Source organism: Boleophthalmus pectinirostris, unplaced genomic scaffold (assembly GCF_026225935.1).
Source record: "Boleophthalmus pectinirostris isolate CB_2022bp ecotype Guang Dong unplaced genomic scaffold, ASM2622593v1 HiC_scaffold_22, whole genome shotgun sequence".
NCBI lineage: Eukaryota > Metazoa > Chordata > Actinopteri > Gobiiformes > Gobiidae > Boleophthalmus > Boleophthalmus pectinirostris.
Window position 1 is genome coordinate 14,917,482 of NW_026571190.1, and position 576,716 is coordinate 15,494,197.

General features: G+C 38.2%; 1 protein-coding gene across 1 annotated transcript; it reads right to left on the reverse strand.

The window, feature by feature from the left end:
* Positions 1-65,757: 65,757 nt before the first annotated feature.
* sorcs3a (sortilin related VPS10 domain containing receptor 3a) lies at positions 65,758-445,073 on the reverse strand. Its single transcript, XM_020926320.2, has 27 exons — positions 444,519-445,073; positions 296,908-296,975; positions 238,991-239,090; positions 217,264-217,422; positions 169,493-169,566; positions 161,696-161,760; positions 159,891-160,009; positions 154,088-154,177; positions 151,983-152,162; positions 141,083-141,229; positions 135,940-136,042; positions 133,533-133,609; positions 132,661-132,752; positions 127,755-127,862; positions 127,345-127,462; positions 126,496-126,629; positions 119,569-119,682; positions 112,896-113,067; positions 99,862-100,048; positions 95,081-95,214; positions 90,973-91,096; positions 87,390-87,502; positions 78,625-78,756; positions 77,975-78,074; positions 71,619-71,724; positions 70,440-70,597; positions 65,758-65,816 (listed from the first exon to the last, which is right to left on the reverse strand). Exons 1-27 carry the CDS (start codon positions 445,071-445,073, stop codon positions 65,758-65,760), a joined length of 3,588 nt encoding a protein of 1,195 aa, XP_020781979.1.
* Between the last annotated feature and the right edge of the window lie 131,643 nt (positions 445,074-576,716).

A 576,716-nucleotide genomic window follows, 5' to 3' on the forward strand; every position in this document is an offset into this window, starting at 1 on the left:
GCGCAAACATGTCACAAAAAAAGAAAACACTATGGCAATGCAATGCTAAATGAAGTACATTTGTATTCAGCTGTGTACAGATAAGTACAATTATATTGTAGAAATACTCGTTTTAGCACCAGTGACTATAAATGCATGTTTACTGCCATACTGTGGAACATTTCAGACAAATTACATCTTCATGGACCCCTCACTAGAAACGTGGCAAAGTATATCTCAGTCTGATTTCTGAATCAGTGAAATACTATAGTGAAAAGTGAAATACTATATCCTCCTTGAAAGCCTGTATTTTATGACTGTTTTTGTTGACATTGCAAATGAATAGTAAGTAGTAGTAGTGGAAATATTTCTTGAATACAGTGAAAAAGAAAATAAATCAGTAGATTGTAGAAATTGTTTAGCAATGCGACTCAAACTATACTCCAGAAGGATCAAATTGGTGCACAATTATGTTTGCATTCTCCTCTAATTGATAATTATATAAGCCAGACTCCATATTCTTTTGAAATAAAGAAGTTTGTGTAGATTAAAAGAAACTTGCATATCAACATGTCAAGCATTTGTTATATCTGAGGTTTAGACACAGACAGGCACTTGTTTTTGCACACCATGTCTTAAAAATCCAATCTGTTTTTCTTGTAGTTTGCACCATTTTCTATTATGTGTTGTTGGTTGAAGCTGGACCATATACCAGTGTACCTGTCAGTGCAGTCCACAGTTAGCCCTGCTCCCCTAAGAGCTGTAATAGTGTGCCCATAAACCCCTGAGCTTGGGCTGTGACTGGCTTTTCATTACACTATAATAAGATTTATGCAGCAGTCATCTCCAACACTGTGCCGTAGTAAATCACAGGAGCAAATAAACAAGCCATGTCATGATCGTCAGCATAAAGTGATGTTAATTCATTACAAGCTCTGAGGCTCCACGCTGACCATCACAGACCAATGACAATGAGCTCACATTGTACTCTGTCTTTTGTCTTAGGCTGTGGTGTAAAAATGAATTAGACATCGGACTAAGTCACTGCTGATAAGACTGTGCCAGTTTATCGACATCTGAAATGTGGGTGATAACACCGGACTGAGTAACACAAGGTTCCTAATAGTAATGCACAGGACTGAGAAAAAAGCAAATGAGCAACAAGCAAAGAAATAAACTAGGAAACTAGGTGAGACATTGGCTCAGTTGGAGCACCAGAATCCTGACATTGTGTCCTTAAGCAAGACCTTTCACCCACATTGCCTGTATTAATGCTGTGTGTGTATGAGTGATGGTGGTTCTCGGAAAGGCGTCGAAAAGCAGCCCCACTTCGGTCAATCTACCCCAGTCCTTCGCAAATAGTGGGGCGATGCCAGGGGGTGACCTCTGGGAACATGCTTTTTTTGTTTTTGTTTTACTAGAATAAAGCGTAATTGCACAACCACTACAATAGTTAGCAGTGACGCTCGCATTGTCACAGTGTGCACAGGGAATATTAGCGCTATAGTGCTTTTTTTGTTTTTTTTTGTGCCGAGCATACACACACACAGCACAGAGCAGGAGATATGAAGTGAACAAACTGTATATAAAGTGTATGTAGGCCTCGACATCACTGTGGGTATGGTGAGAAACAAGGAAAGGCCGGTGTGTTTACTGTGTCTAAAAATGTTGGCAGCGAACAGCATGAAGCCAAATATAGTACGGCGTCGCTTAAAGACATTACTCAATCACACTGATAAGCCACTTGAGTTGTTTCAGCAAAAACGTGCTGTATATCGCCAACAATCATCCCGCTTTATGAATGCTACTTCAGTAAACCAGCGAGCACTGTTGGCATCATATAAGGTGGCGTACTAAATAGCAGAGCTGATACTGCTGCAGCATTAGACATGGTTTCTGTCATGCTGGATGCCTGGAACTATAACACGGATGTCATCTTTAAAAACAAGGAGGACACAGGAGCGGACAGCGGACGGAGATGTGAGTAAAATGTTTGCTCTTGTATGTATGCTACTGATTATTCAGCTGGTTTCACTTCCTGGAAACCGTCTGACCTTGCAGCATTAGGATTTGTTCGCTCGACGGTAGGCGAGTACTTTTTTTATTTAACCAATTGCTGCTATTTGGTCGTGACGTATGTAATGCATCGCTAACAGGGCTAACTAGTATATTAAGCTTTTTCCCAAATCTCATAGGAAGAAGGACAATAACGTCTTTCCCCTTGATAAAATTCACAAAACATTCTCTTTGTTCCAGCTTTAAATCCTCGATCTCTGGAATCGTTGCCAACATAGAATGTATGGCTTCATCTACATCCATCTCGACCGCTCTGTTTAATGTTGTGCTGTACCACAAAAGGGATCCAGTCATGGCTTCACAGCTCTTTGCTGATTGGCCGGTGCGTGGGCAACAACTTCCGGAGTTCTTGCAAACCATCAAGTGTATTTCAATTCCTGGAGAGAAATTAAATTGAGTGGAAGCACTGGGTGGCGCCAGCCTGGCTAGGCTACTGAAGGTGAGGGTGCGATTTGTCCACGTAAGGTAGTGGCTCTGTGAAGTGGGGTTGCGAAATGGTTTCTTCTTCCTAGGGGGGCAGTGATAGAAAATAATTGAGAAGCATTGATTGATTAATTGAGAAGCGTGTCTACCCCAAGGAAGCTGTGGCTACAATAGTGCAATGAATAGAGAGTAAATAGCGTAAACAAATAATGACTCCAGAGTCGTTCTTTGAGAGGCTTTGACAAGTCTTTTAAGCACATTACAAGTGTAAATCATTATTACTCCCAGACCCTCCTGCATTCAAACAGAACACAGAAGTGCCTCACCAGAAAATGTCAAGAACTAAGCTTTGTGACTTTCCAAATATTACTTCGTTGTCTCTCTAATTCCTACCTCCTGCTTAATAAAATCCATATAGGGCCAAAACTATCTTGGGTTAAACTTAAAAGCTCAAATTGAACTTGTAAGGGGCACATCATTTGTTTACTTAAGTTGTTTTCGTGCAGAGAAAAGTTTGTAGTAGAAAAGATGCAGTCTCCACATCTCCCCTTTTCACAGTGTCCTGGAGCCACCTCAGCCCGTCCTCTTTGTAAAATGCATCACGTTGTCTTCTCAGGACTCCACAGGCAGTTTGCTGATGGTCCGCGGAATAAAAACCAAAACGGCTGCCACAACTACAAACTGTTCCAGCTCAGCAAAGTGCTATCTACCTGCTGGAAGAGTTTAGACACAATCAGATGGAGCTTGTTTTAGCTCTCAGCAAAGTGGGAACTCGGCAAATGGAAATAACATTATAGGTTATTTCATTATATGAATTATGGGAATTGAAATATTTGGAAGAGATTTCATGGGTTGTAATCGGTTAAAGGTCCTATATTATGCAAAATTGACTCTTTGACTTTTTTAATTATAATGTTGTTACCTCATCAGAAAGAAACATACCTTGTGTTTTATTGTTTTGTTTTGTTTTGTTTTTTCGCATGTTTGAGTAATCCTTCCTATCTTATTTGAGTAGCAATAGACAATTCCAGGGCTAAAATCCAAATGGTGCTAGTGAAGGTGTATTGAGTTTAAACACACAGTGGATCATTTCCTGTATTACCACACAGCAGTTTTTCTCTTTGATAGAAGCCAAAGGGCCTGTCCACATGACAGCTTTTTTGGTTGAAATGGTGAAGTTTTTATTCGTTTTAGCCTTTTGTCCACATGGAGCTGGCGTTTTGGGTGGGCGAAAACTGTATTTTTTGAAAACGGGTTCCAGAGTGGAGAAATCTGAGAACGCCGACGTCGTGTGAACAAGCAAACTGCAGGTTATGGAAAATGATGACAACGCGACCCGGTCGCAGCCCTCGAACTACCCTCCACCGACCGCAAGGTCGTTGCCAAATGGGACAGTGTAGCCCACACCCGGCAGCCAAGATACACTGCTAACGCTAATGCTAACAATATGCACCACACAGATTACGCACATGGATTAATAACAAAGATTATGCACAGGTAATTAAACTGTTAGATTTTGAGACCAAGTTATTCTAATAATTCTCATCTAAATCTGGCTAAAAATGAAAACTTATGTTTAACTTTTGCAAAACAAAATGGCTATATTTCTGGGCTACATCTAAAATAGGCTAAATTACCTTAAAGTTTAAAAAAACGGTGATGAGCTATGTATTATTAAATATTATTATCATTGCTAACAGCACCACATATAGGTGTGGCATATGTATTACATCGTTTTCACTCAGTGCTCTGTTGTCGCCTTGACGTAAGTATTGATCCGACACGTGTGGATGCAAATTTTTGTCAACCTGGCAAAAATAAATAAATAAAATAAAATAAAATCCAGGAGCATACTCATGTGGACGTAGTCTAAATATGCAGAATTTGTGTGTTAAATGTGTAAATGAAGCAAAACACAACTCCAGGTATGAGGTGATGAGGAAACAACATAACATAGATCAGAATAAAACAGTAAAACACAGACCCTTTAAAGAGCTGCACCAAGACTAACTTATAAACCTGATCATTCAAACCTTTGAGTAATCAGGTTTGACCTTTGTCAATGAAACTAAATTCCACTTCAATTATACTGTACGTTAATGAGAATATGAGACTATAGCATTTTGGTTAAGAACTCAGTAGTAACGCCATATGCTTATTTACATGTACAACCCTAAAAGAACAGTAGTGTATTACTATTCTTCTTGTGTGACTGCAGAAATGTACCGATGAACAGCTGAGCCTCCATATCCTCCAGTTAAAAGCTTTATAACTGAAATGTTCCCATATATTTGAGCAAAATTAGTCTTGCCCCAGTGGAGATACATTGTATAAACAGTTCTTCAGGGCAAAATAAGTCCGCTGTGTGCCGTCTGCATCTAATTAGAAACCATTTTATTGCCCCATAATCAGAAAGTGTGTCAGCATGCTAGATGTTGTTAGTATTTCCGTGACAGCAAAACTACACACTGCCCACTGAGAGTTGTGAAACGTGCTTATAAACTCATCAAGGTGACTAATTAGGATGCTCACAATGCATACAGTAAGTGAGGAATAAATGTGAAACTGCAAACCATTTAAAGGTGCACTATGTTTCTTTTAGGTTGGGGGTCCATCACCTTCTTGTAGTTCTATGGATCTGTCATTGCTTTGCCTGGAATGTTTCATAGAATGACATTAAATGGCTCTAACTTACATTTATTCAATTACAGGTGGTTTTAGAGCTAAAAAATACCTCGAAAAACTGTCATTCAGATCTGAGCTGTAACTTGGTCTTGTCTAGTTTCCATGAAGATAGAAAGGCTTAATAGGATACTCTGAAACAATCCAGACAAAGCAATGACATCTCCACTAGCTCTATTTTTCTCATTACTAAAGTTAAAATTACTGTGTCATTACTTGTTATTTCAACCTCTAAAATGTTCAGATTGTTGTGCCACCCAAAACAATACAAAGACATATTCTGAAACATATTACATTTTGAGACTGAACTAATATTGTTGTTTCAAGTGAGCCAGTTCCATGAATTCTGGGCACAGTCTGCATTGTGCATTATACCGATTGTTTGCACATTATTAGGAATAGCTTGGACCCAAATAACTGGGCACCGCTCCAATTCAATCAAGTCAACAAGTGCAATGATATACATATTCATGGGCTTTCTTTGTTTATTCCCTCAATGACTGAACGGCAAGACAATGGAGCCATAATTGTTTTTGTTCTCTGATATATATTCGTAAACAGTGACAGTGCGTTTGCAAATGTGCATACAATGAGGCGTGCAATACGATTCCTCTTTTTGGTAAACAGCCAATCAGAAAGCCAGATATCCCTGTCTGTGGTGTAGAGCTGCAGTAAAGTGCAAGTATATGGTATTTGTTTTTCTGAGTTGGTAGAGTTTGAGTTCAGATGAATAAATGGGGGACAACTGCACCCATCTGTCTCTCACCGGGAAATATTAAATGGAAGAGATTAATCTTTCTCTTTGGCAAAAGTACTGTTTGGGTCGTCAAGACAACAAGTGCATGCATTATTCTGCAATATAGTCATTTTTCATATTACACAGTTTGTATAATGTCTATTTTTGTTGCTATTTTTTGAGTTTCATGGCCACTTCGATGCAAAAGGTGAGGTGAGTTCACAGACTTCAGCTCACTGTACAAATGTGTGTTGGATAAGACAAGAAAAATTGTCCATTGACCTCAGGCTGCAATGATTAATTGGAATGACAATTAAAATTATTGTTGATTATATTAGTAATAGTTTCCTCAACTATAAAGACACATGCAAAAACAAACGTTATCACAAAGGCCAAATTAAAACACAACTGCAAGACAGCAAGAAATAAAATTTGGTTATATATCTTTTCATCTCAATATGCAGAAAATAAAATAAAAATGTTTGACTAATGTTTGACTTCTACTTCGTCACTGTGTACCCAGGGTGGCAAGTCTATGGCCGATGGTGCTTTTATGTGCCCCTCTGTGGCACTGAACTTCCACACGACAATTCTACATAAATAGAAAAAAGATGATACAAAACTGTACACAGAAACTTTCTGTGATGTTCAGTAGATTCACTAGCAGGATGCATGGTGATTGTGTTGTGTTGTTGTAAGGGAGATTCAGAGCATCAAAAACAAAAATGAAACTTATAAAACATGTTAATATGTTGTTTTCTGTGAGCTTAGCATTTTGACAGCAGTAAAAGGTAAAGGTAGGTAACATGGTGATCTAAATATACTAAGTGTTCTACCGCAAAGAAGTAAGATACCCCCGGTTTAAGCCAACCCTCCAACACTGCTGTCTGCTTGTAGCATTACTGTGCGACCAGCAGTCTTCAAACTTGTCGTGTGCTGGTCTGTTCTGTTGTCCCGTCTTTGATCCAGCCTGGGATTGTATGCACAGTCTCCAACAACAGTGATATGTGTATTTTCTTTAGCCCACATCGTGCACTGTAGGCTTAGATTGTAATTCCCAAATTCATTTTCCAGCTGTCAGCGGTGGTCTGCAGTGGCTTGGGCATGCCACCTCCACTGTTTTGCCTAAAGGTTTTGACAAAAATTATTTTCTTGTTTCACTTTTCATTTTTGTCCCCCTCCGGTGTCAGAGTGCAGTGCTCCCTGACAGGGAGTCAGGCACGAGTGAGTATGAAAGTGCTCTTTAATTAATGTTTTATCCTGTGAAGTAAATACCAATGCACTTAAACTTTGTTTGTGCAATAACAACTGTTAAATAAATGAAGAGATTGTAAATTAAATGGAACTTGGCCAGGTTCTTTTCATATACACTTACCTGTGTTCCAGCTAAGACTGAAGTGGCTTTGTTGAAACAAATTATAATAGATTAATCATCTGCTCAGCTGCACACCAGTATCTGGATTTCCAAATGCACTTCCTTCTCAAGGCAACAACTACCATATAATCATGTAGTATTAACTCTTCCTGCAAGTGTCCAGGAAAGTATCTCATTAATATATTTGTCACTAATGCTTTCTAAATCTACATGAAATGATTATGCACATCTGCAAATACACTGATTATAGTCTTTGGGACAGAGGCATTCATATTTCAAACTCATGTCCTATGCATCACATGCATTTGTCAGATATGCCATTTAATATCAACATTATGCAAAGAAGGACATCTGACTCAAAAAAGGAACCAAAGTCAAGGTTTGGTCAACTCTATTAATGGATATCTTATGATCATACCGTCCCAGGAGTGGATTATATGAACATGCAATTAACTCTGTATTTTAAATCACAAATCAAAATGTTCCAGTTATACAGTAAATAGTATATGTTTATACAGAGTTCCCAGCTTCTCAATCTTCCAGTATCCAAACATGAATGGAAACAGTTGGGGAATGCTATTTTGCACACATTTATTCAACAAGAGCCGGGCAGGGGTGGACTTGGTTAGGACAGGGATGGCAGATCACTGGTATTGCAGGTGCTGTTGTAGGGCAGTGCATACTGATATTGTGTCCTTAGGCAAGGCATTTCACCCACTTTGTCTGTGATTGTGAGTGAGTGAGTGATTGGTGGTAGCTGAAGGGACAGATGGTGCAGATTGTCAATTTTGCATTCATCAGCCTACTCCAGGGCAGTGGTGGATACAGTAGTAACATGATAGCCTCCTTGAAATTGAGGACTAGGTGATGCAACTTGAAGATGTCAGAAATAAGTTCAGCTGCAGGTGGAAAAGAGAACTGTTGCTTTTTGTTTTTCAAACTCTCCCACCTATGTCTCTACCTATGTCACAATGCACAATATACACCAGTGGCTCATTCTTGTAAATACTAAGCTCATAACCTACCCTGCTTCCCATCTCAATCCGAGTGTAAAAATACACCAGTTTATAACCAGTCAAATCCACGCCGTATCTTTTTTCTTATAAAAACTAACTCTGATCCCACATCCATCTCCACAGTTATGCCATCGCAGGACTGTGCCACTGCTGTAAATGTGCTGGGTAATTGGTGCACCATTTTGTCACCTCATGCATTATTCAAATCCGGTTGTTGCTCCTCCAAGTTGTAGTTACCTCGTCTGAAACGTTCCAAGGAGAGATTCATCACTTTGCCTGCTGTCAAATGAGAATATATTAGACCGGGGTTTGTGGATGGCGCCGCTAGATAAACGCCATATTTATAATGCCCTGGGAGAGATGATGGTACCTGATAATTTGACTTCTTGATATCTGGCCCTATCCACACTTTGACACTGGTTTGTGTGGAGATAGATGCAGGAAAAAGGTGCAGTGGTATGCAGTGGTGCATGGTGATTGTACATGAATAATGGAGGTGAAATTCAGCTCAGACAGGACGATGTATTGTTTAAGATCAGCTTAAGGCAGGAGAGACGCATTTAGTGACTCAACAAAAATGGGAAATTATAGGATATTTGAAATAGTTTTTAGTTGCAAATGGAGTGTAATTTGTTTATGGGCATACATGCTTATTAAAGGGCCCATGTCATGCAAAATAACTCTTTGCACATTGTATCTTCTGCACATATACAAGCACAATTTGGGTTTTGGAACATCCATTACACAATAGTTATGAAATCTTACAGATTTCTTGGAGGCAGTCACAGACCAGGAACTATGAAAGGCCGACTATTGCTCATCCCTCTTCCCATCCTGAGAAAACACAGGCTCCGCCCTCCAAATGTAACGTAGGCTCTGAGTGAGCCGCCCTTCCTCCGCCCATCTCAGGGATGGAGGGGGAGACAGGCGTGCACCCTGTGTACAGCCCTTCAGTCATGCCCTGTTTAGTGGTCTGATAGTGGTAGGAATAAACTTTTATTCATCATGGCAATACAGCACGTTCAACCTTATGTTTTGGACCCTGAATCGGACGAGGACTTTGAGGTGTACAAAGCGCAAGCATCGCGTCGACATCAACTGAACATTACTGATTGGTAAAGTATCAATAAACGCTAGTAGATAAACTTATTATATCGTGTACACTGCAGTGTAGAACAATTAGATTATGCTGTCCCTTTGGTTTAGGTGTTCATCTTTATGACAGTTTAAGACATTATTCATGTTTGTTGTCACATGGGAGGGTGGCAGAAATACGCTACAATTTGATAAAAAAATGCCGAACCAATCTAAAAACCACTTCAGCGACATATACAAGGCCCACACATCACTCTTAGAAGGTAGAAAGCGCTAAAAAGTTGATTTTGCATGACATGGGCCCTTTAATATATGATCGCAAGGCCTGGTTAGTACTGGAATGGGATTCTACTGGCAATACAAAGTGCCATGCTGGAGGAGCAGTTTCAGCAGCAATTTCCAAGTAGAAAAGTGGTGTGTGGGATTGTTATGGGCAAAGAGCTGGGACTAATGGCGCAGATTGGCAGCCTTGCTTCCGTTGGTCCTTCATTCCTATGGTAGCTGTAACTTCTGCAGTAGCTTACCATCCCCCAGTATATGTAGTATGTGAATAATACAATTTTAAGAGCTTGGTGTAGTGGTTATCTGGTGTGTACATAAACCAAAATTCACAAACCATTTGATATGGTTGATAAACAATTTATCATCCATACATATCACAAAATGAACAGATTGGCAAAGTAATGGTTGCAGCCCAAGGTACGTTGCCCTCAGCTTTGATCTGAACTTGTCTGACTTAACCTTTCAAACTTATACAGGCATGTCAAAGAGCACCTTTCCTCACTCTGAATGTTTGTTTGTGACAGATGACCTTTGCATTTACTCCGAACTTTAGAAACTCTGCATAGCTTTTTTTTTTTTTCAATTTATGCTGTATATTTGGACCATTTGTTTAACTTTTAAGACATCTCAGTATCAACTATATGAAAGAAGTTCCACAAATGTTGAACATCTGCATTAATGTTAGTCACAATTTCCATTATTTTACATTATCCAAGAACCAGCTTACATAACGTATTTCAAGCAATTCCCCATCAACCACTACAAATCAATACAACAGTTACTGTCTATTAAGTTTCCAGTCAAGTTTGATGCTTACCTTAATTACACACAGGAGAAACTGGAGTAGAGCTGCTGCTTCAATAGGCCCCCACAAAAATTCTACTGTTTTGTATTTAGAATGTTATTACTCTGATAATGTAATGAAAAATTCAAATTCCTCCAAATTCTAATTCCTCCATGATTGTGAGTTATATATATATTTTTAATTATTTTCTAAAAACGTATTACTATAGTCAGACTCTATTGGAGTCTAACAGACTTTTTAAAGGCTGGAGCGAGCCTCAGTCTGTCCCAGCTACAGTGCTCTCCATATAGGCCTCTGTCACAGCCCTGCGCTTGGTCACTGCGCTGGACTCAACACCCCCGTCACCCCATGCCCGGACTTATGCACCCCTGTCCTGGCCCCCATCCCTTCTTAACTGTCACTTAAGAAGGAATTTATGGTTTTAAGAATGCTTCACTAGCTAGGACCACGTCAACAACAACATAGAGAGAAGAAGTTTACTGAAAATGTACGAAGCTGGGCAGAGATGGCAGGGTTGAGACTCTAAGTGGGGGCTCAATCTCAATCTTCAATTAGCCCAGCCGTAAGGCGTAGGGGTCTTATGACTGAAAAATGAACAAAATAGGGCGTAGGAGGGTGGGGTCGAGTTAACAGAGACAAAATGGGATGATGGGAAAGGCTGCTACATATAGGCTTCTGGAAAATTAGAGGTGTGGTCGAGGTGAGTTGTGGTTTGCTGGTGAGAGGAGGGGATGGTTGAGGCGTGGTCCTGCTCCTGAATCTCAGTTAATCATATGAACTACAGAGTTCTCTCAGCATCACTCTGCATGTGAAAGTTATAAACATTTGTTAAGAAAATATTCGTGAACGCGTTATCCATGCATGATAAACCTTGGTATATAAATGGATGTTTTTAGAATGTTGACAAAACAGACACGCAAGACTGTAGCCTTCGATTTGGGACATGGCTGTAGACAAACTCATAATGCAGGATTATTCAAACATGTTCGAATGAAACAAAACTCAACTGAACGTACGTTTTTGATGAAATATCAAGATTGTAACATATTTCAAAGCTCACCACAGTCAATTCTGCGTAATAGGACCTTTAACATAGGGATAACTGTAAGTAGAAAATATTTTGCTCATTAAATATAAGTATTGGCTAAACATCATGAGACATATGACATACAATATAATAGAGCTTGTTTACCAACTCATCCAAGTCATTAAATATTAACAGGTCCTCTATTCCCTCAGCGAACGCAATGCTCCTGAACAGCTGTTGCGTCTATAAAACCAGCTGAACCAGCGCTGCACTTTGGAAAATAAAAATGACTTATTTATCTGCATTACTTGACTGTGGTTTGGTTTCATTAAAGAATGTACTGTATTTAATCAGTATTTTGTGGCCGTTTGTCACATCTTTTTAACCCAACTGTTGACCCATCAGAGTGCGCTGTCCAACGCTGTAAAACACGGTGGATGCTTTGTGAGCGGGTTGACATATGGAGGAGCTCCCCGTGGACTTACCTGCATGGAGACAGCTGTTGTGGGCTCCCTCTGATCCTCACTCACACACACACATGCAAGCACAAACACACACACACAAACACAGGGCTGCAGCAGGGTGGAACATCACAGCCAAAGTCTATTAGGCTAATACTGATCACAGCTAAAGTCACAAACAACTTTAAAGTCAAAATATAAGATGTGTCACTGGATGTGGATGGTGTCAAGGTTGTTTCAGGTTAGGGGACTTTATCTTAAAGAGACCGACTTACACTATGTTCTGATCTATGTTATAATGTTGTTTCCTCATCATTAACATACCTGGAGTTGTGTTTTGTTTCCCTCACATATGTTTAACACTCAAATCCTGCATGTTTAGGCATATTTAGGAGTTCTCTCAGACTAAAAACACTCTGTTCCACGTCATGATGTCATGTGGTAATACAGGAAGTGCTCCACTGTGTTTTTAAACTCCATACACCTTCACTAGAATCATTTGGATCATTTCAACCCTGGAATTGCCGATCTGTACAGAACAAAATGTAAAAGGTAACTGTTAACTTGAAAACTATACTTCACGACATCACAAGGTGGAATAGAATATTTTGAGCTTTGGAGATGTAAACAGACTAATAAAGTAATCCTCAAACATGTGTGAATGAAACAAAACATACATGCGAGTATGTTTTTAATAAGGTAACAACATTATAACATGGGTTAAAGCTCTGAGGAGTAAATTTTACTTAATCTAGTAGATAGAGCATAATATGTGTGCCTCCATAGAGATGTAATTGTTTTGCTTGACTAGTTCCACTCTATATGGGACTAAACATACCTATATAGCATGTTTAAGTTTGTTTTATTCCTCAAAAATGTTTCCTCTAGAAGGTCTTGGAATTATTTTTTATATGGTTTATTTCCCACCTATAGAAAGAATGTTTGATATTAATAAGATGTTCCATTTAACGGGTGAAAAGAAAAGGCTCGTAAACCTTTCTGACTGAAATCAAGAAATAGATCAATCTTATGTCATCTTGTGTTAAAAAGTGACTTTGTTTATGCTGCAAGCAAACTAACATACTATTCCATTATGATTTTGTTGCAAGTTGTAACTTTTAGACTCATTCTGGATTCTGTAAACTGAAACAATTTTTGTATTGTCAGTTTTTACCACAGTTAAATATTAGCGGATAACAGCTTTAGCTTTTATTGCTTTGCACCATGCCCGCAAAGAGATCAGAGTGAAAACGTAGTGTTTGATCAGTTGTAATTGCCAGTGCATAATGTTACATTGGATCAGTTAAAAGCAGTTTCACAAGTTTAAGCCTTTGAGTTGATGTTGCTTAGAAATCAACATAGAGTTAAATACATGATTCCAACAGATACATTTTTAATCACACTTTAGCTCTCTAGTATTGGCCTCTGATGCTCTATGCATCTCTTAACCAGTTCAGTTTTATACTTCAAAGGACTGTGTCTGATCTTTACTAACTACTTTATTTTAAATGGTTTGTAGTGGTCCAGAGTGATTCCTCACTTACCTTATGCAATCTGAGCCTCCTAATTTTTATTATTATTGAGCTGATACCAATATCCAAAACTTTCCTGCTGCTGTGGCTTTTTGGATTGCTGTGGATTTTGTTTTTGAACTCCACATCAAAGTCCACAAACTTATCTTAAATTGAAGCAAAGATCACATATTAACTTTTCACATTTGTAACAATAATCTAGATTATGTCTATCTGAAATATAAAATGATTTGATAATAATTTGTGCATGCATACAGCCAATTTGGACTCATTAATCTGTCTGTGTAATCCCTCTGTCCTCCAGGTAGGATCCATAGCAAAAGAAAAACCATTTTGACCTCGAGAGCTGCTTATACAGTAAACAGTAAATCTGTATGGGGCTTTTGCTCAAATAGGCCTACATGCATGGTACAGGGCCGTCAAAATAAGGATCATTCCGAGTTGCTCAATGACTCATTTTATATGGACACTTTTCAATAAACTTGTACATTTGGATTGTGTTAACATTTAGATTTGTGCATCAGCCCAAACACGTCTCGCATTAGCCACCAGCAGTTATGATACATTTAAACCATCTGTATTATAAAAACACATTATTATTGAGCACTGGCCTGGAGCTGAAATAAAATTGCTCGGAGTCTCATCCAACAAAATGGCAGCTAAAACCCATTGAAGCTCTCATTTCTGGAGGATTATTTCTGCTATGATTGCTCCATTATCGCTGTTTACTTGTACAGCTTGTGCATAGATCATCTGAGGATATAGCCCAGTTTTGTGTCCTACTAAATCCCATGTTTTAATGTATGTGAACGCACCATCAGCACACAGAACAAATGCGGTACAGGAGTTGGTAATTGTTGCTTTTTACTGGTAATGAGGTTGAAATTAGCCTTGTTTGAAGTCTAAAAAAACATGAAAGAGTTGTGAAAGTACCGACTGCGTTGGGATATGTCAAGGCGAGGTCTGCTTCATTATCCACAACACACCTTTACCGGGTTTTTATAGAAGTCTCTAATTTTGTTGTCAACTTCAAAGAGGGTGTTTATAGGATTTGCCTTTGACCGGACGTAGCTGATCACAGTGGCCATTGTAAAGGTAATTTAAAGGCTGTTGTTGCAGTTCTCTGTTCTTGTACACATCGCTAACAGAAAGATTCACAATTTAATCAAACCTTAAGTTTATATGCAATGTATGGTTTCAAGAAACTAATAGCAATACACTAAACTATTACAAAAAAAATACTAGCAACTGACAGATGGTAGCTTTAAACGATACTCTCTTGTGCTTACTTCATTCTCTTTTAAAGGTAGTTTTTTATGCAAAATTGACTCTTGTGAGCTTTAAGCCAGGTTATAATGTTGTTATCTCCTCAAAACATACCCTGAGTTGTGTTTTGTTTCAGTCACACGTGTTTGTGTAATCCTAGTCTTCAAAGCTCCAAATGCTCAGTTCTAACTTGTGATTTCATGAAGTGGTAGTTTTCAGGTTAACAGCTACTTTTTCCCTTTAATTTGGTGAAGATTGTTAATTCCAAGGCTGCAAATGTATGTATTACCACATGACATCACAAGGTCTTTTCCGTATGAGAGAAGAACTCAACCTAAATATGCAGATTTGTGTGTTAAACATGTGTGAATGAAACAAAACATAACTCCACAACTCCGGGTATGTTTTTCATGAGGAACCATTATAACACAGATCAGAAAATAGCATAATACTGGCCCTTTAAAATGATACAACCACAGCTGTCCACACTAACAATCTGCTCCATCGACCAACCTGACCACCACCGATCACTCACACCCCACAATAAATGGGAAAACACAAACCAAATAAATAAATAAAAGTACAAAATTTACATGTTTTAGCTGTTGGTTAAAATACTATCATAACGGCCGCAGTTATTGTAATTGTAGCAGATTATAGTATTTACCCTGTCTTTAGAGAATGCCTTTATTATTATAGTGTCCAGTGGAGTTCACCAGTGTAAATAAAAGCAGACTGATAAGAAATTGTCAAGCATTGTACTGATACTATGTCACTAATACTCCCTGGGGGGGTGTGATGCTGATTGTATGTTAATTACGTGCAAAGTGAAGTATATAAATAGACAAAGTTGAACTAATTCCACCTTTGAATAGGGTGACCAAACGTCCGTTTTTCCCCGGACATGTCCGTATTTTGCGTCCTGTCCAGGGCATCCGAGTTTTGTTTTTTTTTTAAGTGATGCAAATGTCCGGGTTTTCATTACCGTTCATTGGGGGCATTAAACTGGGCGTCTCTCGTAGCTCTGTGACTCAGAAGGAGCGAGCAAACACAAACACTCGGTCAGTCTGCAACATACCGAAACGCAAATGCGCATATAAGCAATGACTTGTACAAGAAATTCTTCGTTTTCCAGCCCGTTCGGGACAAGCAGGAGACCACTGCACAGGTTGCGAAGTGAGAGTACAGTGGTCTCTTGTTTATTGTGGGGGTTACGTTCTAAAAATAACATGCGATAGGTAAAATCCGCATAGTCAACTTTTTATTTTACAATTATTATCTGTTTTAAGTCTGTAAAACCCCTCAGCACAAACTTTATATACTTTTTTCAGACAGGACAGTTACAATTCTTTTTGCATCCTTCTTAAAACTTAAGACCAAAGATTCATTTATTCCGTAATGGAGCCTACAGCGCAGAGTCCTGCAAGGGTCCATTTTTGGAGACCCCCAGTACAACACCGCACCTGCCCGTTAACCCGAGATTATGTCAAACTTTTGCACTGCCTACGCAATGGACTGAACTAAGACTAAACTAGGATTAACCCAGGACTAACCTAAGACTGATTCGAGGACTGAACTAGGACTAAACCAGAACTGAAACAGGACTCACTGTCGGGGCGGGCTCAGAGGTAACCGCAGGAGAAAGGACCGACTCAGCTCCACACCTCACGGAGATAACACGGCAATTGCCCGATCTCGCTTTGCGGACAAACTGCTCGGTGTTCTCTCTCTTAAGTCCAAGATTAGTCCTGGTTTAGTCCTGCCCCACGCGTGTGTTAAAAAAAAAGAAAAGACAAAGAAAATCCGCGAAACGGCGAGACCACGAAAGGTGAACCGCGATATAGCAGGGACGAGTGTAGCTCAATGTCGAGGCCCACCTCCCACCTCCTTTAAAGTGTCCGGGTTTTCACAAATGAAAATATGGTCACCCTACCTTTGAACCTTCATTTGTTATTTTGACAATTGCGTTTCGTGTTAAATGTGTGTGTATTGATGGAAATAAACCCCCGTAGTGAACAGTTTGGGAGCACACATCTGCACCACCAGTTGGTATTGATAATAAACAGCCTCTGTGCCTCTGTGTGTGTGCTGGCCCTCCTCCAGACACGTACTTCCTCTCTTTCCTCTCTCATCCTCTCTCTTCTGTTCCTCATCCTCCCTCTATCTCCATCTCTGCTTTCCTCTGATCTTCTCCCCGTTTCCCCTGTCTCTTTCTCTCACTCTCTCCTCTCCTCCCATCTCTTAAACTCCATCTCTCCCTCCTTACCGCTCTCTCTCTTCATCTTTGTATTTTCCCTTTCTCTCTCCCTCTGTCCCTCCTGGTCGGTCTCCTGGGATGATGGAGGGTGGGCGCACAGGAATCGCACGCACTGGGAGTTACATCCGTAGAGTAAACAGCATAAGCAGTGAGCGGGTGGAGCTGTGTGGAGCCTGTGAGCCGAGGTACCTGCTCAGGCTGAGGATAACATGGAGAAAGCTTGATGACCATCTGTACTTTTGATTATAATATAATGCAACTCAGTGTAAAAGTAAAACTGATTGGACCATGTTTGGGTATTCAGTAATCTGTAACTAAATACATTTTCCCATCCCTGTCAGTATAGTTATAAAAGCACAATTCCTGCCCTCTCCTCCCCGCTCTGCCCTGTTTTGGTATCTCTATTGTATCAGTTGAACATGACAGTCAGGGCCAGTCAAAGTCCCTGCAGAGTGACACTCTAGTCCACAGCGGAGCACTGCTTTTGTCCCATGTGTGAAAACTGGCACAAGATCTACTAAATAGAGCTGCCTCTCTGTTCATGCTGGCTCCAGTCCACCCCCCCTCCAAACCAAGCCAAATGTGCACTGGCAACTTCTGAAAGCCAAAACCAGATTAGGAGTCAAAGTTTGTGCCAAAATTCTACAAATGGTTCAAAATTACAGTCATTTGGGTGACACGTCATTATTTATGTTTCTCTAACCAAACACGATTCAATTTAAATAGTGTGGTTTTCTTGGGGGAATGGAAGAGACACACTTATTTATTTTATTGTGAAGATTTCATTTTGTGATATCTCTGTTTCAAATAGATGTATATACTTGTTTCAGTAAGAGGTTATTTCTACTTCGTGCTTCCAATATTCATTTCATTTAATATAAAGGCTCAGTACATTATTTTAGTTTGCAGTGGTCCAAAGTTGTTCCTCACTTATCTTATGCATTCCAAACATCTTTTGACAAGTTTTTGACACCAGAGCAGAATTTTGCAATGATGGGGCGTTAACAACAACTAGCATGCCAACACACACCCCCTGATTAGTGGATGAAATAAAATGCGTTATAATCAAATTCAGGTAGCACACAGCTGATTTATTTTGGCCTCAATATCAGCTACTATATCATTAACTTTTCTGGTGGAGGGTACCCCACCTGCATATCTCATGGTGATTTTTTTTGCTTTGCCTGGAATGTTTCACAGTATGGCACTATGATGCATTCAGACGACAGTGTCAAAAAACACCGTAGATGCATGTATTTGGATGTCTTTGCGTTGAAGTTCAGATGCCCCCGACGCGTGTCTTGGATGCCATGGACAAATAGGAGAAAATACTTGATGCACGTCCGTTGCCCTGGAAACAACTCCCCAATCCCGGTCTTTTCCCAGAATGATGGCAGACCAGACTGAGAGAGTGACTTTAATTTATTTATTACATAAAGCTATCAGCGGAGGTGATCAGCTCGGTGGCTGAGATGTATATATATGTATACTCCACTAATGATACCGGTTTAGTCCTAGTTTAGTCCTGGTCTAGAAAAAAGTCGTGAAAAGTTCAGCATTTTCACTACTTCTGACGCCGACACCCTGGACGCACGTGTAGAGCGTCAACGCTAGATTCGCGCCGCACTGACACCTGAAGACCTGCTACAAAAACACAGGACGCCCTAAACCACGGGTGGGCAAACTACGGCCCGGGGGCCGTATGCGGCCCTTTAAACCTTTTAATCCGGCCCGCCGAACTGGAATAAATTACATTTATAAACCTTGTTGATGTTTTATTTGTCATGCATTTCCAGCGTTTCCCAGTAGATGGCGCACTATATATACATTGAGGTGCGGCATATTATGTTGGCCACAATGCTTTATGGGAAAGTGTTCTTACAGGAGTTATTCGGACCATGAGTGAAGCAGTGATGTTCAAGATATAAGGCTGCACTGCTTCCTGTTTAAGTTGATAAAAATCAAAGACAAAAATTATATAGACGTTATGTTGTAAGTCTTAACGCATGGAACGTATTAAGAGTCTAGTTCTATTGCACATGTAGGTGTGCATGCGTGTGATTTTGTGGTGTGGGCTCTGTTTCTCAATAAAACCTGATCGCTCTCAATTCACCTTCGCCTGTGGGATGCAGTGGAGCACTTCTGATAATCTTTAATGTGTCTTTGAATCGGCAATGTTGTAGCGCACTTCCTACATAAGCGTAAATAGGAATATAATGCAGCCGAGCTCCTAACATGTCATGTCTTGTGTTCTGTCCGGCCCTTCAGGCAAATTTTAGGACCATATGTGGCCCGCGAGCTAAAAGGTTTGCCCACTCCTGCTCTAGAGTGAAAAGTTATGTCACCCATTTTGACATTTGAATATTTTTAGGCATTAATTGACCTGATTAATTTTACTGACGCCATTCCAAATGGAAATAACCAGATTTTAAAGGCATGTTTTATGTCCTCAAATGTCTTTTTAAATACCAATTCAGCCCATGGTGCCTCCTGAGCCTCTTCTAATCTCTCTCCGCTACCTTGTGCTAAGTGACTATAGATTCTTGATCACTTCATCAACCTCCATTAACACAGCAAAGGGTCCTTACTGCATTTGGAACGACTATTGGTAGCTCCAGATCAGAGCCACTCTTTGTTTTGTTTTTTTTAGTGTGGCCCATTAAACATTCAATATATCCTCTTCTCCTGCAATTTTCAATTCCTTGCCACCACTACAACATACAAACACAAGGACTGGTGATATGTAGCAAAAAATATACTCCTAATTAGTATCTAAATGTTCTGTACCTGATTATAGCTTTTAAAATGTGAAAAACAGAGTTTCATAGTTCATTTTAAGTGGTTTGCAGTGGTTCAAAGTTACTACTCACATTCCGAGCATCCTACTTATTCACCACAGAGTGCTTTTCTCAACTCACTAACAATAACTAGCATAGTAACATGCACTTCCTATCGAACAATGACACGTTTTATAGATGCAGACAGTATGCAGCTGTGTTACGGCCCCAGGCCTTTAGTTTGTTTTGTATGATTTTGCTGAACTCTTCCAATTCCTGCTGTGGGAGTCCTGGTCTGTGATTGGTGGCAAGACTACACCCACTTCACCTGCAGCCAACGCCCCTTACTTAAGGAGATTACCAGCACCTGTTCGAGGCTGCTGGCCTTGGTGGCCAGTATGCCATTTTGGTTTCGTGTATGTAGTTTAGTTTAGTTCTGTTTTGTGCATTTTTTGATTTGGTCACTCGATTCTGTTTGTGAGCTTATGTGGTTTAATTTGGGGAACTTGTGTTTTAGTTTAGTGTGTGTCCCTTAATTTTACTCATTTTTTGTAAGCCTGCGTGACCCCTTTTATGGCACAAAACTGTTTATTCTGTTGTTCTGTTTCTTAGTTTAGGTTTTTCTCTGTATATTTGTAGTCTTTTGTTAATTTACCTTTACATTCCTGTTAATTAAACATTATTTAATTTATTCCATTTTCCATCTTGGTTTTATTTTTTGTTACTTCCCTCACCCCAAACGAACTGGGTTGTAACAAGCTGACTTTTTCTACTGCTGAAAGACCAAATTTGTGGAGACACTTTTAAAATATTCCATCTAGTCCATGTATTTTCAGAGGTCAGTGGTGCTAGGCTAGCGCATGTCAATGGCCATAGTTAGCCTGCCACTAAAAACAATCTCACCCACTCCACAAAGCACCCGAGGTCTATTATTAAATCTATTATTACACCAGACTGTCCATGTGAATGTCTGTGTTGATAGAATAATGTTTGAAATAAAACTAACCTTGCATCACATGAATCGTCACATGTTGAGGGACTATTTTCTCAGCAGCAGCAGCAGCGCCATTTTACTTTACCCATAAGACAGGTGCCAGTTGATATCAGTCCGCCGCTGCCGAGCTTTCTATCAGGAAGTACAACTCGCTGCTGCTGCTCAAACATAAGTCCTTCAAATGCAAGGTTGGTTTTACTTCTAAAATGATTCTATCAACACAGAGATTCACATCGACAGTCTGGCATTGTAATTGATTTGTTTCAGATGTTTTGTGGAGTGTGTAAGACTGTTTTTAGTGGCAGGCTAACTATGGCCATTGACATGCACTAGCCTAGCACCGGCAACCTTTACAAATACAAGCAATGGATGGAATATTTAAAAAAAATGTCTCCATACGTCTCCCACACTCTGGCTCACTAGAAAATGAGGTCCTATGTCCAAAATCAGGACTGTCCCTTTAACGTTTAATCCATGCTTTGTTGGGAGGTACAGCTCTAAATTGTTTGTCCACTTTTGTCAAATTCAAACATTTTAAATTCTATTTGATGAGATTCTTTTTCAGTATTATCTTGACACTTCAAATACTTCAAACACTTTCTTACACCATCACATACCCTAATGTTTATTTTTTCTACATAAATGTTGTAACTATCCACTTTCTAAATTAATGGTTACAAAAGTAAAATCTAACTGTATATATTGTTGAAAAAGCTAATACCTACATTAACTCTGATGTTGTGAAAGAGAAACCTGCATGTGGAGGTTAAGACATCTGAGATACAATTGTGGTTTAAGATATAGGTCGTGGTGACAAAAGCAGAAGTTTTCAGATTTTCATTGGTACCAATACACAGAAAAAAGAAGGTACAAGTTAGAACTGCCAGCCTTGAGGACGTCCACATTGTCTGTGTGCTACTCTTACATTAATTGCTTAGATAAGAAATACTAATATAAAAGTTGTTCACATTTCTAACTTTATTTTGTTTCATTACTCTGCATTGAAGTTATCAGCTGTTAAAATAATTAGTTAATGTTTATGCTTTGTTATCTTCCTCTCCTTGTGTAAACCTAATTATAAGCCTTTTGCAGTTACGTAATGTTACGACTATTTGATAATTGTATTAGAAGTACATAATTTATCTGTGCTTCCCTCAAATCAGTAAATTACATGTGCTAATATGTGCTGCAGTAAATTATGTTGTTGTACAAACACATTAAATTAATTAAATGTGTTTGTACAACTTGCTTGGAATCCACAATATAACATTAAATATTCTAGTGTATCTGTCTCCGTGGAAACAAGCTGGCCAGGTTACAGGTGAAATCTGTGGAGAAGCAACCGGGCTCACAGTGAGAATGCATGTTTTCAAGACACATTTTGAGTAACAAATCATTTGAGTAATGAAGAAATAATTTAATAAATAATTCATTTTATAAAGTAATTTCCCTTGTGAATCAATACAGTTTGTCTAAGTCTGAAGGCCCGTTTAGACCAGGGCGTCAAGGCGTCCAGTTTATTTGCAAAATCTATGTGTATGTGCGTCTAGGGCAGGGGTGGGCAAACTTTTTAGCTCGCCGGCCACATATGGTCCTAAAATTTGCCTGAAGGGCCGGACAGAACACAGGACATGACATGTTAGGAGCTCGGCTGCATTATATTCGTATTTATGCTTATGTAGGAAGTGCGCTACAACATTACCGCGAAAGATTCAAAACACATTAAAGATTATCAGAAGTGCTCCACTGCATCCCACAGGCGAAGGTGAATTGAGAGCGATCAGGTTTTAATGAGAAACAGAGCCCACGCCTTAAAATCACGCGCATGCGCACCTACACGTGCAATAGAACTAAACTCTTAATACCTTCCATGCGTTAAGACTTACAACATAACGTCTATATAATTTTTGTCTTTGATTTTTATCAACTTAAACAGGAAGCAGTGCAGCCTTATATCTTGAACACCACTACTTCACTCATGGTCCGAATAACTCCTGTAAGAACACATCCCAATAAAGCATTGCGGCCAAGATAATACACCGCACCTCAATGTATATATAGTGCGCCATCTACTGGGAAAAGCCGGAAATGCATGAAAAATAAAACATCAACAAGGTTTATTAATGTAATTTATTCCAGTTCAGCGGGCCGGATTAAAAGGTTTAAAGGGCCGCATACAGCCCCTGGGCCGTAGTTTGCCCACCCCTGCTCTAGAGGGTCTGAGCAGTGCTTGTTAAAGGTGCATTGTGTAACTTTTCAAGTAGTGGGACCTCCACTTGTGTGTACTGCTGTCATACCTTGCGTCTGTTCTCTCCACAGGTCTGATCTGTAACATGGCTTTGTGGTGTCACTCACTTGTCAACATGAAGACAGATAAGGTAAATGCCATACTGTGGAATATTCTACTTTGAAGCTGCATTGCCAAAAGAATAGTAACCTTGGTTGTAGTTTTAACGGTATTCTAATAGTAGCTTTGAGAGTAGAACAACATGATTGGTGTTAGTATTAGGAGCAGTAGAAACGGTAGAGAGAGAGATACTTTATTGATCCCAAGGGAAATTCAAGTTTACCTGCAGAAACATTTACACTGCACTTCTCAGTCGCCTTTTACCTGCAGCATCACAGCAGTGTCCAGGGGGAGTCAGGTCAACTCCACAACAGGAAAGCCTCTTCTAAGCCTCACTCTCACTCCACCTCTGGAAGGTCTCGGAGTATTTCTTCTGGAAGGTCTTGGTAATAATCAATAATCAAAGTAACAGCAGCTATGATAACAGTGTAGTTGTAGGTGTGTATCAGATGGACCTGAATGAATCCTATGGGTATTTCTGTTTTTTTGTGTGTGTTTATTTCTTGTTCTTTTTACTAAGTTGAAGTACTCTTTGCTAGGATAGAGACGCATATAGCTTACAGAAGAATTAACTGGGCTAAATTGTAAAAACACCACAGACATAGAGCAAACTTATTTACCTCAGAAAGTTGATATACTGATTTTGAATATTTCCTCCACCTTTGTTATAGCGCTCGGATAGAGATGTGACAGTGGAGCGTATAGTGTATGCTAAAATGCACCTCACAAATGTGTGTTCTCTTGAGAGCACAGAAGTGAGGAGACGTCAAAGCATCAAGTGTTTAGCAGGCTGCACGTACCCATGCATACGAATGACTGCACCCAAAGCCTTTGCTCTGTGTTGTCTGACACTATACGCAAAAACAGGCAGGCATGGAAGTTTGGTGTTTGTAGTACCTCTCCAACCTCATGCAAAAGCTGTGAAGTAGGTACTTCTAGGGATTCAGAAGTCTCTATTTTAATGTTTACTTAAAGGTGTATTGTGTAACTTTTCTGGTGGAGAGTGTGAAACCTAAAAATTAGATATTATTGTTTTCCCTGGAATAATCTTTAAAATGGCATAAAATTTAGTAATCTCCATGCAAAAAACAAACAAACAAACAAACAAAAAAATATATATATATAAAAACATAAAACTGCAAGACAGATGCACTTGAAAGAATACAGAAATGATGATGGCTTGTTGTGTGGGTGATAAATGGATGGGATTCTTTTATTGCAGTATCTAGCTAAAAATGTGTAATGCATTGACACTATTACTAGCAATGATATTGGAGATAGGCTATTCATTTTAGAGTCAGTTTTGGCAGCATTACTAGAAGTGAAGTAGTGGTATTAGCAAACAGAAGGTAGTGATATTACTACTAGTATTAGTAGTAGTAGTTGTTGTAATAGACCTACTATATTAGTAGTGATAGAAAAATTGATAGTAGCAGTGTTATTGGTACTTAGTGAGTTGTAATGTAGTGTAGTTGCAGTTTTGAACAATAAGAAGGTGGAGCCCCTCCCTCCTCCAGCCTGCTCACTGTAAGTATTAATGTTTATAGAACAACAACAAAAAACACGCTTCAGTTTGTAGAAGTTGTACAAGTTGTAGAAGTAGTCGTACAAAGTGTACAGTGAGGCTGTTATCTCTGCTATCTCTCCTGATTCATGTCCCCCAAAGCTTTGAACAGGTACTTAGCTCCAGAAAGCTGTGTACTGTTCTCTTCTTAATGAACAAATGGTCGTGTAAAATATGTGCGACGCTCTACTGATGCTATGGAAATGGGAACGCTGACCCAACAGTGTCGCTCAAGCAGCACATCAATACGAGACAGGCCCCTGCATCTCTCTTATCTGTGCAATAACTCAGCAGGATAATGAATTTACATTTAGCACCACTGGAAGAGCCCGACGCTGAAGTGCTTTACACAAGTCAGGCTTTATGGCACTGTGTTCTTAAGGGAGCATCCATCAGGGTCAAAAGGACCGCCAACTCCATTGTCTTTCACATTAGGGATGTTCATTTACGAAGGACAGAGAGTGAATTACCCATCTCAGCCTCATCATCTGCAACCTATTTTCTATTATACTCTGAGTCCGAGTGCCCATTGCTTTCAAATTAAAATCTCTGTACCCAATTTTTAACATGTATTTGAGCAAAATGTGCCCCATTACACCTTAGGCACCTTTTTGAGGTCAAAGACTGTGTGTACTGTATGCCTCTGATTCAAAAGCATTTTTTTTGTCTGGTAATCAGGAAATATGCGGCTAGCATGTTAGTTGTTGTTAGTATTACCATAATGAGAGAGTTGTGATAACTCAAAGAAGACAGAAAAACAGAGATCTTACATTTTTTAAGACAGTAAAAATCATCTAAATTTAACACAGCTAGTTAAGTTAGTGCTGCTGCTCAGTATTTCTTAACAAGATTCTGACAGAAGATCTGGAGATTGGCTTTATGTCGCACCAGGGGTCTCTGGAACATTTTCCTCTAGCTACTCGTAGGAGCTGGTGCAAGAAATTGGATGGGTACAGTTATATGTGTATAAAACACAAGCTAAATCATTAGCTTAATGTAGAATATACAGTAGATCCTCATTTGTGCAACTACTTGGAAGGGGATGCAGACCTACTGTCAGCTCCTGAACCACTGGTTGAAGACCCCTGTCCTGAATTACCCGATAAGTCAAGAGTCTGGAGTTTCAATAGCTGATTCTGCTGTTTTTGTTTAGGTTATTTTTCTCCTTTTTACATGTAAGAGCCATGTTTGTTTTAGATGCAAACGGACCATGCGTCTCTCTGATTGAGTGTCACTTGTCACTCCCTCTGAAAACGGGGAGACATAATACAGCTCTTTGTAAAGGTTTGTCAAAGCGTGTGGCTGGCCAGGTAAAGTCCTCAGGGGACAAAACATGCTTTCAATCTCAAATTTACTTGAGAAAACCAGTGTCTCACACCAGCTGCTCACACACTTGAACAATAGCAATCTACTAGAAAATCCCAATCAGGGTTTTGCTCATTCCACAGCGCTGAGACTGCTTTAATAAAAAGTAGATGACCTACTTCTTACTGCTGATTTCGGGGATAGACTCTGTTGTAACTTTCCTGGATTTCAGCTCAGCATTTGACACGGCGGACCACAAAAAAAAGTTAGACAGCCTTGAAAAACGTGGTACACAATGGTAATGCAATGCTATCTTTCAAACAGTTCCTCCTTCATAAAAATTGGGGAATGTGTCTCTTCATAAAGTCTTCAGTCATACAGTGTACTGCAAGGTTTCATTCTTGTCCCACTGCTGTTCTGCTACAATAGTTGGCATCATCCTCAGAGATTGTATAAAGCACCACTCTTGTGCAGATGATACACAAATGTATGTCCCACTAATGAGTGAAAATACTACCGCCCAACTCCTTGAATGCATTGCAGATTTGAGTCCAGGTTAGCTCCCAGTTGCAGATCCCTTTATTGTATCCATAACTTTCTAAATGCCATAGTCAGGGAGATGGGATGTTTATATTCCCAAATTGAAGATTAAATTTTATTTATTTGAAGATAATTTTGGGACATCTTGGGAGCTCTTGATGTCTGCAGTGCACTAAACCTGGGAGCTATCCAGGATTCAGATCATTTCATGACCAAATTACCAAGGTTACTTAATCCGTTTCCCCAGTTAAGGCTTTTGACAACCTGACCTAGAAAAAGATTCATTTCCTCAAAGACTGATTATTGTAATACCCTTTACTCAGGGAACAACTCAAACTCCTTTAATATCTATTTTTCAAATTCAAAGATATCTAGAAAATCTTGGGATTCAAAGCTCAAAAAGACCTAGTCCAGGATAGAATGTGGCAAACATATTTATCATATTGTGGGGACTAAAATCTGTATACACACTCACATCATGGCAGACATACCTTACCTTATGATGGCAAAAATCTGGTCCATGACATAAATCCCTTATTATTTTACCAACAATATGGTTTTAAAGGTGTATTGTGTAACTTTTCAGGTGGAGAGGTTATTGCTTTGCCTGGAATGTTTCACAGTGTGGTTTTAAAAGTTTCTATCTTCATGGAGACCAAACCAGACCAAGTTTACAGGTCAGATCTGTGATGAGACAACACCACTCACAGTCAGCTCACTGTTTTTCTAGGTATTTTTGAACAATAAACCCACTTTTAATTGAATAATCACTGTTTAATGTCATACTGTGGAACATTCCAGGCAGAGCAGTGACATATCCATAAAAACAAGCAGGTGACAGACCCCCAACCAAAAAATTAAAGTGTAATATTTCTAAAAAGCATTGAAACCCAGCATGCAATGTGTGTTCAAGTGTGAACCCAGCCTCAGGTCTCAAAACTATCATCAGTGTTCTGAACAAAATGTTTGCATGACTCAATCGCTGTAATTTTAAAAAGAGAACAGCATGAACTTCATGTAACCTCCCAATGACCATTCAAAAAATAGATTGGCAGCAAATTATAAAGAGAAAGAGCCTATGCCAGACATTTTATAATCGCACACTGTCATTTATATAAGCAATGTACAATCACATTTAAAACTTTGTAGCTGCATAATATCTGCTCATTGACCTTATTAGAAGAAGTAAGTGGGTTGAATAGATGTTGTTTTGAACTTTTTTCCAGATTCTTTATTGAGGTGTAAAAACATCAAAACTGTCATCGTCAGAGAAAGTTTAAAAGTATTGCTGCAGTAGATTACACACGGCTACAGACTGCTGCATAACCTGGAAAAAAGACAGGTTTATGTAATGTAAAAAATTGTGTAACTGTGCAAATTATAAAAAGCATTTTGTAATTTTCTGTGCTACCCACTTCGGCTCCACAAACTTGTAATTATCAAACTTGATTTTTGTTACTTACTGACTTTTAACTTATGATTACATGCTACAGGGTAGAAAAAGTTTCAATATTAGTCATTTAGATAACTATGTTTTTTTAATTCAAGATGTTTTGAATGCCATCCAGAAGTCATTTTTAGTCAAGTACTGGACTGAAAAGCACGATTTATATTTATAGAGTCTTGAGGAAGATTAGCACCACACTAAGAGAGGAGTTATACTTGTTATACCTGTATTACTGACTACTGCTGAATCTTTTTCTATCATGGGTTTGACAAATCAGGCATTACAATGTAGAGCCCTGCAGTTCCGTGGGACCCGCAAAACAGTGCTGCGTGTGACAAATTGTAAAGTAAAATATACAAATGAATGTAAGCATATCATGCATAATTTGTGCTGGATATTTTATTTGGCATTAATAAAAACATTTTAAGCAGCAGATGTCCCCCCTCCCTTACGCCGCACGGAGAATCCACGCTCCCGTACGCCGCCGCGCAAAGAGTCCACTCATCCATACGCCGCACGATCAGTACCCCCTCATCCCGTACGTCGCGCGGGCTACACCACTAAACCAGAACTAAACCAGGTCTGAAAACAGGTCTAAAACAAGGACTAAAACAGGATTTAGCCAGGACTTAACCATGCCGCCGGACCGCCCACCGCGCCTCCTCCCATATGCAGCCTTTCACTTCTCTGTGTTTGATAGAGCTTAAGAAAGCAAAGGTTCCCATCATGCAGGACTTGCAGGCGGGAGCGGGACAAAATATCACAGATGCGGGCGGGAGCGGGACTGAAAATGACCATTCTTTGCGGGAGCGGGACTGAAAATTCTGTCCCGTGCAGACCTCTATTACACTGACTGGTTAAAAGGTACACATCATTTTTAATACTCAAACTACACTACCATCTCATTCAATGTTTTTTCTATAAGTTTACTGTTTTCTACATTTTATATACATACAGAAGACATCAAATATATGGAGTAAGTTGTACAGAAATGTAGCGAAGAAAATGTTTGTTTTTGTGTGTGTTTTTATGTTTTTATCCTCGAGTAGTCACCCTTTGCTTTGTCAAAAAATATTTAGTAAAATTCTTTGTTTCTTTTTCTTCTATATTCCATATGTCAATCAAAAATGTAGAAAGAAAAAGGTGGGAGAGTGTATATATATATATATATATATATATATATATATATATATATATATATATATTTTACCACTTTCTACATTTTAGATACGTAGAAGATATATGAACCAAGGTATATGGAATTTTCTAGTAAAGATTAAAACATTTTTTAAAGGGTGACTACTCTGGGGAATTGAATATACATTTTTTTTCTTTACTACATAATTCCATATATCTTACTCTATATATTTGGTGTCTTCTCTATATAAAATCTCAAAGTAAAAGTAGTAAACATAGAGTAGTGCATGTCTGTGCAATCCCTCTGTCATCTAGGTAGGTTCCATTACAAAAGAAAAGTTCAGACAGACTTCTAGAAAATCACTGCCTTTTATCTGCCTGATGGGAGGAACTAACTACACTGAAACTACCACACAATAGTATGGATCTTTTACCAGTTAAGTGCATTGAGCTACTCTAAGGTGTGAACTGTCCCTGAGTTATATTTAGCATGATTGTACTCGTGCCTAATGTGTGATCCAAGTGAGTATGCCTGGTGTTAGATCAGCTGTTAAACCTCCATTAATTCTCACCATACCACAGATAGTGTGGACCCAAAGCCTATGGAAATGTTCCTTTTGTGAGTGCATTAGACTTATTTGTAGAAGATGGATAGCTCCAGATGAGAAACATTAGTCAGTAGCAGCCGTTTATAGTCCACTTTTGGGAATCCACTTCATCTTAACAGCAGTTTTATCTTTAAAGACCTTTTCGGTAATGAATCCAAAGGCCTCAGAAACTCTGCAGAGTCTTTGGTTCAAAGTGAGAGAAAATAAGGCTTCATTGACATTTAAAGTGATATTTATCTTTCACTCTGTCTCCTTTAGCTGGAGTCTGAGGAGCTCTGACCAGTCGAGTGGCACTTAGCAAAGCACAGGTTGGGAATTAATGACCTGCCAAAAAATAAGGCTAAAAACATCCGCAAATATTTATTTATTTATTCATATATTTATTTATTTATTCATGTTTTTGTTTGTTTGTTTTTTCATTTTGGTTGCATTTATTGCACTGAAATTTTGACTTACTGTGGTTTGCATCTACACAAACCTGACTCTTATTTGGCCTTAGGAGGCAGATTCCTGCTTGTTTACATGGATTGTTCCTTTGCCTATAATATTCAACATTACGGCATAAAACATTTATCTCAATTTAGAATGCTCAGAAGTATGGTTTAATAATAATAATAATAATAATAATAATGCATCCCCCAAGCCATTGCCAAGGCTAATTTGCAGTGTATCTCTACACAGAGATACACAGAATTTTCATCAGATACCATGGTGACACAATGCACACATTAGCAAAAAGTCACAAAAGTTTAAAAATTGTCTGAAAACTCAAGAAAAAACACAACAATGTTCATGGTGTCTGATTTTCAACAAAGAGCTGAGGGAAAACCTGCTGGCTAATGCTAGTTAGCTCACCTGATGTAGTTCTAGCTAAATCAGTTCTTTCTGGTTATTGTGTTTGTGTTAAATCGAAGTTCAGATTAAAATCTAATTTGGATAACAGAGCAACAAACAGAGCAGTGTCCACAGTTATCATCAACCTGCCTTGGGGGAGTGATGCGATCAGCTGCAAAGTATCAATTGCAAATAAAACAACTATATAAACAACTATACATTTTTCAACCTGTTTCAGCTTTTAGAGCAAAAAATAACTACAAAAATCCCCCCAAAATAAAAATAAAAAAGTCTCGATTTAAAATACAAATCTTAACTTATGAATATTATTTTCCACTTTGATTATGTCATAGGTAAAAGGACAAAAACTGTGGTTTGTATCACAGCAAGGACATGTGCCGGTCTCTCTCTGGGACTGCAGGAACACACCGGTCGACTTCTCCTCCGCTGCTCCAGATGCCTCATTAGGGCCCAATGTCTTTCATCATTATTCTTTCATGTAATCCACAGCATCTGCACTCCTCGCCGCGTTTGTTATTTATGTAAATGTGTCTCAGCCTAACGCAAATAAACAGCCTTTGAAAAAAAAAAAAGAAAGTGGAATTGAATAGCGCAAGGTGAGCATGCAGAGCTGGTCCATTCCTTCAGGAGTTCATATTTTAAACAATGAAGAAATGGAGGCTCCAGCTGTCGTTCCCCATTTACAAACACGAATGGCATCTGTTTTATATTCTCAATCCAGCAACACAGCAGTTTAGAGCTCATATAGACACTACTCATATAGTCTGAGCCATATTAACCATCAATCATTACAGTTAAATAGACAATAAACACTCAATATAGCACGAAATTTCAGGCGATGTGTGACATGTGAATCACAGGATTAAGGATGATTTCTGTTGAAACCATCATGAACCAAAATCTGACTTAGGCCTGTAACAATAACAGATTTTGCTGGACGATTAATTGACCAAGAAATGATTGCCGTAAATGATAATATTGACATTTTGAGACAATTTTCAACTAATATAATGACAATGGAATAAAAATGCAAATACACCCTTTCAAAGATCAATAGACTTTACTTTCTAAATAACATTTAACACAGGAACTGCAAGAAAACCAAAAACAAAAGGCCTAAATAAAATAAACTTTGTTAACATAAGAACAGCCTCATTTAGTCCGGCTTACAGCAAGGACTTGTTAACAAAAATGCACATGAATAAACCATTTTTGAACCAAACACAACCAAAACAATAAATAAAATGGATTATTAAATCTCTAACAAAATTGCCCTTAAAAGTTACTTTACATTGGAATATTGTGGCTTCTCGCTCTGTGGCTGCTGCTGTGAGCCTTGTCATTTTGGTCTTGAAGTGTTCATATTAACCTGCGACTCATGATCCTATTTCGCTATTTTGTCCGTCAGAAAATCATATTCATAATATACAGACTGGCTCCTCACTTTTTATACAGGGATTATCATTATGTGTTGCTCATGTCTCCTGCAGAAAGAGTCTTTGTCCTTTCTGGTATCGTGTCTTGTGGGATTTCAGTAGATTTTAGGCTCTCCTGGGGGATAGCTGTGTGGATCAGGTATGGGTGTATGTCAGCTGCTGGGGCTTGAGCCATTTCTTCTCTTCTTGCGTGCTCGCTGTATGCGGCCTTTGAGACATAGCCCTCTTACTTGTGTTGATTTGGCATCGTGACTTGTTTTGTCACACGGCGATGAACTGTTTTGGCGCTCTGATGGCAGTGCTTGCTTGTGTTGCAGCTTTATGTTAACCAGACAGACAGCGGTGCTTTCTGAACTCAGGCTGCACGTGCATCCACTGTGTTGATAAATAATCCGTCCATACAGTCTATGCCCCTTGGTCTATGCGGACAGGTTGGTTCAAGTGTCATTACGCTAAGGAGACGAGAGGAGTCAGAGAGCGATAGAAGCCTTTTGACACTCAGACTCTTTGGTAGAGAGAGCAAGAGAGAGATAGAGAGGAGGAAAACAAACAAGCATGCAAATAGAAATTATCGCAACCAGAAAAGTTATCATGTTAAAAGTTATCATACGATTGATTTACTGATTATCGTTACTGGCCTAATCTGACTAGAATCAAGAAGATCCTGAGTTTGATTCTGTATAAAGTTTATACACTAAAACTAAAATGTCCAAACTCAACATCTGGAGTTGGGTCCCTGAGTGTTGCAGTGTGGTCAGTCTTTGGACCGGACAAGCTGGCCTGTCAGTGGCTCAGTGGTTACCTGAAGGTCATAAGTTCTATTCTTGTTTAGACCGAGTTCTGTGCTCTCGTCTATAGGCAAACCATTTCACTCACGTTGCCGAATATGAATGCGACCTCCGTGTACCCCAGGTCTCTTATGGTCACAAAAGTACCTTACCACCACAGAGTATGGACTAAATGAATAATGATTACACCGTAGTGCTTTGAGAGGCTTCAACAAATGGCATTGATATTATTATGTGGAGGACGGCAACCTAACGTAACCTATCCATTAGATAACTGGAGTCCTTAGTTGACTATGTTGAGATGATTATATTAGCAGAACATAGCAGGTCTAATGGTTTTACTGCGGAGCGCTTGAACTCTGAATCTGAAATAGCTTTCCTCTGTGGAGTTTGTCTGTTTTTCCCTAATTCTCTGTTTTTGTAGACAGAGTGCATGGTGTTCTCCGCCACAGTTACTCAGATTGTCTGTTTGATCAGTGTCATTTTCTGTGGAGTGTGTGTGTAAAAGCAACATAAGATTGAAGGTGTACTATGTAACTTTTTGGTTGGCGCTCCATCACCTGTTTGTTTCTATAGATATTTCATTGCTCTGCCTGGAATGTTCCACAGTAGGAAATTAAACAGAGCTATAAAACCATCTGTAATTGAATAAATGTAAGGTAGAGCACGTTACATGTATTCAATTACAGGTGGATGTATACCTCAAAAAACCTAGTAAAACAATACTGTGAGAGCAAGGTTGCCTCTCCACAGATCTGACCTGTAATTTGGTGGTCTTATGAAGATATCGTATTTTCCGCACTATAGGGTGCTCGGGATTATAAGGTGCACCGTCATTGAATGGTGTATTTTCGAACTTTTTTCACATATAAACCACACCGGATTATAAGGCGCATTAAATGAAACACAACAGTTAGATTAGTCAGTCAAACTTTATTTAACGTGTTCACAATAACTCTCAAAATTGTTCAATTGTAACACATAAAAAAAAAAAAAAAAAACTGTCTGAGACCGCTAAATTGTTAGCATATTCACAATAACTCATTATTGTTCAAATTGTTGGGCCATTGCGGCGTCCAGCATGCCCACATCCCTCTCGTCATTATCCGAGTCAGTGTCGTTACTGTTACCTGGCAGTTCAGTGAAAGCTCGGACCACAGTTGATGCTGATCCTTAGCCCAGGTGTCCACGATCCACTGGCAGACCATGGCGTAAGTGGCTTGGCGCTGTCTCCTTGTCTTGGTGAATGTGTGTTCTTCTTCTTCCATCCACTACTCCCACGCAGCTCGCACTTTAACTTTATAATAGCCTTGAGTTTAAAGTCGGCATTGTGAGCGTGTCTCTTGACAGGGGGTGTTTTGATATTAAAAGGAATCACAGTATGTATTACTCCTGATGCTTCTGACTACGGTAGCCGTAATGCTGCAAGTCTTTGTAGTTTACTAAAGTCGTACTAAAACACCTGAATAAATACATATATAAGGCGCTCTGGATTATAAGTCGCGCAGTCGTTTTTTAAGTGCGCCCTACGGTACTGTGAAATATCCCAGACAAAGCCATGACATGAAGCTTTTGATGGATCCTCCACCAGAAAAGTTACACCACGCACCTTTAATCCAGAAGTTTTGGCTCTTTCTCACCTCATATTGATTAAGTTACATTTTCAATTACCAGCATCACAGAACTTTCCGAATCAACCTTTGCTCCACAAACAAAGGTATACAGATCTTTTAATCTTCTCTGACAGGAAAGAGTCTCAGCACAACAGCAGCTAACGCATCTGCACCTTTTGCATAGATTCAAAGAAGCTGCAGCGTGAACACCTGAAAGATCGGCGTACACGGTGACACAATGAGCCATGACAGTCTCCATATGGGGCTTTGAAGGAGGTAAAATTGAAAATGAAAGCGCAGATGTTGTCGCAATCCATCGGGGGAACGCTGCTTGACAAAAACTCTTAGAAGTGTCAGGATGTGGCAACTGGTCCTCTGCTGCTGCTCCCAATGTTAAATGATTATACTTCAACTGTCAATCAAAACAAAGTGCTATCCGCTGGCTAAAATACAAGAAATTCACTTTGGGAAAGATAATCTCCAATGTGAAGTACTTTTGATTAAAGACTTTAATAAGTTTCAATCCATTTAGTGCCCTTAAAAGTAATAAAACCACGCGTATGCCTCATATCCCTTAAACTTATCTTTTAATGGGTTATTTTAACAGCAGCTGCTAATCCAAATATCTAAATTATGATCAAGATGTGGCGATGGGACTGATGTTAGGCTGTGTGCATCTGATTCGAATGGTTGGTTTTATCTTTAATTGGCCTCTTTGACCTTCTGAGCAGACACACAGAGAAGGCTGCAGGATTCAATTCAAGCCAAAATGGAAATTTTCACGTATTTCAGTCACTCATTGTGTTATCGCTGCATTTGAAGATTGTCCAAATCTGTAGAAATAATAAAGACATTAAAGGGCCCATATTATGCCGTTTTCTGATCTAGGCTAATATGTTGTTTCCTCATCAGACACATACATGGAGTTGTGTTTTGTTCATACACACATGTTTAACACAGAAACCCTGCATGAGTTCTTTTCTCAAACAGAAAACACTCTTCAAAAGAATCATTTGGTTCATTTGAGCTCTGGAATTGCCAATCTCAAAGTTAGCATTTCTTGTGTTGAATGTTTGTATAATATATTTGATTTTCACTACTTTTCACGGTCAGTTTGTCATATACTCTATCTGTATATCATTATATCATTAAGTGTGCTAACTTCAATCAAATGACAGTAATTCAGTTCACATTTTAATTGATCTGGTGGTTGGTGGTTTGAACTCCCAGCAAAAGATATTGTCCTCGTGTCCTTAACCTCCGTACCTCTTATGTTTGAATACACTGGAGTATGAATGTGAGCATGAATGTTTGGTTCCATTTTAAAGCTTTCAATGGAGGTGGGTAAGGGACTGTAATTTCCTGTTATATGCAACATTGAGGACTTTCCCATTCAAAATAAAAAATAAAAATAATTTAAAATTCTCAATCGATATGATAAAGGTCATACTTTTTCATCATTCTGAGACCCATGGCTAAAAAGCTTCAATATTTTACTGTGTTGGCTTAATTCAGATATTTTTAAAGTATGTTCTGCCTGTCTGGAGCTACAAATACATAAACACAGACTTTTTAAAAAACTGATATACATTTTTTATATTTTATAATAAAAAAAAACTGATTTGTGATAAGTCAGTGCAATCCTTACCTTCCGCCATTATACAGTCCCTGACAAAAGTCTTGTCGCTTATCCATTTTGTAGAAACAAAAGCTTATAACTTGACTTTAAATTAATCGATTGGTTTTAGAAATGTCTCATATGAAAGCTAAAACCCTCCCAAGTTATGCTCAATATACTAAAAAAAATTTGCTTCACTGAAAAAAGATTGATCATTTAATGAACACAGAAAGGTCAGATTTTGGCAAGACAAAAGTCTTGTCGCCTTGTCATATGATGCACCCAATCCTAGATTACAGCCTCACCTGTGATCAGTTACTGATCAAGTCAATTAGTGGGTGTGTATAAAAAGAACCCCAGCACACCAGACCTTCACATCAACTGCAACTTGACCTCTGACAACATGCCTAAGATCCACCCTGAGACCAAAGCGTTAATTATCAAGAGGCTGAAGACCAGATCCACTGCTGAGGTGGCTGACACCTTCAATGTGTCTCAGCGTCAAGTACAAAGAATAAGAAAAAGATCTGAAATGACTGGAGATGTTTTTGACAAGCCCAGGTCCGGCAGACCCCGCAAGACAACTGCTCGGGAGGACCGTTTGTTGATTCGAAAATCCAAGGCCAGCCCCTTTTCCACTGCAGCAGACTCCACCAGGCCTGGTCACCTCAAGTCCCTGTGTCAACCACAACAGTTTGTAGAATTCTGTCTCGAAATGGCCTCCATGGTCGAATCAGTGCACAGAAACCAGCACTAAACAAAAGGCAATTAAAAAACTGTGTGGCATTTGCCAAGGCCCACAGCCTGCTAAAAGGATGGACACTGGAAAAGTGGCAGAAGGTGGATTTCTCAGATGAATCCACAGCTGCCACAAATATTGCAGGAGACCTACTGGAGCCCGCATGTATCCAAGATTCACCCAGAAAACAGTTAAGTTTGGTGGTGGAAAAATCATGGTCTGGGGTTCCATCCAGTATGGGGGTGTGCGAGACATTTGCAGGGTGGAAGGCAAATATCAATAACCTAAAATATCAAGACATATTAGCTCCTCTTACATTCCCAACCATAAAAGGGGTCAAATTTTGCAGCAGGATGGTGCTCCATCGCATACTTCTATCTCTACATCAAAGTTTCTCAAGGCGAAGAAGGTCAAGGTGCTCCAGGACTGGCCAGCCCAGTCACCAGACATGAACATCATTGAGCATGTCTGGGGTAGAATGAAAGAGGAAGCATGGAAGGCAAAACCAAAGAATCTTGATGAACTCTGGGAGGCATGTAAGACGCTTTCTTTGCTATTCCTGATGACTTCATCAACAAATTGTATGAATCACTGTTGAACCGCATGGATGTAGTCCTTGAAGCTCATGGAAGTCATACAAGATATTAAATATGGATCTCACAGCACCACTACTTCATTCACTGACGTTATGCAACATATCTTTGTATTTGAAGTAAATTATTTGTTAAATTTTCTGTAGGCGACAAAACTTTTGTCTTGCCAAAATCTGACCTTTCTGTGTTCATTAAATGATCAATCTTTTTTCAGTGAAGCTAATTTATTTTAGTTCATTGAGCATGATTTGGGAGGGTTTTAGCTTTCATATGAGACATTTCTAAAACCAATCGATTAATTTAAAGTCAAGTTATAAGCTTTTGTTTCTACAAAATGGATAAGTGACAAGACTTTTGTCAGGGACTGTACATTCCAAAACATGCATACTTTCTATGTTTCTGCAAAGTAAAATATTGTTAATTGTTATTGTATTGTTAAATAAAACAGTTGACAAGGCTTATTGCTGATACGTAATATTGTTCGCTAATTTCTAAGAGGCTAAGTTTTCTCTGTCTGAAGTGCTTGGTGGTTAATTGGCAATGAAGTGTATTTTTCATCAGGGTGCTCCAAAGGTCAGCGTCTCTGCAGTCTGCTCCAGTGGCTCAACACTCAGTGTTTATCTAATGTGCCCAGTTCCACAGCCTGGTACTGCTTTTAATAAAGTGGTATTATTATGATGATTAGGCAAGGTCAGAGGCCAAATACTCCACATAATATGTGCTGCTGTGAAATCACTGGTTTAGAGAGAAAACTGCAGTGAATCAGGTTAGATTCATTATTCACAGTTACTGAACATACAAACATATAGCACAATTTAAAGCCACACCATGTAACTAGGGGGTCTTCCACCTGCTTGTGTCCATGGATAAGTTGCATATTTGCCTGTAATGTTCCATCCATCCATCCATCCATTTTCGTCCGCTTATCCGGGGCCGGGTCGCGGGGGCAGCAGCCTAAGCAGGGACTCCCAGACTTCCTTCACCCCAGACACGTTCCTCCAGCTCCTCCGGGGGGACCCCGAGGCGTTCCCAGGCCAGCCGAGAGACATAGTCCCTCCAGCGTGTCCTGGGTCTTCCCCGGGGCCTCCTCCCGGTGGGACATGCCCGGAACACCTCCCGAGGGAGGCGCCCAGGAGTAGTTTCCACAGTATGGAAATAAACTTACCTATCGCCATAGAAAGAACAAAATGAAAGCAGGTGATGCTACTAGAGTAGGTGACATGTGTAGAGGAGTTCGGATGTATGTTTCTCAAGTGACCCTTATTTTTTATTCATGTCCATCCTTGGAAAAGGGTTGGGTCTGGTTAGAACTTGAATGGGAGTCTGCTGGGAATATCAGGTGCCACAGTGCAGTTTAAGAAAGACCCTTCACCCACATTGCCTGGTAGTGGTGTGCGTGAATATTGTTGGTGATCGGAGGAGGTGATGGTTCAGATTAGCAGCCTCTCTTTCATCAGTCTGCCCCAGGACAGCTGGGGCTACAATAGTATGAAGTTAATCAATAATGTGATAAATTGTAAAGATTCATGGATTATTATAATACATTATTATTTTTATTTGATTTGATTTGTTGCGATTTGAGCAGACTCCATAAAACAACCATTTCAAAGTTTTTATTTGCAATGATTCCTTCTGCACCCAGTCGTGTAGATTAAAACAGTCCAGATTATGATAGCCCCATGTGTACTTTTATGTGTGAGGTCTACACAAAACAGAGACAGAGACAATGACAAACACGACAAATGCAGGGTTTGTTTCACAGTCTGACAGTCTGGCCCTCGGTGATGCATGTACTGAAGAAATGTCAATCGCTCCCCCGGTGCTTTCTGTTTTCAAGGATACACAAACAATGCAGCAGTTATGTGAGGATACGGGAATAATACAACTCGTAAGGTGCTTGTGTGGTTATATTTTGCTAGCAGATAAAAAGTGTTGATGCGTTTGTAAAATAGATTACAATGGGCTGGAACACATTTATTTTTGTTTATAAAGATTATAAGGGAACAGAGCACTCCAGGAAGAAGCCATTTCACTTTGATCTAATACTAAAATCAGCCAAAACACATCAATAGTTTCAAGGTGTTGTCCCTTAAAAACATGAAAAACAGAAGTAGCTCATTTTAAATTTTGGAGTGGTCCAGACTTCTTCCTCACTTTCCTAACACCGTGAATCCTAAGTCAGTGTAATGAGTTTATAAGCACGTTTCACAGTTTTAGAGGCGAGAGTTTTGGCATCATGCTAATGCTTACAACAACTAGCATGCTAACCAGCTATGTAATGTGCCTCCAACATCATTAGTATCACAAGCTATGTAATATACTTCTCAATATGTAGGGCTAATCTGAAGAGATTTTAGTTGTCATCTATGCATGTTTCAATAATTTACTGATCTCTCCTGGGTCCTATTCAAACTCGCCTTATGGTTAGCTGTAAGATTCTGACAAATGTTCAGCCCACAAGCCTAACGATGCTTTACACGTGTAATGAGCTTTACGGTCGTGTCAAAGCCTCTCCAAGTAATTATTCATTCACTCCACACTCCTCGGTGGTGAACTACTATTGTAACCACAGCCGCCCTGGGACAGACTGACAGAAGCGAGGCTGCCAATCTGTGCCATCGGCCCCTTAGACTACCATCAATCATTCACGCCCCACTTTCATGCTATGCAATGTGGGTGAAGTGTCAAGCTTAAGGACACAATGATTAAAGGGACAGTCCACAATTTTGGATATTGGCCAACTAGGAAATGAGGTCCAGAGTGTTGGAGATGTGTGGAGACACTTTAAAAAAAAAAAATTCCATCCAGTTCTTGTATTTTCAGAGGTCACTGGTACTAGGCTAGCACATGTCAATGGCCATAATTAGCCTGCCACTAAAAACAGTCTTACCCACTCCACAAAGCACCCGAAGCAAATCTGTTATTATGCCAGACTGTTGATGTGAATGTCTGTGTTGATAGAATAAATTTAGAAGTAATACCAACCTTGAATTTGAAGGATTTATATCTGAGCAGCAGCAGCGAGTTGTACTTCCTGATAGAAAGTTTGGCAGCACAGACCGTATACATGAGTGGACACAGGTAGCCGCCGCGTGCCAAATAGGAAATTCGCCAGGAGGCTCCTTCTGACCCTGGCTCCAATTGACTTACATTAAGATCTTCGCCCCTCTCTCTGTAACTGCTACTGTTAGCCTCCTCACTTTGGTCTTAAAATGTTCATATTAACCCGCTTTACATGATCCTGATTTTTTATTTATTTATTTTTTTTGCTATTTTGTCTGTTAAAAAAAATCCTATTCATAACATAGAGCCTGGCTACAAATTCGCCCTTGTAACCGTTAGCATCGCGAGCCTCATTTGAGCGGCGTTGAACACTATGGGTGACGTCACACTCGCTTAGTCCACTTCTTTTATACAGTCTATGATTGGCAGCGGCGGACTGATATCACCTAGCATCAATCTAACTGGCAAAGTAAAATTCCACTGCTGCTGAGAAAATAGTCCCTCAACATGCAACAATTCATGCGACAAAAGGTTAGTTTTATTTCAAACATTATTCTGTCAACACAAACATTAACATGGACAGTCTGGAGTAATAATAGATTTGCTTTAGGTGTTTTGTGGAGTGATTAACTATGGCCATTGACATGCACTAGCTTAGCACCAGTGACCCCTGTAAATACAAGGACTAGATGGAATATTTTAAAAAAGTGTCTCCACACGTCTCCAACACTCTGGCTCACTAGGAAATGAGGTCCTATTTCCAAAATTCCAGACTGTCCCTTTAATAGACAAAAGCTTCATACAAAACAGTGCACTGCAAGTTCACACCCTGATGCAATACGTGGTAGGTTCATTAGCGGGATGAACACCAATTGCAATGTGATCGAGCTCTGACTTAGAGCGGAGAGAAAAAAAGAAAAAAAAAGAAAGGGAGACTCAGAATGTCAAGAATGAAAGTGAATACTTGGAAAAGATGAGAATTTAACCTTTTCAAAACAATAAATGGTGAGTTAGCAGTAAATAACTCATACAAGCAAAATACCCCATCTTTAATATCGGTTGAATACATAATAAAGTGCTATATCAGTTGAACATATTAATATTATTGTTGTCAGTAGCAGTAAACACTAGTGACAGATTTTCATTGACAATTACTACACAACATATTTTCCACTGCTGCTCAAATGCTCCATACATTTTCCTTGTGTTGCTGCAGACTGATCAGATTTTGGGTCAGGTCCACATACCCCCCTCCTCACCCCTGTCTCCCCTGTCTGTCTGTTTAAGAGGGATCCATCAATGCGCTTTAATGAGTCTGACCTATTCCCTTTGTGCATAATGGCAGCTCTGACCCTTAGACTCATTTGTTTCATACGGCTACAATCAGACAACACAAGAGACTGGAATTACAATGCAACGCCGAAGTTAACCTGCTATTTAATTTGAGCTACTTTTTACAAGGGTGTAAAGGTGCACTGTGTAACATTTCTAGTGGAGTATTGGCCACCTGCTTGTCCCCTTGGAAATTTTATTGCTTTGTCCAGAATGTTTCACAGTATAGATTAAACCTATCTATCACAAGAAAGACAAGCAGGTTACAGCACTACGTTACATTATAATTCATATCTGCGGAGAGTCGCCTCTATTCACAGAAGGAAATACTGTATATAGTATTTTTGAGCAATAGAAACACATGCAATGAATACATGCTAGATGGAACATTCCAGGCCAAGCAATAACATCTCCATGGAGACAAGCAGGTAGAGACCAGAAAGTCGCAGTACACCTTTAATGTTTTTACTTTTTGTCTATGCTGCTTTTCTTCACAGAGATCTTATGGCTTTGTCTGAAATGATCCATAGTATAGCATTAAATTTGTCTATGGCATCTAAGCAGGTGACACTATCAGGCCAAGTTACAAAGCAGATCTGTGGAGAGGGTACCCCACTCATGGTAAGGATTTCTGTTTTCAAGGAATTTTTGAGCAAAAACAAAATTACTTGTAGGTAGGTGATCAAATGTGAGATAAGTTAGATTATGTTTACACTGAAATCCAGAAACAATCTGTATCCAGACATGTCGTTTCTGTGTCCACAAGCCTTCCTTATCCACACGGCTTTGAGCATATTTGTTTATGTTTTACAGAAACAAAACTTAAAACTGTATGGCTAATTTGCATAAACTTAGTGTTCAAAAAACAGCTCACTATTGTGCACAGATGCTGTTGACCTTCTGTCGGACTAAATGACACGACTTAGTGGATTATATGTGTTCTTTCTGTGACAGAGGGGTGTTCTGATAATGGTGAGTCTGTCCTGCGTTTCTATCGCCTTGTAGATGGTTCATGTTAAACTTTTCAGAGATTATACGTCTGCAGGTCATACACACAGACCGTATATATGAATGGACATATATTCTAGCCTCTTAGGGTTTTGGCAGTAAATTAGCTACTTCACAGCGCATAGACCTACATCAGCATATCAGCGTTTTCAGGCATCCACACAGTGCCGGATCAGATCTGTACACAGATGAATTTGTGGGAGCTGGCGGGGCCAGATCGTTCCGTCTCTGGAGCCGTGTTCAATCGGATTAGTGTCGGCGAACATCCGCAACGAAAATGACTCGAATACGTACTAGTGTGGACAGGGCCTCAAATGCCATACTAGGGAACATTCCAGGCAAAACATTAACAATTCTACTAGGGCTATGTTTATATGATGACGGTCTGAAGACATAAAAGTTTTTTATTCTTATTCTTATTTTTATTCTGCGTTCAAAAGAACGTTTTCAGAAGGAAATCTGCATGCATACGGTGATGCAAAAGTGTGTGGCATTTGATCGGGTATGCATGCCAGGTAACGCTAGGTGGTGATGTATGTATATATATGTAAACGTATACGCGACGTAAGCAGATCTGACCAGCGTTTTGCGTCTTGGACAGTGTAGACGGAAATGCTACGGTAGAGCATATTCTACTTTTCCACTCTGGAGGGTGGTTTCAGATTTTTGCATTTTTAAGCCCCTAAAACGCCGACACCATCTAAACGAAAGGCACTTCCGGTAAAATATTTTGTTGTTTTTACCTGCAAGCGTTTTTGTGTAAACAGGCCCTAGTACTGGAAATTTTACTGCACCATCGACTGTATGTTTACCCTAAGGATGTGGCGAAAACTTGTGATATTAAAAGATAAATTTGAAGAGAGAAACAGACTGGAGAGGCTGGTGGGTCTACTGCTGTGGTGGAGATGGGGCAGAGTGGACACAAAAAAAATCTCACCATTATTAGAAAAAAAAAAAAAAGTTATTTTAAAATTAATTGTGTCCTGTCCTAAAACTTTAACAGCTACACAAAAAATGCATTCATTATCTGACACAATTGCCAGGTGTTTTGAAGATCAGATTCCTTTTTAGCATGTAGAAACATAAAAATAAGATCTAATTATCATGTTATCTGATTATTCTTGCAGTCAGATTTTAAATGTAAATGTTCCCATTGTCAAGTGTATGTGTTCTGGATTTTAAAGCTGCGTGATACATCGCGTTGGGCTCCCAAGGTGAACCGGAGAGACAGGGGCCCGAGATTAATCCTGGCCACAGTATAATGAGTTCGCTCAGTCTTTCCCCAGTGAATAAAGACAAATGGCTTTTGTTTGTGTCAGCCCTCACTTTGTGCGTTGATAACTGCAATAACCCCACCTTATGTCTCTGCCTATGTCTGCAGAACGCACAGAAAACACAAGGGGGATGATCTATATGTAAGTCAGGCCTCTATTAAGACACAGTGTATTTTCAGACCTGAATGGAGCTGGATTAGAAATGACGTTGCTGTCCTCTCTCTGGAGAAAGGCTTACAAAAAGGTTTGAGGCTGAAGATTTTGCCTCAGCAGGATGAAGTTAGGCTATGTAGTTCTAGCTTTGGACATATGAACACTTTATTTTTTGTCTTATTTTTATAAAGCTAATTAGTTCAATATCAGTATCGAGGACTTGTGTCTAGTATGTTCATTTTTAATCAACAAACCGAATGCAGATTGCCGCTTGTAGCGTAGCATAAGGGGACGAGGCTGCGTCTAACAGAGGAAACACTGGAGTGGATAAAGTGACCAATATAAATAAAGTGAAATGACTGTTACATAAAGAGTCATTCTAAACCTACACACGTACAATCTGCACTCGTATGACCTGCACATGTATGATCTCTGAAAACATGAACCATCTCCATCGCCATATACACACAGAACAGACTCACCATCAGCAGCTCATCCCTGTCTGTCACAGAAAGTGAAATCCCTCATATTCCACTGAGTCGTGTCCTTTAGTCCAACAGAAGCTGACTGCATCAGCGTACATGGAAAGAGCTGTATTTTTCACCACATATAGTTTATGCAAATGAGCCATGTGGTTTTAAGTTCAGTTTCTGTAAAACATGAACAAATGTGTCAAAGCTGCTTTTAAAACTGAGCAGATTAGTTATTGTGATAATAATTATGATAATTTTAATATTAAAATGTTAGTGATTAATCAAAAATTGATCATTAATTCTCCTGACGATCGATTAAGAAAATTTAATCGAATGCCCGTCCCTAGTCTAGTGTTCATTATACACTTAAATTGGAGAATGTTTTCTACCAGTGTGTCATCTGATTTAAGACTGGGTTTGGTTTTTGGTTCTTTTAAACCTTGTCAGCATGTGACAATTTAAAGCTTCGTAACCACATTTCTGGATCTTCAAGAAATGCTGACCCAACATGGATCCAAAGCAAGTAGATGGCGTCAGGGAGAAGAGGTGTGCACAACAGCTGATCACAATTTAGACCTCACACAATCTGGTGCCAAACATTGTGGGTATGCACAGGGCACACATCCTTGTGGCTTTATGAGACCCAGTCATCATCTAAGACTTTTATATTATGAGGATCTTTTTTTCAGACCAAGAGTTTGTTTTCATACCTTACAGTTTCGACTGCTCACTAGAGGTCATGTGATGTTGCTGTGACATGTCCGGTCAGCTGATTTATATAGATTTTGGCGCTGTCTTCCTACCAGTGGAGGCTGGATGACAGCGCCATCTGCAGTCCTTCGAATAAGGTACATGACAAAAAACAGCATCAACTTAAAACAGGCATGACTAACTTTGCTAGCAAGTTCCAACTGGATGAAGACACGTGAAAATTAACAACACAACAACTACTATGGACACACAAAAGGATATTTAAAAAAAACAAACAAAAGTAGACATGTTACAAATGTTGATTTAATTACAAGGAAGAATAAAAACAATGCAGCGATAGACGGACCAATAACAAATAAAAGGGTGAAAAATGTATCACAAACAGAACTAAACGTATTATCCCATGGATTAAAATATGCAGTAATGCCAGATAAAATCCCATACGAACAATACATTCTCACTACCGAGCTAGCATGCCAATCAATAAAAGACCAGGGAGAGAAAGCAGAACTCAGGAACGAAATCACGGGGATTCACAAAACAGCCAAATTGCCACCAGGGAACGTTAATGAAGACGAAAGAAAAGCAATACACGCATTAGCCAAGGACAAAAACGATCACAATAATACCGGCAGATAAATGAAGAGCTACAGTGATTATGGACACAGAAAAATACGAACAACAGATGGAAAACATGCTAAAGGACACAAGTACATACAAAGTGAAAAACCCAAGCTGAGGAAAAGAAAAAGACACTAATCTTTTTCTTTTCCTCAGTTGGGTCGCTCCTAAAGCCCCTGTTAGATGAAGAAAAGATATACAAGAAGACCTATAACTATCTAACTAACATCACACAGCGAATATATGGTACGCCCAAAATACACAAAAAGGACACTCCACTTAGACCCATAGTAGACAGCATTGACTCAGTAACCTATAATTGATCAAAAGCATGAGTGGAAATAATTAAAACCATTATTAGGCCATACCCAACAACACTGGAAGAATTCAAAACAACTGGCCCAGGAAATGAAAACCATCAAAGTACAAACCGTTGAAATATTGATATCCCACGCTGTGGTATTCCTGTTTACAAAAACTCCCATAAAAGTCACTTTGCACATAGTCGAGAACAGCCTCCGGACAGATAAAACACTACAGAAACGAACCAATCTAACAGTCGCAGACATAACCCAGCTCCTTCATTTTGTATCCACATCCACGTACTTTAAATACAAAGGAAAAATTTACAGGCAGAAGGAGGGCTTCACCATGGGGGACCTCTTATCGGCCATCATGAGTGGGTCTTCATGGAGGACCTGGAGGACAAGGCCAATAACACAGCACTAACAAAATGTGGAAAAGATACGTGGACGACATACGGGAAAAGATCAGAAAAGGACACAGAAGCAAACAGACCACCAAAACACAATAGACAGCATTGGAAACGTCCAATTCACACATGAAGAAGAAACAATACAATACAATACATTTTCTGGACATAAACATTACACACAGGGAAGATGGCAGCATCAAAATAAAAATGCATAGGATGACCAATACTTTTTACAGACATCGGAATATCCCACAGCCACAATCTTTCAGTCGTAAGAACATTATTTAACAGAACCAACATTTTAACAGATGAACAAGACAAACAGGAGGAAGACAGACACATCACCAACGCTCTGAAGCAATGCCAGTACCTAAAATGGGCAATAGACAAAGGTAAACAACAAGTCAGAGAGGAAAAAAAACTAAAATAAAACCAAAAATAAGAGTGTTGGCATAGTAACATTACTGTGTGTAACGCTAATGTAAAGGCTAGGACACGCTACTGCGGCTAAGAATATGAGCGGAAACAGAAGAGTGGTTCTTTGAAGGAGCCTGAGGTGTGAATGAAGAACAAACAACAGGATTTATGTATTGAAATAAAAAGGTAAATTAAATTATAAACAAGAAAAAGTAACACAAAACTTCAAATCCTAATTTTTTGGGAGGAAATATGTAACTTGAGTCTTTTAAACAAAAATAGGTTCTCTTCACAAGAGTTCAGTGTATAATCCACAGTTCAAGAATCACAATTGCACAGTTCAAGAAGAGACGGGATATTTCATTCAGAACAAGTAACCGTGTTACTAATATAATGTAACCCAATATGAACAAATTAAATGGATGCATATGTAAACATACATGGAAAAGATATTCATAATCTTGGCACTAACCATTAAAAAAAGGTATAAATAATTAAACTATCTATAATTAATATAATTAATTATTCATCCTAGAGTTAACCCAAAAGTTAATTTGAATTAGTTAAATGAATCATGTATCGATAATTACTATAGCAAACAAAAATCATTCAATCATGTTATTAAAGCAAGGCAAGTGCATAATCAAAATGTTAATTCCATTCCATCGCACGGAGCGCAGTCTTATGAATCACGTGATCGCTTTGACGAATCAGAGCGAGAGGAGTTAGAGCTAATGATTATATAGCATTTTTTAAGACAACTGAAGGATTTTGCGCTGAGAAAAAGTTTATGATCTAAAAATAGGTAAAAATCACCACAAAATTCAACATTTTTGAAAGTTGTAGGTGCCCTGACAGCCGAATACGAGCAGTTTGCGTTTACATTGCGCTCTATGAGAAAAATCCCATGGGAGTTTTTCCGCTGAAGTTCCACATGCAACAAAAGTTACACATGCTGTAACAAGTCCATTGATTTGCTGGCCTGGCATGAGACCGCAAGAACTAACTACTGCAGAAAACATAATAAAGACACCTGCAACTCTCATCAACAAAGGTAAAAGGAAACAACCTCGAAATAATAAAACACCAGAAATGAATTGTGCTTCAGACAGTAAATAATTCCAGATTAATATGGGCCCATAGTCAAAACCATAGAAATCCTACACATACATTTAAATATACATAGTGATCAGGTGATAAAGTCCAATATATTCTCACAGAATCTTTCTTTGCCTCTCTGAAACTTCATGATTCCTCCTGCCCCAGTGATGTAATCTGTACCTGACTATAAAATGTTTCAAAAAGACAGACATGGTTCTAAGAGAGGGGGTGCTGTGATCTATGCAACACTTTTATCTGTAAAGAAATACATATTGCCAATGGTAATGAATTGGAATTCCTTTGGCTAAATGTAATTGTGTCACTGCAAATGTCCTTCACTCTTGTAGTTATTTATAGACCTTACAGACCTATAGACCTTTATCAAGTGCATTTTATGAGAATTTTATTGAACAACTAATTTTTTCTAAAGAGGAAATAATTATGGGTGACCTAAATATAAACTGGAATGTCAGTCAAGTTTAGACTGATTCATCAGCCAGTTTCACTTTGTAGAAACTGTCTGACCTTACAGCATTAGGATTCGTTCACTCGACGGTACTTTTTTAATTTAATCAACTGCTGCCATTTGGTCGTGATGTATGTAATGTGGTGCTAACGGGGCTAACTGGTATATTAAGCTTATCCCAAATCCCGTAGGAAGAAGGGAAATAATGTCTTTCCCCTTCATAAAACTCACCAAACATTTGCTTTGTTTCAAATCCTCGATCTCGGGAATTGTTGATAACACAGAATGTATGGCTTTGTCTACATCAGGCATGTCCAAACTATGGCCTGTGGGCCAAATGCAGCCCTCAGACAAGTTTTTCTTGGCCCTCAGGCTTCCAGGTGAAATGGCCCAAATTACCTCTATCAATTAAAAATGAACTTTTTACTGCAAGTTTTTTTGAAAATCTACTTTGATAAAGCTAATTTTGAATATTTGGTGTGTGGTTTTAAGGATGTGAGCATGAATAAAAACTGACAGCTCATTTGAACATGTTAAACCTGCGCATATTTCAATTATTCACTGTATTCAGCACCAGTCTATGGCCCACAGCTTCATCTGTGTTTAGAGATGTGGCCGTTAATGAAAAAAAGTTTGGACACCCCTGGTCTACATCCATCTCGACCTCTTTGCTTACTGTTATGCTGTACCACAAAACCAGGACCCAGACATGGCTTCACAGCTCTTCGCTGATTGGCCGATAGTCTACAACTTCTGGAGTTCCTGCAAACCGTCTAGTATATTCTAATGCCTGACCTAGTCCCTGGAGAGAAATACAATTGAGTGGAGGCACTAGGTGGTGCCAGCCTGACTAAGTCAAGTCAGGGAAAGCTTGAAAAAGGTTATGGCTGAAAATGTAATACAAGGTACAAGAATCATCATTTCCACTAGTACACTGCTTGACTTAGCTTTTACTAATAGACCAGAAAGTACTTTAATCATTTAACATGCTGACTGGATTGTCTGATCATAACTTCATAATTCAGACCATTGGTTGCCAAGAAATAAAATACAAAATATGCACAGCAAACCTTCAAAAATGCAATTCAACAAGAAATTTTGAATAACTTGCTCTTTGGAATTGATTCACGTCAAGACTGTTTGCAATTTTCAAATAAAATGCGGCATGTCATCACACAATTCAAAAGACAAATGTAACTAAAATCCAAGAACAATCTTACTTGGATAAATAAAGCCATCTTAAAACTAATGAAAGAACGAGATTACATTTTAAAGCTGTCTGTTAAAAACAAGGTAAATAAGCAATGTATTTGATTGAGAAACAAGGTTGTGAAGGAAATTAGAAAAGAGAGAGCCAACTTTTTTATTACTGGATTGAATAGTGCACAGGAAATTCAAAACTTATCTGCAATCATGTTAAAAAAACTGACTGGTGGCTACAGCAAAAATGGAATGGAATGGAAATCAGTTTGAACGGAAAAAAAAATGTACTAGAGCCAAAGTTGATAGCAGACACTCTCAATCATCACTTTATTGACTCTGTGGCTGAAATCTTGAAGAGATACCAAGATATAGTAAATTTAGCACTGTCTGCAACACAGGCCCTTACTATTTCAAACATCACTGAAACCAAACTTTTCAATACCATCAGGGCTCCTGCTTGGAAGTCTAAAATTCTGATTCACCATTTTTGAATAACTACCGACCAATAAGTATTCTCCCAGTCTTCTCTAACATAGCCAAAAAATAGTTATCTGAGCAGATTGTCCAACATTTAAATAGCAGCTCCCCCTCACTCCACCCCATGCAGTTTGGCTTTAGAGACAAACATTCAACTGATGGCCACTTGCCTCTTTATCGAGAAAATAAAATCTTCTCTGGATGTGGGTGGTGTTGTAGGGGCAGTATTTTTGGACCTAAGGAAAGCTTTTGATACATTAAATCATGCTGTTCTCTGTTCAAAACTCTCACATTTCTATTTCTCCACAGTTAGTGTGAACTGAATCAAATCCTATCTAAGCAACTAATAAGTGCAGAAATGCAGAGACTCTTAAGGTAACCACAGGTGTCCTTCAGGGATCAATTTTAGGTCCAATCTGATTTAGCCTTTACATTAATGATCAGCCTACAGTCTACCCTGAAGCTGAGTGCTGAATGTTTGCAGATGACACTGTTTGATTTGTTCCAAAGAAAATGTTACACCTAAACTCACCCAGTCAGTGAAACTTGTTGCAGACTGGCTACAGAAAAGCTGTCTCTACAACAATGGTCACGTTGTACATTGTATTATGCATTCATTGTAAATGTTTTATGTTTGTGATTTCCTTGAAAATGAAATGCAATCTCATTGGGACTGACTGATAAAATAAATAAATGAATAAATTATGTCTGCTAACAGTATAATAATAGCAGCTCTCCTTTAAAGCTCGTGTGGATAAGTAAAATAATTAAACTGAATCTTGCAAACTTTAGATTAATTAGAAATGAAATGTCAACAGAGGTTACAAAAAAACATTCTTTCTTTTTAGTCATTTTAATTATTGTCTAACAAGCTGGTATTGCCATTGTAACACTGTATGAACAGCCAAAGCCATAGATTAAAAAAAACAAACAGCATTAGCACCACTGTGGAATAAAAAAAATATTATTAATGTGGCTTTCTAAACTGGTCTTCTTAAATTGGGGATTGCGGTTAAATTGTGGTTTAATTTACAAAACAATGGCAAAGAAAAAAATCTACGCCAAATAGACAAAAGTTTTTTGAGTGAGGACATTTGCAGCTCATCCAAACGGCTTCTTCTGTCCTGGTCAAACTGCAGGTGGACACTGGAGTGGAGGTGGTACTTATCATGAATATTTCCATCGAAACCAGACCATATTTTGGAAAATTGTCGATGGATATATATTTTTATCCCATACTGTGGAATATTAACCAGAGTCAAGATTTCCAAACAACTGGCCAAGTAAGAGTCAGGTTTGTGGAGATGCAAGCCCACTCATAATAAGAACACATGATATTCTACATTTTTATGCATTTTCTTGGCAATAAAACGTCAAAAATGAAAGTTAAAAAAGTAATATTAACAATAATTAATAAACTTTTATGTGTATTTACTAAAAAAAAGTCACATGGTAAATAAAACAAACACAAAATAGCTTCAATGGAAAAAGGTGAGATAATACATTTAAATTGTGTCCATTTCAGTTGTTTCATGTTATCTTGCGTTTTGAACAATAACTCATGAACATATACTAACACTACTCCATTCCCATTTCCACATTGGCACACATGACGTGTTTTATCTTTATCAAACGCCATCTTTGTATTTGTCAGTGTGAGGACATGAGCTCAGGGCAACGCTGCTCTCGGCACACTGATAATTACATCTGATCAATGAAACACTGGTAATTGCTGCATCTGTCACAATGCCTCGTTTCTGTGCGGTCTAAAGGCCAGAGGAATTACATGGAGGTCTATTAGAGCCATCTCGTAAACATAACCCTAACCCAGAGTCTACAGCGCCAGTGAGCCGTGACACCACTATAATGTTTATATTACACATAAATCTTCTCGTATCTGTGCTGTGACTGGGGCTGGCTGCTCTGCTGTGGACGGGATTATAGTGAGGTGCATGTAGTGTGGGCTTGGAGGTCATATGTAGCACGCAGGGGAAGGTCAGGATGAAATGAACATGGGTGTTTTCTAGATTTTTACTTGTGTTACCAAAATGTTCCTGGTCTGAATGTTTATGCCTGGAGGTGTAGCGCAATGTGAGGGCATCAAATGGGGTCTGGAATGTAAAAAAAAATGTACTTCAAAACTCCTTTCGGTTGATACTTCGAAGCTAATGTCTTCAACGTTCCTTAGGGGTGTGATGCTTAAGTGTAGGCTCTGCTCTGTTTGCTGCTTTATAAATTCTGTAATGGATGCACAAAATGATGACATAGCATTTTCACTTTATTCTGCCCTGTTTACTTTTGTGTCGAAATGGTCCTAAACAACATTTTCTTATGGTGGCACTTCCTGTTAAAGTGGATTAATTTCAATGACGAATTTGAGAAAAGTAGACTGATTTGTGTAAAATGTTCAATGTTCATGTACACCAACCAGTCAAATACACCGATCACTCTACGGTCCATATAGACTATATTTGTTGCAAAATAATATAACCAGAATAATGATGGCGACATGCATGGCAATTTCCGGAATAAGAATAGGCTTTCTCCTGAGATTTATTTTATTTTTTTCATTGACTGCTCCTTGCTTTGAACCAGCAGGAGGCAGCGCTGAGTTGTGACCCATCATTTGCTCCAATGGCCTCTGTAGACCTGTGGCTCTGGTGTTCACAGAGCTGTGACCTGTACTTACACCTGTGTGCCTCTCACTGGGAAATCAAATCTACAGTGGAAAACTACTCCAGCTTTTTCTTTGTGCAGTTGAACAGTAAATCCACTGATGTAGTATTCAATAGGCCGTGTGAAAATCTCATATTATCATAGTGTAGTAATTATTGCTTCTCTATTGTTTCTCTATAAAATGCCTTGACACAACTTAATGTTTACTCTTTTTTTCTTTTCTTGCCTATATGTTTCTTTACTTTCTTTCCACTCCTTCCCTGTGTATTTCCTTGTGTATATTCCATGCTGTATCATCTTATGTAAAGCATTTTTGTAAAAATGATTAAGGCTACGTTTATATGATGACGGTCTGAACAGAAGACACAAAAGTGGCACGTCTGCATTCTTTATTCCACATTTAGACGAGTGTTTTCAGGAGGAAATGTGCATGCATACGGTGACGCAAAAGTGTGTGGAATTCCATTTGGTATGCATGCCAGGCGGCTAGGTGGTGATGCTAGGTGGTGATGTATGTGACGTAAACTCATATGCGACGTGAACAGATCTGACCAGAGTTTTGCGTCTTGGGCGGTGGAGATGGAAACGCTACGGCGGAGCATATTCAATTTTTCTAGTCTGGAGGGTGGTTTCAGCCAAAACGGCGTCACCGTCTAAAGGCACTTCCAATAAAATATTTAGTTGTTTTACCCGCAAGCATTCTTGTTTAAACAGGCCCTCAAATGTAAGTTGCATTAACAGTAGTTTTCTTAAATTCTGTGTACTTTTGGTTAGATTTTGCAAAATGTATAATGGTAACTAGGATGTGTGTGTGTGTGTGTGTGTGTGTGTGTGCGTGCGTGCTCATTTTGTGCAAATTTTTTATTTGAATTTTTTCAGGTTGGTGGTTGGATGCACAAAATGTCCTTTATAGTTCCCCTGCATGTTTTTCAGTGCTGCTGCAGCAAATCTATACATTTGAGAATAATAGCTTGCAATTTGATATAGGCCCATTGTCATATTGTCCATATTGTCCTCTTGATATTGAGATATTACATTTTCATGTGGCAAGACTAATCTAGCTCCTCTCCTCTAAAAGGCATTGTACCCGATTTACTGTCTTATACATGTGACAAATAGAAATAATTTATTTTATGGTTTGAAGTGGTCCAAAGTCGTTCTTCAACAACTGTTGCTTTGTTGTTGCTATAGAGATTCTCAACAGTACACTGGCAGCTCTTTTTTTAATTTTATTTTTTATAACATTCATGACAATCATTGAAATTGTCATTTTTTGTGTATATTTCACAATATGAATGAATGAGAACTTCACATCGAGGCTCACTGCAGTCTTTATAAAGTCTTTTAGACCCAATAGACTACATGCTCTATAAAACACCTCATAAATGTTATTGGATCACAGAGTAATATGTTTATAAGAAAAAAATAAATAAAAAAATATGTAACTTACAATCATAGAGGAATTTGAATTTTTTATTGCATTGTCAGAGTGATAATATTCTAAAACAGTAGAATTTTTGTTTTTACGAATGCTCCTGACTGTTTGAAGGAGTTGTTCTTAGAGAAGAACACTTTTAGTAAAGAAAAAAATGTGTGAATGCAAAAAATTTCGTAAGAGTACTGAGCCTGAGTACAAATGTATTCGTGAGAATGTTTCATGAATGAGGCCCAAAGTTCTGCTTGGGTGCTAACATGCTGTAAGAACTGCACAACAGGAGCTGTGAAAAGAAATGATGTTATTTCCTTTTTATTTCTTATGAAGTATGACCTGGCCTTTATTTTGACCTCAAGAGCTGCTTATACAATATAACTGAACTGGGCTGAGACACATTTTGCTCAAATACATGTGGAAAAAATCGGGACAGCAGTATCAGTTCTAGCTCCTCAAACCAGTACTTTCAGGTTGATCATGACCTCTGGATGGCAGTCGAAATGTCTTGTTTTTAAAAACAGATTTACCACTGACCACTCCTGTTGGAATGACTGAACACACAGACTAGCTGAATCCTCACTTTACCTTTGTCATTTGAGGGATACGGTTCTTTTTAGCAGAATATAGAAATTCATAATTACCGCTTCTTTATCAGAAATATGCAAAGTGGTGAATAAATTAGAATAAAGTCTGTAAACAAAACCTATATCAAAATAACCCTCTTCATAAAAATTCATAACAAAAAGTGTCAAAAACATTTCTCTTGATGAAGTCTGGACAGCATGTTTTTCCCCCTGCATGTTTGATATTTGCGTCCGTAGCAGTAATAGGCTGTTTGCTATCTTTGTAAATGGCATTCACATTATTTATTTGACTGTTTGGGACGTATTGGCTCTATAATTACCACAGCGGAGTCTGTCAAGGCCTGTCAAAGCCACAGTCTCATTTAAAGAACTCACTGATCGTTTCTAATTAAGGCCTGTTTCCCACTGAACCTTGATTTAATTTTTCATCAAAACTGTCAGCGCGTGCCACAATATTAATGGGGAATGAATACTGTCAATTATTTAGCTTTAAAACTCTGCCTCACAGTCTATAGTTTCAGGCAAAGTGTATTTAAAGTTAGAACCTCGGACTCATTAGATAAATAGAACGATAATAGAGATAGGAGGTATTTGGACAAGTCAAAGCAATTCATTCTTTTTAAAGGTAACTTTTCTGATGGAATGTCGGTCATCTGCATCACAGGGCCAAGTTACATGTCAGATCTGTGGAGAGGAAAGCCCACTTATAGTACAAATATGAGTTTTAGGTTAATAACAACCCATGTTATGGAGATGGAGACATTCCAGACAAAATAATAATATCTCCATGGAGACAAGCAGGTAACAGGCCTGAAAAGTTACAAAATGCATCTTTAAGACCCTGTTTACACTGAAACAAATCCGCTTTTCACCGTATCGGAAACCTGCGTTCACACATGTCGTTTCTGTGTCCGCAAGCCTTCCCTTATCCACACAGCTTTGAGCATATTTGTTTACGTTTTACAAAAACAAAACTTAAAACAGCATGGCTAATTTGCATAAACTGAGTGCTCTAAAAACAGTTTGCTATTGTGCGCTGATGCGGGTCATCTTTTGTTGGACTAAAGGACACGACTCAGTGGATTATATGTGTTGTTTCTGTGACAGAGGGGTGTTCTGCTAATGGTGAGTCTGTTCTGTGCTTCTGTCCCATTGGAGATGGTTCATGTTAAACTTTTCAGAGATTATACATCTGCAGATCGTACACACAGACTGTATATATGAATATATTCTAGCCTCTTAGCGTTTTGGTGGTGAATTACTTTGCGACGCATACACCTACATCAGCGTATCAGTGTTTTCAGGCATCCACACAGTGCCGGATCAGATCCGTGCTCAGATGAATTCATGGGAGATGGCGGCAACAGATCTTTCCATCTGTGGAGCCATTTTCCATTGGATTAATGTGGACGAATTCTGCATCTGCAATGAAAACATACTAGTGTGGACTGGCCTAAGTAAATCTGTAGGAAATTACATGCATTTTTATAAAACCAGGTGTACTGTATTCTAATTCAATCCCCGAGCCTAACAGTGTTACAGCAGCCCAGAATTAGCCAGACTGGCACCACCTAGTGCCTCTGCTCTATTTCATTTCTCTCCAGCGACTAGGTCAGGCATCGAAATACACTAGAAGGTTTGTCAAAACCCCGGAAGTGTGAGTTCGGACACCAGCCAATCGGTGAAGAGCCATATATTCAGTGTTGTCAACGATTCCCGAGATCGAGGATTTAAAGCAGGAACAAAGAGAATGTTCTGTGAATTTTATCAAGGGAACAGACGTTATTGCCCTTCTTCCTACAGGATTTGAGAAAAGCTCAGTATACCAATTAGCCCTGTTAGCGACACATTACACACATCATGACCAAATAGCAGCGATTGGTTAAATTAAAAAAGTGCCTGCCTACCGTTGAGCAAACGAATTCTACTGCTGCGAGGTCAGACGGTTTCTATGAAGTGAAACCGGCTGATGAATCAGGCTAACCCAGAATATCTATAGTTTAATACTGATCAGTCACAACAGCAAATTCTTAATTGTCAGCTAGAAGATTTGTTCACCTGGTTTATGAGCTATGTAATTAATAATAAAAAGTAATAAAAACACAGTTGAATATATTCTTTCTCTGTCTGCATAAATAAACAAAAACTTCTTTTTTTTTCTTCACTAAAGTGTATAAAAGTGCTGCCAGACTTCAAAAACTAGCTGCTGAAAAGACTATAATATTGACCATAAGATGAATATATGAATTAGTGGACCTACTCCCTCACAGTTAGTGATAAGGTTCATCATTTGTGGATCATAAGTTTGGCTATTTCATTAAAAAAACAGTAGAGTTATAGGCCCTGCCCTCCATCTGGGTTAACAGCCCTATATTTTACGGAGAGTATAAGCAGCCTGTTTGAAATTCTGCTTGGCTTCTGTTTGCCTTGTCATCGATAACGCTGCTAATATAATATTAACATACAATATTTGGCCTCGCAGGCTTTGAAGCAGAAAAATGAAGGCATTGCTTTAGTCCATGTTTGTTTTGGTTGTTCAAACATTCATAGTCACCATTATATCATGGTCAATGTGTATATGTCAGTGCCAATGGTGTAATGAACAGACAACGTTCAGTAATGTAGAGTGTGAAGACAGTGTAGATCCAAAAGTATGACTAGTGATGCATGCTGCCATTGTATCCTTGGGCAAGGCACTACATCCATCTCCCAGAAGAATGACAGCCATGATTTTATTACCAAGTGTGACTGAGGAGTGGAGAAGAAGAAGAAGAAGACAAAGAGGACGAAGAAGACAAAGATAAAGATGAAGACGAAGAAAAAGATGAAGAAAAGGAACAAAACGAAGAAGAAAATGAAGAAGACGAAGAAGAACAAGAAGAAGACAAAGAAGAACAAGACGAAGAAGAAGATAAAGACAAAGAAGAAGATGAAGATGGAGACAAAGATTAAAATGAAGACGATGATGAAGATAAAGACGAAGAAGAAGATCAAGAAGAAGACAAAGACAAAAACTAACACGAAAACGAAGAAGACAAAGACAAAAATGAAGAGCAAGAAGACAACAAAGAAGGCGAAAACGAAGAATAACAAGATAAAGAAGAAGAAGAAGAGAAAATGATGATGAAGATGATGAAGACAAAGAAGATGACGAAGAAGAAATCGAAGAAGAAGTAGAAGCCAAAGACAAAGAAGATGAAGACAAACAAGAAGACAAAGACGACGAAGAAGAAGAAAACGAAGTAGAAGACGACGAAGAAGATGAAAAAAAAGAAGACAAAGACGAAGAAGACGAAGATGATGACGAAGATAAAGATGAAGATGAAGAAGAAGAAGGTAGGCAGTTTGCTTGTGTCCATGATGATCCACAGTCTGACACCAGACTTACAGATGTAATTACTGACAATAAATAAATAAATGAAGAAACACTGAAAAAAAAATAAACATGCTTTTCGACTGTGATCCGATGGAGGTAAAGTTTAAAGCCACACTGTGTAACATTGTAACTACTGTAGCCGATGTGAACATTCATGCCTATAATGTCCATGTGGCTCATCGGCTCAAATTGAATTCTAATATTTCTCCCATTAAATAAATGTATTTTGAAGTGTCACATTCGTTTTCTATTCTCTTATCCAGGCCACTGTAGCACCCTGTGGTCCAACATGACTTGTTCAAATGCCTCAGTATTTTAAACTGCAAATTAAGCCTGTTATGTTTTATTTATCTACACCATATCCCAGGAAATACCACGATGCCTTGGAGATGAATGAAATACAGAAATAGGCCATCTGACTTTAAATTACCATATAACTTTAAATTATTGACATCACTCATGAATAAAGATATATGGTTTGGGAACGTGTCCAAAATACAGTTCTTCTTTCAGTAGCCTAGTTTTGCTGGGCATGTGCTTTATGAATATTTAAGGAGAAAATATAATTGTTTTTTGGCAAGTGATCAGCTCCTAATGCATCTATTTGTATCTTCAGTGAAATGGCTATGTCAGCAATCACATTAACTTAATTATAGACGGTTTAAGCATTTTTACAACTTGGGCAACATTAATGGTTGATTTAATAGCCATAACAACATTCTTTTTTTATTTTTATTTCATTGCGATGACATCCCTCCCGTATCTTAAAGAGGGGAAATTACACTTCAATGGGGTAATAATTATTAACGCAAAACATTTTTAGAGCACCGTGTTACCGTTTATCATTTTGAAAATTAGCAGAAAAACAACATATTTTCAGTTTCGTTTTTGGTGATTTTTTTTTTAGTGAGTCCTCGTTTCCCTTGTTCATTCCTTTCAAGATTACTCAAACATGCATGGATGGCAAATAAAAGCTCTTTAGACATGTTTTTGATGAGGGAACAACATTACAACATGACAAGACCTCTCTTTAAAGGTGCATTGTGTAACTTTTCTGATTTCAAATCATTTTCATTAAGACGTAATCACTTTGTCTGGAATGTTTCACAGTATGACAGACATGTCAAACTCAGGCCCAGGGACCAAATTTGTCCCGCGGTATAATTATATTTGGCCTGCGAGATCATATCAAACATGTTTATTAATAGTTTTGCTTAAACATTGAATCCAAAACAAGCATAATATAAAATAATAACACAATTTTAAAGAAATAATGTCTCTATAGTCTATCTGTAACCGGTGGACCAGCTCTAATACATTTATTTTAATAAGAAAAGGTTTAACATTACATAGCTCAAAGGAAAAGAAAACATGCAGATGATGTTGAAATTTTTCAATAAATATTTAGTTTGGCCCACAATTAATTTAATTTTGGCACTGTAATCTGTGGTAAAGGAAAAGCAACCAAGCTCACAGCCAAAATGTCTGTTTTTCTTGGGATTTTTGAGCTATAAAACCACCTGTAATCGAGTAAGTGTAAGGCAGAGCTGTGTAATGCCATACTGTGGAACATTCAAGGCAGAGCAAAGACATATCCATAGAAACAAGGAGGTGACGGACCCCCAACCAAAAATGTACATAGTGCCCCTTTAAAACAGAACCACTGTGTATACATCTTTCTGCCCTTCTGAGTTAAAAAGACATGTCACAAGTAGAGACAGGAAAAATGCGCTGATATACAAAAATACATTTATTTGAAACAATTTCAAAATGACAGTTTCTTTACGGTAGAAATATTGAAATCAAGATGGAACATAACGTTACGGATGATGCATGCACTGGAGGTCGTTGTGTACCAGAGAACATCACAATGCTTTTGCCTTCAGAGATTTCACAGACAACAATCTTTACTTCAAGTATGTTTCTTTATACTGCAGAGTGGCTTCAGGAAGGGTTTTATAGTGTGCAGGCATGTTTCCATTGAGGCTCAAGGGTAAAGTCAGGAAAGAAAAATATGACAACGTTCAATTCAGTCCCATCCGGAGTCAATTCTACTGCAACGAGTTTATTTACCTTGGACGAAGTAAAGTATCGTCCTTCATCCTTGCATGTGTCTCTTTAGGTTAGTGTGTGTGCAAAAGGGTTCACTGAACTTTGAAGGAAGTGTGTATCAAATTGTAAAGAGAGTCAAGAAAGAGTCTACAAAAAAAAAAAAACACTATTCAGGACTAAAGAATTATTCTGAAATAAGTGTCAACTGCAATCTTTATATCATACAAATTTGTTGGCAATACATATTTTGTGAAACATCATTCATAAAACATTATAATATATTCCGGTAAAGGTTTTGATTCAGTGGACATTACAAGGAAATTGCTTAGATAGTAGAACCATAGTTCGCTGGTGTACAATGTAATATAACTCCATAACTATGGAGCAAGAAAGCTTTCAGAAATATTTGTGTGCATAGAATAGAAATACGTGCATCTGTAGTTGAGCATAAAAGAAATATTTGTAAACTCTCAAATGAGACCAGTTGTACATAAAATGTGTTGTGTGTATTTTGTCCATCAAAACACGAATTGAAAAGTTACGACATGAAATGAATTTGTATTCTTCAGTAAGAATACAAATTTACAGATGCGACTTTACTGTCAAAAATACATCATCACTTCACAGGCGTTATTTATTAGTCCTGGTTCAGTCCGTATGAGGCGCAAAAATCATCGTTTCTGTGAATTTGTATTCGTACTGATCAAAGTGTAATCGTACATTTTCATTTTGTGATTGTAATTCTTGACATTGTAACTTTTCAATTTGTATTCTGATGGATAAATTAAACACAAAACATTTTATGTACAACTGGACTCATTCGAGAGTTTACGAATATTTATTTTATGCTCAATGACAAACATACATAGATTTCTATCCTATGCACACAAATATTTGTGAAAGATTTCTTACTCCATACATAACTCCATTAATATACTGCACTTGTATAAGAGTTGACACTATCTTTGTGTGAGCAGCTGTCTTCATATTATGCAATCTTATTTGGTGTTTTGTAAGCAGATTTTGTTCATTGGACGTATCCCTCTACAATGGAAACATGCCTTAAACTCTCAAACACATCTTTCTTTTACAAACTGCATCTTTATCTTAAGGCCCAACAGCAGGACCGTTATAGTCACCATACATTCGTTTGGTTTGAAATGAGGGGAAGAAAAAAAAAAGATCAAATAAATATGACAATGATATGCACAAGAGCAATGCTTGAGTTCCTCCTAATCCTAATGTTTGGTTAATAGGACTCAGAACAAAGCATTGGCCATCAAAGAACCGACCAGGCGTGATCCGACCGAGCAAACGAATGTGAGAAATCCTCAGACAGTGATTCTCAAAGTGTGGAGCGGTCCCTGGATTTGTTTAGTCCTGGTTCAGTCATGAGTCCTGGTTAAGTCCTGAATGAGTTCTAGTTAAGTCCTGGCTCAACATATAAAGCTGCCATAACTGGAAATATGGCAGTTTATCACAAGATCAAGTCAATGTTTTATATTTATATCTGTTTTTTTTTCACCTTGCTTCTAGTTTCTTGTAGCCACACCTTAGCCAAAACAGTCTCTACTGTATGATTTTATTTTTTTATTTTTTTTTACACAATGTTTCTATACATCTGGTATTGGCTTTATGTCAACTTGTATCTGCTCAGAAGATTTTAATAGCAACGACTGAGCCTCCTCTCCGAGCTCAAATCCCTATTTTAACCTCCAAACACGATTGATTTATAAGAATACAGTCTTCAATATTGTATGAGGTTAGCTGGTGTTTTAGCCTGCAAAAAAAAAAAAAAGAGAGAGAAAGAAATAAGAAAAGTAACTACCACATTTTTATAATTGTAATTCCTGTAAACATTAGGGCTGCCATTAAATCCAAATAACCAAATATCCAACCTTACGTTCAGCACATTTTAAGCTTAAATCTCCAAGGTACAACAGAAATAACTGTTAGACTAGTAAAAGTCAATGGTGGAAGAAGTACTTCATTTTGTTACTTAAGTAAAAGTACAGACACCAGTGCAAAAAATACTCAAGTAAAAGTATCACATTAAAAAACAAAAACAAAACTTAAGTAAAAGTATTAAAGTACCTGTTTAAATGTAATTACAGAGTAAAAAGCAAAAGTATTTCTCACAGATTTTGAGGTCTAATAAACTTGATAAAGATTTGTGCTGAATTTTGTTCAACGGAAATAACTGAATGAATGTTTTTCTAGCTGTTTTTATTTGTATATTTTTGTTTACTCAAATTACAAATGTGTTAAAAATGAACCCCTCAGCCTTTTCAGCAGGTCTCAAACAATCATAAAAAATACTGCATATACATGAAAAATGTAGTGGAGTAGAAAGCACAGATACCTTCTCTCAAAAGTAGTGAAGTCAAAGCAAGAAGTATCCACCTTAAATTCTAATAATGTACGGTAAAGTACAGATACCTAAAATGTATACTTAAGTACAGTACTTTACTACTTTTACGTCGTTATGTTCCACCGCTGGTAAAAATGTACGTAAATGAACAATGTGTGTCGTTCTTTAGCTTAGAAATGCTGTAGTCCACACTGACATTTGAACAGAACTCCTCAAAACTTGGATAAAACGAATGAAAAACATGATAATTCTTTATATAATGATTAAACTCATTTACACGTTGTATCGATTTCATATATTCAGAGTCTTACCATTTACATAGAGATGGTTTCAGAAGAGGTCAATGTGTGTTTTCTGATACTACTTGGTTACATCAAGTCTTTGCTGCTTTCAAAATAAGGTTGTATGCGGCAGTTGCAAATGCAGTTGCAGGAGCTTCAGTCCACAAGCTTCTGGGAGAACGAGCATTTTAATAATAGTGTTCTTTTATGGTACATTATTGAGTGGTGCTGCGGTGGTATTTTGGCTAGAGAGAGTTCCTAATGCAGCGGGGGCTATTTACTTCAGCCTAACCACATTTCACGGGTTTTGTGAAAGCTTCTGAGTATTATATCATTTTAACATTTGGCTTTATGGTGCAATAATGGACCCTGAGAATCACTATGAACTATGAAGGCCATTTTAGTGCTTGTAAACATTTTGTCTGCCATAGGCTCACGGCCACATAATATTTTTAAGAAGGTGGGTCGGGATCCAAAAGTGGGGAGCAGAAGAATCATTTATGGTGGGTCACGGGCCTTTGCCAAAAACGTATTTCATATGCTGTAACAGGCTCCAACTCCACAATGCTTTTATCCTTGTTTACTTTTAAAGAAGACCTATTATGCTTGCGTCCGCTATACAGTTATAATTTATCACACCCGTGGCTCATTATGTTAGAATCTGGACATTTTAATTCACAATATTGACTTAAAATGACTTAATAAAAAACTGTGTAGATTTTAGAGTGTACCCAATGGCAGCTGATATCACTAAACATCATAACAACAAAACAAACATTCACACCAAAATGACTATGCAGTGCTGCCAGATCTTACACGTATCACAAATTAAGAAAGTAAAATTGGGTGCTGATTTTACTAAGATTGCTCAAATATGTTAGCCAGGCTGGTGCCACCTAGTACCTCCGCTCAATTTCATTTCTCTCCAGCAACTAGTTCAGGAATCAGAATACACTAAATGGTTCGCAAAACCCCCAGAAGTGCGAGTTCAGGCACCAGCCAATCAGCGAAGAGCTATACATTCTGTGTTGGCAACGATTCTCGAGATTGAGGATTTAAAGCCGCAACAAAGAAAATATTCGGTGAATTTTATCAAGGGGAAAGACGTTATTGTTCTTCTTCGTACGGGATTTGGGAAAACCTTAATATACCAGTTAGTCCCATTAGTGGCGCCTTACATACGTCACGACCAAATAGCAGTGACTGGTTAAATTAAAACATGTACCCGCCTATCACTGAGCGAATGAATTTTGACGCTGAAAGATCAGACGGTTTCTACGAAGTATCACAAATTAAGAAAATAAAACTGGGCGTTGATTTTACTGAAGAATTAGAAGAAGAAGAAGGTTAGAAGTTCTGAAAAGTCAATTGTGCATAACAGGTCTGCTTTATTAGAAAACCAGCTACTTATTTTTTACATATTTTGACCAAATGATGTGCTGTATAATGCTAGAGTCTAATATTGCACTTTTTCCAGACGCTCAAAGTCGCTTTACGATAGTTACATTATTCATTCGCTCCGTACTCGATGGTGGTAAGCCATTGTGGCCACAGCTGCTCTGGGAATCGACTGACATGCAAGGCTGCCATTGTGTGCCATCTGCCCCTCTGACCACCACTAATCATTCACTCACTCGCACAGATCGGGACAGTTTGTATTCCCCAGTGGTGTCCCATCCAAGTTCTGACCAGGCACAACCTTGCTGAACTTCAGAGCTCAGATGAGATTGGACATTGTCACAATCAGATATTCCCAGAGAAACACACTCCAGACCATAAACCAATCTTGTGATCTGGAGATTGTTTTCTTTGTGCAAACCCCCTTCAGCATTATAGGAAAAACATCTGGACAATCATGTATAATTAGATTGTATTAAATTCTTGCTTGATTGTACCATGTTTTTGCTCACTGCTTATATCACATACAACCTTACTTGAAAACCAAACAAGCTCTTCAGGCTAAAATTTCTACTGGACATACATCACAAGTGGACATTAGAAAAAAAACAAAAAAAACAAAAAACGACAAAATCATGATGAAATTGTTTTCCAGATGATGCTTAAAAAAGAACTATTTACAACACTTGTATCTACAACAGCACATAAATTATGTTCTCCATAAGAACATGCACAAGTCAAGAACCTTATCAAAACATCAGATTTCTTTAAGCAATGTCGGACTCTGTAACACATCTTTTGCTGTAGACTACGAGCATGTAGAAAGCGATATTATTTACATTAAACAGAACAGATGAGCGTATAATACATTTCATATATTCCCTGTTTGACTGGCGACGTTAAAGTCTATATATAGGCAGAAATGATTTTCAAAGCAAACTCTTAATCAATAAATGTACTCTTTATATAATTTGACAAAAAGATATCGCACTCTGCAAAGTAAAGTTTTAGCTTATACATCCACAAAACCCAGTAAGTTTTGCCAGTAACTTTACAATAATAATAATAATAATAATAATCTTGAGTATACATCGACGCCTCCTGCTGCCTGGATGTTGTAGGACAAGACATCCATGCAAGTCTGTAGAAATGAGGTCCCTTTAGAAAACTATTCACATCGGTGTGTTGAATTATAAAACAAAGTGAACCCTCCCGATGTGTCGTCCCATCTCTGTACAGGGGCCGTCCGAGCCTCCATGTTCACACACTGGTGCAGTTTGGGATCTCCCTTGTGCTCTCGCAGGCGTTGCCCACTCCCCCTGGACACAAACACAAGAAGGAGGGGGAGACGGTGAGTACACGAAGAAGACATGTTTTCAGTTAAGGCTGATTTCCTTTGGGTACATCATCTTGTTTTTGTGATTATATGATTATAGTATTATACTTAAATCCATACCACTTTATAATAACTACAGCTTTAAAGGTCCAATATTATGCAAAATGTAGTTTTAAGCCATGATAGAATATTGTTATCTCCTCAAAAATATACCTGGAGTTGTGTTTTGTGTGTTTTGTTTCATTCATGGCTTGAGTCCACCTTATGATGTCATTGAAGCGGTAGTTTTCAAGTAAACGGCACCATTTTACCTTTTGTTTGTAGATTGGTAATTCCAGATTTGAAATAATCCAAATGATTCTAGTGAAGATGGAGTTTAAAAAGACAAAGGAGCACTTCCTGTATTACCTCATGACATCACAAAGTGGAAGAGAGTGCGTTCTGTTTGAGAGAAGAACTCAGTCTAAATGTGCAGGATTTGTGTGTTTAACATTTCTGAATAAAACTAAACTTTAATAAAGCAAGGACAGACATTTCATAATTAACAAATCGTTGAATGATTCAGGATTTGTTTCTACTTAATTAAGGGGTTAGAAGTCAGGGTTTGGGAATTAATGAAGGACTAAGCATGAAGCATTCTTAATGAAATATTACTTCAGAATTATCTTTGTTCCTGCTCTATTAAAGTAATTAAAGAACACATATGCAAAATTGACTTGTAGGGCCTTTAAACATGTTATAACGTTATTCTCTCTTCAAAAACATAACTATAAGTAATGTTTATGTGTTTAAGTAATCTTCTATAAAAAGACCTTTGCCTCTAAGCCTAGAGCAACATATTGTATGAGAGGGATAGTCACAGACAGATGTTTCCACATGGTTCTCCTCCAACATCTGTAATTGGGTTTACCTTATAGTTTTGATTAAACAAAATACCTTTTACAATTATAGGCAACATAATTCAGCTCAATGTTTTTATTTTATTTTCCAGAAATAGCTGCTTTTAAAACACTGTATGAAGCAGACACTATATTTAGCATTGTTTGTGCCTCTTCATTCGTTAGTATGGCAGCCCATTATTGAGAAGGACATTTTTCCCCTGAAGTTTTCAGAAAACTTTCAGCAAATTTAAATCAACTTGTCAAACTTTTGTGAAATTAAAGTTTGATGCCTTTGTGCCTTATTTATGTTACAAACTGAAATGCAGTGCATGTTTTGAATGAGTGAGCAGAATCAATTCTCAAATGAATGTCTAGACCTGGGCTTGTTTTGTGCAGAACTAAAGAACAGTGTTTTCATTGCAGCTGCAGATAAGAACCAGGCTCACATTTAGGTATAAATGGAGTTTACCTAAAGCAATTAACTAATTAATTAGCTTAATTACCAATTATGCATTTTCTTTGTCACAATAGTGAACCCCCTGAACAGCATGCAATTTAAGGAAACACTGAGATTTGCTTGGTAAAGTTCATCTAAAATGAGCAGGAACTGGATCTAGGTCTTCATGGAAATCAGAATGCTGTGTATTGGCTAAAGTGCACTACAAACTGACTTTGCAACAACAACTAAATCAAACCAGCATGCCTACTCTGAAAACTTCAAATTAGTAAACTAAAAAAGTACAAAGTAACAAAAAAAAGTGTCATTTTATGCGTTAGAGACTTGTTTGCCAGCACCAGTCATCTCATGTGTAGTTTGAGCTAAACCTGTTATTTATGGTCAGATTAAGTCAAAACAAAACTCAGATTAAAGTCTTATCAGCCTCAGGCAGAGCAGAGCCTACAGTTAGCATCACACCCCCATGGAATGTTGAAGACATCAGCTGCAAAGTATCAATCTGCATGATTATTATTAGCACTGTTATCCTGTAGATGGCATGTCACCTGCAAATTAAAACCATACTTTGGAACATTCTCTGACGCTGGAATAGACTGTGGAAGATTATGGAACAATATTTATGTTACCTGACCAGCCAGAACCACACGCTTTCACAAAACTTTACAAAGACGAGTGGATCTGGAGCTGTGTCTTTTCTCCCCGATTTCAAAGAGTGTGATTGACAGGCGGATTAACCAATCAGAGAGACACATGGCTTTTTCACCATAAAAATAAACAAGGCTGCTTATAGGTAAAAAGGGAGAAAAAACAACAAAACGAAAAGGAAAGAGAAAACAGAATCAACAATTGAAGCACCACAGTCTTATTAATCTCAGGTAAAAGAAGTTATATGTTTTTGCTACTTGTTTAGAATGTATTATTACCATTTCCTCTTTGTTATTATATTATATTGTGATGTTTGAGCTACTGTGTCCAAACAATTTCTTTTGTGCATCAATAAAGTTTGTCTAAGTCTAAGTTCTGAAAGTTACACACATTTTCGAGCATAAAGACACAAAGAAAAAACAAACAAACCAAAAAACACACACATTTCACCTATTTTTGATCTAAAAAGTAACACACTGTAGATTTAGATAAAGGTCAAATCTTATGGTATAAATTCTGAGCTCGTCTCAAACTGGCACCTGTCAAAGCTGACCTTGTTTCTTTTTGTGACCAGAGTCCAGAGATTCTGTCCGTCCTCCTTTGGCCCGCTGACTGCTGAGACTGCACACTCAGTCTCTTAGTTTCATTCATTATTCATTGTTCCCAGTCTTTAGTACAATCTATTCTTCTACTGTTTAAAGCCTTCAGGACCCTCGCTGCAGCTCCCTCTTTGCCCATTAATTAAAAATGCTAAACAGATAATAAGTTGCCGATTTCCTTTGGTAAACAATAATTCTGATTCAATGGCTTGGAAGAATGCCTGAGGGGGATGAAAAGGCCCACTTAGTTTAATATGGTGTTTATTTATGAAAAGCTCCATGTTTATAAATGAGCAAAAATCCATTGTTGAGTGCAAGTGTTTAAAGTATTTGGTATTATATTGTATCTAGGGAGTGGTGATGTTGTGTTTTGGTGATATAAAAATGTGTTTCATTAGCTTTTTCCTTTATGAGGTTGCCTGTAAAGGGACAGTATTTTTAAAGTATATTATTTATAGTTGTATATTTATATTTATTTATTCATATGTATTTTAATGTGTTTATGTTTTATTGATTTGTTCTGTAAGTTTTGTCTTTGTGGCAGCTTTATTTCTGTATTCAGATTCTGGCTGAACTTATCCTGAACACGTTTTTCTCTTCCGGATAGACTAACCCAGACATGAACGGGATAAATGGTACAACAAAACCGTTTTGTTAACCCTAGTTTTCTTTGTGGAGCTGTGCATAGAACAGATTTGAATAATTCTATCATTTTGACTTAATTTAGTTAGATTATAATGGTAGCAAATATAACAAGTTGAAAATTAGAAGTAGTTTCTATTTAGAAGCACAATTTACAAATAAGAAACTTTTTTTTTTTTCGGATAGTAGAGATTGTTCAGTAGAGATTGGGAATTCAAATTTTTTTTATCATTTCTGAGGAGTTTTGCTCGAAAACAGGAATTGGAAACATGGAATTCCCTATAGTGTAATGTCACCATTTCCAAAAGGGAAGTAAAATGTTCAACCTAGAAAAAATAATCATATGTCATATCCACCTTAATGTGAAAAATCATTATTAAAGAGATGACTCTCATAGGCTAACACTCTGTTTCCCAAAGACAAAGGCAGTGGGTTAGGTGGGTCGCAAGAGATTTATTTTTTGGGTCGTCTTGTCACGATCTACATGTAGGTCTGCAATATACAATTCTGACACATGTTGAAATGTTAAGACATGTTTTGTATAATTTCTGATGTTTTTGTAATTATTTTATTGTCTATTTTGTTCTAGTATTGCTGGTTCAGTTGAATGTTGAAAAGAAAAACAAATGGGCTACATTAAAAATCCAAACAGGCGACTTATGGATCCTTTTATTGCTGATTCAATTACTGTTTATTGTTGTTCAGAGAGACACGATCACTCAGTCAACAATAAAATAGCATCATTAATGTTCAATAACGGTCAAATCCACCTTAATTTTGTGATTTACAAATAATGTCTACTGACTCTATTGCAAAGGTTTGTGATTTTTGAAATATGGGTTCACTGAAAAAAAAGTTTGGGAAACACTGGGCTAACCTGAAACCTACATGAACGTTTTCAAAAGTTAAATTCTGATACATGGTCACTTTCTCCCTTTTTAAAGGAAGCATTTGTGGACAGTACAAAATACACATTAAAGCTGCTGTACCAGATTTTTTTTTTTGTCTTAAAAACTGCAAAAAGCAAAACAAAACTAGTTCATTTTAAACAGTTTGCAGTGATCCAAAATTAATCCTCACTGACCTTATGAATTCAGAGCATCCAAATTATTCACTTTCCACAACTTTGAGAATCCAGAGTAAAGTTTTGTCATCACAGTAAAGCTCACAACAACTAGCATGCGAACTGCACACTTGGTTCTGGTTGTCTGACTTTCTAATTTGATGCAGACAGTAGGACCTGTGTTGACCCCAAGAGCTGCTTATTCAATATTTATACACATTTTGCTTAAATACATGGATATAAATCGGATACAAGCCTATTCTAAACTGTAACATATATCTCACTTTTCCCATCTCGTAGTTCATTCTGTGTGACTTACGTTTGACCCTAGCGTCGAGCTCCTTCTCCATGCGCTCTTTGGACGTGGTGAACTCACTGAGGGTGATTTTGGGCGTGCTGTCCTGCCCCACCGAGCCGATCATCTCCTGCTCCTTCTCCTGGTTCACCTCGGCGTAGATGTTGATCCAGGGGATTTTTCTGAGCGCGCACAGAGAAACAACAAAGTCAAAGGTACGTTAAAAGAGAGAGAAAAGGGGTATTTGACACATGAAAAAGTTTGATTAAGTGCTCAGACTTTTCATCATGAAGATCTTTGGATTTTTGGTTCAGAATTGTTTTCCCACTGTTCTGATTCTAAAGAAAATGTGAAGTTGAGTAAAACACACAACTCTACAAAGGAATAAATGCTTAAATGCTTATAATTTATTTCGTTCTTTTTTTTTCAGTTTGTGTTTTTTATGGTACTGAAAAACATCTTTATTGTGGGTGGGCTTGCATCTTTACAAACCTGACTCATATTTCACCTGCTTTTTTCCACGGAAATGTTGTTTCTTTTTCTATAATCTTCCACAGTATCACATAAAAAAGTATCACCATAAGAAATGTTCTGAAATATGATTTTAACTTTATTTTTCCATGGCATGATGCAGGGGACGTGCAACTCCAGAAATTCACATACTATACCATTAAATTCTGAATACATTGAAGCATTTTACTACATATATCATCTAATTTGTATTTATAACGCCAAATTGACTTGCTCGTTTCGTTGTTGCTCCAATGTATCACTAATTACTATTCAACTGGTTATTAATAGCCCTGTTTTGTCAACTTGCAGACTTCCAGAAGAAATTGCTTCCCTTTAGATTAATGAGAAAAAGTCCATATCCATAATTAATGACAGCTTTCCCCATTTCTCCAACACTTTTCAAGAGAATCATTTTAAAGATGAATAATTCATTTAGCAAATAACAGTGTTGAGCAGCACAGCCAGCGCATATTAAGCATTTAATGGCCACTTTCTCTGCATTTTATCACTGCTGTATAGGAATGACGCAGGGAGGGTCTCAGGGGGTATATTTCAGATTACATTCGCAAAGAGAAAAGCACACATCACAAGTGTAATTGATTTGTCCAGACTGCGCACATCTGCTGGCATCAATAATGAATGGTATGGTAATAGTAATATGGTTTGGTAATAGAGAGTGCATGGGCCTACCTCTTAAACTTGTAGATGAGGAAAACGGCTAAACCCAAAAACACCACGGAGAGGAGCATGAGCATCGCTGAGCTGCTGTGACGAGGACTGGAGTCCACCAATGGAGCTGCAACAGAGACACTACAATGTTAGAGATGATACAGGTTTTCAACTGCGATGAGGCTGCAGAGTGGATCGGAGGAGGGAAACATATAAAAAGTTAAATAGAAAATGTCAATATTAACAAAATATAGTTGTAGAAAGGTTGTGTGTCTGCAACAGCTGAAAAACTAAACAAAAACAAAAGAAGAGAAGAAGTACAGAGCATAGAATGTATAAAGAAGTGGACTAAAGGAGTTCGACATTGTCCATGGTGTTCAGTTCCAGTCAAATGAAGCTCATCGAAGTTGGCAGTTATAGGAGCAAATTTGGAGCTCAGTTCGATATTAGGAATTCTGACCGAGATTATCATAACAACCAAACCAACCAAGGCCGCCGCACCACTGGTCTAGCAACGAGGTTGTCAATCAAACCTGTTGCTGAGGCTAGTAGGCGCAATTGCTGGGAAAAAAAAAAGCTGCCTGGTTGGTTATTAAAGTTGATATCTTGATTTATGGATTAAATTGTGAAATAAAAACTCCAGGATCATGCCGAGCAGGTTAATATGAAAATGTTCACAGCAAAATGACAAGCCGGACTTCCTATTTAGAACACAGTGATTAGAAGATTAGATATGTCCATTTATATAGTCTATGGTTTAGACATTACAGTGTATTAGTGATATTTGGTTTTTAGGGTTAAACTGGTATTTGTTTTGTTTTATATTTACCAGATTGAAGTCACATCCTAATTTCCCACTGTTGTCCTGCATTCAGCCAACAGACTCATCCATACACTTGTTTACTTCAGCACTGGTGTGTGGAGTGTCTTGCCCAAAGACATGACACTATGCACTGTCTGAGTGGGATTCAATCAGCAATCAGTGCTGGCCAACTTTGTGACCTGCTATTCCCAACAGTCTCCTATCCCAGTACTAACCAAACCCGACCCTTCTGAGCTTCTGAGATCAGAGAAGATTGGACATTCTCGAGGTCGTGGTAGTAAGGGGCAGAAAAATCATATTCACATTTTAAATTTGATATTCTGCTCTTGTTGAGTTAGCATTTCTTTTTTACATACTTTTGAATTGCCGCTGTTAAATGATTATGGTTAAGGTACACTTTATTGTCCCAGTAGGGAAATTTGTCCTCTGCAAAATGGAATATGGTGGGGCGTGTCATTGGCATTTTAAAAAGGCCAAATGAATCACCACCACCCAGAGTTCTTCTTATTTTTACTGCTTTAAAGAAATTGTCTTTATTTTTGCCATAATTGTATCTGCTTTTTGTAGGGCATGGCATTGAAGAGCACTTACATGAAGAAAGCATTTGTACTTTATGAAAACCGTTACAAAATGTTACTTCATAATTGAGACTAGGGGTGCACAATCCAGATTTTTCAGCTTTGTTATCTTTGCAATACGGTTTCTTCTAAGTTAATCCAATTGTATTATTAACTGTTATATATACTTCAAATGACTACAGACAGATTTGTATGAATAAAAGTTCAAACATTATGAGATGTTCTAGGCAAAAAATCAAACTGTAAATAGCCCCATTACTAGCCAGGCTGGCGCCACCTGGTGCCTCCACTCAATTTAATTTCTCTCCAGCAGCTAGGTCAGGAATCAAAATACACTAGACAATTCACAAAAACCCAGGAAGTGCAAGTTCGGGCACCAGCCAATCAGCAAAGAGCCACATAGTCTGTGTCAGCAACAATTCCCGAGATCGAGGATTTAAAGCCAGAACAAAGAGAATGTTTGCTGAATTTCATCAAGGGGAAAGGCGTTATTGCCCGTCTTCCTACGGGATTTGGGAAAAGCTTAATAAGCCAGTTAGTCCCATTAGCGGCGCATTACATATGTCTCGACCAAATAGCAGCAATTGGTTAAATGATAAAAAGTAACTTGCCTATCATTGAGCGAACGAATTCTGACGCTGCCAGGTCAGACGTTTTTTACAATGTGAAACAAAGTGAAACCGGCTGAGGAATCAAGCTACCCCATTAAATCCTTTAAAAAAAACTTGGCTTGTCCAAGAAAAGAGTGGAGGTAAAAGGCTGGAGACCAGGAGGTCTTATACCATAGTATAATTTCAAAAGTGAACATAGTATGATCTTTGAGTGTTCAAGCCCCTTGACTATGCTTCCAAAGGAGGAGGTTTATAAAGCAAGTGTGGTGAGACTATGACGGCACCAGTTAGACAGCAATGCTACAATTTAGGTAGTGGTATTCCAGTGGTACGCCGAGAGAAGATCATGGTGTAAATATAGCTTTTGTGAGTCAATGTTAAACTGAAAGACATACATGGAGGATAAATTACTTAAATTCTCTTACAAGTATCGACGCCAATATTCGATATCAGTATAAGTATCAGTGCATCCAGATGCATTATCAAATCATTTATTTATTGATTCACTGATATACTTACTGAGAGCATGTCAATATCATGGTTTTAAGTGACACACATACTGTACATAGTTTGGTCTTTACCTGTTTTAACACCTTTGTAAACTTTCTTTTCTCCAGAATTATTCTTGCTACAAAAATGCCTCCAAACATAAGCCCTCTTCATTATAAATACTGTAGACTTTATCTTTTACATCTGTCACTGTGGTAATGGATCCACAAATGAGATCCCTGTTTTCGAATATCACAAATGTCTAAAACTGAGCTACCGTGAAATTGTTTGTTTCTGTTTGGGAGACAGTGACAGCAGCAGGTAAATCTGAAATGGTTAATTGCACATTCATTTGAATAAGGTGAGGCTGAAAGAGAGAGGGGAATGCTTTAAAGGTGCACTATGTAACTTTTCTGGTGGAGAGTCTGCCACACGCCTGTCTTGTCGGGAAGGTTTTTGCTTTGCCGGGAAAGTTCCACAGTATGGCACTGAACTATCTCTATGGAGACAAGCACATGACACTACGAGACCTTGAATGCATGCTTCTCAAAGTAGATGGAAATATAGATACATTTAATGCTACACTGTGGCACATTTTGAACAAAACAAAACTCCCATCACTAGAAACATTACATTATATAGTGCACCTTAAAGCGTCAATATTATACCGTTTTCTGATCTATGTTATAGTGTTGTTTCCTCATGAAAAATATACCTGGAGTTCTTTCTATCTATCAATCTATCTAGTGTGCTCTTGTGGCAGAAAGAACACGATGAGAATAACAAGCTTCCCAGTAACATTCTTGAATCCAGCTGCAATTGTCTCATATAAATGCACTCTAGTTAACGTCACACCACATGAACATCCCCGGCAGCCTTCGACCTTATAACTCCTATACGTTTGCATATAGCTTCTGTCATTGCCATTGTATTTCCTCTCCACAGGCAGGAGACAGAGGCACGGTTGATTCTGACCTTTTCCGAGCAGCTTGAAGGCTTTTTAGACCTTTTCTCCGAGGTGAAACATAAAGAGGGATCCAGCTGAGTACACCTCCAATGTCATAGCACTAAAGCAGAACGTCACAGCTCTGCCGCCTGTTAATACCCCTCACTTTGAGCAACGGACAACCAAGAGTGGCCCCTGAGACACTACCGGCCAAATAAAACCAGTGGTGCGTGGATGCTAGTGTGCTCAGCCCGGTATAGAGATGAACAACTGTGGGAGATTGACTATAGAACTGTAAAACTATGGTGGAGCTGGTTGATAATGATTGGAGTATGCTTTTAAAGGTCCTGTATTACACAAAATTAACTACTGGGAGCTTGAAGTTGTGTTATAATGTTGTTACCTACTGAAAGACATACCTGAAGTTGTTTGTTTCATTCACACGTTTGAGTAATTCTTTATTATTAGGCTGCAAAGTCCCACATCCGCCTGTTAACCAGCAAATTTATCAAAATTAAACCCGCACCCGCCTGGACCTGTTAACTGACCTGCCTATGATAAATCACATACATATTAAAAGCTTTCTAACTGAAACATTTATCAGAATACTTACTGTAAAGTTACGACTTCAAGAATTATGGTTACGCTTTCTATGTACACGCCATGGACAGAACAGGACTAACCTAGGACTGATTCCAGGACTGAACCAGGAGTACTAATCTAGGACTGAACTAGGACCAACCAGGACTAAACCAGGACTAAACCAGAACTGAACCCGGATTCACTGTGAGGATGGGCTCGGAGGTGCACCAGCGTAGACTGTCGGGTGGCTGCTGGCGAAAGGACTGACGCAGAGCTCCATGGACGTAAGCGCAGCCGTTGCCTGATGGCTCTTTGCGGACACCCTGCTCCACGGGCTCAGGGCTCTGTCTCTCTTAAGCCCAAGATTAGTCCTGGTTTATACATGGTTTAGTCCTGATTTAGACCTGATTTAGTCCTGGTTTAGTCCTGACCCGCACGTTCTGTAATCAATACCCGGCCGTAAAATTCCAGAATGTTAAAACCTGCCCGTTTCAGCAGCTATTTTCCCGTACCCGACGAATACCTGCGGGTACCTGACCCGGTGCAGGACTTTGTTATGATGTAATGCCTACATCTCCAAAGCTCAAGATGCTCTATTCCACCTTGTGATGTCATGAAGTAGTGAAGTCGTTTTTTAAGTTAACAACTACCTTTTAATGTTTTCTGTTTAGGAGAACCCTAAAATGCAGGGTTTCTGTGTTAAACGTGTGTGAGTGAAGCAAAACTCCAAATATGTTTTTGATGAGGAAACAACAGTGTAAAATAGATCAGAATATAGGCCCTTTATGTGTGAAGTGTGCATATTCTCCCTGTGTGTGTGGTTACCTACTGTATATAACTCTAAAACTTGTGAATAGGGTTAAGGGTTAGCAACAGCACAGGATGAAACTGAAATGAAAAGGCAATTTAGTTTTATACCATTTCCCCTGTTTACACATTAAAATAGCAGAAAAGATGCTGCAGAGTGGCCTAAGGGTTAGGTCTAAGAACATACACAGCGCAATATGCTTCCCGGTTCTTATGATTTTCTAATTGTGACTAAATTCTGTGGGATAATACCTGTTGTAAATATAAATTATAGTTTTACACCAATCAAGAAGCAGCATGAGGAAAAGTAAGTGAATAAGTTGTAAATTACAGACAGTAGAGAGTCTTAAAATATTTTGATGACTATAGAGAATTCTACCCAAATGTTCGGCACATTACTTACTTATAAATTTGTCAGACAATCATTTCTGTGTAGATAAGAGAAGTTTTAGCCCACTGTATCATGTAGTTGCTAGGTAACAGGTCACTAATTTCAGAAACTAAAATTAAAAAACTAAAAATCTAAATCTCAAATATAATGATCTTAACTGTGTTTTGGCCAGATGTGTTGTATAACCTGTCAAAGGGACTTTAACTCTTTTTCTTCCTCCCACAGGCCTGAAAGTGTAGAATTTTTTCTCAAGGTCTAAGTACGGAAGCCGAGAGATGTCACAACAAACCAAACGCAAATGTGACAACACAAATGTGACAACACAACAAAAAGCCACAACGGAAATGACCGCGGGACTCTATTTTAATGCAAACGCCACAACAAATACAAACGCCACAACACAAATGCAAATGCCGCAACACATTAAAAAGCCACAACACATTAAAAAGCCACAACACATTAAAAAGCCACACGGACTCGTGAAAAGTAAAGGAACGGAGAAGTTGGAAACGTAAGTAAAAGTAATTTATTGTTTTATCATTATTCGTTTCACGTTGTAGTTCTTTTTCTTCACTTGCCGCTTGATCGGTCCGTCGGAAAATACAGTCCCGCGGTCACTTCTGTTGTGGCTTTTTAATGTGTTGTGGCTTTTTAATGTGTTGCGGCATTTGCGTTTGTGTTGTGGCGTTTGTATTTGTTGCGGCATTTGCATTAAAATAGAGTCCCGCGGTCATTTCCGTTGTGGCTTTTTTGGTGTGTTGTGTTTTTTTTTTTGGTGTGTTGTGTTTTTTTTTTTGGTGTGTTGTGGCTTTTTGTTGTGTTGTCGCATTTGTATTTGTTGCGGCGTTTGCGTTTGTTGTGACCCCTCTCGGCTTCCGTATCTAAGTAATCAATGTCATTATCCTGAGCTTGTGACTCTAAAAGAAACAAACATGAAAGATTCCAAGTAGTCCCACTTAAAACCACTCCTGCCCCTTATTTTTCGGTGCCTATAGAGAGAAAGGAATTATAATTGGTATGGAAAATACTTGTCAGAAATTCTTCTCTGGTGCTTTATTATGGAGAATTCAAAATGCCATGGTGTTATTTGAATATATGAGAAATGAAAGCTTGTGTTGACAGCTTATATGGTAAACAGAAGAAGTCTTACCTAGTGTTAGCTGTGTGTTGTAAACAATAACCCTGACCCCTGGCTTCAGTTCAAACTCCACCAAGTTCTGGTTCAGAGCGCTCACGATGATGTCTGACGCCTGTTCAAAAGAGAAGAAGAATTATATTTAAAGATAGATGGTGATATGATTTGGGAACTTTTCAGGTCCAATCCAAAGTGTATCTTCCCAGTTTTTTTTGTTTTTTTTTTGTTCTGATACCGGTACTCCAAGGGTTTAAAGGCGTCAAAGTAAAAAATGTGAAAACCAGAAGTAGTTCATTTTAAATGCTTTGCAGTGGTCCAAAATTATTCCTCACTAACCTTATGCATTCCAAGCATCCTATTTATTCAGCACGATGACCTTATGAGAGCTTTTCAAAACTTTCAGAGCACTGCTGCACTTAGTTCTAGCAAAATATGAGAACAGATATATATTTTTTTCTTTTTTCTATATATAACCATTTCATGTTTGTAAACCAAATTAGTTCCCTAATTCAGTGTGTGTGTGTATGTGCGTTTGTTTTGTTTTTCCAAGTCTCTCTGGTTACCTCTTGCACCTCAAACCACACCTGGCTTGCTAAACAGTTAGATCATTTACAATGGGAATACAAATACAAGAATTACCCAATTAATAACCACAGCGTTCCCACCTTTTCTAGTTGCTCCTCAGTTTTCTTGCGTGTTTCTGATTGGTTCTTGCGCGGCAGTAAGAATAGCTCTGCTGCAGTTGGGACCCCTGGGAACACGGCCACCAAGAGCTGCTCCTCTGGGAAGTCCGAGACCTGGAACAGACCGGAAATAAAACTCATAAGTCAAGTACCACGGACAGATCATTATCACGATATGCTCTCTTTGTCAAAGCATACTGGATCACCATAATTCAACCAGGAGAGACCGTTACAGGCAGAGACAAAGGAGGGAAGTTACATTTACTCAAGTGCTTTAATTGAGTATAGTTTTCAAACACATGGAAATGTTTCTTTCATAATATTATTAGGGTTAGGGTTATTAAAGGTGCTATATTACACAAAACTGACTGTTTCACTTTGTGATGTCATGGAGCGGTAGTTTAGTTCAGTAGAGATTGGCAAATCCAGATCTGAATCTATCAGCATGACCTTAGTAAAGGTGTATGGAGTTGAAAAACACAGTGGAGCACTTCCTGTACTACCACATGACATCACAAGGTGCTTTCTGTTTTAACATTTTCTATTTCTGTTTGTTAGAAGAGCAATGTTCCCTCAGAATTGGCTCCAAGTTGTATTTTAATTGGCTCATGGATGCTTGAGTAGTCCGGTATTGTTAGAAGCTTGACTGCTCTGAGAATCTCAGTTCTCACCTATCCCCGCCCACAGCTCTGTGCTAACTTGCAGGGCAGACATGTTGGGTTAAAAACTGTCAAGCAGTCTGTTGTTAACAATAACATTATGTAAATGAAAATCTATGGCATAGTATGGAGGAATTTTCTCTATAAGAGGCAGTTCGGCAGGAAGCCAATGATCCAATTTCTATTAGGCCTAGCCAATTTAGATCAGTAAAGTCTATTCAGCCAGGATACTCCTGCTGAGATTAAGAATCTCTTTTTCAGAGGAGCCCAGGCCCCAGTGGGGACCCTATGTTTGTGGAGGTGGAGAATGCATAAAAACTCCACGCAGAAAATGGGAATTAGTATTCAATTTGTATAAAAACTGGCAGACTAGCAGGTGATGCCATCATTCCAAATTAGTCCACTGTACATTAATATTGCAAGATTTATTATTTTGCTATAATACATAATTCAGGAAAAGCAATAACATGGAGACCAGCGGGTGGCCAACCTTCCAACAGAAAAGTAAAGGTATAATATAGTGCATAATATAAACTGAAAAAGAAAAAAAAAAAAAAAAAAAAAAAAAAAACATGCCAAGCACTTGAATAAAACACAGTTCACAATTATGAAACGAAAATACTTTTTTTTTTAGATTTGACAAAATCTCAGAATAATTTAAATCACTGTTTTTTCAAAGTTATCTAAAAGCTCAACAAAAAATAAATTAATTCCCTAAAATTGTGCAATAGAAGTAGGTAGTAAAAGGTATTTGTGACATCCAGACTGCAAACTATGTTACTCTATTCACCGAGCAGAGAAACAATTTAAGCTTGTGGCTTTCATTGCATTTCCAAACGCTGAGCCACTCTGAACGCTACAGCACATTTTACCACATAAGCTCTATAAACCATTCAGTGATTTTATAAAGAGCCAGTGCAGTGGTCATCTCTCTATTTCAGCTGCTGTTGTTCAGTCCAGACTCATAAAACAGTGTGCACCAGTTTACAGTGAAAATGAGCAAAACAAGGGAAGAAGATGGCAAGGGGAGTAGGTCCAGAGCAAAACAATACATCAACCGAATCAACATAAAGACATGATAAATAAGTTACAATGAATCATTAGTGTTAAATGAGTGGATTGCTGTGTTTTCTGCAGCTATTGATCTATTGAACAATGACATGACTACCAGTCAAATGTTTGGACACACTTTTTTCAATTATGTTTCTTCTTTATTTCCATGATTATATACTTTGTAGATTCTCACTGAAGGCATCAAAACTAATGGACACATATGGAATGTAATAAACAAAAAATAAACTCAAAATTGCCCCAAATTTGTTTTCTTGACCCTGGCAAAGCAAAGCTGTGAAGTGAAAACCATTTCATGTGAATTCATCAAGCAGCTCTTTGAGAGAAGCCCAAGGGTTTGCGTCACGGCTGAAGTTAAGAGTACCTGAGGATAATTCCATATATCTTGCTTCATATATTTGATGTCTTCTTTGTGTATAAAATGTAGAAAGCAGTAAAGTTAAAGAAAAAATACACTGTAAAAGAAGGTGTGTCCAAACCTTTGACAGGTAGTGTACTTTATCAAATTAAACCAACACTAAGTAACTTTCTGCAGGTGGCATGTTACTTGCATGATTCCACGGAAACAAAGTTAAAACCATGGAAACAAGCAGGAGGAGGCCCTTTTTGAGGCCAAATAAGAGTTAGGTTTATGGATACACAAGCCCGCTCAAGGTGCGTTTTTTTTTTTTTTTTTCAGTCCAATAAAACAAACAAAATGAAAAAATAAACAAATAAATAAAAAATATAATGGCTGAAATGTTACATGGTGGGGCTTTATTCTTCATATTCATTTTTACATGAAGTTTCAGCATTTAGAGTACAACTATTGTTATTATGATAGCTTGGGTCAAGTTTGAGTATGTGTGACTTGATCATTTGATTTCTACTTTTGGAAAATATCTTTTAAAAAAGCAATAAGACTAACTGCTTCCTGTCTGTGAAGTGTATGGCTTATCCCTAAAATGCAGTAATGGTATAAAAGGCCATTATGAGTGAAATTTCAAATCCATACACAGCTACTTGAGAGTAAAATATCAACACTGCAGCTGGTTAATGGAGTGAATAAGACGGAGTTACGGTATTGCAGAAGCCCATTGAGAACTCCTCCATCATCCTTCACAAGTGCTTTTGTGCACAAACCAGAATGATGATGAACATTACATCTGAAAGGGAGGATGGACACAAGTGGGATAAGCGGTTTGATGGAGACAGATAACAATGGACTAAATCAGATGCTTAGAAAGAAGTAATGATAAAATGTATGAAATTAAACATAAAAGTCTGAAAATCAAAATGTGTTTGAAGCATTAGTAAGCTGAAAGGGCTGTTTGTTATAATGTTGTTTCCTCATTATGAGTTGTATTTGTTTTCATTCACACATGTTTAACAGACAAACCATATTTAGGTATAGTTTTCTCTCAGACAGAAAACAATCCACCTTGTGATGTCATGTACTAATGCAGGGAGTGTGTGTGTGTTTTTAAACTCCATACACCTTCACTAGAATCATTTGGATTCGGATTTCAGTTCTGAAATTGTCAATCTCTACTGAACTAAACGTAAAAGATAGCTGTTAACTTCAAAACTATCACTACATGACATCAAAAAGTGGAACAGAGCATTTTAAGCTTTGGAGCTGTAGAGAGACAAAAAAAAAAACAGGTTTTTATGTGTGAATGAAACAAAACACAATTCCAGGTATGTTTTTGATGAGGTAACAGCATTATAACATGCGCTAAAGCTCACAATAGTCAATGTTTTTAATTAAATAGGGTTAATTAGATCTAAAACACACTTTTCAGGCTCAAATCCATTATGTTATAAAGCTCATGATCACAAACTAAAGCTGAGTGTTAGCTGTGTATATGCATGAAAGAGTATTATAACTGATAATGTAAAAGGAATGAAAAAAAGGGGGGGAAAAATCATTTATATCAGTTAGTGAAAAACAAGTTAGACTCTATAAACCCATGGACAACCAAAATAAAAAAGGAGTTGTTGTTTTCTGTGGTGAATAGGCACAAAGGGTGAAGAGTGCACAGAGATGCCATGAAAATCCCACTTTGTCCCCCCGCAGAAGTGCAGCCGAGTTAAATGGACTCTGGCTTTAATTGTGTCCGGCCTCTTCTATCTCATCTGCTCTTTATGGAGGGGCTTTATCGTCCGGGAGCTGTTTACTGCACTGAGTCCATCACTTCTGGAACACAACCACAACCAAACCAGCAAAAACACTGATTTAAGGATTTGATGATCAAGATTAACTCTCCTATGCATAGAATGTTCCTTAGTATGACATTAAAGGGCCCACATTATGCTATTTTCTGATCTACATTGTAATGTTGTTTCCTCATCAAAACATACCTGGAGGTGTGTTTCATTCAATGTTTAACACACAAATCCTGTATATTTTAGACTGAGTTCTTCTCTCAAACAGAAAACATCCAGTTCCACTTTGTGATGTCATGTGGTGATGGTATTTTTAAACACCATGCAATTTCACTAGAATAATCTGGATGATTTCAGCCCTAGAATGACCAATATCTACTGAACAAAAGGTAAAAGGTAGATGTAAACATGAAAGCTGCTACTTCATGATGTCACAAGGTAGAACAGAGCATTTTGATCTTTTGGAGATTACTCAAAACATTACTCCAGGTATGTTTGTTTTTGATGAGGTAACAATATTGTAGCATGGTTTAGAGCTCACAAGAGTCAATTTTCATAATATAGGACTTTCATGCATGTGTCTTTGGTCTTATTTATCATTCTGTCTGTTCCCTGGGATTGTTAAAAGCCAGATCTAAGAAAAGGAGAGCCCACTTAAAGAATGCATGGTTTTTAAGTATTTCAAGTAGGGCTGTCAAATTATCACATTAATTGCGATGAATTAATTACAGTCATATTTAGCGCGTTATGTTTTTTAATCGCGTTAATCTTATTTTTAATCTCTAACTTTACTGTTTCTGTACGCGAGGTGCCTTATTATAAAATCTGTTTTATGTGTTATTAAGACACAGTCCCGCACTGTGCAGTCCTGCTCCGCTCGCTCCCACAACCAATTGTAATTTTCATTCCCGTTCTCGCCGCATTTGTGATAAACCTGCACACGTCTGATCTCTGAAAACATCGTGACACAGACACAAAACAGACTCACCTTCACCATCAACATCCTCTGTCACAGAAAGAACATCTATATTCCACTGAGTCGTGTCCTCTTAGTAGAAGCTGAACTGCATCAGCGCACAAGAGCATTTTTTTTTTCTCTCTCTCTGCTTAGTTTATGCAAATTAGCCATGCGGTTTTAAGTTTCGTTTCTGTGAGACTTGTGTAAAGTTGCATTAAACACATTCTAATGTCAAACGGGCTGATGTGGCTCTAGAGTGGTGATGGTTTATATGTTGTAAAGTTGAGTTTATTTATGCAGATTAATAATAGTAATAATGATGATACTTATATAAAAACATGAATGATAGTATGAAAATAATGTAATCATGAATTCAAATGAAAACACCTGAAGTTGAGGCTTTTCTCAGCTATTTTTAGGTGAGATTAATTAATTACAGATCATAATTAATTAATCTCTCTTTTTTTTTAATCACTTGACATCACTCATTTCAAGCAACAGAAGTGCTGTAATTTAATAAACAAAGGATACACAAAAGTTTGAATGTCATACTGTGGCATGTTAAAAGCAATAACATTTCCATACAAATAAATAATGGCAGATCTCTGAGGTAAAATGTAGTCCAACATTTTAAGTTACCGCACTGTTCCTTGAATATTAATGAAGAATGTTATGCACTATTTTGTCCAGCCTCCTCTGTCGTGAATAACATTTTCACATTTTTATAGATGTGCTTATCATTTCAGATGAGTTTGCTCTGAAATGGGATTCTTTTTCAAAAACACGCATGCACAACAGAGCAGCTCATGTCATCAAGTGTAACAGCTAGAGCCGTGAAACATTAAAGTCATGAAACCTGTAAAAAGCACGAGGTTAACACTAAACACAACCAACAGCATTCTTGCTTTTAAGAAAAACACAGAACTATTTGAAATCTTACACCATTTGAAGCCAGAGTCTCCTTGGTTCTCACTTTGAAGCCCACTCTTCACTAACGCTCTTCGCTATGTTTCGAGTGAGTGGAATCTAATACGTTTTAATGCTCAGCCGCTGCCAGCTCTTTGAAATGAAAGCACTGTGATTTCCTACAGCACTTGAAGCACACGGGCCTTTGGGAGAGAGCACAATAATCCTGCTAATTAATTTAAGGATCAAATTTACTGCCTCTGTCCAATGGGTTCAAGCATAAACAAAAGCGAGTGGGCTGTGGGCATCGACCGGATATAAATAACTTTACTGAAGACTGAAGAACTTGCATTTCATAAAGTAGCTAATGTGCTTATTAAGTAGTAAGGGAGTGTATAATAAGTTTTAAAACTATCTTAAAAAATGGGCAGAAAAAGCAGATGTAAAAAGAATGGATACTGACTTTTGGTTGTCAATATTTATCAATCCATTACAAGCTGATCAATTTACATGTCATGAAAAATATTTAGATTGTCAGGGTTAACAAAACAAACAAACAAACAAACAAAAAAAACCTTAAAGAACACAAGAAAACATATGAATATCAGTAGAAGAAAATCCTTTTAATGTTTTGATATCGCAGTTCAGATTAAATTATCGCCCATTATAGTGCTTCCCAAATCTTTGCACCAGTTTGCACCATTTAAATTGCTATTCTGTTGTTGTTATTACGATTCCTCTCGCAGCACTAAACACCACTGGAACAGACTCTCGGCACATCGCAAAGCACCGCTCTTGATATGAGCTGAGAATAGAGCAATGAGTGGCACTTCACAGAAAGGTGGGCCTCCTCCGCATCCCCCCCCCCCCCCCTCTCCAACCTCAAACACACACAGTTCTTACATTTTGGGGACATTACACTTCCTGGAGACTGATTCTAACCTAAACCAGAGCTGGATCTACATATTCACAGACTACGCAAATATATGAAGGGTACCGCCTTCCGAGTCCTGAGTTTTATCATTCTGTATGTCTGTCAATCTACATGTAGTTATGACAAAACCCTGATTTGCTCCTCTGTGTTTCTGACTGGTGAAATAGGTTTGTACAAGAAGACACACTACCTCCATCCCAGCCTCACTCACAAACACATCTCAGTAAGAGCACGAAGACAGCTTGATGTAAGTTTACCACATGTGTGTCTGTTGTGTTGTCTTTGCCTCATACCAAGAATTCAGCCACTTCAATCTGCAGCACTTACGCAAATGGAACACATTACAGTGCACCAGAAAACAGGAAGTAAGTCTATAATGTTCAGCATTTTCCTCTGGTTGATCATCAGAAAGGTTTTCTTGTCTATTTGTTGTGGCTTTAGCCTCTATAAATACTTTTGTGCATCACTCTACAGTGCATAGACTGTTTAAAAAAGTGGACTAAGTGAGTGTGAGCGTTCAGTGCCACTCAAATGATGCTCGCGATGCTAAGGGTTATAGGAGCGAATTTGGAGGATGTTATGAATACGACTTTTTTGACTGACCAGATAGTGAAAAAAATATCTGGATCATGTAGAGCGGGTTAATACAAACATTTTAAGACCAAAATGACGAGGCTCACTGCAGCAGTTACAGAGAGAGGAGCCACAGTATTCCAGTGTAAGTCAATGGGAGTCAGGGTTAGAAGGAGCCGGAAGAACTTGCTATTTGGAAGCTAACACGTTAGCTATGTCCCATTCCTATACGGTCTATGGGAGTGAAGGAAATAAACTTTTGGGAATTTCTTTTTGATATTTTATCTCTCAGTGTTCAAATAAATGTACCATTAGATTTATTGGCTGTTGATTTCTTTGTCAGTGGGCAAACCTACAAAATCAGCAAGAGATCAAATATTTATTTCCTCCACTGTATGTTTCATTACACATACATGTAGTGCAGCGTGTGCACATGATGAAGGTTGTGCGACATGTTGTGGAATGCGAAGAATCAATCGTTTGCAGTGAAGTGGTGACGGCCTCCAAACCACATTTGCTTATGGTCCCCTGAAGGTTAACTTGCATCTTAATTTATGTTAACTTTATCTGTGGTTTATGTGCATCTCTAGTATGTATGAGATGTTTTACTAAGGATGTCCCGTACTATACTATGGCAGTGAACATGTCTATCTCCATGGAGACACACAGTTCAGGTCATATCTGTGCAGTGAAGAGCCCATTTACATCAAGAATGTAAGCTATTCATGTATTTGGGCAACAAAAGAACTGTATGAACACAAGATAGATCAAGGTAATGTCATACACTTCATTCTTGGTAAAGCCATAACATCATCAGAAAAGTTACAAAGTGTCTAACATCGTGTCATTTATCTAATAATAAAGGATTTACTCGTCATGGAGGCCTGATTCTGGTCCTAAGGGAGGCAAATCCCTAATACGGATTTTAGTCTCCATACTGTAATAAATATCCACCCACACTCGCTACACTGCAAAAAGCGATATCTAGGTAAGTTAAAATGAATTAAATTAAGAACATTTTACTTTATTTATAGGTTCAACTTGACAAGTAAAATTATCTACCATTATCTTTTCTTAATTTAAGATACTTTAGATTTTCTTATCTTAAGTGTAGAGAGATGTCTTTTCATATTTTATGCACAAAAAGACTCGTTCCATTGGTAGAACATTTTACTTGTCAAGTGAAATTTACTGAAATCATGATAAAACTTTCTTAATCCAAGTCATCTTTACTTGGCTAAACTTGAGTTTTTGCAGTGTATGAGTAACTCAAGATACGTGCCACTTCGAAAAACCCAGGAAGCCATCTTGGTCTGGGTACAGGAGAAGCGGAGGCACCTGTCATCTGATGGATCGCACTGTCGCCCTAGGGTGCTCTCGAGACGCACCAGTGAGCAGCGAGTGGGGGCCAGTGGAGGTGATAGGGTTACGAGAAATAATTGAGACGAGGGTGAGAAATATGAGGTGGAAAAAGCCCAAAGGAAATGAAATGACTCACTTGGAGGAGAGACTTCTTAATTACTCTGCTGACGTCGTGCCGCCACTCAGGGATGTCCGGGTTGAACTCGTCCAGATTGGGTGAGAAAGATAAAAGTAGTGATTTGAAGAATTCTGTTGGAATAAAAGAGGAGAGTGGTGTTAATAAAGGTTTAATAGCTTTTCATCCCAGCTTTGAAAATATTATTTGGGTTGAAAAGTACCATCTTTGAATGATTTAAGGGCTAAGGAGAGTTTAAGTGCATATGACAGGTTTTCATGTTTTTTCTAGCTGTTTCTAGGTTTAGTGGAATAGCGCTACCAAGTAACATATTTCTCATAGTTTTACATCAGTAAAGTGGCAGTCTGTGGTGGAAAAAGTTAAGAAAAGGAATAACTATACTCATGTTGTTAAATTCCATCCAACATTTCTATTTCTATTTTTAAAACAAATTAATCATTTATTTGGCTTTTTCCAGTCTAGTCATAGCTATTGTTTAATTTAAATTAGCCCTTAACATTCTGGTTTGGTAGAGTTACCTTAAAACACATCTGCCAAATGTGTCCAAACAGAAAGTACAATTAACTAAAAACAATGAAAAGAGACAAGATTGTCACTCAAATCTTAAATATAATTAGTGAAGATAGAATAGTTTAGTGCTCATGAAAGATGAACAGGGGCCATATTAATAATAAAATCAGACCCAGATGATAGAATTATTATTATTTTCTGCCTGAAATGTACAATTGAAGGATCAAATACTTCCATTTTGGAAAAAAAGCTCAAAAGGTTTTCTTCTTTTTGCTACCCTTTTCTCGGTATTAGCAGTGAAAGTGATGATGAGTGGAATTTATTAAGAAGGAATGAAATCATATTTTGATTGCTAAAAGAGTAAACAGCAAGGATTTAATTACTTTTTAAATGGCACATATGTTGTTTTTGTTGTTTTTACAAATTAACTTTTCACGTCTAAACTGAGTCTGAATCTGAACAACCTCAGGTTATTTAAGGTGTGTTCACTTTCACACACATTATATTTAGAACAGAGCTGGGACTGAATCAGAACTAAACCTGGACTTGAACAGGGCTAAACAGAACTTAATACACTCATAGTTTTAAGTTTAAATCAGAACTAAAACTTAAGTAGCCATGTCAAGTTTAACAATGGAGTAAAAAAAAAATAAAAATACAAAACAATAAGTGTGTAAAATCCTTCGGTTGTCCAGGTAGAATCCATGGCAAAGGAGAAATTCAATTTGTCAATTGGACAAAAGTTGTTTTTTGGTCAAATATGTTTCACAGCTGAATTGAATTTCTCTCTTGCCTACAAATCAATAACTAAACATAGGTCTAGATGTCTAATCTCAATGTGAAAGTTTAAACTGTACCAACAAGAACCTAGGCCAGTATAATTTACATAACAGAAACTGTATTTGTTCTATAATGGGGAAAGTCCAGTGTTTCAACGGAAAGTACAAGAACAGCAGGATAATAGAAATATGCAATCAAACAAAAGATAAATAACTTACAATTTTTTAGCCATGTTAGAATGTTGTTGCCTCATACTTGTAATTGTGTTTTGTTCATTCACATTTCATTCATGTTCGAGTAAGCCTTTGTTATTAGTCTGTCTACATCTCCAAAACTAAAAATGCACTGTTCCACCTTGTGATGTCACGAAGTGGTAGTTTTCAAGTTAACAGCTACCTTTTACCTTTTGTTTAGGCGAGTTTTGAAATTCCAGAGTTGAAATTATCCAAATGATTCTAGCAAAGGCGTATGGAGTTTAAAAGCACAGTAAAGCACGTCTAGTATTACCACATGACATCACAAGGTGGAACAGTGTGTTGTCAAGAGATGAACGCAGAATAAATATGCAGAGTTTGTGTGTTAAACATGTGTGAAAGAAACAAAACACAACTCCAGGTACATTATTGATGAGGAAACAATATTATAACAGGGCTTGGCCAAAGATAATAAAATACAACACTGTTTCAAAGTCCAGCCCAGTACCAAAGTATAGGACTATCAAGAACAGTACAACATACAACTCAAACATGAACAAAATGAACACAAAACTCACTCCTACACCACATATTGAGAAGCCCAGTGTTAGCATATTGACACTTGGAGGTATAATCTAGACAAGGCTGTGCCACTGCCCCGCCATCTGTCTGAGCTCAGGTAGTTAACAGACGATGAGCTGCAGAAAAGAGGTGTCCCCCACGTCCCCTGCTCCGCTCGGGGCTAAAGATGCACTTCGCGATAATTAGAAAATGTCACAGTTTCACGCCATAACCATCCGCAGGTAATAAATCATCCCATTTCAGATGCGGGGCCACTTCATATCAAATGGAGGCATATTCTTCAGAGGGGAAAGTAATGGGAATGTTTGACTCAAGGAGGTGCAATTTATTTCACAAGGATTTCACCGAATGATGAGAGAATTCTGGACTATTTATGAGTGAAGCAGATGGGAGAATAAAAGGTTTTTGTCTATTGATAATGTGTGGGATAGATGTGTTTTAAAGTTGTGATAAAACTGCTACTTTTTTAGCTTGGGTAACTTTTTTCCTATTCTGTAAGAAGAATCTGAACTCTGGATGGGATTGACAGGTCAATTAATGTGTCACAAAAATGCAAAAGCCACCAAGGCAAACTTAAAGGTGTAGTGTGGAACTTTCCTACTACTTATTTATCTCACTATACTCTACTATAACTTTGCCCAGAATGTTCCACGGCATTTAAGTCATTTATCCTTTGCACTAATTCAATTACAAATGATTTTTATTGCTCAGAAATACCTTACAAAGCATGAATTTGTAGTGTGAGTGGGCTCACTTCTCTACAGATGTGACCTGTACCTTGACCTGGTGGTGTCACATATTTGTCTTTATGTAGATAGATAAGTTTAATGCCATAATGTAGACCAGGGGTGTCAAACTCAAATTCACAGAGTTAAAAACTGGGACTAAGTCATGGGTCAAACTAAATATTTATTGAAAATGTTTTCTCTTCTTTCGAGTTATGTAATGTTAAACCTTTTGTTATTAAAATAAATGTTTAATAATAGTTTTGCATAAACACTGAATCCAGAACAAGCGTAATATAAAATAATAATATTTTAAATAAATAATGTCTCTATAGTCTGTATCTCTATCTGGCGGGCCAGCTCTAATACATATTTGATATAATCTCGCAGGCCAAATGTAATTATATTGTGGCCCAAATTTGGCCCCCAGGCCGGAGTTTGACATGTCTGATGTAGAAAATCAGATGGCGGGCACTCCATCAGAAAACTTACACAGTGCACTTTAAAGTTCATTCTGCCTACTAAAAAAAACTGTCTCCATGGAGATCCATATTTTTAATGTCATACTGTGGAACATTCTAGTCAACGCTATAACATCTTGAGACAATTGTGTTATCATGTTATCTATTGCTGCTTGACCTGGAAGTTTTCAAATATATACAGTATTTCATTCTATTCTGTTGTACAAGAATGTGGCATACTCTTCACCATAAAAGTCACACACTGAACTTTAACATTTGACGTACTTTATGACAATGCTATGAGCAATATTTCACAGTAGACTTCACTGACCTTTGACAGCGATGGTCCTGGTGTCCTGCAGTATGGAGCTCCCCACAGCCACCTGCACTGTCACACTGTGCATGCCCTCGGAGCTGAAGGTGTGTGAGATACTGCCATCCAGAGAGATCACGGGCTGAACAACAACAAACAAAAGAATGTCACCGCATTATAACATCTCATGTGTTCACAGATACGAGTTAGACATGTAAAAAATAAACTCTGCTGCCTGTGTCTAACCGGGATGAACAATTATGAACTTCAACATAAGAATAAAAAGGCAAGTTTTTCACTCAGATCTTTAATTAAATTTTATTTTGTGTGAAAAGTTCAGTCAGACATCTCCATTTAGGAAAAAAAAAGGCTAAAAATGTGTTTGTTTTTTTTTTTCCTTTTTTTGTTACCCTTTTCTTGGTATTGGCAAATGAAGTGATTCTGAGTGGATTTTATCAACAGGGAAAGAAATAATATTTTGATCACACTAAAACACCTTTTGCTTTTGAAAACATTGCTATACAAAGAGCAAACAGCAGGCATTCAATTATGTTTTCACAAATAAACTGTAACATATTACTGTGACAAGAAAATAAAAGGACATGAAGGTCATGTCGTTTATGTTCTAATCTTGTGTTTTGGTTTTCAAGACGATTATCCAGTCAGAAAACTGAATGAGCCTCACATGAATCTCTCATTTGGGTTTCCAGTCTCAAAGCTGCAATCCAATTGGTTTAAACCTAAAAGGACTCTGAATCATCCCCAGCACCAACAGCCAATCATGAATCAGTGCTTGTGCAGCCTCTGCACCTCAGGGAGGGAATTCTGGAGGATCTGAGGCATGGCCTGTCTATATACTGAGAATAAAAAAAAAAAAAAAAAAACTTGTATGTGTCCTCTATGCAAGTTAAGGCTTTGGGAATTGACTGAAGTACCCTTTAAAAAACAAGTGCAAACTACATAGAGTTCATTAAAATCAGTTGCATAACTTTTGACCTAAGAAGCACCAAATATTTGCAATGATCACAACCATTTAAAGTTTGATGTGATTATGATTCATCTTAAAAGCACTAGGCTTTTTATCTTATTTAGGGACATTACATTCACTTACATTCACTTTCTGGAGACGGATCCTAACCTTAACCACAGTCAGTACTACCTGCTTAATCTTAACATATTTTAATTTTTATTTCAAAAAAGGTGCACTGATGTTTGTGGTGAACTGACATCACCCTCTCTTGCATCTGTTCACTCCACACTCATGCTTTATTCATGCCACTGTTTGGGCTCTAATCTGGTTGTTTTCCCAGTTTTATAGGGACTAAAGTGACTGTGAGGTGGAGAAGAGATTTATGGAAAGCTATGGAGCAAAAGAAGAGTGGATTTAGACTTGGGCGCTTGGTTGAGTTCTATGGGGTTTTTTTCTGCATAGGGGACAGCCACACAACAAAGGCAATATTGTAGAAATAACAGAAGAAGGCAACATGTGCTCTGTGAAAACATACAACTCACGATTGCCTGCTCTGCCGTAGGAGCTATTCATAGTCGCACCTGGTTTCAAAGTATGCAGTAAGTCATTTGAAAACCTACTCCATATGGTAAGTACAGGTTACAATGAACGTAACAATAGTATGCGATGCTCCTCTAGTGGATTATCTCTACAAGAAATAGCATTCCTTCCATGAGCTCTAATTTGGAGCAAAGGTCGTGAAAAAAAAAATAAGGACAGACAATACAGCAGCATTACTTCAAACTTTGATTTTCATGTAGCCTATCAGCGCCTGACCTGGGAAAAAAATCAACATAAAAATCTGAAAGGACATAAAAAAAATTATATTATGGCCCAGCCCTAAACTCAATAGAAAGTTAGCCATATTGGATCAAACCTGACAGTGACAAAAGCACAGACCGGCGTAGGACATCTCACAGTTTTCATCACACAAGTTTGAGTAATCCTGCATTATATAAAATGCTCAGCTCCACCTTGTGATGTCATGAAGCAGTAGTTTTCAAGTTAACAGCTACTTTTTACCTTTTGTTCAGTAGAGATGGGCAATTCCAGGGCTGAAATGATCCAAATGATTCTGGTGAAGGTGCATGGAGTTTAAAAACACAGTAGAGCACTTTCTGTATAACCACAGAAATCACAAGGTGGATGTGTTTTGTTTTTGAGAGAAGAAAACAGCCTAAATATGCAGGAGTTGTGTGTTAAACATGTGTGAATGAAACAAACAAAACAAAAAACTCTGTAATACGGACCCTTTAATCAATTAAAATGTGTTAATGCAATGCAATGTCTAAGCTGCTAGAATCTGTTAACAAAAAATGCCAAAAAGTACAAGTTTTTACTATTTTCATCCTTGAGCAATTCAGCACATGAAAAAGAGATGTCTAGACAGTCCCAAAGTGTTGCTATTTGTCTGGTGGAGGGGGATGCTTTCTGAAGTTGATTGTGTTTTTTTTTTCTTAACTTTAACAGAGTAATAAGAAAAGTTGCATCAGACTTATAAAAGAGTTTAGTCTATCGTAAGTTCAGAAAGATTTACATTTCATTGAACCATTTTTATAGGGAAGGTGTAGATGTGAACTTAATGCGCTCACTAACACAGTTTTTAGGAGTAAAAACAGGCAAGAAAAAGGGATTAAACAGCTCTATCTACTTCACTTCACACAGACTGGTGAAGAGCATGTTTCAGAATGAACTGAGTCCGCACTCTCTTTCGTATGTTGAACCATCATCAGCAAACAATCTTCTGGGAATTACAGGCAGTTGCTTGATAACTAAAGCGGCTACCACACAAATATTGGAGGGGCGGTAGAAGCTTAGTTGGTAGAGTGCTTGTCCTCTGACTTGAAGGTTTGCAGTTCAAATCTCATTCTGATATAAACTTCACTGGTAGAGCGGTGAGGCTGGGTCAATGTCAGACGTCCTCACATCTTCGTCTTCCTTTCTCATGGTGTCTGTTTCTGTTTTTATTGTCCCGAAAAGACCCTGTCCTGACTCTCCGTTTAGTGAGTAGCCTTTGTTTACACCCATAGGCTATTATCTTGTCAAGTTTGTTTCTGATCCCTGCTTTGCGCACGGCCAAGGATTAAACCATTACCACATGAGAAGGAGGAAACACACAGTTGCCCCAGCCTCCAGATCAGACCTGCAGCTCTAGACTGAAATGACTGACAGCACGGAGAGAAGGAGAGAGAGACAGTACTGCTCATTGTAAAATCACTCACAAAAATTGAGTCAGTCTTAAATCGATTGAAATTCCAGTGGTGCTTATGAGTTCAGCTAATGTTACACTAATGTAAAAATAGTATGGTCCGTTTGTTCACTAAAAAGCTTATAACATAGTAAAACATCCAAAAGCATGGTTAAAGGTGCACTGTGGAACCTTTCTGGTGGAGGATCTGCCATCTGCTTGTCTCCATGGTGATGTTATTGCTTTGCCAGACATGTTTCACAGTATGGTATTAAACAAATATGTCTTGTATTTATTCAAGGTGTTTTTATTTCTCAAAACTACCACAAAACATGCATTATTTCTGTGAGAGGTTCCACTTCTCCACAGATCTAATCTGTAAGTTGACCTGGTGATGCGGGCTGCTTGTGGAGATAGTTCAGTGTTTCCCGATGTTTTTTCAAAAGTCACAAACCTTTGAGACCCAAGCCAAAAGAAATGAATTGTAAATCACAAAATAAAGGTGGATTTGATCATTATTGAACATCAATGAGGATATTTTATTATTGACCGAGTGACTGTGTCTCTTTGAACAATTAGTATTACAATTTTAAACACTGAAAAATAGTAATTGAACCCGCAATAAAAGGATCCATAAGTCGTCTACTTTGACATTAAATATAGCTTTGTATATTGCAGACCTACATGCAGATCGTGACAAGGCGACCCAAAAAACAATCTCTTGTGAGCCACTTGAAGGACGCGACACAGTCTTTGGGAAATACTTAGATAGCTAAACTAGATGCCATACTGTAGAACATTTCATGACAAAAACAACATCAAGTTAAGCAGGTGATGGACCTCCTACAGGAAAGTTACACAGTGCACCTTTAAGTACACAATTCTAACTTAACCAACACTGTGCATATGTAACAGTCACATGACCTTACCTCCGAGTTGTTTCCAAGCCACCAGAAGTACGTGACAGTGCGGGGTTGGTTGGGCAGGACCACAGCAGAGATGTTCACCTCTTTGTTTCTGATGACCACAAACGGTGCCAAGAGCTGCACGTGTTCCACTGGACCTAGGGCGGACAAGATTTCATCAAACACGTGTCACCATAACAAGCCTCAGTCAAACCACGAAACGATGAAGCACAGAGCATATGGCCTGTGAAGATGAGAGAATACCAAAGAGAATACCAATTTGACTGAAAAACTAAACGAAAAATGCATCTCAGCTTTGAAATTATAGCAGCTATCGTGTCATCCTTACTGTAAATAATCCAGATATTATTTTTCAAGCATAATAACATACCATTTTAAATTTTAATATAATAAATACTAATATGGTTGCTGCAAAAGTGGTGAAAAAAGGCTGGATAATGCATAATATCCATGGGTTTCAAAGTGATTAAAAGTTAGCACTGCCATAGCGATTAACAATTCATAAATAGATTTGTTTTTTAGAGGTCAGACATCTTCAAATTTGCACCTATCAGCAGGAAACTGAAACCTATCCACTCACGTCATAAGACCTAGATGTTCAACATGCACATACGTAAACTTGCAGTAAAGTTGAAAACAAAATGCACCGATCCAGCTTTTTTCAGTTTTGATACCAATTTGACACTACAGCTTTAAGTATCTGTCCATATATACCCAATATCAACCAATATTATATAAGTAAACTTGCACTGAAATAAACCTAGAAGAATCAAACCCACAAAACAAAATAGTTGATCTTTTTAATTGTCAAAAGTCCTCAAAATGGCAGCCATCACCAAGAAATCCATGAAAGCTTGGATGTAGAAGTTGCACATATGTAAAGTTGCATTGAAGTAAGCCTAAAATTCCAGCCCACCCCCTGTGCTGAGTGTCCCCACTGCGGTGGTGATGTGAGAGCTGACGGGGCCTGGTTTCGAACACTAATCTGAGTCTGGAGTTTGAGCTGCAGACACTTGTAATTCTGTCTTTGGTGGAACAGCTCTAGTCATGGTTCCCCCGCACTTATCCGCTTTAACACAACTAATCTTTATCCCCTCACTGTGCTCTGTGTGAGGGTGAGAGGCAGAGCGCAAGCCACTGTTTAAAAGGATGGACTAAAGCACCATTGTGGTAGAGATGCTAGTGATTTCCATAAACCGAAACTATATTGGGCTCTTTCACTGCTGCTATAAAATCAAAGTCTCAATCTGATTCTCGTTTGTCAGTTATACCATCAGCAGTTGCAGTTTTCCACAATGATAAAATGTTTTAAAGCAGATCTATTATGCAAAATTGACTTTACAGAGTTTTTAACCATGTTTGCTGTTTCCCCTTCTTATTTACCCTCTCAAAGTTGCATTTGGAGTGATTTGTGCATGGTTTGAGCAATCTTTAATCACTTAATTTCATGACGCCATATGGCTGATCAATCCCCATTTTCATCACCACCGGCACACACCCATTACTCTTGTTCTTCAATTTTATTTATAAAATCCACTACTTGCTAGTGTGATGTGCAGCTGTCCATAGGAGGGGCCGACAACTTCATGGCTCTTTGTTGTGATGATGTTTACTGTGATTGTGACAAGTTGTTTTAGATGAATATTGAGATTTAAAATGTACAAATAATAACATAATGATCCACGGGTGTCATGCAACGCAACTTTTTTTTCTTTTTTTTTTTTTTGAAGTTTAACAACTCAGATCTATTGCAAGTAAGTTAGGTGGGATGCTCATAAAAACGCAATAAATGTACTAAAAATGTAGGCGTTTAGGGGACAAGAATATGAATTTTAACCAAACAAAAATAAAACAGAAGAAAAATGTCAAAGCCTAGGAGGATCAATATGACTTTAGCGTTAACCCTAATGCCAACTTGCCTATACTAATCAAAATAAAAGGGTAAATGGTTAAATTTTTATACAACGCTTTTCCACCTTCAAGGCAGTCAAAGCGCTTTACACCAAAGAACCACTCACACACACATTCAGACACCAATGTACACAGACACTAGAGGTCAGGTGGGTTAAGTGATTTGCCCAAGGACACAGCACCATCATTCATTTGTGGGAGCTAGAATCGCACCGCCAATCTGAGGGTCAGTGGATTTGACTGCTCAATCAATGATGTTTATGTTGAGAGCGGGAATCGAACCACCAACCTTCGGATCAGTGGACAAACTACCTCTACCAACTCTACCTCTACCAACTGTGCCAACTGTTGCCAAAATCACACAAAGTAGCACAGTTGCAAATCAATATACAACATAAAGACGTATAGTGAAAAGGCCAGTTATAAAATTGTATACATTATTTCAATTGCAGCAGAACAAAGCGAGCGAGTCCAGAGTAATGCATTCTGGGAGCTTTGAAAAGCTGTGCCACTTTGAACTAAGCCATTGTTTTGCAGCTTTATCCTCTGAAAAACTGGCAATTAGCGCCTACAGCTCGATCATAATAGTCAGACTCACACAACATATAACTTCACATAAGCAGCTTGTTTATCTCAGATGCTGCATTATACAAACATGTGTAAAGGGCAGTGCAGGTCACTCTGGGGGGACCTGGCCTGAATCAACAACAAAGGGTCAGAGCAGCTGGCAGACAGTGGTAGGGAACATACAGAATGGAAAATAATTTTGATTTCTTTTTTCTGTGGTAGACTAAAATAAGTTCTAATGCTGGAGACTGAATATTGTTCTCTTTGAGCCTTTTATGTATTTTGTGTCATATTGTTGAAACACCTGGGACACTTGCAGCAGTGGCTGGAGGGTTTGATGTTCAATCCCAGCTCTGACATGTGCTAACCGATAATGTGTTATTGGGCAAGACACTTCACCTACCTTGCCAAGTAACGTGCTGGGTTATTGGTGGTGAACAAAGAGACCACTGGCACAGATTGTTGGCTGTGTTCATTTCCTTTTGTTCTTTGGTTGGAACAGTGGATGTTAATGAACCATAGACTGTACAGTATAAAGAAGTAAAGATGGGTGACGTGTCTTGCCTAAGGATACAACAACAGTATGCACTAGAGCTACTTTTGCCATATTGTAGCAAAGTCAAGTCGTAACCAGGCCCAACCCTCTATATGGTAATTTACCAATAACTAACCATAACTTAAAGATGCACTTTATATTTTTCTGGTTGGAGTTCGATGTTACTGCTTTGGCTGGAATGTTTCCATTGGTGATAATAAACCTGTCTAATGTGTATTCCTTTATCAGAGGTGTTTGTAGTACCTTTAAAAACATGCACTCCTTTGTGAGTAAGGTCACTTCTCCAGATATGACCTGTAAATTGGCCTAGCAGCGTCTCCTACTTGCCTCTCTGGAGATAATTGTTTAAACTGGAGTACTTAAGGCAAAGTAATAAAATCTTCATGGTGACAAGCAGGTGACAGGCCCTCCTCCAAAAAGTTACACAGTGCACCTTCAAACAGAATTCCAGGAACTTTGCTTGGACATTACGAGACATTTATTCTGTGAAAATTCATTCATTTTTTACTAATTCACAGCAATTATGGGCCTAAGACGGGATATATCAATCCTGATCAAGATTCAATGATGCAAGGCAGACACAGACAGACAGTGTTGGGTTGAATTTTAAACTTACCATTAGTTAATTTCAGATGGAAGGCAGGGGTATATATAACTCTATGGGAGACATACTGTTTTTGAAATAAATACATACACCTTATCATTATGTGTTAGAAACTGGCTCCATAAACTTGCCATATAAATCTTAAAACTCAGAAGTTCTTTCATCTGACAACAATCACATGTTTGGGACTGAATAATAGCACCACTTTCTGAAGCCACTGTGAAGAAAAGAAAATCGTTTAAAAAAAAATTGTTTATTTATACTGACAGAGAAGATGTTGAGTTTTCTGTTTCATGTGGATAGTAATGACAAAGATGCTAACCAGAAATCAGTTTATACTGATTGATACTTTGCAGCAGCATCATGCTGGGTGTGTTCTACATGCGTCTCTACTGGTGGAATGTTTTTGAGTTACCATAGCGACACAATAGCCAGGTTGGCTCCACCTAGTGCCTCCTCTCAATTTCATTTCTCTCCAGCAACTAGGTCAGGAACCGGAATACACTAGACGGTTTGTAAAAACCCGGGAAGTTGTAGACCGCACACTGGCAAATGAGCGAAGAGTTGTGAAGCCATGATGTCAAACTCAAGCACCTATCTGGCTTCCTTTTGTGGTACAGCACAACGGTAAACGAAGCGGTCGAGATGGATGTAGACGAAGCCATACATTCTGTGTTCGGCTGATGAATCAGGCTAGTGACACTATGCACACATGAGCAAACAGTCCAAAATGTTTTAAGACAGTCTGAAAACTCAACAAAATGGATTTAAATAACACACTGTCAGGAGCCTGTAAGAGTTCAATTTTCAACCAAAAAAAGAGTGAGAGTGACTAAGTGAAAAACTGTTGGCTGACACTAACTATCTTGTAACTGTAATTTCATGTGTGTGAGATTGTTTAACAGCACAACTCAGGTCGTTCTGGTGAGATAGTATTAAAATAAAACTCAGATTAACTTTAACTCCAGTAACAGAGCAGAGTAGTGCTTCCAGTTAGCTTCACATCTCCAGGGGATATTGATGATCTCAGCTTCGACATATCAAGTAGAGATTATAGATGACGCCAAGTGATCCCATCCTATTTATGCATGTTTTTCTTTAACTTGGTCCGACCCCTTACAACAGTCAGCCTTTGCAGATACGTACATGTGATGTGGAGGTAGAGAGTTGTGGAGTCGTATCCAAGTGAGTTCTCGGCCAGAGCGGTGACCCTGAAGATCCCTGCAGACTTATACACATGTTTGATCCCCTCCTCTGTCCAGCTCAGGTTAGAGTAGGACACAGCTGTACCATCGCCGAAGTCCAACTGGATGTTTGTGCGCAAGGAGTCGCCCTGGAAACAACAAAGACATTTGTCAAAGCTAGGGGTCAATTATACAGAAAACTGACTGGCAAAGTTGGACAAATGGGGTTTATTAATTCATGTTTAAACCTGTAACATACAGCGTAGTGTAGCTGTTCTACAAACTCACCAAGAGACTGACACAGACTGAAATAGGACTCAATCAGGACAAAATGAGAACTATAACCAGGACTGAACTATGTCTAAAAAGAACATGAAGGTCCTATATTATGCAAAATTGACTTGGATGTTTAAGCCATGTTAGGATGTTATTTTATACTTGGAGTTGTCTTTTGTTTCATTTACGCATGTTTGAGTAATGCTATATTTTTAGTCTGTCCACATCTTCAAAGCTCAAATTGCTCTTTCCACGTTGTGATGTCATGAAGCAGTAGTAGTAGTTTTCAAGTTAATAGCTTCCTTTTTCGCTCAGAGGAGATAGGCAATTCCAGGGCTGAAATTATTGCCACTGTATTACCACGACAAGGTGGAGCGGAATGTTTTCTGTTTGAGAGAAGAACTCTAAAATATTCAGGGTTTGTGTGTTATCATCCCAGAACCAGTAAGTTCGCTGTCAGAAAGTTAGTTGTTGTTGACAATGGCAATAAAACTGCTTCTGAATTTGAACAAGTTCTGTTTATTCTGGTTATTCTATTAAGACGGTAAAAATCGGGTACAGCGCTTTTAAAAGGTGACGCAAGCTGGTTAAATTGAAAAAACAAATTGCTGTCTACAGCTTGTTGTTTGTTGTTTGATTTTAATTCGTATTCATAAAGCAAAGTTAACATTTCGGAAAGGTTTTAATGTAATTCTAGACCACTCATCCCAAACCATCAATCTGACTCATGAATGTATTTAAAACGGGCATCTGGCTGTTTGGAGGCTTCATACATAAATTGAGAGTCTTTTCAGAGCCAGGTCCTGCCCACTCATTCGGGCTCTTAGGCATGCATTAGCTCTTTGTTGGGCTGATATTTCATATACATTAATGCTGTCCACACCTGCGATGTTCCACAATCCATTAAGAATCCAAATACTCAGCCCACGGGGACGAGCAAACTAACAATGAGAGAAACCCAAGATGGAAAATTTGTTTCCAAGATGTACTTTTCCATTACGAACTGCTTAAAACTTTATACATGTCATTTGCAAGGTCTCAAGTAATAGTTATTACAATTTTGATTAAATGAGCATCTAACCTTAATTTTATGGAGAATAGTGAGAGGCAATATCAGTGACTGTTGTTGCTATTTTATATCGAGGAATAATGGGATGTTTTGTGATACTGATCTAACACCAATGACTTCTGCTGTAGAGAACATTTCAGCTGCAGTCATCTGGATATTGTATTTGCAATAAAGGCATTTCTGCTCCCATCCAGAGGCCATTTTCAATTTGATGCTACTGGTTTAAGAGACTGGCTGTCATACTGGCATTGGACTACTCCAGGACAAATCAGAGAATACACTGTCTCATCACCAAAGAGTTTTGTACTAAATAAATTGAAACTCCTCAGATTTTCACCTCGACGGATTGAGGCAATCATTGTCTTTACTCCACCCTAGTCTATACTGAGCTAAAATCATGTATGTGCAGGTAAATTAAAATATAAACAATACAAACAGAAAACAATATATACTTTTTTAAACAATGTATGTTCTTCATATTCACAGTGAGTGGTGTATCGACATATGGATATCTATATATAGTTTCTTTTTTTTTTTCACTAATGGACAGGCCAGCTTAATCATGTACCATTGTCCAGTTACAAGATTGGATAGTTACAAATGTTCTTTATGGTGACTGGTGGTCAGAGAGGAATGAGCAGTTATAGAAGAATCTTAAAGAACCAATATATAAGTTTTAGACGGAGGGTCCAAAACCTTTTATTCTCCATGGAAATGTTTAGTATTTGCCTTGCATGTTCCACAAAATGGCATAAAACTTGACAATCCCCATGGAGAAAAGCAGCTGACTCCACCAAACCACTAAACCAACCACCACCGAACTATTGTTTAGCTATAAAAACATCTACAATTTAATGAATAAGATATTTTTCAGTTTATATCATACAATGGAACAGACAAACAGGTGACTAATGTTGCACCATGAGACCGGAGCAAGTTCATAGTTTGTGTTTTTTGCCCACTGGAAATGGTAATAAAACTGATTCTGATTGTGAAAATGAATAAGATGTGTTTTTTTTACCTTTTTAGGGTGGAAAAAATCAGGTACAGCCCCTTTAAAACTTGTCATACTAAAGTGATGCAAGAAAAAAACAACAACATTTTAACATTGTACTATTTGTTGTTTGATTTTAATTTGTATTTATGAGGCAAAGTAAACATTTTAGAAAGGTTACATAGTTCAGACAAGTTCAGAAAAGTGACATAGTTATCACCATAAAACAGATGAGTCAATAAATTATACAAGCTTTTTTTTTTTGAACGTGCAAATAAGCGCGGTAAATCCAGGGCTATATGATCTCGTTTGAGTTGCTCGGAAGACATTTTTCAAGTCTCGATGCGTGAAGACACACATGCATATAGCCTAAAGGCTTCTCACCCATACCACATCAACCCCACTCATGCATAACTTCACATAGGTACATTAAAGGCCTGTACATGTTTTCGGATATAAGCTGCCAGTGGTTTGCTTTTCCCCGGTTACAAGCATTTCATCTCTCCCTCTTTCCTCCGGGACTCACATCTGGCACCCTGTACGCTATCTTCCAAGCACCAGTGTTGACGGCTACAGCTGCGGCTCTCACCAACTCTGCTCTCCTCCCCTCAGGCCTGCAAGGCAAACTCCCAGCATGCTTTGGGCACAATGCAAAATAATGCTACTGGGGATTCTGATAGCTCTGCATTATAGAGGCGCAGCCATGGTGGACAATAGATCCAAATAACAGCTCATTGTTCTTCTTGCTCTTTTGCATCTTCCACCACGCACCATGGAGCATTCATTGAGTGAAGCAGAGTGTGAAATCACCAGAGGTTTTTGGCTAGCATAAAGACCATATTGAGAACATTTCATGCCACTCTGCCAGTAAGATTGTTTCGATGATAAGTGGCTGAAAAGAACTGGGGAAGTTTTCAAGTACCACTACTCTTGACTGTGACAAAATCAGGCCTAAACCAGATCGAAACTGAAGATGCTAAGGACATATTTAAGGATTTATAAGAAAAATAAAATCAAATACAATTAAATCATCTATTCATTTTCAATCATATTGTCTGATTGCATTAAAATATCTGTGTGTTTTATTTTGTGGAGGTATAGATTAATTACAGTTAGATATAGTGTTTAATACGCTTTCACTTAAAGCTCCTATATTATGTCAAATTGACTATAGTGAGTTTTAAGCCATGTTAGAATGTTGCTCCCAACTCAAAAACACATCTGGAGTTCTGTTTGAGCAAACCTTTGTTATTATTCTGTCTACATCTCCAAAGCTCAAAATGCTCTGTTCAACCTTGTGATGTCATGAAGCTGTAGATTTCAGGTTAACATCTACCTTTTACCTTTTGTTCAGTAGAGTTTGACAATTCTGGGACTGAAATTATCCAAATAATTCTAGCAAAGGTGCAAGAAGTTTAAAGGGCCCATCTCATGCAAAATGACTCTTTTCACATTGTATCTTATGCACATTTACAAGCAAACTTTGGGTTTTGGAACATCCATTACACAATAGTTATGAAATCTTACTGATTTCTTGGAGGCAGACACAGACCAGGAACTGCGAAAAACTGGCTATTGCTCATCAACCCGCCTTTCCTGAGAAAACACAGGCTCCGCCCTCCAAACGTGACGTAGGCTCTGAGTGAGCCGCCCTTCCTCCGCCCATCTCAGGGAGGGAGGGGGAGACAGGAGTGCACCCTGATAGCGGTAGGAATAACCTTTTATTCATCATGGCGATACAGCGTGTTCAGCCACATATGTTGAACCTGGAATTGGATGAAGGACTTGGAGGTGCGAAGCGCAAGCACCGCGTCAACATCAGCTGAACATTACTGATTGGTAAAGTATTAATAAATGCTAGTAGACAAAGTTATTATATCGTGTGCACTGAAGTGTAGAACAATTAGCTTATGGTGTCGCTTTTGTTTAGGTGTTCATGTGGTGGAGGCGGGGCGGAGGCGATGGAGCAGGGGAGGGAGGCGGATGCAAAGCGCTTTCTGCTATGTCAAATGCGATATAGGTGTAACTGGCTGTGTCATCGTAGCAGCTTTAGTTTGTTGCCACGTGGGCGGGTGGCAGAAATACGCTGCAATTTGTTAAAAAAACAAACAAACACTGAATCAATCTAAAAACCACGTTGGCGACATATACAAGGCCCACACATCACTCTTAGAAGGTAGAAAGCTCTGAAAAGTTAATTTTGCATGAGATGGGCCCTTTAAAAACACAGTGGAGCACTTGTATAATCACATAACATCACAAGGTGGAGTGTTTTCAGTTTCAGTTCAGTTGAGAACTCTGCAGGGTTTGTGAGTTAAACATGTGTGAGCGAAGGAACGAGGAAACAAAATTATAACATAGATCAGAAAATGGCATAAACGGGCCCTTTAATTTATAATTCCATGACTATATACAAAATAACACATTCACAGTGACAACCCTATAGCCAAGCACAGGTTGCCAAAAACCTAAAAAGACACATCATTATGAAAAGACTCAAGAGTCTCTCCCATGTCCCACCATTGTATCCTTTCACCCCATTTTGAGAACCCCTGGCTCACCACAAAGCCTGACATCCCCTGCATTGTAATACACTATAATGAGCTGGCGTGCTAACAAGAGCAGCCCTGGTGGCACCACTGTCTGTCAGGGCTCTGTGGTGCTGCTGTCCTTTCTATGTTTACGCTAGCGCCGTGGAGCATCCTCAGAGGAGCGGGTTCATCTGCATGTGGTTGAGGAGGGCCTGTCTGTCTAAATGTCAGTCTTTGTGCGCTGGAAGTCTCAGAGGAGCTAACACATGCAAACATCAGGGAGGGAGGCTGCAGCCCTGAGCCCTTAGCCCTGACACCGGCTCTGTGGAGGAGGGATCAAAGCACACTGCTCGCCCTGCTTGTCGTGTTGTTAGCCACACAGTGCTAACATTTACTCAGGTGCTTGTCAAATCTGAAGTGTGTGCATGATATGGAAAGAGTTGACATTTAAACACTCAATTACACAGTGGATTAGGGGTGGTTAGCATAAATTGGAGTTTGTTTTCATTCATTTAAAGTGCTACTAAAGGTCCTATAATACACAAAATTCACTCTTGTGAGCTTTGAGTCATGTTAGAATGTTGTTATCTCATCAAAAACAAAACTTAAGTTGTGTTTAATTTCATTCAAGGCAAGGCAAATCGTACACAAAGTAATTCAAAGTGCTTTACAGAATAAGAAATGCATTAAAATCACAATAAATACATGAAAAAATCACCATAAAATTAAAAGAAATGAGAAAGAAGAGCGCAGAATGAAAACCTTTCAGTCATATGAATCCATGTATCGTTCTTTCATTCATTTTTCAATATAAAATCTAAAATAAGAAAACGAAAAAATAACTGTTTTTTACCACTGGTCTCTAAAACCAAAATGAAAAAAACGATTCCTTTTTTCAGTTTTCGATTTTGTGTTTGGTCTGGTTCCGGTCTGGTCGGACCTGGTTCAGTCCTGGTTCAGTCTGTATGCGGCACAAAAGTCCGCCATCACAGTTTAAGTCACGGAAACGGGAAACGGCCGTTATCTGTTTTTTTTCTATTATTAATTTACACACAAAATCAAAAACTGAAAAAAAAATAAAATAAAAAATCGTTATTCGTTTTTTCATTTTGGTTTCGAAGACAAATAATGAAGAAAACTGTTTTTTTTTTTTGTTGGGTTTTTTTGGTTTTATATTGAAAAACGAATGAACGAATGATACATGAATTCATATGCACAGCTAAACAGAACCGTTTTGAGCCTGGATTTAAACAACGTCAAAGGCATGTCTAACATGTTCAGAATGACTGTTCCATGTTTTAGCTGCATAAATGTGAAACACTGACTTCCTGTGTCTAGTCTTGATTCTGGGCACCAGCAGGAGACCGGTCCCTGAGGTCTTCAGAGTTCAAGATGTTTCATATGGCAATAACATAACAGCGATGTACTTTGGTGCTCGGCCATGGAGAGACTTGTACACAAACAGAGCCGCTTTAAAGTCTATTCTCTGAGCTACAGGAGCCAGGGTAGATGCCTGAGCAGAGGACTTATGTGCTCATACTTCCTGGTTCGAGTCAGGACCTGAGCTGCAGGGTTCTAGATGTACTGCAAAGGTCTCACAGCTCGTTTGGAGAGGCCAGTGAGCAGGCCATTACAGTAATCTAACCTACTGGAGACAAACGCATGGATAGGTCTTTCTATGTCTGCTTTAGGAAAAAACTAAACAAAAAACAAATAAACAAGTGACTGTAGTATACAGTGGCCATCCTTACATTATAATGTCCAACATCACAAGTTAACTACAAATGTATTTATTTATTTGACAGAGATGAGTGTGTACAGTAAATATACATCTGCTACACTTAAAACTATGACATTTATGGTCAAGGCTAATTTCCAACAACAATTAAAATGTGATTGTATCAATAAAAAAGTTGTTTTTACATGTCATGTTCTGTCACAGTGCGGATCCACAGGAGGTTCCCTCTCGCAAGCCAGAAATAAGATTCACAGAAAGATAACAAGAGCAAGAACAACTGGTGAACAAGTCTTCCCAAATGTGACAGCCGAGAGAAGCATAGGCAGAGGAGAATAATCCAGGCTGACACAGTGGTGCTTTGGCAGATCAGAGGCATCTTACATTATATTAACCAGGAGCAAAACACTTAAGGTAGTAAACACAGCAAGGCGAGGGAGCAGTGTAATAACAACACTATGGAAATTGAAGGCATGTGATGGATGTGGTAATCTGTTCTTATATACAGTAGTTTCTCCTTATCATTACTATTACTGTATGCTATGGGAAATAAAATATGCTTTACGAGGTAGGATCCGTGAAAACTAAGCACATAATTTGATCAAAAGTTGCTGTTTTTTTAAAGGAGGTACATTATGCCAAATTGACTTTTTAGAGCTTTTGACCATGTTCTAATAGTAACATTGTCTCGTTTCCAGTGTTGGGGAGTAACGGCTTACATGTACCGCCGTTACGTAATCAGAGTACAAATTATGAGTAACTGTATTCCGTTACAGTTACTGTTTCAATGAGTGGTAATTGGATTACAGTTACTTTGTTGAAATAAGTGGATTACAAGGCGGTATTTTCCTGTTTTCACATTTTGTGCTACATCCCATTTATTTATTTTTTATTACGGTAATTCCTCTCATTGTTGGAAACCCAAACAGAACGCGACAGTAAGAGCAATGTAAATGTCATGTTAAAGTTGGCGGTGTCAGTCACACAGTGGAAGCAGCAGTGCATTGGTAAAAACGCATTTGTGTCTTGGAAATTCTTCTCCCGATGTGAGATATATATTTAAAAAAAAACAAATATAAAATCGCCTACAACTTAAATGTGAAACAGGAGCTACTGGCACTGGTGAAAACAACCTGCATAGACTCATAATATCTGCACTACTGTCATATACACAAACACACACAAACACAAACACACACCTTCATCATCGTCATCAACCTGAGAACCCGCGGACCACGTCTCCTTCCGTAGTTACTGCACGGACACCGACGTCTCGTGCGCCGCGTGTGGACCGTGTTTTCTCGCGTAAACTGCGCTTCCTCCTGTGCGCCTCTAAACCAGAACTAACACCAGGACTAAACCAGGACTAACCCAGGACTAAACCAGGACTAAAGCAGGACAGAACCAGGTTTAAACTAGGACTAAACCACGACTAAACCAGAACTAAAGACCTGGTCTAGACCTGGTCTAAACCAGGTCTAAAATCAGGAGTAAACCAGGTCTAAAAATCAGGACTAAACCAGGTCTAAACAACATGACACCTAACAGTAGGTTGAGATAATTTAAGGTGATGTCATATAAGAAATTATTTCTCTATCAATAATATTTTTTAATATGGTGAAGGAAAAGCTTATCTTGTTACTGTCTTTTAACAGACAAAACCTCTTATATTAAGATATCGTGGTCTTTGTTTCTCTACAGCAAACAGTTGCTTATTCATAGAGACTTGGGCTCAGACAATTTGAAGACAACAAACAAGAATTTTCAGGATGTAGTTGCTACATTCATGTCGTTTAAAAAACATGACAATATCAAATAATCCAAAGTAATCAGATTACGTTACTCACTTTAAGTAATTTAATGGATTACGTTACAAACTACATTTTGGGGTGTGTAATCTGTAATCAGTAGGGGATTACATTTTAAAAGTAACCTTCCCAACACTGCTCGTTTCCCGCTATGTGTAGTGATTCATGCAGGTTGGAGTAAGTACAGACCCACCGCTCTGTATTTACTTTACTTACGTTGTCCAACTTTATTTTCTTAATTGGTGAGAGGCTTCATTATTATTGTACAGACATTTAGACAGAAATATTTTAAAATATCCAGGAGGACCTTTGTTGTGATGAGGGACAGGAGGGAATCGGCTCTCAATGGTATTCGCAATTTTACAACCCGGAGGTCAATAGGCTTGTTTCTTTTATCGAGTTATTTTCAATATTACGGTTTAAAATATCCAAAATATAAAAATAACGATCCAGAAGTGTCCCAGATACCACTCAAAAGCACAATAGTATTTGTCATTTCAGGTGTAGTATTTAAACTGCTGATGCTTGTTACCTTTTTATCCAGTGCCGCTCTCTTTGTATGTGTTGTTTGAGCATTGCAATTTCCCCATTAAAGCATGAACTTGTGTCCTTCTCTTTTCTCAAATATGAAGAAAAAAGCTCAATCAAAACACTGCCTCATAACCTTATTACTTTTACTCTGGCGATGGTAAGACTGAGACTATAAAAACTGCATCTATGCGCCATTTGGGAGATTCATGGTTACTATAAGGCACTATATACTCACTGGAGACAAAAATAGAGAAACAGTATGGCACACTGAGCTGTTGTTTCACTTATAAATACATCTGTCATATTTGTTAATGCTTTTGGTTCTTTCAGATCTAAATAAATGTCAGTTTGCAGATGTATACTTTTAGAACAGTATGATATTTACACATAGATTCTGATTGTGCCTCCACAGCAGACTCCATATGCATAAAGCACATTTCTCACAGATTTCATTGTAATTCACGTCTTTGATAAAGCAGTTCTACCGACACTGTTTAGGATGAAAAAACAAACAAACAAATGAGTCACTTCTCCGAGCCAAGAAATGTACATCTGCAGAAAAAATTGTACAATGAGATCATCTTGTATATTAACACTTAACACTAAACACTAAAATAAAAATTAAAAAAACAACCACAAAGTCTGTTCCATTAACACCTTGCTCAATCTCATTATCTTCTGAATGATTAAAAAATACATATTAGAAATTAAATCATTATGATGTAAAAAATAAATACATACATAAATAAAAACTACAGGGATTTACCTCACATGCATATACGTTTTGTTTAACTGCATAAATCTTAAAGGTGCATGGCACAACTTTTTATTTATTTATTTATTTTATTTTTTTTTTTTATGGAGTGTCCCTCACATGTTTGGTCAGATCTGTGCAAAGGCCACCCCACCAACAGGAATATTAGTATTTTTTAAGCACATAAAACACGCACAATTAATTAAATGCTAGATCAATTAGGTTAATGCCATACTGTGGAACTTTACAGATAAGGCTTTAACATACCTATGAAGACAAGCTGGTGACGGAAAGTAAAAAAAAACAACAAACAAAAAAAACCCAAAAAACATTATATCACTATAAATTGCTCCTTTTCTAACAACTCAAACTAGCCAGTCTACCTCACTAGTGTCAAGAGCAGTGGGCCCAGACACAGCCCCTGGGGAACACCCACAGTTACCTTGAGCTGATGGAGAGAAAGCTTCCTGTTGTTAGCGCACAGAGCCTGCAGATAAGATGAATAGACTGTGTTGTTGTGGAAGGACCATGTGGGCACAATGGCCATGAAACCTGACAGGCCCAGAGCAGATTTCTCTAACTGGGGCTCCTCTGAGGTCTGCTGCTGGAAGCTCAGAGCTGTATGTAACAGTGTGTGGGCGACTGGGAGACATGCACCTTTATTAGACTTCACATAGTTTGGACAAAGCTTTAACTCCAATGACTTGAGAGACAGGACAAGGTTTTATCAGTGTTTATTCTCTAACAAACTCAAACAGTTTTAGTTTTGCAGTAAACAACTCATCTCCCTCAGTGCTTACTTATTATTATAATATTTTTCTATTATAATTTTCATTTAAAGTGTTTTTTATCATGTTGTGGATCAGTAAAATGTAAAGGTGCATTGTGTAAATTTTCTGGTGAAGGGTCCGTCAAGCACTTTTCTTCATGGAGACGTTATTGCTTTGTCTGGAATGATTCACAGTATATATTAAACCTTTCTATCTTCATGGAGACCAAACCAGACCAAGTTAAAGTTTGTGGGGAGGCAACACCACTCACAGTCAGAAAGCCTGTTTTTCTAGGTATTTTTGAGCTATAAAACCACTTGTAATTGAATAAATGGAAGGTAGAGCTGCTTTATGTTATACTGTGGAACATTCCAAGCAGAGCAATGGCATATCCATAGAAACAACGCAATTTTGGGTCGGGAAAAGTTATGAGGAACCCAGTCTTGTGACCCTATCTGATTGCATTTTCATCCTGATGAATGGTTTAAGATTTAACAAAATATTACTGAACTTGATTATTAGTAGTAACATATTGTAACTTAGTTTTACTGTCTTAAAAATGTGGAAAATTTAACTACCATGTTTTTCGGACTATAAGTTGCACTTTTTTCATGGTTTGGGTGGTCCTATGAATTATACTCCGGGGCGACTTATATATTAAATTAAAATAAAATAAATTATATATTTTACACTGACACTGAGAGGGCGCTCTCAGCTTGTGTGTCAGTATCTACTACTCCCGTGCCTCTGTGCATGTCTCCTGATGTCCTGATGCAAGTAGTGAAATATGCAGCTGAAAATGGTAAACGAGCAGCAGAAAGAAAGTTTGGAGAGGTTTGGAGTGAACAAGAAACTTGTGAGGGACTGGTGGAAAGTGGGGATGGAGAACACAGCTTCACGGTAACTGGGCAGGTGCGCCATGTAGCTTTCCTGGAAGTCACTGGACAAAGCCTGGGCTTCAGTGACAACCGAAACCATCCTGTTGGGATTCAGAAAGGTCGGAATAATTCTAACGAACTGATGCTGAGTCTGACGACAGCTACGCAGAAGAGGAAGCGACACTCCGTTTACCTCCGGAGGTCGCGGAATTGCTCAGAAGTGACACCGAGAATGAAGAATTCAATGGATTTAGTGATTTGAAGTGAGATGGAGAGTTTGGTAAACTTGTTCTGTTCTGTTGTTTATACTATAGTTATCTGAATAACTGTTCATATGTTACGTTAACAGCCTGTTGTTCTCTATTCTGTTGTTAAAGTGCGACTTATATATGTTTTTTTCTTCTTCATTAAGCATTTTTTGGCTGGTGTGACTTATACTCTCGAGCGACTTATAGTCTAAAAAATACAACTAGCATGCTAACAGTATATGCTAACCACCTGTTTCACAGACAAAACAAATGCATTATAATTCACTGTAAGGAGAACACAGCAGTCTCATTTTGACCTTAACATCTGATTTTACAACATATCTATACATAGCCCCATAAATGTACGGAAGGTCACATCTTACTTCACGCTTTAACCCATTTGTCCTAATTCACTCTGGGACATTGTTGCTCTTTATAAAATCACAGAAACTGAAAAGCGTTTGTGCAATGTAATCTTTCTCCTAAATGTCTTCAAGGTGAACTTTTTCCCAGCGGCACAGCTACACTAAGCAGAAAGAGGCTGTTATTTAAGTGAAGCAGTCAGCAATACTACCTTTTTCCTCATTCAAGTTAGTGGAGTCAGGCTACAGCTGAATAAACTGTGTAGTAGTGGAGATTTCAAATTTGAAATGGATTTGTGTGCATATTATGAGTATTTGAGAGAGCTTATTTGTAACAACCCAGAGAAAGACCTTACACCTGCAGTTATTTGGAGTGTTAAATTCAATAGGTACAGTTTAAAATAGGAAAAAAAAAAGCTTAATACAATGTGCTTGCCTATGTTTTTACTTTTCTTTTGCTATTCACATGTTTGATGTTGAGATTTTGTAGCTGCATACACGTTTCATAAATAATAGATGCAAATTTCACCAGTGTAAGATGGATAAAGTTGTAGGTTCTCTCTTTCTGGCCAGCTATAACCACTATAGTACCATAATGATTATATTCTAAAATATATCAAAGTGCCATATTACTATAAAGTTCATTAAATATATATGTAGAGAAAGGGTACTGTAAGTTTTTAGGTCGATGGTCTGTTCCGCAAAATGGCAGAAAGCACTCACCATGGAGACAATTCTAAAAAAGTATTTTTAGACAATTAGACCCATACTAATGTAATAAATGAAAGATAGATATCATATTGTGGAACATTATACAAAGCAATAATATCATGAGGCAAGCAGGTGACGGACCCTCTACCAAAAAACATATAGCCTGGCATCAAAAATATCTCTTGTGCATTTTTTTTTTTTTTTTTTTTTTGCAATCAGATTATTTTGGTGATGAAACAAAGGAGCTCACTGGTCAAGTGTTGTGAAGCGTGTATTCATGATCTCGTAGTTCATACAATATCAAATGCAATGTAATGTACTGCTGTTACCTCGTCCAGGTGGACCACAAAGGTGACGTTGGTCCCCAGGTGAGCAGTCAGTTTTCCGTCTCGGGTGCTGAGCTGGAGTCCTTTGGGTGGCCTGTTCGGACACTGTTGTTTTCGGGCCGTGTACATTTCTTTAACTCCTTTTGTGCAGTTGTTCAGCACCACTTTACGATACCTGGAAAGGCACACAAAAAATAAATAAATAAAATAAATAAACAACAACACATATAGTTAATTTATCAAATGTATTTTCAAAATATTATTTAATCTAAAATGTTAATCAACACAATGCAGCCATCTTCTCCGAGTCACGTTCTTCATAAATGTCTGTAATCATCCAGCAATGACAAGAGTTGGAATAAAAATTAAACACATTTTATTGCATGTAGTCTTTGTTTAAGTTGATACAAATTTATTTAATTATGTTTTAGTGTTTTGACATTTTCCAAATTGGGGTGGCGTAAAAGGTAATGATTGACAAAGCCATTCAAAATGAAAGAAATTATAATACATACCAGATGCATAATTGCTTTAACGTGAATCTCAGATATTTACAGTAATTACACACCAGTGCCCTCTGCCTTCATTTACTGTGGCTATGTTTCTATGCACACCAAAAATCTAAACATTATCTGATTGGATTCATCAGATTATTGAAATGTCATGTAAACAGGAGAATTCATCAACTGTGCAAAAAGTTTGAAACTAATGTGGCAAAGAATAATAAATGGGAAAATCGATTGAAAGAATAGTTGTATTATATCTTTCAAATACAAAAATTACTCTAAAATCCACTGCATAACTGATATAAGCCTTTTGGATCATGTAAACACACACACAAAATCACATGTAATTATTATGCAGATCATTTGATTTGTAATGTAAAAGTGAATGTATTCAAAGTATTCCATAAAGGGATGCAGCGATATAATACCTGTTGCTGGATCAGATATCAGTTCCAAGATATCAGTACGGTCAGTATCTCATAAGATGATTTACTGGCCAATGTTCATCACAAACACCTCCTAATATTGAACTTTTTTCTTTTTTTTTTTTTTTTCCCAAAGCTGTAGAGTTACTTTGAATGATAAATAACATTTACAAACACATATGGCATTTTTTTAACCTTATGTCATTTGTGTTAAAAGGATGTTTTCAGTCTCTGCCGTAGTATTGCTTGCTGTTGGGTATTGGCACATAGCCTGATTCATCAGCCGGTTTCACTTCGTTTCACTTTGTAGAAACTGTCTGACCTCGCAGCATTAGAATTTGTTTGCTCGATGGTAGGTGAGTACTTTTTATCATTTTACCAATCGCTGCTATTTGGTCGTGAAATATGTAATGCACCACTAACAGGGCTAACTGGTATATTAAGCTTTTCCCATATCCCATAGGAAGAAGGGCAATAACGTCTTTCCCCTTGATAAAATTCACCAAACATTCTCTTTATTCTGGCTTTAAATCCTCGATCTCAGGAATCGTTGACAACACTGAATATATGACTCTTCGCTGACTGGCTGGTGCCCGAACTCGCACTTCCGGGTTTTTTGCGAACGGTTTATTGTATTTTGATTCCTGGCCTAGTTGCTGGAGAGAAATGAAATTGAGTGGAGGCACTAGGTGGCACCAGCCTGGCTAATTGGCAGATACTTAATGCTAAAGTATCGACAGTGGTATCAGAACAAGAAAGCTGGATTGGTGCATCCCTAATTCCAAAGGTAAAAAGTGCATAAGCTAAGAGAAATGAAGTCCATAAAATAATCTGTGGAGTTGTTTGGGCGGTTTGAACAGTCTGACAGAAGACAGAACAGCACCATGAGCTGTGTCAGAGGCTCAGACACTTCCTAAAACATAATCACAAATAAAACGCTCACAGTGAGATTTAAGTCCACCAGGTGTCTATCCCCCAAGGAGCCAGGAATCAACACAGACCTGCCTCTCATTCCCCTGGGGACTCACACTGATGCCGCCACACTGGATATTAGCACAACACGACCTGGAGGCATGCTATTTTTTACAAGTTTAATTTTAGAATATATTATACAGTCGATATTCATGGGTTTCTGGCATGAGGATTCTTTTCTGTTTTGAGGGATTTGGTATGGCAACAGTTTTCCTTTGTGAGAGCCAGTGTTGGGAGTAATGTATTATAAAAGTAATGTATTACAGTAATGCGTTGATTTTTGCTGTAACGCAGTAATGTAAGGCATTACAGGGGGAAAAATTGTAATATTTTACTCGGTACAAATGTGAGTAATGCGCGTTACAATGCTTTTTTTAACCTGGATTGAAGTGGTGGGTTTTTCTTCATAGAAATTCGCTAAAATCACCGTGAAATCAGCAGCGGTGAAACGCCGGAGACGCGGCTGGATAAACCTTCAGTTAACCGCGGCAAAGGACCGACCCAGAAAGGACCGACCCAGAACTCTACGCTGTTTAGACCTGGTTTAGACCTGGGTCCACTTCTGGTTTAGACCTGGTTTACCGTCGTTCCCTCGCTCTAACGCGATTCACTTTTCGCGGTCTCGCTGTTTCGCTGATTTTTAGAATTATTTTTTTGTGCAATTTTGCATGCCTTTTGTTTTTTAGTGTATGAACACGTATTGCGTTCCTCCCGCTGTGTCCTGATCGGCTAAGGGACTCCTGTCTCCTGTACAGTACAGAATATGTTCAGCTGCCAAATTTAAATAAATGTTCAATCTGTATCAGTGTGCTTCTGAAGTGCTGTATGTCTGCAAGTTTTCTCTCCGACAAAATCCACAACGTCGACGAAATGTTCTGCACCGACAAAGTCTCCTGCGCTCACACCCAAAAGACAGAGGACGATGCAAACCATCGCACAAAACGTTGGACTTCTGGACACGTTGAAGGAAGGTAGAAGTTACGCGCTGTAGCAGAGTTTTGCACCGGGTCTTGTACCCGCAAATATTTGCTGAAATCAGGACCGTGAGCCTGAGCAGCAGGGTCCATAAAGAGCGATCGGGCGACAGCCGCTCTTACCTCCGTGAGGTGCGGAGCAAAGCTGGTCCTTTCTCCTGCGGTCACCTTCGAGCCCGTCCTCACAGTGAGTCCTGTTTTAGTCCTAGTTCAGTTCTGGTTTAGTCCTCCTCTTCAGTCCTGGAATCAGTCTGAGGTTAGTCCTGTTATAGTCCTGGTTTTGTCCTGGTTCAGCTCTGGTTTAGTCCTGGTCTAGACCTTGTTTAGTCCTGGTTCAGTGCATATACGGCTCAAAAGTTCAGCTTTTTCGCAGTTATTTTGGTGAGAGTAACTTAAAGTAATGCAATAGTAATGTAATGCCTTACATTTTAAATGCAGTAATATTGTAATGTAACGAATTACTTTGAAATGACAGTAATAAGTAATAAATAACACATTACAGTTTTAAAGTAACTTGCCCAACAGTGGTGAGAGCAATAATGTAATTCAAATCAAAATATTATTTATTCTGAAGGGGGAGAGGTTCTAACAAATGTTGGGTTCCAGTGACCCTCTGGTGGTGCGTTCGTTTATCCATCCAACTCGGAGGTCTGGAGACATTGCCCCCTTTTCCTCGGAACAACTCAGAGGAGACCGAACAGTTTTTCGAAATAGAATCCAAGATGGTTGTGCCCACTTTCACTTGCAGTATGAACTGTTTTCATTGTGTTTGGACGCTTTGGTGGTTTAAATGACAATTTCCGTCACTCGTATTACTGCCTATGGGTTTGGTATGGTCGTGTTGCCCTTGTTTTTAGCCCATTTCCTGCTAGCTAATGTGCCAAAAATGACCTACTGTCACACAACACCTACACTTTCACTTCACCAATATACTGAATTATACTGAATTCTTCCTCGAGGTTGTGTAGTTGAAACACATACGTATTTTGGAGCGCCTGGTACTCAGCAACGCTAAAGCAACAACAGCTTTTCGGTAAGTGTTCATGTTTTTCTCTAAGTCGGACACACAAAACAAAATAAAATGGCTGAAGCATGGACATGTCATATCCGAGATCCAAGTGGGAGACGGATGGATAAACAAACGCGGCGTGAGGTCAGAACTTGGATCTCGGAATGCCCAAAATTGGATGCCCATTTGAGTTGTCAAGTTGGAAAAAACAATCAATACTAGAGTAAACATTCAATAAAGTAGTACGTACTGGCAAAGTACTCAAATCAGCCAAAATGAGGATCCAATTAAGTTCATTTAGTAACCTGGACACTGTTTCTACACTAACAGTTAGCAAAGCAACATTTGAGAGTGAATTTTGGCTTTTGTTACTAACATTAGTCAAGTAGAAATTCTGAGATCACAGTGCATTCCAGTGCACATTCATGTACACGTCAGACCTCTGACCTGATGACAACTGGAACGCACCAAAACCTCTTTACCTAAAACCCATGAACTGCTTAAATTGCTTAAAAATATTTCATAAGCACATGAATTCGTGCTTATGAAATATACATTACAAAAAACATTAGTTGATGTTACTTGACTTTTTTTGTTTTTTATCTTGATGAAACAACACTTTTAGTTAAAGTATTTTGATTATTTAAGACATATATATATATGTATATATAATTATATTATGTTTTGAGTAAGGACATTTCACTTTCATATTGTTTGGCCCAAGTGAATGAATATGTATTTCTCCATATTCATCCTTGAGACACACTTTGATGGTTTTCTGTTCTAAGAACTTCATAGTTTCCTGCATTGACTAGCACACTTTAAAGCAAATGAGTGAAAAATACATGAAATCATATTGAAGTATTCAGTTTACAATAACTGCACACTATAAACTTAATTAAGCATTATGAAATATTCAATTCAAATTTACAGGCACAATTATAAATACTGACTTTTAATACCCAGTTCTCATCTCCAGACTATTTTCTGAGAAGCCAAAGTTGCATAAAACTGTTTATTGGCTTGGAAAATAAATTAAACTATACTTTACAAGACCTTAAGGAAACTCAGTACTTTTTCTGCTACCTAAGTTGAACTTTGCCAGTAAATGAAAAGGCTTCTCCTAATTACTAAGACATTAAAATATACTAGGAGATGACTTTGATTATGTCCTTATAAGGTAATGCACACTTCAGTGACTGTATCTCTCTGTAATTTAACCATTAGTGTTCAAGTATTCAGTTTAAGTGCACTAGATGGATCAAGTGTGTCATTAAGGAAGGAGATAAGATCAGTTAATTTTAAATATGAAGAATAGGTAAAAGATGTTATCATTGAATGTTAAAATACAGACAAATTGTAGTTCTGGACCAACTGAAGCAGAGTTCACTTTGGGCCAATCACTTGAAGAACAGTAGCTTTTGGACTGTGGACAGTTCAATTGGATTTCCTAAAGCCGCTACATAAAATATTGACTGACAGAAATTATCCTCACTCAATTGCTTGCGAGGAGCAGAGAAAAGCTGGTGAAGACTAGCAGAACAGAGGAGGGCTCAGGACTCTGAAAAGTGCAGGCATTTTGTCTCAGATAAATTTGTGTTGAATGCCCAGTTTTTGCAGTAAAAGTCGATGAATGCGAACATCACTGATGCTGCTCGTTGTTAGCGCTGACCTTACAGATATTGGTGAAGAGTAGAGACAAATTGACTATAAGTTTTTGTAAGGCAAAACAAAAATCCAAAATAATGTAGCTGCATTATTTTAACACATCGATCTCAAACGCCATTATATCATGACTTTTAAAAGAAACTAAAAGGCAGCAACAATGACAATGTGGCTGGAGCACTTGAAAAGCTCAATATCAAAATCCTCATTTTGAAAAATCGCCAAAAAGTGTTTTGTTTTGTTACCATCTTGTACAGATGCTAACAATGGCAGCATTTTATCAAGAAGGGATTATATTTTGATAGCAGTGAAACAGATTTTGCTTTTGAAAATATTACTATACGAAGAGTAAACAACAAGCCAATTACTTTTTAAAATGACACTAATCTGTTTTTCAGATTTTGCTCAGAATGACGCATACTGATATTGTCTCTATAAGCCAGACACTTCACCCACCTTGCCTAGTGTGAGTGAGTGAAGGTGGTTCAATTGGTGGATTGACAGCAGGTACAGAGTGAATGAAGTCTGAAACCTAATGTTTGGCCAGTGTTTTTAGTTTTTTTTTTCTCCCCATTGTTAGCATCTACATCTACAAAATGGTCTATACTAGTGTTTTAAAGCTTTGGTACATGCACATGTGACGTCATCCATAGAGTCCAGCTCCAGTCAAATGAAGCTCACAAGGTTAGCAGTTAGAGGAGCCATATTAGGAATAGGATTTGGACAATGACAAGACTCACTGCAGCAGTTAGAGAGAGAGAGGAGTCAATTTTCCAATGTAAGTCAAAGGGAGTCAGAAGTGCCCAAATGCTAACTTACTATTTATAATGAGTTAGTTTTGTCTTAATTTTGTCTTGAATTGGGACATTTTATGCTGTTTAAGATGTGATTTAATTCCAGTATAATTTTGATCAAGTTCTGACGGTACCTTGTAAACCAAAACCCTTTTTTCTACAACATACAACAATGCCCACATGACATAAACATTGAACATCATTCCATAATTTCAAACTTTTTTAGACAAACGAAAATGTCACCTGGCCAAGTTTTGAACGTACAGCCTTTTACTCTTTAATCTCCCGTATAGAAAAAAGCACCACACTCACGTTTTTGGCGTGTCCTTACCCAGTGCTGTTGAGGTAGTTCTGTCCGTGGCTGCAGCTGCCAGACACGGTGGAGGGATTGAACCAGAAGGCAGGTCTGCAGTTTCCGTCTCCTCTGCGCTCGTACCCATAATCACTATCACACACAAACACAGGAGCACAGATCCGTATCAGAGCTCGGGATAAGGCACATATTGTCAGAGGGTCTTATCGTAGCTGGGCACTGTGCAGAGGCGCTGTCCTGGGCCTGTCTGTACTATCAGCCATCATTATTATGTATCGATTAAGAACACTGCTGACACATGCTCCACTGTGGATATGAGAGTACACACAAAACAGCAGAGGGAGGGGGAGAATGGATATGTGTCTAGTACAAGGCAGTGTTGGGAAGTAACTAAAAATAGCTCTTTTAATTAATTACTGTTACACTACTAATGTGATTTCTCTGTGATTGGATGGTGTACTGGAATATGTTATTACATTTTACAGGTTATGCAAAATGGACTCTTGTGAGCTTTAAACCATGTTAGAATGTTTTTACCTGCTCAAAAACATACCCGGAGTTGTGTTTTGTTTCATTCTCACATGTTTAAATAATTCTGCATTATTAATCTGTCTACATCTCCAAACCTGTCATGAAGCTGGTGAGAAAGCACAAACTGAAATTGCCAAAATGTTTCTGTGGAATTAAAAACATAGTGGAGCACTTCTTATATCACCACATGACATCAAAAGGTGGAACAGTGTGCCTGTTTGAGAGAGAACTCAGACATAATATACAGGATTTGTGTGTTTGTCCAAATTAAACAAAACACAACTACAGGTATGCTTTTCATGAGGAAACAACATTGTAACAAATAGTGGCAATCCTACACAGATCAGCAAACTGGGAGAGACCCCCTCCTAGCAGAAAATGAGGACCGGGGGCTGATATCGGATGCCCCATCAGTCCCCACTAAGACAACCCCTGATAACAAAGATTTAGTACAGGTTCAGTAATTACCGTATTTTCCGCACTATAGAGCGCTCTGGTTTATAAGGCGCACTGTCATAGAATGGTCTATTTTTGAACTTTTTTTCCCCACAAATAAACCACACTGGACTTTAAACTAAACACAACAGTTGGATAGGTCAGTTGGACTTTGTTTGGCGCGTTCACAGTGACTCTTGGCTTTGTTAAATTGTAGCGTGTAGGGAGGGTGCTGTCTGGGACCGCTGGATTGTTGGTGTGTTCACGGTGACTCAGTTGTTCAGTTGTGGCTAGAAGTGGCACATTGCACTCGCTTTTTCGGTTCGTTCCTCCGTTTCATTCCTCGTCCGCGTGGAGGGATGAGTGTGGCTGCGGGTGTTTGTCGCTGCGCGGTCGCTGTCTGCTCTGTGTGTGTTTGCGTGCGCTGCAGGTGGTGTGGCTTTGTAGTTTACTGAAGTTGTGCTGGCACACCCAAGTGGATTTGTGTATAGGGCGCTCTGGATTGTGAAAAAAGACAAGACTAATTCTTATTCCAGCTACGGTTGCTAAACAGCTATATTTGCACATATCAGAGTTTGTCTCCCTAATGCCATCAACAAAGAAAAATCATACAACAGTTGATACTTCGCAGTGGCATCACACTGGTGGAATGTTCAGTATACCATGCTGACACGATGTAAAGTTTTAAGATTGTTTGTAAACACAACACATTTTTAGGAGCCTGTGATCAATATGAGAGTCCATAATCCTGTTGAGATGTTTGATTTTCAACAAAAAAGGTGAGGGTGACTAACTGAAAAACTAATGCGAGCTATCTTGTGACTCTAATTTAATTAATTAAAGAGATTTATTTAAGAACACAAATCATCTCATCTGTTATAGTTTCAATTAAATCAGCTCTTTCTTGTCAGATTGTGTTAAAACAAAACTCAGATTAAAGTCTAACTTGAGTCACAGAGCTTCAGATTGAGCAGTGCCTCCAGTTAACATCACACCCCCAGAGAACGTTGATGACTTCAGCTGCAAAGTGTCACTAACATAAAAACATAACAAGACACTGGGTACTTTCAAACTTCTACTATACTATTTTTACTTTGACATACCCATACCCTGACCACACCATATTTCTCTATTCTGTCATCATAACTTGGACTCTCCCACAAAGCAATCAGTGGATAATTTACATCCCACAAAGCAAGGTAAGCACATGTCTGGTCTTATAACTCCCCAGACAGTGATTTATCAATGAATTACCGGAGCAGAACAAATAAACAGCTGACGGGCTATGGCTGGGGCTGCTCCTCGGACGTGCTCTGTGTGAACAGACAGCTGTGAACTTTTCATTAACAAGCGTCATTGTGGCATAGAGGCCAATCTGTCTATCGCCATGGGAACCTGTGGGGTACTTCTATGAAACTACACAAAGATCAGAGGCTGTGGTAATGCTGCAGGGCCCCACGTTCTGTGCTGTGTGGTACCAGGGTTCATTGAGGTAGGACTTACTTATACTCAGACAAACTTCACTGATCCAAAAAAATAAAAATCAATTGGACCCAGTAGGTCTCACATTACTTTTTTATGTTATTTATTATTATATATATAAATTATATATTATGTATTTACATAGTATAATAACAAATAGCAAAAACATAAATGTAAAAAAAAAAAAAAGTATAAATAATACATTCAAAATAAGTAGCAAAAATAACAACAGACTGGTGTAAAATAATGCATAATTATAGAAATGAATATGTACAAGTAAAAATAAATTATAGAAATCAAGATGAAGTTGTGGTTGACATGACATAAGGTTACCTGTTGTTGTACAGTTGTAGGGAGTATTATCTGTTACGTACATGTGAGTTGGTGTACAGTCAATTGGTGTAGAGCAGGCATGTCCAATCTATGGCCCGGGGGCCAAATGCGGCCCTCAGACAAATTTTTCCTGACCCTCAAAGTTCCAGGCGACTTGGCCCAAATTACCTTGCATCAATTAAAAATATTTTTTTACTGCAAGTTTTTTGAATATCTACCTTGATAAAGCTCATGAGCTCCTCTGCCTCTCTATTGTCTTTTCGTGTTTATGTTTTTTTGTTTTGTTTTGTTTTTTCTGTGGACCTTGAGTCTGGAAATAATAATGATTGATGATGATGACAATGATGAGGCAAAACATTATTAAAAACACAGATTATCTTTCCATCGTGGCACAAGTTGCGTTTGTTTATTAGTTTACATATTTGTTCTTGAAGTTGATGTGTGTTGAACTTTATTAGTCAATTAAAATAAGGAAATTGTGTTTTCCCTCAGAGTATATTTATAAAAGCTGTACATAGTGACAATTTTCACAGAGACATAATATTAAAATTCTGAACGCTTGCTCAGGGCTAATCAGCTCTAATGACCACAACACCTATAGTTTATTTAAAGTGTGCTTCTGAAACTATGGAAACTGCAAAGTTATTAAAACATTTACTGAAATTTGCATATTAAATGGCCTTTTTGGACTTAAAACTAATGTGTTGTGAATATTAGCTGCAGTGTAGCTCACTTCAAACTCTTCATATCTGAATTTTTCGTAAAGTCTATGGGAAAAATGTATGGAGAATTTACGAACTGGAGCAGAATTCAGAATGGGAAGGACTGTTGAGCTCCATAACAAAGTATCAATTGCAAACTTGGAAGAAAAAGTCGTTTTAGGATTCCCTGATTTACTTTTATGTGATAAACTTTGTGCAAGAGCTAAGAACTGAAAAAACAGATTTACATCCACTTCCACCGTTCAGATTGACGGGTAATGCAGTCAGGATTGGAGCAAAGTCTTATAAAAATGACATACATGGGATTGGTAATAGTAAAGATGTTGTCTGGATATATGTGCAAATGTTAGTTAAGGTGGAATGGACAGGTTCATTTATATATATATATATTTTTTATAATTGCTAGTTATTTAGTATTGACGTATAAGATTAAATGATGTGCTCTCGATATGGGAAGAAATGTATTGACGTTATCATAAGCAGCTAATTAATTATTAACTGGCTGTGATGAGAAGCATGACCGATGGCAGAGCAAGTGAACAAAATTGATTTGCTGGTTTATAGATAATTAGACCGCTGGTGGCTCCTGTCAACGGGGGGGAGCTGTTAAATAAAGAGATCATCTCTGAACGGAATTTGATTGGAGAAAATCACAAGTAACGGTGCACGATAAATAGAGAGGTAAATACAAAACTATTGTTATTGGTAAAACAGCATTATATTGAGGAAAAATGGCATGACTTATACATAAAATTAAATAAATAATAAAATAAATAATTAATTAAATAAATAAAATAAAATAAAAATAATAAAATAAGATAAAATAAAATAAAATAAACAGGAGCCTGATTATTCATATAGATATTAAAATATTGACCATCCAAACAGTGTCTGGACAGGATGGATTCAAATTTATCAACTTATTATTCACAAATACAAAGGAAATTTAGCATGTTAAAAAGAGACATGTATGACATATTTAGGAACTACTAGTATATGGGAATGTGGTGTTAAACTGGTGATTTGGTGGTTTATAGCTTGTGAATAGAGTTCATATTGCCAGACGGGGCAAGAGTTTTCCTTAATAATTTCCCTAAATGGTATTTTTGTAAAAATATCCAAAAATAAAATTGACTGATGTTGAACTTTTAGCATTTATATCAGTAAATAGGTGCTTGACTTGACAAAATATGCATATTAGGTGCTTTTCCACTCTTAAAACTTGTCTAAAAAGGATTGCCACAGTCTATAATTATTCACATTCCTAGTATCCTAATTATTCACAACTTTCTGGGTGGAGTACTACTATTTCCAACAACTAGAATGTTAACACTCTATTCCAAGCGGCCTCATTGCCCCTCATATATGTACTGGGGGGAAAAAAAAGTACTTTATGAAATTGAAAAATGAAACTTTTAAGGCCCTACATTATGCAGAATTGACTCTTGTGAGATTTAAGACATGTTATAATGCTGTTACCTCATTAAAAACATACCCTGAGTTGTATTTCGTTCCATTGATGCATGTTTGAGTAACCCTTTATTATTAATCTGCCTACATCTCTAAAGCTCAAAATGCTCTGTTCCACTTTATGATGTCATGTAGCGGCAGTTTTCAAGTTAGCAGCTACATTTTACATTTTGCTTAATAGAGATTGGCAAATTCAGGGCTAAAATCATCCAAACGATTCTAGTGAAGGTATGTGGAGTTTAAAAACACAGTGGAGCATTTTTTGACATCAGAAAGTGGAACAAAGTGTTTCATGGGATTGTTGGGTTTGTGTCTTAAACATGTGTGACTGAAACAAAACACAACTCCAGGTATGTTTGTGATGAGAAGATATTATAACAGATCAAAAAATCATGTAATATGGGCCCTTTAAGAATAGTCTTTTTATCTTCCCTTCGTTTCCATTATTATAAATCTATACTTTTTACTTGATGTTGATGAAATCTGAAACCAAGCAGCAACTTTGAATTAACATAATGCATTTTTATATATTGATATTGGCAAGATAATTACAAAAAGTGACTGTAATTTTGTGCTATTACTACTTCTGACGTACGGTACATTGGATGTGTCTTGCAAGGCTTTTTTCATTTCATCATCTGCTCAGTTCACAACAACGTAAACATCTATCAGGCGTTTTTTCCCCCCGCATCTCCACTCAGCGGGTTCTGTAACAACTGCGGTGAAAAACCTATTAAGAGAAAAATCCATATCTGAGCACAGTGGTTTGAAGAGTGGCACTTTGTAACTTCAAAACATTAGGATTATTGCTTTGTTTGTTGTGGTCCTGACTTAAACAACAGTCATTTCAGCTGCTGTTTTGAGGGACCATATGTCTCAATGTTATGGGGAGTTTTCAGACTTTGTCCAAAGTTCCTTATAAATTACATTTTAATATTGCAAGTAAATCAAATGTAAACTAGAGATCTAAACTGATACTTTACGGTTGATGTCACCAACAGTCTCTAGAGGTGTGAAGCTAATTGTAAACACTGCTCTGTCTGAAGCTGTTACTCAAATCAGACTTTAATCTGAGTTTTGTTTTAACACAATCTGACCGGAAAGACCTGGTTTAGCTGGAACAACAACAGGCGAGCTGCTTTTTATACATCTCTCACACTAGTATTAGTCTACAGTTTTTCAATTAGTCACTTTTTGTCAAAAATCTAACCTCTAACCAGGACCATGAGCACTCGTATTGATCGCAGACTCCTGAAAATGTGCTATTTAAGAAAATTGTATATTTTTGCTTTACTTTTCAGACCATCTTAAACTTTTTAGGCAATGTTTACTAATGTGTGCACCCCTACAAAGTATGAAACGTAATGAAAATCCACCCAGGTTAATCTTCCATAAAAAGCCTGCTCTTCCATAAAAGACATTTCTCAACTTATCATTGCATTTGCTTTTGATAACTACAGTACATCCACTTCTAATGTAGACTTGGTTTGTTCCTGTTCTAATCCTGGTTTGGTCATAGTTTAGTTCTCGGTATAATCCAAAATTTCTTCCAGTTTAGTTAAAATTGAATGTGAAGTGGTGTATGTGCAAGTATGAGCAACTATTGTGAATCTGTCCCTTTCTAAAAGCATATTAGGGGATGTTTATATAAATAAAACTATGACAAATACAAATCTGTAGAAAAATCTGCCATATTTCTCCATTAGATTCGATTTTACACTATTCTAAGGACAGGACATCTGGGGAGAACTCAATAGATGCACTTAAATACATTCTTTTCACAATGCCAAAGACGCCACAGAAGAAGCATATTCACATTTGTGCTTTCTGGTGTGTGCTTGGCAGCGGTGAAGGATAAACAGTGACTTAATGAAGAGCTCCTGAAGAGGACAATACTAAGAAACATAATCCCTCCTTCATGAATACAAAGAACACAGTCTATTCTATTGTCATAACATAAGCAGCCTCTTACCATTCAAAATCATGAGCTCTGCAGATGCACGACTCCGCAGACAGGATCCTGGAGTAGTCTTTTCCCAGCATGCAATAGTTCCCAGGCCTTCGTTTCATGTAGATCTGTTTTTGGCCCATCACACAAGGCTCTCCCTGTCAGCGAGAGAACAAAAGACTTTATTTAAGCCTCTACAGCAGCAGTATGGGTACACAGCATTCTTTTACTCGTACTTAGAAGACTTTGGCTGAACTGACCTGAGACATGTTTTTTTGTCACTTGGAGAATATGTAGACTACTTCCTTTGTCTAGTTTTCACTGATTCAGACATTATTATTATTATTATTATTGTTTTTTGTTTGTTTGTTTTGTTTGTTTACTCGTAAGATGTGTTCAGATTTGCACATATACCACATCAACATTACGATTAAAATGGAACCAAATCCAGAACAAAATCTAGACTGGACTCAAGCTTGTCATGGTTTAGTCCTGGTTTAATGGTTTGGCTGGTTTGTTTAGTCCTTATGTACACACAGTTTGGTCTAGATCTGTTCATGTGTAAGTCTGAAGGTACTATTAGAGAAACTTCTTTGATCCAGTAAAGAGTTTTAGACCTGTGATTTGGTCCTGATATTTGACATGTTGACCATTGTTCATTTTTTTCCTGTTTTTGACAGTTTTCAGGCTGGAGACAGATTGGAACCCATAAGTACTGTGTTCTATCACTGAGACTCTTGAAAGTGCAGTAATATTCAGTTCACTGTATTCAACACTTCTGGGAAAGACGAATATTTTCTCAAGCAGTATTTGATGTGAAAAGTTGCTAACCCCTGGCATCATGTATACATTGTGAGTTGTGGTGTGTAGTACCTGGTTGTGCAGATGCCAGGTCTGGTAATCCTCCTCTGTGCACTTTCTGCTGAAGATGGACTTGTAGTCGATCTTGATGAGCTGCCACTCAGAGCGGTGACTGAAGTGACCGAAGAACCTACAGCACAAAGAAAACATGCACATTTTCTTAATACTATTACTACTACAATTATGCAAATTTAATCGGCTTTATGGCAAGGGTTGCCAACAAGGGCTCCGTGTACAAAATTCTAGTTTAGTCCTGCCTCGGTGCTTGTTCAAACCTTATTTAGGTTTGTTTAAAAAGTGGTTAGGCCTGATGGAATCATAATTTAAATTTAGACTACTTAGATTAAAACAGCTTCAATTAAGTTTTCATTTCAGTTTCATAATTTCAGTTAGTATGAAAGAAAATAATTTTGTAGACTCACGTCATGATCTGGTTCTCTGCTCCAGCCTCCACCAGAACTCCATCCACAAACAGAGGCACAGACGAGAAGGTGTGCTGCGTCCACTGTCGACCCTCGTCAAAACTGATCCTGAAAAAATAAAATAAACATTGGCACAAACTTTTAATATAGCCACAAAATGACAATACTTGATAATTACCTGCATAAATGATATTCCTATGCATTCACAGTCATTGCAAATTGCTAGGTCTTCATACTTTATATAGTCTGTATATAGTCTATATAGTCATTCTGATCCAGTCACCTCTGGAATCACAATCAAACATATCAAACCTCATTCTTGGTGTGTGGACCATAAACTGTATATATAAATGGACATAGCTAACTTGCTAGTGGTCGCACTACAAATATAGGAAGTGACCATGGGCACGTTTCTCGCTCAGTCAACTCTGGCTTCAATTCACTGTGTATTGAAAAAACATTGCCCTGTTTCTGAAACTGCTGCTGTCAGGCTTCTCATTTTTGTCTTCCTTAATAATGAACACTATGGGGTCACAGTCCCTTAGTACCTTAATCCAATTGTGGAATATGTGAGGCAAATCAAAAACATCTCCATACACACAAATACAGTACACAGTATACAGACAAATCGGTGGTATTTTACCAAAACAACCGAACAACATTTTATTTTTTAACTCAAGAAGTGCAGAGGCAGAAAGAATTCACGAAAACAGGACAACTTTTCATCAGAGAGGCCTGGCTGTATGGCGGTGACAGCTTATCAACACTGGAACTGAAGTGAGGACGGCCTGAGCTACCTGAGTGCGACAAGGGCTGCTGAGGACTGCACTATACTACACACATATACACACATACACACGCATACACACATGCACGCACACCTACAAACATGCACAAGAGAAGTAAAGAAAAAACTTCCTCACATAAAAGCCTGTCTGGGCTTTTGATTAACAGTAGAGCTGCAAAACTTGTGTCAAAAATAAGTATTACATTCAGCTTTGTTATGATATGTCCAAATGAAATTCAGTGTACAGAAATGTGCTCTAGTACCCTCAATGTGATTTTTTTGGTTAAATATACCATTGTCAAAAAATAATAATGCATTTTAAAAATTATGGCTGATAAACTTTGAGATACATCAGACTCTTAAAGTGGAACCAAAAAAAATAAAAAATCCAGTTTGCATCAAGCATGTGGAAGATAATTAACTTTTTGTGATTTCTGAGTGCGAAATGTACTGACTTTATGAAAGACATTCAGCAATTAAAGAGCTCAAAATATTAGAAAATAAAAATGTTAAAATATGGATCATAAGGTCAGACGTTGGTTGAGCAAAGAAAACATAAAGGTTGAAAAAGTTATTAATCCTCTGATTTTTTATAGCCAAATGAAATTCAGTGCACAAAAATGTGCTCTAATGCCCTCAACGTGAGGTGTGATTGAGGGTAGTGTAGACAAAAATAAAAATAAAAAATAAACCATGTCTAGAACTAAACTAAGAACTCAACCATGCCTTAATCAAGTCGGGGGTAGGAGTTACTGGCCTGGTTAATACTGAGATGCTGTAGTGAGAAAGCAGTGTCTCCATGTTATATAATGAAGGGAAAAAGCACAAAACTGTAGCACAACTTTAAGTGCTATTATAATGAGGATAAGTTTAGTTATCTTCTAGTTTTCAAACCACCCTTACTTTGTGGAATATCTCATCTGTCATGATCACGTCTTAATGCATAATGAAGACAGATTTACACTGCATTCGGAGGTTGCGGCCCTTGCTAGCGAAAGACTAATTACTGCATTATGACTATTCTTAATGTGGACTAAAGCGGGCCTAATGAAACTAGGGCCAAACAAGGACACACTGGCTAAATGTAATCCAGGGTACACATTGATGTTAGATACCGCTGAGATTGAATTGAATTTAAATGATGTATAAATGGCAGACACGACAGGGGCACGATGCCCCTGTCGTGTCGCTGTTTGATTCTTGCAAAATTAGTAAAAGTAGGGCCTGGCCATTAATTGAATTTGAATAGAGATCGAGATTCAGGTATTTCTAAAAGTCAATGATGAGTCTTTTTAAATCAGTGTCCAGCCTGAGCATGTGGTTTGGAGCAGAGGCCAAACAGTTATTTGTTTTAAATGGCACTGATTAAAAAGAATAATCGAAAATATTATGATCTATCAATATGGAGAAATAAACTGTGATTGTCCTTTTTTTTTTATATAAGTATGTATATATTGCTATAACTAATCATTATTAGTAGTTGACTGCTTTTTTCAATTAGTTGACAAGCCAAATTATCATTTCTATTGCACATTGAAATAAATACCATTACAACATTAGAACATTCAATTTACCATTTATATGTTTTACTCTTTTTTTACTCTTTGTTATTATTATATTATAATGTGTGAGCTACTGTGTCCATGTAATTTCCCTTCAGTAAAGTTTGTCTTAGTCTAAATACAAGTTTGAAAAACGGTGACTAAAAGATTCTAAAAAGAGCAAATTTATACATACAAATTCAGTGTATTATTGATGGAAATTGAAATTATTTATTCTTTATTTGACATTTTGATTTAATAATGTCACTTTGTTATAAAATGTATTTTCAAATGTGTTTTAGAGTTTATATAGTCCAGATAATGATTACGATGATCAAAATACCACTACAATAATTTATTTAATAGTCAATAGTCATGATTAGTTGATTAATTGTTGCAGGCTTAATCTCTCCCTATAAAAGCGACAGTAAGACTCAGACTGTGATATATTGTGCAGTGTAGTCTAAAACCACAGAGAACACAGAACACAACATTGGCCTGCTCCTGTTATGACAGAGTTGGTTAAGTATTTGACAACTCCACACACTGGCTGCAGGGACGCTCCTCTCTATCTGCCTCTGCTCCACTATCGGACCTAAATTGGTTGGGAGACAAAAACCCAGCAGGCTACACTTGACTGGCTCTAAAACTAATTTCAAAATTGTTGCAAAAGCGAGTGGTGAACAGATCTGGTCTCTCATGGATTAGCTGCCGCACAGTTTGGCAGCAGCTAGCGCCCAGTCCTGGAGCATAATGATAAGTGGCTTGAATGGGGGGAAAAAAAAAAAAAAATCTCACTAATTAGATTGACTTTTGAAACAACTCACAAAGTGCATCAATACATGGATCAAGTGTCATAAAAAGAAAATGTATGCAACTAAATGAAGCTATGGAACATGTTTCAAGACATTGCTAACAGTTATGTGAAATAATGTGCCCTTAGTTTAAAATATTTTTCACATACCGTATTTTTCAGACTATAAGTCACACTTTTTTTCATGATTTGGGTGGTCCTGCGACTTATACTCCGGTGTGACTTACATATTAAAATGTTCACATTGACAGCAGAGTGAGGGCGCTCTAGACTTGTGTGTCAGTATCTGCTACTCCTAATACTCCTGTACCACTGTCACTTGGAGCTCTACTGCACATGTGTCCTGCAGAAAAAGACTGTCCTGCTGCAAGTGGCGAAATATGCAGCCGAAAAGGATAATCGAGCAACAGAAAGAAAGTTCGGAGTGAGCAAGAAACTTGTGAGGGACTGGCGGAAAGTGGGGAAGGAGAACACAGCTTTACGACAAACAGGAGGGTGCACCATGCAACAAAGCCTGAACATCAGTGGCAACTGAAGCCATCCTGTCAGAATTCAGAAAGGCCAGAATAATTCTAACTGATGCTGAGTCTGACAACAGCCATACAGAAGAGGAAGCGGCGCTCCGTTTACCTCTGCAGGTTGTGGAGTTGTTCAGAAGGGACACAGAGGATGAAGAATTCAATTGATTTAATGATTTGGAGTGAGATGGAGAGTTTGGTAAACTTGTTCTATTGTTCTCTGTTCTGTTGTTATTACTATAACTTGCCTTTTAAGATGAAATGTCGGTTCCTGTCTCTGATTTTATAAAATTAATTTCCCTGCCTTATAGTCCAGTTTCTTTCTTTGTCATTATGTATTTTTTGGCTGGTGCGACTTATACTCCGGAGCAACTGAAAAATACGGTACAATCATGTTAAAGATGAATTGTGTAACTTTTCTGGTGGAAGGTCTGTCAAATGCTTTTCTTCATGGAGATGTTATGGCTTTGTCTGCAATGTTTCACAGTATGGTATTAAACCTTTCAATCTTCATGAAGACCAAACCAGACCAAGTTACAGGTCAGATCTGTGGACAGGCAACCCCGCTCACAGTCAGAATGCCTGTTTTTGAGCATTAAAACCATCTGTAATACATGTAAAGTAGAGCTGTTTAAAGCCATACTGTGGAACAGTCCAGGCCGAGCAATGATATATCTGTATAAACAAGCAGATGACCTCATTTCACCACTGCACTATTTTTGATAAGTACAATTTGCTTAATTTTAATAATTTTGTTAATTTTAAATATGGATGTTTTATGTATAAAGTTTTGAATGGACTTGCCCCCCCTCTCCGATACAGGATTTTATTAAAGTAAAGACTGTCAGTGGAATGGGAACTAGAGCCACGGCCCGGGGGAACTGTGAGGTCCCACACAGACGCACCGCATTCAGAACAATGTGTGCTCTCACTCAGAGGCATTAAGTTTTGGAACAGTCTCCCATTATCAATAAGAGAGACTCCAACAGTGGCCACTTTCAAATCCCACTTGAAACAGTGGCTAAAGGAAGACCAGACTTGTGGACACTTCTAGTTTAAAACTGTCACTTGTTGTTTTTTCTCTGTTAAATTTGTAGTGTTACCTGATGAGGAACTACAGATGGAAATGAGCATATTTATACAGTAGTGTTGTAGATGTTCATTAATATGCAGTGTTCCTAAAAAAATACATAAATAAAAATAGATGATTGAGCAAATTGACAATAACATTATGTAATAGACTTACCACAGGTTTCTCGTTGGTACAGACGGTTGTTTTACAGCAACAAGAGCTCCGCCTTTGTCCAGGAACCAGACATTGTGCTCTTCTTCAAAAATCTTATAAAAAATTATAGTAAAAGACAAGAAAACTACTCAAAATACAGCATCAAAAAGTGAGAAAATATGTCTGAACAACCTACATATGCACACAATGATTAATATTTACACACAGGCACACTGAATATACAGTGAATATACAGTCTTAGCATCTTACATAATAACACTTCAACACATCAAGATTAGTGCACTGATTTGTGAATCATTTAGTGCTCTGAGGCAATGATGCTCTGTTTATGTTGAGTTAATCCAATCATATAAACTCACATATCTGCACCCACTATGGTTGACCCACAAATCCCATTCTCTTATTATGTTAACAGGCTGTGTGCATGTCGCTTATTCCTCGGTTTTAATTACCTGTGATTCTATAGGCCTGAAGAGTTTCATTAGATGAGAACAGGAAAATTGTTACTGTATAATTGAGCAAATGAATTAATGCCATAATGTGAAACATTCCACACAAGGCAAACATGTATCCATGGAGACAAGCAGGCAGCACTCTATTACATAAGCTACATAGTGCACTTTTACGAACAACTTTTTAGAGTATGGGAAACATACTTGGGTAACTGAATTGTGATCTGATCATGTTTAAGATCCAGATGTGGGTCAGTTTCAAAGTTAATATCCATTATTTATCCAAAGGGAATGTTACATAGTGCACCTTTAAAGACATTTTGCTTCACAGGTATACAGATACAGATTGCTGTGCCTGTGGCTATCCTGTCAAACTGGTGGGGACATATGTAAATGACTTAATCCCAAAGTGTGTCTCACCTGTCTCCAGCTGTTCCCAGCATCAGATGAAATGAACATGCCCACGTTGTTATAGGACAGCTCCGGGCCAATGTTACCTGAAGGGCAAGAATATTTGACATATGAAACATCAAAACACACAGCAAACTAACACAATCAACCACATAATACATTTCTGCAAGTAGAAAATACTGTAAGTCACCTCTTATATGAATAGCTACAGATCACTTGTGCTTTATGACACTGCTGAACCCTATATGTATCTTTCATCCATTTTTATTCCACTTATCCAAGGCTGGATCACAACTAAACAGGGACTCCTACACTTCCCCCACCCCAGACACTTCCTACAGTTCCTCCGATGAGATAACAAGGCGCTCCCAGGCCATCTGGAAGATATAGTCCAGAACAGATTTCCTGGGTTTTGTCCATGACACCTCCCCAGGGAGGCGTCCAGGACACATTGAGAACAGATGCCTGAGCCACCTCAGCTGACCCTCTCGATGTGGAGAAGCAGCAGCTCCACACCGAGCTCCTCTCCTGCGACTGAGGTCCTCACCCTATGTTTAAGGAAGTGTGCAGCTGAGTATGCATCCCCAATTTAGAAAATAAAGTAGAAGAAAGAAGAAAGTAGAGAGCAGTGGGCGTGTACTGATGACAGTGAAAATGGGGTTAGATGGGAGCAATGACATTGTGAACAGAGAATACTCGAGCATACTTGAATAAAGTTTTCTCGACGACTTCCTGTTCATAAACCAATACAGATGTCAAAACATCATTGTCTTTCCTTAACATAAAAACTTGTTGGTTTAAAGGATTGTTGTTGTCTTAACTATTGCCTGAGTCATCCTCCTGTGCATCCCAAAGCATTTCAATAATACATGGAGTTATTTAGATGCCAAGGTTACGCCGCTAAACTAACACGCTGTGACAAGTGGATGGGCGGTGTGAAAGTTGGTTTTGTTTGAGCCTGTATCCTTGAATGAGCCGTGACTGAAGCGGCTTCTTCCTTGGATCTTTCTCCACTCTCTTGGCCAGTGCACAACACAAATAGACTCCTGTTTGATCCTTCTGTCTTTTGTCACGTCAGCCTTTTTATTTATTTATTTATTTTATGTACTCTGGGGCCATCTGACGCATAGAGAACACTGACTACAGTGAAGGAGGCATCACACAAACGTGTTTATTCAACAGTTCGCCACAGAAAAGAATGAGCTCATCTGAAGACACAGACTCAGAGTTTGCTGACGTTGTCGTGGTGTAAATATAGTCCATTTGTCCTCAGTGTATTTTATGAGAATGTTCTAAGTAGCTGTAATTGATAAAGACCTTTAAAAAATAAAAATTAAAAAATTGAACACAATTCGTACATGGTGTCCTCCCATTAGTGGGAAAATACTTAACCCATTTAGGTACTGCTGTCCCATGTTTTTTAGTGTTGAAATGTTGGGACAAGATTATCTATTCTTTTTATGTCCTTTTTATGTGTTAATTGTGATTTTTATGATATGGCTTTTCTTTTCTTTTCTGAAATCTGTGTAATTTGTCCAGAAAACATAAAATAAATAGCTACACTTTTGTCATGGAAATATTTTTCATACAAATGAAATGCTAAATAAAAGTAGTTTAATAGATATTAATAGATATTTTGAATGTTGCTTTCACAAATTACAAAGTTGAAAAAAAAGCTGATAATAATCAAAATAATAATAATAAAAATCCTTTGTTACAGCATGGCAGATAAAGATAAACCACACCAGTGTGTTTCAGCACTTCAGCATTCATTAGGGTAAACTAGAGCTGGCTGTCACAGCTCTGATTTAAAGTCATATGTGTAGGCCACATGTTCAGAGGCACTTATGGTAAATGCATTCATAAACTCAAATCTCCTGTCATCTCCTGTTTATCTGTTTCTTTCACTTGTGATTGTGTCTGTCTTAATTCATGTGAACTCTGAGTGTCAGGAAAAGCGCTGTACAAGTGTCATGTATTATTAATACAGCAGAGAATAATTAGTGAACGCTATGAACGCAAACAGTCTAAAACTAACTGTGACACTTTGAAATAACTACACTTTAATTAGCCTCAGGAAAGCATGAACAACCATAGGTTAATTCAGAAATACATTTTTGTTAAGTTTATTGTTTATACCTTATTAAACTTAAATATGGTGTTGTTATCATAAAGTAGAACCAAATGAATTTCTCTTTTGTTTTTCATATTTTTAAGACAGTAAAAATCAGGTACAGCACCTTTAAGTAAGCAGCTTTAACAGCGACACTGCTAGGATCCAAAATCCTTCAGTGCTAATGTTCCCATAGAGACCTGCCTTGTCCAAAGCTTTAGTGCGAATAACCATTATGTGTTAAGACCTGCCCGGACTGCAGATTTGGAGAGATTTAGTCTAGTATGGAGTCATTGGTCTCACCTGTGGCGACGATAATACCAGGCGCAGAACTCTTGGTGGTGATGGCCCCGGACAAGTAGGGGTTTTCTGACATCTGCAGCTGAAGATGGAGTGAGCAGAAAGGCTACGAGAGAGAAAAGAGAAAAACAGGAATTCATCTTCTGACATTTTGGCCTTAGAGTTTTGGAGTGTCTATTACAGAGGAGTTTGAGGCGCACACAGAGCGTTTTTACCTGGTTTCAACACTTTCTCTTGAGAGTTGTTGTTGCAGAAATGGTCAAAAATATTGCTGATTGTTTTTTGTACAGTGCTGTATCATAGTCAGCCAATGGTAATTTAAAGCCTCAGTATGTAGCTTTCTGGACAGCATGCAGACTAAAATAAATGCATGGGTATTATTTTTTTTCCCCCTCATTTTTAGTGTTTTTATTGTAGTGAAAAATAGAAAAAAAAAACACCCACTCTTATTGTGAGTGGGTTTATATCTACACAAACCCGACTATTTGCTATCATGTTTTCAGGTCAAATGATGACATTAAAGGTTGTATGGAGGATTTTTTGTCGATGAAAGTTCAAAATAAAATTATAGAGATACAGCAGCCTTGTAATTATGATGACCAAAAAAAAAAAAAAAAGAACGAAAATCCATCAACTGTGGACGTAGTGGGGGCAGATAAACATCAGCCAATAGATAACAAGGCTACCTCTTTATCTATTGGCTGTTGGGTGTCAATCAACCTCCCTACATTTCTAGCGTCACTGACTTGCCGGCGCGCTGGGATTGCGTGGTGTACGTTCGCCTCTCACGCACTGATGCTGTTTACTCAATCAACACAGCGGTTCTTAGTGTCTTTTTCGATATGTCGCTTCCTCTCACACAAAGTTTTGCACAAAGTTTTATCGTAACGGCCAACAAGAATTCACGACCAGTTCGCCACAAAAGAAAGTCTGTTTTTGACGTCGCTGAAAAACGAAGAGAAGGGGAAGAGGAGCGAAGCGCGACATTTGAAAATGGACAAACAGTCACTGCATTTCTCTTTCCTTGGACAATCTTCTATACAACCTTTAAGACAATAAAGGCATCTACTATTAAAAGATTACTTTTTTTCCAGGATGAAGCTGTATCTTTTGGACATTTTAAATGCAATAGCCATTTAAAACAACTTAAGTCAACAAATTAAAATGTGTCTGCTGATTTCCACGTTTGAAAACTGCGATGCACAATGGAAGCCGACGTCGCCGCAACAACCAAAACTGACGACGCGTATCACCGATTAAGAAAATAAAATTGGAGCACAAAGTAAGTCCAGAGCAGTGGGCATATACCGGTGGCACTGATAGGAGTTCATGCCAAAATGGTGTCTTGAAAATAAACGATTAAAGATTGACCGTGCATAAATCACTTCGGGTGAGTAAACGGTGAGAGGAAACAACTAGAACATATATAATAATAATATATAAAAGCCATAAAAAGTCAATGTTGCATAATAGGTTTGCTTTAGACTGAACTGTTCAGTCTTATCTTATTCTAATCAGTGGCAGTGGCATCATTCAGAACACAGTAAATCTCTGTAATCCAATTGTTTTAAATGAATGCTTCCCCCTGCTGTGCATTGCGTCGCACACATAGCTCCCAGGCAATGACACAGGAGCTCAATCTTTATTTGAAAATGATGGGGTCAGAACAAAAGGCTTACAACAACAACAACTAAATCACAAAATAAAACTAGATTAATGAGACTCCCGAAGAGAAGAGAGAAGAGAACCACATCTTCATAAATTCAGCTAATAGCATTTAATCCGTCATTAAAACAAAAGTCAATTTACATTCGAGTGTGCAGACGATTAGATTTGAGCTGGTAGTGGAGACGAGACTTTGATGGCAATGGTACAAAGCGTGTAACTGTGTAAGGACATCAAGACCGAGCGCGCTAATCAAAAGGAATCTGCAGCAGTAATTAAAATGTCACGAGGATGTACTGCCTCCACGGAACTGCGGGGGGCGCTGCTGAGGTCGGCGTTCACCCCTTAAACAGCGTGAGACCCTCTTAACGTGAGTAGTATTGTTGTGGATAAGAGTTGCGATGGAGAGGTAGGGAGGCGAGGTAATGAGCAGAAAGCAGAGGAGACAAATGCACTTGGACCTATCTGCACAGTGACACATCTACAGACTGTCTGGACACAAGCTGATAGGGTCCAGACAGGTAAATGATGATGAACAGGGTTAGACAGTAAGAGCTGAAATAGAAATCTAACCACGTTAACAATGCAATTATGTCATTTTGCCTCAATAAATTCTGCACCTCTTCCACCTTGTGATGTCATGCAGAGGTTTTCAAGTTAACAGCTACCTCTACATGCTGCTGTTAGGCCAGTTAATACACAGCAATAATATTTCCTACCACAACTAGGCAGATCTGTGTCTCACTAGCAGCAGGGAACTATGGACCAATGGACTCACTTTGCCACTACATCCAACAGATGAGTGTGTGGATGGAAAACAGCTTTCTCCAGCTAAATTCAGACAAGACACAAGTCATTGTCTTTGGCCCACAGAAACAAAAAGACAGTGTCAGCAGTCACCTCCAGTCTCTCTCCCCCTAAAACCTTCAAATCAGGCCAGAATTCTAGGGGTAATAATGGACTCAGACTTGAACTTTAACAGCCACATCAAATCAATAACATCTGCAGCCTTTTACCATCTAAAAACAGCAAAAATCAAAGGTTTACTGTCTAAAGCAGACTTGGAGAGACTTATCCATGCATTTGTCTCCAGTAGGTTAGACTACTGTAATGGTCTGCTCACTGGCCTCTCCAAACGAGCTGTCAGACAGCTGCAGTACATCCAGAACGCTGCAGTTTGGGTTCTGACTCGAACCAGGAAGTGTGAGAACATAAGTCCTGTGCACAGGTCTCTGCACCGGCTCCTGTAGCTCAGAGAATAGACTTTAAAGTGGCTCTGCTTGTGTACAAGTCTCTCCATTGCCAGCACCAAAGCACAGCTCTGACATTATTGCCATATGAACAATCTCACACTCTGAAGACCTCAGGGACTGGTCTCCTGCTGGTGCCCCGAATCAGGACTAAACACGGGGAGTCAGCGTTTCAAATTCAGTCATTTTCAACATGTGAGACAGGCCTCTACTTTAACACTGTTTAAATCCAGACTCAAAGCAGTTCTGTTTAGCTGCATATGACTGAAAGGTGTTCATTCTGCACTCTTCTCTCTCATTTAATGTCTCTCTCTCTTTTATAATTTATTATAATTGTTTTTTTTATTTTATGATTATTTATGTTTTGATTTGTTTGTATTGTGATTTTAAAGTATTTCTTATTTTATAAAGCACTTTGAATTACATGGTGTATGGATTGTGCTATACAAATAAACTTGCCTTGCCTTGCCTCCTTTTGTTCAGTACAGACTGGCAAATCCAGGGCTGAAATTATCCAAATAATTCTACTGAAAGTGGATGGAGTGTAAAAACAATGGAGCACTTCCTTTATTGACACAGGATATTACAAGATGGAAAAGATGTTTTCAATTTGAGGAAAAAACGCAGCCTAAATATGCAGGGTTTGTGTGTTAAATGTGAGTGAAACAAAACATAACTCCGGGTATGTTTTAACAACATAACATTATTTTGGTTTTCACTTTACGATTAATGCAAGAATAAGTAAGAATTTAATTTTAAACTTTATAAACATGACCTATCTTTCTTTCTTGAACAGTAGACATGTTCAAATCAGATATAGCTTTTACTGAAGTGTAATTTGTTATGCAATATTGGCTTTCACATGAAGCATGACCTGTCCATATACTGTGAATAAGAGCAACATGTATGTCTACTGTATGTTCAAGTTAAAGCACTGGCAACAAGGCTAGAGTGTGATTGTAGTACCTTTTCAAAAATAGTAAGAGTGCAGAATATATACAGAACTATTAATGTAATTTTATTAATAAAGTCTTTATTTTAATTGTTTTGTCTAATATTAAGAAGATTTAGACAAATTTAGACAAAATCCATCACAAATTAAGTCCACAAAAATGAATAACGCTGGGCTTACCAACACATGAAATCTATAGTGTCTCTTGCCCAGATTTAAAATGGCTTGTGCATGGGAACCGAAACGTCTTCTTTACAAAAACATTGTTCAGACGATCACCACTGAAACCTTCTCTACACTGATCCACACATGAACAAATGAGGGATTACACCTTCCTCTTGCTTAAGGACACAACAACATGTGGCAGGAATCAGACTCTCCATGCAAAGCGGCAAAGGTCTGTAATGACTGAGGTGACTATAACGATCAACAATAGTTCCATCAAAATAATACTTTTTTTTTTTTATTTCTCATTTGACTTCCTTTGTCTTCTCACCAGGCAACAAAAGCGATGAGTAACAAAAAGCAATTTACTGAAAGGTGATAAAAAAGGTGCTGGAAGTGTCTCTGCAATTTCACACTCGTCAAATTGTGTGTCTATTATTTTTTGGCACACTTGCTTGATTGAGTGAAATTTGGCAAGGCACTACAATGAAGCTAAAGACTTTTCAGCAAAATAATAATAAAAAATCCTCAGACCATCAATCACTCTTCTTGTATCATGGAGCTCATTATTAATATTGCATAAGCACAAATCAGCTGTGGGCTGTGTCTAACGCAGAACCCAAGTTTATTATATTTGCGATACCCAAATCTCATTCACAACAGACTAAAAATATTAATTACTTGGAGTTCAACATTAGTTCAGAGTAATAGGAGTTGTAGTGCCAATGGTGTGGAGAAGTTTGTTTTATTTTTAATGTATTTTAGTCATTTACAAATTGACAACATGCAACTTATTTAAAGGTACGTGAAGTAACATTTCCGACAGAGCGTCCCATTGAGTGTATGGAGCTGCTGTCACATTGTCTGGAAGCTACACATCAGATTTGTGGAGAAAAATAAGAAGGCCTGTTTTTTAGTTTTTTTCCTAACACATTTTTTGCAATAAAAAACATGAATACAAGTAATACATGTTAATGCCATGTGGTGGAACTTTCCCAGCAATGCAGGCAGTGACTTCCCCCCACCAGAAATATTACACAGTTCACCTTTTTTTGATGAAAATGTTTGATAAGCAGGCGTTAATATAGAGCCATTTAAAACCAGATTCACTCACCAGTATGCAGTGTATGTCATTCCCCTCCAGGTCAGAGGAGGGCGCCTGCAGCAGCCTCCAGTCTCGACCTTTATTGTACGTGATGTATGTCTTCACCTGGTTGTCCTGTCTCTTGTTGGCGATCAGCATGCCTTTGATACCAGCCACCTGTTGAGTATAAAAATAAAGTTTATTTATTTGCTAGAAATAATGCCTTGTATAATGTAAAGTAATGTAATGAATTCATGATAATTGCTTGTTTTGACTAGATTCTTTCTTGTTCAGAGATGTTGCTTTGCCTGGATGTCTCATAATGCCACAAAACAGCACAGCACTTTAAATCTCTATGGAGACAGGCAGGTTACTACACCAAACAAAGTACTTTTGGCAATAAAACACCTATAATTAAATGCAAGATAAAGTTTTACCATACTGTGGAACATTCCAGGCAAAGCAACAACATTTTCATGAGAGAAACGGGTGACAGAATCTCCCCTAGTAAAGTTATATAGTGCACTTTAACTCCCTGATGGTGTAAATTATAGTGTAAATCAGCACAGGAACACAACAAATGATGTAGTTGTATTGAAAGGGAACAGAAACCATACCAAGCATATATGTTATACAATGTGTCCTACTTTACACAACTTTTATAGACTACAAACTGTTGAAAGTAATTGCTATGTACACATTGTAATGATAGGTAAGAACACTACTCAAAGGGCTCATATTATTTTACTTTTGAGCTAAGTTATAACGTTGTTTCCTTTTCAAAAACATACCTGGAATTGTGTTTGTGTTTTGTTTCATTCACACATAAATCCTGCCCATTTAGGCTGTGTTCGTGCTCAAACTGAAAACACTCTTTTCCACCTTGTGATGTCATGTGGTAATACAGGAAGTGCTCCACTGTGCTTTAAACCCCATACACCTTCACAAGAATTGCCACTCTCTAATGAACTAAGGGTAAAAAGCAGCTGTTAACTTGAAAACTATCACTACATGACATCACGCGGTCAAATGGAGCATTTTGAGCTTTGGAAATGTAGACGGACTAATACTTAAGGTGTGAAATATCTGAATGAAACAAAACACAACCCTAGGTATGTTTCTGATGAAGTAACAACACGACATGGCTAAAAGCTCACAAGAGTCAATTTTGTGTGATACAGGACATTTAAATCACTATAAGAGCAGTTTAAACCAGTTTGTTGGTTTTATGTGATCTGAAAATATTTGAATGTGAAAATTTTCCCTTTTTCCCACACACAACATACGACCCCTTACCATGCGTCTCACATCCTCTCTGCCTTATTACTCCATCAGCGGAGCACTTCTTCTGGGTGCTATCTGTAATTACATCCTCATATGTCAAAGTCTCTGGGAAAGTACCACGTGATCAGGGTCGAGTGTGTCCTCAAGGCTTCATTCTGACACTAAACTTAGATCTTACCGATAGACACATTTCCTCCTCTCAAGATGTCCTCCCAGTTTTCATCTGTGGGATTAAACATATCCCTCATCGCGGCGCTAAAATGTGATCCGCGACATAGACAGTCACTCCTCTGCTCAGTATAGCCTGGTCGTAGTTTCGTGTGCCTCTCTCCCATAGGACCACATCTGTGTAAGTGGCACTAATAGGCAGCACATTTGACATTGTCATTGAAAAGCGGAGATAGGGACGGAAGCAGCTAACGAGGTCCTCCTGTCCCTGTCGAACATGAGCTGTCAATCAAACGCGTAATTATTTATGGGTGTCACCTCCACATCACATAGACTGCAGACTTATACCACAGGGGTGTGCGTGAGCAGGGAAAACATCACAACAGCTAAGTTTTACCTAGAGTCCATCACTCCACTGTGCACCGTGGGATTCACTGAGTCGAAGGAAGCAAACTCTGTCTCTATCCAGGTGCATAAGTATGTCTTGTTATATAATGCTTTCTAGCGGTTTGTAACGTACCAGTGTTGTAGAGCTTTGCTGGATTTAATGCTGTTGTCTTTTTGCTGGATGAGAATCACAAAGATACAACTGTCAGGCACACACATTTTATTATTGAGGTTGTTGGGTGAGAAGCATCGGGAAACATGTTGGTCTGTTATGGTCTAACATCAGAATGAGAGACGGGTCCAAGTTGAAAAATATTCCAAACTCAATGGAAACAGGAACTTTAAAAGTATCTTAGCCTTGAGTTAAAAGGTAAATAATTTCATGAGAATGACACAATCTGGAAAATCTCTATATATTATAAAAGGCTCAAGAAAATCCATATACTTTATTCCACTTTAGTTGGCAGTTCTCAACGTAGAGGAGCAGCGGCTCTACTCCAAGCTCCCCCAGTGTAACCGTACCTCTAGGAGAGCACCCAGTCACCATACAAAAGATCACTTGTATCCGCGATCTTGTTCTTTCGGTCGTTACTCAAAGCTCATGACCATAGGTGAGCGTTAGCCTGATTCATCAGCCGGTTTCACTTCGTAGAAACCGTCTGACCGCGCAGCATTAGAATTAGTTCGCTCAACGGTAGGGAGGTACTTTTTTTTATTTAACCAATCGCTGCTATTTGGTTGTGATGTATGTAATGCACCACTAATGGGGCTAACTGGTATTTTAAGCTTTTCCTAAATCCCGTAGGAAGAAGGGCAATAACGTCTTTCCCATTGATGAAATTCGCCAAACATTCTCTTTGTTGTGGCTTTAAATCCTTGACCTCGGGAAACGTTGCCAATAGAGAATGTATGGCTCTTTGCTGATTGGTTGGTGCCAGAACTCGCACTTCCAGGGTTTTTGCGAATCGCCTAGTGTATTTTGATTCCTGACCTATTTGCTGGAGAGAAAGGAAATTGGGTGGAGGCACTAGGTGGCACCAGTCTGGCTAGGTGAGCACAGGATGTGTAGATTAACTAGTAAATCACGAGCTTTGCCTTTTGACTCAGCTACTTTACTACAACAGGTTCGCCTGTCACTCTCACGCTTCATCCTTCTCTCATTCATGAACTCCTCCCCTTGAGGTGGAACTGAGGGAAAGCCTCTGGTCAAGAACCATGGCATCAGATTCGTATGTGCCAATTTTCATAGAACATAAACCAACACTATGCAAATAATAACTCCATGAATAATTGAAATCTACTGTTTTCCTTGAAGCTGAGGACATGACCCCACATTTTCAGTTCAGCATGTTCTCTCTATTCAGAAAAAGCATAATGTGAGGTGCAATACTGTAGGGAATAATAGAGAGGATGGGTGAGTTTGTCGGTCAGCAAGTACAGCACAAACCGGAGCCCTCTGACCTGTTTTATACATTTGGGCAAGTTTATATACGGCCTTAACTTGAGTCCAGTGCAAAATCTGCTTATGTAATGCACAACACTGCATCTTTTATAATGCACATCACACAAACAATAGCTTGGCTCATTATAGCTTGATTACATTTCTTAGTAATATTATTAGAGAATTAGCATTTACTTTCTTCTGTGCAGGAGCCAAATTATATAAATCTTCAGTCCCATTGGTATAACAGCAAACAATATCCAGTTCAGTTTGCTTCAGCATTTGCTAGTGTTCTCATCCTGCTTACTCACACCACAATTAACTAAGGACTGTATTATGCTAAACTGACTTTTGTGGGCTTTTAATCAACCATGCATGTTTGAGTAACCATATAATAAAGGTTCTATATTATGCAAAATGTAAATATGCTACCTTTTACCCTTTTTTTCTGTACAGACAAGCAATTTCAGGGCTGAAATTATCCGAATGATGATAGTGAAGATGTTTGGAGTTTAAAAACACAGTGGAGCACTTCCTCTATTACCACATGAGTGCATTCAGTTTGGGAAAAGAACTTAGCCTAAATGTGCAGCATTTGTGTGTTAAACATGAGTAAATGAAACAAAACACAACTCCAGGTATGTTTTTGATAAAGAAACAACACTATAACATATTTCAGAAAATAGAGTAATATAGGCACTTTAAGTCTGTATCCAGTAGATGTCATAAGGTGATGGCTCTCTTCTCCTGAAAGTGCTTCTTGGTGTTTTGAAAGTACTGTTATTACATTGTTTAAAGCTATAGTATTTTAGCCTGATTCATCAGCTGGTTTCACTTCATAGAAACCGTCTGACCTCGCAGAATTAGGATTTGTTTGCTTGATGGTAGGCGTAGTACTTTTTTTTTTTATTTAACCAATCGCTGCTGGTCGTGATGTATGTAATGCTCCGGAACACTCAGTGGTGTCCAAGTAATTGCTGGCACAACAACAAGCAAAGCAGAGAGTAAACATGTCTGTGAACGATCACTATCATTTCTGCGAGATGAACTTGTGAACTAAAGGTGCACTAAAAAATGTGAAGTTTGTATTTGACAAAGGAAGTCCAAAGGAGGATAGCGTGTGCAGTCTGCTATCGAAACTCGGGTTGGTTCATCTCTTCGCTGATTGGCCGGTGTGTAGTCTAGTCTACAACTTCCAGGGTTCTTGCAAACCGTCTTGTGTACTCTGATTTCTGACCTTGTCACTGGAGAGAAATGAAATTGAGCGGAGGCACTATTTAGCGCCAGCCTGGCTAACTGTATTTAGCCTTATTTAAACTATTTTCATGTTTCTACACCTGCTGGAAATAGTGTATAATCTAAACCCCAAAATGTGGGGTGACAACATTTAAACTTGGGTGACCAAAGATTAGGTTAAAATCTGCACTATGCAACTTTTCATCTCCACAGAGTAAAGTAGGCAATGATATCAGTTCAAGTCAAAAGTCATATCTGTGGAGAGGAGACCCTGCTCACAATAAGAATGCTGGTTTTCAAAGGTATTTTTAGCACTTAAAACACCTACAAATGAATAAACACAACATGTAAAGCTACACATTTTGGCAACATAATAATATGTAGTGGAGATGAGGAGGTGGCACAACCTCCACCAAGAAGTTATATATTGTGCCCTATAACTTGATTTCTCAAATCAAAACTTTAACCAACCCCATATCTTTTTGTTGGTTTATGTGTCAATATTTCAATACACACAAAAAAACAAAAAAAATAAAATCTATCAGCTCATTTAACACTGCCTGACAACTTCACTGCTTCGATCAACCCCTCTGGCTTCACATAATCGTGGTGAAAATGGGACATGAATGATTCCCAACACTTAGAACTCAATGTAATCATGCACACAGCATTTAGAGCCACCTGTCTGCACATTGAAGCAGAAGTTTAGCCCCAAAGTCAAACAGAAATGAGTTTGCACGACAATAGCTCATGATTACACAAATTGCCCCTATCCAATCTGATTGACAAAGGAATAATCTGTCTAATTTGGGAGATAATTATGTGATTTGTGTGGAAAAGTGTAATTGATTATTTGGGGAAGGAGAGTGCAAAGTTGCCATAGTATTTGTAAACATTGCATTATTTCTCCTATCTCTTATTGGGCAGTAATAGATCAGTTGATAGAGGGATTTGCCCACTTAAAAAAGTCTGCTGGTTCAATGCCCCATTCTATAGCACTGCCATTGTGTCCTTGGCAATAACGTTTAAACCACTATGATTATATAGTACATATGTTGGCCACCACATTGAAAGTATATAACATATTTTGACTCATATCTTGTTTAATTCTGGAATTTATAATATTATTTTTTACATTTTAAATCCATCAACAACTTAAAACATGTATAACGGTAGGCAGGTTTGGTTTTATCAAACAGCTCAAAATGACTTGGCATTGAAGTTTACGAAAAATGTGACAATGCAGAGCACAATACAGAGTCTATATGTAACTATTTAACCAAAAAAATATACTAAAATACAATTTCATTGTTTTTGTGTTTATTGCACTGAAAATGATGGCCTCCTTCTGCTTGTTTACATGGAAATGTTCCACCTTTATAAGGTTATATGATGGAAATGTATACTGTGGACAGTTTTCTTTCTTTGTGTAAATTAATGTGATTTCCTTAGACCAGACCAGTCATTAATGTGTAAAGGCTCAACAGACACAACAGGAAACTCTGTGTTGTCTTACCTGTCCTCAAATGTAAGTTACTGTAATTTGATTAGCACAAGTCTGTGAAACAAAAGTCAGTCTGCTTTGATATGCATGTAACTTGTATTTCTGTATAAAGATTCTGAGCTCAGATGCTCTGAGGGGAGATGGAGAGAAGGGGTGACTGGAGAGAGAGGATACTGAAGAGAGGCTGTTGGTCTCTGACCAGGGCAGGTCTAGGCCCTGTCCATATCTGCAGTAACAAGAATAAACCTTTGTCTGTATTCCAAAAATTAATCGGGGTTTGCAAATGGATTCATTATTTATCATCGAGAGATAATTTTTTTTCCACAACAGCTACATGCTATACCTTTGACTTTAAGTAGTTGAAAAAAAAAATTGCCTAAAACCATTGATATGAACCATTATGGCCTGTATCTCCAAGTAGTATCCCCATCACTTGTTTAAGCTCAGATCGACAAAGAGCCATGACTGAGTGACAAATGCAATTAAAAATCCTTATCATCTCATACAGCTTAATGAAAAAGTCCTCCCTCTGCTGCATGGGAATCAGAGTCACCAGCACAAACACATGGAGACAGCTCATCCCCCACACACCCCACACCACCCACAACCCCTACACCCCCCACTGGGAGGAAGTCATGGCTCTGTTAATTACCACAGTGCCACTGTCACTGCTGCCAGACAATACATCTGCCATGCTCCACCACATATGTTTAGAGGAAGTCCCTGAATCTGTTGGGCTCCAGTCTGCACACTCACAGAATGGAGCTTACGGATTCCTTTATATTATGTTATTATGGTACATTACATTACATTATATTACATTATATTATATTTATTTAGTTATTGTTTTATCTTCAGGGAAAACTGGATCCTACAAGAATGACTTTAAAGCCACATCATGTAGCCTATATTTTAAATTTCCGTTATTTTTTTAAATAACATTAAGTCTTTACTGTGAACACTAACATTAAGTGCTATTGAAAACCATTCAAATCAGTGGAAGCTGCATAACTGTACTTTCTGTCCTTCTGTCCTTCAGTAACACTTGTTACCACTTATACTATTTCTTGTATGACACTCTTCATAAAATAATGTAGTAAATATGTTTTTTTTTTGTGGGCCTGCATTGCCACAAGCCTGACTCTTTGGTCTGGAGGAGAACACCCTCTTGTTTGTTTTCATGGAAATGTATCTATCTCCATGGAGAATGTTCTGAAGTAGGGTCTTAACTTTCTATTTCTATGGTATCATGCAGGTGACGTGCCACCTCCAGATACATACTGGAACTTCAAATCTGAAAACACATTTCAGTATTTTATTATTTTTTAACTATACTCAAACAGACTTTTCTTTTTTCTCATTAAAAATGCTATCTGCTTCCTGGTTAAAACAATGCTTTGAACCTCCACAACATGCACATACATAGACATTACACATAATAATGGTGTACTACATACACTGACTTTAACAACAGTTATTAGCATACAAACACAGAAGCACACACACCCCACACTGAGAGGGAAAAGTGATGGCATTGTTAATTACCACTGTGCCACTGCCACTCTGCCACACACTAACTCTCTCTCTCTCTCTCTCTCTCTCTCACTTTCTCACTCTCACACTCTCTCTGTCTCTCTCCCTCTCCCTCCTCTCTCTCTCTGCACCTGACACTGGAGCCTGATAAACTGGCTTCATCTGGCAGCGCATGGATGGAGGCAATTCAACTTAACACAAGGAATGCTAATGTAAACATGAGAGATAGCAGCTAGTAACTGCACTAACAAGGTGCTTACAAGTCAAGAGGTACTATGTAGAAGGCCCCATGACATTTTGAGGACTTTTTCCACTCAAAGGATATATCATTATTTTCAATTATTAATTGCTACGGCGACAGTCATCTTTTTTCATCATTCAGAAACTCATGGGTGGCATGTGAGTGATTTACAGTCAGCCAGATGGAGCAATGCAGCGTAAATAAATATATGTATTTTGTAGATGTCTTAAATAAACTAACCACAAAATAGATCAAGTGCATTTTTATATTCCTAGATGACATTCCAAGATGTTTTTACACAATGCATTTTACTAGAATTAGTTATAAGAGCTACTGAAAACTATTAAAAATAAGTGGAAGTAGAATGCTGTACTTTCTGTCCTTCAAGACCCTTTGTTACTAGTTATGCCATTTATTATAGGAAATAAAATTGCTCAGTAAAAACCTACCAGACTGTAATTAAGGTTGATATGTTTTTATGTTTAGGTCCTGTATTACACAATTTTTTTATCTCTGTTATAGTTTCCTCATCACAGACATACCTGGAGTTGTGTTTTGTTTCATTCGCATATGTTTAACACACAGGCCCTGCATATTTAGGCTGAGTTCTTCTCTCAAACAGAAAACACTCTTTTCCACTTTGTGATGTCATGTGGGAAAACAGAAGGGCCCCAAGTGCAATTTTTTAAACTCCATACACCTCCACTAGAATCATATGAATAATTTCAGCTCTGGAATTGTCAGTATCTGAACTACAGACTAAAAAAACAGGATTACTCAAACATGTGTGAAGGAAATAAACACAACTCTAGTGTTTGATGAGATGAGTAATATAATAAGCCGCACATCAGTTATGCCTTGATCTGTATTTCTGCATTTCATTTTGCTGCTATGGTAGTATCAAAGCCAATGGGTCTTTTATAATCAAAACAGACTATAACGGGAATGAAATTTGGGAATTTAATGCACACTATCACCAGGAAATTGCCCAAATCCAAATGTTTTGTGCTGGCTGTGAGCAGTAGTGTGAAATAGTTGGTCATTCATGTGGTGAAATTGGCTGCGGACAGATCAGGAGTTCAAATAAGCTCCTTTTCATACAAATCTGACCCCAGTGTAAGTACTATCAAAGCCAACACTGGTAGCACAGTGATATTATGGTAATGCTCTGTTTACTTATGTGTATTTACTGAATATTTTCTAGTTTGTTGTATTTGACCCTGCATTTTAAAATTCACCAGTGTTCATCTTGGCAACCCTTGTTTTGCTGATACTGTCGGCAGAATTGCACGAGACGGGAATTTTAATTACAGGGAACAGGTCAAAACAACACTAAGGATGGGTGAGTTTGTTAGTCTGATTTCACAACAGAAATCAAATAATTCTGATTTATATTTTGTAGAACGCACATAAGGTATCTCAAAAGCCCTCTGTTATGCAAAATTGAGTGAGATTTAAGTTATGTTGAAATGTTGCCTCCTCAGAAACATACCTACAGTTGTGTTTTGTTTCATTCACATGTTGGAGTAATCCTGCATGTCCTGAAGTGGTACTTTTCATGTTCACACCTACATTTTATCTTTTGTTTAGTAGAGATTGGGCTGAAATGTTCCTAATCATTCTAATGAAGATATATGGAGCACTTCCTGTATCACCACATGATATCACAAGGTTTTCCATTAGAGAAAGAAAAAATACTAAAAATGCAGTGTTTGTGTGTTAAACATGTGTGAATGAAACAATACACAACTCCAGGTATGTTTTAGATGAGCAAGCAACATTACAACATACATTAGAAAATGGCATTTAAGGATGCTTTCACATTTGCCTAAACCCTAAAAACAAAACCAGGATTAGACCATGACAAAACAAGGACTAGAAACCTAATCTAAACCATGTCTGCATCACAATTAAAATGGTCTTAATTTAGGACCAAAAAACTTGACTTAACAAACATTATTACACAGAATGAACTGCAGGTTTTTGTTTTTTTTTGGGGGGGGAAAAGAAGGAAAAACACTGTTCATCTTTTTTTTTCATTGAATAAATATTTTCTTTTTGGAGACAAAATAGATGGAAATGAAGTCATATAGAGAGTTACAGATTCAAAGAAATTTTAGTTGCAGATCTAGAAATGTTATACAGAGCTTTTATAAACCATTTTGGAAGATCTCATGAAATAATGAATTCCTTAGTCAGACTCAGTGGCTGTCAGTTTGTGCCTACCTGTGCCTCCTACTCCCACCTATCTCAGTCACTCACACATCCACCAGCAAAGTGAAGCATAAACTCAAATTTGCAATGAAATCTTTTAGTCATAATATTATATAATATTATATTTCTGACCTTGTGTTTAATCATTTTGTTTGAGTCTGGAACCTCAACCACAGCATTTATACAGTAGATACATTTTAGCTCATTTCACGTGGCATGCCAACTCATCCCCTGAGTGCCATCACTGAGATAACCCTCCATAAAAATGTAGATATTATCGATCACCCATATACAGATTCAGATTACTCTAGCAGCAGTAGCTAACAAAACTTTAGAGGAGCAGGTGGCACCATCTGCTGAGTTATATGTTAGATCTATGGAGATGCGAGCCCTTCTCAAACTAAGAGCATATGTTTATAATTGTATTTCTGAGCAATAAAAACACTTGCAATTGAATAAATGCAAGATTGACAAGTTTAAAAGGCCCATTTCACCATTTTCTGATTTATGTTATAATGTTGTTTCCTCGTAAACATACCCGGAGTTGTGTTTTGTTTCATTCACACATTTAACATATGAAACCTGCATATATAGTCTAGGTCTTCTCTCAAACTGAAAACACTCCACCTTGTGATGTCATGTGGTAATACTATTGAAAACTATCACTTCATGACATCACAAGGTAGAACAGAACATTTTGAGCTTTGTAGCTGTAGATAGACTGGTAAAGGTTTACTGTGTGAATGAAACAATACAACTCAAGGCATGGTTTTGAGCAGACAACAACATTATGGCATGGCTTAAAACTCACAGGAGTCAGTTTTACAGTGATACAGACCTTTAATGCTAAACCATGGGACATTCCAGACCCCTCCTCTCTCTGAATGCATGTTTGTTAGTTGATTGTTTAACGGTTTAGTACCTCATACAGATCCAGGTTCTGGTTGCCCCCGAGTCCTCTGGTGGTCTTGACGTTCTCCATGGCCAAAGTGAAGTAGATCCCCCTTGTGTCGGATAAGTAGAGGTTGTACGTGTCGTTCTGGTTCCACTCTTGTACTGCTGCGAAAACCTGCTTCTCATCTGTGCTCACAATGTGCAAATCCTACACAAGATCAAGAGAACATCACTTATAAAAAGTTATAGCAAAAGCCATAAAGTCGATAGATTGCAACATACTGACCCTACGGGAGCGGTCATGCACTGTAAATCTGACATACAGCGACTCTATGGACAGCAATTAACAAGTAATGAAATATAAAAATGCTAATAAAGTGTCTAGGACCTAATGGACTTTTTAAATGAATGTGCATAAATTATTCCAGAGCGATAAGCACCAAATCACCCTGAAAACCCAAATACTTAAACCATTAATATGCAGGGTACTTAAACATGTCATTAAGTGTAAGAGATAAGATGGTTTGTGCATGTGAATGTTGCTGCCAATTAGTTCTGAAAAGTTGGAAATGCATAAAATTGTCTATAATGTTTGAAAAGTGAAAAGTTACTGCATAGTGCTTGTCATTGGGGAGCACATTAAAGTTGAGAGGGTGTGGGAGTTTACAGTGTAATTATTGGCAAGGCACATTAAGTCGTAAAATGAAGGTACTACAACTAAATACAGGAGTGAGTGTGTGTACAGATAGGAGATGCATGTCCAGCCAATTATTCAGCTGATCGACCAAATTACTCTGTTCTCCTTGAAACACTACAATTCAGCACCATGATCAGCTCCAGGAAGCAGATAGCTCTCCTGTCCAAAGTTTATACAGTTTAAAATATTTTGTTTCCTTGACCATTTTGCAAATACATACTTTTTTGATTTTGGTTTACATGAGACAAAATATAGCTTGAAGTACAATTTGAAACTTGAGACTGTATAAAAAAGTGGAGTAAAGGCCGCCACACACTATAGGATTTTTCAGTCTTAAATGATTTTTAAATGTGTAATAAAAAGCACACACCACAGACACAAGAATTTTATAAGAATTATTAAAATGTCCAATCGAAAAGACTACAGTGGGATATGGCTGCAGACCACAGGCTAAAAAGCTGTGAGTGCACCTCACGTCTGCTGTTTCCTTTCTACAGTAAAACGACTCGTTAGTCAAAACTGTTATTATTATTTGTGAAATGTGGTGCAGTACTTCAGATACATGATTTTTAAAGCAAAAAAGACTGGTGATAAAGTACACAAGAAAAATAGCATCACTATCGCTAATATGCATCTACAATCTATGTGCTGTGTGGATGTAAACAGACACACGTGAGGAACTACTCCTGCCTTTTTACTTTCGAAGAATGCTTCATATTGGATTAATAGCGCGGTTTTGTGGACTGGAAGTTATTATTTGTGGAGGACAAATTCTATGGATAATGAGGATGAGATGCTGCAGTTTATATTTATATACAACTTTACAAGATGTGAGTAATAATTATTTTTGCTATTTCCTTCTGTATGTATGTTGTGCCTCTGTGTCCGTCACTCCATCTGCCCCTGATGCTCTGTTTTATTTGCTGTTACTGTAGTGTTGCTGATGTTTAGTGGTTATGATCTGACAGAACAGCTCAGGGTCACAGTGACACCACACACGAGGAGCACAACAGCCTCATGATTGCACACAAAGACACACAGTTGGGTATTGAGGCTGCAGGTATAGGGACAAATTTAGAGAGCCCAAGAGCTGGTTTAGCAATGCTGTCAATCAGACTTGACTGTTATATATGTTCATATCTTGATTTACATACAAAATAATGAAATAAAAAGCCCAGGATCATATAGAGGGGGTTAATAGGAACATTACAGGATCAGAATGAAAAGCCTGACAGCAGCAGTTACACAGAGAGGAGTTGCAGTTTTTAATATAAAGCCAATTGGAATCGATGTAGTAGATGGAGCCAGAAGCGCAACTGTGCTCACTTCCTATTTGGAAAGCAAAGGCTAGCAGGTTAGCTATGTATTTATACAGTCTATGGTTTTATGGCATTTTACGATTTAGCATATTTTGTGTTCATATTTATTTGACATACCTTTGGAAGTGAATATTTTGGCAGTTTGATTTGTATAAACTGTTCTCTTTTGTATGATACATAGTAGGTGGCTCGTCCAGAGGTAGGCACCTGCAAAACACCAAAAAAACAGATTCAATTCAGTTAAAGGGCCATGGAAGACTATTTTCTGATCTATGTTATAATGTTGTTTTCTCATCAAAAACCCTACATATTTAGGCTCTAAGAATTCTTAGCTCAGACTGAAAACATTCTGGCTACATTCAGACTGCAGCCTGAAGTGACCCGAATCCAATTTTTTCGCCCCTTTGCGACCTTTATCTGATCTTTTAATGACAGTTTTTTTTTTTTTTTTTTTTTTATGCGACCACTTGAATATGTGCTCCTAAAACCGATACATATCCGATCTTTTGACATGTGACTTTAGTCTGAATGGCCAGGTCACATTCAGCCAACCTACACGTCAGGCTCAGAGTCTAGTCAATGGAGGGACAGCGAGGTTAGTGAGTTAATAATATTTGGAGAGATCACTGTATTCAGGTCAAATAGGAGGGATCTTATTGGAAACGGGCGACTTTTGAAATGATTGCCAAAGAAATTCTCGAGCGTGACTACAGATGGTCCTGGTTCTAATGTCAATGAAAAATAAAGAGCCAGCAATCCAAATACAAGGAGGCTAAAGACTCTAAAAAACAAAGCAGCTGTGGACCTGTCCATTTTAGAAATAACTGGATATTGGGAGACAAGCTCAGCATTTAGGTGACTTCTATAAACACTGAGCACACCCTTGGCTCTGACAGGACAATGCGGGACATTTTTGGGGCATTTAAAGTTCACACTGGAGATCACATACAAGTCGCATTTAATTGAAAAAATCTGAAGTGAGCATTAAACCCTGCAGTCTGAACGTAGCCTTTGTTCCACCTTGTAATGTCATGTGGTAATACAGGAAGCACTTTTAAACTCCTTCGCTAGAATCATTTGGATAATTTCAACCCTAGAATTGCCATTCTTAAAAAGGTAGAATGTAGGTGTTAACTTGAAAACTACCACAACATGTCAGGTGGATCAGAACATTTTCAGTTTTGGAGGTGTAGACAGATTAAAGGTGTGTGAAACAAAACACAACTCCAGGTATGTCTTTGAGGAGGTAACAGCATTATAACATGACTATAAGCTTACAAGAGTTCATTTTGTGCAATATAAGATGTTTAAATTTAGCATCATGAAACTAAAATGCACTGACATCATTATTCTATTCCCAAATGTTAAAAGCAGGACACATGATGTATTTAATTCTGGTCACTCTTTAAGGCTACATTTCCACAGAGTAACATTTCCCTCCCAGACAGACCCTGTGAATTGAGGTCTCTTGGCTTGCATTCAGAAGGTGCTGCCCTCTCTCAGGTGTCAATGCTCTTGGTGGTTTCAAAATAGACTTTGGTAAATATCTTGTAGGACGATCAATAGTCTCATTATTCTTTGTCAGGAGAAATCTTTACGTCGCCTAAGCGGGCCTCATCTACCGTTCTCAGAGAAAAAAAAAACAAAAAAGTGCACCCGAAGTGGTCCTTTATTGGTCCAGACCCGATAGCAAACATTCGAACGTGGTTAGGTGTTAGCTTATGCAGCACAAAACGCATGGGTGGTCGCTGTGGAGAATTGTCATTAGCCTGAAGGTGCAGCAGTTGATCCACAAATACACAGCCAAGTGAGATCCCATGGCAACTCGCACTCATCAAAGTAGACAGGAAATTCATTAAAACCTTCAATAGCAACTGGTGGCACTCTTTTGAGGAGGGGGGCAGTCAATATGTGTTCGATATGTTACAGCGATCAAGAATAACATTATGGCCTATGACAGAGTCTTTGGGGAGACGAAGAGAAGGGTTGTGTAAGGGAAGAGTGAGAATGTTTTGATGAAATAATACAAGAAATATGTAAATAAAGGGATAAAAAAGTCTTTGTTCATCATGGTTAAAGGGACATTTATGTACTGATCTATTTAATTATGTTGTTTACTCATCAAAAACATACCTGGAGTTGTGTTTTGTTTCATTCACACATGTTTAACACAAAAAAAAATCCTGGATATTTAGGCTGAGTTCTTCTCTCAAACACAAAATGCTCTGTTCAGACTTGTGCTCAAATGTGTTTTTAAACTCTATACACATTCACTACTATAATTTTGATTATTTTAGCCCCGAAATCTATTAAACAAAAGGTGAAAAGAGCTGTTAACTTGATTTTGTGCTTTGATGGTGTAGACAGCCTAATAGTACAGGATTTCTCAAACATGTGTGAATGAAAGAAATCACTACTCCGGGTATGTTTATGATGAGGTAGCAACATTATAACATGGTGAAAAGCTCACAGGAGTTCATTTTGCATATATAGGACTTTTAACAATGGGGATCTCATTTTCAAACTGTGAAAGGAGGAAGGTTGTTAAGGTTGCCATCTAATTTGCTTCTGGCTTTGACAAACCATTTGGCAAATTGCTAGTATTCACATTTATCACATTTATATTATTTTGGCCACTTGCACACTTGTTATGCTTATGAAAAATGCATTAGGATAGGTATGATAATTAATCTGCAACCAAATATTTAGTTCTCAAAGCTGTTGTTGTCTCACCAGGTACATACTGTGATGTCTAAAATTCAACAATCTATTGCAAATGTCATTACAGCTGCAGATTGGGTAATTATATTTACTTATTTGTATTTAATTATTTATTTTAGAAATTAGAATAAACCTACTTTCCTAAAGAAGCTTGCCTTGCACTGCACTTAAACTACCACACTGTTTTGCAGATTAGTAAACGAACAGAGTGGCAAACCCTCTGTGCTGTAATAAAGGGTCATTTTATTTGAGAAATAGCATACATTTGCACATTGCTGCCTGATTAATCATCATTTGAATGGCACAAACGGTAATCTTGGCTGCTGAGTAACAGTTTTTGGAATGCATTTCATTTCCTCGTCACTTTGAATATTACGCGCTTTAGTAATGTGCAAATGAGTTTTCACATTTAAATCCAGCCTACGTACATAAACTTGACAATACACTGTTTATGAATGAGTGTTCAGGATTTTGATATATATCGATAACACTGAATAATTAATTACTTTTATATTATATATATAATATACATTAATTGTATATTTTTACTGTAAAAATAAAGTAACTGTGGGAAATATGCACTCTAGTTGGAGTTAATAGAAAGATTCTTGAAGGAGTAAGTGAAGGGCCTCATATTGAGTAGTAGTTTTATTAGTATATATAAAGTATACATACTGTAAAATAATATTTTTTCTCAATAACATTTAAAGGTGCATTGTGTAACTTTTCTGGTAGAGGGTTGGCCACCTGCTTGACTCCATATAGATGTATTGTATTTATTTATGTATTTATGTTTGTTTTCCTGAAATGTTCTACAGTATGGCATTTAATTTGACTATCTCTATGGAGACAAGTTACAGGTCAGATCTGAAGAGTGGGCCAACGCACAGTAAGAATACATGTTTTGTGGTAATTATAAAAACAAAAACTCATCTGTTTAAATAAATGCTAAATATTTGTTATTTGTTTAATGCCATACTGCGGAACATCCCAAGCAAAACAATAATATCACCATGGAGGCAAGCAGATGACCCTCCACCACAAAAGTTACACAGTGCTCCTGTAAGATGGACGATCCACTTCTTGGTTGTTTCCATGGAGACGTTATTACATGTCTGGAATTAAAATAATTAATTTGTATTTCTTCATTAAGAGGTGTCAATATTGTGGTTGTCTTGTTGTGAGTAGGGTCGCCTCCCCACAGATCCGATCTATTAATTGTCCTGGAGGAGTCACTTGTCTGTCTCAGTACATTCCAGGAACAGCCAAGCCAAAGCAAAATTATATCCATGGAGATAAGCAGTATTCACACACTCTACCAGAAGGTTTTTTTGGTTTTTTTTTAGCTATTATTTCAGTCATCACCACAGATTCACTGCTGTATACGTTTACTGACGCCATTCTCTTGCATTTAACTACACAGAATGGAATAATGGTGATCTGTGAGTGAACTTTCAAACCCACTTCCCTCACCATACATACAACAACAATAAAACAGAGTAGTTGTGCAAAGGGCCCTCTATCCTCTCTGACCTCCTCCGAGTAGCTATGGTAGACTAAAGCACTCAACCCTAACCTTCCTCCATTCTTCCGTCTACATCTCTACTGCACGTATGCGCCACACTCCACAGAGCCTGATAGGAACGGAGGAGAAAAAAAAAAAAAGAAATCAATCCTACCAATTCCTCTTAAAGTTCAAAGTGCCTGTGGTTCCCCCGCATCGATCACTGCTCCACCCTTCCATCGTGTGTGGGTTTGTTTTGACGGTATAAGCTCACAATTTGATTCGTCTCACTTTTGAACTTGTGCGTATGAGATCGATTAAAGGAGTTGGACTGGTCTTTGCGCCATCCAGAACGTTTTTTGCTATTAGACCATGAATGTTGTAGTTCTATTTTTTTTGTTTGCATACAGCAATGTATAGCCTGTATACTAATACTAATTTATTTTTGTTAAGACTACCAAAATGAGGAGTCAAATACGTGTGGCCAATCAACATTAAAGGGCCCATATTATACTATTTTCTGATCTTTGTTACAATGTTGTTTCCTCATCAAAAACATACCTGGAGTTGTGTTTTGTTTCATTCAAACATGTTTAACACACAAACCCTGGACTTTCAGGATTAGCCTTTATCTCTGAAAACACTATTCCACCTTGTGATGTGATCTGGTAATACAGGAAGTGCTCCTTTGTCGTTTTAAATTCACTTCTGTTTTTAAATCTTCACTAAGATCATTTGGTTAACTTCAGCACTGGCTAATCTCTTCTAAACGAAAGGTCAAAGGGAGCTTTTAAACTGAAAACTACCACTTCATGACATCACAAGGTGGAACAGAGAATTTTCAGCTTTGGAGATGTACACACACTCATAATAAATTACTCAAAAATGTGTGAATGAAACAAAATACAACTCAACTCAACAACTGTAACAGTATTACAAGGCTGCAGTTAATAGTTTAGTAATCAGTTATTTTTCAATTCAATTTTCATTTTGTATAAATTCATTTTAATGTGATAAATGCAAAATGAAGTGTATCTTTGATAAAATCGCAATCTGTATCTTTGTGATGTGATGCAACCTTCTGTCTGGTGTTTTCAGTCTATTCTGGTTAAGCAATTATTAAAATAGTCATGTTCTTTCCTATTAATACTTGCAGCCCTAATCATATTGCTACATGGAAAATCAAAATGGCTATGACTCACTCAAGCTCAATCATTTGATAAAATTCAAATGGAATTGAGAACAACATGTAACAGAGTAAAAAACTGAAATAATTATCAAATTTCTTAGACAATGGCCTTTAAAACCTTTAACCCTTATGTAACAGATAACCCTATGACCTGTCAATCATCATATCATCTTTGCACTGTTTCTCCTTATGACCTCTTGTACGAGATGCATTTGTATAACTGTATTTCCATATTTTATTTTTATGCATTATATAATTATGCCTTATTTAACACCAATCTCTTGCTATGTTTGCTACTTATTTAGAATTGATTATAACCATTTATATTGTTGCTCTTTGTTATTATAATATTTGGTGATGTGTGAGCTAATATGTTTAAATTATTTCCCTTGTCGATTAATACATTTTGTCTAATTCTAAATCTAATAAGCCATAAGAAACTCACCCTTCGTTTCCATGCCACAGAAGCTCACATATAGCCCCGCACGGAGCAGAGAGCGACCTACCTGTATGAAAATGTAGTCATCCTGAACGATCAAAGAGTTGATGTCGACGTACCCGGGGAATGGGTACTCCCTGTTGGTCTCGGAGCACAGCAGCGCGCGGCATGTCACGTATTGAACATCTGCCATAGAACACCAATACAAGATTTATGAGTCACTCTGCTACCTGCTTCATGCTATACAAGGAAATGTCACCAGCAAAACTTACCGTACACTGCAAAAAAACAACTATAGACATAGATATAGATATATAGATACATATATAGATTAAGAATTGGATTAAGACATTGAACCCCATTAGTATATGAGTTTCCTGTTTCTAATGAAATTATCAATAACACTTACTACACTAGCGGTAATAAAGCATGAACAAAGACTAAATTAATCATTTTATTAGGAGTGATTCAAGCTTAGTAACGACTTACTTACAATCTTTGTTAAAGTTTCATTCTGTCTTCAGTTTTAGACTTGACAGGACAGGAGAGTCTGTTGAACTGTTTTACATGTTTCAGTTATGATCAGTCACAATTTATGCTCCTTGGACCTTGTATTTAGGTCTTGATGGCTGCAAAAACGAGGGCCAAGGATCATAAATCGTGGCGAGGGAGCATACACCCTATAACACATGTGGGATGTTGTCCTGGAGAAGGCATCAGACAGTAAGGGGCGTGAGCTTCCCCTGTCTGACAAAACCAAGTAAAGCAGTTTACAACACGTGCCACTACACCTCAAAAGCGGAAGTAGCCAAAACATGTAAAGCAGGTAAACAAACGCTCTTATCCAACAAAAAGAATATCAAATTCTATATTTACCTACTAATACCCTAACCTTAATTCTTGACCACAACACTTTAATTAAGTACTAAGCTTGAACAGTTCTTAATAAACAATTTCTTCATGAAATAAGTCTTTGCTTTTCTGAGGCTAATTCAAATGTAGCTACTATAAAGTGATAACAAATTATCTTAAATGTGTCCTGAAATAGATTAAGTTTGTGTCTAAATTTACTTAAGACTACTCTTTTGGACTTGTATGCTGAATGCCGCTCCCTTCTCTTCACTCCTATATTGCACTGCTTACTGTCTTGCCAAGTAACACATGGAATAAATACATACATTCAATTATCTAGTCAGCAATGTCATAACAAAAGTTCCAAAAGCAATTCTCCTGACTAGATTTTAAAGACTCATTTAATTTCTAAGAGGCTTTACTAATTTCAATAATTTGAGATATTTAAGATAACTAGTCTAGAACTGTAATTATTCCCCTTTTTAAGTTTAATCAAGAGGGGTATCAGGTCATGACAGTAAAACGGTCAACAGTTAAAGCTACTAAAATGCAGATAAAGATTCATTTGCAAGCACTACACCACCAGCCAGCACTGCATTTAAGCTATTTTAATCCATGCTATATTTCCTTTTTTGCAGTGAACAGTTCATGGGCATGTGGTTGGCTGCTTCCTCGGGTTATTAGTGTAATGGTAAAGCATGCCTTGATTCCTTGACATTTTCTTTGACTAATTTGCCTCGATGCACACGCCGTTGCCTTACACTTTGATTACGCCACAAATAGGCCATGCTGGCTGTCAATCACATGGCTTCATAGACTGAATCTTGGCCATCTCTGGTATTAAAAGCTTCACCTACGTCTCTTATAGAAAAACTCTGCAGAGTTGACATTCAAACACAGTGTACAATGTTAATTAGCGGTGTTCCTTTTTCGGTATGTGTGACTTTAGTGGAATGCAGGTCTTCAGAAACCTAATCATTAGTGGTGTCTTTTGTGTGTTGGTGTTGAAGAAAAACTCACTGCCGTCTGGAGTGTGGGCCTCCATGTGAACCAGGTCAGATTCTTTGTCGAGACCCAACACAGACCTAAAGGACAAAAGAGCAGTGAGCTATGAGGGGAATGATACACGCTGTTATGTCAAGCAATGCACATACAAGCATACATACAACACACACACACACACAAGAGAATGCATCTGCTCAACCTTTTCTAATGTGTATTTACATGTAACTACAGTATATATTTAGCCCCACCGAGTAACATTTAAAGGGCTCATATTAAGTTATTTTCTAATCTACATATTATAATGTTGTTTGCTTATTGGCACAACTATCACTCGAAACTGTGCATGCATTTATTTAATTTATAAGAATATTATTTAAATTTTAATCCTGGGGTTGATCGATGAAAAATTCAATATTTTCTGAGAATATTATCTTGTATTTAAATTCCTTCTATGCCAGACCTGGGCATTGTACAGCTCCCAGGCCACATATGACCCTTTAGTTGACTCTGACCAGCCCGTTTAAGCTTTGGAATTACAAAATAAACATACTTTATAATTTGACCTCATGCATGGACTAAAGCTGCATTGCTTTTATTTAAGAGGTGTTTTTTTTAAATGACATTTTTTGTAAGGTAACCTCACTTTTTCATTGCTTAGTCATAATATAAACTCTTACAGTCTTACCAGCTTGTCAAAACAATGTGATTTACCGCTTTTTTTAAAAATAAAGAAATAGAATTAGTATTATGCAGAATTTAGTTAAGCATTTTGGCCCGGTGCTCCACAATAGTTTCTGTTTCTCATGGGAAAAAAATAACTGCCCACCCCTGTTCTATGCACTGTTGTTAATGAATCTTTTCATTCAAGTGTGTATATTTCTGTCTAAAGTGGAGCTGGTTTAAGGTGAGGCACTACAGGCAAAGCTCTTAGAAACAACAAAATTGTCCTCTCTGCACTAAAAGATGTTTTAATATTTTATTTAATCAACTTGCCTCTATAAATGTATTATGGGGCATTGTAACTTCAAAGGCCAGATTCACAAAATGTATTTTTTCCCCCCATAGGGACATAAGGATCACCCCTTAAAACCTTGAAGTTGTATGTACAAGCCTCACACTTTTCATTCTTTTACCTAACAAGAGTTTGAGAAAAACCACAGAAGGATTTTTGGTGTCTAATTCTAAGTCTGATTTATTACAGTTTTAACAAACAAAACAAAACAAACAAAAAAAAGTTTTTAGGCAATGTCAACAAAATCAATCAAGACATTTAAACCTGGCTCTTGTGTTTCGCTTTAATTAATTTAATCTTGTTCAATAAAATACAATGTAAATCCCAGTCTTCCCATGATCACACCAGGGTAGTGTGGGGTCAGCCTGCTTTTGTCTATGAGGACATCAGATGTCTCAGACTGAAATCTCTGGGCCCTGTTTTCTGCTGCCTGTGGATCAGATGGGATCGACTGCGCCTCCATTGTGACCACATTTCCAATCCCTTGGAACGTAGATGAAGCCATTGTCTTTACGCAGCCAACTGGACACCTGCCTGGACATCACGGAGGGCCAGACACTGTTTAGATGTCCTTGAAGTAGCTTTACTCATGTCTGGAATGAAGCCGATTTATGCAAGTGTCTGTAGATGTGGGCAAAGATGGTTGTACAGAGAGATGGAGAGATGGACAGCAATAAGGTATAATAAAGCCTAGAGAGATCATCGCCACGGTAACCTATAGTAACCAACATTCAGGGCTGTATTTCTATTTGATCTAAAGCTCATGCTCTCCCATACTAATGTTGAAAAAGTCCTGCTTTCCAATAAAATTTCTTCTTTTATAGCAAGTAAAAAGAACAGTGGGAGGGACAGAAGGCTCAGTCGGGCCGTTTGTCCACTGATCTGAAGGTTGGTGGTTCGAATCCTGCCCTCGACATAAACATCATTAGGAGAGAGGTCAGATTCGTTGAACCACAGGTTCTAGCTCACAAAGATGTATGCTGTTGTTGTGTTCTTGGATTTTGTTGCTTGCGCTTGTGTTTTTTTTAGCCTGATTCATCAGCCAGTTTCACTTCGTAGAAACTGTCTGACCTCGCAGCATTAGAATTTGTTCGCTCAACGATAGGCGGATACTTTTTTAAATTTAACCAATCGCTGCTATTTGGTCGTGACGTATGGAATGCACTATCCAGGCTGGCACCACCTAGTGCCTCCTCTCAATTTCATTTCCCTCCAGTAACTAGGTCAGGAATCAAAATACAATAGACGGTTCGCAAAAACCCCGGAAGTGCAAGTTCGGGCACCAGCCAATCAGCAAAGAGCCATATATTCAGTGTTGTCAACAATTCCCAAGATCGAGAATATAAAGCCGGAATAAAGAGAATGTTTGGTGAATTTCATCAAGGAGAAAGACAGTTTTGCCCTTCTTTCTACGGGATTTGGGAAAATCTTAATATACCAGTACAGTTAGTACCATTAGCGGTGCATTACATATGTCATGACAAAATAGCAGCAGTTAAAAGACAAAAAAATAGCAGCGTTAAATGATAAAAAGTACCTGCCTACAATTGAGGGAACGAATTCCAATGATGCAAGGTCAGACTGTTTCTACGAAGTGAAACCGGCTGATGAATCAGGCTAGGTATATTAAGATTTTTCCAAATCTTGTAGGAAGAAGAAGGGCAACAAATTCACCAAACATTCTCTTTGTTCCAACTTTAAATCCTTGATCTCAGGAATTGTTGCCAACACAGAATATATGGCTCTTCTCTGATTGGCTGGTGCCCGAACTTGCACTTCCAGTTTTTTTTTTGCGAATCGTCTTTTGTATTCTGATTCCTGACCTAGTCGCTGGAAAGATATGAAATTGAGCGGAGGCACTAGGTGACTGGCTAGTGTTTTGTTTCATTCACAAGTTTGAGTAACTATTTATTATTAGTTCTTCTACTGTACATGGCCAAAGCTCAAAATGATCTGTTCCACACTGTGATTTCATGTAGCAGTAGTTTACAAGTTAACAGCTACTTTTACCTTTATTTCAGTAGAGATTGACAACAAATGATTCTAGTATTACTAGTATTACTACATGATGTCACAAGGTGGAACAGTGTTGTTTTGTTTGAGAGAACTCATCCTAAATATGCAGTTTGTGTGTTAAACGTGTGCCACTGAAACAAAGCACAACTCCAGGTCTGTTTTTGAAAAGGAAAATGATAACGTAGATCAGAATATAGCGTAATATGGCCCCTTTAGGTAAAAAAATGTGTTTTTTGCGAACCGTCTATTGTGTGGGTGCAAAATGACTCACCGGTAGAATCTGCCAGAATTGCCAGACTCCATGATCTCTCTAGTCATTATTATCACTCATTGGGAAGCAGCCCCTGGTCACCTCGGAGGGGCAGTTAAGTGTAAAAGATGTGTGCTTACGTTTACGATGACTGTGCACTTTTTTACTTTTACTGAGAGGGGATGAGGAGTGACAGGGATGCCCCAAACCCATTATTAGCCATAGACTCCAATACAGTACTTTTATCAGAGCAGAGGCATCGGGAGAAAACCAGCTTTTCCACAAATAAAAAATAGAATGAGTTGGAGTTTATGTGCCAAGATGCGGCGGCAGAGATGTGGAGGGATACGCGTCTGAGCGGCTGAATGCAGAGCGCATCCTGCAACCCACCATTCATCTCAGCCTGATTTTATCATAGGAAGAGAAGGAGGAGGAAGAAAGAGGAGGGCAGAGAGAGGGGGAGAGAGGGAGGAGAGAAGAGGGAGAGGAGCGGGGAGAAGAGGAGGAGAGGAGAGAGAGAGAAGCAGGGGAGAAAAGAGAGAGAGGGAAGAGAGATGAGGAAAAGAGAGGGGGCAGAAAGAGGGGATTGAGAGAGAGGAGAGAAGAGGGAGAAAAAGGGCATGAGGAGGGAAGAGGGAGAAAAAGGGAGGGAGGAGAGAAGAGGGAGAAAGAGGGAGAGAAGAGGAAGAGAGAGTAGGGGCAGAAAAAGGACAGAGAGAGAGGAGAGGAGAGGGAGAAAAAGGGAGGGAGGAGAGAAGAGGAAGAGCGAGGAGGGGCAGAAAGAAAGGAGGGAGAAAAGAGGAAGAGAGCGAGGGGCAGAAAGAGGGGAGGGAGAGAGAGGAGAGAAGAGGGAGAAAGAGAGAAGAGGAAGAGAAAGGGGGGCAGAAAGAGGGGAGGCAGAGAGAGGAGAGGAGAGAAGAGAAAGAAAGAGGGAGGAGAAAAGAGGAAGAGAGCGAGGGACAGAAATGGGAAGGAGAGTGGAGAGCAGAGAAAGAGGGTGGCAAAAAGAGGGGAGGGAGAGAGAAGAGCGTGAAAGAGGGAGGAGAGAAGAAGAAGAGAGCGAGAGGCAGAAAGAGGGAAGGGAGAGAGGAGACAAGAGGGAGAAAAAGGGAGGGCGTAGAGAAGAGGAAGAAAGAGGGAGAGCAGAAAGAACGGAGGGAGAGAGAGGAGAGAAGAGACAGAAAGAGAAAGGGAGGAGAAAAAGAGGAAGAGCGTGAGAGGCAGAAAGAGGGGAAGGAGAGAGAGGAGAGAAGAGGAAGAAAGAGGGAGGAGAGAAGAAGAAAACAGCGAGGGGCAGAAAGAGGGGAAGGAGAGAGGAGAGAAGAGCGAGAAAGAGGGAGAGAGAAGAAGAGAGGAGTGAAGGCAAGAGAGAGTGGCGCTTAGAGGAAAGGGATTGAGAAACAGTGAGAAGCGATTGAGAGAGAGGGAGCCAAGAAACAAAACAAAGAGAGAAAAAGAGTGAGATTGCGAAGCTTAGAGGAGTGAACGAGAGAGTTAACAAAGGGGAGAGAGGTGAGGAATGAACGAGAGAAAGAGATGTGGGGTGGGACGTGACTGACAGACAGAAAATGAGACACAGAGGAGAGAAAGAGGAGAGAATGAGAGGGGGCAGAGGGAGAGGACAGGGAGGGAGAGAGAGAGGGGGGTAGACAGCCGCTTAGAGGAGGGAGAAAGAACGTGAGAGCGAGGGAAAACGGAAAGAGATTGAGTGAGGAGATGCAGGGGAAGGCGGAAGTGACAGGGAAAGAGGAGAGGGTAAGAGAGGGGAGAGGGAGGGAGAAATAGAGAGATAAAGAGAGAAAAAAGAAAAAGAGACAGTGAGGAGTAAGAGAGAGAGAGAGGTAGAGAAAGATTACAAAAGAGAGAGAAAAAAAGAGATTGAAACGCTGGGGAGAGGAGAGGAGTGAGCGGGACAGGAGAGATGTGAGGGGGGAGCGAATGACAGAGTTTAAAGAAAAGAAAGACAGAGAAATATAGAAAGAATGGCAAAGAAAAGAGGAGAGAAGAGAGAGTTTTTGCAGCATCACCAGTCAGTCACACATTAATATGAGCTGCTCAGTGGCTCAGAACAGAGCATACACTCTCACTCTGTGCATCTCGGAGTAAACCGGAGTCAAAGTGCTGCTTTTGGCTTTTCTCAAGTTGGATCGGATTATGACAAAGTTTGTTTTGCCCGTTTGTGCTCCTGCAGTAAGAGGTTCTCCACAGCTCTCAATCACAGGAAAAAATCTGTTTTATAAGTACGTGTAAACTGTGATTTTATTCAATACTGGTCAATCACAGTTTTCATCATAATTTCTTTTTTTTTTTTTGTAAATATGTGCTTTCAACTGTAGTTCCTGGGCAAAGTTTTAAAGTCAGGAATATACTGTACTTTTTTAACACTCTAAATGCTATAATTCTACAGATTAACTTCTCTCTAATTTATGTAATTCATGTCTCTCTCTTTTTTTAAATTTTAATCTTTAATTTTATGATTATTCATGTTTTGATTTGTTTTATTGTGATTTTAATGAATTTCTTATTCTGTAAAGCACTTTGAATTGCTTGTGTACAAATTGTGCTATACAAATAAACTTGCCTTGCCTACTCCTCATCGGCATCAGTTCCTATAGTATACAATATTGACATTTTTGAGCTTTAAGTGTTAGAATGTTGTTACCTCCTCAAAAACATACCTGCAGTTGTGTTTTGTTTCATTCACACATGATTGAGTAAGGCCACATTATCAGTCTGTCTACATCTCCAAAGCCCAAAATGCTCTGTTCCAACACAGCAAAAGTGGAGTGTTATAATTGACTCTCACAGAATCAATTTTAACATTTTCTCAAGGTTTATATCTGTTCAATCTGTTCTAGAGTTAATTTAACAGTTTTGCAAATGGTAATTCAGTAACATGGACATTGGACATAGGGCCTCATTTCCTAGTGAGCCAGAGTGATGGAGACGTGTGGAGACACTTTTTAAAATATCCCATCCAGTCCTTGTATTTGCAGAGGTCGCTGGTGCTAGGCTACCACATGTCAGGCCATGGCCATAGTTAACCTGTCACTAAAAACAGTCTTACCCACTCCACAAAGCATCTGAAGCAAATCTATTATTACACCAGACTGTCTATGTGAATGTCTGTGTTGATAGAATAATGTTTGAAATAAAACTATCCTTGTATCGCATGAATCATCGCATGTTGAAGGACTATTTTCTCACATATCAGTTCACTGTTGCCAAGCTTTCTATCAGGAAGTACAACTTGCTGCTGCTGCTCAGACATAAATCCTTCAAATGCAAGGTTGGTTTTACTTCTAAAATTATTCTATCAGCACAGACATTCACATTGACAGCCTGGCGTTATAACCATTTTGCTTCGGGTGTTTTGTGGAGTGGGTAAGACTGTTTTTAATGGCAGGCTAACTATGGCCATTGACATGCACTAGCCTAGCACCAGCGACCTCTGCAAATATAAGGACTGGATGGAATATTTAAAAAAGTGTCTTCACACATCTCCAAAACTCTGGCTAACCTATGTCCAAAATTCCAAACTGTCCCTTTAACCTCGAAATCAAGAGTTATATTAACGTTTTGAGAGTCAAGGAGTTTATTTTATAGCACAATTCGTCAAAAGTAATTCAAAGTGCTTTACAGAGAAATACATTAAATTAATAAAAAACAAATCAAAACATAAATAATCATGAAGATTAAAATTAAAAAGAGAGACATAAACACCTTATAGAGTTATCCTGATTTAACTAAACACATAGAGGTGTTTAATTTTTACACTTTATTTAGGTTAATTTAAGATGAAATTATGTACAAAAGTGGTTAAAACTGGACTTCTCTTGCGGGATTTTGAAGAGGTGGGTATGAGGTGTCAAATGAACACTAAGGGTAGTTGAATTAACACTCGGGGAAGCTGAATTCACTTCAACCATATCACCTCTAAACTCGAAACCCCATTTAACTTTCAAATAGATAAAATAACATGTTTTGTGTTAAAAACAACTCTAAAATATTGACTGTGAACTTGTGATGTCACGAAGCTGTAGTTTTCAAGTTAACAGCTACATTTTACATTAAGTTCAGCAGAAATTGGCAATTCCAGATCTGAAATGATCAAAATGATTCTAATGAAGGTGTATGGAGTTTAAAAACACAATAGAGCACTTCCTGTATTGCCACATGACATCACAAGGTGTAAAAGAGTGTTTGGGAGAAGAACTAAATATGCAGGATGTATATGTTAAATGTGTCAGTGAAACAAAACACAATCAACAACTCCATTTATGTCTGTGATGAGGAAACACCATTATAAAATAGATCAGAAATTAGCGTAATATGAACCTTTTAAGTAAAATAAAAAAGTTTGGACAGACAAAAAGCTATGATTCTAGTTAGACTTCATGTTTTCCTGTGTGCTTGTATCGCAGACCTCACTATACAGTATTTACCCCTATAGCATCCACCTTGTTAAACCAGTAGAGTTGCTCCTTTAAGTTAAAAATAGGGCAGGGATGTGCGTGGGTACAAAATGACTCACCAGTAGAATCTGTTGGGCGTAACGTGTTCATGGACGAGCTGCCATTTTCTCCCGAAGTCCACTGAACTGTACAGCTGCGAGATCACAGAGAGAAGAAGGGAAGGAGGAAGAGAAGAAAGAGGAGAGGAGAGAGGGGAGAGCCTTGTTAGCGAGACGAATGTATGTTTCACCGCCGTCCGGCTTCTAATTAGGCCAGCTGATTTAGAAGCGGTGATGGCGATGGCGAGGCATGGCTGAATAAATCCACGCATTGAGGTTAGTCTACGCTAAGAGCTATTATATTCAGATAGAGCCGACACAAAGCTGAACAGCGCTCATCATTACGGGCTGTCTACAGGAGCTTTAACGTGCTGTCACAGATATAGGCATCTCCGCTCTCATCTTCATAACCCTCTGTAATTGTGGCTTTGAAGTACAGGGCTATTACTTCTGAATTAATCTGAAAATGTATTTAGTTACACAATACTGAACACCCAAATTAGAAGGTATTTTGTAACTGCTTCTGATACACAGTCTGATTAGAGTACTATATACTGAACACTTAGAATACATTTACACAGAGTTGCATTATATTATAGTGACACGATATTACATTATCTTATTATTGTTGTTGGTATGCATTAATTACTGTATGCCTAATTAGAGATGAAAAATAGCACATATACCCACGGCAAAAGCTGTTCGTATATTTCTCACTAACACTGTGCAGTTCAAAGCAACAATTACATGATAAAGTACTGCCATGTATTCCTTTTAACTTAAAGTATTAGGTAAGTCACTGTATTCTGAAAACCACCGACTGAAAAAGTAACTGTACAGGAATATTGTTACTTCAAATAAGAATTCAGAATATGTATTTTTGGTACATATATTCAGTTACTTCCCAACACTGACTATATCTAACAATAGTTTAGCTCTGACGGTAATACATGTTATTTATGTGAGATTTTGGAGAAAAAAAAAAAAAGTTAGTAGTTAGTAGTCATTTGCAAACAAGAACCATTAACAAGTTTATCTGATTAAAAAAATTAAAAGAGAAATAGCTTTGAAAGAAGAAATAGATTTTTTAATTCCCGCAATATCACTACAATCACTACTACTACCACTACTACTGTTGTTTACAAAGACTATTTCAGGCTTACTTATTTCAGCCTGAATCACCTTAAAGAGCCTATTTTATGCTGTTATCAGATCTATGTTATAATGTTGTTTTCTTATCAAAAACATAAGTGGAATTGTGTTTTGTTTCATTCTTTGCTAATCTTTACTCAACAAAAGCTAAAGAGTAGCTGTTCACTTGAAAACTATCACTTCATGACAGCATTTTGAGCTTTTGGAGATGTGGGCAGACTAATAATAATGGGTTGTAAATGAAATACAACACAGCTCCAGCTATGTTTTTGAGGGGGTAAGATAATAACCTAGTAAAATACAGCACCTTTAATAAACTATTTGTTGATTATGATTTAAGTGTTTGTTCATGCTTTATTAAGGCTAATTCAAGTATAGTATACCGAGTTTACATACAAAATGTTACAGTGGAAGCGATTTCAATCATTTTAATACATACAGACATTTTCTTTGCATGCTAACAGAACTAAATCCTTGCAGAACAAGCCTCAGAACAGGAATAGCAGAATGATGAAGAGCCCCTTTGACATGGAGGTGTACAACGCGTACCCAGTGCCCCAATTTCTTTGTACTAATTACATTTTCTGGTGCCGGGGCGAACAATTAATAGCCCCGGTGCATTAGTGAGCAGCGTTTTGATTGATGTTGTAGGCAGAACGCAGGGCTCCTATAGTACATCTTGCACCGGGTGAACTATAATATTTGGAGGCCAAGGCTGAGGTACATATGTGCTTATGCTCCTGTTTGCTTGATATCATAGGGTATCTTTGCTTCATTATGAATACATGGAAATGTCTATATTATTCCATCTTGGGACATAAAGAAAATAAAGAAAAGATGCAATGTGAGGTTTGCATTTAACCCATGTGTAAGGAGCATAGACTGTATAAAGAAGTGAAGGGAGTGTGACGTCACCCATAGTGTTCGGCTCCAGTCAAATGAAGCTCACTGAGGCTGCAGTAAGGTGACCCCGGGGTCAACATACCATATAGTATTTTGACCCCGGGGTCAGAATCCTATTATGGTATGTTGACTCCCCTATAGAATATTGGCGCCCCTATGAAAATCTATAGTTTATTAATAAAGAACTTTAATTCTACAGAAAAAAACAAAAAACAAAAAAAAACCTAAAAACTTTGAATATTAATAATATATCTGCAAATTAAAGCATACTGACATATTTAAAAGTTTTTTGAAGAACTCAGATGCATTTTTTATGTCGATTATAACTTTTGACTGTTAAAAATTACTTAGTTGTTTAAACACATATTTTACTGAAAATGAGATAAGTAGTTATTAATTAGTTAGGTAATCAAAGTGATGTATAATGATTTGGAATCGTGTTAAAATAGACAGGGGTGACCAGTTGAGTAGTTAAATAGGGGATACCTATGGCTATAGTAATCTGACCCCCCAGTATGTTTATTATAACACAACATTACTAAATTCAAGGTCATTATCTTTACAAACCATTGCATAAATTGACATTATGATTAAGGATTATCTGAACATAGCAAACTAAAAACCATAACAATGTAAAATACAATATCAAAAGTGACAAGATTGCTATGTATATGCAATTTTAACCATACATTTACCAAGTCGTTATCCATCAAAACATTCCTTAAAATACCTTAAAAGATAGTGAATATGTAGCAATATATAATAAAAGTAAATTAGATGAGAAATAATGATCATTTAAGTAACTACTAAAGAAAAAAGTACTATACTTTTACTACAGCGGTATGTTGACCCCGAGGTCAATATACTATGGGGGTCAAAATACCATCTCAAACTGGCAGTTATGGGGCAAATTTGGAGCAGAGTTCCATATTACGAATAGGAATTGATTTACCATCAAAAAAGTGAAATAAAAAACACCAGATTCATGTAAAGTGGGTTAATACAAATATTTTAAGATCCAAAAGAGGAGCCTTGCAGCAATAATTATGAAGAGGGGGGCAGCTTTTTTTCAGTACAAAGTAAATTGGATCCACAGTCGATGATCCTCATGTCCATGTTCACTTTCTATTTGAAATGCGGTGGCTAGCCGGTAAACTATGTCCATTTATATATACAGTCTATGGTCAGGTCACGTGTGCAAGAAAAGTTAATGAGAGAGAGTTAATGCTCGATAGTACATTCCGGAGGGACAATCTGGTGTTATTAGTCATTAAAAATGAGGCCGTTTAGAAACAGGGTTACCAGGTACAGGGCTCTAATTTAGGTCAGGACACTGGTTAACTCATTTTATCACCTACTACTCTTATGTCATCTTACACTAAGTAGCGCTGGGTCACTTCTCCTGATCTCGAGTTAACATCGCGGTCAGAGCACAGTGGCTGTGTGGTTTGCATTTACGGCAAGAAGGTTCGACTCCCTGACCTTTCTGCATGTTTCCCCCAGTTTGTAGATGGGTTTTCTCCAGGTATTTCAGATTCTCCCATCAACCTCAAACATGCAATATAGGTAAAATCCTCCAGCTAACGTTTACCATCTGCAGTTATTTCAGAAGTCAATGGCACAAACCAAAAAAAAACAAGAGCATGTCACACCAATACTTCCGCCTTTGCACCAGCTTCCTGTTCATTTTAGAATTGATTTGAAGATTTTATTGTTTGTTTTTAAAGCTTTACATGGACTGACCTCTTCCAAATTTACACCCCCACACACATTTTGGGTCTGAGGGCCAGCTCCAGCTCATGGTGCCTGACACGAGACTTAAAACCAGAGGGTTTTAAGAGACCTTCTCTGTAGCATTTTAGAGTTTTACATTTTTATTTAGCTTCATGTTTTTAATGCTTTTTTAATTATGATCTTTCTCTTTTTTTTTTTCTTAAACTTGTCTGTGCAATACTTTGAAAATGCCATGTTTATAAAAAGTGCTATATAAATAAAACTGGATTGGATTGAAGGTACATCCAGAGATATCCAGAGAATGGTCCTTGAGCTAGTTAGGTCTAAGAGATTGAAGCATGGATCAGACCTGGAGGATATCTTAATCTTACGTGCAGGTTTCAGATGAACTCTGGACACAGAAACCATACAGACTCCACACAGCCTCCCCATGATGTCGTATTAGAACTTGTTATCCTCTTTAGTATATCCTGCCACACTGCTGCCATGGTGAATAGTGAGTTGGATAGACAGACACGGTTATTTGAGGCGACACTCAAACTTGTGCGTCTCATTTGTAGTCTGCACTGGTGTAGACTCCACACATGGGCGTTGATGTCTGTCATATGATACATCCATCACTTTACCGTCAGTTGAAGGCTCTGTGTCTCATTGGAGTTGTGGGACTTGACAGGACGTTACAAGAGACCAAAGAATCGTCTGTCGTTGACTCCCTGTGTGGTTCAGACTCTGGTTCAACATCAGCAGGAAGCAAATAAGCAAGTCTTACTAAAGTCATATGTACTTGCTTAATGTGCTGTTATTTGCTAGTCCCTATGGCCTTGGTTGTAAATCCAGAATATCTTGCTGTATTTTTGCATAATTCAACTTTTTAAGTGTGATATATTGCTGGCTTGAGATGGCTTCACTGTGACAATATTGAGAAAAACAAGCTTTTCACTTTTGAAAAATTTAGTGAATTTTAGTATTCAGATCTAATTTTATTTTTTCATGTTTAAACAATCATGTATCACCACTGTACGGCTCTCTCAAACCCAACACCAAAGCCCCAGGCCAGAGCTGCTCACATCATGCTCGAAATGATATATATATAAGTGATAATATTGAGACCAAACAATAAAGCATAATTTTCCTCCAAAAAAGTATTCTAAATGTAAAATATTAAAAAAATAAAATTAAATAAAACATGAGCTGCAATAACTAAACAGCAGTATAGCAATAACATTTTAAGCAGTTAGTTTGCATCTATAATGAGCCATTGAAGTTATTTATTCAACCTTCTACAGCTCAAATCTTATCATATTGCAAAAAATAATAAAACATGTCCAACTAGTGCAAAGAAATTGTAAAAAAAAAAAAAGAACAATAAGTCTATATTGTAATTGCAGTGACAGGCCAACAGATGGATATCAGATTGATCTCCATGTCCTCTCGTGTCTCAAACTGGTAACAAACATGATCGTCCAATCAGATTTGTTTTTTCATTGTCGCATGTGAAAAAAGGGGGTCATTCGTCACATATGTTTTGCGAACAAACAACATTTTTCTTACCTCAGATTAACAGAGTTTAGTGCTTCGTTCATTGATTCTGCAGAAAGTCCCTTGTAATATTCATTCCTGTCTTTTTTCCTTGTAAGCAGTCATATTTGTTTTGACAGTGACTTAAAAGTATACAAACAGAACTTAAACTTAGATGCCATTATCTTCTGGCAACCCAAAAAAGCTGGCATCCCAAAGTAAGGAGCACTTTCCAAATAATCAAATAATACATAAAGTTAAAGTTTTGCAAGGATCACAATGCATGTATTATCATAATATCATCGCTGAGCTGTATACACCCAAAGGCTTTTGGCTCCCTGACATTTGATTTTGCCTGCTGGAGTCCTGGGCCTCATCATTTTGGACAGTGACATACGACTGCGGCGAGAAGCACAAGCCTCCCTTCACTTCATTCATCAGATCCACGACATTTTAAATTTCTGAGCTTTGGAGCTGTCACAAAATAAGCTTCATAGTTTCCCTGCCGCTTCAATAAATCAAAAGTGTGTTCAGACAACTGCCAGATCTCACCACCAAAGCACGCCAAGGAGAGTCTGACATAGCGTTTTCAGGCCGACAGAGAACTGTGCCAGTGCCGGTTCCTGATTCTAATCTCGAACCAACTGACGTGTTCACACTGAAAATCTGAGCGTTCGGGAATCGAAAAGTTGGTTCCCGACGAGAACCAAGTAAAACTTGTTTTTTCCAAGCAAACCGCGATGACACAGTAAATGTCAGCAGGTTCATCCAGGTCGTATATGGTAAAATAAACAAAAACGTGTGTGTGTAATATGGTGGAGAAATGTTCACGTGATAAGGTTACATTTTTGGATTCAGCGTCGCTGCCACCTTGTCCACAGCAGATGTTGTAGCAGATCTTGGTGTAGATAAATAATGATTCGTATAAGTACAAATGCTCGCTGGTGTTGATGATGCAATCCGTGATTGCTATTTTCCTTGCTGTGACATCTGCTTTCATATGGCCTTGTTTTTATTTGGTGGCAAATTCACCCCCTCTGTCGATGACGCATCATGGGTTCACTTAAATGGTATGAACGCAGGTCGCACTGTGGTTCTCAGTCTAATTGGTGCAGCAACCAGCACCATTCTGGCTGGCCTGAAAACAGCTACAGAGGAGAGCTTTAAATGTGCCCTCTGTAACTTTTCTGGTGAAGGGTTTGCCATGTTTACATGGAGATGTTATTGCTTTGTCTAGAGTGCTTCAGAGTGTGGACTTGAACTTGTCTGTCCCCAGGGAAACAAACAGACAGACGTCACCAGGCTAATAGAGGTCAGATATGGAGAGGAAGCCCTGCTCATTGTCAGAATACATATTTGTCCATGTAGGGTTGTGTAATTAATTAATTTTATAAAAATTTAGACAACATTGATAAGCCAATGATAAGCTTTATTTATTTATTTTTATTTAACAAAGAGGACACCAGCAGTACGTGTCAGGAGCATTTACAAAGAAACTATTCACAATGAAACTATTCACAATGAAGTGCAAGAGTCATTTACAGATTTAAGTGTGATCATTTGTAAACTGTTGGAGGACATTCAAATGTAATACTAAGTGTAACATTGGGTCCTTTGTCTGTAAAAACATTGTTCAGATTTTTATATTCAGGAAATTAATATTGAAGGACATTTTTTGTTTATGTAAGAGAAAATGCAATTAAAAAATCCCCAAAATTTGATAAAATAATATGAGGTATATCGCCCAATCGCCCATTCAAAAGGTATTCTTTGAACAATAAAATGGCCTAATATTAAACTAATTACATATGTCGCATGTCATTTACTGGAAAATGTTAGGGTAAGTTGTAAGATCTCCATGGAGACAATCAGGCAATGTACACAAAAGGTTACCTAGTGTACCTTTATGTGATATAGTTAGTTATGTTATGATTTGATGGTTACAATGATGTGAGAGTCTCTCATGAATGGAGGGATATCAGTATTCAGCTAACCGAGCCAGGAAGTGTGGTATCGCCACGGCAACTTATCGTGTTTATCTGCAGACGCTACATGTGAAATATTCATAGGCACACTTCACTGATATCAGCTTGTATATGAAAACATCAATTTGGAACATTTCAGCAACATCCTTTTGGAGATAACATGCCATTTACAGGATTTAAAGATATAAGAGCTCTCCCGTAGCACATAGAATTTAAACTATGAGTGTGGCAGTAGGCTTTACAACATTGATATTGAAATGGTGATAAAGCATGAAAAAGTGCTCCCTATATTGAAAGTGCACCTCACAAACTTATTTTGAGACACTGTTGACCTTTTCAGTCAACAGTTCTAAGATTGAAGCAGACTGACAAATGGGCAAGAAGAAGGGAAGTGAAAAAATAAAGAAAAAAACAAATACATCCAGTTCCTTTGAGTGTTTCAGGCTGTTAAATAGCATAGACTTTAGACAGTAAATCAGTTAAGGGATTAAGAGGGATGAGTTGAGCCTCAGTCATTCTTATTACCACTTTTTGTTCATTATGAATTATTCACGCTTTATTAAAGCTACCAAAAGTGTTGTTATTATTCATGTTGTTACCAAAATGTATAGAGTAGCATACATTATTCATCACTCCAGTACATTAGCTACAGTGTTATCATACTGATCATACTTAATACTTAATATACTTCATCAACTATAAATTTCCTAACCAACAAACTCCACAATATACTGCGTGTGAACTTGTCAGATGAGCCTAACACTCCTCTGTCTTCACTCCTCTGGTGCATCTTTCCTCACTGACCATAAACCCATCGGACCATAAAGGGTGCCTCATAAGCCTGAGCTCCAAAACTTTCTCTCCCAGAAAGTTTTTTTTTTATTGATTTTGATAGAACATGTATTTATATAGTCTGTTATTGCAATTGTTAATGTCTTATTGCTCCATTGCTATCATTTTGTCACTGTAAATAGTTTTTTTTTTTTAAATGCAGAGCACACTGATCTTTTTGAAAAGTGCTATACAAATTAACGATGGGCATGATTAGTCGATTAATTAATTAATTGATCGATTACGTTAATTTTAATCGACAAACCGAATGTAGGTTGCTGCGTGTAGCGTAGGGTGACCAAACGTGCATGTCTGGGGACAAACAGGGGTCCGTACATGTTAGGGATGGGCATTCGATGAAATTTTCTTAATTGATCGTCGGAAGAATTAACGATTGGTTATTGATTAATCATTAACGTTTTTATATTAAAATGATGATCATTATTATTACTATCTGCACTACTAATCTGCATAAATCAATTCAACTTTACGACATATAAACCATAACGACTCTAGAGCCACATCAATCCGTTTGACATTATAATGTGTTTAATTCAGTTTCTCACAGAAACGAAACTTAAAACCGCATCGCTAATTTGCATAAACTAAGCGAAGATAAAACTACAGCTCTTGTGCGCTGATGCGGTCAATTTTTGTCGGATTAAAAGACATGACTCAGTGGAATACAGGTTAGTGTGACCATATTTGCGTTTGTCAAAACCAGGACACCGTACGGGGGGAGGGAAGTGGGGACTCGTCATCGACATTGCGCGACTCTCACCTGGTAAAGCTTTTTCCCACTGGACACTGAAACATATGTTCCTGCTTTTGTACACTGTGCACATGGACTCACACTTGTCCCGAACGCATCGGAAAGCATGGAATTTCTTGTACAAATCATCGTTAAATACCATTTGTGCTTCGGTACGCTGCAGACTGACCGAATGTTTGTGTTTGCTCGCTCCTTCTGAGTGCAGAGAGACACATGTACGGACCCTGTTTGGTCAGGCTACGCACAGCAACCTACATTCGGTTTGTCGATTAAAATTAACGTAATCGATGAAATTCTTAATGATCAATTATCAATTAATCAATTAATCATGCCCATCCCTAGTACATGTAGCTCTCTGCACTCAGAAGGAGCGAGCAGACACAGACAATCAGTCAGCCTGCAATGTGCTGAAGCGCAAATGTGTATTTAACAATGATTTGTACAAGAAATTCCACACTTTCCGTTGCATTCAGGACAAGTGTGAGTCCATGTGCACAGTGTACAAAGCAGCACATATGTTTCGGTGTCCAGTGGGAAAAAGCTTTACCAGGTGAAAGTAGCGCAATGTCGATGACGAGTCCCCACCTCCCACCCCCCGTACGGTGTCCTGGTTTTGACAAACGCAAATATGGTCACACTAACCTGTATTCCACTGAGTTGTGCCGCATCAGCGACACAAGAGCTGTTTTTTTTTTCTTCGCTTAGTTTATGCAAATTAGCCATGCGGTTTTAAGTTTCGTTTCTGTGAGAGTTGCGCACATCTGCATTAAACACATTATAATCTCAATCGGGCTGATGTGACTCTAGATTGGTTACGGTTTATATGTCATGAAGTTGAATTTATTTATGCAGATTAGTAGTGCAGATAGTAATAATAATGATGATAAATTTAATATAAAAACGTTAATGATTAATCGATAATCAATCGTTAATTTTCTCCACGATAGATTAAGAAAATTTAATCGAATGCCCATCCCTAATACAAATAGATGTATTATTGTTGCTATTGGTGATTAATTTATATGACATCTGTAAGAAAAATTATCTGTAATTGATCCTCCATGTACATCTCTCAGTTTAACATTGACTCACAAAAGCTATATTTACACCATGATCTTCTCTTGGTATACCATTGGCATACCACTACCTAAATTGTGGCATATTGCTGTCGAACTGGTGCCGTCATAGTCTCACCACACTTGCTTTATAAACCTCCACCTTTGGAAGCATAATAAAGCTGCTTAAACACAAGGAGATCATACTATGTTCACTTTTGAAATCATAGTAAGTTCACTTTTCAAATCTCCCCGAGCTCGTATTATTGCTGGTAAATAAACTTCTCCTGCTTAAGACATCCACTTGGTCTCCAGCCTTTTACTTCCACCTTTTCTTCAAGCTGAAAACCTCTATAGCAACATCCAGCCACAGTTTTTCTATTTCAATAGCCCTGTTAAGTTAGTTATGTTGGTGTTTTGTGAGTTGGACCAGCTTTACTTTTCTTTAATAAAATAACAACGGTAAACCTACTTATTTTTGTGCAGAAGTACCAGCGGAATGTGAGTGGAGTAGGACGCTCCATTTTTAAATCAGTTCTTTGAATAAAGCATGGAGCTGCTATTGTTGTGACAGTACAGTGTGCAGTACTCATGAATATTATAGAAAGTACATGTATAATACAAACACACAGCACAGGTCTGAGGGGCCAGGATTGCACAGCGGAGCAGCGGTTCTTATCTCACAAATAATTCATGCTAATCGAGACACAGCCAAAGCTACTCGGAGCCTGTTTATATAAAAGGAGGAATGCTTTAAAACATTGTCTCTGTCTGTGTTCCATATCACACGGAGGTCTGCTGAGGCTCTGGGTCACAAGAAATACACACTGTCAACACTAGTTTTATCACGTTAAGGCATCAGACAATCTACAGCAAGGTAGAAGCGAATAGGCATCGTAACATGGGGTGACGCATAATGTTTAGTACAAAAGCAGCACTGTGGGATACTGAGCTAAAAAATATGTATGGACCAACTTAATGCTCAATAAAAATGCTTTATAATAAGTGATTTTAGTAACCTAAGAGCTCTTTTATTTTCACTTAAAGGTGCAGTGTGTAATTTTTCTGGTGGAGGGTACTTGTCTCCATGGAGATTTTATTCTTTTGTCTGGAATGCCTTGGTATTGCATTAAACAAACCCATCCTGCATTTACTCAACAACATTTTTATTGACCTAAAAACATGCATTCTTACTGATAAATACGTGCAATGCCATATTGTGGAACATTCAAGGAAATATCTTCATAGAGAGAAGAAAAGAACAGATCTCCACCAGAAAAGTTAAGCAGGGCACCTGTAACATGAACAAGCGATACATCCTTCCATACAAAGCGCACTGCTGTTCGTGCAACCACAGCGTTGTTCAAGTAAAGCCAAGGAAACGGAGAGTAGAGTGGGTCTGGAGATGCCTGGGAACATAGACCACATAGTTTGAAAAGGTCACTGGAGATGGTTATTTCTCCCACAAACACAGTGACCCTGAGGAGCCCACTCTCCACATGAACAACTCCTCTCTGTGTCTGACCATTGTCCACAGATGACAACTAACCACACATATGTGTATCTATATTATACAAAATACTCTCTTGTGAACTTTAAGCCACATTATAATGTTGTCATTATCAAAAACATACCTGGGGTTGTGTTTTGTCTCATTCACACATGTTTGAGACATCACAAGGTGGAACAGAGTGTTTTCCGTTTCAGAGAAGAAACTCATTCTAAATATTCAGGATTTGTGTGTTAAACATGCGTGAATGAAACAAAACACAACTCCAGGTATGTTTGTGATGGGGAAACAATTTGAGAGAAAAGCTCTTTATCAAAACAAAACAAAATGTATTTCTGCAAAAAAAAAAAAAAAAAAAAAAGGCTAAAGCATCTCACTTTAGGCTTCTGTCCAAACCACAATGCTGCTCTGTGATTGGTCTGAGCCACAGGCTTGGGCTGCATTGCAACAGTGAGAGGAGCTCCAGTTGGATTCTGGCGAGTTCAAGATTCAAGATTCAAGGATTTATTTCCATTGTCACAAGTAACTAAGCTAGTAGAAACTGCAATTCATAAAGTGCAAACACTGGCATGTAAACATATACACTAATGGGGTACTTATAGCATGTAACAATAAAGTTTGTCTAAGTCTAGTCTGTTGCATCAATCCAGTTCACAGTTATGACAGTAGTCGAAGGTTTTATGGGGGATGCAGGTGGAAGAAGGGGGAAGAGGGGACAGTGTTCATTGACTAGTTTGACAGCAGCAGCCATGAGAATCTTTATAAATTGTGCATTTGAAAAAAGGTCTTACATACATTATTTTGTCTTTAAAAGCCAAGCTGTACAGTTCCACTGCAGCAAAGATGGCAAACAAAAACAAAATTAAAAGAGACCAAAGGGTCCTGAGCACAGGTTGTGCTTTAGTATGTCTTGACCTTTTCACATTTTGTCCAGTCTCAACCTTTTTCCTGTTCCCACTAAACCCCTGCAGAAACAACATAACACTCCTCATTCTTTTGTAAGGGGAGACATTTTCTTCTTCTACTTTCCTCTGCCCCAAACCGACAGCTCTGCTCTGCCATAGCTTGATGTCGGAATAATATATTTAAACTTGAATCACATTTTTTTGCGATGACACATTGCAATAACAAAAACTCAAAAGTATAGAGCTTCTTTTTGGTATTTCCTTTCTGCACTAACACAAAATAGCTGTAACATCAAATAGCCTCTCCAAGACATAAAAGTTTTGAGGAGAAAATCAAGACTTTAGAGTTATGGAAATTATAACGGCCACATTATAGGCCACTGTGTCCTAGGCAATTACAGTAAGTCACTTTTACAACTCCTAATTAAGCCTCCCTATAAATTCCCAATGCATCTATGTACAGTGCTGTGAATCAAACAGGCTCTGCTGGCCCGATCTCCTGTATATGCTATAGAAGGAAGGGGCGCTTGTTTTATACCCCTGGATTTATGAAGCCTGCAAAGTACACAGCAGAGAGGATGCTAGACGGTGGAGGAAAAAGCCAGTATGCAAATGGAACGACATAGGATTGTTCTGGGTGAGTGGCTGTACGGATTTCACAATTTAACTGCCTCTATTGATTGCACCGGAGATATAAAGAGGGTGATAACCAGGCAATGGGAAGGGATATTTACTGGAGGATTCAGCCTATAGTGCGCCATCGCATTAAGCCAAATGGGGCTGCTTCCAAGCTAATGTATTTTTAAAATAACACAGAGAAAGCAAAATGAAAACACATTTTTTCTTTAATACGCTCACGCAAAAGAGACGCTGACTTTAAATGTGTATTATGTAATCTTTTTTTGTGTGTAGTTCTTATGAAGACTCAAAGAAACTTTTTAGGTTTTAAGTTGATTAAAGGTCCTATATAACACAACATTGAATATTGTGAGCTTTAAACTGTGTTATAATCACTGTTGGGCAAGTTACTTTGAAACTGTAATGCGTTATTTATTACCTATTACTGTCATTTCAAAGTAATTCGTTACATTACAATATTACTGCATTTAAAATGTAAGGCATTACATTACTATTGCATTACTTTAAGTTACTCTCACCAAAATAACTTTTGCGCTGTATATGGACTGAACCAGGACTAAACCAGGTCTAAACCAGGACTAAACCAGAGCTGAACCAGGACTAAAACAGGACTCACTGTCAGGATGGGCTCGAAGGTGACCGCAGGAGAAAGGAGCGGCTCTGCTCCACACCTCACGGAGGTAAGAGCGGCTGTCATCTGATCGCTCTTTATGGACCCTGCTGCTCGGGCTCGCGGCCCTGATTTCAGCAACTATTTGCAGGGACCCGAGCCGGTGCAAGAGTCTGTTACAGCGCGTAACTTCTACCTTCCTTCAGCGTGTTCAGAAGCCCAACTTTTTGTGCGATGGTTTGCATCTTCCTCTGCCTTTTGGGTGCGAGCGCAGGAGCCTTTGTCGGTGCAGAACGTTTCGTCGACGTTGTGGGTTTCGTCGGGGAGAAAACTTGCAACCGTACAACACTTCAGAATTACACTGATACAGATTGAACATGTATTTAAATTTGGCACCTGAACACATTCTGTACTGTACAGGAGACAGGAGTCCCTTGGCCAGTCAGGACGCAGCGGGAGGAACGCAATACGCATTCATACAATGTAAAAAAAAAAAAAAACAGGGCATGCAAAATTGCAAAAAAAATAAATAAAAATAAAAATAAATAAAAATCTGCGAGACAGCGAAAAGTGAACTGTGATAGAGGGAGGGACGAGTGTAAACCAGGTCTAAACCAGAACTGACCCAGGTCTAAACCAGGTCTAAACCAGGTCTAAACAGCGTGGAGTTCTTTGTCAGTCCTTTCGCCCACGGTTACCTGAAGGTCTACGAGGGCGCATCTCCGGCGTTTCACCGCTGCTGATATCGAGGTGATTTTAGCAAATTTGTATGAAGAAAAACCCACCACTTCAATCCAGGTTAAAAAACACTGTAACGCGCGTTACTCACATTTGTACCGAGTAAAATATTACTATTTTTTCCCCTGTAATGCCTTACATTACTGCGTTACAGCAAAAAGTAATGCATTACTGTAATTCGTTACTTTTATAACGTGTTACTCCCAACACTGGTTATAATGTTGTTACCTTCTCAAAAACATACCCAGGGTTGTGTTTCGTTTCATTCATACATGTTTGAGTAATCCTGGTTTATTAGTTTATTACATCTCCAAAGCTCAACATGATCAGTTCCACCTTGTGAAATCATGTTGTGGTAGTTTTCAAGTTAACAGCTACCTTTTACTTTTATTGTAGTTCAGTAGAGATTGACAATTTTAGAGCTGAAATCATCCAAACGATTCCAATAAAAGTGTGTGGAGTTTAAAAATATATGGCGCCCTTCCGATATTACCACATGACATCACAAGGTGGAACAGAGTGTTTCTGTTTGAGAGAAGAACTCAGCCTAAATATGCAGGGTCCCTGTGTTTAAACATGTGTGAATGAAATAAAACACACGGGTATCCTTGTGATGAAGAAACAACATTATAGTATAGACCAGAAAATAATGTGATCTTGGCCCTTTAATTAAAGTGTGTAGTTTCCTAACTTTGTCTAGCCCCAGTACGTATAGAAGTATAAGCAGCTACTGAGGTCAAATCATTTCCTCTGTGTCTGCATCTAATTAAAAAACATTTACCGGTAATTGTCCAATAATCAGGAAGTGCGTGTTATTTTTTATTTTTTTAGTTTTACTGTCACGGCAAAACTAAACACTGGTCTCTGAGAGTTGTGAACTCATCATAGTGAATATTTAGAATGCCCAGAATGCATAAGGTAAGTGAGGAATATCGTTGGCCACTGTACACCATTTAGAAAGGAGCTAGTTCTGTTTGTAATGTTTAAAACAGTAAGCATTTATATAGATAGCAAGATGAAAATATGCTCACTTTCTAATTACTGTACATCGTATTTATAATTACCCTTCTCTAACACAAATTATCTTGACATAAAAATCTTCATTGTGTAGGTTAAGCACATTAACCTTGCTAATGAAACTGGCTTTCATGAGCAAGAAGCAGAATTAAACCAAATGGAACTACGTGGACTATAGTACAATATGAACTTTAACCGTAAATAAAGAATTGCAAATTGTATTGTAGTTGCAGAAAAAACAGGAGAGGATAGAAAGTGGGTTAATTAACGTTACAGCAAAAAATAGTTGCTTCTGACCTGAATCACGCAGTCATTCATGTTAATGTGAAGTGTGCTTTTCACTGTAAATAATCCATTTAGTTTTAATCTACTTGTTGCTTATGTCTGTCAACATACCTGTCAAAGAGTATTTTCCTTTTAATTCCATTTGCGGTCAGTGACTCACCTTCCTTACATAAAGTCATCACTCGGAATAAGACTCAAGCTGACTGACGATTTCTGTGATATTGACCAAAAATTATTGAACTCTAGACTGAAAAGACTGTGCTGCTGATAGAACTTCAAGGTTTGAGCAGTGGGTTCTTATTTTTAAACTCATTGTAGAATATTTTGAAAGACCAAAGACCAAAAGAGCACCAAACTGAGCACATCACTGTCATTGGACATTTTATATGAAGATAAACTTTTGTATTTCCAGCACAGAATGAAAGTTATGAACAGGTACATTCATTGATTTACCATTATATAAAATGATCAGTGTTTCATATAACAATCATGTATATTTTCAGTAAGAATTAAATGAGGAGCTGTACATTTTTTTTACATATGTGAAGTCTTATGAATTTATTGTTATGAATTTATTATTATTTTTATCATCTGCAGTGGATCATTAAGAAACCAGCAGTTTTTATTATCATTTTTGCACAATTGTCCAAGGCTTAATAGAATTCTGTCTGGAGAATGATTCTACACAATGTCATGGGAATACTATACGGTACAATACGTGCTCGTCCCTACATGTTCCTGTCATTCACGTATATATATGGAAATGTCCATACTGCCTCCATTATGGCTGTCCCTATTGTTGTGATCATACGCTTCATATTAACGACCATTAAGAGCGGAGTGCATGTCTGCTCTAACCCAGTCTAGCGATGTCACTGAATGTAAAATGCACTGTGGGGAATTTGGGCCAAAATGAATCACATGAGGTTTTGAGCAAGAAGTGAGAAGTTCAAAAAGTCAAATGACCAAAGTTACAGTTATTAAAGCAACACAGTGTAACTTTTATTATCTTCTCATGGCTATATCTTGTTTGCAAAAGGTCAGAAGTAAAAGTCCTGCTCAAAACAGCTCGTTGTGTCCTTAGGTAAGACACTTCGCCCACGTTGTCTAGTATGAAATTGGTATGTGCGTGAGTGAATGGTGGTGGATGGAGGGGTCAGTACTACGGCAACCTCACGTCCATCAGTCTGCCTCAGGGCATCTGTGGCTACAATGGTTGCTTACTACTACAAAGTACACAGTGAATGAAGAGTAAATCCGTGTATCATCCATTCATTCTTTTTTCCATTTTAAACCAAATATAAGAAAACAAAAAACAACTATTTTCTCCATTATTTGTCTCCAAAACCAAAATTAAATTAACAGATAACGATTCGATGTTTTGTTTTGTTTAGTTTTGTTTTTTCATTTTTTGATTTTGTGTTTAAATGAATAATGGAAAAAACAGATAATGTCCGTTTCCCATTTCTGTGACTTGAACTGCGATGCCGGACTGAACCAGGACTAAACCAGTTCTAAACCAGGACTAAACCAGTCTCAGTCCTCGTCTCAGTCCCGGTTTCAGTCCTAAACCAGGACTAAACCAGGTCTAAACCAGGACTAAACCAGGACTAAACCAGAACTGAAGCAGGAGTGTGGGGACTGGCCCGGACGTGCGCCCGCGTAGTCTGTCGGTTGATCAGGAAACCGGGACCAGACTAGGACCAGACCAGGACTGAGACCAGGATTGAGACCTAGTTTAGTCCTGGTTCAATTCTGATTTAAAGCTGGTTTAGACCTGTTCAGTCCTGTTTTAGTCCTGTTTTATTCCTGGTTCAGTCCAGCATCGCAGTTTAAGTCATGAAAACGGGAAACAGCCGTTATCTGATTTTCTTCCATTATTCATTTAAACACAAAATCGAAAAAAAAAAAAAAAAAAATCATTATCCATTTTCTCATTTTGGTTTTGGAGACAAATAAATGAAGAAAATAGTTGTTCTTTAATTTTCTTATTTTTGGTTTTATATTGAAAAATGAATGAACGACTGATACATGGATTAGACTAGTACAGTGTATGGCTTTGAGAGATTTTGCCCAGCCTGTACAGCGCAAACCGATACTCTCAAAGGCTCCTGTCTTAAAACAACTAAATAAAAAGTTGTCCAAGATTAGATAGTCAACTCTAGACAATGGCATGGTCTTCTTTGTGTTTTTGTCATCTTGAATGAGAATATTAGCTGAAAACATCTCTGCCATATGGAGAAAGACAGTGTAGTAAATGTTTTGGCATCAGCAGCAGGTTTAGGATGGGGGGCAAAGAAAGAGCAGCTACTGAAGCAGAGCTGAAAAACGCACTCTGTGATAGATTGGTCTGATAATGCATTTGGGGAGAGACTTAGAGGCACATCTGCTCAGGATCACCGGCCACGAGAACATTATTTCTGGGATTAGATGAAGCAGAAACCATACGTGTTTGCTCCCAGATCCTGCAAATGGGATTAATGGAGATGGATGTGAGTTAGCCAACTGCAGCTTACACACTTTATTTGCAATTTGCAAATAGACAAATCTGTGTCTATTACGTAGCTGTTATAGTGTATATTTTAAGAGCAGCTGAAGCTCAGTTGGTAGGAACCTTATATATGTATATGAGCAAATGTTGTCTTGCTCCTCTATAGATAGATAAGATATTTTATAAGCAGCTGTTGAGGTCAAAATAAGGCTGCATCTAATTATAAAGCATTGTTGTACTAGAATCAGGAAGTGCACAGCTAGCATGCTAATTGTTGTTAGCATTATAGTGACAGCAAACTCTGAGCTCCTCTGAAAGTTGAAAACAGCACCCATAAACTTGATTGTGGTGAATTATTTTTCTTATTCACACTTGGGATGACTCAAATGTGAACAAATGTCAATAAGTTGCTTTCATGTAACATCACAACATTGTAGAATCCTTATAGTTCAAAACTGAGCAGGACGATAGGTCAGAATTATATTGGGGAATTTGCTCTTTTACTGTCAGATTGCAGATTTGGTGACCTGTTTTATGGTTAGTATTTCTGTAATTATTGGGCCTATCCATATGAAACATAGATCATAAGTATGATATAACCGATGTAAGATATGGTTGTTGTCAGTTGAAAGGATGTTTGTAGAGCCAATCCTGACAAATCAAGGCAAGTTTCAACATTTGTGGATTAGATGTTTGGTAATGTCATCCAAAAACACTGAACGTCCCACTGAGTTATACAGCCCCCAGCCTGAAAGTATTACAGTATTAAATTACTGAATGTGAACACAACCTTTTGCCTTTCATTGTTAGTTTCTGTGATTGCCGTGACCCAAGCGGCACAGAGGATGGACACCCCTTCCAACCTCCAATCAATACCATCCAGAAAATATATACTACTTTTAATTTTAACACAGACAAAAATAGCGTAGAGCATAATAGAAGATAAATACATACCTTTGCTGACCAGTGGCAGCTGGTAGTATTTTATTTTTTATTTTTTTGGGAAGGGGGGGGCACTATTGGCTGATACCTATCAGAGCACATCGCACAGCCCAGTGTAAAATTTACACAACAGCACAACCTGATCCACTACTCACACCCATCCCCAACAATACAACATAACACACTGCTCACACACGGTATCATCGCCGGTCTTGTAATGCACACGACGGAACACCGGAGAAGCTCCATCACACCCACGAGCCCATTTACGCACTATTTAACTATTAACACTATAACAATATTTACCTGTGAGGCTCCGTCCTCAGAGGACAAGCCTCTTACCTTCTCCAGAGGACTGAAGCAGAGTGTTTCCTCAATCTGCTGTCCTGTTGGGTCTATCTCCAAAAGTGTATTATTGTCCAATATGAAGAGATCAAACTGGGCCAAGTCCTGGTCCAGTCAGGTCTGCGACACAAGGTCCGGGAGCCGAATGTACGAGCTGGTTGTAAAACTATTCTTAAAGCCACTTCCCACTTGAATCTGAAAGTTCCACCAGTCCATATTAGCACTAGGGCACCAGGTAAACTTAAGCCCTGTCTACGCTACGCCCACATGAAACTTTTACGCCCAGAAACAAGCCGGCAGAGGCAGATAGAGCAGCGAGCAACTGCCTCGGCCGCTGCAGCATGAGTGAGTGCTGCGGGTCCCGGTGTCTGGGACTGTGTCCTTCCGCTCTCCAGTGTGGAGGTTTAGGCTAAAGTAGCTAGCCACCACTAGCCAATGTGTGTGTCAACACAGGAGCAGAAGGATATAATCGCAGCCAGATGCACTCATTTCAGCTTTCTTGCTTGGCAGAAGGGTCCAGCTGAAGAGAAGACATATTACTCCCTAAAAGCTGTTCCTCGACACACTTTGATTTGAACTCGCCGTAACTGTATAGCACGTAGCTTTGTTGTTATCCATTCATTAGCCTATAGTGGGGGTTTTCAAACTGGGTGAATGCGAGCCCCCCCCTCAGAGTAAGTAAAGACAGCCGAGCCCCTTCCCCAAAATCCCCTCTGCCTGTCCTACCCATATGTCCTAACCCACACAGGCCTTTGAAGTAAATGCATTTGTGTTCCTGGTAATAATTTAGTTTCAATAACAGCTGATAATATATATTTTTAATATTCTATTTTCATATTTCTTTTAAAAGTGCATTCAAAAATTATTTTTGCAACATTCCACCATTTTGACACTCAAGGTAATTATTAAGTTGTGGCGAGCTCTTTTCAGGACAATATTTTCACGGATTGGCAGCGTAGGACGCACAGTGCATGGAAGGAGACACGGTGCGCGCGGCGTATGGGAGGAATCTTGGTTAAATCCTGGTTTAGATCTGGTTTTAGTCCTGATTTTAGTCCAGGTTTAGACCATAACAACATATATACAACAACACAATATTTTATTTTATTATTATTATTTTTTAACTAGGTTAAATTAGAGAGTGCGGCGCACTTGCGTCCTCTATTGACAAACCCCCACTGTTGCTGACACTAATGTATGCATTGGTGAGTGTTCAAGCTAACTACGAGGAAGATTTCATCCTATGTTTACAATATCCAGCTGATATATTCTCCACACATTAAAATGAATGGAATAATTGGTGTGAACGCAGCAGAAATGTACTCAAAGCAAATAGCGCTGGTATACAAACTCAATGAAATAAGTTCGAAAAGCTTATCTGAAAGCCTCTCCAAACCAAAATCTATAGCCACTGACATCAATATGAGCCACATTACCATGAGCGAATGGAAAATGCTAATTCTTTTTATGGAGTTGATGCAAATGAAAATAAAATGAAAGGAGAGGGAAAGTAATCTGGAATAATGGCTACTCACAGGTCCCTGAATGCTTCGATGTCTGCTTTTTGAAAAGGTTTAGCTCAGATTCAATTCAATGGAAAATAATTAATAACATACATTTGCATCATTGAGCATTCACAGTGTTTGTATACGGAAGGACTTTCTAAGGGTATTTTTTTTTACGATTCAGTCTAATAGTTGGAAATCTATGTATAAAGATGAAAAAAGTTAATGTAAAAAAAGTATATGGATTTGTGAGTATCCATTCATCCATTCATTTTCTTCTGCTTTATCCAGTGACAAATTGCAAAGGCGGCAGTCTGAGCAGTGAGGCAGAGAAATCTCTTTCCATACACACTTCCTCCAGCTCTTCTGCGGGGGATCCCAAGGCATTCCTAGGCCAACTGAGAGACATAGACCTTGCAAGTGTGTCCTCGGTCTTCTCCGGACATTACATTAACAATGGAATTACTCAAGACAACCACACAATGCTGAATGTATTGAGTAGTTTGTAATATGAAAGATGTTCTGTTTTCTGTTATGCTCTCTGTTTTTTTCCCTGCTTATCTCCATGGCGATATTATGCTTTGCCCAACATGGTTCACAATATCGCATTAAACTTTAAAGTCTCCATGGAGACAAGCAGATCGCACCACCAGATCATGTTAAAGTCAGCTCTGTGGAAAAGAGACCCCCCACACAGTAAGAATGCAGGATTTTTAAGGTACTTTTGAGCAATGAAAATACCCATATGCAAAAAACATCTCCATAAGTGGCTGACTCCCTGCCAAAAAAGTGACACAGTGCACCTTTAAAAGCACATATAAAATGGTGGATGGTGCAGTCGTATCCCGTCGGGCATTGTAATTGGAAGTATTCACAGTCGGAGCCGTAAATGTAGTGTCTGTACTCCAATGCAGTAACAGCTTTGTATACTTCAGTCCCATGAGTCTTTTACAACCACTGCCTATAAGCAAATAAAGCACAGTGTGTCCCTATAGGCAGCCGGGCGTTACTGCGGCTGCGTAACTGCTGCTGCAAAACACAATCTTCACCCAAATGCACTTAAAAGGATCAGCCACATGTGCCCACACCTGATTACAAAATGACAAAATGCACCAGTAGATCCCGAGAAAGTGTGGACAAAAACAGAACTCACTAAAAGCATTCTGGCATGGTCCTATCTCGCAATAATCACATTTCAAGTTCATATTTGTCAGAAAATGTGTTCATTAGTTCATGTTCTATTATTGTAATAGTTAAATCTCAGGAAGTATAAACACATCAATGATTTAAGGAACACATGTTGTGCTTCAGCCTGCTTTAGTTATTTTCTACACCACCTGTGGATCATTATGTTATAATTTGAACATTTTCAATCACAATATTCCTCTAAAATGACTGAATAAAAGAAACACTGACTTTTACCTTAGAAAACTGTGGTGTGATGACGCACCAAACATCACAACAAATGAATGCATGTGTCACCAATTAAAAAAATAAAACTGGAGAACAATATAAATAGAGAGCAATGGGCATATGCCGATTGTGTTGAAAATGGGTATTGATCTGAATAATGGCATCGTGACAATAAGCATTTAAAGATTGCTCAAATATGCAGAATTCATTCCAAATACACCTTTGAGGGGGTAAATGAGAAGGGAAAACAACTATGACATATTTAAAAGTTCTGAAAAGTCGATTTTGCATAATAGGTCTGCTTTAAAAAAAAACTATGTGTGGTGTCATGGTCTGATCTGCCCTTTTCCTGACCCTATCAAAAAGTAAAAAGTCAAACTTATTTTCTACATCACCTAACTGTGGCACATTTATTAACTTAACAAAATCATTAAAATAAAAACATACTGTATTGCAACATTATTCACTAATTAGCCACTGCAGCATCAAAGTTCACTTGCCATGGACTTTGTGATTGATTAACTGTTTATAAAATCCCTTGGTAAAATTGGAAATCCAATAGACCAAAAAGTTTCTGACAATTTAAGTTAGAATTTAAAACTCAAGTCCTTAGATGAACCAGACAGTCATTTGATTAAAACTAGCATTTTCAGCAAACAACAATTAATGAAGCATTATTCACACTTTTGAGAGTTGTTTCCTCATTTTCCTAATGGCCATAGTCATTATGTAAAACATTTTAAAAAGCTGCATTTCTCGAGGCACTATTTGTATTGCTAAAATGTCAATGTGCGGATGTTACAGCATGGGCTCACAGATTTAATTATAGTTAACAGTTTTGGTGCAAATCATCCCCAAAAGTAATGAAATTCAATATGAATTATTACATTCAATTATGAAGTTATGTAATTTTCAAGGTAAGTCTTATGTCTAATCATGTGTCTGAAATAGTGACAAAAGAAATCTATTTAATACACCTTACCTCTTTTATTCAGGATAGAAACAAAAAACAAAAAAAAAACATTGGTACAGTAAACTTGAGACTATTTTTTTTTTAACATATATAAAAAATAATGAGAGCTATTCAAACAGATGGTGTTGCATGTGGAGCGTGGTCAGGTGTAGTTGAAGCACTGTTATTTCATTCAGTAGGAAACAGAACTCTTTTTACCTCGTCTAAGAACTCCAACAGAGCTCAGGGTACATAGCTGCTGCTTTTTACTGTGATGTGTTTTTAAAGGTCCTATATTACACAAAATTGACTCTTTTTAAGACATGCTATAATGTTATAGAACCTTTTTAAAAACATTAACAGGGTTGTGTTTTGTTTCATTCAGACATGTTTGAGTAATCCTGTAATATTAGTGTGTCCACATCTCCAAAGCTCAACATGCTTTGTTCCACACTGAACTGTCATAGTGGTGTTCAAGTTAACAGCTACCTTTTACATTTTAAGTAGAAGTAGAAATGGGCAATTCTGGGGCTAAAAGTATCCAGATTATTTTAGTAAAAGTATACAGAGTTTAAAAACACAGTGGGGCTCTTTCTGTATTACCACATACATCATAAGTTAGAACAGTGTTTTCAGTTTGAGAGAAGACCTCAACCAAAACATGCGTGATTTGTGTGTTAAACGTGTAAATGAACACACTCCAGGTATGTTTTTGATAAGATTGTAACATAGACTCATACATTAATTCATTCTTTTTTGACATTTAGATTTAATAATGCTGCTGTCTTAGTTAAAAAAAATAAAAACAAAAAATCTTCAAGTGAGTAAAAGTGTAAAATATCATATGATATGCTACAATTATTTTTTATGTTGATTAGCCATGATTTGACAATTAATCACTGCAGCCGGTTTATACACATTTGGACCATTATCCGCGTTTGCTTGGACTTTGAACTTGGACAGTGAGTTCTGCTCAATTAAAATGAACATTTTATTTGTGGACACTCCCTCTGAATATATGGAGTGTTGTAGTAACCATTCTAACCCTACAGCTCTGCTCAGACAGTCAGAGATACAGGACTACATTCATACCATACTCCATACAGATGTGCAACAACGTGCCCTTATGTAACAGATAATACTCCCTACAACTGTACAACAACTCACCCTTTTGTAACAGATAACCCTATGTCCTGTCAATCATCATATCATTTTTGCGCTGTTTCTCCTTACAGTCTCTTGTATATAGCTGAGATGTTTGTATAACTTATTACTATTTTATTTCAGTTTTACTTGTACATATACATTAATGTAATTATGCATTATTTGACACCAGTCTCTTGCTATTTTTGCTACTTCTTTAGAATGTATTATTACCATTTATATTTATATTGTGACGTGTAAGATACTATGTCCAAGTAATTTCCCTTGTGGATCAGTAAAGTTTGTCTAAGTCTAAGTAAGTCTAACCTCAACATAACAAGCAAAAAATATACATAAAAAAGTCTTGACTGGCTGTACATCCTACCATTTGGTTCAATAACTTTTTGTAACATATACCAGTTCGACCTTGTCCCAAATGTTTTTTTCCACATGTGCATGAACCCAGTCACTCTGCAGACACCTGCCTCCAACTGAACACTGTCCTGGCAGACTCCATAACCTGTTCAGGGGCCCGCATCACCCCGAGTACGAGCGACTTTGTCAAACTAACTCCATCACTCCATTCGTCAATCAGAGGGGTAATCCAGCTTATACCTATTACACGTAAGACAACAATATGGCACCGCAATGTCATTAGGGGCCATGAGGGAGGCGTCAGCGAGGTGATGAAGAGTTGGGCAAAATGAGATTGGAATTGAACCAGCGCTGCCTTCGTTCCTAGGGGCCACGCACTCCCAATGAATAGGTGTACGCTGCATAATGATGAGACATTTAGTTCGCCTACTGCACAGATTTATGGCCTGCAAGGCGTGTTACGATCATTAAGGGGATTGTGCAAAAGGGAAATGGGGTTGGGACTATATGAGCTTTGGAGGAGTTGGAAATTGCACTTGCGCTTCTATTTTTTATTTATTTTTTTACTCTTTTTCTGGTAGCGCAGCACTTTTAAACTATAAATCTTTGATCCTCCTCCTTCCTTATTTGCACAACGGTATTTTATAATGGAAGACTCCCTATAATTTCACACTCCAATTAGTAAATTACCAATGCTGTCCTCAAATGAAGTCTCCGGCAAAACAAACAGGTCACATCCCAGGGGAACATGCAGGAAATAAATAGAAAATGCAAGCTCTATAAGTTGCGTTTATTTGCTTTGCGCGTTGTGATTACCCTAAATTAACTACAGTGATAATAAAGCCAATTTAATTAAACAATACTATAACGATTATTGCTTTTTTACGATGCCTCCAAGAAACTTAAGTCAAGAAGATCTTTCTCTGCGACGCTGTACAAACACTAGCAAAGTCCCACCTGTGTTGAAAACAAGAAAATTAATTGGGATTTGGGAACAAAATGAATAATTTATTTTGCATATTAAATTTAAAACAACATTCACTTTGGTTACCTGCGGTGTTTCCTGACGTACTTGTGGGTTTTTATATTTGTGCACTGATGACACCCCAGAGACTAAGCCCCATTTTATAAACCAATACTTGTAAAAGAGAAGTGAATGCATGCCTGTTTTGTAATTAACATTTTTTCAAAACGATTATTAAGACGGGAGGACTGTGTTTATAGAGAAGGAAAATGAACCTCAAAAAGATAGCGTTATGGTCAGATATGCAAAAAAAAAAAAAAAAAAGACATACATTGACCTGTGCCCTTGAGCAAGCACTCTGTATTGATACTTTGGAGCTGATGCCATTAACATTCCCTGGAAGTGTGAAGCTAACAGAAAGCACTACTCTGTTAAACACTCTGTTACTCAACTTAGACTTTTTCAGTTCTTTACTCTCACCTTTTTGCTGAAAATCAACCTCCTAAACTGGACCATGAATGCTCATATTGATCACAGGCTTCTGAAAATGTGCTGTTTAAATCCATTTAGTATTTTTTTAGTAAGCTTTTTGGCAGTTTTGCTAATATGTGCATTGTGTCACCATGGTAACTTCTGAACATTCTGCCAATAGAAATAGATGTAGAAACCCCCAGTGTGATATGAGTCCAAAGGATAGGTTTGGTTCAAGTGACATCACATCATTTGATAATCCCTACAGTTTAAGGCTACGTTAATATGATGACGGTCTGAACAGAAGACGCAAAAGTGGCGTCGCATCTTCACTTTTTATTCAGCTTTTAGTCGAGCGTTTTCGGAAGGAGTCACCATGCATAGAGTGATGCAAAACTGTGTGGAATTTGATTAGGTATGCATGCCAGGCAGCTCGGTGGTGACGCTAGGTGGTGATGTATGTGGCATAAACGTGTACGAGACGTGGGCAGATCTGACCAGAGTTTTGCGTCTTGGGCAGTGTAGACAGACACGCTATGGTGAAGAGTATTCAACTTTTCCACTCTGGAGGGTGGTTTCAGATTCTTTCAGTTTTAAGCCCCTAAAACGCCATTACCGTCTAAACGAAAGGCACTTCCGATAAAATATTTTGTAGTTTTTACCCGCAAGCAAACAGGCCCTAAAACTGGGCTGGAGAACAGGTCACAGTTCTATGACAGAATTTGATGTTTAACTGTCACATACTGATTTGTTGACCTGGTTTAAGGTTCATATCTCTGTAATTACTGGGCCTAAAGTGAAAAACAGAACTACTTCATTTTAATCAGTTTGCAGTGGTCCAAAGTTATTCCTCACTTAAATTATGTATTTGAGCTAAATATTCACCGCGATCAGTATAAACACTTTCCACAACTCTGAGACCAGAGTGGAGTTTTGCCGTGATGCGAAACTAAAATGCTAACATGCACTTCTTGATTATTGGTCAATACAACACACATTATCAGATACAGAAAGCACACAGCGGGAAACATTAAGGGTTAGGGGCTAACCCAAATATATAGCAAAGAAAGTGCATGTCTTTAAACTGAGAATCATAAAGTCACATCATCCATTTGAGTGGAAAAAAATGTAAACTGTTTTAAAAAACTTACCACTGTTTTGCTAAAGAAAATATACTTGGATCTTTTAGTTAACAACTATCAACTAACAACTATTATTTACCACTTTACTCAAACTGGGTCACCATGTTAACATAAGCCGTTAATGTGTTCTTGTAAAGCTGTCTGGAATCAGTGTCTGTTTCTTCTATAAAAAGCAGAAGAGAAAAGTTGACTCAGTGCGACTTCATAAATTGAAAAGAAACACAGCGAGTGAGCCATCCATCACGTCTGCCAATCAATGCCCACCCACTCATCATGTACAATCCTGCACAAAGCCTCTCCCTCATTAAAGACACACTCATTTCTGACGCTACATGCTGCACAATTATCGGCCCCACAAATGAGAGCTGATCCTGCTGTCAGATACGAATAATCGCTCTGGATCTATGTGGGAACAACTGATGGCAATGTTGATCACTTGTGATGCGTTGTACAAAACATCAAAGTCATGCAATTAATACAACATATACAAATACTAATATGTGGGTTAGCCTATATTTAAGTAAGGGTACCATAACTTCAAAATACTACTCAAACTGTACTAAAAACTGTGCAATTCAATGGAAGAAAAGGGTATGGTATCTATTCTATATCTATTCTGAGATATACCATTTTACTTACTTACTTTAAAAGGTGCATTATATAACTTTTCTGGTGGACAGTTCACCACCTGCTTTTTTCCATGGAGATTAGGGCACAACCGATATGGATTTTATTTTTTATTTTTTTTTGCAGCTGATATGATACCAATGAAAATATTAGGTTTGGTTCTACTAGATTTAAAATGAGGTTTGTTTAGGCTACATTTATTGTTATTCTGACTCTTTACAGTCATATTTAAAGACAGTAGGTCGGCCTAATGACCCTTCTAGCCAGTAAAGAAAGTAAGTAAACTACCATTATTAGTCTTTAGCGGTAAATGTGTGTACCCCGCGGTAATTAATTATATGCGTAAATGCAGATCATTCACACTTCTATTCACAGCTCATTTATATATCAGTTAAGGTCCAGTAACATGTGTACAGCCACTATAGTCACCTTGCACTTGGACAATGTAAGAGAAAACAGGCTCTTTATGTGTGGGAGCTGCAGCAGCTGATCGTTAAACAGTGAGAAAGAACCAACAGTAGCTCTAAAACTTTTGCAACACTCTCCGCTCATACAGGCTCCTCTCAGATTACAAGTCTTCACAAATAAGTGCCCTTTTAATCCTGACTCAAAACGACTGTCTGTAAAAAGAATATAATCCAGCATTTTGCGGCAGCTGTTTATGTCCTTTCTCTACGGGACAAACCTCTCTTCTCCGCACTCAAACAAGCAGTAGTTTTGTTGCTGGCCTAAAGTGCGCTGCATTCAGGGGCAGTACAGCATCACAGACACTGACAAATAACTCCTCAGATAAATATTGATACGGCTCCACATATTAGAACATTTATCTTTCTGTAAATTGGATTAAATGGACATAATATAGAGCGTCTGACCTTCATAATGAGGTATAACATGCCCATGTAGACTATCAGCTCATATCGGCTAGATTTAGTCCGATAGCCGATATGCCTCCAAGTGCCCATATCGGTCCTAATGGATATGTTATTACGTTGTCTGAATTGTTTCACAGTATGGCATTAAAACTTTCTTCTATCATCATGGAGACTGAACCAGGCCAAGTTACTGGTCAGATCTCGTCAGCATGCCTGTTTCTATACGTATTTTGGAGCTATTAAACTACCTGTACTTGAACAAATGTAAGGTAGATCTGTTTAAGGTTTGTTTGTTTTATACTGTGGAACATTCAAAGCAGAGAAATAACCAAGCAGATAACAAAAACCCAACCAAAAAGTTGCATAGTTCACCTTTAAAGATGCACTATGTAGGTTTTCAAGATGACAAGAAAATGGTGAACCTTCCACCAGAAGAGTACACCCAAGAGTGCACCCTGAATAATAATTTCTTTTTGCTTTGAGCTTCAGCCAAAAGCTGCATGAAACAGTTCTGCTTATGCTTGCTTTAAACACAAATCATCCAGTTTGCTTTCTATAATCACCCCTAAACATTGAACGGCTCTATGGAAGCTCTTCACTGCCACAAATGCGAGAAGAGCGTACGATGGGGACTGTCACCTCACCCCAAACACAACATAAATATGCAATACACTAAAGCATTTTCTGTTACCTCTGCTGCAGTGATAAAAGGCTGCGGGATTGATTCTAACAAGTGATTTTAACATCATGTGTCATATTGGATCGGTGATGGCGGGGTTGGGCACATTGAGGGAGGGAAAGCGCTGCAGGCCTGTTTGGGAACTGATAAACAAGGCGGAAAACAGATCCACACATATCTATTCATCTGCTCTGTCGCTAACCCAAGATGTCAGCCAAAATGTAGTGACACAAAGCAATGGGAGGACTGATGAATGTAATAAAAAAAAATCTAGTTTGATCCATCAGTCTTCATCAGCTGTTATTTATCGGATCATTTCCTTTGTGTGTTTTTATTTATTTATTTTTTTTAGACCATATCTTTACCCAGCATGCATTGTGGTATCTGCAATATTTTATCGCATTGTGGCAGTTGTGTTTATTGGGTGTAGGAGGGAAAAGGGAGACGCCATGTAGAGAATAAAATGGTAAAAATGTTATAGAAGAATAAAAACTTGGCAAAAACTTCTAACTATGTTTTGTTGATGTAATATGTGGTATATAGAGCTCCTGCAGTTGTTGTCACACAGTCCCGGCATGCACCTAAAAATCCCACACTGGCAGTGATCGTGGCTGAGAATTCCCATAGAAATGGTGTGGGCCATGTGTAAGCCACAATGAACAAACTTTACTACAAACTTTATTTATAAACAGGCTAGCAGCTTAACAGGTTCACAGATATCAGAAATTAATTACGCTATTAATGTATTATTACATAGTGTTTTTAATTTATTTTTGTTTAATTTGAATGATTAAACCATAGTCTCAAAGATTCAAAAACTGTAACTTTGTGTATTGTCGATTAGCATTAACTAGACTATCAATGAGGCAGAGTAGGAATAGATTAGATTGAAGAGAAACGATCCCATATGCTTTTCACTTAATATATGTTCATATGTTTAACACAAATTCACTGCTTAGAAATGTGGATTGTAGAAATTGTTTGCGTTTATTACATTTACATGAATGATTTAGCGTACTACGTAACTACAACATCTGCACATTAGTCAAGAGTACATCGTATTTTCTCTATTTGATCAATTTCGCATCATTTAAACTGTCAGTATCAATAAACGTTATATGTGCAGGACTTTATAATAAAGTCTATTTTTCATAAACATCATCATGTATCATCAAGGACCTTTTTTGATGATATAAGGTGAAAAGTAAACCAGAGGGTAAACCAAAAGGTGAAATCTACGCAATCTATTTTCTTTAAAATAACATCCTTTCCAGGTGAGGGTCACTCATGTTAATCTGATTAGTTTTAAGATAAATTATTGTCTACAGTGACAAAAAAAAAGCGGACTCTGTGTCATTCATTACCACTAATTCACGATTGCCGGGGCGTCCCTGTCAGATTCAGTCACATGAGTGCAGAAACTCTATATAAAAATATTTGTTTGTCACATCTTTGGACATTCCACAGCAAATCATATCCAACCAACCTGAGTAATTTGACTTGTGCTCATGAGACATGTTGTCATTTGAACAGCTTACATTATGAACATCAGAGGGGCTCTATACCCATTTTTACATGTAATAAAGTAAAATTGAGTTAGTCCAGTACAGATATAGGGTCAAAATGAGACCGTTGTGTGTTGGCATCTAATTGCAAAGCATTTTTATTATCTGAGAACCAGGAAGTAACACTAGTATGCTGGCTGTTAACATGCCAACATGATAAAACTCTCTGAAAGTTGAGAAAAGCATTTTGTAAATTTGTAGTGGTGAATTATTAGGGTGCTAGGAATGAATTGAAAAGTGAAGAAGCTTGGAGCGCTGCAATTGAAAATGAATTGTGCCAACTTGCTACTAACAAAAAACTCTTGCAAGATGTGTGTATTTCTTTGTCTACAGATATTTAAGATGTTTAAAACAAAAGGTAAACACCAAAGAATATTAAATCCATGTCTCTATATACATAAACTAAAAAGCAGAAATGACCTCCATATAGTAATTGAACTGAATCAGTATTTAAGACGTCATTCACAGAATCCTGACTATGTTGAATGACGAAGGCTGTGGCCCTGTCTGGTTTAAGTGAGAAAACATAGTGTGGGCCGTGTCAAAAGATCAGAGCCAGTGAAAAATGTGTTCAATCCAAACTTCTTTTCAAGTGTTACTGGCAGACTGCAGATTTCCATTTGACTTGGGGCTAAGATTACACAGAGAATACTAAAGAGTGCTACAAAGAAAAGGCCATGGCACAATAACAACAAGCCCTCCTCACAGAGGCCCTCCTCCAGAATTACACAAAGCATGCAGTGGAAGTTGGCAGGTTTGAGGGGTAGAGTGCCATGGAAATGGTGCTTCCTGCTTATGCATACATGATTACAAGAGCTGCGAGAGTTTTGGAGGCAATGCTATGCACTTGTCATGTGCCTGGTGTCTCCACTGACATTAGAGAGAGAAAAAAAAAGGATAACCTGGATCACGCCTGATTGATATGTGCAGCACTGTGAAGTGAGTTCTACACATTTATCAATCTGGGATTGATCTCGCTCTCTCGACAGAGATTGGAAAATGCAGAATGTCATGATGAATATTTCAATCTGATTAGTCAAAGCGTCACAACTACTTTTGTTACATCCAGTTGAGAGAGGCACAGACATCTTCCATGTCCACAAATGCACATAAAACTCTCCTGCAATTTTTTTGCAAACAAAATAGTCTGTGTGTACACCAAAATATGGTTCGCCTGCATAACTGTGCAGTGGGCTCAAGATGGGTACCTGGGCCCTCAGTGCACAAGGTGCCTCAGCAGCATTCAAAAGCAGAGGGCAAATTTCCCTACAGGGGCAATCAAGTGTACCTTAACCTGAACACATTCATCATTTATCAGCACACTACCATATGAAAATTAAGTTTATTTTAGTCTGCTTGATTTCAATCACAAATCCCTGTTGCACTAATAACTAAAAAATCAAGTGCTAATTAGCAAAGCAAATAATCCCATTAATTTCAATGCAGAATGTGTTTCATGTTATTCAAATCTGGTGAAAGAAATGTTACAATGTCACAAGCAACATTCTGAATTCATTGATTAAAATGTTTCAAAAACACAACTACAAAAATTACCATTTAACAATAGCCATATTAAGTCAACACAACAACTCTGGAGTACGCTGTGATGCCATCTGGAACTTACCCAACAAGAGACTTTCATAAAAAATGCTTAAATTTAATTGTTTCTGCGCAATGCAATATAGTAAAAATGTAATTGTCATTTGATTCTCGTGACAATATGCCATTTTATAAATGCATTTGTTTCGTGCAGATCTATGCTCAAACCTACTTTCTCTCCCTTACTTCTTCTACTGGTCAGCCTGTGCTGTCAGGCAGATTCAAATTCATCATCTTAGCTGTGCAAAATTATGATATACATTTCTTATCAAATCGCCCACATGCGATACTAATTAAATAAACAAACACATAATTCTAAATACAGGTGGTGATTTTTGCACCACAGAAAAGTTTGAGCTGGATCCTGGACTTGGCAGCACACCTCCATCTGCTGTTTTGACAACGGACTGACTACTCGGTCTCAGCTCCTCACTAGAATGTGCTCTCCCATCTGTTTCCCGCATGTCTCTGGGTGTCTGGGTGCCATAATGCCAGCCCAGACGCACCGTATCCATAATTTCACTTTGATTCAGCAGACACAACAAAACCTCCATCAAACAGGGTTGGAATCATACAGGATCCAAGGCACGTTTGACTCACGGTCCTTTCTTTGAAATGTATGCAGTACATTCATTTAAAGTACACAGACAAACACTCAAAGGTATGTGTAGAAGTAACAGCGATATGAGCAAGTCTTAGCAGCTAGAGCAGTTTGGTTAAGTAAAACTACAAGAAATGTACTCGAAGGTGTGGAACTTATTTCTCACTCAGTTCAAGATCCTTCATCAGAAAAATGTACACAGTGGATAAGTACATAGGTCATGTTAACCAATTGTTTTTTCGTGTTTTATTTAAAGGAGACTTACTGCGCTTCTGTTTGCTATATCACTATAGCTATAATACATGACACCCATGGCTCATTATGTTCTAATTTGCACATTTTAAGTGGATTAATATAAAATTACTTAATAAACTAAACAAGGCTGCCAACTTCCGCATTAGAAAATGGTGATGGCCAATGGGAGCTGTCTTCGCAGTAAACATCATCACAGAAAAGAGCCGTGTAGCTGTCAGACCCTCCTGTGGGTAGCTGCAGATCATGCTAGCAAGTGGCAGATTTTTTATTAATTTGTACCAAAATGACTGTGTAACACTGCAATATCTATCATCAAATGAAGAGCAATGTAAGTACAGAAAACAGGGTTGATCAGTAATATGGCTTGAAAACAAGCAATTAAAATGTGCACGAGTCACTCCAAAAACAACTTTTAGGGGGTAAATGAGAAAGGAACTATAACATAGTTAAAAGCTCTGAAAAGTTGATGTTGCATAATAGGTTTAATAACATAATAGCTTTAATAAATGTGAATTTTAATAATCTTTCATCACATAATACAATAAAACACACCACAAACACCGGCCATAAGGTAAAAAAAATAAATAATAATTAAAAAAACTGCTTAACCAACTGCAATAATCAGCATACTGATGAAGACATATTATTAATATAATAATTATAAATATTATAATAATATAATATAACAATATAATAATATAGATTATACAAAATAATACAAATTAACTAATATAGATAACTCTGTCTGTATATTAACTGCAAATCAATCTTTTTCATCTTTTTTTTTTCCCCACTCCCACATATACTGACACTTTGCAGTGACGTCACTCTGGGTGTTCTGCATGTATGTGTATGGAGATTACCATGGTGACACAATGCACACATTAAATATAGCCAAAATAGTTTTAAGATACAAATGGATTTAAACAACACATTTTCAGTTGCTGAAACAACTACATCCCCACAAGATCATAATGACCTGTCTTATTTTAGCTCGGTCTGTGAACATCAGCACCACGGACAGCTCCCCACATGACCATTCACCCATATTATATTATTGCTCTTTTCTCTGAGCCATGTATCACTATGCTAATAACATTAATCCTTCAATCTGGATCTAGCTGCCAAGTGTGTGCCATCGGAGGGCTATGGTGAAATCCCCACATGTATTACAGATCAGTATGATAGCTGTCGAGACACTAGCTTCCTCACGGTGAAATAGTTTGCCAGCCCCCGAGTGGAAACACAAATTAAATGTTTGTCTACAGGAGGTGCTTGGTGTACAATCTTGGTAGTATAATGTAATTACGGCGTAGCATCATGACTCCAGGTGGAAAGCTGTTTATGTGGTGAGGGCCAGGTTGTGATAGCCTTAGTAGTAAAACTCACAGTAAATACTCACCAGTGGGGCCTTTGGTTTGTTGGAAGAGTTTTGTTATTTGCAGGTGTAAAAATGGAGAGCTGGGATCTGAAAGTGTCACCGACTTTATGTGAGGTGAGGGGCTGTTGGTCTATGGCAGGTCAGTACATTACAATAAACAGGAGGAAATGGTACTCAGCAGACTTAAAGTGCCTAGGAAAGGTTAGATTACTCATAGATAGATAGATACTTTATTATACCTGAAGGAAATTCAAAGCTCAACAGCAGGAACATAGAAACAAATATAGCAACATAGAAAAGATATTTAAAGTTAGCAGTCCATCCTCTTGCATTCACAACATTCACATTTTCATACAAGCGTTTTTCCACCTTCAAGGCACTAAAAGCCCTTTACATCATCAGGCATTCACACACTTTCATATACCAGTGAACACAAACACTGGGGGAGAGATGGGGTTAAGTGTCTTGCCCAAGGTCACAACAACAGCATCCATCTGGAGCTGGAATCAATGATGTCTGTCGAGAGCGGGATTGAACCGCCAACCTTCAGTGGACAAACGTTCCACCAGCTGAGCTACTGTCACCTCAACTGAGCTAGTCGCACCTTTCATCAAAAATCTTGCATTATTTTCACTATAGTTTAACATTTTACTTCCTATTTGGACATGGGTAGTACAGTTGTAGTGGTAAATCCATAACTGTTACCTAGCAACCGTACTGTAAACAAGGGCTAAATCTAAGGCCCCGTCCACACTAGTACATATTTGAATTGTTTTCTTTGCCGATTCAGTGTTTGTCCATATTAATCCAACTGAAAACGGCTCCAGAGACGGAATGATCTGGTGCCGCCATCTCCTGTGAGAGTATGGATCTGATCCAGCACCGTGTGGATGCCTGAAAACACTGATACGCTGAAACGCTGATGTAGGTCTATGCGCCACGAAGTAGCTAATTCTCCGCCAAAACGCTAAGAGACTAGAATATATTCATACATACGGTCTATGCGTTTGACATGCAGATGTATAATCTCTGAAAAGTTTCACATGAACCATCTCCAACGCGACAGAAGCACAGAACAGACTCACCATTAGCAGAACACCCCTCTGTCACAGAAAGAACACATATAATCCACTGAGTCGTGTCCTTTAGTCCGACAGAATCTGAACCGCATCAGAGCACAATAGTGAGCTGTTTTTCGAGCGTTTAGTGTATGCAAATTAGCCATGTGGTTTTAAGTTTCGTCTCTGTAAAACATAAACAAAGCTGTGTGGATAAGGAAGGATTGCGGACACAGAAACAATGTGTCTGGACGCAGATTATTTCCGATACGGTGATACGGTCATACAAGGATTCATTTCAGTGTAAACGGGGTCTAATTCAATCTAATTTATACTGTAGCTATTACTGGGCAAATAAAATGTCATCTGTGACCAGCATGTATTGTCGTTGTGTTCTTGAGCAAGACATTTCTCCATGTTGCCCAAGAGTCATTGCAGTGTGTCTGAGAAATCATTTGTTCAGACTGGCCACTGTGTTTTCATTTGCCTAACTGAAATGTCAAGCTAAAGGAAGAGAATGACAAATTTGTTGGGAACTGTATTGTATAACTTTATCTACGCAAGCTGCATTTGAGTTCATTATCGCATTTAAAAGTAGAAATGTTTGGTGCCGTCACAAGTTCTTATTCAGTTTGAAACATCTACAGGAGTCTGACATTCCCAATTTTAGATTATAAAAGAAAGCATCAATAAGCCTCTCAAAATCACTGTTTTTGTAATGCTGTCACTGAGTCTCACAAACAAGAATGAACGTGAATTGTTTGTTGCGACCCGTGGATTTTATTGAAATAATCAGAGATAACTCCAAGGATTGACATATTGTTTCAGTGTTTATTAAGCGCTGTATGTTTGCATAATTGCTTCAATAACAACAAACCAAAGTGCTATCAGACTTTTAACATTCAATTCAATATTTTTTAGATGATTTAATGTTTTATATCTGTATTTCCCAATTGTTTGTTTTGTATGATATGCTACAGATGCCCATCCAGATAATCTTAGGCCCTATATTTCACAAAATTGACTCTTGTGAGCTTTAAGCCATGTTAGAATGTTGTTAACTCATCTTGATGTTGAATTTTGTTTCATTCACAGGTTTTGAGTAACCCTTTATTATTCATTTGCCTTTATCTCCAGCACTTAAAAGGCTCTGCATAAAGCACTAGTTTTCAAATTAACAGCTAATATTTACCTTTTATTCTTTAGAGACTGGAAATTCCAGGGCTGAAATTATCCAGATGACTCTAGTGAAGATGTATGGAGTTTGAAAACATAGACCCCGTTTACACTGAAACAAATCCGTGTATCACCGTATCGGAAACTATCTGCATCCACACACGTCATTTCTGTGTCCACAGTCCTTCCTTATCCACACAGCTTTGAGCATATGTATTTACATTTTACAGAAACAAAACTTAAAACCGCATGGCTAATTTGCATAAACTGTGCACTCAAAACAGCTCGCTATTGTGCGCTGATGTGGTTCAGCTTCTGTCGGATTAAAGGACACGACTCAGTGTATTATGTGTGTTGTTTCTGTGACAGAGGGGTGTTCTGCTAATGGTGAGTCTGTTCTGTGTTTCTATCACATTGGAGATGGTTCATGTTAAACTTTTCAGAGATTATACGTCTGCAGGAAGTACGCATAGAGCGTATGTATGAATATATTCTAGCCTCTTAGCGTTGGTGAATTAGTTACTTCGTGGCGCATAGACCTACATCATCGTATCCACGTATCAGCATTTTCAGGTGTCCACACAGTGCTGGATCAGATCCATATTCAATTAGTGGGAGCTGGCGGCACCAGATCTGTCCGCATCCTTCTCTGGAGACGTTTTCAATCTGATTAGTGTGGACGAACACTGCATCCACAACGAAAAGGATTTGAATACGTACTAGTGTGGACGGGGCCATAGTGGAGCACTTCCTGTATTACTACATGACATCACAACATTGAACAGAGTGTTTTGTGTTTCAGAGAAGAACTCTATGCCCTAAATATGCAGGATTGTTGCGTTAAATATGTGTGAATGAAACAAAACAAACTCCAAGTAAGTTTTTGATGAGAAAATAGCGTAATAGAGGCCCTTTAAAGTGTATCAATAGTGTGTCCTCCAAACCACTACGCTCCCTCGCCATCTTCACTACACTAGCACACTACTCCACCGTGCTTAATTAGAGTCAATTCAATGATTATTTTTTTCACTCAACAATACCAAGATCCCCATAACCCAATTTACAAAGAGACTAATTGCCTGATAACGCTTCTATAATCAACATTAATAATGGATAGAGTGCACTGTAATAGCTTCCATAAAGACAATAGCAATTAGAGAACAGTGGATATGGACTGGAGAATGAGCTGAGACTATTGGGGGTCACTGGGTCTCACATGGAAATAGATGGGTGTAAAACAAGTGGTGATTAGCGGCGCACTTGTCTGAGCCGCAGTTAGCGCAATTCTTAATCACCGCACAGACCATTAAAAAGTCGCGGCCTTGTCTCTCAAATTTACCAGAGCCAGCCAGAGATCTAATATTCACTGCCCCGATGAGGAAGCAACTATTTATAGAGCAGCACAATCGCAGGGCAAATTAAAATCTATTTCCAACATTAAACGCATTCATTTGGGTGTAATCATCATGTTCTGGAGGTCAAGGAGAGTGTGGTGTTCATGGATGTGACGAGGGGTGGGTAAGAAGATGTCTGGTACCCACAGGAACCCACTGTCTGCAGGTAATTAATCCAAGCTATCATACGAGCACATCAAGGTTAGTTTCAAGAGATTTTTACAAGGTTGTTGTTGTAAAGACATGGCTGGATGATTACAAACTAGTAGCTTGGAAGATACATATAGGTTAAAAAAATGTCATTTATGGAAAACTATTACAGGAGCTTTTCTTGGAGTGCTCCCTATGGTATTAAACATACAGTATCAATCTCCAGAGACAAGCAGGAGACGCCACCAGGTCGATTTACTGGTGAGATCTGTGAGGCGACCCCACTCACAGTCAGAATGCATGTTTTCAAAAGTATTTTTTTAGCAATAAAAACAGCCATAATTGAATAAATGCATTTTAGTTTCATACAATATTATAGGACATTACAGGCAATGGTGGCTGATCTGAACCTGAAAAGATACGAAGTGCACATTTAAGGTTTAATAAGACATATTGTTTTTTTTTTTCTGGTATTTCGTATTAAACTTATATTCTACATATTGTTAATTGTATCTAAAACAGCTTATCAATAACAGGCCCACTGATTCTGTTGAAAACTTAATGTTTTTATTAGGGATGTAACAATAACCGAAATATTGTGATATAGTATCGTCAAAGTTCTCACAATATTGTGAACCAGCCCAATATATCGACTTACAAGTCTCATTACTTAAATTAAGAGTTATGGTGCACCGACAGCTAAAAAAAGACAGAGGGAACTACATAGACCATGATCCTTTCCTCCATTTTAGTGCAGACTAAATGAAGAAATAGCAGTTCTAAGCACTTTTAAGTCTTAGTTTGTTGGATTAAATGTTGTCAAGGCATTTTAAGAGGAAAAAAAAGCATATTAATAGTAATAAATATCATACCATGAGATGTATATCGTGAGAATATTGTACTGAGAGATTTGGATAGTGTTACATACCTAATCCTGAGCTTCACCACCATATCATGAGCTTTCCCATGATATCACAATAAATATCGTACCGTGAGGTTCATACCATGACAATATCGTACTGGAGCAAGCATGAATCAATCAAAACACAACTATGAGCAAGTTACTAATGAGGGCCCATCGAAAAATGGTTAAAAGCTCACTATAGTCGATTTTACATAATGACCCCTTCAAATGTAGCGACCACATCTGTATCCTTCTTCTTGTCTTGCTTTGAACACAGCTCTAATGTTTTAATGCACTCTAAAAGAAGTAGTGTGTTACAAATACATCGACTGGTCCTTTGACTTTTGTAATCAAAACCCTCCGACAGCCTGAGCATAATTCTACAGTTCATGGACATTTGCAAGCTGCCCAGCCACTGTTCTTTGGTGTCCGCTTGTTTACATAACTGTCTTAGGTGGAAACAGCAGCAAAAGCAGTGGCATTATTCAAAGACATGTGACTACATCAGTGAGTGATTGTCTCCACACAGTCAGGAGATAAGAGCACCAAAGGTCACAGGCGCGTCTCCATCTGAAAGCACCTCCATTTAGTCAACAAGGCCTGCACTGAATATTAATCTAAAGACAACTATAAAGACAGAACGTACGCAAATACAATGCGGAGATTGAAAGCGTGACTTTCTGTATTCATTGCATTCCTATTGTCATTGCAATCAACATTTTGTTTTTTGTTCATGACACCACAATGTGTTCAGTGCATACAGATCGAGTGCTGCACGTGATAAATAAAAACATACCTTTACATGTATAGACCTTTTCAGTGTTTGAAAACAGAACGCCTGTGTTCCCTTGGGAGTGTTGGGAAAAATATTTTGAAAATGTATTCAGTTACAGAATAAAGAATACCTGCATGGGCCAATCAGAGTACTGCATTCTGAATAATTAGAATACTTTTATGTCGAGTTGCATTTAAATTAAAGTGTAAAATTGAAAAGTATGATTAAAAACAGCTTTAGAATTTTTTTTTTTCACCATTTTTAAAGCATTTCCTTTCACTAATTGGAGATGGAACAAAATCACACATGCACTCAACACAAGAACAGAGTCTATTTTTCTCACTGATTATGTGCAGTTTGAAGTTTGAAATTACATGATCAAATACTGCAATGCAATCCTTTGAGTTTAGAAAAGTAGCTGCATTCTGAATAGGGCCTGACCAATATGGATTTTTTTGCAGCTGATGATACTGATAAAATGGGAGCTGGAGGTGCCGATAGCCGATATAAACATCGATATATTTAGTGATGTTAAAAAAATCACTGGAAATCATCAATTGATTATAAAACTTAGGTTTGGCTCTACTGGATTTTAAATTGGGTTTGGTTAGGCTACATTTATTGTTATTCTGCCTCTTCACAGTCATATTTAAAAACAGTGGGTCAGCCTAATGGCATTTTTTCCATCACATTCTAGCCTCTAAAGAAAGTAAGTAAACCACCGTTATCAGCCTTTAGTGGTAAACACGTGTGTGCCACAGTAATTAATTATATGCGTAAATGCGGATCATTCACACTTCTGTTCACAGCTCATTTACAGATATCACTGCATGTCCAGTAAGTGTGTACAGCCACTATAGTCATTTTACACTAGGCCAATGTAATATGATAATATCGTCCACCAGATATATCGGTCGGGCCCTAATTTTGAATACCACCAAATGAAAACAAAACTGTACCACAATACAGTAACTCAAAAATAGTATTCAGAATATTTTTTTTTTTAATACATGTATTTAGTTACTTCCCAACACTGCCCATGAGCTGATACTCTTCCATATGTTAGCCCCCTTGCATTTTCGAAAGCATTAGCCTCCAAACACCACAAACTATGAAAAACCAGGGCTGTTTTGACTAACAACCACTCCACTGTTTTGCATAGATTATGAGCATTTGCCATTAGCACCAAAATAAGCACCAAAATTCTTAAATCTAGCGTCATCCTGGACAATAATGCACCAAAAATATAGCGGGCCACAACAGTTTGACAGTTTAATTTGAGTTTCATTTCATCAAGCACCACAAATTCTGCACACCACAGTGAACTTTAGAAACTGGAGCTTGGATGTCTGATATTGACTCTTATTACTTGTTGCCAAATATAACAAACACATACGCACCGAAATGTCAAAATGTCCTGTTAAAATGAATGAAATGTTAAGATAAAAATGTTAATATCAGTACCATGTTGTGTACGTAGCCATTCTGAACATCACTCTTGGAATGATATATAGGAAAACAGTAATTTCCTTAACAATCATGAGTACCTAGCTGGGGGGAATATATATATTTTTTGTTTTAATTTGGCTGAAGAAACTGGGGATTTTGCGGTAACAGCACACTTGAGGAAACTTGGCTTCTCTATCCACCTCTGAAAGAAAATCCGAAATGATGCCAAGTAGGCTACTTGAGCCCGGGTGTTTGTACTGACACCGATTTGGATGTCTGAGTAAATACTGCACTTGTGATATCCTTGGGGCCGCTCTTAAGCTTGGCTAAGCACCGACTTACAGCTGATTAAATCCACTGCGACCCAATCTGGACACTATTAGACCGTTACAAGCTGAAAATGAGCATATTAAAGAGGAAGTGTGCAAGCTGCTGGGGGGGGGGAGCAGGTCAGAGCTTGCACTGGCTCACACCGGCGATGAGTAAAACCTGTTGAATCACTACAGAGGTGTGAACACTGCTAATGGTGAATGACAAATGATGGAACAAATGGGGCGATGAAAAGGCAGAGTATGTTTACAAACCCGGCCTTTTATTGCCAAATTAAATGTGCTGCACTGATTTTTGCTGCCTTAACAAGAAAAAGAAAAAAAAAAAAACAGTTAATTTTAAAAAGATTTGCAGCAGTCCACAGTTACACCTCACTAACCTTATGCATTCTGAGCATTATGATTATTTACTGTGATGAGTTTATTTGTGCGTTTCATAAATTTCATTGAGTTTTGCCATCACAGTAACAACTAACATACTAACAAAACATAATAAAACACTTAATAATTAGAGGGAGACAGCATGCAGTGGATATGCTCGAACGTCAGAGCTATTACAGTATTCTGTGGCTTGACTAATTTTGTTCAAGTGCATGTGAAAATTGGGTACAGGCCTATAAGCAAGTGAGATGATAAAAAGGCAGTGAGGCAGAGTATGTGTACAAGTCTGGCCATGTTCGTTTATAGCATGAATTAATTAGTTATTTGAGGTTAAACAAGTGGAACTAATTAAAAATAATTGTCATTTATTTAGTTATTAGGAATGCTTTCCAACTTTATAATTCATTCACTGATCTGAGGGGGACTGGCCAAATTGTGCTCATCTATACCTATATCTAGGGCTGAACGATTTTAAGAAAAAAATGAATTGTGATTTTTCTGGTAGATATTGCCATTTTCATTTCATCCACATTGTTTTTCAAATCAAGTTTCAGTGCACATGAACATTCACAAACATCTCAGAAACTTACATCATACCAGAGTCCAGCACCGATGAATTGACGCTGGACTGTAAAGCTCAGTTTATGGTCCAGCGTCAAATCATCTGCCTCATGATGCAGAGAGTCTGCGTCAATGTGAACCCCCTACGCAGACCGTCTGAGTCGATTGATGTGCACTTTTGAAATTTTCTAATTGCGCGTCAAAATGATGCAGACAGCAGGGGGAAGTGATGCAGACAATCCTCTCTACCACCGCTCTACATACATTTCATGTACTCCATTCCCTGCACTCCATATTCCTTTCTTTCAATGCATGTTGAATAATAATGCATTTGATGCAGCTTTGTGCACATTTGTTTACATTTCACAGAAACAAAACTTAAAACCACATGGCTCATATGCATAAACTATAAGCGCAGAGAAAAGCAGCTCTTTCCTTGTGTCCTGATGTGGTCAGCTCTGTCGGACTAAACGACATGACTCAGTGGAATATGTGTGTTCTTTCTGTGACAGATGATGTGCTGATGATGGTGAGTCTGTCCTGTGCTTCTATCGTGTTGAAGATGGTTCATGTTAAACTTTACACGAACGCCACATTTAAATCCTAGACTCCTCGCATTGTGGAATTGTGAATTACTTCGAGGTGCACAGACCTTGACGGAGATCCATAAATCCATAAATTGGGCTTTAGGAGCACTGCAAATAAAACGTGGCTTTGACGTTTCCAAAATCGTGTTGTCTGAGATCGTGATCATGATCATATAGGCAACTTGAAGTGTCTTGCTTAGCACACAAGCTGGGATGAACGGACATATCACTGTAAGAATGCCCAATTCTGAAAGCTAAGTAGGGTTGGGCCCAGTTTGTACTTGGATGGGAGGAGGGCATACTGTTGTGTCCTTGAGCAAGACACTTTATTTATTATACTTTGCCTCCAGTGTCTATGTACGCTGGTGTAGGAATAAGAGTTTGTGAGAGTGCGTGGGAGACAGTGGATGGAAACCAGCCTCTTTACACCACACAAGTCATGGATATAAATTATTATGCACTGTACTCACAGAATAAACAAATAATAAAAATAATCTGCAACCTATCATAAAACCAATCACTTGTTTTTTGGCAGTTCTTTTCCTGGAAACTGGAAGTTGCTAAGTTACTATCGTAGCATATTTAGTTTGCCAATGTAATAAGATGGTAGACAGCATTACTTTAGCCATATTCTTTGCGATTTTGCCAACATGGTTTTGGCTGAGAAAGACAGCATGGAAGACAAGACAGCATCTCTCTTTCAACTTCTGGTCTTTGAACATGCTGAACTTTGTAACTTTTTCCATCCTAATTCTCACTCAGAAAAAGCAAGAGCTCAAATTAAAGACTTCAAGGGATTTCATTTTTAGAACAAGGTATTTGAGATCAGAGTGTCAACAACTTCTTATGGTTTTTTGAGGTACCGCAGTTTCTTTTTATTGTTGAAAGTGTTGGTTCAAAGCATAGCAGTAACATATGGGTGCCTAAACCTAATTATCAATAACAATAAAGAAACATATTTCTGTGGACTCAATGTCAAAATTGTGGTTGAATACATTTTTTTCAATGTTCAATTTCAGTTTGGTTTAACAATGATTAAAGGAGAATCTGATTTTTCTGTCTTAAAAATTAGAAAAACAGAATTAATTCATTTTAAATGGTTTGCAGTGGTCCAAAGTTATTCCTCACTTACCTTTATGAATTCCGAGTATAATTATTCACCACGATAAGTTGATAAGCACTTTTCACAACTTTCAGAGGTCAGAGTCTTGCTGCCTTAACGTCTCGCTGTCATGGTAAAGCCAGCAACAACTAGCATGCTAAGAGCACACTTCCTCATTATAAAACGGTACAACACTTAATAATTAGATGCAGATAGTACACACTGCTTATATGTGTACTGGGACAAGACAAATTTTGCTCAAATATGGAAGATGTGTAGAAAACCATTAAGTATAAAACATTTGTATTAAAAAAATAACTTAAATTATGGATATGTTTTGTAAATAATAGCAAAGCAAGTTTATATTTTGATGGTTTACCTATGAGTGCCGTATTTTTCAGACTTTTTTCCTGGTTTGGGTGGTCCTGCGACTTATACTCCGGTGCAACTTATATATTAAAATTTTCACACTGATGGTCGCGAGAGGGCGCTCCAGGCTTGTATGTCAGTATCTCCTACTCCTGTTACTTCTGTACCACTGTCATTTCTCCCACTACTGTGTATGTCTCCTGCAGAAAGAGCCACTGTCCTGCTGCAAGTGGAGAACTATTCAGCTGTAAACGGTAATTGAGCAGCAGAAAGAAAGTTTGGAGTGATCCAGAACCTTGTGAGAGACTGGTAGAAAGCGGGGACGGAGAGGGTGACCGGGAGGGTGTGCCATGCAACTTTCCTGGAAGTCATTGGATGGATCGACAAAGCCTGAACTTCAGCGATAACTGAAACCATCCTGTCAGGATTCAGAAAGGCTGGAATAATTCAAAATGGAACTGATGTCTGACGACAGCTACGCAGAAGAGGAAGTGGCGCTCCATTTACCTCCGGAGGTCATGGAGTTGCTCAGAAGTGACACCAAGGATAAAGAATTCAATGGATTTCTTGATTTGGAGTGAGATGGAGAGTTTAGTAAACTTGTGTGATGTTGTTTATGTTATAGTTATCCGAATAACTGTTTATATGTTACATTAACATATTAACGCCTTTTCAGCCAGTTGTTCTCTGTTCTATTGTTATTACTATAACTTGCCTTTCAAGATGAAATGTTGGTCTCTGATTTTATAAAATACATTTCTCCCCAAAAGTGCAACTTATAGTCTGGTGCGACTCATATACGTTTTTTCTTCCTCATTACGCATTTTTTGGCTGATGAAACTTATACTCTGGAGAGACTTATAGTCCGAAAAATACGGTAAATACCCTTCGATAATAATATGGTGATTATAAATGAGAATTTTAGAAGTAGTCTGGGTCTTAGTACAGAAAGTGTTATAAAAAGAACTATTATAAAAGCTATAATCAAGGGATATCAGGAGTCTAGAAATTGTAACAGAATGACAAAAAATGGCCAGCGCACACTAGTTTCCGTCTGACCTTTAAATTCATTATTCAGACGTATTCAAATGCACTGTGAATTATGAGACATCTGAACATCTCAACCAAACAATGACCACAAAGACAGTATCTGTTATCTAACTCTTTGCATTGTGTGTGAATAGTGGAAATGAAGAAGGGAAAAAGGATAAAACCAGCCGCATACGTCACCAACGGAAAAATGACTCATCCTGCGAAATGACTGCAGATTTGAAGAATTACAAAAATATGATAATACGAGACTTCAAAGAGACAGTGAAAATTGTCAGGAAGAGCAGTCTTTTTAACATTAGTAGATCTTTGAGGAGAGTGAAATTTACAAGGCAGAGTCATTATCGTGATTAAAGAAATCCTCCTCCTTCTCTCGAGTGAAAAACACATTATGAATGGCCACTTTTACCGTTTGCTCTGGTCCTTTAAGCAGGACTAATCTATGTACGTTAAGTGCAGTAAATTGTGTGTACTACTTAAAGGTCCTATTGTACACTAAATAGACTGTTGTGAGCTTTTAGCCATGTTGTTGGGTAAAATAATGTTGTTACCTCCTCAAAAACATACCTGCAGTTGTGTTTTGTTTCATTCACATATGTTTGAATAATCCTTTATTATTAGTCTGCATATTTCCAAAGCAATGAAGTGGTAGTTTTCAGGTTGACTGTTATCTTTTACCTTTGGTTCAGTAAAGATCAGGGCAGGACTCAAATCGTCCAAATGATTCTAGTGCACGTGTATGGAGTTTAAAAACACAGTGAAGCACCTCTTGTATTACCACATGACAGTATAAGGTGGAAAAGAGTGTTCATTTAAGAGAAGAACACAGACTAAACGTGTGTTTGTGTGTTAAACTTGTGTTAATGAAACAAAACATAACTCCAGGTATGTTTGTAATGAGGAAACAACATTATAACAGATCAGAAAATAGTGTAATATAGGTGATTTAACATATATTTTACTCCAGATGCACTGTGTAATATCATATGGAGGGATTGCCACTTGGTTGTCTCTATGGAAATGTTCTCGCTTTGCCTGGAAAGTTCAACAGCACTGCAATAAACGTATGCATCTCCATAGACACACGTAGTTAATGCCCCGAAGTCAAGTTACAGGCCAGATCTGTCGAGAGATGGGCCCACTCACTATAACAATATGTATTTGAGCAATAAAAAGACCTCTAATTGAGTGGAATGTGGGACATTACAAACAAAGCAAGAACATTTCAGTGTCTGTGGTGAAACATAGACAGGGGACCCTTCAGTAGGAAATTTACATTGAACTTTTTGAATTCAAATAATAGTTCAATTGTACACGATCAACACAGTCTGTCTATTTCTAAGATAAGTTTGTGTATTTCCTTTATGTTAACAATTTGCGCTTCCTCCGATGATGAATAATTAGGTGAAGACACAGAATGACTGCCATATATCTGTCAGTTTGCCCCAGGGCAGCTGTTGTGACACTGCTTTGAGTGCATAAATGTAAATGAATAGCCCTCCACAATATGTTGTGTGTGAGACTGTGGTACCTTCTGGTCGTGGCTGTAGGCCAGGGCCCAGTCCTCTTTGGAGGGGTGGAACAGCAGGCTCAGCACGTAGAAGGTGAGGCGGTACTTCTGAAAACTGGCCCCTTCGTCTGAGCTGATGAGGATACTGCTCTCAAACTCAGGGTCTGTCAGCACCATGATCTGGAGAAAAAAAAAAAAAAAAAGCAAAGAGAGAAACATGTGAGGAAGTATGTTTTAATACTATTGTGTATTTGTTCTAAAACTGAATCTTACTTGGTACAGAACTTAAACTGAAGTCTACATGCGGATTTTTGTGATTGTTGGAAATATGTTGCTTTTTATTTGGGACATTCTTTTTCGCAATTTCCTATTTTGTAAAATGATAAAAGTTTGGTAACATGGTAAATTTGGTTAATAAATGATAGCTAGCCTAATAATGCAGTGTTACTCGAACAAAACACAACTTCGTAACATGGCTTAAACCTTAAAGAGAGTCAATTTTGCCTAACATAAGACATTTAAACATGATTGGCCTATAGAATGACGTGACATCATCCGAAACCCAGCTACAGCTCCATAAATCGCACCATGAAGTTGACTTGCATAGTTACATTTACTTACAGCTGTAGAACAAGGCATTAGGCAGCCAGGCCCAACCCGCCTCTGTTCCTCTCCTTATCAGCCACAGCCTAAGCATGTCATTTCCCCAAACTCACCTCGTAATAAGTCCAGATTCAATGCTCCATCGCTACAGTGGAGGAAGAGGCCCTAATTTCATGCTTGAGATGCTTCCGCTGCAGCTATCAGACTTATTACTGGATTCAATAATGGGAGGAATTCCACAACGGTATTCAGCTAATGACATTTAGAGTCTTTGTCGGAGGAGATAAAGAGGAGGGCTTTGAATAGCTGTGAAATATGTTACAATAATGTATTCTTAGAAATCAGCTTACAATAGGCTTTAGCACAGAAGCCATATATAATGCATTGAAAGGGGCTGGTTTTGAGAATATGGTTTCCTAATTAGCCGTGTCTCTATAATTTGAACAGGTCAGTATAGGTGTGAGAAGCGTTATAAAACTCAATGTATCATTATTCATAGGTTGCATTGTTAAATACTGCATTAGTTCCATATGTACATTCTGTTACACAAATCAGGACTTTTCTAAAGGGGAGGTAGGAGGGGCAGGGGTTGAATAGAGTCGGAGGTCTACAGTGGAAATACTACAGCTTCTTCAAAATGATAATATTATGCAATTTCCTGATATTCTGATCTGCTATGTTATGATGTTTTGTTTCATTTACACATGTCTACCACAGAAATCCTGCATATTTAGTTCTTCTCTCTCTAGTTCTTTTCAGAAAACACTCTGTTCCACCTTGTGATGAGCTCTACTGTGTTTTAAAACTCCATACACCTTCACTGGTGCCTCCGCTCAATTTCATTTCTCTCCAGCAACTAGGTCAGGAATCAAAATACAACAAACAGTTCACAAAAATCCCAGAAATGCAAGTCCAGGCACCAACCAATATATTCAGTGTTGTCAACGATTCCAGGGATCAAGGATTTAAAAGCTAGAGTAAAGAGAATGTTTGGTGAATTTCATCAAGGGGAAAGATGTTATTGCCCTTCCTACTGGATTTGGGAAAAAGCTTAATATACCAGTTAGTCCTGTTAGCGGCACATTGTATACGTGACTATGAAATAGCAACGATTGGTTAAATAAAAAAAGTACCCACCTATCGTCTAGCCCAGAGATTTTCATCCACCGTGCCGCGGCACACTAGTGTGCCATGAGAGATCGTCAGGTGTGCCGTGAGAAATGATCCAATATCACTTTTTAAAAATTAAAATTAATTAATTATTACCTGCAAATATTATGTCATTGTCGAGTGTCCGTGCTGTAGTAAGTACAGCACGGACACTATACTACACTGTAGTATATAATGACTGGCAGAGTGATCTAATATTCGTCCGGGTGGCAACAGGAAGCTAATTGCCTCGTTCCTTTAAAAGAATTAGTAACACATGTGCGTGGTGACAGTCATGGAGAAGTTTTTAAAATGGATGAATGCAAACTCCGAACTGGGCCCTGGACAAGATTCTGACCCAGAAGAAGAGCTTTTCAAGCTTAACTGCTATAAAAACTAAAAACAGAGAGAGACTGAGAGCTGTTGATGAAGAGCTTCGTGTGTGTCTTTCTTCTATTCCTGCCAGGATATCAGCTTTGTGTTCATCTAAACAGGCGCAGGTCTCACACAAGATTTTTCCAATGTAAAAAACGTGCCGTGGCTCAAAAAAGGTTGAAAAACAATGGTCTAGCCAACAAATTCTAACACACTTCTAACACTCATTCATTTCACTTCGTAGAAACTGGCTGATGAATCAGGCTAGTAAAAGGTAGCTGTTAACTTGAAAACTACCTCATGACATCACAAGGTGGAACTGAACATTTTGAGTTTTGGAGGGGTAGACAGACAATAATACACAGATTACTCAAACATTCATTCAACAGGTTTCTCTATGTTTTTGAAGAGATAGCAACATTCTAACTGTAGTCAATTTTGGATAATATAGGATCTTTAAACACATAAGATTACTCAAAAGATTTAAATTAATGTAAAAATATGAATAATTTTTCACTCATATTTACATTGTTTACTAAAGAACATAACAAAACTTGATGCCACATAACTGCTTGGATGTGGCAAGATACTCGTGTGATTCCATGAAAATTGAAAGTTAAATATGTCAGAACATTCTCCATGGAGAAATAGTATATGTTTTATGGCATACTGTGGAACATTTCCATGGATACAAGCAGGAAGAGGCCCTCCCCCAGGCCAAATAAGAGTCCGGATTGTGAAGATGCAGGCCGCAGTAAAGAAGCATGTTTCTTAGTGCAAAAAAAAAAAAAAAAAAAAAGGAGGTTAAATGCATTTTATTCTGAATTGCTGTTTTAACATGCCAGAAAAATGAGGAAACCAAATCACACCTTATTCTATTTACCAAATTACCCCAACAATACCAATGCCAATGTAATACATAAAATGTGATATCTTGATTTGGTTACCCCTACATCTCTGTGTGGTGGAATCTGGTCTCTGCTCTGCTAGTGGTCCGAATGACTGTATTTTCTTTCGTCAATTCACTTTCAATTGGAAAAACACTGGCACATTTGTCACTGCCACAAACAGTAGCCCTCTTTGCTAGCGCTTTAACCAGGAGCCCTCCCTGCTAGTGATTTAGATAAATTGTTTTTCATTAGGCCCCAATAAACACGCGGCGCATTCTCCACCTCCATCTCTCATTGGCCCGTCCTATCCATTACCTGTCATCACTCCATGCCAAGGCCTCTGATAACTACTGGGTCCACACATTGTTTTGTCTGATGCAATTTGCACTTTTAAGCCATAATCATATTGTGTAATACACTTGAGCAGCCAAGTCCATTATAAAAAAAGAAATTATTCACTACAGTGTGTTATACAGTGTTCAGCATTCAGAATGTTGTGTTCAATTACACAACAATGCAGTCAAAAGTGTTATTTTAAAACACAGCTCTGTCAGTTGTACAAAAATGTTATACTGTATTGAATAACCTAGTATGTTTACATCCGTGCCACGAAAACCCAATTCCTGGCCTTTTCCGATTTGAACAGGTTCATTAAAATGTATGTACAAATCATAAAGGTCCTATATTACACACGTTAACTTTTGTGAATATGTTAGAATGGTGGTACCTCATCAAAACACATCTGAATGTGTGTTTAAATACTCTTTTATAATTAGTCTGTAAACATTTCCAAAGCTCAAAACACGTTAAGTTGTCAAGTTAATAGCTACCTTTTACCTTTTACACAGTAGGCATGGGCAATTCCAAGACCAGTATCATCCACATGATTCTAGTGAAGGTGTATGGGTTTTAAAAACACAGTGGAGTACTTATTGTATTACCACATATCATCACAAGTTGGAACAGTATTTTTCAGTTTGAGAGAATAACTCAGGATGAATATGCAGGAGTTGTGTGATTAAATGTGTAAATAAAACGCAACTCCAGGCATGTTTGTGATGAGGAAATCAGAAATCAGAAAATAGTGTATGGGTCCTGTGTATGGCACGGTGGCTGAGTGGCTAGCACTCATGCCTCACAGCAAGAAGGTTCCAGGGTTGATCCCCGGGTCGCCTGGGCCTTTCTTGTGTGGAGTTTGCATGTTTCTCCTCATGTCTGGATGAGTTTCACTCCAGTTTCCCCCATCAACCCAAAACATGCTACATAGGAGACTACAGTTGGAAATTAGCACTGATGCTACAAGCCTGATGTACAATGCATCTCTCCTGTCAAGGGTAATGTAAAAAATTGTGCGCTGTCCCTGTCTCAAATAAATAAATAAATAAATTGCATGTTTAAATGAACGCAATGGAGAAGTGAGAGGTGGATTACTCAATCGGGGACACACATGGTCCATCCATATCAGAACAAATATGGTTTTCATTTTGTTCAAAATGATGAGTGACCCGTGAGCTCCGTTGTCTCACGTGTCATTAAAATAAAAAAATTAAAAAACCTGATTACATTGACCGTGTTCAGGAGTAGGGATGTGATGTCCCTCTTTATGAAACATAGATACATAGACAATTTAAAATCATACCCTCACACAACCTTCTCAGCCACCGACGAACTACCAGGAGAGGCATCCAAGTGCAAGTGACTGGGTTGTCATTCAGTGCTATGCAGAAAATGATACAGTTCTTATAAATTATATTATGTGTATAACATGTAATTTGCCATTACTGGAAATATATCTTTATCTAAAGTCTGGTTTCAGTGAGCGGTCTTGTTTTCTCCTGAGTCTGCATTCTCCCTTGTCCAATTATTTGCTGTGACGTTTTAACCATGTCTGGAGCTGCATCGTACCGACCCCAGACCCCAGACCCCAGACCCCAGACCCCAGACTCCAGACTCCAGACCCCAGACTCCAGACTCCAGACTCCAGACCACGGTGGGAGCTAGTACCCTCCAGAGTCAGCTTCGTACCCCTCAAACAGGGCAATATGGTTTACTGATGAGACTTTCGGCTCCTTTGTGGGATCTGAATATTTTGGATCGGTTCATGTCGAAGAGCCGTTCAAAAGACTAGCTCTTTTCACATTTAATTATATAACAGAAGCCAATGTAGAAACTCATTCATCTACAAATTAATCAGAGAAAGAAATGACCACGGCAAAGATTTGTTTAAAATGGTTCAAATTGAAAATGGAAGCGCGTTTACTCTTCTAAATATCTAAATAAAATGTACTGCAATAATAATTATTCAAAAGCGAACTGTTATTAATTAAGATGGCAAAGATGTTTTTTGAGCACAAAGCTCTCTCTCTGGTATTGCCCATCCGCTTCTGTGCTGAATTTTGTGTTGGTTTAGCATTAATTAGTGTAAAAATGCATAGAAATTAGAAAGAAAAAGATGTGGTTCTTTTAAAAATTTTGATCCAGATCCACCTTAAGGAGCCGTTCAAAAGAGCCGAACTTCACATCGCTAGTACGGTTCAGCATGTCTGGTTTTAACATTTTTCAGACAGTAAAAATCATCTACAGCTGGCTTTCATAAAACATTTAAACGTGTAATTCTCGATCGCGAAGCCCAGCATTCTCCGATGAGTGATTAAGATTTCACTCACAGCCTGCCCCGGCACGGAGAGGAGCGGTGCAAGTGAGGAGGGTAACAATTCCAAATCAATATGGGGTTGGTGGGATAACCTTTGTATTTTATCAGTCTGATGCCGAACTGTGCGTAAGCTGGAGAGCCGAGATAGTCCCTGCTAGACATTGGATCATCGGCTAAAGGAAAGATAGGACAGAAAAAAAACAGGGACCAAATAAATCACGTCAAAGTATATCAATTGGGCTTAGTCTGTCTTTAACCGCGCACTTGTCAATGCAATATGCTCATTAGCCACGGATCACGACTTAATCACCAATGGTTGGCTTTCCTCCGTGCCTCCAAGTCTACTCTTTTTTCCACTTCGCATTCAATGTCTGTGTTAAAATTAAGCTCATTTATCAGAGATTCAACCAAGCTGTTCAAGGACTTAGGAGTGGTGTGGCGAGCGAAGAAAAATACATTACAAAGGAGCACAGAAGATTCATGTGAGGTGTCATACGTAGAGGCTCTCCGCTAAATGCCATTACTATAATTCAAATCTATAATGTGACAGTGTAAAGGTCGCAGCTTGGCTATTTTCGCCCGTAAAAAGAACAGGTTTTAGCGTATATGCTTTAGAAAAATGTGGCGTGGTGTAAAAATTATAGATCTTCATTTGAAAGATGTCAAGAACAGTGTGTGATAGCATTTTACTGTGATGTAAGTGTAGTCTGGTTACATCTGCCTATAGGGATGCGCCGTACGTAAGATGCTGCTGGGTTCTGGGGACAAAAAGGATAAAACATAATACATAAATAAAAAATCTGCTTTGGTAGCAATGGGGATGAGAGAGAAAATGAACTGAAATAAAATGACATACTTTTTTTTTTAATTATTATTATTTCTGGGGGTTCATCATTGACTTGTTTCTATGTGTATGTCATTGCTCTGCCTGGAATGTTCCACAGTATGACATTAAAAACAACTCTACCTTGCATTTATTAAAGGTGCAACTGGTGTAAATTTTCTGGTGGAGAGTCGGTCCAATGTTTTTCTCCATGAAGATGTTATTACTTTGTCTGGAATGTTTCACTGTATGGTATTAAACCATTCTATCTTCATGGAGACTAAATCAGACCAAGCTACAAGTCAGATCTGTGGAGAGGCAACCCTGTTCACAGTAAGAGTGCCTGTTTTTTTTTAAGTATTTTTGAGCTATAAACCACCATCTTCATGTTTATTTGATATATATTTTCTTTTATCAGTAAATGGTAGAGATGTAATGTTATCAAAATCCTCAATATGATATTTTCACAATATGCATCTCACGGTTTGATATTTATTGCGATATTTTGTGGAGGCTAAAAAAAAAATTACACTTAACTACTTTTTCCTTTTAAAAGCCTTGGAAAAGCCTTGAAATACCTTTGGTACTATCATAATATGAAGTTTTTAAAGTGCTTAATAATAGTTATTTTTTTCATGTCTGCACTGACAACAACAAAGGATCATGGTCTATGTAGTTCTCTCTGTTTTTTAGCTGCTGCTGCACCATGACAAGTTTATTTCTATAGCACAATTCATACAAAAGTAATTCAAAGTGCTTTACAGAATAAGAAAGACATTAAAATCACTCATTCATTTAAGACGTGGTGTGTAATCCGATATATTGTGATGGTCCACGATATTATTGTGACACTTTTGACGATATGATATCACAATATTTCGGTTATTCTTACATTCCTAGTAAAATGGCCAACGTGAAACATGGTCCCCTCTTCCCCCTTTTCTTTCTCCCCTCCCCTCACTTGGCTTTTGTTCAGGCAGTAACGACAATTGCATCTAGTGGTGATACGTGAGAATACAACAGGGGTGGGTCAGCCAATCTAACTACAGATGGTAGCTTTAAAGGTGCACTATTATATTATTTATATTTCTGGTCAAGTGCCACTACCTGCTGAATTGAAATGTTAGAGTGCCTTGAAAGTTTCACAGTATGCCAGCAAACGTATTTATCTTAAACTTGTTCAATTTATATGAAATAAGTAAATGAGTGAATAATAAATAAAAACAAATACAAAAAAAAAATATTCTCTCTACGAACCTGGAATCACATGTGATAACCACTTTTTGAAATTTTGGAGGAAAATTAAAATAATTGCTGGGAAAAAAAGAGAAAAATACAGCAGCATTTCCTCCAACCTCATTAGAGCGCGTGTGGATATAATGTCAGACTATTAGTTGATGCAATAACCATAATGAGCATATGGCATCACATTGTTAGCCTAGAAGACTGCAGTGTCTCCCTGCCATATTTACAGCCCATTTTATTTTCCGTAACAACCACATGGAGTGAGAACATAACGGGAAACACATGAGGTTAAGCTAGAGTTCAACTATAACACGTAACACATAAACTTCCTGTTCACCCACCTGGCTTCAAGCACGCATGAGTTGGGACTTTGATTTTACACTGTATACAGCTTTTAATCTAGTATTTATATAACAAAAACTGAATTTGTAGCCTGGGCCGCAGGAAGTCATTTTTAACAGGGGATGCAGTGATTTTTTTATTTATTTATTTATTTATTTTCCCCCAGCCTCCCAGCCTATAGGCCTATTTAAAATATATATATTTTTTAAATAAACAGATTGAAATTCAACATTTTATTGACATATACACTTTAATATAGTCCCTGACAATTAAAGAACAATGTAAGAACAATTTAAGAATGCTGTCTCGAAAAAAAATAAAATAAAAAAAAAAAAAAAAAAAAATAATAATAATAATAATAATAATAATAATAATAAAAATCTCCCTCTCACATCTAGGGGGTGGTGCAGGACCTGGCCATGTTTGTAGCTGATGCATTGGACAATCATTTTGCTGTGTTTCAGATGACATCACATTGACGTCATCAAAAGTAGACGGGGGTCAGGAAGTAAAGACAGACGCACAGAACCCCGTTTACTTTCGTCATATCGGCACCAAAATCATTAAATTCTGTGCAGTCTATGGTTGCCGCAATCACTCTAATCAGGAGAAAGACAAACTTTTTTTTTTTCGTGTACCGAAAGTGGTGTGACAAGACAGTTTGAAAACCTTACAGAAAAAAAGATGACAAAAGTGGATCGACAATGTCCGGCTAAAAACAGGAGGTGTAGAAATGGACAATGCTAGAGTTTGCAGCGACCACTTTGTAACAGCTAAGTATTGTGTAATTTATTAAGTCATATTTTTAATTTTTTTATTTTTGACAATTATTTAGAAAGACAAGCATCGTAAGTGACAGGTAAACTGTTGCATTATAGGTCCTAACTTGTCATGCAGAAAGCTTTATGTGCCATTTTATACCTTTTTATAAACCCAACCAGATACAAAATAGTTGTACGCCTCAAGGCTTTTAAAGGCTTTCATTTGGCTCGCAGTTGTCTGCAGCACCAGATCATTTTATTATATCCATCGCCTCAACGCCGGGCAAATCCTCCAAATTGTATGAAAAGGCCGACTTCTCCATATTGTACGGGTCATAACCTATATTTAAACTTATTTTTTCGCGATAACAGGTCTGTGCCAGCCCGTTCAAACTTTTAACGTACTCTCTATCACCCATTGTGCTGTGTTTTGAATCGGAGCAAAACCCTTCCTGTCCCCCATCTGAATTTCGCTCGTCATCAGGGTTACGTGAGTGAAACTTGGCAATACACGTCATGTCTGAATTTACACTGTCAGCCATTCAGCTTTAAAGGCGCTGTGGCTGTTAAAATGATGGAAACAGAACTAGCTCATTTCCAGTGGTTTACAGAGGGCCACTTTTTACAAGAGCAGAGTTTTGTCATCATGGTAATACTAACAACAACTACCATGCTAACGGTGCACTTCCCTGTTCTTGGGTGATAAAACACTTTAAAATGACATGCAGGTAGTGCAGCAGTCTCATTTCGACCCAAAAGCTGATTTACAATATATCTGTAGCGGGGCAAAAATAAATAAAAGTTTAAATTAAGTTCATTAAAAAATCTGTAAATTTCATTAAGGAGTCCAAAAAATCTACCCAGACAACGTTGCAATAAATAAAGATAAGCAACTTCTCAAGTTTGGAAACCAATACAGGACTGAGATCTTTCCTTAGCATTATTTACATCCCCCAAACTGTGTGATTCAACCCGGAGATGGCGTCTCATTTCTCTCCTGAGGGCGGTAATAAACTTTATCTAAACTTATACGACTGGAATAATAAAAAAAAGACGACGCATCAGCAACGGCCACTGGCACCAGGGGGACCGTAGAGCCACTCCTGCCCTTGATACCGAATTAAATCTGGGACGTAAAAAAAGAGGGGTGGCGGAGAGGAGTGAGTCAGGAGCAGTAATCAGAGGTGGTGTGATGTGGTCCCTGTCTGATGCACTAGCTTCCCAGATCACATTAGAGCGAGCTCCGTGCATACCTATTCAGGGTCACTACCTTGGCTTAAGCCTTGGGAACTAAGCCTCATATTGCTAGACACTTCAGTAACTGCATTTGTCACAAGCAAGAGTCATGTGTTAGCTATGGAGGCTTATGATGATGCTTAAAGATGAGGAGGAAACTTTTATGCATGTCCTAAGAAGAGGCACACTGCAAAAAGCAATAAGTTAAACATGGCTTAAAGGTGCACTGTGTAATATTTCTGGTGGTGGTGGAGGGGTCCGCTCACTGCTCCTTATTGCTTTGCCTGGAAAGTGCCACTATATGTTATTAGGCTTGGTCATTTCCATAAAATAAAGCAAGAGACACATCCAAGGTAAGTTACAGGCCAGATCTATAGAGAGGTGAACCCGCTCACAGTTAGAATGCAAGTATTTTAAGGTATTTTTGAGCAACGGAAACAATATTAACTAAATGGATGCAAGATTGATAGGTTTAATTGTGTACTGTAGAATATTCCAGACAATGTAACAAGGGTGAGAAACCAACTGATAGATTACTTGATTAACAGATTGATTATATAATATTCTTTACTTTTCATATGATGCACACTGCAAAAACCAAACAGCACATCTTTAAAAGGAAGGGTAAAATGGGATAAGAAGTTGCGTATATGTTTCATGAATTCTTTCCAAAAACACACAGAGTCTGGGCAGATCCAAAATAAGTGAGAGGGGGTTTCATTTTTCAGTTCGTAAAATGTACAGTTTGTGTCCATTGCCCTTCTAAGATGATTCTGTGATGTAGAAGTTTGCAGCAGATTTCCCTTTGCTTGTTGGTGAAGAGATATTTGTGAGGTAATGTCCGTACATTTTTCCATGGAATATTAATGGAGTCTGGCTGCTAACAGCACACGGGTAGGGCTCCGTTTGGGAGGTGCATTTGTGGCAATAGTGACTCTTTGTCTGCGGTGACTCATTATAAGGCAAGTTTAATTGAAGATGAATCCAAGTTAATTCCTTTGAAAAGTTTTTCAAAGTTTGGTGCGCAGCGTCTTCAGTCACGCCTGCTCAAGCTGCCATCTTCAGATGCTGGCACTGTCCTGCCACTTCCCCAGTTTAGGCTCCTGGCACCACTAATGAAATCACTCTGCATGGATAACCCTGTCGTCATATCACCGAATACATCTCAGAACATCTAATAAGCAAAATGTGAACTAAACCATGTTCAGTGAATACTACTGAGTTTGGAAAATATTGGAATAAATGTATATTTTTGTTTATTAAAATAAACTGGCAAATCCTGGTAGGGACTATACTGTCTTCCCCAAATATTGGTTGTGACATGTCCCCACCGTCCCTGTGCAAACCTACGCCCTTGTAATAACATCACCACAAAGACAAGCTGGCGGAATGTTACACAGTGCATCTTTAAATTATGAACATTTGACTTTATTTTAGTAGATTCAAAGAATGATCTACAAATGGAATATGCATGTATTTCTTAACTCAAGCAATATTTGATTTTGTTTCTGATTTTAAGTGCAAAAAATTGTTGTTTTTAGTATCTCAAGTGTAACATGTATTTTCGTAGTTTAAGTATAAAAATCTTGTTCCATCGGTAGGCCATTTTAGTTGTCAAGTGAAATTTACTCACATCATGATAAAGCTTTCTTATTTTTAGTCAGATTTAGTTTTTGCAGTACATGAGGTGGTATTCAAAGTCTTAAAAAAATATACAGAATAAGTATAAGTAAAATAAGTATAAGGTCGTGTTCATGTTACATAACCGTATTCTTAAATGTTTGAAAATGAGCTGGAGTAAAGGTCAGTTTTCTATTGTTTAGTTGCAATTGTAACTTATTTTCTTGACTTTTCTATGGTACAATTCTCTGTTCTTGGCCTGCCTACATAAAATAAAACTGGCAGAAAATTAAAAATCTTCTCTCTCAGCATAAATTAAAAAAAAAAAGGTTCACAACAACTTGAGAACATGGTACCATTAAAGTTAAAACTATAGTAAATCATGGGATCAATATGGCAAATTTATGAAGCCTTATCTTTAAGAATACATGATAGAAACATTGGGGGATTATAAATGTAGATATCTCTTTCATCTGCTTTCATCCAACCTACTTTTGCCAAATTTGTGCTAGTTTCTATCTTTTGCGAACTATACAGATCCCTGAATCTTTATGAGACCCTTCATATTTAGCTCTTACATTACTGTCAAAACAGGCAGGACTTTAATGAAGTTGTAAAAATAATGCTCTGTTTGTTTAATTCATGCCAGATCCATGAATGTGAATTCTCTATACTTGTGCCCAGGACAACTCAAAGTAATCCATCAAACAGGATTAAATATCTTCAAATCCTAACCTTGACCTTGTAACACTTTCTCAGCTTTTATTTCATTTAAAAAGATACAATTAGAAACCGCTAAAGTCTGACTTCAGTGCCAGCATTCTGGAATATTTCTAAGAACCAGACTCAGAAAATTTAATACAGGTCTGGTTTAAAAGTCTTTTGTGTAGGTGTTTTAACAAAGTATTAAATCATCGGAGACTGCCCAAATCAATAAAGAAAGATGTCTCCATGTAAAATTCAACTGGTAACTACAGAAATATATCCATCTTATGTATTAAAGGGCCCATCTCATGCAAAATCAACTTTTAAGAGCTTTTTACCTTCTAAGAGTGATGCATGGGCCTCGTATATGTAGCCGAAGTGTTTTTTAGATTGATTCAGCATTTTTTTTTAAACAAATTGCAGTGTACTTCTGCCACCTGCCCACGTGACAACGAACTAAAGCTGCTACAACCATGACGCGGCCAGTTACACCTACGACGCGTTTGACATCACATGCGGCTGAACGCGCTGTATCGCCATGATGAATACAAGTTTATTCCTACCGCTATCAGGGTGCACGCCTGTCTCCCCCTCCCTCCCTTCCTCCCTGAGATGGGCGGAGGAAGGGCGGCTCACTCAGAGCCTACGTCACATTTGGGGGCGGAGCCTGTGCTTTCTCAGGATGGGTGGGGGGATGAGCAATAGTGGATCTTTCACAGTTCCTGGTCTGTGACTGCCTCCAAGAAATCAGTAAGATTTCATAACTATTGTGTAATGGATGTTCCAAAACCCAAATTGTGCTTGTATGTGCAGAAGATACATTGTGATAAGAGTTATTTTGCATGAGACGGGCCCTTTAAGTACCATTGTCACCCTTACATTAGGATGTATGTATATAAAGTTACTCATTAAAACTCAAGTCAACATATGCACTTAATGTTAAAAGGCCAGTATTATGATATTTTTTGATCTGTTATAATGTCGTTTCCTCATTTAAAAAAAAAAAAACATACATGAAGTTGTGTTTTGCCTCATTCACACATTTAATCGCACAAACCCTGCATATTTAGACTAAGTTCTTTTCCCAGACAGAAAACACGCTGTTTCACCTCCACTGTGTTTTTAAAATTACACCTTCACTAGAATCATTTGGATAATTTCAGACCTGGAATTTCCCATCTCTGCTAAAGTAAAAGACAGTTGTAAACTTGAAAACTACTACTTCAGGATGTCAAAAGGTTGAACAGAGCATTTTGAAAGAAACTAAACATAACTCCGTGCATGAAATGATGATGATATGACTGTGCCCTGACAAAGATCGTCTTGCTGGTCGAAATGCTTTGGCGTCCCTTCATGTCCCTTCAGTCGGAGTGCCTTGGGTTTGTACCTTGCCCACTTTTACATTTTCAAGTAAGGGCACTTTTCTGTTTAAGACTACCAGTTTAACCCACCACAGAGCTGCTATTTTTTTAACTCTTTTATAACCCAGTGAAGTGCTCTACCTCTTTTCTACATCTGACAACTCCAGGTATGTTTTGATGAGGTAATAACATTCTAACATGGCTTAAAGTTCACAGGAGTCAATTTTACATAACACAGGAACTTTAAAATCAAAATATTAAATTTCGCAAAGTATTCGAATAAAATTGAAATATCTTTGTAAGAAATGATGACGACATTGGTGTATTGAAATGTAAGGTCAAACTGGAACAACTCTTCAAATCTTAACACAAACCTATTGTCTTCGGATGCCCATGGTCCCCACAGCTCCTGAGTTGAATAGTAAGTTTTCTCACTATCTTCATGCTGTTATTTCTGTGTTACTGAGAAAGGACAAACATCCAAGCGTTACGGACGGTTAGGCCTCTTCGAGTGTGAAATTAAACTTCATACTGGGCTATGGGAATCCGACTGCACTCACTACTGCCACATCTGGTCTGACGTGATCAAAGCGCCTTTCATTAAATCTGCCACAACATTACGTCGCGCCGCTCAGTTTAAGCTATGGATTTCTCAAGGTCAAAAAACATGTGTTATTTTGTCATAACAACAACCGAGCGACTGGAGCAGAACTGGATTTAGTGGCATTGTTTCCATGGGTGAAAGAGTCTGTATTTGGAATTGACCTTAATATAGCCATCAAAAAAAGTCAAAATGAAAACAAGAGTATTGATAATGTTCATGGTTAAATAAAGGTAAATAAATAAAGTTAATGTTAATTGCCAAAAATCAAACAAACAAACAAAAAAAACGGTTTAATTTTGGCCTATATTACACACATTTAACTGTTAGAATGTCCCATACCCGGAGTTGTGTTTTGTTTCATTCACACATATTTGAGCAACACTGCATTATAAATTGCTTTACTGTTCATACATTAGAATACCTTTAGCTGTTTGCCTTTTCTTCTTTTTTTTTTTTTTTGTTTTTATCATTTGTTCAGTTCAGATTGTGGCAGGAGCCAAGAAGTTTCAACAAGGCTAAAACAATAACTGTGAAGTTTTGCAATTCCAGGGCTGCAAATTTCTCCGAATGATTCTAGTGAAGGTGAATGAAGTTTAAAAACACAGAAGATGGAACTCTGTGTTGTCAGTTTAAGAGAGAAATACAGCCTAAATATGCAGAATGTGTGTGTTAAACATGTGAATGAAACAAAACACAACTCTAACATTATAACATAGAATAAAATAAATAATTATATATGCCTTTTAAATGTGCTATATTCATTTTAGTCAAATCTTTACCATATTATAAGTGTACTGTGAATTCATGGATAAGTCCAGATAAACAACCTCATTTTACTGTATAATTGTGTCAGATGTTGCATTAAATCAAGTCCTTGCTTAGTGTTAGTTCAGCTCTGTTTGTGCTCTATATCGTTAATGGTATGAATAAATAAGTCATTAAAGGGCCTCTATTACACTGTTTTCTGACCTATGTTATAATGTTTTTTCCTCTTCAAAAATATACCTGGAGTTGTATTTTTGTTTAATTCACACATTTGACACACACATCCTGCATATTCAGGCTCCCTCTTCTCTCAAATGGGAAACACTACTTGTACCTTATGATTATAGGTTTGCAGAAATATCAAAATATCGATATATCATACTGTTTAATGTGATGATACCGTATCGATATTGCAGGTTGCTGTATCAATATATCAGCAAGAGTATTTTTTTGGTATATTTTACAAAATTATTTTGTTTCAGCGCTACAGTTTGGTTACTTTTTTATAGAAAGAAAACCCGTTTATGCAACACATTTGACATTTTCACTGTTTTGTGGATTTAAATATTTGTGTTTCATGTTCACTTTGCACAAGAAGTGGTTTAACAAAGACTTAGTATCACAGCCATGATTTAGCCTTTTTTTTTTTTTTTTTTGATTGAACCGTATGAAATCGATTTGAAATATATTGTGTTGAACTGCACTGAATCAAAAGCGCACTGTATCGAGGTGTGTATCGTATTGTGGCCTATGTATCGAGATATGTAGCGTATCGTGGCCTATGTATCCAGGTATGTATCATATATATGTATCGTGGTATGTGTATGTATGGTATATGTATCGTGGCCTATGTATCCTATGTATGGTATGTATGTATGTATGGTATGTATGTATGTATCAGGTATGTATTGTGGCCTATGTATCGTAGGTATGTATCGTATCGTGGCCTATGTATCGAGGTATGTATCGTATCGTGGCCTATGTATCGTGGTATGTATCGTATATGTGGCGTATCTATGTATCGTAGGTATGTATCGTATCGTGGCCTATGTATCGTAGGTATGTATCGTATTGTGGTCTATGTATCAAGGTATGTATCGTATCGTGGCCTATGTATCGAGGTATGTATCGTATCGTGGCCTATGTATCGAGGTATGTATCGTATTGTGGCCTATGTATCGTGGTATGTATCGTATCGTGGCCTATGTATCGAGGTATGTATTGTATCGTGGTATGTATCGTATCGTGGCCTATGTATCGAGGTATGTATCGTATCGTGGCCTTTGTATCAAGGTATATTTGGTATGGTGGCCTATGTATCGTATCGGCAACTTCTGAATGGTACCCAGACCTACTTATGATGTCATGTGGTAATACCGTAAGTTCTCCACCATGTTTTTAAACTCCTTACACCTTCACTAGGATGATTTCAGCCCAGAATTGTCCATCTATACTGAACAAAATGTAAAAGGTAACTGTTAACTTGAAAACTACCATTACATGACATCACAAGGTGGAACAGAGCATTTTGAGCTTTGGAGATAATATTAAAGGGTTACTCAAACACATGTAAATGAAACAAAACACAAGGTGCAGTATGTTTGTGATGAGGTAACAACATTTTAACATGGCTTAAAATTTGCAATTGTTAATCTTGCGTAATATAGGACCTTTAAATGCACAAACTCAAATACACACTTAAGATAATAAACATTTCCAAACCCTGACCTCCCAGTCACTGCATGTTTGTAACCCTTTAGATTTAATTTTGGCAACAACACGAAGATTACACAAGCAGTAAAGCAGCCTGCTCAGTTTAATTCTAAGGAATGGAATATTACACTGAAATTTCCTTGCACGTCTTAATGGCATCTTCTGCTGCAGCCAACAATAGGAGCTTCCATCATCTTGGCTTAAATGGTCTAAAAGCTTGTCAACTTGAAAAATTACCGCACACAACAGAATTTTTAAGCATAATTGTACAATGCCAAAACACAGAAAACATTGGTGATGGATAAACTAAAAAAACAAGCACATTTCCTCTAATAAATATTGGAGGGCATCTGCTTGCTTTTTCTTATTTTCAGTCTTGGATGTGATAGTGTTTCTCAGATGCTTTGTTCTCTGATTATGGTGCTATTTACAAAGAGGAAACATGGATGTGTCGAAATAAGACAAAGCTAATTTGACATGGTTTGCACCATCCAATCCCAGTGTAATTAGCATCACTATGGTTAAACTAGCTTTGTTTATTCCACAGTATTTCCAATGTTAATGTTGTTGACATACTCTGCTCAGCTATAATATTATCACTAAAAACATTGTACTGCTGGTCAAATTTTTTCATTTTCACACTAAGTTAGGAAAACATAGATGAGCTGCCGAACTGGTCAGAATTACACGGCGGGATTTTCTGTTTAACTGTCAGATTGCAGATTTGATGACCTGTTTTATGGTTCATATCTCTGTAATTACTGGCCCTATCCACATGGAACAAAAGATGGCACAAAGTTCACCAGTTTTATTGTCAGAATAAATAAACAAAAGAGATTTTGTGGTGCAGTTATTCAACCCTTTCTTCCAAAAACAGTCAATCTTCCATTAATTTACATAAGCCCCCCTTTGTTTCTATCAGGCCACTTCCAAATAAAAATACTACAGGAGAACATTAAAGGGCCCATATTCCACTATTATCTGATCTATGTTACAATGTTGTGTTTTGCTTCATTCTTAGTGTTTCTCTCAAACAGAAAACTCTCTGTTCCAACTTGTGATATCATGTAACGCAGGGAGTGCTACGGAAGCCGAGAGGGGTCACAACAAACGCAAATGCTGCAACAAATACAAATACAACACAACAAAAAGCCATAACACATCAAAAAAAGCCACAATGGAAATGACCGCAGGACTCTATTTTAATGCAAACGCCGCAACAAATACAAACGCGAAAAGTTGGAACGGAGAAGTTGGAAACGTAAGTAAAAGTAATTTATTGTTTTATCATTATTCGTTTCACGTTGTAGTTCTTCTTCTTCACTTGCCGCTTGATCGGTCCGTCAAAAAATAGATTCCCGTGGTCACTTCCGTTGTGGCTTTTTAATGTGTTGTGGCTTTTTAATGTTTTGCGGCATTTTAATGTGTTGCGGCATTTGTGTTTATGTTGTGGCGTTTGTATTTGTTGTGGTGTCTGCATTAAAATAGAGTCCCGCGGTCATTTCTGTTGTGGATTTTTTTGGCTTGTTGTGACTTTATGTTGTGTTGTCGCATTTGTATTTGTTGCGGCATTTGCGTTTGTTGTGACCCCTCTCGGCTTCCGTGGAGTGCTCCGCTCCACTGTGTTACACCTTCTTTAGAATCATTTGGATAATTTGCCAAAAAAGTAGCTGTTAACTTTAAAGCAGCCAACAACAGAGCATTTTGAGCTTGGTGATGTAGACAGACTAATAATAAAAGGTTACTCAAACATGTGTGAAGAAAACAAAACACAACTTCAGGTATGTTTTGGAGGAGGTAATATCATTATAGCATGGCTTACAGATCACAAGAGTCAGATTTGACTAATATAGGACCTTTAACTCTTTCCCTTTCACTTTCTCCAAAGTTATCCATAAAATACGCCCACTCCTCATTATTTCTAAAAGTGTGTGCTGCAATCTTTCCATTGCATGTGTTTTGTGTTGTGCTTTTTTTTCCGGAAGTTACAATCGTCACTACTTCGATTAACTTCGGAAAAAAAGGCATCCTTGAATCCTATTGGTCAGCCTTGTATGGGTTGTAGTGGCCCCCACCTATCGCAGCCTCTGTTTACATGTGACAAACTGGAACCGTTTCTAATGGTCATCAAATTACGTCTTTAGTGATATTGCGGAGGTGTCAAAACACATCATTAAGGATACAAGGGGGGTCTTCAAATGTCGTCTTCATGGGGGAAAGAGTTAAGGGAAAAAAGTACCCCAGTAAACCATACATTTCTAAAGATACTCAAGTAAACGTAATTATAACTACCACCCTACCTATAGATTATATTTTTGGGATTTAAGAGAAAACCACAAACCAAACATAACGCGCATTACTCCTGATGAATCCAGTAATGCCTTGTCGACCGTATAGTAGCTCTGAGCTGTGGACAACTGAAATCCACCTTCTGTTCTGCCAGATACTGAGAAATCCATATTGTTCTCCCATATGACCACTCTATTTTCCCCAATCAATTACCTACTTTATCATAAGCAGCCAAAGTAAATACGCCCACTATTTTTCATTAAACTGAATGGTTTCCAAGGAGAAACAGATGGTAAGAAATAGCCAGCATTACTTAACTTAATTCTTCGGAAATAAAATATAAAACTAACTGACAGAAGTCTTTTCACTATAAAGACATGGGCAGATGGCTAGCAGTTGTGTTCCTAAGTAATTTTTGCATCGATTTATCAGTCTTTGTTATAGAATTCAGTGGAGTCATAAAAATAAAAATGAATTTATAGACTTAGATAAAAGTACATTTTTGTATTTTAGAATTCACTTCAAATCCAGATCTTACTGTTCAGTGAAGTGTTGACTCTGAATAAACATCATCAATGGAATAACTAGTGCATACAGTCAAACAAAATATTCTTTCATAATTCTCTGTTGAATGAAACTAAATTGTATATTGTCACTTCAATTAAAAATATTCTTATTAACAGGAAAAAAAAAAAAAAAAACTTTGACTTTTGTACGTTTTAAGCTGTGTTATAATGTTGTTAGCTCCTCTAAAACACACCTGGAGTTGTGTTTTGATTCATTCACACATGTTTGGTTAATCTTTTATTATTAGTCTATCTACATCTCCAGAGCTTAAAATGCTCTGATCCACCTTGTGATGTCATGTAATGGTAGTTTTCAAGAGTTTTGTGACTGAAATAATCCACGATTGTAGTTAAGGTGTATGGAGTTTAAAAACACAGTGGAGCACTTCCTGTATTACCACATGACATCACAAGGTGGAGTATTTTCTGTTTGAGAGAAGAACTCTAAATATGCAAGGTTTGAGTTTAAACATGAAACAAAGCCCAACTCCAGGTAAGTTTTTGATAAGGAAACAACATTATAACATAGATCAGAAAATAGCTCAATATGGGCCCTTTAAAAAAAAAAAAAAAAAAATATATATATATATATATATATATATATATATATATATATAAAACATTTTAAATAGTGGAGGCTTATTGGTTTGCCTAGAGTGTACCAAGTTACAGGTCACATCTATGGAGAGGAAACCCCCACAACAGTAAGACTGCATGTTTTTCAAGGTATTTTAAACAATACAATAATCAGACCACCAGAAGAGTTACAAAACGCATCTTTAAATGAATCCAGTACATCAATTATTCACAGTGAGGAGGCAGGACGATCCAAGCAGGCACTTCTACACACACTATATTTGATTTGATATTAGTCACTGGTGAGGGAATGAATTATTTACATGCTAGGTCCCTGGACTCAAACTGTAGCATTAGCAACTCAACTGACAGGATTTTTTGAGCAGGAGAAACTTAACTTTAAAGAAATAGTTTCTGATTCTTTCAAGTCATTCAAATTAAAGGTCTGTATTCTCTGTTCTATGTTCTATGTTCTATGTAATGTTGTTTTCACATGACAAACATATCTGGAGTTGTGTTTTGTTTCATTCACAAATGTTAAAGGCACACTTCTCTCAAAGTGAAAACACTTTACTACACCTTGTGATGTCATGTGGTAATACAGGACACAGTACCACTGTATTTTTAAATTCCATACACCTTCTTTAGAAGCATTTGGATCATTTCAGAAATGGAATTGCCGATCTCTGCTGAACTAATTATCACGTTCTGACATCACAGTGTGGAACAGAGCATTTTGAGCTTTGGAGATGTCGACAGAATAATAATAAATGATTACACAAACATGTGTGAATGAAACAGAAGACAACTACAGATGTGTTTCTGAGGAAGTAACAACATTCTAACAAGGCCTAAACTCACAAGAGCCAATTATGCGTAACATAGGACCTTTAAAAGTGCACCATGTAACATCTCTAGTGGAGATTCTGCCACCCACTTGTTGTTACTGTTTCACCTAGAATGTTCTAAAATAAGCCAGGCCAGGTTAAAGGTCACATCTTTGGAGAGGCAACCCCACTCACAGCAAAGAATGCATGTTTTTCAAGGTACTTTGAACAATAAAAGCATATGTAATTACTCACTGGATGGGAGGCAAAAAGTCTTGATTGAGGACAGGCGACCGCTGTTGAAACTATTTTGTGCACACAATCCATAGTCTGTCTACAGAGATTGGCAATTCCAGGACTGAAATCATCCAAATCATTCTAATGAACGTGTATGAAGTGTAAAAAAAAAGTGGCGCACTTGCATCCACCACATGACATCACAAGGTATAACAGAGGTTTTTTTTTTTCCCTGTTTGAGAGAAGAACTGAGCTTAAATATGCAGGGTTTCTGTGAACAAAAACAACTCTAGGTATGTTTTTGATGAGGAAACATAACAGAGATCAGAAAATAGCATAATATGGGCCCTTTAACTTGATTTATTTCATGTCATCTTTATAAAACGAAAGTGAGTGATCCGATCTTACCTTTCTCTTGTTGGTTGGGCAAACATAGAGGTAACTCAGCACGGTCTTTGAGCCCACTTTATCATTCATCCGCTCATAAGTGGAGCCATAGTCTGTCGATCTACAAGAAAAAACAAGGAAACACCATTAATTCAAATTCTGTGCATGGCGTGAACAAAGGATTACAACATTTGCACTAAACATCCCCTATGCAAGCAGACAATTCACAATTCATGTTTATTAATATTTATTTGACAGCGATAAATATGTAAACAGAAACATTGTATTCACGGCGGTTGGTATGGGAGAGTATATGGACTCATAGAAGCTTGGAGTGAAACCAATTTACCAGTGGCAGGTTAACCAATCATATGGAGCTGCTAACGCTACAGTACGAGTCCAGGGACCTTGCATGTAAATAATTAATTCCCACACCAGTGACTAATATGAAATAAAATATAACGTGTGTAAAAGCGTCTGGATGTTCCTGCCTCCCCGCTGTAAATAATTGAGGAGTGGGAATGAGCCTGTTAGCCAGACTGGTCCCAGGAAACTGCTTGGATTCATCAGTGTTATAAGTACAGAGCAACTTCAAGTAGAATATCAGAATATACGCCTGATACTAGTCATAGCAGTGATTGGGAATTCAATCCTGATTCTGGCCAAAAGCAACTGCCAGTCATGCTTCTAGTTGGACTATGGGGAAATTGCAGTATTTTTGATGTAAGGACATTGGGTTGCAGTACTTTTGATAGGGACACTGAGGCTACAATCATGATGTATTACAGTAATTTGATGGTTTCAAGCTCTGATCAACCCCATGATGAATAAAGACCACCAGTTTCTGAGGCCACCAATAAAAGAAGGAGAAAAATGTACTGATAGGAAGAGTTGCCAGGTCAACTGAGTCAGTTCTGTTCCATGTTCCTGTCATTAGTCAAAAAATAAATGAAAGCATCTACTAACAAAAAATAAAGGTTCAATGTTCTACTTTTTTTTTTTTTTTTTTTTGCTTAATATTAAAGTTGAATAATGCATTTTATCCATTTTATTTTATTTTTTGGTACTGGGTCTGCTTGTCTCTATGGAGAGTGTTTGCTTTGCCTGGAATGTTCCACAGTATGGCATTAAATTATCTATCTTCATGGATACATTAAAGTGGGCGATATTTAGGGCTGTTGCAATAACCACAAAAATGAATCATCACGGCACTAAGAGGCATGTTGGGCCACCGTGATGACTGCATGTGACCAACATGACCTGACCCAGAGTCCTGCATGGGTCCATTTTTAGAGACTCGCACCCACCCTGACCCGTTAACATTCCACCCGTTACCGCCTGTGCCCATGGTAACCCAGGACTAACCCAGGACTAACCCAGGACTAACCCAGAACTAACCCAGAACTAACCCAGGACTAACCCAGGACTAACCCAGGACTAACCCAGGACTAAGGTGTGCCTGTGTAGACCATCAGGTGACCGCGGGTACCCGACCTGGTGCAGGACTCTGACCCAGGCCTCCACAGTGAGAGCTGGAGAGATGCAGCAGCACTTGTTCCAACACCAAATGTTACTTCTCCCACATTACACATGCTACATCTGTGTGACAACCAAGATACATGTGCATCTGCACAACAAGTGCATCATCAGAGAGTTTTCAGAGCCGCTGGAAATATAGTGATATTATGCATAGTCATGATAGATGTTTTAAAGTTGTTTCCTCATCAAAAACATACCTGGAACAACACAACTTGGAATTGTGTTTTATTTAGACGTTTAACAGACAGATCCTGCATATTTAGGCAGAGTTTTTCTCACAAATAGAAAACACTCTGTTCCACCTTGTGATGTCATGTGGTAACACAGGAAGTGCTCCACTGTGTTTTTAAAATACATACACCTTCACTAGAATCATTTGAATAATTTCAGTCCTGGAATTGCCAATCTTTAATGAACAAAAGGTAAAAAGTAGCTGTTAAATTGAACACTACTGCTTCATGACTTCACAAGGTAGAACAAAACATGCTGAGCCTTGGAGATGTAGACTAATAATAAAGGAATACACAAGCATGTGTGAATGAAACAAAATACAACTCTAGGTATGTGTTTGAAGAGGAAACAGCATTTTAACAACACAAGAGTCAATTTTGCATAATATAAGACCTTTTATTATTATTAAATATGCATATGGTTTTAATGTTTTAAACATGCATTTTCAGGTATTGAATATTTATTTGAGCAGACAACATAAAGAACTGTAGCACACATAGTCACAGTAGCACTTGGATTTTCTCTTCACAAATACATAGTGTATAACCTTGAGCTAGAACATCACAACATTACAGCAGTCTTTCACCTTCTCCATATTTTTCCAAATCAAAGCTGTGTTCATTTTCAGACTTTACGCCTTTTGGCTTCAGAGACACTCATTCTGGCTCTGGTCCCGTTTGTAACTGTGGCGTCTTCATGGTTTTAAGAGAGAGGTTCAGATGATACTTTCAGTGTTAGTCAGGGCCCGCTGCTAGTTCCCCTTCAGTGGAAACAGTCAAATTGCAAAGAGATTTCTTTTTATTCCAATTGAGTCGGTGAATGCCTCAGACCCACAGTGCAGTCGCCATGATTACAAAGCCCAGTAATGAGTTAGACCGCGAAATAAATGGTGCGCAGAGGAAGCCACAGACAGCCGTCGTGTTTTATATTTTGGGAAACCTCAAAAAAGTAGAGTGGTTTATCAGAATGCGGAAAAGAAGAGTAGATGTAACAAAATGTTGGCAAAGTTTGTGAGCATATACAATGTAGTTTACCTGACCAACAAGAACCACACACTCAGACAAAACTTCACAAAGGAGAGTGGATCTGGAGCTGTATCCTGTCTTTCCGATTTTACAGTGTGTGATTGACAGGCACCAATCAGAGAGATGCATGTTCTGTTCACGTCAACAACAAACACGGCTGCTGGTTTGTTTGTTAATCTGTGTGTCTGTTATGCATCAATGACTATTTCTTTGTTTGGTTTTGTAACTTTATGTTGGTTAATGACCATTTGGGAAACAATGCAGTCTGTTCTTGTGATTGAAGGCTTTGCAAAGATAAATTGATTTTTTTTCTATATTTCTATCTTAGGCACAGCATTGTACTTTCTGTAAATTAATGAATTGTTTCTTCAAAACAATTAATGTGTTGCAAAAAGTTCACAATACACTAAAAAGTTTGTGTCAAGCACGTTAGCATGGATATACATAATTCAAGAAATAAATACCCCTGGCTACCCTACATAAAACAAATAATGTTGCAAAATATATTTTTAAAAAAAAGAGAGAGAGTCAAGGTTTCTCAGGAGAACTTTCTTCAGATTGTGCCTTTTTTTTTTTTTGGAGATGATGGATGCTTCCCAAAAGTACATATTTAATCACTACAGGCACTTACAAAGATGTTTATTTTAAAAACATTACTTTGTAAAAATGCTGTTTGTTTTTTTTTTTTCTCCAAGTGAGGTACTCATTGATTTGATTGTTTTGCCTGAAAAACGCTTATCATTGTGAGTGGAGCTGGCAGGGGGCTGTTGCTCTTAATTTTCATCACAATCATCATAGTTTGGGAGAGTTTGTTTAAACTAAAATTTAATTCTTTATTAAATTATCTGAAATGTTACTTAATTCTGCTTTAGGCTACGTTTATATGATGACGGTCTGAAAAGATGACGCAAAAGTGGTGTTGCGTCTTCACTTCTTATTCCGCATTTAGAAGAGCATTTTCAGGAGGAAATGTGCGTGCATACAGTGACGCAAAAGTGTGTGGAATTCAATTGGGTATGTATGCCAGGCGGCTCGGTGGTGACACTAGGTGGTGATGTATGTGATGTAAATGTGCGACGTGAGCAGATCTGACCAGAGTTTTGCGTCTTGGGCAGTGTAGACGGAAACACTACGGTGGAGCATATTCAACTTTTCCACTCTGGAGGGTGGTTTCAGATTTTATTATTTTTAAGCCCCAAAAACTCTGACATCGCCTAAACGAAAGGAACTTCCAATAAAATATTTTGTTGTTTTTTACCCACAAGCGTTCTCGTGTAAACAGGTCCTTAATCACCATTTAGAACAGCCTTATACATAGTTTAGCCTAATAATTTAGACCTGATTAAGTCCAGGTTTAGATCTGGAGGTACTTGAAAAGCTGATCTTCGATGGGAAGTCTGAGACCGTTGGTTCAGCAATTACAGTAGTCTCTATAGTTTCTCAGTAAAATGACTTCACTCCAAAATGCTTACTAAATTCAGCCTAGGGATGGAAATGCTAACTTAACCTCATACAGTTATTAAAATGCATGAAAATGATATTCTGGGAGAAGCTGTGATCCTAAGAGTCCTGCGGTGAACTCAGCTGCTGTCACCCCTCCTAGGGCAGCTCTATAAATAACACAGGACTATATGTAATCTAGCTATGACATGCATCCACCCTTCCTCATCACTTAGTCAGCCTAATGCACTGGCCCCAGAGTCTGCAGCGATATGTGTGGCCCTGCTTGACTCCTGTGCACCCGGCCGAACTTTCACACCGTCTGCACACCAGCGCTGATCGATACAAGAAGTCAGAGCAGCAGATTTTATTGGAGATGTCCGAAAGACAAACTGGCGGCCCATAATTTGTGTTTCGGACTTTTCATGCTCAAATTTTTGTCCGTTTTATTCAAGAGAAATGTAAAGATGATGTGTAACCACAGATGTCGGAGGAACAGTTGCAGTTTGGGATGAAAGATATATGTTTTGTAATCAGTGTTTATGGTTCAAAATCATATGTTATTCATGCTGTTGTTGTGCCTTTGGGCAGGATGATTTACCCATCTTGCCTGTGTATAATTGTGATCTAAATGAACATGTCAGCGCGTATGGCAGAGGTACTGGTTGAATGACGGATAAAAGAACTGAATGTATGTATTATTTATTTGATAGGGACAGTGCATATTAATGAACATCTATAATTACAATGTACATATGTCAGTTTATGGCAGAAAAAAAGAGAATGTCTGTCTGTTGTCCCTGGGCAGAATTCAAATTACAGTGTACAATGTTCGACAAGTATGACATGATATGAGACACTATTTACTGTAGGAAAGCAAATTACACTTTAAGGGCTTAACATATCAGTGTTTGACTGCGTTCTTAACAGCTAAACATGTTAAAAGTGGACCAAAAACTTGATGCAATTTCTCACAGAGACACAAAAGACGACACAGCTCAATTTTGCTCCTATGAGTGAATGAATATGGAAACTGTGTTTATTGACAACATGCGCAAAAGTTGAAGAAGGAGAAATGCAAATGCAGTTGTTTACCAGGTGCTTGTCAGATTTATTACAGCTACGAGAGCAAAAACTGTGTGATTAAACACTACGTTGGATGTACATGAGCAAACTCATGCACGGGAGAGCTGCATAGGTGGAGTTTGCGGGGGTCAGGGGTGGCACTTACCCCCAATAAAACAAAAGGATTGTATGAAATAAATATGAATCCTGGTCTGAATCAGGACTAAACTAGGACTAAACCAGGATTAATCTTGACTTGAGAGAGAAAGTGAGAGAACCCCAAGCCTGTGGAGCAGGGTGTCCATAAAGTGCGATCGAGCGACAGCTGCTCTTAGTTCTGTGGGCGCAGAGCTCTGAGATGGTCCTTTCTCCTTTGGTCACCCGACAGTCTACACGGGCGCACCTCCGGGCCTGTCCCGACACTTAGCCCCGGTTCAATTCTGATTTCGTCCTGTTTCAGTCCTGGTTCCGTCCTGGTTCAGTCCTTGTCCCTCATGTCGCAGGTCACTATAGAACAGTACTGGAGATTTAATGAGGTGGGTGCAGGTTGTTTTCACCATTGCCAATAGCTCTGGTTTGACATTTAAGTTATAGCTATTTTATATGTATTATGTTATTATGCCTCGTGTCGTACCACAGCCACTACACCCCTGATCATGTGTGATGCTCTGTGAAGTTTGGCTCTATGGGAGGCTTATGAACAGTACTGTTGTATGTGTCATAGCATTATAACTATTCTCTGTAATGTCACAGAAGAGTTATAATGCACAGCGGTGTGGACAGTAAAGCCATAATTTCATTTTACAGTACAGGGCAAGGAGTTTACTTATTGTGCACATGGCAATACGCACTTTAAATCTTAACTCTTCTTGAACCTTGATGAAAATGTTTGCCCCCCCAGTGCAAGTCAAACTCCGCCTGTGGGTAGCTGCTGCAATCTCTGCCGCTATAGGGCTTTTGATAGTGATTTTAAATGCTTAAAATGACCAACTAGGACAGATAAGAACATGTTGTTTTCTAAGCAGTAGTACTAACATAAACGTTTTACCTGCAACACCTTAACACTCTTTCCCACTTCAAGTCTTCCACTGAATCCAGGGTCTTCAGCTGTCCATTAAATCAAACTTTCACGTGTCTGTCTCATGTGCTAAAGGAGTCCAGTGGCCTGCATATTGTACAAGAATCCAGGGTGAGGTGTGATCCGCGTCCCTGGTCCTGCACCGCTCCGATACCACAGCCGTGCGTTTGTGTATATCCACGTTCAGTTGAGTCCAAAGCATAAAGGCTTCATCAGATGCTCCCCAATCCAAACGCTATACAAAAAACATGTTCGGCAGTGGGGGCAAACCTTAGTTCAACAGTTCAACAGCCCAAAGGAGCAGAGGCACGCAAACTTTTCATACGATGAATATTCTCATTTACATGTCGGATTTGCAGCAGAAATAATAGACCCACTTCCAAAAAGTATAGTACACACAACACACTCACATATAGCACAAACTAGTTTTCAATTTTTACTCACAGTTTCGCACATGGAATGATAACTAGGGCCTAAACTGTTTATTTTTGTCGTCAATTAAAGTGCGTCTGCTATAATGTAAAAGGTAAGAAGACAATATGCCGAGAAATTGACCCATCTTTATAATTCGGTGATCACAACACAGTGAAATCCAATGGCATTCAACTGTGCACAAATTCTATCAACAAATACGATTTTGTTTCAACGCAATTATCACGACACAATAACTCACACGCGCTGAAGCATATCTGATCTTTGTCGATGTGGAAACAAAGCAGGCCTAAGAATGGTCTCATTTGTTGATAAAAATTGTGTGGCGTAACCTTCACTTGTGTAATCTAATAAGCGTAATGAACGTCTGCAGTGGAACCATTGTATCATAATTAGCATTTGATTAGCATGTTTACCCAAGCTGTGCTATTCAGTCACTAGCATGTGTTTAATTGATCTGTTCTCCACTAATTTCCTCACAACTGGTGGCATCCACGGAGACACTCTTGTTTTGTCTGGCCATCGGCAGGAGGGAGAAATGTAGGCCATGTTTTCCACATTGATAAAATGTACTTAGTCTCACACCAGGTCTGAAAAAGTCAGCTCTTGGGGTGCTTAATCAACACTTTGTTTACAATTCAATTCCATGTGGTTATTCATGAGTTTCAGCTTCATTTTAGGACTTTTCATTATTCAAAATGTTTTCATTAATTTGTATTTCAGTTGTTAATTGTCATGCCAGCAGTCCTACATTTTCATCATTCTGAAATCCATGGCTGCAGTGATCCATGGGTTTAGGCTGTAGTACGTACAGTATAGTTGGAATTTTGCCAACCTTACCTTTGAGAAATTGAATCTAGCTTTGAACATTTGATATCTCTCTCCACTCTAAACCTGTTTTGTGCTTTCATCTGTCAGACTACAGGGCAAAATACAGAAACATGTTGGACTTTCCTGCATTTTGGGGACACACTGCATTCATTGCAAAGCTGTTGATCTAATATAGAAGGATCAACCTGCCCTACACAGCCCTGCAAAAGGAAAAGAAGCAACTCCGTTTGACTAAATCCATGGACTTATATTCCAACACGGGTTTAAGTAAAAAGTAAACAATGATAAGCAATGTGTTACGCTGTTTTAATGCAACTGTATATTGTACAAAAAAGTGGACTAAGAGAATGTGACGTCACATTTAGCATTCAGTTTCAGTCAAATGAAGCTCCCAGAGGCCGGCGGTTATGGAATTCATTTGGAGCCGAATTCTGTATTAGCAAAAGAAACTGGTTTACAGACACATCAGTGAAATAAAGACACTAGGATTACGTAGAGCAGGGTAAAACGGACATTTTAAGACCAAAAAAAGGAACCTGAAAGCAATTGTGGAGAGAGGGGCGATGTTTTTTTCAGTACAAAGTGAATTGAATTGGCTCACTTCCTATTTGGAATGTGGCACCTAGTAGGTTCACTATGTCCATTTATATATAGTCTATGCATGGTTAAAACTAACAGACTGCCCCACGCTGTATAATGCTTACTTACACCATACAGTCCGTACAGTCAAATTGTGAACAACTGTTTTTCCAATTGGCTCTTGAACCTTTGTTGTTATTTTCTTCAGCTTTTTCGAATTGCACCTTTCTAAAACACCATTGTGAAACTAATATTACGTTGAACAAGACTATACTTGCTACACCTGGGCTTGTCGGACGTGTTGAACTCACAGATTGGTATAATTTAGTGCAATACAGCCCACCTCTGTTACCATTTATGTGGAGTTACAGCTTTATTGCCTCACGGTGAAAGGCAGAAAATGCGCTTGTGTCTAGATTTGTCTGCAGGTGTCACGTCAAATCAGCGAGAAGCAGCGTGAAATCGATTTCAAACACTCACAATGCAACAGCGGGATCTCCATTTTAAAGAGCTGGATTATGTAACAAACTCAATCTTCAATGGTAAATAGCAGTAACCTCTAGTGTCAACAAGCGCTACATCTATCTACCTGTGCTTTTCTCATAAGTAGCATAAATATAAATATAAATCCATAACTTTATATGGATTTAAACATTCACTGTGAAACTTTTATGGCTGAGTGTATGCTACCGTTCCTTGAAGTGAGATGAACCCACCTACTGAAAGTATGTTTTTTTTTTTGAAAGACTCAAATGTAATGTGGTTGCCTGACCATCTAGTCCCTTCTACATTTTGTTCGAATCCAGAAGGGACTGGAATCGGACCGTAGAGCATGAAATCTTCTGTCCAAACATAAGACGATCCAACCACAGCAGCTAATTTGTAACACGTCTCTCAAATGCAGAAGACATCTCCTGTTGTATCATTCAGAACTAAATATATAACAAATTTTACCTGAGATAAGTGCTATAGAAGTTTGATTCTTTGATAGATGATTGTGAGAAAATCCACTCTGTTTCTCAGTCCTTTGTGTTGTTTTTTTTTCCCTCCTTTTTTTTTTTTAACGTGTAAACAGCCAAGTTTGATTTTGACGTGAGTGAAGCGTGTGTCTCTCTGGCTACGTTCAGACTGCAGGGCTTAATGCTCAATTCCGATTTTTTTGTGAGATCCAATGTTTTTGCGAGGTCGTTCACATTTCCAATTAAATGCGACTTGTATGTGATCTCCAGTGTGAACAGTGTCCTGCATGCTCAATGGAGGACACGATGACGGCAACCACAGCGAGCGTGCTCTGTGTTTACGGAAGTTGTCCAAACATGGATGTGAGCATTGAGTACCTGGCGATTTTAAAGTTCCTCTCATACTGGAGTCAGAATATGTACAATTTACTTGTTTTAAGGAGGAGATTGAGAAGGATGAGGTTTTTGGCCGTGGCATTTTGTGGGGCAGCGGCAGCAACGTCCATTGAAAGGAACGTGTGGATGCGGAGACGTAGCCAAGAGTGGTGAGTGGCGATGCGCTTCACTTCAGTGACACGGAGTTCATTAACAATTTTTGCCTACTTCAGTGCAGAATAGTGACGTTTGCGGCTTGTTGATCATGTGTAGGTCGGATGAATGCGCTTTGGCCTTTCAGACTGAAGTCGCATGTCAAAAGATCAGATATGTATCGGTTTTAGGATCACATATCCAAGTGGCCTGGGTCGCATTTGAAAAAATCGGATCTGTGTCATTAAAAGATCAGATACAGGTCACATAGGGGCCAAAAAATTGGATTTGGGTCACTTCAGGCTGCAGTCTGAACATAGCCTCTGAATGGTTAAGCTAACTGTCAATCACACAATTTAAAAATCAGGGAAACAGGATACAGCTCCAGACCCATTTGTGTTTGTAAAGTTTTATCAAAGTTACATAGTGGACTTTTAAGAGAAAGAGAGTTCAATTTTACATTATTTTGTCATAATAAAATATCTGGCATAAAACCCGATAATCCACTCAACAATACACTGCATTTTCAGATTTGTTGTTGAGACTCTAGAAAACAAACCTTTGTATCTCAGTAAATCATATATTTTCTGCAGCCAACAAATGTGCTTTTTATTGTGGCAAAATCAAATAACTCAGAAAGAAAAATCCCTGAAATTGCCTTAGTGCATGTGTGTGAGGGCTTGCCAGATGGCGGACAGTGTAGCAGAACGCTCCAGCGGCGTAACACGACTGACCACGCTCTCCCCAGACTCTGCCTCTCACTTCAAAGACTTAAAGAATGAAACTACCAAACACATGGCAGAGTTTTCTTTGGACAAACATCCAATGTTCCAGAATACACGCTACTGCAATAATTTATGAAAATGTGCATCTCCTCCTGTGACCGACAGATGTATTAACCAATCAGGAACCTGCATGGTCTGTCCATATCAAAACAAATATGGCTGCTTATGAGGAAAAAAGAGAAAAAGAAGAAAGAGAAGTTTGATGTTGTTGTTAATCTGCAGTGAGAGAAGTTTGATTATGTTCAAGGTGATGGGTGACCGATGAGCTCCTTCATTTCACATGCGTCACTGAAATAAACTGCTTACATGTGTTTGAGTCTGTTCGAAGGAGTGGTGACAAAAATATGAATATGGTACGAAAATACAAAGATATATCATCATCAGGCCATTGAACTATGGGGAATTGAAGAGTGACTATATATTCCTGTGTGAGACAAATGCCTGCTTTTTGTTCTCTCTGCGGTGTGTCTGGAGCATAGATTGTTTAAATGGACATAGCTAACCTGCTAGACCCTGCGTTCCAAATAAGAATTGAGCACGGGCTCGCTTCCAGCTCCATCGACTCAAATTCACTTTGTACTGAAAAAGCGTCTCTCGTCCCTCTCTTTGTGATTGCTGCTGTCAGGCTTCTCATTTTGGTCTTAAAATGTTCATATTAACCTGTTCTACATAATTCTGGTGTTTTTATTTACCTATTTTGTCAGTAAATTTATTCCTACTCCTAATATAGAACCCGAACACTATGGGTGATGTCACACTCCCTTAGTCCCCTTTCTTTATCCAGTCTATGGTGTGGAGTATGGAGCTTTATTTTGGTGCAGGTGTAGATTACTCTAACGCCTGGTGTACACTGACTGCAGGTGCAGTGCGGTTTGGGACATGGGCGGGTCCTGCAAGACCAAGAAAGTCATTAAAATCAGCAGCACCCTGCGAAAGGAATCCAGGCCTGCGGAAAGATTCCACAAGAAGTCTATTCTTGCTGGATAATGCAACAGTCTCTGGCATCAAGCTGACAGAATCACATGAGCAAAACAGGAAATCAGACACGCAGGATAGATCTGGTGTATTTTAAGAATAAAATATCCTTGCCCACTCATTGCAAATGTACTTGCCCATTGTAGATAGTCAAAAGCACAAGAAAGTGGTCATAATGTGAAATTCTGCTGTTGGCTTCTTGTACATGCTAATCTATCACATGAACTCCTGACCAGAGAGTGAATCTCCGTGAATATGTTGTCTTAAGAGCGCAGTTTCCACACTCTGCCCACAGCCTGCCGCGACTGTGCAGGAACAGAGATCACAGACAGTGGGCCATACACGTCGTAGTAAAACCTCCAAGCACCACCCCTGTAGTCAGTGTATACCGGGGTAAAACAGCTTAGTCATAAAGAGAGAGAACTTATGAAACCTGTTAATGTAACTAACAAAAACTAAAACTACATAAAAAGTCATTATTAGAAAGAAAACTGTGACTAAATCTCTGAATATTTCCCTGAGCTGCTCTCTTTTTATTATCCGCAATTAACGGGTAGAAAATTGTGCAGGCTGCAATTATGTATGCTATAAAATTTCCTTTGCAGACTTTCTCCGGGGGGTCCTATTGCATATACACTCTGCTAAATATGTAGCTTAAAATTTTTAAATAATAAAATTATGGAAAAATAACTTACTGAAATGCATGTTTCTTGTATTAGATTAGACTTGCTAAATTTCTCTGAGTTAAATCAACAAGCTGCGATGCGACTGCTGTTAACATTTTGGGCTATGCAAAAATAAACCGAATGAAAAGAAAAAAATCACATGTAAAAGTGTGAATATTTGTCAGAAAAGTGATATTTTTTCCAAAAGTACTACTTGTTAATTAATGATAAACACTCACACACATTAATTAAAGGGCCCATATTACACTGTTCTGAGTTATGTTATAATGTCTCCTCATCAAGAAAATATCTGGAGTTGTGTTTTGTTTCTTTCACACATTTAACTCACAAACCCTGTATATTTACGCTGAGTTCTTCTTTCAGACTGAGAACACTCCTGTTCCACCTTGTGATGTCAGGTGGTAATATGGGAAGTGCTCCCCTTTGTTTTTAAACTCCACACTCCTTTACTAGAATAATCTAAATGATTTCAACCCTGGAATTGCCAATCTCAAGTGAACTTAAGATAAAAGGTAGCAGTTAACTTGAAAACTACCATTTCATCCCATCACAAAATGGAAGAGAGCCTTTGAGCCTTGGGGATGTAGATAGGCTAATAAAAAAAGGTTATTTAAACCCGTGGGAATGAAATAAACTCCAGGTATGTTTTTGATGAGGTAACAACATTATAACATTGCTTAAACCTTACAAGACCCAACTTTGTATAATATAGGACACTCATTTACCGCTGCACACACTGAGAGCTCAAAGAGAACTTCCTGCTCCGACAGTTCAGTAGAGTGGACAAGACTACAGTTAAAGGTGATCTTGTTGGACCACTTCTGCACTGGACTGAGAAATATCCCGAGCTCACATGAACCCAGCACACAGGTCAAAGGTCTCGCTGTCTTCATGGATCACAGGCTGCGTTTGTCTCAAAGGCAGAGTCCAGTCCAAAGTCCAGACCATGACTAAAGCAATCCCCCAAAGCCATAGGTCCCAGACATTAGGCCTCTCCTGGGCATGAACCAGTCAGATGAGACATCACTACAACAGGGCCTACAGTCAGAGCGCTGGGCTGAGACATGAGAATAATACTACTACTTTGAATTAGGGGTGTCAAATTATCGCATTAATTGCGATTAATTAATTACAGTCATATTTAGCGCGTTATGTTTTTTAATCGCGTTAATCTCATTTTTAATCTCTAACTTTAGTGTTTCTGTATGCGAGTTGCTTTATTATAAAACCTGTTTTTATGTGTTGTTGGGACAATAACACACACACACACAAACCACATTTATACATTTTTTTATTTCGGTAATTCCTCTCATTGCCGGAAAGCCACACAAAACGCGCGCAGTAAGAGCGATGTAAACGTCATGTTAACGTTGGCGGCGGCGTCAGTCGCACAAGTGGACGAGGTCGAAGAGCCAGTAGAACAGAGCAGCAGTGCACAGGGAAAAACACATTTGTGTCTTGGAAATTATTCTCCCGACGTGAAATATAAAAGAAAATAACTAATATAATATCGCCTACAACTTAAATGTCACTGGTGAAAACAACCTGCATAGGCTCATGATGTCTGCACTACTGTCCTATAGTGACCTGCCACATGAGGGGACACGCACACAAACACACAAACAAACACACACAAACACACACACAAACAAACACACAAACACAACACAAACACACAAACACAAACACACACCTTCATCATCGTCATTAACCTGAGAACGCGCGGACCACGTTTCCTTCCGTAGACACTGCGTGGACACCGACGTGCTCCCGTGAGCCGCGTGTGGATCGTGTTTTCTCGCGTACGCGGCGTAAACCGCGCTTCCTCCTGTGAGCCTCTAAACCAGAACTAACACCAAGACTAAAACCAGGACTTATCCATTCCAGGACTAAACTAGGACTAAACTAGGACTAAAGCAGGTCTAAACCAGGACTAAAACCAGGACTAAAAAAACCAGTGATCTCATATATAAAGCATTTCTCTATCAATAATATTTTTGAATATGGTTAAGGAAAGACTGGACTTTTTATTGTCTTTAAGTAGACAAAAGTTATTATGTTCAGATTTCCTCGTCTTTGCTACTTTACAGCAAACAGTTTCTTATTCATGGAGACTTGGGCTCAACTGCCAATTTGGAGAGATTTGTTAAACAATAAATGACTTTTATAAAGTCACTTTTTTTGTTCTATATCAGTCTTTTGATCTGCCACAATAATGTAATAATGAATTTAAATGAAAATACCTCAAATTGAAGCTTTTCTCAGCAATTTTTAGGTGAGATTAAAATTAGATTAATTAGATTAATTAATTACAGATCATAATTAATTAATCTCTCAATTTTTTTAATCGCATGACAGCACTACTTTGAATACTTTGAAGTAGAAATAGGACAAATAAGTTCTTCTCTCAAACAAAAAACACTCCTTGATGTCATGTTGTAATGTAGGGAGTTTTTCATTGTGTTTTAAACACCAGGCATCTTGACTAGAATCATTTGGATAATGCCAGTCCTGGAACTGACAGTCTCTACTGAACTAAAGGTAAAAGGTAACTGAGGCTACGTTTACACATTTCTGGGTTGAGAAATGAATATTTCCCTGCCTCTGTTTTACAAAATGACATCATGTACATAGCATCGTTTTCAAAAAAGTTTTCGTTTACACCAGCTCACATAAATATGCCATCAAGCTTCATCATAACTATGCCAGAGATTCAAACCTGTACCATTTATTTCATTACAGTTGTAAGTATTACTCAAAAATACCTTGAAAAATGTGCATTACTGTGCGGGGGTGCCTCTCTACACATACGTTAAAAAAGTGGCAAAATTGCTGACCTCCAAGCCTCATTCGTCCCTGGTCATGGATATGATACATCAGCTGTGTGTGCAAAAGAAACGCATGAAAAGTGTTTGCACCAAAAGAAATGTAACTGCTGCTCCATCATCATCATCATCATAGCAAAAAGGAAACATTGGTCACACTTTTGGCACATCAGTTGCCTAAAACTCTGTTTATCTCACTTTGCATGTGAAAGCCAAACCGAAATATTTCAGTTTTAAAAAATATCTGTGTACGTGTAAATGGGGCCTGAAATTACTGCTTTATGACATTACAAGGTGCAACAGAGCATGTTTACATGTTGGAGGTGTGGACGGGTTAATGATAAAGAGTTACTCAAACGTGTGTGAATGAAACAAAACACAATATGTTTTTGTTGCGGTAATAACACCATAACATGGCTCAAAACTCTGCTTTACATAATATAGGCCCTAGGTTTTAGTCGCAACAATAGTTAAGGAGAAACAGCGTATATGAAATAGAAATAGCAAAAATGCTTTTTAAATCATCTGCACTGTAGCAATCAATTTAAATACTGAATTCAAGAAACATTAATTGTAATAAAACAATATATATTTCCCCACATAAAATGTCATAAGCAAAGATATAAGAACATAGTATTGTCTCTACATCAGGTGCATCTAAACAGCTTGTCTATCTTATCTAGTAGTACTAGAAGTAGCAGTAGTAATAGTAGTAGTAATAGTGGTATTAAAAATATTCTTACATGAATTTTTGCCAAGATTATAATGTCATATTTCATCATAATGGTTTTATTTCCTCTTAACAGCCAAATAAAAAGCCTTAAGTGCTTCAAGTAGAATGTGATTAGGAATAAAGCACTACAAAAAGGATCTGTCAGAGAAATTACAAAACTGATTTGACAGACTGATTGCAGGTAAGCATTTGAAAAGTCTTCAATTTTACTTTCGGGGTTTGATCATGATGAATAGGTATTTAAATGAGTTAACACACCATTTTGAGTAAGAGTAGCACAGCATCCTAATTTTTCCAATACTTTTTACTTAATCTGTAATATAATCTCACCACTGAACACTATACATTATTTTCATATTCTCTGATCTACTAGTAGGTTATAAAACTGTCACAAGCATATCTTGAGTTTTGTTTTGTTTTATTCACACATGTTTAACACACAAGCCCTGCATATTTATATTCTTCTCTCAAACAGAAAACATGACACCAATTTGTGATGTCATGTGGTAATACAGGAAGTGCTTCATTTGCCCCCTTTACATGAGAGTTTTAATTCCAATTAAATATTATTTAATTCCGAATACAAATTAATTCCGCTTTAAAAAAGACCATGTAAAAACTTAATTCCTAATGATTATTCGGAATTAAACTTAAATCCGAATTAAGTGGGTGGTTTATTTTCCGATTTTAAAGCTGAATTAATTTATTCCGCGATCATGTAAATGTTTATTCCGCTTAAAAATTAATTCCAGTTGTTCAGCGCATGCGCGTTGGATCACCCTTCTGACGAGATGACGCACTGCAATATGGTGGAAAAAGTTTATATCATGTTTGTGTCCCCGAATCTCTGTTTCCCGTTGCCTATGTAACTGCTAAAGGTACCGTGATTCCCCGTTAACATCACGAGCCGTCCTCATTCCAAGTTATCATCATGAACTCATAAAACAGCAGCATGTGGCCTAGAACTTTACACAACTCACCACACATCAGCTCAGAGCAGAAGCTATGAGTTTTGCGTAACAGCGGTAAATACACAGTAGCACTCACCACAGCGCGCAGCCTTTCTTTTGGTCTTTTGCCGTTCTCCGAGTGGGTTGGTCAGACAGGTCCATAGGCTCTGTCCTCCATGTGTTGGGTCCTGACGGGGGCGAGCAAGACCACCGGATCTGTGCGAAAGTGAGAATGCGCTGTGGACTACAGGTCTGGGCGGGCTGCTCCTGTCCTCCGTGCTCCTTGCTCCAGGGCTGCGGCAGGTTCCAAGGTGGTGCAAAAAACATACGGACAGAAGCGCGAATCCTGTTTGGTTCATTATATCTTGTTCTGAGCGTCTGTGCTCTTAGTTCTTCCCTGGGTAAAGCGCTTCTCAGGCCGAGGCACCACTCCCCGGTCCAGCTCATCGGGGCTCGACCTGAACCGGAACATTGCTGCTCCCGCTGGTTCAGAAGTCTGGGTTTGGACTGTTCCCCCGCCCATACAAACTGGGGAACAGCGGTATGCATCCCCACGCGTAACAACAAACCAAGATGACAAAAAAGCCGGTAGCAGCTGAAGTGTGTGTTTTCTTCCGGCCAACGTAAATACGTTCGTGTTATTCCAAATTAGTTAATTCAAAATTACGGAATTAAAAAAACATAATGTAAACGTGGCCATTGTGTTTTTAAACTCCATACACATTCACTAGAAGTATTTGGATACTTTAAGTCCTGGAAATGCCAATGTTTACAAAACAGTACTGCACAGCATCCTAACTTTTCAAATACTTGAACTTAATCTGTAATACAATCTCACTATTGAACACTATACATACTGTCATGTGAATTACATTGCTAATCTTAGACTACATCTTCCACACTCACAAAAACATGGAAAACGCAGCGCCCTTGCTTCTTTAGTTGCGCATGCGGCAGTTTTTTAATAATCACCTTTTTTGATCAGCGGCGCATCCCGGCTCTCGTACAAGCTGTCAGGGAGTTTATCACCAGAATCTACCTTGCTCCAGTCTTGTACAAACTTCACAAGCGAGCGTGTTTTTACCTTGAGGGGAATGACGCACCCTCTCTGCAGCTCTAATGTGAAAAGCCACTGAAGCATAATTGAAAATGACTTTGGAGAATTGCCATATTGAGATGGTGCAGATTCGCTGTTTGCAGGTGGAACACACATGAGAGCCAGGCCCAGCCAAGTGTGAAGGAGTTATATATATACTGGAGGGTCCCGCAGCAGAGTGGAGTTAATAGATTAAAATATATATACATGAAGTGAGGAGTGGCTGGTGTTTGTGTGGGGGATAGTTTAACGTGTGAATCAAATGTACAGGTAAACCAAGTGTGAAGCAAATAGAATCAATATAGCAATAAGAGTGTTCAAGTTTCCATCTGCTGCTCTTAAATAAGTCGTAAGGGTCATTAAAGGTTTGAGCTGAAACGTAAAACTAATAGTTGATGTGATTGTTAAAGATAAATGGGACTATAGATCTTAAAGGGCTCATATTACGCTCTGTTGTTTCCTCATCACAAACATACCAGAGTTGTGTTTTGTTTCATTCAAATCCAGCATACTTAGGCTGAGTACTTTTCACAAACAGAAAACAGTTCTCAGTTCCACCTTGTGATGTCATGTGGTAATACAGGAAGTGCTCCACCGTGTGTTTAAACTCCATACACCTTCACTAGAATCCATGGGGTAATTTCAGTCCTAGAAGTGCCAGTCTCTACTGAACTAAAGGTAGCTGTTAACTTGAAAACTACTACTACATGACATCACAAGGTGGAACAGACAGTTGTGTGCTTTGGAGATGTAGAAAGACTAATAATAAAGGGTTACTATGTGTGAATGAAACAAAGCTCACAAGATCAATTTTACAAAACATAGGACTTTTAATCTTCAGCACAGACCTATATTTTGTTTGGTCCATGCAGCTACAGAAATGTGCATAAAAAGTAAAATGCTTTAAGGTTTATTTGAAAACATCAGTCTACAGATTGTATGGCAAATTTTCCAAAGTCTGCTCTGCATATTAGCCCAAAAATATGGGCCATCAGTTTCTGGATTCTAATCACCATCAGTCACAAATAAAAAAAACAAAACGAAACATCTCTAGTCTGGTGTTTTTAAATGTGCTATAGAAATAAAGTTGACTTGATTTGGGAATAAGTTCTTTTGAATTTGGATCTTCATTCTAAAAAGAGTTGAATCTTTTCTTTTTCATTTTTACACATTTGGAAAGAGAGCAGAGCAGGCGACCCATGTGAGAGCAAAAATGATTTTGCATAGCATTACTTGTCTGCTGTTAACATTTCAAAAGCTATAAATGTGCTCACACTTCAAGTTTGGATTTTGTAGGAAACTTTAGCTTTTAACATTCCTTCCTGAGCCTATCATCGGAAAAATGCATATGAAAATACGAATAAAATATTTGTAATTTCAAGTGACACCAGATCCACACTAGGTTGTAAAAAAAGAGTAAATCAGGATTAAAACAGGACTAAACTACGACTGAAATAAAAGGTGACACAATGAGCACCCAGTTGAATGATAAAAGGAATGATAAAGGTAAAAAAATTAAATATAAAACAGATATTCCCAGATTTTAGTCAGTGCAAAAAGACCACAATTTATAAACGACTCTATTAAACCCAAGTCAAGCCATCAAAACCTGGACCATGACACACCAGCTGATCCTCCCTGACCGAGGCATTCCAGAGGTGAGGAAACCCCTTAAAAGAACATTCAGAGGGGGTGAAATGCTGACATCTGGAGATTGTGCTTTATGACAGCATACATCATATTTACTACAGCCAGTGCGGCCCATTCTCACCCAACACTGTGCACCCACCCATAGCTTCCATTGGCTTTACCCAGGTTTTATTTTATATTTTAATGCAATATTAATTTAAAGGAGTGATAAAAGGAGGCCACAAGTTGCCAGCTTCTTCCCACAAGTGCATACTGTCACTGTATCTTTGAGCAAGACACTTTAACCGCCATGCCTGAATGTGGTGAGTGATTCATGGTGGTTATAAGAAGCAGCTCATGAGCAAACGCTATGGACACTGAAAGAATAATGCATCATTGTTTAGTCAAAGTTTGTAATCAAAAGTTTGGTATAAAACACTACTTATTTAAACAGGTTTTGGCGCTGTTTAAATCAGCTGACCAGACACGTCACAGCAACATCACGTGACCACTCTGAGGAAGACGCTAGTGAGCAGTCGAAACTGTCAGGTATGAAATAACACTCTAGGTCTGAAAAAAAGAACCTAATAACATATCTTAGAATGGTGTTACCTCCTCACAAACATACCTGGAATTGTGTTTTGTTTCATTCACTCATGTTTATTCACTCATCTTTATTATTAGTCTGTTTACATCTCCAAAGCTCAAAATGCTCTGTTCCACTTTGTGATGTCATGTAGTTTTAAAGTTAACAGCTACATTTTACTAGCCAGGCTGGCGCCACCTAGTGCCTCTGCTCAATTTCCTTTCTCTCCAGCAACTAGGTCAGGAATCAGAATACACTAGATGGTTTGCAAGAACCCCGGAAGTTGTAGACCGCGCACCAGCCAATCAGCGAAGAGCTGTGAAGTCATGACTGGGTCCCTTTTGCCGTACAGCAGAACAGTAAACAAAGTGGTCGAGATGGATGTAGATGAAGCCATACATTCTGTGTTGGCAACGATTTCCGAGATTGAGGATATCAAGCTGGAAAAAAGAGAATGGTTGGTGAATTATATCAAGGGGAAAGACGTTATTGACCTTCTTCCTATGGGATTCAGGAAATGATTAATATACCAGTTAGCCCCATTAGTGGTGCATTACATACATCACGACCAAATAGCAGCGACTGGTTAAATAAAAAAAGTACCCACGTACTGTCGAGCGAATGAATCCTAATGCTGCGAGGTCAGACAGTTTCCACTGGCCGATGAAACAGGCTAACATTTTAATTCTTCAGTATAAATTGGAAATTCCATGGCTGAAATTATCTAAATGATCCTAGTGAAAGAGTATGGACTTAAAAAAAAACACAGTAGAGCACTCCCTGTATTACAACATGACATCACAAGGTGGAACAAGGAGTGTTTTCTGTTTGAGAGAAGAACTCAGCCTGTGAATGAAACAAGACCCATGTCCAGATATGTTTGTGATGAGGAAACATTAACATAAATCAAAAATAACATAATAAAGAGTCCTAAAATAGCTTCAAGGCCATATATGATTCTTAATTTATTGTCAGTCAGTTTGTCTTTGCTTTATCCCTATGACAAGACGAGCAAAGAAATGGCAAGAGCGCTTTTTAACCAACTTTATCTCAGTTTCCATGACACATGTTCTCCGCTGGATCCAAAACACATTGGCGAGCGGCAAAACATCCTGCAACCAGCCTCACTTGGTGCACCACGCATCACTTTACCCAGATTTAAACATTAAACAAATCATAAAAGTTTTAGCATCCCTCCAAGACACTATGACTTTTTCATGAGGTTTAGAAGGCCCTTTTAGTTCACAAAGGATATCTCTACTTCACTATTCCAGCCATGTTTTCTTCAGTCGGCCCTGACACGTAGCTCATGACTTACTCTCAAATGCAATCACACTTAGCGGCTTGAAAATTGTATTAAAAGGAAAGAAAAGCCTATGGTGTATTGTTGTGATACAGTAGCGGTGAGCAAAAGAACAGCCAAAGATGATTCCATTTATTATTCATGCCACGCGAAGGCCACAGAAACAAGCGGTCGATGGCTAGATGATTACGGCTCTCCAGCAGCAGTGGCTATGTGGGGTTTCTGTTGCAATGCAGTCTCTGGAGTGTTGTTAGTGATGATAACTGACATGCCCAGGTCACCACGGAGATAGGGGAGGGAGGGGAAGAGAGGGAGGAAGTAACGAGAGGGGGATACACGGAATTCAGCGAAAGACAGGATTTTAACTGGACAAACTCCTCCAGGCTACAGGTGCAATTGTAAATTTAGATTTGATCTGTTTGTGTCATTGTTAATAGGGTCTGGAGTCTATATGGTAGCTTTGGTTGGTTGTGCTGCAGGGGACATTCGGGACACTTGTCTGTTTGAATAGTACAGAGACAGAATGACAGATACCTCTCCAAAATCTTCCAATTATATTTTAGTGCATGTGGACGGTACTTCTCCAGTGACCTGTCCAGGCTGTTGAGAGCCCAGGTTTACTTGTGCAAACTTTTCTATTCTTTTTTATTTAAAGAAAGTAGTATGGTTATGGAACATTCAGCCTGGAAGACCGAACTTCGCTCTCGTCTACGTCATCGCCTCTCTGGAGTTTACCTGCTCCTCAGCCTTCATCATCTCACTCCTATTTAGTGCTGTCATGCGATTAAAAAAATTTAGAGATTAATTAATTATGATCTGTAATTAATTAATCTAATTAATCTCATTTTAATCTCACCTAAAAATTGCTGAGAAAAGCCTTCAATTTGAGGTCTTTTCATTTAAATTCATTATTACATTATTGTGGCAGATCAAAAGACTGATATAGATTTAAAAAAGTGACTTTATAAAGTCATTTATTGTTTAACAAATCTCTCCAATTTGGCTGTTGAGCCCAAATCTCCATGAATAAGAAACTGTTTGTTGTAAAGTAGCAAAGACGAGGAAATCTGAACATAATAACTTTGGTCTACTTAAAGACAATAAAAAGTCCAGTCTTTCCTTAACCACGTTTAAAATATTATTGATAGAGAAATGCTTTATATATGAGATCACTGGTTTTAGTCCTGGTTTAGACCTGGTTTAGACCTACTTTAGTCCTAGTTTAGTCCTGGAATGGATTAATCCTGGTTTTAGTCCTGGTGTTAGTCCTGGTTTAGATCTGGTTTAGACCTGGTTTAGTCCTGGTTTAGACCTGGTTTTAGTCCTGGTTTAGTCCTGGTTTAGATCTGGTTTAGACCTGGTTTAGTCCTGGTTTAGTCCTGGACTGGATTAGTCCTGGTTTTAGTCTTGGTGTTAGTTCTGGTTTAGAGGTGCACAGGAGGAAGCGCGGTTTACGCCACGTACGCGAGAAAACACGATCCACACGCGGCTCACGGCAGCACGTCGGTGTCCACGCAGTGTCTACGGAAGGAAACGTGGTCCGCGCGTTCTCAGGTTAATGAGGATGATGAAGGTGTGTGTTTGTTTGTGTGTTTGTGTTTGTTTGTGTGTGTGTGTTTGTGTGCGTGTCCCCTCATGTGGCAGGTCACTATAGGACAGTAGTGCAGACATCATGAGCCTATGCAGGTTGTTTTCAGGCGATATTATATTTGTTATTTTCTTTTATATTTCACGTCGGGAGAATAATTTCCAAGACACGAATGTGTTTTTACCTGTGCACTGCTGCCTCTGTTCTACTGGCTCTTCGACCTCGTCCATTGTGCGACTGATGCCGCCAATGTTAACATGTTGTTGTCCCAACAACACATAAAAACAGGTTTTATAATAAAGAAAGTCACATACAGAAACAGTAAAGTTAGAGATTAAAAATGAGATTAACACGATTAAAAAACATAACGCGCTAAATATGACTGTAATTAATTAATCGCAATTAACGCGATAATTTGACACCCCTACTCCTATTACTCCTCCTCGTTGCTCTCTGCGCCTCCTCCTCGTCCTGTCAGCGCCCAGCCTCCCCAATTTAAACCCCTATGGTACGGCCGCTTCAGTTACCATTCTCCACCTCCTCTCCTTCACCACCTTGGCTTCCCATCATACCCTTCGCTCTCCTCGGCCCCACCTCTACCACCTCCAGTGTCCAGGCCCTGAGGATAATCAGCCACGGCCTTCATTGCGTGTCTTCTGCCGAGATCTGAGCGCCAAAGATAACTCTTTCAGTAAAGCTAATACTTTTCTCTTTGTCTGTCTGAGTCTGTCCAAGTTGAAATAGCTGCATGGCAAGGTATACTCGAGTTCTGGATTGGAATTCAGCTACAAAAAATCAGCTGTACAATATAACATAAGGTGCACTGTTCACCCCCAACTTGTCTTTACGGAGAAGTAATTGCAGTATATGCAATGCGCTGCAGTATGGCATTAAACATTTTGCTATTATTCAAATGAGTTAAATTGTTTGTCAGAGCATTGCAGTTTGCTTTTAGTATATGACAAAAGACAATTTGTCAGCTGGATAAAATGTTTTTTTTTTTTGGTCAAATGCATTTTGTAGCTCATCCAAGCTGCTTCTTCACTTATTGTCAGATTGCTGGTGGACACTGCATTATATCATGTGGTGCTTCAAGTATAGCAATATTTCCAAAAGCCAAATCTGTTTTACTGCAATCAAAACATCATTCCATCCTTCTGATTAAATCCACTATGCATCATTGCCATTGCTAATATCTCTAAAAGATGGTAACAAAAAGAAAAACACTTTTTGGCAACTTTTCAAAACAGATTTTTGCTACTGATCTCTTTAGTTACAGGAGAGTACTAAAAGAGTGAACTAAAATATTGTTTGTGACCTTGCATAATGTCTGTGTATCAAAATAGTACAGCAAAACAAATTCTTCATCTCCTGTTTCACACAAATTAGACCTGTTGTTTCTTTTAGTTTAGTACATAGAATATAATTACCGTTTACAAGATATAGCTTGGACATAACTGGCTTGAATGATTTTACTCTATAGCTTTCAAATGTAGCATTGTGTGTCTGTATTATGATATTCTTGTGTATAGATGCATTACTTTTTTTGACTTAAGCTACTCTCCCCTTACTTTCCAGTGTCACTGTAAATGCAATGTTATTTTTTGCTTTTCATCTTCTTTTAAAGCACCACAGGGCCTTGAACACATTCTGTTCTGTCATGTTGTTTTCTTGCATGTTGAAATGACAAATGCAGAACCTTGACCCATTGGTTCGACGGTGTTCTGAGCAGAACACAGACTATTCACTTGTGGTTCATCTTTACAATGCTGTGACCCCTGTAGCCCCTCTTAGGACCTCTGAGTGATGATTCAGGGACAGACAAGTGCACTTTCTCAACTCACTTCCTTTAAAAGAAACATACTATGCAAATCTGCTTGCACGATTTTTTTTTAAGTGGTAGAGACTCATGCGTGTTTGAGTTGAGTTTATCCTGTATTGTGCTGCATTCAAGGCCTGTATTCTCAAATATGTTGTTTTTACCTATCTTACTTATCTCCACTGTGTTTTGGTCTGTACATGTGTTTTTCTTACATGCATAGGGTTTAATAGTGTCTCTATTTTTCAGTAAAAATGTAATGAAAATCTGCTCTCCACTCTGGTGAAATTTCACAGTGAAAATGTCAATAAACCTGATTTTAATCTTTAAGCCATTTCAGACCACTATTGCGATTAACAATTAACAAAAATGAATTAAAGATAATGATATATACTTTATTACTAAACATCTTCTTAAAGCTATCTCCAATGACTTTACAGACAGACATTATCATGCTTTAGACTTCAACACTGCTGGGAAACGACAGAAAGACAGAAAATAATATGTTTTGAAGGTTTAAACGTGTTCCCGAGAGTGCACATATCCTTGCATTTTAACGTTATATTCATGCACATGTTTGTTTGTTTGAATAGCTCCAGGAGACTTGAATAATAGTAGCGGAGATGTGCTTTATATTGAAAAGAAAATACCACAACAATATTCAAAGGCTGTAGACAACTAAAGGAATTCTTAGACGACTGAAGATGTTCTGCTGATCAATTAGTCGACCTAAAAACTATTAAGTATCTCTATGTATCTGACCTAACTGTACTCACAATACTGCACTAACACGCTCCTGAAAAATTACTATCTATATAAAGAAGTAGGCAATTGTGTTTTTGAATGAATGATGTTACTCCACAGCTTTCAAATGTACCGTATTTTCCAGGCTATTAGGCGCTCTGGATTATAAAACGCACTGTTATTAAATGGTCTATTTTCGAACTTTTTTCCACAAATAAACCGCATTGGACTTTAAATGAAACACAGTAGTTGGATGGGTCAGTGGGTCTTTGTTTGGAGTGTTCACGGTGACTCTCTGCTTTGTTCAGTTGTGGCGTGTAGGGAGGGTGCTGTCTGGGACCGCTGGATGGTTGCCGTGTTCGCAGTGACTCAGTTGTTCAGTTGTGTCTAGAAGTGGCACATCTCACTTGCTTTTTCGGTTCGTTCTTTCGTCTCGTTCCTCGTCGGCGTGGAGTGATAAGTGTGGCTGAGGGTGTGTTTCGCTGCGCGGTCGCTGTCTACTCCGTGCGTGTTTGCGTGCGGCTTTATATTTTACTGAAGTCATGCTGGGACACCCGAGTAGATTCGTGTATAGGGCGCTCTGGATTGCGGGGCGCGTGGTCGTTTTTTGATGGGGTTGGAGGCTTAAGAGCGCACCTAATAGCCCAGAAAATACGATAGTACCTATGTGTCTGCGTGTCTATATTATGATATTCTTGTGTATAGATGAAGTACTTTTTTGATTTAAAAACCTTCACTAGAATCATTTGGATTATTTCAGCCCTAGAATTGCCTAATTCTACTGAAAAAAAAAGGTAGCTCTTAAGGGGGAACAGAGCATTTTGAGCTTTGGAGATGTAGACAACTAAAAAGTTTACTCAAACATGTGTGAATGAAACAAAACACAGTTACAGGTATGTTTTGATGAGGTAACAACATTCTAAAATGGCTTCAGGGTCGATTTGAGGTAATATTGGACCTTTAATATAATGTGCCTTGCAAACTTAATTTGAATACTTTGCAGTTTTTTTTGTTTAGTTTTTTCTTTTCTCCCTGCTTCCAGTTGAGGTAATGGATAGGGGCTGCAAACAAACTTTTGATTCATATCTGCCATAACTCCTCCAAATTTATTCCCATCATGCACTGCAGCAGCATATGCAGAATCCAACTCTAAATTATCTCGCCCTCCTCCTCTTTTCCTTCTTTCGGAGTACAAGTCACAGTAAGTATTTAGCAGAGCGCACCAGCTGTTTTTGAGGAGGGGGACTTGTAGTGATAAAAGCCGATAGGGACGCGGAGAACTCTTGGCAATGCTTTTGTTTGATTTTCTGCTCATTTGTTGGTGCATCCTGTTGAGGCAGCGGTGGAGTAAATAACAGTTTTTCAAAGAGGTGAGAGTGAAAATATAGCTCTGCGAAGTAAAGGAACTCAGCTTCAAGTGTTCAATGAATTCAGTTGTATTTTTTACTTTTGAAAACATTTTTTTTTTTTTTTTACCACGGTTGCCAAGATGATAAGATCAGAAACAGGAAGGAAACAGTGAATAGTATATCCCGAGAAGTTTGTGTTCGAAGTTGAAATGCATGGGTAAAATGAAATTAAATAAAAGTGGAGGTATATTCAGTGAAGTTGCACCTCTTTTTCAATACATCTATCTGTTCTCTCAATGTTTGTGTTTATTTATTTCATCTCAGGGGAGGTAAGAGAGAGCAATGGGTTGAATAATAATAATAAAAAAGGTTATCTGTAGGGAAACAAAATGGGATCTATTCTACAAAAAAAAACGTGCACATCTCAGAATACGTTTGTTGTTGTTTTGTTTATTTTTTTTCCCTTCCTTCACTTTAAACAGTGCACTATGAGCCACGTGAGAAGAAGTCATCTGACAAACTCATTTCCATGACAACGAGCTTCAAACTAACAGTGCCCCATGTACATGCTCGCAGGAACACTTCCCCGGCACTACAGGTGGTCTTTTCTTTGATTCACTGGCTGCTAAAAACACTGTGAGGATGACGCTGCTGGTGACGGCAGAGACAGGAGAAAGGATTGAGGTATTAACTGCTAATACGTTGCATACTTGATCAGCGTGTTACCTTTTATTGTTTTGAGAATGCTCCTGTCGCTGAAAACAACGCGTGCATGTTTTTGATGCTCTGAGACTCCCCTCCCTTTGCTCTCCGCGCTAAGAGCTATTCAGAGCACTATCACAACACAATCACAACACAATCAGCATGCGCCACGCTAATGAAACTACTGCACATCGCATCAGGTTTGTGAAGCTGTTGTGTTCAGTTTTGTGTGTTGCTTTTGTGTATTTAGATAGAATTGTTATGTCAGACCATGGGTGATGCAGGTTTGTGGGCTGAGCTTTGGACAAACTGTAAGAGCTAGGAGTAATGAGGGTTTAAACAGGGCCCAGGAGAGATCACTAAATTGCTGAAAAATGCATTGATGACATGTAAAACATCCTTTGATGAGGGGGCATGCTAGAAAGCTCGAAATGTACTTTAAACAATGCATATGGTCTCTTAAACAAGCTTTTGATCACTTCAGGATAAGATGCGATAGGTTCCAATGGTACTATATGCCCTTAATACTATCCTCTGTGCCTGTTTGCAATGATGTGGTTCATAATGTTCAAGTGAAGAGGTAAAAAAGTGTGAAAAGGTTTGGAATATATATTAATTTACATAAGTCTTAAAACAGTTAAATAAGGATACAAGTTCACTAAAATGTTTATTCTATTTTATTTTTCAGTAGCATTTCTGTAATTTCATTCAAGGAAACTGTAATCATATTTGTGACTGACTGCTGAACATGGGATCCTTTGTTTTGGTGATTAGTAATGCCTTCACCCACCACTTGGGGGATTTTGTGCTCTTTCCATGGATCTATTAAAATAACTGGATTGCTAGATCGTAGCTGCCTCCAGTTGACATAGTGGCCCCTCACTGGAACTTAAGTGGAAAAAATCCCATGGGCTGAGACAATAATTTTTCTCATAGAGCGCAATGTAATAACAAACTGCTCGTGTTCAGCTGAGAGGGCACCTACAACTTCCAAAAATGTCGGATTTGTTTGCGATTTTTACCTGTTTTTAGATCATAAACTTTTTCTCAGCTCAAAACTCTTCAATTGTCTTAAAAAAAGGCTTTATAATCGTTAGCTCCGGCTCCACTCTGCTCTGCTCTAGCTCCTCTCGCTCTGATTGGTCAAAGTGATCACGTGATACACAAGACCACACTCCGTACATGCTCACGTGTGCATTCGCGTGTGCCCGCAGGAGAAAAGAGCACTACTGCGCATGCTCGGTCGGCCCACAGCCACCGGAAGTACCTAGCCGAGCTAAGTTAATCTGCAATCATGCGCCATTAAGCTCAGCCCACTGACTCGAATGGGCAGCCATTTTGAAACCCCGGGGCTTGGCTCTTTCTCCTCATTGTATTAAACTTCTGCATGAGAAAAGTAGCATGAAATCACTCCAGTTGTTCTTCTTAATTTCAGGTGAGGTTTACCAAATGTTTTATACATATTCTATGTACATTGTTCAAACAATTATCTGTTGGAATAACACGTTGAAATGAAGCTAGGAAAACGTTTTATTGCTTTGTTTTGATATAAATAAGACCTGACATTTTTTTTACATTGTGGACTTGTACTCCGCCATCAAACAAGCTTATGAGCCACATGTAAAATACTGCTGAGACTGTTTATATTTGATTATATTAAACTTCTGCATGAGAGAAGCAGCACAGAATCACTCCCGTTGTTCTTCTTATGTTCAGGAATACAACATCCCCCATTCCAGGGGCACAACAAAGACACAACATGTTCTACATTAAAATAAAGTCTGCATATGGACAACAATCATTTTACACTGGCCTAAACACACAGCTATCAGATCAAATGCTTCTTCCCACCCCTGTGTGAAGAAAGTGATGAGATGAGAAAAGATCTGGTCACAACACACATATAAGAATTTCAGTTTTCTAAATGTCTAAATGTCCACACTTTTTGTCATTTTAGAGTAGTTTGTCCAAAAATACTTAAATAAAAGAAGTTTTTTTCTTTTTTTTTTTTTTTTTTTCTGTAAAGCTGGATCAATTCATTGCTCTTCCTGGAATGTTCCACAGTATGACATTAAACATCTCAACACCTTAGATTTCATCAATTATATGTGGTTTTATAGCTCAAAAATACCTAGAAAAACAGGCATTCTGACTGTGAACGTGGTTGCCGCTCCACAGATCTGACCTGTATCTCCAGGAAGATTGAAGCATATGAAGGACTCTCCACCAAAAAAAAAAAAAATCACACAATGCACCTTTAAGTTATTTTTTATGTGTTATTATGTATTTTTGTATCTATCAGTTCTACAAAGTTGAAAGAAATTAAAAAAAAAACTAACTTTCTCTAACCCTAATATAACGCTGTCTCTCCTCCTGCACACTGTTTGCACATGCTCATTCGTGACACTGGCAGCTCGGATTGGCCCTGGCACTGCTCGGCCTCTGATTTCACACACACTTTGGAGCCTGTAGCTTCAGTTCTCTGCTTCTCTGGCCTTTGAGGAAGCACTGGACAGCTGGTGTGGGCACAAACAGCTCCATATATTCAGACAGCGAGAGGAGCCTGCCACAAGCTACATCACTCTTGGCTGACATCCTGACCCACAACTCAATGCTAACTCTGATTCAAAAAGCCTTTCAGTATTAATTGAAAAGAATTAACTCAAAGATTGTATAAAGCAGGGGACTAAGTGACTGTGACGTCAGCCATAGCGTTTGGCTCCAGCTCATCAAGCCTGGAAGTTAAATGTTCATATTTTGATTTAGGGATGAAACAAAGCAAAGGGCCATGTAGAGTCAGTGGATTAATACAAACATTTTAAGACCAAAATGACGAGGCTGACAGCAGCACTTGCAGAGAGAGGGATGTTTTTCAATAGAAAGTGTAGTGAAGACAGAGATGATGGAGCCGGAAGCATATGCATGCTCTCTTCCTATTTGGAACATGGTGACTAGCAGGTTACCTATGTTCATTTATCTATACCAGGGGTGGGCAAACTATTTGGCTCGGGGGCCACATAGGGTTCTAAAATTTGACTGAAGCGCCGGACAGGAGACAGGACATGACATGTTTAGAGCCTGGCTCTATTGCGCTCATATTTACGCTCATACAGGATGTATCCTGCACTACACGCTGCAACTTTTTGATGCACAAGTTTCAGAATACATGAAAAGTGAATGAAGTCTGTTCCACTGCACACCACAGACGAGCATGAGCCCTGAGAGCTTAAATCTCATTGACAAACAAAGCCCATGCCATGAGGTTACGCACATAAACACTTACACATGTAGTAAACCTAGACTCTTGAAACATTTCATGTATTAAGATTTGTTACACAATCTATAAGTCTTTTGACTTTACTTTAAACCCAATCAAAGTGGAAATAGTGCAGTCTTATGTCTTGAACACTTCTACCTCACTCATGGTCCGAATACACCGCCCGAGACTGACTCCTCTCATTAGCTAGTCCAAAAGAATACCTTCCCATAAAGCATTGCGGCCAACATAATACACCGCACCTCAATGTGTGTGTGATGTATATATGTGTATGTGTATATATATATATATATATATATGTATATATATATATATATATATATATATATATATATATATATATATATATATATATATATATATATATATATATATATATATATAGTGCGCCATCTACTGGGAAATGCCGGAAATGCAGGAAAAAAAAACAACAAGCAACAAGGTGTATTATTGTAATTTATTCAAGTTCAGCGGGCCAAATTAAAAGGTTTAAAGGGCCGCATACAGCCCCCGGCCCGTAGTTTGCCCACCTCTGATCTATACAGTCTATGGTTTAAGTGCTAGTTTTTTTGTCATAGGTACAAGATAATTTTTTGTTTCTATTGTAAAAGCAGCACACTGTGTCTGCAAACATTGTATGAAAACTCTGAATATCCATTTTGTTTGTTTGCTGTTTGAAAAAGCTGTTCTAAAGCTGTGCACATGCTCTGAAAAAATCATGCATGTGAATAGTAGCAAAGGGTCAAAGGGTTCGTAGTGCTGGATAACAGTTCACAGCACTGACCACATCACTTCAGAGTCTAAAAATCACCTTTTAAGCTAATGTAAGTGTGGGAAGCACTGATAATTAGTTAATGATCTTGACTCATTATGTGAAGGTTATGTGGTTCAGTGGAATTAAAGGTTAACCCTGAACTAAAAGCTTCTCAAGTTCAAATTAACACCTGGCCATTATTTTTACTAAATGAAACGTATATGACTGAGGTCTGAGTGCACCGAAGTGTGCTCTGAAATACAATAAAAGTACATTTTCTTCTTGTTATGGGTTTTTGAGATATTCTTTCAGAAGGTTTTTATCTTTCTTCAAAAACAATTTTAAGTTGTATCCACATTTCCCAGGCAATTCATGCACTTATCAATATACAGTAAATAAAGTTTTTTTAATAGTTAAATATTAGCACTTTTAATACAAAATATCATGATTGTTTATTAAAAACTAGCTGCACTAGAACTGAAATACACATTTTTGTGTGTGTGTGTGTGTGTGTGTGTGTCCCACAAACCGAATAAATTTCAAGGACATGTAAAAGTGGATACACTGGCACCACTACTGAATTTTAATAATTTGGTGATAGACATTTATAGTCATAACTGATAATAATTATTTATTTAGTTTATTTTGATCAAATTGCCACCTGGCTATTATTTTTACAGAATGAAACATGCATGACTCTGAGGTCTTAAAAACAATACAAATACATTTTCTTCTTGTTATGGGTTTTTGAGATATGCTTTCAAAAGGTTTTTATCTTTATTTTTGTGTTTTTCGATACCACACCTCAAAGGAATCAATTAAGTTTGTATCTATTATCCCAAGAATAGCAAACAACCTCTTTGAGCCTTCATATTGGCGTACAGTTTATGATGTCATCTTGTGCTCTCCTGAAATGCGATTGGTGTTTTGTTCATAATTCCACATTATTTGAAGCCCTGGGCCCTGACTGTTTCTCTGACCCATGAATAAGCAGAGTGCAGCTGGTACTTGCACAAACTCATATATCCAAACATACAAACCAGTGGTGCCAGCAGCTCTCTCAGTGCACACTACTGGCCCACATCCACAGGCCAAGTGATGTCACTGCACTGCTCCAGACAGAATATTTATGTCCTTTTAGATAAGCAGAGTCGAACCTTAGGGCCTGAATGTATGTGTGTATGCAGAGCGTGTTACAAGAGGACAAGTATGTCATGCACATTGTTCCAGTACTTCAATAGTAGTCAAAGTACAAAGAGATATATGGAGAAAGTACAAACATTGATATTTACATTAATCAAGCAGGATGATATGTTACTGAAACTATTATTACTAGTGATGGGACTTTTGGCTCCTTTGTGGGATCACAATCTTTTGGACCTTTTCATTTCAGAGCTGCCTCTTTTTACATGTGTTAATATGACAGAAGCCAATGTGAGAACTCATTATCTACAAACTAATCACTGGCATAAATTACCAAGTCTCACTGGTTTAAAATGGTTCAAACTGAGAGTGGGAGTGTATTTACCCATTAAAATGAAGAAAACTAAACTAAATAAAACATTTCACTACAACAATAATAAATTAAAAACAAACTGTTAATATGATGTCAAATATGTTTTTTGCACCCAAAGTTCTCAACTCATGTTATCTACTTTGCATCTGTGCTAATCCTTCTGTTGGTTCAATATTAATCAGTATAAATACTCATAAAAATGAGAAAGAAAAAGACTTGGTTCTTTTAAAAATGTGATTCAGTTCCAACAGTTATGGAAAGGTTCAAAAGAGTCAATTCGTAGATGCAGAACAATTACAATCAAGTACAACTACCAATTCGCAGATGAATACTTACTCACTATAAAGTGTAATAACTGGGTGGACATCTCTGGTACTGTACTAAACTGGTTCAAGTCCTATCTAGAAGACAGGAAGTATTTTGTTGAAATTGGAAACTGTGTCTCAGATCACATGGCCCTGACCTGTGGGGTGCCTCAGGGGTCAATCCTGGGCCCCCTGTTGTTCAATCTCTACATGCTGCCATTAGGCCAGTTAATAAGCAGCAATAATGTGTCCTACCACAATTATGCAGATGACACTCAGATCTACGTCTCTCTGGCAGCAGGAGACTATGGACCAGTGGAGTCACTTGGTCACTGCATCCAACAGATCAGTGTGTGGATGCAAAACAACTTTCTCCAGCTAAACTCTGACAAGACTGAAGTCATAGTGTTTGGTCCACAGAAACAAAGGGACAGTGTCAGCAGTCACCTCCAGTCTCTCTCTCTAAAACCTTCAAATCAGGCAAGAAATCTAGGGGTAATAATGGACTCAGACTTGAACTTTAACAGCCACATCAAATCAATAACATCTGCAGCCTTTTACCATCTAAAAAACATAGCAAAAATCAAAGGTTTACTGTCTAAAGCAGACTTGGAGAAACTTATCCATGCGTTTGTCTCCAGTAGGTTAGACTACTGTAATGTTCTGCTCACTGGTCTCTCCAAACGAGCTGTGAGACGCTGCAGAACATCCAGAATGCTGCAGCTCGGGTCCTTACTCGAACTAGGAAGTACGAGCACATAAGTCCTGTGCTCAGGTCTCTGCACTGGCTTCCTGTGCCTCAGAGAATAGACTTTAAAGCAGCTCTGCTTGTGTACAAGTCTCTCCATGGCCGAGCACCAAAGTACATCTGTGACATGTTAGTGTCATATGAACCATCTCGCACTCTGAGGACCTCAGGGACCGGCCTCCTGCTGGTGCCCAGAGTCAGGACTAAACAAGGGGAGTCAGCGTTTCAGGTTCATGCAGCTAAAACCTGGAACAGTCTTCCTGAACATGTGAGACAGACTCTTCTGTGACGCTGTTTAAATCCAGGCTCAAAACATTTCTGTTTAACTGTGCATATAACTGAAAGGTTTTCATTCCACACTCTTCTCTCCAATTTAAGTCTCTCTTTTTTTATTTTTTATTTTATTTTAATCTTCATGATTATTTATGTTCTGATTTGTTTTTATTATGATTTTAATGTATTTCTTATTCTGTAAAGGACTTTGAATTACTTTGTGTACGAATTGTGCTATACAAATAAACTTGCCTTGCCTTGCCTTGCCTAATAATAATGGATCTGAAATATGTAGTGCTTTGTTGGACACTCAAAAACATGTCAGATTGCATTATTTATTCACTTCACACATGGTACGGCTGTCCATTGATCTGCATAACTATAGGCAAGGTGGGTTCACTTCACTTATTTAGATACTTAATAAATGCTATCTTACTTTTCATTTTACTGACAGCTTTTCATGCCTCAGTACTAAATTCACACAAAAAAGTTATGAAAGTCGCATTAATTAGTGTCATATCTTGATGGCTTCAGAGATTTGAACTTGAAGACTGCGTTGCCTTTGAATTGCAGCATTATTTAAAGAAATGAATAAACTCAAAGTGCCACATAGCCCGAGGAACACAGCCTCGTGATGAAAGCTTCCATTTACTGTTGTGACAGGAAGCAAATGAGAACATGCTTCAGGATATGAGGGAAAACCCCAGAGTGTGTAATTAAAAAAGGCTGGGGATGTATATATGTGCGAACGGATCCAAATAAATTATCTATTTAAAAACAAAAATGTATGTATGTAGCCTAATATGTTTTATGCGTTATGATCAGTTCTATGGTTTTAAGTTTGACTTCTGTTTGATGTTGTGGTAGATTCTGTGGTTAGTCTGAAAACTAGTCTGGTCACAACACACTGTAACAATGTCATGATAATGTAGTCTTATCCATTCTATAGGCCCTCGGGAATAAACAGCAAAGAAAGCCTGTATTGAAGCATGCTGCTATGTTATAAAAATGATACACTGGAGCGCCCACTGCTCCTGACAGGTTACCCCAGCAGCATGTAAGGATGGGTCAAGTGCAGAACTAATTCATTATAGGGACAATAACATGTACATTAATCTCCTGAATAAATGATCATAAATATAATACATGCAAAGTGGTGATTTGTGATAAGGGGAAAAAAAAAAAAAAAACATTTAAGTTGCATTCAATCTAAGGCAATTCACTCATTTATCAGTGTACAATAAATAAATATTTTTGAACAGGGATATAACAATAACTGAAATATCGTAATATCGTATCGTCAAAGTTCTCACAATAATATCGTGGACTATCACAATATATCGCATTACAAGTCTCTTTGCTTAAATTAAGAGTTATGGTGCAGCAATAGACGGAAGGAACTACATAGACCATGATCCTTTGCTCCATTTCAGTGTAGACTACAAGAAGAAAACAGTTCTAAGCACTTTTAAGTCTTAGCTCTTTGGATTAAGTCTTGTCAAGGTATTTTAAGAGGAAAAGTAGCACAATAACAGTTTTAGCTGTTTAACCTCCACAAAATCACAATAAATATCAAACCGTGAGATGAATATCGAGAATTGGATATTGTTATATCCCTAATCATGAGCCTCCCCACCATATCGTGAGCTTTCCCACGATATCACAATAAATATCATATCGTGAGGTTCATACCGTGAAGATATTTTATCGTGAGACTTGGATATCGTTACACTCCTACTTTTCAATAGTTTAATATTGGCACTTTTAATACAAAATAATATTATTATTGTTTAATAAAAACTGACCACACTACAGAATTGAAATGTGGAAAAAAGCTTTCGGTTATTTTGCTTCCCACAAATGGAAGATATTTCAAGGACATGCAAAACCAGGCCATTAAATTTAATTCCATGTTTGAATTTTTTATTTTATTTTTTTAAAGGTGTGTAAATAAGTAAGTAATGCATGATTATAATGTTCAATGTTATGTATTCATAAGGTGGATGCTTTAATATAAGACTTTTGAGGGGTTTTTTTTGCCTCTTCCTGCACCTACCTTTTGTGTCTAGTGTTATATGTAATATGTTACGTTATATAAGTACAAAAATAAATAAATAAAGCCTTATACTCTTATTGGGATTTCCTTAATGTATTTATTTATTTTCAATAAATGGTAAAACAGCATAAAAATTGGACTGAAAAGCACCTTGATTCAACGAGCACTATCATTTAACCTGTCTTCGTAAAAAACATATATATTACACGCTCAGGCCTAACCCTTCATTCTGTGCCCTTTTCCTCGCTGTGTAGACATTTTTCGGTGACTTTATCAGTCTGGGCCTCTCCACATCAGAGTGATTGAAGTGCTTTTGAAAAGTTCTGTCGAGTCGGCGCTGGCAGCAGGTTTGGAGGGGAAATACCAAGTGCAATTGCCAAAGGTCACATGAATCAGGTGGGTCCCTCTGCCCAGCTCAGCCTTCTATTATGGGGCTCTGACCTGTTAAACTCCAACCGCTCGTGAGCCTGCTCAGCAAAATGATGCAATTTGAGAGGATGTCGCCCGTCACCTGCGCATGACCTATCCCGAGGAAGAGCTAGTGTCTCCTGCAGCCTACCCATAATGCACCAGTATCACTCCTGTCGTCATGGAGCTCTGTGGGATTCTCCTTAGCAAATCTAAACTTAAAGGGAGTGTGTGGGGTGTGTAAAATCAGTTGGTTAGTTCATTCACTGTTAATTATTTTGTTTAAGCGTTAGGTTTCTCATGACTGTAGACCATTATTCACTTCCCACATTTGGTGGTGTTAAAATATATTCTAGCTAGGGGTGGGCGATACTGACAAAAAAATATGTGTTTGTCTCCATGGAGATGTTATTACATTGCCTGAAATTTTCACAGATTGCACTGAATGTATTAGTCAATTCAAGTGTCTCAAAAATATCTCAATGATGACATTTAACAACAATTACATTTTAACAATTCAGAAATGTGTAAAACTATGCCTGTTTAGGAAATTTACACATTTTGCTAGCAAGACAAATTCTTTTTTTTTGCCTGTGATGGGTCCGGAACAAACCAGAATAAACATGGTGAGTCTGAATGACGTACTTTGGTCTATTTTCGCAGGAATACGCACAATTTTGTTTTCTGAAAAACAAGCAGAGGGAAGCGTTTTGTGCATATCTGGACGGGTGCCTGTGCTTTTCTCTCAAGAGGATTTAACTAAAGTTTGATTTGTCTTGTTCCACTGTTGTGCCGCTTCAACCAATCAAAGTGAAGTATTTGTTTGAACAGTCTGAGCAGTCTCTGATTGATGTGAGGAACTCTATTCACAGGGCTACATATATCAATCTGGTGAGAGCCAGATATACACACACACACGCACACGCACACACACACATATGTATCCCACCCGTCACTCACATGCAGTGTCCGTCCATAGACATCGATACATAATACTGAACCAACAACCAGGTAGTTAAAGCTTATGCCACCATAATGTGTCATAAAAAAGTGTTGGAATTTTTCATTTTCATAAAAGCAGATTTTGTTGTATTTCTTAAAATAAGTAGTGCCTTATTCTCTAGATTGTAGTCTGAAATTACCTGAAACGTCAAGAGCCAGTGCTGAACCTGTTGAACTTGTCCACATTTTAACCTATTCTTTGATTGCGATCAGTTTCCTCCAGTCATTTGTAATTATGAATCTAAAGTGTGACTGTGTTTTGGCCTTTGTTTTGCCCTGCCATCTGCTTTTGTCCATGGAGAACAGAAATGGCACAGGTTTGGTAACCCGGGCAGCAGCCCAACAGTTCAGCAGCAGGATCACAGCAGGCTGCTAGACTCCTGTGGACTTTTGCATTGGACTGAGGCTCGACTGGGATAACAACTAGAGACAGTCTGATGTGAGCTGACCTGAGCACTGACACAGGGCAGAGAGAGGATCTATGGAGACTGCAAGCGACCAAGAGGGTCAGGAAGAAAGACATTGTCAAAAGGTAAACTCAGAATAGTGATCACTAGTTAAAAGCATATATAAAACTATAGGTTACAATTGCTGATTAATATTTTTAGACTATACTGAGTGAACAGCAAAAGCTTTGGAGAATTGTGTTACAGGGCATGGTAAATACTTCTTTGAGATTTCAGATTTTTACAGACTTTAAAGGTCCTATATTTAGCTAAACTGACTCCATACCATGTTATGATGTGTTTACCTCCTCAAAAACATGCCTGGAGTTGTGTTTTGTGTCATTTACACATGTTTGAGTATTCTTGAATTATTAGTCTGTCTATATCTCCAAAAAACAAAATGCTCTGTTCCACCTTGTGATATCATGTAGTGATAGTTTTAACAGCTCTTTTTTACTTTTAGTTTAGTAGAGATTGGCAATTCCTCGTCTGAAATCATCTAAATGATTCTAGTGAAGGTTTATCAAGTTTAAAAACACAGCATTTCCTTTATTACCACATGACAGTACAAGGTACCTCCAGGTATGTTTTTGATGAGGAAAGAGCATTATAACGTATCAGAAAAGTGTGTAACATAGACCCTTTAACAATGGCTAAATTTACAAATGAGAAAAAAAGATAACTGGAGTAATCTTATTTCTATCTGAAAAGGAACTGCACACTGATTGCAAACTTTGTGGAGTGGCAAACCATCCCAGGCAAACCATCTGCTCCTCAATGATAACAAGGCCAAGGAACTGATGATTGACTTCAGGAGGAAGAGGACACCAGTGGAGCCCATCACCATCCAGGACCATGAGGTGGACATAGTCGACTGCTACAAGTGCCTTGGTGTCCATGGGAATAACAGGCTGGACTGGAGGGACAACAGTACTGCTGTGTTCAAGAAGGGCATCAGTAGACAACTTCCTGAGAAAGCTCAAGTTTTTCAGTGTGTGCAACAACTTACTGGAGATCATCTACCAGTCTGTGGTGACCAGCGTCCTGTACTTCGCTGTGGTCTGCTGGGGAAGCAGTATCAGTAAAAGGGACATTGGGAGGATTGACAAACTGATCCGCAAAGGTGGTCATATGATCGGCTGTGAGCTGGAGACATTTGTCACAGTGAGGGACAGGAGGACACTGGACAAACTGCTCTCCATCATGGACACTGCTGCTCACCCACTGCACCAGACTATAGATGGACAGAGGAGCTCATTCTCCAACAGGCTCCTACAGCTCCGCTCAGACAGTGAGAGATACAGGACTACATTCATACCATACTCCATAGAGATGTACAAGAACTCACCTTTATGTAACAGACAATACTCCTTACAACTGTACAACAACTCACCCTTATGCAACAAATAATACTCCCTACAACTGTACAACAACTCACCCTTATGTAACAGATAACCTTAATTCATGTCAATCATCATATCACTGTTGCACTGTTTCCCTACGACTTGTATAAAGTATAAAGCTGTGATTTTATATTTTATTACTTATCTTTCTATTTTATTTTTACCGTACATTTACATTTATATAAGTATGTCTTATTTGACACCTGTCTCTTGCTCTCTTTTTTGCTACTCATTTAGAATGTATTATTATCTTTTATATGTTTGCTCTTTGTTATTATAATATATTATGATGTGTGAGCTACTGTGTCCAAATAATTTCCCTTGTGGACCAATAAAGTTTGTCTAAGTCTAAATCATTAATGAACTTTTCTCTAAGTGCCAATTTTAGCTGCACAACTAATTTTCAACTGTAGTCCCTGGGCAAGGTGTAGACATGCCAACAACAGACAAACACAAATCACGAGAAAATACCATAAACATTCATTTTAAAATGGGTAAGTTATGAGAATAAAAGTTAGTACATACTAATCTACTGGGCCAGAATTTCCTCATTTCCTAGTGAGCCAGAGTGTTGAAGATGTGTGGAGACACTATTTTAAATATTCCATCCAGTCCTTGTATTTGCAGAGGTCGCTGGTGCTAGGCTAGTGCATGTCAATGGCCATAGTTAGCCTGCCACTAAAACAGTCTTACCCACTCGACAAAGCACCCGAGGCAAAACAATTATAACGCCCGACTGTCGATGTGAATGTCTGTGTCAATAGAATAATTTTAGAAGTGAAACCAACCTTGCATTTGAAGGTTTTATGTCTGAGCAGCAGCATTGAGTTATTCATCCTGATAGAAAGCTCGGCAGCGGTGGACAGACATATGAGAAAATAGTCCTTCAACATGAGACGATTCATGCGAGGCAAGGTTAGTTTTATTTCAAACATTACTCTATCACCACAAACATTCACACTGACAGTCTAGCGTAATAATAGTTTTGCTTTGGGTGGTTTGTGGAGTGAGTAAGACCATTTTTAATGGCAGGCTAACTGTGGCCATTGACATGCGCTAGCCTAGCACCAGCGACCTCTGCAAATACAAAGACTAGATGGAACATTCTGAACCGTCCCCTTAAATCTGATTATGTGTATACATGCACAAGAGATGTCTGACACAAAACACTAAAGGCATACATATATCAGCTTGTTTGTATATTTTTACAGGTTAAGTAAAATGACATTGAAAATAATGCTTTCAGTTTTTACACCCTATTTTTAAACTTAATCTTTGCTACATTAGGTTGGATTTTTCTCATTCCAGGTGTGAAAGACGAGAAAACTGAATGTTTTTTTAATATTTTAAAAACTCCTGAAATCAGACAATGAGTGGATTTTTGGTGTGCATGTAACTGATGTGAATAGTAGCTCTCAAAAATCAAACATTTATATACATATCAATGAGACCATCACAATGCAAACTCCTTAAGACCCATATTTCTTTGCTGTCCAAAAGCAAATGCGTCACCAGACCACTCCAACATCAGCCCAAGAGTCTTTGAACGCCTCATAATCACACTTGAGCTCCATGACACTAATTTAACACAGTTCTGATTATGAACATTTCTCCTTACCAAACGTCATTATAGCTTTAATCAGGACGTTAATAGGGGACAGTGAAAAGCGAGGAGAATGCTTATCACATCACTGTCAATGTGCTCTGAGCCAGAAGAACAATTCTACAAAAATATAATAACTCTAGATGATTGTGCATGGAAATGTGGTTTAATGAAAAAGGACAAAGTGCCATGGTGGTTTTGTTCCCTGGAGGAGACGATGGAAATAAAATATTAAGCAACTAGTTTGTTTCATATTAAAGAGTGCTTCTATTGCTCTGACCTTGGTGGCACTTTACTACACTATAACTGCCCTTAATAAAAAATAAATAAATAAACACTGATCTTGTATTGTTTTGAAATTGCTATATTACCCGAAAACAACATATTAACATGGTTTACAATTTTCACTTTATTTTGTGATGGTCTCCATGCTAAGTCACGCCCCTTTCAGAGCACCATCACAACATAATCAGCGTGCATCCCGCTAATGAAACTAATGCACATCGCTTCAGGTTTGTCAAGTTGTTGTGGGCTGAGCTTTTTACAGAATCTTACAGCTAACAATACGGAGGGTTTGAACAGGGCCTCGGAGAGATCACTAAATTACTCAAACATGCATAAATTGCATCTAAACCTTGCTCAGGCACATTTTTGATGTAGGAACAATGTTATAAAATGGATGAAAGTTCAAGAAATTGTCTTTAAGAATGATTCAGGCATAACCAATACAGAACAATATTGGTGATAACTGTTTCTGACTAAAACAAATGAAATCAAATATTTGCAGGTGTAGAACAAATAATGCATAGAAAGGAACTCAATGCAAAATCAACTTTGCTAATAAACTGTGTATGTGGCGTTTTAATAGCTTTTCTTAAGGGTGGGCGGTACTGACCAAAAAAAAAAAAAAAAAAAAAGTGTTATGGAGATGTTATTGCTTTGCCTGTAATTTACAGATTGCACTGAATGTATTGTGTCTCCAAAAATATCTCAATGATGACATTTAACAACAATTACATTTTAACAATTCAGGAATGTGCTAAAATATATCTGTTTAGGAAATGTCCACATTTTGCCAGTCCTTTTTTTTTTTTGTAGTTTTAGTGCAAAATAGTAGGTACATTTGCTGATCCCGGCTCAAAATGTATAAAAAATGTGTATCCTGACTCCAGTGGCCATTGCAATTTTAAGTTCTTGGTGACATCACACAAAACTGCCCTGATTACAGACAAGTGTTTCTGATTACAGCCATCTATTTGCAGAGGCAAAGTTTGAAATGTGGATAACTGTTAGACCAATCACAATGTTCTTTATACCTCAAGACCCCACCCCTTTTTGCCCTCCATTCTATTCTTGAGTCCTCCAGGTACTGCCCAGTTTATCAGCTCGATGATGAAATGTTGTTGTGGACAGAGTTTAGGCGCTTATTCCCACTTATAATTAACCAACAAAATTCCAAAGTAGTTTAGTAGAAAATACTAGTATGTCTTGATAGTACACTGAAGTACAGCAGTGACAGCACACTTCTTACAGTTCTACCTCCTGATGGCTCAAATTAAATCTGTTATTTACTGCTTGGTTGCCGATGCCGTGGAGTTATCATTTAAAAGTCCACTGGGAGAGCTGTTGATTTTCACATGTATCGATCGCACCAGATACAAAAACATAAACTTTAAGTGCAGAGCCACTGTAGAGAAAATGAGACACAATCAGTTTTCAGAAGCAACCCACGTCTCAACAAATGTGCGCTCAATTTAAAAGGTCAACCTAAAAATGTGCTACAAGACTTCTGTTTTAGCTAGCACTTTGGAGCTGCAAAGGGTTACCCAAGGTGGAATGAGGATGCTCGGTGAGTGACAGGAACAATAATAAAAGAACAAATGTACAATGTTTTGACACTATTGGCTGATATGAGGTGGAAGAGCTTAACCCAGCGAAAGTTTACACAGGGTGATATTCCTGTGCAGTGTGCCAGCCTTATATGCCCTTTTCATCAAAGACAGATTGCCTATTGATATCACACTCAAAGAGCAAGAATTTTCTCTACATTAAAGTAAATATAGTTAGACACCATTCTGTTTTGATGTTTGCCCCCTGCCTGAACCATCTTTATTATTAATAATTTGATCCTTATGCACAATGTAAATAGTGATACTTATGCACTATGTACATTTTCATCCACCACCTGCTTGTCTCTGTGAAGATATTATTGCAAATGTTCCGTGGTATGCTTTAATGGGTCTATAATACGCAACATTGACTCTTGTGAGCTTTAAGCCATGTTATGATGTTGTTATCTCATCAAAAACATACCTGAGTTGTTTTTTGTTTCATTTCATGCTTGAGTAATTTATTATTAATGTGTCTACATCTCAAGCTCAAAATGCTCTGCTCTACTTTGTGATGTCATGAAGTGGCAGTTTTCAATAGCTACCTTTTAAAGTTAGGATTGCAGATGTGCGTCACCAACCCTATATCTCTGAATAATTGGGTTATAGTCATACACTGTATATAAAAATGGACATAACCCGCTAGCCGCCACGTTCCAAATAACAAGTGAGCATGGTCGCATTGCCGGCTCCACTGACTCTGTTTCCAATTGACTTTACATTGAAAAACTGTCGCCTCTCTCTGTAACTGCTGCTGTCGGACTCATAATTTTGGTCTTAAAATGTTCATATTATCCTGCTCTACATGATCCACGTGTTTGTCCGTAAATAAATTCCAATTCCTAATATGGAACTCGGCTCCAAATGTGCTTCTAAAATTGGTAGTTTCATGAGCTTCTTTTGACTGGAGTTGAACACTACACTCTATGGTATTTGTACAAAGCAACATGATGTACTGAGGTCAATAACAGGCTAACATTCTATTTGTATATCCATATATGTGTTTATAGGTGTCAGCTAAACTGGTTAGTACAAGGATAGGAGGAGTTTCATTAGACAAAATTACAGAGAATTGTTGCAAGTAATCGTCTTCAATATATAAACGCATAAAAAAAGAATTCCCATTGCTCAATATAATGTGCTGAATGCTGACATTGGTGAGAAGCAGGATTTGACCAGGACTAAATCTGCAGCCAACACAAGCTGGCAGACGCACAGACTGGAGAGGGGCTCTGAGACCACAGGCCAGATGGAGAGAAGCTCAGAGCTAACAATCTGAGGGGAGTGGACTTAAATATGGAGCCTCAATAAATTATTGAAGAGAGCCTTGACCTATGTGGCGATGGCATGGAAGTTTTGGTGATTAAAGGGAATTTAGATACTTTAGATACTTAAAGGCCCTGTACCAGATTTTGAACAATGAATGAAAAGGATGTTTGTAGCTTTGTTTGTTTTGTTTTTTCTTTACTAGCCCCAACAACTTAGTCCTTTCCTTAGTCCTGGGCGGCAGTAGCTCAGTTGGTATAGCATTCGCCCACTGATCTGAACTCATGACATAAACACACAGGTTGAGCCAGGTTACCTTGGGCAAGACATTTAACCCACCTTGCCTACAGTGTCTGTGTACACTGGTGTGTGAATGGGTGAGTGGTTCCTTGTTGTAAAGCACTTTGAGTGTCTGATTTTGAAACATGCATGTCAAAATAAACAGGTGTGTCTGATAGTCATAGGCCATTATTTACATGTAGTTCTCATCAAACTCTGCCCACATGTTAATTAAAGTACACGTGTACATGTAGTATGCAACATTTACTCTTGTGACCTTCATGCAATGTTATAATGTTGTTACATCACCAAAAACATACCTGGAGATGTGTTTCACTGTGTTTAATTCACACATATTTGCTCAAAACGCTGTTCCACCTTGTGATGTCATGAAGCAGTAGTCTTCAAGTTAACAGTCACATTTTACTTTAGTTCAGTAGAGATTGGCATTCCAGAGCTGAAATGATCCAAATGATTCTAGTGAAGATGTATAGAGTTTGAAAACACAGTGGGGCACTTCCTGTATTGCTATGTGACAACACAAGGTGGAACAGTGTTTCCTGTTTGAGAGAAGAGCTTATAAATATGCAGGGCTTGTGTATTAAACATGTGTGATTGAAACAAACCAAACTCCAGATATGTTTATGATGGAAACAACATTAGAACAGGTCAGGCCTAATATGGGCCCATTAATGTGCACTGCCCCATATTAACAAAAACGTAGCACTTTTCTCACTCTAATATTACGCCAAGGTACATGAAAAACTTTTCTGGTGTAGTCAAGACAGTTGTGTTCTTATGGTTCATCCAAAAATATAGCTTATTTGATCCTGGCAGTAGCTTCTGTATGGTTCTCATCCATCAAAATGTCTTATAAAATGCCTTGGGGTTATCCTTCGGTTTGATATTTGGTGTTTAAAGGCATGAACTAGAAGAAATATAAGTTAGGTGCAGGGTCTTTAAGAATGAATCTTGTTTACACTTTTTTGTCATTCGATCATCAGCCTGCTACTGTTGTCTCTCAACCATTTACCTTCACAACATTTATATAAACAGACTTGCAAAGTTCCTCTACTCCATATTTTCCAGCATTGCAATCATCTGTCTCCTTGGCCTCTCAGTCCCTTCTGTTCACCACTGGAGCATCTGGATCCCATGTTTCTATTAAAATTTTCTTTGCTTCATTCATACCTCAATCATCTGTCTATCCAAGGGTTTCGACTTCTATTTTCCCATCCGAAAGATAAACTATAGCATTTTAAATTGTTTACTTTTAAAATTCCCATAATTCTCTTGCCCTTGGATATGTTGAAGTCCTTATTTATTAAGATTATTTAATGGTCCATATTACACTATTTTCTGATCTATGTTATAATGCTGTTTCCTCATCAAAAACATACCTCGAGTTGTGTTTTGTTTCATTCACACATGTTTAACACACAATTCCTATAAAAACACAGAATAGCAAAACAAAGAATGTGAATACAGAAAGTGCTGCACTGCGTTTTTAAACGCCATGCACCCTCACCAGAATCATTTGGATAATTTCAGCTCTGGAATGAACTATTTCTTCTGTTCTAAAGGTAAAAAGGTAGCTATTAACTTGAAAATGACTGCTTCATGTCATCACAAGATGGAAAAGAGAATTTAGAGCTTTGGAGATGTACACAGACTAATAAGGGATTGTGTGAATGAAATAAAACACAACTCCGGGTATGTTTTTGAGGAGGCAACAACATTATAACATGGTTTATAGCTCACAAAAAGCTATTTTGAGTAATGTAAGACCTTTTAAAGCTTGCCAAAAGAAGCGCAATGTAATGGTATTTATGTTTCTACTGACAACTTTTGATGGAATCGTGAACACTATAACTAAAAACTAGGGCTGGGCACGTTAACGCGTTAACTTTGCATTAACTTTGCGTTAACTAATTAAGTAATTAACGCCGACAATTATTTTAACGCCATTAACGCAGTTTTTATTATTTATTTATTTATTTTATTGTAAAGGTTTGTTTCTCACTGGCTTTTGTTCTGAAAAAGTCCACCGCGAGCGTTTCTTTAAGTTTGACGTCTTTTCTTTTTTTTTCACTTTTTTCTGACCACGTGAGATGAAACGTGCCAGAGCCTCCGTGAGCCGCGGGTTCAGCCACGGGCACCGGCTCTGGCCGGACCAGCCGTGCGCTCTGAGCTGAGCTTATTTCTTTAGTTCAGTGCTGGAGTAACTGATTGACCCAGATACCATTGGAAGAAAAAATGTGATTGGTCCATTTCCATTCCATTATGTTAACTCTTTGTTTCCTAAGAACTATCAGTCCAAGTTTATAACACTGATCTAGAAATTATTACTAGTGAAGTGTTCATTACTCACAGCATAAAAAAAATATTCAATAAATATATTAGTAGTACAAATGTCCATTCAATATTTTTTCTTGAGCCTTCCCTGAACACCTTGAAGGCTCTGAGGTTCCCCTGTGAAAGAAATGCTGTTTGCACAACAAATGTATGGCTCTTTCATTTACATTTCCAATAAAAGAGCGCTATACTCTACTTTTTAATTCATTAATTGGTTTTGCGTATAACATGCGATTAATCGTGATTTTAAAAAAATATTTTTGCCCAGCCCTACTAAAAACATCACATTCACTGCACCGTGACGCATGTTGAGCCATTGGTAAGCTCTGAAATTGCCGTAATAGAGACATTCTGTATGGTTTGCCTTCATTTTCCCCTGACATTCCCCTGTAATCATACTGCTGAATAATACACTGTCATTATACCTTTATCCCTTACATGGCTGGACGTATCACAGCAACAGTGACTTTGACAATAGAAAGAGGTTGTTAATTGCAATGTAATGTGAACATTATGTATTTGACGTAGGTGTTCTTTGACTTATCTCAAAGAGAAAAGGCAAGACATGGGTTATTTAAGGCAAGAATGCTGCATTAAATAATGATTATAAAAGTAGTTGTAAAAATGAATGCAGATCAAATTATTTCAGTCATATGCACAGCTGAGCAGAACTGTTTTCAGCCAAAGACGTTCATTTTGTCTTCTTATGTACTTATAAACACAATGCAGTAGTGTGTTTACCTTGCTGGAGGAGGAACACAGTCACGGACAGCATTAATCATGATGACAAAATGTTCCTTCTTTCACACACCTGGGACACCCTCCTCCAGAGAACATCGAACGACGGGAGGCGTGGTCAGTCTGAGCGACCTGCCAGGTCCATCAGGCTGACCACGGCTACAGGAAGTAACAACAGCTGATATACGACACGTCACCACCAACACCGGTGACAGTTCTGAAGATGGCTTGCAGCAGCAGCCAAAACATGTCAACAAGGTAAATGCACTTTACTGTATTGTCTTTGAAATAAACCCAAGACAATAAGAAACTGTTTTGAGCCTGAATTTGAACCTTGCCAGAATAGAGGCCTGGCTCACCCGAAAGACTATCCAAAGTTTGAATCACCGTTTTCCTGATACATTAGTCCTTATAATCCATAAACTGCTCAGTTAACAATACTAATAGTATACTATCATGAAAAATGTCCAGGAAAAGTAGACTTGCAGGACCCAAATGCTGAGCCACTCTTGCACTCTGTAAAGTAAATGGTCACATTTTTATATAGCGCTTTTCCACCTTCACTCAAAGTGCTTTACAACAAGGAACCACTCATCCATTCACACACACATTCATACACCAGTTTACGCACTGGGGGGTGAGGTAGGTTAAATGTCTTGCCCAAGGACACAACAACAGCATTCATTTGTAGGAGATGGAATTAAACCAGCCAACCTGTGGGTCAGTGGATCTGACCGCCAACCTTCAGATCAGTGGACAAACGCTCCACCAACTCAGCTATTATTGCCCAAGCATTATGTTTTCATACACACTAAGGTTGAGGTTAATTTACATTTTATTATCCCCATAGGGCAATGTGTCCTCTCCATTTGACCCATCCTTCAGTGACACTGGGGCACCTCATCAGGAGCAATGGGTACCGCTGTGTTGTGCCTGGAGACCCATCTCCGTGATCTTGGTCAGGACAACCCAAGCTGGAGGATTTGACCTATTGTGCATGTTTTGGATTTATGGAGGAAACCAGAGTGCCCAGAGGAAACCCCCCCTAAACACAGGGAGACATGCAAACACCACACAGAAAGGCCTGGGAATCAAACCCATAACTTTCTTGCCACCCTGCACCTAGAAATGACTAGCACTAGCATTTACTATATTGTTCAAGGACACATCAATATGCTGGGGGGGAGTTTTGGTCTGTTTTGTATCCATATATTTTATCTTCATCAGAAATCCCTTCATTTGAATACAGCTTTTGTCACATTTGATTCATATTTATCCAAAATGCATGTTGTCTGGAGCCGATACACGTCTTGAGATAACTTTGAAACATTACCTTGCACAATTGATTTATGACTCCCCTTCCTTTGCCTCCCTTTTGATGATTACGCTCCTCCAAATGATCAGCTTCAACTGTTAAAAGTGCATATGACAGGCTTTAATCTTTTCTAATTATTGCTTGGTTTGGTGGGATAGTACGTGTGGTAAATATTTATCATGGTTATGTATCAGTTAAGAGGCAGTTTATGGAAAAATGGTAAAAAAAACTGCATTTTTCTGGCAGTTTTAAATAAATTTGTCTCTTACTTTCAGTTCTCCAGTCACAACTGTAGAGTTGTTAATTGATGATAACACTTCAGGGTCCAGTTTACAACCTTTTTTTTTTTCTCATAATGCCTTTGACCCGTGACATCACACTTAACTCTGTGGGGGTTTCTCAATTCCCAGGATCCTTCCTACAAAGACTGCTTAGTAGCTCTCCTCCGGTTGGTTCCTCCGAAGCATAGCCAAGGGTCCTCACCTGGAACAGGCTGTGGAGGGAGCGACTGTGCCCTGTCACGTGACCAAATCAAATGTCATAAAACCCTGAGTCTTAATAAATATCAGTGCTTCTACAGATGTGCTCAGAGGTATTTTTATGTGTCAGAGTGCATTCAAACAATAAAGGCTGAATGAATCATCTGTTACGGAGTTGTTTAGGCTGATAATTAGTCAAAATAAATAAACACAAAGGCTAAAACATTTCTGGATGATAGGCTAACTGTATTCCCAATCCCCTTCTTTCTGCAGCAATGTGGCTAAAACAGCACAATATTTACTTTTTTTTTTTTTTTACTGTAGAATGAGTTTTATTTTATCAAAATCTATTTTACTCGTTAAATAAAGTTCGTAACAAATGAAGTTGTGGTGCACTTCAATCTGGCCAAGGATCCACCCGTGCATCCTTGGTAAAAGAGCCAAATGGAGGAGTCGAGCACTGAGGACATGAGGGCTTTGGGGGAATTGGAACACCACTTGGCGGAGTTCAGATGACGTGGATCTGCCCGAAGTAGTTCAGAAGCCAAGGATCCTGGCATTTGGGAAACGTGTGGTTTAGACATGTTTTGGCCTTTGTTAGTAATAGTTATTGAATTACCTCTACATATGTAATAATATTATAAATTTCACCAAAATTAATAAAGGTTACAGGTTAAAGGATAAAGTAAAATTTTCAACAAAACTTTAAACAACAATGGGTGTTAATTATGGAAATGAGTAGTCTAACCTGTCATATTCACTTAAAGGTCAGTATGTTTGTTAATCCTGACTGACCGGTGTGGAGATACTGAGGTGTAGCCACTGTCTCGACCTTTTCTAGAAAATAGGAAGCATTCGGGTTGCCATTTGTGACGTTTTACCTCAAAATGATCAACACACTGGCTGTGACTCTCCCCCTCACACACCATCACACCATCAGAGCTGCAATCTCAATTAGCTGTAGTGAGAACCATAACAGAGCCAGGCTGACACTACGCAGGCAGACAGAAAAGGAGATGCTGTTTGGGGAATGTGGCTGATTTAAGAAAATGATGACTGCTCAAGGGAAATTTGCAGGTTAACTCACAACCTCTGTCAACTGTATTACGATTTTGGCTTTCCAAGACACAAAACAAATTCCATAATTGTTATATTAAAGGTTAGGTCAGCCACTTAGCTCCATGGCATTATTATTTGATCTGGAATGTTCAATAGTGTGAGTGTTTTTACATGCACATCAGTATCAGTGTCCCGGTTATGATCGGGTTTTTTGAGTATCCCGGTTTGGTCATGGTGCATGTATACACAGTGTCCCGGTTTCAGAATCCCGAATAAGGCAGTATCCCGGTTATGAGAATCCGTGATACTGTAACTGGTATATTCTGATAGTAACCGGGATACTCTGGCATGCATCCCAGTTACTAGTTAACTTTTCAGTCTTTTCACCACAACGGTAGTGACATAAATAAAGTGACCAACATAAATGATGCTGACTCTCTTTATGGTTTATATGTCGTAAAGTTAAGTTTATTTATGCAGAAAATTTTAATGAAGAATCTGCTGCAGTGTATAACTTGTACAATGTTTGGAAATGTCAGGTTTGATCTGATCTGGTTAGGAATCTCCCGAGCTTCCAATGCTAAAGGGTCATGGTTGTTTGGATTTTTCCTGGTTTATTAAATTAAGTATTTTTTTCTTAACTTAAATGAAGTAAAATTTTCTTCTTAACACACAAAAATTACACTTGATAGTCAGATTTTTCTCTTTTCTTGAATTGAGAAATGGCTCCCCCCTACTTTTGCTACCTCACCTCAAACTTTAACACAGACTTTTGGTGTGCAAAAATATTGAAATATCAGCACATCATATCGTTTATGTCATAACACAGTATTAATATTGTGGGCTGCTGTATCGATATATATCGCCAAGAGTATTTTTTGGTATATTTAACTAAATAATTTTGTTACAGCGCTACAGTTTTGTTGCTTGTTTAGAGAAAGGAAAATCGTTTGTGCAACACATTTGACATTTTCACTGTTTTGATGATTAAAATGGGCGTGTTTCATATTCACTTTGCACAAGAAGTGGTTTAACAAAGACTTTTAGTATCACAGCCATGATTTAGCCTTTATTGAACAATATTGAATCGTTGTGAAATATATCGCATCGAATTAAAAGTGCACTGTATTGAGATGTATCATATCGTGGTACATCAAGGTATGTATCATATCGGTCACTTCTTAATGATATTCAGCTCTAGTCATAACAAACACTGGTTTAACTGAATGTAGAAGATGCCAGTAGGTAATCTGCCACTTCATTTCAATATCATAGATGTTCTCCCTGTGACGGCATAACATACCGGACTATAGATCCAAAGACCGAGGTTCAAATCCTACTCTGCACTTTTACCTGAATCTTGCAATTCTTATTCCCAAGCATGTCATGTTATTCATAGTGGGCACCAGTTGAATTTGATTATGAGAGCAGAGAAACTTACAAACTTTGAGAGTTGTTTATGTCCTGTGTAAACTGCAGTGTGGTGGTTACATCACACGTCTGGGATACCTAAGGTCACTGAATCGAGACACAACTCTGCCAAATTGTCGCTGCACGCACTCAATGGCTTCAACTATTGCAAAGTGTCCAGCTGTAGTACTTAGTTGTAGTAATTTCCCCCAATGCTGATTAAAACGTGTCTCTCATCTTATCAAAAGACAAAAAAATACTCTATATCCATAAAAGTACATTCGACTTCCACTTCTGTTCCTCTTCACAGCTTCCTAAATAGTATTCCCTAAACCCCCATTTCCTCTCATCCAGACTGTGAGTTGTGGATGGACAGCACCTGCCCGTCCTCTGTAGTGTGTCCTGAGTGACTGGGCTGGGCTTGTGCCAGCTCCTGTCCTGTTTCCACTCTCTGGATGTTTCTTTACCTGATGATTACACCATTTTCACAGAGCCAAAGTGTCACCGCACATCTCACTCACAACAGACTGCAGCCATCACTATCTCAAGAGCACAAGGGACTTACACAGTTTTCAGTGTTTGTTGCAGTGTTTTCATCTGTTCTTGCTCTGGTTCTGGTTGGTGAATCAGCAATATCATATAATGGTACTTAATACGTAATAATATTCACATTTGTATCTCTAAAGGTGTATTGTGTAACTTTTGTGATGCAGGGTCCGTCAAATGCTTTTCTCCATGGAAATGTTACTGCTTTTTTGAGCAATAAAGCCACCTGTGAAAGAATAAATAAGGCAGATCTGTAATGTCATATTGAAGCAGAGCAATGACATATCAATAGAAATAAGAAGGTGATGGCCCCCAACCAAAAAGTTACATAATATACCTTTAATTTAAACTACTGATAATACAAATGTTGTAATAATTTATTATAATTATAAAATATATTATAGTTTTAGAAGTCTGACTGGTTCAGTCTGTCTCAGAACCAAACCAAAATAGGTGAACACATTAAAATAATACCACTGTTTATTTATTTAATTTATTATTGCTATTTTATTATTTTAATCACAGACTGGTGAGTGGTGGTGGTGGGGGGGTGTTGTGTTTTATGTATTAATTTTCAATGGATTGTCTTAAATTTAATAATATATTACAATATGATATGCTTGTTACAGATCTTGTTATAAATGAGACGGTGTAATCCTTCATTAGTCCAGGAGTGGTTCAAAGTAGAGGAGGTTTCATCTGTGATCATCTTGACTCAGTTTTCTGTGATTCCCAGTGGTTCAAGTCACTTCCATCAATATAAAATGCCTTCTGGATGAGAGTTGAAATGTCTTGAGTGCCAAAACAGAGCCCAGATGAAACCTCCTCTACAGTGTTATCAAACCTATAACATACTGATAGTTCCTGGATCCTTAAAATACAGTCAGCAATCTGAGCTTTACCATGCAGCTTAATAACATGAGCTCTTTGCCAGTGACTCACCAGCCACCTCCAGCTCTCAAACCATTCCTTTATGACTCAAGGCCTGTCACTTTGTCACACTTGTTTTTCAGTGTCTGGCTGAAAAATGAACAAGAGAAGTTATTTTTGGCAAAACAATAGACATTATAATGTATTACCTGATTTTTTTTAAAGATCAACTGTATGACTTTTCAAGTACAAGCTTTGTCACCATCTTGTCTCCATGGAGATTTCATTGCTTAACAGGGATTTACCTTCCCTCACCTATGCTCATGAGCTTTGGGTAATGATTGAAAGAACAAGATTGCGGATACAAGCGGCCGAAATGAGTTTCCTCCGCAGGGTGGCTGGGCGCACCCTTAGAGATAGGGTGAGGAGCTCAGTGACCCCGGAGGAGCTCGGAGTAGAGCCGCTGCTCCTTCACGTTGAGAGGAGCCAGTTGAGGTGGCTCGGGCATCTGGATGCCTCCCTCGAGAGGTGTTCTGGGCATGTCCCACCGGCAGGAGGCCCTGGGGAAGACCCAGGACACACCGGAGGGACACTGTCTCTCAGCTGGCCTGGGAATGTCTCAGGGACCCCCCAGAAGAGCTGAAGGAAGTGTGCGTGCAAAGGGAAGTCTGGGAGTCCCTGCCTAGATTGCTGCCCTGCGACCCGGCCCTGAATAAAGCGAAAGAAAATAAATAGATGGATGAAACATGGATTTATTTATTTTTTTACAGTATGGCATTAAATTGGGGTTAATTTCTTTCTATGGGGTATTAACTGCTAACACATAACATATTTAGATCACCATATAACCTTTTGTTGTTTTGAAAATGCTATATTCAACGAGCTTCCCGCTAATGACACTACTGCACATCGCATCAGGTTTGTCAAGTTACATATTTTTATATTTATGGAGAATTATAGTATGAGAGCATTGATGGCTTGTGGGCTAAAATACTCAAACATGCATGGATGACATCTAAAATATCATCATAACATGGCAGCTAAAATAAATAAATAAATAAATGAACAAATAAATAAATAAATAATAACACTAAAACGCATAATACCCCCTCTCTTTAAACGTTCAGGCAAAGTTACAAAGTCAGTTCTGCGGAGAGCTGACCCCGCCTACAGTAAGAATGTCTGTATTTTTGAGTCATAAAAAGTCATAATGAAGGGAAAGCTATAGATTAAATGTAAAGCTATATTGTGGAACATTGGCATATGTGGCATATCAATAACTTGACCAGCTGTGAGTTGATTCTGACCAGAAAAGCTACAAACTGCACCTTTAATTTCACTGCCTAATCCTCCTAAAGTTATCCTCTTTACATTCTACCCCAGATTATCTTAAAATCACCAGTTCATCTCTCCCTCTACACATTTCCCATTAGACATTATATGACATTTTCTACAGTTAAGATCACATCAATACAGTATTAAACAAAAGCCGCCCTTGTTCTTGCATTGCCTCTTTAGTTCATTTTTTTGTACTTTATCCACTAGAAATCTCCTGTCAATTTAACTCCAAAACACGCATAACTTTTTGCCTCTGGTCCAAATGACTTAGTAGCTTTCTGAATGCGAGATGGAGCCAACAGTCACTTTGGCACCGCTTGTGACTGTCAGGGCACCATTTCCATAAAGATGAAGCTCAAAGTGTGGGAATGTTGGCACTGGTAACTGATAACTCCATGATTACACACAAACGGCATATGCTCCAATTCCACTGGAACCTGGCAATCCAAAACTACAAAGAGTAAATATGTATACAGAATGTGTCCATTAAGTATGCAGATATCTGTGTATTTCTTTCATTGTTTTGTGTCCCTTACACTTTTAGAGGTTGTAAGAAGCTGCTGCATATACTTTTTTTTTTTTCTCTGGTAGCCACATTATCGCTTCTGACTGTGATGGGGGGCCGGGCTCAGGTCGACCATGTAACAGAACTGTATGACCCTGACAATGCAGATTATATTCTTTGAAAACCGCCACACTTTCTTTACATATTAGACAAACTGCACGGTCTTTACACTGAACAAAAAAAGAATTGGTCGTCCACTGTTCTTTGAAAATTCGTCACTCTCTGTCAACTTTTCGTACTTTAACTCTGTGCTCGTGTTGACTGTCGCTGTTTGATCTCGAACTTGTCAGATAATGAAAATTCGGCAGCAAATTAGGAGGCAAATGTAAATACATCATAGAATTATTTGTAAATACTTCATATAAATATCATTTTTTAATTGAAAAAATAAAAAAAAATTTAAAAAAATGCAGACGTGTCATTATTGCCAAAAAGTAACTTAAAAAAATAGACCATGACAACTTTTGAGCATTGCCTTATAGGGCCATTTCAAGTGGTGGGGAGCAGAGGGGCTGGGGGGTACACAGGCCTTAGTTTGATGACCCCTGGTAACATATATAGAGTAAACCATAAAACCTACACCATATGTCAATACATGTCTTTAAATGTTGACAACTCAATGTATTGTAGATATCTGGATGCCTTGGAATAAAACCCACAACTGTAACAAAAAAACTGTTCACTCTTTGGGAGCGACAGAGACTAATCCACCAACATGAAGGTCAGAAGAATTGTTCTCGCTCAGACCAAGTTCTATATTTTGTCCTTAGGCAAGACACTTTGCTCACCTTTCATACTTTATTATGAATATTGCGTGTGTGTGTGAGAGAGAGAGAGCATGATTGGTGGTGGTTGAAAAGGTGCGATGTTGCAGACTGGCAGCCTTGCATCCAGTAGTCTACCCCTGGGCAGCTGTGACTAGGCAAGGCAAGTTTATTTGTATAGCACAATTCGCACACAATCTAATTCAAAGTGCTTTACAGAATAAGAAATATACTAAAAACACACAAATCATAAATAATCATCCTTAAATTAAAACGAGAGATAGAAATTAAATTAGAGAGACTTAGAAAGAATGAAAAATGAAAACCTTTCAGTCATATGCACAGCTAAAACAGAACTATTTTGAGTCTGGACTTAAACAGAGTTAAAGTAGGGGCCTGTCTAACATCTTCAGGAAGACTGTTCCAGGTTTTAGCTGCATGAATCTGAAACACTGACTCCCCGTGTTTAGTCCTGACTCTGGGCATCAGCAGGAGGCCGGTCCCTGAGCTCCTCAGAGTGAGAGATGATTCATATGTCACAGATGTACTTTGGTGCTAGGCCATGGAGAGACTTCAGTAGTAACAGAGTATGGAGTGAATAAATACGCAAATACATTTAGAAGAATCCTCAATATTGCCTATTTTATTCTATTTTCATATCATATTTTGATATGCTTCATGACAAATGTTTAAATGGAGTGGGAAAACAGTTTGAAATGCCTCACGTAGGAACACCAATGCAGAATCTGAACTGACAACCTACTGGTTTGTAAGCCACCGTCTCCAGTAATATCACATCTCACAACAGAAACCACGGGAGGAAGATGTAACTAACTCAGGGACAGATTATAACTATTAACATATCGCATTACGTGTAAAAACTCATTGATAAAACGTACAAAAACATCACTTGGCAATAATCCAATGTGCCACCAAGCTTCTAAGTCTCCCAACTGCAAATTGTCTGTTTTACACAGTCTGACCATGTGTGAAAAAACAGGGTTACATGTAGTTCCAATTCATCTGGGATCTGTCACCCTTTCCCATTTTACAAGTGTAGTTTCTACTCCGTACAAGAACTCGAGCTGTTCCCAAAATGTGAGCACAAAAGAGTACTGCTGTTTATTCTATTCCCGTGGGTTGGCTGAGGAAGCGGAGTAGATCAGATAATTCAGCAGAAAGGGAATAGAACCAGCAGATTTTAACGCCGCACCACCTCCTCCTGACCACATCCCCCTCACATACAAGGTGAGAAACAGGACATGAACAGGTGCAGTACAAGAATACACAGGCAAGAGTTAAAAGAAAAATAGACAAAAATGTTGAAAGAGTTGTTAGGAGATTTTGTCAAACTTTGGAGAGTACTGCCAAGAAGAAGAAATATTTTGTAAGTCTGCGAAATAATATCCCAAAAAATTGCTTCCACGATTGCTAACTTGTAAGTGATTGGTATAGTTTAAAGGTACATTGTGTAACTTTTTGGTTGGGAGCTCGTGACCTGTTTGTTTCTATGGATATGTCATTGCTCTGCCTGGAATGTTCTGCATTACAGCATTAAACATCTCTGCCTTACTTTATTAAACTAAAGGTGGTTTTACTGCTTAAAAATAACAAAAATAAATCAAGAATTATGAATGTGAGTGGAGTTGCCTCTCCACAGATCTGACCTGATACTACCACCAGAAAAGTTACACAATGCACCTTTAAGTTTGTCTAAATGAATGAACATTTTAGTTGTATAAAAACTGTGTATATTACATAGTATTGAGTTCAAATGTTTTACGTTTTTTTACTCACCTCCATAGAGTACTTTCAGTGACGCTGCCGATGTGGAAGTCATATAACTTGGTCAGAATGAGGATCACCTGTGAACAAAAGATATGGATTTTAGATTTTTTTATTATTATAATTATTTTTTTAAATGCAAGCAAATACATAGACAATGGAACTGGGACATAAACAAAAATGCTACCTCAATAGCTAAAATGTAACATCCTTTGAATAATCTTACAGTTTGGCAATAGATTTTTGTCAACATGGTCAGAAAGTAAGAAACAGTTAAATAAGGGAACCTTCTGCTGAAAGTTCTGAACCCAAAAAATAATAAACAGAAATTTTGTTTTCCTAAACAAAATGCAGTTTTACATTCAAAACTGATCAATCATTTCCCAAAAAGCAAGTTTTTCCATCAAAACTTTCAGACTTTGATCATATGCTTTTCTGTGCTCTTTCTTTCATTTGACACTGCAGCCTACAACTTTTTGTCCTTCTTTCAGAGACCACAGAGAATCACTAGTTTAGTGCAGTTTGACTTTGGGGTTCACACTTTATTCAGATCAATATGGTTCTGGAAAAGCTGCTTTTTGTCCAACACCTGTCAGTATTTTATTATGTTTGTAAAACATACTATTTAAAATTGTCATATTTACTGATATGCATACTGACTGTGGACTAGATTTTAGATCTGAAGGAAACTGAAATAATATCAAATATGTAAATACTACTTATGTAATTCATGTTTTTTTTTAATGTAAAATTAGTCAAAAGTCAACACATTTATATATCACTGGATATACTGTAAGTAGGACATCTCTGCTCTACGCCGACCCTTTTCCCTGTTTAATTTACGTGTGAAATACTTTGTTGCTTTCAGCTTAACACCCAAAAATAGCAGACTATGGGCCAAAGTGCTTTACCACGTGAGAACACACATGCAGTACTCAAAAAGTAACATGAATATCATCATTATGTGTTTGTCTGAATGAGAGCTGTGTCGAGTGTTCTGAGAAAAACTGTCCAAAGTACATTTCTGGACCAATCACAAGCCTGGTGTGAATCCAGAAGTTAGCAGTAAGAGTCCTCTCCACTACGCCAACAGCACTGGTGTGAAATTGAACCATTGTCAAGATGAAGTACATGGATCGCAGCAAAATGTGTATTCCACTTGGCCATCTGCTAACAGCTGTGACAATCCTCTCACCTCCAGGTTATTAAACACTTTTGAGGGGAAGTGGCCAAAATTAGTGAAACAAATGTCGCGACAGTATTTAGCATGGATACCACGCTTGACCTGACCTCCCTGTTAGAGACATGCTTTTACATAACGCATTTTATTTGCATCTCTTGGTCCATGTGCAGTCTGCATCTGCTCTCCCTCCAGGCATCCTCCATTTGCATACATTGGGCCTTTTTATGGTGATCTGTTTGTTGTTGTATAATTGAGAACACTCTGTTATGGGCATTTAATTTGTCTCCTGCGTAGGGACAAGAGGGGAAGATGTGGTCTTTTGTGTACATCTATTTCTTTAATGACATCATCAAGGAAAGTAATCTAGTTTAGAAGTAGATGTGTTGTTAGGTTCCAGTGGCAACTTGCTATACATACATACATACAACATACCAAAATATATCATATAGTACTCATATACAAACATTTTTCTATTATTTTTTGTACTTTCTACATTTTCGATACATATGGAAGACAACAAACATGTATGAAGATACTGCCAACTATGGGATCATGTAGTAAAGATAAAAAGTTAAATAAGTAGATAAAATATTTTTGAAGCTGGCTACTTTAAGGATTTTAATATAAGATATAATAATAGTAATTATTTACTTTTTCCCTTTGCTACATAATTCCATTTATCTTACTTTACATATTTGATGTCTTCTGTATGTATATAAAATGAAGAAAGTTGTAAAAATAAGTAAAAATGATCAGTGCCCACTCTTCTGTCTTTTTAAAGAAACAAAACAAATTAGATATAAAACTATAATCTTCATTTTGTGGATTAAAAGACTGCTGTGCTTCTACTGAATCTTATTGTAATATATGCAGTAATAAAATCTTATACACAGCATCTAAAAGGTGTAACAAAACAAAACAAACAAACTATAAATAGTAAACTAAAAAGATTTTCCTGTTAAGAAAACACATTTTAGATGACTTATTGTTTCTTTTTACATTGCTGTTTTTTGACAGCAGTGTGTTTCTATATTGATTAAAAGTACTTCTGACATCCTACAACTTCAAACTAAAGTCTGTCTGAAATCAGGCATTATGGAGACCACCACAAATGGAGCGAACAGAGCAAAAGAGGACATGTGTCTTTCCCTCAGGAGCGGAAGACAAGGAGGAGCCAAATGTGTGTGCAGATGGGAGGAAGTAGTGCCCCATCACCCCTGACCACCGCAGCACTCCCTGCAGGGCCCCGGGGTCTGGCACAGCTCTGTGGCCCAGTGACTTCCAGGACCTTTCCAACCTCACTCCCCTATGGGCTCTGCCAACAAGATGGCCGCCCACCAGGGAACTCTCCGCTAAGGCTAGGATCCGCTACATGCAGGTCCCTCCTGCTACTACTCACAGCATATGGTTTGTCCCGAGCAAGATGCGGGGTCAAACAGAGGGCATTGTGGGATATATGGAGGATATGGGATTCTCACCAACTACAAGTTAAAAGTTCAATAACCACATTTAAAGAATATGAAAAGAAGTCCTGTCTATTTGATTAGTGTACCTGCATTTTATCCCCACGACTATATTTAATGAATCATAAAACTGATTCACAGGTTTGTGACGTGGTAGTGTCTTGTTTTGTATCCTATACGTTTGTATATTTATGGAGAATTGCTGTGCCTGTTGGGGCATGGATAGGCTTGTGCCTTGAGTCTTGGACAGGCTCGTTGAAAGGAGGGTTCAACTAGTACCTGGGAAAGACCACAAGATCATTCAAACATGCATGGATGATATCTAAAACCACTTCAGGTATGTTTTTCAATTTTATAACATGATCCAAAAGCTTGATCTTGCATAATATCCCTTTTTTAACGTTTGATTTATTTTAGTGTTTTACTCAACCAAGTGCTCTATAAATAAAACATTTTCTCTACTTTCTAAAACATTTACAAGAAACTAAGTTAAAGCTTCCCTGTTCATTTCCCCAGTGATTCCCTTATGTACTGAACAAATTATAGCTCTTCTTAAATATAAATCAAGAAAATAATTTAAACTTCTTGTATGTGTGCGTCTGTATGTATGTATTAGAGTTGTTAAGAGTGTCTGAAGGACTCTGTGGTGTGCCCTCTGCAGTTCTGTGTTGCCTTATCCTCCTTCTTCTTCACATCTTACATCTGAACTACTCATAGAACATTCAGGACACAAGCTACAAACCACAGAAAACATGCTCCAGGCACGGACTGAAAAGGGTGGTCTACAATATGTCCCTCTTCCAACATGTAAAACAGCACCCACGCTAAATGTGAATGCAAAGCCAGTTTCGCATTGAAGGTGTATTTCTAAGGATATTCAAAAAAATGAACAACTCACTCCTGTACTTTGAAGGATATCGAGTCTACTTTTCAATAAAATGTTTGGGGGGTTTTATCCTTTTGAAATAATAAAATAATATGTTCTATTCAGACTAGAAAGCCACCCATAGAAAGGGCACATTGTTGACTTCATATAGTATTTTAGCGGCAACACTCTCAGCAGGAAGAACAGAACACAACAGAAGTTAGAGTGGGGGTGTGCAAAAATACTGGAATATCGGTATATCGTATCATTTAATGTGATGATACAGTATCAATACCATGGGTTGCTGTATCGATATATTGCCAAGAGTATTTTTTGGGTAGGGATGTAACAGTAACTGAAATATCGTGATATCGTATAGTCAAAGTTCTCACAATAATATCATGGACCATCACAATATATGGAATCACAAGTCTCTTTGCTTAAATTCAGAGTTATGGTGCAGCAATAGCTAAAAAACGACAGAGGGAACTACATAGACCATGATCCTTTGCTCCATTTCAGTGTAGACTACAAGAAGAAATAACAGTTCTAAGCACTTTTAAGTTTTAGTTCTTTGGATTAAGTCTTGTCAAGGTATTTTAAGAGGAAAAAGTAACATAATAGCCTCCACAAAATATCGCAATAAATATCGTACCGTGAGATGTATATCATGAAAATATTGTACCAAGAGATTTGGATATTGTTACATCCCTAATTGTGAGCCTCCCGACCATATCGTGAGCTTTCCTACAATATTGCAATAAATATCATATACCGTGAGGTTTATACCATGAGGATATCATATCGCGAGACTTGGATATTTTTTGGTATATATTATTAAATTATTTTGTTACAGTGCTACAGTTTTGTTGCTAGTTCAGAGGAAGGAAACGCATTTGACATTTTCACTGTTTTTGGCATTAAAATGGGTGTGCTTCATATTCACTTTGCACAGGAATCGGTTTAACATAGACTTTTAGTATCACAGCCATGATTTAGCCATTATTTTTACTGAACTGTATCGAATTGATCTGAAATATATCTTACTGAATCATATCAGATCGTAAGCACGCTGTATCGAGATATGCATCGTATCGTGGCCTATGTATCGAGGTATGTATCGTACCGGCAATAGTAGTAGTACCCAGCCCTAGTCAGAAGTAAAAGTGGGTGGGGGTGGTATAATTGCAGTACAGTTTATTCTCTTTGGTCACATTTTAGATGCATGTTAGGAGAATATGTACGTCTAAATTAAGTCTAGCTTATTATTTATTTACTGTCTGTTACTGTGACTTTGTTCATGGTGCTTTAAAGAGGAAGAACTCCAACCCTGTCCTAAACCATTGGATTTTCTATCGATGTCAACAACAACAACAAGTCTGAAAGCATGTGTATTTGTTTTACCTTGCAGTAGTCAATGTAGTAAATTTCTGTGGCTATGGCTGTCCTTTGCATAGAATGCCAATCTGTTATCATCAGCCTCTCGCTTAGCAACACCGCATGATACACAGTGGGTAAAGTGTACTGCCCAAGGAAACAGTATATGTGTATGTATGCACTGTTTGGAGCTGGGATTAAACCACCAGACAAAAGTTACAGCTCAGTTTCTAACATCAGTATTATATTGTTTTTCCTCAAAAATTTTCATCTGCAGTAGACATCAAGCAGTATTCATAAATAATGTTGATGATGAATCGTGAAAATCTGCTTACAACAGATAGGAGCAGGGGTCTAGCTGCTCATAAAATACCACATTCATATTTCATGCGCTGCTCTCCCTTTTTGAATCAGCCACAGACGGCTAATTAATACATCAGAATGTCACTCACTTTGTGCTGCATTAGCCTTGTTGTCTCAGCAATTAACCAACTGTGAAGAAACATGTTATTATCATCAGGAAATGTCCCCATGTCACCACGCCGCGTCAAAATGCCACCAACTCTTTTCTATAGCGTCTGGGCTCTGGGTGATGACAGAGCTAATGAGTGCAGACATGAGGCTCACGTGTACGGCCCCTGTCTTTGCTGTTTAATAGTAATATCTGTAGTTGGCGACGTGTGTTGTTTAAAATGCATACACATGAATTATAAAAGACAGGGTTGAATTCATTATTAAGTATTAATTCAGCGACTGTGTGTTAGCTGGTTTGATTACAATGCAAACATCTAACAACACTGCAACCCCATAAGCCCCTCCAGTCTTAAACACAGCAAATTCAAATAACTGCACGATTCATGAAAATATAGGTTTAAACGCATGCAGAACATTCTCCACAGAGATAGATGAGTTTAACACCATACTGTGGAATATTATAGCAGCCCAAGGAACAACATTTCCATAGAGACAGGCCGAGTTACCCCAGACTTAGAGTGAACACGTGCAGATAACACATGGGCAGTGACTGCAGGAGCACAGCAGAGCTCCACTTCAAGTGCAAGTGTCAGACTGCAACAAAGCTTCACCAATGCAGGACGCGCTGCTGGACCGGGGGCAGTCTGAGTCAGGTCTGTGGAGATGCAAGTGCCCTCAGAATAAGGATGCATGGTTTTCAGTACCCTAAAAGTATTCAAAAGAAAAAATGAATAAATAACTACAACTAAAATATGCTTTGACTATAGTATTCTTTTGGGCAAATAAAGTCAGTCAGTGAAATAGAGCCTTTATTCATATTCTTTGACAATGGCAAATGGGTTAACCGGCTCCTCCAGGCTTGATACTGAACTTGAACTGTTTCTGTTTTCTCAAATAACTCACTCTTGCATCATTAGCATTACAGTTCTAATCACAGTTTGTTTAAAGTTGACTTCCACGTTTCTTAATTTTCATTTTAATAACAGCGGTATGTAGCTCAAGCCAAAGATCTATGTTGTATATGCAGTTTTATTATTCCCTTTGCTCCTTTGAAATACCATTGGAGCGCTGTGTAACCCATCAGAGCATAACAAAAGATCCTCAAATCTTCAACTCAAAACAAAGCATCACAGAACTTCTTGGCATTTTAGTATTTTGAGTTTCAGAGACATTTCCTTTGTACTATCTGCTCTGAACAAAAGACCATTTGCAGTCTTTAATTAATGAAGCGATTGTGCTGCAGTATAGCGAATCAGCTCACCGAAGTAAAACATGCACTAGTTTAAACACACAACAGAAGGATTGTCAAAATGGCCCCCGGAAGCAATCATTGTCTAAAAGTGATTAGGCATCCCTCCTCTCACTAACATGTCAACAGTAGAGCAATTACTTTGTCAATGCAAGAGCTCTTTATGGGACACGATGTCAATAGTGTTACACAGATGTCAATACAGAAACACTTAAGCCACTTGACCTCCATGGATACGTCGCCTGGCTGTAAGTGATTTTAATAAACACACATGAAAGAGAGACCATATACAATTAAAAAGACAATATTATTCAATTTTTTTAATCTTATAATCTTGTTTCTCCATCACAACCACACCTGGTGTTGTGATTTGTTTCATTCACAATTACAGTAAGACTGACAGACACTTACCAAACTCCATGACCTACAAGATACATGCCTGCTATAGTGATTTTAAATACTGCTGTTTTGCATGAAGTTAATAAGACAGACATGCAAACCATCGCACATGACTTTAAAGAGACATCATACAGCATCCATAAAAACGACAGCCGCTCTTATTATTATTTCTAATTTTTTTTAATCTTATAATCTTGTTTCTCCATCACAACCACACCTGGTGTTGTGATTTGTTTCATTCACACGTTTAACATACAAATCCAGCATATTAAGACTGAGTTATTCTCTCTGAAATCAGTCCACCTTGTGTTGTCATACGGTAATACGGGGAGTACTCCACTGTGTTTTTAAACTCCATACACCTTAACTAGAATCATTTGGATAACTTCACTTGGAATTGCCAGTCTCTGCTGAACAAAAAGTTAAAGGGTAGTTGTTAACTTGAAAACTACCATGTCATGACATCATAAGGTGGAACTGAGCATTTTACCCTTTTAAGAGATGTAGACAGACTAATATACTCAACCATGTGTGAATGCATTCTAACATGACTTAAAGCTCACCAGTTAATTACGTGTAAGGACCTTTAAAAATAAAAATGTTCAAGTGAGGCCAAATGACAGGTCACATCCATGTAGAGGTGATCACATACACAAGGAATACATGTGCTCAAGGTATTTTTTAAAAACGCATGTAATCTAGTGCAGAGATAGGTTTGATGCCGTATGCAGTACTGTGGAACATTTCAGGTAAAGAGGTCGCCAGAACTAGCCACTGGTGCCTCCGCTCAATTTCATTTCTCTCCAGCAACTAGGTCAGGAATCAAAATACAATAGACGGTTCGCAAAAACCCCAGAAGTGCGAGTCTGGACACAAGCCAATCAGTGAAGAGTGATATATTCAGTGTTGTCAACGATTCTCGAGATCGAGGATTTAAAGCCAAAATAAAGAGAATGTTTGGTGAATTTCATCAAGAGGAAAGACGTTATTGTCCTTCTTCCTACAGGATTTGGGAAAAGCTTAATATAGCAGTTGCGCCGTTAATGGCACATTACATACGTCATGACCAAATAGCAGCGATTAGTTAAATGATAAAAAGTACCCGCCTACCATCAAGCGAATGAAATCTAAGGCTGCGAGGTCAGACAGTTTGTACAAAGTGAAACGAAGTAAAAACGGCTGATGAATCAGACTTTTCTTTATGAATTACTTATACATACAATGGCAAAATATATATACATATATATAAGGTAAAATGAAGCAATATCATTAAAAAATTTAAATAAAAAATGTAGGTCCCAAACAACTACCATCACACTGAAAAAAATAATGAGAATTTTAACTGCGGGTTATACATACACACTAGAGATGGGATTTAGAGGCTCTTTTATGGGATCTGATTGTTTTAGATTAGCTCATTTCAAGGAGTCATTCAAACAACTGGTTCTTTAAATATTTATACTGTGAGAACTAATTTTAACAACAAACAAATCAGAAGTATTCACTAATGTCACATCACTAATAGACACATTATTCCAAAGAAACAGAGGAAAATAAACTATACAATATAATTATGTACATATGTTTGGACATGTCTCGGTAAACTAACAGCACCTCAACTGTCATCTTCAACATATTCTCTACTAAATGTAAACAGCCTAGCATTTAAAAGGTTAATACTATAGAGACCGGGCTATGCATTTATGGATTCATACATAAATCATCAACTCCACGGACTGTTGTGTAGAGCATTTTCTCAGAGACCTTGACTATTCCATTATATAAACCCCATCAGATCCTGTGTGTGGGTGCACCTGGAGCTGTACTTGTGTGTCTGTGGAGGTTAAGGACAGTCCTCTGCTTCTGTTTGTCTCATAGGCCCATCATTAAACTCACACTACAAAGAGAACTCCTCCTGGGCCCTTGAACGCATCACATTGTACTAACGAGCATCACTTCCAGCTAAAGACCAGGACTCAAGGCTCCGGGTGAAGGCTTTCTCATGCTATAATTAATATTGCAGTTGTAACACATGTGCAGAGAACAATATGGTGATTAGTAGCTCTTTTTCTCGCCATGTAACTGCTGCTAGGTCTTCAAGTGTGCGTCCAGTGAAGGCTACTCTGGTCCCTTTCAAATTCTGATATACATGTTTTTCTTACAATGAATAAAGGCACTAAAATTAAACTGAAATGATTGAATTACTGATTTGATTATTGATTTGATCTGTATTGACTAATGTGTTGTATGTTCCAATTTTAGACTATGTCCTTCAAGGATTTGAGGCCCTCCCAATACTCAAGGCCCAGCACTAGAGGAGCTCCCATTCCAGTAAAGCCCCCTATACCTACACATGTTGCATGTGTTGCTTGTGCAACATTTTGGTGTGACATGTTGTCATGTCTTACACAAAATGTTATAGTGGTATTAAACTATTTCTTCTTTTGCCTTTTTATCTGCACTATAATTGATATATAATTACAGTTAACCATTTCAGTGTACTATTAGCTTCCCACCAGTGCAGCAACTAGACAACATGAATGTTAATGTAGTATTTAATCAAAATTTGTTATTAAAGAGATTATTCAAACTAGAAGTATTTTGTGATGCTGATTCACAGCAGTTCATCAAGAAAGCACATGTCTTCCAACTTTGTGAAACAGGAGGTTGTCCATGAAATTAACAAGACAGAATGAGCTTAAATACCTCCTCAAGCCCTCCCCTGGGAAAACCAATGATCAAATTTGGCTTTTTTAGGTTTTGCTGGACAAAATAAATAAATCAGTAATATTTTTAACATTGACAAATTAATCAAGCAATACCAGTATGTCCAGTATGTCTATATCTGTATGTCCAAGAATGCATTCATAATAACATAACAAATCATTAAATAATACACAAATTCATTTGAGTGGTTTAGTCCATTATGTAATACCCCAGAGTGCACCAGCTCCACCGGCCACTATTTACGGCATTACAACTGCCTGTGCCTGTTACATTTTAGTTTGATTTTTGATTTTGTGTCTTGGTGTTTTAGCTGATATAGACTAATGTTTCTCATTCATGAGTGTCAAGACCCTCATGGAGTTTGTAAAATGATTTCAGGGGTCCCCAGATGTATGGATTTTAAATGAGTGTAATGGTCTCAAGGCATGACACCCAAATGCAGCGATAACTGCAGGTCCTCATTTTAAAAATCTATCAAATTGAAAAAAGATGAGACTTTATCAGAGTGCTGCCCATAACAAATAAGCTCTCTGAAATATGCCCATCACAAACAGATTTTCTTTTATGATATTTTCAAAATAAAACTTTTAGAGGGCACTAGAGAACCTTTTTAGATGCTGCTTGATTTGCATGTCATTGTGTCCAGCTCACAAATCTGCATGCATGCTTTATTGGGTTCATTCCAGTCAAATGTTTATACATGATTAAAAACAGTGACAAGTGCTTATTAACACCTTTAGTCAAGATCCTTCATTTAAAGTGTTACCAAAATGTCCAATGTGTTCAATCAAAGCTTGTTTTCATTCTTATGATTAAAGCAGCACCATGCAACTTTCTGGACTCTGAAAGTTAAAGCCATGCTCCAGAAAACATTCTGCATGGGGATAGATGAGTTTTATACCACAGTGCTGATTATTACAGTCAAAGGGACAACAGTTCCATGGAGACAAGCAGGAGGAGTCTCTGATCCAGGTAAAAAAAGAGGAAGGTTTGTGGAAATGCAAGCCTGCCTGATGTATGTACCATAGACTGTATATATAAATGGACATAGCTGACCTGTTACCCGCCGCATTCCAATTAGGAGTGAACATGCGGGTGTTTCTGGCTCCATCCACTCTGGCTGTAATTGATTTTTACATTGAAAAATTGTCACACCTCTCTCATCATCATCATCATCATCTCATCTGTGCCTCATCATCTTGGTCTTGAATGTTCATATTAACCAGCTCTACATGATCCTAGTTTTATTGTGCAATTTGGTCTGTAAATAATTTCCTAAATCTAATATGGAACTCAGCTCTAAATTCACTCCTGCTAGCCTCGTGAGCTTCATTTGACTGGAGTCGAACGCTATGGGTGATGTCACACTCCATTACTCCACTTCTTTATACAGTCTAGAACACATTTTTATATATGTCAGAGTATTAAAAACATAACAAAAGCTTATTTCAGTCCATTTTGTTGCCAAACAGTAGAGCTTTAAGTCTGTGTTACACCCAATATGTGTGTCCATTTTTGTTCTGCGTTGCATTCTCTCACAACTCAGCAATACCTTAACCTTCCCAGCCTATCTATTCCTCTAACCAAAAGCCCCTTATCCCTGCTATAACCAGGTGTCTCTCTCTCTCTCTCTTCTTTCTTATCTTTATTCTTGCTCAAATTTCCCTCTGAAGTCTCCTGACCCTGCTCCTCTCCTCCGTTGTACCATGGCTTATCTCAGCGGCTCTGTGTCCAACAATCACTTCTCAGCCCTACTTTGTTTCCCCAACTTGTCTGAGACTTTGAACCCAAGTCACAAGCATGGAGATTACAAACAAGGACATATAGATAGGGGACTATATAGGAAGGGAATGGGTGGGGCATTGATTCTGGGGCCATATAAGATATTCAAACCAAAAGCATGTACAGCAGTGCTTTTCTGTTTGGAAAAAACAATTTCAGTTTACGTAACATTAACCTTGAGAGACGATGGTGCTAGGAATGATGGATAGTAGAATCAGTCTGAGGTTGGTTTTGCATGGTTTCCCAATGTTACACAGTGTGGCATTAAAGTTATCAATTAAACTTCAAGGGGATATAAACAAAACCTTCTTTTATACGGTTTTAATTATTAGTTATAACTGTATTCCATCATCAGTCACTTACTTTTATTATTCTTGTGTTGTCTGGCATTTAAGAATTGAGAGCTGACAAAATTTCACTTACCCCTCCCATCTCCACCCACTGCTCTGTACTGGTCATTAAAAAAGAAGAAAAAAAAAAGAGGTTTCACATTTTTAAAGGTTCTATGTTACGCAAAAATTACTTTTACAAGCCATGTTATAATGTTATCTCACCAAAAACATACTTGGAGGTGTGTTCAGTTTCACACGTTTGAATGAAACTGCATTATTAGCTACAGTTTACCTTTTGTTCAGTAGAGTTTGGCAATTCCAGAGCTCAAAGTATCTAAATGATTTTAGTGAATGTGTATGGAGGTTAAAAACACAGAGGAGCACTCCCTGTATTACCACATGACATCACAAGGTGGAACAAAGTGTTTTCTGTTTGAGAGAAAAACTACGTATACAGGATTTGTGTGTCAAACGTGTGAATCAAACAAAACACAACTGGAGGTATGTTATTAGGTTCGTTTTTCAGACCAAGAGTTTGTTTTCATACCTGACACTTTCAGCTGTTCACTAGCAGTCTTCCTCAGAGTGGTCAAGTGATGTTGCTGTGACATGTCCTCCCGGTCAGGGTTTGCAGTCCAACTTCCTCAGGACACTATCTCAGGTGTGTGACAGCAGAAAAGTCCCCTTGTCCCGGTTTATAGTCACGTCACAGCAACATCACGTGACCACTCTGAGGAAGACCACTAGTGAGCACTCGAAACTGTCAGGTATAAAAACAAACTCTTGGTCTGAAAAAAGACCCTAATAACATAAAATATCAGAAGACCAAATTGACCTCATTGGACTACAACTGGAGGTATGTTTGATGACAAAACATTATAACATAGTTGAGTAATGTAATATGAGTCCTTTTAGACTTGAAGACGTACTGTTCTGCTTTCTACATCCTGTACAGTGCATGTTATGTTGATGCAGTTCAATAATTAAGTTCAACCTTGACAATGGTGATTAATTTTGTTGCTGTACAGAGGAATGAACTTAATCAGTCTCCAGTATTTTCACACATGAAAAATCACCAAGGATTTCTGTTTTGAGTTGGTCAGGCTATTGCTAAAATGCCACTATAATTAAATAGAAAATTGCTTTTTCTTTACTCATTCAATCTATCTCTTTTCATCACATATAACCCGTGCTATTGCATTTTAGTTTTGAATTTTATGAGCAGGTTAATTAAGAAAGTAAAGTGCTGACACAGTTTGCCTTTAGCCTTTTGTCTGCCATACTTAATTATTAGTATCTCAAATTTCTGGGCCTATTCACATATGATAAACAATTTAAAACCCACTCTGCCAATCTTGCACAAATGAACTTTTGTGAAATTATTTTTTTTCTCAGTCAACAAAAATATATCAAATAGTGGTGGCATTGTCTAGTGCAATCACAGGGAGTCTCACAAGGATAGTTGGTTGTGGATGCAAGAACTTTCAAAAACAATAAATCTTAATTACAATGTACCATGCCCCCTAAACTGGAATAACCATGAACTGCCTAACCTATTGCTCAGAATCAGGAATTAGCAATATGGCTTTGCATGGTTGAACAATGTATCTTTTCTGATGGAAGGTCCACCACCTGCTTGTAAACACAGGCAGCATATGACATGGATATGTTCTGTTATTTGTACTGTAATGGTATGCCACTGTTTTATGTTATTGTTTATTTGCTCAAATAATTGCACCGTCAGCTGAGGCAGGCCTGTCTAATAGTATATATTTATCGGTAAACCCCAACAGACTGTAGTGCAGCTGACTGTATCTTGATCTGGCTCTAAGAAAATTGTGATACTGAAACAACATCAAATAGCCTTGCACAGCAAGATGGCCAAAGGTTTGTGGCCAAGCCTCCTTGTCAAAGCCTGATCCCGTCAGGTCTCAGAAGCTCTGCAGGGCAGGGCCTGGTTAGTACTTGAGTGGGAGACCGCTGGGAATACCAGGTGCCACAGTGAGACACCAGTGGAAAAAACTGTCTTTGTGTTCTCAGGCAAGACACTTCACCCACATTGCCTAGATTAAATGTGGTGATGGTGAATGATGGTGGTGGTCAGACGGGCCGATGGCAGCCTTGCTTTCGTGAGTCTGTCTAGGGCAGCTGTGGCTGCAATAGTAGCTTCCCACCTCTGGCTATGGGATGAATCAAATAATGCACAAAATTGTAAAGCAATTTTGAGCATTTGGAAAAGCACTATATAAGACTAATGCATTATTGTTATTTATGGATTCTTGCAATATTCTCACAAGTATCCATCTTGGCACCTGCTGAAAAGTTAATTGTGTGTGAGGACCAATCACACAGCAGCATTAATGTTTGTGTGGAAGGCAAAGCTCCCAAGTGAACCAAGTCCAACATGGTGATGTGGACAGATGTATTTCAGCCTATTTTATTCAGACTATTTCATTTGTGAAAAATGTGCAGAAGATAAGCGCTTAGTGCAACTGTGGACAGGGAAGATGACTTTGATTTTCTCTCAACTGGATGTAATGAAAGTTAGATTATTTGGCTTGTTCCACTGTTGTGGAGCTTTGACCAGATTCAGATAGTCGTTTTGACGCTCCACGTTTTCTGATCACGTTGAGCGAGAGCCATTCCAGGTTAATAATATGTAGAGCTCAATTCAGAGTAACACACCTCAATCTGGCATGAGCCAGGTTAAACCGCAAAAATAAATGACTCATTATATTACACAGTTCATTGCAGTCATCCCAACAAACTGAAAACTTTTGAGTGCAGCTTTTCTTACAGTCAAACTCAGAGCAGCTTCATTGAGAGCCATGATATAAATGTAACTTTAACACAGTGGTGTAGAGTAGGCTGGAGAAGACCCATTTTGGATGCACACTTAGTCAAAGTGGAGAGAAACCCACTGCTATCTGCAACTTCTGAGAGGATTAATAATTTGTCAAAAGCTTGGAATATTCTGCTACAGCTGATATGGAAATGTAGAGGAAGAAATAGTTTTACTTGATGTTACCTAGCGTATGCCTGGACTGGTATGGGAGATAGCATAATAGCCCAAAGCAGCCTGGGTTTTCATATTCAATAAGTCTCCATTTCAATTCTTTTTTTTCTTTTTTTTTCCAAGGCATTAACTGCATGTGAAAAGACAATTTATATTTAGTATATTTCACATTTTAAGGTCTGCATGCCTGCTTACGTGTTGAAATATAAATAAGATGTGTGAGGTAGTATTTCAGACCCAAATTTAAATGTTGCGTGAGGAAGGGCATCTGGCATAAAACAAACCGTGGGGAGATGATGACCCTGATGAAGCCAAAAAGGAAGATCTGCAAGTAACATAATTCATTGTCTCCCATGGCCAATTATCTGCGTATGTGCAAACATTCAGTCAATTTCAGTAAACTTTTAGGAATAACAGAATGGGAGAAATAGCACAATCTGTATCCATGGGTCCAAAATAATGAAAAATTTAGTTGCATTGCCATAATGATTAACCACTTAAAACAAAAATATAACATGTTTTGTATGTGAAAAACTCTTCAGTTCACTGAAACCCATTAATATTTTATTAGTCTCATGGGATTAGAGCTCTATAAACATTGTTGTGTCATATAAATATTCATAATTTCTGTAAATATAATGTACATTTAATCTATTTCAAGTAAATGCACACGGTCCATTACACACGTGCATGTTAACTCACATAGGCCTATTTTAACGTTTTCTCAGGTTGCCCCTCCATTCTGTGCCTCTGTGTACTCTCCCGTCAATCTCTCCTTCGCTCTCAGTCGGTCCCTTCTGGATTCATATAGAACCAGACCACAGAGCGTGAAAATCCTTGAGACGGCCCAACCACAGCTGCTAAATTGTATCACGTCTCTCAAATTCCAGAAGACATCTCCTCTTGGAAATTATCATAACATTCAGAAAATAAAAAAAATTAACCTGAGATCTAGTTTGGGGCTTCGATTCTTTATTCTGTAAAAATCTGTGCATTCCCCCTTTTTAGACGTAAACTGCAAAAAGAGCAAAGGTCTCTGTTTAATCTGCCTGTCAATCACTCCCAATGAAATCAGGTAAATCCCAAAGAGCTGTTGTTCGGTTTTGCAGTTTACTGAATAACTTTGCATCATCATCTCTTGTTATGTTCATGTTTTTTCCACTCTGCACAAGGGGAATTAAAACAACGGTTACGTGGGGCGGGGTTCATGTCCTGACAGCCCTGAACACTCTTGTTACAATCAGGCTGCATTAGTGACTGAGATGAGTGACAGGCGTTCTACAGAGTTATTATCATGGCACCCACAGGACTGGTGTCTGGGTGGCACTGGTAGAAGAGTGTGCTCCGTGCTTCGCAAGTCTCACTGTACAAGCACATTTAAAACAAGCCCAAGGTGGCACTGTATATTGTGTACTGGGATCATAAAATGTATAAAGAAACAGACTAAGCGGGTTTGACGTCACCCACAGTGTTTGGCTCCAGTCAAATGAAGCTCACGAGGTTGCAGTTACGGGGTGAATTTGGAGCCAAGTTCCATATTAGGAATACAAATTTATTAACAGACAAAATTGCGAAATAAAAACACCAGGATCATGTAGAGAGGGTTAACATTTTAAGACTAAAATGATGATGAGGCTCACTGCAGCAGTTACAGAGATGGGGTGACAATTTTACAATGTAAGTCAATTGAAGCCAGTCGATAGAGCCAGAAGTGCCCCCATGCTCACTTCCTATTTGGAAAGTGGCAGCTAGAGGGTCAGCTATGTCCATTTCTATATACAGTCTATAGCAGGGATAGGAGTGAAAAAGGAGAAATGCATACTCAGTGTCAGAAACAGGCAAATTTAAATAGTGTTACAGCCCTGCCCTCACTGAAGAGGTGAACAATTCGCTCAATAATGACTGCTCTATGTAACTTGGGAGATCCATTTGGATTCAATGGGAAAATCCAAAGTACGTACAGGCCCTGCATGCAACTCTTATAGCTAATATTATCTATGAGTCCAGAAATTAAGCTATTAACAATTTAAAGTAAAATATTACATTTTTTGAATGAGAGAAACTCAAAATGTAAATGTATACAACAGTACAGTGAACCGCATGAATACTTTATTGTCTCCTGGGATTGGGGTTCTGTAAACATTGCCGTGCCAAATAAATATTCATAATTTCTGCAAATACAGTGTACATTCAATCTATTTCAGTAAAATATCAGTGTTAACAGTATGGCGGGATACACCAATCTGTATACATGGATGCAGAATGATGAAAAATTAAGACAGTTGCCATAGTGATAAACAATGTAAACCAATATATATTTTGAATGGAAACTGTCCCTAAAATGAAGCTTAGCAGAAAGCTGAAACTCATTTTTTCCTCTGATCCGAAAGTTGGCGGTTCGAAACACCTTTACAGAACCGACATTAAGAGGGTCTGAAAAGGTGTCTTGACATAAATATCCACTGACCCAGGTTGTCGAAAAGGACTATATAAAAATGTGAGCATTTTGTCTCCTAAGTTTTGTAAACTGCTATGCCAAATAAATATTCATAATGCAATGTACATTTAGTCTAGTATCAGTAAACTTTAAGAAATAACAAAATGGCAGAAAACACCACAATCTGTATGTCTGTTCTCTTGAATCTTTTTTCTGTTACAAAACTTGCTATTTATACTACCCTGAGGTCTATTTTCGGAATCCAGGAAGCGTAGGAGCAAAGCCAGCCACCAACTTGGTCTATCCCCTCTCTTTCCCCCGTGGTGGAAGTCTGACTGTCTGTGCTACTATGGGAGAACTGAAGCGAAGAGAAGCAAATGTCTCTGTCCGTTGATTCCGCACTGGAGGCTAGAGCTTATCACAGAGAGAGAAAAGGGCACAAGGGAAACAAAGTCAGCCCTGATCTCTGCCTGCTCGCCATCATACCATATCACACCAACAAAATGGGCTCTGTGGAGGTTTACGGGCAAACAGACAGAAAACTGAAGACATACAAACTCAATAGGTAACACTGTCTATCAATGAAACAAAAGTGAGTTGTGGATACGTACCTAGGCTTTATCCCCTAGCTTTTTTGTTTTGTTTTTTTTTTTTTGCTTTTTGTTTGCTTGTTTTTTCCTTGTATTTTTCATTCCAGCAAGGAAGACACAAAAATAACCCTCTCTTTCAGATTCTCAGAAGACACATTTGGACATTTTTGAGAAATGTATGAAAAACAACAAAACAAAAACATCTATGAATGAGTCTGCTCTTTTGAACAGTACTTTAATGTGAACCGTTGGATCTGGATCAATTTTTTTTTTTCTCATTTCTATACTGACGGTGAGCCAATACAACAATCAGCACAGAAGCAGAGTAAGCGACACGATTGGCAGCTTTCAGCTGTTGACAGCGCTCGACATAAACATCATTGGTTGAGCAGTCAAATCCACTGACCCACAGGATGGCTGGTGTGATTCCAGCTCCCACAGATGAATGCAGTCATTGTGTCCTTGGGCAAGACACTTAACCTACCTCACCCCTAGTGTCTGTGTATACTGATGTATGAATGAGTGTGAATGGGTGAGTATTTCCTAGTTGTAAAGTGCTTTGAGTGCCTTGAAGGTGTAAAAGCGCTATATAAAAATGAGACCATTTACCATTTACCAGTGGTGAACAAAAACATATTTGACATCATAATTTACTTATTTAGATAACTAAATCATTTAATTTCCTAATTTCAAAGGGTAAACACTCTCCCACTCAGTTTGAACCATTTTAAACAAATCTGAGCCTTGGCCATTTCTCTCTGTGATTAGCCAGTCTTTTGAACAGCTCTTTGAAAAGAACAGATCCAAAAGATTCGGATCCCATAAAAGAGACGAAAGTCCCATCACTAAAAAGCAGTACTACACCAATCAGAAAATATTATAAAAGGCTGTCTATTTTCCTGTTTTCAAAGTTGATGTCAAACTCCCAGATGGGGGCCAAGAGCCCGTTTTGAATACACTGAACTTTCATGAGAAATATTGTTAGAATAATTGTATATTATCCCATATTTTCTATGTATTGTATTTGTGTGAATTTTGAATAATGTCTTTGTGCTTGAGAAACTGTATGCAGTGACCTTTCACCCACTCTGCACAACGCGCACACAGTGGCTGATTCAATGCTCTGCTGGGAAGAGACAGTGCTCAAGGTTGCAGGGAAGGAACTGCCTCTTACGACTCCGTGACTCCCTGACTACTGATATGCTACACAGTTGCACCTTACCAGTCACCTGCTGTTGATAATACATATTTGCACAATGAATAATGATGTCTGGTGTTTCTGCTGTTTTCAACCCCTCCCTTTAGAGCAGAAACACCCATTGTAACTAGGGACCACCCGAAGGAAATAAAAAGAGGGGACGGACCTGAGAGGTGATGGACCTGAGAGCGTCAGGGCGGGTGGAGACTGCTGTAACTGATCGCACTTTCTGTCCATTCTCCTCGCGAGTAAAACCTGATTAATCTCTTGTCTTTCTTCTTGTTTTTACAATGCTTAGATGGTCTTAAACCTGACAAATATCCATAACGTACATTCACAAATGTTGAAGCTGACTAGATTTATCAATGACTACTCCTGGAACTTCCTATATATAAAAAAAAATAATAATAATTTTACTGTTAAAATCTGGTGAAAAATGACATAAAGAGGTTCTGAAAAGGTGTCATCTTCAGTAGCGTCTATACATACATGAAGCGTTAATTCAGCTTACACCACTCCCATAATGGTCAAGTATTCTCCATTCCTCAAAAGGAGTCATTGATCCTGTATGTAACTACGAGCTCACTAATTAGCATGGCTGCAGTAGTTCTGAGAAGGATCCTATGTGAAGTACTATTCCAGTATGTGGCTCCTGTGAAGTGAGGACTGAAGCACAGAAGGAACTAATAAGGAACTATAATTGGACTTGGTTGAAGTGTAGCCTGGAAATGCATTTGCTACATTTTTAATGAAAGGGCATATTTTATTAAGGGAATGTACAGGACACCTTGGATATAGCGTGGGCACGGGGTAAATAAGACCGTTAGTTTACGGCTTTCAGTTTGCTGTTATAGGCAACATTTTTCCCATTCAGAAGATTTATATTAGGCTAGTTTGATCTACAGTATGTTTTAATGTTGTTTCCTCTTCAAAAACAGACCTGGAGTTATATCTTATTTCATTCGTACATGTTTAACACACAAACCCTGCATATTTAGACCGAGTTCTTCCCTCAAACGGAAATCACTGTTCCACCTTGTTATGTCATGTCATACAGGAAGTTCTTCACTGTGTTTTAAAACTCCATACACCTTAATGATGATTTCATTCACGGAATTGCCATTCTGTACTAAACAAAAGGTAAAAGGTAGCTGTTAACTTGATTGATTTCACAAAAGTGTGTGATGGAAACAAAACATAACTTCAAGTATGTTTTTGATGAAGTAACAACAATCTAATATGTCTTAAGTTTCACAGGAATCCATTTTGTGTAATATGGGACCTTTAATTGCTATGGCAACTGCCCAATGTTTTAATCATTCTCATGCTTTTTTGCAGTATTTTTAAATAGCTGTAATAGACTATGAACTCAATATTGACATATTTCATATCTCCAAAAGAAAAATGTTATTTCCCATATATACTTTCCCTTATATCTGCAGAACCAACTGATACAATTACTAAGACTACCTTTACTTTATTATTGAAGCTTGCGCCAGTAACTCAGATAATGCCTATTCCTTTTTTTCTTTTGCATTTTTTTTTTCTTTTTACCTCCACTAGAGAAATTAAACTGTGAACTTCACTTCTTTTCACAAATCATGAAATCATGACGTAATCCCTGTATTGTGAATACTCCGGTGGTCCAAGAACAAGCCCTATACAATTATTTGATATTTTGGGGATTTTTTGACAACATTCCAACTAATAAAAGGACATTTTACCTGAAACATTATGCATTACCTGTCAGACAGAACAAAGATGAAGGCAAATAGCTCCAAGCGACAGACATCTAACTGTAAAATATAAAAGGCACTGGCAAAGCTTAATTCCCCATTACACAGATTTGGGCATTGATTTTGGTCACTTGCTGCAAATGAGTGTGAAAAAACAAATTTGCAAGTGTGAGATTCTTACCGGTAGTGTTATAAGAGGCAGAGAGGGTCACCAGGTAAAAGGCTTTTGAATGGTGGATTGTGAATCAAGTAGGAAATCTAACATGAAAAAAAATATTTTCAAGGGTAAATTGGATCAGGTGAATAGGAGGAATGCATTTAGTAATATCTTAACATTTTATATTTTATAGCACACTAAAATTCATTCAAGGTTCAATACGCATGTTGATCCAGTGTTTTGGATGGATTATATAGATTTAAAAAAAAAAAAAAAAAAAAAAAAAAAAGCAGTGCACAACTTTTCTGTTGAAGAGTTGTAATTATGAAGCACACAACAAAACTCTGTACTCAGATCTTGGTTGTCAGCAGAGTCCATCGTCTCCCTGTCGCCATGGAAATGCTGCTGCTTTGCCTAGAATGTTCCACAGTATTAAACATGTCTCCTTGGAAACAAATAAGTGCCCTCACCAGGCAACAGGGAACTGACCACTTGGAATTGGATTTAGGACCCTATAGGCACAATGTCAAGGTAGACTAAAGAAAGCTGCATATATTGCTTAGTAAATTAAGGTCATATAATCATGCAAAATTGACTTGACTGTGAGCTTTAAGCCATTTTATAATGTTACCTAGAGTTGTGTTTTGTTTCATTATTATTAGTCTGTCTATATCAACAAAGCTCAGCTCACTCCCTTAGAGACATGGTGAAGAGCTCAGTCACACGGGAGGAGCTCGGAGTAGAGCTGCTGCTCCTCCACATCGAGAGGAGTCAGCTGAGGTGGTTCGGGCATCTGTTCCGGATGCCTCCTGGACGCCTCCCTCGGGAGGTGTTCTGGGCATGTCCCACCGGGAGGAGGCCCCAGGGAAGGCCCAGGACACGCTGGAGGGACTATGTCTCTCGGCTGGCCTGGGAACGCCTCGGGAGGACCTGGAGGATGTGTCTGGGGTGAAGGAAGTCTGGGAGTCCCTGCTTAGACTGCTTATTACAGTGAAGATTATAGAACATGCACATATTCAATGATTCAGTGCTGTTGGATTGGCCTACACATCCTGGTCCTCCCATGGAAAGTATCAGCCTAATGCAACAACACACACGCTGACAGTAGCAATGATACACAGATTGACTGATCATAGCTCCTACACTATTGAACTTGAAAAACTCCATTTTGTCTCCGGTTTGGTTTTCGAAAGTTCACATCCTTTCACAATCCGATCCACTTCTCTCCCTCAGGCACCGAAACCCACACTGCACTTAGTTAGCTCAATAATCTCAACTTGCTCTAAAAATGTGAATTCGGCCTGACAGTTGAAAAGTCTAAAAGCATCCTTCTCCAGCTCGTATTCATCTAATCAGACCTATCTCCATTTTTTCTCTTTTTCCTGCATCTCAAATCTGTCCTCTCTCTCCCTCCAAGTTACTACAAGCACTCGGTTTCTGATTAGGAAGACATATTGCTCTTGATTCAGCAAATGAGAGACAGGAATTAGTCGGAGTCTGTCATTTTCATCTTTGCATATACTTTTCTCTCTCTCATGTCTCAGTGGTAATTTCCCATTTGGAGGCAGTTTTTGCAGTAGAGAAAGGGGGAGAGGAGATGTCATTGTCACTGGTGGAGGTGACGTGATATGAAGACAGTGGGACAGCTGATTAACACCAGGATCTGTCTCAAAGTCTTAATTACTTTTTGCCCCGTGACGCTCTCCCCTGTTTTATGCTCCTTAAAATTCAGCTGGAGAAATACTAAAGTCAATATACCACCAAAGGGTATGGCTTAGTTTAATATAGTGGAATGGTATGGTGACTGTTGATGTTTGTGGAATAGAGTTTTCAATAAAGTTACACTCTCAGATGGGAGACAGTACATTTTCATTTTAAATATTTAGAGAATTTTCAGTATATATCCTGTTCACATCACTGAAAGTATTATAATAGACTATTAGACTAGTCATCACTGGAAGGGTACATTTTTATAGTCAGGCTGGTGCCACCTAGTGCCTCCGCTCAATTTCATTTCTCTCCAGCGACTAGGTGAGGAATCAGAATACACGAGATGGTTCACAAAAAACCCGGAAAAGCGAATTTGGGCACCAGACAATCAGCAAAGAGCCATACATTCTGTGTTGACAACGATCCCCGAGCTTGAGGATTTAAAGCTGGAACAAAAAGAATGTTCGGTGAATTTTGTCAAGGGGAAAAACGCCATTGCCCCTCGTCCTACAGGATTTTGACTATAGGATTCCTACAGGGAAAAGATTAATATACCAGTAGCAACGCATTACAAATAGCAGCGATTGGTTAAATAAAAAAAAAAGTACCCGCCTACTGTCAAGCGAACACATTTTAATGCTGCGAGGTCAGACGGTTTCCACGAAGTGAAACAGGCTTTTTAAACCATATTTATGTAATTATCTTTGAAAATCTAAATATTAACAATAGTAATTTTGAGTTCCTTGGAGAAAAAAAAAAAAAAAACATAAAATAAAATAAAAAGTGTCCATAGAAGCAACAACAGTATGGACACTACAAGGAGTGGGAATCAAACAACAAACCTTTAGGTTATAGTTGCCAAATGCTCTACCAACCACTTACTGCTTTTCGCCAAAACATTATGTCATCCATGCAGGTCAGCAGAAAGTGTCTTGTCCAAGGGCACAACAACAGTACTGACACTAAAAAGAGCAGGGAGTGAAGAACAACACTTACTGCCTTACTGCTTTTCACCAAAATAATGTCATGCCAGAACGTAATGCCATGTAAGTCAGCAGAAGAGCACAACAACAGTATAAGCACTACATGGGGTGGGCGTCGAACAAGAAACCTTGAGGTTAGTTGTTAAAGGCTCTAACAACTGAGTTTCTCCTTTCCCCAAAATTATGTCATGCATCCAGAGGAGAAATACCGGATTTTCAAAACTGGAGCAAGCCTAAGATCTCAGACTGAAAGGGTTAACAAATTCAATATAATGGACATAAAACTTGTTCTTACCGTTACCCATAATCCATGATATCCATTATAGAATACACTACCAGACAGAGGCAATACAAATGGTACCATCACGCTGGCTACAAAGTTGAAGCATTCCAGATTTGAATTGGAAATGTGTGTTTAGAGCCTGGAGCCATGATAACAAGCCGGAATAAACCCAACAATAAGCTTCATTCACATTTTAAGCTCCCCATTTCTTTTCTTCTAAGAGGATTTCTCTGAAACATTTTGTGGTTCGCCAGGAGACAGATTCTTTTCCGTCGTTGTCTTTCTCGCTTCATTGACTTAAATGTAGTCCAGATATTCTTAATAATAGGGACTCATTTGCAAGTAATTGGAGTAATACCTTCCCCGTTTAACTTAATATAATAATAAATATGTGTCGCAAATGACTGCTGATTATTGTGGGTTTGAAACAGTAGCTCCCACATGATCAGTTGGGTAAATGTAAATGGACATGATAATTCAAGTTTCAATTGTTTGCATATCAAATGTATTTATTTATTTATTGACAGTTACGAAAAAAATGTATTGTTATTCTTACGGATATCGGCCTAGATCAAATATTGGTTCCGTCGATATTGATATTGATGTAGTTTGACTATTTTCTGGTTGTAGTCGGCCCAGAAAGTCTCATAATATTTGTACTTTTAGTTATACAAAGTTGTTCAGTAGTTACTTGAGAGATTTTTAGCAGCTCCATGACACATTTGGATCAGTTGTGTCTTTGTTTATTTTTAGTTTAAAGAAAATAAATGCCGTTTTCAGTCTCTGTACTAGTATCGGTTGATATTGGGTGTCAGCAGATAACTAAAGGTACAGTATCAGAATCGGTATCGGAACTGAAAAAGCTGGACTGGTGCATTGATAGTTTTTCCAATGCTTACTTTTCGTGTAATATTCAGATTTTTCTCACATTCATGCAATTTCGTCAAAGTCATAGGGCGGTGTCTGTCTCCATCACTCAGCACCAAACAGGTACAGTTGTTTTCTCTTGTTACTTTGTCCAGATCTTAGACAGCAAAAGTGAGAAAACCCAAAAACCGAACAACTTCCAAGACAAGCTTTCAGGCCCTGTGGAGTTTAAAGCGGGCTCAAAGTGCACTGCCACTCCTCATGTGTCAACAGCGGTTTGTGTGTTTACCTAACGCCAGACACTACCCGAGCACTAAAAGCCCCAGAAGTCAAGCGGCTATAATTAAAATTGCAATATGTGGTCCTTTCAGAGACATTATGTTATCCATCAGGCTCTTGATCCATGGGTTTGGCGTAGCTCTCTGATGGCTGGGAGCCGTTTACATGGACATCTGCTGTGACAGTGCTGGGTTAGCAGAGGCCTTGGCGAGTAGCGGTACCATCCATTACTGTTATGCCTCCTACCTGACTGATCGAGTGTATTAGGGGGAGCGTTTATGCCCACTGTTCCTTCCCTGTGACTATTTTTAAAAGGGAATGAAAGATCTTATATTGTGTTTTTATGTGTTTAACTTTACCCCATCATTTAGAGTCTATAATTGAAAAGCAACCTACAATAAGCGATAATAATTTTGCCCCATGAAGGTATGTACATACATAAATAAATAAATAAACTTGTATCTTGACCTACCAACATCTGCAGATTTATCCCTTGATGAAGATAAGTTTAAAATCATAATGTGGAATATTCTAGGCAAAGCAATAATGTGTCAACAGATGGCAGACTCTCCACCTGAAAAGTTTCATACTGCACCTTCAGAATCAAAATTTGTAATTTCAATATAGAAAAAATACACTGAAACAAAACACTGTACTCAGGTCCAGGTTATCAGCAGTGTAAAAGAAAACAATAAATAGTTTTAAATATTGTATGTCAAGTGTCACCTGCCCCCATGTTCTAAAGTGCTTCTAACTCAGTGCTAGTATTTGCTATAAGATATGCTATGACATTTGAATACATTTTAGTAGATTTTGATCAGGGACTGACTTGGGCCCCATTCACATTAGTACGTATTTGAGTTGTTTTTGTTGTGGATGCAGTGTTCGTCCACACTAATCCGATAGATAACAGCTCCAGAGACGGAACGATCTGGTGCCGCCAGCTTCCACTAATTCATCTGATCCGGCACTGTGTGGATGCCTGAAAACGTTGATACACTTATGTAGGAGCTCTAGTTGCTGTCCTTATTGGACCACGTCAGTGTACTTGTGCCTTCCTGATTCGCTGGGTTCATGACATTGGTCATGTCACGCTATTGCAGAAAATAGTTTAAACAAACCATAGCCAAAGGGGAAACAGCGTAGTTAGAACTACTTGCTAGTAGGCCATGAAAAACGAGCAACAACCTTGGATGTCTCATCTTCCTCGGCTCGAAATCGGCTGCTGTAACTTCAGACGTGGTGCTCCACTTCCTTGTTTTTACCACCCATGTGACGTCGTGACATCGTGATGCCAGCCTCGTCATGTGACTACCATTTTAGGCGATTTCGCGTTACTATATGGATAGGAAAGAATTTGATTGCGGACACAGAAATTACATGTCTGGATGGAAATTGTTTCCAATAGGGTGATACGGTGATTCGTTTCAGCGTTAACGTAACCAGGGTTGAAAATAAAAACAGGTATAATTAGCCCATGCACCTTTTAATTAATAGTGCTGAAAATGTAGCGTGAAAAGAAAATTCTTTGTTTTAGGCTGCCACGTACCAATTGTCTGATTTGTTGGAATTAATTCAAAGCAACCAATAAGACATTAAGATGGGAGATTCTGCCTAATGCCTTGAGTACATATTTGATTGAATGTGAAATAGTGAAAGGGATTTAGATGGAAAAGACATGCCTGGATGAACTGCAAAAATTAGCTGATGGAAAAAACTCAGCTTTGTCAGAAGAAATTTGTCCTTTCCACCAGAGAACTCATTATTTTCTAATTGTGGTTTTATTAGATACTTTAATAGATGAGATTATTCTTGTTACACTGCTGCCAGTTCTCTGAGATATTAAGTACCCAATTGCTCAAATATTTAAAGTACCTTTTCCCCTGCATTTGACCCACCCTTCGATATTGATGGGAGAACCTATAATAGAGGTAAAGGTAAATGTATTCTATGGTTTTTATATATTTTTTAACCTGTCAGGGGTAATGTGAAAATATCCTTATCTAAAGCTTTTCAATGGTTTCAACGTCCTGTTACATTTATTATTTGTAACATTCTGAGGACTTTTGCCCATTCAAAATATGTAATATTTTCTTTTGCATTGTTAATTGCTATGGCAATGGTCTTAATTTCTCATCATTCTGAAATCCATGGATAGGCTTGCTGTACTAAGTACCTTAGCCGGAGGATTTTAACTATGATTTATACTTACATTAACAAGTTTAGACTTTAGGAAAATCATAGTTACCATACAACCTCATTTCACCTACACTGGCAAAGCAGCACAGTGGTTAGCATTTCTGACTGTGCCAGGTTCAATACTTGGATCAGATGGGGCCTTTCGAAGTGGATTTCGCGTGGGCACCAAGTGCAGGGGCATTTCTAGAGTATGTACATGTCATTAGAGGAGCACTTTCTTCAGTAATACATTGGCAATTACAGCTGCTCCCAGTTGGTTCTGTGGTTAAATGGCAAATTGCCAGTGAAATTGCTTGCTGCTTGCCACAAAAAACTGAAAATAAGTTTACATATTTGTGTATCACAAATATGTATTTACTACCAAAGCAGAAAAACTGACTCCAAGTAAGTTTTAATTTGTCCTATATTAAGCAAAATGTTGTGAACTTTAAGTGATGTCATGTTTTGTTTCACTTTTGTTCAGTACATTAGATACCAATTCCAGGTATGAATTTATATAAATGATTCTAGTGAAGGCATGTGGCGTAAAAACACAGTGAAGCACTTTCGGTATTATTAAATGACATCATAAGGTGGAATAGAGTGTTTTCTGTTTGAGAGAAGAACTCAACCTAAATATGCAGTTTTTGTGTTAAACATGTGTGAACAAAACAAAACACAACTCCAGGTATGTTTGAAACTATTATAACATGGATCAAAAAATTATGTAAAACGGGCTCTTTAAGAAATTGTTACAGTACCAGCCACAGATAAGAATTCAGTAGAGGAAGCTTGCCTATACCCCACAGCTGGACACACTGTTAAATAATAATGTGTTTTGGAACGGTTTCATTTATTTATTTCCCAGCTGAGTTACCTTTGGCATAACAGAAGGAACTTTTCTGCAGTAAAGTCCATTTCTGCTCTGACTCCCTAAAGACAGAAGCAAAGTGCATTCTGTCAGAGAGGTAAGAATCATCACCCACACTGTCCTTACGTGTCTCCGTCGTTCACTGTCCTGGGACATTTCAGGGCGGGGGCAGAGAGCAGTCAGAGACATCCAGTAAACAAGTTGGTACCATGTGTTCTACACAGTGATTCCTTTTGACATGGGCTCTGTCCGATGTCCCACAGTAGAGACATCTGAAGTGAAGTGTCTCCACAATGTCCGCGCAGGGAGAAGAGGAGGCAGTCTACTATACTACTTGTACATGCACGGTGGGGAAACTGTACTACTGGCATACTCTGATCTTGAATTTAGGATTTTTAAATATGAATAGAAACACAGAGCTTTGACTGGTGGATTTCAGTTACTATTTCTGTTAGTAGCTCCACAATTCACTGTCAAATCCAGAATATCTCTTTGTATTTTTATACATATTCATATTGCACTCTCCATTGTGTCTTAAGCCCAACCAAACATCGTGCAATCAGATTTTTTTTTTTTAATGATACATGTGGAACTATGGAGCTTATTCATTTATTTATTTATTTATTTATTTAATAGGGACAGTGCACATTAATGAACATCTACAACACTGCAGTGTAAATATGACAGATTATAGCAAGAATGCTCATTTCCATCTGCAGTTCCTTGGCAGTAACACCACAAATTTAAACAGAGAAAAAACAACAATAACAAGTGACAGCTCTAAACTAAAAGTGTCCACAAGTCTGGTTTTCCTTTAGCCAGTTTCAAGTGAATTTGAAAGTGGCCACTGTTGGAGTCTCTCTTATTGATAATAGGAGACTGTTCCAAAACTTAGTGCCTCTGACACTTTGTCCAAATGCGGTGCGTCTGTGTGGGAGCTCACAGTTCCCCCGGGCCGTGGCCCTAGTTCCCATCCCACTGACAGTCTTTACTTGAATAAAATCCCGTAATGGAGGGGGGGCAAGTCCATACAAAACTTCATATATAAAACATCCATATTTAAAATTAACAAAATTATTAAAAATTGGTCACCTATCGTTTACAAACAAAATCAAACCTATCACACCTCAGATTAACAGGGTTCAGTGCTTGGCCCATTGATTCTGCAGAAATGTTTTACAGTCCCGTGTGATGTTTTTCCCTTTATTTTTCCCCCATACAGGCAGATCAATACATGTCCCTGATTGGCTAATCCACCTGTCACAAGTGATCAGACACACATCTTCATAAAGTATTGAAGAAGTGTATATCCACAAATGGAGAATGCTAGTCATACTTGGATTACTGCTGCATGTACGCGGCGTACTTTGACAAAGTGAAGAGAGAATATTCACCTGCACTGGGCTGGAAATAGCCAGGGAAATATTACACATTTTTCTTTTTCAGATTTACTAACTCAGCAGGGAAACAAGTAATGGTCCCTATTCCCTAGGCTCTGCTGTGGACTTGCTTGTGTTTCACAGCTTGGTCCACTATATTTTAAAGGCAAAGTTAAAACTACTGTAGCCTCAGTGTGTTTAATAGAGCTGCAAGAGTGGCACAGAACTTGACAGAAATGCATTTTGTAACTGCTAAATGCATCGCTCAAAGTAAATGAGTTGTTGCTAATAGGGCTGTGCAATTAATCACATGAGAAGAGAGACTGAGGTTCAGTTATTTCTAATTGTCAAAGATATGTTTGGGTCTGTCAGTAAAAGCATAATGGTTTAAAGCAGAGGTCAGACTTTAGATAACTTTTTTTGTGTTAAACAGCATTTAATAAAAGTCTGTTTATGTCCGTGAAACTGAATATTGAATATACAGTAGATTGATCAGTATACAAAGCTGCACCATTATTGAGATTACACACTGAGACACCCCGGGACACTTCTTACACCAGATGTACACTGTCTGCAAGTGCGGTGCGGTTCAGGACTTGTGCGTGTCCTGAAAAGTTTTAGACAGTCGTTAAAATCAATGTGCCCTGCCACACACTCGGGTAATTGCGGGTGTAGGTCCAGGTGAGGTGAGCATGTGCGAAAACAATCCACGAGAAATCTATCTTGGCAGGACACGGCAGCGATCTGGAGCAGTTCAAGTCACTGCAAGTCTGTTATCACATGAACCCATGGACAAATCCACACAGTTGTCATAGTCTGTGTAAAAGGCAATCTGTGAGTAACTGACCTGCAGTAAACACAGCTGTTTGACCTGGTACAGAAGTGGTCAGGCTATAACTGAACAAGCGTACTCTAGTCACTTTCTATATAGCATTTTTATACTTACACATCAAGTAACCTTAGGCTATGTTCAGACTGCAGGGCTTAACGCTCAATTCAGATTTTTTTGTGAAATCTGATGTTTTTGCGAGGTCGTTCACATCTCTAATTCAATGTGACTCGTATGTGATTTCCAGTGTGAACAGTAAATGGCCCAAAAGTGTCCCGCATGCTCACTGGAGACACGATGACGTCAACCGCAGCGAGCGTGCTCTGTGTTTACGGAAGTTGTCCAAACATGGACGCGAGCATTGAGCACCTGGAGATTTTAAAGTTCCTCTCGTACCAGAGCCAGAACATGAACAACTTACTTGTTTTAAGGAGGAGATTGAGAAGGATGAGGTTTTTGGCCATGGTGTTTTGTGGGCAGCGGCAGCAACGTCTGTTGAAAGGAACATGTGGATGTGCAGACGTAGCCAAGAGTGGTGAGTGGCGATGTGCTTCACTTCAGTGACACGGAGTTCATTAACAATTTTCCACCTACTTCAGCGCAGAATAGTAATGTTTGTGGCTTGTTGATAACGTGTAGGTCGGATGAATGCACTTTGGCCGTTGAGACTGAAGTCGCAAGTCAAAATATCGGATATGTATCGGTTTTCGGACCACATATCGAAGTGGCCTGGGTCGCATTTGAAAACATCAGATCTGTCGTTCAGACTGCAATCTGAACGTAGCCTTACACCCATTCCCACACCAGTGTATGCAGACAATATGGGTTAAGTGTCTCGCTCAAGGACACAACAACAGCATTCATCTGTGGAAGCTGGAATCGCACCACTTTACCCATGATGTTTATGTCGAGAGCGGGATTCAAACCTTCAAATCGTCAGATCAATGGACAAACACTCCAAACACCAACTCAGCTACAGTCGCTCCTTCCAAGTTGTCATAGAGGTTTCCACAGACTTCATAAAAAACAAACCACAAAAACACAGACAGCCCGAATAAAGGTTGCTGGAAGTGTTCCGAGATAAGGAGTCTGCAGATAAGATACATTGGGAGAAAAACGGCATTACCTAAAGAACTGTTTCCAGATTAAGGATGTTCCAATTGGAAATGTACAAATCAGACACTTTGCCTGGAGACTCACAGTGAGTTTGGCTATTGGCGTATAGAAGACAGAATCAGATGAACAACTGAACTGAATGTTTCGTTGGTAAATAACAAATGCATACATAGAAAAGTTACTGGCATACTCTGTGGAGATTTCCAAAATGCATAAAACACGGGACAACAACTGAGGGGTTGCAAATTCAAGTTTTCACTTTTCACATGACCAGGAAGATACTGTATTAAACTGTACAGGCTAAGAAATAGCCAAGCAGTGAAAACGTATCTGAAAAAAAGAATATCTGAGAGAGGGACAAGTGCAGAATCCAGACTTGCACCACCTAGTGCCTCCGCTCAATTTAATTTCTCTCCAGCAACTAAGTCAGGTTTCAGAATACACCAGAGGGTTCACAAAAACCCTGTAAGTGCAAGTTCAGGCACCAGCCAATCAGCGAAGAGACATATATTCAGTGTTGTCAATGATTCCCGAGATCGAGGAATTAAAGTGGGAATAAAGAGAATGTTTGGTGAATTTTATCAAGGGGAAAGATGTTATTGCCCTCCTTCCACCGGGATTTGGGAAAAGCTTAATATACCAGTTAGTCTCATTAGCGGCGCATTACATACATCACGACCAAATAGCAGCGACTGGTTAAATATGTGATTAAAAAAAGTACCCGCCTAGCTGATGAATCAGGCTACAAGTGCAGAGCTGTAGCCTGTAAATCTACTTGAGAGATAAATTACTTAATATCTGTGGCTTGGATTTGTGTCTTTACCTAAAGTGTTACATAAAGGTAGGAGAGGTTTGAGGCATCTTCTCGACTGTTTATTTTACATTTTACATTACTTATATTTTGTCCATATGAGCTCAAACTGAACAGAGGACATAATGTTTTCAGTATATGTTCCTTTGCTCTAGGATCCTACCAACAATAGCCTCTCTGTATATTCAAAACCAGGAAATTATAATAGTTCTACCCATTTATATACGGAAGGCATACGAAAAAAGGAACAACACTGCTACTGATGAACCCGAAACACACCATGCGTTTTTGTACAATTGGTCTTTTTAGGACTTCATAGTAAAGCTATAATTGGAATTTCTTAAAACTCAAATAAATCAATTAGCAAAACCACACAATTTCTGCTGCAGTCCTAAGACAGTTAGTTTAGCAGTGTATAAAAGTACATTTCTTCCAATCATGTGTGAAAGAATGATACAGGTTAAGAATTCACACTTTAGAATAAGGAAAACTTTTGAGAACTTTGCCATATCTTAAAATAAGGAATGTATTAAAACTGATCTGGATTTATTAGTAAAACCACACAATTAGCTGCTGCAGTCTCAGAGGAGTTGGTTAATTTAACAGTGCATAAAAGTACATTTCCTCCCATCATGCATGAAGAATACAAGTTAAGACTTCACACTTGAGAATAAAGAAGACATTTGAGGACTTGGATGTAATTTCTTAAAGGTGCATTGTGTAACTTGTTCTGCAGTATGGCATTAAACGTTTCTATCAGTCATGGAGATCATACCAAGCCAAGATACAGGTCAGATCTGTGGAGAGGCAACCCCGCTCAGTCACAATGTCTTTTTTTCTCGGTATTTTGGAGCTATAAAACCACCTGTAATTGAATGAACGTAAAGTAGAATTGTTTTATGTCATACTGCGGAACATTCGTGGCAGAGCAATGACATGTCCAAAGAAACAAGCAGGTAACGGACTCCCAAACAAAAAAATTGCATAATGCACCTTTAAAACTGATCTGGATTCATTATGAAAACCACACAATTAACTGTAGTCTCAAAAGAGTTAGTTAATCTAACAGTGCGTAAAACTACATTTCTTCTAATCATGCATAAACAATACAAGTTAAGACATTCATTAAGTTCACATTTGAGAATAAAGAAGGCCTTTTGAGGTAGCCATTACTTATTGAGCCATGTCTTCCAGCTCCTCCAAGACTTTCTGTAAACCAATTAGATAGAGAAAAGGTTATATTGTAATGTCTTGAAGGAAAGAAGAGATAAATGATTGGATTGGTTCACGCTCTAATTTAGACCATTGGCACTTTTAACTCAGAGAACAGTTGAAAAAGCAAAGTTGCATCTAAGTACCGTCTGAATACGCTTGATAAAAAGTGTCTGTGTTATTAAAATGGATGTAGAGTTCTTGTGCAGAATGTGCCAAAAATTGATCACAATCTATAATCAAGTTCTGGGAGAGTAACAATAACGGCAGACATGAGTTTCTTATCAGGGAAAACAAGACAGGAGATGTGTCAGCTGCTCCACCAAGAAGAATCAGAGAGGAAAAAATAAGTCTGCAAAAGTCTGTATGAAATGTATTGCAAGGAAAAATAGGGATAACTCTGCTTTAGGTTCACTCTTCTTGTAAAGAATTGCAAATCACAAAAAGAGCACCATTCAGAAAGTCAGTTCTTTCTTCATCTGCCATTGTCATTTTTGTATGTATAGGTATACATTTTTACAATTTTGTTTACCATTTTTACTTTACATATTTGATTACCACCAACATGCTATAATATTGTCGAACATACCCTTATTACTACTACCATTATCTCAAAATCAGTTTGCTCTTCATGTTTGAATTGTAGTCAGTTTTCAGATTCAGTTGCTGCTGGCTGTCACTCAGTTGTTGATAGAAATAGCTAGTGGAGCACTGGTAACAAAAGGTTCGTTTGTACTGAAAGACAGCTTATGAAAGTGCGTTTATGTAACTGTAATAAAAACTTCACAGTCAAAATGAAAAGAGATCCGAGGCACGTCTAGTGTTAGCTATATGGATTTATTACAAAAACGCCAACGCGCTTTGACTGCAAAGAATCTTCAGGGCAAATACAGCACAGGTGAACAGGCAGCTTTTTAAATGAGTTGTCATGTGATTTCTAGGGTTTGTACAGTCATAGAAAACCTGGAAAAGTCATGCAAAATTAAAATCATATTTCCAGAGCCTGGAAAAAAATTTGGAATTCAGTTGTTCTGGAGAAGTTTTAGAAAATTTGAAAATATTGGGTTCCAACAATAAATGTCTAAATCAAAAGATAAATCAGGGACGGCTGCCAGTAGCTCTCGCTGCTCTCTGCACACACCGACGCACAGGCTGCACTCGGACAGGGAACAACTCTGAAGAAGTGCTGCAGGTGCCTATGGACCAGGGCCTACGAGCGCACAGGGAACACAGCTCATCACGTGGACATTGGGATTAAACTGTACTGCTTTGTTATCATCAAGAAAGAAGGACACGCTGCTTGGATCAGACCTGCGCAACCCACAGCTGTAAGCACACACAACGGATAACTTCTAGTGCCGCATTCATGCTTTTTTGGAGGAATGAAAGAGTATGAATCATGCGAGGATATTAATACATGATGCTGACTTCATGGAGTAAACGGCACCTGCTTTACAAAGGTAAGCGATATTTTATAGATTACATTCACAGTGAAATGCTAATCAGGGACTGTGTATTGCTTGCTTTAGTCTGGGATTTAACGGGCTTGTGTTTTGGTACATTGTCTCATACATATTGTTTTCAAAAAAGCTTTCACCTTGGGTAATGCTAGACAATGCCATAGTGCACCCTTAACTCACAGGAGTAACCCCTTCGTGGAGTGTGGAGAAGAGGTTAAGGTACAAAACTGGAAGGCAGTGTTTCTATGTGTGGCAGTGACATAACATCTAGTCACAATTTCAGTGTGTAACTAATAAAAAGGCTCAGTGGCAGCGCTGTAGGTGCACCTGTGCTTATGTTGCATGCTCGAAGTCAACCAAGTAGCCCACAAGTCTGTCAACTAAAACAGTGGATAAGTACGGAGGACAGCGAGACAAAGGCAACTGCATGGTCACAAAATATTCAAAAATCAAAATGTTTTCAATGCACTGCACTTTATTGGCTCTCTGGGTAAAAACACTGTCTTTGAGGCTTTGACAAATAAGCCAACAAAGCCACAAAACATGCATTATATAGGCCTATGTTTCCCTTTTCCCTTTTCTTAGGGAATTAGACTCCAATTTCCTCTCATCTGACAGCCCAAAATATAGTTATCTAAAAAAAGACCTAATAAATAAAATAGAAAACAAGAAGAATACAGGCCTAAGTGTTTCTATTTATGTCAATGGGGTTAAGGGTTAAATTAATCATGATACATTTAAATAAAAATCATGTTTATTGTATTTTTGTGGCGTGTAGGTGTGGTCAAGCTACGTAAAGTTCAGGCTCAGGATAGTTTTTTTTTTTTTTTATTTATTCGGGTAAAACTTTGGCATGTCAATGTAACTGAGTGGGCTGAACATTTGCCATTTTTACTCTGTTTAGAAATCTATCACATCCATCCAATTATTACAGTCTGAAGCTGCTAAAAAAAGTACATAATTGAAATGTGTTGATTCAAGGTAATGGAAAATTGAGGAATGGTTATGGGAAAGTCATAGAAAAGTTCTGTATAAGGTCTGTATAAATCCTGGATTTAGGTCATTTAGGTCATAGAGCTGTACATACAAGGGCAAAAATATAAAATAAATAAAAAAGCAACAACAAATCACTGGTGACTGTAATGAAACAATGAATTACAATGGATATAAGTCATATCAGAAAAAGCAGTGGCTCACAAAGACTGTTACAAAAATAAAAAAATATTAGGCATTTAGTTACAAACAGTTATGAGGAAGAGGCAGATGTACAAAAAAGGAAAAAAAAGAAGTATTGCCGCATTAAGTCTTGGACGTCATGTGGCATTTAATGTATGTTTAATAAGTCTGGAGTTGGAGAAGAAGTGTGACAGTACCCCTTACATCCTGCGGGATAGTTTCAGTGATCATTGCTTTCAGTGTTTTGGGGCTGGGGTCCAGTGTCTCTGTAGTGTTTTGCCACGGGCTAGTCTGTGTTTTGTGTTTTAATGGCATATTTATGTTCAGCCGGTCTGTCAAAGCGCTTCATCCTCCCCACATAAAAGCATCCACACTCACATCCGAGTCTATAAATTACAAATGCGTGTTACAGTTGGTGAAACCCTTTCAGAACGAGAGGTGAAAATGTCAGTGAAGCTGTTTCTCGTGTGCAGTGACCACATTTGAAGGTTCCATTTTACTGTTTCAGTCCGGTGGATAGTTTGTACACAGGTAAGTGACTTTGCACCAAGTGATCACTGATGGTTGGGGCCCTGCGGAATGCAAACACAGGAGAGTCTTTGGTTCTTACAACTAACATTTTTATTTAGTATGACATGTTCTCTGACTTTTGCAGAGGAAAACATTTTTGAAGGGCGTTTTTTTTCCCCATTTTTCTTCAAGAGGTCATTTCTGTTTGTCTCTTTAGCCTTTAGTGCGTGATCCAAAACACTTCCCTTGTAGCCTCTTTATCGGAAACGATGATACATGTCTGTTGTGTGAGTTTTATCAAACCCGTCCTCAACATCACAGATTCTCCTCAAACGCTCAGTCTGTCTGTATGGTATGTGGGGGATTAGAGCGTGAGGGTGGAAGCTCACAAGATGGTATTTCTGTCCTTACTTTTCTAAAAATTGCTCATCAACAAATTCAGATTCAGTTTAAATTCTATCTAATGATTTAGTAACATTGTCTATGGCCAAAACATGAAATAAAGAGTTTAGTGTACCAAGATAGTTGCAGTAATAGTAGTAGTATAGTAGTATAGTAGTGCTTATTCCTATTTTTTTTTTTAAACATATATTATTAATTTTTCAACATTTTAACACAACACACAAAACAAAGAGCAGTCTGAGCATGTGTTTGAGTTTTTTCTCATTACATACATATTACCCAGTTAAGCAAGATACACACAACAGGCAAACCAAGCGCCCGCCACAACACTGAGCCTGTACCTCTCTGTATAATGATAGTGAGATCACCGGGCGAGTAATCAAGCAGAGGCTGCCACAACTCCATTAAGAAATAATCATTACCTTTCAATTTTGCGCTGACTCTAAGACTTTAAAAATGTCTTTACTGGGTGACAGTTGGAGGCTTCTCTTGAATCCAGTTAAACAGATCACACTTGTGTGCCAGAAATAGTAATTTAGCCACTAATTTAAATTTACTTTTGTCTGCCACTTTGTTTAATGGTGGCAGCCCCAGCAGAAACCAACCCGGATCCTTCACTAGTTTTAATTTCACTATGTTGCTTATTTCTTTAGTTATACATTGCCAGAATTTGGAGATTTTTGGGCAAGTCCACAAACAGTGTAAATAAGTCCCATCTGTTGCCTTACATTTAAGACATAAAGGTGATCTACTTGAAAAACTGGTGTTCTGTGCTGCCTGTGTAAAATGTTTAATTGGATCTCTTTATATTTGTTGCTGAGGAATAGTGAATGAGTCGACCGGATACTATTCTTCCAGCTATGTTCCTCATAGTGGCATTGGAGATCTCCTTCCCAACGATTAGTCCACTTTTCAATATTATGTTGATTATGTCCCTGCAAGTTTGAGAAAAATTGTTTAATGACACTTTTCTTTAAATTTAGATCAACGATAGCTTTTTCAATAGGAGCCAACTGCATATTCCCATGGGGAGCATTATAATTTGAACTGATAAAGTGACGGACCTGCAAATAAGCAAAGAAGTCCCTCTGAGCGACTCCAAATTTGTTCTGGGCTTGCACAAATGACATAATAACATTATTATCAAAGAGATCTCCAATAACTTTTATTCCTAAACTATACCACCTTTGAAAAATTGCTGTTTTAAGACCAGGGCTGAAATCTCAATTATTTATAAGTGGTGTTAAATAGCTGAAGTTAGGATTATTATTACCACCATATTTATTCATGTCCCGCCAAACTTTAATCCCACTTTAAAAGGTGCATATGGTAACTTTTCTGGTGGAGGGGCCGCCACATGCTTTTCTCCATGGAGATGTTGTTGTTTTGTTTGGAATGTTCCACAGTATGAGATTAAACAAATATATCTTCCATTTATTCCATTATAGTAGTTTTTACTTTTCAAAACTACCACAAAAACATGCATTATTCACTCTGAGCAAGCCCGCTTTTCCCCTAAATCTGACCTGTAGAACATTCCAGGAAAAAAAACAAAAAAAAACAATAACATCTAAATGGAGTCAAGCAGGTGACAGACAGACCTTCTTCCATAAAAGTTACACAGTGCACCTTTAATCTCCAAAAAATGCCTACAACTGAAGAGAAATTATTTTTTAATGCCATGCAATCAAAGGAGCAAGTTAGGAAAAGATCCAAACAGCCACAGTGTGAGTTTAGCACAGATGAAAGCAGGAAATCCAAAGCTTCTTCTTGTTTGTGAAAGTTGTCTGCAGACGCCGCTTAGCATGCAGTACCCGCCTCCTCCCTCGTGTCAACTCACTGCTGTTTAGTACAAACCAGGCCTCTGTGACAGGCCCGTGATACCAAAGTGAGGGGGAGGGGGGGTGGAGTTATGCGAGTCCACCAGGGAAATGTACACTCGCACAAACAAAGTGGGAATTAATGCATAATAGATGTGAGGCACTAGCAAGGTTATGAAGAGGTTATTAAAGAACACCCAGGATTTGAGATGTTCTCTGCATTTAAATGTTTTCAGTAAGAAAGAATAGTCATAAGTATGGATTAGAAGCTCTATGTTGAGAATTTTGTGACATAAAACTAACATTTCAAAGTTAAAGTTTTTCAGTAACTGCATATCTGTTCAAGGTATCTGGAAATGCAATTATTAAAGCTGAAGTACCTAATTTTCAGCCACTTTCCAAAACTCCCTAGTTCTCTTAAACCCTCTGGCGCATCATTGGTATTCAGATGCATTGCTTAAAGGGCCCATATTACCATATTTTCCGCACTATAGGGCGCTCTGGATTATAAGGCGCACTGTCATTGAATGGTCTATTTTCGAACTTTTTTCACACATAAACCGCATCGGACTTTAAGGCGCATTAAATGAAACACAACAGTTCGATGGGTCAGTCGGACTTTGTTTGGCGCGTTGACGGTGACTCTGGGCTTTGTTCAATTGTAGTGCGTAGGGAGGGTGCTGTCTGGGACCGCTGGATTGTTGGCGTGTTCGGAGTGACTCAGTTGTTCGGTTGTGTCTAGAAGTGGCACATTGCACTTCCTTTTTCGGTTCGTTCCTCCGTTCCATGCTGTTTTCTCCGTGCGTGTTTGCGTGCGCTGCTGGTGGTGCGGCTTTGTGTACTGAAGTCGTGCTGGGACACCCGAGTGGATTCATGTATAGGGTGCTCTGGATTGTGGGGCGCACAGTCGTTTTTTGGTTGAAGGCTTATGAGCGTGCCCTATAGTGTGCGGAAAATACGGTACGCTATTTTCTGATCTATGCTATAATGTTGTTTCCTCATCATAACATACCTTGAGTATGTTTTTTGTCTTTTTTTTTTTTGCTTGTTTGTTTTGTTTGATTAACACATGTTTCACACTCAAACTCTGCATAGGTTTTCTCTCAAAATGAAAACACTGCTGTTATATCGTGGTGTAATACAGGAAGTGCTTCACTGTGTTTTTAAACTCTGTACACCACTAGAATCATTTGTATGATTTCAGGTCTTGAATTGCCAATTTCTGCTGAACAAAAGGTAAAAGATAGCTGTTAACCTGAGCAGGACTGCTTCATGGGGAGGAGAAAATTCAGTTTGTCGACTGAGCTGCTAAACATCTTCAACCAAACTAACTTCTGTCCAGTCGACAAACTGAATTTTCTCCTCGTCATGGATTCTACCTGGACGACTGCTTCATGACATCACAAGGTGGTGCAAGGTTTTGAGGTTTGTAGACAGAGTAATAATAAAGGATTACTCAAACACAACTCTGGTTATGTTCTTGAGGAGGTAACAACATTATAACATGGCCTAAAACTCTCAAGAGTCAGTTTTGAGTAATATAGGACAGGCTCTGGTTTTAGTCTCTGCTTATGTGGTTCAATCCAGTGTATGAACTTTTATATGTTTCTTCATGCACTCTTCCACATAGAGCAACAAAGAGGATACAAATATAACTTCAAATAATACATGCAAAAAAAAAATAAGTTTAAAAAGATTTGAATTCCATAACAAAAGGTTATTAAGCCTATCAATAGACTGCTTTGACAAGAGTATAGTCAACTCATTTCATTGTGCAGGGTGAAATCAGGTGAAACCATGCTGTTATCTGTGCTCCATTGTGAGAAGCCGCAAAGACCATTTCTGTGTCTTCGTGTTTGGAGGTTATAATCAGCTTTGTGGCCTGGAAAGCTCAGAGAAAATAAAAGATTTGGTATTGACGGAGCATTAGGGCCATTAGGTCTCATTAACACAGTCGATCAGAGGCGCCTGGGCCCAGATCCTGAGCTTCTGTCTGCTCTGGAGATAGGAAAGACCAATAGAAAAGCCGCCTATTGTTTGTAGTCAATAGCTTTGCATGGTTCAATTCTTAAGCCTCAGGAAGACCTATTCAAAAGACATACATAAATGACAGGGGAGATAGTGGCATATACCGGGTTAGGAGTCGGACCGCTTTCCCAGAGACAAAAATGCCCCTGTTTCCTTGGGCAAGACAAAGTATATGAAAACCTGCCAGAACATTAAAAGTCATTCACGCATGTTTGAGTAATCATTTATTATTCGTCTGCATTGCCAAAGCTCAAAAATAATTAGTTGTAGTAGTTATTAGTAATTCCAGGTCTGAAATCACTTAAATGTTTTTAGCCAAGGTATAATGAGTTTAAAAACACAGTGGAGCACTTCCTGTATTACCATGTGACATCACAAGGTTGAACAGGGTGTTTTTGTTTGAAATAAGAACTACTGTATTTTTCGGTCTGTAAGTCGCTCCGGAGTATAAGCCGCATCAGCCAAAAAACGTATAATGAAGGAAAAAAATGTATAAGTTACACTGGACTATAAGTCACACTTTTTGGGGGAAATTTATTTTATGCAATCAGGGACCAGGAACCAACATTTCGTCTTGAAAGGCAAGTTATAGCGGTAACAATAGAACAGAGAACAACAGGCGGACTAGGAGTTAATATGTTAACGTAACATATGAACAGTTATTCAGATCATTATAGTATAAACAACAGAACATAGACACAAGTTTACCAAACTCTCAATGTCACTCCAAATCACTAAATCAATTGAATCCATAGAATTCCTCATCTTCGGTGTCACATCTAAGCAAGTCTGCGCAACTTTGGTTGTCACTGAAGTCCATGCTTTGTCATCCAGTGACTTCCAGGCTGCCAGTCTGAAAATTTTAATATATAAGTCGCACCGGCGTATAAGTCGCAGGATCACCCAAGCTATAAAAAAAAGTGTGACTTATAGTCTGAAAAATACGTTATGCGGGGTTTGTGTGTTAAACTTGTTTGAATGAAACAAAACACAAGTATGTTTTTGATGAGGAGACAAGATTATAACTTATTAAAAATATATCATAATAAGTGCACCCTTCAAATTTGGTTTATTCTGGTAACTTAGAAAGATTAAATGAATAGATGAGGATAATAACAGGCCCAGTAAGCACAGAAAATCTAAAAAGGAATAAATCTGTTAGTAGAAACAAGTGACAAACTGGAGAATTTGGTCAATACTTCCAAAAATCAAAACTGAAGCTCTTCTTGTTCCCAGTCTTGCGATCATTAACTATCAAAAGTCTCAGAAAGGAAAAGGTGGCAGGTGACGCACAACGGGAGGTAAGGTTGGTTCAAAAATAGGCTGGTTACTGTCTCCTGACGAATTGCTGAGGAATAACTATGATAGTAAAGGTTTCAAGGTAGTTACCTGGGCAAAGTCGTTGAAAGTGTGTTGTTTTGGCTACCATTCGAAGACCATTGTCAATATAAAGGCACAGGGCAGAGGAGCTACAATTTATACTAGACTAAGAAGAAGGAAGTTTTGACTTTGACACAACTTTACTAACTTTACTCCATGATTTCAGAGGATGTGATTGACAGGCGGATTAACCAATCACAGAGATGTATCAAAAGCAAACATACAAGTAAAAAAGGAGAAAAAAACAACACAAAGGACCAATTTTCTACAAAAAAATCAACAATCGAGGCACCAAACTATTACTTTTATCAGGTAAGTAATATATTTTGAGAGTTTTCAGGAGGAAATGTCTGAAATTAGCGGTTGTGGTTGGATCGTCTCAAAATTGGACAGATGTTTTTCACACTCTATGGTCTGATTCTAGACTCTTCTGGATTCTAGCACAATGTAGAGGGGACTGGTCGGTCTGGCAAAAAGGCAGCTGGTTTCTGATGACCTTCAAAGTCTTTGCTTGGACCACTTCTAGCTGAATGAGGGACAATTTCGATATGCCCAATTTGTATGTCTCACTATCACCATCAGTGACAGGGAGGCAGTCACACAGATATGCTTTGTATGTGTCAAGTATCTCATTGCAAGAATCTATTTGATATTTTCTTTTGCTCAAATTGACCATTCCACAAAGGGCTCAGAATGCAAACGAAGACGTATGGCTGCTGCTTGGGCCCATTTTTATTCATGACTGTAAAAATCCTTAGTATATTGCCTTTTTTCTTTATAAGCAAAGAGCTCACGAGGCTTTCTTCTCTCACCTGCGCGGCCCTAAATCTAAAGTGTAACTGCCGAGTGCGCTACAGCGTCAACCTCTGCTCTCCCAATGTAGACAGCAGCCATCGCTCCAGCTATAAATAGGGATCCGGAGAAAAGCAGGGGTAATAAAAGTGTCAGGGTTTAGCAATGAAGAATGATGCCTTTGCTGTTAAGTTCCTCCGTTGGGTTGATGTATCATTGAGGTTGAGCTCTCATTATCAACCTGCAGGATTAGAGGCACTAACTCTCGACGCGGAGGGAGAATGTATAGGAACGGATCAGGGGTTATCCGGCAAGGACTTTAGCGGAGGAGGAGAAGTGATCCAAGCATGTGGCCATAAGCTGAAGCACCGTTATATCAAATTTGTATTCTTCCAAGTCAGAAATAAAAAGGTAAAGTAATAGAGAAATACGTTTTGACATCTTTGGCATGACATAGATGCATTTCAATTTAGTGGTGGGAGATATTCTATTACAATTTTCTAGAGCCAAGAACATGATTGAAAGGTCCTATATTACCCTAAATACTCTTGAAAGACTCTTGTGAGCTTTTAGTCATGTTGGAATGCTGTTACTTCTTCAAAAACATATCTGGAGATGAGTTTTGTAAAATAAATCAGTAAAATATCTTAAATTTTTTGTCTTTAAATATGTATCACAAATCAACTTTAAACTGGACTTAAGTGGTAACAAAACCTCCCCTGCAACTTTCTGACTTTCCTGGAAGTCACTGGATGGATCGACAAAGCCTGGACTTCAGAGACAACCGAAATCATCTGGCCGGGATTCAGAAAGGCCAGAATAATTCTAACTGGAACTTAATGCTGAGTCTGATGACAGCTACGCAGAAGAGGCAGTGGCGCTCTGTTTACCTCTAGAGGTCACAGAGTTGCTCAGAAGTGACACCAAGAATGAAGAATTCAATGGATTGAATGATTTGGAGTGAGATGGAGTGTTTGGTAAACTTATGTTCTGTTGTTTATGCTATAGTTATCTGAAGAACTGTTCACATGTGACATTAAAGGCCTTTTGTTCTCTGTTCTATTGTTAACAGCCTGTTGTTCTCTATTCTATTGTTATCACTATAACTTGCCTTTCAAGATGAAATGTCTGTTCCTGAGCTTTGATTTTATAAAATAAATTTCCCACAAAAACTGCGACTTATAGTCTGGTGCATCTTATATATGTTTTCTTCTTCTTCATTACACATTTTTTGGCTGGTGCGACTTATACTCCGGAGCGACTTATAGTCTGAAAAATGTGGTATTTTTTTTATAGCTCAGTCCTTTGCTACACCTTATAGTTGCTATACTGAAAATCATATCTTTTTTTTATCTGTACCTTTTTCCCAAAGCACCTTTTTTCCTATATTCTGTTCTCATATTTGACACTGTCTTCGTCTAACAAGCTGTATCCAGTTTTAAAATAGACACTATCTGATGCTTTCACTGGCAGACATTTCTCAGCAGCCAATCAGATCGTCCTTTATTGGAAAGAGCCAGACTCCTGCTCCCCTATGCCCTGTCTCCCTTCCCCTCCGTGGCCCTATCTTCACCGCTCACTGTCCTATCTCTTGAATGGGAGACTCATTGACTCCTCTGGCTCTCAGTGCACCCAAAGGAGCCCTGCGTCTGAGAAGACCGAACCTGGATGCTGACATCTCCTCTCCATTAAAGTGCCCGAGTGGACCCTCACTGAGATGACTCTGGTGGTCAATTAAAAGGAAGATTTGAAGATTTGGTCTTTGGCAGAACGGTGTAAAGTTTAACAACCACTCTCTTGTAGTTCACTTTTCAACTCTTGTTACCTTCAAATTTTAACTGAAATCACAGTCAGCATATTCTCAAACTACTGTTACTATTATTATACAGTACTATTATGACTTTTATCATCAGAGTTACGACTACTGTTACTAGTGGTAGTAACAAAACTCATGACATTTCATTTACTTGAGTAACTTTGGAGTGCATCCCTTTACTCTCTTTATTTGAATATTTGTGTTTCTTGTTCCACTCCTTCAGATATTTAGACTTTATCTTGTTTTATTTTTTCTCATTGTTGTGAATGATCTGTTAAAAAGAACAGAGTCTGTGCATTATTTAAAGCTACCATCTACCAGGGTTTATTTGACTATTTTAGCAGTAGATGGCAGATGTGAAAGCTGTTCCTCCCTCCCCTCATCTATCCTTTGTTCAGGCTCTTTTGTCAGACCAAAGCTGGCTCACTGTCAGACTTAAGTCATGTAGATAGCATCTAGTGGTGATATGAGAGAATGCAATAAGTAAGGGTCAGCAAGTCTAATTGCAGATGGAAGCTTTAACAATAAAATCAATTTCACTCTTACTTGAGTAATTGCTCTTTCTACTACTGCTACTAGTTTTTTTTTAACTACTACAACAACAACTACAACTACCATTACTACAACTACCACAACTACTACAACTACTACTACTACAGCAACTACTTCTTTTATAAACTACTCTTCTTTTTATACTACCACTACTACTACTACTTCTTTTTTACTACTACTACTACTACTACTTCTTTTTATACTACTACTACTTCTTTTTTACTATATACTACTGCTACTACTACTTTTTATACTACTACTACTACTACTACTACTACTACTACTACTACTACTTTTTACTACTACTACTACTACTACTACTACTACTTTTTATACTACTACTACTACTTTTTTATACTACTACTACTACTACTTTTACTACTACTACTACTACTACTACTACTTTTTATACTACTACTACTACTACTACTTTTACTACTACTACTACTACTACTTTTACTACTACTACTACTACTACTACTACTTTTACTACTACTACTACTACTACTACTACTACTACTACTACTACTACTACTACTACTACTACTACTACTACTACTACTACTACTACTACTACTACTACTACTACTACTACTACTACTACTACTACTACTACTACTTTTTACTACTACTACTACTACTACTACTACTACTACTACTACTACTACTACTACTACTACTACTACTACTACTACTACTACTTTACTACTACTACTACTACTACTACTACTACTTTTTATACTACTACTACTACTACTACTACTACTACTACTACTACTACTACTACTACTACTACTACTACTACTACTACTACTACTACTACTACTACTACTACTACTACTACTACTTTTTATACTACTACTACTACTACTACTTTTACTACTACTTACTACTACTACGACTACTACTATTACGACTACTACTACTACTACTACTACTAATTTTTAAACTACTACTGCTACTTCTACTAGTGCTTCTTCTACTACTACTCCTCCTCCTACTACTACTACTACTACTAATCCTCCTTCTACTCCTACTACTCCTTTCACTTGAGTAATATTACAATTTAATAATACAAGTTTTGGCTACTCAATGTAGAAAATGAAGATAAATTTAAGTTAACAATATGAAACTTTAATCATTATATCAATATATGAAGCTGAAAGTACTCTAACCATGAACACAAAGATTAAGTGTTCGGTTCGGTGTAAGTGCTCTTTTCAGCTGTCAATGTGTAAAAGCAAAAGTGACGGTGATTTTTTATTCACAAAATGGCTATTCACTGCAGTCAATTTAGTAACTCCAAAAAAAAAAAAATTACACTTTTTAAAACCAGACAATTTGATGCTACTATTTTACTGTCCATCTTTTCCTATGACGTGTTCCATCCAGGCTGCTGTGTGGTGCACCTCTGCCTGTCAGCCATAGGGGGTCAGTGAGTTATGGTTATCACAGAGGCCCTTACTGAGAACACAAACAAAACATTTAATATAGCCAGTGGTAAAACGAAGAGACATGAATCTTTGTGTCTTTATATGACAGAGGCGAGAGGAGGCACTCAGCGATTTCCCATAAACCCTTGCAAATGGGGGAGATTTACGATCATTGGGGGAATCAATTATACAAAACCACTGTGATGCAGCCAAAGGGTCGTGTCTTGCATGTTTTTGAAAGATTGTATCAGAAAAGTACTAGTGAATGTTAAAAGGGAAAGGTTTAATATTTTGTTAGAGTTTGTATTGATGTTATTGCTGCGCCTGGAATGTTAAAAATAATACTAGTAATGGGTGCTTTAGTTGTTTTTCAAGGTATTTTGAGCATCTGTTCTTGCTGTGAACTTGGACTTGCCTCTCCAATGATCTGACCTGTATCTTGGTCTATTGGCATCATCTGCTTGTCTCCACGTTAACTGCTACTGCTACTACTTTACAGAGATATGATTGTGCAATTATCTTATTGTAAATACTTTATTACAAATGAAAACCATATTCTTTGTATCAATCTTAGATGTAAAAATATGAGAAAAGTATATTGCGCTCAGTGTGAGATCAAATAAATAAGATTTCTCTATAGATTGTTACAGAAATAGCATTGTTCATCTCTACACTCCCTGATGTCTGAAGTGGTAAATACATGAAATCCAGCTCTGTACTGAACAAAACACCACATGAATCCCTGTTACTTTCCCCATATCAGTGTAAACAATACAGATTAGATCTAAAAGAAGTTCTATATGCTGGTATCAAAGTGCAACTGTCACACAAAAGCTTTTAATAACTCAGAGCCACAACAGTCGCCGGGACTAGAAAGGAGAAAATGAAAAAAATAAATAAAGAGCAAACTCTAAAGTGAAATACTGTCAGAATAAAGGTGTGTATGTTGGAATATTTAATGAATGCAAGGTACAGTGACACGGTAGTTGAAATGCTAGCATTCTCGCCTCACAGCAAGAAGGTCTTTATTTGTATTCTTTGCATTTGCCCTGTGTCTGGGTGGGTTTCCTCCAGGCACTTCAGTTTTCCCCATCAACCCAAAACAGGTCAGATCTTCCAGCTCAGGTTGTCCTGACCAAGAATAGCTCAAGGTCTAGAGATGGGCACCCGTTGCCACAATGAAATGGAAGAATCAGAGGACAAATTTCCCCACAGGGACAATAAAGGTTAACCTTACCAAGTAATAAACAAAGCTATAGAGCTATTGACTGCCAGTAAAGTGCAGTGGCTTATTCTCCTCTCACAACAAGAAGCTCCCCAGTTCAATAGTTGTGTGTAAATCTGCATGTACTTCTTGTGTGTTCAGCTAGGTATGCCCAAGCATGTACTTAGGGAAAAGTGGACTCCTGATAGGTGCTGCTATTTGATATAAGAAATCAAATGCAGAGTGCAAAGTCCTTGACAGAAATTGTAAAAAAAAAAAAAGTCAACCATAAAACCTGTGCCAACATAAATAATGGTGAGGGATATTTGGTATTCAATAAAGTGCAGGAGCTTCAATTTTAATTTGACCCTGGTGAAACAGTGTTGCAAACTGTTTTTATATTGACTACATTCTGTCACATCTGTTTGACGTCTTTCATGAGGTCAGGCAGATTTTTGGCTAGCATGCACTTGAAGAATGCAGTGAAGTGATTCCTTTCAAACTCCAGGCCTATTGCAGTTTGCAGATGGGCAGATATCCCACCATCTACATTGTGCTTGATGAATTAAAATGGCAATGAGCCCAAGACAAAAATGTCCAGGAAGCAGAAAAATACTGCATTCAAATGTAGAGACAAAAGGATGAAACTTAAGATGCAAGTTTACTCGGAAGTTACCAGAAACAGCACACACGCCATTAGTTAGAAATGTATTATTTTTATCTTATTTTTATTTCATTAATAACAAATATAAATAAAATAACACAATTTATAATAACAGAAACAGATGTGCTTAGTTCCATATTAGAAAACTGAGGTGGTGAAGGGAGCCAATGTCACCGTAAATGTCATCACAACAAAGAGCAGTGAAGTTGTAGGCACCTCCTATAGCTGCAGATCACACTAGGAGCCACAGATTTTATTTTCATTTGCACAAAAATGATTATGCAATGCTGCCGAATCCTTCATATAGTATAACCGATTAAGAATTTAACATTGGAGAGTTAAGTTAGTACAAAGCGCTGTAAAAAGCAAAATGGAGTCTTGAAAATAAGTGATAAAAGAAATGCAATTTCAAGTGTGAAAAGAAGAAGTGAAAAATCAATTTTGCATAATAGGCCTCCTTTAAGTGCATTAATGACATTATTATATCCAACCTTACAAATACTTTAATACAACTCATTTTGGAACTGGTTACACCATATTTAGCCTTAACAAAGCATGAAAAAATATAACACATTTTTTAATAAGAATGACTTGAATAACTACATTCTTTCATTTTAAATTATATTGTTGAAAGAGTATACTGCGCTTTGTCCTCTCTGCCAAGTTGAAGGTTATTTGGCTTTACTTTTACAGACATTCTTCTCTCCATCTCTCTCCATTCATCTCTCTCTGTCTCTCTTTTCCCTCTCCCTCTCTCTCTATTCTCTCTCTTTTTTTTTTTTTGAGTAGATGGGCAGAGTACATGTCAGGTTGCGCTGTCTGCTCCTCTGTTTTAGCAGACTGTCAGGGACAGGAGCACAGAGTGACCTTTGAAACTACCACCAGCTCTCTCTCTCTCACCAGCTTTCTCTCTGTCTCTCTCTCCATCTCTTTCTGTCTCTCTCTCTCTCTCTCTCTCTCTCTCTCCCCCGGACACAAACTCAGCTCATGGGAACAAAAGAAACAAATGAAATCAAACAGAATCGTGACTCAAGCTACGACTGGGTTTTGGCAAAGCTATGATTTTGTATTGAGTACCAAAACCGTCATAAATAGATAAATAGAAAAAAAAAAAAAAAAAACTCAATAGCCACACAAAAGTTCTTTCAGTGCAAAATTCAGTGTAAAAGTAAAAATGACCTTGCACTTATAATGTATCCGTTGCTAAAACTTGAACTGATTCTGCATTATTTTCTATTTTACACAGTACAGAAATTATAGCTTGATTCTTGGGAAATTAAGAATGTTATATAAAGAATTGAAACACTTTTTTCTTTCTCTGCTAAAACAGTAATGAATCATATAGACGGTAATATGTCAGTATATTTGTTTCCAAAATCACTCCGAAAACTATTGTCCTAATAGTTGTTCAAATTACAGAGATTTATCAAAACAACACTGTCAGAAATGTATTATTTTTTATCTCTTTTTTTAAATTTTTTTTTAAAATTCACCTTTTTTGAAATCATGTGACCGCTTTGCCCTTGACGTTGAAGAGAGAGAGAAATAGTAACAGTGGAAGTATGAAAAAGACAATAGAGTGCACAGAAAAGATGTTAAAGTTTCAAATATATTCTACTTAAAGGTGCATTGTGTCACTTTTCTGAAGGAAGGTATGACAAATGCTTTTCTCATGGAGATGTTATTGCTTTGTTGGAATGATTCTCAGTAGAGTATTAAACCTTTCTCATCATGTAGACTAAACTAGACCAAGGTACAGGTCAGATCTGTGGAGAGACATCCCCACTCACAATCAGAATGTCTGTTTCTCTGAGTATTTTTGAAGTATAAAACCACCTGTAATTGAATAAATGTAAGGTAGAACTGTTAAATGTCTTACTGTGGAACATTCCAATCAGAGCACTGACATATCCATTGAAACAAACAGGTGACGGACCCCCAACCAAAAAGTTTCATAGTGCAACTTTAAGTCCCGTTGGTGATGTATAGGAGAACACAGTAAATAGTTGTTTTATTGTGCATTCATTTTTTCAAGTATTGTAAGTATTAGAGCTGAGCAAATTGTCTCTATTTGTCTTAGTTTTCAGCGTGTTGAAGGAGTGAAACAAGAATAGAAGTTGACACATGGACATCAGGAGCGTGAAGTCCTTTTTTCTGAAGAAAACCAGGGTAGTTACAAATCGCATCTTTAAAGCTGCACTTTGTAAATATTATTTGTCTATAATATGTCTGTCAGCTGCTCGTCTCACAAAGATCTAACTTTAATTTATTCACTTACAGATTAGTTATTGCTTCAAAATACTTTCTTTGATGGTATCACCTGCTTACAGGCAAAACAAGAGCATGTCCATGGAGAGGTGGTAGATGAGGTTTTGGATGCTCCACTAGGGACACACTGATACAATCCTGGTATCAGATATCAGCACTGATATTTAAAATTTTGAACAAATATCGGTTAAAAGATATAGGTTCAGTCACTATCCCATTTTGGTATATAAACTGAAGGAATGAGATGAGATTTTTACTGACCAATGTTGGCCCAAACCACCTCATATTATTTTCAAAGTTGTTATGTAGTTACTTTAAAGGTTGTATAGAGGATTTTCCAAGGAACGAGAAATCCAGCGACTGTTTGTCCTTTTTCAAATGTTGCGCATGCGTGAAACCAACTCCCTCCCCCACAGCTCCCTACGTAGAAACGCCTCCTCCCTCCTCCTCCTTACGCCAGAAACAGGTTTGTTTACAGCCGGTGAGCTGCACATGACTTGTAAACAACTAACTACAGTGTTGGTTAGGCAAGACGGAGAAGTGGGGGGAGGGGGTGCGCGGACATTTCGTGCGTGAGGAGCAGGGGGAAGAGCGGAACGGGCAGCGGGGAGAGGAGCAGGAAGGGGTGCAGAGAAGGGTGCACGGACATTCCGTGCGAATGAACTAGCTACAACACGCAGCAGCAAGCGGACTCTTTCTTTGCCTTGAAAATTACGTTTTCAGACATAGGATATCGCATTCGTGTCCTGAAAAACGTTTGTCTAGCTCTTGGAAATAAAGTACGTTTTCATAATAAGCAGAAGTGACCTGTCCAGGAGTAATTTGTGGACCAGTGCGTCAGTCTTTAGACCCTTCGTCTGCTTCAGTTGCGCCACCGCTGGAATGAATCTACAAGAATCACCTTAGTTTGGCTTTGCTGCTTTTCTCCTTGTCTTCTTCTTTCAGCGACCTCAAAAACGGACTTTCTTCTGCGGCTAACTGCTCCTGGATTCTTGTCTGCCATTGCAACAAACTTTGTGCTAACTGCGAGGAAGATATAGGTAAAAAAAAAGCCGCTAAGAACTGTTGCGTTGGTGAAGTAAACAGCGTTTGTGCGTCTTGCGTCTGTGGACTGCGTGACAGGCATAAGCAAACCACGTAACGGTGGCGCGCAGGCAAGTCAGTTACGCTAGAAACGTAGGGAGTTTGATTGACAGCCTATCAGCTAACAGATAACGAGGCAGTCTCGTTATCTATTGGCAAATGTTTAGCCCCACCACGTCCAGAATTGATGAATTTTTATTCTCTTTTTTTTGGTCATCATAATTACAAGGCTACTGCACCTCTATAATGCTATCATTGACAACTTGAAACAAAAAAAAATCCTCCATACAACCTTTAAATGATAAATAACAGAACAGAGCAGTTAGAAGAAGTTATTTGGATTTTTAACCCTATGCTGTTTGTGTTTAAAGGAAATAAATGATCTTTTCCTACATCGGTTAATATCGAGTATCAGCAGATACCTAAAGCCAAAGTATCAACATTGGTATCGGAACAGAAAAAGCTGCATCAGTGCATCCATACTCTCCACCTATAAGCTTGAATGCACTGACACTATGGGTGTGTAACATGTGTTCACACTTGTACAGTCACCAGAGCAAAACTGGTTCAAAAACACAACTGTGAACAACTTAAATTCTTTGTGCTTGAAATAATAGTTCATCATTTTGAAAATGTCTGACTGAACTGAATATACATAAGAGGATCTAATAATTCCCCAGTCCTGCAGCAGTCACACGTCTCCTATCTCTTCTCTATCAGTGCCCCGTGTTCTCTATGCATTTCCCTTTCTGTGTGTGTGTGTGTGTGTGTGTGTCTCTATCACTTACACTCTTTTTCCTTCTTTATCTCTGTCGTTTCCATCATCTCTCTTTCATCCTATTTATCTCTTTTCTGCTTTCCTTCTCTTTCCTCTCTCACTCTGTCTCCTTCTCTAGCTCGCTCTACATCCCCCCTCTGTCTCTCTATCACTTTTTGCCTCCCCATATCTCTTTTTCTTCTTCCTTCTTTCCTCTTACTCCCCTCCCCCTTCACTTACACACTCTCTTCCCCCTTTACCTCTTTTTCTCTCTCTTCTGTCTCTCTCTATCACTTATGCTCTCTTTTTGCCTCTTTATCCTACTTTACTACTTCCTCTCCTCTCTCTCTCTCTATCTCTCTCTTTCTCTCTTTCACTTACACACTCTTTTCCCCTCTCTATTGCTTTTCCTCCTGCCTTCTCTCCTCTCTCTCCCTCCATCTCCCTCTCGAGCTGACTCTCCCTCATCGTGGGATTGATGGCTGCGGGCTACTGCTGACTCAGGCCTTGCCAAATATGGAGACTTATTGGGGTATTATGCCTAGCTGCCACTCTATCTGGGAGGGTTATCCACTTTGTCAGAAGAGATCTTTAGGCCCTGTCACCACGGTAACACCCAGCGCCACACTGCAGTCCAGAGATGTCACAGCACATGTTATAAATGCGGGCCCGACTCAGAGAGCTGTGGATATTAGGATCAATATTAGAGACAAGCCAAGACTAATGCTGCATTTGCTAAATGAATTTGTGCCTGAATCTGGACTATTGATACAAAATGAAACGCAATGTAACAGCTTTGGTGAAATGTTAGAATAAGCAGGATTTTAGGGAACAACTTTATAATAACTACAACTTATTATCCTGAAAAGAACATAAACAAAAGACTTTATTCGTAATGAACAAATAATCAGGTTTAATAACTACTTTATTAAAGGGTTAGGACACAGGTGTCAAACATGCGGCCCGGGGGCCAAATCCGGCCCTCCAAGACCTTTAATCTGGCCCTTGGCTAATTTTCTACAAAAATATTTTAATTCTATTTTTTATTAAAATATTGTTAATTTTCTGTGGTGTTTATCACAGCAGTGTCTCCAGCATCTCTGTACGTGGCCCCTCCCACCAGAGCAGCACAAATGAAGACTTGTCTCTTTCCAAATGCTCTTAAAGGACGATCGTTTTGACTGTTGACCATGACACCCTCATCAGAAAAATGTCCAAAATGAGAAAAGTGGAGCCGAGTGCAGGATTTTCCAAGAAAAATTTACTTATTCCTATTTATACAAGTTAATGTAAAACAAGTTCATTCAGTTAAAACATTGTGTTGAAATTGTATTTTTAAAGTTTCAGGTTGTTGATAATATAAAATTTTGTAAAAGAAAAAGTTCATCAATTAAAAAGATAATAGATTTGTGTTTCTCTGCACAAATATTTGAACTTATTGTTATTTTTGGGGTTTATATGACATGAGTTTTCTGATCCGGGATCAAAGTAGGTTGGATACGGCCCCCAGACCAAAATGAGTTTGACACCCCTGGGTTAGGAGGTGTGGGTAGAGTATTTACTAAGCTTGAATCATGCTTTCAGTCATTCATTCATTTTTATTTAATGCTCATGACCATTGTCCCTAGCCTGATTCATCAGCCAGTTTCACTTTGTACAAACCTTCTCACCTTGCAGTGTAAGAATTTGTTCGCTCAAAGGTAGGCGTGTACTTTTTTTTTATTTAACCAGTTGCTGCTATTTTGGTCATGACGTATGTAATCCAAATCCTGTAGGAAGAAGGACAATAACGTCTTTCCCCTTGATAAAATTCACCAAACATTCTCTTTATTCTGGCTTTAAATCTTCGATCTTGGGAATCATTGACAACACAGAATATATGGCTCTTCGCTGATTGGCTGGTGCCCAAACTCGCACTTCTGGGGTTTTTGGGAACCATCTAGTGTATTCCGATTCCTAGTCACTGGAGAGAAATGAAATTGAGCGAAGGCAATAGGTGGCACCAGCTTGGCTGCATCATCCCTGGTGTGAAGCACAAAGACGGATACAAAAGAGAAGTACTTTTCATTTCACAACAATATACATTTGTACACTGAAGGGTGTTCAACATAATATTTTGGCAGATACTGCCATTGACGCGCAGCAACTTCACTTTTCAAGCATATGGAGAATAAGTGAAACTCATCACCAATTTAATTACCTGTGCAAAGGTTACATAAACGCAGATGTCTATCAGTGCTCTTAAAACATCCCACGATTTTTGACAGTCTGTTGTTTCCTGTTCTTAGATTACAGTAAACTATTTGTTCATTATAATTTAAAGTTACCATCTGCATGTTTATTCGATTTTAGCAGTAGATGAAGGAGAAAAAAAGACTAGACTAAATGCTACAGTAGTAAGACCAGAGTAGGCAAGATTCTAACCTGTTTGCTTTGCCCGGAATGCTCCACAGTATGGAATTACACCTATCTACTGTACATTGTACTTATTCAACAGATGTTTTAATGCAAAGATATCATGTCAAACTTTGTCAGATCAATTTTAAATATCTAAACCAGATCAAAACAAGCATTAATCAAACTAAACTGTGAATAAAACTGATAATGAAAACTATAGACTGCATAAAGAAGTGAACTAAGTGAGTGTGACGTCACCCGTAGCATTCAGCTCCAGGCAAATGAAACTCACGGAGGCTAGTAAGTAAAAACACCATGATCATGAACATTTTAAGAGAGGTGATGTTTTTCAATATGAAGTGAATTGGAGCCAGAGTCATCAGAACCCAAAGGTGGGACCAAGTCATCCTTTTGCAAGTCTCAAGTAAGACCTCAAGTCCAAGTCAAGTCCCAAGTCAAATACAGGCAAGTCCAAGTAGAGTCTCGAGTCACTGGCCCATAAGTCCAAGTCAAGTCCAAGCTGTCTGCTTTGAGCTTCAATTAATTTCAAGTCTTTAAACCAAAGTACCAAATATAGCTTAGATTTTTGCAATTTATATGAATTTTTAGATAAACTGCACTTATAAAGACATAGTATAATTATATATGAGTATTTATAGAGTATATAAGAGTTCTAGAAATGCATTTTTTTCTTTTTTAAATGTCTTGACAAGATCTTAGTGTGAATCATTACAGTCAGAATAGAACGAATTCAGATTTAAAAGTGCTTCTGAAGTTTTCTCGTCACAGGCCTCAAGTCCTGAAGCAAGTCCCAAGTCACTGACCTTCAAGTCCAAGTCCAAGTCGAGTCCTAAGTCTTAGTCCAGAACACGGCGGCTAGCAGGATAGCTCTGTCCATTTACATGTACAGTATGTGTAAAACAAACACTACAACTGCAGAAAACTTTGCTTACACCTGAACAGAAAGTAACGAGGATTTACTAAATTTAACACAAATATTGACTGCTCAAGCCATCTGCTCAACCACGAAACATGGCCTTACCACAAACCATACATTTAGGTTAATAAACTCACACCTCCTGTCTAGAAAACCACAAACTAAATCAGCTGCATCTCAAATACAGACACCAGCTCACGTCACAGGGAAAAATATGTGATCCCAATTGTTAAGCACAGGTGGGAACAAGCCCTGTTAGTTTTGATGGGTGCTCATTTCCATATGTCCTCTTGCCGCTCTGTCCTCTGTCCGTCCATCACTGGCGGCAGAGGGGGGGGCGTGTGAAAGGAGCACATTCACAGTCCAGCAGTCCATCAAATTGCACCAAATATAGTGACTCCGAGCAGAGAGGGGAGGGGTCAGGGAGGCGCACACAAACCTGAATTTCTGATGTGCAATGTGCATTCGTCATGTCATAGTCGGTTGGTTTTGGCACTTGAGTGATTTCACAACCAACACCTGCCGCACGGACATAAAAATGAGCAATCGGATTTTAATAATGTTTATATTTCATGTGGCAAGTTTAAAGATAGGGCATATGAAAGCAACAGTTTCAGCAATGTTCATAACAGCACAACAGCTCTTTACTTTTTATTCTAACAGCGTATTTTATGCAGCTTTTTTTTTATCAGTTCATAGTTAGAATTTACTATATTTTCTAGTTTATATTTCACTGTGAAGCTCAGTGACTGCCTGCTCCACTTGCACAAGTAAATTCTCCATTCATTTTTCCCATAGAATTTCCCCATAGGATTTCAAATATTAAGAGTTCAAATCCATTACTGAGGCCAACCAGCTACATAGTATTCAGAATGAGGTAGTTTTAAGAACAAAAGTACTTTTAAAATGCAAGATCCTCCGAAATGCTTTACTAACTTTGCAGTTTATAAAGTTTTTGAAACCGGTTTTACGTAAAATTGTAGGTTTTGTGCTCATTATTCATCACGTAGTTGATTATGCCTGAGCAAAGTTTTAATATGAACTTTTAAAGTCTATGGGAAAAATGAATGAGAAATTTACTTGTGGAACCAGGTGGGGGTGGGCGGGCACTGTTGAGCTGTTAGAATAAATAGTTTTGTGTTGCAATATTGCTGAAGCATGTTTCTAGTTTGTGAATTTTCATCACTAACGATGATAAAAGTTTTATTTTGGGGGAAATTTTAGGTTAGTTTATTTTTCACTTGTAGTTAAAAATTATGTGCAGCAAGCTCAATTTACATCTCAAAGTTTAAATCTGAATATTAATTTGATTTTATAATAAATATACTGCATATACAATAATAACGTATGTCCAAATGTCTCAAAGCATTTGTTGCAACAGCATTTGTCTGTGAAAGTCACCAGCAAGATTGCCCAAGGACACAATAATGGCAGCTTATTCACTGTTGGGAGTCAGAATAGAACACTCTAACCACTGAGCCATTCCAAATGCAGTTATATAATGTGTTAGGGAGTAAAATGTACCAAAAATACATATCCTGAATACACATTATGAGTCACTGTATAAGAAATGTGTGTGCATGTAATTTTCCTTCTGTAATTAAACATAAATGAATGCATAATAAGCACCAAAAATCAAGCGATATGGAATTATATGACATGTTTTTTTTACTATAATAAAATGCAACTCAGTAAAAAAAATAAAGTACTCTAAGTATTCAGACTACAGCACTCTGATTGGGCCATGTGTCGGAAAATACGTTACAAAACACACATGAATGCAAGTATTCAGTATTCTGTAACAAAATACATTTTCAAAATATTCTTTCCATCACTGGCTATAGACATATTTTGAGCCGAGTTTTGACTTGACATTCCATTACCATACCAACACCGGAGAAGGTGACAGGCTAACACAAAGTTCATCCCAGCGGCTCTCCTGTCCATATAAGTTCCAAAGGCTCTGCTTCTTCTGACTCTGTCCACGGGGACCACTGTCTGGGCTGCAGTCTGGTTTCATCCGGAACAAGCACTTAATAAATAACACTGGTAAATAATGAATGGGAGCGGGCTTTAAAAGGCGAAGTGTGTCAGGCCTTTTGATGTACCCACTCATAATGGGGCAGAGGGGACTCCAGGCCAGCCGGCATTTGGTGGCACAGATAGGGGCATGGAGATTCAGAAAAGTAAAGATGAGTGGGCTAATAAAGTTTGACATGATCCACTGAATCAAGCAGAGGAGGAGCAGGACTTTTTATCTGTTTCTTTCATTGGTGTTTTGTCTCTTTGGTTTGTGTTTGGTTTGACCTGTGTGAAGCATCTTTGAGTTTCATGAAAGGTGATTTACAAATGTTATGTATTATTATTATTAAAGTTTTGTTCAATCCATCTGCTGGGTTTGAGGAGGGTAAGAATAGCAACTGGGAATTTGGTACATTATAATGTCAAGGACAATACTTTGCAGGGACAGTTTGCATGTTTTAAGAATAAATATTACGTATTACTGGTTTTGTTATTGGCCTATAAACATGGTCTTTAGTACGTTTGCTTTGGAATAATTTAGAAGTTAAAAGAATGCCTTAGCACTCATTGTATGCTGACCTTATGCAGCTTGCCTTCTACTGGCGGAAGAGGAAATGACCATAGCAAAAACAATTAATATAAGTAATGAGCAACATGTCCAGTCATGCACACAACCTTAATGAATACAGTTTGACAGCAGTAATGCTTAATACAAATCTGCTGATCTGTGCTCTATGAGTGTTTAGTGAGTCTGAGAGCCAAAGGACTTTTTATAGAGAATTACTGAAACCAATGTGAATGATGCTAAATATGACTCTGGGTATGTTTTTAATGAGGAAAGGCAAGGCAAGGCAAGTTTATTTGTATAGCACACTTCGTACACAAAGTAATTCAAAGTGCTTTACAGAATAAGAAATACATTACAATCATAATAAAAACAAATCAAAACATAAATAATCATGAAGATTAAAATTAAAAAAGAGAGACATAAATTGGACAGAAGAGTGCGGAATGAAAACCTTTCAGTCATATGCACAGTTAAACAGAAATGTTCTACAATATTCTAACATGGTTAAAAGCTCAAAAAAGCCAATTTAGCATAAAATGAGCAGGACCACACTTTGTTTTTCTCTTTTACAACTTTCTGGAAGCACTTTGAATGATTTGAAAGTGATTGTTTTGTTTCTGGGGCATGTTGAGTCTTCTTAGTGGCCTTGTTAACCCACTCAAGTGTAATTTGTTTAATGCACGAAGGTGGCATGATATGTGTTCTTTAACATATAAATATGTTCTCTACAGCTGACCCATCCTGCAGTGTTGGGAGCAGTGGGAGCCTTGCCTGATCATCCAGTCCCTTCTACATTCTGTTCAAGTCTAGAAGGGTCTGAAACCGGGCCATAGAGCATGAAGAAACTCCATCCAAACTTGAGACAGTCAAACCACAGCTGCTAATTTATAGTACGTGTCTCTCAAATGCAGAAGATATTCGCTTAACATTCAGAACAAAATATATTACATCCTTAGTAATAGATTGGTGCTCTGATTGCCAATTCTGTAAAAATCTGCAATGTTTCTCAGTCCTTTATGTAGATTTTTCTCATTTTTCTATGTGTAAGCAGTCATGTTAGTTTTGTGATACAGTCAGGGCATACATCTCTGATTGGTTAATCCTCCTGTCAATCATGCCCTCTGAAATCAGGGAGACGGGATATGTCGCCAGATCCACTTGACTTTGTAAAGTTGTGTCAAAGCGCATGGTTAAGTGGGACCCATTTTCACATCTTGAGCTAGAGTTGGCCAGGACTAGTTTAGCTGGAGGATTTTAGCTATTGTGTATGTCTGGGGTTGATCTGGAAACTATAGTGCCTGGAAGAAACCCACACAAATAGAAACTACTTAAATCAATCTAATATATAAACAGTAATATAAGGAAACAGTCTCATTCTGTATTCCTGAGCAAGATATTGGCCTGAATCTTTGGAGACACTGACCCACTGCTGGTTATCAAAGTGGCCATAAAGAATACCATTGTACACGCCACAGGCAGAGGGGAATTTTCCCTACAGGAACAATGCATTTTCTCAATGTAGCTTTTTAGAATTTTAAGCTTAGGATGAATATAGAATAGAAAAAACACAGAAATGTATGGTTAAGTTAAGGGTTTGAAGGTAAAGTTAAGTTAAGTTTGAAGGTAACCCGCTGTTTAACTCACTACATGCAAATCTCCCCAGCCCTAAGTGGTTGGAGTTCATTCTGAGGCCAGAGTAAACTTGAAGTTGACTTTTACACTCTGATGAGCAGTGAAAGTTTAGAGAGGGCAAAAGTTCTTTAACAAGTATGTAGAAAACGTTAGCATGGTGTAATGGGTGTCAACACAAGCCAGGATTGATCAAGTGTACTGTAGTGTTACTGGGTGGACACTGCTATTTGGCTGTCAATATTAAGATGCATTGTTAGAATACAAAAGGACATTTATTCCTACTATACAAAGATGGGGAAAAAAGACTGAGAGATACTAGTTCTTATGTTTTTTGTTTTTCTCTTGTGGTGGGTGTGTCTCTTTCAGTGGCAGACAGTAACAAAGTAAACATATTCAAATACTCTCAGCATACATTTATAGGTATTTGTACTTTGAAGTTAAGATTTTATGTTCATTTTTGAATAGGACTGAAAAGTGAAAACATTGTATTATTGTTTGAGACCTGCTCAAGTGGCTACACATTTGTAGTTTGAGCAAACAAAAATGCACACAAAAAACAGCTTGAAAAAACATAAATTCAGTTGTTTTCATTGAACAAAATTCAGCCATTTAAAAAAAAATCAAAATTACTATATTTGAAACCGTATTAGATCTCAAAATCTTCTCTGTTTACTTTTTTACTCTTAAAGTAAATGTGTAAAAGTGTGGCATAATGTTTTCACTTTGGTAAATTTTTTCATGTGATACTTTTAGTTGAGTAGCAAGAAGAAGTAAAACCTCACCACTGGTCTCTTTCTTGTTTCTATGTAAATGATATTGCTCTGTTAGGAATGTTCTACAATATGGCAATAAACAAATAAAATCGATCTCCATAGAAGCAGATGATACCACCAGGCCAAGTTACAGGTCAGATCTGTGAAGAGGGGCGTGTCTCAGAGTACATTTTAAATACAGATTTTAATGACATACTGTGGATGATTTAAGGCAATGCAATGTGGACAAGTAGACTGCAAACCCCCACCAGAAAAGTTACAGAGGGAACCTTTAAATAATACATGCATAAGTATTTTCTTTTACTGTTGCATAAAACATCCCACTTACTTCACATATCACTTTAAAACACGAGGAACAATTCTATTATTTTACTTTCTCTAAATATAAACCTCGAGCCATTCAAGGTTTATTATGCTGAGCTGGTCCACACTACGTTTTCTCTTTTACGACTTTTTGGAAGCACCTCGAATGATTTGAATGCGTCTTTGTTCTGTCTCTGGGGCCTGTTGATTCTCCTGAGTAGCCTTGTTAACCCACTCAAGTGCACTTTGTCTAATGCATGGAGGTGGCACATATCCAAGCACGGCACTTTCTCATATTATGGCAAGCTTCACTCAAATCCTTTCCATTAAACTCTGGCAGAGTCCGTTCAGGCTCAAACTCATTATGTTGTAATCAGCCTGCTCTGATCTCCCAGCGCTCTCTCTTCCTCTCCTCCCACAGGACAGTAAAGCACCCCCTCAGACCAACAAGAAAAGTCAATTAGGAAATAGATGAAAACCCAATTATGTTTATGTGGTCCAATCTGCACTTCATCTAGATGTAATGGTGGGACTGGCCTGGTTAGCCTTGGGCACTTGTACGTAGTACAGTCAAATATTGTACTTGTGTTACTACGAATTAATGGTTGTAGGGATGTAACAATTAATCAGCATAATTGTGACTAATCGACTATGATGGTGGTTCATTTTTATCTGTAAAAACTTACAGTATTTTTAGGACTATAAGTCACACTTTTTTTCATGGTTTGTGTGGTCCCGCGAGAGGGCGCTCTAGGCTTGTTTGTCAGTATCTAGTACTACTCTACTGCGCATGCCTCCTGTAGAAATAGCTGCTGTCCTACTGCAAATAGTGAAATATGAAGCTGAAAATGGTAATAAAGCAGCAGAAAGAAAGTTTGGAGTGAGCAAGAAACTTGTGAGGGACTGGCGGAAAGCGGGAATGGAGAACACGGCAACCAAGCGGGTGCGCCATGTAACTTTCCTGGAAGTCACTGGATGAATCGACAAAGCCTGAACTTCAATGACAATCGAAACCATCCTGTCGGGATTTAGAAAGGCCAGAATAATTCTAACTGGAACTGATGCTGAGTCTGACAACAGCTACGCAGAAGAGGAAGCTATGGATCTATGGTTTATCTCTGGAGGTCGTGCAGAAGTGACACAGAGGATGAAGAATTCAATGAATTTAGTGATTTGGAGTGAGATCGTGAGTTTGGTAAACTTATGTTCTGTTGTTTATGCTATAATTATCTGAATAACTGTTCATATGTTACGTTAACATTATTAATGCCTATTCAGCCTGTTGTTCTCAGTTCTGTTGTTATTACTGTAACTTGCCTTTCAAGATGAAATGTCGGTTCCTGGTCTCCGATTTTACAAAATACATTTCCTCAAAAAGTGCGATTTATCTATGTTTTGTTTTTGTTTTTTTTCTTCTTCTTCACTGCGCATTTTTTGGCTGGTGCGACTTATAGTCCGGAAAATACGGTATTCAAACACATAGCAAAGGTATAGTAAAACATTTTATGAGACATATTTAGTGATTTTTAATGAAAAAATAAAAATTAAAAATAGGTATTCCTCTTTTATTTTATATATTTTTAAGCAAGAATTTGTTTAAAAAATATAAACAATTTATAAAAGGTACAGAAATGCATAGAAATTATTGACTCGACTACTAACATAATTGCTAATTGTAACCCTAAATAACCCTAAATAGGGAGTGGAATAAATCTAAAAATTTAAAAAGCTTGACTATTAAACAATCCAAACTAATAGAGATTAAAATGGGTAAATTGTCAAACATTACTTATAAGTCTAAAAAAAATGTCAATTATACAATAAGATTTATACATAAAAAATTTACTAATTTATTTTTATCTTCTCTGCCATGTAAAGATATAACAGAGGAACTGAAAAGCAAGACTGCTAACCACTCTGCCACTAAGCTACCCGGCTGCATACAAACAATTCATTTACCTTTTATATTACTTCTCAAGACATAATGTGTAATAAAGCTACTTTTCTGAGAATATATTCAATGTAATGTTCTGAGGAGTGCCTCTATTCTTATCTGTAATAATAAAATTCCTCAAACAAGCACAAGATCAAGGCTTGGCGACTGAAGAAGTACATTTTAAATAAAGATATATGAAAGGAAGAAATATGCACTTCTTGAGTGATTCCATTTTCTTCCACATGAGATACTGTGCTTTTGTACTTTATATTGATTTGTATGGAAATGTACAGGAATAGGAAAAGTAATTATGCCTCATTTGCTGTGAGTCATGTGTAACCTGCAGAGTTTGAAAGAACAGGTCAAACTTATAATAGAAAACTGATGAATATGAATGATGAGAGCTCAAACAAATCCAAGTGACGCAAGAAATAATAGCTTTTCAAACTGAATCAAAGTTAGACAAGCATCATGCCTTTGGTGATGATTTGTGTAATGAATTAAAAGTGTAAAAAAAACAACCCACAAATCTAATAAGTCTAATTTGTCACTGTTAGAATCGCACAAAACAAAGGACAACAATTAAAGCTGAACCTCTTCACACAAAAGCCCAGTGTTGGTCACAGGTACGGCAATATGCAGAAAAAAAAAAAAAACTAAATACATTTTTCTAAAAACCAGATTAGAGTTTTTGGTGGTATACAGTTTTTGGAAGTATGAGTAGAAAAATATAAAATAATATATCGTCAAAAGTATCAAAAAGTGGAGAGAAAACACAAGAGAAACGCAGTGAATCATCATATGGTGAGTTATATTACAACTGAATTATCACCATATGTCCAAGCATGTTTCTTTAAGCTGCTCCACACACTGCACAGACACAGAGACATGGAGACACAGGAGACAGAGGCAAACAGGCATGTGGACAATTACATAGATTGCATCAAAAATATTAACACTGCCAATTAACTTTGAATCGTGGAAGGGCGAACAGTATCAGTGTTTTCGTATTCAGCTCTTGGTTTTGAACTGAAGTGTCAATTTCAGTCATTTCCTCACATTTTAAATTGAATGAAAATATCTGAAACTAGTACAGGCAATGAAAAGAATTAAAAATCAGCCTGACAAAAAGGCTGCCATTTTTAATATTATCTCCAACATTCCAAAAATGTCTCTATTTATAACAGAGCAGTGAATATCTTGGCTGTGTCAAACTTCGGGAGTTTTTAATGATTGGTAATAAGACAACAGGAACAAACAAAACACTCCTCAGAAGGGGAGGTCCGGTCACTTTAATAGATTGTGTATGCTGTTCTGCCAAAAGAGTCAATGTTCCAAATGGCACTTGAGGAAATCAGTGACTTGGTTCAAAATGACTGATCCTTCTCTCTGGGTCTGCTGTCTTCACACTTGGATACCAACAAGAGGCGAGAATCTGAAGGGATGTTTTTTTCAGTCACTAAACTCAAAAAGAAACTTGGGATTTGAGAATCACACTTTGACATGGGGAGCTAAAATGGTAGCCTTGCCAGCAAGATGATTTCTTGTGATTCTTGTGAGTTCACAACCCCTTGAAAATCCATCTTGTTAGGCTCCAGCTGAAGCCTTTGACTGTGAGGCTGACCAATCACAGAGCAGCATTGTGCTTTGGGCAGAAACCAACAACCAAAACAAACATGGTGACGCTGACTAATGTATTCCAGTTATGTTTGCAGAAATACACACTATTTGGTTTTTGAAAAACATGTAGAGGGAAGCACTTTGTTAATATGTGGACAGGTGAGACACCTGTGCTTTTCTCTCAACTGGATTCAACCAAAGTGTAATTTTTCATCTTGTTACACTGTTGTGATGCTTTGACCAATCAGAGTGAAGTATTGGCTTGAACCCTTCCGATCGCTTTCAGAGAGAACTTTATTCAGAGAGAAGTCTATTCAGAGTGCTACACATACCAATCTGGCGAGAGCCTGGTTATAAAAATGGTTCTTTCAGAGCCAATATTTGGCTTTACAATTTTGTAGATAAAAGCAATTCACTATGCAAATGGCTGCACTGGGGGAGGAAGATTTGCAGTAGAGGCCTGAAAATGGAAAAGCTGACACAAAAGAATAATAACTTCTATACTTGCATTGCTTTTTTTTTTTTTATTTGCCCCCTCCTCAGAATGTCCGACTGACCCAAATATAGTATCACAGGCAATAGGGGACAGGCAGGTCAAGTGTACGTCAAGAACACTTTCTTATTATTCATTCCCAAAGTAGTGTCTTGAATGAATGGTTCATTAAGCCCCAATAGATTTTTTTCTATCTAACCAAAAATGTGATTAGCATCATCATGTAACCCTTTAGCTAGGAAATAGACTACCATAAAACATCATTAAAAAAAAAAAGTTTTTAATAAACTAAACATGTTGAATAACAGTTACATAAACAGGTTGGTATCCCAATGAACTTGGCTTGGAGGCCTGGCCTGCTCTTCAGGAAAACTTTAAGCTGTATTGCATACATGCAAAAAGTTATGTGTTGTTGCTTTAAACCTTCTTATCTAATTTAAATCGCATACAGTTGATGGAGGAACACATTTTTATCTATTCCTGCAGTGAAAATTTAAACCCTTAGGCCTAAATACATAATCACCCCAGCCAGTCTCGTTCACTCACGTGGTCCTTAAAGCTGATTATGAGCCATTACACATATCCTTGGGCTCTTTGAATGTTCTTTAAGTATTCAAACATTTAATTAATCAGCCCTCATTATATGTTGAGGCATTTGTCAATTCAAGACCCTTTATATGTGGAGTAACAAGAACAGTGGGGAGTCAATGAAAGTAGAATTTAAAAATTAAAAAGAGGAAAAAGAAAGTACTTTGACAAAAACATCTTCAGGAACCCCTCAGCCTTTAAATTTCACATTGTGCAACATAAAATATAAGGCAAATGTATTGGGAAACAAAACAAAAAAAGTAAGTTTTGTGTAAATACTACAACAAGAACACATTGTAAACTAAATATAACAACTATCCAACTTACTGCTTTGAGCACTGAAAAGATCACAGTGAGTCTGATGAAAGTGTGGACTTTAAAAACAGAGAGCAGTGTTAGGGAACTACTGGGTTTTGTTCACGTTTTGGAAATTGATAATGTCATCGTTTAAGATGGAGGCATTTTCTATAGTTTATTAATAAAAATGTAAACTGTAAAGATTGTAGAAAGTTGTGAGGCAGGCCAGTTGAACAAAATATTGGATAACATCTTGCAATGGGGAGTGCAGACTAAAAAAACAATTTAGATAGATAAATATATAGGTATGTATATATTTTTTGCACTAAATGAAACAATGTTATCTTCAATTTTAGATAAACCTATGTTTAGCTTCTCTCAAATCCCTTGTGCCCCCCGCTGATTCTCTCTCCTTATTTGATTAACAATGTAACACTTTCTCTGTTCTTTTGCAAATGAGATTTTCAGGTCCCATGGCAACAAAAGTTGACTATATTTTTTACTCCTTCATGCACTTCCACATTATATAAAAAAATGCATAAAACTAGTTTAGCATCATTGGTATATTCAGTCTCAACCTGCTTGATTTTAGAAAATGCACAATAGCCACAGTGCTAACCTTGACTGTGAAAGCCAGTAGTTGGTGGGTGTATTGATGGAAGCACAGAGGGGTGCGGGGGGCTTGGGTCGTGAACTGGCCCTCTGGTACTAAATAGATAATTCAAGTCTTTTCCACTAATACACCTACAGAAGCCACGAGGCCACAGAGTTTGTACAATACCTCTCGCTATCAGCAACACAGCCCGAATAAAAGGACTGCAACACTGAGCACCCACTTCACTTCGGCACCTCCGGCCCTTGGGTACTTTTACTTTTTCAAAACATGTTATTTTCTGCTGTTCTCGCCGTGTCTACTCCAACATGATATATTGTTTTTTCTCTGCCGTGCTTTGGGTTATATGCACTGAGTGGTGTGCGGGGTGCCATATGCCATACTCAAACATTTCATTTCAGTTTCTATTCTCTGGGCACATGCTGTTTTCACAAGGAAATGCATGCCATGGTTCAGAAAAAAGTCTCAAAATGTTTACCTAACTTTTATCATTTGTATTCCTTATATTATTTTGATTTAAATACGTGCATTGGCGGATACATTTTCTAAAATTCAACACAACTTTGATGGAATAATCAGTAACAGAACTATGTGAAATGCTAAAAATATATCAGATGAAATATCAATATGTATTTAACAAACTCTTAACCCTAGTTGTTGCACATATTGATCAAAACTGGAGATTTGAGGATAAGAACAGTCTGCAGGTGCATAAACCTGAACGCAGATCAGTAAATGAAAACGACGGCGGCAGTGTGCGTTGAGTCGACGCAGAGCTGTAATTCGGCCATAAGCCTCACTCTCACTCTGCTGTGATGTGTTTGGTGATGAAATGTTCCATTACTTTGAAGTATTTCCTCTGGAAGGTCTTCTGCCACATTCGGTGTAAAAAGGCTGGAGCATCTCACAGGTCTATAGCTAGCTTCTCCATGGACCTCAACTATAACTTAATGTAGAAAGACTGATCTGTCTGCTTGTTCAATGTCGTTTGTATTTATACTGTAGATTGCATCTATTTTAGATTAATGGTAAATGGTAAATGGTCACATTTTTCTATAGCGCTTTTCCACGTTCAAGGCACTCAAAGCACTTTAGGACAAGGAAAGTGTGTGTGAATAGGTGAGCCATTCACACACACATTCACACACCAGTACACACAGACATTGTGGGCAAGGTGGGATAAGTTTCTTGCCCAAGGACACAATGACAGCATTCATCTGTGGGAGCTGGAATCAAACCAGCCACACTGCTGCTCATGTAACATGGACACTATACATGGCTACTGCCCGAAATGTCTTCTCCTAGGATTAAAGTTTGAATGAATAAAGTAAGATAATATATACTTTAGAGTAGAGTAGAATAGAGTTAACCTATTTTCGTCTCAAGATTAAGTCATCAAAAGCAATGTAAACTCTGCATATTTGAGCCTGTAACAATCGCCTCCACAAAGCACGAGCCAGTCTCTTTGTAAACCTGCATTGTAATCTACTCGAGTCTTCCTGTGCAGCACCACTATATGAACAATGTTGTACTCTGCTCCGTCATCACATTTAGGGCGCCCACTTAACGCCCTGACTAACTCGTCCTGAAAAACAAAAGCTTTGAGGGGAGCCTCATTAAAGATAATTCTTGCATTGCTGAGTCGAATCCTCTTCACACAGTGTAACCCCAGGTCGCTGTGGGATTAGTCACACCACTATTTAAGGCTAATAGCTGTTTGTTATGTACTGTTATCCCATTCTAATAGAAGGATTATTGTGCACTCAGTTGCCTGGGTCAAGTATGTCTCCTAGTATATGCAGTAACAGTAACATCATTTATTTTTCTGTTGAGGATTCTGGAGCTCGATCATCCCCCATAAAAAGGGAGCAATACAAAAATTCATAATCAATAAACTGTTATTACTATTACATATTACAATGTGACAAGTCTACTGCTGACAGCAAAAATAGCAACTTGACTATATTAAAAAATATATATTAATTGTAAGTTTTGTTTATAAAAGGTATTCTGGTGTCTCTTGGAAATTCTATTGCTTTGCTTAAAATGTTCCACAGCATGGCATTTAATTTATCCATCCTTTATTCATTGCTTTTATAGGTTGAAAAACATCCATTCCAGCTGATTGGGTTCACATCTCTACAAATATGAAGAACTTGACCTGCTTGTCTCCGTGGATATTGATTTGTTTAATGCCATACTGCGGTGCATTCTGGGCAAAGCAGTAACATTTCCATCACAAAAGGTAATCCCAGATGTAATTTACTTTTAATTAATGGAATCAACATTACAAATTCAACAGACTGCATGCACAGATACATCAAAATGCATCACTGAAGTAAGGTTCAATAGAGATGCTTTGACTATACCAAGTTAATATCTTCTGCCCTTCTCATGTGATGGCAGCATTATCAAGCAAATAAGAAAAGCTATATGACGCCAGTGAATCCATATATTGATGTGTATTTTAAGATATACTTTGAATGACTGTTTAAACTCAACAAAACCTTGAAAAACCTTTACAAATGATTCGAAACACAACACTGGACTCTCCCCGTTTGGCCTGAGCATCTTGAGCCCTTCAGTATCATCCAGTTCATCCTCTACAAATGTCACTATGTGCTCTGGTTCAGACCCACAAAGCGAATATCTCCATTGTAATCCTAAGGTGAATAGTTATCAAACACATCAGCAACCACTGCACTGGCGATCGATATTTCTGTATCACTGGGATCAATATTTCTGTATCACCTGCACTCAATCTTAAAAATGCACTTACTCACTCTCTTACCTTTCGCTTTCCTAGCATCCTAATTATTCACCATGAGTTTATAAGCGCTTTTCACAACTGTCAGAGGCCAGAGTGGCGTTTTATTTCCATGATTATGCAAAAAATAAGTAGCATGCTAACAGTGTACCTCCTAATTCTCAGAGGATAAAAGATGTATAATCAGATACAAACAGCATGCAGTATTCTCATTTTGGCCCAAGAGCTGCTTTCACATTCTTATACGTCTAGACGAGTCGTGGAAATAGTACTAGTAAAAGTAAAAGTATCACATGACAAAATCTACTTAAGTAAAAGTATTAAAGCACCAGAATTTCTAGGTGCAGATGATGCTGTCCTAATGGCTCCATCGAACCAGGACCTGCAGCATGCACTGGGGCGGTTTGTAGCCAAGTGCGAAGAGGCCGGGATGAAGAGCAGCTCTTCCAAATCCAAGGTCATGGTTCTCGACAGGAAAAAGGTGGCTTGCCCTCTCCGGGTCGGTCCGGGCATGTCCCACTGGAAGGAGGCCCCGGGGAAGACCCAGAACACGCTGAAGGGACTATGTCTCTCAGCTGGCCTGGTAAGTGGATATGGCTGGAGGAAGTGCCCAGAGTGAAGGAAGCCTGGGAGTCCCTGCTTAGACTGCTGCCCCCGTGAAGAAAATGGATGGATGGAAGCACCAGTTTAAAACATGCTTAATGAGGTAAAGGTATTTCAAGCAGATTTTGAGGTTTTATAAAGTAAGATTTTGATAAAGATTACACTGAATTCTGTTCACCTGAAACTATTGAGTCTTTTTTTTTTTATTCTAGCTGTTTTTATTTGTATATTTTTGTTTGCTCAAATTACGAACATTTTAAAAATAAACCCCTCTGGCTTTTCAGCAGGTCTCACACAGTAATAAAAATACTTTTCAGCCCTGTTAAAAAAAGTAGTGGAGTAGAAAGTACAAAGTATCCACATAAAATGGTACTTAAGAGCAGTACAAATGCCTAAAATTTCTACTCAAGTACAGCAGCATTACTTTAACTTTGTTATAGTCCACCACTGGTCTATACTGTGATAAAACTAATTTTGCTTAACAACATAGGAGAAAAAAAAAAAGAAAAAAGTAAAGCCTCTCTAAATGCCACTGAATCTGTAACGTGAACGCGCATCAAGGGAGAACGTGCAATAATGATAAGGGAAAAGACAGAAGATGCAAATGCCAAAGAAGCACTAATTTAGAGAAATAATTACTCCACCTTCAAAGACCCTCATAGAGCCAACTTGTCTTACTTGCAGCCTCAAAGGGGTAAACAATACTTCCTGACAGCGTTGGAGCTGTTCTGCTGAGAGATTGTGGTTTTGTTGTAAAGTCAAATGAAAGTTAAAGGCGCGATCTGTCTCGTGTAGCTCATTACAGCATGAGGAGATGAGGTGCTGTGCTTTGAGCCATCAGCTGTCATATCCCCGCTTCCCATGTTTTATAGACAGTCGGAAAGGGAAAAATAAATCACAAAGATTAGCACATACGCCACGGAAAAACATCCAAAACAACAACATCAAGTAGCATGCATCATTACAGCGCAGGGTCGTTCACATATGCACAACGGTAACAAAACAACCTGCTACAGTTATGGAAATACAAGGACTTTACCCATGTCTAATGCATAACAGTTTTTATGTAGTAAAAGGTTAAAATAAAGGCTCTTTTCTTGGTTTTGTGTTGATGAGAAAATCAGAATGCAGCAGCTAAGAGTTTTGTGCCATGTTTAGTGAAGGACTTGTTTTGCTGGTGTCTTTATGTTATGCTATAGCGGTAATTATTGTGTCCAATGACAAAATGCAGAGACAGGCAGTATAGGGAAAACAGTGCTTCTCTGACAATGATTAATACATGCATAATGCAACAGCAGCAGGGAGGAGGTGGTAATAGACTGTGTTGCATTTATGCTGTAGTAATATGTGGTTAAACTGAGTTTATGGAAAATGTTTTTACATTGTACTAAAGAACACTGTTCGTTCTTGCCTTATAGGGCTACTTCCGAAATGTACACAAATAATGTGGACTTCAAGCCTGACACGTTCTTTTTGGTCATCTTTACATCTGTGTAACCCGTCCCTCGCTCTCACACAGTTTGGCAAATTGTAAATATTCTCATGCATTTAGTTGTAAATGTTCACATGCATTCAACTTTAGAACAGCTTTTTGAAGACAGCAAAGTAAAACAGGGACCACCTAAATCCAGCCAATTAGTGTTGTTTTCGACACATGTGGACAAAAAATGAAAACTGCAAACTGTGCACATTTTTGTCATGTAGAGCTGCTTTTACAATATAGCCGACTTTTTAGAGGAAAACACAAAATGTACTAATACTTACTTACTTAAGTACTTCCAAAAAAAAAAAAAAAGTTGGGTTCTACACCTAAAATAAATAAATAAATAAAAAACATTGTCTATGTTTGGAAAACACAAAACACACAAATGAATGTCTCTCATTTTGTCATTTTGAGCACACAGTTCAGGCGTTGGTGTGGCCTCTGCTGTCAGCAGTGTTAACAGTGTTAAGAGAGTTCATGTTTAAAAGCACAGCATTAGGCCATGCTAATAGAGCCATGTGCTCATTTTGAATGTGACTAATACTCAGAACAAGTCTGGGTTTAGGGTCTGAAAAACTGCTCAGGAGCTTTTTGGATTTTTCATTTGTTATGTAACTACAGTATATTGAGAAAAATGATTTCTGAGTGCTCAGAGCAAGACAACCTTGTACACAGAAGAAATGTGTGACTGGACCAAATACAACTCCAGGTATGAACAATGTTCCAGGTATGCAAAAAATCAATTTTGCATGTGTCTCTTTAAAATACTTGGTGTCTGTAGAATATTCTGACTGTAACAGGCTGACAGCTGGATTCTAAACTAGATCAGTTTAATATATGTGAAACTCCTTCGGGGCTGCTTATTGCTCATGATGTTCATACTGTACTTTTCACCATCTTCCTTCCATTTAAAACTTACAGGCCACTCTAAAGATCGATATATTTACAGAGGCAAAAGAACTCAAATGAACAGAGCATAGATACCATACATCCTTGTCAGCTTGATATATCTATAACTTACTCCAGATATATATGCTCTTATCCATCAAGTGTTGAGACCGCTCCAGCCTCTAAATTCAGTTCAGTACCTGCTGACCTTTGCATCAATACATCAATGCTGTTATTATTGTGTGGTGGCCTGGCAACTCTCCAATGTAGATATGAGAAAGGAAAAACACTTGGACACAATAGCTTACGCATCAGAATATTATAATAACAAATAGCAAAAATATGCACAGTAATAATGAATTCTAAAATAGCAAGAGACTGGTGTCAAATAAGGCATGATTATATAAATGTACAAGTAAAAATACAATATAGAAATGCAGTAATGCAAATATTTATCAAGGTCTTAAGGGAAAAAAGTTGCCTTCAAGTTTTTTAATCTTGAAAAATATTGTTTATTAAAGAACCCGGAGTGAAAATGACTTCCATCTCCCTCCGAGTATTTTCTGTGGATTCAAATACAGCACAAATGAGCCGAGTCCCTGTGATGTATGGCTTTATCTTTCCATCCTGTTGGAGTATATCAACTACTCACTACGTAATAACACCAGAATAAAAAACACAGCATTTTTAGTCACTGCCAGCTCACACTAACTACAATTACACTGCATTACATCTTACAGCTTAAATATATGCTTTAGATCATACTAGCGTAAGGGGATGCATTCATTTTGTCACATGAGTAAATGATTTTTGCGCTTCCTTGCTCCCCCTGCTCCCTTGTTTCGCCTGAACCACAACTCACTCTTAATCTCCGCGCGAAATGAGACGATAAACAAAGCGAAATTCACCAGACATCTCCTCTTCCATTGCAGCGGGAAAGGTTGAAGCTAGCCCTGGGCGAAGCTGTTAGTGTTTCATGCTCCGGCAGACTGGCACTGACTTCAGATGGGTACAGCTTGTGTTGAGAGAGACAGAGATGGTGATTTTTTTTTTCTTTATTTTTATCCTCTGCACTTTTTTCTTCATTCTTTCGTTTTGGAAATCAATAGGTTGCGTTCATGTTAATTTGAAAGTGTCAGAATTTCAGTTGGAGGGCAGGGGGCTAGTTCAGTCTATGGGGGATTTACGATTTTTGAAAGAAATATCCACATTTAGAATACAAACTTGCCATGTTAATCTTATGATTTTGAATCTGTGTATTAAATAAAAACAAGCTACTGTGACTTTATTTATTTCAATCTCTGTGCTAGTATTTGTATCATGTGGATAGGGCCAGAAATTATAAAAACAGAAATATTAACAATAAAACAGGTCAACAAATTTGTAATCTGATCTATGTTATGTTTCTTCATGAAGTTGCTTTTTGTTTCATTCTCGCATCTTTTAACACACAAACCCTACATATTTACACTGAGTTCTTCTCTCAAAACAGAAAACACTCCTTACACTCTTGTTCCACCTTCTGATGTCACGAGGTAATACAGGAAGTGTTCCACTGTGTTTTTAAACTCCATACACTTTCACCAGAATCATTTGGCTAATTTCAGCCCTGAAATTGCCAGTTTCTACTAAACAAAAGTTAAAACATAGCTGTTAACTTAAATCTACCACTGCATGACTATGGGTGAGCAAAAATATTGAAATATTAATATATCATATCGTTTAATGTAATGATACAGTATTGATATCGTGGGCTGTGTATTGGTATATCACCAAGAGTATTTTTTGGTATATTTACCTCCGCCAAGGAGGTTATGTTTTTGCCGGCATTTGTCTGTTTGTTTGTTTGTTTGTTTGTTTGATTGTTTGTTTGTTTGTCTGTTAGCAACATAACTCATAAAGTTATGGACCGATTTTGATGAAATTTTCAGGATTTGTTGGAAATGTGAAAAGGAAGAACTGATTTCATTTTGGGGGTGATCCGGAAGAAATCCTGGATTCTGGATCACTTTGAAATTTTAGTTAACATTGTGGTAAATGGGGCCAAAAATTTTGTTTCTCAATATTTCGGTTAATTATTGACCAAACCCCATGAAATTTGACTCAGGGATGGACAATGGGATCCTCTTTCATATTCCAAAGGCTGATCCGGATCTGATCCAGAAGACTGATTTTATCACAATTTATATAAAAAATGGGGGTAGTCCTTGGCGGAGGTCTGCGCTCTCTGAGTACTTTTCTAGTTTACTAAATTGTTTTATTACAGCGCTATAGTTTTGAGGTATGTATCGTATCAGCAACTTGTTTTTGATACCCAGCAATATACATGACATCACAAGGTGGAACAGAGCATTTTGAGCTTTGAAGAAGTGGACAGATTTAAAAAAAGGTTACTCAAACATGAGAGACTGAAACAAAACACAACTCAAGGTATGTTCTTGAGGAGGTAAGAACATTCTACCATGGCTTAAAGCTCACAAGAGACAATTTTGCATAATATAGGATATTTAAACATCTAGTTTTAACATAGAATTTTGACATGTCTTTCAATTCAGTATTAAAGTATAACAATTCCAGTGTTGTCATGTCATGTGAGCACTCTATTGATGCAGCCTAGTACTGCACGGAGCCCAAATTGAATTATGTTGATTAAGGTATAGCGCGTACACAAATGAAGCAAGACACTCTCAGAGAAATTGAATTGAATGTTTGATTGTTCCGAGATTGCAAATGTAATCCATGCGTGTTCACACAGGACTGTCGACAGCACAATGAGTCAGACACATGTACCTGATGTAGCGGCGGTATTGAAGCACTGTTTATCTTTTGAAGAAGTGGAGAGTTGATTGAACAATATTGAACAAGTCGTGGCGAAGAATTGAAATACAATTGAAAAAAGGTCTGATGACATTCACGTCAGCAAGAACATTTGTTACGTGGAATAAAAGGCAAGACTAAAAAAAGGCAGTGGTTCAGTAATTGCATGTGTACCTCGTCTACAGAGAGAATCAGTCTTCCATTGGTGGGGTTGTTTTCTATACAACCAACCTTCTGTGTAATAAAAGCTAAAGAAAGCAGTTTTTAGGTGTTGACATCATAGACTGTATAAACATGTGGACCTGTAGCATTCGGCTCCAGTCAAATGAAGCTCATGACACTAGCAGTTATAGAGGTGAGTTTAATTTTAGGAATAGGAATTTGTTACGGACAATATAGCAAAATAAAAACATCATAATCATGGTTAATATGAGCTTAATGTGAACATTTTAAGATCAAAATGATGCTCACAGCAGCAGTTACAGAGGGAGTAGTGACAATTTTTCAATGTAGTGTGTTGCAATCAAAGTTGATAGAGCCAGAAGCGCACCCATGTTCACTTTCTATTTGGAACACGGCAGCTAGAGGGTTAACTATGTCCATTTACATACACTATATGGTTTGTTGTTCAAATTCTCAATATTTTCAATAGCTTTTTTCATCTTACTGTAATTTGGTTGTAGTCCATTGTCTACCCAGTTCACATTTCAAGAGCAAAGCCCTCTAAATGTTTTGAAAATTGGCCTTTGAATGATCTATTCTTGTTTTAAAGCTGCACTCTGTAAGTTTTCTAGTGGAAGGTTCACTACATGCGCTTTGCCAAGAATATTCCTGTGTTTGGCATTTTTATCTTTATGGACATACAAAGTTAAATGACAGATCTGTGGAGAGGCGACCCTGCTCACAGTGTCAATGCATGTTTTCCAAGACAATAAAACACCTAATTAATGCAACTAAATGCAATACAATGCCATAATTTGGAACATTCCAGACAAAATAATACATCCATAGAGACTAGCAGGTGATGGATTCTCCTCCAGAATAGTTATAGAGCAAATCTTTAAGAAGTAGTTGAAGTATATTTTAATATTCTTGTAGAAATTCAATCTAAACACATTTTTGGAGGGGGGACACTGTGTAGAAGGTTCTTAAAGTGCATAAGACAGGTTTTCACAGTTTATCTAATTATTACTTGGTTTTGTGGGATAGTAGCCGTGGTAAATATGTATCATAGTTTTATTTTAGTCAAGAGTGTGTTTATAGAAAAATAGTGTGGCTACACCAAAAATTCCATCCAAAATGAAGGGACAGAGACAGGGAAGGAAGCTATTTTTTCCTGGCAGGTTAAACAATCATTTAACAAAAGAAAGGTGTTGGCATTTATTGCTATTAGTATAATAATTCAGACGTGCAAATTAGAGTAATTAGAGAGTTCTAACCTTTTCTAAAATTATGGTTGCTAGGTAACAGATAGATATGAAATTACCTCTATGTGCATCAGACAAGTAAAATTATGACCTCACTAAAGGGCCCATATTACACTATTTTCTGATTTAAGTTATAAATATGTGTCTTCATCAAAAACAAACCTGGAGTTGGAACTATGGGTTTGTTTTTGATGAAGTAACAACATTTTAACATGACTTGGGTAATATAGGATGTTTAAATCAGATTATTTTAACTATGTTTCAGTGAAATGGTTAATGCAGTTTAAACTAAATCACCCGGAGCTTTATAATGTGTAATTATTTCCATCTTTTCTATCTCTAGTTTCTCCAAGACCCCATGGAGTTGGTTCTTCTCATTACCCTTTCTCTCGTCTGTTTCTTATGGACACTCTTCATTGGTCCGAATATATTCCATTTAAACCTCTCGGTCTTCACATCCAATCTCTTCAATGCTTGACCAGATGCCACCTATCATTCTTGAATCTTTCCAAGTCATTTTCCCTTCCTACGTCTTGGCTTTGAGTTTGATGAAAGCCCCGTGCCCTGCCGCTTGCCTGGTTCTCCGGTTCTCCTCTGTGCACCACCGGAGGGGCTTCTATAGCTCAGCACTGTCCTTGCACATTAAATCAAATATATGTCCTTCCACTCGCCCTTATATTGGCTGCTTTTGACGTTTTTACTCCACAAAGAAAAGCCCTTATATGTAGATTCTCACACAGGACTCGCGCATGCTATAGAGGCCCTGAGCTATGCAGGTTTAGAGGGGGGAATTTTGATTTTGACTGTTAATGACAACTGCACTGGAAGATATAGTCTATGGCAATGTCACAGTCTGTGAAAAACGAAGTATGTGAGGAGAAGAAATAAAGACAAACATTAAAAGATAAACATTTTAGACGGAATAACATATTGGGTATGTTAATGAGAACTCTTTTAGGAGAAAAATCACTATACTTCAATGCTGACATGGAAAATGATGATAAAGTCTCTGCTACTGTCTTCCTTTAGTTTGTTTTCCTAAAAATAGCTTTGGAATAAACTTTATACATTTTGTGTAGTTTTGGTGAACTATGCAACATTTCTATTGGAGGGCCTGCCACCTGCTTGTCTCCATGGAGATTTAGAGGTGCTAAATACTAGTGTTCATTCAACATTAGTCACTATAGTGTGATATTAGTGTGATATATAGCAGAGGTCCCAGGGACTGGTACCGGGCTGTGGGTCATTTGGTACCGGGCTACAAAAGCGCAAATCCCCCCCCCCCTATATGTCACACAGACTGTCCCTCCTCCCGTACATCGCACATGCCTCTAAACTAGAACTAAACCAGAACTAAACAAGGACTAAAACCAGGACGAAAACCAGGACTAAAACAGAACTAAAACCAGGACTAATCCAGGTCTAAACCAGGTCTAAAACCAGGTCTAAAACCGAGGTCTAAATCCAGGACTAAATCCAGGACTAAAACCAGGACTAAAACCAGGTCTAAATCCAGGACTAAAACCAGGACTAAACTAGAACTAAAGCCAGGACTAAACAGGTCCAAACCAGGTCTTAACCAGGTCTAAACCAGAACTAAAACCAGGCCTAAACCAGGACTAAACCAGGTCTAAACCAGGACTAAACCAGAAATAAAACCAGGTCTAAACCAGAATTAAAACCAGATCTAAACCAGGACAAAAACACAATTCAGCCAGGAGTTAATGATGCCACAGTCCACAACAATACATTAAAGGTGCACTGCATAACATTTCTGATGAAGGGTTTGCTACCTGCTTGTGTGGAAATGTTATTGCTTTGTCTAGAATGTGGATGAACCTACCACATGGGAGACAAAAAGGATACAGATCTGTGAAGAGTCGCCCCTATTTACAGAAGGAATTATTCTAATTGTGTGCCCATATGAATAAATACTAGATGGATATGTTTTATGTAATACCACAAAACATGTGATGGACCCTTGACCAGAAAAGTTGCACAGTGCATCTTTAACCAAGACACGTGTGATAGGAAAGATGCTGGTGCCAGGTTATAGCATGAATACTGATTTACACCTGTATTCCCTGAGCAGGCTGGTGTGTTATCAGGTTGGTCCACGGGTTTTTCCACAGTGTACTTTTTAAATGTTTTCTGCTAATACTTGGTTTTTTAGAGTAATCTGTTTGTCTCAGTGGAGATTCCTCAAATGTATTCCATTTTGTGGAACACACTGTGAAAAACAACATCTCTACGGGGAATAGAAGGGTTTGTACCATACCAAAACAATAGTGCAATATTGAATACCTATGATATTCTTGACTGCTGAAGGAACGCAGTACAATAACACTTGACATACTGCCATGTTAATTTTGCAAGAAGTGAGTTACCATTTCAGTCAGCTATGTTCAACATCCATGCCTATTTTCATGTTGTTTTCCTCACAAACTAAGAGTCTGTGTTGCATCATAACTGCAATAACAGCCAGTGCTTTCCATTCAGGCTTTGAAGGCTCTGTTAGCAGCAGGTGAGCTGACTTCTGAGGCACTCAAATGGAGTCCTATGAACTTTTCACTTCTTTAAATTTAATTAGCATTTTCTATCTACACATAAAGCACGCATGCATTACCAGCACAACTTTGATTTTAATTACAGCACAGCATGAAAAAAATGTAATTCTTTCCATTTATATAAGCACATAGGATAAAATTTAAAGCAGATCTTGTCAGCTTTCTATCACAGAAAATATCCAATTAAATCAAGACAATGGTACTAAAGTTGTTTTGACATAAAGTGCTATTTTATGACAATCACAAACCATATTCTATCTTAATATCAGCTTGCAAACTTTTCACATGATCAATGAGCACCTTAAAAAATATTTTAGTACCCTTACACTCTACCTTACCCCAATCCTGTAACAGAACTATTCCAGGGTTAGCGTAGCTCTAAATCAGGTCCACACCACAAGGACAAACCTAGAGAAAAAAGTAAATGACACACCACATGCTGAGAAGAACATAAATTATTAGATTATTCTGCATTTCTTGGTACAATAAAATGTAGAGAGTTGTAGTAAATGGTTTGGGGTTTGATGTTGCATTTTATGTAAATAATAAAAGTAAGAAGGAAAAAATTGTTTAATCAATTTAAGGTACAGTATGGTCCAGAGTTTGACAGTGAATAGAAGCTATCTTAGTGGAAGTAGTTTAAGATTGACACTAGCCCATGCAGTGAGAGGATGTGAACCAAAATGGCTGAATCTGAAATGGTTTTATTTTTTGAGGTTTAGAGCAGATCCCATTGTTACTTCACATTCACAGAGGAAGTAGTCACTTGTTGGGACATTCTTCTCAACTTTTTTTTTTTAAATACCTGATAGTGATAGAGCTCTGTTAACCATTATTTCTATGGACAATGGTTTGCATTTACATACACATCACCTGCTTCACTTCAAAGAGTGATACAATTACCTTGAAATATAAATAAAAACTAAACCACTGACTGTTGAATATGGTATAATGGATAAAGAACTGAACTGATTTAGACAGACCTGTGTAAAGCTTTCTATAGGATTCAAGGTTATTTCTAAGTAGTGATTTAAAAGTTAAAAATATTGTTAGCAGTGTATTTATACAATACATCTTAAAACCTGTACTACACAAAAGGGAAATCACACAATGAAAGAGACATAAATGCTATACAAATGGTTAAACTTAAAATAAAGAATTAGAAGTATTTAACATTTTCAGATGTCTTTGAAGAAAATCCCACCCATTTAACACTACTTTAGTACTACCACAATTTAAGACATAAGTTAAAGTTGCACTTTGTAAGTTTGTGGAAGGTTAACCAATTGCTTCAGATTATTGCTTTGCCAGGTATATTCTATAGTGTGACATTTGAAAGCCTGATTGTATAGTTTTTCCTCAGTCTTATGGGTGAATTGAGATTCTCTATGTAGGATAAAAGTCACAGTCAGCCCTCTGCATGGGCCTATGTCTGTGTTTTACTAAAAAAAAAAAAAAATTGCACTGGGGTCATTTCTTAGGCCCCATCCACACTAGTACAGATTCGAGTCGTGCAGTGTTCATCCACACTTATCCAATGGAAAACGGCTCCAGAAACGGAAGGATCTGGTGCCACCAGCTCCCACCAATAAATCCGAGTACAGATCTGATATGGCACTGTGCGGACGCCTGAAAACCTTGAAATGCTGACGTATGAGCTCTGGTTATTGCTGCTTTTACTGCTTATTGGACCATGTCACCATGACTTGTGCCTTCCTGATTTGCTGGGTTCGTTCCATTGGTCATGTGTCAGTTTAAACAAACCACAGACCAAGGGAAAACAGCGTAGCTAGAACTACTTGCAGAGAACAGACTCACCATTAGCAGAACAGCCGTCTGTCACAGAAAGAACACTCATATTCCACTGAGTCGTGTCCTTTTTAATTCCAACAGAAGCTGAACCGCGTCAGGACACAAGGACTGAGCTGTTTTTTGAGTGCTTAGTTTATGCAAATTAGCCACGTGGTTTTAAGTTTTGTTTCTGTAAATTGTAAAGAAATATGATCAAAGCTGTGTGGATAGAGAAGATTTGCGGACACAGAAACAATGTGTCTAGACGTAAATTGTTTCCTATACGGTGATACAGTGATTAGTTTTCAGTGTAATGTAATGTAACCTTAAAGATGCATTGTGTAACTTTCCTGGTGGAGGGTCTGCCACCTGCTTGTTTCTATGGATATGTCATTGCCCTGCCTGAAATGTTCCACAGTATGACATTGGACAGATCTTATTCAATTACAGGTGTGTGTGTTTTTTGTTTTTGTTTTGTAGCTCAAAAATAATTAGAACAGGCATTCTGTGAGTGAGCAATGTTGCCTCTCCACAGATCTAACCTGTAACTTGATGTGGTTTGGTTTCCATGAACATTTAATACCACAATACTGTATGATTTAAACCCTAAATATCATACTGTGAAACATTCCAGGCAAAGCAATAACATCTCCATGGACAAAAGCATTTGACAGACCTTCCACAAGAAAAAGTTATACAATGTACCGTTTACAGTTATTAAACATTAACAACTACCTCCTGATATCAGCATTTAACACATATACGTACAGAGAACGGGTCATGGTAGACATCAGATGTGTGGAGAGGTGACCCTGCTCATAGTGAGAATGTGTTGCCAAAAAGGGCAAACTGGTTTGAATCATGCACATAATGAATGGCACTCACAGATTTCCTCAGCCTTTTATCACGCACACATTTGCTACAACAATGGCGAGGTATAATTAATTTTCTAGAGGGAAAGTGGGATGTTTAGCTCCAAACGTGTTAAAGAAGCGTCAAAGAGTTTGCCTCTAATGAACCATGCTTTTCGCTCCCATCCGTTTGTGAAAATGAAATGACTATACAACGCCTCAGGTCGCAGCGTCAGTGGAGTAGAGAAGGAAATATTACTTAGACTAAAAGGCTGTTGTGTCTGAGCTACAATGTGTCACAGAGTTTTTGCAAAATACCAAATGATGAAATAGTTCTCAATATGCTTCCCCCGAGTTACACAAGAAAACACTGTAAAATTCTTTGTTTGGGCTTATGATCTGCGTAGACGAATGTTAGCTCCAGTTGAAATCCAGTGCAACACCTCGGCGTGCCGTCTTCACTTTGTTTTACAATAGGAAAACATGTCGAAAGTTTTGCAAGAAGCCATTGTGAGTAGTGCTGTGTTGAAGTTATAGCATTACTTACTGTCACTACCACTCCAGATTTCTGCTGATGAAGAGAAACCGAATATATGTTCATACAAGGCCCGTTAATGTTCTATGAATACATTTGCCTCTGTCTTATCAATAGTAAACAACATAATAATTGTAATTACAGCTAAGTGTACTTCTTTGTATAGGGTTGTATGAATATGGAGATGGAGCTATAGGTAAGAACCCACTTGTCAGGCAGGAAATTGAAGGACATACTTCTTTTTTTTTTTACTTCCTTCATAACAAAAATGTGCATGTATTTTTAGGACTGTCACAATTATTACTATATTGAGTTATGATTAAAAAAAAATATATATATATAGGGGCTCATTATTTATCATTCTTTGCAAAAGTGTGGAAATTTCTGCTATTTTATGCAATAATATAAGATTTCAGCTGTAGAGGGTTGAATAAACAACTATCTATGACTAATTATTGGTTAATTCTGTTATTTATTTGTTGCAGTTTATGTCTTTTAATAATGCTGTATTAAAAATAGTTTACATGGATAACCCTGCTTTACTGTTTTTGTGTCAGTGGCTTAAATTAGTTTCAGTATTATTTTTTATTGTCTACATTTTCTTCAGCAATATGTCGTAATACATTCAAAATTTGTTATCGTTGACAGGCCTATGTATTGTCTTGGATTATAGATAATTCTTCAAATTTCAATCCAATATTATATCTACCAAAAGGAATGCTCTGATTGGCCGGATAGTCCACAGCATTTTCACTTCATTGTCTGAAAAAAGCTGTTCCAAAACCGCACACGTGACAGAAATGAATGCATGTGGATATTAATAATGTGATAAAGGGTTTGAGAGAACTAGGGATGAGGTAAACATATGTAAGGGTCCTATATTACATAAAAATTGATTCTTGTGAGCTTTTAGTCATACTAGAATCCTGTTACCTCCTCAAAAACATATTTTAAGGTGTGTTTTGTTTCACTGTTTGTGTTTCATTGTGTCATTTTGACTAATCCTAGTATTAGTCTGTCTACGTCTCCAAAGCTCAAAATGTTCTGCTCCACCTTGTGATGTCATGAAGGAGTAGTTTTCAAGATAAGAGCTACCTTCTTTTACCTTTTGTTCAGTCGAGACAGACAATTCGAGGATTTAAATCATCCAAATTATTCTAGTGAAGTGGAGCAGTGGAGCACTTCCTGTGTTCCTGAGAAGAATACCGCTTATAACTATGCAGGGTTTGTGTGTTAGACATTTGTGAATGAAAAATAACACAAGTCCAGATATGTTTTTGATGAGGAAACAACATTAGATATGACACAGATCAGAAAATAGCATAATACAGACTGTTTTCAATACTACTTCTAGCTCAAAGTGTGCTCTTATTTTACAGAAACTATTATAATCCAGTAATGGTAAATGCACTGTCATGACGGTACACTTGAACTTGCAAACATTGTACTGTACAAACATCAGTGTGGTGTATACAGTCAACTCACAAGAGACTAAGTTCTTCTCTCTGGAGATGGAGGCCCAGATAGTAAAAGTAAAAAATCAGTCCAGGTGTGTACTTAGCGCAGCCCTGTGATATAAGATAAGGCTTTATCTTAACTGCCCGTTGACAGTAGTAATGTCCTGAACAGAAGCCATTAAGAGTTGTGTGTTTGGTGTCTCCCAGTGGACATCTGCAGTGTAATTACATTCAGCCCTGCACTCACAAAACAGGGCTGGGACATTCCTCACTCCTGTCATATCACCACAAAGCATTCTGGGATTTCTGTCTCCGCTCGCAGAAAATCACACAGATGGTGCATTGGAACTTCTGTGCTCCGGAGTAAATGGCCCATGAACATTTGCCATGACCTCCCCCAACAGTGGCCATCCCTTTAAGAGGAGCAGAAGTGTCACCTTTAATGTGGACTGCTTACAGTATTTCTTTTGGCTTCTTCCTGTGTAGTCATCGTCAAGAGTTTGTATTATGGAATCTACTGTGATCTAACCAGCCCTTGAGAAATTACAAGATTTATGCAACTGTAGCTCAATGATTAAAGCTTTCTCTCCCTGTAACGCAAAGGTCGTCAGTTTGATGCTAGTTCTAGACAGTGTATTGTGTTGTGTTCTTAGGCAACACTTTTTTTTTTCTTCACCTTGACTATTTTTCAGTGTTGTGTGTGAGTGGTTTGTGATGGTTGGTGAGGCCAATGGTGCAAATTGACAGCAGCACTTCTGTCAGTCTAAACCAGTGTTTTTCAAACAGGGCTACAGGATCTAGGTTGGGTTGAAGTCAAATTTGAAAAGGATAAACTTAATAGTATTAACAAAATTGTGACAATTTATATCCTTAAGGAAGGTTTTGGTAGTCTGACTGGTCAGACGGTTTCACTTTGTGGAAACCGTCGGACCTTGCAGCATTAGGATTCGTTCGCTTGACGGTAGGCAGGTATTTTTTTATTTAACCAGTCGCTGCTGTTTGGTCAAGATGTATGTAATGCACCAAATCCCATGGAAGGAAAGGCAATAACGTCCTTCCCCTTGATGAAATCCACCAAACATTCTTTTTGTTCTGGGAATCTGGCAAATCATCTAGTGTATTCCAAATCCTGACCTAGTCCCTAGAGAGAAATGAAACTGAGCAAAGACACTAGGCGGGTAGGTTTTGGAGGATTTTGGACAAAAAAACAACAGTGCAATAGTAATAACTGATATTGCTACTAATGTAAACCAATGTATTTGTCTAGTACCCAGTTTAGGTGGTACTCAGAGTGTGAGAAAATTAGGTTTACTCTATACAAAAGAGATTGGGAACCACTGGTCTATACAATTACTTGTAAAAGTACTACATAGCAATTTCCTCTACTATTATAAAATGTACATAAAACATACACAACGGAAACTCATCCTCCAGCTACACCATCTGGAACTCGCTCACTGCAGGTCTAGGTACATCATGCGAACAAAGCGTCCTCAAGCAACGAAGGAACCATCACTGGTGAAATATTGTAAAGTGAGTGAAATCAAGACAGATTTTCCACTTAAAATGAATAATATCAAGAATTTAGAATAACACAAATCTACAGAGTTCAAAACCACATTAGACTGCTCAAACTCTGCTCCCCCCCGTGCCGGTGAGTCCATCAAAAACTTGCCGCTGGTCTCATCAATATAACTTTTTGAGTCAGTGAGCGCCGCGCCAGCATGACATCCGCCCCTAATAGTCAGTCATTTGCTGTTACATATTGAGGCTCCACAGGGACACTTCAAAATGGACATATGGACACAGACTGTGACACTGTCAAAGTCATTGCAATTAGTTCTTTTCCGTATTGGAGCCATCAGCATCTCATCGGCGTGCCATTCCATCGCCACATTCACAGCAGGGAGGAAATAACAACAAAGACGCTGGAGTGGCTATCAGTAGGCTATCAACGCTACCTGTCAATTCAACGTCTGTGACTGAGAGACCGAATGCTAAACGCTATGGCGACAGGATTAGCGGCACAGAGGAGGCATTTCATTTTTGCTTGAACGCACTTTAAAGTTGTGTCTCAACAGTGGGTACAATTCTAGTTACTTGGTGAGAACGTTGTAGTTTGACTGGTGTGATTTTGGTGTAAGAGAAAACACCAAAGATTGTGGTTTCTGAATAATGAGCAACACAATAATATGACCAAAAAACAAGAACATAACTAAGTATAAAAATAGTATTCATGGGTAACAAGAGGAGCATTGTGGGTTTCTTAATAATAATTAAAAAAAAAATGTTACTGCTTTAACGAATTCAAGGCATTCTAAATCTTCCCTTTAGAATTAAAAGGTGCACTGTTTAACTTTTCTGTTGGAGGGTCCATCGCTCGCTTGTTTCTATAAATATGTCATTGCTCTGCCTGGAATGTTCCACAGTATGACATTAAGCAGCTCTGCCTTACAGTTATTTAAATACAGGTGGATTTATAGCTCAAAAATGCCTAGAAAAACTTGTACTCTAACTGTCTCTACACAGATCTGACCTGTAACTTGGTCAGGTTTCTCCATGAAGATAGAAAGGTTTAATACCATACTGTGAAACATTCCAAATAAAGCAATAACTTCTCCATGGAGAAAAGTATTTGGTGGACCCTGCACCGGAAAGGTTAAACAATGCACCAACTACTGAAGTAAATGCCTTGATATGATCTTTTTTTTTTTTTTTTTTTACAAGATGTGGTCTAAATGGACAGAGTATGTAAAGCCGTTGAGATCAGACTTTATAAAAAACTACTTCATATTTGCAATGTTCTGTTAATCTGTGAAAGAGTTTCCCTGACTCCCCAACCTGTTCTGAGTTTGCATATGTTTAAAAAAAAAAAGTAAAAGCATGAACGTGTGATTTCATTCTACACATTGCAAGGTGTAATCTGCTTTTTCAATAAAAAAGTAAATTTGAAAAAAAATAAAATAAAATAATAATAATAATAATAATAAAAAATGCCTTGACATGTTATATAAATGATCACCAAAATGCTTCAAGTGAAACAACCACTCACTCCATCCAACACACTTACATACTCTAGCGTGCACAGATGCAATAATGTTTTATGCTGGGAGTGGGATTTGAACTGCCAACCTTTGAATCAGTGAATGAACGTTCTAAAAACAGGGCTTTTCTTTTCCTTTTTTTATTCCCTTTCTTTCTGGATGCTCTTAAATGTGTGTCTTTTCAAGGAGTCTCTCAGGAAGCTTAGGCGCAGTAAAAGAGAAAACAATAGCAGTGAGTTTAATTATTGAAAGTCTATGTTGACAGAGACACGGGCTGCAGGCTGTGTTGACTTGATCAATGTTTAATGAAAACTACACTATTTTCCCACTCTTTCCTCACACTCTGATGACTATTAAACAGGTTTCAAACACAGATGCCCAAGTAATGCAAATGGAACCAAGCTGAATTAGCAAGTATACTTCTTTACCACTAATGATAAAAAAAAAAAAAATACATCAATACAAATAAGGACAGTAGACAGGGACAGTAGATCGTGGCCAGTTACAGGCGCTGACATATACTAAAATATTTACTGTTACATTTGTTCATAAACACACTTCGGGTCGCTCTGACTGGTGAAAACCCACAGAAAACTGAAATTAACTACTCATCAAAGGTGCACTGTGTAACATTTCTGGCAGGGTGTCTGCTATGGAGTAAGAAAGCTGTCAAAAATATCCGTGCGCATAAAATAGAAATCCGTGCATATTTGGCTGTAGTTGCGCATAAAATAAATATTTGTAAACTCTCAAATGAGTCCAGTCGTACATAAAATATATTGTGTGTATTTTATCCATCAGAATACGAATTGAAAAATTACGACGTCATGAATTACAATCACGAAATGAAAATTTACGATTACGCTTTCATCAGTACGAATACGAATTCACAGACGGAACTTTACTGTCAAAAATACGTCATCACTTCACAGACATTATTCATCGAGCAGAAGAAACATCGATCAAGATCAAGTAGAGCCCTGCACTCGTGGGACCCGACGCAAAGCAGGGCGATGCGGGACACATTTTGAAAACTCGTTGCGGGCGCAGGCGGGAGCGGGACTACACAACGCGGGATGACAAACTGCAGTCTGGCAAACTAACACGTACGCCACGCCACCAAACCAGAACTACACAAGGTCTAAAACAAGTCTAAACAGGACTAAAACAGGATTTAGCCAGGACTTAACCATGCTGCCGGACCACCCACCGCGCCTCCTCCCATACGGAACCAGCACCCCCAAGTCCCTCTGGTCCGCGAAATATTGTCTGATATAAACCGGTCTGTGGCGCAAAAAAGGTTAGGTTAGAGACCACTGTTTTAGACAATTTCTTTCCGCTTCTCTGTGTTTGATAGAGCTTGAAAAAGTGAATGTCCCCATCTTGCAGGATTTGCAGGCGGGAGCGGGAAAAAATATTGCAGATGCGGGCGGGAGCGAGACTGAAAATTATAATTCTTTGTGGGAGCGGGTGGGAGCAGGACTGAAAATTTTGTCCCATGCAGACCTCTAATACGTAGAACACCCCCAGCGTGATGTCACTGCAAAGTACCAGTAGCCACAGTTGAATTGACAGTATTTCAATGTGCATACAAAGAAACAGCGGGTTACCAGTTTTCAGTGGGAACATTCGAGGTCTCAGAGATTCAGACTTGTGTTAATAACTAGATTATCGCCAGTCAGTTATCATATATATCCAGAAGCTGCACACACACAGTTCTCATCGAGGCACTGTCAGGGCATCTTCTGTGACATGTCTACATAAACTGTCACATGTGGATTATGTCATGCTCAGTGGGGACTGTTCTTCTGCCTCAAACATACATGAAACATACATGACAGGCCTGAATATTTTATACTCAAGTAGGTTTGAGCTGCACCACAATGTCCGATGATTCAGCAGTCATTCAAACAACAAGAGGTCACGGTTATAAAGGGAGTATTGTTTGTGTAGGATTTAAAATAGTAAGAAAATGTTAGTTAGATCATGTGTTTTATGTATCAAAGCCCCATCATGTAAATTTGTACATAAAAATAAATCGTAATATATATTTAGTTCAGTTTTGTTTTTGATGTTTTTATTGCATTGAAGAAAAGCATACATCTCAATGGGCTTGCAACTCCACAAACCTGAATTGTTGTTCCTTTGGCTATAATATTCCACAGTATTGCATCAAATGTATTTATCCCAATGGAAGATATTCTGAGGTAAGGTTTTATTTCTATTGAATCATGCAGGTGATGCGTCACTTCCAAAAAGTTGCACAGTACTGCTTTAAATGAAATATGTTTTAATGTTTCTTAGGCTTCATGTTGAATACTGTAACCTATTTATAAAATTGCACTAATCTGATATTGAATCACATTTATTTTCATTATTACTGCTACAATTGCATAAATAAGTTGCATAATGCTTGCTGTGGCGTTCAAAGTTTGCTATGTTTTGCACCCGTTCTCATGGCTGGTTTGGCCCCGCAGTCACAGTGGACGCTGAGCTCACCCACACAAGCCCAGGGTGAGAACTCGCCGCTCCCACTGCAGCTGCCACTCAATCTGACTCCTCATTATATACACAGAGGAACATATGGAAACACAGAGCATCCCAACATGGTTTATGCTGTTTCTAATAATGACATTTTACACTGTAGGATATTGCTTAAGCTTTATGTTCATCCACCGCCCACAGAAGTCATTAAGGTGCATTGTGTAACTTTTCTGGTGGTGGGTCCGTCACCTGCTTTTCTCCATGGAGATGTTATTGCTTTGTCTAAAATGTTTCACAGTTTGCAATAAAATGTTGTTGAGCTATTAAAAAAACACCATATTGTGGAGCATTCAAAGCAGAGCAATGGGATCCACAGAGACAAGCAGGTGATGAACCCCCAATATTCATAGTGCACATTGAAGGATGCGCTAACTTTTCACAGATTGGTTATCTATGTGGGGATATAATGACTTCACCAAACCAAGTTACAGGTCAGATTTGTGGAGAGGTGAGCCCACTCACATTAAGAATCCATGTTGTTCAAGCAATAAAAGACACCTGTAATTTATCAAATAGAATGTAGATATGAGTAATGCTATATTGTGGAACATTCCAGGCAACACAATAACACCTTCATGTCAACAAGCAACATGGTGCACCATTAAATATATTAATTTTCATCTCAAAATGTATGTTTATTTAAAGTCAAAAGTTAGTAATTACAATATATAAGTGCAGTATTTTTTGGACTATAAGTCGCACTTTTTTTCACAGTTTGGGTGGTCCTGCAACTTATACTGAACGTTGACTTATATATTAAAATGTTCAGACTGTCAGCCTTGAGAGGGTGCTCTCAGCTTGTGTGTCACTATCTGCTACTCCGGTTACTCCTGTACCACTGTCACTTCACTCTACTGCACATGTCTCCTGCAGAAAGAGCCACTGTCCTGTCTGGGACCATGTCAGTCGATTGCACCATTACTTCTGTACCACTGAAAATGTAACATTTAAATAAACTTATAAAGACAACCAAACCCATTCAGAAAGGCTGGAATAATTCTAACTGGAACTGATGCTGAGTGAGATGCAGAGTTTGGTAAACTTGTTATGTTCTGTTATTCTGTTATTCTTTTTGTATTACTTTGTATTACTTTGCTACAACCATGGGTCATCCCTGAACTTTGTATTACTGTAAATAAAAGTCCATTCTCATTTGGCAGAGGCATTGACTTTGGTTCTAAAAGTTAGTACAGCACAGTTCACAAAAAGGCCACAGTAATGATGCATGCAGGAAGTGTCACACTGTACGCTAAATGAAGCATGTAATAGTTCACACGGGCCTCACCAAATACTCAGAGCCAAGATGGAGTTCACTCTTCCCAAATACGACTCCTTTTCCTGGAAACTGGCACCAGCCCATGATTACTTAATGCCCACCACGCCTGAGGGGTAAGACTTTGAAATAGGAGGCATTAATTGCAAGTCTCACTACAAATCTGAAAGTTGTGGAAACAGCAGTAATACAATGCTGCTAATTCTTGTGGGGAGTGTTTGAATAATGCAATATAAGGCATCCACAATTAAAGGAACTGTATTTAAGAGTTTGATATTTGATTCTAAATTCAATAAATACGACCAATCTCTGTCCCCAGATACAAGGTAAAGATGCTCAAATCAAACATAACTTTTACTGATAACTGTAATGCTCAGGTATTTTTAATTACTCTACACATGGGGCATGATGTTTGGTTGTCTAGGTTATTATCCGATCAAAAAGTTGAACGAGTCTCACGAATCGCTTGGGTTGCCAGTTCCAATGCTGAAATACAGAATGAAATACCAGTTAGTCCCATTAGCGGTGCAGTCCATATGTCACGACCAAATAGCAGCGATTGGCTAAATAAAATAAAAAATAAAAAATAAAAAATAAAGTACCCACCTACCGTCGAGCGAACGAATTCTAATGCTGCGAGGTTAGACGGTTTCTATGAAGTGAAACCGGCTGATGAATCAGGCTACTGGCAACTGAGGTTCAGTTGCAATTGTAATACCTTAAAAACTAAAAGAGGTTACTTACAAAGTCTGCAGTAATTCATATAGTTGTGAATGTTATTCTAGAAGTTAAAATGTGTTCTTGATTAGGAATGCCTTCAGTCACAAAAAAAATCTAGTCTAAAATCTAATAAAAAACATATTAAATCAAAACAAGATCAACACCATATAAACTCAACTAATTCTGCATTAAGCATTTGGAAATACATCACCCACCTAACTTATGACTGTTTCTTTAAAATGTTACTTATAAGAAAGTAATTAGACCTTTGAATACATTTGAATAGGTTCCACAATAATTCTAAGATGCTATAATAAGAAAAATAGAAACGCATATGGAGTAAAATATCTTTGTAATGGACCGTTTTTCACACTTGCAATAAGATGTGCTTTTTACACAGCCTCAGCAGGTTCTCTTAATGAGAAAATGCTTTGTTTACACATTATATTATTACACACACTATAATGAATGTAGAGAGATCCTTAGGGTTACCAGAAATAAGTAAAGATTTAGTGTAGAGATCAAGAGACTTATGTTTCAGTTTACATCAAATAAGAAACAAAAAAAAACATAATAATAACTTAAGTAAATGACAACAAACACACAATTATTGTTCATGAAAAAAAAGCTTTTAAAGACTAACATTTATACATTTTTCTATTAAATTCAAGAGTTTCAGCTCCCTCTTTAGAAGTGCCATTTTAACTACATTTAAGCATTCAAAAGATTTAGGTTACGTTTACACTGAAACAGATCACTGTATCAGAAACGATTTGCGTCCAGACATGTCGTTTGTGTGTCCGCAAGTCTTCCCCATCCACACAGATTTGAGCATATTTGTTTATGTTTTACAGAAACAAAACTTAAAACTGCATGGCCAGTTTGCTTAAACTAAGCGCTCAAAAAACAGCTCGCTATTGTGCGCTGATGTGGTTCAGCTTCTGTCGAACAAAAGGACACAACTCATTGGAATATATGTGTTCTTTCTGTGACAGAGGGGTGTTCCGCTGATGGTGAGCCTGTTCTGTGCGTCTATCGCGTTGGAGATGGTTCATGTTATGCTTTTCAGAGATTATACATCTGCAGATCATACGCATAGACCGTATATATGAATGGACATATATTCTAACCTCTTAGCATGTTGGCGGTAAATTACTTTGCGGTGCATAGACCTACATCAGCATATCAACGTTTTCAGGCGTCCACACAGTGTCAGATCAGATCCATACTCCGATGAATTTGTGGGAACTGGCTGCACCAGATTGTTCCGTCTCTGGAGCCGTTTTCAATTGGATTAGTGTGGATGAACACAGCATCCGCAACGAAAATGACTCAAATCCGTACTAGTGTGGACGGGGCCTTAATGTTTGTTTTGAATCGCTATGGCTACGGTGCAAATTTTTCACCCAATAGTCTTATCCATTAAAAGGGCACTATGTAAATTCTGAAAATGTCATTGTTATGTCTGGCTTATTCTAGAAATTGGCATAAAACTATATTTAATTTTTTTTTCAATTTGATCAATTTGATAAATTTTGCATTTATTTAAACTACCAAAGCAATAACATGAGATAAGTAGGTGGTGTATACTCCATCTGAAAATTTGCACTCACAAAAAATAATATGAGATTAAGAAAAATTTAAATTACAAGGCTGCCCAAATCAAGAGGCATAAGCACTTCCCATTATGCCATTGTGTCCCTAGGCAAAACACTTCACCCTTCCTGCCTACGCTGCACTCAAAGTCATGTAGTGTTTGCCCAAGCACTATCAGAGTCTAGTTAGATTTTCCTCTCTGATCTTGTGTGTCATGCTGTGTCAAAAAGCACACTCTATGCCATGCCACATCCCCAGATAACATGTCTATTAATTTCTGCTGAGATAAGGTATTCCTCTCCTTTACAAGAATGTGTTCATTGATCTTCTGTGGAAGCATTTAGATCTGTGGCTCAGCGTGGTTATGAGTCGACACACAGGCTATCCATGGGTTTTAGAGTGATTAGAAAATAACAGTCGTTGCCACAATGATTAAAGGGCCGTTATTAAAGGTTGTATAGAGGATTTTCCAAGGAACGAGAAATCCAGCGACTGTTTGTCCTTTTTCAAATGTTGCGCATGCGTGAAACCACCCCCCCTCCCCTACAGCTCCATACGTAGAAACGCCTTCTCCCGCCTCCTCCTTACGCCAGAAACAGGTTTGTTTACAGCCGCTGCACATGACTTGTAAACAACTAACTACAGTGTTGGTTAGGCAAGACGGAGAAGTGAGGAGCGGGGGGAGCGGGTGTGCGGACATTTCGTTCGCGGACGAGAAGTGAGGAGCAGGAAGAAGAGCGGAGCAGGGAGAGAGGAGAGGAGAGAGGAGAGGGGAGCGGTGCGCGGAGATTCCGTGCCCGGAGAAGTGAGGAGCAGGGGGAAGAGCGGAACGGGCAGTGGGGACAGGAGCAGGAAAGGGGAGCAGAGAAGGTGCGCGGAGATTCAGTGCGAATGAACTAGCTACAACACGCAGCAGCAAGCGGACTCTTTCTTTGCCTTGAAAATTACGTTTTCAGACATAGGATATCGCTTTCGTGTCCTGAAAAACGTTTGTCTAGCTCTTGGAAATAAAGTACGTTTTCATAATAAGCAGAAGTGACCTGTCCAGGAGTAATTTGGCGACCAATGCGTCAGTCTTTAGACCCTGCGTCTGCTTCAGTTGCGCAATCGCTGGAATGAATCTACAAGAATCACCTTAATTTGGCTTCGCTGCTTTTCCCCTTGTCTTCTTCTTTCAGCGACCTCAAAAACTGACTTTCTTTTGCGGCGAACTGCTCCTGGATTCTTGTCTGCCATTGCAACAAACTTTGTGCTAACTGCGAAGAAGATATAGGTCAAAAAAAGCCGCTAAGAACTGTTGCGTTGGTGGAGTAAACAGCGTCTGTGCATCTTGCGTCTGTGGACTGCGTGACAGGCGTACGTAAACCACGTACCGGCGGCGCGCAGGCAGGTCAGTTACGCTAGAAATGTAGGGAGATTGATTGACAGCCTGTCAGCTAACAGATAACGAGGCAGTGTCGTTATCTATTGGCAAATGTTTAGCCCCACCACGTCCAGAGTTGATGAATTTTTATTCTCTTTTTTTTTGGTCATCATAATTACAAGGCTACTGCACCTCTATAATGCTATCATTGACAACTTGAAACAAAAAAAACAAAAAAAAAATCCTCCATACAACCTTTAAGCTAATTTTTTATCTATGTTATAATGTTGTATCCTCATCAAAACATACATAGTGTTGTGTTTTGTTTATATAGGTTTAACACATAAATCATGTAAAAGTACTGAGTTTTTAAACTCAATAGACCTTCACTAGAATCATCTGGATAATTTCAGCGCTGGAAATGCCAAACTTTGAAGACTCTCTCTGACAATATTCTCAATACTAAGCATCACATATTTACGATAAAAACGAGATGAGCTTCTAGTGTATTGTACAGTAAGGCAGTTTGATTGAGGCCAAAACTTTAAAGCTGTAAATCTTTAAACTACAACTACATGGCATCACAACGTGGAGAAGAGCATTTTGATCTTTAGAGGTGCAGATAGTCTAACAATCCAGAATTACTTATTAAACATTGAATGAAACAAAACACAAGTCCAGGTAGGAGTTAACGACATAGCTAAAAGCTCACACGAGTCGATTTTATGTGACATAGGTCCTTCAGTGATTTGCATATACAGGGAGCTGAAACCCAGAAATATCACAAGGCCACCCAGTGTAGTGGACATGGGTACTATGGGGGGAACATGAACATGTCAAAAAAATTAGTAACATAAAATAAGCCATACGGTGCCTTTAATATTGACCAGGGCACATATGCCACACCAAGTAGCTACAAGAGGGACTAAATGGCTCATGTGAAGATTTGTTTTTAGCTTGTATAACCTCTATACATGTTTTGTATACTGTTTGTATGTTCACGCACGCATTTGCATTGGCAGTACATGATGCATTATGGGCAAATGAATAGGCATTTTCCATGACAAATGAGACTATTGTACCAAATGGGTAATGGCTCATTATATTGTGATGTGATTTTTCAGTGAAATTCAATTTGGACAAATTCAGCCCAGAGAGTCATTACTGCCACAGTGTGTCCTTGGTGGGCAATTGGACTGCTAAGCATGATGGGAACAATAGCTAAAAGCAATTAGTCCAGTCAAACAGGTCAAGAGAAAAATACTTTTTTTTACAACATCAAAAAATAAGTTGAGACACACTTTGTGTAATACACTTCTTGGGGGCGTTCTTTAATAAGTGTCATCTCAGAAAATAAAGACATTTGAAAGGACTGTCACTTTTCTGGCTAAGTGTATACCACCTGCATATGACATTATTGTTTTGCCTGGAATATTTCAAAGTATGACATTAAATGTGTCTCTCTTGTATTTTTTCAAGCACAGTTGTTTTTATTGCTGAAAAACATACATGTGCAAGATTATCTGGCCGAGTGGTCTGAACAATTTGTCTCCATCAAGTAAAATATGCTTAATTCCACAGAGCATATTCCAGGTAAAGCAAATACAATATGAATATGAATGCATTCCTCTCCTATCACCATTCACCCATGCATAATTGTTGTCATTCATAATTTATTTTCATAGCAATAAACTAATCTTTTCAATTGCCTCTCATCGATCTATCAATCAACAGTGAGGAACTAGCTCAAGAGATGTCTTTCTGAATACAAAGTAGCCTCTTTCACCATATATATTTTCTGATGTATTTTGTGTTTCAATTTCACATTTCTCCAAAGGGTTCAAATGTGTGAAAGTATGTGAAGGTATATGCATAGAATATCCAAACTGAATATGCTATGATGGAATTTTGTTTTATTATTATTATTATTATTGTTTGAGACCTAATGAAAAGGTAGAGGGGTTTATTTTTAACATGGTTGTAGTTTGAACAAAATCCAACACAAATCTTACATTTTGAAGCTTTATCGGATCTCAAAATCTCACCAAAAATACTTTTTACTTTCAGTTCATTTAATACTTTTACTTAAGCAAATGTATCACATGAATAAATCTACTTGAGTATTTTTTGATCCAGAATCTGTACTTTTACTTAAAAAAAAAAAAAAGTACTTCTCACCACTGCGCTATACTATATCAACGTTGAAAAGAAATCACAGTTAGAACCAAAACTGCACAATTATGAACAACCACAGAACATTTGCCTTGTTAAATATCCACATGCTTAAAAACATAATCAATTCAACCTTGAGGCAGCCATCTTGCAGTGTTTTGCATACACTAATAACCACCAGCTGGAGCCTGCCCTTAGATTTGCATGGATTCCTTAAGATGTATAGTCAACTCAAGAAGGCTCTATTAAGTAAATGACTTAATAAAAGTGCTATGAGGAGCATGTTTAAGTCATTTCCAAGCCAAACGAACAGCCTTCAAAAATACTGATGAATATGTATTTGCCTCGGAGCAAAAGACCCCATGTGCTTAGTGAGAGTCTTTGAACTGTCTCATTATATTACAGAGGTATTTGTAACACCATTCATACATAGTTCCCAGAAAAGTGCCGGGTACAAAATGCCAGAACACTTAGCATTGACCCCCATTCACCTTTTCACATTCGTAATTGTGGTTGGTTTTATTGCATTGAAAAACACAGAAAAAATACGTTCTCATAGTGACTGGGCTTGCATCTCCACAAACAACCAATAATCTAAACTGATAACGAAGGAAATCAAGCAGTGCTACTGGCTTTAATCTATAACTTTTTTCTGTCTTTATTCACACATTAGCCTTTCCTAAAACAAAAAACAAAAAAAGTAACTGTGAAATTGCCAGATCAAAAATCAGTTCTGACTTTGTTTACACTAGTGTTGTTGGGGGGGATACTTGGGTTTAGTGTTCTTGCCGATACCAGTACGCTACTTCTTTACCACGTGGTGAAGAAGTAGAAAGAAGCAGTTACCATATTTTTCAGACTAAGTTGCTCCGCAGTATAAGTCCCAACAGCCAAAAAATGCATAATGATGAAGAAAAGAACGCACCAGACCGTAAGTCGCCCTTTTTGGGGGAAATGTATTTTATAAAATCAGAGACCAGAAACCGATATTTCATCTTGAAAGGCAAGTTATAGTAATAACAATAGAACAGAGAACAACAGGCTGAATAGGCGTCTGGTATGTTAATGTAACATATGAGCAGTTATTCAGATAACTACAGCATAAACAACATCACATAACAAGTTTACCAAACTCTCCATCTCACTCCAAATCACAAAATCCATTGAAATCATTAATCCATCCATCGGTGTCATTTCTGATGAACTCCGCGACCTCCTGGAGGTAAATGGAGCGCCACTTCCTCTTCTGCATGGCTGTTGTCAGACTTAGCATCAGTTCTAGTTAGAATTATTCCAGTATTTCTGAATCCTGACAGGATGGTTTCGGTTGTCACTAAAGTCCAGGCTTGACTTTCAGAAAAGTTACATGGCACACCCTCCCCTTTGCAGTGAAGCTGTGTTCTCCATCCCCGCTTTCAGCCAGTCCCTTACAAGTTTCTCACTCACTCCAAACTTTCTTTGTGCTGCTCGATTACCATTTTCGGCTGAATATTTCACTACTTGCAGCAGGACAGCGGCTTTTTCTGCAGGAGACATGCGCAGTAGAGTGAAGTGACAGTGGTACAGAAGTAACTGGAGTAGCAGATACTGGCACACAGAGCGCCCTCTCGCTGCTGTCAGTGTGAAAATTTTAATATATAAATTGCACCAGATTGTAAGTCGCAGGACCACCCAAACCATGAAAAAAGTCCAACTTATAGTACAAAAAAATATTGATTTAAGCACTTTTACTTTTCTACTTTGTCACTTTTTACCAGGGCGTAGATTAAACTCAGGGAGGCCTGTAAAAAGACCCTCATCCTCGGAGTACACGACTAATTACGCAAAGTAAACAAAGTCTGTGTTAGCGCTGCTGTCAGCTGCACTCTCCTTAATTATTATTATTTTACAAAGTTCACAGTCCACACTAAAGGCTAAATGAAGGTATCAAAGAGGTAACACAAATGGGGTTAGAGTAAATTCAGCCTGGAAAACCTAACTGCTCCCATCTACCTCACCGCTTCTCCAGATCTCTTACTCGAAATACTCCTCCCCGTTGCTCGCCACACCTTCTCCTCGTCCAATTAATGCTCACTCTGTCCAAATCAAACCCCCACTGCTGATGATGAATTGGTCTGAGTACTCGTAGATACGTAGGTACTGCTGATGAAAAATGTGCAGTATTGGAGCTTTCGACAATACTAGTTCTTACGTGACCCTGTTGTGGCAAAGTGGCAGGTAAATTCCCAAGTCAGATTGCATGTGAATGGGGATTTTTGGGCTGGGTTATACTAGAATATGAACTGCAAAAGTGACAAAAAGTATGGAGCAAATGGACTGGATCGCTCTATAAAGTATGTCTAATGTGGGGGGTGTTACCTGTCTTTGGGCTGTGCAGTGAAAGATGCAGATCTGCTGTCGGGGCTGAAACTTCTCGTACAATCTCCACTCTCAGCTAGAGGGATTCAGTCTGGTGAATAAAGCCATCTGTTTCATAAATCCTAGAGTAAGATTCGATTCCAAATTTACAGGAGATTTAGGAGATTGCCAGAAAGTTGATAGTACTGCCAAATCTTGTGTTTTAGCTTGTGTCAGAGATAAATGAACATGTTTGATTTTGTTGTTTAAAGTAAAAAAGGAACATGGAAAATAGACTCTTAAGGGTCTAAAATAAAGAAATGCATTGCTTGTGAATATTGTAATTGTTGATACTTCAGGGGTAGGATTACTGGATCAGACATGCCCAAAATCAACACATTTCCAATGAAAAATGGATAGGGAAAATGATATTCCTTAAGCTTAAAAAGTGCAACTATTAAAACTTTTCTGTTGGAGATTCCACCATCTGCTTGTCTCCATAGATATATCGATTTTCCTGAAATGGTCCACAATATGGAATTTGACTTATATCCATTAGGCCAATCAGGTAAAGCCTCCAGGACAGTTACACGTCTGACCTGTGGAGAGTTTAATAAATAAGAAATTAATAACAGTGCCAAATGAAATTGACTTGGAGTTTAGACTACAGCAGAACTAAACCATGACTACAGTAAACAGTAAAAGACCAAACCAGAACATAATACTACTGTAGTAATACTGTTTTTGTTGACTTTTATGTGAATCACTTTGGTCAGCTGAAGTTGTTTTAAATGTGCTATATCAATAAATTTGAACTGAACTAAACTGAATTAAGGAAATACCAGGCTTAGTCTGAAAATTGTTGACAACTAACAGTGGGTGCAGTCTAACACCTGGATTACAGCGCATTTAAAGGGCTTTTCCAAAGCCCTCTGTGAATCATCTCATTACAGAATCTTTTGTATCTTGTCTTTTTCTTTCTATACACTCCACTGGTCTCACAACAGTGCACGCTACACACACTGGGCCTTGGACACTGCCCGTTCTGTTAAGCCTTTGAGCCAAGAATACTAATTGGGCTATTTAAAGAGTGTCCATTCCGAGAGCACAGTTCATATTTAAGCGACTTGTATTTTTAGGATCATTCTTCTGGACATTTGTAACGAGAACAGATTGGTTCAAAATGGAGGAGCCAAAAGCAGAAGTATAGGGCCAAAAATACGCTGATGAAATGTCATGATGATTGTGTCTGTAATCTGCAAATAGTTTTTATCTCTTTATTAGACACAACTGCAGTTTGATGGTTGTCTGTTTAATCCTGAATTAGAATGCAGACTCTCATTGTGTCCTTGGGCAAAACATTTTTCCTGCAGTTTCCATGTAGTGGTGTGTAGTGAATTGGGTGAATGGTTCTATGATGTTAAGCGCTTTGAGTGCCTAAGTGCTCTACATGAGTCATACAGACAACATGTTACTGGGTGGTTTGCAGTGTGAAGCAGCTGGGATGAAGAGCAGCTCTTCCAAATTTGAGGCCATGGTTCTCGACTGAAAAATGGTGTCTTGCCCTCTCCAGGTGGGTGGAGAGTCCCTGCCTCAAGTATCTCGGAAGGATGGAGAGTGAATGTGATGAATCGGCGCAGCCTCTGCAGTGATGAGGTTGCTGTATCAGTCTTTTATGACAAAGAAGGAGTTGAGCTGAAAGGCAAAGCTCTCGATTTATCAGTCAGTCTATGTTCCTACCCCCACCGATGGTCATGAGCTTTTGGTAATAACCGAAAGGAGAAGATCGCAGTTACAAGTGCTCAAAATGAGTTTCCTACACAGAGTGGCTGGGTGCTCCCTTAGAGGTAGGGTGAAGAACTCAGTCACCCGGGATGCTCCTCTTATGTCGAGAGGGGCCATTTGAGGTGGCTCGGGCACCTGTTCTGAATGCCTGAACACCACTGGGGAGGACTTCTGGGCATGTCCCTCCAGGAGGATGACCCAGGACACGCTGGAAGGACTATGTCTCTCAGCTGACCTGGAACGCCTTGGGGTCCCTGGGGGAGCTGGAAGAAGGGTCTGGGGTGAGGGAGGTCTGGGAGTCCCTGCTTAGACTGCTGCCCCCATGACCTGGCCCTGGATAAAGCAAAAAATGTGGATGCAAGGCTATAATGCTGCTATTGCTACTGCTACTGTCAGAATGTTATTTAAAAATGTAAAAAAAAAAATGTATAAGAAAGATCTAATATTTTTTGTAGGAATATTAACTGCATAAAGCTGATAAATATTTTGTAATACTGTTTAAACAGAGGCTTATTTTCAAAGGCCTTTTTTGTGTATGCAGTAATACTGTATGTCTTCCCAAAGTGGAAAATAATTTAACAGGGTTGGAAGATCCTTTGCACCCCTCCGCTTCCTCACTGGGCCTTTATTTAATATTTGAAACAAACAGATAAAATATGCCGTTAGAATGTCCTTGGCAGCCAGCTAGTTTATTAGTTCTAAGGACACATTACTGACAGTCGTGTGCTCCCAGCTTCCCCCTATCTTCAGTGGCATGAGACAGACTGACACAGAGAAAAAGCCTGCACACGGCACAATCCACGCTGCAATTAACCAAGAAGTGACATTATATATTTATTTCAAGTCATTAGGATTCAAGGCCCTGGGAGGCACTTCCTGTCTCTTGCCAATCCTCTCTACGGAGCGTTCATTTTCTTTGGTCTACATAACAAAGACAATTCTCAAAATCTGCCATCGAAGCCCTCAAGCTTTTCACACACACACAAAGCATTTAAGTCGAGTAGTTGATGGAGAAGCTCTGAGCTCAGTTCGTGAATAAGAATTTTGAATGTTTATAGATTTAATTAAATTACAAAAAGGACACAGAACGGACCCTAAGGCAAAGTACGACAGTGTTGAGTACAGGCCTGCCATGGCTATTGTAAGGAGCAAACAATCAGCTGAATACCTACTCCAAGCTTTAATTCAGTTCATTGTGCTGAGTGTGAGTGCGAATGCCTGGGTTTATTAGTAATGATTGCTGCCCAGTACATTTTAACAGTAGGAGAAGAGAAAAAATAGGTTTGAAATGAGGCTGTGGGGAAGAACAAGTGATTTTTTTTTTTTTTTTTTGCACAACTTGCAGTACAATTTTTCACTTTCTTTGATTTCACTGTAATTTTTGTCAAGATAATGTCAATATAAGAATGTAATAGTATTCACATGGAGTGCATGGTTGAATAAAATGACTCAGAGGCTTAGTGCAACGAGTATATGCTTTAATTATCATAAATGTTATAGAGGTTTTCACTTAATGATGCAAATATGTACAAGGACTGTAAAATGGACTTGAATCTCTTATAAATGCACTCATGCCACAGCAGACAGCCACTTATGATTTACTCTATCATTTACATTCACCAGTTCAAGCATGTATGTTTTTGTAGTTTAGCTATATAATGGCTATGTCTCTGGCAAGAACATAACCACTCAACACAAAAGAGTCAAAAGGCCCTGCACCCAATTTTAAACCATGAGTGAGGTCCGTGGTTCAGTTTGAACTGTTTGCTCTACCCACTTAGTCCATAATCTCACCGTAATGTTCGACAATAAAAGAGAAACAACTGTCTGGCATAATCTCAGCAACTGGTTCCACATGGTTCTTATCCAAGAACCTGTGTAAATGGACAAAATGGAGCATCACTTATGGATGGTACTTCTCATCCAATAAAAGTCCATATGGGCAATGCCATTCACTTTCTATTTTCTTTTCCAGTAGCTGCTTTTACAAAACAGCATATGGTGGGAAGGGTGTTTTCCTGAACTGAAAAAATTAAGGGAATTCATAAATCAAACTAATAACTTCAACATATCTGAGTGTAGAATGTAATTTGCTATCTTAAAAACAAGGGAATGGAATTTTTTAATCTTCATTTGTAGAGAAACTAAGTGTAAGTTCCATTAAAGGTCTGATATTTTACAGAATTGATTATTGTGAGCTTTGATATCATATTTTTTTCATCAAAAACTGGAATTGTGTTTTGTTTCATTCACACGTGTTTGTGTTATCCTCAAGTCTGTCTACATCTCCAAACCTGAAAATGCTCTGTTCCACTTCGTGATGTCATGTACAATATATAACTTTATTTACAGACTCAGGGTCCAAACCGTGCACAGAAAGACACACACCCACAATGCACTACATTCATATATAAACCCATCAGCACACACACACACATAATAAAAAAATAAAAATAACTACAGTGACGTAAGGTCCGTAGAATTAAATACAGGTGGCTCTTCCAATATTTCCAAATGTCAGAGTAATATTGGGTGTCACTTTCCTTAATATCAGTCAAGCATGCTATAATTCCATTTCTTGATTCATTAAACCTACACATAAATTTATACATGAGGTTCCTCATTAGAGCCTGGAACGTGGGAATATTTGCAGTCACAAACAAAGTAGTAGCACTTTCCCACCTTGGAGTCTTTAGCAGTATTCACAGCAGTATTCAGGTACAGCTACATTTTACATTTAGTTCAGTAGAGATTGGAAAGTCCAGGGCTGAAATCATTCAAAAGATTTCTAGTGAAGGTGTATGGAGTTTAAAAACACAGTAGAGCACTTCCTGTTAATTACCATATGACATCACAAAATGGAACAGAGTGTTATAACATAGATCAGAAAATAATATAATACACGCCCATTAAATACAATTTTTATTAATACTTGCAGTTTAGAAATGCGTGTGAATGACATTGCTGTGAGTATGTGGCTTTGTTTATGTCACAGCTTGAAATCAGTAGAACAGGTTGATGAGATGAAATAGGAACTCAGCATGAAGAGATGAAGGGAAGGACACAAGCGCCAAAGGTACACATCACCCCCAAAACTCAAAACACTCTTTAAAACTACTAAAAGCAAGCATTCTTTTCTCCAGCAAATGCAATCCTCCACATATGCTAAAAATCAAAATGCGGTGAGTTGTTCCATTTGTTTGTATTTGACAGAAAAAGACACTTCTTGAACGGTTTGAGTTTTTGTCTGACATTCGCGAGATGAATAAAACAGCGTGAGGCCTGAAATAAATTGAAGAATAGAGCGGAATGATAATGTCCTGATGAAAGCTCTGTGCCCTGCCATAGAAAGAGGCAGTGCTGAGTGCAAAAACAGGGACTACTGGTGAGAGACAGTGCACACAATCTAGGATCACATCATTCTGTGTTCATCTGTGTTCCTAGAAAATGTCAATATCTGTAAAAAAGTAATACGTTTTTTAACTATTCAGTTTCATGTGTTTTTTGTCATTTATCAGTTTCATGTGTTTTTATCATTGTTTGATTCACACGTGTTTGAGTAACCCTTTACCCTGTCTACATCTCCAACTCTCAAACTGCTCTGTTCCACATTGTGATGTCATGTAGTGAGAGTTTCAAGTTAACAGTTACCTTTAGTTCAGTAGAGATCAGCAATTCCAGGGCTGAAATGACCAAAATGATCCTAGTGAAGGTGTATGGAGTTTAAAAACACAGTGGAGTACTTCATTTACCTGATATTACAAGATGGAACAGTGTGTTTTCAGTTTGAGAGAAAAATGAACGGCTATAGCAAACCGGGTAGCTGTCGCATTCCAAATTGGAAGTGAGCATGGGCGCGCTTCCAGTTCCATCGTCTCTGGCTTCAATTGACTTTGTATTGAAAAAATTAGGCCCCTCTCTCCATAACTGCTGCTGCTGTCAGGCTCCTCATTTTGGTCTCATGTTGGTAAAAATGACTAAATATTTTATCGTAAGTGAAATTTAGACCAAAAATCTCAAACCACCCTCCAGAGTGGAAAAGATGAACCCGCTGTAGCGTTTCCATCTACACTTCCAAGACTCAAAATTCTGGTCTGGTCTGCTGTGATGTTATAAGTGATGTTATAGTGTATCACAGCACCACCTAGTCACGCTGGCATGTATCCCAAATCGAATTCTACACACTTTTGCATCACCAAATGCTCATCTAAACGCAGAATTAAAAGTGAAGACGCGATGCCACTTTTGCGTCTTCTGTTCAGACCGTCATCATGTAACCATAACCTTCAAATTTTCTTATTAATCCACTCTACATGCTCCTGGTGTTTTTATTTTTTTGTCTGCAAATAAATTCCTATTCCTAATACTGAACGTGGTACTAAATACGCCAGATAACTGCTAGCCCTGGTGAGCTACATTTCACTGAAGCCAAACACTGTGGGTGACGTCGCACTCGCTTCGTCCACTTCTTTGTACAGTCAGTAGTTTTACTCTGAAACTGTATTTGTTTGTTTCTTTCTGTCTATCCTATTCATGATTTCACAAGAGGCCCCATAAATGCCCATGATGTTCTCTAATATTAGTTTGGCCCCTGCCCTCTTGCCCGCTCCCATGGGCCCCTAGCCAGGTGCCGTGTTACTGGGGCGCCTCTTCGCTGGGGGCCAATGCAGTGAGCGCGAAAACCAAGGCAGAAATGGGTCAATGGTGAGAGAGGAGGCAAATACAAAGTGACACGGTTCCCCCTGTGGAGCGGCCGGCAGCGGGAACATGGGTGCACTGTTTAATTCATGGAGCATTTGGGGTTTTTCAGGAGACTGCAAAAGTGAATGTGTTTTTGTACCGCGTATAAACAAAACAGGAGCTGTGTTTCACATGGGTCTGCACATGACAAGAGGAGATCTGAACAAGCCATATGGAGGAGGTCAAGAGTTCACTACACATACAAGTACAATCACTACAACTCACTTTTCTATTATTCTCTGGTGTACACTTTAAAATACAAAACAAAGGTACTACAAAATGCATTCATCTTTTCTAGTGGAGGGTCTGTCACCTGCTTGTCTTCATGGAGATGTTATTGCTTAGTCCAGAATGTTCTACAGTAGAGATTAAACTATCCATCTAGAAGAGAAGTAGTAGATTTAGTAACAACAGGTGTGGAGTAGCCAGGCTGGCGCCACCTAGTGCCTCCGCTCAATTTCATTTCTCTTTCATTTCTCATTTAATTTCATTTCTCTCCAGTGACTAGGTCAGGAATCAGAATACACTAGATGGTTTACAAGAACCCCAGAAGTTGTAGACTGCACACTGGCCAATCACCGAAGAGCTGTGAAGCCATGACGTCAAACTCAAGCGCCGGTCTGGGTCCCTTTTTGTGGTACAGCACAACAGTAAACAAAGCAATCAAGATGGATGTAGACAAAGCCATACATTCTGTGTTGGCAAAGATTCCCGAGATCGAGGATTTAAAGCAGGAACAAAGAGAATGTTTGGTGAATTTTATCAAGGGGTAAGACGTGTCCTTCTTCCTACGGGATTTGGCCCATTGCATGCATCATGACCAAACAGCAGCGATTAGTTAAATAAAAAAAAGTACCTGCCTACCGTCACGGGAAAAATGCTGCGAGGTCAGACGGTTTCCACGAAGCAAAACCGGCTGATGAATCAGGCTAGTGGAGTAGATCAACAAAAATCAATATGGGTATGCTGTTACGATAATAAGTGTATAAATAATTGTACTTTTATTATGTACAAACCAAATAATAAGTTTCATTTCTGAATATAGCAGGAGGCACCAAGATCAGTCCATATGGTCCAAGAGTTCACTGTATTAGGTCAGACACACTTCAGACATGTTCAGCTCAATCATGGTACACTTTTATTCTTCTAAAACTCTCCTCTCCCATCTCTTTCATTTCCTTAGCTCCTTTCTCATTTCACTTGCAGTCAAAGGTTCAAACAAGCACTGCTTCAAAGCAGGAATATTACTGGGGAGAAGGGAGCTTTCCCCCCCAAGTCTTGCATTTGGAAGTACTGTGTGGAATATAATCGGAATCGTCAGGCGGAAAACTTAAGATGACGCTCAGCAAAGAAAGAAATAACAACAAGCACAATGTAGGATTAAGAAACAAAGGGTATGTTTACATATATATTAGAATGCTCTAGGAAACAGGCACTTCGGATCTGAAATGCAAAGCTAGTTTTGACCCAGTAAACAACCAAGAAATGGTGTTATGCTGTGATGAGGGTATAAGAGTCATATACTTGAAAATCAAATTCCAATTACTGAATGCATATAAAGCATAACCAAGAACTAGACTTGTTTAAAGCTGTCCAGGTGTTTGTTGTCAGTACAGCAAAGATAAGAAATATGGATTATACATACAGTGCACTTCTGAGTTCCTGGCACCTTTTTCCAATGTGGTTTTATAATACAAATTGAAAACTACATGAAATGAACTGATGACTACAACTAAAATACATACAATAAAAAACACTATGGTATCACATCAGTGCTTAAGGTGTGACACCACAGGCTTAATTTTATTTATTTTTTTGTCAGTTTGCTCTCTGAGCATAAAAGCGTATGGAAACAATAAAATTGCCCCCTCTGCACTGAAAGATGTTTTAATATTTAATTTAATCAACTTGCAGCCAAAGAGTTATACGTTACATGGGACATTGTAACTTTAAATACTGTTTTGTCTAAAAACATTTTCCAGTCATAGGCATTTTAGTATATAATATGACAACAACAAAAAAGCAATTTAAACCTGGCAGTTTCAGGCTGCCAGGTTTCTGCTGTGAATGTCCCAAAAATTTTACATTCTGGCCATTTTTACACATAATATCTCTACATATCCCTTTCACCAGTGGTGAGAGTTAAAATATAGTTAAAATATTTCAAACAGCACCACACTAAAATATTACTATTTATTTGTGTATTTATTCATTTGTTAACTGAATAATGTGCACATTTGTGTTTGTGGAGTATAGGGGGAAAAAAAATAAAAAATCATGAAACACAGATGCAAGTGAGCAAATGGGTTGAAGAGTTGCATGGGAGGGGCATTCAGCCAATTGTTGGACCCGAAAATCAATCTGACAACACTGAGGCTGACACTGGGCCAGCCAGACCACTTGACAGTGCTGCACCTGTTCCCTGTATTACTTCAATTGGATATTCTCAGGATTTACACCAGGATTTCAATCCTGATGTATTCCACTGCATAAAGCTTAGAAGAAATTCATCCCATCCTTGCTTGGTCTTGCTTGGCAAAAAGAATTTCCCTCAGAGATAGTTGGCTTTCAAAACAAAACCAGATTGTTCAACCACACATTACTCTGTGGGTGTAGTGACAGCCGCTTATGTGATTTCACCAAACCACAGAGTTTCATGTTCATTCAAGGCTCTAAACAGCTATTAATTAAAACAGATGCACATGTCCCACTCATTTGGCCTTTAGAAATGAAAGAGGGATGATGGTGGAAAAGAGTATAATTGAGAAAGACATCACGGGAGAGACAGAAGGAGAGAGAGAGAAGATTGGGCGATCAAACAGAGAGGTTGGGGTTCGTTGTGTGGGCCGTTAATTACTGCTATAGTTCAAAACAATTTCTCTCCCCCGCTGTGATCCTCCCAATCCCATATCTCCACTACAGATAACTGATTCCACTGTAATTGCCACTTATGGTCCACAACAATCAAGCCACAGGAAATTACTGATAGAGTTTTCTTTAACATAATCTAGTGTTGAAAAGTGCATGAAGGATACACCAAGGGCATGATCAAATTACACACTTTTTATGGGGAATTGTTCAAATAAAGGTGTCTGGAGTCGATCCAAACGACAATGTGCCCTAGACAAAGAAAACCAAAATGGACAAGATGGCTGTAAAAGGCGGTCTCCAGGATGGATGGAGTAAAATTAATACAACAAATTTCATTATTATGGCTTATTTTACTGTCTTGAGAGGGGTATTCATCGACTGTATATATAAATGAATATAGCTAACCCTCTAGCCACCTCATTTGAGATGGGAAGTGTTCATGGGGCACTTCCAGCTCCACTGGCTCTGTTTCCAACTGACTTCTCATTGGAAATTGTCACCTCTCTCTTTGTATCTGCTGCTATGAGCCTCATCATTTTGGTCTTAAAGTGTTCATATTAACCAGCACTACAAGATCCTGGTGTTTTTATTTTGCTATTTTGTACCTAAATAAATTCCTATTACCAATATGTACCTGGCTCCAAATTCGCTCCTATAACTCCCAGCATTGTTAGTCGAACGTCCACTTCTTTTTACAGTCTTGCAAATGCAGAAATGCAAAGAGGCTGGAATATATGTCCATTCATAAATACGGTCTATGCATCTGACCTGCAGGCATATAATCTCTGAAAAGTTTAGCATGAACCATCTCCAACGCGATAGAAACACACAATAGACTCACCATTAGCAGAACACCCCTCTGTCACAGAAACAACACATATAATCCACTGAGTCGTGTCCTTTAGTCTGACAGAAGCTGAACCGCAACAGCACAAAATAGCGAGCTGTTTTTTGAGCACTTAGTTTATGCCAATTAGTCACGTGGTTTTAAATTTTGTTTCTGTAAAACATAAACAAATATGCTCAAAGCTGTGTGGATAGAGAAGGATTGCGGACACAGAAACAAATCAGTTAACACTCTGAGCCGCCATGCTCGTCTTAAAATCCAGTGTTACGCTAAGTAACAACTGAACCTTGTCGTCATTTCACGAAAAGACTATTTCTACACTTGCCATCTCCCTCTGCTCAAAATCAGCTGCTGTAACTTCAGACTTCCTTGTTTTTACCGCTCACGTGACATCGGGACATTGTGAGGATGTGACACCAGCCTATCACGTGACTAGCTTTTCAGGCAGTTTTGCGTTACACAAACGATGTGTCTTTTGTTTAGATTGTTTCCGATATGGTGATACGGTGATACGCACATTTGTTTCAGTGTAAACAGGGTCTAACGATTAACTTAACTTGGAAAAAGCAGAACAATGTCAGCTTAAAAGATGCTTTATTTACATTTTTAGGTGAAGATTCAGAAACATTCTTTGTTCCATGGAGTTGCTTTTGTTTTTTCTAGCGTAAGACTTAGTAATCTCCATGGAAACAAGCAGGGGACCAAACCAAGTTTTTTTTAAAAGGTGCAAACTTAGCACACCTTTTAAAAAAAACCTTCAAACTAGGACTAATTATAGTTGGGAAACTGCAAATAGCATAGATCAATAGAAAATAAATGCATATATTCCAAACTATTTCAAAGGGCTTTCATGCGATAACCTCTCAGTATCATCTTAAGAATTAACAAAAAATGAGAATGAAGTGATGTTTTTGTGCACTTTTTCCTTTTTCATTCATTGCTATGTACGCACGGAGAAAAGTTGCAAGACCCTATATTGTCCAGTCAGCAGGAAGGTCCCACAAAAGATTACATTTGACCCCTTCAATCATGTACCAATATGGAGAACAACCAGCAGCCCAACATGATAAAGAAGCACTTACTGCAAATCTGCTCCCAGTCCACGGTGTCACAAGCCCCACGTGTCACTATATCCACAAATGCACAGTCAGGATCTCCACACAGACTGCAGAGGCACACAGGAGCAGAGCAGGGGCTGAGCAGGAGCTGAGCACGCGCTTATTCTAGTGGTGCTTAAGTTGGAGGAGACGATAAAAGGGTGAAAAGTTTGAATGGAGCCCGAGGTTCAGTGCAGTGACAGGGGACAGAAGTGCTGCCTGGACACACTGATGTAAAATATATGGGGTTCCTCTAAAGCACATACTTCACTTTGGGGCCAGAACAGGAAGAATGGATGGCCGTTTTAAATGAGAATTATTGATAACTTCAGGGCCCACATTATAAGCTGATTTATGCAGTCATTTTGCAGTCACACTATATTAAAGTAAAGTTTCAATAGATCTTACAGTATGTTTTTGATATGAGTCATATGGTAATGCGGTTACTGTTTGCTATTGATAGAACAGTAGCTATATAGTTTTTCACTTTTCATTAACGTTGGAATCCTTTGACATTTCACAGGCATTATATGTTATCATATAAACACTATAGTAAAAATATTGATGTGAGTTACCTTTGCCTACCTTTAATAATAGTTTTGCTTAAATATTGAATCCAGAACAAGCATAATATAAAATAATAACACAATTTTAAATAAAAAATGTCTTTATAGCCTATCTGTAGCCACCGAGCCAGCTCTAATACATATTTGATATAATCACACGGGCCAAATATAATTATATTGCAGGCCAAATTTTGCCACCCGTCCTGAGTTTGACATGTCTGCTCTACATCATATAATTCCAATGACTTATTCCGTATGAAATGTGTGCGTTTAGTTTGACGAAAAACACATATGACAAAGATAACGCCACACTAAAAACATGCTCATATGTACCTTTCTGGTAGAGATGGTTTTTCTTTGCCTGGAATGGTCCAAAGTATGTAAGCATTAAACCTACCTACACAGATGTTTCCATTGCTAAAAACACAATTTTCCAAAACATTCAATCTTAAGGGGTTCATCATGCGCAGATCTGACTTGTAACTTGTAAGTAGCGCATCTGTTTTTCTCCATAAAGGTAGGTAATGCCATACTGTGGTAAAACACCTCCACAGAGACAAGAAAATAGTATACCATCCACCAGAAAAGCTACATAGTGCACCTTTAATACACATTTCTTCAGCTAACCCTAAACGTTTTACTGTTACATCCACACTTCTTCAATAAGCCATAAAACAGCATTGACTGCGCTCTTTATTACTGTGGGCGTGTTTTAAGTATGACAAACCCCCCCTTTCCATAAGTTCCACTTGCCCCTCCCCATTCTTGCCCCCTTGCACCAGCGCCCTAATGGATTAGCATGCGCCTGTTGTCCGTGGTAGATTTACGGTAGGCAGGCCCGCACTGCCATAGCCCTGCCACCCCTGAAGAGGAATGACCACGGGAGCTGTACCATCCACTATCCTCCCGGGAGCACACAGACACCCACACCACCCAAGCTGCTTACTAATCAAGATTTACGCCGTTTGTTTGTATATATCCATAAATCACCAGTGAGTGCGCGGGATGGAGCGAGAATCTCAAACAGGAGCGGATTTCTAATTGCCTCCCACAACGATGAAGGAAACATAGAAACCAGACTCATCGCCAGAGGTTTACTGCACTTAAGGGGACAATCAGAAGTTTTAATTGCTGTTTTTTTTTTTTTTTTTTTTAGTTTTTTTCTCGTTTTTTCCTACCCCGAGGATATTTAAGAGACAAAGAGTCGCTATCTCAAGGTTATGCGTTTTCAAAAACAAAAGGTGACGACGTGTCTTGAAAAACTTCGTTTGTGTAGAAACTTTTTCAAGAAGGGTTTCGGAGGTTACAGAATGGTTATCTTGTCAAAATTCCACTCCTGACTCGGGTTAGAACTGTCACTATTTGGTAATGTTATTTTTTGCTACTTATTTAGAATTTTTTATTACCATTTATATTTTTTCTCATTGTCATTATGTTATATTGTGATGTGTGACCTACTTTGTCCAAATAATTTCCCTTGTGGATCAACAGAATTTGTCTAAGTGTCTAAAGACAAAAGTAGACATTTCTGTTGTCTAAAAGTGCTACTATTTGTGTATAATAATAAAAACTTAACATAAAATAAGATAGATCCAAGTTGTACTTTTCAATCCCAGAGCCCCAAACCAAGACCATACGCAAAGTAGCAGTCTGAGGAACACATCTGCACATGTTCCATCAGTGTTATTAAAAAAAAAAAAAAAAAAAAAAAAAAAAAAGTGAAAGCTTAAAAAAAGAAAAAAGTAAAATTAAATTACATTTGTAAAAAGCCTATGTTTTGTTGACTAAAATTATTATGTATTTAGACTGAATTAGCATAACATTTTTGTTGACCATTTTTTTGTTGGAATTGTGAATAAATATTGACTAAATTAAACTTTGAAAAGTAACACTGTAACTTAGTAGTGAAACAGTAATAAATCAGGATAAACCAGTTTACCGTGGTTAGTGTTGTAAATTGAAAAACACATAATAATCTATATTATATATATATATATATATTATTATCTGTATTACATTTCCTCAGGTGTATAGCCGCTCGCTCCTCCGTGGAACGGACGAAACTAATATTATATGAGTCTAATGGAGAGAGGCGTGATTTCCTGTCAAGGTCACTAAGAGAGTCCATGATATCTGTAATAGACAGAAGGGCCCTCGGAGAGGGGACTGCTTTAAGTTCCCCTCCGTAGGGAAATTTAGACCCATCTGGGAGCTGAATTCTTACACTTAACAGCCCCTTAATATGAAGAAACATATGCCACCTTTGAAAGTCATTCTTGTGGCAGAAATGGCCTATTACGGTGGACATTAGCTGCTTGACTAGATGAGGCATAAATAATGAAGCGATGGGAACATAACAATGACACTTAATGTACCACATTTTTTACTCTATGTATTTGAGAGAAATTTGTCTTGCCGCAGTACAAATATATTGTATAGGCAGCTCATAAGGTTAAAGTATGTCTGCTGTATACTGTTCCACTTTTTTTCCACTTTCAAAAGGCACTGAAAACACTTTACTCACTCACCTATTCACACACACAATGTGAGTTAAGTGTCTTGCCCAAGGACGCAACCACAATATTCATCTGTGGGATCTGGAATCACACCACCACCCTGTGGGCCAGTGGCTCTGACGGCTCAGCGAATGATTTTTATGCCAAAAGAGGGAATCAAGCCAAGAAAAGTTCGAATCATTGAACAAACACCACACCAGCTGAGCTACTGTCTGCATCTAATTAGAAACCATTTTGTTGTCTAAAAATCAGGAAGTTCATAATAGCATGCTAGCTGATATTCACCTGAACAGCAAAACTCTGCTCTGGTCACTGAAAGTTGAGAAGAGTGCTCATGAACTCGTCATGTTGAATAATTAAGATGCTTGGAATGCATAAGGTAAATGAGGCATAACTTTGGATCACTGAAAACCATTGAAAATGAACTAGTTGTATTTTTCATGTTTTTTAAGATGTAAAAATTAGGTACAGCGCTTTAAATAATGCATTGTTTCCCTGTGACATTGAGTTTTCACATTGCTTTATGGAAATTTCTAATGAGACTTCACTAAGCCTATTTAATCCATGACACAATGTGGGGATGGTCCTCTTTGCAGTGCCATGTAAATTCACATAGCATTAGGATAAGTCAGTGCTAATGGATAAAACACTGAGGGCTTAAGCATTTAGTTTGAATGAATGCTTTTATAAAATATGAAGAAATAAAGGAAAGGAACAATGGACTTCTCTTGGATTCATTAATGGTCTTATGTATGAAACTGTAAGTCTATGTGTTTCGACAAACCCCTTTCATAAAACATTACAAATGAATAGGAGGGTCTGGTGAAGCTCTCAGAATTATAGAAAGTTTATGCAACAGGGAATAGTGCGAACGTCTTGTTATATTCTCAACTTTTATGTTTTAATTAAATACAACAGTAGAACTTTTTGAAGTTTCCTGCAAAGTAAAACTCACTTATAATTTATGCAGACCCTTGCCTATTTAAAAGGGGCCATATTATGCTATTTTCTGATCTATGTCATGTTGTTTCTTCATCACAAACATACCTGGAGTTGTGTTTTGTTTCATTCATACCTGTTTAACATAAAAACCCTGCATAATTAGGCTGAGTTTTTCTCTCAGATGGAAAACTAAATGTGCCAATCTCTACTCAACTCAACTCAAAGGTACAGTAGCTGCTGAGAATTACCACTATATGACATCACAATGTGGAACAGAGCATTTTGAGCTTTGGAGAGGTAGACAGACTAATAGAAGAGGATCACTCAATCATGTGTGAATGAAACAAAACAACTCCAGGCATGTTTTTCATAGATGCTGAGTATACAAAGCGTACATCACATATTCCTAAACCATTTGCACAACCCAACACTGCAACAATTCAACAGCCCATAGAAGCAAACGCACAAAAACATTTGCACTCGCTGAATGTTCTTGTTTACATATCAGTTTTGCGGCAGAAATAATATCTCCATGAAGACAAGCAAGTGACTGACCTCCACACCAGAAAAGTCTTAAAATGTACAGAGATTACTTAAGCATACCATAGAATTATCACTTTTTGTTAGTGATGGGCAAATGAGACGGAGCCCCGGAGCACGTCTCGTTCTTTCTGAAACAAATTGCTCCGAAGCGCTGCCTCGGAGCTCGTCTCGCAGCAGCCGCTCACGTGACCAAAGTGTCGATGTGTCGGTCCCTCCCCCGACTGCTTCGCTCTGTGTGTCAATCGCTTCAGTGTATCAAAGCGTTTCATTGGCTCAGCGAATGTTCCGCTCTGCGATTGGTTCAGAGCGCGTCAGAGTGTTCAGCGCACTTCCGTGGTTTGACAAGCGCTAAACTGCTACAGTGTAAAAGATGCACCAATATGCCTTGAAAATTATGGGTAGTGAGGAGTATTGTGTGACATTAGTGGTAGGGGTTTGCAAAAATATCGAAATAGCAATATATTGTATCGTTTAATGTGATGATACAGTATCGATATCGTGGGCTGCTGTATCGATATGTCGTCAATAGTATTTTTTGGTATATTTTACTAAATTATTTTGTTACAGCGCTACAGTTTTGTTGCTTGCTTAGAGGAAGGAAACTTGTTTATGCAACACATTTGACATTTTCACTTTTTTGATGAGTAAAATGGGTGTTTTTCATTTTAACTTTGCACAATAAGTGGTATAACAAAGACTTTTAGTATCACAGACACGATGTAGCCTTTATTTTTTACTGAACAGCATTGAATCGTTTTGAAATATATCATATCGAATCAAAGTGCACTGTGTCGAGATATGTATTGTATCGTGGTCTGTGTATTGAGGTATGTATCGTATCGGCAACTTCTTAATGATACCCAGCCCTAGTTAGTGGTGGTTTTGGTGACTTTTGGCGACTTTTGGCATTTGTTTAATTTTCGATGGCATCTACAAGTAGAAAAAAGCGATCCATGGTTTGGGATCACTTTGATCTAATTCCACCTAACATGTTAACCTATTTTCTTATTTAGAGCATGCTATTTATGTTGCTCTTTACATATTATTTTAAATCATCATTATTATTGTTGTTGTTAGGTACGGTGTTGCTCTGCACACAAGTATTGTCTTACACTAACAATACTTCATCAATGCTGAGACACCTGTGTGCTGATGGTTAAATTTGTCCATTAGAGGTCAGTGTTTCTCCGAGGCCTCAGACACGTCAAACCATTTGAGACAATATTGCGACTGAGGTGTCAGTGTTTCACGAGGCTCCATTCGCCCATCACTACTTTTTGTTTTGCTTTTCACAAGGTAGAGAAAAGATCTCACGGTGTTGTGGTGACAGAATCTAGTTTAATGCCATACTGAGGCGCTTTCTAGGCAAAGTAATAACATCTATATGGAGTGAAGGCCAGAGAAAATATATAGCAGTATGAGCAGTATGTCAGAATGTTATGTTGACAGAGTCCCCTGACTGTTTCCTGTTTGCGGAGGCTCAGTCGTGTTTTCTCTCTCTAAACCTGTGCCAGCCCATATGTCTGTAAATGCTGATAATTTGCACTCAGGCACTGTACTGCACGGGCCCTTTAGACTTTATCCATTTAAAGTCTCCGTGAGTCAGGCTCCGTGTTTAATCACAACCCAGAAAACGGCGAGTCTGGGACACTCTGGGAGTCTGGGAAAGTCCTGTAGCCCTGAACGAACAAGAAATGTGCCCCATGGAAGATTTTGAGTCATTTCAGTCACACCCACAGACTTCTACAGTTAGACCGACAATGGAAGTACCAAATACAGAAAGCAATATACACGAGATACTTACATGTTTTGATGTAATACTTTTGTTATGGGAGTAATTATATTTAAAAGGTGCACTATGTAACTTTTCTTGTCTCCAAGGAGATGCTTTGTTTGAAATGTTCCACAGTGTAGCATTAAACTTTATTATTATGCTGTGACTGTTGTTTAAGACTTCAAAATAAATCTACTGCATCGTTACTGTGATTGGTCTTGCCTCTCCACAGATCTGATTTGATTCATGACCTGAACAGAAAAAATGTCCCCAGCTCCACCAACAGTAAAATGTATTCCGTTTTTTATTTTTAAACCTTGTTGCTGACTGGAAATTTAGTTGTTAAGTAAAAAGAAAAATACATAATTATTACTTTTTGGCAACTTTTCATCAAAATAAAACGTGCCAATTTGAAGTACAAATTTAGAGCTAGCACAATATTTAGCAATTTATTACATTTTAGTAAGAAAAGGGCATATTTTCATGTAGACTGCCATATTATTTTAGGAAACTGATTTGTGGTTAGTAAATAGATGTAAAACAAAATGAAAGTTCATTATTTTATAGACACACTGTTAAATATAGCAGGTCATGTAAAGCTCTTCCTAAGACACGACCTTTGAGTATCACTATACAAATGTGATGATCTACACTTTGATCTGAGTGTTGCGTCTAAGGTTGGAGCTTGGCACGTTTGTCTGGCTGGATGATAAAATGTGTTCCACTCGGCTGAATTAGGCCCACTTCATGATGACTGGAAGCAACAGAGCAAAAAAATGGAGCTTGCCAAGCTCTGGCGCATTCAAATTCTTTCACATGGATTGTTAGATCTCCTAGCGTTTTTGGGACCATGGGAAAAGCAGCAGTGGTAAAATGGGCTGCACTACATCAAGGCTCTGGGAGAATAATAATATGAAAACAGCAACAGTGCTGGAAGAAGATGGCTCTGTAAAATAATCACATTCTTAGAGTGGATCTGGGTGAAGCATGCCCAACCAAATTTACCAGTAGTGGGTGGGCTGGTGCCGAAATAGAAACATGATGATAAATGTTGGTATCAAAAAGTATAAGTTCCTGTTAAAAAATATTGATTCTTAACATTTGTTTAAACTAAAGGATGCATATATTGCCATATTTCCCACAGTATTACTTGGTATTGAAGTGAAACAAAAATCACTAGTATTGCAAGCAAGATGAATTCTCATGATTTGTTTAAATGTTCCGATCTTTGTTTGTGATTGCTTTCAGCGAGAGTCATTCCAGTTTCATGAGTAGAACTCCGTTCAGTGAGCTACACGTACCAATCTGAAATGAGCCAGAATACGGTATTAATGTTTTCGTGAACGTGATCGTAATTTCCACTTGAAAAATATAGTAATCGAATTCTGCTTTGGAAACATCTTACATGAACTGTCCCTCTGAGGTACTCATTCCACTGGTACAGTGACTAGCACCCTTGCCTCACAGCAAGAAGGCTCAGGGTGGAGTTCACAGGTTTCTCCCCGTGTCTGGGTGGATTTCCTCTGGGCTCTCTGGTTTATCCAAAATCCTCCAGCTAAGGTCTTGACCAAGCCTAGTTCAAGATGTGGAGATGGGTCCTGGAGTACTGCACTGTGCTACCCACTGCTCTGAACATAACGCCCCAACAACAAAGGATACATCAAATAAACAATAAAGTGTGCCTTAACCTTAACCTTGTACATTTGGGTTACTAAAACAAGTTAATAAAAAACAATAAAAAAAACTAAGATAATTGTTTTAATTTGATGGAACAACCCTTTCTCTTATGATTACAATCTTGCTACATCTTTCTCATGTCTTCATTTTACATTTGAATTTGGTTGAATATTGTTTGGTGCAGGTGGGAAAGTCATTATTGACAGAGTCTGGTATGATCCACTGTGAGCTTACCCTGGGAGACCTCAAATGAATATTCAGCTCATCAGTGTTTGAACTTTGTGTTCATGTTATTACAATGTTCCAATGCTGAAACACTTCATTGGCAGGATGTAACCCACAGGAAAGAATACAATTACATGCTAACTGTACTGAGACACAAAATTGCTCTATTACAAAATGCAATAACAGAAAGAAAGATTTTAATTTAGATTAGAGTAATGTCCCTGCACAACTGGGCTGGGCCGCATGTGAAAACTCAAGGACAGTTTATCAAATTAATGCATTTTGTTACGGTTTGTCCATGGAGGTGATTGATTTGTTTTCATCGCAGTATCACTCCCCTGGTGGGGACGACCACACCGCTCTTGACCTTTGAACTCTGGCTGACAACTGTGAGGCCTGGGAGGAAGTGTGGTGGTTGGCATTGTGATCACACGGCAAGTGAAATGACTAGAATGGCATCTCCCACTTAAGTATTGACAGTGAATCCCAAGGGAGAAATTGCAAGGACGGACAGATTGCAAATTAATCTAAAACTGAGACTTTTTTGTGTTTGTTCCACTGAAAGAAAACATGTTTCATTTACTGTTTTATTACAATGTGTTACTTTACTTAAATATACAGCTCCAGCTAGTGAGAACAATGTGCATACCATGGCAATACAAATACTTGTGCTAAAATTATAGGTAAAATCTATATGAATAAGCATGTAGCAAAATATGTAGATAGTAGTAGCAGCATTTCAAATAATATTCCTCCGATCTGGAAATTATTTTTTGTCTGTTGCAGTTCCACAACGGGGACATACGAATAATATGTAGACTACTGATCTTATTCATGGTACTCTCCCTCTTTACTTTTTAGCTTTTTTAAACAACCTTTGAATTAAAAAAAAAAAAAAAAAGTTGAAGTAAAATATGCATACAGGATAATGTTAATTTGGTGTATTTTTAACATTTTTTTTCTTAATAAATTAAGTTGGCCCCTTAAAATAAACCTTTCACAACTGAAGTCGCTCAGAGTTTGTTAAGTAATGTGTAGTAATGTGTACATCTGGAGCTGCTCTTTGGAGACAGCAGGGAGGTCACCTCTTATGAAAGTAATGCATTTGTAAACATGTACTGCAAGGTCTCCTCAGGTTCTTACCACTGCCCACTACATGGGTTTGGTGAATTGGTTTGTTTAATCTTCTTTATAGAATGTAAGAGTCTCTGGCTGGGTACATTTTTGAAGAAAATATATAACTGTAGTTTCTGATTTGTAAAAGCATTAAGATTAACACCACTTTATAATCCATTTTCGTCCGCTTATAATTAAAAATATTTATATACATTAGTCACAACTTAATTAAGGAGTTGGGAGTTAAGGTTAAAAAAAAGCAAAAAGAAAAAAACATTAACAGTTAAACAAAACAACAAAAAAATGTTTGTAGAGGTTTAAGGTTAGCTTTTTAATACATATTAGAAACAAGTGGCAACAAGATCATTTGTTTTATGCACAAACAGTAGACATCACAAAGGAATGCCAGATTGAACAGGTGAGGTTTTTAGAAGTGATCTGAAGTGCTGTATTTAGTTTGAGTTTGTGATGGGTTGTGGGAGTGAGAGATGTTCACTAAATCAGTATAGGATTTCTTGTCTAAATCCTATATCCATCCATCATACAGATATACTACATTTTTGTGTTGAAACTGCCCGTTCTTTGTGTGAGAGTAGTGTCCAGTGCCCACATAAACTCTGCAGGCCCTGGATCAGAGCACATACAGGACGGGCAGGAGGGGACAGATGGTAGACGGGTCTCGGAGCGGGCATCTCCAGCAGGGCTTGGGTGATAGATGCCAGCTGACACCACTTTGTCTTAGGGGGAATAAACTACAGTCAAATCATAAACCACACAACAAGTGCATCGTCCTACAGCAGAGACATACCCCCACCTAGAAATGTCCACACCCATGATGGATGATCCACAACAGGGCTCCGACCGGGAAAAGTCTCCACTGTAAACCCTTTAAAAGTCTGTAAACAAATACATTTTAAATTCCTGTAAGAAGGCAACTGGAGGCAGAAGGGAAGTGGAACATAATGCAATTTCAAAGGACAAGTGAGGATTTGCCCCAGAATAACACAACATGTAAAAAAGAAAAACAAAAAACGACTTTGCAGTGGTTTTTCAGTGTTTTACAGTATAAAATCCTTTACCACAAATATGTATTTTTGTGAAGCTCAACAAAATTTTGGGGCTAGATTTTTATTTTTCATCGATAGTATTTTATTTGTATTTTTTAAATAATGTCTTTAAATTCTTTTCATCCAGATTTTACAACTGATAAAATATTATTATCCCCAGTATCATGTGACATGACAGTATTTTTTTATGTATCTTAAGACACAGTATAAAAGTAACATCCTTTACCACAAGTTTTGATGAAGCTCAAATGCAATTTTGATACTAGACTTTATTTACTGATTTTATTTTTTATTGATTGTATTAGACAAGGAAGATAAACATTGTACACTGGAAATTCAAAACAATTTTTTTTTTTTTTTAAACCTTCTGACTATAAATAACAATAATTAAAATGATAATACCCATTTCCCTTTTGCCTCTAGCTGCCTCCATTTTGGAATTTCCCATGTTCTCATGACATGACACTTTAAGTCTATAGCCGGATTATCTCCCAAGTAGCAGGGTGTTTCATGAAAGGCTTTTATATCTGGTAAACCATGTGGCTACAAATTGAATTAGCGGACACATAAACATTTCCCCGCGTGGTAAGTGAGCTGTGAAAAGGCCAGCTAGCGGGCACAGACTGCAGCTGCACGAGGAGGACTTAAGGAGAGGAGGAAATTAGAGATGATGCACAAAAAACACTGGAATATTTAGCATGCACTTAGCTGGCTGCTTGGTTAGAGACAATGCAAAAATAGCAGGGTGTTTTCATACTAGGGGATTGGTGTTGGCTGCTGTCAAGTTTCTGTCCTCCCATCTAATTGACTGTGTGTGCCTTGCAGACATACGCACACTGGGGTAAACAGCCTATCCATCATCTATCATCAAGTCCATTGTGAGAATTTTGTGAAGAGCTTGGATAAAGCACAGACGCACAACATTAACAAGGTTCAGATTTGTACATATAACGCCACTTTACCGACTTCTTTCACTACATACAACTTACAACCTACATACTTTAAAACTTTTTAAAATACTGAAAAACATATATCACATGATGCACGGTAAAATGAAGAGCTTAGAGCTAAAAAGTTGATTCAGTATATACTAGGAGTGTAACGATATCCAAGTTTCACGATACAATATCGTCAAGGTATGAACCTCACGGTACAATATTTATGTTGATATCGCGATATGGTCGGGAGGCTCACAATTAGGGATGTAACAATCTCTCGGTACGATATTTTCACGATATACATTTCACGGTACCATATTTATTGCGATATTTTGTGGAGGCTCAAAATTGTGAATATGCTACTTTTTCCTCTTAAAATGCCTTGACAAGATTTAATCCAAAGAACTAAGACTTAAAAGTGCTTAGAATTGTTATTTCTTCTTGTAGTCTACACTGAAATGGAGCAAAGGATCATGGTCTATGTAGTTCCCTCTGTCTTTTTTAGTTATTGATGCACCATAAATCTTAATTTAAGTAAAGAGACTTGTAATTTGATATATTGAGATGGTCCACGATATTAATGTGAGAACTTTGACGATACTATATCACAATATTTTGGTTATTGTTACATCCCTAATATATACTGTTTTAAACAATTGTACAAAAATAACATGTATTTAAAATATGCAGAAGGAGGATGAGCTGAGAACAAGGGTTAAATTTTGGGATGTGCCGATTCCGAGACTATGGCCTTAAGTATCTGTCAACACCAGATCTCAACTGATTCGAGAGATTGAAAACACCCTTTATTTACTTTAAACTAAAATAAAATTAGACAAAAATGTATCCAAATGTGTTATAGTAAGTAATAGGCAAATATTAACCAATTAAAAGACAAAACAAACTGATCAGATTAGGATGAAGTTCAATGTACAAAGGTGAGTCACAACTGTCAACATCTTAAATGTGAGAACAATAAAAGTTTATTTTACACTTTTTCTTACTTCTTTGTGAACAATATTGGACTACTGCACAATATGCACAATAAAAGTGAACTAAAAATACATATATATGATAACATCTTTCCCTGGGAGAATGTGTTTGTTGACACTCGAGTGAGAAAATGTGTATGATGAAGAGCTCACGCTCACAAGTGAAAGCCAACTCAATGCATTGTGGGACTTTGTTTTTCAAAGGGCCAAAACTGTAAAATGGATTGAAATAATTGGTTTTCAAAATGCTTTTGTATCCAGATAGCCTTAGTTCTAAACCACCATGCTACAATCACGGCTATCTAAAAGCTTTTTCACTTTTGATTGCCAGTCCAGAGATTTGGAAGAAATTTCTTCAAATTCTCAGAAAATGAATCTAAATTTATGTGGATCGATTTTTTTCACAATTGGAGTTTGGTGTGAGTAGACCATCGCTTTCTTTCACTCAGAGCTCAAAGATTCCCAGTGGCCCTTGTGCTTTATTGAACATGAATCTATTGTACATTCAGCAGACATACGGAAATGGCGGAGGCACTAACCAGGGCTAATGAATAATCCTGCGCTCGCTCCACTTCTCCCTCTCTCCTGCAGCCATTTTACACTCCATTATTCTTTGGGCTGTCCACTCCCCCTAGTGATGGACGGAGGCACTGCCCGAGGAGAGGCCAGCAGGTTTACATGGCGAGGGAGGAGCAGTGTATGTGTTTGTGTGTAGTATTGGCGGTAAAGGCACGGACACGGGCAGGACAGGGAGGCCAGGAGTACATAGTCTGGAGGCGACAGGCTACCCATTGGTTCACAGCAGGGGCACAGTACTGGAGCACAACACACAAGTCTACCATGTCCAATAAAATGAGCAATGGTCCGGGAATTCCAAAACTCTGCAAAAGAAACCCCATGGTAAGCCTGTTATAAGGGCAGCAGTGGCTTAGTGGTTGGGATCAATTCGGAACAGTGAGTACTTTTGCTGTGTCCTTTGGCAAGACACGCACTTTTCTTGAATTAATGTAGTGTGTGAGTAAGTGATCGGGAGCGGGAGGAAGAGCCAATGATGCAGAATGGCAGCCCTTTTCTACCAGTGTACCCCAGGACAGCTATGGATAGGGAAGTGGCTTACTGTCAGGGGTACTACCACTACTACTACTACTACTACTACTTCTACCACCACTACCACTACTAGGCAAAGCAAGGCAAGTTTATTTGTATAGCACAAGTTGTACACAAGGTAATTCAGAGCGCTTTACAGAATAAGAAATACATTCAAATCACAATACAAACAAATCAAACAATGAAATAACCATCATGAAATTAAAAGAGAGAGAGACATTAAATGAGAGAGAAGAGTGAGGAATGAAAAATGAAAACCTCTCAGTCATACGCACAGCTAAACAGAACTTTTTTGAGCCTGGATTTAAACAGCGCCAAAGTAGAGGCCTATCTAACATGTTCAGGAAGACTGTTCTAGGTTTTAGCTGCATAAAAATGAAATGCCGACTCCCAGTGTTTAGTCCTGATTCTGGGCACCAACAGGAGTCCGACGCCTGAGGTTCTCAGAGTACGAGATGGTTCATATGGTGCTAATACTACCACCATTACTACTACCACTACTACTACTAAAAAAAAAAAACACCTTTCAGTTACCTTTAGTTTTAGTACTGGTTGTATCAGCAATATTTCAAACCTAAGATCAGTGTGTGTCATTCTGTTGTACTTGTACCGCTGGTGGTGCGTGGGGCCATCTGCAATTTCAATACTGAGTATGACTGGTGCATTTACAGACAAATTTGTTTTTGCCTTCATTATTTAGAACTGCATTATGCAGTTAATTTTATACCTTGTCTCAACATGGTGGCTGAGTGGCTAGCACTCATGCCTCACAGCAAGAAGGTTCTGGGTTCAATCCCGGGCCTTTCAGTGTGGATGGGTTTCCTCCGGGCGCTCCAGTTTCCCCCATCAACCAAAAACATGCTACATAGGTTTCCAGGAAGAACAGTTGATAACCAAAGTCAGTTAAATTAGGTCTGGGCGATATGGATCAAAAAATATATCTCGATATATTTTGCCATATCTCGATATACGATATATATCTCGATATATGTTCAAGAAAAAATAACCCCCTAAAAAACTGCAAAAACAAACATGCCAAATTCCACAAGGTCCTTTTTTTAAAAATTAAAGTGTAAGAGGTAGGCAGTTCATATAGGAACATTTAAGATTACAAAAAACCCTAATTACATAAATAATAATTTAACTGTCAAATAAAAGAAATAAAACATATTTCCTTTGTTTCATTCATAAATAAAACAACTCAACTCAAGCTCATCTTTGCATTAACTCTGTTATCCAGACCATAATCATAACCATGAGCTCATTTAGCAGAAGAAGCTCAGGACGTTCCTTATTTTAACAGATCCATGTTCCTATCCAGCAGTAAGGAGCTCTGAGGTTTCCCACAATCCACTGCAGATCAAACCCAACGTTTCCAAACACTTTTGTACAAGTGACACTGCAACAGATTATTAATTAAAATCTTCTGCATAAATAGAATTTACATTACTAAACTTTACAAGATATGTAGCATAACGACTCAAGAGCCACATCAGCCCATTTGAGAAAATAGTGTTAATTATTATTATTATTATTATTATTTATTTTATTTTTTTTGCAGCTTTGCGCAGACTTGTTTACGTTTTACAGAAACGAAACTTAAAAAGCGCATGGCTCATTTGCATAAACAGCGCACTCCACGTGCCGCTCTTGCGGTTCAACTTCTTTTGGACTAAAGGACAGGACTTGGTGGAATATGAGGATGTGCTGCTGATGGTTTTGTCTGTAAATGGTGGAAAAGTTTCGTGGCGCTAGAAGCTTTTCACTGGCACCAACTTTCGGCGTTCACGGCGACAGTGACGAGTGAATGAGACACGAGCGAACAAAATCAGGAAGCGGAGGCGCGCGGGCGACGACAGAGAAACAAACAAGCAAAAGCGGCGAAATCAAAATTGAATATAAGCATTAATATCGATATATACGATATGTCAGAATTCATATCGAGTTTTTAAAAAATCTCGATATATTAAAAATATCGAGATATCGCCCACCCCTAAGTTAAATACAATCAATCAATGAACCTGTCCAGGGACTACAGGTGGAAGTTAGCTCTGGTGCTACAACCTGGTACAATGCATCTCTCCTGTTAAGGTTAATGTCAAAATTGTGCGCTGTCCCTGTCTCCAACAAATAAACAAATACACAAATAAATTTGAGACCAATACTTAATACAGAATAAGATCTGATGGTACTCAGAAAACCAAATACATATAATATAATACTAACATAAGTTTGAAAACCATTCTCCTACATTCATCACGTAACTTGCACCAACATTTAACCCTTAACCAATGAAATTACTGGAAATTTAGCTTATTATGTCACTGAGTGTTGCATAAAAATATCATGAATACACATGAGTAGCAGCTGACCATGTGGAGAACACCCAAAGCCATGCTGTGTTCCACAAAGACACTTGATTAAACTGCCTCTGCTGTGAAGAAGCAGCTTTATTTGTATTTAAGCAACGCATTGTGATAATTACCTGGGCTGCGTCTGCTCTGTATGCCTCCCAGCGGGCTCCACACCGGCAGGCCTAGATTCCACCCACTCTGCCCCAGCCTCCTACATCCATCTCTGAGCTGGCGGTGATGTAGCGCTGCCTTCACTTCGGCCCTACCTCGGCGAGTGTTAATAATCATAGCCGCAGAGCCCACTTTGGTATCTGCATTCCCGGCACTTATCAACAGGCCGAGGTCTACCAGTGACAAACAACATGGAGGGAGAAAACAAGCACGCTGTTGCTTTAACTCATCACTTTTTATGTATGATAGAAAGTCCACTGTGCAGAACTGGGGGTAGATAAAGCAATGATATAATGGTGGCACAACAGTTATGTATTGAGGTGTAATGGTTGAAAAGAACAGAGATCTTAATCTACCACCAGTATAGCTATTAACTATTTGTCTCCTTGTGTATCTACTGGTAATGGTAAATAGTCACATTTTTATATAGCACTTTGCCACCTCCAAAACACTCAAAGCATTTTACATCAAGGAACACTCGTTTACCAGTGTACGCAGACGTGAGTCAAGTGTCGTGCCCAAGGACACAACTAGAATATTCATCTGTGAGATCTAGAATCACAACATTAACCTGCTCTACCAATGAAGTTTTATGTTGAGAGTGGGATTTGAACTACCAATCTTCAGTTCAGTGGACAAACACTGTAGCAGTGCAAAGGTTCACACCATTGTTTACATCAGATGCCTTGCCAAATGTTAAAATCTCATCTATCCAGGCTTGGGTCCATGTCTTGTCAAATGTACCTGTAATGCTTTCAATCATATTGAAAAATAAATGTTCATGTTTCTTGTTATCTATGATTTAGGTTCCTAACAAGGGCCCCTTAAAGTAAATTAATCCAAAGACCAGTCAAAATTTCCATATCATTCTGGTGGCTAGAGCTATCAGTGATTTTTCAAAAGTTCCAAAATGTTTAAAATGTTCTCACGTGACAGTTTGAAAAGCCATGTTGACAACTGTTCTTAACTGAAAGGAGACAAAATATGGATCTGTGTCTAAAGCGCATTGTCAACACAAGGTTTTTTGCACTCCAAAGACAGATACATTTTGTGGTCTGGCCCATGGATTAAACGTTTTTTTTTTTTTTTATGTTGATATGTTTGTAAAATATATGCTGTGGTAATAGTAAATGAAATCTAAGTCAACTATCAGACAAACATAAAGACAAATTACTATTGCTGGGTATCATTATGAAGTTGCCGATACAATTCATACCTGTACATAGGCTACGATACATATCTCGATATAGTGAGCTTTCGATTCAATACAATATATTTCAAATCGATTCAAAACATAAAGCCTAACTCGTGTAAACTACTTTTTTGTGCAAAGTTAATCATCAAAATAATGAAAATGTCAAATGTGTTGCATAATAAAGTTTCCTTCTCCTGAACAAACAACAAAATTGTAGCACAGTAACAAAACAATTTTGTAAAATGTACCAAAATATACCCTTGGCGATATATTGATACAGCAGCCCACGATATTGATACTGTATCATCACATTAAACAACACGATATATCGATATTTCAATATTTTTGCACACCCCCATAAATTACTATCTTGGAAATCCCTCTGTCATTTGGGGGAGATAAAGGCCAGCTAGACTTTTAATTCAAACTCAATTCAGAATGAACAAAGCTTCTTTGGTGAGGGGCAAACCTGTCCTCTTTGTAGTTAGTTTGATTGATAGTCCAGATGTCTTTCTAAAATATAAACCAACCATGCACTAGTATTCTCCTTTATGTTGTAAAACTATTAAAATGCTACACATGGTTCTTATACCCTTAGCAATAAACAGGCAACAAATCACATCTCTACATTAAGTCCCCTCATTGAAATTCAGTGAGGTCTTTTACATGGTTAAAATCAGATTGTGGCTTGAATGAGATTTAAGTCTGAGCAGGATACTTGGCGAAAATGGGGCATTATTCATAATTCATAACATTTTATATAACTGAATTTCTTGAGAAGATTACAAAATGGCCAATTCATTGTAAAACTCAAAGTGATAGTGATCTGAACCATAATGAAAACATAATGGAGTAGACTGAGACGCCGCTAGTGTTTGTCTGAAACGTAAATGTCGCTATAGCTAAATAATCAGTGTTACTAATTGGAAGATTGCATATGAGGACTGCAGGTAACTTAGGCAACTGTCCGCAAAAGGACAGGCTAAATTTAGCTCATTTATGAAAGGGAAAAGGTCATCCCTGAGCTCCGAAGTGTCTGACAGCTTTAGGATAACCATGATAATTACATAGACTTTGGCATATGGCTACTTCTGCTAGCACGCTGTGAGGAGCTGTGGGAAACCATGTGAGACCAGAGGAGCAGGGAGACAATTAAAGGAAGTGACAAATTTAACTGTTAGGTTTCCAGGTCACCATAATTAGTCAGAGATATCTACGATTGCCAATAGCAGCAGTTTTAATCATTGTGGTCATGTGGTTATTCCAAGAGAATAATAATAATTGTATGTTTTTCTTTTTAATTAAAAAGAATGCTTACACAAAGGTTCATTTTGTGAAATTTCAGGATCCTAATGTTATTTATCTTCATCTATTTATTCAAAATTTACAAGATACAGTATGTAACTTTCTAAAGGTGACAAGTCAGCTGCAAGATACCACGAAAATAGAAAGTTAAAAACATTTTCCATGGAGACAGATATGTTTTTATGCCATACTGTGGAATATTACAGCTAAAGAAGAAATATTATTGCTGGGGGATGCCCTCTTCCAGGCCAAATAAGAGTCAGGTTTGTGGGGATGCAAGCCGACTCAGTGTTTTTAGTGCAACAAATATAACCAAAAATGAAAAAAAAAAGTGACTAAAAAGTTATATACTGTGTCTTTAATGAATACAATATGGAGAATGCCATACTGTAGAGCATTCACAAAGCAATAAGATCTCCGTTGAGACAAGCTGGACATTATAGACTTCATATTGTCACTTATAGAATTCAGAATGCTCATACATAATTAAACCCAAGTAACTGCCGCAGCCCGATAAAGTGCCTCATTAATCCACCAATCCGCACTCCCAAAAGTCACTCAAACAACTCAGAGGCATCATTATGTCATATTTACTTGACAAATTTGTGAGAAGTTTTAGCAACCCAGTTTTTCTTCCTAACTTTGACATTTAAGCAAAATAATCCAACACAGATCTGCAGAGTGGGTCAACTTCTTCTGATTTTTGTTGAACATATGACCTTTGTGCTCACCACTACCTCCTGATTCATTGCATTGTCAAAGAATATGAATACAAGCTGCTTTACGGTGCCCTTATAGCTAAAAAATAACATTGCACCCGGAAAACTCTCTCCATGACTGGGTTGGTGGTTGGCTTATTTCGACTGGAGCCCAGAGGTATCTGACACACCAGGAATCATACTGAGCACCATTGATTGTAAAGGGCCACTATCAGTCTTCATGTGACAGGACTGGGGCAGCGCTTGGGCCAACTTCTCTGGGAGTTATGGGAAAAGAGAAACCTCCGAGCTTCACTTAGGCACAGAGGTAGAACCATCATTACTGTAGTTTGATGATTAAAATAAGTTAGTAACAGACTACCCCACTCACAATAAAATTCTGTAACTAAATAAGACATGTTAAATGTTAGTGGAATATTCCCTGTACTTTTTGTTTTAAAGAACAGTGCTGTTTAAGTTCTAGTTTAAATTCATTTTAAGGTGAATAATAAGGAAAGTCAGTATGTAGATTATTCAAAGTACATTGTTTTAAGAGTCCTTGTTGTGTAAAATGCCGTCACCAAAACTCAACTCAAACAAATGACTCACAGTTGGGACAATTAATCAACATTTTTTCAGTACAAAGCTCCTGAAAGGTTCAATTAGCCACAGCCAAAATCGCTCTATTCACTGATCTCACTTTGTTCATGTTTTTGACTCTGCATTCACTTTTTCGGCTCTCATCCACTCGATCAAATAAACAACAGTGGTGTTAGCTAGTCTTCACCAGTGCTGGGCACGTTATTTTGAAAAAGTAATTAGTTATAGTTACTACTTCTTCCAAAAAGTAACTGAGTTAGCAACTGAGTTTCTCCACTATAAAAGAAACTAGTTACCATGGAAAGTTACTATTGTGTATTTTATTTTTTATTTTTTTAAGTAGCTCACATTAACAGCACCCTGTCTGCTAATCATTATCATGTCAAAGGTGGTTTTGGCCATTAGTTTATCAGAAGCATGTGCCGTTGAGAGGCGTTTCATTGATTTGGAGTTACTTACACTGGACATCGACAAACTTTATGCTCTGGGACATAATGTACTCTCAACATGTTCAATTTGACCCCAATGAGGTTAAAGTAGTGCCTGTATTTCCACCTTGAAAACACCCTGTGACTCTGTACTCGCCATCTCTGATCGTTTGTGTGTGTGTGCTGCTATGTGCTGGGTTTGTGTGTAAACACCCGCCCACCTGATGTCTCCGGTTGGCTTAACATGAAATCTTAGGACGCACTCACACTAGGACTTTTGAACTGTGCTGTACTCAAGCACAATTGCATTGGGTTCTACGGTCCGCACTCATTATTAAATAGTGAGGCAGATATGAGTCCCGCTGAGATACTCATTGCTTTATTCATTGTTTTCCTCATAAGAGTAACATCAGCCCACCTCACAGGGATTGTATAGTAAGGCTGTGCGTGTGCGTGCATGAGCAACAAGTCCCACCGTGCCCCTTTGACCAGCCAACCAGCCCCTCTACCCCCCACCACTTGAACTGGCGCTATGAGAAATCAAAGTTGTCATGGCCTGTTTTTAAAAAATTACTTTTTGGTAAATAATAACATGTCGGCATCTTGTATTTTTTGTTGATTTTTTCAATTACATTTTTTTAATTTACATGAAGTATATATATTTAAATAATTCTATGACATTTATTTATTTGAGACAGGGACAGTGCAGAATTTTGACATTAACCTTAACAGGAGAGAGGCATTGTACCAGGTTGTAGCATCAATGCTAATTTCCACCTGTAGTCTGTGGGCAGATTCCTTGATTGATTGTATTTAACTGACCTTAACTATCAACTGTTCTTGGAGACCTGTGTAGCACGTTTTGGGTTGATGGGGGAAACTGGAGCACTCGGAGGAAACCCATCCAAACACGGGGAGAAACATGCAAACTCCACACATAAAGGCCCGGGCAACCCGGGGATCGAACCCGGAACCTTCTCGCTGTGGGGCATGAGTGCTAGTCACCCAGCCACCATTACTTTACTACTTTACTTTTGCTGAATTTTTGTCACTTGACAAGCTCCAGACTCAAACAGTGACAGTCAACACAAGCGCAGAGTTCTGTAGAGCAGTTAAGGACAGCAAAATGGCTTGTGTTAAAGTACAAAAAGTTGGCAGAGAGTGCAGAGTTTTCAACGAACAGTGGATGACCGATTATTTTTTTCTTCAGTGTAAAGACCGTGCAGTTTGTCCGATATGTAAAGAAAGTGTGGCAGTTTTCAAAGAATATAATTTGCGTAGTCAGGGTCATACAGTTCTATTACAGTTCCAACCACGGACCACCATCACAGGAGCAGGAGCAATAATGTGGCCCCCAGAAAAAAAAAAAGTTTGGTGACCCTGACTTTGGGGGTTATCTCGCCTCTCCCCCCTCACCAAAGGGGTAAAAAAAAAAAAAAAACACACACACATTCACACACTTGCAGCTCTGTGTCTGTGTGAGCCAGATGACAGCTTCAATGAGTAGTTTCAGTAACGTGCAGTAACGGCATGTTGGTAACGGTAACAGCGTTGTAAAGATAGAAAACGTAATTAGTCAGATTACCCGTTACTGAAAAAAGTAACACCATTTGCAACGCCATTTATTTTAACGCCGTTATTCCCATCACTGGTCTTCACTATAAAACTAAGTACAGTTGTGTCATTACTACACACTATAGCCTTATAGCCCAGCTGAGTGTGTGAGGGCCAACAATTCAGTGCCTGGTCTGAACCTCTGTAAACTCCACTGACTGCAATTAGGAGTGCAGCAGACAGGTGAACCCATGCTTTTATATCAACACACTGAAAGCAGAGAGGAAACAGGGAAATGGATTTGATGCATTAGGTGCACAAAGAACATAATGGGAGCCAACAATGTCCAGGCGTCCATTTTAAAAAAAAAACGTCCATCCAAATAACCTGTCTGGAACAACAACCGTAAAGTTCTAATGATATTCTGTTATTCAGAATGATCCCACGTACTAACTCGGAAATATTTACTGTTAAACTTTTGAAGAAAAGGACAGATAACGACTGTAGGTCGAGCCTCGCCTGGTGAGTCACTCCCTGATATTTTCTGTTACGAAGCATAAGGGTATGAGGGGTTTTGTGCTTTTTTTTTTTGTTTTTTTTTACCTCTTAAGCTGCCATGTTTGTTTTGAAACAGACTGACCATGCAATTATCTGATGGTTTGATCTGCCTGTCAGTTACACCCTGGGATAAGTCACGAAAAAGCAGGTAAAATCTACACCAAAAGATTAAAGGTAATTTCATACATAAATAACAGGGCAAACCAGAATAAAACCATGATCAAATCACATTTAGACAAGGAGGGGAGCCCCAGTGTAATGATTCAGAGTAATGATACACAGACAGTACCTCGTGGACCACTGTCAGTAATGTGGCCTACTTTTGGATTAACATTCCTTTCAGATGTTTATTTATTTATTTCAAGATATTGTTTAATAATTGAATATGGAATAAATAAACGTCACAATAAGTAATTAGGAGGCTCAGAATGCATAAGGTAATTAAAAAACCATAGCCCACTGCAAACCATTTAAAACAAACTAGTTCTCTTTAAGTTTTTAAGATAATAAAAATCTGAAACCGCACCTTTACGTTTTATACCTCAGCCTAGATTTTCTTTTACCATAGTTTTATACAAATTCAACTCCAGTCCCACATCTCTTGCCAAACTCGCTTTTACACAGAAAACACAAAGAGAGATGAGTGGTTTAATAATTCATCAGTATCCATGAGCACTCGCATTTTCTTTTATAACAGAGACCTACTTCATATTAGTGCTACCTGCCAAAGAGTCTAAACAACACTTGATGAAAATGTGAAGGCTCTCAGCGTGGGGCCCGGAGAAATAAAAGACAATTATGGGTAGCAATGGAAGCCTAATATGTGGACCATGTTTTAAAGGGAAGTTGGCACAACCCTTGAGGGAGGAAAATGACTTATGGCCAGTCGAGTATGATTTATTTAAAGGGCACTATTCAGGCTCTGTACCACACCATATTAACAGACAGACAGAAGTTCAGGCACGTGGATAATGGCTACTGTTGAACCAAGGGCAGATCTCGAAAAGTGCTACGTAAATATAGTAATACAGTTCTTGTCTTTTTGTTCATAAAAATAGATAGCCACTTCAAACTGTCCAATCATTCCATATTGTTTTGTCCAGATGCTGCACTGTACATAACCATAGCCTTTAATTGCACATAATAGTGTTTCCTTATAGCTTCACTCCACTTGTGTTATTAATCTAGATTTTTATTGCATGCCTCCTGTTGTTTTGAACTTTCCCCGTGGCAAACCTGTCTATAACTAGGGAGAAAAGCAGGTTACAGCACTACTCTACAGTTCAGATCTGTGGAGAGTCACCCTTATTCACCGTAGGATTTATTGTATTGTTTAGCAATAGAAACACCCTTAATGAATAAACACTAGATGGATTAGTTGTTAGATGTCATACCATGGGACATTCCAGTGAAAGCAATAACATCGACAGAGACAAGCAGGTAGCTGACCCTCCACCAGAAAAGTTGCACACTGCACCTTTAAATATATCCCATGACAAACATAGGTACAACTACAACTACAGTAGCCTATTTACTATATTATTTGAAGAGATTTAATGCAGTTTTAAAAAAGTAATGTGAATATACAATAGCAATTAATACTTTCCCTGATCCACTTTGGACTCTGCAGCAGATGTCATGAACATTCCTCGGGGGTGTGATGCTAACTGAAGGCACTACTCTGTTAGAAGCTCTGTTCAACTTTAATCTGAGTTTTATTTGACCACAATCTGACCAGAAAGAAAGTTTTTCAGTTAGTCACTCTGAGACCCTGTTTACACTGAAAAGAATCCACCTATCACCGTATCAGAAACTATCTGCGTCCACACATGTCGTTTCTGTGTCCGCAGTCCTTCCTTATCCACACAGCTTTGAGCATATTTGTTTACGTTTACGTTTGTTTACATGATGCAGTTCAGCTTGTGTCAGGCTAAAGAACATGACTCCTTGGATTATATGTGTTCTTTCTGTGACAGAGGGGTGTTCTGCTGATGGTGAGTCTTTCCTGTGCTTCTATCGTGCTGGAGATGGTTCATGTTAAACTTTTCAGAGATTATACGTCTGAAGGTCATACGCATAGACCGTATATATGAATATATTCTAGCCTCTTAGCATTTTGGCGGTGAATTACTTCACGGCGCACAGACCTCCATCAGTGCATCAGTGTTTTCAGGCATCCACACAGCGCTGGATCAGATCCATACTCAGATGAATTTGTGGGAGCTGGCGACACCAGATCGTTCCGTCTCTGGAGCCATTTTCAATCAGATTAGTGTGGACGAACACTGCATTCGCAACAAAAACGATTGATATATGTACTAGTGTGGATGGAGCCTGAGTTTTCAGACAATCTTAAAACTTTCTGGCTAATGTGTGCACTGTCACCATAGTAACTCCTAAACATTCCACCATTAGAGATGCACGTAGAACACACCCAACTCGGGTGTGAACTAGGCTGAATAAACACACTTGCAACTATGAACACAGGCAACAGAGTGTCTTAGTGTTGCTACACAAACAGAAACAACAACTTCTTTAGCATACTAATAGTTGAAACTTCATATTTATCAAGACCCAATAAAGGAACTTAAAGTTACACAACTGTACCACAGGGAAATTAAAACAACACAACAAATGACTGAGTTCTGCAAATGCCTTCACAAATCATGCACATATATCACTCCACAATCAATACAAGCTGCTCGCACAGTGTGTCTGGTAATGGCGGATGTTTGAGGCAGTTATTAGCATTAGAGTCCAAACGGAAATAAAAAGTGTGCCCAGGTTGTAAAGTTAATGCGCCGTAGACAGGTTTTACTGCGCTGCCCTCCTCTGGTGGATAAGCGCATTCATCATTTTCATTAGACACTGTTTTAATTGACTGAGGTCCTGAGGTGTGGCGCGTCAACATCAGTCTACATCAATGACAGCGAGGATGAGGAGAGGAGGGAAGCAGTCATAAACTTAGACATGAGATCAGCTATTTTAAGAGAATAGCTCCAGAGATGTAATCATGTACAGGAAAGAGTTAATCGATATATGATAAAGGCCTAACTTTGGTTTATACCTTAAACCTGATTTACCCTTTTCTCCACTACGTCAGATTTATTTTCAGCTGATCCAACCATTTCAAAACATTTCTCAAAATCTCAGATGGAGAGAGCATCTATTATGAGTGAAAAGAAAATACAGAAATGATGAACCACTTTTTACTTACTGCAACTATGAAAAGTTATTTATCTTCAGTTTATTTGTGCCGAAAGAACACAGATTGAACCTTTGCACCATTTACACTGCCAAGACATTTTAGCAAATCTTACTTGAATGCCCTCCTTAGTTTTTATTCACAATAGCATGACATCATTTGAGTGCGCCCACTTGCAACAAATATGCACCAGAATGGAGACTTAGTAGTACATGTTAAAGGGAACATATTATGCTATTTTCTGATCTATGTTTTAATATTGTTTCCTCATCAAAAACATACCTTTTATTTCATTCACACATATTTAACACACAAATTCTATGTATTTGTGCTGAGTTTTTCTCTTAAACAGAAAAGTCAGTTCTACCTTTCTTCTTCATGTCATCCATGACTCTTGTGAGCTTTATTATTAGTCTGTCTACATCTCAAAAGCTCAAAATGCTCTGTTCCACCTTGTGATGTCATGAAGCAGTAGTTTTCAAGTTCATACCTTTGACATTTTGTTCAGTGGAGATTGACAATTCCAGAGCTGAATCCAAATTATTTTAGTGAAGGTGTATGGAGTTTAAAAACACAGTTTTTGTATTACCACGTGACATCACAAGGTGGAGTGTTTTCTGTTTGAGAGAAGAACCAACTAAAAATATGCAGGGTTTGTGTCTTGAACATGTTTGAAAGGAGCAAAAACAATTCCAAGTACGTTTGTGATGACATAAATGAGAAAATAGCCTGATATGGCCTCTTTAACAGTTGCACTTTCAATTCATTTACCCTTTTGTGCATAATTTTTCTTGCTAAATCTCGTGCAGGTATCAATAATCACAAAGAAATCAGATTACTCACATCAGATGCAAGTGTTTACTTGACATTTCAATAATCTGATTCTCCAGAAATCCGATCATAATCCGATTTGGGGTGTGCACATGAGCATAGTCAGTATCGAACCTTGTGTGTAACGTGGATTACTGTGTATCTCTTATATTATGTGTGAGTGGGGACAGTGGGGGAGGAATAACAAAGCCGGGGAGGACACTGGAGCACAAATACATGGCAGAGACAGCAGAGGAGGGGGACAGCATGGGGTCTATTGGCTCTGAGCTCTGATATTATTAACCGCTCATCGCCATGGTGCTCTCTCAGTCTCCGCGGCGTCAGAGGACATCAGCCTTACAAGGTGCGCTCTCGACTCGATCGCGGAAAAGGTTACAATGAAGTGCGCCTGCTGGGACGAGGAGGGCCCTCGGTCAGACCTCTGTATTCATGGTAAAAGGGAGGTCATAGCTGTTTAAAGTGGTCAGGGGAGGAGGAGAGAAGTCTTCACCGTTTTGGATAAATAATAGATTTTTACACATTCTGTAACTATGATGTCAACTGCATAGACTTAAAGGGCCTGTATTACATTATTTTCTGATCTATCTTATAACATTCTTTCCTCATCAAAAACATGGAGTTGTGTTTAACATACAAGCCCTGTATATTCTGTCCCACCTTATGATGTCATGTGGTAATACAAGAAGTGCTCCACCGTGTTTTTAAACTCCATAAGCCATCAGTAAAATCAGTTTGATGATTTCAGCCCTGCAATTACCAATTTCTAAAGAACGAAAATATAAAAGGAGCTGTTAACTTGAAATCCACTACATGACATCTCAAGGTGGAACAGAATACAGGGCTTGTATGTTAAACATGTGTGGATGAAACAAGATACAGCTCCGTGTTTTTGATGAGAAAAGAATGTTATAAGATAGATCAGAAAATATCATAATACAGACCCTTTAAGTTTCTATGCGACTGACATCATAGTTACAGAATGTGTAAAAATCTATTATTTATCCAAAACGGTGAAGCCTTCTCTGCTCCTCTCCTGACCATTTTAAAAAGCTATGACCTCTCTTTTACCATGAATACAGAGGTCTGTTTTTTTTCTCCCCCCAGTAAAGCCAGTTGAAGCCAGAGTTGATCAAAGCACTCTCATGCTCACTTCCTATTTGGGAAGCGACGGCTTGTGGTTTAGCTATACCCGTTTATATATACAGTCTATGGATATCTCCCATTAGTATAACAGTCTTAGAAAACACCCATCCTAATACTGACCTAAGTGCACTGTGACAGCTGTGTTACATCCACTCACACGGGAAATGGCATTTAACAACAGAATGGTTTTTAAACAGAGGTCGACTGTGTGTTGTACAAATGTAATTATCACCTATAGAAACACATTGGACCATTTCCTCTGACACGTCTCTCGTCTCTGCTCTTATGTGTGCAGGCTTCAGTGTCCAGGCTTGTGATTAAACCTGCTCTGTGAAGTTGTTTCACACTGGCCTTCATCGGCCGCAGCACCACCATCATACCACAGACATAATGAGCCCATTAGGTTTGGCCGACGCTGCTTTAGAGCCACTTGTTCCACCGCATGGGTTCTCACCAAGCACATGCTCACAACCTCCCAGTGTTTCTCATACAAGCAGCAGGTGGAAGTGTGTTGGTTTTTATATTATTCTATTTGATAATCCTGTAATAACAATGGATATTAACGTATTGGGCTTCATTTTTCCGTGAAAACACATCAGCTTTGCCATGTACCAAATTTTGTTGTGTTACGAAAGCCTGTGAGTAGAGATGCACCAATCCGATACTGGGCACTGATACTGAAAATTGTGCTGGATTGGATATCGGCTTCCAAATATTAATTCAGCTGATATCCTGGTTGAGCATGTAATTTGTTGTAAGACTATTTATTGATTTTAGATGGCCCAGAAAGCTTTATAATGTTTGACCTTTTATGTTTGACCAAAGCTGTTTTCCAGTTAAGAAATTTTGAGAAACAATGTTTTGTCATGCACTGGTATCGCTTGATATTGCTAAATACTTAAAGTTACAGTATTGGAACTGGACGACCTGGATTTTGCAACAATATTAGAACACAATATTATAACATTTTGCCCATAACATCCATCCAAAGGTACATTAAGTAACTTTTCTGTTCGAGGTCAACCTTCTTGTCTCCATAGAGATGTTCTGCAGTATGGCATTATCTTATTTGTCTTATCTATCTTGTTTTTATTCAATTACAGGCCTTTTTGTTGATAAAAATATTGTGAAAAACATTGCACGAGCTGACCTGTAACATCTAGATGGATACAAGCAGGTTGCTGACCCTCTACCAGGAAAGTTACATAGTGCAGCTTTAATGATTTAGCAGAGTCCTCAAGCTTGGCGGTGAAAAATTAGCTGCTCACCCCTTTGTCAAAAGCTCCACAAATTGGCTTGAATGACAAGGAAATATTCTTTAAAAATTAACACTTTTATTACATGACCAGTGCTGTAGTAGTGTGTTCTAATTGGGTAGTTTTCTTCAATGGGTGTTTCATTATGTGGTGGCAATTCAGAGACAAGTGCAAAGTGGGGTTTTATGCACCATCTGTAAGTGCTTTCCATGACCTTTAGCAGTAGTGATAAAATGCTTTTAAATTCTGCTGACGGAGATAACCATCGCAGGACTGAAGGTAGCGCAACAGACTCTCATGGGTCTGTTCTATTCAAACAATATGAACTCAAATTTATCTTTCAAATCTTCCAAAATTACAATGGTGTGTCCTGCTTTTCTGTGATCATTTGGTGATTAAGTTTAAATTTGACTTTTTAAATTCTCAAACCGAAATACAAAATCACCTGTTTGTGTATATTGTACTAATACATTATATTATATATGCATTTCACTGTAACATTTCATATTTGTTTGACTTCTTGCAATTCTTCCATGGAAACCAATATTGAAAAAAATACAGTACTTTATAGTCAGTACATGTACTCTCAAGAGGAAATCTGTGTGAAAGCAATCTAATCAGGTCCCTGTGTAAATACTAAACAACTTTGAATTATCATATATAGGTCAAGGTAGGGTTTAGGTTAAGCCATTAGTTAAGGCTGGGTTAGGATCAGTTTCCAGGAAATAAACTGAAGTCAATGTGATGCCCCCAAAAGATATGTAAACATATAACTCACATAGAGACATCTGACAACCAAAATACATGACAAGTACACAATGAGGAGTACTAGAAGTTACTCTAAGGAAGGGGAGACATTCAAATATGAAATACCGTAGATCTATGTTCCTGTACCAATTCTCCAGGAAATACATGAAATTAAAAAAGTGCGTAGACCTCTATAATCCAAATTTCTTAATAAGCTACAGTATAATAAATTATTAGCACTATGCTGTGTACCGCGCCATTAAAAGCACAGCAGCTTGAGCACAGCGTCTCTTTTTGGCAGGACTTTGGTTCTCCGACTCTCATTCATGTTTTGTGGCACATGGCTTGCTGCCACAACATCAAACCTCCACAGCGGGAAAACCAGGCAAGAGAGGCAGATTTGTACAGGCTAATTAGAGGAGGTAGAGGAGGAGGAAGAGGAGGAGGAGAGGATGAAGATAAGGGTTTATTATTTATGAATTCCTGTAGCTTTTTCTCCAGTCCTTCACAGCAGAGGGCCACCAGGGCAGAGAGACGAACGAAACAACTTTATAATGTAATTTTACCCCAAGGCTGCGTCCTTGTTGTGAACATGTGGTGCCTTTAAAGACCAGTGGGATGGGGATTTTTTGAAGAGTGTATTAAAATGAAGTGGTGCTCAGTGAAAGAGAACATAGTGTAGTAATAAACATGTTTGGACTAACTGTAATTAAGAGAAGGCCTTTCTGATTAAAGGCCTCCTCGCAAGGTCTTCAATCATAATGTCATATTATTATCTATACAGATTTATTTTTCACACAGACATACTGAAAGAGGCTATTTGATGGAATGTCTCTCTTTATATATAATGTATTTGTAAGGTAGCAGCATCATGTTCTTTCACTGATGCAGACCATAGCCAAAGATCATACAGCTCCGAGCCGATTCAGGGAAGTAATTATCTGCACTTCTATATAAATGATATAAATAAACTTCATGTTCATGTAGGGTTTTTATACATTCATGGCCTTTATAAAAAGGGTTTACATCTAGGAACTGCTTATGGTAAAATGGTAAATTTGTGCTGAACAGAAATACCTGAATCAGTATTTTTCTTTTTTTTTTCTTAGCTGTTTTTATTTGTGTATTTTTGTTTGCTCAAATTACAAATGTGTACTCTCAAATGTAGTGAAGTAAAAGTATTCAATATACTTAAGTACAGATACCTAAAAGTACAGTACTTTACTACTTTTACTTTGATATGTTTCACCACTGCATGTACTTTGTTTTGCATTTCTTAATCAGTGACTACTTTCAGTAATATAACACAAAATTCATAGAAAAAAGGATACGCGTACAGTGAGTGCCATGTAGCTTCAAGCATAACTGAACATGAACAACAAATGTTTTAGTTTATTTTTTTCCTATGTGACATTTACGACTTGAAACCCTGTTCAGTGTGCCTGCAGGAGGTCCTCTCAGCCTCCAGGGGGCGTGGGAGTTTAAAGGGCCTCCAGCCTGCTCTTCTGATGACATGCCAGATCGGACTGACTGCCACTACAGAACTCCTCTAAACATGAAAGCGCCCTTAGACATGCCAATCCGTACATGTTTAATGTCTAATAAAGTTTGACTGTTTCCACTGGAAGAAGCCCAACGAAGCTATCGTTTCTTACAGTGACGCGCAAAACCTATGAAATATAAATGGTTGAAAATGTGCAACTGAGCAGAAAGCGCAACTTGTCATGGGCCCTTTAACAAACGTGTGTGGCGTGATTATGCTGTTGGGAAGAAGTCTCAAGGTTTCACGCGCAAGGAAGGAATCTGTCAAGATCACAAGAGATGCACCACTGAGGCCCTCCATTTTGAATTCAAGCTGTCACTCACAATGCCATTATGCTCCCGGGTGCCGAGGTGGTGGAAGGTTGCACGGCTCCAAATATACTCCAGGAAAGAACTTGTCACTTTTCTTCACAAACCCTGCATTGAAATCATAGTCATGTATATTACCAGTGACACATCTCAGCAACCTCAACCCTTTACTACTTTTCATATGTACGGTCAAGGGTACAGCGGAAATGAAAAGGTGAACTATATATTTTTTTTTTTTTCTCCATCTCTATAGAAAAGTAACACAGTCTACCCCAGTTTCATTTTGCTGTGTGAATAAAGCCATTCTAAACCCATGCACTAACCCAAAAACGCTTGCATGTGAACACTGTGTCAAAGGGTTTGTGAGAATTGTGAAAAAAGCCTAGGCCTCACGATAAAAAAGTGCAGTAAAAATATGAATAATAAATGATAATTTTTAAACCAAATGGAAAAATATTCTAACTGTACATGGTGTTAAAAATTGTCAAGCTGTTTCAGTACATAGTAGAATCCAACACTTAAATACAGTAATTACTTTTTTGTCATTTTAGTTCATAATTCAACCATCTCCAGCTCAAATCTGCTCTTACTGCAGAAAAAAAAAAAAAAAAAAAAATCACACAAAATATGTCCCATTATTACAACAAAAAAGTACCCACAATAAACACAAACCACCAAAAATTACTGTTCTGTTTATCATATATTGATAAGTTGATACAGTATTTATTGCGACAGGCCTAACATAGCATACATCTTCCTTTTGCACTTTGAAAATCATGCAATGCAGTGGTAAGAATACAAATCTTCAGTCCTGAAATTAATTTGATTTATTTTTTATTGTGTATGTATGTGTGTGTGCGTATGTATATATTAAGTAAATAAAAGTGCAGTCAAAACTACCTGAAGAGTAGATCAGTTAGTGGATTGTCCAACTAGACCTGTCACGATAATAATACTGGAAGTAATTTATTAGCACAATAACCCAAAATCATGAGCTGCAATAAATAAACAGCAGAATGAAACACTTCGGTACTTAGTTTGCAACTATAATGAGTCATAGAAGAGATTAATTCAAACCTTTAGGTCTTAAATCTTATTATATAGCCAAGAAAATGACTAAAAGATTCCCAGTAGTGCAAAGAAAATTTGCACACGATAAATATTGACCTCCAAAAAATATGGTTCCATCTTTTCTATATTGAACTATAAATTGATGTAGTAATTATCCTGCAGGCTTACATCCAACCACTGACTTAAAAGTTGGATGATTTCAGCTGTCTCTAATGAACTAAAGGTAAAAGGTAGATGTTAACTTGAAAACTACCACTTCATGACGTCACAATATGGAACAGAGCATTCAGCTTTGGAGATGTAGACAGTCTAATGATCAAGCATTGCTCAAACATGTGTGAATGAAACAAAACACAACTTCAGGTATATTTTCGAGGAGGCAACAGCATTATAACATGGCTTAGAGCTCACAACAATCCATTTGGTGTCGTATGTCTACGCCGATAGATCCACCAGTTGTCATATTCAGAAACTGTATGACTATTTATTCATTCATCCCTAAATCATGACCTGCAAGAGCTCCAGGCATGCAAAGCAAACACGCAGAGACAGACAGGCAGCCAGCAGTGAAAAGGCCAGTAGTTGGACAGGTACTGAGTGCAGTGGTCTTGTGTACACGCCTCATAGGACACAGCATTCCCCGGAGACAACACATCGCCAACTTCTCCCCGAAGCTAGTCACGCTGCAGACACAGACCACCAATCTGGGCTGAATCAGATAGAGGAAAGGCCCCACTACTACTGCAGGATTTATGGTACAACGCTGTGAAGCCAGTCAAGCCAAAAGAACGCACACACACAGCCAAGATTCTTCTCAAGTGGAGCCAAGAAGCACAGTTGGATGGTTATCAATTAGCAGATTTTAATTCTTCATGTTGGGGGTAAGTGTGAATGTGGGCTGCTCTGTCAAATCAAGAAGCAAAGAGGAAAAGTGAGTTGATTATGTTCCGGAGTAGTAGTTACAGCATGCTGGGAAATGTTGTTTGAAAGATACCAGATGTGCATACAATATCAGAGAAATTAACTAGGAGTCTGATGTCTTGTCACAATTTAAAGGTCCTGTATTACCCAAAAAAGGTTCTTGTGAGCTTTAAATCACCTCCTCAAAAACATACTCAGAGTTGTGTTTTGTTTCATTTACATGTGTTTGAGTAATCCTCTATTATTAGTCTGTGTACACCTCCAAAGCTTAAAATGCTCTGACCCACCTTGTGACGTCATGTAGTGGTATTTTTCAACTTAACAGCTACAGTTTAGCTGTAGTTCAGTAGATATTAACAATTGCAGGGCTGAAATCATTGAAATGATTCTAGTGAAGGTGTAAAAACACAGTGGGACACTTTCTGTACTGCCTTATGACGTCACAAGGTGGAACAGAGTGTTGCCCATTTGAGAGAAGAACTCGGCCTAAATATAAAGGATTTGTGTGTTAAACATGTGTGAATGAAGTAAACACCATTAAAACATAGATCAGAAAAATAGCGTAATGTGGACCCTTTAAAGTGTCGTACCAACAAATGTAGACAAAAATTACTTAAGTGATATTTTGTGGAAATGTTTTTGTTTTATCTTACTTGGATTTAATGGTACCTCAGTGACAAAAAACAAAGTAGATAACCATAGCAAATGCCAAAAAGAAAAACAAGCATTCCTGTACTTCACCTCCATTCCCTAATTAGTGTTGACTTTCTCAAATAAAACAAGAAAACATACCAACCTGCGTACCCAAAAAGGAACAAATCACTCCCTGAGCCTGTTATTGAGGTATGCAAAAAACTCCCAGAGAAAAACTAACTAAATTGTAAATTATTGTCAGTTGAGAAGTTGAAATCCCACCAAATCTGCACAGAAAATAAAACATATCCATCCCTTTACATCCATCACAAAAATGTCCATCACTTTAAAGAGAGATCAATGTCTTTTTGGAATGCCACATGCAGTCATTCACCTTATTTTGGAAGTTCTGTCTATATGTATTATTTACTGTGAGATTGGCAGCTCCACCAAATAAGTTTTATCCAGACTACAAAGTATTTTTGACTTGTTGGTGCTCATGAACGTTGAACATTTTACACAAATAAACCTACTTTATTTCAGATTTTAGCTGTGAACCTTTTTCCCAAATTCTCAATTGAAATAAAAGCCAACACAAAGAACTCGATCAACAGGTCAATACAGTCGAGTACATTTCCAACTGTGATGACTCTTTCGGGACCAAGGCAGGCAGCATTGTGGCAAAAATAAATAAATACATAAAAACAAAGCTAGAAATCAGCTGGGAAGTTCCAGTTGAACCTAAAAGTGACACCACCACTTAACAACTCCATAAACATACCACAATGACATCATGGCCTCATGGGATGTTGAATAAGGACCCTTGTATTATTGTTGTCTTGTCAACCAATATTGCCCAAACATTTGCATGCATTTACTGTCAACTGATGGGTTTCAACTTCCTGTTACAGACAGCATTTTGAGAACTTTTTACCCATTCAAATATCTTCAGTGAAAAATTGGCACCTGTGAGCTTTTATTCAGGTTAGAATGTTGTTGCTTCACCAAAAACATATCAAAAGTTGTGTTTTATTTCATTCACACATGTTTGAGTAAGCCTTTATTATCAGTCTGTCTACATCTCAAAAGCTCAAAATGCTCTGACCCACTCTGTGACGTCATGAAGTGGTACTTTTCAAGTTAACAGCTGCCTTTTAGTTCAGTAGAGATTGAATCATTTCAGCCCTTGAATTGCCAAACAATGGTGTAGGTGTTTGGAGTTTAAAAACACAGTGAAGCACTTCCTGTATTATCACATGACATCCAGGAATGTTTGTGATTTTGTGAAATGTTTGACATTTTAATATACTGTAGATCAGAAAATAGAATATTATTGTTGTTTTAATTTGTCAGTCGCTATGGTCTTAGTTTTTCAAAATCAATGGATTGAAATCAGTAGCGTAGACCCGAGACTGCTAAAATATAAAAATATGTAGTGTTCCAGAGTTCAAAAATCTTCAGTTTTCTGCAATCACAGTCCCCCCAAAAAACACCTTGTGAGGAAATGACCCGGTGTAATACGGCACATAGCTCATAATGTGTAACACTGGAGTAGACTGCCATGGCGTGTGACAACCTAAGACTGAGGTGTCTGGGAGGACCTGCTCATCCATCGGCCCATTCGTCTTCCTAATGGTCGCCCACTTCTTCTCACTCCACCTTAACCACCAGTGTGAGGGCTCCAGGCTCAATCTCACAAGCCCACCACTCCATTCATCAGCACAGCCAGCGCCAACAGTTCAATGAAGACAAAGTAACACGTCTCCGGAGGATTCTCTTCAGGCAAGACCCCATTTGTCCTGTTTTCTCTCAACAACAAAAACAGCACTTTTAAATAATGGCCTCGCTGTGGTTTCGGATATTTATTAAAGATTCGGAGCTGAAAGGCAGTGGCACATTACTATAACCTCCTCGCCCTCTCTCTTTCCCTCCGCACACATAGAGCTAGACAAAGCTTCCCATCCACCAGAGTCTTCACTGCGGGTTAAAAAACAAGTTCATGCGGCGTGAAGACTGGAAATTTGAATTATTTTCCGTTTTTCCCCAAACGGGATAAAGCAAAAGCAACTGCCACAACGACAAATTAAGCCGGTGAATGCACAAAAAAGACAAAGGAAGCCACAGGCTGTCTGTTAGCTGGCATGATCGTAAAACTGTTTGTATTATTTCTCTGCGAGACTCAGTGAGTAAGAGGGCAGTAATTTAAACCACTTTGAGAAAAAGTAATATGCTTTTTAACAGTTTTTTTTTTGTTTTGTTTTTTTTACTGGCACTTTTAAAGAAAGTATTCTTTTATTTTAAGTTGAGAGGTTCAAATAACAGGATTCTTGTGGAGTGTTAAGACTGTACGTTGCAGATGGGAGTATGCCCCATAAAACCATTAAACGCCCCTTTTGGAATGTGGTAGTGCATGTCAGTGTGAAATGCAAAGAGCTCAACTCTGAAAATGATGTCCCTGATTTTAAAATGCAAACGTGGTCTTAACGTCCAGAATATGAATAGCCTCCCTTGTAATGGATTCCAATTCTGGCCAGGTGTTTATCTATTGACCCCCCCCCAAACCTGATTGAGCATGAAGAATCACCAAGAGACACCCAGAATCCACATACTTTAAGGAGCGGGCAGTGGCTCGAGCTAGGTAATAATTTATGAGTCCCTCTCTCCCCAATCAATTAATTTGGATGAAAAACCGCCAGCGCATCAGAGGAAAGGATTGATGAATCATGCATAAGCATAATCTACAATTGGTTCAAATAAATCAGATTTATTTTTACCACAGAGCAGCTATAAATAAGAGAAAATCAATCAATGTAGACAGATAATGTAGAGACGGGAAGAGGGGAGGTCAGCGGTGGCAGTCTCGTGCGTAATGGCACAGGGAAAGTTTCCATGGTAAAACGCATTGTGGCGCTCATGGAGCACTGCGCGCCAGCGCGCACAAACACTATCGTACATGTACAGAAATTCTCCAAACCAGCTTTCAATCGGATAAAAATGCCATAAGAAATGCCACGTTGTGTGACGGGAAGTTACTCACGCTGCTGTTTTGTCCGGACCAGTAAACGACAGCGTGGTTGTGCGCAGAGTCCCCGGTCAAAGCGAAAGTGCTGCTGGACAGTTTGGGCTCATCTTGACGGTTATTCCCTTTTCCCTCATCTCTGTTCCATCTTAGGTCGGACCTGCTTTGTTTTTGTCCATCCAACAACGCACCACGATCCTCGGGCGCACCAAAATCCAGTCCCCCACTCCACGACAAGTCTGCAAACTCGCTTCTTTTCTCTCTCCGTAAACCCTTCTTCGGACTTACGTTCATATATTCACTTTTCTCTTTTATTCCATTCACGTTAGGAAACTGTGTTGCGTCTTCTTGGTCTTGAAACTCCACTTGTATTTGTCTCAGCATCCACGGATCCTCAGTGGGCTCGGCAAAGCGCGCATCCAGTCGTAATTCCTCCACGCGAAGTTGAATAGGTGTTGGGCAAGACGCACATGTGATGTCCGCCTCAGCACCGCGCGGGCACAGAGCGGCGAAGACCAGCCACACACCCAGAAAGAAGCGCACGCCTGGGCACGAGTCAGCCCAAGTCTCCATGGTCAGGAACAAGAGGCAGCTCAGGTCGATGCCAGGGTGAGAACACGGAAGAAAGTGTCGCCTTTTTGTCGTCCGCCAGAAGATTTAGTTGTTCAAAAGCAAAGAACAAGAAAAGAGATCTCCTCAGCGAAACAGTTCACGTCCAAAGGATGTTTGGTCGGGAAAGCCACCAAACTGGAGGAGGAGCTGTGTCTCAGCCAGCTGCCGAATGTGCGCCCGGAAGAGGAGAGTCTGAGAGGGGAGAGATAGGCAACACGCACTAAGTAAGAGAGAGAGGAGAGCGCTGTCCGTGGTGCTGAGTCTTTTCATGAGAACCGCCATCAGCCCATTCACACTCTGTTGGAGCGATCTAAAACACCTTGGTATGTCCCGCTTCATTTCAATGTCCATTATCAGAAATCACTAATTGTGTCAAATTCAAATTCATCATAAATGTTCGGGGCTTTGGTTGTATTGAAAAAAATGTTAAAATTACTTTTTTAATGTTACATATTAAGCATTTAACTATAAAATACTATATATATTTAAGGCACAATAATCACATTTTCTGAGTTATAAAAAAAAAAAAAAACAGACCTTCCCTGTTAGTGACCTGAAATAAAAATATACAGTACACTGCACAATTATTTATGAAGTATAAATATTGATATGAGTCACAACGGTTCACTCATGCCTACCAGCAATCAAGTTTAAATGACGATTTTTTTTCCCCCTCTGAATTCCCTAGAGCGATTTACAAACAATGTATTGATTTAAATTCTAACATGCCAATATCCCACCATAACATTTTCTGTAAATACTGCTGATAGTTCATGTAAAAAAAACAAAAAAAAACTTGAACTTAACGTGACGCCGATTTTCTGAGCATGAACCTGGTCTCCGTACGAAAAACAAGCCCCAGCGCACGGTCCCTGGGGCAGGAGCACGACGCTCACTGACGGATTGGGGGGAATTGGCAGCGAGTTGCACAGGTCCTGGGGGAGAGGGGAGGTTGGGCCCAGAGGCATACGGAGGAGGGGAGGGGCCCACGCACATCAAGGAGCGATCAGATGGAGATATGCTATGAAAGTGTATGCAAGAGCCTGGTGAGGGAGATTGAGACAGAGAACAAGAGAGAGAGCGAAAGAGGCTGAGGTAAAGACGAACAGAGAGCAAGAGAGACAGAAAGAGGGTAAAAAGATGAGATACGGAGAGAATGAGATAGATGAAGGACGAAAAAGAGGCAGAGAAAGATTGAGGTAAAGACAAAGAGAGACGAGAAGTAGATAGAAAGGGAGAGGGAGAAACTGGCAGAGACAGAAAGGGAGAAAGTGGGTGATAGAAAGAAAATGAGAGAGAAAAAGAGAGAGGGAGAGAGAAAGACTTTTAACGATATATTTATGGTAAGTCACTTGTCACCTAAAAAAATAAAATAAAATGTGCAAAACCATACAATACAAACACACGTCCATCACATGTACCAGCCCCTCCCTCACTGAACGCAGAGCCCTCACGGAGAGAGAGGGAGGGAGGGGAAAAGAAAGAGAGTGGCAGAGAGAGAGGACAGAGGAGGGACAGAAAGAAAGAAAAAAATAAACAAAAAGAGGGAAAAGACAGGGAAAGTAATAAAGATGACGTGAAATGATTGAAAGAAACAGAGTAAAAGAGAAAGACAAAGAGAAGGAAAGAAAGAAGACAAGAGACAGAGAGAGAGGGGGCTGATGGGAGTGGGTGTTTTGGAGTATGTACCCAAACAGTTATTCATTAGGAATCAGGCTTGTTGTGTCCTTGTCTATCACTTTTACAGCCCACAAATTGCCCATCAGGGAACACTCAAGAGACAAGCTATGAATTTTAATTAATCGTCTCATCTAAAAAGAGTTTTTGGATAAAAGATTAGGTGAAAAAAGAATGAATTTTCTGTTTCTTTTTCTTTTATCTTTTTTTTTTGTTTGTTTTTACACTGTAACTCTGGATTGTGGGTCAGTTTTATGATGTAGTTGTTTTTTTGTTGTTTTTTTTTTTTTTTTTTTTTTCATTTGTAGAGAAATATTGAAATAAAATTGAAATTGAGGAACAAACAAATAATGGCTGGTCATATTCAACAATATGTTTTTGAAATAGACAAACCAACATACACTGCGACATCAAAAACAGTACCTTACGATATTGCAACACTCTATATTAACTGCATATTAATTAGCCTTAAAAAGCATGAAGTATTAATTAAATAAACTAAAACTCTACTCCTTTAATTAAGTAGTTATAAGTCTCAATCATCTGTTGCTTTATTAAAGGTTATCTTCTGGTGGGGGTCTGCCATTTGCCTACAATTTTTGTGTTTTACTAGAGACAGTTATCTATGAAGCATTTAATGATGGATTCTGTTTCACAAATGTCCATGATAAACATGCCTTCATATTGTCAGCAGGCATGTAGCTCCACAGATCTGACCTGTAACCTTACCTGGTGGCTGCACCTTGTCTCAAAGGATATTCATTCTAGGCAAAGCAATAGGATCTTCATGGACATAGACTACCTTCACTAGAAAAGTTACATGTTGCATCTTTACTGCTAGAGTGTAGTTATAAAATAATACAGAGCTACTAACCTGATAGTCCTATTTTTTAAAGCAGTATTGTGAATCCCAAAAGCTTTGCTTTACTTCTGGCACACACTGCATCAGTGTTTGACCTCCTTTAAGGGACAATTACTCTTCTGTTGACCTGCTCCTGACCTGATGGAGGGACTGTGCTCAGATGGCTTTGGCCCAGCAAAAGTCAAAGGCAAAATGGTGGGAAGTCACTGAGCAATACATCATTTCAGCAACCAGACCACTGCATTTTCACCACCAAACACTGTGGTCAATTCTTAAAGGACATATGACAGGTTAGACTCATCTCACTAAAACAACGTTAAAACAATTATATTTGAGATGATGCTAATTTGTGTGTGTGTTTGTGGTGGCATTTATTATTGTACTTGTTGGACATGAGAAGCAGATATGACCTAATGTGAAGGTTTAAACTGTCACAAAAAATAAATAAATAAATAAAATCATTTTGAATGTAAATTTTGGTATTGATGGCCTAAGCATTATTCTCTATTATCACTATTTTAACTTTTTCTACTTGTTTTTGTCCACCAACAGCCACTTAAATGATACAAAATTATGATAACTATTTACCACAGGCACTTCCCACTGAACCAAGTAAAAATGAAAACAACAAAACAAAATATGAAAACCATGCGCACTTTAAAACAGGCCAACACACTGGAACATAAAGGAAAGGGAAAACTAAAATATTTGAGAAAGATTTTAATTCAACTGGATGAAACTTGTCATTACTTGTGACACCATCATTTATCAGTCCTGTTTGCCTGCCAATGGAGTGAAAATTATTCCAATAATCCCGATGGAATTTTCAAATCACCATCCAGTTGATATATATTTATTATTACAAAGAAACAGTGGAAGTTATGGCCTGCTGTGTGCAAAGCTAAAGACATTATACCGTATCATTTCAAACTGGCCCTGCTAGTATGTGATCTTTTGACCTTCCCATAGGAGCACTCTTCAAAATGTTGCTTAGTAGTCGCAAAAATATATATATAATGCAACTATATTACTTTATCATATGCACAGTGACTATCAGTGCTCCTAAGTGACGGCTAATAGCTGAGAATGAGTCATTGTCTGAAGTTGTAATGATGGAATATATAAGAAGTGTCAGTTAATATGTCTTTAAGAAGGAGTCTCTGTAAAAATGCTTGAAGTTAATTTTATCGCAGTCGCTGGTTTTTCAAGTCTGGGCCCTTTGACATAGCCTAATCTCAAGAAAGTGCCCCTTTGAAGACTAAAATATCTTGACAGATTTCACACGTCAGTATAAATGGGAATCTGGAGGGAGAGAGGAAAAGACGGTTTGAGGTCTGTGAAAAATCCAAACACTTGAAATTCTCTTTTTTTCATCTATCAAAATAAAAAATGTCTTGAACACCAATCACTTACCAATCAACAGTTTGTTCTGCTATTCTGTCTGTGTGTTCGTCTATCTAGAGATGTTTTGGTGCTTTGAAAATCGAATATCCTGGGATAATGCTGTTTATCTTACTATAACTCTAGATGGATTTGTCTGTCAATCCAGTGTTTCCCGCTGCGCTTTATAGTTAGAGCGGCTGCCTTGACAACAATTGCCCCCCGCCTTGACTACGTCCCTCTGAACCACATGAATCCTCGCAGAACTACAGTCGTCACACCCCGGTCCTCACTTTTGCCTTTTGCCGGCACGTATTTCCGCCACGTCTTTCCCCGGTCACGACACTGCAATCACTCAGTGTTACGAGTACTGGTAGAATTTTGTTGTTCTTGATTTTGTTGCTTAAGTAAAATTTATTTTGTTGCTTAATTAAAACTACAGATACCAGAGCAAAAAATAAAAAATAAAATTTACTCAAGTTAAAGTAAATGGATCACAAGTAAAAGTATTAAAGTACAAGTTAAAAAATGTACTTAAATAGTATTTATAAGAGTAGTAAAAAGTATTTTGAACCGATTTTGAGATCTAATAGAACTTCAAATATAGTGATTTGAATTTTGTTGAAACAACCGAATCAACAGTTGGGGTTTTTTTGGTTTTTTTTTTTTCAGAGATAAACCTTCAGCCTTTTCAGAATGTCTCAAACTATAAGAAAAATGACTTTTACTTTTCAGTTCTGTTCAAAAATGGAGTGGAGTAGAAAGTGCAAATACCTGCTCTCAAATAAAGAAGTGAAAGTATCCACTTTAAAGTTAAGTACAGCACATCACAGTACTTTAATACTTTTACTTTGTTACATTCCACCACTGAATGTTACATAACTTCCTTGTCATCCCCCAGTTCATGCCAGGTCAAATGTCAATGGAATGACAAAATACAATGCATTTAATGAAGCAAGTTTTCTTTCACAAAACCAGTAAATGCATTTGACATATAACTTTGTGGAGAGTAGTTTTTGGGCAGTGGACATTTGACGTGTAACTGTGTGGAGAGTACCTTTTGGGTGGTGGACAGGATCGCAGTAAGAGTGTGTGTCTGCCAGTCAGGTTTTCTTTTGCAGTGCCTTGAAGAGGATGAACTTTCTACAGGAAGTCTTCACAAGCCAGATTTTACACCAACGAACAGAACTTCCTTTCCTTTTATCGGTTTTGTTCATGTTAGTTCTTTGATGAGCAGATGGAAAACCTAAAAATAGAGATAAAAAAAATAGGTGTAAGTATGCATGTAATTAAAAACATTAAAGGGTCCATATGATGCCATTTTAGGCTGTGTTCTTTTCTCAAACAGAAAATACCCTGTCCCACCTTGTGATGTCATGTGGTAGTAAACCCCATACACATTCACTAGAATCATTTCAGCCCTGGAATTTCCCATCTCTACTGAACTAAAGGTAAAAGGAGCTGTTAACTTGAAATGAACCTCTTCATGACATCACAAGGTGGAGTATTTTGATCTTTGGGGATGTAGACAGACTAATAATAAAGTATTACTCAAACATGTGTGAATGAAACAACTGCAGGTATGTTTTTGATGAGGAAACAAGATTAACATGGCTTAAAGCTCACACAAGACAGTTTTGAGTAAAATAGGACCTTTAAACATACATTCTTGTAGTTATTAGAAAGAAAGTACTCTTATTAATTACTTAATCTTAAGAATTACCAATACAATTTGCTATAGGCTACTTTTAATTTTTACATTACCCACATAAACCTGAACTGTAACAGAAGGCACATTGTGGACAAAGTTATTTTTGTAATATAGTTTTACAAACTGTAAGTAACTACACAAATAATGTTGTGCTTACTATCTACTCTGCAGGTTTCTGGAGGGTCAGATAGTTTTATTTACCAGGTCCTCTTTGAGGTTTTTGCACGTGATTGCCAAGAAGTCCGTCTTTTTATTTCTCCCCAGTGCGAACAAACTAATTCAAACATTGGTTCCTTCTTCTTCTATGGAGTTTAGCAGTGGTTTACATCCAAAAAGTTTCATTAGCGCCATCATGTGCCACTAACAAAAACTAACTATAACCTCACAAACAGAAGTGTTTCCAGTAAAAACAAAAGTGAAAGACTATCAAAACATTGGCTCCACTTGGAACTGAAGAGAGAGGCTAGTCAAGGTTCTACCCCACAATGTCCTTGATGAAAGCCAGAAGCAATAATCATGGTTTATTGGTTGGGTTTATTGGGCACACAAAAAAGTACATGTAAATTTGTAACCACTAACTACAGTTGACAAGCTTTGTCTATTTCAGAGTATTTTCTCCCAACAGCTACAAGAAAACAATATTAAAAGGTTATGTCAATCGTTCTTAATTCATTATAGCCACTGATAGCTCATGGGCACATGCAAAGTGCGAATCAAACCAACTTTCCACTTAAAACTTGTACCTCACAAAGTTACATCACTGGCTGTGGTGCACACTCAAAATTTGATTATTATCAGATTTTTGGTCTTATAATTAAATTTTAATCTTTTTTAACAGCAAAATAATCTAAATTGTTTCTGACCATGGTCTCCCTGATGGGGAGGCATGAGAAATCAAATATCAATCAGATTTAGGTGAGCTTGTCACCACAACCAATATTATAATCATATAAAGTGCTTTTACTGAGCACTAACTCTTATAGGTATCCCTTTCAAAGAGCTTCCCAAACAGCCAGGTTGTAACACTGACAGTAAACACGAAAACAGTGGCTCAAAGCTGTTGACAATATATAGCAACTTGTGAGACATTGTACTTCCCTTATTATAGCTGTGTTTTGGCAGCAGGCCTCCCTTTAGATGCAAACTTCAAAAACACCGTTATAATACAAGCCAATCAATATTACAATTTCATCTACGAAACTGCCTACTTTTTTAAAACTACAGCCAGCTGGCATCACCTCACCGACTACACCATTTTCTTCCCTTATTGCCTAAAGTTACGTTTCTCATCGTTATTCTCTAATATCCCTGTTCACTCTCCCAGATCTCTCAGATGCCTCTATTGGACTCGCTCGAAAACTAAAGATTTAAACATCTGCCTGAGCCCGAGGAGGTCCGTGCTGCAAGTTCAGTTAAACTACTCCTTTTCAGAATTGATTTTTGGTTTAGTTTTGAGCCAGCAATGTCCACTTCATAGTAATAGTTTCTTTGATGCATGTCATGCTATAAGGATGCTGTGCCATGGCTCTAATTATATAACCTGTAATAAGCTGTGATCTTGGACTCTGAAAGTGTGATTGACAGATGAATTAACCAATCAGAAAAACACTTGGCCCATCTGTGTTAAAACAAACATGACTAATATGTGTCAAATCTGAAGAGGTGAGGCAGTAGAAGCTCTCAAACATAATTGATTGAGTAGTCAGACATGACTCCAGCTCTCACAGGTGAATACTGTCATTGTGACCTTTGGCAAGACACTTAACCCATCTTGTCACACTGGGTACACTGGTATATGAATGTCTGTGAATAGGTGAGTGCTTCCTTGATGTAAAGGGCTTCGAGTGCCTTGAAGGTGGAAAAGCGCTATATAAAAATATGACCTTTTACCAAACTGGGGTGAGAGAAGTTTGGCTTTGTTCTAAATGAATTATACCTAACAGTGGGTACATTTACATGGTGGTACAAAGTGAAAAGTTAAAAAACAAAAATAATCAGATAACCCAAACGATTTGTTTGTGTTGTGTTCACATGCACTATTTATTTTATTTATTTTATTTAACCTTTATTTAACCAGGAAAAAGTCTCATTGAGATTAAAAATCTCTTTTTCATGAAATATGATCACCAAAAATCCATTAAAGGGCCTATATTACACAATTTTCTTATCCGTTATAATGTTGTTTCCTCAATAAAAATACCAGAAGTTGTGTTTCATTCACACATTTAATACACAAATCTTAAATATGAAGAGTTCTCTCAAACAGAAAACACTGTTCCACGTTGATGTCATGTGGTAATACAAGAAGTGCTCCACAGTGTTTTTAAACTCCATACACATTCAGTAGAATCACTTTTAGCCCTGGAATTGTTTTTTCTCTACTGAGTTTTTTAGTTGTTGTTTTTTAAATATATACAATCCTGCCTGTACCCATTGGGTATGTGAGGGTACGTGCAAATAGTTGCTGAAATGAGCAGGTTTTAACTTTCTGTAATTTTACGGGCGGGTATGCAGGATGTAGTGATTACACACGGGCAGGTCAGGACTAAATCAGAACTAAACCAGGACTAAAGCAGGACTAAAGCAGAACTAATCCCGGACTTAAGAAAGAGAGAGAACCCCAAGCCCGTGGAGCAGGTGTCCACAAAGTGCTCCGGACCTGTCCCAACAGTGAGTCCTGGTTCAGTTCTGGTTTAATCCTGGTACTGCCCGGGAATCAGTCCTGGGATAGTCCTGGGTTAGTTCTGGTTCAGTCCGTGGTATGTGTGGCGCTAAAGTCCCGCATCTCGATCAGTGTTTCTTATGCTCAGTAAATAATGTCTGTGAAGTGATGACAGTCAAGTCACATCTGTGAATTCATATTCGTACTGAAGAAAGTGTAACTGTTTAATTTCGTGATTGTAATTCTTGAAGTCATAACTTTTCAATTCTTATTCTGATAAACGCTTCAGTTAGAAAGCTTTTGATTTGTGTGTGATTTATCATGGACAAGCGCGGGTAACGGGTGGAATGCTAATGGGTCCGGGCGGGTGCGGGTTTAACTTTGATAAAATCACGGGTTAACAGGCGGGTGCGGAGCCTTTTTTTGACTAACTGTTGTTTTTGGAAGAAAAAGCACAATACATTCAAAACAACTCCTTCAATCGTTGCCACAGAGTTTGTCTTTTTGCTGAATTTCCCTGGTTACATCAAAGGCAATTTACATGACATTTCGATAGTATTAATTTCATAACTTCAGAAAGCAGGCAATGGTCTTGGGTGTCAGGAATGACAACACTGGTATAATCTCTATATTTAAAGGGCCCATTTAAATATGTGCTATTTTCTGATCTACTATATGTTATAATCTTGTTTCCTCATCACAAACATACATGGAGTTGTGTTTTGTTTCATTCACACATGCTTTACACACAAACTCGGCATATTCAGGCTCAGTACTTCTCTCAAATGGAAAAAAAAAAAACAACAACTCTGTTCCACCTTGCGATCTCATGTGGTAATACAGGAAGTGCTCCACTGTGTTTTTAAACTCCAAACATCTTCACTAGAATCATTTGTATCATTTCAGCCCTGGAATTGCCATTTTCTAGTGAATAAAAGGTAAAGTGTAGCTGTTAACTTCATGACACCACAAGGAAACAGAGGATTTGGAGCTTTGGAGATGTAGACAGACTATAAAACAGCGTTACTCAAACATGTGTGAATGAAACAAAACACAACTCCAGGTATGTTTTTCATGAGGTAACATTCTAACATGACTTAAAGCTCACAAGTCATTTATTTGCGATCTCTGCCAGGCTACAAAATATAGTCGTATTTTGTCATCACTGCTTCACTGTCTGCCTCATTACGTTATATCAGCGTATTGACACAAAGCAAATCAAGCACATTTCCAGCAGCAGACAATGGAGCATTTGTTTTAAGAGAGGGTAGCCTTTGTCTCATCATAAAAGAAAAAAAAAAAGAAAAACTATTTATTTTTCAGAGAGATAAAAGACAACTGTTTACAGACATCCAGAAGCTCAGACAAACTCAAAGACAGTGACATCAGATACACTCGTAAAATGCTGTCTCCACAATCCAATTATGCAGAGTTCTGAAGTAGCAGTTGTCGCATAGAAGCGTGGGAATACAATTGTCCAAGAGATTAAACGTGCATCTGTGTATGTGGATGTAATTCAAGACAGATTAGGGAGTCAATTAGATCTTATTTATACTGTATTATATTGAGTTTTGGTTTTCTTGTCAAAAATATCATAAAAGCCACATTTTGTGTCAAAATCTGACTCATATGGATTTCCTTGTTTTTCTTATAACACAGAACATTTCCAGAACTTTTCATGATACTAAAAATATATGTATTTTTTGGAACACATTAGTTAGATTTACATGCCCACCTTTCTTTTGAGCTACCATGTCACTCTTTAAATATTTTATGTTAAATTATCATATATTTTAAACAGAGTATCTTAATAAATAAATAAATAAATATAATAATAATAATCAATAATAATCTTATTATATTATTATTATTATTATTATTATTATTATTACACTCATAATCATAATAAATCGACATGAATAATTCAACAGAAGTAGTTGATGTTATAGTTGTTGTTGTTGTTGTAGTTGTAGTTGCTGTAGTTGTTGTAGTTGTTGTTGTTATCATTACCTTTAAACAAATAAACAAAATGAGATGGCCCTTATCCAACATTTGATCAGCATAAAAAATGCATAAATAAATGGATCACAACATGAGAAGACTAACCCTAAGGCCACCCAACTGTGAGCCCATGTTAGCAACCTGTCTTTACCAGCACCTCATTGTTTTACAGCAGATGAGTAAATAAAGGAGGCGAGTGGAGGATGAAGAGGGCCCTGCTCTGGTGGGTTCAGTTCACATCCAAATCAAAGGTCTGTGATAGAGAAAGAGCGCGTCCTTGGACACGCCTCTGTAATTGACCTTTTCTGATAGTGGTACCCCGACTGACACGCGCCGCTGTAGGGGATTTGGGTTCATTCAGCTCTGTACAAATATAATTAGTTAAGTTGCTTGGGGAGTTATTAAGTTCTGTGGGTAAAACGCTTAGAGGACAGGAGGACAGTGGTGGTGAGTTAAGTGAAATACAATAGCCTTTTTCTAACGGCTGTTGTTTTATTGATAGAACAAGCATGAGCTGAACCAAATAGGCATTCCATTATAAACACTATTAGTGTAAGGAAGTGTAAGGATTTCAGTGAGTGTGTATACGTGCACAAGAGTATCCCGGTTATGATTGGGTTTTTTGAGTGTGTATGAAAATGCAGTATCCTGGTTTCAGTATGCTTGATAAGGCAGTACCTTGGTTATGAGAAACAAAACGTTCTCACAGGAGTATTTTTGATAGTTACTGTGGCATGTCTGATTTCTCAACACTGTTGCTGTACTGAGCATGTGGGGACTAAAGTAACAAATACAGTAGGAGCAGCAACTTTCCCCAAACAACTCTTTTAAGCAACAACTTTTAAAGTAAGCATTACTTGTAAAGTAATAATACAGGTAAATAGTAAATGCACTGGCACTAGTGCTTTTCCACCTTCAAGACACTCAAAGTGCTTTACAACAAGGAACCACTCACACATTCATACACACACTCATACACCAGTGTACGCAGACACTGGGGGTTAGGTTGGTTAAGTGTCTTGCCCAAGGACACAATGACAGCATTAATCTGTGGGATGTGGAATTGTGCCTACAATGTGTGGGCCAGTGGATCTGACTACTCTGCCAATGATGTTTTATTTTATTTTTTTATGTCGAGAGAGGGATCCAAACTGTCAACCTTCAGATCAGTGGAGAAACACTTTACCAACTGAGTTACTGTTGCCTCTATACTTATAAACAAAACAAAACTATCTGCTGTTTAATACAGTCACCTTTTAACACCAGGCCAACTTCTGTGGCTGTCTGTCTTGTTCTTGAACTAAAGTGAATCTGTGAGACCTGCCGTACTTTTCCACAGTTCATAACTCCTTTTATTTGAACGTCTATCTTGCCTTAAGTTAGCAAAATTGCTACATGTATAGCTCCTTGACATATCTGTGCTATAGTTACAATAGTTACAGTCTATCCAAGATACTCTGATTCCTCAACCTGTAAACCTGTTTTCTCCGAGAGCATATCCAGAATACTGTCATAACCAGGATACTCAAACACATGTAAACACACTCAGTGAGCTGGATGAGGGATTGGTGTGAGATGGATGGGTCACAGCATCTCAAAACTAGAGACTTTTATTAAGAAAGTCAAGCTTGTGGCATAACATCGTAGGTAGAGCTGTGAAATCCACTGGCTGATTTTAGCTCCCACATGTGAATATTGCTTTTAATATCACTGGGCAAGACACTTTTATTTTGCTATGCTTTTGCTTTATCTTGATCTATGTTACAATGTTGTTTCCTCACTAAAAACATACCTGGAGTTGTGTTTTGTTTCATTTGCACATGTTGAACACACAAATCATGTATACTCTGCTTCACCTTGTGATGTCATGTGGCAATACAGGAAGTGCTCCACTGTGTTTTTAAACTAATTTCAGTTCTGGACTCGCCAATCTCTACTAAACAAAAGGTAAGAGGTAACTGTTAACTTGAAAACTACCGCTTCATGACATCACGATATTTAAAGATGTAGACAGACTAATAAACCAGGATTACTCAAACATGTGTGAATGAAGCAAAACACCACTCCAGATGTTTTTGATGTGGTAACAACATTATAACATGGCTTCAAGCTCACAAAGGTCTATTTTGCAGAATATAGGACCTTTAAACTCAGGGATCATGTTCCTGTGAGCATTGGAGAAGTGTACCTGGTGTGGGAGAGTTGGAAAGTTCCTTAATCTAAATTCATTGTGGAAGTTGCCATTGTCCAGGTACTTTTATTGCCTGATAAAGATGAAGAAACAACTAAATGATTCTAAGAACATAAAATAAAAATGTCTAATCTACAGGTGGTACAAGTTAAAAATTTCTGGTTCCTCAAATCACACTGAAGAAGTAAATTAGAAACATCAGAGAGTACAGAGGGCATTGATGTTGCATTTTAATGAGGACTCAGATTAAAAGTTACAAAGTGATCTTCACACTTTTAACAAATGATTATTTCTAACCTGATTAATAAGTTAGTTGCTTGACATGAAAAGAAAAATAATTAAACCAGTTAGGGAAGAACACAGGCACTGTATCTGCTCAAATGTATCTTCCACCATCTACAGTACCTTCTGGTTAGTGGATAAATAGTCAACTCACTCTGCCACTGTTGGTCCAAAAGATTTTACAGGATATGATAGGATATTATGAACACAGCTAATGTTCTTCATACAGCCCAAAATGATTAAAGCTGTCAGTCCAGCTCCACACAGAGACTAATAACTCTGATATCTGATCATCACACTTCAGTATCCTGTGCTTTATTTGATGGCTGTTACCAAGCAACCACTTATCAACAGAATCAGCAGGTGAGATCCACACATCTGCTTTATTTAGTGTTTTTATTGTTGCCAAAATTAGGTTTGAAATGAATCTGAGCTGTATTTATGCGTGTAACACAGTATAAAACAACATATCATATTGTCACTATATATGTGTGAATATTTTGCTTATCTATACCCAAGATCAATACAGTTTTTGAGCTACAATGATTTCTGATTTCACGTGTGGAATTTCGGCATGCGGTCCCTCTGAAAAATGACAGAGGAACTGGGCTGCCACACTTCATACTAGCGAAGTGTGTCTTGCCCGAGGACACAACATTAGTATGGCAAAGGATTTGAACCATCAGCATTTTGATATATATGCAACCTGCACACCCACCCGAGTCACTGTCTTAGGTGAGAGCTGAGTCCGAAGAGCTTGAATGAATACTTGAGTGAGTGTGTGGGCGCTGTCCGTGGAGCAATGTCGGATCAAAAACCGGGAGAGCCACCAGCCTCTCTAAATGGAAAATAAAAATAATAATAATAATAAAAATTAGATTTGTACTTATGTTTCCCTTATGTTATGTTGTCTCTATAGCTGAACTACTGACCAGCCATGCTCACATTCACATTTGTATTGAATTATTTACACTGGTGTGAATGAGGAGATGTTCCATGGAGACCCAGGGGTATCATGGGATAGAGAGGTGAACTCCCCATGGACCACGGTGATGCGAAGGAGGAATACCAACCACTCTTGTGTACAATCTCTGTCCTATAAGCTCCTAACACAAAACAGATATTTTTACTATATGAATTTATACATGGTACTTAAAAATTACACAAAAACATATAAGATTCTTGCACATGTGATGACTTTTTACTTTGACAAATTGCTTTAAGTTTAAATGTTATTTGAGGTTTGTAAAATTTCTAAAATCAAAACTCTACTTTTCATTAGGACTTACTCATCAAATTTATATTTATGTCAATGCCAGTCAGTGCTACAAAAAAGCATTATGTAACTTTGCCACTTGTTTTCATGGAGATATTTTTTGCTTTGTCTAGAATGTTCCATAGTATGATCCTAAACCTCTCTTGCATTTATTAAAATATGTCTTTGTACTACTCAAAAATACTTAGAAAAACAAACATCCACTTACTGTGAGTGTGTTCTTCTGTCCACAGATCTGACCTTTTATTTACTTACTTATTTATTTATTTATTTATTTTGAACATTCTAGTCAAAGAAATAACACATCCATGGCGACACCCGAATGTGACACCACAGTGCACCTTTAATATGGAACCTACAGAACGATGACTCTACCATAGAATTATTATGCAACGAAATGAAAAATTAACAATTTCCATTGTCACTTTTATTTATTTTAATCTGTCAGAATAGTAAACAACTCAAAATTTACAAATAAACATTTCAGCTTACATTTCTTCAGTGGTGGTCAGATTTCAGTCTTCCTTACCTTGGCCATGTCTCTGAACATCTTGTACTTCTGGACACTCCAGGTAGGCTGCACTTCTGGAATATGACAGTGCTGAATGATAATGGGTTCCTGGTAGCTTTATGTTTGATTCTTTTCAAATCTCTTGCAGTTAATTTGCTGCTCAACATGTTTCTTGCAACACTGTTGACTATTTGCAACAAATGTTGGATGGTTCTGTTCATGCTGAATATCTGTGCAATTTCAAGAGTGCTGCATCCCTCTGAAAGACAAGCCACCAGATATGCTTAAAGCTGAAACATGCAAAAAAAAAAAAAAAAAAAAAAAAATCATGATATGGTCAAAAGGCCCACAGTGTATTTGTGGTAATATGATTTTAAGAACAAGTTAAAGCACACCCAATGAAGCCCTTCCCATCTGCCTGGATAAAACATGATTTAGTTTTTCATTTCACAGTGTGTGCCCACCAAGCTGAACACAAAGAGCACAGAATACAAACGTAATGTTTTCCAATTGATTGAGATCAGCTACAGGTTGTTACTTATTTAATGTGGTGAGCGGCTCTGAGCAGAACTATCAGCGCCGGGGCTGATGGGAAACTTAATGAGGGGGGACGTCATTTCAACAGCTGCTGTGTAATAGCTGGAGGTCAGTGCTGGCGACCCTGGCTTGTATCGTTTCAATGAGGATTTATGGGTGTAGAGGAAATCATGGTCAGGGCCCAAACCCCTTGGTTTAGTGTGTCATAGAGTACAAAGCAAGTTTGTTTTTCATTTAATTACATAAATCACTCAAGTTGGTTTAGTTAATATCTCAAAATGTTCTTATTGATCAGTTTATTCAATATGACACAAAAAAGAGTCTTGCTCGAAGAAGCAATGGTAGTAATCAATAGCAACAGCAAGACTGATACAAAGTGGTTACAAAAATATACTATATATATTTATTTAAAAGACCCATATTACACTACTTTCCTATGTATGTTATAATGTTAAAATATAAAACATACCTGGAGTTGTGTTTTGTTTTATTCACTCATTAATGCATTTTTCGGACTATAAGTCGCACCAGACTATAAGTTGCACTTTTTGGGGGAAATTTACATGATCAAATCAGAGACCAGGAACCGAAATTTCATCTTGAAAGGTAAGTTATGGTAATAACAATAGAATAGAAAACAACAGGCTGAATAGGCGTCTGGTATGTTAATGCAACATATGAGCAGTTATTCAGATAACTACAACATAAACAGCATAACAGAACAAGTTTATCAACCTCTTGATCTCACTCCAAATCACTAAATTCATTGAATTCTTCATTCTCAGTGTCACTCCTGAGGAAACTGGCGATCTCTGGAGATAAACGGAATGCCGCTTCCTCTTCTGTGAAGCTGTCGTCAGACTCAGTATCAGTTTCAGTTAGAATTATTCCGGCCTTTCTGAATCCCGACAGGATGGTTTCAGTTCTCACTAAAGTCCAGGCTTTGTCGATCAATCCAATGACTTCCATGACAATTGCTTGCCACACCCTCCCAGTTCCTGTGAATCTGTGTTCTCCATCTCGGCCTTTCACCAGTTCCTCACAAGTTTCTCACTCACTCCAAATTTTCTTTCTGCTGCTCGATTACCGCTTTCTGCTGCATATTTCCACTACTCGCATTAGGACAGAGGCTCTTTCTGCAGGAGACATGCACAGTAGAGGGTGAAGTGACAGTGGTACTGGAGTAATAGGAGCAGCAGATACTGGCACATAAGCCTAGAGCGCCCTCTCACTGCTGTCAGAGTGGACATTTTAATATATAAGTCACAGGACCACCCAAACCATGAAAAAAAGTGTTACTTATAGTCCAGAAAATATGGTATTTAACACACAAACCCAGCATATTTATTCTGTGTTCTTCTTCTTCTCAAACTGAAAACTACCACCTTGTTATGGTTATATAGGAAGTGCTCCACTGTGATTTTAAACTCCATACACTTCACTAGAATCATTTACATAATTTCAGCCCTGGAATTACAAATCTCTACGCAACAAAAAGTAAAAAGTAGCTGTTAATTTAAAAATTACCACTTCATGACATCACAAAACGGAACAAAGCATTTTGAGCACTGGAAATGAGATGAATAAACCAATTATTCAAACATGCGTGAATGAAATAAAACCCAACTCCAGGTATGCTCTTGATGAGGTAATAACATTCTAACATGGCTAAAAGCTCACAAGAGTCAATTTTGTGTAATATAGGACTTTTAATCTGTCCAGCAAAATTAATTCTCATGCTATTTGTTCTGGCTGAGCTCCCACTGTTCCGAATGGGCGCGGGCCACCAGTGGTTCAGACTAATCACAGAGCAGTCCTGTGGTTTGGGCAGAAGCCAAAGGTGAAGTGCCCAAATGAAACAAAACAAATGGTGATGGCGGCTAACGTACAATTTTGCCCAAATATGGAACAAACAAAACAAAAACAAGCAGAGGGAAGTGCTTTGTGCGTCTGTGGACAGGAAAGGATGTTTGTGCTTCTCTCTCAACTGATTTTAACAAAAGTTGGATTTCTCGGCTTGTTCCGCTGTTGTGATGATACGCCCAGCCAGCTTCAAACATTCGTGTGAAAGTTTTGCCTTTTCCTGATCACTTTCAGCGAGAGCCAGCCCAGATAAAAGAACAAAATTCACAGGGCTACACATAGGAGTATAAAGAAAGCTAGTGTACTTTATTGTGGCTTTTAAAGGCCCATATTACACTATTTTCTGATTTGTGTTATAATATTGTTTCCTCATCAAAAGCATAAATAGATACTGTTTGTTTTTTTTTTATTTCATTCACAAATGTTTAACACACAAACCCTGTATATTCAGACAGAAAACATCCTGTTCCACCTTGTGACGTCATGTGGTAATACAGGAAGTGCTCCACTGTGTTTTTAAACTGCATTGTTATGACCCGGCTCTGCTAAGGACAGGGGAAGTAACAAAAGAACCAAAATGGAATAAATTAAATAATGTTTAATTAACAGGAATGTAAAAGATAAATTTACAAAACAGATTAAATATACACAGAACATAATTAAACTAAGAAACAAAACAGGATTAACATATGAGTTTTGTACCAAAACATGGGTCAAGCGGGCTTACACAAAAATGAGTGGTTAAACTGAGGGACACACAAAACTAAAACACAAAGTAAAAGTAAAACCACATAAACCACAACAAACCAGGTACACCTCTCCAATGACCACCAGCCACCACAAGGGCATGATCCCTGAGTTTAAAGGTCCTATATTGTGCAAAATAGACCCATGTGAGCTTTAAGCCATGTTATAATGTTGTTACTGCATCAAAAACATACCTGTATCGTCATGTGATGAAGCGATAGTTTTCAAGTTAACAGCTACCTCTTACCTTTTGTTTAGTAGAGATTGGCAAGTCCAGAGCTGAAATTAGTTTAAAAACACAGTAGAGCACTTCCTGTATTACCACATGACAATAAAAGGTGGACCATATAAACCCACAAACAGAATCGAGTGGCACAAAAAAGAAGTAAACTAGTGTCTCAACAAAGCAAACAAAGTCAGACACAGACCAGTACAAAACAAGTGACTGACACAAAAGAACAGACACAAACACAAAATGGCAGACTGACCACTAAGGCGAGCAACCCCGAATAGGCGCTGGCAGTCTCCTTAAATAGAGGGATTGGGCAGGTGTAGATGTTCCCCACCAATCAAGGACCAGGGCTCCCACAGCAGGATCCAGGACAGCCAGCAAAAGAATTAAAGCACACAAAACAAGTCAAAAGTGAAGGCCTGGGGATCGTAACATGCACACATCTTCCATAGAATTATTTGGATGATTTCAGCCCTGGAATTGCCAATCTTTACTGAACGAAGATAAAAGATTTATGTTAGTATTTTTATTTTTTTTCTCAACATTTTGTGTGACTTTTATCTTAATCTTTATAGCTATGTCAACCGTCCCACTCAAGACCCACCAGTAGCAGCTCCAACTTAATATTCAGACATCGCACATTTGCATATATTTGAGGGCAGTGAGTTGGTGATGGATATTGTTGTTACAGTGTGTAGTCTTCTCAAACACAGTTCCTCTGCGCTGTTATCTTATCTCCCAATCCGCCTGCTTCTAATTGCTCTCCACATCTGGCAACATAATGACTTTGTGTTTCTCTTACAAGGTGCTCGGCTCTCCTCAAGGAAAAGCGCAGGTGATAAATCTCTCCTTGTAACGCTCCCACTGCACAAAAACTACGCTCGCAGCCCGCCGGGTTATAGCTGTAAATAACACTGACTGATCAGGACTGATGAAGTGACTGCAAAAAGAACTTAAGAGATGCTTTGACTGGAATATAAGATTACATTATAAACATAGTGCAAATACAGACGTTTGGTGTAACGCTTGGAAATGAATGCGCCAGTACTCTTGACAGTTTTATGAGCTATTCAGAATGGCTGTTACAATAGTTGCTTCAAGACTATTTGCATCATAGCAGAAGTTATTCACTACACTTCTGTCAATCAAATCTCACCCAACCCTCCGCTCATGGTTATTTTTTGTTATTTTTACATGTCTATCTAGTATTTCCTGACTTTTTCAGCATTTTTCTAGCCAGGCTGGTGCCACCTAGTGCCTCCGCTCAATTTCATTTCTCTCCAGTGACTAGGTCAGGAATCAGAGTACACTAGATGGTTTGAAAGAACCCTAGAAGTGTGAGTTTGGGCACCAGCTAATCAGCGAAAAGTCATATATATTCTGTGTTGGCCACAATTTGCAAGCTCAAGATCCCCTTAGTGGAGCATTACATATGTCACAACCAAATAGCAGGGGTTGGTTAAATAAAAAAGTACCCGCCTACCATTGAGTGAACGAATTTTAACGTTGTTAGGTCAGACAGTTTCCACAAAGTGAAACCGACTAATGAATCAGGCTAGCATTTTTCAAGCTCTACAACTGAACAGATTAAAGGTGCACTGTATAACTTTGTTTTTATGGATATGTCAAAGCTCTGGAATGTTCCACAGTACTTAAACATAGACATTAAACAGCTCTTTGTTACATTTATTGAATTAAATGCATTGAATTGTACTGAATTGTATTGTATTGTATTGATTTTACGGCTCAAAAATACCTAAAAAAAGGCATTCTTGTTATGAGCAGGCTTGCCTCTCCACAGATCTGACCTATATCTTGTTCTGGTTTGGTCCATGAAGATAGAAAGGTTTAATACCATACTGTGAAACATTCCAGACAAAGCAATAACACCTCAGTGGAGAAAAGTATTTGGCAGACCTTCCACCAAAAAGTTACACAATTTCCTGTGGGTAGTTATTATTAAACTCTAACATACCGGTAATAGTAGCTCAATTGGTAGTTGGTAGAAGGTTCAATTCCTGCTCTTGACATAAAAATCATTGAGTGGTCAGATGGTGCTGTTGTTGTGTCCTTGGGTAAGATCCTTAACCCCTTCTCACCTATTCTCTTCAAGGTCTGAACAGAAGCAAATGTATAATTAGTCTTTAGATATACACTACCGGTCAAAAGTTTTAGAACACCACACTTTTTCCAGTTTTTTATTGTTTACTGTTTAGTGTTGACTAGGGCTGGGCAGTATCCAAATTTTTATACCGTTAAACCTTCTCAGGATTTTACCGAGGTATACGGTATTACTATATTACTAAAATGTTTTAGTACTACTTTGATAAGCTACGAAGCCACACCACTAAAATCACAAAATCAGCCGCACATCCTCTGTCACAGAAAGAACTCAAATAATTCACTGAGTCGTGTCCTTTAGTCTGACAGAAGCTGAACCGCATAAGCACACAAGGAAAAAGCAGTTTTTATCAGCTTTTTACAGTTTATGCAAATGAGTCATGTGGTTTTAGGTTTTGTTTCAGTAAAACGCAAACAAATGTGAGCCTGAAGCCAAAATGCTGCCAAATTGCAGAAGTCCAAATATATTTGGGGGGACCAACTCGTTTGAGGCCTGACATGCCGTCTTGTCTTGGTCTCCCTTATGAGCATCATGTGACAACAGAACAAAACTAATTGAACGTCATCTCCCCACACAGTTAAAAGAAACATTATAGACACTATTAGTTTTAGATCAAGATAGCATTAAATTGAAAATACAACCACACATTCATTTGTGCTGAGCAAACAAATTTAGGCATCAATAAATTATGATATTATATTAGGTCCTTATGTGCTGCAGTTTTTTTTTTGTTTTTTTTTAATTGCAGTAATGAAACTGATACCATTGTTACTTTTTGATACCGCGGGATACTATAATACTGTATTACCGCCCAACCCTACTGTTGACCAAAACGTATTCTAAACTTTTGAATCATGAAAGTGTCCACCTTTGGCAGATATAACAGCTGAACACACTCGTGGCTCATTTTTTTACAATACAAATAAAACATTCATCAAAAAATTCTTCCCAAGTCTGTTGCAGAAGTTCCCATAAATGTGTGGCACTTGTAGGTTTGCTTGGCTTTCACTCTTCTACCCAGTTCATCCCAAAACCAGCTCATTGGGTTTAAGTCTGGAGACTGTGCTGCCCACTCCATGTTTTCAAGCTTACAATGTTGTTATTTTTTCCTGAGGTAGATTGGCAGAGCTTGGACTTGTGTTTTGTAATCTTTTATATATTTTTTAACCTCTGCCTGTTACTACTAACTAGTACTTACCTTTGTACTATTCCAAGCTCTTCACTGGACTTGCACGACTTGAACTACAATAACCAGAAAAATTAAGGTGCTCTAAAACTTTTGACTGGTAGTGTATGTTTTTCTTTTTCTGTACACTGAACACAGTCATAATTACAAAATGGCAGAAGCGATGCATTCTGATTATGTAAAACAAAAGAAAAAAAAAAAAAATAAATAGTCACAGACACCAGTGTGTAAAGCTAATGCTAATTAACGATGCAAATTACTTTGAGCAAATTACTTTACCGTGGCTACCCTTGAGAAAGAATGCACCCATAGGCACATTTTATCTCCTCCACTTTGAAATTATTTGCTAGTCACTTGTTCTCGGGGGAAACGCACGCACTGAAAGAGGAAATAGTGCTGAATGGTGAGGAGAACAAAAAGCTGTCTACCTGGGGTTAACTCTCTAGAGAATTAAAGATGGGCCACATATGCACACACACTCACACACACACACACACACACTACACACACACACACGCACACACAAGCCAAAAAGTGTAAGAATTCATATGGGGAAATAAGGCAGATAATGTAAACAAAAAGTATCAAGCTGAGTACTTCTATCGACCCAAGTCAAAAGACATTATTTGTAAATCACAAAATAAAGGTGGATTATTGAACATTAATGAGAATAGTTTATTGTTGACTGAGTGATCGTGTTTCTCTGAACAATTAGTATCACTCAAGTTTTAAACAATGCAAAACAATAACTGAACCAGCAAGAAAAGGATCCATAAGTCGCCTATTTGAACATTAAATGTAGCCCATTTGTTTGTTTTTTTCAACATTCAATTGAACCAGAAATACTGGAACAAAATAGTCAAGACCTACATGCAGATTGTGACAAGGCGGCCCAAAAAATCTCCTGTGACCCACCTGAGGAGACGCGACCCAGTCTTTGGGAAGTAATGGTATAAAGTACTTTGATTAGGTCATAGTGTGGTCATCATGTGTACACCAACGTAACTTTAAAACAGACTGAAACTCTACTTTCAGTGTTAAGACCAAAAAAGAGAGAACAAGTTTATGATGGATGGACTGATTGTTATATTGTACATGGAGTAAAGTCATTCTTTTTTTTTACAATTATTATTATTATTATTATTTTTAATTTTATTTTCTTTTTGATCAAACTAAGTCCACTCTCTGTTTATCAATGGGTGCTTTTTTTTTTCAATGCAGAGATGCAGCTCTGGTAGTTTACCTGTCCCTGTCACACTGCTCTTTCTCCCATCACACCATACTGATATCCATCTTCACACTTCTCTCTCTCTCTTCCCCTCTCTCACTCTGTCTCTCTCTCTTTCTCTCACTTCACCTCTCTCTCTCTCTCTCTCTCTCTCTCAAATGTCCAACCTTGCTTCTATCAATTGTACGGATATCCATCTTTACACCTCTCTCACTCTGTCTCTCTCTCTTTCTCCCCTTCTTTCATCCCTCTCTCTCTCTCTCTCTGTCTCTCTCTCACACACACGCACACACACTTCACCTCCCTCTCTGTCTCTCTTTCTGTCTCACTCTCACTCCGTCTCTATCTCTTTTTAGGAAATGTCCAACTTTGCTTCAATCAACCGTTCGGATATCCTTCTTCACACCTCCAGCTTCTTTTATCCCTCTCTTTCTCTCTCTCTCACTCTGTGTGTCTCTCCTTCAGTCACTTCACCTCCCTCTCTGAGTCTGTCTTTCTGTCTTTCTGTCTCGCTCTCACTCAGTCTCTATCTCTTTCTCCAAAATGTCCAACTTTGCTTCAATCAACTGTACGTGTATCCTTCTTTCCACCTCTATAGCTTCTCTCTCTCTCTCACTCTTCACCTCTTTCTCTCTGTCTCTCTTTCTCTTCTCACTCTCACTCTGTCTCTTTCTTGTCCAACCTTACTTCAATCAACTGTACAGAGATCCATCTTCACACTTCTAGCTTCGCTCATCCCTCTCGCTTTCTCTCTCTCACGTGTCTCTCACTATCTTTCTCGCTCTTTGCCTTTCTCTTTCTAGCTCTCTATTTCTCTGTCACACAAGTCTCTTTCTTTCTCCCTCTCTTTCTCACTCCATCTTTCACGCTTTCCAAATGTCCAACGTCACTTCCATCTTAACAGGGCATTTCAGGTAACCTCACTCTGCCGATGCATTATTTAGCCACATCCTGGGCCCATTTGGGGAGCTTGGGGGCGAGACTTTGAACTTTTTTGTGTGATAAATTTTATGAAGTCAGATCCTGCCAATAGGAGGTTGATTTTAATGTCGAAACCACAGTGGGAAAAGGCGGGAGGGGATCTTGATAGAGTGTGTCGGGGAAATCAATGACGCCCGTCCCTGCTGCTGTTGTGTCCTTGAGCAAGGCCCTGGATCTAATGCCTCTCGCTAATGCGCTGTCTGTCAGAATGAAGTGTAAAGTTAATGGAGCCTGAGGAGAGGAAATCAGTCCAACGATGTCAATCATACTCTTCAGCTTTAACATTTGTCAGTGTTTCAGAACATAGCTTTGGCTCTTTGCACAAGCTGAGCTGGGGATAAATCAAAGAGAACATTATAGAAGATGTCATTTTAGAAGTTGTTTCAAATATTGGTTTAGGAGAAAAATGGAAAGCATGAGGAAGAGAGGAATATTTTGCTAATGTTATGTCACTGTTGGAGACGGACTGTCTGTAGAAGTGTGCATAGTGCTCTTGTTGACCCCCCCAGAACTAAATCAAAACTAAAACCAGGACTAAACCAGGACTAAACAAGGACTTAGGCTCCACTGCACACATCAGCGTGTGCAGTGGCAAGCCTCGCGAAACCACAGCTGCGTGTCAGCGCAAAGGCGGCTCCACCAGCAGCTGCAGCTGGGCGTATACATGCAGCTCTGGCTCTGTGTTTGTCATTGGGAAGTCGATCAAACTTGACTGGGAGCGTTTAGCCGCTTGTATCAGGTCTACAGTGAAACTAACAGCTGAACAGACTTGTATTTACCTTCTGTACAGGATCACCACGGCAAACGCAAGGATTTCAAAAGTTTGCTCCTCCTGTGAACCCCCCTTCCTCCTGCTCCTGCCAAGTTCTTCCCTTTCTTTCCTGCTGAGCTCATCGTTTCTCCTCCTCACTCCTCTGCTGCTCCTGCTAAGCCCCTCCCTCCTGAGGTCCTCTTTGCTCCTCGGCCTGCGTCCTCCTCGGCTGCTCGTCCTGCGTCCTCCTCGGCTGCTCGTCCTGCATCCTCCTTGGCTGCTTGTGTTGCGTCTTCCTCGGCTGATTCATCCTATCCCCTACTCAGCTGCTCCTCATCTTACGTCCTCCTCGGCTGCTCCTCATCCTACGCCCTCCTCGGCTGCTCCTCATCCTACGCCCTCCTCAGCTGCTCCTGTTGCGTCCTCCTCGGCTGCTCCATGTCCTATGTCCTCCTCGGCTGCTCGTTGTCCTAGTCCGTCCTCGGCTGCTCCTAGACCTACCCCATCCTCGGCTGCTCGTGTTACGTCCTCCTTGGCTGCTCCTCGCCCTACATCCTCCTCAGCTGCTCCTCATTCTATACCCTCTTGCTCCTGTTGCCTCCCCCTTGGCTGCTCCTCATCCTACCCCGTCCTCGGCTACTCCTGTTGCATCCTCCTTGGCTGCTCCTCGTCCTACGCCGTCCTCAGCTGCTCCTCGTCCCATGCCTTCCTCTGCTGCTCCTTGTCCTACTCTCTCCTTGGCTGCTTCTCATCCTACGCCCTCCTCGGCTGCTCCTGTTGCGTCCTCCTCGGCTGCTCCTCACCCTACGTTCTACTCGGCTGCTCCTTGTCCTATGCCCTCTTGCTCCTGTTGCCTCCCCCTTGGCTGCTCCTCGTCCTACCCCGTCCTCAGCTGCTCCTCGTCCCATGCCTTCCTCGGCTGCTCCTCGTCCCATGCCTTCCTCGGCTGCTCCTCGTCCTACTCTCTCTTCGGCTGCTCCTCATCCTACGCCCTTCTCAGCTTCTCCTTGTCCTATGCCCTCCTCGGCTGCTCCTCGTCTTACTCCCTCCTCGGCTGCTCGTGCTGCACCCTCCTCGGCTGCTCCCAGGGGCCTCCAGATCATTCCTCTTCCTGACTCAATGCTTTCTGGCTTTATGACTCCTCGTTACGCTCATCAGGATCGGAAGCGGTGCTCTTCTACACAGTGCACTTATTCCACTAAAGTGGCAAAGCTCACCTCCTCTTCTCCGCAGGTCCCTGAGCCATCACCTGTTACCCCTAGCCCTAACCCCACCCCTTTTGTCCCACAGGTGGAGGTGGAGCCTGCACCCCTCTTTCCTGGACCTAAGGTGGTGCAGATGGAGGCTCACCTGCAGGAGCGCTGGCTGAACAGGAGAGATGGGAAAAGGTAAGTAAAGCACAGAGGCCAATTCCAGCTGAAAAACATAAGCATTTTTTTTTATTTTTAACAAGCGATTCTTTCTTTGTTTGTTTGAAGGAAAAGGAGAAGACCTGGGAGTCAGAGACCAACTCTGACTTAAGTATCCTTTGTTGTATAATGGCATGTAAATAGTGTGGCAAACTAAAAAAAAATAACAAAAAAAAAAAAAGTTTAAATTTAGTGTGATATTATTCTGTTGTAAATACTGTGCCAGAGTAAAACTAAAACACAAAAAAAGAGTTTAAGTTTAGTGTGGTGTGGTGTTGTTATTACTATGTTTTAAATAGTGGGTCAAACTGAAAATGCCCCCAAAACCAGGACTAACTCAAGACTAATCCAGGACTAAACCAGGACTAAACACAGACCAAACCTGGACTAAACCAGGAGTAAACCCAGACTAAACCAGGACTAAACCCAGAATAACCCAAGACTAAACTAGAACTAAACCAGAACTAAACCCGGACTAAATAAGGACTCAACCAGGACTAAAGTCGAATTTAATCAGGACTTAACTAGGACTAAACCTGGACTAAAACAGCACCAAGACAGAACTAAACCTGGACGAAACCTTGTCTACACCAGGACTTAACCCGGACTGAACCCTGACTAAAGCCAGAATAACCCAGGACTAAACTAGAACTAACCCAGGACTAAACCCAGCTAAACCAGTACTGAACCACTCCTAAACCCGTTCTAAACCAGGAATAAACCCAGATTTAACTTGGACTAAACCCCAAGCCCAAAAAAACAAAAAAATGTTTACATACGTTTAGTGTAATTTCATTGTTTTTATCCAAGTGTTTGGCAGTAAACAAAACAAAAAAAAAGGGCAAACCATCGCCAGAGCAATACCTTCAATAACCAAGGACTAACCAAGGACTAAAACCAGGACTAAACCAGAACTAACCCAGGACTAAACCCAAGAAATCAGCACTAAACCAGGATTAAACAGGACTAAACGAGAACTAAAGTAGGACAAAAATTAAACCAGGACTAAATCCCCCAAAATACAATAAATGTGAGATAAGTTTAGTGTAGTTTTATTGTGTTTATCCATGTGTGTTAGTCAGCAAACAAAAATTAAAAAAAGTTAGATAAAGTCAGTATGGTGTTGTGTCATTCTTTTTGTATTGTAAAGACAGAGGTTTAGGATTTTACACGAACTGTCTGCTGAGCTGTGACCAAAGAGAGGCGCCGTCCACCAACCTGCAAGCAATGTTCCCTGATGTCCAGCGTATCCCAGAACATCTTCAATAAAGGGATCTACTATCAGCAATCAGAAGTGTCTGTCTTTGACTATAGTGTATTATAGATTTGGAGGTTTAAGGTGTTTTTTTTTTCTCATAAATTAATAAAGCACAATTTTGATTTCATGAGGTCAAACAGCAGCCACAAGTTTTTTTCTTATATGGCCACTCTGTAACTTTTCTGCTTATTGACAACAATCAAGGTCAGACCTGTGGAGAGACAACCCCTCCACCTATCATATAAATGTTTTTAAAAGTATTAGAGCGACTCCTGTAATGGAATAAATGTAAGCTAAATACATTTAATGTCATACTATGGACCACCCACCAGAAAAGTTACATATTGCCCCTTTAAATATTATATCATAGTCACTTAACAAAAGATCTCCATTCCAGAGTGTAACAAATGTAGAGACACTAAGTCTAATGTCACGTCAAATTTGAATCCAGCAGTAACAGCACTTTTTACACAGAATCACCTGCAAAATACGTGTTTCTTCCTCTGCAATCAGCTTTTTTTCATTTCATTTTCAAAACTAGTTTCTTTCAAATTCATTCAGTTGTGTGATTGTAGGCTTTCAAAATCCAAGCATATAATAATCTGTTAGTCCTTTTTTCTCTCTGCACTGATCAAATCCCTAAAAAGTAAACAAAGAGCTTTGAGGTTTAGAAAAATCTTAGATCTCTGGAGAAAGATGTCCAAATATTGAATTTGTCCAAACAAAAGAATATGCATGTCAACAGTGAGAGAGCAGGCAGCACTCAGAGGCTCACACAAACACGACGCCCCGTAGAAGGATGTGTCTGACAGGGACGCACCTGAAAGTAGTTGTCACCCTTGTGATAGACAGGTTTACTCTCTAATGTGGAACATTTTAGACAAAGTATTTACATCTCCATGAAGACAAGCAGGTGATGGACCCTCCACCAGAAATGTTGCACAATGTGCCTTTAACTGTCAAATAAAAAAGTTTAAATAGTACTACAAGTACTACTGCTAGTACTACTTTTTGGTTTGGTTTTTTTTAGAGGCCTTAGCATAGACTGTATATTTAAACAGACAGAGCTAATCTGCTAGCTGTTCACTTCCAAATAGGAAGTGAACATGGTGTCGCTCTACATGATCCTGGTGTCCTGCTATGGGTGTCGTCACACTCCCTCTGTCCACTTATAAGACCGGGAACACACTGCACATGTATATTGCCTCTTACAAGTGTAAAAAGTGTACATTTTGGAAATGTATTTTTTAGAATGTTAGACTGTAAGGTGAAAGAGGAGGGCAACACTGCCGGCACTGCATGTACACATGAAGCAGCAAGACCTGCGTTTATAGATTTCAAAAAGTAGAATCCAATCTATTTTTTGACACTTGATGCGAGCATAGGCATATACATATCAAAATACAGAGAACGCAAGCATCTGTTGTTGATTTTGTGCAATTACCACCTACACATTGTCATTTGATGAAGCTCAGGTTCAAAAAAACAATATGTACTTTCAAATTTACTTTGGAAATCCTTATCTACTGACCTGTTTAGTTTCACTGTAGACCTGTTACAAGGGGCTAAACATGCCCAGTCAAGTCTGATCAGAGTTCCCACTGAGAAACACAGAGCCAGTGCCGTGTGTATACGTCCTGGAGCCGCTGGTGTGGCCGTCCTTGCATTGTCACAAGGCTCTGGTTTCACGAGGTTACGCACATAACGCTGACGCGTGCAGTGTGTTTAGAGGCTTAATAAAGTACAAAGCATTAGTAAACAAAAGACAGTTAAAAGGACAAAAGGACAGTACATGATCAGTGCTGTGGTAGAGTGAACTGTCATCATATTCACAGCACTAACACATTATTAAACATCAGTTACAGAAAAACTGGAGACTACAGCAATAATGAAAAAGAATAAGTAAAAATCTCAACAAAGGATAAGAAGGGGTACTTCATGGACCTTCAGGCATTGCTGAAATGTTGTAAAAATAGTTAAAGAGGTATTCTTTGCTGAGGGACCATCAATGTAGAAAAACAGAGAAAAAACAAGGCACTCTTACATAAATGCCTTTATTAGTTATGGTTTATGTCTTAATAGACCTGAGCCCCAGATGTTTTTCAGCCTCGTGACCTTCATCAGAGGAACACAACAAGTAAAAACCTGTTCTGAATGATCTGTTATTTTAAAGATTAACAAGGTATTCTGTTTAATTATTATTTGATACAATAAAGTAAAAACACTGCAAAAGTATTCATTTTATTTACAATTATAATGTTAGACCTGATTGAGGTGTTATTACTTAAACCCATTTAAAACCAATGCATTCACAAAAAAATGTATATGAAACAAAATGGTGAAGGTCAAGGGATTATTATTATTATTATTATTTTCATAAATTCAGTAGTTCATAAAAACGCTGTGTACTCTGTGCACTGTACTCAATAAAGGAAAACAGGTGGAAAATGCACAACATGACGTCACAGAAATGGTTATGTTATGATTCAGATTGTGTAGTTAGTGGTGCACTATGGAACTTTTAATCTGCTACCTACTTGTCTAGGGAATTCAAGTAGGGTGTAGGGAGAAAAGTAGGTGATGTATTTCTAGGTATTTCTAAGCAATAAAAATATCCTTAATGAAATGTATGCAAGATGTTTAATGCCATGTTATGGAACATTCAAACAAACCAATAAAAAGTATTTTGATTATGTTTATAAATCATGTCGTGTCTAGATGAAATGTGAAGATACATTTAATTAAATTCAGTGAAAACTTAAACATTTTAGATAGCTTACTAGCCCCAAATCTCCAAAGACCATTTCTACCTTATAAAGTTGCAGAGTCACTTCCAATACAGGTCTGCACACTGGAGGTACATTCAGAATAAATACAAGAAGCCACAGGTCCCTGCTCAATATTTTATCAGTTGAGTGTTAGTGGTGACGCATACACATGTACTGCCTGTCGAGATTCACATCAGGAGGGCCAGGGACTGTTCAGTGTTCCTGAGGCACAAGAGAAGCAGGGCCTGTGCAACTATTGATCAAGATGGATTAATATTACGTATAATAGATGCACTTGTATTTGTGTGGTCGGTAATGTCTGATAGGAACAAGGTTTTAGCAGAGGAGATTCATTTTGTATTTTAGCTACCTAGGTTTTTAGCTACCTTTTTTAAAATTATTATTATTATTATTTTTCAGGGGAATTGGTGAATTTAAAATTTTGAATGAGATTAACACTGAATAGAATTCTCTAGGCAAAGGGAGTCTCCAGAGGCAAAGAAGTTCAGGTTTAACAAAGTGAAAATATGTCTAAAAATAGCATACCAGTTTTAACTTCTTGAGTTTGTTTTAAAGCTGGTGATGTGTGGTATATCACTTGTTACTTTTCTGTATGAAGCTGCATCCAGAGTGTTCCTCCTTTCACACATCGGGGGAACAGGGGGCGTGGTCAGGCTGAGCGACCTACCAGGTCTGTCAGTCTGACCACGCCCACAGAAGAAACAACAGCTGATATAAAACACATCACCACCAACACCAGTGACAGCTGAAACATGTCATCTCCCATTGTATCGTCCTTAAGAAGAGCCCAAGAAGTTAATGTATAAAAGAAGACAAAATTTTAGTTTTTAGATGAGCAGCAGCATGTTGGAAAAGTACCAGTGATTTATCTGATGTAAGCACCATTTCCTTTCAATAACTGGCTCAGCAAATTTTCTTTTATAATACTACAATGTGTACATTTACTTAATTATTTTTTACAAAAAGATGAAAAATTGCCTGTCTGGCCAATTCTGGTACACAAAATGTTGATTAATATACACTGTCCTTGCTAAATAAACCAAATATTATATCATATCACTGCTTATTTTTCTTCATTTTTATTAAAGCACAAACAATAAATTATTTTAAATAATTTAAAGTGAGTATTTTTTTATTTATTTTATTTTTTTTTACATTGCCCACAAAAGATTGTAGTTCCTCTCTTTTTTGGATACAGATTTAAAGTATCATCTGGTGCTGCACACAACAGTAAGTACCAACAGTTCTGAAATTCTTATAACGAAGCAGAAGTCAGTGAGCTAAACGAAAAAAGATGTTTTACCATAATTGTATGGTTGTACAAAGCCTGCCATCCACCAGTACCTTTTACTTCGCTATCACAGAGGAAATACATAATTAATTTGTGAATGTGATACAAAGCGCCACATGAATCAGAATCCTCTATATCTAGTATCTGATCTGTTCTAAAACTGCTCTTCCTGCGACTAAACCAACCCCACACTTTTTATTGTACCCCAATCATCACCACGTTGTGAACTTCCTCTTTGATTCTGAATTCTCTCTTTGCTCCTGAAGAGATACAGTAGAAGCTTCAAACTACTTTATTTCAGGACTGGTGAATAATTGATGCAAGATACTGTTGTGAAGTGGAGAAAGTACCTTGAGTGGGCAGCAGCTGGGCACCTATCATAAAGCACAAGAGGCAAGCTGCTCTGGGGCCTGATAAGAACCAGGGAAAAGTAATGGAATAAAAGAGAGAGGAGTTCACATGGCTGGCTCGTGACAACATGGCTGCCAGGTTCCTTCTGTGGGAGAGATGACACCGGTGACTAAGACTGCACAAAAACAACTTCAGTCACTTTCCACCCGACTTCCTCTGACTCGAGATGCTTCAAGGAGACAGAATCTTGTTTAAAAGTTGGGAAGTGTTCAAACAAAAATACAGAACAAGGCTACAGCAGTTGTTTCATGTATGGGATTTTTATACATGCAGCCTTTTCTTTTTTCTTTTTTTTTTATGGAAAAATACTTTAATTTAAAGATATCAAATGAATCTCTGGGTACCTCATAATAACACATTAGTCATATACAGTGTTGGAAAGGTTACTTTTAAAATGTAATCCCCTACAGATTACAGATTACACACCCAAAAATGTAGTTTGTAACGTAATCCATTAAATTACTTAAAATGAGTAACGTAATCTGATTACTTTGGATTACTTGATATTGTCATGTTTTTTGTAAATGACATGAATGTAGCAACTACATCCTGAAAATTCTTGTTTGTTGTCTTCAAATTGTCTGAGCCCAAGTCTCCATGAATAAGCAACTGTTTGCTGTAGAGAAACAAAGACCACGATATCTTAATATAAGAGGTTTTGTCTGTTAAAAGACAGTAACAAGATCAGTGTTAGAATAATTGTTTATGTTATCCCATATTATGTATTGTTTTTTGTGTGAATAATGTTTGTGCTTGTAACTATGCAATGACTTGTCACCCACTCTGCACACCGCTAAAACAATGATTTAGTCAACTCTTTTCTGGGAAAGAGGGCAGCTCTCAAGGACGTGCTGGAGGGGACGTGCTGTTCCTAAAGATGCTACAACAAAGATGCTACAATAATGATGCTACACCTTATCGGCCACCTGCTGCTGAATATACATATTTGCTAAATGAAATCATGTCTGATGTTTCTACTGTTTTTTGCTGTTTTCAACCCCCCCCTTAGAGAAACACCCATTGTAACTAGGGACTCCCTTATGACAATAAAAAGAGGAGACACAGGGAGTGCATTCAGAGCGGGTAGAGATCGTAACGGTAAATGCACTCTCTGTCCGCCCTCCTCATGAGAAAACGATATTAATCTCTTGTCTTTCTTCTTACTTTTACAATGTTTAGGTGGGCTTAAACCTGACATTAACTTGGTCCTTTCGAGCCGGATTCCAACACACCTGAGGACTCCAGCGGACGTTAAGAATCCAGAAAGACCGTGGCCACGGCGGACTCGACAGCGAGTTCTTGAGACCCTTTCCGGGCTGGTTGTCTTTCTCGTCGGTTGGAGTCTGACGGTTGACGGAAGTCCGAGGAAGAAAGTCAACAGACAGTGAGTAGGACTTTTGTTAAAAAGCGAGTGACTGAGGGTCATTGCGCGTAGAAAAACCCTATCAATCCTAGGCTCTAATAGGTAAAACTAAAGGACGGCGGAGTCCAACTACTAGATGTGAGTTAACAGGCTAGGGAGTAAAATTCCGTAAATACAGGACGGCGGAGTCCTCTTTGTGTTAAAATTCCGCAAAGCAAAAAACAATTGAGAAAAGTCTTTGAGTGTGAATGGTCGTGTGAATGGAAGATAATAACCACTAGGTTATTGTCCTCATACCAATCGATTGAGAAAGGAAATAGTGAGTCTTTGTGGATGTAAAGACAAGATTTCTCCACCTTGACGGGTTGAAGTGAGAAATACCACAGAGATAATTTAATCACTATCTCAATCAACATTTAAACCAGTTTTTAGAGCCCTCCCTAGGAGTGATAAAACTGGTCCAAATTGTTTCAAAATGGGAAATAACCAGTCAACAGGGAGATTCTATAGATAGGTTAATATGTAAAGACTACAAAGATAATGGAAGTTAAAGACAAAAACAATGTCAAGTATCTAGAGAAATGGATAACAAAATACAATTTTAAGGGAAGATTAAATGTGCAAGAACTCGAGAAGTTGCGCGAACAAATAAAAGAAAAAACTAAAAATAATGAAAGAAAAATGCGCAAAAACGGCATTAGTGAATTGGAAAACTGGTTAGAAACAGCTAAACTTAGAGAGGATCGTCAGAAAAGGAAACAGGAAAGTAGAGAAGTTACAAATAAAAATGAAATGTTTTCAAAAAAGAGAGGATGACGAAACAGTAGCTGTTAGGAGACGTCCACAGCAGCAACCTGTACGACAAGTGTTAGAGGAAGTATTGACAGACAATGGTGATAATGAATCAACCCCAGCCGTAGACCGTCCACCTCCTTACGTCGCAGAGGGTCACAAAACTCAAGGAACAATGTACCCAGACCTAGATCCACTCAAAACATTGCAGGCAGGTCCCTCCACTCGTAGTACTTCAGAAAAACAATATCAGTGGTCTAAATTACTAGGAGGAGGTCTAGAGGAGAGAATACCCTCTGCCTCTGCCCCAGAGGTCCCAACATTGCCATACAATCCATTTAAAAAAGATCTAGAGACAGACGCTTTTCCTATGATTGCTGTAGCCAACCCTAGAGCAGGTGTTGAAGGTCAGGGTGATACCATCCTGGTGTACAGAACTTGGACAGCAGAGGATGTGAAGAAAGCCGTAGAAGGCATCACACCCTATAATGAAGATGTAGATCAGTTTTGTGCTGAAATGGAGGCTCTTCGAGACTCCTATAAACTAAATGGCCATGAGACGCAGCAGGCCTGGATGGCTGCGCTGGGCTCAAATTGGAGCCATGTGAGAGGAGATTGGAATCCCTCAGGGCCTGATGGAAATGCCCTAAAACATGACGCTCACGACCTGACAACCAGGATACAGGCCCTAGCAGAAAGAACAAAAACTAGGTACAAGAAAAAGGCTAATTATGGTGAAATATCCAGAACCAAACAGAGAGATGATGAAAAGTTTGAGGATTTTAAAATTAGAATGACAAAAGTGTTTAAAACACACAGTGGATTGGCAGAAAATGATGATGCTCAAGGGCTATTACTACTCTCTGAGCTTGCCTGAGGATGATCCAACAAAGATAGCTGCCTCACTTTTAGATGTAGGCAGAAAAGCCATTTACACAGAGCAGGACAGGATGCCAAAGGGTAATCTGCATGTTAACTACCTGGTTTAAGAAAAGTCCTGGTCCAGATGAGGACTACCTAGCCAAATTGCACAAACTCTCTCCAGTACAAGTCACAATAGACTACATCTATAGTGATGCAAACAGTGCCAGTGCAGCTAGTGTAATACTCCCCTGGGATCAACACACAAAAGACTGAAATGTATAGAAATCACCTGCCTCCACATATCTCACTCTACAAGCCTATAGAATGGGAATGGAAAGATCTAGGTAGAATGGTGCATAGAGGACAAAATGCCAGAGATTGGGTAGTGACTGGAATAAATACCTGGGCAAGCGCAGAGACTGGTCTAACAAAATGCTCATTATTCTGGACAACTAGGATGACTGGACAGGCTAATCTGAAACCTTTTGACCAGCAGCCATGACGAATACTTTTGACACAGGAAGATGAGGACTTCTTATCTGAAGTACCTCAGACAGTGTGGTCTACCGGACCTTCTGACGTAGGGTTAATAAAAGGAGCCTTACCAGTTATTATACGGACCAAAATCAGAATATAGACCATGTGTCCGACAATACCCGTTAAAACCAGATGCGATCGAAGGCATAAAGCCTGTCATTAAAGACCTTATACAAGCTGGAATTATTGTAGAGTGCAATGACTCACCGTGCAATACGCCCATATTTCCAGTAAAGAAACAAGGCACCATCCGTAGGATGGCGCATGGTCCAAGACCTGCAAGCAGTCAATAGCGCAGTAATACAGCGAGCACCTTGTGTACCAGATCCGCACACTCACTATTAAATTCACTGAGACCAGATGCAAAAGTTTTTCACTGTAATTGATATAAGTAACGCATTCTTTTCCGTACCAATTGATAAAGACAGCCAATTCTGGTTTGCATTCACCTTTGAAGGGAAAAGATATACCTTCACTAGATTGCCTCAGGGCTATTGTGAAAGTCCAACAATATATTCACAAGTAATGTCTGCAAACATGTCCAAATTCTCCCCTCCGGGAGGAAGTCAGATCCTACTATATGTAGATGATGTCCTCATAGCAGCCCCAGATGAAGACACTTGTAAAAAAGACACGTTAGCTTTATTGAAACATCTGGCAGAAAATGGTCACAAGGTTAGCAAAAATAAAGTCCAATTATGCAAGCTTGAAGTAAAATACCTAGGACATAATCTAAGTGCAGGCGGAAGTAACAATTGCAGAAAGCAGAAAAATAGCTATTTTATCTGCACCCAAACCGACGACAAAAAAAAAAATGATGTCATTCTTAGGCCTCACCAACTATTGTAGACAATGGATCCCAAACTATGCAGAAATTACCAATCCACTGCAGAAGTTGATCTATAATGAGCAAATAAAAATGACTGCACAACTGATATGGACTGAAGAAGCAGAAAAAGCGTTTTGCGTGTTGAAACAAACATTAGTGTCCAGCACGGTTTTAGCCTTACCAGACTATAGTAAAGACTTTATCCAAATGGTAGATTACAAAAGACAGTTTATGACGTCCGTATTAACTCAAAGATATGGAGATCGGCTCAAACCTATAGCTTATTTCTCATCCAAATTGGACAGTGTAGCCTGTGCATTACCGCACTGTGTGCGAGCTGTCATAGCAGCGTCCATGGCAGTAGAATCAAGTGCAGGAATTGTGCTATTTCACCCATTGATTTTGAAGGTTCCCCATGCTGTCTCCGCACTACTGCTACAGACTAATATGACATTTTTGTCCCCTGCACGCCACCTCTCCTGCATGGCCACGTTGCTATCACAGCCACACCTGTCTCTGGAACGGTGTACCAATATTAAACCCAGCTACATTAATGCCCCTCCCAGATGAAGGTGAAAAACATGATTGTCAAGAGTTAGCTGAAAAACTCACTAAAAGTAGGTCAGACTTGTCAAACCAACCATTATCTAATAGTGAAATAATATTTGTAGATGGCTCATCGTGAAAAATGACAAAGGTAAAACTGAGACAGGCTATGCAGTAGTAACTATTGATGAAATTCTAAAAGCAGAAGCATTGCCGTCTAACTACTCAGCCCAAGCTGCTGAACTCGTAGCTCTGACAGAAGCATGCAAACTGATGAAAGATAAAAAAGTTACAATATACACAGATAGCCAATATGCCTACGCAACAGTGCACACGTTCGCTCAGTATTGGCAGAACAGAGGAATGGTGACATCTACTGGAAAACAAGTGACACATGCTCAATTACTAAAAGACCTATTAAATGCAGTTAAACTACCCAAGAAGTTGGCAATATGTAAGTGCGCAGCACATACAAACGGGAAAGATACAGTAGCTCTTGGAAATGCATTTGCAGATAAAACAGCAAAAGAAGCAGCTACCAAATTTAAATTGCTACTAAATCTAGAACAAACGAATGTAGTCACACATGACGTATTAGAAGACATGCAACAACAAAGCACTGATCAAGAAAGACAAGTCTGGATAAAAAATGGTGCAATTAAAAAGGATGGAATTTATGTATGACCACAAAACAAACCTATCCTTCCAAAAAATTTATACAGGTGGGCAGCTTTATTGAGTCATGGTTTAACACATGTCTCAACAGGGGGATGGTAGGACAGGTAGATAAACACTACACAACCTATGGATTCAATTCTTATTCAAAAAATTTTTGTAAAGCATGTCTAATCTGTGCAAAGCACAATTCACAAGGAAATTTGAGACCAAAAAGAGGATGGTTTCCACAACCACAATATCCATTTCAAATAATTCACATGGACTTTATAGAACTTAACCAAAGTGAAGGAAAAAAGTATTGCTTAGTAATAATTGATGCATTTTCTAAATGGATAGAATTGTTCCCAACAAAAAATCCCGACGCTCTGACAGTGGCTAAAGCACTATGCAAGGATGTTATACCACGGTTTGGTATACCAGAGAAAATTTATAGTGACAATGGTACCCATTTCGTAAACAGTTTGATATCTCACATTGGAAAGCTATTCCATATTGATTTAAAGAACCATTGTGCTTACCACCCTCAGAGCGCTGGACTAGTGGAGAGGATGAATGGCACTATAAAAAATAGACTAAAGAAATGTATGGAAGAAACAGGAAGGCCATGGACACAATGTTTAGACTTAGTTAAATTATACATAAACATTACCAGTACCACAGGCCTAACCCCATATGAAATAGTGTTTGGGAGAACTTATAAATTACCCCAATTTAAGAATGAATGGGAAATTGATGAAGAAGCTAATTTAGCAGATTATATGAGGAAAATATTAGAAAAACAAAGACAAAAAGAAGTTAATCAACACCCCTCTGTCCCCCAGGTAGAACTCGAATTAGTGGAACCAGGAGACTGGGTGTTGATACGGAGCATTAAGAAGAAACATTGGCATTCTCCTACGTGGGAAGGACCCTACCAAGTACTACTGACCACACCCACAGCACTTAAAATAGCAGAGAGATCCACGTGGATACATTTATCTCACTGCAAGAAAGTTATCACATACAAGGAACACAATGACTCCGACATGGCTTAAGGCTGCTATAACATGCTGGATTTTATTGTCAATATTTGTAGGGCCCTTTCTACTAGTATGGTACCTGTGGGAAGCCCCCAGCAATGCGAACAACACAACATCCCAAGTCAAACCCATAGTACACATCTCTCACAGGGGAAAAAGAGCTGTGCTAATTTCCCCAAGTACTGCTATCACTAATTGCACTCAGAAAAATAGACTTTCGAGAGTAACTCTTACAGTATGTATTCCTGAAAATAAAACTAGTACACTTATTATACCTTTTGATTCATTAGTTAACAATCGTGGACAAAGAGGTTCCAGTTGGGGTAATGCATATTCTTGGTATGCAACCTCAGGATTTGGTTGGGATTCCTTAATAGGAGAAATAGGTTATAATTGGTCGCAATACTCCAAAGGAACTGCCGCAAAAATCCGTAAACTCTTTAAAATGACTAAAACTTCCACAGGCTTAAATCTGACCATTAATGCGGCTGATCCTGACCTAGATCCCAAATTACCATGCCTACCAATTCGCTTATGGGCATATAGCGCTGACGCAGATCCAATGTTCACAGTATTTGTATGCAGAAGCGTTAATATGACTGAACCAACCACAGATAAGCAAACCCATGAAAGGGGAGTCAAAGTAGCGTTGATTAACAAACTCACAACCGATGATTTGTTCTATGTTACAACCGGTATCTCAGCCACATATAACAATTGGTTACTTTTAGCTGAGCAAGCAGCCAACACTGTAAAAGCTGATTGTATAGTGTGTATGGGTCCTAGACCTATACTTAATGTAGTACCTGCAGCCATGCATTCAACATGTTTAGTGAATGTTATGAATAATACAAACCCGTGGCAAAATTGCTCCTATTGGGACTCAATATATCCAATAACACCCTTTGAGAAGGAAAAACCAATTTTTAATAAAAATGTTGCTAAAGTTAACTATTCTTGTATACACATGACTGGAAGTGGGGTACTTCTAGACAATTTGACAGCATCTTGGTGTACTGAAGTATTTGAGGTCGGTGACCACTTCCAGCCAGTGTCACGGGGCGATGTATGGTGGTGGTGTGGCCAAAACAAACTTTATGATAGATTGCCCAAAGATGTGATTGGACACTGTGCTTTAGTGTCCCTGCTGCTGCCCACAACCATACATCTCCTCTCTGCTGAAGATTTATTATATGGAATGTCTAATATCTTACCTAAAGACTGGTATAGGACTAAAAGATCCTCCTCATGGAAAGGAGATTCTGACCCAACCTATATTGATGCTATAGGAGTCCCCAGAGGAGTTCCCAATGAATACAAGTTAGCAGATCAAGTCGCCGCAGGCTTCGAAAGTTTCCCAATCTTGTCCGCTATATTTCCAGTAACTCCAAATAAAAATGTAGATAGAATCAACTACATCCATTACAATGTTCAAAAACTAGGCAATTTCACCAAGGCTGGATTTGAGGCAGTGCATGAGCAATTGGCAGCAACTTCGCTGATGGCGTTCCAAAATCGCATCGCATTAGATATGCTCCTGGCTGAAACAGGATCGGTGTGCGCGATTTTTGGGGATACCTGCTGCACCTTCATCCCTAACAATACTGCGTCTGATGGTAGCTTGACTAAAGCAATAGAGGGTCTCCGAACCTTCAACAAGCGCCTTAAAGAGCAGTCTGGCATTGACCAGTCTATGTGGGATGACTGGATGGATGTATTTGGGAAATACAAATCCATTGTCTCCTCTGCGCTGATCTCTATAGCCGTCTTTGCAGCCGTTTTAACATTGTGTGGTTGTTGTTGCATACCCTGTATTAGAGAATTAATTAATCGTTTAATCACCACTGCAATTGCCCCACATCCCGAAGATAAGGCAATGCAGGCACATTTGTTGGCTGGTGATGATTCAGACATTGATGACTCCTCTGTGGACCTCTCAATCCTATTTAGACATGAGAAAAAAGCAGACTCTTAAATAGCATTACCTCCGAGTGTAAATGTACAATTGCTTAAATTATGAAATCATAACTGAAAATCGAAAGAAGTAGTTATGAATTGATTCTGCCATAGCAAATATGTGATAAACAGGAGGGAAATGTTAGAATAATTGTTTATGTTATCCCATATTTTCTATGTATTGTTTTTTGTGTGAATAATGTTTGTGCTTGTAACTATGCAGTGACTTGTCACCCACTCTGCACACCGCTAAAACAATGACTTAGTCAGCTCTTTTCTGGGAAAGAGGGCAGCTCTCAAGGACGTGCTGGAGGGGACGTGCTGTTCCTAAAGATGCTACAACAAAGATGCTACAATAATGATGCTACACCTTATCGGCCACCTGCTGCTGAATATACATATTTGCTAAATGAAATCATGTCTGATGTTTCTACTGTTTTTTGCTGTTTTCAACCCCCCTTAGAGAAACACCCATTGTAACTAGGGACTCCCTTATGACAATAAAAAGAGGAGACACAGGGAGTGCATTCAGAGCGGGTAGAGATTGTAACGGTAAATGCACTCTCTGTTCGCCCTCCTCATGAGAAAACGATATTAATCTCTTGTCTTTCTTCTTACTTTTATAATGTTTAGGTGGGCTTAAACCTGACAATCAGTCTTTCCTTCACCATATTAAAACATATTATTGATAGAGAAATTATTTTTTATATGACCTGGTTAGTTCTGGTTTAGTCGTGGTTTAGTCGTGGTTTAGTCCTGGGTTAGTCCTGGTTTAGTCCTGATTTTAGACCTGGCTTAGTCCTGAGTTTAGACCTGGTTTAGTCCTGCTTTAGTATTAAATTAATAAGTCCTGAAATCAGGAGTAAACCAGGTCTAAAATCAGGACTAAACCAGGACTAACCCAGGTCTAGACCAGGTCTTTAGTTCTGGTTTAGTTCTGAGCTTAGACCTGGTTTAGTCCTAGTTTAGATCTGGTTCAGTCCTGGTTTAGTCCTAGTTTAGATGTGGTTCAGTCCTGCTTTAGTCCTGGTTTAGTCCTGCTTTAGTCCTGGTTTAGTCCTGGTTTTAGTCCTGGTGTTAGTTCTGGTTTAGAGGCGCACAGGAGGAAGCGCGGTTTACACGAGAAACACAATCCACACGCAGCGCACGAGACGGCGGTGTCCGCGCAGTCACTATGGAAGGAGACGTGGTCAGCGGGTTCTCAGGTTAATGACGATGATGAAGGTGTGTGTTTGTTTGTGTGTTTGTGTGTGTTTGTGTGCGTGTCCCCTCATGTGGCAGGTCACTATAGGACAGTAGTGCAGACATTATGAGTCTATGCAGGTTGTTTTCACCGGTGCCAGTAGCTCCTGTTTCTGTTTGGGTTTCCGCAATGAGTGGAATTACCGAAATAAAAAAATAAATAAATGGGATGTAGCACAAAATGTGAAAACAGAAAATACCGCCTTGTAATCTACTTATTTCAGCAAAGTAACTGTAATCCAATTACCACTCATTGAAACAGTAACTGTAACGGTATACAGTTACTCATAATTTGTACTCTGATTACGTAACGGCGGTACATGTAATCTGTTACTCCCCAACACTGGTCATATATAGCGCTTTTCCAAATGCTCAAAGTCACTTTACAATTTGGTGCATTATTCACTCCACTCATAGTGGTGGTAAACTACTATTGTAGCCACAGCTGCCCCTGGGGCAGACTGATGAAAGAGAGAAGAGAGACTGCCAATCTGCTCCATCAGCCTTTCTGACCACTCCAACACTCAAACCACATTCATACTGGATGTTGTGGGTAAAGTGCCTTACCTAAGGACACAATAATGTTTTACCACTGGTGCCCCACTTTGGCACATGGAATTCCCACAGGTGTTCCATCCAAGTACTCACCAGGCCCTGACCTGCTTAGCTTCTGAGATCAGACGAGATCAGGCTGTGACAAGATTTGGCGTCTTAGGGTAACTATTTCATGCCTCAAATTAAAAAAGAGAGAGAAGAAACAATGAGCTCTGTGCACAATAGCACCTGACAAACTCACTGTTAGCATCACTATTTCCTGTCCAATTTCTTCTCTATAAGGTTTTTGTCGCGTCACGCTAAAATGAATAAATATTTAAAGATCAGGCAGTAAACAGGGAGCCGCGGGTGGATGTCACTGACAACATGTTAAAAAGTACACAAATAAAACTGATACTTCACTGGAGAACACATCTGTGTTTAGAAAGAAAAAAATGTTTGTGTCTCATACAAAATAAATTGATAAATATTAAAACAACACCACAAACTGAAGTACGCTACATCAAAATAATTGGATAGTCTTTATTTTAATTACTTTTGAATTTTAATAGGTTGATTATTTTTATGCTTTAAGATTTTAATAAAAGTGATTTATCTTTGAGACACAGTGAGCTAGCTGGTGTAAGATTCAAGAAAACGTTATTTGTCCAAAAGGAAACTTTGCCTCGAATAAACAGGTTACTACGCAATGAGAATATGTTACAGTTAGAAGAAGACAAATTATAGTGAACTCCATAAAATATGACATGGACATTCATGGACAGATCTGAAAGATTTAAGGAGATAAACAGGAATGATTTGTTATTGAAGTTTCTTGTTTGTAGTCATCTTTGTGCTCTTCATTTTCATACACAACAACAATGGAGTCACCTCTATGGGCATTGGGCAATAATAATTAATATACGACATAAGGTCCTGAAATTGCAAACAACCACTGATATTATAGTATGCAAGCCTCAATATTTTCCTTGCAGCTTGCACCTCTGTTTTTGATGATAGACTTAAGGCATGAAACGCAGTGGTATTTCGTGTTAAAACTACAGCAGGCCAGTAGCGAGGTGTTCTCTCCTGAGTAATCTTTTCACCATTCATTTCTTACAGCCCGAGCACAACATGGTACCCTTGACACCCATTTATTTTTGAATAGCAGAACCATTATGATGTGACATGTTTTTGAGTGACACATTCTGCGAAGCCATTTACAACTGTATTTATTCATCTGGACCTTCGCTGAGGGACGTGTCAGAGGAGACTGGAGACAACGGGTTTTGGGCTGGAAAAATGACGGAGCATTGTGCAGGAATTTAACAAACAAAAAAGTTGAACCAAAAGTAACTGGTCATATAATTCACGGTTGTTTACGCCTGATTTAGTTTGTTTGTTTATTTATTTCAGGCATAAAGTATAAAAAAGACATTCACTTCACTTTTATGTACAATAGCTTTCTGTACTGGATTTTGTGTATTCTTTAAATTGATCAACAAAGCCTCGACTTAGTGACAAAAGAATCCATCCTGTTGGGATTGAGAAAGGCCGGAATAATTCTAACTGGAAATGATGCTGAGTCTGACAACAGCTACACAGAAGAGGAAACAGCGCTCTGTTTACTTCCGCAGGTCACAAAGTTGCTCAGAAGTGACACTGAGGATGAAGAATTCAAGATTTTGTGATTTGGCGTGAGATGGATTTGGCCCGTGGGCCAAATGCAGCCCTCGGATAAATTTTTTCTTGGCCCTCAAGCTTCCAGGTGAATTGGCCCAAATTACCTTGCATCAATTAAAAATGTATTTTTCACTGCAAGTTTTTTGAAAATCTACCTTAATAAAGCAAACATTTTATATTTAGTGTGTGGTTTTAAGGATCTTAACATGAATAAAGACTGATGGCTCATTCTAACATGTTTAAACATGCACATATTTCAATTATTCGCTGTATTGAGCATCAGTCTACAGCCCTCGATCAGCCCTCTGCTTCGTCTGTGTTTAGATATGTGGCCCTTGATGAAAAAAGTTTGGACACCCCTGGTCTATTGTTTATGCTACAGTTACTGTATCTGAACAACTGTTACATTAACAGCTTGTTCTTCTCTGCTCTATTGTTATTGCTTTCAAGATGAAATGTCAGTTCCTGATCTCTGATTTTATAAAATACATTTCCCCCAAAAAGTGCGATTTATAGTCCAATGCGAATTACATATGTTTTTTTTTTCATCTTCTTCTTCTTCACATTTTTTGGCTGGTGCGACTTATACTGCGGAGCAAATTATAGTCCAAAAATACAGTAACTCCTTTCAGAGCAATGCTTCCTTCTGTAACCTTGGTTCTGAATTGGAGTTTTTTGAACAGATCTGCTCCTTTTAAATTGTAGTAGCTTGTTCTCATCTCAAACAGCCTTTGAATATTTACAAGTACTATGTTTTATTCCTTTGAGATTGAATGAGTGTTTGCAAAGTGTGGGTTCCTCAAGAAGTCTATTTTATTACATTTTCTATTTTTTATTCTATTTTCATTGCATGTGTTATTATGTGTTGCTTTTGGTCAAATACACATCGTTGCCTTTGTTGGTATAATAGACCATATCCAAGTAACCGTCTGTAAGTGTGTGCCGAACCCACTGACCAGTCTTATAAATGTGGCCTAAGTCTGACGTCACTGTCACGCTCAATCAAATTATTTTGTGTGTGAAATATTTCAAGTGAGTTTTTTAGCCAACACATTTTTGGCAAAGAAAATATAATTAAAAATTACCCATTAGTATGAAAGCATAATGCAAATTAGAGAATCTATAACAACTGAGCCAAAATACATCTTCTTTTTATTTTTATTCTGATCTGTTTCAAACAGTAATTTTCAAAACAGTCTACTTCTCAAACCATGTTGTTATTCCAAGCCATAGAAATGAAGAGGAGAGCATCAGGAGGACGTTGAGCTCAAAATATATCCCAAATGACACTCTATAATTATTTTGATTTGAATGTAAATTCAAATCATTTCAGTTCAATATTTTTCCAGCCAATCCAACAATGTCTGCACTCCACAATATGTATTTCCATAATGTTACCGTATACATGAATATCTGCATTTCAAAAGAATTTTAGATTTTGAAAGTGAGAAAAAAATAACTCCTCAGAAATCTCCTTCACATATTCATAAACTACCTCAAATATTAATCCGAGCTTGGTGGTAACAAGCTTTTAAAGAGGCTAGAGCCTGAGTGTGCCTGCATGGAGGTGACACACTGTGTACTTGACTCTTGGTGGTTGTAAGTGTTTTGGACAGACCCTGACAGCAGACATCAGCATCAGCAGCCCGGGTAACAGGGGAGATGTGAAGAGCCAGAGATCTGACGCTTTAATGCCCCATAACAGTAAGTGACAGAGAGGTGAGAACAGATTAGTGCCATCAAAGCAGAGCCACACATCACTCCTGCACCTGTCAGCACACAGGATCACGGCAGGTGTCACCGCAATGGTTTTGAAAAGTATATAATACCGATACTGTGAACTTGCGAAAGTGGTCATTCAGACTGACCTTCAACTGTGCAGCTATAGCTCTGTTTGTATGGGATTAGCTGTACATAATATCAGATGGTAAATTGTAATAATTACGAACATCATCTGGGTTTCTATTCCAGTGCGAATCATCTAAGTCTGTAAAAATATCTGTAAAGGTGATTATAGTCTCTTGTAAACACTCATGTCTGTAAACTGGCCTGTTTTTCGTCTGTGCACTGAACCTAATAGTTACTGAAAACGTCTCTATGACCCATTTAGCTTATATTAAATATTAAATCAACAATATTTATTCTTCAAGGACTATAATCAAATCTAGTTATTGTTTTGTTTTGTTTTTTCCTACAATTCAAAACTAAAAAACATAAAACCAAATGGTGTAAAGATGTGACACAGATTTTGCAACTCCATCCAAGATTAAAATAACTGAACCTAGAATTAAAGTGGAAATCAAACAGTATAACTTCTTAAAATAGCCGGTCCTGCCCAAAATAAAAGAGGTGCAATTCAAAATCTTAAACAACATATATCCCTCTGCTGAAACCTTGAGGAAAAGATTGAACTTTGAAGTTGTGCCATGTGTATTTTGCACACAAAACCCTGAAACCACAGAACATCTCTTTTTCAGTTGCTCAGTGACCCAAAAGGTTTTGACTGGATATTTTAAAGTGGATGCAAATTGACCATTCTAACTTAACATTTGGTGATGTCCTAATTCTACTGATGGGCGAATGGAGCCTCGTGAAGCATTGACACCTCAGTCGCAATATTGTCTCAAATGGTTTGACGTGTCTGAGGCCTCGGAGAAACACTGCCCTCTAGTGGACAAATTTAACCATTTGCACACAGGTGTCTCAGCACTGATGAAGTATTGTTAGTGTAAGACAATACTTGTGTGCAGAGCAACACCATACCTAACAACAACAATAATAATGATGATTTCAAATAGTATGTAAAGAGCAACATAAATAGCATGCTCTAAATAAGGAAAGAGGTGACCTTGTTAGGTGGAATTAGGTCAAAGTGATCCCAAACCATGGATCACTTTTTTCCACTTGTAGATGCCATCGAAAATGAAACAAATGCCAAAAGTTGCCAAAAGTCTCCAAAATCACCACTAATGTCACACAATACTCTTCACTACCCAACATTTTTAACAAATAATGGTGCATCTTTTATACTGTAGCAGTTTAGCGCTTGTCAAACCATGGAAGTGCGCTGAACACTCTGACGCACTCTGAACCAATCGCAGAGAGGAACATTCACTGAGCCAATGAAACCCTTCGATACACTGAAGCGATTGACACACAGAGCGAAGCAGTCGGGGGAGGGACCGACACTTCGACACTTTGGTCACGTGAGTGGCTGCTGCGAGACAAGCTCCGAGATTTGTTTCAGAAAGAACGAGACGTGCTCCGGGGCTCCGTCTCATTTGCCCATCACTACCTAATTCTAATCTATAAAGACTGTCCTTCTAATATTATGTCAGAAGCTTTGAATATAATCATACTTGTAAGTAAATATAATTTTCACAAATGTAAATGGAACAATTGTAAACCTTCTGTGCCTTGTTTTAAAAATGAATTGAAGAACTATGTATCGTCTTTAAAAACTATTATTCAAAGTAATGAGCGCCCGTCCCCCTGTATAATATTCTCCGTGAACTGACGATTACACAGCCTCAGCCCCTTTTGGACAATAAACTTTGACCACTTATGAACAAGAACTTTAATCCTTTTATGGACAGTGAACTATCTCCCCTATTGGACAATGAACTTATCTTTATGTCTGCTTAATTGCATATGAACTTAGATATCCCCTGAAAAAAAAAAAAAAAAGAAAAGAAAAAAGAAAAACAAAGACATGACCCTGTTGTTGTGGCAACCGAGGACCAGCAGCGTGGAGCCTCTATATAGAAGTTTGTGTAAAGTTTGTAAAGTTTGGTTGGAGGGGCCGTATAGCGTGAAAAGAGAGACTGTTTCATAAGAAATCTGATCAAGTGGATGTCATTCAGATCATAGATTGCATCAGTACAGTTAGAAACACACATGGTATTCTACAGTGCCAGTGCATCCTACAAAAAATAAACTTAAAATAAAAGCACTGTTGGCAACATGATGAATGAAAAGGTTCTTGTCTTGTTTCGGTGTTTATCAGTCAGCCATTTCTGGAATAAAGTCCATCAAAAGTTAAAGGTAGTTTACTGACACTGCTTATCTTGTGCAAATGTCCACAAAAACACAGACGTTATAGGTAATTTTGATTTTACAGATCTCCCAGATGTTCCATATGGAGTAAGAAAGCTGTCAAAAATATTCGTGCGCATAAAATAGAAATCCGTGCATATTTGGCTGTAGTTGCGCATAAAATAAATATTTGTAAACTCTCAAATGAGTCCAGTCGTACATAAAATATATTGTGTGTATTTTATCCATCAGAATACGAATTGAAAAATTACAACGTCATGAATTACAATCACGAAATGAAAATTTACCATTACGCTTTCATCAGTACGAATACGAATTCACAGACGGAACTTTACTGTCAAAAATACGTCATCACTTCACAGACATTATTCATCGAGCAGAAGAAACATCGATCAAGATCAAGACTGCGCATGCTCAAGTTTGTAGCAGAGGGTAAAAACAGAGTAATAGCACAAGAAGCTACAACAGCGACCAACAAGTGGGTTAATTCAAATCTATTGTAAAAATGTCTTGAATTCGGGAACCGAACGCTGCTGTATAATATTGTGTAGAAACACCTCCTTTGAACGGGAAATTGCACCTATATGTTAGATAACATAGTGGAGCCAGTTGGCTAACATCCGACGTAACGTTATCCCAGGGCTAATTAGCAAATATCAGGTTCTCTGTATGTTTAGATTAAAACATTCACGACTACAGCCACAGCGAGCATCAGTCAGTCTTCATCTCAGCTGCATTTCTTGCATGAAATGCCACCAAAAGTTCCTCGGGACGCTGAAATGTCCCAGTTTACACCAAACACTACCAAACTGTCCTGGTTACAGACGTCACAGCTAATGAAATGTTACACATTACAGTTTAATGCAGCTTCCAGCATCAATTAATGTTCGTGTTTACAGGCAACACCTTGGTATGTTTACAGTATTTACCGGTAAGTTTAACGTCACCGTGACGTGGATGGATTTGCTCATTATAACCCATTAAAACTCATGTATAACCCATTGTCTGAAATGCAGCTGAGATGAAGACTGACTGATGCTCGCTGTGGCTGTAGTCGTGAATGTTTTAATCTAAACATACAGAGAACCTGATATTTGCTAATTAGCCCTGGGATAACGTTACGTCGGATGTTAACCAACTGGCTCCACTATGTTATCTAACATATAGGTGCAATTTCCCGTTCAAAGGAGGTGTTTCTACACAATATTATACAGCAGCGTTCGGTTCCCGAATTCAAGACATTTTTACAATAGATTTGAATTAACCCACTTGTTGGTCGCTGTTGTAGCTTCTTGTGCTATTACTCTGTTTTTACCCTCTGCTACAAACTTGAGCATGCGCAGTCTTGATCTTGATCGATGTTTCTTCTGCTCGATGAATAATGTCTGTGAAGTGATGACGTATTTTTGACAGTAAAGTTCCGTCTGTGAATTCGTATTCGTACTGATGAAAGCGTAATGGTAAATTTTCATTTCGTGATTGTAATTCATGACGTTGTAATTTTTCAATTCGTATTCTGATGGATAAAATACACACAATATATTTTATGTACGACTGGACTCATTTGAGAGTTTACAAATATTTATTTTATGCGCAACTACAGCCAAATATGCACGGATTTCTATTTTATGCGCACGAATATTTTTGACAGCTTTCTTACTCCATAGTTCCAGATCTTTAAATTTTATATACTGTACTGCACTTCATATAAATTACTTTTATTTGATTGTTTAAAGGGGCTAGTATTGAACTTTTCTGGTGAGGGGGGTATGCTTCTCTGCACGGAAATGTTGTTGCTTTGCTTGAAATTTTTCACAGTAGTTTGCCTTCCATTTATTCCATTACAGGTGTTTTTTGCTCAAATTGCTCAAAATTACCTTGCAAACATTCTAGCTGTTAACAGGGTTGCCTCTCCAAAGATCAGAAATGTACAGGTCAGTCCAGCTAGACTACACGCAGATAGATTTGTTTAATGTTATAACACACAGAACAGTGGAGTCAAGCAGGTGTCGGACCATCCTCCAGAAAAGTTACCTACAGCAACTTGAAATATATTTAACATCATCATCAGTTTCTCTCTACTGAAGGTGCACTGTGTAACTTTTCTGAGGTTCTGTCAAATACTTTTCTCCATGGAGATGTTATTGCTTTGTTTTGAAGGCTTCACAATATGTTATTAAACCTTTCTATTTTCATGGGGACTAAATCAGACCAAGCTACAGTTCAGATTTGTGGAGAGGCAACCAAGCTCACAGTCAGAATGCCTGTTGTTTTTTTAGGTATATTTGAGCTAAACCACTTTTAGTTTAATAAAGGTAAGGTGTTTAATGTCATACTGTGGAACATTCTAAGCAGAACAGTGACATATCCATAGAAACAGGCAGGTGACAGACCCCCAACCAAAAAGTTGCGTAGTGCACCATTAATATTTGTATTTTTGTTGCAGGATCTTCAGACTCTAAGGCTACGTTCAGACTGCAGCCTGAAGTGACCCAAATCCGATTTTTTGGCCCATATGTGAACTGTATCTCCTCTTTTAATGTCTAAACGACACAGATCCGATTTTTTCAAATGCGACCCAGGCCACTTCAATATGTGGTCCTAAAACCGATACATATCCGATCTTTTGACATGCGATTTAATGGCCAAAGCGCATTCATCCGACCTACACGTTATCAACAAGCCACAAACGTCACTATTCTGCGCTGAAGTAGGTGAAAATTGTTAATGAACTCCGTGTCACTGAAGTGAAGCACATCACCACTCACCACTCTTGGCTACGTCTCCACATCCACACATTCCTTTCAACAGACGCTGCTGTCACTGCCCCACAAAACACCATGGCGAAAAACCTCGTCCTTCTCCTTCTCAATCTCCTCCTTAAAACAAGTAAGTTGTTCATGTTCTGGATCCGGTACGAGAGGAACTTTGAAATCTCCAGGTGCTCAGTGCTTGTGTTCATGTTTGGACAACTTACGTAAACACAGAGCACGCTCGCTGCGGTTGACATCATTGTGTTCTCCAGTGAGCATGCGGGACACTTTTGGGCCATTTACTGTTCACACTGGAGATCACATGCAAGTCGCATTTAATTGGAAATGTGAATGGCCTCGCAAAAACATTGGATTTCACAAAAAAAATCAGAATTGAGCGTTAAGCCCTGCAGTCTGAACGTAGCTTAACTGACCAGTTCAGCCTCCCATTAAGCTGTATTGAAACCATGTGGGCTGATTTACACTGACTTACAAAGTGTTCTATTATTTTCATTCATTCCCTTTTGCTTCTTTGCCTCCCTCAAATCCAAACTATCAGATTTTCCCTGCTTGCATGTGTTTGATCTGTTCTCATATCAGTAGGCGTTTGGTAAATAGGTCATTTTGGTTTATCTGACATTTTTCAGAGTTTTGGTGCATCTGAGAAAGAGAATAGCTGAACTGAAGCTGATTGTGAGTACAGTTGATGATTATATATATATATATATATATATATATATATATATATATATATATATATATATATATATATATATATTATATTATATATTATATATATAAGTATATAAAGTATAAAGTGCCTCAGGTGGAGGAGTTTAAGTCAAGGGTCTTGTTCACAAGTGAGGGGAGGATGGAGCGTGAGATTGACAGGCGGATCGGTGCAGCATCGGTAGAGTCGCTGTACCGGACTGTTGTGGTGAAGAGAGACCTGAGCCAAAAGACGAAGCTCTCGATTTACCATTCAGTCTATGTTCCTACTCTCACCTATGGTCATGAGCTCTGGGTAATGACCAAAAGAACGAGATCTCGGATACAAGTGGTCGAAATGAGTTTCCTCTGCAGGGTGGCTGGGCGCTCCCTTAGAGACAGGGTGAGGAGCGCAGTCACACAGGAGGAGCTCGGAGTAGAGCCACTGCTCCTCCACATCGAGAGGAGTCAGTTGACATAGCTCTGGCATCTGCTCCGGATGCCTCCTGGGCGTCTCCCTCTCAAGGTGTTAGAAGGACACACTGGAGGGACTACGTCTCTTGGCTGGCCTGGGAACGCCTTGTGGTCCCCCCGGAGGAGCTGGAGAAAGTGTCTGCGGTGAAGGAAGTCTGGGAGTCCCTGCTTAGACTGCTGCCCCTGCAACCAAGCCCCAGATAAGCGGAAGAAAATGGATGGATGGGTGGTTATATAAAGTTTAAAATTTTAAGTGCCCATACAAAGCAAGGTTTTTGAATTATTTTACCAGTTATACCATACTATATGTGCCTGTAGCTCTGTTTTAATAGTGAAAAGTTTTATCTGAATAGTAGACTACATTGATGTCCCTCTGCTGGCAGTGGTACAAAATGACTCTTATTGAAGCTGCATAGTTATTATCAAGATAACACTAATACAATAAAATGTGCATTATTCATACAGGATTACACAAAAGCTATTCAAAGGTACACTGTGTAACTTTTCTGGGGAGGTATTCAACTTTACATGTGTTTGTCTCTATGGAGATGTTTGTGGTTTGGTTTAAATTGTCCACAGTATGGTATTAAACTAATCTGTGTTGCATTTATTCAACTACAGGTTTTTAAGTGATCAAAAATATTTTTAAAAAAAAGCATTAATTCTTCCTGTGAGTAGGGTCGCCTCTCCACAAATCTAACCTGTAATTTGGCTTGCAAGTCTCCAAGGAGATTCATAAATTCATGGCTATACTGTGGAACATTCTGGGCACATGAAGAAAAGCAGGTGACGGACCTTTTCTGGTGAAGGGTCCATCAAGCATTTTTTGCCATGGAGATGTTGCTGCATCATCTGAAATGTTTTACAGTATGGCATTAAACCTTTTTATCTTGAAGACCTTCTCATGAAGACCTTCTCTGTGGAGCAGCAACCCCACTCACAGTCAGCGTGCTGTTTTTTTGAGGTACTTTTGAGCTATAAAGTCACCTGTAATTGAATAAATGTAAGGTATAGCTGTTTAATGTCATACTGTGGCACATTCCAGACAGAGCAATGACGTATCCATAGAAACAAGCAGGTGACGAACCCCCAACCAAAAAGTTACACAGTGCACCTTTAAGAGTATTTTTGTAGTGGTCAAAAGTTGTGACCAGCTTTCATTTTATGGGCTATTATACATTTTCTTTGTTTATGTCTGAATAGAACACTTTTTAAAATAACTGTGTACAAGGTATAATCACAAAAGCACAGTGTTCAAAACAGTGGTAGGAGTGAAAAGAACAATAGACTAATTGTAAATTTGTAGCATCCTCTTAAGAGCGTCTTCTCGGTTTTATTTTGTATGTGAGGTCCCAGCAGATGCTCAAGACCATGTGGTAGGAGCAACAGAATCTGAAACCCACGCTCACATAGTCCTTTTGTCTTTATATCCTGGTTCTGTATTTTACTGATTCATAGACTGCTTACTCATTTATTGTTTTATCCATTTTTAAAAATGCCTGGGAACAACCAATGGGCCTTAGATGAAAAAGAACTTGCTGAATAGTGAGTTATACAAAACTGACACAATGTAGAAACTGAATGAAACTCATTCACTTACATTTTTACATTCAACCAACATACTTGCTTGCATACTTGCACTTTTCAAATGTTTCAGCTTGCCCTTGTATACTGCACTGCGATTGACAGAAGCCTATAATGACTGGTTGAGAATATTACTAAAAGTGTAGAGGTTTTGAAGTATCAGTGAATTGTTTGTAAACTGTGATGTGAGATACTGTGTCATCACGATGAGATATTGGCATACCTAATCATTTGTTATTAACCATTAACAAATAATTTACTGTATTTTTCAGACTATAAGTCGCACTATTTTTCAAGGTTTGAGTGGTCCCGCAACTTATGCTCCAATGTGACTTATATATTAAAATTTTCACACTGACAGCCGCGAGAGGACATCCTAGGCTTGTGTGCCACTATCTGCTACTTCCAACTTATAAAGACAACTGAGAAGACTGAACACAAACGCCCCCACAAAGAAAATCATATTTTGCAGATTTCAAGCTAGTAAATAGTGAAATTTGCAACTGAAAATGGTAATTGAGCAGCAGAAAGAAAGTTTGGAGTGAGTGAGAAACTTGTGAGGGACTGGCGGAAAGCGGGATTGGAGAACTCAGCTTCATGACAACCGGGAGGGTGCACCATACAACTTTCCTGGAAATCATTGGATGGATCGACAAAGCCTGGACTTCAGTGACAACCAAAACATCCTGTTGGGATTCAGAAAGGCCCAGAATAATTCAAAGTGGAACTGATGCTGAGTCTGACGACAGCTACACAGAAGAGGAAGCGGGGCTCCGTTTACCTCTAGAGGTCATGGAGTTGCTCAGAAGTGACACCAAGGATGAAGAATTCAATGGATTTAGTGATTTGAAGTGAGATGGAGAGTTTGGTGAACTTGTTATGGTCTGTTGTTTATGCTATAATTATCTGAAGAACTGTTAATATGTTACATTAACAGCCTGATGTTCTCTATCCTGTTGTTATTACTATAACTTGCCTTTCAAGATGAAATGTCACTACCTGATCTCTGATTCTATAAGATAAATTTCCCCGTAAAAGTGCGGCTTATAGTCCAATGTGACTTATATATGTTTTTTTCTTCTTCATTACGCATTTTTTGGCTGGTAAGACTTATACTCCACAGCAACTTATAGTCCTTAAAATACTGTATTAATATTACCTATTCATTAACAAGTGTTTAATAATTATTACAAATGGATAAAAGGTGTTATTACTAATTTATAAAACATTCATATATGTTTAATTGTTATTTATTTTATTTATTTAAAACAAGGACAGTGGACATAATAGATGTTCTGCACCGGATTTATCTACAAGCTCATTTCCATCTGCAGACCTTGGTACAGAACACATTAAAGAGCCTATTTACATGTGGAATTAGGAATATTATGGAAATCTATTCAATAATCATCAAACAATCACAAACTATTTACAAATGTTTATTAATCATTAACTACTCATGTTGTAATAATTACATTTATTTTATTTTTTTTTAGTAAATGATGAGTTAAAGGTCAATAAATCTGAATTGCAGGTATGCCTTATTATAAAGTGTTACTGATATTGTATTTATTCATGTGTAGAGGCATGAATTCGGGCAATCAGATCAAGCTTTAGTTTGTCCTGCGAGGAGGTGTCAGATTCACCTTGGACACATTGGCGGTCCTGTTTGCAATGTATATATGTTTTTATTTTATTCATTTTACTACTTACTTTTAGAAACTATGAACCAGATATTCTGTGTTCTTATGAAAGACTGAACTGAACTGAATAATTACATTCAGTTTAGTTTTTTTGTTTTGTTTTTTAAATTTAATTGATGAAAACTTAAATTGTTGCTTCCTGCGGTGGCTTTGCTCTGTGACTGTGATGATGCACAGTTAACTATACATTCTTTTAAAATTGCATCTTTGTACTTCATCATTTCAAAGATGATACATTTCGTTTCTTCAAGGCTTCTGATAGTAGTGATTAGTGTGAGGATAACTTGCACTTACCTGTTTCATTATATTGGACAAACAGTCCTTTACCTTTTCTATTTCTGCACCATAGAATTTACTTCAGAATGCAAATGACCCAGCCAGGCTCAATATCATTGGGGATTTAAAAAAAAAAAAAGGCTAAATTGTTCCATTGATGTTCCAAAAAATACAAACCTGTGCCCACATTTTGGTTTTTCCTTTCTGTTTTTTTTTTATTTTTTATTTTTATTTATTTATTTTTAAAATAAGCTTTAATTGCTGTGCCACCTCCACTCTAGTGTGATTCTATAGCTTTTACCACAGTACGCAGGTCTGGTTCGGGTGAAATTCAGCATTTGTAATTTCTGTATTGAAAAGACTTTAATTTGGTGAGCTCAACCATGTAGCCCAGTGGCGCGCAAGACAATCAAGTTCTACCTTAAAAACCTGAAAATTTAAATGTGGAAATGTGGAAATGTGCAAATAAACCTTGAAATTAACCAGCCAGACTAACTTAAGAACTAAACATAAAGACTGTACCTGTCCTGCTGTACCTAAGACTTACCGGCTGACCATCAAACTAGATGTAATGAACCTTGTACATATGCAACAGTAGCTCAATTGGTAGAGTGTTTGTCCACTGATCAGAAGTCTGGCAGTTCAAATCCTGCTCTTGACATAATTTGACACATTTGAGAATATTACTGAAAGTGCCGAGGTTTTGTAGCACCAGTGAAATGTTCGTAAATTGTGATGTGAGACCCTCTGTTGTCTTAATCAGATTGAATCATTGTAGTAGTGTGTCCTGTGAGGAGCTCTGTCAGATTCACCTCTGAGCTGTGGAGACACTGGTGCTCTTGTCTGTATACATTAAAACATGCACTGTATTTAACTTTTTTATTCGTACTATTTTCTTTTTAATACTATGAACCAGATATCATGTGTTCTTAATAAAGATTGAATTGAAACACCATTGGTAGAGCAGTTTGATCCACTGACCCACAGGTTGGCAGTGCGATTCTACAGCATTCATCAATCCTACAGATGAATGCTATCATTGTGTCCTTGGACAAGGCACTTAACCCACCTTGCTCCTAGTGTCTGCATGCGCTGGTGTATGAATATAGTATATAAAAATGTGACCATTTATGTGTTGTAACTGCAAACCAGATTGGGCAATTAATTACAAAGCATCTCTATGTCTGCCCGTTGTGGACAGAGATATTAACTTGGAGTTTTTCAAATAGAAAATAAGAGGAATTGAAATGACAACTAAAAACAGTAAAAACAAATTGAAACAATATAAAAGTTATAAGGAGTATGTACATTATGCTTGTGTCCACCACTGCAACTCCACAATTTGAGAATCATTCCTTCAAGTCCTATCAGCACAATGGGAATATTTTTCTCTCTTAAAATTACTTTCCCATTCTCTTGGCTTTGGGGGTAAATCTATTCTTGTTGGAACGGGGTATTAGCTCGTTTGCACAACTTTACTTTCAATTTCCCTGCGTATTACTGATTTTAATGTGGTCTTTGATAGCAACGCTGAGTGCACGAACGCCGCCAGGAATTCTCTGTGCGGCTCAAGTAATGGATTCGTTTTCGCCGGCAATGGAGGATCTGTTTTAATTATTACAGGTTCTGGCCTTTGATCTGATTTCAGCCTCTGCTTTTTGTGCCCTTGGAGATCGACTGGTGAAGAATGGAGTGAGAGGGAGCGAGGAAAACAAAGCTGAAAAACTTTTATGGAGTATTGTAAAACTTACGAGGTCTAGAATGGAGGCAGCAGGGGATCCATAGACTTCCAACTCCCCAGACGCTTCCTCTGGCTCCAGTGAGGGGGAACCAAGGTTCTCATGGCAAGTTAAGAGACATGCTATCACAAGCACAAGCAGAGCAGAATTTTGTATTATTTAGTGAACACATAATGAAGTTTATCACATGTAAAACAGTTGAAGTAGGACCATATCATTAATAATAGGAGGTGGACTATGTAGCTGCTTGTTTCCATGGAGATATGATTGTTTTGTCTGGCATTAAAGGGATAGTTCAGATTTTTTGACATAAATCTGTATGGCATCCCCATGAGCAGTGTCGTGCATCCACACTGACTTACCCCCAAAAGCGTCCGGTGAGCCGAGATACTGACTTTTCAGTGCAGACAAAAGTAGTCCGGCAAGTTGGCTGGGGACATTAATATAAAATGTTTTTCTTCTCAAAACAATATGTGTTCAAAAGAGTGATATTTTTGCATGACAAAACCATCTTCGCCTAAAAAGTCAGACCTCATAATCGCTTGGCACTATTTTCTCTCCGTTCATCTCACTGCGCGCTGCCGCCAGGTGATCTTTAATCTATCTTTAACTAACTTTAAACTGATCTATCTCCATTAAGAAAAACATTTGGCACCATCAGTTCAAGTGACATATAATCCAATGAGGTTCATTTGGTCTTCCAGTATTTTATGTTATTAGGTTATTTTTTCAGACCAAGAGTTTGTTTGCATACCTGACAGTTTGGACTGCTCACTCACAGTCTTCCTCAGAGTGGTCACGTGATGTTGCTGTGACGTGTCCGGTCAGCTAATTTATACAGGCTTTGGCGCTGTCTTCCAGCTGCAGTCCGACTTCCTCAGGACAGTATCCCAGGTGTGTGAGAGTAAAAAATGCCCCCTCCTGGATTAAAGAGGCAATCGAAATACAGAAACGTGCCCACGGTATTATAAACAGGGACAAGGAGTCTTTATACTCTCACACACCTGGGATACTGTCCTGAGGAAGTTGAACTGCAGATGGCGCTTTCATTCAGCCTCCGCTGGAATGAAGTCAGCACCAAAACCTGTATAAATCAGCTGATCGGACACGTCACAGCAACATCACGTGACCACTCTAAGTAAGAGCGCTAGTGAGCAGTCTAAATTGTCAGGTATGAAAACAAACTCTTGGTCTGAAAAAGGAGCCTAATAACATCAAGTGACATATCATATCTATGGAGAGGCGCCCCTTCTCTGGAATGCAATGGAATAAATGTAGTATATGTTTAATAATGCCATACTGTGCAACACTGCAGGCAACACAATAACCCATGAAGAATTTTAACTGATTTAAGTGATAATAAATTACAAACTATTTTAATACCACCAAAAAAAGACTAGTCTAAAGAGCTGAATCTTTCAATAGAGCCACACTAGATTTTAAAAGGCTCACAATGTCACTGTTCTAATGGAGTTTGCACCAACTGCTTTTTCAGATTAGTTCCAGATGTTAGTCTTTTGCCTGGAGTTTTCCACAGTATGGCATTAAACATATCTGTCTCCACGGAGAAAAACAGGTGATATGATCAAGACAGTTACAGGTCGGATCTATAGACTGTATAAAGAAGTGCACTAAGGGAAGGCTCCAGTCAAATGAAGCTCATGAGGCTAGCAGTTATGGGGTGAATTTGAAAGTGAGCTGCATACTAAGAAAAGGATCAATTTATCGAAAAAAAATTGCGAAATAAAAAAACAAAGGTCACGTAGAGCGGGTTAATGAGAGCATTTTAAGAACAAAATGAGGAGCCTGGCAGCAGTCATGGAGAGAGTAGCAACGTTTTTCAATACAAAGTGGATTGGAACCAGAGTCAGTGGAGCCAGATGTGCGCCCATGCTCACTTACCATTTGGAACACGCCGGTTCAGAGATTAGGTATGTCCATTTATATACAGTCTATGATCAGATCTGTAAGTAATAAAGAATGTTAAGTTTTAGCAATAAAAAAAACAACAACAGTAAATGAACAAATGCAACAAAGAGATTAACTTAAATGTCATGTGCAGGTAGTTTTCAGGCACAGCAATAAAAATCTCCATGGAGACCAGTATGTGACCCTCCATCAGAAATGCTACACACACACACACCATTGGGAGCATGTTGATAAAGTCTCAAATCTCATGGGAAATCACAACAAGCTAATGCCTGTTTCTTTATTTACTCTGTAGTGACAACATGTTCATTTGCAGCTCAAAACAACAGTAGTTTCAGTGAAAGCAGAGACTGGTAGGACTCCTTCTCCCTGTGGGCCCCTCATTAAAGTTAAAATGCTTATTAAAGTTAAAATCAAATCCTCAATGTTCAAGTGGCTATCATTAGTAATCAGCGATGCCAAGAGAGGAAAGGAAAAGGGCTAAAAATAAGTCGTAGACAGGTGCCCTGCGGGATCCATTTGGCATTTTGTGATTGGACAGTCAGATAAAGAGAAAGTTTTGTAGTTTTATCTGTGTGCGAATCCAGTTTGGTAATTTCTCGGATGGAATTGGGCAAAACAAACAAACATTTGGCGTTTTGCAAAAGGGAATAGAGATATGGAAGAGGGAGATATTTCCAATTATAAAGTGGTGATTTGGCAGCACTGTTGGCTGCAGTTTGCCAATAAAGCCCAAATGAACAGAGCACATGTGAGGAGAAAACCAATGCTGATGCTGTTTTCTGTAAACTAGTGAGCCTCAGTAACAGTTCAGAATACTAATAATAAGACTATACATTAGTACTTATCCCCAAAATACACAATACACACAAAGGACGTGTTATACTTTATTTTGTTATTTACTGACCCCTAAAAAACACGATGTGAAGTTTTGAAGTGAGATATACTACTGAAGTAAATCTAGACAATAAACAATAATATTGAAACCAAACCGTAAAGCAGAAAGATCTCTCCAAAAAGTATCCTATATAATTGTTAGAATATCAATATTATTATCATTAGAAAAAAACACAAACTGAATAAATAAATAACAGAATGCAACACTGCAGTGGCTAGTTTGTCTATAATGAGTCATAGTAGTTCATAATTCCACCCTCTTCAGCTCAGATCTGATCACAGTACAAAAATATAACCAAACTTGTACCACTAGCACATGGAAAAAGCACCCACGATAAATATTTACACCTAAAAATAATTGTTCCATCTGTCAAGTACTGAACAATAAGTTGATATAGTATTTACCGTGGAAGGCTTATACCTCAGCATTTGGTAAAGAGCTGTCCAATAAAAAAATCTAATTGTGATCTAATTTCTTCTTATTTTAGTCAAATCGTCATATCGTGATTCACTTCTTTGCTAATACTTAAATGCAGCTGTATACTCAAACATAGATACATTCCCCCTCTCCTTGGATTGGTCAGCCTCACAACGCTCTGAGTGAGTGACAGGTGAATTTAATTTATTTGAATGAAGTGAACGTTTGCGCTCTGGGGATAACTCATAATAAAACAACAATAATGGCATGTACCAACCTTACCGGGAAGCTAATATACACAATTTGACCACAGAAATGCTCAGAAATGCAGTTTTTGGAGCTAAAAACTACAAGAGATTCATTGTCTGTTGTATCAAGGTAAAACTGAAAGTGAGTCATTTCTGAAAGCTCAGAGGGACAGGACCTAGTGCACATGATTACTGAAAGAATGAATGAAGCAAAACAAAACTCTACGTATGTTTTTGAGGCAACAATTGCACAAAATGATTCAATGATTCAAGTGCATGTTTGTTTTGAAAAATGCATTCTTACTGCTTACCGCGGAGGAGCTGGAGGACATATCTGGGCTGAAGGAAGTATGGGAGTCCTTCTTAGACTGCTGCTCCTGTGATCTGGCCCCGGATAACTCTTACTGCTTATTTATTTATCTGTAAAGGGACAGCACATATTAACGAACATTTAAAATGTAGCAGGCTGATGTCAAACAGTTTACAGGACAGGGAAAAGTACAACAGTAATCACAGAAAAACAAATGTAACACCAGCATATTCACTGTACATACAAATCATTTCAAAAGTTATAAGTTAAAACAACAAAGCCTCAATATAAAAATGTTATTTTCTTATTGAATATCGACTGTTTTAAAGTTTCAGAAAATGCTGCCAGTGTTGAGAGTTGTCGTAGATGACCAGGCACTGTGTTCCACGTCTGACCTGCTCAATAAGCAAAAGAGAGTTGTTCAGAACTTACTAGTGTGAGCAGACTCTTTTCTCCACAGAGTTGACCTATATCTAGCCTTTGTGGTGTTATCTGTTTGTTTACATAGAGATATGTATAATACCATACTGTGTAAAATTTCTGTGAAAGCAATAACATGTCCATGGGGACAGAAATGAGTAAACCCTCCATCAGAAAAGTTACACAGTGGACTGTTAAGACAAAGCAATGCACTGACCATCTAATAATGGAACAAAATCTGAGTAGCACATCGAATACCAGGAGACAGATGACAGTGAAGGATGAAAATGCTCAACTTGTGATCATACTGTGTTCATTATGACTCTCCTTGTCGGCATGTCCAACTGCCACGTGTGCTCATACATCATCTCATGACAAGTACTCCAATTCTGTTACTCCCTTCAAACCATCTTCCATGTCAAAAATGCTTCCAAATGAGATCAGTCTTGCTTCCAAAACCTTAAAAAGCGACAAAAAAAATGACAATGAAGTTTACATTCATTTCTTCTCTTTGGTCCGGACCTTTTCGTTGGCCCCCTCCAATTATGTTTAAACAATGTCTTGGACTCTGTAATGAAGTATGATGAAGCCTAAGTAATGAGGTGGCATGGTGGGCCCCTTGCATAGCTTTTCCCTAGTCCTTTCGCATGGAGCCTTGACCTTTATAACTAGCAGAATTAATTGGGCTGGGCTAACCTTTTAGTGGCTGTAGTGCTAAAGCAGGACCAGTGTTCCCGGGTTACCTCATTATACCAGACCATCTTTGGAGTCCGAGTGCTTCCTATAGTTTGGGGAGGCTCAGCAGCAGCTAGTCCGAGGCTGTGTCAATTTAGCCTGAAATAGAATGGGCCCCATGTTTAGGACACCTGCTTTAAAGGTGAACTATGGAACATTTTTGAGTCAGGATCCATCACATACTTGTCTCCGTGAAAATGTTATTACTTTATTTGGAATGTCCCACTGTATGGCTTTAAATTGAGCAAACCTTGCATCTATATGAGTAGATGTGTTTTTAGACTTAGACTTTATTGTTTCACAAGGGAAATTGCTTGGACACAGCAGTTCACACATCACAATGTATTATAATGACAAAGAGAAAAAAAATATAAATGGTAATAATACATTTCATTGCAATAAAATATTAAAGATTAAAGAAAATCTTGAAAAACACACATTCTTCCTGTCACTGCTTACATGCACAAGGAGATCCAAATTCAATCACTGAGTCAGACTACTCTTGTCCCAGTCCACATGCACGCCAAAGAACCAAATAAGAAAGAAAGAAAATAGCAGCTGTGAGACTTACAGAGGCTTGTAGTATATACACTAAAGCTTTGTAGCTGTAATTACTAATAAAAATGACTAAAACATGTTATCACTGCACTTAGATAAGCAGAAATAGATAAAAAGAAAATGGAAATAGATAAGCAACATCTCATTTACTTTGAGCATTTTATTTTCAGACATGACAGGAAGAGCTATACTCCCAAGTTATCTGCACAAATATAGCCCACATTGAAGCTCGGGTAAGTTTCATTTTCACTCCAATGTAGCAGAACGGACCAAAACAAAACAACATGTGCTCAGTGGAGAAGCCAGTTTGTCATTTTTGCTGATCTAAAATAAGTGAGTACACATTCAGGCACATGTCCTAGTATTTTCCTGGCTGTTTCTTACCCAGTGCAGTTGAAGGCCTCTCCTAGTAGGCCTGTCACAATAACAAATCATAAGGCATGATATGTCGCTACAGAGGAATATTGAGATAAACAATAATACTGAAACTACTACTACACTGTTACAAAGCATTATAATCCCAGTAAACTCATTTGTAAATACAGTATCATTAAAAAGCCCGAGGTGCAACAAATAAACAGTTGAAAGAACCAATAATTAGTCCTGAGAGTGACTTTTTTCATCCTCTACAGCTCAAATCTTATGTTATTACATAAAATACCAGAAATCTCCCCATTTCTGCAACAAAACTATGTACATAATAAATAGGGATGTAAGGATATCCAAATCTCTCAGTATGATACAATATGTCTCATGGTACAATATTTATTGCAATACTTTGTGGAGGCTAACAAAAAATTTAAAAAATTTAAAATGCCTTTTAAAATGTCTTGACCAGCATTTGTTTCTATCCAAATCCAAATACTTTATTTAAATTTTAAAAGTGCTAAAAGCTATTTCTTTATGTAGTCTCCATTGAAACAGAGCAAAGGATCATGGTTGATGTCAGACATGTGAAACTCAGGCCCAGGGGCCAAATTTGGCCCGAAATATAATTATATTTTGCCCGCGACATCATATCAAACATGTATTAGAGCTGCCCGCCAGCTACAGATAGACTACAGAGACATTATTTATTTAAACCTTTGTGATTATTTTTTATATTAGGCTTGTTCTGGAATCAGTGTTGAAGCAAAACTATTATGAAACATTTATTTTAATAAGAAAAGGTTTAACATTACATATCTTGAAAAAAGAAAAAACATGCAGATGTTCTTGAAATTTTTCAATAACTATTTAGTTTGGCCCACGACTTTTTTTGGGTTTTTTCCACTCCGTGAATTTAAGTTTGACACCGCTGGTCTATGTAGTTCTGTTGTTTTTAGCTATTGCTGCACCAAAACTATTAATTTATGCAAAAGAAACGTTGATAAATTGTGATGGCCCACGACTTTTGGCGTTAGGGTACCACAATATTTCAGTTATCTTGTCTATCCTGACCTCTCCAGGATCCTGTTTTTCTTTTTCTCCAAATATATTCTCTCTTTAAACATCATAAGGATTTTGTTTACACAGTTCATCATAAAATAGTTTGTCTGTTCATTACACTCAGAATGCAGTTCAAGTTACTAGTACATAGAGTGCTCCAAACAAAAACTTGGCAATATTTGCTCATTATGCAGTTTGAAGCCAACTAGAAAGGAAGGTTGGCCTGTATAGAATAAATCACAAATTAATAATGGAGAATATAGTACAGATAGAAGAGCTCTATACTGAGCCAAACTGGGTAACATTTAATTAATAGGAAAATACTATCACCACTACTGTATCTCCAGATTAGTTCATACAGGCAAAATGGAAAAGAGGCCGGAGTCAGAGTTTAATTGGATTTTCCACTGAACTCACCTTTCGATGCCATCAGTATCAGGTTGGAAACATAGAGAGGCACGTGTGATGGAAATATGTGTTTTCAAACATTTATTATGCCTACTGTGCTGTTGCAATTGATTTGTTCTTTGTAGAATTAATTTAAATAACCAATCACAACCACTATAAGATTAATAATGATCTAGACAGTAACATTATTTTATCGAGAGAGAAAAAAAAAAATCATCAAATTCCATTGTTATGAGAGTAGTCATTTGATAAATAGATTTTTCTTATCTTTTTATTTAGAATGTTATTACTAGAAATATAGAATGGTGGTGTATGGTATCTTAGATTTCTGTGACCTACATTTTGGTTTAATATAACTACAGCTACTACCATGCATGAATTACTTTTACTTTAATCATTTACAAACCACTAAGACCTGGCTTCAAGTAATGAAATTTGATGTAGTGAATCTGCGTACATTTCAGACAAAAAAAAAAATAAAAAAATCTATTCATCATAGAGGAGGAGGAGCAAATCCAAGAGCGTTCCTGGAGACTGCAGAGGGGATCATACACCACACTGAGGGTACAGGAGAGGAGAGTTCTGCTGTAACCCCCTTTACCTTGGGTTCATGTGTCATTACAGTATTCTACAATTAGAGTTTTAAATGTTAAAAGGACGTTCCCTCATTAAAAACATGCCTGAAGAGGTTTCCAAATATCCATACTAAATACTTAGTTTTCAGTGAATTTAGCCTAAAACGATAACAAGAAATGCTGCTGTGATTGTTGTCATTTGAGGCCCCTGCAGTCCATCTGAAATCATAACATCATAAAATTGTAGAACACTACCTATTTCTATGTCATTTGAATATGTTCCAGAGACTAAAAATGTGACTTAAATTGGAAAGGCAAAAGAAAGCTGTGAAACATAAAAGTCTTGAGCAAAAAGCAGAGGTAGCAGCAGTGGGCTAAGTCTGCGCAGCACTACATCTCAGTACATAAGACATGAGAGGAAGAAAGAGGAGAACACAGCTCTGGCCTTTGCTCACACAAACATGAGTAAATACTTTCAAGAGAACCATGTGTCAAGTATCCAACCTGGCAGCCAGCTTTAAAAGATTCTAAGGTACCTTGGTTTGGGCTTTTCTGGTGTTTTGCTATGGAATTAAGGGTCTGCACCCGTGTCCTTTACTCCAGTGCAAATACATACTTTTTTTTTTTTGGCCACTAATCGGGAAGTCCACCTGTTAGCATACTAGTTGTTGATAGCTTACAAAGCCCTTATAAAATTGGTTCTGCTTCTTGTCACTTGTGCTCACTTTGCAGGTGGAAATATCAGGGGGCATAGTGGCAGGGTGATTAGCAGTTTTGGACTGACATTGATGAACTTCTATAACTATGGCTACGTTTAGACTGCAGCCTGAAGTGACCCAAATCTGATTTTTTTCGCCCGAATGTAACCTGTATCTGATCATTTAATGACAACCTGAACGACATAGATCTTTTTTTTTTTTCAAATGCGACCCAGGTCACTTGGATATGTGCCGATACATATCCGATCTTTTGACATGTGACTTCAGCCTGAACAGCCAGGTCACATTCATCTGACCTACACGTTAGGCTCGGAGTCTAGTCAATGAAGGAAAAGCGAGGTTAGCAAGTTAATAGATATTTCAGAGGATCGCAGTATTCAGGCCACATTGGAGGGATCTTTGATACCGAGTGGTTTTTGAAATGATTGCCAAAGAAATGGCTGAGCGCAACTACAGGTGGTCTTGGCTCTAATGTCAACAAAAAATAAAAAGCCTGCGAAGGAGGCAAAAGACTCAAACAAATGAAGCGGCCGTGGATGTTTAACCTGTCCATTTTACAAAGAAATGGACCATATTTTGGGAGACAAGCTCAGCGTTTGAGCATGTGGGATACTTTTGAAGTGTTTGAAGTTCACACTGGAGATCACATAGAAGTCGCATTTAATTGAAAATGTGAGCGATGGATTTCTCAAAAAAACTGAATTGTGCATTAAGCCCTGCAGTCTGAACGCAACCTATGTGTGTGAATTGAATTAATAGGAAATACAACAGAAATGAGTTTAAGTTTTGTCTCTTCCATCATTTTTGGCTCATATACTTGGCGAAATCCACTGGTGACCACAAGAACACAGTAATCATTTTTATACTAAATATTTGTATAGGATATATTCAGGACATTACAGTGCAGATTTTTCTCCTATATTATATATCCTTTTTATAATATGCACACATCTTTGTTTTGTTACTAGAAAGACTGTATTTGTGTAAGTTTATTTGTAACTAAAAGATCATGCACAATGTATTGTTGTGACCGTATCTAAATAAGATCTTGACACAGTTTTGTGCAGTCCCTCGCCATGCAGCTACAAAACACATTTTAATGTCAATATAATTGCTACTAATTGGCCAGATTTGTTTGTGAAATGACTATGACTGTTTAAGTCTCTTGGTGGGCATGCAGAATAATTACTTTGATATTTTGGTGAGCATGCAGAGATGTTCAAATGAAGTAAATTGCATTGTGGGGTTTCCTTTTAACATTTGACCCAACTCTTTTTTAATTTAATTGTACTATTTTAAAACAGGTCAAACGTGGTGCTGTGTTTTTAGGTCATTGGTGATAAGGAGAGGCGGAGGCTGCCCTTTCTCTGTGAATCATCTTTAACCTGTGAAAGAGCAGAGCACAGTCCATTGTCTGCATGGATCAATCCCACTGAGAGTCAGCCAACCCAAACACGCAACAGAGAGTGGACAACACCACCGGACCAGAGGTGTGAGCTCATTTGCCTTTTTTTTTTTTTTTTTTTTTTACATCCCATTATCATGTGGTTTTGCCCATAGATGTAGATTTTAATTTGTAACTACAGAAAAAAAATAAAGGATCTTAAAGGTCCTGTGTTTCACAAAATTGACTCTTTAAGCTTTAAGCCATGTAATAATGTTGTTACCTCCTCAAAAACATACTGGCACTTGCGTTTTATTTCATTCACCCTTTTGAATAACCCTTTTTATTAGTATATCTGCATCTCCTAAGTTCAAAATGCTCTATTGCACCTTGTGATTTATATAACATAACATAAAATGGGCCCTTTAACATGAAAGCATGAATTTGACTTAGTATAGTGAGTTTGTAATTGCTGGGTTTCACATCATAACATTGTATAGGCCAATAATGTTTAATAGACGGGAGTAAAACGTAGATTGTTCAAATGCAGATTTTTGTTGTACTACAGTGAGTTTTGGGGTTTAGTCAGTAATAGAAATTATCAGGAATTTACCTCTTGGATATTTCACGACAAAGTACAATCTCAACAGAGAAAACTGGCTCTTGCCCCCATGTTGGGGTGTGACAGCATCCCATTTTAGAATCTGAAAATCACAAATAAGGTCATGTAATTTCATTGAATATGATGTGCATTACTCAAGGACAAAAAGGCAATAACAAAGAGAATCCCCAATGCTCACATTAGAGGAAAGATTTTTAATTAGGCTGTGCCAACAAATTGACACACAGAACAAGTTTTGAGTATGCCAATTTTGCATGGTAACACATGTCTAGATTCTTCAATAATCAACCTCAAAATCATGTCATTTTGAAGACTTTTAAAAAAATGTTTTTTGAATGTTTTGTTTTCTTCCAGTAACGAGTCAGTTCTTTTTAAAAAACTCTCAGTATAGTTTGTAGTCTAGTTACAACATGTGCTGTGTCACACATTGGCACAGAATGTTTGTGCAACTCAACATGTGTGAACAATGTGTGAATTTTTCACATTCATGAGTCATGTAAAACAATGATCGTCATTACAGTTTGTTTTTGATGTGCAATGAAGCGGCCTTTGTGTTTTCAGTGCATAAAATACAAACTTCTTCTTGTCTTAGAAGTACACTCACTGTTTTCTATTAAAGGTCCTGTATTACACAAATTGATTCCTGTGAGCTTTTAGCAATTTTATAATGTTGTCACCTTATCAAAAACATTCCCAGAGTTGCATTTTGTTTCATTCACACATGTTTGAGTAATGTTTTATTATTAGTCTGTCTACATCTTCAAAGATAATAATGCTTTAACACAACAGATTCCAGGCACTCCAAAAAAGTAGAAAAAGTAAAAAATCTAATAATAATAATAATGCTTTGTTCCACCTTGTGATGTCATGTAGCTTTAGGTTTTAAGTTAACAGCTGCTTTTACCTTTTTGTTCAGTACAGAATAGCAATTCTGGGCTTCAAATTATCAAAATTTTTCTAGCGAAGGTGTATGGACTTTCAAAGCACAGTGGAACACGTTCTGTAGTACTACATAATATTACAAGGTGGAGTGTTTTCAGTTTGAGAGAAGAACTCAGCCTAAACATTCAGGGTTTCTGTATTAAACATATGTGAATCAAACAAAACACAACTCTGGGCAAATTTGTGATGAGAAAACATTATAACATAGATCAGAAAATAGTGTAATATAGGACCTTTAAGCTATTTTAAAAATGCAATGAACACATTCTTTCTTATTCTTATACTGTGAACAGGCTAGGTTTAATACCATACGGCGGAACATTCAAGCCAAAGCAATAACATCTCCATGGACATAAGCAACTGGTGGCCCCTCTACCAGAAAAGTAGCACCTTTAAATTAGATTCATATTATCATTATTATTTAAATATATGTGTGGGGAAATTGTATAGCTTTAATGCATTCTAGTCCAAATAGCACACACACACACACTCACTCACACTCACACAGACTCTGGCCTCAGCGTTTTGTAGCCCGCTCAGCTCCTGATACAAACCATCCTTCCTCTGCTCTCACAGTTTTTCTGACACTTTCACTTGGGTGGCACTTTTCAGGCAGCGAGCAGAAAACGCCACTGCGCTTAAGCAGCGTTGGGTGTTTAGTTCACAGGGTATTAACCAGGCTTATCCCAGCTACGCTCCTTATCCCCCCTCTACCCGCCCACTGCATCTTTTTTTTTTTCAAGGGCATTTCCTGATTCAAGTAGACCTGCGCCAGCTAATCCTGCAGCATGCTATCAAAGCCCATCACCAATTTAGCTAAGTACAGCCACTGCATTGTACCGTGTGAGTTTAAGTCTTCTTAAGAGCACTTTAGGAAGGGCTTGATTCAGAATCACACACTTTTAGCCTGGATTGCCTTGGTTTCACATGTAGAAGATGAAGATGATCCTCTTATGGGCTCCACACACAGGGAGTGCCGTCGCTGCTTGTCTATTCATTTCCAATGGGACGAGTTTGACAATGCAAAAATCACCTGTCTCCATCAGCCTGGAGACAAGCGGAAGTAGTGCCCGTGGAAATGTCACATGAGTGCATGTCGATGTGCTCACGCAGTCTGTGGCGTAATCCTTAAAGTTGAAACATTTTCAACTTTTGTCACTGTCACCAACATTACCGTAAATCAGCGAGGATTTCTTTGACATGGCACTGAGCTGACACAAAAACTGCCAAAATCACCACGGAGGAAAGGTAATATTCACTATGTCCGTAGTTTCATGAAACTACTACAGGGAGATATCAAAAAAGATGCTGCTTTTCTGATCCAGAGTCAGCTTTGTTCTTCTGATGTGAAACAAAGCAAACATTCATCAGTCAATTATTTGTGCAAAAATCTTGTAAGTCTACATGGCTTCATACTTGTTCATACAATAATTCACAGAAATTTCACAGCCAATCAAATCTGCAGAAAACTTGCTATCTGCCTCGGACTTGCTAATTTTTTAACCCAATGTGATGAGTGTTGGTTTGTGTGTCGAGCCCCTTGGCGTCTTTTGTACACTGGGGTATATAATCTCTTCCTTACCCTTGGCGGGTGGTCTCATCGTTTTTCCAAGCTTGGGTCCTTTGCCAGAGGCCTGGGAGCATAAGCACAGTATCTTTGCTGTTCCTAGTACTGCACTTTTTTGGACAGGTCTAAAAGAGCATTAGTTAATTTGTTTTGTTTACATAATAATACAGGACATTCCTAGGATCTGCTGTAGTCACTCCTCCAGTTTGAGGGTTACTGCCCCAAATGCTCTTCTTAGAGCTCCTGGTGTTTCTCTAGTTTCTTGTTTTCAATTTTCCTGACGTTACCATCGCTTGGTATTGCAATATCCACCACAACACCTTTGTTCTGTTGTTTATCCACCACCACTATGTTCAGTTGGTTCACCATCACCATTCTCTCAGTCTGTATCTGGAAATCCCACAGGATCTTGGCACGGTCATTTTCAACTACCTTTGGAGGTGTTTCCCATCTCTCTCTGTCTGTGCGCTGGACATTTAGAGGGGAGCCCTGCTGTACAGAGCATGACAAAGACAAGTCTAAGCTTCATCTGAATTTTCAAACTATCCAAGAAGAATCAGTGATCATGGAGAAATGGCCCGCTAATATCTTGAAACCAAGAGTGACGCTAAATACAGTACATGATTAAATATGCACAATTAAATATTAGTGATGCATCAGCGGCAATGCGCATAGTTTACCACTCGTGGGTTTACTTTGAAAAGTAAAGAAATATTCATGTTTAGCAAGCAGAGAACTGTTTTGAACCAGAAATGCACCAGAACTTAACCAGGACTAAACAAGGACTAAATAGGAGGACTGATTACCAGATCTGAATTAGTACTTCAGCAAGACTAGCAGCACTCTGCTTTCTATTAAGCTCACAAAAAGCAGAATGGAGCAGCTGTGCAGCAGACTACACAGAACAGCCACAGGAATAGAGGCTTTTTGGTATCAAACTAATAAATCAAAATGAACTGTTGAGATCAGATGAGTCCTGGGATGCAATGACTATGTCCACCCACACTAAAGACCAACTTGACCTGACCTCCTTCCTTTGGAGGTAGGGGTAAACCTCTCCTGGCTCCTTGACTGTGATTCTTGCTTGTGCACCAAGGTTGAGGTTTGTAACTAAGCAGCTAATAAGTGTCAGTTCATTGAGCTCTGTTCCAAGTCTCCCTTGACTTATTACTTCATTAGGTCATTCATGCAGAATTCATTTGTGGAACTGTAGTATTTTCTAGGGTTGACTGGGTAATTGCACATCGGATTTGTCCTAGCAAACATAAAACTGCACAATGTTTGCTATCTCTTTAAGCCCTAATCACTAGATGTCATTTGAAATTACATCACTGAGTGGCACGCTGATATTTTTTCCCTTCATACAATTCAGCACATGTACCCGAAACCTGGAATCAATCCCCTGGCCCTCAAATTATATGCCATCTTTTGTCAGTACAATCTAGTTTGAAGAAAAATAGAAAAAAAGTACAATTCTACTTTATATGCTAAAGGTTTAGTCTAGGTAAGAGAGCCTTATCTATATGCAAATTATAAGTTATCAACTTCAATAACTGTTGAACGAGGTGTCTCCAAACATGCTATTGGCTTCATTTGTCAGGCTGCCAGGGCGGCCTGCTTTTCAATGCAAAGTGTTCAATCTTGAAGTGATGGCAGCAAACACAGACAAATAGTGTGGGTAAAAATAAAATGGAGGAGAGTAGTTAAGATCACCACAGCAGCCCAAGCCATAATGAGTCGTATTTGTGTTGCTACTTCATCTTTATAGCGAATGATAAAGCCAACTGCAAATGAAAAAGACCTATTCTAGGTTAATTGAAACTATTTTCCAATGCAATTTGAGGCAGTTCAATGGTACAAAAACTGTCCTTGAGAGGCAAAACTAGGTCCACAATCCACCTGCAAAGACAAAACGTAACAGACGTAATTTGGGAGTAATGGCTGACATTTTGGTGTATGGACCTGGCCCACTTCATATTGTAGTGCAGTTATTTCACGTGGCCCCAAGGCAGCTCTTTGTCGATGACTTATTACCAGAACCAAACAACATTAGTGGGACCAGACTGCAGGTAAAACACGGCAACTGCTGTGAAGCTTAATGAGAATGTAATAAGGGAACTATGCTTTTTAAAATGTATTTTATTTATGTCCAATGCCTCCCTTGATGTACTTCATAAATAAACAGTTTAGTGACATTATTTCCAACTTGAACGCAAACATGATGCCTACAGACTAAAATCTTCATTCAGAATGATCAATTACTGACAGTTTACTTACAATGCATACTTAAAGGTGCATTGTGCAACTTTTCTGGTCACCTGCTTATCTTCATGGAGATGATATTGCTTTGTCTAGAATGTTCCATGGTAGAGATAAAACCTGTCTATCTCAAGGGAAACAACTATAGGCTACATTACAGGCTAGATCTGTTGAGGGTCACACGTATTCACAAAGAGAATTATTGTATTTTTGAGCAATAGAAACATCTGTAATGAATAAATGATAGATAGATGTGTTTCATGGAACCATGGAAAGCAAAGCAATAAAATCTCCATCAAGACAAGGAGGTGACAGACCCTCCGCAAGAAAAGTTGTGTAATATACCTTTAAAATGCAAAATCGCACACTTTTAAATGTCATTAGTTTGCCCAGAATTTTCCACATTATGTCATTAAATTTACCTCTGTGTAGAAGAAGGTGATGACACCATCAGACCAATTTACTGAATCTGTAGAGTGGCAACCCCTATTGTAGTAAGAATGCAAGAAGATGTTAAATACATATTAGACTGTTAACTGTCGGACATTCAAGGCAAAGAAATGACATCTCCTTGAAAACAACAGGTAGCAGACCACCACTAAAAAAATACTTAATAATAATGACACATGAATCTGATTTGCATTAATTCTATCTACTGTTTGTTATTAATAGTGCTGTCATGCGATTAAAAAAAATGAGAGATTAATCAATTATGATCTGTAATTAATTAATCTAATTAATCTCATTTTAATCTCACCTAAAAATTGCTGAGAAAAGCCTTCAATTTGAGGTATTTTCATTTAAATTCATTATTACATTATTGTGGCAGATCAAAAGACTGATATAGATTAAAAAAAGAGACTTTATAAAGTCATTTATTGTTTAACAAATCTCTCCAAATTGGCTGTTGAGCCCAAGTCTCCATGAATAAGAAACTGTTTGCTGTAAAGTAGCAAACACGAGGAAATCTGAACATAATAACTTTGTCTACTTAGAAATGAACTTGGCGTTGCTAAGGTGAAGCTCAAGGTTCCGTCATTACCATGGAGATAATCAAATGATTTCAGAACCATGGAATCCCAGAACTGGTGTCAGCCAATCAGCTAACAGCATGGAGGTTATGTAACATTGTCACATGTCACATCATGTGACTTGAGCCCTATAAGGATTGGCACAGCCAACACTTTTGGTTCACAACTTACAACTCGTGAAGACGCATACAAACATGGACAGCTCGAACACTTTCTTGTCAAAGCCCTGGCACCTCTACACATTAGAGGATGACGCCCACCTGTACGACGAGGACTTCGACCTGGAGGCTCTGCTCTGCCCCACACCATCAGGCGGTGTTCAGAAGCCAGCGGAGACCCAGGTGTCTCCCAACATCCAGGACTCCTCAAACCCTGAGGACAGAAGTCCGGTCCATGAACTTCCACCCCTGGACAGCGCTCTGGTCAGAGAGCTGCGCCTAGAGTTGGAGCGGACAAGGGCCCAGCTTGCAGATGAGATCCAAAAGAACATTGTTTTGAACTGCAAGCTTAAGACGGAGGAGAAGATGGCCAAAGAACAGGCCTTGGAGTTTTCTAATGTTCTTCAGAAGAAGGACAATGAATTCCAAGAGCTAGTTACTGCACATAAGGACATCCAGTGCCTGTATAATTCTAAAGTACAGGAACTTGTGCAACTAAGGAAAATGACAAACGAAAAAGACTTGGAGTTACAAAAAGTTACCACTACTCTCCAGCAGAAGGAAAAGCAACAACAAGACCTGGAGGACACACATAAGAAGATCCGTGTCCTGTATAATAATAAAGTACAGGAACATGTCCAATTAAGGCAAGAGTTTGCCAACTTCAAAAAAGTCAGGGAAAAAACTAACGAAAAAGACTCGGAGTTAAAAGAGCTCAAAGCAAACCTGCTGAAAAAAGAGAAAGAGCTAGAAAATCAAGATAGTGTGTACAAAGAAATACGATTTCTGTACAACAAGTCAGCGGCAGAGAAAGTAGAGCTCAGACAAGAGCTGGCCAACACCAGAAAAGTCAACGAGAAGCTGAAAGAAAAACTTAAAGAACTTACATTAGAGGCCCAAAACACTTGTTATGATGTTGGCGGAGACCAAATCAAAAAGGAAAATGAAAAACTGTCCAGGAGGGTGCAGGAGCTGACGTCTGAACTCTACTCAACACAAGAAGAGCTGCATCTCCTGAAGCTTCGTGGTGATCATGAAAGATCCAGTCGTCCAAAAGGAGCAGCTGTAGTGGAGCAGCAGTGGAGGGGGCCCAGGCGTCAACGGCGCTAAAACACCTCCAAACATGACCCTTTACATGCAACAATAAAAATAATGACTAAAAATATTTTAAATGTGTGCTTTGGCCTTTAGTTAGTACTTACTCATGTTTTATTGTTTTTTTTCACATTGTTTAATTCACATCCCAGCCACATGGCATACTGCGGTGGCTTGTTTTTTTATGCAGAAATGGGTAACGTGAATGTACAAAAAATAATATAATACATGATCAAAGAAATCAAAAGAGTAAAATGGCAATGTGAATGTTCACTTTTCCCCCTCTAAACTATGATTTATTGTCTGCTGAGAGAAAGATACAGCTGAACAATATATCTTACATACTAATGTTGCAAATAATCAATAATGACAAAAATAAAAATACAATACAAAGTTCTCCATATGAAAAGAAATGAGTTTTTTGAGTAGTAGTAGTAGTAGAAAGAAAATGATAGACAAGCAGGTTAAAGATAAAGGCCATAAGATCGTCTCCAGGAAGCTTGATGTTCCTGTGATTACAGTTACACATGTTCTTCAGAAGTTTAAGATCCACAGGACTGTAGCCAACCTCCCTGGACGTGGCCCCAAAGGGACAATTTATGACAAATTCAAGAGATGGGTCATACGAATGGTAACCAAAGAGCCCAGAACAACCTCCAAAGAAATGAAATGTGAACTTTAAGGGCAAGGTACACTGTGTAACTTGTCCGCTGAAGGGTCCGTCACTTGCTTGTCTCATGTCCATGGAGACTTACAAGTCAAATTACAGGTTAGATTTGTGGAGAGTGAAGCCACTAACAGCAACAATGTACAGTGGGGCAAAAAAAGCATTTAGTCAGCCACCAATTGTGCAAGTTCTCCCACTTAAAAAGATGAGAGGCCTGCCATTTTCATCACAGGTACACTTCAGCTATGAGACTTGACATCTTCCTCGGCTCGAAATCGGCTGCTGCAACTTCAGAAGTGGTTAGCAGAACACCCCACTGTCACAGAAAGAACAAAATATATTCCACTGGGTCGTGTCCTTTAGTCCGACAGAAGCTGAACCGCATCAGTGCACAAGGAGCAAACTGTTTTTTTGAGCACTTAGTTTATGCAAATTAGCCAAGTGGTTTTAAGTTTCATTTCTGTAAAAAACGTAAACAAATATGCTCAAAGCTGTGTGGATAGGGAAGGCTTGCGGACACAGAAACGACGTGTCTGGACACAAATCGTTGCCGATATGGTGTTACGGTGATTTGTTTCAGTGTAAACGTAACCTTAAAGAAACAAAATCTAATGTTGCTTGAAATAAGAAAAACACACTAATTCCACTGGTAGATCATTTTACTTGTCAAGTTGAAACTACTCAAATAAAGTGAAATGTTCTTAATTTAAGTCTTTTTACTTTACCTAGATAGTGCTTTTTGCAGTGTAACAACCTGCAGTAATATTTAACCCAAACGTAACCTGTAATAACATCTCATCCAAATGTTGTGTTGTTCGGTGTAACAATGTATAAGAACATGACGAGCTGCACATAATGCTGCGCTGTTTAACAACCTATAATAAAAATATGTCATCCAAAAGCAATGCTGTAAAACAACTCAAGATATGCTGTAAATCTGTTTCTAATTTTCACCCCTTTGGTGCTTGAAATCCCTTCCTAAAGCACAGACGTATATTAAAAAAACGAGTACATTGCGTTCTTCTAATATTGTCTTTCAAAAACAACATCCTTACGACAAAATATGTTTTATTCATGTGTCCTTTCAGTTTGATGTAGTTGGTCAGATCCAAGCCTTTATTTCCGATTTCCTCACGTGAGATTTGGCCTCTGATAGTGATCCAACATTTGTGAGTCAATGAAAGCAGAAGATACTGCTCTGTATGGGACCTACACTGTACATACAAGTCAGTAAGAAGGTTATAATATGACTATAAGATCTTTATCAAATCAGAATTCCAGTATGGATACTTTTTATATTACGTCAACAAGACCGTTTGGGGTTTTTAAGGGACTGTCCCTGTTTCTCAGTACATTTTGTCTTGCCAGTTGAGGTGGCTCGGGCATCTGTTCCGGATGCCTCCTGGACGCCTCCCTCGGGAGGTGTTCCGGGCATGTCCCACCGGGAGGAGGTCCCAGGGAAGACCCAGGACACAGTGGAGGGACTATGTCTCTCGGCTGACCTGGGAACGCCTTGGGATTCCCCCAGAGGAGCTGGAGGACGTGTCTGGGGTGAAGGAAGTCTGGGAGTCCCTGCTTAGGCTGCTGCCCCCGCGACCCGGTCCCGGATAAGCGGACGAAAATGGATGGATGGATGGACCCTGATCACTTATTTTAAAACATCTGACCCTGCTCCAATTGACTTTAAGACCCCCGGACTAGAGGGTTAAATATTATTATGTGCATGTGGAATTATGTCTGTAAATACTAAACACACTCAACCCTTTAGCGTTCATCACCAGTGACGTCAAAATGAAGTAGCATCAGTCACCAAAATGTAATTATTTTAAAACCAATGATAGGACGAGCAACTGACAAATCACTAATAGAATAAGAATAGATAAATAGATTAAAAAAAAAAGTGCAATATATACTTATATAATATATATGATGTATTATGTAATATGTATTTTACATACAACACACAGATTTCCAACACAAGAATGTAGATGATCATAGATGCTGACCTAACCCTAACACATGGATAGTGCTGCATTTTTTGTGTTAAATCAATAATAGTATTGTTTTATTAATAATTAATAAAAGTTAATTTCTAAGAGTGGTTAAAGACAATAAAAAGTCCAGTCTTTCCTTAACCACATTAAAAATATTATTGATAGAGAAATGCTTTATATATGATATCACTGGTTTAGTCCTGGTTTAGTCCTAGTTTAGTCCTGGAATGGTTTAATCCTGGTTTTAGTCCTGGTGTTAGTTCCGGTTTAGTCCTGGTTTAGTCCTGGTTAAGACCTGGTTTAGACCTGGTTTTAGTTCTGGTTTTAGTTCTGGTTTAGTTTCTGGTTTTAGTCCTGGTTTAGTCCTGGTTTAGTCCTGGTTTAGACCTGGTTTTAGTTCTGGTTTAGTCCTGGTTTAGACCTGGTTTAGTCCTGGTTTAGTCCTGGACTGGATTAGTCCTGGTTTTAGTCTTGGTGTTAGTTCTGGTTTAGAGGTGCACAGGAGGAAGCGCGGTTTACGCAGCGTACGTGGAAACGTGGTCCGCGCGTTCTCAGGTTAATGACGATGATGAAGGTGTGTGTTTGTGTGTTTGTGTGTTTGTTTTTGTGTGTTTTGTGTGTTTGTTTGTGTGTGTTTGTGTTGTGTTTGTGTGTTTGTGTTGTGTGTGTTTGTGTGTTTGTGTGCGTGTCCCCTCATGTGGCAGGTCACTATAGGACAGTAGTGCAGACATCATGAGTCTATGCAGGTTGTTTTCACCAGTGACATTTAAGTTGTAGGTGATTTTATATTTGTTATTTTCTTTTATATTTCACGTCGGGAGAATAATTTCCAAGACACAAATGTGTTTTTACCTGTGCACTGCTGACTCTGTTCTACTGGCTCTTCGACCTCGTCCATTGTGCGACTGACGCCGCCAACGTGAACATGACGTTTACATCGCTTTTACTGCGCGTGTTTTGTGTTTGTTTCCGGCATTGAATGGAATTACCGAAATAAAAAAGTGTATAAATGTGTTTTTTTGTGTGTGTGTGTGTGTTGTTGTTGTTGTCCCAACAACACATAAAAACAGGTTTTATAATAAAGCAATTCACATACAGAAACAGTAAAGTTAGAGATTAAAAATGAGATTAACGCGATTAAAAAACATAACGCCCTAAATATGACTGTAATTAATTAATCGCAATTAACGCGATAATTTGACACCCCTAGTTATTAATAATCCTTATTTTGTTGAATTCCACATGTGGATCAATAGATTTTAGCCAATTAGTCTGTCTGTCATTGCCTGTCTCAAAGCTGTCAACATTATTTGCAATGAATGTAATAAATGCAACAGAAATTGTTATATTGTAGGAAGAAAAAAAAAAAAAAAAAAAGTTTGTTGTTTACTCTTCCTTTGCGGCTCCCATCTCAGTGACCTTCAACTTTTGAGTGGCCAGTAGACTGGCATCACAGACCTTCAGATGGAGAGGAGAGCTTTTATCTTGTGTACTTCAGTGATACCCTCTAGGCTGCAGGAGGCCTTGTATTCCTGATAGTCAGGTTCTCTGGAACACTTTGTTTGAGAGCTACACTTTTGTTATTCCAGGTGATTACAGGTTAAAGGTAGTTTCTTCCTTTCTCTTATTTAAAGAGGATGTGCTGTCAACTCTTTGAAGATTTCTTCCATGTTATAATTATATTCTCATATCAAAAACGTGCCTAGCTAGTAATCTAGCAATTTGTTCCAGGGCCTATTTGAATTCTTCTGTAGACAGGACGATTCTGTCCCACAAGGCCATTTTTACATAAATATACAAAAGCATGATGCAAAACAAAAAAAATGCAAAACATGGACGACATGTATGTAGCTTCATAATGCTTCTTAACTTCATAATGCTTCCTAACTTCTAACTGTATTTGAGGGTCCATCACCTTGTGTTTTCTATGGATTTGTCATTGTTCTACTTCAAATGTTCAACTATATGGCATTAAACAGATACTGCACATTTATTCGATTACAGGTGGCTTTTTTGCTCAAAAATATCTAGAAACACAGGCATTGTGAGCGGGGTTGCCTCTCCAGAGATCTTACCAGTAACTTGGCCTAGTTTAGTGTCTGTGATGATAGAAAGGTTTAAAGCCACATTGTGAAACAATTCTGGCAAAGCAATAACACCTTCATGGAGGAAAGCAGGTAGCGGCTCTCCACTAGAAAAGTTACATATCCGGAAAAAGACAGCAAGTTACAAATGGATACTCACAGCATGTTAAGACCTTTACATATGGTACAATGTAAGTATGTTGACCTTTTCCTTAGAGTTAAGTGCCCTCAAATGACTCTAAAGACATAAAAGTAATATATTTTAGAACTTAGTGAGAAGTTGATTTTAACACTACCTTGTCTTGTTCTTACAGGTTGAGTGTGGAGGTGTGGGGAAAGTGTCGGCAGTGCACACCTGCTGAGCGGAGCCTGGTTGCCTATTCTTCGATCTGCCGGAGCTCAGAAAACCAGAAAGGACATTTAGTGACAAACGTCCAAAAGCAAAACAGGTCTATTTTTGCCGTCTCAAGTTTCTCTGAGGCACTCCAGGGCAAAACGGCTGATATACAGGCAGTCGGAGGTTTGATTTGCACTTTAAAAACCCTGTAGTGCTTATCAGGTCCTCTCTTCTACACCACACGGCAACAGAATTAACATCTATCCACTCTGGCCTCTTATCTCCACTCAGCTGCGTACCCGCTTCAGACGCTCGCTAAATTGAGCCGCAATTCACTGAACACGTTAACGGTTTCACTTCATGTGATCACAGATAGAACCATTTAAGAGAATGTTCCCTGACATGTGTTTTAAAAGATGCCCATATGTTTAACCTTATGTGAAAAAAAACATGGGCAGCAATATCATATATAGCACTACGCGCAACACATAAAACTGGTATTAAACCCGAAACTCAACCTGCAAGACTACAACAGGACCAAACCAGGTCTACATCATGACTAAACTGGGCTCAAACTACTGTGAACACACCTAAATAAATGTTACGATAAAGGTACTCTTTCTCATCCCTGTAGGGAAATTTGTCCTCTGCATTTGACCCATCCTTCAGTGCTGCTGAGGCAGTATGTCAGGAGCAGTAGGTGCCACAGTGCCTCACCCGTCTTGAGCTAGGCTTGGTTAAAAGATAGCTAAAGGACTTTGCCTATGGTACATTTTTTGGATTGATCGAGAAAACCTGATTGCCCGAAGTGAACTTTTAACAGAAGGCGACCTGGGAGGCTCAGGCACCCTGGGAATCAAAATCAGAACCTTCTTGCTGTGAGGCGTGAATTGGATTGTTTTCTACAGTCTTTAGTGTACAGTTACTTGATAAGAACAGAAATAAGAAAAGATTGAACAATAACTAGCAATTTTACCAGTACTGCCCACAAGCAAGTCCTGTAAAAGTGTATGATAAATATTCTTAAATAGGATTTGGTGTAGTGGCCCCAAGAGAGAATAAATACTTTAAAACATTAGATTTGTATAATTTTTAACATAATAGTCACTGTAGATTTGAAGTTGGTTCCAAGTCCCCCCTGCAAAAAAAAAAAAAAGAACATAACATATGTCAAATATTTTAAGATAGCAGATGTTTTTTTCAGTCAAGAATGCCACATTTCTACTTAAGCTTATCATAGATCATTTTGTAAACCAATTTACATTCCATTTACTTTCAACAAAAGATTACCAAAGGCAATTGTTTTGGAGATAACAATTTATGTGTAAAATAGTCTTTGTAAACTCTAAACAGGAGCGAGGCTAAATGGATTATTCCCAGTGTGGCGTTGTTTTGTTTTGTTGCTAATGCATATGATTAGGTGATAATTTGCCATTGACTTGGGAAATATAGTCTTATTCCAACTGCCTTGTTTACCTTTGCACAACCCCATAGAAACACATGTAGTGGCTCAAACCCAGAAAAATCAATGCCATGAGGAAGATAAATGAAGTAAAGTTGCACAGCTGCTTAGACAATAATTTGGTTCCGCTTGTGTACAGACTTAAATTCCCAGCATGCATCCTGCTTGGGTTATTAACAAAGCTAGAGTTTATCATGAGGCGCAAATAAAGCAAAGGGAGAAATGAACGTGCTCAGTGCTGTGTAACTCACTGCATCACTGTAATTGAGCATATGCACCCAGCGCTCAAGAGAGATGGGGAGTGTCCAAGCTGCTTTTGTTTCTCATGCTAACTTATTTATACAGACAAAATGTGTGCACGCGTGTGTGTGCGTCTGTTGGGCTTAAAGGGATAGTCCAGGATTTTGTGAAACATATTTTGGAGGTTTTATGTGAGATCATTTGGATTTGGAGTATAACACAAGGTTTTTAATAGGACATGGGTAATTAGCAGTAGCAAGGAACACATTGTTTTCTGCCTCAGTCAGTTTTAACATTTGACATTTTGCAGGTTCACTGAAATGATCAAACTGAAAAGAAATTGAATTTTTAGCAATAAGCAAGGAATGCATATTCTCAGTGTCACATTTTGATAAATTGCACAAGTTGCATTTTTACAGAATTTCTCAGGACATTTAATTTTAATTTATAAAACAAGATAATACATTGTTCTAAAGTATTCACATAACAAATCAAGCCTATGTCTAGATCTGATACTTGAATTTTACTAAAAAATGTACAGTATGGGGTCAGTTAGAAGTGTGTTTGTTTATTTGCTTTAAACGTAGATTGTGTATTTTTTCTGGTGGAGGGTCTGCTGGATGTTATTGCTTTGTCTGTAATGTTTCATAGTATAGCATTAAACCTTTCTATCATCATGACGACCAAACTGGGCCATCTATAGAAACAGATTCCCACCCAAATATGTACACAGTGTACTTTTAACACTGTTTCTCAGTGTATCAGTACACAGCAGTAAACGGCATGATAGTCTCAACAGTACACATGTGTGAACTTGTCCTGGCTGATGTCAAAATGTCACATAAGGAGTTGTACTAAATGCTAGACTGTGAGTGTTTTGGTTATTGGGAAGTGGATCTCTCTGTGAGGGCAATAGCCTTCTCTTAAATAAGGTACATTCTTATTATCGATCTCCACTGCTTTTGTTTGCTTGACATTTTGCACAAATGCATTTAATTCTTCAGCAGGTCTGCTCATACTCCTGTGTTTAACAATGTTCAACAGCAGGTCTATGAGGCCCCGAACAGGCTGCCCCCATGGACCAAATTTTCTCCCTTTTCATATAAAGCTTTCGAGTCACCTTCAAGCAGGTAGTCCATTATAATTGTGGCTTAGCTTTGGCCTGCTCTCCAGTGATTTGTTTGCAGGTTTAGTATTCCAATAGGCTTTCAATCCAAGCTGAAGGCTGTTTAAACACACTTGGCTGTGTTTATGGTTATAGAGGTGCTGTCTGAAGCTATATACACCAATGTCAGTAAAACCATACAATCAAAAGAACCACCAACTTCTGTCTTTCTACTGATTTCAAAATGATTGAGAAGACACAAAAAGCAGACACAAGACTGTAAATAGTTAAAGGATCATTAACAAATGAGAATTAGTGTATGTTATTTTTCATGATTTCCCCACATTATTATAAAAAAAACATGAATTTTCAGGATTGCAACGGGGAAAGCATATTGCAATTGCCCCTGTAGAAATCTTCTGAGGAAGACTTTGAAAAACAGAGCCAACTTATACCTCTCAGTGTGTAGGAGCAGGGGCTCTACTCTGGGCTCCTCCCAGCATCAAGCTTCTCTTCTTTAAATGAACAACCAGTTGGTTAAGTAATTCTGACCTCTTATTTGGATATCTTGATGTTTTGGTGTGCAGTGGTGCCACTTTTTTTTTTTTTTTTGTCAAATCCAACATTTTTGAAGAGACAGATAATTATGCTCATGCATGATTAAAAAATGCTTTTACTCCGTAACTTAACATCACTCTGTTATTCAATGTTCCTGCTAAAGCAAAATAATACAATAATCAGGCACTAAGCCTTGGTCATTAACACATTACCAGTGAATCAATTGGCTTCATTAAGAGCCCTCAAATACCAACTCACCTGTGTAATGATTTTAGATCTCCAGGGACGACTGTGGGTTAGGGACTGACCATCAGAACAGTTCTAGTCTCCCCCCACTCTGTCTGATCCACTCAAATGTCCAAACACCAGACAGGAAATGACCCAGTCACATGACTACAGGGATTCACTATGGAACACATTGTCAATGATTTTCTGCTACAGAGCTATTCTAATTGAGCCATGGCACAGGTGATGAGACACTTTTTTGAGTTCTTGGAGACACATTTCTCTTTGTTGTTTATGCTGGAATCCATTTATTTATTTATTTATGAATTTATCTTAGTTTATTTTTATTTATTTTTTTATTATTTATTTTTTTTTTTTACCAAGTCTCTGCAGTGTGTTTTAGTACAGGTGAGTTTGTGACATCAAATTGCACATAATTTCTAGATATGGAAAAGCATTGTCCTAGTGTCCTGTTTTCTTCCATGATGGTGTAATACAGATATATTTAGGTATATTTTTGTTGCAATACAGTGGGTCCTAGGGTAGTCAATCATAGAATCTGTTTCAACATTTGTATTTCATGTCACAGTATAATGTAATAAATAGGGAAAATTAGCTCTTCTGTCAGTATGACATTACTGTATTAGAATCTGAAAATTAGCAATATGAAGTTATAATTGATTAGTGCATGGAAGTGATGAAAGTCATTAATTACGCTTGCCATCTATTGCATCAAAACATTATAAAAGCTAGGGAAGACTCTTGTACACCTTTATTCATCTTTATTTCACTATCAGCACCAATTACATGAAGTGAGACTGGAAAAATGCAATATTCACCTCCCTCCAAGGACATGAAAACCATCTCCATATTCAGAAGTTGAACAGTGCAGTCAGCGATGCAACCTCCGTTCATCTCACGTGACGATAAGTGCCAAGCGAGCAGAACATGCCTCAATTTGGTTTGGACATGTCCCCTTCAGTCAAAACATTCAGCATGTCAAGGTTACCCCTATCACCACCAAATTTCATTGCGCTCTTACATGAAAGAAATCTCCCAAGCTATATAGATCTTTATTTCCCAGTTTGTAGCCTACATCTGCATTATTTGCCTTCAACGCTATCACAAGACATACATTTTCCCATTGCCAATCCACGTGTCCCCCCCATCACTATACACAATTGGCCGTTCAGCACATTTCCAGCAAATAAGCCAGGCAGCTCCCCCGGCATACGACCAACAATCCCACTTCATACATGCTCTGATAGACATAGCATAACAGGCTCTATGACAACACCAGTGCGCCATGTCTCTCCAAGGTGTTGCAATATTCAAGGCGGAAAGTTTTAAATTAGCGGTTTCTCAATTCTAGAAATGCTAAATCGACAAAAGTAGTGACTAGTTTTCATTTGAAACACCTGACTCAGTGCATGGAAGTCTCTTGTGAGTTGGATGTGTGCAGTGCAGTGGGGCGTCAGTGGTGGATGTATAGATGTGGAGGTGGCTGTGTGGTCTGTGGGGGTCTGTCGCACACAATGTTTTCAGTAGAACAGCACATATTTGACTGTTACCAGATGTGTTAATGTGATGTGTATGTCTGACTCTCTGAGGCAGTAAGTAATGAATTAATTTGTACTTTTAAATACAATGTTAATTCCAAATATAATCCCCCTTTTGTGTAACAGTAGTCTCTCCGAAGAAATGCTGGATTTTTATATAATTTTACTTTGCATGAGATAAGTAATTATGACTATAAATGTTTACAAATGATGATTTATTAAATTTGTTTTATTTGCAACATGCAGTGATAGTTAGATTGGTCAGTTACAAACTATTACATTGTACATTGATGTGTACATAATGTGTTACCAAATGTTTTCTTAATAATAAATTGCAAATTATCATATTTATATTATTCATATTCTATTTTCTGATGTATATTATATTTGTTGTTTAATTTAATTTCATCCACACTAGGGATGGACATGATTAGTCGATTAATCGATAATTGATCATCAAGAATTTCATCGATTACGTTCATTTTAATTGACAAACCGAATGTAGGTTGCTGTGCGAAGCGTGACTACACGGGGGTCCGTACATGTGTCTCTCTGCACTCAGAAGGAGCGAGACACAAACAGTCGGTCAGCCTGCAACGTGCCGAAGTACAAATGCGTATTTAGCGATGACTTGGACAAGAAATTCCATGCTTTCCGTTGCGTTCGGGACAAGTGTGAGTCCATGTGCACAGTGTACAAAGCAGGAACATATCTTTCGGTGTCCAGTGGGAAAAAGCTTTGCCAGGTGAGAGTCGCGCAATGTCGATGACGAGTCCCCATCTCCCACGCCCCGTACGGTGTCCTGGTTTTGACAAATGCAAATATGGTCACACTAAAATGTATTTCACTAAGTCGTGTCACATCAGCGCACAAGAGCTGTTTTTTTTCTTCACTTAATTTCACACAAATAAAAAAAATAAAAAAAATTCACAAATTAGCCATGCGGTTTTAAGTTTCATTTCTGTGAGAGTTGCACACATCTGCATTAAACACATTATAATGTCAAACAGGCTGATGTGGCTCTAGAGTGGTTACGGTTTATATGTCGCAAAGTTGAATTTATTTATGCAGATTAGTAGTGCAGATAGAAATAATAATGATGATAAATTTTTATATAAAAAACGTTAATGATTAATGGATAATCTATCGTTAATTCTCCCGATGATCGAATAAGAAAATTTTATCGAATGCCCATCCCTAATCCTCACATCACACAGACCTGACATATTTACGTTATGTTCTCCTCTCAAACTGAAAGCACGCCACCTTCCACTTTGTGATGTCATGTGGCAATACAGGAAGTGCTCCATTGTCCATAAAGTCCATACACCTTCACTAGAATCATTTGGATAGTTTCAGCCCTGGAATTGCCTCTCTCTGTTAAACTAAAGGTAAAAGATACATTTGAAAATTACTACTGAACGACATCGCAAAGTAGAACAGAGCATTTTGATCTTTGGAGATGTAGAGCGACTAACTAAAGAGTTACTCAAACATGGGTGAATGAAACAACACAACTTCAGGAATGTTTTTCATGAGGTAACAACATTTGCGACTATTTTGGGTAATATAGACCCCTAGTATTCAATGCTTTTAGCTTGCATTATCAGTGGCTATATTTACAATACAAAATCAGATAACAAGAATAATGACCTAACCCAATATTAAATCTGATTTTGATGTGTGTTGACAGGCACAAAGGAAATCTAAAGCACCTAGTGATACATGTCAAATGGTGGAATAACTGTTGTTTTGAAGATAAAGTACTATACATAAAAAATAAAACAAAAACACTCTTCTCTAAATCTTTACCATTTTCTTTGTAATTTGTTGTCGACTTGTTACCACAGTGTTTTGTATTTAGTAATTCATTTTGTATAAACTATCAGATGTACTGAATCGAATAATAATCAGAGTTTTGCTGTGTATCTAAATCTAGCCACTGATCAGAGTCCTATTTCCTAAAAAGCAAAGACAAAAATCCTCATTCAGATCATTCACATCCCTCTTCCACTTGATCTTCCCCCCGTTGTCGATGCCTGAGCAATTAACCAGGCGTTTGTAGTTCTTTATTGTGGACTTGGCAGCTACCTCCAGTCTGCTCATTTCCTCCTGAGAGGTGACTGCCCTCTCCCCAGACGCTTCCATTGATTACAGCCTCTGATAGGACTGAGCCATTGGGGAGCGCATTCTATAAGAGAGGCACGTTGTCTGGTCCCTTGTGCACTGAACTCACATCCACAAGGTTACAGGAAGTGTGCGCTACTCTGCTTTTCTATAATACAAGTCACTCAAACACAAGCACAGCCCCATTTGAAGTTGAACACTATTAGATGTGTCTGCCATTAGACTTGCTATTACTGGAGATTGGATTGTTTTATTGTGTCAAAGCATCACTGCTCTCTACATTTCACTGTACATAGAGGCCATTGGTTTTATGACGACTCTTCAATGAACTCCTCAAAGTTGTTATGAGTTTTCACATTATAGAAATGTAACAGTATATAGTGTTTAATATCAGCAAACTCACAGTTATAGTTGAATTTGGTCAAATGTCACATTGGTGTGGCTTCTTGGTTAGTTACTGCAATTTTCCCTATTGATTTTTTGCAGCTAATGTCATCAACATTCCCTGGCGGTGTGGTGCTTGGTTGGAGAAGTTATGGGGTGCTATGCTTTTCAGTGGGGGTGGATGCTTAACTTAACCTTAAACTTAACTTAAACTTAACTTCAGAGCCTTTTATGGATACAATTCCGCCCCCTACCCAGTTTGCTTTGTTGTTTTATACAACTTTGAATATAGGCCAAAGGGGAAAATTCAGTTTATCGACTGGACAAAAGTTTGTCTGGTTGAATACGTTTCAAAGGTCATCCAAGTTGCTTCTTCAGTTCTGGTCAGACGCTGGTGGACACTTCCTTATATCTGTCTGCAGGGAAGAGCTAACTAACTACTCTGAAACTAACACACCTACTTGTTTACAGTTTCTGTTAGTTAGTTAGGCCTATTGACCTGTACAGGGTGTGGGGTCTAATGTTATTTTTTTTTCTATTCTTTTTTTTACTGTCGTCTCACTTTTAACACTCTGTGGTTGCCATTTGAACATTTTTAGAAATTGAATGTCCTATGAAATTGGGACAAAAATCTTTAGGGAAGCTACAGGGGCGCATTTGCTATTCTAGAGGAGAGTGCCCTCTCAAACCTTAAAATGTTAATCTGTGCTTATTTTAACACAATCTGACCTTAAAGAGCTGATTTAGTTGGAACAACAGGAGAGCTGATTTGTGCTGTTAAACAAGTTTGTCACACATCAAATTTGCATTAGCTAGTTTTTCAGTTCCTCACACACCATTTTTGTTGGAAATCAAACACCTAAACAGAAAAGTAAGTGCTCGGGTTTATTAATGTGTGCATTGTATCACCATGGTAACTCTTAAACAGTTCACCGTAGAGATACATGGACTTTTTTATTACTATAACATGTACATTGGATTCATTGGATAGATAATTGAGTTGATATAACACATTTTCCAGGATAGAATGTTGTGTTACTGTAACTGAAAACAACTGTTCAATTGTCTCACTATTACAAAGCGATCTCTAGAAAGATACAATACAATATAAAATAATAGCATTGTAACTAAAAAGAAGTCCTGGGTTGATGCAGGTCTCACCACACTGCTCCTGTCAGCTCCTTAGACTAATGTTTTCGCATTCTCCACATTCTCCAGCCCCATCTGCTGATCCTTCCCCTCCACTGCCTCCACCACAGCTCGGTCTCCACCTCCGCATTTCCCTCGCTATTATTACGGCCGCATTAATTGCGGCTGTGTAATTGTTATGATCCTCTTCTGTTGTAACACAGTGAGACATGTCATTATTAAACTGCCATACTGCGTAGCAAATCCAGGTTAGGGTGAGAATGATAGAGAGATGATGAAGAAGAAGAAGAGAGAGAAAGTAAGAGAGAGAGAAAGAGAGAGGGAGGGTTAGGTTCATTAGAGAGGTGTAAATCCGTTTCTCCATTTGCCTGCTGCTTACATTACCTAATCTCTGTGCATAAATTAACACTTTAGCCGATAATGGCCTATCACTATTCAACCTAGTGCCAGATAAGTCCTCTGAGTATTTAAGGAGAAGAAAGACAGAATCAATACAAATCTATGGTCTATTATTAAACTGGAGATAAGTATGCTTGAGTACACACATTCTAACCAAGTTTTATTGCTTGGCTTTTACTGTGGGAGTTGTGGGAGTTTTGTGTTGATAATTTTATATTGTTTTCTATATGTTTACTACTTTCTACATGTTAGATTCACACAGAAGATATATTGGATTCTGTACTAAAAAAAAAAGTTTAATAAAAGAACTAAATATTTTTCATACTTTATATTCAAAATCTTAAAGTTGACACTCTTTGCTTTGTCAACAGCCCTTGGCCTTCTTTCTGTGAGCTTCTTGATGAATTCACATGAAATGTTTTTTACTTCACTTACTTCAGAAGTGCCATGACCAGCCTGATTCATCAGACGGTTTTACTTTGTTTCACTTTGTACAAACTCTCTGACCTCGCAGTGTTACAATTCGTTCACTCAAAGATAGGCAGGTACTTTTTATCATTTAACCAATTGCTGCTATTTGGTAGTCACGTATGTAATGCTCCGCTAATGGGGTTAACTGGTATATTAAGCTTTTCCCAAATCCCATAGGAAACAGGGCAATAACGTCTTTCCCCTTGATAAAACTCACCAAACATTCTCTTTATTCAGGCTTTAAATCCTTGATCTCAGGAATCGTTGACAACACAGAATATATGGCTCTTCGCTGATTGGTTGGTGCCCAAACTTGCACTTCTGAGGTTTTTGCAAACCGTCTATTGGATTTTGACTCCTGACCTGGTCGCTGGAGAGAAATGACATTGAGCGGAGGCACTAGGTGGCGCCAGCCTGACTAGTGGCATGTCAGGATCACAAAATGACAAAATACAAAGGAGTGGTCAAAGCAACTGTGACTATTTAAAAAAACAAAACAACTAAAATATAAAGAGTTTTGAGCTCAATCTTATTCTACAATGTAAATAATCATAGAAATAAAGAAGGACTAAAAATGAGAAAGTAAGTCTAACCTTTTGACTGGTATTGTAAGTGTACATTACTAGTCCTGCTGTACGTATCATGCGTGAATAACATGCGTTTCCATTTGCCCTTGCCACTATAGAACATGCCCAGACAGACTGTGTATGTCTGTATAGTGAGTTAGTGTGGGGTCCAGTGCAGTTGGTATGAGCAGAGTGGGAGGTCGCCCTGGTTTTGCCTCCGAGTTGTTCATCTTTGCGCTGGTCCACTGCACAGCCCCATTTGTAGCATCAGCTGTCTGAATGCTCTGCTTGTTAGCTGCTGTAGGCTGCTGAGCTCAGTGCAGTACGAGACGGAGGCACAGGGCCCCACCGGCACCAATGGCATGACTTTAATGATCACAGGAGTCAGGTTAGACACTGGACACTGCCATGGCGACGGAGAGAGAGATGTGAAAAGAAAAAGGTCTATATTGTTAACGTATGTATGCTTTTAAAAATGCCAGAATGAATACTGTTTTGTTATATCTCAGTCATATCTAGTGTCATTGCGCTAAATGTAACTTTACTGGTGGATGACTGCTACCTGCTTGTCTCCATGGAGATGCTGTTGCTTTGCTTGGAATGTTCCACTATATAATTTAATTTACATTTCTGAAATTAAAGGTCCTAAGTTGACATTTGTGAGCTTTAAGCCATGTTATAATGTTACCTCATTAAAACATACCTGGAGTTGTTTTTTGTCTCATTCACACATGTTTGAATAATCCTGCATTATTAGGCTATCTATCTCTCCAAAGCTCAAAATGCTCTGTTCCATGTTGTGATGTCATGCAGTAGTAGTTTTCAAGAGAACAGCTCAGTTTACATTTAGTTCAGGAGAGATTAGCAATTCTAGATTTGACATGATATAAAATGAGAATACTGAATATGGAGTTTAAAAACACAGTGGAGCAACTTGTGAGAAGAACTCAGCCTAAATATGCAGGGTTTGTGAAGTATGAATGAAACAAAACACAACTCCAGATATATATTTTGATGAGGAAACAACATTATATTAATTATCATTATTATTATTAATGTATTGTCTTGTTTGTTGTTGTACTTCAACAAAAAACAACCTGTCAAGCCACTAAATTAATCACACTGTGGCGATGGGCCCCACTTATACAAGCTTCCCAGCTTCCTTGGGAGTCCATGTATTTTTCACAGTAAGCACATATTGGCATACTTAATATATATGCCAATTGTATGAATATATTTGCACATACGAATAAATGTGTGCCTTTAAATTATAATTTAAAACTGTGAAAAAATGAAACTGAACTGAACTGAATAACATAAATAAGAAAATTGGCCTTTTAAATGTGTTTTTATTGCTAAAATATAACTTACTTAAAATACCTTGAAAAACAGATCCCAACAGATCTGTAACTTGCCCAGGTTGCATCACCTGCTAGTTTCAACTGATATAGAAAAGAACGCCATATACTGTGGAACATTTCAGACAAAGCAAAAACATCTAAGAGGCAAGCAAGATCTGAAAGCAGGCAAGGTGAACCATGTTGAGAGCATTGTCTAATCAGCTACAGGAACAGGGTTTGGATATAAAATAAATCTATACCAAAATCAAAAACTGTCAAATCAGTCTGTAGTTGAAAATTGTGTTCATGTTCTCTCAGTTATGAAGGACCAGACTTGTTACATATGTTTGTGATTATTACAGGATTCGTTTGACAGTGAGACATGAGAGCACAAATAAACACTGTAACTGCATGTGCCACTGGCTGTTTCAGAAAGTTGTAAGTCAGATGTCTTTCAGGACACAGCTGAGTGGACGTTTTAGGAACTGAGGCAACAAGGGCATTGCTGAAATAATTGTCTCCTTCAAGTCTAAAAATGTCTGCAGATAGGGCAATGTAGAAAAGGTTTGCCAGCCATTTGGAGTTAGAATATGGAACTGATCAAATAAAGGTTTTACTGCGTACGCAGGTGCACTGCGTAACTTCTGAGGTGGAGGGTCCCCTACTTGCTTGTCTCCGTGGAGATATTATTGTTTTGCCTTGATTATGATTCCACTGTATGGAAATAAACATGGTAAACACAATGGAGACAGGTTAATATTCAGATCTATGGAGAAGCAAGTGCATGGTTAGAATTCTTTATGGCAGATTGAGCTTTAAAAACCTGAATGAAATAATGAACAAATGTAGACAAGCGAAGTAGTGGACCTTCCACCTAAGAAGTTACATAATGCACCTTTAAGAATAGTTTCTTTTTTCTATTAATTCCCATAGTCTTGGGCATATGAAAGTCTCTAATATGTTCTGAATATTTATTTTTTATTAAACAAATCTTTGTTTTTGCCATAGCACCCTGATCCAGCCTGATTCGTCAGCCAGTTTCACTTTGTAGAAACAGTCTTACCTCGCAGCATTAGAATTTGTTTGCTCAACAGGCAGGTACTTTTTTCATTTAACCAATCGCTGCTATTTGGTCATGACGTCTGTAATGCGCCGCTAACGGGGCTAACTGATATATTAAGCTTTTCCCAAATCCTGTAGGAAGAAGGGCAATAACGTCTTTAACCTTGACAAAATTCACCAAACATTCTCTTTGTTGTTTGTTTTTAAATCCTTGATCTTGGGAATCGTTGCCAACACATAATGTATGGCTCTTCGCTGATCGGCAGCTGCTCGAACTCTCACTTCCAAGCTTTTTGCGAATGGCCTAGTGTATTTTGATTCCTGACCTAGTTGTTGGAGAGAAATGGAATAGAGTGAAGGCAGTAGGTGGTGCCAGCCTGGTTAACCCTGATCACCATGAAACATACTTTACATATCATGTGTTGTTAATTTTCCTCACACAGAACCTTTTTTTGCTCACATCTTTAAATTTTGTTCTCATGTTTTAATTCATTTCTGTCCTTCAAAGCATTAAAACACATCAATACACTAACCATTCTATTCTCTATAGAAGCAGTATTTGCAATTTCTCAAACTCTCAAAAACGAGACATTTGAAGAGGCCTGAGTTAAAGTAAATAAAATCTGTCAATGACAACTGCAAAGTGACTGGAGAGGCAGTGAACAGTATTGCACTATTTTCTGTCAGTCAGTCTTTTTGTGTCCACTGCAGGAAGTGCCATCTACAACAAGTGCATAAATCTTACCAGAATTGGAGAGGCACAGTGAGAGAGTGTGAGTGACAGAGGAAAGTGAAGCTATTTACTGTGTTCAGTCCAGACCTACCTCTAGCAGGACTCCTCCGAGCCATAATGAAATATATTATAATCAAAACCCAAATCTGTAACAGCATGCAGATACTGAAGTGCGCCGAATGTGGTAATTAACATAAAGCTAGTGAGCCGTGCTGAAGGGGGAGCAGCCAGCAGGAGTGAGGGCATGCCATGTTTGTTTTTGGGAGGAAGAGTGAGACAAAGACTTAAGCAAACAGCATCTGCTAACAAAGGCAAACAGTATGACCCACTTAGAGCCAGAGCCGTAGCGCTGTGGTCCTTTCTCTGCTAACGTGCTAGCTCCAAATGCTTCAAAGATGCTGTCTCATTACTGACATTTGAACCAGACTCTCCTCAGACCCTTCTTCTAAAGAGTGGTGTCCAGATGGATTCAAAGTGAATGCTGGTTTCACTCTTCGTATTGGGGCTTCTGACATATGTGCTTTTTTATTTTTTTTCGGAGCGCACTGAGAACACTTTGCTCTGAAGAAAAGTCTCTGACACTTGAAATAGCCAGCCTCAATGCAGCAATCTCAAACATCGAATAGTAACTCTCTGTGCTCAATCCTTTAAAGGAACAGTCCGGAATTTTGGACATAGGACCATTTCCTAGTTAGCCGGAGTGTTGGAGTCATGTGGAGACACTTTTTTAAATATCCCATCCAGTCCTTGTATGTGCAGAGGTCACTGGTGCTAGGCTAGTGCATGTCAATGGCCATAGTTAGCCTGCCACTAAAACAGTCTTGCCCACTCCACAAAACACCCAAGGCAAATCTATTATTTCTCCAGACTGTCAATGTAAATGTCTGTGTCAATAAAAAAAATTTAGAAGTAAAACCTACCTTGCATTTGAAGGATTTATGTCTGAGTAGCAGCAGCGAGTTGTACTTCCTGAAAGCTTGGCAGCGGCGGACTGATATGACGTAGTACCTATCTTACCAGCAAAGTAAAATTCCGCTGCTGCTGAGAAAATAGTTCCTCAACATGTGACAATTCATGAGATGCAAGGATAGTTTTACTTCAAACATTATTCTATCAACACAGACATTCACATCGACAGTCTGGTGTAATAACAGATTTGCTTTGGGTGTTTTGTGGAGTGGGTAAGACTGTTGTTAGTGGCAGGCTAACTATGTCCATTGACATGCACTAGCCTGGCACCAGCGACCTCTGCAAATACAAGGACTGGATGGAATATTTAAAAAAGTGGCTCCACACGTCTCCAACACTCTGGCTCACTAGGAAATGAGGTCCTATGTGCGAAATGTTGGACTGTTCCTTTAACTAACAATTTTCAATTTACATTTTTCACTACATAATGTAATATTTAATGTAATCCTTTTTGTTAGGAAGTTGTGGCCAAACCTCTTTGTTAAATCCTGATCTCGTCAGATCTCAGAAGCTAAGCAGGACTGGGCCTGGTTAGTGCTTGGATGGGAGGCTGTTGGTAGGTAGGGGAGCCTGTGTTGGTGTGTGTGAGTGTTTGTGGTGGTCGAAGGGGCTGATGGTGATATGGTATGCTTTTTATTTGTACAAGGACAGTGTACAACAATATATTAACCAAGACAGAAGTCGTAGGAGAGATGCTGGTGTCAGGTTATAGCAGGAATGCCAAATTTACACCTGCAGTCCCCGAGCAAGTTGGTGGAAATACTGATAGTACAGATTCAGTGGGATATAGATACATATATAGATAAAAGATGGTGCAGATTGGTAGCCTCATTTCCACCCCTCTACCCCAGGGCAGCTGTGACTACAATAGTAAGTTATCACTACCAAGCGTAGAGTGAACAAATAAAGAAACTGCACTGAATTGTAAAGAGTTTAATGTCATAATGTGGAACTTTCTAGGCAAGGAAATCTACCTGGAGAAAACAGGTGGTATCAACAGTAACAAGCCTCCTATTTAAGAGAGTATGAGAGTTGTTTTTGAAGTATCTACTAGAGACTGTTGTTATCATTGCCATGTGGTTCACCTTTCTTGACAGCACATCTCTTCACAGTAAGCCTTGGATGATAAAACCAGCATGCCACAGTCACAGTGCAACAATTACCCTTTTGAAAAATCTACCTATTAGCGACAAAAACGAAATCAGGACAACTGCTGCCCCTTACAGCGTTGAGTGGAGGTGTGAAGAACTACCACACCTGCAAATCTTAGCAGGTCCATCCAGGTGGTGTTAACAAATGCAGAAGATTCAACAAATTAGGCACTATTAAAAGACAGTGAGTGCTTTTTTTCTGTTTTGGTGTGGAGACAAGTGGAGAAACCAGGAGGGAGGAAGAGAAAGAAGTATGAAAATAAAATAGAACATCTCCCAGGGGTATGTGCATTCCTAGACGCAGGCAAACCAACACAAACCTGAAACCGAAATGTAGAAGAAATAACAGCCATTAAGCTCTGCAGTGCATGGCTCCTTCTGACAATGAGAAAACAACTTGGGCTATAGCGTGGCCTGGCCTCTGCAGGGAAAGCAGTGGGTTTCATGAGGGGAGAGTGGGGTCACACAGTTGTGTATGTAGAGGGTAAATTTGCTTTCATATGGTATCACAACATTCTATAAGGGAATAACATTTAAAGAACATATATTATGCACTATTTTTTAACATCATATGTTTTAGAACATAAAATAATGACCATATCAGTCAATTTTTTCCAGCGTTAGTGCTCCCAATACTGGAATCAGGTGTCGAGCTCTATCTACTAGCAGCAGACAGAAATACCATAACGCAAAATAGTCTTAGCTAATATAAACATGCTCCGACTGAGTTGTTAAATGTGATTTCACAGCACAATTGCTTTGAACAAGATTTATGGAATTACTCTGCATGGTTTCTACCTGCAGCGCAACAATCTTAATACAAACCATGTATTTTTTGAGGTTCACTGAAACCAGTGTGAATCAAGGTAAATGCAAATGCAGGTATGTTTTTGATGAGGGAACAATGTCAAAACTTAAAAAAAAAAAGTCAATACTGCATATCTGTCCTTTAATACAGATCTGAGCAGATAAAACAAATATTGTTAAAATACAGAATCATGTTGTAATGAAGTTTATATAGGGTCAATAATATAAATGATCAGGTTCAACATTTGTGAATTTACTTTTGGATATTTCATGGTACTATCATATAATCAGAAGGCAAAACTGGCTCTTGTCCATGTGTTTCAGAGTGATGAAAAATTTGCACCATTGCCATAGCAATTAAGAATTAAGAAAATTACATATTTGAATGGTGAAAAGTCCTCAAGATGTTCCTTATACTGTAAAAGAAGTTGAAAGCCATGGATAGCGTAGGTTCAGTGGTTCTGTGCACTAAAATAGCCCTAAGGAACAGGTAAGATGAGAAACAAAGACCATTGACTTTACTTCACGATAGCTGATTTACTCTGCTCTCACCCTTAATGTTCTGCAGCTCTCTGAACAGAACAGAGAAAATGTCGATTCATTCTAATACTGCACATACTAGTAACAATTTGTAAAAGGTACACTTTTCTGCTGGAGTTCATACACCTGCCTGCTGTCTGTTGGAGATGTTAATGTTTTGCATTAAACTTGGTAAAATGGTCACATTTTTATATAGTGCTTTTCCAAATTCAAGGCACTGAAATTGCTTTGCAACAAGGAACCACTCACCCATTCATACACCAAAGTATGCAGACACAAGGTGGGTTAACCTTCCTCCTGTGTTAGCTTTCCATCACTATCTATTGTGTTAACGGGTCGGTTTTGACCCGTGTTCTAAATCAGCTGTAAAATACACTTAAAGTAATTATCCATCATAAAATTTGTTTCTTATCTCTTGGTTACCTTGTTAGGCTTCCTTTTCCATGAAAATGTTGGATTTAATGTCTTTGGTGGGGGCTTCAGCTCCTATTTTTGTCAGTATACCCCTCTATTTCAATACAAAGAAAATGGTAAAATGAACCTCAAGAGAATAATTTAACTACATAAAAGTTTTTTAGTGTTACTTGATTTTTACTGAGGGGTATTAGAACACATCTCTAAAATAATTTTTTTTATTTTTTTTATTTTGATGTTCTTAACTATAGTAACATCTATGGTGTTACGGGTCGATTTTGACCCTTATATATTTACAATGAGAAAGAGGCTAAAACTGTATTTTTTTTAACAATTGAACTTCATTATCAAGCTGCTATTACTACTTGGGCAAACCTGACACCTCTTCCTTTTACAGTCAGGTGAATTGAGTGGGGTTGTGGCTGTGGTTGTTGTGGCTGGTGTTGAGGCACGGCTGGCTGAGGAGGATGCTGATGTGGATGGTCTTTGTGGCGTGGATGGAGCTAGGGGAGCTCCACAGTTGTCTTACCAAGGCCTTAAGGCCTTCTGGATCTCAGGACACCGTCTCTCTTTGCTCAGCATGCACCCTGAATTTCCCAGGTCCTCAAGAAAAATTCTCTGCTTGTATTTTTTGTTTGAGTTCCACCCTTGGTCGATGTGGGTCCACAACACAAATGCATTATATGCAGACACATCAACCATGGCCATCACAACCATGGCCATCTTCTGGTCATTCACTGGCAAGTGTAGGTGACAGTCAGCTTGTCCAGGTTGTCCAATCCGCCTTTGTTTTTGTTATAGTCGAGGATAATTGTGGGCTTTTCTGATGACACGGCTGCATCTTTTTGGAGAGTAGACAAAAGTACCACACTCAGTATTTTCTTTGGACAATAGGAGACAACACTGGTGGTGTCTGTAAAAGTATATCTTGAGGAAAGTGAAGCCCTGCCTTTCACCTGCGAGATTTCAGCAGGCAGCTTAGGTTTATTTTTCTTTACCATGCCCACTATGGTAAGTTTCCTCCTAAGAACCTCTTGTCCAAGGTCATAGCTGGTTAAAAAGTTGTCACAAGTGATTATTGTGATCCTGCAGTCCAGTATTCATATCAAGGACCACACGTTTTCCTTGTTTTTTTCTCAGGGATGCCACTCTCAGCACTGCCTGTGTGTGTGCAGGTAAACAGGAAAGCAAGATAAAATGAGACTCCCCCAAAGCTCAAATTATTGGAAGAGGAGCTGGTTATCATTGTTTTGGCTGACAGTGCATTTATGATTTCAGTTTTGGTTATAATTATTGCTTTTTAATCAAATTTTTATAACCGGGTCGAAACTGACCCTAACACCATAAAGGGTATATTTTTAACCAGAGCAATTAGAATTAAAAAAATATATATATATTTGATTATTCTGTTGAAATAGAGATTCCTGACAAAGTCAAAAAGCCTTGATGCAATAAACTAACCCTGTGTGGTTCTTTTAAACATTTTAAATGTAAAACGGGTCGGTGGCGACCCTAACACAAGAGGAAGGTTAAGTGTCTTGCCCAAGAACACGACAGCAGAATTAATCTGTAACAGCTGGAATCGGAACACCAGTCTTGGGATCAGTGGACAAACTCAACCAACTCGCTACTTGCATCTTGTTTTTAAGTCGTTGGTGTTTCCTTGCTAGAAAAATACCTAGGAAAAATATCTACCTAGAAAAACCTGAATGCTCTGTTCATGGTAATAATAAATAACTTCAACACCATACAGTGGAACATTCAGGCAAACAAATAACATCTCCATGGAGACAAACAGGTCTATAAATAATCTTAATATGTAAAAATGTTTCATTCATATATTCAACATGCAGTAACACAATAGAAGCCCTTGGATTCAGTGAGTTAAAGGCCCTATATTACGCAAAATTGACTCTTGTGAGCTTTAAGTCAGGTTATAATGTAATACCTCATCAAAAACATACCTGGAGTTATGTTTTCTTTCATTCACACATTTGAGTTATCTTTATTATTAGTCTGTCTACATGCGCTGTTCCACCTTGCAATGTCATGAAGCTGCAGTTTTCAAGGTAACAGCTATATTTTACCTTTAGTTCAGTAGATTGGAAATTTCAGAGTTGAAATGATCCAGATGATTCTAGTGAAGGTGTATAGAGTTTAAAAACACATTGAAGCACTTCCTTTATTACTATATGACATCACAAGCAATAGAGAGTTTTCCGTTTAAGTGAAGAACAAAGCCTAAATATATATGCAAGGTTTGTGTGTAAAACATGCGTGAATGAAACAAAACATAACTCCAGGTACGTCTGTGATGGGGAAACAACTTTATAAAGTGGACCAGAAAATAGTGTAATACGAGCCCTTTCACAGTTTGTAGCATGTCTGAACAGGTGTAAATTGTGCCCTATTAAAATACTGTGCCGGATGTGGCGTGTCGTCTTTGTAAATCCTTGACCTGTATGGATGATGGATGGACTTCTGCGTTGGTTGCGATTGATTCATCTCTGTGTCACTGTGACCATGTAAAGCCTTACAAGGGAAACGCTCTGTCGTCCGGCGAGATTAATAAAGACATAAATGCAGAAAGGTCTTTGAATAATGTCACGCGACGCCCCAGGTTTGAGCGAAAACGCCACGCCGTGATACAAACGCATGTGACTGAAATGTGTTATGTGAGCCGGTTGCAGGAATTTACATGTAATCAATTCTTCATTATCTAAAAGGAATGAATTAAAGTCAGATCTCATTTGTCTTTGAAGTCTGAGGTCTGACAACACGCTAGCTCCAATGTTCCTCAATGTGACTTTAATTTCTGGATTGGTACAGCAGAATCAGTGACATTTCCGTGCTTTCAAATGCGATGTTTATACATAAATTTAAACTCTAACTAAAGCTTTGCATTTGCCTATTATTTATTTATTTAAACTGCTCGTGTGCTTTAGGTAACATTAATAGATAAGTAAAGCTGATATATTGTCTATCATGACCTCTCTATCTGCCATCAAATATTTTCATTTTCATCCAAAGAAACATCCATTAAAGGGCTCATATTATGTTATTTTATGATCTTTTCATGATGATTTATGATCTACTTATAACGTTTTCCTCATTACAAACATACCTGGAGTGGTACCTTATTTTCCACACTATTAGGTGCTCTGGATTATAAAACACACTGTCATTAAATGGTCTATTTTCGAACTTTTTTCACAAATAAACCGCACCGGACTTTAAACGAAAAACAACAGTTGGATGGGTCAGTGGGACTTTGTTTGGCACGTTCACATGACTCTGGGCTTTGTTCAGTTGTAGTATGTAGGGAGGGTGCTGTCTGGGACCGCTGGATGGTTGCTGTGTTCGCAGTGACTCAGCTGTTCAGTTGCGGCTAGAAGTGGCACATTGCACTCGCTTTTTCGGTTCGTTCCTCCGTTCCATTCCTCGTCCGTGGGTATTAATGACTGTGGCTGCGGGTGTTTTTTCGCTGCGCGGTCACTGTCTGCTCCATGCGGCTGTGTATTTTACCAAAGTCGTGCTGGGACACCCGAGTGGATTCGTGTATAGGGCTCTCTGGATTGTGGGGCGCGCAGTCGTTTTTAGATGGGGTCGGAGACTTAAGAGCGCTCCCTATGGTACGGAAAATACGGTATTTTGTTTCATTCACACGTTTAACATACAAATCCTGCATATTTATCTCAAACAGAAAACACAGGAAAAGGTCCACTGTGTTTTAAAACTCCATACACCTTCATGGCACTGCTTCCTAACATCACAAGGTGGAACAGAAAATTTTGAGCTTTGGACATGTAGGCAGACTAATAATAAAGGATTACTAAGCATGTGAATGAAATAAAACACAACTCTGGGTTTGTTTTGAGGAGGTAGCAACATTATAACATGCCTAAAAGCTCACAAGAATCCATTTTGTGTAATATAGGAGCTTGAAATTAGAGCTGTCAAGGACTAAAATGTTAGACCTTAGAGAGCACTTTTGACGCAGATTGTAGGATGCAGATCAGATCAGATACGTTACCAGACTGTCGACACAAAATGGCAAATTGCATGCTATATGGATTTACATAGCTCCTTTCAAGACACCCAAAGTGCTTTATAGTGCATTACTCCTTCACTTTGTGGCCACTTTATTGTGGCCACAGCTGCACTCACACACATGTCGAGAGAACTTAGTCCAAGCAGGAATCGATCCTCCAGTGTTTGCGTTACAGGGATCACTGCTGAAGTCACTGTTACCCCATGTAAAACTAATGTAAAGTAAAACTGCAAAAAGAACCAGATGTCAAAACAATGAAAATACATCATATAAGTGTGCAGTGACATTCAGAATCTTACATTTTCATAAAGTAAATCAAACCTGTATCTTATTGATTTCTGTTAGACCATATGAAGCACTACAGTGAACATAACTGCCTGAATGTTTTGGCTCATCCAGCAGAGAAAGGCCCAGAGCTCTTTGTCAGTCTACTGCTGTTTAAGGGCCATAAATGTCATTACTAACAATACTTTTCTTTTAGAGCGACACACAAAAGCGTCTGTTCAAAATTCTATCGCGTCCCATTGTTCTCCTCATCATCAACAGGAGGTCTGTGGAGAGAGACTGCTGTGAGGTGCACCATTTTTGATCCGGGTACAAAAACAGTTTTCTTGTTCACCGTTTGCCTATATTCGTGTATCTGATACAACGCCCCCTACAAAAATATATATAAAAAGAAAAGAAATTCTGTGTTTCAAAATGTTGTTTTGACCTCTATCTCTTTTGCTGCTCTCTGATACACCATTGTAAGCAAATATATGATGCTTTTGTCAGTTAATATTCTGAGCACTATAAAGAAAATAGTAAACAGTAAAGACAGCGTATTCTTAGGATCAAACCTTGAACTATGTAGGGTGGCATCTTATAGTGTTTATCTTCTATAATGAAATGACAGTAACTTGGTCCCTATAGGCAAAGTATTTTCAAAACAGCTGGCAGGTAGTTGCAGGGCTGATACACTAGCTATGTTTCCATGCACACACACAAAAAAAAAAAAAACATTATCTGATTGCTGGAGTTATCAGATTATTGAAATGTCACGTAAACAGTTACATCTGTGAGGTTATAAAATGGATGTGGAGAAGTGTTTTATACTTTTATATTTCCCATTTTAAGAACCTCTCTAACATTGCAGGCACTTGCTGAGTTGAAGGTTAGGAGATTTATACATACACCAAAGCTAAAATATATTTAACCTTGGTTTTATTACATCAGAATGAAGTGAGTTTTTCTCCCATCCCTGTGGTACTGTACATTTAGATGATGTCATTGGCCTACAGTCTACATTACAAGGACCTCTACCTGTCGGTCTACTTTGTCTGCCACTGAGTTCCGAGTCGCGCCGTCCCAGGAAAACGGGTGTGTTGCTAGGCAACTTCCTCGGAAAATCAACTCGGAATGATAATCGAATGCAGGGATAAAACCCACTGAAGAAAATGTGATCAGCGGTAAAATGAAGACTGCAGATGTACGTGCTTCTTCTAATGTCCATGTACCCAGTGTGCTCAGAGTTGTGTGTCAGTGACATATAGATGAAGAAAACTGACCCATTTTCAAATTTTTCCTAGATTTTGTCAGACTTACTACCGTGAACAGAGCTCGCTGGACGTTGTCATCACGTTTCCAAATGCGTTCCTGGTTTGTGATGACTCTTTGGTACACGTGGTCAGAATTCCAAATACTTAGTTACTCGGCTCCAAATTCGCCCCTATACCTGCTAGCCTTGATGAACTTAATTTGACTAGAGCCGAATGCTATGGGTGATATTATACTCCCTTGGTCCACTTCTTTATAGAGTTTATGGACACGACGGAGACACAGCAATAGACCATGTTCTGTCAACTTGTTCTGTCTAATAATGCTCTGAATCATTCAGGCCATGCACTTACTTAAACCAGCATTAATATTTAATATGAAAAGGTCAAATCCAGCTACATAATCTACTCAAATGTGAGGACAATTTTTTGCTCTACACCAGCTAAAAATGGAAAGAAAATATATCATAATAAAGTACAGATCAAAGTGTTGTCACAATGCTATTAAGATTTGTTACCGTTTTGAAACTATTGAAACAAAAAGTTGACACTATGACATATTTTTTTAAATAAAATGACTTTTTTTTATATTTCTAGTGATGTCATATGGTTGTGATATAGATCAAGGAGACCCATGTGAAACAAGTACATTTTTTTTCCAGTATCGATGTATCATTTTATGTCCTAATTAGTTATTTAGCTCATAGTTTTACAGAAATACAGGAAAACTGTAATTTAGTGATCCCAACCGCAAAATGCCCAAACTGTCAACCTGAGTCCTGCTGTGTTGAAATTTGACTCATGTAGTTGAAAACAATAGCCACAGTCATAGATATAGACTATAAAGCTCTCCACCACCCCACCCCGCCCGCCCACCCACTCTCTCTCTCACTCATATGTGGAAAGCACCAACAGCTGCCAGGGCCTTCAACGTTTCAATAAAACTTATCAGAGATTGTTTTTGTCAAGGCTCTGAAACATGCCAAATCATTTCTCATTCTGATTTGAGAGAGAAAGCTTTGTAGGGCTGTATTCAAACGCAGCCTCTGGTCTCTCACTGGAGACCCAAGCGCCGATAGGCATTCTCAATGTAAGATTTGAGTTCCTGCTTTTAACAGTGAGTTCACACACTCTCTCTGGTACAATGGTTGAGTATTCAATAAGAAATCAACCAAAAAGTTCTGTGTGTCATATTTTTTGCAAGTGGCGAGGCTGGTGGTAAGAAAGTTTTTTATTTTTTATTTTTTTACTTTTATATGATGAATTATAGTAGTGAGTAGAAGCCGCTCACAGTTCCAAACCCAACCGAATAGATAGAATAGACAGATATGCAGCAAGCAGTAAAGCCAAATTTGCAAGTTAGTTAATAGATCTCAGCTCTGACTGGTGTGATCCTTGGGCAAGACACTCCACTTAACTTGCATATGTATGAAATTAGTTTATGAAAAAAATGTCAGAATCCCTCTTGCATTTATTTGATTATGATTTATTGTTAAAGAGGCACTGTGTAACTTTTTGTAGGATTGTGGTCTCCATGGAGATGTTATTGCTTTGGCTGTGTTTTTTTTTTTTTTTTTTTTTTTCAATTTGTTTGTTTCTGTACCTTGAAATACCTTGAAAACATGCATCTTCACTGTGCTCTTCATAGATCTGACCGATGATAACTACTTGTCCCAGTGGAGACGCTATGTTTTAATGCTGTACTGTGGCAAATTCTGGGCAAAGTAATAATATCTGTATGACGATAAACAGGTGGCAGCCCCTTCACATGAAAAGTTACGCAGTTTACCTTTAAGAAATACTTTCAAAGCGTCTGTGTGTACTGTTCGCCTCTCCACAGATCAGCTTACCCCTGTGAAAATAGGCAAGTTTAAAGGTGCAACTTTTCTGGTAAAGGGTCCACCACTTGCTATTTCCATGGAGATGTTATTGCTTTGCCTGGAATTAACATTTTCATCCAGCATTTAACCATTATAGGTGTTTCTGTTGCACAAAAATACAATCATTCCTTCTGTGAATAAGGGCGACTCCCCACAGATCTGAATTATAATGTACTGTAGTGCTATAAGTTGCACCTTTAATGCAGTTGAACATTCCAGGTCAACAGGTGGCAGAAAAGATACATGAAACACCTTTAATAAACTGAAAATAACAAGTGATAAGGCCTTTCTAAAAGATCGTCAAAGACTACAATAAATATCTCTAACGCGCCCTTTGTGGAGATTCAGATAAAACCCAATGAAGCATAATCTCATAATAAATAAGAGACTGTGGTGAACTTTTGGATGACAGCTTCAAACCGTGAATTTGAAAGAACTTATTTTTACTTTTAGGATTTTTTATTACTCTTGAAATGTAGTCGAAGTGACTCTCCAGAGCTGACCTTTGGCTCTTATTGCTTGGGACACTCCGTATTCCCCGAGTAACTTTCGCAGGATGTATTCATTTAACATTTACAATGAAATCTGCAGCGAGCTTTGATTATCCAAGAAATATCAACCAGATTGTCAAGCTGAAAAAAAAAAAATAATAATAATAAAAGAATAAAAGCAGCACATTCATTTATTTATATATATTTTATTCATTTTTTTTTTAATTATTATTATTTTACATAATAAAAACAAACCAAAAACACTGGGCAATTAACATCAACTGTCCCTCAAGTCCAATCCTGTCCAAATCTATAAAAATATATTATTATTTTTTCATTTATCTATCTATCTATCTATCTATCCATCTATTCCGATAATAATTATAGCTCACAGAAACACGGTGAGGGCTGGTGTCCCTTTTTATAAGTGTTACACAATCAGTTTCCTTCCGTAGATGACATATGAAACAGCCTGTACAGAAACCTGGTGCTCACACAGATATGTAAATATCCACAACACTGCCTCATGGTGCATTTAAACTCTCCACGCACACACAAATGTAATTCTTCTCCATGGAGACAGTGAGCTCATAAGTCTAAAGCAGCTGACCTCCCCACGCCAATGGTTATAGATTCTAAAGAAAACATACCATGTAGGCTGAAATGTTCCAAGCAGACACATTTAATGGAAATAGTCTTGTTCTGTTTTTTTAATTCTAATTTCCCCCCACCTTCTTGCTAAAACAAACTTAATATTGTAAAACAGATATTATCGAATAAAAACATACAAAGAAAATAGTCCAATGAGATTCATTTAGTCTTCCAATATTTTATGTTATTAGGTTCTTTTTACGGACCAAGAGTTTGTTTTCATACCTGACAGCTTCGACTGAGCACTAGCGCTCTTTCTCAGAGTGGTCACGTGATGCTGCTGTGACGTGTCTGGTCAGCTGATTTATACAGGTTTATAGTCCCGTGGGCATGGGACTATAAACCGGAACGAGGGGGCTTTTTTACTCTTACACACCTGGGATACTGTCCTGAGGAAGTTGGACTGCAGATGGCGCTGTCATCCTGCCTCCACTGGTAGGAAGACAGCGCCAAAACCTGTATACATCAGCTGACCGGACATGTCACAGCAACATCACGTGACCAGTCTGAGGAAGAGCGCTAGTGCTCAGTCGAAACTGTCAGGTATGAAAACAAACTCTTGGTCTGAAAAAAGAACCTAATAACATAAAAACATACAAAGAAAAAATATTAATAATAAATACAGTAAAATAAGTTAAAAGAAAAAAAAAGTAAAAAATACATAAACAAATATGTATAAAGGGAAAAAAAGTAATTGGAGTTTTAGTTAAATGTAGAACCGTGTCCAAGAATTTCAATACCAGTTTTCAGAGAATTATCTGGAAGATGCTCTTACATAAGGGAATTAGCGGGAGGAATAAAAAAAATGTGTAAATAAATCATATTAAAACAGTCAAATTCACTTTACGTTTGCTCAATAAACTCTTCAATAAAAATGCTAATATTAAAGGTGCATTGTGCAACTTTTCTGTTTGTGCTCATCTCCATGGAGATGTTAGTTCTTTGCCTAAAATATTTCCCAGTATGGCATTAAATGTACCCATCTTGCATTTATTCACAATAAATCTTATTACTGGAAAATGCCTTGTGTATATAAATATGCCGGGTTGCCTCTCCACAGATCTGACCTCTAACGTGACCTGATGGTGTCACCTGCTTGTTGTCCCCAACTAACATCCCCAACAGAAAAGTTACACAATGCACCTTTAAGAGTTTAATTTTTGGATACTAACCAGCTACAATACGGTCCATAATGTTTTTTTCTTTTTCTTTTCTTTTCTTTTCTTTTTTTTTATTCCGAGCTATGGCAATCAGTATTACAAGTGAAATATTACGTTTCCCACTTTAGGGATTATTTACAGACAATTGTCACACATGCAATTTGAAGGTGCATTAGTTCCCGTAAATAAAACTATAATATCCATTGGTTGAGGGGTATACAGCCCACACTGTCAATTGTCTAAATATATGTGCCCTAGAAGCGCCTTAACAGCACTGTCGGCTAAATGGGGTCAAAGGTTACGGTCCGCGGAGTGAAGGTGGAAGGTCTCTAATGGTCACCCTGGAGACAAGTCAAGTTAAAAAAAAACAAAAAAAAAAACAAATAAGGGGGATGAAGAAGATGTTTTCAGGTAACATCCATATAGACACTTTGGCCTGAACCAGGAGCAGAGCTGACAGTCTTATTTAGAGCCACCCACACCTACACACAGCTCTGACTCAAGTCTAAAAGCATCGACCTCTATAGTCCACCTATACAGACTGCAGTGTAAAGCTCCTATAATGGGATCTTTATGTATACCTGCACAGCTAAATACAAAATGATTATCACTATCTGCACTACTGTATGTGCCTTTATTTAACACTAACTTTAAACCAGATTGCTTCCTTAAATGGCCTCTTTACAATGTTCTCAGATATATGTTAGCTGAGTTCTTGTCTTAAATAGAAAACACTTTGTTCCACCGTATGATGCCATTTAGCAATACAGGAAGTTGTCCACTGTACACCATTCACCTTCAGCAGAATCATTTGGACAATTTCAGCCCTAGAATAGCTATTCTTTACTGAACAAAAGATAAATGTAGTTGTTACTTTTAAAACTACTTCTAAAATACATCACAAATTGGAACAGAGCATTTTCAGTTTTGGAGATGTATTATAATAACAATAATATATATATATATATATATATATATATATATATATATATATATATATATATATATATATATATATATATATATATATATATATATATATAAAGCATTACCATAATTTCTATTGAGCACACCTGAATATAAGCAGCATCATCTAAAATTTAACTAAATATTAAAATTGTACATATATAGGCCGTATCTGAATATAAGCCGCAGGTATCCACATCTTCAAGAACGTTTTCAAGTTCAGGCCTTCTGCTTTTATCGCTTCTGAAAGCTTTTGTCATCGTTTTGCATTGAGTCAGTTCGTCACACTTCCGTCACCAATGTCTCACCATCGGCTCATTGATGCCGAGCTCATGTGCAGCATATCTGTTTTATTCTTCCATAGTCACATCAATCGCCTTTAACTTAAAAACTGCTTCATGTGCATTTCTTCGGGTGTGTGCATGAAGCGCAAAATAACTGTTCAAAACACAATCAAACTAACATCTTCCTTGATGCCTCACCGCTGTCACTCCCTGTGCTCTACTGCGCATGTCTCCTGCAGAAAAGCCACTGTGTTATGCTCCATATCCATGTGCCAGTGTCTTGGTGGATTTCAGCAGATTTCAGGCTCTCTCAGGGGGTGGGTTAGTTGCATCAATCAGGTATGAGTGGATGTCCAGCTACTGAAGTTTGAGATGTTTCTTCTCGTCATTTACACACCTACCTGCATTTAACGCATACGGGTAAGACATATTACACTCACTAATGTTAATTTAGCATTATAACTTATTTTATCACATGGCGATAAACTGAGTGCACTGACAACATCACTAGCTAATGCTGCAACTTCATGTTAACCCTAGATTCATGTGTAACTGCACAGACAGCAGCACTTTCTGCACTCAGGCTGCGCACACATCCACTGTGTTGCCAAACCATAGACCGTGTATACAAATGGACAATGTGCCAAACAAATAACCTGTCCATATATTAGCTGCATCGTTTTATAAGACGCAGGGTTCAAAGTAGAAGGAAATTATGGTACTCATGAATGAAACAAAACACAGCTCATGCACAGTATGGCATTACAACATTGCCTTTCCACAGATTTGACATGTAACTTGACCTGGTGGTATGACCTGCTTGTTTCCTCTGCAGATCCATTTAACACTTTGTTGTGGAACATTATTGGCAAAAAAGACAAGTACATGACTGACCATCCTCCAGAAAACTCAGACAGTGCACCTTTAACTTCATTTAATGCATCACTGCTGCACACTGTGACTATACTCAGCCTACAGCTATTGTCACTCCTGTAGAACCTATGAACCTATCAAAACAGAGTGAAAATTCAAGACAGACTTTGGCGAAATACAAAAAATCTCCAAAATACTTACATATTTGTTTTTCATTTCTTAGACTCACAGAAAGGCAGATAAAGTATGAGCTGTTTTGCTTATAATCTTGAGTGGTGGTTTTACTGCTGAGCTGTAAGTGTTCATTGATTGAAGTGGCATGCAGCTGAGTAAGTGGTGAAAGATTTCCTTCTATAAATATACCAGAGTTTAACAGCATTGTTGCACTTCATGTTAACTCATTTTCAGCTAATATTGTGAAAATCTTCAGAAATCCTTACAAGAACAATCTTAAAGGCACTGTACCTGATTTTTATTGTCTTAAAAATATGAAAAACAGAACTAGTTCATTTTAATTTTGCAGTGGTCCAATGTTTATCTAATTTACGTTATGCAATCAGAGCAACCTAACTGTTCACGAGAGTGAGTTTATAAACCCTTCTCATAACTTTCAGACGAGAGCTGGGTTTTGCATCGCAGTAATGCTAACAACAAATACCATGTACTTCGTCATTATTAGACAATAAAACATTTTATGAGATGGAGCCAGCACTCAGCAGACTTATTTTGACCTCAAGAGATACTTATAATACATCTCCAGGGCATTGTACATTTTGATAGACGTGCACTGATGCTGAAACTGCTATTGAATATTGGCGGCCATACTGAAAAAATGTGCTGGATCAAATATCGGTTACATGGTTAAGACTATATCCTGGATTGAAACTATTTTCAGACTGATTTTAGCCTATAATGTTTGAACTTGTATTTAAAAGAAACTGTTCAGGAGTTATTTTAAATAACAGTTGATATGTTGTGTATATGTTATGTGTATATCTTGTGTAATAAGTGTAATTTAAGGAAAATAAGTGCCATTCTCCCTTCCTACACTGGCATCAGTTAAAGATGCACTGTAAGTTTTCTGGTGGGGTTTGCCATCTTGTCTCCATGGAAATGTAACTTTATTCTTTTGACTGACTTTGCTTGGAATGTTCTACTGTGGCTTTAAGCTTCTCATATCTCCTTGGAGACAACCAGTGACCACCAGGCAAAGTTACAGGTTAGATCTATGGAGAGGTACAGTTAACAACAACAACAACAACATGGACATTATCTAGTGCCACACTGAAACATTAGAACAAATTGGAACAATCCAGGCAAAGCAATAATATTTTCATGTAGATAAAGAGAAAAGTTACACAGTGCACCTTTAATATCAGGTATTGGCAAATATCGGTATCGGACAGAGCTGGATTGGTGTATTTCTACATGTTGCCCAAATACCAAACTAGCTACTTTGATGAGAGGCAAAACATATTCACTTTAAAAGAAACCAGTTGGCACAATTTTAACTTTCTTTATGTGGACCCTACCTGGACAGCTGAGGGATTTACACACACGTAATCAAATATACTTTACATTTTACACTGAAGATGTCATGGCTGTAGAATATTACCAGTTATATAAAAACACAATATTGTCCACATAAATCCCAGTTATGGAGGCCTTACATAAATCTACTCAATCTATATAATAACAATTGATCCATTCATTGATTCAGTGCGCACATTCCGCCGTACTCCGTGAACCCCCAATGAAATCCACAGTAATTTTGAAATGCTCAGAGAAAGCGCACCACAGCAAAGAAGATTACGCAAATTATGTATTCCTCTAGGTTTCATATAAAGTAGCGTTACCCGCAAGGTTAATGATCGCAATAAAATACATTTTCATAATCGCTACAGTTCATGACTTTGATTAGCACAACAAGAATTCTCATCAGTTTGTTGTTATGATGTTATGATAAATGGCTCGTGACACTGCTGGCTGCACTCGCTGTGTTAACACCCACTGATCCTCTATTGAAATCACACTTGAACATTGACATACCTTGATAATTCAGCGACTTTACAACAGACAGTAAAGTCTCGCGCCATAAATCAAGATGGCGGGCTGCAGCTGTTTTGCCCAGCGCGGGGATAATGACTTATATTCTGACAGAGGGAAGTAGAGGTAGAAATAATAAAATCGCCAATCATTGGTGGTTTGTTTGAATATGCGGTTATGTAATATTGTCAATCGCTGTTGAAATGAAGAAGTTATGCACTCATGAGGAAATCAGAGGCTGGAAATGAGAGGAAAATTGGTTTAAAAGGGCCATATGATCAGCTAGTATATTATAATGTTGTTTCCTCATCAAAAACGTGACTGGAATTTTGTTTTGTTTCATTCACGCTCTGTTCTACCTTGTGATGTCACGCGCACAGTGTTTTTAAACCCCATACGCCTTCACTATAATCATTTGGAAATTCCACAGTGCAAAAACTCAAATTTGGCCAAGTTAAAATTACTTGAATTAAGAGGTTTTATCATCATTTGAGTAAATTTCACTTGACAAGTAAATAGTCTACCAATGGAACAAGAGTTTTTGTACTTAAAATGTTAAAATACACCTTGATAAGATAAGAAAAACAACAACTCTTTCCATTGGTAGATAATTGTACTTGTCAATTTGAATCTACTCAAAGTAAAATGTTCTTAATTTAAGTCATTTTAACTTTCCTACAGTGTTGGGAAGGTTACTTTTAAAATGTATTCCCCTACAGTTTACAGATTACATACCCCAGAATGTAGTTTGTAACATAATCCATTAAATTACTTAAAGTGAGTAACGTAATCTGAATACTTTGGATTGCTTGGTTTGCTGTAGAGAGGCAAAGACAAGGATATCGTAACATAAGATGTTTTGTCTGCTAAAAGACAATATAAATCCCAGTCTTTACTTAAACAAATTAAAAATAGGAGGAGGAGACACGGTCCACACAGCATGGTTTAGTCCTGTTAAATCCTGTTTGAGACATAGTTTAGACCTGGTTTTAGACCTAGTTTTAGACCTGGTTTAGTCCTGGTTTAGACCTGGTTTAGTCCTGGTTTAGTCTTGGTTTAGTCCTGGTTTAGATGGTTTAGACCTGGATTAGATCTGGTTTAGACCTGGTTTGGACCTAGTTTAGAAGTGGTTTTACTCCTGGTTTAGACCTAGTTTAGACCTGGTTAAGACCTGGATTGGACCTGGGTTTAGACCTGGTTTAATGTCCAGCAATGAGTGGAATTACCGAAAAAAAAAAAAAAAAATGGATATAGCCCAAAATGTGAAAACAGGAAAAAACCTCTGTGTAATCCATTTATTTCAACAAAGTAGCTGTAATCCAATTACCACTCACTTAAACAGTAACTGTAACCGAATACAGTTACTCATAATTTGTACTCTGATTACGTAACCCTTGTACATGTAATCTGTTACTCCCCAACACTGCTTACCTAGATATTGTTTTTTGCAGCGCAGGGTTGAAGTCATCCAGTCTTTACTGAACAAAAGAAAAAAAAGTTAACTTGAAAACTAGAACATTACAAGGTGGAACAGAGCATTTTGAACTTTAGACACAGACTAAGAAGAAAGAGTTATTCAAACATGTGTTAATGAACTAAAACACAACTCCAGGTATGTTTTTGATGAGGTAACAACATTCTATCGTGGCTTAAACTTCACAAGAATCCATTCTGTGTAATATAGGACCTTTAAATAAGTGTTCGTTGAGAAGCTTCAAAATGCAATATATGTTATATTTTATTGTGGAGTATTTGGTTGTTTATACAAATCTCTCTGAGCAGGTATTTCCATAAACAACAGGACACATGACACACATAAATAGGAAAAACAGAAACTGGCTACTTCAAAGTCCACAGAATTTCCAGAAGCAATTTTCACATAGTTTTTTTTTTTTTTCCCTATAAACTTTTTGATAAATTAAAATGATTGCACTAATGTTTCTTAATGGGTTCAGTAGAAATTTAAAACTTATAACTAGGCAAAATGCCTTAGTTGGCGGTTTATACAGTTACATAAAATGATAGGTGTTGTGGTCATTAGTTATCATAATTAGACTCTAACAAGCTTGTAAACCTTTAATCAATGAATGTTTCGTTCTAGTCTGGGGGAAGAAACAATTAGTAGGTGACTATAGTGCTCAGATGGAACAATAGTGAGTGAAACTTTCATTCTTTTCCAGGTATTGTTATGTGTGACATTTTAAGATAGTCTAAATATTTAGTTTGAAATATAAATTGTTAATTGCGATGGCAACATTCCCAGTTTTTCATCAGTCTGAACCCCATCTATTCACCACTGACAAACAACTGTATCCAACCTACACAAAAATATATAATGTTGTTTCCTAACCACAAACAAACCTAGAGTTGTGTTTTGTTTCATTCACACATATTTAACACACAAACTCTACATATTTAGACAGAGTTCTTCTCTCAAACAGAAAACACTCTGTTCCACCTTGTGATGTCATGCAGGCAATACAAGTGGACTGTATTTTTAAACTCCATAAACCTAGAATCATTTGGAAGGTCTGAAATCATCCAGCCTTTACTGAACAAAATGTAAAAGGAAGACACTAACTTGAAAACTACTGCTTCATGACATCACAAGGTGGAACAGAGCATTTTGAGCTTTGGAGATGTAGACAGACTAATAATGCAGGCTTACTCAGATATGTGTGAACATAAAAAACACAACTCCAGGTATGTTTTTGGTGAGGTAACAACATTCTAATATGGTTTTCTCAAGAGTTTATTTTGCGTACCGTATTTTTCGGATGCACTTTTTTTCATGGTTTGGGTGGTCCTGCGACTTACACTCCGGTGAGATTTATATATTAAAATGTTCACACTAACAGCCGCGAGAAGGCGCTCTAGGATTGTGTGCCAGTATCTGCTACTCCTGTTACCTCTGTACCACTGTCACTTGGCGCTCTACTTGCGCATGTCTCCTGCAGAAAGAGCCTCTGTCCTGTCTGTATCATGTCAGTCGATCGCACCATTACTTCTGTACCACTGAAAATTTAAACTAGAAACAAACTTATAAAGATGACTGAGAAGACTGAACACAAATGCCCCCAAAAAGAAAATCATATTTTTCAGATTACAAGCTACAAGTTGCGAACTATGCAGCCGAAAACGGTAATCAAGCAGCAGAAAGAAAGTTGGAGTGAGCAAGAAACTTGTGACACCAGGAGGGTGCACCATGCAACTTTGCTGGAAATCAATGGATGGATCGACAAAGCCTGGACTTCAGTGACAACCAAAACCATCCTGTCAGGATTCAGAAAGGCCAGAATAATTCTAACTGGAAATGATGTTGAGTCTGATGACAACTACACAGAAGAGAAAGCAGCGCTCTGTTTACCTCGTCGTGGAGTTGCTCAGAAGTGACACCGAGGATGAAGAATTCAATGGATTTAGTGATTGGGAGTGAGATGGAGAGTTTGGTAAACGTGTTATGTTCTGTTATTTATGCTATAGTTATCTGAAGAACCTTTCATGCCACATTAACAGCATGTTGTTCTCTATTGTTATTATTACTATAACTTGAAATATCGGTTCTTGGTCTCTCATTTTATACACTTATAGTCCGGTGCGACTTATATTCCAAAAAATGCAGTAATGTAGGGCCTGCCAATATTGACAAAACATGTGTCAATTGTTTTTTTCATTAGGCCAATGAAAATGAAAAATGGAACAAACCTGCTGTCAGTCTTTGTTTATGTCATAGGAGCACAGAGGGGACATGACACACACACACAGCCCTCCCCCATCATTAGTATTGGTTTGTGAAGACTGCACCTGACACATGAGAGACACGGGCCGTCTGCGAGGCTCGTCCCTGGAGAGGATTCTGACAGGTGCTGACAGGACCGGCGGATCACCCTCACCCATAGCATCTGACACAAAAAGAGAGGAGAGGAGCCATATGCAGATGAGGAGCAAAAAGCAGCAACTAAAGAGGTAAATGAATGGGATGTTTGGTCTGGGTATTAAAAGGTTCTACATTATGCAAAACTGACTCTTGTGAAGTTTAAACCATGTTAGAAAGTTGTTAAGTCATCAAAAACCTACCTGCAATTGTGTTTTGTTTCATTCACACATGCTCTGTTTCACCTTGTAATGTCATGTTGCAGTAGTTAAAGTAGTAGTTTTAAATTTTGTTCAGAATAGATTGGCAATTCCAAGGCTAAAATTATCCAAGCAATTGTAGTGAAGGTGTGTGGAGTTTAAAAACACAGTGAAGCACTTCCTGTATTACACAAGGTGGAGTGTTTTCTGTTTGAGAAAAGAACTCAGCCTAAATATGCAGGGTGTGTGTGTGAAAGAAATCAAACACAACTCCAGGTATGTTTGTCATGAGGAAACAATATTATAACATAAATCAGATAAATAGAGTAATACGGGCCCTTTAACTGTTGAATGTGGTGCACTGTAAAGGCATACAACAATCCCAGTACAAACAGCACTGTTTATTGTGATAAAAGGATAGAGAATGATTGTTTGTGGTAATTTTTGTAATGTTACTGTTTATCGATAATTATGAAAAATCTGTATCATTCTATGGTTACTGGATCAAATGGAATATAACTCTATAGCTTGCACAAACTATTTGAGATGAAAAACTATAATTATTATTTGAGCAGACAATTTTTCTTCACAGTTATTTTGAGAAAACTAAATGACAATCTTGTTTCACAGCCATTCCACATTTTTGTAGTACTAATCTTTCATATTGGAGCTAAATTACAAGAATTCCTAGATCCAGTCAATATAAAAGTTAGCATCAAATTAAGTGTACAAAACCAAAGTGTCTTCATTATCAGCTGTGTGCAGAAAAGTTGTTGATTCACTGAGGGAAAAATGCTAATCATTGCTAACTCAAACATTGCTGCTGATGTCGTCATAGTGGATGTCATTGAGCTCATTTCTGGAAACTGTGAATCATGACTTTTTCTTATATGCTCGTCAAAAGTAAACCTCTGGAGCTTTATCAAACACAAAGCGACAGAAGGAGCCAAGTTACACTGTGTTGTTTTAAGGGTGAGTTTTACGGCGCTGGAGCAGTATCTCATATATAGGTGACGCGAGTGGCACAGGCCCTCCCCACACCACGGGATTGAATTGGCTGCTCGCCCTGTTTGCGACAAGCACTGGCACGTAAATCAGACACTGCAGACTAACACAGGCTTTCTGCATCTTTATCCCTCTGAACAGTGGAGCAGAGCTGTGCAATGGGCTAAAATAAGGTCCAATAGTTCAAAAACCACTACAGGTGAAGAGCAAGAATTGCACCAGAAGTTGTGAGACTAAAGGACAAGTTGGTGACAGGTCCACTGGTTTATCGTAGTAGCAGATCCATAAGAAATTGAAGCAGTGAAAACACAAAATGTGAACTTCTTGTGTTGTTGCAAGAGTATTCCCTTTTTTATTTTTTTAAAGGTCCTATATTACAGAAAATTTACAATTGTGAGGTTTTAGCCATGCCTGGAGTTGTGTTTTGTTCCATTGACACATGTTTGAGTAACCTTTATTACCCTACACAGACATGTCCAAACTATGGCCTGGGAGTCAAATGCAGCCCTCAGACAAATTTTTCTTGGCCCTCAGACTTCCAGGTGAATTGGCCCAAATTACCTTGCATCAATTAAAAAATATTTTTTTACTGTTAGTTTTTTGAAAATCTACCTTGATAAAGCTAATATTTCATATTTAGTGTGTGGTTTTACAGATCTTATCATGAATCAAGACTGATGGCTCATTTTAACATGTTAAACATGCACATATTTCAATTATTCCCTGTACTGAGCATCAGTCTACGGCCCTCGATCGGCCCTCTGCTTCGTCTGTGTTTAGATATGTGACCCTTGATGAAAAAGTTTGGACACCCCTGCCCTACAGCCTTTAACATTATTATTAGTCAAAGCTTAAAATGCTCTGTTCCCTCTTGTGATGTCATGAAGAAGTTCAAGTTAGTTCAGCACAGATTGGCAATTCTAGATCTGAAATTATAAAAATGAATATTAATCCCTATTTTGGTGTCGGTGTAGAGTTTAAAAACACAGTGGACCACTTCCTGTATTACTAGGTGGAACAGAGTTTTCAGTTCGAGAGAAGAACTCCGCCTATATGCAGGATTTGTGTGTTAAACATGTGTGAATGCAACAAAACACACCTCCATGTATCTTTGATGAGAAAAAACATTATAACAGAAAGTAGTGCAGTATAAGCCCTGTAATCTATATATTCAGTACAAAGGCATCCCACATAGCACTCATCTGGAGCAGCTGGAAGTAAATTAGCATGTATGGATGTAGAGATGGGATGAGATCTCGTGCCAGGGTAATTCCACCTCAATTCACCCCTCAAAAATGCAATTTGAACCCTCACATTGTCCAGTTGCAAAGAAAATTAGTGTATGGGTAAGTCATAGCCAAGAAAGCCAAAATCTCAAATTTTAGCATGATTGGATCAACAGTTTCCAAGATATCGCAATGTCATTTTTTTCCACTTTTTTGCATGGTCGCCGAATTCAAAATTGCATTTACTCAGCTACTACTTGTCCGATATCAAAAACCAAGGTATCTCTGGAAAGGGGAAATCATATCAGAAACCAAATCTGGCATTTATTTTTGCATTTGAGTGCTTTTGAGATGAATTTTGACATATTTTTTGACCTTGTAATTGACAAAAAGGGACATGCCCGACCTCAATGATACCAGTAGAAAAAATGTAGCCCTATACATCTACTAAAACATATTTTTTAAAAAATCTGGAAAGTTTTTCTTTTTTATTTTCTTTTAATTTCACACACTTGACTTACCCTCATCTTAAGACGTGCCAAATGTCCATTCAGTGTTTACGGCTGACAGTCAAAGGAACATTACAGTACCATCGTTTGTCTCTGTCTCCCTGACAAAGATGCATGTCTACAAATTCAATGAACAAGTAAACTCCCCTGATTTGGTTGAAGTTCATCAAGGACATGTGAGTGATGAAGATGAACACAAAGGCCCTGATGATATTCCTCTTGTTGTTAGACCTCAGAACTTCGTATGCTGCAGCTATGATAACCTCCCATGGATTGGTCTGGTGGAGGTCTCACAAGAATTCTGTGACTATAAGATAAAGTTCATGCACCCTCATGGACCAACCAAGACCTTCTACTGGCTATCCAAAGATGATTCTAGTTGGATATGCAATTCAGACATACACTCCTTTCTTGAAATCATCTTCAACAAGAAACTACAGCCTTTCACATAAAGACCTGTCCAGAATTTCTAACCACTGTTTGAATTGGCCAGCAGATAAAAAGTAACTATCCTGATTTCATGAAATGAAGACAGTTGTGATTTTTTTTTTTTTTTTTTACTTTTGGTAGTGTGTGATTGACAATTTTTCTTAGAGTACATCAACTTGGACTCTGTGTGTATAAATGTATAGCCGTATACAATGAATGGATATTTGGCACGTCTTAAGAGGGGGGTAAATCAACTTCTAGGTAAATTTGTGTGAAAATAAAAAAGAAAACCCCTCCAGATTTTTTATATGCTGTAGCAGTTGTATGGGGCTACATTTTTTTTCTATTGGTGTCATTGAGGTCGGGCTTGTCCCTTATTGTCAACTTTAAGGTAAAAATAGATATAGATCAAAAAGTAATTCATTTCAAAAGTACTCAAATATCATGGAGGCTGCTATGGTGGTTGCTATGGTGGTTTTTATGGTGGTTGTTATGATTGTTATGGTGGTTGCCATGGTGGTTGCCATGGTGATGGTTGTTATGGTGGTTGCTATGGCAGTTGTCATGGTGGTTGCTATGGTGGTTACTATGGTGGTTGTTATGGTGGTTGTCATTATGGAGCTATGGTGGTTTTTATGGTGGTTGTTATTGTGGTTGTCATGGTGGTTGCTATGGTGGTTGTCATGGTGGTTGTCATGATGGTTCCTATGGTGATTTTTATGGTGGTTGTCATAGTGATTGCTATGGTGGTGGTTGTTATGATTGGTATGGTCGTTGTTATGGTGGTGGTTGCTATGGTAGTTATTATGATTGCTACGGTGGTTGTTATGGTGAATGCTATAGTGGTTGTTATGATGGCTGCCATAGTGGTTGCTAAGGTGGTTGTTATTGTGGTTGTTATGGTGGTTGTCAGGGTGGTTGCTATGGTGGTTGTCATGGTGGTTGCTATGGTGGTTGTCATGGTGGTTGCTATGGTGGTTGTCATGGTGGTTGCTCTGGTGATTGTTATGGTGGTTGTCATGGTGGTTGATATGGTGGTTATAGTGATTACTATGGTGGTGGTTGTTATGATTGGTATGGTGGTTGTTATGCTGGTAGGTGCTATGGTTGTTGTTATTATTATTGTTATGGTAGTTGCTATGGTGGTTGCCATGGTGGTTGTTGTGGTGATGGTTGCTATGGCAGTTGTCATGGTGGTTGCTGTGGTGGTTGTCATTGTGGTTGCTATGGAAGTTGTCATGGTGGTTGCTGTGGTGGTTGTCATGGTGGTTGCTGTGGTGGTTGTCATGGTGGTTGCTAGGCTGATTGCTATGGTGGTTGTTATGGTGGTTTTTATGGTGGTTGCTATGATGGTTGTTATGGTGATTGTCATGATGGTTCCTATGGTGGTTGTTATGGTTGGTATGGTGGTTGTCATGATGGTTCCTATGGTGGTTGTTATGGTGGTGGTTGTTATGATTGGTATGGTGGTTGTTATGCTGGTGGTTGCTATGGTGGTTGACATGGTGGTTGTTGTGGTGATGGTTGCTATGGCAGTTGTCATGGAGGTTGCTGTGGTGGTTGTCATGGTGCTTGCTAAGCTGATTGCTATGGTGGTTGTTATGGTGGTGAACACGATGGTTGCTATCGTGGTTGTTATGGTGGTTGTTATGATTGTTATGGTGTTTGCCATGGTGGTTGTCATGGTGGTTACTATGGCGATTGCCATGATGGTTGTCATGGTGCTTGCTAAGCTGATTGCTATGCTGGTTGTTATGGTGGTGAACATGATGGTTGCTATCGTGGTTGTTATGGTGGTTGTTATGATTGTTATGTTGTTTGCCATGGTGGTTGTCATGGTGGTTACGGTGATCCTTAAGATGGTTGTTATGGTGGTTGCTATAGTGGTTATTATGGTTGTTATGGTGGTTGTTATGGTAGTTGCTATGGAGATTGTTATGGTGGTTGACATGATGTTGTCATGGAGGGGTAATAATGGTTGTCATAGTGGTTGTTATGGTGGTTGCTATGGTGGTTGTTATGGTAGTTAATTGGTTATGGTGGTTACCATGGTGGTTGTTATGGTGATTGTTATGATGATTGTTATGGTGGTTGTTATGGTGGTGGTTATGGTGGTTATGGTGGTTGTCATGGTGGTTGGTATAGTGCTTGTCATGGAGGTTGTTATGGTGGTGGCTATGGTGGTTGTTAAGGTGGTGGTTGTTATGGGGGTTGCTATGGTGGTTGTTACATACCACAAGGACAACCACCACCCTAACATCCACCATAGCAACCACCATGGTACCCATAGCAAAAAGGTTAAACTACCACCATAGCAACCACCATAACAACCATGATAGCAACCACCATAACGACAACTATAGCAACCACTGTGACAAACATCATAGCAACCACCACAGCAACCATAGTAACCACTAGAACAACCACCATGACAACCACCATAGCAACCACCATGACAACCACCATAGCAACCACCATAACAACATAACTACCACGATAACAACCACCATCACAACCAACATAGCAACCATAACTACCACAACAGCAACCACCACAGCAACCATCATAACCACCATAGCAACCACCATAACTACAACCATAGCAACCACCACCATGACAACCAGAGCAACAGCATAGCAACCACTATAAGAACCACCTAGCAACCACCATAGGAACCACCATGGCAACCACCACAGCAACCACCATAACACCACCATGACAACCACCCTAGCAACCGCCATGACAACCTTCTAACAACCACCTCAGCAACCATAACAACCACCACAGCAACCATGACAACCACCATAACAACCAGCATAGCAACCACCATCACTACATAACTACCACCATAACAAACACCATAACAACAACCATGACAACCAACATACTAACCATAACAACCACCACAGCAACCATAGCAACAACCATAACTACCACCATAGCAACCACCATGGCAACCACCATAGCAACCACCATGGCAACCACCATAGCAACCACCACAGCAACCATAACCACCACCACAGCAACCACAATAACTCCCTACCACAGCAACCACCATAACAACCACCATGACAACCACCATAGCAACCACCATGACAACCACCTAACAACCACCACAGCAACCATAACAACCACTATAGCAACCATAACAACCACCACAGCAACCATAACAACCACCACAGCAACCATAACAACCACCATAGCAACCATAACAACCACCATAACTACCACCATAGCAAACACCATAACAACCAACATAGCAACCACCATAACTACATAACTACCATCATAACAACCACCATAACAACCACCATGACAACCAACATAGCAACCATAACGACCACCATAACAACCACCACAGCAACCATTACAACCACCATAGCAACCACCATAACAACCACCATAGCAACCACTATGACAACCACCATAGCAACCACCATAAAACCAGCACCATAACTACCAACATAGCAACCACCATAACACCTACCATGATAACCACCATTACAATCACCACCCTAAAATCCACCATAGCAACTACCATGACAACCACCACCATAGCAACCACCATAACGACCATTACCACCAACATAGCAACCACCATGACAACCACCACCATAACTACCACCATAGCAGCCACCAGGACAACCACCATAACAATCAACACCCTAACATCCACCATGGCAACCACCATAGAAACCACCATTGCTTATGGTGGTTGCTATGGGGGTTGTTAGGGTGCTTGTCATGGTGGTTGATATGTTGTTTGCTATGATGATTTTTTTAGTGGTTGTCATGATGGTGTCATGGTCATGGTGTCATTCCACCTCAATTCACCCCCAAAAAATGCAATTTGAACCCTCACATTGTCCAGTTGCAAAGAAAATTGGTGTGTGGGTAAGTCATAGCCAAGAAAGCCAAAATCTCAAATTTTACCATGATCAGACTAACGGTTTCCGGGATATTGCAATTTCATCTTTTTATTCATTTCATTTGAGTACTTTTGAAATGAATTACCCTTTGACCTAACTTTTGATGGGGGTAAGTCAACCTCTAAGTACATTTGAAAATAAAAAAGAAAACTCCTCCACATGTTTTATATGTTGTAGTAAATGTATAAGGCTACATTTTTCTATTGTTATCATTGAGGTCGGGCGTGTCCCTTATTGTCAATGTCAAAGTCAAAATATAGGTCAAAAGGTAACTCATCTCAAAAGTACTCAATGCCAGATTGGATTCTTTACGAGTTCCCCTTTCCATAGATACCTTGGTTTTTGATATCGGACCAATAGTTGCTGATTAAATGCAATTTGAAATTCAGCGACCATGCAAAAAAGTGAAAAAAATTTAATTGCGATATCTCAGAAGCTGTTGGTATGATCAAACTAAAAATTGAAATTTTGGCTTTTCTGGCTTTGATTTACCTACATACCAAGTTTCATCAAAATTTGACAAAGTAGCGTTTAACTCATTGGATGAACTGTGTTGGACTGACCCGCCACGAGATCTTGTGAAATCCAACACTCATGAGATTGTGTGCACACGAGAAAAATTTTCTCACAAGATTATCCCCCATCTTTGCATTTGGCACGGGCCTCACTCAAGCTCTGGAAAATGTGTGTATCTTTAAGTAGGTGTCGCTAAAGGAAAGGACCCCTCCACACAGAGACATGTCGCTCACTTTAAAATCTGTCCCAAGTTTTATTTCGTAGATATGTTTAGCGTTTCTTCATCCATAATAACTTAGTAACTTTGTAATAATCTGTAGTGATGCATGTGGGGGTTTATTCTGGTGTTTAAACTGGCCTATGTGTTTAAAGCATACAATACTTAAAGCATACAGGTTATTAAAAGCAAATAAAGAAAAATACTTAATTTGGTCATTTTTGTTACTAGATCAGATTATTGTAAATTATTTCAAAATCTCGTCTCGTCTCATTCTCGTGGAACCTATCTCATGTTTTGTCTGTCTCGTCCCACCCTTTGTGGATTGCCTATGTTAAAATGATGTTTATAGTAAAACTGTTCATAGCACTCTTCTAAGCTTTACTATACACAGTATATATAATTTTATCTGTGATCAGGATAAATTAGCTCTCAACATATCTTTAACTATTTATTTACTGTGTGTTTGCAATGGCAAGGTTTTAAGCTTTTATTTTGAAGTGCATGTTTTTATGTTTGTTGTGCTTTTTACTTATGAAATGCATGCTTTCCTGTTTTTTATCCATTCCGGCTGTATTGTACACAGTGACAGAGAGAGAGCAGCAATTGCTGGACTGCACTTTTAGTAGTTTCTGGGCCACTTAGGTTTTACTTTGACTTGACTTGTATTTTATATCAGGGCTTTTTGGGGAATTTTCCCCTTTGTTTAATGTCAACTAAATTTGTAATCAATGTTATTGTTGAACTGGTACTGCTCTTGTCCTCCTTGGCAACAGCCTGTGTGCTCTCACCCACTCATGAATCATCTTTTATAATCATTCATTTCCGGTTTCATCCATTAACCCCCAATGGCAAACATATTTCCATAGCCCCTCACATATTTGCTGAATAAAGCTGAAGTGAAATTAACTGCATTATCAAGTTGTTTCTTACTTCACTATTTTAGTGGTACAAGGCAAAGAAAATAAGCACGTGTTAACCTATAGGACAATTTTCAAATCGGACATGTGGACTAAAATTTTTGCTTTGCACGTTGTATGTGGATTGAGTCATCTTGCATTGACCTGCTTCAAGTCTTATTGCCTGGGTTCTCAAACTTGTTGAGGTTGGGGTGCTAATTTGGATAAAAGACTGACTTACCATGGTTCTTATTTTATTCTTGTAGCTGTTGCCATCAAAACATTATATGGTTGAGATTGTATATCCTAAGAAATTGTATTATTAAAGTCATAAATAATTTTTGGGGGACTTTCAACACATGACTCAGTGGGGTTAGGAGACCCAGGGGTCCCTATAATTGTCTTTTTGTAGTGTAAAGTCCATATCCACAGGCAAACGCACAGAGGACATTAGAAACACCATTAGAAGCCCCATATGTTATGCTAACAGTTCAAATATAAGCGCTGAACTCTTAACTTTGTGCAAATTCCAGGTTTGCCCAGCCATATGTCAGAACTGCAGCCATTTGTCCCACACTATAAATAACCAAAGGCTTGTGCTGAAACAGTGAGTTTTACCGAGCACAAAGTTTCCATGACAAATGTGGTGTGTGATTGTAATCGGGGCTGGTTTGCTTTGCTCTCGGTCTTTACCAGGAAACTGCACCTGAGGGAGATTATAAAGCACCGTGTCTCATGTTGCTGCATACACAGCCCTGGTTCTCCATGTATTCTTTATTTCTGATAAAGCTTAGAGAAACTTTTACTGCCTAGAGTTAAAGTTAAAGTATGTTAGCAAAATATTGCCTTTCCAAACAAACACCAATTATTCCTAATGTTTTTCTGAACTTGAATTTTGTATAATTTCACACAGCATGTTAAACTTATATTTGAAAAGTTCCACTAAAAAGGAAAAACTCTGCATTCTGAAAAATTGCCAAAAAAGTATTTTTTTCTTTTTGTTACACATGAAAAGCATGTCAGGGGGTTGGAATAATATTTAGATTGCAAAATATTGCTTTACAAAGGTAAGCCTTTGATGAGTTTCTTAACAAAATACATCTTTTTAGGGACATCTGCACTAGGGGTGATCTAGCTTTTTCCGTTCCTGATATTTGAGTTTTATGTATCTGCCAATTCCTGATATTAACCAATGCAGAGACTGAAAACAGCATTCATTTCTTTAAAACAAAAATAAAAAAAGACACAACTGATCCAAATGTGTTATGTAACTGTTATTTATCCCTCAAATAACTACACAAGAATTTTGTATAACTAACAATCCAAACATTATGAGACTTTCTGGACCATATGACTAGAAAATAGTCTTATTACATCAATTTATACGTCCAACCAGAATATCAGCTGAACCAATAACCAATATCATATACCAGTATGAGATCAGTGCATCCCTAGTCTGCACCAAACTCGGACAACTGCAAGTATACTCCGGACAAACAATTATTCACTCTTACACTGACTAAAAAGGCCACTGAGACTTGCCAGTTTGCAGCTTTGTTCACTGACTTGACAGTGTTGAGTAATCTTGCATATTAAGCTCTTCTCAAGAGTCCACTACACTTTGTCCAACTGTATGACATCATTCCAGTGTCACAAGCCAGAAACTGCTTCTCTATGTTTTTAAAATCAACATAACCTAAAACAGACTCTGATCATTTTAGTGCTGCAATTATCTTAGCTGCAAACCAACAAACTGCTTCACTGTTAAGTTTAAAGGGCCTATACTACACACTGCTGTTTTCTAATCTTTATAATGCTGTTCTCTCATCAAAAACATATCTGGAGTTGTGTTTTGTTTCATTCACACATGTTTAACACACAAAAACCTGTATATTTAGGCTAAGTTCTGCTCTCCAACCGAAAATGTGATCCCATGTTGTAATATGGGAAGTCTTTTCAAATACTCCATACACCTTCACTAGAATCATTTGGATGATTTCAGCCCTGCAATTGCCCATCTCTACTGAACAAAACATAAAAGGCAGCTATTAACTTGAAAACTACCACTTCACAAGGTAGAACAAAGGAGCTTTTGAGACAGAGACAGACTAATAATAAAGAATAACTCAAACATGTGTGAATGTAACAAAACACAACACTGGGTATGTACCATCACTGCATGACTTTGTGTAATATAGGACCTTTAATGTAAAATACCAAGACACAAAATGTTCAGGGATGGACAAATAACAACATACTAAACAGATAAATTGAAGTAGCAAAAGATGAAATATGAATATCGCTTGTCTCTTCATTGGATTTGCGATGCTTAAAAGAATACACAGAGTCTATCAAATCAACATTAGCAGCACATTAGCGGCGCCCACAGCTCCCCCACTGGGACAAATAAGTGAGATGTCCAAGACAGATCATTATCAGTGAGGTTCACATTGATCCATTCTAATTAATGACCTGTTTTAAAGATAGACCTGAAGATCGCCACAGTCCAGCAGGTCCACAACCCCCTCTCTAGTCATTTGGCTCACTCAGTATTCTCATGCTTTAAACTTACCCTAACCCTAAGAGCAAAGAGAGGGGGGCGGAGAGGTTTTTAATTGATTTGAATATTTAACAAAACAAAAAATAACAATAAAATATAATAAAATACACTATCTTTCTCTCACTCAAATCTAAAGCATACAATATTTTGCTAAAAGTTTCCACTAAAAGAGCAAGATGGATGTGAAGTTGGGAAAAAATAGAGCCTATATTTCTTAAAAGTCAAAAATATACTTCATGCAAAATGAAAAATTACTTTCAAAAAATGATGACGGAATCTGTTCGATAACAATCATTATGGTAAAAGGAACAAGAAGTCCTCCAAATCTTTGAACAGGAATACTTAGACAGAATGAATATACAATGTAGTAATGTTAGCCGCCCATTTTCTTTACATTTTGTTAGACAACAGAATGTTATCATGTCATCTCAAATCCGCCAATAATACAACTGTAGAGCTCAGGATAGTGTCATCTTACCTCAGAATTTCCCGTTAGCGAAATAGTAGCCTAACTTTAGTGTTCATTCAGAATTTTAGTTTTTCAGTTTTAAACGAGTAACCAAATAAAACGGCTTAGAGGTTTGTTTGGTTTATTATTTGCCAGATAGACATTCTGAGAAGAGAAAAAAGATACAAAGGTAAGAAATTCACTGTGACACAAATATTTGACAAATATTTGAACATTCCGAAGTTTTGTGACATAGAGTAATAAAAGTAGTTAAGAGTAGTAATCCAGCATATTGTGTTTAGTCTTTTCTTCCTTTTTTGTTTTCTTTTTTTGATGTTGAATCCCATGTTCTATAGATCTATAGTGGTAAAAAAAAAAACTCACCTCACAAAATGTTGCTTGTCTCCATGCAGATGTTATTGCTTTTCTTAAACATGTTAATTTGTATCACCAGGCAACTCCACTCACTTTAATCTTTGTTATAGTTCAGGATATTTTTTACAAACACTTGTAGTAATGAAGCACCTATGGATGTTCCTCCTGATGTGTGGAGAGTATGTTGAGTTTAATGCCACACTGTGAACATGTTAAAGGTTTCGTGCAGTCATTTACCAAAAAAAGGAACGGCAAATTGTGGAACTGCTATATATGAGATGATCACACTAAGAAGAAGTAGGGATGTAACAATGTCCAAATCTCTGTACAATAATTTCACAATATACTCATGGTACAATATCTGTTGTGATTTGCTCTTGTGATTTACTTTGTGATTTACTTTTGTGATTTTGTGGAGGCTAACAAAATTGTGAATATGGTTGTCTTTCCTTTTAAAATTCCTTAACAAGTCTTTGGTTCTGTCATAATTTAAATAACTAAGATTTAAAAGTACGGTTATTTCTTCATGTAGTGTTCACTGAAAGAACTGACAGAGCAAAGGATCATGATCTATGTAGTTCTCTCAGTTTATTTACCTATAGCTGAACAATTTATTTAAGGAAAGAAATTTGTGAATTGATATATTGTGATGGCCCTCAATATGATTATGAGATGCAGTATTTTGGTCATTGTTACATCCCTAGTGATGAGCTTGTCAGTGTTTTCGATTACACCTCACTGAACACACACACAGCTGCACATATTGAGTAGACAGCATGGGATGTGTGGGGCCAGTATTCTTGCAGAGCGTAACTCACATGAAGAGTGGACAGCTGCAGTGCTCTTGTGGTCACAGTCTATGAAACCTGCACCAACAAGACCACCTTAACTGTTCACACAACTAATCATTTAAACAGGGAAAAAGCCAAAGGGGAGATTGGGCAGCCAGTGAACATTGACTCACGATGGAATTTATCAGTTGCTCCTCTTGTGGAATTTCTACATAAACACTCATCCCTGAGGATACAGCATTTATACTGAAACACAGGTTAAGACAACAAACCAAGTGTAGACCTGCACAAGGAGCACAGGCCCAGGACACTATCACACAGGATAATGGCTAATTATTAATTATTGACTAGTTAGTGCTTAAGGTAAACAATTAAGAAACTAGGAGTCAGACCGTGAGATTTTGACTTGATATAACATTAAACATCGTACATACCATTCATATGAACAGCCTAAACTAAGTAAAAGGTTAAGACTCCAAGGAGCTTTGAGGACAATCAGAACTCTACTCATTACATTTAATGCTTTGGAATATCTGTGAGTGTTTCTCCACATAACAGATTATAACAAAATGAGAGGCTTAGCGCTGTATTAGGGCGGGAAAGGTGGTGGTTTAAGATGTTTGCAGAGAGTTAAGTGAGAGACCGAAGCTTCTGGTGCATAGAGAGGCAGACAGGGCTTTCTCTGCCTCTACAGTGACTCTTGTCCAGCTCTGCTTCTTCTGTCAATCATGGAGCAGAGACCTGCCTGTACTCAGCGCAGAAGTGCAAAAAGCATATGTTTTAAAGGTCCTATATTACACAGAATTCACTCTTGTAAGCTTTTAGCCATGTTAGAAGGTTGTTACTTCATCAAAAACATACCCGGAGTTCTGTTTTGTTTGATTCATACATGTTTGATCAATCCTTTATTATTAGTATGTCTACATCAAAAACTCAAAATAATCTGTTCCACTTTGTGATGTCATGAAGTGGTAGTGCTCAAGCTAACAGCTACTTTTTACCTTTTGTTTAGTAAAGATTGGTAATTCTAGGTCTGAAATTATTCAGATTGTTCTAGTGAAGGTATGTGGAGTTAAAAACACAGTGGAGTTCTTCCTGTATCACCCCATGACATCACAAGGTTGATCAGTTTGAAAGGAGAACACAGCCTAAATATGCAAGGTTTGTTTGTTAATCATGTGTGACTTAAACAGAACACAACTCCAGGTATGTTTTATGATGAGGAAACAACATTCTAACATAGATCAGAAAACAGTGTAATATTGGCCCATTAAATAGTGTCCAAACTCCACAAGTTCATGGCAAGTACATGGCTCAGGGTTGGGCTTGGGCACCAGCACAGGCTCATAAAGAATAATGCAGGAGCCTATTTTGCTGCACGTCAAAGAATTTTGTGTGTGTAGTGCTTTAACCTTTGACCTACAACCCTAACCTGAACCCAAATGAATCTATCCCCTGAAAACAAAAGTCCAAACAAGTAATCAGATTCCCATAATCACCTGTCTGAATAGATTTGAGTGTGACTTGATAAACATGTTCACACACACACGCACACACACAGAAAAAGCAGATGTAATAACCTGCAAAACCTCATTTGCATGTGTTTTATTAAACAGGCCTTTTCCAGACGCCTTTTCTTCCTCCTCCTCTTCCTCAGTGTCTGAAGTGAGAAATAGAGTCAAGATGTGACTTCTAATCGCACATCATCACCTGAAGTTATTAAACAGCACTTATTACACCATTTCAGATGGGATGATAAACAAATGAACTACTGGGTCAAATGACAACATATTAGGTAATGGAAAGTGTCCTCTGCATTTGATCCATCCTTAAGTGCTGCTGTGGTAACCTGCACAAAGACCCAGAGACCCAGATCAAGACTTACTGTCTATAATATATATAAAGACAAGAAGGAAAATCAACTGCAAAAGAAAGAACATCTTACTTATTTGATTTCCTTTACAAATGACCAATAAAGGCTACAGTAATGAATGCATGTGTTTCTTTGCACATAGCATCACATGTGTTTGACCTGGCGCTGTTGTATTCTCAAATACCACCACTATCTACATTATTTCAGTCTGACAGTGTGCCAGTATTGGCATGACAGAAGAAGACCAAAGAGCACAGGTGAGTCTGAAAAAAAGCCAGGTGAGAGAAAACAGGTTTCACATATAACTTCTCCTGCTGCTGGAAAATAAATAAACTTATGGAAGTAACATTAAAGACCCGTGTGCATGGAGTTTGTTGCTTACTCACGGACACATGGGATCTTTGTGCCATACTTCAACGCTATTCTGATGATTATGTTTTTTTGCGTGGACGCTTGAGCACTCGCTGATGTAACTGTGTGACCTGCTTTGGATGATCTTTTGGACACATTTAGACACAGAGAAGAAGATGCACAACCACCTGCAGGTCTGCATCTCATGGTGAGTATGTTTTATGCTTGTGCTGCTGTTGTGTGATTGGACCAGTGCCTTCGCTCCCATATACACACATTGTCACTGCTCTTTCTCTCTGTAACATGTTTGAAATGCACAAGGGCAGAACCAATGTAAGACACAGTTTTAACAGAAACAGATCAGAGGGACAGCTAGCAGTTTTTACTCACATATGTGCTCTACAATCCAATAGGACTTGATTGCCACACTTTCTTCACCCAACTAGCTAGTCCCTTGTGAATTCTGTGTGAATCCACATCTATGTAAAGTTTTGTCAAAAGCTGTGGTTCTGACTGTCCTGGTAAACACTTTCCATACAGTGACCTCTATGAAGAGAGTTGCAAACTTGTTCACAGCATTTTAAAGACTTATTTTGTTTGTTTGTTTGTATCTGTTTGTTTTTTCATTTAATATAAAAATCTCAGGTCATATGTCCTAAACTGTGCTGCACATTTTTTCTTTATTTTTGTTTTTTTGGGATGAACCATAATTTTCAAAAGTGGTCCCAAATTTGAAAACATGTTCCAAATTTAACCAAAATATTCCCTCATTTAGAGAAGCAGAAATGCTACAAACAGACTCTGAAATACATAAGACAGCCCCACTAATGCATGTAGCAAATGTATTTAATTTTAAAGTGTATGTGATTTTTTACTTGGACATGAGCCAGGAGAAGTTTGTGGAGCTCACCTTACAAAATATTGCAGATGCCGTCACAGCATGTTCCCTGCTCCACACTATTTTGTGCTCACTACTCAGAAAATAAATACAAAAAAAGCAATGCTTTTCCTTTTAAAGCTGGAGGTTCTGTTGCCCCTGCTTCTGTGAAACATTCTTATTGATGCATTTAGAGTTTGGTCATTTCTCATGAGAACTTTTTGAATATTTCTGACAACTCCACAGGCTGCAGCTTCTTTAACTTTAAATACACCATCTCAGTAGTACAGCACAGGTACAGTATGGCTCTCTCTCATAAAGTCAACATAAATACACAACACAATACAACTGAAAACCAAATTTTAGCATAATGCTTAAATACATTTAGCTATCTTACAAAATAAAATTAAAAAAATTTGAATAATTCTGATAAAGTGAAAGGCATTCAAACATTCTGTTTGCAGGATTTGAGAATTTGTAATAATTATTTTTAAGTATAAGCTGAATTTTTATTATTAACATGCATAATGAATTCCCACAAATAAGCCAACTCTCTGGGTACAATGATAAGTAACTAATGAAATACCTAAATGATCTTAAGTACATGTGCGTGCATGTGCATATGCATGTGCTCACACGTGTCTCCTCTAATAGAATCTCCTTGTACTAAAAACACTTGTGTATTCCCTGCATGGGAGGGTAAACGCTTCACTGAGGAGAGATGTAATCTTTATCTGCAATTGTCATGGATGATGTGCTTGAAAATGTCGATTTGCCCTCTTCATCAAGATAAACAGGCTCACACCGACGCTAATGGCTCATTTCATGGTGTAATCAGGAGGATTTCA

Coding starts and splice junctions, on each gene's coding strand:
- sorcs3a (XM_020926320.2), bottom strand. CDS start 445,073: ATGGAGACTTGGGCTGACTCGTGCCCAGGCGTGCGCTTCTTTCTGGGT. Junction 133,610..135,939: donor TGGTATTATCGTCGCCACAG/GTGAGACCAATG, acceptor CTTGCCCTTCAG/GTAACATTGGCCCGGAGCTG. Junction 95,215..99,861: donor TCTCTACCTCCACATCACAT/GTACGTATCTGC, acceptor TGTCCGCCCTAG/GTCCAGTGGAACACGTGCAG.